The sequence below is a fragment of the Lepus europaeus genome, chromosome 4 (assembly GCF_033115175.1).
Source record: "Lepus europaeus isolate LE1 chromosome 4, mLepTim1.pri, whole genome shotgun sequence".
Taxonomy (NCBI): Eukaryota; Metazoa; Chordata; class Mammalia; order Lagomorpha; family Leporidae; genus Lepus; species Lepus europaeus.
This window is the reverse complement of record NC_084830.1, coordinates 73,115,787-73,692,502: the sequence shown is the minus strand read 5'-3', so window position 1 is coordinate 73,692,502 and position 576,716 is coordinate 73,115,787. Positions and strand designations below refer to the sequence as shown.

Genomic DNA, 576,716 nt, shown 5'->3' with positions numbered 1-576,716 from the left:
GGCCCAGTTCTTTCCACTGGGATCTCACTCGCAGAGATCTTTCATTTAGGTCTTCTTTTTTTTTTTTTCCAGGGTGTCTTGGTTTTCCATGCCTACAACACTCTCATGGGCTCTTCAGCCAGATCCGAATGCCTTAAGGGCTGATTCTGAGGCCAGCCAACTTTAAATTTCAATCAAAAGTATTGGTGTTTTGCTCTTTGCATGAATGTCTTTCATTTACCTGAAGTTTATTTTTATGATTGGGATGAGGTAAGAATCTAATTTTCCACCAATGAAATAGCTCTTTCTCCCTACCATTACGTATTGAATCACCTGTCATTTCCCCAGTTGTAATGCTGCTTCTATCAACATAGAGATGTCTCTTCAGGGACCATCTTTTCTATTTGATTCATTAATTTTTCTAGGTCAGAACCAATATCACTATTTTAATTAGTTCATCTTTGTGATACATATCAATAGTTGGTAGGTCAGTTTTTGATGTTTTTACTACCTGTCTTTAAAATTGTTGAAGGTCTAGGATATTCTTCTTTATATAGATAGATAGATAGATAGATCTAGATAGATATAATTTATATATAAATAATTTTTATATATAATCTATATATTTATATATAAAATTGATTTGAGAGGTATAGAGAGAGGGACAGTGCTCCTAAATACTGGTTCATTCCCCAAATGCCCACAATAGCTGGGGTAGAGCCAGCAGTCTAAATCAGAAGGCAGGAATTCAATCCAGCTTTCTACATGGGTGGCAGGAACCCAATAATCTGGACCATCATTGCCTCCCAGGGTTTGCATTAGCAGGAAAGCTAGAGTGAAGATTTGAAGTAAAGAACCAAACTAGACACTCCAATCCAGGCATCTTAATTGTAGGCTAAATACCAATTCCTCGTTTGGTGCAGTGATCAAGATCTCACTTGGCAGCGCTGGCATTGTGGCATAGAGGTAAATGCTTGCCTGTGACACAAGCATCCCATAGGGGCATCAGTTCAAGTCCCAGCTGCTCCACTCCTGATCCAGTTTTCTTCTAATGTGCTTTGAAAAGTAGTGAAAGATGGCCCAAGTACTTGGGCCCCTGCCAACCACATGGGAGACCCAGAAGAAGCTCCTGGCTCCCAGCTTTAGCCTGGCCCCCGCCCCAGCCATTGCAGCCATTTGGGGAGTAAACCGGAAGATAAATGATCTCTGTCTCTCCCTCTCTGTCTCTCTCTGTAACTAAATAAAGAAATAAATCTTAAAAATATTAAAGACCTGATCGGCGACAACTGAGCACCAAAGGGAAAACCTGTTGAAGTGAAATGGACACTATAAGAAACAATGAACTGATCAGCTCTTGTCCTAACTCTAGATGTACAATGTAATACTTTATCCTTTTTAGTATTTGTTGTTGTTTTGTTGTTGTTGTTCTAGTACTAGTGGTTAAACTCTGTAATTAACACACAGTTACTCTTAGGTGTTTAAATTTTAACTGAAAGGTGATCCCTGGTAAATTTCAGAGTGGAAAAAGAGAGGGAGGAGATGTACAATTTGGGACATGCACAATCAGACTTGCCGCAAATGGTGGAGTTAAAAATGTGCCAGGGGATTCCAATACAATCCCATCAAGGTGGCATGTACCAATGCCACCTCACTAGTCCAAGTGATCAATTTCAGTTCACATTCGATGGCTCTGATAGGTCTAAGAGTCAAAGGGATCACACAAACAAGACAAGTGTCTGCTAATACTAACTGATAGAATCAAAAAGGGAGAGAAAGATCCAACATGGGAAGTGGGATACACAGCAGACTCATAGAATGGCAGATGTCCTAAACAACACTCTGGCCTCAGAATCAGCCCTTAAGGCATTTGGATCTGGCTCAAGAGCCCATGAGAGTATTGTAGGCATGGAAAGCCAAGAAACCATGGAAAAGAAAAAAGAAGAAGACCTAAATGAAAGATCTCTGTGAGTGAGATCCCAGTGGAAAGAACAGGGGCATCAAAGAAGGAGGTACCTTTCTCTGAAGGGAGGAGAGAACTTCCACTTTGACTATGACCCTATCGGAATAAGATCAAAGTCAGCGAACTCTAAAGGCTTCCATAGCCCTGGCAACTCATGACTAGAGCCTAGGGAGATTACTGACGTCATGAACAGGAGTGTCAAATTGTTAAGTCAGCAACAGGAGTCACTGTGTACTTATATCCCATGTGGGATCTGTCCCTAATGTGTTGTCTAATGTGAAGTGATGCTATAACTAGTACTGAAACAGTATTTTTACACTTTGTGTTTCTGCGTGGGTACAAACTGATGAGATCTTTACTAATTACATACTGAATCGATCTTCTGTATATAAAGATAATTGGAAATGAAAAAAGGAAAAACCTGGTGTTAAATTGAAAATGGCATAGAAAATTAATTAATTTTTAAAAAATATATATTATGTAAAATCTCTGTCTTTAGTGTGCTGTACACTGTTATTTAATGCTATAACTAGTACTCCATCAGTATTTTTTTTCACTTTGTGTTACTATATGGGGGCAAACTGTTGAAATCGTTACCTAATATATACGAAACTGATCTTCTGTATATAAAGAGAATTGAAAATGAATCTTGATGTGATTGGAAGGGGAGAGGGAGCGGGAAAGGGGAGGGTTGTGGGTGGGAGGGAAATTTTGGAAGGGGGAAGCCATTGTAACCCATAAGCTGTACTTTGGAAATTTATATTCATTAAATAAAAGTTTAATTAAAAAAAAATATATATATATATATAAAAGACCTCACTTGGGACATCTACATTTAATATTGGAGTGCCTGATACAAGCCCTTGCTACTCTGCTTCTGAACCAGCTTACCATTAATGTGAGAGACAGCCAATGATGGCACAAATACTTGAATCTCTGCTACCTATATTGGAGACACAGATTGAGTTCTAGGTTCTTGGCTTCAGTCTGGCCCAGACCTGGCTGTTGCAGATATTCGGGAACTAGCCAACAGATGGAAATCTCTCTGTCTCTTTCTCCCTCTCTTGCAAAGAAAATGTAAACAAATAAATTTAAAAATTTTAGCTTTGCACAGTGGCAGTATTGTAGCCAATGAGGTTTATCTGAGGTGCTATTATTGCTAATTAAAAAAAAATTTAAATGCTCATTCTTAGGTTATTGGTAATCCATTTTTTAAATTTATTTCCACTTTTTTTTTCAATGTCAACTTCTTTTATTAATCACAAGACAATTGTGAACAGGGAGATAAATCTTTACACATAGATGTATGTATATATATAATATATATTCATATACTATAATAAATAATTATATACATAAACATATAGCACATTGAACTGCATATTTTAAAAACAGCTATTAAGTAAATTTCCCAATCTGTGTGATATTCTCCCCACTCCAGATTTTATGCCTCATGTGTTTTCTTTTTTTTTTTTTAACTTTTATTTAATGAATATAAATTTCCAGTGTACAGCTTATGGATTACAATGGCTTCCCCCTCCCATAACTTCCCTCCCACCCGCAACCCTCCCCTCTCCCACTCCCTCTCCCCTTCCATTTGCATCAAGATTCATTTTCAATTCTCTTTATATACAGAAGATCAATTTAGTATAAAGATTTCAACAGTTTGCACCCACATAGAAACACAAAGTGAAACATACTGTTTGAGTACTAGTTATAGCATTAAATCACAATGTACAGCACATTAAGGACAGAGATCCCACATGAGGAGCAACTGCACAGTGGCTCCTGTTGTTGACCCAACAAATTGACACTCTAGTTTATGGCGCCAGTAACCATCCTAGGCTGTCGTCATGAGTTGCCAAGGCTATGGAAGCCTTCCAAGTTTGCCGACTCTGATCATATTTAGACAAGGTCATAAAAGACAGAGTGAGGATAGTAACCAATGATCCTAAGAGTGGCATTTACCAGGTTTGAACAATTATACAGCATTAAGTGGGGAAGAGGACCATCAGTACACACAGGTTGGGAGTAGAGCCATTGGTGGTAGAGTAGAGGTTATGATTACAAAGGAATGAGGCCCAAGTGCACTAGACAGGGCCTAGAACAAAGGACAGAGTCATTATTAGAGGAGCTAAGAAAGGTGCTGTCTAAGCTACAAGTAATTTTTCTGATTGAGAGGCAAATAGAACCTGATAGAAGGGGCTTGATAATAATCTGGTGGGCTTTAGGCCTTCTAAATTCAGAGGCCCAGGCCTATCTATCTCTTCACATGGGGTATATCCTAAGGGAGGTGTGAACCACCTGGGGGAAGGCACCCTGTTGACTTTCATTACTTGGCTGGCCTGGGAGGAGAGCTGGCCAGGTAAAGGCAGGGGGCATCTCTAACAAGAAATTTACAGTTCTGCCTGCAATGTTGCTGACCTACTTGACCATACCCTCAGCTGCAGTGGTCACTTTGGAAGTTGGGCTGAGTGAAGGGCTTTTCAGCTTAGAGCCAATAAGATCTGTGGGTCTGACCTGGGCATCCTTCGACTCCAGGGCAGGTCCATTTCCAGTGATCCAACTTTTGGCAGAGCTGCCAGGGCTCTTCACAAGCTGACTTCTGCTGAAGCCCAGGCTTACCACATTGAAAGCCACTGCAGTGGACTGGCCTGTTGGGTCTCTTTGAGGCAGATCACTGTACAGATCAGCCATTAATAGGCCTGCCACCCATTGCTTCTGATGCCGAGCTTTCTTTTCCTCCTGGTTTTTGTTAAAGCAGACCAGAGGATGCAAGTCAAGGGAGTGCCCGTGTCCCATCTCTAATCTTCGGTGGCCTGAACTACAAGTCTATAGTCACAGGCATGTTCTGTAGTAGTTTTTCTAAGGTAGACAATGCCCATGAGGAAAATTATATTCTCACTTTAAAACTTTCTTTCCCTTTGGTCTGAAAGGGAGGTTTTTTCTACTTACTGTATACTTCGCTGATGGACAAGTGAATCTAGCTATGAGATTATTATTTAAGTTCTTATTTTGGCTATGCCATTGCAGAAAAATGTTAGCCATCTCTTTTATAAGGTCTAAAGATTAAATTGTGCGTCCTACAGATTCCTTCATAATAGAATTAGTTTCCTACCTTGAAGAGAATAGATAAATGAAAGAACAAGTTGGGCTTAGAATAGAGAAATGAGGGAGCAAGTCCTAGATCGCTTGCTGACAATAGCAATATCACATGAATACTTAGCAAACCGTTTCAACCATTAGATAACAACTTAAGAAAACATTTACCAGAAGGTCCAATGCCTTCTATAAATTTTAAGAATCATGTATTTGAAAACACCTCTTAAATATCTAACATGGTGTAGTTTGTTTAACCAGTAAACTTAAGCACAAACATATAAAATGTTTTTAGTTTCTTTCTACCAACACGTTTAAAACATATGATACACAGATTCAGGTCCCACAAATTAAAATGTATCTTTGATTGATTTTAGCAGCTTAAATTTATGGACAATCTTATCTATAAGCCATTTAAAATAAAACTCTTAATAAAATTTCCCCATGTGGACATACAATATGTACACACATATAATATAGCATAATAGACCAATATAGCAATTTTAATAATAGCTTTTAAAATCTTTAACTCTTTTTGTAGATTGCCAATTGATTTGAATTGCTTTTTGTTTTTAGTAACCTCAGTTAACCATACTTTCTCTCAGTTGGTACTGTTAATACATTATTGGCTTCATCTGTTTACAGAGCCATCCCAAAGTACTGAATACAATAAAAGTGGCTGGAGAAAGTCCATAGGAACCTCTAGGAGGACAGCTAAACACAGAACCAACAACGCTTTAGTTTTATGAGCAGCACATCATATGTAACTGTGGATGACAAAAGACTTTAAGTCGCCATGTTTAAAATTATAAACTCATCAACCAACAAGAGGCACTTGCTTACTTCACAGTATTTTTGAAAGCACCTGTAGGATTTTACAAGTATTTAACCCTTTAGGCCTCTGGGGCTTTTTCTCATTAAGATAACTATCATGTCTAGTAACACAAGATCATTAGACTTTTTAATTCTCAAACATTTGTATTAATAGCATTTTCCATTATAGAAACTTAAAGTCTGGTACCACATCACATCTTGACAGTCCTTCTAATATAATCCAAATAGACTGATTAGTTGGTGTCTCTATAAGATGAGAGACATAGGTCCTTCGATTTTTTCAGTTGGGCCCACACTGGAAAAACCAAAGTCCAGGATCTACTGGAAATTTTAGAGACCAGATTGTTTGAAACTTTGATTTTTTGAATGCCTGTCAAGAATGCCAAGAAGGCTCAAAATCCAAAATATCTGGTTGAAATAAGATTTCTTAAAATCATGACATAACATAGACCAAATTTGATCATTGTTACAAGGTGATTATTCAAATTTTTGAAAAAAGCACATATTTAAATAACCCATAGCTCTTAATAAAAATTCAGCTGTTTTTGAACAATTAGAATTTAACAGACATCAAGAGAACATAATAGATTACTTTAACACATTGCTTTAACAGAGCATCAGAGTTTAATTCTATGTCAAAGAGAAATTGAGCTTCCTGTGATCTTTTGCTGTGAGGTTTCCTTCCTTTACCTTCTTTCATATTGGTGACCATGTTTCTGTGTTTCTGTGTGTAAGACATCTTTAAGCATCTTTTGCAGGGCAGGATGAGTGGCAACAAATTCTTTCAGTTTCTGTTTGCTAGGAAAAGTCTTAATTTCACCTTCATTCACAAGTGAGAGCTTTGCAGGATATAGTATTCTGGGCTGGCAGTTTTTCTCTCTTAGTACCTGGGCTATGTCTCGCCATTCCCTTCTAGCTTGTAGGGTTTCTGATGAGAAGTCTGCTGTGAGTCTAATTGGAGATCCTCTAAGAGTAATCTGACGTTTCTCTCTTGCACATTTTAGGATCTTTTCTTTGTGTTTCACTGTGGTGAGTTTGATTACAACATGTCGTGGTGAGGATCTCTTTTGGTCATGTTTATTAGGGATTCTATAAGCTTCCTGTACTAAGATGCCTCTGTCCTTCTCCAAACCTGGGAAATTTTCTGCTAGTATCTCACTGAAAATGCCTTCTAATCCTTTCTCCCTCTCCATGCCTTCAGGAACTCCTAGAACCCGAATGTTGGGTTTTTTAATAGTATCCTGTAGATTCCCGACAATATTTTTTAGATTTCTAATTTCTTCTTCTTTTCTTTGGTTTGCCTGTTTCCTTTCCTGTTCTCTGTCTTCTAAGTCTGATATTCTCTCTTCTGCTTCGCCCATTCTGTTTTTAAGGCTCTCTAATGTGTTTGTCATTTGATCTATTGAATTCTTCATTTCATTATGATTTCTCGTCACTATCAGAGTTTCTTGTTCCACTAGTTGTTTCATTTCATTTTGATTCCTCCTTAATATTTCACTTTCATGAGAGAGATTTTCTATCTTGTCCATTAAGGATTTCTGTAGTTCAAGAATTTGTTTTTGAGTACTTCTTAATGTTCTTATCAATTTTTTGAGATCTGCTTCTTGCATTTCTTTGATCTCATCATCTTCATAATCTTGAATTGGGGTGTCTTTTTCATTTGGGGTCATCATAGTGTCTTCCTTGTTCTTGTTAGCTTGGTTTTTGCGTTTGTTGTTTGGCATGTTGGAGATATTTGGTTTCTTCACTGTGGTGTTTTTTCTTGTTACACTATGGCTCTATATTAAGTGGACTGTCTGCTTTCAGTGGAGCCTTAGAGGCTTGAGATGAGTGTGGACTGAGAGCTGTGTTTGGTTCCTCAGGGTTGAGGGTGTGTCAAAGATGACACTCCCAGGTTAGGTGTGGTAAATCTCTCTTTCTTTTTTTGATTTAAAAGGGAAGTAATTCCGCACAGCTGAACGTAATTGGAGGTAGTTAGCAGGCAAATGATATACCCACAGGAGCCAGAGATCGGAAGCTCTTTCCCAAGGACCACACAGGGAATCTCTGCTGCCCTCAGTGTGGGCTCCAATTCTCCTGCAGTCTCCCACTGGGTTGCCAAGTTAGATGCTAATCTCCTGTTATTTCACCCCTCCCCCCAGAGTCAGGTTTTTCTGCTAGGCTCAGGGCTGGTGCAGACCTGAGGTCGCCCTGCTTATGACGTATGTCCAAAATGGCGCCTGCTCTGTCTTGCTCACCTTTGAGAGGTGAGCGGAGAAAGAGAAACTTGTGTCTGTATCGGTCACTTTTTTTATTTTTTTCCTATCTCTCTTCTAGTTAGCCTGGTGAACTTTTCCCCACGGAGTTTCAAGCCTCGTTCCCTCTAGCCTCCTCTTTCCGCTTGCCGGCTGGTATCTTGGGCTATTGCGGTTCGGCTCACCTCGCGTTCCAGCGCTGGTGTGTTGAGTCTGCCGCTGGTGTCCTGAACTTGGGCTCCCACGCTCTCCACGCAGGTCCGCTGTGAATCACTAGTTCCGGAAGAGTTTCCTCTGCTGTTTCATCCCCTACTCTTCCTTGACCCTGCAGTATCTCCACTTATATTAAACTTTCTCTCCCCCCGGACTAATAGTGTGTTCCCTGCCTATTCCGCCATCTTGCTGCTCTATTTCCACTTTAATGTCAGCTGCTCAAATTCCACGAAAAATATATAGCAATTTGAGGGGCAGGTGCTGTGGTGCAGCGGGTTAAAGTCCTGGCCTGAGGCTCTGGCATCCCACATGGGTGCCGGTTCTAGTCCCGGCTGCTCCTCTTCTGATCCAGGTCTCTGCTATGGCCTGGGATAGCAGTAGAAGATGGCCCAAGTCTTTGAGGCCCTTCACCCATGTGGGAGATCCAGAAGAAGCTCCTAGCTCCTGGCTTTGGATCAGCACAGCTCTAGCTGTTGTGGCGATCTGGGGAGTGAACCAGCAGATGGAAGACTGACCTCTCTCTCTCTACCTCTCTCTCTGTAACTCTTTCAAATAAATAAAATAAATCTTTAAAAAAAAAAAGAAAAATTTACAGGAATTTGAACTAGAACATATGGAAATTTGGAGAAAAGTGTTATCTTTACATTACAGCTTTTCATTCATGCATTTGTATTTCTTTCCTTCTAATCAAGTCTTCATTTTACTTGTGATAGTCTTTGCTACCTGAATTTGTTCTCTTTCTTCCTTGAAGAGTATGTAAGTATTTTCACCCTGTGGTCTACCATTATAACCAAGGCAGAATGCAGCTGTATGCAGGGCTAAACAAATGATGGCCCACAGACTAGATCTAATCCACACCCTATTTGGCTCAGTTGTCTACATGCTATCCATGTCTGCTTTTACACCACAGCTACAAAGTTGAGTATTTCCAACAGAACCTGACTGTAGGCTGCCACTAGGGCTTACCTTACAGCAAAATTTACCAACCCCTGTCTTAGACAGCACTCTTTGCCAGAAATTGACAGGAATGTTTCTATTCCTCTTTGCCAGATACCTACACTTACATTCTTTTTGTGCAACTAAAAAGTGTTCATGATGCTTGGAGTTGTCTGAGTCCTTCAGAGGAGACTTTTAAATTCCTAATGAAAGGAATAACTATTACTGACCCATCCATTTTTTCCCATCTCAAATATAAACTTGATGCTTGGAGTTTGAGAGCTATCTTGCAATCATGGGGAAGCTATTATGAAATAGGGTTGGAGGGCAAGCAAGAATCTAAAGTTGGCCAATAGAGCCAAATTCATATAATTCAAATTAAAAAATGAAACTTGCAAAGCCCTTGTTCATAAAGCAAGAAAAAGTGCCATTACAGGTGCTAAAATATAAAGCTTTCTTCTTTCTTCCATAGTCTCTCCTTTGGCTTGCTATGAGAATTTCTATTTACCATTTAGTAGTGCTTATGGTAAGGAAACATTAAAATATCAAAGAATTAACATGAGTTTTGCCATTTTTTATTGTGTGATAACAATATTAAATGCAATGTAAGGGCATTTGATGCATAGGCAGTCACCAAAACTACACATTCGTATTTCATAGCTCACACATGCATGCATATATATTTTACCAGAACAGTGGAAATGCCACTCCAGACTAACTCAATTGCCTCTATTTTGTGTTTTCATTCAATAACATTCTACCTGTACTCTCCACCTTCAACTTACTGATGAGTGAGGAAGGTCTAAAAGAAAAGGCACAATAGTTTTCCCTATCTTTCCTTTTCCTTCTATGTTATTCTTTTCAGGATAAATGAAAGAGTAATATAAAATCTTAGCATGAGTAGAAAGACTATAGTAGAGTCTCGTGGTTGTTTGTGTTTCTTGGAATGACACGGCTTCTTTTTCTGTTTGAAGTGAATTCTGGTTCAAATGGAAAATGTAACCCCTCTGAACTGTCATCTCTCTCACCTAGTCAGAAATGCAACACAGGGCTGGTGCTGTGGCGCAGCGGGTTAAAGCCCTGGCCTGAAGCACCGGCATCCCATATGGGTGCTGGTTCTAGTCCCGGCTGCTCCTCTTCTGATCCAGCTCTCTGCTATGGCCTGGGAAAGCAGTACAAGATGGCCCATGTCTTGGGCCCCTGCACCCGTGTGGGAGACCTGGAGGAATCTCCTGGCTCCTGGCTTTGGCTCAGCACAGCTCCGGCCATTGCGGCCATCTGGGGAGTGAACCAGTGGATAGAAGACCTCTCTCTCTACCTCTATCTGTGACTCAGTCTTTCAAATAAATAAAATAAATCTTAAAAAAAAGAAATGCAACAGGCTTAACTTGCGATCACTTTGAATCTTGCCCAACAACCATGTGTCCTGGTCCACCAGAATTTGGTGCTCATGGGACATCAGACACTCAATGCCAGCAGAGTGTCAAGGAATAAGAGACACATTCTACATGTGTCTTTGCTTTCACACACGATCCATGGTCCTATCATACTTCATTTACTAAGCACAAGATCAAAGATCAAACTATCAAGACTTTCAGATCAGCAACAGAAGCACATTAAACCAAACATGGGGCCCTTCTGTGTGCTGAGCCCTGTGTAACTTTATAGACTACACACCCATGAAGCCAGTCTTAATGGCAAGCAGCAAAGTGCAAAACCTAGATCATCACTGACACTGTTGAGCTGCCAAGCAAACCACTCTCAAATATTCTCTTCACTAAGCAATAAGTATCCTTATTACGTAAGTCCAATTTTCTTTTTCTAACAGTTGAAATTATTCCATGTCCTTTGTTAGGACATGGCACATTAGAGTTTGTACTGCCATTAGAAAGCACAAGCTTTCAATTTTTTTTTCTATTATTTGTTGTTGTAGCATGTTAGTACAGTGTATTTTTGCTTGCTGATATTGATTTGGAATCTGCTAAATGTTTATATTATTTCTAAAAGATTTCCATGAATTCTCTTGGGCTTTAATCACAAATTGATAAATATAATATATAAATATTGAAAGTGTTATTCTTTTTTTCAGTCTTTATGACTTTTTTTTCTGGTCTTGCTAAAATTAGTTTGTACTTGCAGTGCAATGATGAGTGGGCTTCCTTATGTATAAGACAATTCTTATTGTCATCATTTAGCATTGTATTTGCTATAGAATTTCAATGAAATTTTACTTAAATAAAAGAAACTCACTACTCTGTATTTTTGCTGAGTTTTTAAGAATTAGTTTTACCTCTTTAATTTTTTCCATTTATTAATTTTAATGTTGTGTAAAAGACAGGAACAGATAGAGATCTCATATCCACTGGTTTATTTCCCGAATGCCCACAACAGTCAGGACAGGGCCAGGCCAAATCCAGGAGCCCAGAACTCAATCTGAGTCTCCCATGTGAGCGGCAGGGACCCAACTACATCACCAGCTGCTTCTCAGGGTGAACATTAGCAGGAAGCTGGACCAGAAGTGGACCAGACAAGATAAAACCAGACATTCTGATATGAAATGTGAGTGTCCCAAGCAGTGACTTAACCACTGTGCCAAACACTTGACCCTGGCTGAGTTTTTATAATGAAAGAATGCATTTTTATTAGATGTTTTTTCTAGATCTAGTGAGATAATAAAGAATTAAATCAATAGATTCTTTAAGTCTCAGTATAATCTTGAGCTAAACATAACCTAATCACTGTTGTCTCCTAGCTTGAAGACTAGCAGAAAACTGGATCAGAAGTGAGGGGGAGGGTGAGTGGCACTGTGGCTCAGTACGTTAATCTTCCTCCTGCAGCGCTGGCATCCCATTTGGGCGCCAGTTCAAGTCTTGGCTGCTCCTTTTCCAAGCCAGCTCTCTGCTATGGCCTGGGAAAGCAGTAGAAGATGATCCAAGCACTTGGGCCTCTGCACCACATGGAAGACCTGGAAGAAGCTCCTGGCTCCTGGCTTCAGATCAGCTCAGCTCTGGCCATTAAAGTCATTTGGGGAGTGAACCAGCAGATGGAAGACCTTTCTTTCTCTGGCTCTACCTCTCTCTGTAGCTTTTTCAAATAAATCTTTAAGAAAAAAAAAAGAAGAAGAAGAAGAAGCGGGGAAAGGGACTTCATCCCAGGCATGCATCCCAAACAACAGCTTAACTTACTGTGCCACAAAACCCACCCCTATTTTTATGGTTATTTGAGAAGCAGGCAGACAGACAGACAGAAAGCCCCCATACTCTGTTTCACTCCCCAAATGCCCACAATGAACAGAGTTGGACCAGGTTGAAATCCGGAGCTGGAAATTCAATCCAGGTCCCGCACAGTGGTAGGCACACAAATATTTGACCTATCACCCACTGCCTCTCAGGATCTGCATCAACAGGAATCTGGAATTAGGAACAGAGTCAGGACTCAAACCCACATACTTCAACACAGGTCATAGGTTTTTTTTGTTTGTTTGTTTTTGTTTTTTTTTTAAGATTAATTTAATTATTTAATAGAGCTACAGTGACAGAGGAAAAGACAGAGATCATCCATACACTGATTCACTTCCCAGATGGCCACAACAAGCATAGCTGAGCCAGGCTGAAGTCAGGAGCCAGGAGCTCCCACTGGGTCTCCCACATGGGTGCAGGGGCCCAAGCACTTGAGCCAGGCACATTATCAGGGAACGGGAAGAAGTGAAGAAGCCGGAACTTGAACCAGTGCCTGTATGAGATGCCAGTGCTGCAGACAGCAGCAAAATCCACTGCACCAGAGTGCCAGACATGGATGTGAGCTTCTTAACTGCAAAGCCAAATGCCTGCCCCAATACAATATCCTTATTGCTTTGTTTCTTCTAGATTTAATGTCACTAAGTTATACTTTCCCTAGAAATTTTCCATTTTGTTTGTCTTTTAACTGCTGTGTATTTCATCCTTTTTATTTTGTCATTGCAGGAAAATCATTTAATTGTGTTATTATTTTTTATTTTTATTCATAAATAAAATGTTACACCTTTTGATGTTTTGATATGTATACATGTTAAGTTTTTAAACAAATGAATACACTTCTTCATAGCTCCATGATAACAATGGTTGTTTCTTATTCTTTCTTATACTTCTATTCCCACTGGATGTGTATTCCTTGGCCCAGCTACAAAATCCACTCTTCTGAGGGCCAGTGCTGTGATCCAGTGAGTTAAGCCTTGGCCTGCAGTGCCTGCGTCCCATATGGGCAGCAGTTCAAGTTCCAGCTGTTCCACTTCCTGATCCAGCTCCCAGCTAATGTGCCTGGGAAAGCAGCGGAAGATGGTCCAAGTGTTTGGGCCCTTTTACCCACAAGGAAGACCAGGAAGAAGCCCCTGGCTCCTGGCTTCGGATCAGCTCAGCTCTGGCCATTGAGGTCATTTGTAGTGTGAACCAGCTGATGAAAGACCTCTTTTTCTCTATCTCCACTTCTCCCTGTAACTCTGTCTTTCAAATAAATTTAAAAAATCCACCCTTCTGTTTATACCTGGAATCTACTCATGTATGATTTTGTTGACTGAGCAAATGATGAATGAATGAATGAATGAATGGCTATTTAAGAAAACCATATGAAGCCCTGCTTGATCTCCAACTCAGAGACTTGGGATAGACTTTTGTATTTCTATTATGTACCATTTTCATTATGTGGCAAGAATTAAAATATCTAATTTGGATAGACTTAAGAAGATTCTTCAGCATTTAAAGAATAATTCAAAGCCATTTCAGCAATCATTCTATTACTTTATGTAATATTTTATTTTTAATAACTTAATTCAATATTCCACAACCACATTTTCTGTTGTAGCACATTCAGAAAGTTTGCTTTCTTTCATGAAAATTAAACCTTCCTAACCAAGTAACAGTTGCTAAGGGATTTGGAATGGAGATTAGCATAGATTTGGGTAGCACAAATGATCCTTTGTACATGGTAAACAGTCTACTTTTCATTTAAAAAATTAATATCCGTGTCTATGATGCTCACTAAGACTAGTTTGAAAATAAGCTAAATATAATGCCCTCTCATTAATTTCCAGGAGGCCAGCACTACTTGATCTGATTATGTAATGTCAAAAACCTCAAGTTTTACTGTCTGAGTGCATAGCGCCTCTATGTCCGAGTGCCTACAAAAAGTCTCAGCAATTAATAAAACTTCTGTCCCATTAAAGTAGTCCTGAAAACAAACTTAGAACAGACAACTCAAGAAATCTGAATGTAGAAACACTTTAATTTTGTTCCCTCAGAATTTTGGAAACCACTCAGATTCATCTTCTTACAACAATGTCTATCGCTTTGTTTCATAGGCCTCTATGCTTCTTACCCAACTCCTTCACTTCAGATCCTTATCATCTGTTCCCAGGGCAGCTTTTCCACTCTCCTCCTTTTCACTGGCTACAGATCTCTTGAACCAGCCCAGATCCAGCAGCAACCCAGATCTGGCTGCCTCCACCCTGGATCTTATCCGCAGGAAGCCAGCTTGGACCAAATGGACCAGAGTACAGCCCTGAGTCCCCTCTGGGAGCACCTTCCTAGGTTCTGTGAGTGCCTCTGACTTTGCTCATGCTCCAGGGATTTCCAGGCTCATCTCAAATCTCCAAATAATTCCATTTCACCAGCAAACCTTTATCTTCAAAGTGCTCTTTAAAGACTTCTGTCTCTTCCCCACGGAGGATAATTATGTGAGCCATGGAACTTTAGTGTGATGACCAAGAGATAATAGAGCTATTCCAAGATGCAGAGGAAGAATGAAGAGTGCACAGAAAATCATTACTAAAAAATGACTTGTTAATCAGACAGCAGTTAGTATGTTACTAGAACACATAGTTTTGTGATGGAAGTAACCTTAAATATTAAAGCACTAAATCTGGTAAACTTTGTAATTAATATGCATGGGGAATCTGCTATGCAGTTAGCATTTCATGAGTTTTTTGGACGAGTACAAAAACCATGCCTCTGGAGTTTATAATCCCCTGAGCATGGTACAGTATATCCTATAATCATATTTAAAAACATAATCCAAAGTTGAATTCCACCATTATCATTGTATAAAAAGAGCACTGTACACAAACACTTCTTTATTCATCATGGTTTCTAGATTTCTAGACTTTTAGGTGGGGGGTAGAAGGTGGGGGTGGGAAAGAATTCAATTCTTCTTAAAATAAATCACCAGCTGTTGAAGTGTAAAGAGGCATAGGATTGCAAGACCTACTAGAATGGGGAAAGATCTTAACACTGTGGAAGGTAAGGGACAGGCCAGTAATTTTCAAATTGACTATATGTTGATCAGGCCATCTACCTTATTTGCAGGACTGGTGCAAAATGTAAGCTGCTCATTCAAGCACACCATAAAAGGGTATCAAAGTATGGGTTATTTTTTTTTTTTTTACTTTCTTCTCTTGACTAGTAATTGTTTACATTTTCTATTTGATGATGTTTTGAGCAAAGAAATTAAATCTCGAATTATTAGCATGAAGTAACTATTTTCTTTAGAGAATGCCATTTTAATGGCAAAAATAAGAATTTTTTTTTTTTTTTTTTTTTTTTTTTTTTGGACAGGCAGAGTGGATAGTGAGAGAGAGAGACAGAGAGAAAGGTCTTCCTTTTTGCCATTGGTTCACCCTCCAATGGCTGCTGCGGCCGGCACATCTCGCTGATCCGAAGCCAGGAGCCAGGTGCTTCTCCTGGTCTCCCATGCGGGTGCAGGGCCCAAGGACTTGGGCCATCCTCCACTGCCTTCCCCGGGCCATAGCAGAGAGCTGGCCTGGAGAGGAGCAACCGGGATAGAATCCGGTGCCCCAACCAGGACTAGAGCCCGGTGTGCCGGCGCCGCAAGGCGGAGGATTAGCCTGTTAAGCCACGGCGCCGGCCAAAAATAAGAAAATTTAAGTCACATGTAGAGTCACCAAAATTACCCAATTTTCATTTCATAGCTCATGCATGAATATGTATTTTTTTCTTAGGAGAGCAGAGGAAATCCTGCACAAAACTAAATTACCTTTTCTCACATTTTGATTCACACACGTCCCACCAGCATTGCATTCTCTATTTTTGATGATTCAGGAAGATCTAAAAGGAAGTACTAAGTACTAAGTACTAAGTACTAAGTACTGCAGGTTGCCCTGTGTTTCCCTTTCCTTCCATGGAAGGGAAAGCCTCAGCATAAAAGGCAGGGTAACGTGGGGAAGCCACATGAGTGAGAAAGGATTCACCCGGCCTCTTTGATTTCCTTCTTCCTTTCTTTGAAGCAGGTTCTGGTTCAAATGGAAAGTTCATCCCCTCGGGCTGTCATCTCCCCTCTTATTCAGATGTAGACATAATACACTTCACTTGTACTCACTTGAGGTCTCACTGAACTCTCGTGTACAAAGGGCCCACTGGAATCCAGTGCTCATGGGAGGATAGGAGAGGGCTGTGTGTGAACAGTGTAGCAAACAACACACACATGTCACATACATCTCCTCAGTTCACAGACATGCCCCACTGCCCTACTGTAATTTTTTAAAAATGCCAAAGATAACATGATTATGAATCCAAGATGGTGGCAGCAGCACCTTATACTAGACATGGGTTCCTTCTGAATATAGGTCCGTGAAACCAGCCATGCACATTGGACTCACCTGAGGAGCTTCAAAACGTGTTGCTACCTGGGATTCACTTCCAGAAGTTCTGGTTTAATTGCAGTTTTGGCCTGAACATCATAACTTTTGTAAATCTTCTGAACATTCTATGTGCAAGCAAGGTGCAGAATCACTGGCTTTCAAAGGTTCTGGCATTCTTTTTTCAAAGCGAGCTAAAGAACTCAGTGATAATTAAAGAAACATAACTTGGGACTGGAAGTTGCCACCTTTCACTATATCTTTAGAAAGGTCTTTTTTCCATTCAAACCATTCCATGTTCATCAAATGTGGAAAATGAGCCTTCTTGCATGTTTTGAAAACTGGCTGCTGTTTAGACGACATACTGACATAGTGCTTGCCCAACCTCTAATTACAGTGAATGATAGCAGCTTTGCTGAGGAAGACAGATCAGAAGAAGGGGAGGGGAGGGAGACAAGGAGAATGGAAAGCTAATTAAGTTATCAAACAAGAAAATGATTAAATAAATGATCCTACATCCATGTAATGAGCTACCATATAACTCTCAGGAGAAAGAAAACAACAACAATAACAAAAAAACGAGGGTAGGCATTTGGTGCAATGGTTAAGCTACAGCTTTGGGACTCCCCCATCGCAGATTACAGTGCCTAGGTGGGTTCCCTCTCCACTCCCAATTTCAGCTTCCTACTAATGTGCATTCTGGGAGGTAGAACTTGGAGATTCAAGTGATTTAGTGCCTGCCACTCAAGTAGGTCACCTGGATGGAGTTCCTTCTCCTGACTTCAACCTGGCCCAGTCCTGATTCTCTCTCTCTCTCTCTCTCTCTCTCTCTCTCTCTCTCTCTCTCTCCCTCTCTCTCTCTCTCTCTCTCTCTCTCTCACACACACACACACACACACACACACTTCCTCACCCTGCTTTGCTTTTTAAATAAATTTAAATTAAAAAAATGTCTTTAAAAAGAAGTAAACTTACATGTGCTTACCTAGGAAGCAAACTCCATGATACATTGGCAAGGGCAAGAAGAAAGTTCAGAGCTATCCAACTACCAAAAGGTTATTCTCATAAAATATTAGTAAATAAGCCATCTATGTGTATGTATGTATGTATATATATACATATATACCTTGTATACATACATACATATATACACATACATATATGTGTATGTACACACGTGTGTGTGTGTGTGTATATATATTTATTTCTAAGAAAAGAAATTTAGAAAAACGTCAAGGAGAAAGATGGCCGTTATTAGGGGAGAGGGAGTAGTGGTGTCACCTAAAACTCTATCTCTGTGCTCCACACTGAATCAAAATAATGAGGACAAGGTTTTGTAGAGATGGAAAGAGAACATTTAATCTGTAGACAGACGAGAAGGTAGCAGATTTCCAGGTCTCTGCTCAGAGAGTGTTTGGGGGCTTTGTAAAGAGGCTGCAGGGAAAGGAGTGTGTCTATGGCAAAATCACAAATGAGGTGAGGTCTCTGACATCACTAGATGGTTGACAGTGTATTCCTTTTCTGTGTCATCACGGAGACCCTTAGGGTGTTCAGGTGGTGAGATTAGATGCAGCCTGACCAGGTCGCTCTGCTCTGCAAGAGAAGTTGAGATAAGGAACAAGGCCTCTGTGCCTGAGGACATGGGAGCCAGAAGCCACAGTCCAGCAGTGAGGCAGGAGCTTCCCAGCTTTCCATTTCATCTAAGTAGTTAAAGTTGCAGATTTGTGCTGGTTTATATTGGCTACAGTGGAAATGGCATGATTTTCACTTTTTGCTTTGTACATTTCTATTTAATTTGACTGTGTTCAAGTACTTAGTGGCAAAAAGTAAAAGAACAAAACAGAACCACAGAGGGAAAAGTCAGTGCACTTGGATTCTGAAACCATTATTTATATTCACACACTTGTTTTCCATGTATTATGAAAAACATATGCATTGGTTTCTCCTTCAACAAATGGAAATGATGGTTATATATCTTTACTTCTTAGATATAAACGATAGTATCATATATTGTCCAGAGGTTAACTATGAAGTTGAGCTATTGCCATATATTTAGTACACATGTTGACTTTTAAAATATTATAATGACAAATAAAATATAAAACATGATTAAAACTAATAGGAGTTTCCTGATTTAGTTCTCTGACCAAAATCAAAGCCATCAAAGAACTTATGATTTACACTGCAAAGAGCAGGAGGTGGGTGTTTGAGGATCTTTAGCATGGAACAGTCTCACTCGAGCCCTAGCTATTGTTCCAAAGATGCCCTTATTCCTTCAGAAAAAGATAAATGGTTGCAATTGTCCCTATTAGGATGGAGAATAATCAAAAGGAAAGCATTTCCTCCCTAATTCCCATCTCCATAGAAACCGCTCAGCTCCCCAAGCCTGTTGTCCACACGCATCAGTCAACAGGGTTTTCTGATATTGGGCAGCCCGAGCCAGAAGCCTGCGTTCTCTCACATTGTGATACCTTGAAGGGTGAGTTGAAAGAACAAAAAGACTTGTGCCAAAGTTTTTAAGCCCCCACTGCATCAAAGTTAAATCCTTCCTGTATTTTTTTTCATGCTTCTAAGAAACTGTCCTTAACAGGAGTTAAAAAGGGCCATGTGAAATGCTCCTGTTATCAGAGGGCCCTTAATCCTGAATATCCTAAATGTCCTTTTCTGTTATTTACACTCAAATGGTGCATTGATAAGAATTTCCTCTCTGCCCTAACTTTGTTTTAATATGCATATGTTCAGAAGGGTGAGATCAAGCATGGGAATTTTACCTGCTGTGTGAGTAAGTCACTTTAATGTGGAAGTGATAGATGAGTATTACTCACTCCCCAAGTCCTCTCGTCCCTATTCAGATCCCAGATCAGGGGATGTTATGGTAAATAGGCTGTTTGATTGAAAGTAATTTAACTCAGTGGCTAATTGGATTTAATAATTACACCGGAGCCTTAAATGCATTGAGGTCCATTGACCCAAGAAAGATTTATCAAACTAGATTTCTAGGGTTAGTTTGATTTGAGGGATTTTTAGAGCTATAATTTTAGAGATCATTTAAGTCAGAGTAATACCCTGTTTCGTTGCTGGTGTAAACTGGAGAACTTAAAAAGATAGATCATCCCCCTAAACACACACACACACACACACATTGTATATTAGATGAATCAGAATGCACATGAATTTGGGGTTTTTTTAATATGCTAAATTATTTGATACTCAATTAAATTTGGAAATCACTGTTCTAATATTGTCTGTCATCCTCCGTACTGTTCACACTACAGCTAATAATTGATACCTGTGTGTCTAGCTCAGAGATTGCAAGTTTAGTGCCTAGCAGAGACATGACAAATGGCAAGACTGTACCAGGATGATATAATAGAGTGGTGAGGACAGTGGCCACCAAGACACCAGACACTGCGCTCAAGGGATGGGGTTACTCAGCTCTGTCACATGTTGTGAAAAATGCAGACCTTGTACCAAGAGATTCCTCCATTTATTTTCAAGCAAAACCATAAGTACAGATTTCTAGGTGAAACTGCCCAATTTTCTAAATACTATAGGAAAAACAAAACTTGTCTTTGGAATGTGTCTTGGCCTCTGGCTTCCAGTTTACCCCATATTAAAATGCAACATCTAGATCCCATGAATAGCAAGTGGCAACATCAGAGAATTGAGAGGTTTTGTTTCCCAAGTCAAATTATTTACCTTCTACTCCCATTTTTTCCATTAATAATAACTCATGGAAGACAGAGAAAATAAGATCTTTTTACTTTCAACCCTGATTTCTATCATTTGTATGCTAGTCCAAATCTGGAGATTTTTTAATAGTGATTTTTGCATCTTTAAGAGACTCACTTGGCATTTAAATGGCATGGCTGGGGCAGACTTCTAACCCAGTGGTTAAGATGCTGTGTAAGATGCCGCATCCCACATCAGAGTGCCTCTGGCTCCTGACTCCAGCTTCCTGCTAATGCAAACCTAGGAGGCAGCAACGATGACTCTCAAGTGATTGATGTTCTGCCTCCCATGTGGGAAACCTGGAGGAGTTCCTGTCTTTTGGTTTTGGTTCCAAACATTCTTGGCTGGTGTGGGCTTTGGGGGAGTAAACTGATGGATAGGAATTTCTTTCTCTCTCTCTCTCTCTCCTCTCTCTCTCTCTTTCTCTCTGTCTCTGCCTACCGGATAACTAAGTAAATAAGTCATTTAAAAGGCACGGTTTACTCTTTGGTTAAAATTAAAAAGCAAATGACTTCATGAAAGCATAAGACCCTTTCTTTATTGTTTCTTTTATTCCAGACCAAAAGTCGGAAGCCAATTGTTTTCTTTTCCCTGAAAGACAGTGAATGTTTAAGGAGTGTGTCTGGAACCTTCACAGCGGGCTTCAGGGAGGATTAAAGCTTAGTCACGTGCAGATCACTCATGGCCCGGACATCACAGCAGCCCTCATTGCATATTACCGCTTCCTATGCTCACGAATGAAATGACCGTTTGCTAACAGCTCCTGCCCCATGGCCCAGGCAGGAACATTTCCTCCTTTCCCTTTCCTAGAGTGACAGGAAACCCAGCAGCAGCAATCCGAGGCGCAGAGTGCCCGAGGAACAAGGTACTGAGAAGGCGCCAAAGCTGAAATGATCCTCAAGAGGCATGAAATTCCACACGTCACTCTTCACACCCCTTGAAATTCTATCCCTTAGAAATGCATTTTGGTTAACTTGCTGACCTCTTTTCAAATGTGAGATGCCCTGCCAGGGCTGCACCCTAGGGTGCATTTCTTTAACAGTTTGATTTAGTGCAGAGCTCCAGAAAAGCTGCAGGGTTTTTCAGAAGAAAATTCAAAGAAAGGTTGGGTATTAAGAGCCTGGGTGTCCGAACAGTGGCAACCTGGGAAGAGTGGGAACACCCACCAGCCAAAACGTGTTGCACTGTTGCTAGGAAAGGACAAGATAAGAAAGGGAACTGAACGAAAACTTATCTTATCCCCAAACTTTGCTAGGCTTGTGGGTCATTGCCCAACATATTAGGGAAGCGTCAAAGCCCGAATCTCCGAATCTCTTCTCATTCTATCTACCTATTTCCCTCCTCTCCCAACATTGTTTTTTTCCACTTGGTTGACATTTCATTTCAGCTGACCAGGGGTCATTTTCAAGTCACTGTAAAGATCAGTGATGGTTTTTTCATCAAGACTCAAACCAAGAAGCATTCTTATATTGATGACCCCAGCACACTTAATTCATTTTTTTTAATTAGTTAATGATTTTTTTTTCCTTAGGAACATCTCTGTAGTATTGATGTGCACTGGAAGAAGGAAATGGTTTACCACTCCGTTGTTTTAATACCATTAAACATCAAAGTGACAATTGTTAAAAGCAGCTGACTTTTGAGAGTTACTGGTCTGAGATTCCAGCTCAAGGAAAACTGAATCCACCGGGCGATGTGTTCCCAGTACCGGGCACCTGGCCTGGCCTGGCCTGGCCTTTTCCTTTTTTCTTTTCTTTTAACTTTAAAAATTATGGGTTTTTCACAGTTACAATGAATGCAACACTAATCATAACTTTCATGCTTTCTTTCCTACTTTCTTTGACTTAAAAATCATCTATCAAATGCCAAAAACACACCAGGTGTTTTTCTGGCATCACAGGCTGCAAAAGTGACTAAAAACACTATTCTTACACTCAAAGCAATAGATGTGTTGAAAAAATTCTCAAGGCCACTGGTTCATTCTGGAATGAAGGCATCAATAAATTGTCACCTCCCAGGAGAAGGGAGAAGGATGAGCTGGCTCCCCACTGAAGTTGTCTGGAAAGCCTGAAGAGAATAAGGGAGAGGCATGACAAAGGATGAGAGGCTTTGCTAATTAAAAAGGAAGCCAGAATATAAAGGAGCAGGCTTTGCAGAGGCCAAGAGGTGAGATCAGGGAAATGCGCATTGGTTCATGTGACTGTAAATTAACTGGAGACATGAAATGTAGGTTGAAACAGCAACCATGGCTTGAGAGAGAGATGGGTGCTTGACCTAACGCACCATGCTAACAAATTTAGACTTAATTCTGGAGAAAATTAGGGGCCATTGACAAATGCTGAGCAAAATCAAAATTGTGTCTTATAGCATTCTTTCTGAAATTAAGGAATAGAAATAAGCAGAGAGACTAAAGGCAATTTTTTCACATACTTCTCTTTTAATCAACTGCAGAACTCTGAGGAAGGCAAGACTTCCTTGTCTTTCCTGTACAGATATGGATCAGGCTAGATAAGGTTATGTTCTTTGCCCAAGGCAAAGTGGTAGACCAAAGACTCACATTTGACCCTCTGATTCTCATTGCATGGAGAATCCACTGGCCTCTGTGGCTCTCCTCCTCAATAAGATAGCAGCAGCTACTACTTGGAGGGCATGCATAGTGGGCCAGGCACTGTATGGGGCACACTGCCTTCATTCTATCTTTTAAGTCTGTGAAGTGTAAATTATGCCCAGTTAATACATGAGGCCTGGAAACAGGAAGACAGAATGCAGTGATATATTAGCCACAAAGCGGGGACACAAAACCGGCTCTCTGATGTCAGAGTCCTGCACTTAGCTACTATGCTACAGTTCTCAGCATTTAAGAGGAAAACCAACTAAACACACCATCCATCTGCCACATGAGAGGCATGCACAAGCCCTGGCTAAATACTGAATGACTGTTTGAGTCACGTAGCAAATTAGCAGCAGAGCTGCACCTAGAAAGAAACCAGGTCTCCCACCAGCCATCTTCCCATGACCACATGTGACAACAATCTACTTTGGACCTAATTTAGACAGACGAAGTTGTCAAACTCACATGGAGAAAAGTTACAGAATGCCTGGCATTACGTTGAAATCTCCAGCCTCTGAGTTAAATTTTTCCAAACCTCATCTCCTTTCTGGGATCCTGCCAATCCAGAGGGGGTGGCTCAGGCAGGAACTGACCCTTTTAAGGGGCTGGAAAAGACCAACAGAAATCCAAAGATGAGAATAGGAATGATGGGATGTGAAAATAAAGAATCTTTGACCAATGTTTAATTTTTCACCTAAAATGGGATCAGCAAAATAATAGACTCAATGAAATGCTTGGCAAAGACATATTTCATGTCTCAACACAGGCAACGTCTTCAAAAAGCTCATGGAAGTACATTTATGGATAAACTATGTATGGAGTTAAAAAAATTTTTTGCACCAAAATAAAATTAACTTTTATTTTATTTTCCTGTAAAGTTTTCAAAAGATCCTTGCACTTTGAACATTACCTAAAACACAAATTCTCATCAAAAAAATCTAGAAAAATGTGATTATATCACAAAGGAAGTGAAGTATGGGATGAAGAGACATCTGTCTTCTAGGACTTTGTGCAATAATTAAATTCAATGGACTGTGTCATTATACAAAGACGAAACCCAATCTCACTAGAAATTTCCCTGTTACTACCTCAGGGAAATAAGCCAGATCCCGGGTTGTTTCTTATTTGTGTTTTCTGCACTAATCTCATCATGATTCCTAACAAAAGACCCCAGGATTACTTTCCTGTCTTTTTTTTTGGAGTTCCCGTGTAGAAGTAGAGGAGAGTCAGTTCTGCCACTCCTGATGGAGCTCTCTCTCAAGCCTGCCAGTCAGCACACAGGGGCAGCGAGAGGTACTGTGGCCCTTTACCGCCCATCACTGAGCCTGAGCTGAGGGTAACCTGGAGAACAAAGGCCTTTCTCTTTTTAGGTGCTGAACTGACAAGAACAGCTTCTTAAAACAACTATAAACTTCAGATAAATCTCCAATGCCTACAGGCTAAACTCTTTGACATAATCTGTTTTTGAAAAAAGTATGTTTTATGATAACCTTGTTTTATTAACATTTAGCTCCCTATTAAAACTGAAAGGAGATAAGGAAGGAATGTATTTCCCCTCACCATGCCGGTTGTCTTTTTTACCCTACTATAAATTATATGATCCATAAACATTTAAAAATTTTTTTGCGATAACATGTTTTTAATATACATTACAGTCAAAGGTTTAGTGGCTCTACTAAATAAAGAGTTCAACAAAGAAAATGCAAAAAAGACCATAGTCCAGTAGGAAAATAGACAAGGACTATGCACAGCAATCAAATGAAAAGATGCTCACCTTTACCCTTATAAAGTAAATGATCTATAGACATTCATTTATGTTTTAAAGAGTAACTTGAACTGAGTTTTTCTTCATACCTGTTATCAATACATGAATCTTGGTTTTTTTTTCAGGTTATTTACTACTTAGAAATTAACAACAGATTATTTTTTTCCCTGTCAAGCTTTTGGTCATCACCTGGGGAATTGTGCAGCATTTGGTAAGAAACCATCTTATTACAGTTTTGTTGATTGTCTGATAGCATTAAGTTTAAAAAAAGAAGACAGAGGTTGGCTGATGGCGCTTAGGATGTCTGGGTTCTGTCTTGGAGCACAGAGTTCGATTCCCGGCTCTGGCTCCTGACTCCAACTTCTTGCTAATGTAGACCCTGGGAGGCAGCAGTGATGGCTCAAGAACTTGGGTTCCTGCTGCTCATGGGAGAGACCTGGATGGAGCTCCCTGATCCCAGAGTCAGCATGGCACTGCCCAGCCATTGCTGTGTGGATTGATTGATTGATTGATTGATTTTTGAGTGACCCAGCAGATGGGTCTCTTTCTTTCTGCCTCTTGAATAAAAACAAGCAAATAGACAAATAGACTCACAGATGCTCCACGAGATAGGGGAGCTGTTTCTATCCCTGCCACACTCCCCACCTGTTTAGGGATTCTGGAGCAGACAGATCTGTGAATTACCACCCTCTTGTCTTGCACCATATTTTATGTCTTTTGCAGGTGAAAAAATCAGTGATACAGTAAAAAGGCCAACACACCCATCCCATTCCCCATGCTTCTTTTCCTGGTTTTCTTAGTGAACAGTGTTAGGGTAATGTGGGAATTCTCGATGCTGCTTCTCCCAAGCACGCTCCCCCACCAGATTTCCCTCCTGTCACAGCACCATTTGCTTCTCAGGATCCTCACTCCGCAACCACAACCCTGAGTCAGAGGTTACAAATTCAGAAAAGCATGGGAAACTTCCGGTTGTCCCACCCTGCCCAAGATAAAATGCCATCACTGAGTGACAGGACAGTCCCCAGGCCAGCTGCTTCAGGGCGGATAGGTTCCTGAAGAAGCAGATTTCAGTCCTCTTTTGTACACATGTTACGGCAAGAATTGGGAGTTCTCTGCAATGAATTTTCACTGGGATGTGAAACCCAGTAGAAACACTGATTGATCGGAAATAGTTGTGAATTTGCTACTATAATTAATGCACAAATCAAGTTCCTGCCTTTCTCTAGGAATCCTGCAGGGTTTACAAATTAATTCACTTGCAGGGTTAGGGTCCTTACTGTGATCCTCTTTAGAGACAAAAAAAAAAAAGGCAGGCCCTTCAACCTAGGATATCAGAGTGAGAGAGCTGCGGGCCTTAATGAAGCTCTTTTCTCTTTTCTGCTTTGAATGAGGACTTGTTACTTCAGTGCAGGAAGGCTACATGAAGGGTAAAGAAAAGGACTGCTTTTCTGTTTGTGTACAAGCATGTATTAATGACTTCGGGCCACAGTGCGCCACAAAAGCTTGGTCTTTGAGGAAAGGGCTGTTTCAATCCAAGGAGGACAGTTAAAGGTACACAGAGAGAGAGACATCTAATCTGATTGTTCTGCTCAGGGGTAGGATTTTTAATCTACTTCTTCTTCTCAAGAGACTGCAGGTGCAAAGCAGGGACTGTGCTCAGAGACTTCAGGATGGACACCAGGGCACTTTGCTTTGTTGCCTTCTTTCCTTTTTCTTTTCCTTTATTTGATGAAAGAGTGAACATGAATGAAGATACAAGAATACAGGGATTGCTGGATAGATATCAATGGACTGTTTTATGACTTCAAGGTGTCTGTAGGTTCCAAGGAATTTAAATTTCAGATACGGCATATCCCCTACGTCATAATGTCTACATATACCAAACCCAAGCAAAGAATTCCTTGTGCTAGTTTATGGTTCTCATGTCTATGAATCTAGTAACCATGATTAGCATCTTTTGCAAGAAATAAAATTTTCACAGCATTTGAAGAAATTAAGCATTCAGGTTAAATGATTTAAAACTAGTTGACCATGGGGCCAGTGCTGTGGCTCAGCGGGTTAACGCTCTGGCCTGAAGCGCCAGCATCCCATATGGGCACTCTACTTCCTATCCAGCACCCTGCTGTGGCCTGGGATAGCAGTGGAAGATGGCCTAAGTCCTTGGGCCCCTGCACCTGCATGGGAGACCCAGAGGAATCTCCTGGCTCCTGCCTTTGGATCAGCGCAGCTCTGGCTGTTGTGACCATTTAGGGAGTGAACCATTGGCTGGAAGACCTCTCTCTCTGCCTCTCCTCTCTTGGTGTAACTCTGACTTTCAAATAAATAAATAAATCTTAAAAAAAAAAACAAACTAGTTGGCCAAAGTCTTTAATAAGCTAATGTCAAACTATTTCATGTCTGGAAACTTTTCTAAAAGTAGTGATTTTGCTTTTGGTGTTTTCAAATTCTTAATCTACTACATTTACAAATCATAAAACTTATCATCAGAAAATAAAGCTCTGATTTTTTTGAACTTAAGAAAACAACTTATAGATTTTCTACAGCAAGTTTTACTTTATATATCTTTTTCTGTTTACTTGTATGATTTAAACTGCCAAGTGGCTACACACAGACTTTATAAATCTCATTTAGACTTCATAGATTTGATGTAATTTTTAAAATTTTTTTAAAAATTTATTCATATATTTATTTGAAAGCCAGAGTGATAGAGAAGAGAGAAAGAGAGAGAGAGAGAAAGAGCATGCTTCCCTCTGTTAGTTCACTTCCCAAAAACTCACAACAGCTGAGGATGGTTGTGGGCTAGGAGGAAACCCTGAGCCATCATCCGTTGCAACCCCAATATGGAATGCAGGCATTCCGAGCTGGAGCTTAACCTGCTACACCACAATGCCTGCCCCGTTATAACTTTGAAATTTTTGCTGACATTGATTAAACTGAAGTGGAAAAAATAAAGACACTGATTTTAGGAACTAGCAATGTGCCACGTAGACAGTGACATCTCTGGTTGTCCACAGGATGTCAGCTCGTTGTCTGTAGCCATCCTTTCAGCATGAGCTCCTCTGAGAGCTCTTGGGATGCCTCTCTGCATAATTCCCTCCCCCTAGTCACCTGCTCTGCCTTCTCCTCTCCAAGCTTCTGCTTCTATCAAAACACAGAAACCTAACAGTTGCTGTGGTTGCAGTATATGACTTACTTTATACACATCATTTAAACTAATTTTCAAACCAACTCTTTGAGGTAGGAATCTAGATTTTACCTAGAAAGAAACCAAGGTTCAGAAGATGTGCCAATTGCCGTATGTTGTTAGAGCGAACAAGTGACAGAATGACAATTTTTAGTGTAATAAATTATAGTTATTTTATGTGCTGTGCAAGATATAGTGCAAAGGGATGGGAAGGGGGTAGGTGCCAGTCAAAACTTCCTAACAGACATGACATCAGGCAAGGCCGGCAGGATGAGGAGAGCCCGGAGTTTTCTGATTCCAAATCCAAGGCTGTTTGTGCAGTTCATTTTCTTGAGCTCCTCAGCCCTTTTGTCTGTCCAGATGTTACCTGTCCTTTGGCCCAGATTCCATTTCTTTGTGAAAATTTGATGTTCACCTCTGTCCTTTGAAGTTCCAGAGAAGTTATTTATTAGACAACTTAATGATGGATAATATGTGGCTTTATGAGATCCTTTTGTCACTAAGAGGTTTTTATCAATTCTTTTTTTCCCCAGAAACCTTTTATTTAAGGTATGCCAACTTCATGTATTTCATAAATACAAATTTAGGGACATAGTGATTCTTCTTATGTGTTTGCCCATATTTGTGGCTTATTAAATCAAGCATATAGCAATCTTTCCCTTTGTAAATTTTTTATTGTATTTCTTACAGTGCCTTGAAGAATATGACACAAACATTGGGCACTTACTAGATGTTTTGTATTATTTTACGTCTTTCTCTACATATTCAATTAAAATTGGCACCTACAAATGTCCTTACTGCATATCCCCTGCTACCATACAAGGATAGTAAAAACATTAGCAAATCAGAGCAATGGTGGGAGAAGGGGCAGTCAATCCATTTATTAACATAAATAAATTATAAAGTATTTTAAATAAATGAAATAGTTCATATGATAATTTAAACTAAGCAAATGTAATAAGGGCTGTCCACCTGAAAGATTTCCTGACTCACTTCTCCATCATTGTGAACATTTTGTGGCCAGAACAGCCATTTATAGCCCTTGATCTGCACCACTCTCTTGAATATGCATGTTTGTCTACATGGTAGGCTTCTCTCATTAAATATCACTCCATTGGGAACAGGGAGGTGTGACCTACTCGGTTTCTTTTTTTTTTTTTTTTTTTTTTTTGACAGGCAGAGTTAGACAATGAGAGAGACAGAGAGAAAGGTCTTCCTTCCGTTGGTTCACCCCTCAAATGGCTGCTACGGCCAGCACGCTGTGCAGATCAGAAGCCAGCAGCCAGGTGCTTCCTCCTGGTCTCCCATGCGGGTGCAGGGCCCAAGCACTTGGGCCATTCTCCACTGCCTTCCTGGGCCACAGCAGAGAGCTGGACTGGAAGAGGAGCAACTGGGACAGAATCTGGTGTCCCAACCGGGACTAGAACCCGGGGTGTCAGCGCCACAGGCAGAGGATTAGCCAAGTGAGCTGCGGCGCCGGCCAGACCCATTCATTTTCATAGCCTCAGCATCTGCACAGGACCTGACAAGTCCATAGTAGATGCTTCATTTTGAATGGATCAGTGAAAGAATGGGGGCATCTGTCTAAGTATAATCTCAGTTGGGAGCTTCTCTAAAAAAGAGCTTCAAAGAGAACTATGAGGCCGTCACTTAGATCAACTGGAGAAAGTACACTTTAAGACGATGCTTGAACTTGGTCATAAAATATCAGTGAGAGTTAGCAAGGAAGAAATGAGGAGAAAGCCTTCTAAGTAGATGAGAAAGTCACATACATTCAGGGAACGTCTACAGAATGGCATGGAAGATCACTAGGACAAGTTCATTCTGGTTTCACTCAGACTTGGCACCACCAGTAACAATTCTTCTTTCCCACAGAACAGATAGGACCTCAACAGATAAGTGTCTTTTACCCTGAAATAAGTTATTCCATGATCTGTGCCTGCCTTCTCAGGGATAGTTTGTTTTTCTACTCAAAGAAGGAAACGAAGACTGTCTATAGTCACTCTGCATAAAAGTTCCCTTGCATTTACAAATTATGCTCCTTTTTGTGTTTTCTTCAAATAGAAGTAGTCAAAACAACTTGGATTTCAAGATTTACTATTAACTACAATAATCAAGTAAGCAAGACAGTATGTTCCCAGCAGAACAAACAAGCAAACAGAGCAAAATAGATCAATGGAACAGAATAGAGGACAGACACAGACTCACGTATATGGTTCACTGATTTTTTGACAAATTTGTCTAAGTAATTTAATGGAAAAAAAGACAATCATCTCAAAAATGGTGCTAGATTAATTAGATGTATGCAATTAAAAGTAACTAAGTAACCTAAAATCATATAGCAATAAAATAATTTAGAAGTGTTCATAGGCCTAATATTTTTTGTGTTTTTTTAAAATTTTATTTAAGTCTATACATAATAATTAAACCTAAAACTAAAAACATTTAGAAAAATCATTTGGTGGGGGGTGGCACTGTAGTGTATTAAGTTAGGCATCCACCTGCGGCTCCAGCATCCCTTATGGGTGCTGGTTCAAATCCTGGCTGCTCCACTTCCAATCTAGCTCCCTACTGATGGCCTGAGAAAGCAGTAGAAGATGGCCCAAGTGCTTAGGCCCCTTCACTTGCATGGGAGACCAAGAGGAAGGTCCTGGCTCTTGGCTCCTGGCTCCTGGCTCCTGGCTCCTGGCTCCTGGCTTCTGTCTAGCCCAGCCCCAGCCATTTTGGCCATTAGGGAGTGAACCAATGGATGAAAGACATTTCTCTCTGTCTCTTCCTCTCTGTGTCTCAAATAAATAAATAAATCTTCTTAAAAAAAAAAAAAGAAAAAATCATAGAATAAAATAGTTGACCTGGGGCTGGGTGAAGCTTTCTTGGGACACAAGGAATATAAGTCATAAAATTATGAAAGAAAAAAATTAACAAATTAGACTGATCAAAATGCAAAACCTCTATTCATCGCAACACAGTTAAGAAAAGGAAATGAGGATCCACAGACTGTGATATTTGCAACACATATACATAGCAAAGGGCTTAATTCAGCTGATCCAAAGTACTCTCAAACTCTAGAAGGCAAACAATCCAGTCATATACATACATGCATAAACAACCAAACAAATAAAAGCCAAGAGTTTCAATGTGTACTTGATTACTGAAAATATGCAGGGGCCGGCACCGTGTGGTTTAGTGGGTTAAGCTGCCAACTGCAATGCTGGTGTCCTGTATGGGCACCAGTTCAAGACCTGGCTGCTGCACTTCTGATCTAGTTCTCTGCTAATGAACCTGGGAAAGCAGCAGAAGATGATGCAAGTGCCTGGGCCCTGCACCCACATGGAAGACCTGGAAGAAACTCTGGGTCTCTAGCTTCCCAAGCCATTGTGACCATTTGAGGAATGAACCAACAGATGAAGATAGCTCTCCACCTCTCTGTAAGTCTACCTTTCAATAAATGGGAAAAAAAATCACTTTTAAAAAGAAAATATGTAAGTGGAAACTAGGCACATGGAAGGATGCTCCATATTATTTGTGATTAGCAAAATGCAAACTGAAATGACATTGATATACCAGTAAACACCACTGGAATTGCTAAAAATTTTTAAAACTTTCATCAAATCCTGGTGAGGAAGGCTGGTGCCACGGCTCACTAGGCTAATCCTCCACCTGTGGTGCCAGCACCCTGGGTTCTAGTCCCGGTTGGGGTGTCGGATTCTGTCCCGGTTGCTTCTCTTCCAGTCCAGCTCTCTGGTGTGGCCCGGGAAGGTAGTGGAGGATGGCCCAAGTCCTTGATCCCTCCACCTGAGTGGGAGACCAAGAGGAAGCACATGGCTCCTGGCTTTGGATCAGCGCAGCACGTCGGCCATAGCGGCCATTTGGGGGGTGAACCAACAGAAGGAAGACCTTTCTTTCTGTCTCTCTCTCTCTCACTAACTCTGCCTGTCAAAAAAAAATGCTGGTGAGGAAAAAAACACTTTCTGGTGAAAATGTGAAATTGCAAGGTCACTGTGCAAAAGCTGGAGTTTCTTATTAAATTAAGGATGCATTTGCCAAAGGACTCAGCAATCTCAACTGTTGGATGTTTACTCAAGGGACAGGAAGGCATATGCCCAGTTAGAGATCTGCACACGGATATTTAAAGCAGCATTATTTGGAATTGCACCAAACTGGAAATTACCCAAATGTGCATCCATCATTTAAGAAATAAGCAAATTGTTGTTTACCCAGGGAATGGAATATTATTCTGCAAGGAACAAACCACTGAAATATGCAATGTGATCAAATCTCCAAAGCACTGGGCTAAGGAAAAGAAGACAGCTTTAAAAGGCTTTTTTCTGTATGACTCCATTTACAGCACATTGTAGAAGAGACTAAGCTATAGGAACAGAAATCTTTTCAGTAGTTCTCAAGGATGCAGATGGAGTGAAGGTACTGACTATAAAGGAGAATGAAAGAAGTTTTGAGGCTCATGGAATATTTTGTATCTTGATTATTATGCTGGTTACAAATCTATGTTTTTCAAAATTCATTAAATCAGAGTCAGGCATTTGGTGAAGCAGTAAAATACTGCTTTGGATGCCTATAACTCATATTGGAGTGCTGGGGATTGAGTCTTAGCTCCACTTTTGATATAAGCTTCCTGCTAACACACACCTTGGAAAGCTGCAAGTGATAACACTCAAGTACTTGGGTTCCTGCAACCCACGTCAGAGACCTGAATTGAATTTCTGGCTTCCACTTCCAGCCTGGCTCCACCCTGGCTATTGTAAGCATTTGGGGTTTGAACCATCTGATAGAAGATCTATTCCTCTCTCTGTGGATCTCTCATTTCTCTGTCTCTCTTTCTCTCTCTCTCTCTCTCTCTCTCTCTCTTTCAAATGAAATAGAAAATGAAAATAAATCCATGAAAACTAAAAAAAAAAGTTCATCAAACCATACACCTAAACCAAATGAATTGTATGTGAATTATATCCTATTAAAAAAGAGTGAAAAAGAAAGAGTAGGTAAAGCTGCCACCTGTGATGCCAGCATGACACATGGGCACCAGTTTGAGTCCCAGCTACTCCACTTCCGATCCAGCTCACTGCTAACAGCATGGGAAAAGCAGTGGAAGACAGTTCCAGAACTTGGGCCCATGCCACCCATGAGGGAGATCTGGATGAAGTTCCTGTCTCCTGGTTTGCCCTGGCCCAGTCCCAGCCAATTTTGGCCATCTGAGGAATGAATCAGTGGCTGAAAAGTCTCTCTCACTCTCTCTCTCTCCCTTTTTTTGTTTCCCTCTCTCTCCACCCCCCCCCCGTAACTCTGACTTTCAAATAAATACATAAATCTTTTAAAAAATGAAAAAGGAAGAGGAATATGTTTAGCATTACAAAATAAGATGAAAGGGACCAGCGCCATGGTGTAGTGGGTTAATCCTCCGCCTGCGGCACCACCATCCCATATGGGCACCGGTTCTAGTCCTGGCAGCTCCTCTCCCAATCCAGCTCTCTGCTATGGTCTGGGAGAGCAGTGGAAGATGGCCCAAGTGTTTGGGCTCCTGCACCCACATGGGAGACCAGGAAGAGGCTCCTGGCTTCGGATCGGCGCAGTTCCAGCTGTTGCGGCCATCTGGGGAGTGAACCAACAGAAAGAAGACCTTTCTCTCTGTCTCGCCCTCTCACTGTCTATAACTCTACCTCTCAAATAAATAAATAAAAATCTGAAAAAAATAAGATGAAAGAGTAGAGATTAGGTTATACTAAGCTACTCAATAGCTGTACCAAGGAAAGAAGAAAAGGGATTGGAGAACAGCATAGATATCCTGTGTGGCAAAATTGGCACTACCAACAGTCCACTTGCAGAGAGTACAATCAACCACATCACCATCACACTGCCCTTTGCCTCCACCCATCCCTCATGACAAAGGCAAAATTTTATTTATCTTTAAAATGTATTTAAGGTGAAAAATTTCATGTGTTTCATACATACAGATTTAGGAGCATAGTGATAATTCCCACTTTACCCTCTCTCTCTCCCAAGCTCCCACCCTCTCTCCCCTTTCCTTTCTTATTCTTCCTTTTAATTTTTACAAGGAAATACTTTCAGTTTCTTTTATAATCATAAGCTTAAATCTCTTCTAAGTACAGAATTCAACAAGCAGTAAAAAGAGACAAGGGCTTAACAACAATAAAATCTCAAAATGTCAGTTTTGCTCATATACATCACATTTTTTGTACTCTACTACTTACCACAGATCAGGGAGATCATATCTAATTTGTCTTTTTGGGACTGGCTTATTTCAGTAAGTATAATGATTTCCAGTTGCATCCATTTTTTGGTGAAAGACAGAATTTCTTTTTTTTTTTTTTTTTGACAAGCAGAGTGGACAGTGAGAGAGAGAGACAGAGAGAAAGGTCTTCCTTTTTGCCGTTGGTTCACCCTCCAATGGCCGCCGCAGTTGGTGCGCTGCGGCCGGCGCACCGCGCTGATCCGATGGCAGGAGCCAGGTGCTTATCCTGGTCTCCAGTGGGGTGCAGGGCCCAAGCACTTGGGCCATCCTCCACTGCACTCCCTGGTCACAGCAGAGAGTTGGCCTGGAAGAGGGGCATCCGGGACAGGACCGTTGCCCCGACCGGGACTAGAACCCGGTGTGCAGGCACCGCAAGGCGGAGGATTAGCCTAGTGAGCTGCGGCGCTGGCCAAAAGACAGAATTTCATTCTTTTTTATGGCTGAGTAGTATTCCACAATGTATGTATAACACATTTTTCTTATCCACTCATTGATTGACGCACATCTGGGTTGATCTCATATCTTAGCTATTGTGAATTGAGCTGTAATAAACATGGGAGTACAGATAACTCTTTCATCTGCTGATTTCATTTTGTTTGGGTAAATTTCCAGGAGAGGGATGTCTAGGTCATATAGGAGATCTATTTTCAGATTTCCAAGGAATCTCCATACTATCTTCCACAATGGCTACCCTAGTTTACATTCCCACCAACAATGTATTGGGTATCCCTTTCCCCATATCCTCACCAACATTTATTGTTTATTGATTTCTGTATGACAGCCATTCTAACTGGGGTGATGTGAAACCTCATTGTGGTTTTGATTTGCATTTCCCTGATGGCCAGTGATCCTGAGCATTTTTTTCAAGTGACTGTTGGTCACTTGAATTTTATCTTTTGAAAAACACCTTTTCAAGTCCTTTGCCTATTTCTTAACTGGATTGTTTTGTTGTTGTTGGGTTTCTTGAGCTCTTTATAGATTCTGGATATTAATCCCTTATCAGTTGCATAGCCTGCAAATATTTTCTCCCATTCATGTTATGGTCAAAAAGTGGAAAATCATTCAGTCTTTGAATATTGTTTCTTATGTAGATACTTCTAGTAATTAAGTTCTGGAATAAGTCATTGAATCATGAATCACAGCACAAAGTCAATCAAATTATTGAAAGACTTGTTGAGAAACAAGAGCAGTTGAAAATCCTCAGAAATTTTAATAAACAAAATAAATGGAGTTATGAATAAGATCAAATATGAATGCTCAAAGGCAAGAATAGGTAGGATCATAGATGTCAGTGGAATAGACTTTCAAAGACTTACTGATCCATGATGTCACAATCCATCAATTAAGCAAAGACTGAAAAGTGTCTATTTGGTGTGCCAGTGTGGTAGTCAGGGTAACACTGGCTGGAACCACATTTTGTTGAATATTAGAGCCAGAACCAGGACTACTATGGTAAAAGATGTGATCAGTAATAATTCTCGCAAGAAACATGCCTAGGAAAAGAGTAAGATAGAGTGACTGGCAGTGACAATGAATGTAGTAGAGAGTAGCTGTTTGTAGTTGGTAACAACATATTCACAGATCTGGGGTAAAGTGCAAGTGAAGAGTGAGAGTTTAGAGGTACAGTAAGGAGAGGGAGGATTGATTTAAACAATGTTCTTGGAGGAGATAGATGGCTTGATTGGGATTGGGTTAAAAATAGAAACTGTGTTTTCTCATATATAGTCATCCCTCATTATGTTTTAAATTCTTTTATGTCAGATTCTCATGTAACTACACTTCTAGAGTTTCACAGAACTTAACCTAGTAGGAATTTAATGAGCATGTGATGATGGTTAATTAAAGGAGTTCTATTTATCTAACCAAAATGATAATGTCTTTAGTTTCTTTGGGTTCAAAGTCAGAAATGAAACTTTAATGACTTTGAAATCCATCCAAATCTAAACAGTTCTTATTTCTACCACTTTTTATAATGTTAGCCATAAATACTACCATTCTTATTTGGTATTCACCTTAATTGTAAAACAGAAAGGGATGGTTAACATTTGGATTTGTGAACACAATTCTTTTCTCCCAATGAAGACTTTAAATGGGCCTTGTATCATGGATAGTGTTTCATTTATTGTGTAAATATACATACTTGCTTGGATTTTCACAAATCTTTATAAAAACCAAGACTGTTTTCTAAGGGTCGAAGCAACAGAACACATACCCAAACTAAGAACTAATAGTGCTTGAAAATTAATAGCTAAAACTGGAAAATCTATCATGAATCCTCCATCCTTTTTTAAGATTTATTTATATATTTGAAAGACAGAGCTACAGAGAGGCAGTGGCAAAGAAAGAGAAAGAGAAGACGTCTATCTACTTGTTTACTCCCTAGATAGCTGCAATGGCCGGAGCTGCGCTGATCTGAAGCCAGAAGCCAGAAGATTCTTCCAGGTCTCCCACATGGGTGCAGGGGCCCAAGGACTTGGGCCATCTCCTACTGCTTTCCCAGGCCATAGCAGATCATAGCTGGATCATACACAGAGCAACAGGGACTCAAACTGGTGCGATATGGAATGCCAGCATTGCAGGAGGCAACTTTGCCCACTATGTCACAGCGCTGGCCTCGAATCCTTCATCTGAAAGCAAAATATTCAAGGTAGTACAACCAGGTAAGACTAATCCAATCAGTTGATAGTTTTCAAGACCTCATGGTTGTGCACAACTCTCTAAATGGCTTCACTTTATTCATGCACGATTCTTTATACATTTTTTAATGAGAGTTTCCCAAAGCAGCAAGTCTTTCCATTAAATCTCTCCTACTAGCCTCTTTTCAGAAAAATTTCATGAATCATCAAAAAGAACTGCAAGAAGAAGTTTTCTGAGGAGTTTTATGTGAAAATGGGAAAATTTTCACCATTCCTTCCTCTTCCTTGATTATTTTTTACCAATTGCAATAGGAAAGGGTCCCAACACTGGGCAGCCTCTGCTTGGTAGGTGCTTCTGTGCCTGGTGAACAGCATGTTCACGTTTGACATGGCCTGTGCTAAACTGTAAGTAGCTGCTTTCTAACATCCCAAGGGAGATATCAGGTTTTTTTATGCTTATTTTGTAATTTTTCACAGTGGTATAAGAAGGAAATGTTTTTTTCCTTAAGAAGCCAAAATGGTATTATCTCCTGGTTTCCATTTCAATTCTTTAAAAATTAAGTAGATGAAGGACAGAGACTTGATAATTTTATATGCAGGATAATTTGTAAGGGGATTAAACTCTTCCCTGAGGTCATTGGAAATTTCATTTACTGTCTCTGATGAAGTTTCAGTAGTTGATGTTTTTTCACTTAAAAAAGTTTCCAGTGAGAAACTAGAAACTCTTCTCACTAAGTTTAGGAACAAAGCAGGTATATACCCTCTGCTACTGCTTTACAGCTTCATAATGGAAGATCTAGCTAATATAATAGGACAAGATAAGGAAACAAAAGTATAAAGTTTGGGAAGGAGCAAATAAAGCCATCTTTCTTCATAGATGATAGGCTTTCCTATGCAGAAAACCCAAAAGAATCAATAAAATTCTCCTGGAACTAATAAGCAACTAAGAAAAAACAAAGAAATAAAGTCAATCACTTTCTCATACAAAATAGCTTTTGAAATTTTAAAGACAATTTCCTTTTTTAAAAGATTTTATTATTTATTTGAAAGGCAGAGTTACAGAGAGGCAGAGGCAAAGAGAGAGCAAAGTCTTCCATTCACTGGTTCACTCCCCAGATGGCTGCAAGGGCTGGAGCTGCACTGATCCAAAGTCAGGTTCCAGGAGCTTCATCTGGGTCTCCCATGTGGGTGCAGGGGCCCAAGGACTTGAACCATCTTCTACTGCTTTCCCAGGTCATAGCAAAGAGCAGGATTGGAGGAGGAGCAGCCGAGACTCAAAGTGGAGGGAGCACTTATGGGATGCTGGCACTGCAGGTGGCAACTTTACCCACTATGCCAGTTTTGAACCCCACAATTTCATTTACATTAACACTGTCACCAAAATTAACTACTTAAGTCTAAGTCTAACAAAATATGTGCAAGGTCTGAATAAAACTATAAAACCCCAGTGAAAGAAATAAAAAAAGAACTAAGCAAATTGAGAGACATTTCATTTTCTTTTTTTTTTAATTTCAACTTTTTTTTTATTTTTTAGGAAAAGGAGCAAAGAAATAAAAACATGGGATTTAGATCATTATTTACTTGGATCAAGAAATGAATAAGTTGGATTTGGGAAGCCATATAATTGGATGAAGGGTTTTTTTTTTAATTTTTTTAACTTTTATTTAGTAAATATAAATTTCCAAAGTACAGTTTATGGATTACAATGGCTTCCCCCCCCCAATAACTTCCTTCCCTCTCGCACGCTTCCCATCTCCCACTGCCTCTCCCATTCCATTCACATCAAGATTAATTTTCAATTATCTTTATATACAGAAGATCGATTCAGTATATTTTAAGTAAAGATTTCATCAGTTTACACCCACACAGAAACACAAAGTGTAAAATACTGTTTCAGTACTAATTATAGCATTACTTCACATTGGACAACACATTAAGGACAGATCCCACATGAGGAGTAAGTACACAGTGACTCCTGTTGTTGACTTAACAATTTGACACTCTTGTTTATGGCGTCAGTAATCTCCCTAGGCTCTAGTCATGAGTTGCCAAGGCTATGGAAGCCTTTTGAGTTTGCTGACTTCTATCTTATTCCGACAGGGTCATAGTCAAAGTGGAAGTTCTCTCCTCCCTTCAGAGAAAGGTACCTCCTTATTTGATGGCCCCATTCTTTCCACTGGGATCTCACTCACAGAGATCTTTCATTTAGGGTTGGTTTTTTGTTGTTGTTGTTGTTGTTTTTGCTAGAGTGTCTTGGCTTTCCATGCCTAAAATATTCTCATGGGCTCTTGAGCCAGATCCGAATGCCTTAAGGGCTGATTCTGAGGCCAGAGTGCTATTTAGGACATCTGCCATTCTATGAGTCTGCTGTGTATCCTGCTTCCCATGTTGAATCATTCTCTCCCTTTTTGATTCTATCAGTTAGTATTAGCAGACACTAGTCTTGTTTGTGTGATCCCTTTGACTCTTAGACCTATCAGTGTGATCAGTTGTGAACTGAAGATGATCACTTGGACTAGTGAGATGGCATTGGTACATGCCACCTTGATGGGATTGTATTGGAATCCCCTGGCACATTTCTAACTCTACCATTTGGGGAAGTCCGATTGAGCAGAGACATTTCATTTTCATAGATAAATAGATTCAACATTATCAAAACATCAGCTCTTCCCAACTTCATCTACAGATTCAAAATAACTCCAATCAAATATCACTGTTATTTTGTAATAATATGCTAATTATAAAGTTATGGGTAGAGTCCATAGACCCAAAATAGCCTAGTCAATATTGATTTATAGGACAAAGTCTAAGAACAGACAATACTTCAGATTTACTATAAGTCAAGTCCATAGCAGTCAAGATAGTGTGGTATTGGTGAAAGAATAGAAAAATAGACCAATGGAACACAATAGAAGAACCTAGAAGTAGAACCACTTAAAAGTAAGGATATTTCAAAAAGTTTGTGAACAAACGGAAATTAAAAAAGAAGTATATGGGGCCGATGTTGTGGCACAGAGGATCAAGCTGGCCATTTTGGCTGCTTACTTCCCATTCTAAAGTGCGAGTATGTCCCAGCTACTCAGCTTCTGATCCAGCTTCCTGCTGATGCATCCTGGAAGGCAGTGGATAATGGTTTACGTACTTGGGCCACTTTCACCCATGTTGAAGACCTTCATGGAGTTCTGCGCACCTGGATTCAGCCTGGCCCAACCCTGGCTGTTGTGAGCATTTGGAGCACTGAACTAGTACATGAATGATCTCTCTCTCTCTCTCTCTCTCTCTCTCTCTCTTTCTCTCTCTGGCTGTGCTTTTTGAGCAGATGAAAATATGTAAACACCTTTTAAAGAGATAGGTTTATTTCAATGCAAAATAATTTTGAAATCTATGCATAGCTTTATAATAATGTACACTTTCTACAAACTTTTTGAAGACTCCACATATAGTCAAAACATCTTTGACAAAGGAGCAAAATGCAATACACAAAAAAAAACTTTCTAATACATGGCGCTAGAACAGTTTGTCATTTAAATGCAAAAAAACTAATCCAGACTTATGATATACCTTTCACAAAAATCATCTTAAAATGGATTATAAGCCTAAATGTAAAATGCCAAATTATAAAACTCCTCAGAGATACTATTGAGGAAAACTTAGATGCCCTTGGGTGTGGTGAGTACATTTACCAAAGGCATGATCCATGAGAGAAAACTTTGATATCTGACTATTAAAATAAAAAAAATTTTTTCTACCTCTGAGAAAGACATTGTTATGGGTGTAAAAAGCAACTACAGACTAGGAGAAAATATTTGAAAAAGATATATCTGACATTGAAACTGAAGGACATCACATTGAGTGAAATAAGCCAAACATAGGTAGAGAAATACTGCATGTTCTTCCCTATATGTGGGAGCTAAAATTTAAAAAAAAAAGAAAAAGAAAGAAATGCCTAGGTATAAGTTTTGCTGCAAAAACAGTGTCTTTCAAACTTTGCTTTATATCCTTGCCAAACAAATTGATAGGAATGATATATTACTTACTGTAGTATTTATGCTTTTGTGACTTTTTAAAAATCTACTTTATATGAAAAAGATGTATCTCTTAACATCAAGTTGCATATCTTAAATATGCCAAATAAAATTCATTTTTAAAAGAAAAAAGATATCTGACAAAAAAACTGTTATTCAAAATACATCAAAAAATTCCTGAAACTCAACAATAACAAGAGAAAAATGACCTAGTTGTCAAAAGAGTCAAAGACCTTAAAAGACACCGCCCCAGTGAAGATATACAGATGGCAGGCAAGCAAGCGTATGGAAATATGTTTCCACATCATACATCATCAAGGAAATACAAGTTAAAACAACATTGAGATACCACTCCACATACCTATTAGAATGGCTAACATCCAAAACCCTAACAACGCCCAATGCTGAGAAGAATGTGGAGTAGCAGGCACTCCTATATGGCTGGTGGGAATGCAAGATGATGTCACTGTGGAAGATAACTTGGCAGTTTCTTACTAGATGAAACACATCCTTATCATAAGATCCAGGAATCACACACTTGAATATTTATTCAAATAAGTTGAAAACCTACAGTCACATAGAACTGTGCACACAAATATTCATAGTAGCTTTAACCATAATTTTCAAAACATAAAAAAAATGTCCTTCAGCAGGTGACTATACCAACCACAGTGCCTCCAAACAATGGAATATTATTCAGCGCTGAAAATGAAATGAGCTATCAAGCCATAGAAAGACACAGAGTAACCTTAAGTGCCTATTACTTAGTGAAGAAAACTCATTTGCAAAGGATACAGTGGTCCATGATTCCAATGTTAAGACATTCTGGGGAAAGGCAAACACTGCAGAGACAGTAAAAATATCAATGGTTGTCAGAACATATTGGCAGGCAAAGGGTGAACCAAGCGGATTTTAGGATGGCAAAAATATTGCACATGGCTCTCTCCTCATGGATACGTGTCACTATATATTTATCCAATCCTTTAGAATATGCAGCACTAAAATGAACCTAATGTAAACCGCAGACTTTGAATGACAGTGATGATGCACCCTCACAAACTGTAATAGATGTGCCACTCTGATGGGGGATGTCAGTGATGAAGGAGGCTGTGCCTGGGTTGGGCCAAGGAGTGTATGGGAAATCTCTGAACTACCACCCAGTTCTAAAACTACTCTAAAAAATAGTCTCATAAATATAGTAACATTTTTGTGTAATTAAATATGAGGAAGTAAATCTAAAAAAGAAAATGAAGTATTTTTCTCCTTCCCATAATAATGAAAGTTCATTTTTATAATACTGCACCAATCTTAAAATCATAGTTCATTGTCTTAATTGTGGCATAACCGGTAAAGCTGCCACCTGCAATGCTGGTATCTCATATGATCACTGGTTCAAGTCCCAGCTGCTCTACTTCTGATCCAGCTCCCTGCAGATGCACCTGGAAAAGCAGCAGCAGATGGCCCGTGTGCTTGGGCCCCTACACCTACATGGAAGACTCAGAAGATCCTGGCTCCTGGCTTCTGTCTGGCCCAACCCTAGCTACTGCAGCCACCTGGGGAGTGAATGAGTCGATGGAAGATCTCTCTGTCTCTCCTCTCTCTGTCTGTAACCCTGCCTTTCAAATAAGTCAATACATATATTTGAAAAAAGGCAATAGCTCAAAATGAAGTTTCACTAAAAGATAACTGCAAAACTTTGAAATTAGTTTGGATAAGCCTTTATCAGTATTCTGTTAGCATTCTAGTGTTTTTAATTCGGTGCTTATAATTTGAAGGCAAGTTCACAGGTCTGATCTATTCAAACCACTGAACGTCACACAAAGTAAAACAACATTCTACTACCTTGGCAGGATGCCAGTTCTGGATACCTCTGTTACAAAAGGGATTTTTAAGCACACAGCAGTTTGATCCAGGGTGGGTGTTTTAGTATAATCCCACTACCAGTTATGAAAAAGCAGCTAAAAAGCAATCTTCCTGCAGTGGGTCAGTGGTGCGTTAATTATGTTGTTTTTGTTTGTTTGTTTGTTTGTTTTTTGACAGGCAGAGTGGACAGTGAGAGAGAGAGACAAAGAGAAAGGTTTTCCTTTGCCGTTGGTTCACCCTCCAATGGCCGCCGCGGCTGGTGCGCTGCGGCTGGCGCACCGTGCTGATCCGAAGGCAGGAGCCAGGTGCTTCTCCTGGTCTCCCATGGGGTGCAGGGCCCAAGAATTTGGGCCATCCTCCACTGCACTCCCTGGCCACAGCAGAGAGCTGGCCTGGAAGAGGGGCAACCAGGACAGAATCCAGCACCCCAACCAGGACTAGAACCCGGTGTGCCGGCGCCACAAGGTGGAGGATTAGCCTATTGAGCCGCGGCGCTGGCTCATTAATTATGTTAACACCACCTCTCCAAGGATTTATAAATTGAAGATTACAGAAGACAGCATCCTAATTCTTCATTAAATAGGCTCCCCATCCTTCTAATACCCCACCAGTTGGTTCTGACCCTGGACAAAGGCGAGTTTATGTTTCTAAAGCATCATAATTATTCCAGAAAAGCCCCTCTTTCATCAGGAGATATAGAAGGCTCGTTGAGAGCACTTCTTGTAGCAACTATTTCCAAGTTATTCTAGGGGAAAAAGAAATTGAACGGACTTCTCTTTGTAAACTTGGTTCCTGTCCCCTCTGGTTTCACTGGACAACATGTCTTCTTCCATGTTATCAACAATGATAACCAAACTCTGATTTGTGGTTGGATTCTGCCAGCCAGATCGTCCTTACTGATGGAAAGAATGGAGTAGATACACTTAGCACTGCTGTGTGTGTCTTAGGCCTTCACTCCCCTCACTGTGGTTTTCTTGCCCACAATCTGCTCAATTCCTCTTCTCCACCATCACAAACAGCTGGAATTTAATCCCACCCAAGGGATTTTAAACCATCACTAACTTCTCCTGAAACATGAGATGCAGGGCACTCTGACTGCGTAACTGATTGGGCAATAGAAATATGGACCTAGAGAAATTATTTCTAGAAAGGAAAAGGACGCCAGTGTCTTGTTTTTTTCCATGGCATACTGAGAAGAGAAAAAAGCCTTAGCAATCTTGTTAATAAAATTTGCAAGAGGGGATGGTGCTATGAGGTAGTGGGTAGGGCCACCACCTGCATTGCTGGTGTCCAGTTTAGGCACCGGTTCCAGTCCCAGCTGCTCCACTTCCAAACTAGCTCTCTGCTATGGCTTGGGAAAGCAGTGGAAGATGGCCCAAGTCCTTGGGCCCCTGCAGCCGCATGGAGACCCATAGGAGGCTCCTGGCTCCTGGCTTCAGCTCAGCACAGCTCCAGCCATTGCAGCCAGTTGGGGAATGAACCAGTGGATGGAAGACTTCTCTCTCTCTCTGCCTCTCCTCTTTCTGTGTAACTCTGACTTTTGAATGAATGAATGAATTAATGAATCTTTTTTAAAAAAATTTGCAAGATTGAGTACAGAACAGGCTTAGGACTATCTTAAAATGGCACTGTAGATCCATAAGACATATGAAACACCAAAGTGTTTTTTTCCTATTCTTTCTCACCACTCAATGCAATACTTTTGATACCAGATTGGGGTGGCAAGGGCAGGAAACTTTTCCTCACACATCAACCAACCAGTCAGTTGTGCAGGGGACACCAGCTGGACATTCTACAATCTACTTTGATTCTGGCATGAGCTATCTGGAGATAGTATCTGATCTCGAAGGTTGAAGGTTCTGCCTTAAGAGACATCCCCCACCTCAGAGGCCTTTGACAAGTCCCAGACTGTGATCTGTAAATCCAGATCCCTACCACTCCTTCCTCAGTTCTGGTTACATTACAGAATTCAGGGAAAACTTGCATTGACCAGTATGTTATAGTACAAAGGGTACAGATGAACAGCCAGATGAGGAGAAGCACAAGGTGCCATATGGGGAGATGGGCATGGAGCAGGCTCCTACTTCTAGATGTAAACTCCACTTGGTCAGCTCTCTGGAAGCACTCCAAACTCAATCTTTTTGAGTTTTTGTAGAGCCTTCATTACATGGGTGTGACTGGTTATATCATTGCTCATTGGTGATCAATTCAGACTTCAGGCCCATCTCTCTTTCCTGGAGGTTGAGACATGGACCCTAAAGTCCCAATCCTGTAGTCAAGACTTGATCTTTCCTGGAACTGGCTCCCATCCTGAAGCTCTCTTGGGGCTCCCAGTCAAAAGTCATCTCTCTAGCAAAAGCAAAAATAAAAAACAATTAAACTTCTTGGGAGGGGCCAGTGCTGTGGCGCAGTGGGTTAATATTCTGGCCTGAAACACCGGCATCCCAAATGGGCGCCGGTTCGAGACCAGACTGCTCCACTTCAGATCCAGCTCTCTGGTTGGCCTAGGAAAGCAGTAGAAGATGGCCCAAGTCCTTGGGCCCCTGCACCCACATGGGATACCTGGAGGAAGCTCCTGGCTCCTGGCTTTAGATCAGTGAAGCTCTGGCCATTGTGGCCATTTGGGGAGTGAACCAGCTGATGGAAGACTTCTCTCTCTCTCTCTGCCTCTCCTTCTCTTTTTAACTCCAACTTTCAAATAAATAAATAAATCTTAAAAAAAAAAAACCTTGGGAAAGGGCACATAGTCTAGCAGTTAAGATACCAGCATCCTATATTAGAAGACTTGGGTTTAATTTCCAGTTCCTGATTTTCAGCTTTCTGTCAGAGCACACCCTGAAAGGCAACAGTGATGGTTCAAGTAGTTGATTTCCTAAAATCCATATAGGAGACCTAGATTGAGTTCCTGGCTTCCAGCTTAGGCCTGCTGCAGTCCCTGGCTTTGGGGAGGGAACCAGCAGACAGGCGATCTCTCTCTTTCTTTCTCTTTCTCCCTCCCTCTCTCTATCTCAGATAACCAAATAAATAAGGAGTCACTCTAATCACTCCAGTGACTACAATAGTGTCATGAAACTGCATGAAGATCCAATATATATTTCAAAATATCATATGGCCCAAGACAGCATTTCGTATGTGCATCTAATCCATCAGAAGCAAGACCATTTGCAATACATCAAAGGAAATTATCAGGCTTCAATTGAATAGGAAAAGAAATCTAGATTTAGAGCAGAAAAAATATAATTTCCATGAGGTCCCTGACACTCTGGGATCACTAGACTGACTTTTCTCTTTATTGAGGGTAGGAAATGTATCTTTCTCCTTTTTTTTGTTTCCTGATCACCTAGGATTTATAGGTGCCTAATAAAAATTTTGAATAATGGAGTAAAGAATAAATGAACCTATGTTCTCTCAGCTGTTCAGGTAGAAGAGTTTTTTAAGTCCTTAAGAATACACATACACATAGATAATTCTCTTGTGATATTCTGACATGATTGTTCTTGCCTACAGAATTGATTATGCTAATTTTAGGAAAATATTAAAAGCAAACAATCTGAGGACTCTGTTCATAAATTGCCAGGCTGCTCATATATGTGGCTGAGTGAGTTTACAACATTGAATCTTGATTGTCAACCATGTCCACCAACCATGGAAATAAATCAGAGCAGTGGTGCCCATCCTGACCAGAAGAGCAAAAAGAACCTGTCTATGTGATGGCGAATTAGTAGTGTTTTTCTTCTTTCCTTTCTTCTTCACTCCCTCCCTCTTTTTCTCCCTTGCTTCCTTGCTTCCTTCCTTCTTCATTACTTCCTTCCTTTCTCTCTCTTTCTCTCTTTCTCTCTCTCTCTCTTCCTCTCTCCCTCTCTCCCTCTCTTCCTCTCTTTCTTTCTCTTTTAAACACAAGACCAAAAACAAATACCAGAATACAAGGTGCAGGTCATGTGGAAATTAAGACAGTATCTGGTGTCAACTTTAAGATGTAAAACTCCAAGAGGTCTTAAAAATGTGCACTTATAAATGATTATCTGATAATAACTATGCCAAAATTCTCTGGCAGAACTACGTCTACAGATGACCAACTCTTGAAAATATGAATATGGGAAAGTGAAAATTTTAGAATTTGCTTGCCCCTTTATCTGTGCACCTCTGTGGACTCCAGTGTCTCTGTAACTAATAGGGTCAGGTGCTTGGCCTCCTGCCCAAAACCTTGTTATTTAAGGCTTTGGCTCTGAGCCACAAGTGACTATAAATACTTAAGCAACTCGAGGGCACAGCTATGTGTGGATGTTAGCAAATGGGGCCACATGTGGATGTGTGGCTAAAGTGGATTATTCAAACGTCTCACTGTTTTATGTGTGTGTCCACTGGTTGGGGAATAATTGTGGATATCTGCTATGTCCCCAGTTCTATCAGTGGTTAAAGTCTGTTCCTTGTGTATTTCTCTTTACAACTGTGAATAAGGGCAGTGAACTGGGACACCCTGAGAACCAAGACTCAGAGACCAAGAGATGCACAGCCTAAACCAAGGGGGATGTTGCAGCTGTTGAAGCTCAAGAACAGCCCACTGGATATGGACACACAGCAATGCAGCCAAATCTGTTTTGAGTCAAAGAGAAGACAACACAACAAGTAGTAGCTGGGGACAAATGAAAATGCCATCCACTCTCTGGTATGGAAGGATCATCAAATTCAAGTTTGCACCCATTGCCAAATGACCATCCAGCAATGTAATGGTTACACTAATCCTCTTGGTTGGGATAATTTGAAATATTCAGTGTTATTCAAGGTTTCTCAATCTACCCAATTTTAGGGGTTTGGGGACGGAAGCATTGCTATTCTTGTGGCTGAATCTCTAATTTGCACTTAGCCTTACATCCCAAACTGACACAACTTTCTGCTTTGATTTGTTAAGTTGTTTAATGTAATAACTAATATTTGTACCTATATATGTGCTTCATTCTATAAACAATGAGATGATAAAGTGTGACTCCTCTTGGAATATGGCAGATAGGCTAATGAACTTCTTCCCAAATGAAATAGAAAAACTGGATGGTTTCTACTAATACCCTGGTATACTGAACAGCTTTACAACCATGACCAACCAATTGGCTGCTTGGACGTGCAGCAGTTGCCTGCCCGCTCTGCAGCTCACCTAACTTGGAGGATAGTCACAGCTACTAACTACACTTGATGTGGTAATGAAATTATACTTGGACTCAGTCATGGACTAAAAAAAAAAAAAAAAAAGAATGTACACACACACATACATGCATACATCAATGCATACACACATACATAAGCAAGCCAGGTGTTTGAAGCAAGCCTGAAACGTCTATCAGTTAAAGTTGAGTGTATATACTTATGTACATGGATTATCTCAGTAGTATATTTAGTTCTTACCTCCCTGTGGAGTTCAGGCATTTTCAGAAAATACATCCAATTTCTCAAGTTTTACATTCTAGACATCACCAGTTGTAGATACTCAGAGGTCAAGATTCTGGATCCCTGGGTGGGTTGAATCAGGTAAGTCATGTGTTTCACTGACTGTTGTGTTTATGAAATACAATTCCAAAGAAAGATGGGTACCCCAATGGCCTACTCAATAGGCGGCATTGCACCGTAGCACCTGGCCTTAGTTTAACTTTTCAACACCAAAGGTTAATCTTGATTTAATTCTAAGGGGTAAAATTTCAGATTAGCCTTTTTTTAGACCTTAACCAAAGTGCCAGAATTCCTTGAATTTGAGGGAGGAGGACGGGCACTCCAACAGCCAACGCAAAGGGAGGCATTCTGGCTCCTGCTTCCACCCACACTCTTAACCAACACAGGTACTCAGACAATGAACCCCCCAATTTACCGCCAGCACAAGTTGTTCCCTTCCTATTCCTCCTCTTTCAGCTCATTCTACTAGTCTGTTCCTCCATCTTTCTTCCTTGTCCTTCTCGCCTCTTCTCTTTCTTCTCTGTATTCACGGTCCTCATCCCCTCTGGGTTCCACTGACAGCCTGGACTTGCAGCCATGGCAGGTTTCTGAAAGGAAGATCCATGGTATCTGGAGTTGGCTGGGATTACCTATTACCAGGAGGGCTGAGGGAGTCATTTGCTTATAACAGCTTTTTTTTTTTTTTTTAATTTTTGACAGGCAGAGTGGACAGTGAGAGAGAGACAGAGAGAAAGGTCTTCCTTTTGCCGTTGGTTCACCCTCCAATCTTTTTTCTCTTAACTCCAGTTTAGGGACTTTGGACAAGTACTTCAACTCCATGCACCATCAGCCAGAGCTAGAGTTCCCAGAACTCATAGTCAAGGAAAGCAGAATTGAAAAAATTGGTTGCCAACACAAGAGTTAGCATAATTATTAATCATCACTGCCCACAAATACTGGTTAGGAATGTGTTCCATGACAGGATTATACCAAGCACTGAATACAGGGTGAAAAAGATGATTTTTTTTTTCCAAAATAATGAAAGAGACCATAGGCAAAACTATGACCTGATTCCTTAATTCATATTTTTGCTAAACTCAAAAACTTCCCCCCAGGTATAATCACATGGCTTCCTTGATATTCATTCTGCCTATAATTAGCATTATGGATAACTTCACTGCACTCAAGATAATCTGATAGAATCACCAGTATTTGATTGCTTCAATATTGCCTCTCCCCTGGGTCACGCATGGTTTGTACCTTCCTAAGACTTGCTGCAATGATTTTCAGATCTTTATGTTTCATGCTTCTTATTCGAATCCTAGCCATCTTCCTAATATGACTATAGCACAAGCTCAGAAATACTTTTTCATAGATCCCTCTCATCTGCCTACTGTTCTATCATTCTTAAAGAACTTATTGTCATCTAACATTAATTAAATGATATTGGGGGAAGGCATTTATTTGACCTAGTAATTTAGACACTCTTATACCACATCAGAGTGCCTAAGTTTGAGTCCTAGCTCCAGCTCTTTACTCTAGCTTCCTGCTAATGCAGATCCTGGGAGGCAGTGATGGGGCAAGTACTTGGGCCCCTGCCACCCACATGACTGAAATGAAACTAGCTGATAAGAGTTCTATTTCTGTCTTTTATTTGTTTCAAGACTCTGCATGTCCAGTATTCATGGCCCATAACTCATTTTTATTATATTACTGTGTCTTAATTCTGATATATACTATAAAATTTCTTTCAATATTTTTAAATTATTTAAAGTAAAACTATAAATCAATTACATTAGTTCAAATCGGTTTTAAAATATAGATAGGGAAACTTTGAACTGTAACTCAGACTTGTAGTCAAAAGAGATGTTTGTGCAAGTGGGATATAGGAAACCAAATGGCTTCAATGTTTCTTTTTTAGCCAAATAACTATGTTTTAGATATTTCTATAAATGAAACTTCAATAGAATGAAATGTATGACTAATTTTCCTTCTCAACTACTCCCCTACTAAGTAAACTACATCTGTTCACTATGAATGCTACATTCCTTTTTTATTTCATTTGGTTTCTGTTGTGGTTTTAATTCTTTTCTCTATCGAAGTTACATTAACACATGTTTAAAAAATTACATAGTTCTATCAAATGTGTTATAATAAGAGTAACCCTCTGCTCCACCTAAGATACTAGGTCCAAGGTCCTGACTTTCCACAAAACAGAGTCCAAGAGATACTAAGGGGGCTGGTGCTGTGGCATAGAGGGTTAAAGCTGTAGTCTGCAGTGCTGGCATGTCATATAGACACCAGTTAGAGTCCTGGCTGCTCCACTTCTGATCCAGCTCCCTGTTAATGTGCCTGGGAAAACAGTGGAAGATGGCCCAAGTACTTGGCCCTGTACCCGTGTGAGGGACCTGGAAGAGGCTCCTGAATCATGGCTATGGCCTGGCCCAGTCCTAGCTGTTACAACCAGTGGGAGAGTGAACCTGCTGATGGAAGATGTCTCTCCTTCTCTTTCTCTCTGCACCTCTGACTTTCAAATACTTCTTTTAAAAGTGAGAGAGATGCTAAGGAGGGGCTTTGAGCAAAAAATAGAATAAGGGGGCAGGCATTATGGTGCAGTTGTTTCAGCTATTAGTTACAACAACAGCATCCCATATGAGCACCAATTCAAGTCCCAGATGTTCTGCTTCCAATCCAGTCATGCCTGGGAAAACAGCGGAGGATGGCTAAAGTATTTGTGCTGCTGCCAGTTTTGAGGGAAACTCAGATGAAGTTCCTGGCTCCTGGCTTCAGCCCAGCCCAGCCCCAACCATTGCCACCATTTGGGGCATGAATCAGCAGGTGAAAGATCTCTTTCTCTCTCATTAAATTATTCTCTCTCTCTCTCTCTCTCTCTCTCTCTCTGTGTGTGTGTGTGTGTGTGTTTCTTTCAAATAAGTAAATAAACCTTATCATAAAGAGAGAGAAGGAGAAACAGAACAAGAGAGAAAGAGAGGGAAAGAGAGAAAGGGAAAGAGAGAGAGGAGAAAGAAGAGAAAAGAAAGGAAAAGAAAAGAAGAGAAAAGAAAAAGAAAGGAAGGAAGGAAGGAAGGAAGGGAGAAAGGAAGGAATTGAATTTAAGGCTCTTTCCTCTGAAAATATTCCTAAAAATTTTGGAAAAGGTATACATTCATAGGAATGAATAGAATACAAGAGATGCTAAGAGCTACGTAATTCTAGAAGCTAGACAGCAGAACGAGTGACAATTGAATTAAATTAGCAGGTTTGAAAAAATTAAAGCCTTAACCAGCATGGGAAAGTCAAGAATTCAGTCAACTTCTACCACAGTAAAGATCTAAGGAAATCTTAGGAAATGGAAACACCATGAATTTCTGGAATTGGTAACAAACTGGACCTAAAGCAAGATGAGTTGAAAGTCTGCTTTAAAACAGACAGCTGTATCTGCTACCCCTTTTGGGGAAATGAGCACAAGTGTTTTCCCCAATACAGATTAAAGGTTTATTTTCTAGAAAAGGAGACTGACGACACCAGGCACAATTGGGTGCAAGAAAATTATTCTGAAAACGAAGGGCAGTGAAATTTTACATTTCAGCCGCCTTCTCCACTTAGCACAAAAGTTACCCTTGCTATCCTCTTATTACTTTCTTCTTGTCTATAATATCAGTAATTATTTTCATTCTAACATAAGTAATTTGTATTTTTCTGAACTTCTTGATGAACCATGTTAGGGGTCGCCAATTTTTATAATCTTTTCAAAGAACCAACTCTTGGCTTTGTCGATTCTCGGTTGCATTTCTACTCTCAGCGTTTTTGGTCAATGTGCTTATTACTTTCTGCCTTCTACTTTCTCTTGGTTTAATTTTCTCGTCTTTAACTTAGCAAGGTGGAGGTCTAGTCAACAGTTTTAACTCTTTCTTATTTTTTGATACATGCATTTAGAGCAATCAGTTTTGCTCAGTGTCCTCTGCTACCTCCATTCTATGTGTCTTAGTAAGTGAAGATACTTCAGAAAGTTCATGAGAAAATAGAATTAAATGATAAGTTTATTTTCACACACAAAAATTTTGAAAGTGATGCATAATCTTTTCATAATATACACTTTGCATTAATTTTTGATGACTTAATATCATATTGTCATTGTCATTCAGTTCAAAAATATTTCCTCTTTTCCATTCCAAAGTCTAGTAAATTAGTTTAGAACTATATTGGTGAATTTCCAACATTTGGATGTTTTATGTAATTGATCTATCTAGTTTTGCTACAGTCATAAGACACAATCTGCATGATTTATTTATTGAGAATTTCTTTATGATGCTACCTGAAACCTCCTTTGGTAAACATTCCATACCACCTTGAAAGGAATGTGCATTCTGCAGTTGTAGGTCTAACAGTCTATATATGTCAGTTATGTTGTTTATTTATCATATTATTAATGACTTACATACTTTAAGATTTTCCTACTTGCTTTGATAATTATTTTGAGAGGTAACAGCTATGATTTGAATGTTTGTGTCCTCAAAATCTCATGATGAGGGGCAGGCATTTGGTGCAGCAGTTAAGATCATACTTAGGATATCTGTGTCCTGTATTTGGATGCCTGGTTATAGTCCCAGCTCCTCTGATTTTTATCTAGCTTCCTGCTAACACACACCCTGGTAGGTAGTAGAGGATGATTCAAGTACTTGGGTTCCTTTCATTCATGTGGGCGACCTAGAAGGTGTTCTGGGCTCCTGGCTTCTGCCTGGTCCAGCCCTGTCTGTTGCAAGCAATGGGGAAAAAACCCTAAAAATGGAAAATCTCTATCTGTCTCATTCTATGTCTTTCTGCCTTTCAAAAAAACTGAAAAGGAAGGAAGAGAGGCAGGGAGGGGGGAAAGGAAAGAGTTTATGTTGAACTTGAATTGCCTTTGTGTTGGGAGAGGGGAACATGAAGATTATTTAGGTCATGAGAACTCCAACCTATATGGAAGTGGGTTCATTCTGTTTTGCTTTCTCTTTGTCTTTGCTTTTCTATTCCTCTGCTATAATGACATAGCAAGAAGGCCCTGACAAGATGCCATCACACTGATATTACACTTCCTAACCTCCAGAACTGTAAGCTAATAAATTTTTTGAAAGATTTATTTATTCATTTATTTATTTATTTGAAAGGCAGAGTTACAGAGAGGCAAAGGCAGAGAGAGAGAGGTCTTCCATCTGCTGGTTCACTCCCTAGATGGTCACAATGGCTGTATCTGTGCCAATACAAAGGCAGGAGGCAGGAGTTCCTTCTGGGTCTCCCATGAGGTGCAGGGGCCCAAGGACTTGGGCCATCTTCTGGTGCTTTCCCAGGCCATAGCAGAGAGCTGTATGGGAAGGGGAGCAGCTAGGACATGAACCAGTGCCCAAATGGGATGCCATCACTGCAGGTGGCAGCTTTATCTGCTATGCCACAGCGCTAGCCCCTAATAAATTTCTGCTCATTATACATTACCCAGTCTCAAGTATTCTGTTATAGCAGCACAAAACAGATTATGACAGTAAGTAAAAACTCCCCACAATTGTTTTGAAGTTCCTGTCTGCTAACTTCAAGATCTACATCTTCTCTTGTTCTTCTATTGCTTTTTTTTCCTTCTGATTACCAGCCACATATTACCACCTCTTTGTATGTGAATGTGTGACAGACATGTTGTATAAAAGAGTTGAAAAGGCTCAAAATAACGGACCATCTCAATTTAAACAAGCACTGAACTGGGTCAGAAATGAGTCCAGTATTACTGAGATTCATTTTCCCTCTGCATGTTTTCTTCTCCATAGTTGTGGCCCACAGTCCTGAAAGATAAGAAGGAGATGGAATTCTGTGCTTTAGAGATTTTAGCATTAATTTTTCAGCCTTTTGTTTCCATGAGTTCAACACACTGCAAATGTATTAAGAGACCCGCTATGCATTTGAAGCAGATCTATTTCATCTCCTTTGACTATTTTAACTTCCTCCAGATCATGAGAGTTGTCATTCTAGAGCCCTTTACCTAGCCTGCCATGTGCATTTCATGCAACTGGGACACTCTAAGTTTCCAATCTGTCATGCAGTCCCACGTGACTGCCAAAAACTGAAATGCCTCCCTTATCCTATAATAGAACTATTTTGCCTTCTGTTCAAAGTGAATCCAGAATTAGAAAATACCCCTAGGAAATCAATGCCTGACCATTTTCAGCTAATTGCAGAAGGAGCCTCAAGAATGCTAATCCAATCAACTTCTTGTTGTTTCTTCAGCTTTCTGCTGAGTTTAAAACATTTTTTTTAATGTATCTGTTCCCTCCAGTTGTTTGGAGAAAGATTGGCATGCAGGAAACTTCTACCTGCTATCCAAAAGCAGAGTTTAGAATGATCTTTTGAATCTATAAATCTGAACACATCACTCTTTTACTTAACTCTTGGGATGACTCTCCATTACCTCTCAAACATAATCCAGAATCTTAGAAAGAATTTATGAGACCTTTCATGCTAAGAGCCTTGTTGAAATATGCCATATTCTCACATACCTCTAGACTGCTACAACTTTGACAGCTCCTTCTGCAATGTACTCCTCTCATGGTCCCCACCTCATCTGACTCTCTTACTCACTCTTGTCACCCTCATTCTTGAAAAAGGCCATTTAGAACACTCAAGGCTGATTTACAGAATCCTCCCTAATATTCTTGTCAAATTGTGTTGTAGTTATCTGTTTACTACTCTGCATTCCCTACTAAACTCTGATCTCCCCTGATGATTGAGACGATCTCATTTCATCATCAGAAGAGTATGTGAGAGTAGAGGTTAGCAATATAGGTCCTGCAGACAAATATTAGTTCAGCCATTTCCTAACTATCTAATATTGATCAATGTTTTGAGCCCCATGTTTTTTATTTTCAATAAAAAACAGAAAAGCTCATCCAGTATGATGGAAGAAAAAGAAAGTCAACCTTAGGAAATAGTGTCCTATGCAGTAACAAAATGCCCTGCATAAGAACAGAGACTTGTGGAAAAAGAATCACAAGAAACAAAATGAAACCAGAAGGGACTAGAAAGAAAAGATGAAGACAGGATTTACTGACCCCATGCCCTTCTCTCACATTTAAACAGACACCCATCAGTGGAGAAGCCCATGGGGCATGGGTTGAGGAGTTCTTACAGTATTAAGCCAACCCCAATCAGAGTTCATTCGTACTCTTCCTCCAGAAGTGGTTTGGCACATCAACACTCACCTCTGCATTAGTAAATCCAATGTCCATGCTCAGTATTCACCTTGCCTGGCTTATTATCAACATTTGGCTCAGATTATGCCTCGTTTTTCTTTCTCTGCTTGGCTTCATGGACCCCATGCTTTCATGATTTTCCTCTATTTTCTTCTCCTTTGTCTTCTTTGTGGATTGTACCTCTTTTCCTCAACAACTTAATATAATAGTACCCAGGGCTCAGTCCCTGGTCCTCTCTCTTATCTTTATACTCATTCCTTTGATGATTTCATTTGATTTCTTATCTATATGCCAAAGACTCAAAATTCTTGCTCCAGCCCAAATCTCTATTCTGAATTCCAGGCTTTTATGTCACATTTCCTACTTTCTGTCTCCAACCTGAATCTCAAATGTCCATCTCTAACTCCATATGTTCAAACTGAACTTCTAATGTTCTCTCAAGCCCCTATTCAATCCCCTCCCCATTTGATTAGAGAATATACCCATCCCTCCAGTAGCTCTGACCAAAATCTATGGAACTTTCTTTGGTTCTTTACTTTTTCTTATACCCTACAACAAATCTGTTATTTATCCTGTTATCTCTACCTCCTCTAAAAGGAACTGTAATGAAGTTAACTTTTTAAAATGACTTCAAAGAGGATGCACAAAATAACTTCTCATATTATAGCATTTACTCACATGTCTCTGCCTAACTTCAGGGGAATCTGAGAAATGTGAGCCACACCACTAAATAAAAACAAGTCATTTCCTTTACTTGTAAGTAAAAACAGGTCCTTAGAGTCAACCATATTATAGATTCCAATGGGTCAGTGCTTTGTGGATTGATGTATAGGCTGATATTTTCTAGAAACTAGCATTAAAATCAGTTTTCTGAATCCTAGATGTAATCCTACAGTAAAATCATTGCACATCAAAGACAATCTAAGAGGTTTATTTTCCAATTTTGGCCAGCTAAATTTCCTACCAATTTTAAGCAAGGATCTATTACAGAGGACAGAATTTAAGTAGTTTAATAAAGGTTTATTGAAAGATTCATTAATGGTTATTAAATGGCTAACAGAATCACTGAAAGAGCTGAGAAACACAGATTTAGTTAGATAGTCATTCCTCAGAATTACATCACAAAATGAGAAGTTATCCTCTGTGATCAAGAATCCACCTGCAACACTGGGAAACTCTAGAACCTTATCACTACTGCCACAATCAGGAAGCTGCCATTCAGTGCTATGACAATGCTGGTTAAGAGAAAAGCGCAGAAACAGTGGGAATGAAGTTTGCAAGAAAATAGTTTGCCTTGCTCACAACTTAAAAGTAACAGCTGAGCATCTCATTGACATGGCAATGGCATAGAATCCCAGCTAAAGACAGTCTCAGCAAAGGTCAGAGTCTCTGAAATGAGAAATACTATAAAAAAGATATGATTTACAAATGTACATCCATTTATGTCTATTACAAAAGAATCTTGTTTATTTATATGGAAAGCTAGAACCAAGGCATAGATAACTGATGTCTATAGTTAATCAGAGGTGAGTGGATCATTTTTGAAAGATAGTATTTATTTAGTTAGTTAGTTGAAAGGCAGAGTGACAGAGAGAAAGGAAGAGAGACAGAGACCATCACTTGGTCAACTCCCCAAGATCCTGCACAAGCCGAGGCTGTGTCAGAACAAATCTAGGAGCCAAGAACTCCACCCAAGTCTCCCATCTGGGTGGCAGGAACCCAGTTCCAGAGCCATCAACTGTTGCATCCCAGGCATATCAGCAGGAAGCTGGTTCATAATTGTAGGCAGGACTGCATCCCAGGAACTCTGATATGGAATGCAAGAATCCCAAGTAGTGGGATAACCCATTGTGTCACAAGACCCATCCCAAGGAGGGGAGTGGAGGGATTATCTTAACCAGAATTTACAATCTCCCCATCTTTTCTTATTTTTAAGATCTTTATTTATTTGTTTTAGAGATAGAGTTACAGACAGTGAGAGAGAGAGAGAGAGAGAGGTCTTCCTCCCTCTGGTTCACTCCCCAGATGGCCGTAATAGCTGGAGCTGAGCCCATATGAAGCCAGGAGCTTCTTCTGGGTCTCCCACAGAGGTGCAAGGGCCCAAGCACTAGGGCCATCTTCTACTGCTTTCCCAAGCTATAGCAGAGAGCTGCATTGAAAGTGGAGCAGCCACTTCTCACTGCCACCCATATGGGATGCTGGCACTGTAGGCAGCGGCTTTTCCCACTACACCACAGCGCCGGCCCCTCCTCCTCCTCCTCTTTCTCCTCCTCCTCCTCCTCTTTCTCCTCCTCCTCCTCCTCCTCCTTCTTCTTTTTTTTAAGAAAGCATTTATTTAATGAATACAAATTTCACAGGTAAAGTTTTAGGAATATAGTGGTTCTTCCCCCCAATACCCGCCCTCCCACCCCTCTCCCATCCCACCTTCTACTCCCTTTCCCATCCCAGTCTCCTCTTTTCTATGATCACTTTAGTGAGAAGCTAACAAGTGGCAAAGTGTTTTGCATTTCCATTTTTGCTTTTTGCGTACCTCTTCCCACAGTGCACGAATAAGTAGTAAAAGAGCTGAAAGGAAGACAGCTGTCAGCAAGAAAACCAAACTGCCTAGACCACTCATTGATTGCATCATCAGCCAAAACAAAACTGAGCATTGGCTGAATGTTCCCATACTGTGATGTTCACACTCAGGATGAAATATTTAAGAACCCGGAGAAAAGGATAGACACGTACAAAGAATTTCAAAAATTGAGGCTTTTGAGTAAAAGCATTCAAAATAAATTTTTAAATAGACATTTTAAAGCATGGAGAACAAAATAAGGAGCAAAGGGCCATGAAAGGAATATTTTACACAGTATTTGATTTTAAATGTTTGCAGTGAAACTAATTTGAGTTCCAGCCAAAAGATCCTCAGGCAAGTGGGAATTAGCCTGTCTTTGCTTTTCTGTAAGCCTTGCTGGTCATTTTGACCAGACTCTAAATAAGGCAGGTATTGGGCTTCCCACCAGTTGAACCTCCAGGGACTCTTCCCTTATATGAGGCTTGGTGCTCTCTTCTTACCCCAATTCTTTTCTTCTTTCATCTTAGCCACCAGCTATGCTACTTCCTGAGGTTCTTCCTATCCCTAGACTAGCACAGAGTTGGCACTCAAACGTTGGTTGAATTCATTAACTTGAGAAAAATTTGCTAAAACAGCCTCCCCACCCTCATTTCTTGGCTGTCCCTAAAGTTAAACACATTAATCACTAAGAGATTACTGAATCTTATCATGATAATTATCATAATAATAAGAGAAATTGACAAAGATCTTGGCTCTTAATAGGTTGGCATCATAGGTTGCTCCTATTCTCTAATCTCTGACACTTAATTTTTTATGTGGTATCCTGGAGTCCCTCTCATTTAGAAACTCCTCTCAACTGATTCAAGGATAAGCACCGGGACTCCTTTCCAGCCCAAAGCACACAGGACTAGCATGAAGGTTAAGCCTGGCAGCAAGAACCTGGAGAAAGAAAATAGTCTTTTCCTCACTCCGAAGACTCTCCCCCTCTGGCTTTAGACTTTCCCAAACTCACTTTGGAGACTTCTGTCTCACTCCTCCCCAGCATCTGGAATTACTGTCATTGTGACCAGTAGTCATTTCCCAAAACTGGTTGCAGCAATACTTCTCATCCAAATGCTCTTCTTAAAAATGACCCTGACACTTTGCCCATAAGTGACATATGTACCCTCCCCTTGAATTTGTGACTGTTGTCCAATGATGCAATGTGACTTCTGGAGCTAGGTCAGACCACAGCTTCTGCTTGGGTCTCTTGGGTTGCTTGCTCTTGGAAACCATGTTTGAGGCAGCCCCAGGTAGCCCACAAGGAGTAGCTGGGTGGAATGCTCCAATGGACAACCTCTAGTTAGCTCTCAACTAACAGCTATTGCCAGACATATAAGTGAAGATGTGCCCAGTTGATCCTATACAGTACCCTTGGACAAGCACCCCCAATGTGGCTTGTCAAAATTCCCAGTCTTCACAATCCAAGAACATAAGACAGTGATAATTTTATGCCACTAAATTTTAGGTAAGTTTATAATGTAGTTACTAGAATAACCATCTGTTATTTTAAAATAAACAAGTAAAACTTATTAAGTCTCAAATATGCTAGATGCACCTGTTCAGTCCCTATCTAGGACTACTGATCTTTTCCTATAGAAATCTGAAATACTCTCTTCCTGGTGTTGAGAGGACTTACAGCTGTATCTTCCTATAATTCTATTTGGTGTCAGGTCTCAGAATGCCTTTCCCTTGGCCCAGCTCTGTCTGTATTATGTGTTGTTTCTCTGTAACACAATATCTATGTGGTTGATAAACGGTCCACCCTTCAGTGAAGCTGGGACTCTTCACCTATTATTCTAAGTTACTGAATAGGTCAAGACTTCCTGGTTACCATTTGGTCCAGAGTATGAAGATTTCTTCCCAGGAATTTATTCGTCCAACAAATTGCATGCTCAGTGATTGCTATCTCACTGCCCATCTTTGATTACATTGAGGGATTGTCACAAATACACTGTAGGGTTATGTAGAGTTATTTTAAGGTGTCAGTAGGAGACAAATGTCACCTACACCATTGCCCAGCCCACTGCAGGTACTAAATGTCAAATGCTTTTCTTTGACTTGTCCTCTTTATCAAAGAATCTTCAGTTCCCATGGGATGATCCAATAAATGTTTGCTTCTCATGTGAGAAATATCCCAAGTTCAAAGTCCATTTCCAGAGCCAAATAACCAAATCAATTGTTATGCTCTATTTCTAATATTCAATCTGGATTTTATTATTGTCTAAAGGATCTTCACACATATTTTCAGGCACCAGAAGTTTATCAACATTTTAAAATATTGCCTTTGGGGTACTATGATACTCTTAAAAAATTCTTTTGTAGTGTTAATATAAAATTCTAAAGCCTGACCGGCGCCACGGCTCAATAGGCCAATCCTCCACCCTCGGCGCCAGCACCCCGAGTTCTAGTCCCAGTCAGGGAGCCGGATTCTGTCCCAGTTGCCCCTCTTCCAGGCCAGCTCTCTGCTGTGGCCCGGAGTGCAGTGGAGGATGGCCCAAGTGCTTGGGCCATGTACCCCCATGGGAGACCAGGAGAAGCACCTGGCTCCTGGCTTCGGATCAGCGCGGTGCGCTGGCCGCAGCGCACTGACCGCAGTGGCCCTTGGGTAGGTGAACCAACGGTAAAGGAAGACCTTTCTCTCTGTCTCTCTCTCTCACTGTCCACTCTGCCTGTCAAAAAAAAAAAAAATTCTAAAGCCTTTTCATATACTTGATTTTAATTTCTTCACATGGCATTCCTCCTTTGAGTTCAAATTCAGATACGTCTCCAGGGCCTGAAGGAATCCTTGTTGCCATTGCTATTGTTTAGTATTGTTGTTGTTTTAAAATAGAACATGCAGTATTTAAATTTAATTTCAAAACAATGTTTTCAACTTTTGAGTGGCCAAGTTAAGGGGTATTATTGAGTCTATATGATCAATGTGTTTTTAGATAATAAATAATATATTGCAAGCTGCTTTTATGTTATTCATCAAATGTATATAGATAGTCATAATTATTCATTCATTTAAAAGTACTATGGAATTTTTCCTCAATAATTTAAGCAGGATTTATTATCTCAATAAGTAGCTTTAGAAAGTATGGTAACTTTGAAAGTACCTAAAAGATTTTTAGTGACACAAAGCTCCTTCTGCTCCAAGTGTTCAAGAATTACTTCCATCTTCCTTCTGGTTGGAAGAGGATGGATTTAGATAACCATCTTAAGTAATGAAGAGAGACTTCAGAATACAGCTTCCAATGTGAAAAATATTTAACCAGACATATTCCTCATTTTCACAAAGAGCAAACAAGGGTAACTTCAGAAAACAAGCCATGTTATAATGCTACAATCTATCTGGGGTGTCTGCTTGTGTGCGTATTTTGTAGAAGACAAAGCTGTTTTTTTTGTAGCGATCTCAGATGTAGTGATACAGAACATGATGCTGAAACAACGAGATGGCCTTAATTGGTCTGGGACTACTACCCCAAGTCTAATTCCAGAAGAATATTCTAAGGTATTTCTTCTAGACAATAATCATTTAAAAAAAAAAAAAACAAAGTATTTCTGTTAGAATGAATCTTAGTTGCAGATATTTTCTATTTTCCCACATTTACATGACACCTAAGAATTTAGGTAATCTGTTCCTGTGGTGTTTCTGGCCTATTTCTTAAACAGAAGGATTCCTGTTTCACAAAAATCTATAAATGTCTACGTTTTTCCAAAAACCTGTGTGACCTCTAATATTATTTCATTTTCTCAGGGGGTGGAGGGAGTGGTAGTCAATGGAATCACATAAAAGGTATTGGTTCACTGCCGTTATAATGAAAACCATGTGTATGGGGAAATTTACAGACATATATCTCTCTATGGACATAACTTCTAATTAAAACCTCGTATCAACCTTTTCCAAATAATGGACAAAAGGACTTTGAGGTCTAACACAATTTCATTATTTCAGAAATGGACATGGGGTACGTGGGTCAGGTAATGCATTGTAACAGTTCTATGCTATCCCTGGGTAGCAGAGAACATTATAGTGGCGACCTCTCAAAAAACGCAGGAAGGAGGCTGTTGACTTATAAAAATAGTACTTACTGTACAGATTTAATACCAAGCAGGTCTCAGGCACCCTATCCAGTGAGGGAGGCATTGAATTTAGATATCTATTGTCTCTAGGAAGTGAGTATGTGTATGTGATACCAAATCCACCTTATATTGAAGAAACAAATTTGAGTTATGCCTAGAAGCCAACTTAGAGAACACAAAGGTAATTCAGAAAGTTTGTGGAAGAATGGAATTTAAGGATAAGTTTACTTTGCTGCAAAACAATTTTGAAATCCATGAGTAGGCTTTTTTTTTCATAATATGCATTCTCCGTGAACTTCTCGAAGACCTCTTGTAGGGTGTTTTGTATGTGGAGGGGATGGAGTTTGTGTGCTAAAACCACGTTCCTATCCTTTGGATCCTGACATCTTCCACAGCGGGGTTTGGCTCTTGGGCAATGTCTTTTGGCCAATCCAGGTAGTGCTAACAAATTCCAAGTGTTTTCCCAGAGGAAATCAGATTGCATAGAAGGCAAACAATAAGGCATCAATGATTCCAGCTTAAGCCAAAATCTAAAAAACATTCCAGGAAAGATGAAGAAAACATTTTCTTTCAGTTAGAGTCATAAAGAGAGAACAATTTTTTGGCCCTTAAAATAGTAAGCTAACTGCCTTTTTAAGGATTGTTTCTTCTCTCAGTTGGATAATATTGATAATGGTAATAAACATGTTTCATCTAGTAATTTAGATGGGGCATTTATTCTGCCCTAAGGAGCCCTCTTTGAACTCTTCTCCCTCTAACAGTCCTGGCTAACCCAAAAAGCATAAATTACTATTAAAACACAATAAATCTAATGGGAGTATTACTTGCCTCTTAACATCAAGTTAATTTGTCAACTAGAAACATGTCCTAATAGTAGTTGATAGAAATTATAAATGGTACTCTCACAAAAGCAAAGTCACATTTAAGCATAGGTAATGCAGGTGATAAACTCACAGCACCAGCTCAGCTAGAACACATATGCAACTGCCTCTCAGCCAACTCAAACAGAACTTTATTGAATGCACCTGACTTTAAGCCCCTTCCCGTATTCCCTTTTAATAGTTAATAAAAACCAGTTATACCCTAGCCAGCTTATGCATATGTGTTCAAAACTCAGAACAACTCCCTCAGACAAGCTTATCAGCCTATGGAAACTCACCAGAAGCAGCAAAATATGGATTTAATGTAACACACACACAAACACACACACACAATTTTTAAATTAAACTGGTCCTCACAATCTGTTTAGAACATCTAAGGCCGGGTCTATCAAAGGTTTCTCAAGGCCCTTCATTCAGGCCTGGCCTTTATGTTCAAGACCTCACGCCGCTGGTTGCGACAAGGACTCTGGGATTATGACTGAGTGACCATTCTTTACAAACATCTGTGGCCATTGAGACGGCGACCTGCTCAGAGCACCAGGCAGCAGGCCGTGATGGCCTGGCCTCTGCGTCCTCTCTCAGCTGGGACGGCGGTGAAGTGCCAGGTGCAGAAGCCCCCCCACCCCCACTCAAGAGGAGACCATTGAGGCAAGTAATGGGCACAGTGATTATGAACTGATCATTATTCCCTCCCTATTTCTTCATTTCAACCAACTAGTTGCTTCACTGATTATTTTCTTTTTGTTGCGAAAAATGGTATCCTATGGCTAGGGCCAGATTATAGCTTTCTTTCTAGAGAGACCTTTGTTTCAAAATTGTGTAGCATGGAGTTTGTTGGATTGTACCTGTTACCACAAACCTGAAGCAATTGCCCTATTGAATATTGCACAGTAGAAGGATGGAGAGTTAATGCAAAAATATTGCACTCTTCAAACTCGTTTTCCCCTCTTTTTTTTCTTACTCTATATATATAAGGGATCTTCAAAAAGTTTGTAGAAAAATGCATATTGTAGGAAAACTATACACACAGAGATTTAAAAAAAAATTGCACCAAAATAAACTTATCTTTTAATCTCATTTTCCCACAATATTTTGAAGAATTCTCGCATTGATTGAGCGAGTTAGTTATTTAGCAAGCTTTTCTCATATTTACTGACAGACTTAAGTTACATTTCTGAGCACTACTGCCTCACACCACTGTTAGCATTCACAAATGTGGCACAAATTTTATATGGTACAATAAAATAAGTATTTTTATAATAAGGCTCTATGTGGCCAAGTACTAATTAAAAGCAGATCAGAGCTTTTATTTCCCCCCTAAGAGATATGAGGGCCCTTGTGTTTCAGTGTAACAATGGTTTTCATTGCTATGCAACATAGTTATTAGACATTGTCTGAACACTGTAGTTTCAACTAAAGACTGTGCCAGAAATAGGAGCTACTCAGCAATGCCAGCCTATGTCACAGTCTGCCAAAATTCAGCATGGTAGAAGAAACTTGAAATTACATGTTTAAAAATTAAATAATTGAAACAATTATAAAATAGGCACAGTGTCTCATAGAAGTGAGTATAAGTCCTTTCATCTAGAATCTCAGAATGTACCAACTTGCCAGGTTTTCATTAGTATGGGAAAATTTGTCTTATAAATGATTGCGACCTACAACAGTAACATCTCCACAAGAGATTTATGTGCAAGTATGTAGTGCAGTGGGTTAAGCTGCTGCCTAGGATGCCCACAACCTGTATCAGAGTACTGGTTCAAGTTCCAGCCCCTCCTTTTCCAATCCCGCTTCCTGTCAATGCTTCCTGAAAGACAACAGTTCAAGTGCTTGGACCCTGCCACTCACATGGACTTCAGCCTGGCCCAAACCTGGCTGTTGGGGGCATTTGGGAAGCAAATCAGTGGATAAAAGATTCTCTATCTCTCCCTCTCCCTCTCCCTCTCCCTCTCCCTCTCCCTATCCCTCTCCCTCTCCCTCTCTCTCGTAAATGAAAATAAATAAATAAGCTTTTTGGAAAAAAAAAACAGATTTAACATTTCTGGAAAATTTAAAGTCATTAAATAGTGGAATTAACTGTTTCCATGATTTTTCTGCAAAGGGTGCAAAAAAAAAAAAAAAGGAAGCTAGAGGGAATATTAAAATCATACAAATATTAATATATTTGTAAAATCTAAGATAACTTTGCTACCTTGTGAATATTAATTGCATCATGTAGAAATTGGTTTGTTCATCAAATTATGTTTATGTTAAATTTTAAAATAAATCTAATTTAAATCAACCACCATTTAACTAGTTGAATTTCTTTTTTTAATAAATATATAAGCTTATGTTATTGAAGTTTATGGAATCCAACATTTCTTTCTAAACTTCTTTTTTTTATTTTTTATTTTTTATTTTTTTTTATTTTTATTTTTTTATTTATTTATTTTTTTACAGGCAGAGTGGACAGTGAGAGAGACAGAGAGAAAGGTCTTCCTTTTGCCGTTGGTTCACCCTCCAATGGCCGCCGCGGCCGGCCGCACCGCGCTGATCCGATGGCAGGAGCCAGGTGCTTCTCCTGGTCTCCCATGGGGTGCAGGGCCCAAGCACTTGGGCCATCCTCCATCTGCACTCCCTGGCCACAGCAGAGAGCTGGCCTGGAAGAGGGGCAACAGGGACAGAATCCGGTGCCCCGACCGGGACTAGAACCCGGTGTACCGGAGCCACAAGGCGGAGGATTAGCCTGTTGAGCCACGGCGCCAGCCCTTTTTTTCTTTTTTAAAAGATATATTTATTTATATATTTGAAAGCCAGAGTTAAGGACAGAGAAAGAGAGACAGAGAGGGAAAGATCTTCCATCTGCTGGTTCACTCACCAAGTAGTCACAATGACCAGGGCTGAGCCAGGCATGAGACAGGTGGCAGGAGCTTCTTCCAGGTCTCCACATGGGTGGCAGGGGTCCAGGGAATTAGGCCATCCTCAGCTGCTTTCCCAGGTACATTAGCAGGAAGCTAGATGGGAAGCGGAGCAGCCCAGACTTGAACTGGTACTCATATGGGAGGCCAGTGCCACTGGCAGCTGCTTAATATGCCGTGCTACAGGGCAGGCCTCCCTTTCTAAAGTTTTCTAAACTACAAGAAGACAATCAAAACTATACACAAGAATTAACATTTTAAAACATATCCTACTGCATCATAGGAATTCAGAAAACACTTTTTTTTAATGCAGAACGACAGAGGAAGAGACATTGGGACAGAGAAACAGCATGAGAGAGCTCTCATCCACTGGTTCACTGCCTGAATGCTCACAACAGTAGAGTTGAGCCAGACCATAGCCAGGAGGCTGGAACTCAGTCCAGGTCTCCCATCTAGGAGGCCTTGAATCATCATTGCTACCTCCTAGGCTTTCCAATAGCAGGAAGCTGAAATCAGGAACAGAGCTGAAACACAAACCCAGGATTCTGATATGGGATGCAGGCATCCCCACTGTGAGCATAAACACTAGGCCCAAACACCCACCCCAGAAAACATTTTTTAAATGTTTATTATTTGTTTACTTATTTTTAAAAGATTTCTTTATTTATTAGAAAGAGAGAATTATAGAGACAAAGATACAGACAAAGAGAGAGATGGTTCTTCCATCCGCTGGTTCACGCCCTAGATGGTGGTGCCAATTCTGAGCTGGGATGAAACCAGGAACCAGGAGCTTCGTCCAGATCTCTCACATGGGCCATCTTCAGCTACATTTCCCAGTCCATTAGCAGGGAGCTGGATGAAAGTGGAGCAGCCAGGAGCCAAACAGCACCCATGTAGGATGCCAGCACTGCAGGCAGCGTCTTAAGCAGGTGTGCCACAATTTTGAGTCCAAAAAACACTTTTTAAAGAAATGGATCTGAGGCCAGCGCTGTGGCATAGTGAATAAAGCTACCGCCTGCAGTGCCAGTATCCCATATGGCCACCAGTTCGAGACCCGGCTGCCTTACTTCCAATCTAGCTTTCTGCTATGGCCTGGGAAAGCAGTAGAAGATGGCCCAAGTGCTTGGGCCCCTGCACCTGCGTAGGAAACCCAGGGAAACTCCTGGCTCCCGGCTTCAGATCAGCTCAGCTCTGGCCACTGGGGCCATTTGGGGAGTGAACCAGTGGATGGAAGACCTCTCTCTCTCTCTTCCTCTAACTCTGCCTCTCTGTAACTCTGCCTATCAAATAAATAAATAAATCTTCCAAAAAAATGGATTTAAGAAGAAAAAAGGGAAAGGCACAAAACTTATTGAATATTACTTTTCTATATAAATACTGTCTAGACTGCTCCTTCAGAACTGTATATTGCATAAGCCATTATTTTGAAATTTCTTTCTCTATTGCAGAGTGAAATTGTTGCCATATGACAGAAGTTGCACTCACCATTTCACTGAGGGAAGTATATAAAGCAAACAGAATTTTGTGGCCAACTTGAACATAAATACCACATAACAAACATCAGATACAGACAGCTCTGGTGGCCTCTCTGGGTCAACTGTCCACAGCTTCCAATTTCCAAGCTCCATCTTGGCTAACACCAGCTTATAATACCAGAGTGTGAGGGATTCCACTAGGATTTATATGTAAATTGTAAAAAACAGCCATTATTGAATCAAATACCTATATTGTATTTAGTTTGTATATCAACTATGAATTAGACAAGTAAGTGTTTTCACAACCCTATAAATCTAAAGTTAAGAGTGATAAAAATTTTGCCCAAGGCACTATTTTGTTTTAATTGAAAACATAGTGCATTTTGCAAATACCACATAGGCCACCAGGCCAGGAAGTAGAAAGTTCCAATTTATTTTTATATTTGTTTTTATTTTTCTGCCTTGGTCATTCTCAATAAATAAGGTAATCTTTTTTTTTTTTTTTAAGATTTTCTTATAAACCTGAGAATTACGGTTACAGACAGAGAGGGAGAGACAGACAGAGAATAAGGTATTCCATCCTCTGGTTCACTCCCCAGATGTCTGCAATAGCCAAGAGGGGCCAACCTGAAGCCAGGAGCTTCCTCTGGGTCCCCCACTCAAGGGCAAGGGGCCAAGGCCAAGCATAGCAGAGATAGAAAGAGGAGCAGGCAGGACATGAACCGGTGCCCATATAGGATGCCAGCATGGCAGGCAGAGGTTTAGCCTTGTAAGGCACAGTACCAGGCCCCTGCTTTTTAAATTCTAATGGCTGAACCAATATATGCTTGCCATCTTCTGGCTCTAGATACAAGTTCAACAAGTCTACAACAAGCAGGCTGAATGCTTGCACTTCCCTTTTGCAGAGATGTGACCATCACCTATAGGCAGAAATGCATTGCCTCTGGTCACCTCAAGCCCCTGCTCTGCTGCTGGCAATCATCGCATGCAAACAGTCATTAACCTGGAACTACTGGCCTACAGAGAACCACACCTGAGTACTTGACGAGGAAAAGGCGCTTATTGGGCTCACCATTCTGGAGGCCCAAGAACATGGGGCTGGCCTCTTGGCAAGGGCCCGCCACACTGCATCACAACCTCACAGAGAAGTAAAAAGGGAACCAGCTGAGGACAGAAGGCCAGGCCTATGGAATGGCCTCGTAAGTGCGCTCACAGCACTCACTCACTCTGCGAGACTAGCGTGAGTCCTTTCCAGGATTCCACCACCTCAGTACCACTACTCTGGGTCCAAGCTTCCAACACATGAAACTTTGAGGGGCACAAGTAAGCCACATTCAAGCCATAGCACTTGCCTTTCAGATCCCTTTCTTCTTTTCTATCTCTCTTACCCCCTTGTTCTCCCATTGTGAACCAAATTGGAGATAATAACAGTGAAACTATTCATGTTGTCAAGAGTCATTTAACACAGCACAAATAGTCACTCCTAGTGTACCCAAGTTCCTGGCGTGCAGTTCTGTAGCTAGACAGACTACAACACACCACACCAACTAAATCTTACGCTCTTGACATCTTCTACTCAGCCTTTGCATACTTGGCTCCCTTTGCCACCCACAACTCCACCCCCTCCTAATTGGACAACCACCCTTAATTTCTTTTTGAAAGTACTGTATGCCATCCATCATGTTCAGAGGCATGGTTTTTGATTCTTGCTATCATCAGGGGACAAGAGGGAGATGAGAGAAGGCTAAACACTTTCACTTGTTTGTTGTGGATGTGTTCATTGGTGAGGAATACCTATAAACGCAGAGAGAATCCCCAGAGAGTTTGATGAAATTCCAGGCATATAGGAGTTAAAGCTATTCAGTTGAAGGAGTCAAGTACAGTTCAAAAACACTTACTGTGACTGTGGGATTTGAGTTAGCTGGTCTTTAAAGGGACACTGAGTGGTGACTCTGCTGTTTAACCTCTCTTAACCTCTTCACTATGTGTGACTTGTAATTTTCTTAGTCATAATGTCAAAGTACATTTTCACTCTCAACGGCCAAACCCATATTCATAATTAAAATATACCACCTTTTCTGTCTACTGTAAGTGCATTCCTACACTGTTGCACTTAGGAAAAACAGATAATTCTGCTTGGTTTTTATATCAATTTGATGTCCTTGTTTTTTAAATTTTGGGAATTCAATGAGTTTTTCAGACTCCTGAGATTTTTGCTTTCTCCAAAAAGTATACATTAATATGTGTTTGTTTTATGAAACTTTGAGTTTTATCCCTCAGTTTTCAGTGATACAATTTGAATAAATTTAAAACACAGACCTGTGAGACCTGTGGTGTTGTAGACTCAAACACTACCTCCGGCCCAGCTCTCCACTTCTAGAACTGCACCTTTCCCAACTCCAACTTCATGGTTACAAGAAATAGCTTCCATGACCTTGAGAAGCTCCTTGGCCCCTCAAACATAAAGTCACAGTTGATTGGTCCAGAAGTAGGCCTTTGACTGAAGAACAACCAATCAAATCCATTTCTCAGGTCTTTTGAATTGATTCCAAACTAGACAGTTGGTCTGTCTCTAGCGGCAGAGGCTATAGAATGAGAAACTCCTTACTTTTTTTTGAATGAGAATATTCATTAATAAGCATGATCAGCCATGACAGAAAATAAAACTAATAAAGAAATTAAAAGGTGAGAGAAAAAAAGACACTGCCAGTATTCACATCACTAATTCTAGTTCCCAAGACCCAGTCATAGCCCCACCCTTCTTGTGGTTTAGCTCTTCAGCCCTTTCCTCCTATAAATCCCTTTCCTAGCTAAGCTACTGCGTGAGGCCTTTCTGTCATTAAAAACTACACCAAACAAAATTAATGCACTTATGTCAATTCCTAGCCAATGTGACTCTGCAAACCTGAAAACTATAATTAAAATGGAAACTAAAACACCTTGTCACTGCTATTATTTTCATTTACTCATAGGCACAATAACAAATGAAAAGCCTAAACAAACCTCAGAATTTCCAATGACCCCAGCCTATTTGACACGTCTACAAAATCCTGTATCACACTTAGTAAGGTTCAATAAATGAGCATTATTTAGTATTTTCTATTTTTTGGCACTAGGAAGAATATAAGGGGAATATAAAATACATCTTATTTGATTACATGTTTGCCTTGTAGTTCATGCTTAGAAGGAGTTACTGCTTTAGTAATTTGGCTACAGTCACTGAAGTGGTAAACCTGAGTCAAGATTTAAGTATAGGAATTATTAATCCAGAAGTCTAATTTTTTAAACCACCAAATATATGTTATTCCTTTATACCAGTAATGCTTATTATTTCTTTTTCCTTCACTCCAAAATTTCATTTTGACAAATTCTGACCAAGGGAAAAGTTGAAGAGTAGGACAAAGAAAACTCCATAAACCCTTTGTAGTGATTTCAATGTGCTTCGTCTCCCAAGGTACCCTTGTTGGAGGCACGGGCCTCAGTGTAGCAAGCTTGGAAGAGTGGAAATTTGCAGAGGTGGGAACTAGTGAGAGGCGGTTAAGTCATTGAGAACACTGCTGTTCTCAGTGGTTAGTTCCTTCAAGAGTGAGTTGTTCTAAAAGTTGTTCCCTGGGTTCCTCTCCCACCACATGATTCCTCTCACAAGTGCTCCCACCATGCTACAATCTGCCATGAGGCCCTCACCAGAGTGAACAAATATAACCACCCCATGTCAGACTTTCAACCTCCAGCACTGTGAGCTAAATACACCTCTTCTTTATACAGTGCTCAGCTTCAAGCATTTGGTACAACGCCAGAAAATGGACGAACACAGCCTTCACCAGATTTACCAATTGTTAACATTGTGAAAGATTTGCCCACTCTCGTGTTCAACAGATACAGATAGATAGAGATGCTAGATAGAGATAGAGATAGAGACAGATATGCTAAGTCACTTCAAAGCAAGCTCCAGATGCTGTGACACTTTGCCCCTACACTTCAGTATCTCTAAAGGTTCCAGGCAGACTTCCAAGCCTGTCTCTGCTTTGAAGTTTTGAAGCACCAGGATGGTTGTCTTGTACAATGCCCTACTTTCTGAATTTGTCTGATTATTTCCTCGTGATTCAATGCAGATTAAACATTCTGGGCAGGAATACAATATCGATGATGCTGTGGGCTTCCCCCATACCACATCACAGGGCATGTCAGTTCATTTGCTCCATAGCAGTACTGGTAAATATGATCACTCAGTTCATGTGGTTTCTGTCAGCTCTTCCATTTAAAGGGACACTTATTTTTTTGTAATTAATAAGTAGCTTTTAACTTCAATTGCCAGTCCTTGTTTGAACAAATTATACACTACAGATTTCCAAAACAGTCCTTTGCTAATTCTGGCCCACATTTTATTAACTAGATTTTTTTTCTTTTTCTTTTTTTCTTTTTTTCTTTTTTTTTTTTTTTTTTGCAGAAAAGTTTCCTAACACACTCCTCTTCTTTTATTTAAGTATAATATATTCACAGATAACTTTAATCGGATGTGCTGCAATATCTCGCCCTGTTATTCATTTGGATGCTTGAATTATTCTAGATTTTGCCAATATAAGCTCCCACTAAGCCAGTCCTTATGTCCTTTTTAAAGTTATTATCTATAATTACAGAAGCTCCTCTACTTAAGATTGCATTCACTTTTGAAAAGTTTGCTTATTAGCCCACAATAAATTTGTTTATTAGCCCATTGTAGACCACATTGGTCCACAATGATAGCATATGGGCACAGTTTCTGCACAGAAAAGGAGAAAATCAACAAAATGAACAAACAATCTATGAATTAGAAGCATATATTTCTAATCCAAACATTTGACAAATGATTAGTATCCAAAATACATCATATAGGCTGGGTTGTGGCAGAGCAGGGTAAGCCACCGTTTAGGACACTGGACCCCCTTTGGAGTGCCAATTCCAGCCCTGGTTCCTCCACTTCTTTTGTTATTGTCATTTTTATTTTCATTTTAATTAGTTTTTAACAGATTCAATGTGATTTGTTAACACAGTTCTAAGAACATAATGATACTCTCTTCCTTCTTCCCTCCCTCCCACTCTTTCCTTCTTGCTTTCTTTCTTTTATTTTTTATTTTTGAGATAACAGTTAAAAGTTACATTTTAGTGAAAAAAGATTAATATTTCATAGAGTAATAAGTTGAACAAGTAAAAAACAAAAAAAAAACCTCAGTTTAGTTGGTATATAGACAATGGCTATAAACAATAATTGAATGTAAAATGACCATTTCACCCATATACAGTAAATATTAAAGTAATCACAGATTACTAAAGCTATAATAATAGGATATTCTTTTTTTTAAGATTTATTTATTTGAAAGACAGAGTTACAGAGAGGCAGAGTTAGAGGAAGGGAGAGAGAGAGAGAAAGAAAGAGAGAGAAAGAGAGAGAAAGAGAGAGAGAGAGACCTTCCATCTGCTACTTCACTCCACAGATGACCCCAATGTCTGGGGCTGAGCCAATCTGAAGCCAGGAGCTTCTTCCGAATCTCCCATGAAAGTGCAGGCACCTGAGCACTTGGGCCATCTTTACTGCTTTCTCAGACCGTTAGCATAGATCTGGATCAGAAGTGGAGCAGCCAGGACTTGAACTGGAGCCCATATGGGATGCCAGCACTGCAGGTAGTGGTTTTACCAGCTGCACAACAGCACCAGCCCTGTAATATAAAATTCTTAGCCATCAGTTTGACAAATATACAAAACAAACACAAAATGATATTTTCAGCAATACTGATATGCACATTTATTTTTTCTTTCTTTTGTGTTTTTTATTTTATTTTATTTTATTAAACTTTTATTTAGTAAATATAATTTTCCAAAGTACAGTTTATGGATTACAATGGCTTCCCCCCCCCATAACTTCCCTCCCACTCGCACCCGTCCCATCTCCCGCTCCCTCTCCCATTCCATTCACATCAAGATTCATTTTCAACTATCTTTATATACAGAAGATCGATTTAGTATATATTAAGTAAAGATTTCAACAGTTTGCACCCACACAGAATATAAAATGTAAACTACTGTTTCAGTACTAGTTATAGTATTATTCACACTGGACAACACATTAAGGACAGAGATCCCACATAAGGAGTAAATACACAGTGACTCCTGTTGTTGACTTAACAATGTGACACTCTTGTTTATGGCATCAGTAATCTCCCTAGGCTCTAGTCATGAGTTTCCAAGGCTATGGAAGCCTCTTGAGTTCGCTGACTTCGATCTTATTTAGACAAGGTCATAGTCAAAATGGAAATTCTCTCCTCCCTTCAGAGAAAGGTACCTCCTTTGATGGCCTCGTTCTTTCTACTGGGATCTTTTGTGTTTGTTTTTTTATTTAGCTCCCATGTATAAGAGAGAACTTGCAGTATCTTTGTTTCTGGGTCCAGTTTATTTCACTCAGCATGATGTTCTCTAGTTGCATCCATTTTGTTCCAATGGTAGAATTTCATTCCTTTTAACCTAGCTCCTCTACTCTGATCCAGCTTCCTGCTAATGCATTCTGGCAGACAGGAGAAGATGGCTCAAGTGCTTGGGCCTCTGTCACCCATGCGGGAGGCCAGGATGGAGTTCCAGAGTCCTGGCCTCAACCAGGCTGCATTGGAGGAGTGAACCAGCTATAGGAGGCCTCTATTTGTCTCTCTCTCCAAAATAAATAAATATAAACAAATATATAAATAAAGAGTTTTTAAAATAAATGGCATGAAGTACCCACTTTTTTAGATTTTATTTATTTGAAAGACAGAGTTACCGAGATACGTAGAGCCAGAGAGAGAGAGGTCTTCCATAGGCTGGTTCACTCCCCAGTTGGCCACAATGGCTGGAGCTGAGCCGATCCGAAGCCAGGAGCCAGTAGATTCTTCAGCGTCTTCCATGCAGGTGCAGGGGTCCAAAGACTTGGGCCATCTTCTACTGCTTTCCCAGGCCATAACAGAGATGTGGACTGGAAGAGGAACAACCGGGACTCAAACCAGTGCCCATATGGGATGCCAGCACTGCAGGCTAGGGCTTTAACCCACTGCAACTACGCGCTGGCCCCAATACCCACATTTTAATGACCCGCCGCAGTTGAGGCCCAACAAACCCCACAACTACTATCACTGCCTTTACTGAAAAGTGACAGAATCCACCTCACTTCAACCACATATCTCAACTCCTCCTCACGCTCCTCCTAGCAGTCAGTCTAAGGGAAGAACTAGGACACAGAGAAGCTCCCCCAGAGCTGCAGTCTATGAGAGGGGATTCTACTTTGCTGAGGGAGGCAGGGCACTGAGAGGAAGCCTGGAAACAGACTACCACATGCGTGCATCAACAAGCAGGCTGGCGTCTGTTCCCGGCTGGATGCTTACTCATAGAATCTGATTTCCGTCTGCTTCTCATTGGGACATTTCTGTAAACAAGAGGCTTTCTGAACAACTCATTGCTACAAGGCACCACGAGATCATATAGAGTGTCCAGGAAGAAGATGGCGTTGACGCCTTGCCTCCCTTGGCTCTGTGTTCCACAGCTCCAGAGACGCACATAGGGATAATGCAGCACATTGGCATGGGGCCTTTACTAACCTGAGGGGAAGGTGACACCATGCCCGTAGTATGTGCATACAGTTCTAATATAAAAAATGAGTCACTCTTTGGTTGATTCTGTGAATACAGCTTATAAATCTATTTTCTATTCCTTGCTTGTATTTTATCTTACTTGATTCATCTGCCTTCTTTTATAAAATTTAAGTAAACGGTACATGATTGCCGACAATGGGTGTGCCATCACTTCTTGATAATCCTCATCTTGGGCTCATTTTTCACGATGCATTTTAGTTTGCATCTATTTTGCATTTCTTCTCATACTTTGTAATGTCCTTGAGAATAAGGCCATGATCTACTCTAAAGGAAAGCTTCAAAAAAAGTCCATGGAAACTTATTTTTTATTGAAAAAGTGCATATAATTTCAAAATCTTCTCACTTAAATAGACTTGCATTTTGCTTCCATTTCTTTTTTTTTTTTTTTTTTACAGGCAGAGTGGACAGTGAGAGAGAGAGACAGAGAGAAAGGTCTTCCTTTTCATTGGTTCACCCTCCAATGGCTGCTGCGGCCGGCACACCGCACTGATCTGAAGCCAGGAGCCAGGTGCTTTCTCCTAGTCTCCCTTGTGGGTGCAGGACCCAAGCACTTGGGCCATCCTCCACTGCACTCCTGGGCCACAGCAGAGAGCTGGCCTGGAAGAGGGGCAACCGGAACAGAATCCAACACCCCAACCGGGACTAGAACCTGGTGTGCCGGCGCCGCAAGGCGGAGGATTAGCCTGTTGAGCCGCGGCGCCAGCCTCCATTTTTTTTTTTTTTAAAGATTTATTTATTTATTATTTATTTGAAAGTCAGAGTTACGCAGGGAGAGAAGGAGAGGCAGAGAGAGGTCTTCCATCTGATGGTTCACTCCCCAATTGGCCTCAATGGCTGGTGCTGCACCGATCCAAAGCCAGGAGTTACGACCTTCTTCTGGGTCTCCCATGTGAGTGCAGGCGTCCAAGGACTTGGGCCATCTTCTATTGCTTTCCCAGGCCATAGTAGAGACCCGGATCAGATTTAGAGCAGCCAGGACTTGAACCAGCGCCCATATAGGATGCCAGCACTGCAGGCGGTGGCTTGATCTGCTATGCCACAGCTCTGGCCCCTTAATTCCATTTATCCACAAGCTTTTTAAAGTACCCTGGAATTTACAGTAGCCTTGATACCATCTCAAGTTAATGCTTTGAACAGAGAAATTGAAGCAATTTAAATGTAGAGCTACCCTATCCCTATTTCTATTCCAATATCCACATAATAGATCTTAAACAAATGATTACTGAGTCACATGCATTTAAAATTTGTCTTATTATCCCCTCTTCCAGAATCTCACAATTTTCTTCCTTTCATTATTTTCTCCTTCTTTTCTTCCTTTCTTCTTATTTCCCTTTCTTGTTCCTTCAACCTACAGTAATTATTGGACTGCCTAATATATTCCAGAAGCTAAGCTGAGCCTCAAGAATATATTGTTGAGGGCCCAATATTGTGGCTCAGCGGGTTAAGCCTCCATCCGCTATGCAAGCATTTCATATGAACACCTGTTCAAGCCCTGGCTGTTACACTTTCAATCCAGCTTCCTGGTGATGCACCTGGGAAGGCAGTGGAAAATGGCCCAAGTCCTTGGGCCCCTGACAACCACATGGGAAACCCAGGTGGCATTCCAGGCTCTTAACTTCAACCTGGCCCAACTCTGGCTGTAGCAGCCATTTGGGGAGCAAACCAGCTGATGGAAGCTCAATCTCTCTCCCTCTCTTTCTGTAACTCTGATAAATGAAATAAATCTTCCTTGAAAAAAAAAAAAAAAGAAGGTAGTGTTTAGCATGAACAAGGTCTTTCTCTCTCCTCTTGGAACTGACAGTACATGATAGAGAGGGACATTAATTAAATAACCTCATAAATAAAATTAAAAATAAATAGTTCTCTTTTTTTTTAGTGGAAAGTAAAAGTAGCAAAGTTTATTAGGGAAGGGACATCTGTAAGAACGGAATGGGCACCTCTCCAGACAGGACAGGAAGAAGGGAGCAGGGTGTTTGAGATGCAGATACTGGGCTGCACCAATACAATCCCATCAAGGTGGCATGTACCAATGCCATCTCACTAGTCCAAGTGATCAATTTCAGTTCACATACGATGGCTCTGATAGGTCTAAGAGTCAAAGGGATCACACAAACAAGACTAGTGTCTGCTAATACTAACTGATAGAATCAAAAAGAGAGAACGATCCAACATGGAAAGCGGGAGACACAGCAGACTCATAGAATGGCAGATGTCCTAAATAGCACTCTGGCCTCAGAATCAGCCCTTAAGGCATTCGGATCTGGCTGAAGAGCCCATGAGAGTATTGTAGGCATGGAAAGCCACGACACGCTGGAAAAAAAAAAGAAGACCTAAATGAAAGATCTCTGTGAGTGAGATCCCAGTGGAAAGAACGGGGCCATCAAAGAAGGAGGTACCTTTCTCTGAAGGGAGGAATGAACTTCCACTTTGACTATGACCCTGTTGGAATAAGATTGAAGTCGGCAAACCCTAAAGGCTTCCATAGCCTTGGCAATTCATGACTAGAGCCTAGGGAGATTACTGATGCCATAAACAAGAGCGTCAAATTGTTAAATCAACAACAGGAGTCACTGTGTACTTACTCCTCATGTGGGATCTGTCCTTAATGTGTTGTCCAATGTGAAGTAATGCTATAACTAGTACTGAAACAGTATTTTTACACTTTGTGTTTCTGTGTGGGTACAAACTGATGAAATCTTTACTTAGTATATACTAAATCGATCTTCTGTATATAAAGATAATTGAAAATGAAAAAAAAAAACTTGGTGTTAAATTGGAAATAGCATAGAAAATTAATCAATTTTTTAAAAATATCATGTAGGATCTCTGTCCTTAATGTGCTGTACATTGTGATTTAATGCTATAACTAGTACTCCAACAGTATTTTTCACTTTGTGTTGCTATGTGGGTGCAAACTGTTGAAATCTTTACCTAATATATACTAAACTGATCTTCTGTATATAAAGATAATTTAAAATGAATCTTGATGCAAATGGAAGGGGAGAGGGAGCGGGAAAGGGGAGGGTTGCTGGTGGGAGGGAAGTTATCGGGGGGGGGGGGGAGCCATTGTAATCCATAGGCTGTACTTTGGAAATTTATATTCATTAAATGAAAGTTTAAAAAAAAATAAAAATTTAAAAAATAAAGTAAAAAAATAAATAAAAATAAATAGTTCTGAGAAGTGTGGTGGAGCAGAAGCACCAAGCGTATAAGGGGTGACTGATGTGGTCCAGCCTGGGTACAAGGTAGAGGCATGCTTCCCTGCTGACGTGGGCTGAGTCAGAGGACTCATCACTATGAACTTGGGCTCAAGAGCAAAAGCAAAGGGATGCCTTAACCGGGGAGCAGCAGTTAGTATTCAAAACCCTCTGAAAGGGGTGTATGGAAGGAAAGCAGAGAATGGTGCAAAATAAAGTTTGTTCACTTTTTTTTTTCTTGTTTTCTTTTAGTTTATTTTTTTTACCCAGAAACCTTTTATTTCATTTCATAAATACAAATTTAGGGACATACTGATTCTTTCACCCTACCCTCCCTCCCACCCACATTCCTCTTCTTCCTCCCCTCTCTCTATTCCCATTCTTATTTTTTACTAAGACCTATTTTCAATTATCTTTATACACATAAAATTAACCTTACACTAAGTAAAGAGTTCAACAAATAGTATGAAAAAACTACACCTCAACAGTCAAGACAAAGACTGTTCAAACTTGTTCACTTTTTAATTGTCCATTTTTATTTAAATTCCTAGCTTTTTTTTTTCTTTCCTTTTCTTCTTTTGAAGAAAACCTGGAATCAAGAGCTCAACCCAGCTCACCCACATTGGTGGCAGAGACCCAAGTGCTTTAGCGATCAACCATCGTATCCCAGAGTTTACATGAGCAGGACCTGGAATCAACAGGAGAACCAGAACTTGGATTCAAGCAGCCCAAACAGCCTCTTAACTGCTGTGCCAAATGCCCGCCTGGGAAGCCAATTTTAATTATTGTTAGTTTAAAATTTTCAGGAAAAAAGTTATGTAGGAGAGAAAAAGTAATGTCATTTTAATTAGATTATTAGTTTTAAATGAATCCTTTTGTGTGTGGCAAATTCACATTATGAAATGTACATATACTGGTGCAGATGAAGATTCCACAGGGGTTCTACAACAATACTGGGTAACATTCTCTAAGCCTCAATAATAATAAAGACATATTCCTTGGCTCCAGTTGGGAACAATAGCCTTTACATCACTCTAAAATAGAATTGACAAAGAAAGAGAAAAATGTCTTATTTTTTATGGCATTTCTAGTGGATGCCAATAAAACAGACTTGTTGCTCTCATTTTTACTAGGATTTCAGGAAATCACGATGATGTAGCTATCTTTGATCTCATCATGTATACATATCTTAAATATTAGCCCTTCTTGATGACTTATTCATTTGGTAGTTTGTAAAACCTCGTTTCTTGGTCAGAAATTATCTGTAAAAAATGTTATCTAATGCAAGAATGTATGCTTTAAAAAGCACTTTTAACCTGTATTGATGAAATAATTCTGGCAAAGCTACAGTAAAGGAGAAAGGAGGAAAACAATAAAAGCTATAGAATAAAAATGGTTCATCCTAGTTTATCAATGAGGAAGCAGAGGTGTCATGACGGACACAGTCATCAGTGTGGCACTTTGACACACAGACAACGTAAATACTTTATTGAGGGCTTTCATCCATGGAAATCCTGGGTCAAAAGTAATGAATCACAATGAAAATAATAGTGCTGCTACCCCCAGCTCAGCCACATTACTAAACTTCAAAGCTTGCTACAGATGTTGTAGAGTATTTGGTCAATGCATTTCTATATGTCAGGGATGTAATTCCCCACCAGAAACTGAGGAAAAGGGATTAAGAGATTGGAACAGAGCTCAGGGAGCCAGACTAAGTCTCTGTTATTTGCCAATAGGAAAATAATTTCCTTTGCATACTTTTGTCTAAAGTGATTTAGAACTTAATTGAAATGATATATATTTTGGGATACATAAAATCCTAATGCCAATTAAGGCCAACCCTGACCTTGTAGCCTTAAATACATGTAGCATAAATCAATTCTATGGTTGTTGCTTAAAGTTTTAAAAGATTTTCTAGATCCCCTTTGCCTTAAAAAAAAATCTAGGAGTTTTTTTTTTTTTTTCATTTAAACACAGATGCATGCATTTTATTGTAAATTTCACTTTCACAGGTTGTCTGAATGTAATAAATGTGTGAGTGTGTTATCACTTTAATTGGAAAATATTACAGAAGACATAAATGAATTGTTGAAGGAAAACAAGAGGGTAGTGTGAGGAGCTCAGCAGATGTACTATTGCTTCAATGTTACAGCCACTGTGTATACTGAACTTTTTGCTAAGTAATTAAAAGAGATTATAACAGTTTTTCAGGTTTTTTGATTAATGAATTCCTTTCACAGCAACTATAATCTCATAGATTTACATTACAAATATTTATAATCATTTTAGCATTTTATGAAGTGTTAAATAAAATATTTTTCAGTAAAATGAAATCACATTATTAAAGTTATATTTATAGCAGCAGGTGTTTGGTGTAGCAGTTAAGATGCTACTTCAGGGGCCAACGCTGTGGTATAGTAGGTTAAGCATCTGCCTGCAGTGCCAGCATCTCATATAGGCGCCATTTTGAGTCCTGGATTCTCCTCTTCTGATCCAGCTCCCTTCTGATGGCCTGGGAAAGCAGTGGAAGATGGCCCAAGTGCTTGGGCCCCTGTACCCATGTGGAAGACCAGGAAGAAGCTCCTGGTTCCTGGCTTCCGATCAGCCTAACTTGGGATGTCCCATCCATTTAGGGAGTGAACCAGCAGATGGAAGATTTCTCCCTCTCCCTCTCTCTCTCTCTCTTTCTCTCTGTGTCTCTCTCTCTGTCTCTTCCTCTCTCTCTCTGTAACTCTACCTCTCAAGTAAATAAATAAATCATTAAAAAAAAAAAGATGCTACTACTTGGGACTCCTGCATCCCATATCAGATTCTGCTCCCAGAACTGGAAACCTAATATAACCCAAGGACATTGACACCACCAAAGGATTCTCAGACCTATCAAAGAGAAAGATTTTTTTAATGTAACTTGCATTTTTGAATTGCTAAAATTTAGAGATATTATTATAATTATGACCATTTTTATTAAGTTTTAGGAAGAGCTTGGGCTATATTAATTTTACAGCTGAGAGCATTTGGGAAACAATAACGCACCATGGTAAGTGGCAGGCATTTGGCACAGCTGTTAAGATGCCAACACTTGGGTTGCCAGCATCCTATATCAAAGTGTCTAAGTTTGAGTCCCAGCTCCACTTATAATTCCAGCTCCCTGCTACCACATTCATCTTCCCAGCCTTTCTTTTCATCAGCTCCAACTGTATTCTCTCCCAAGTCACCAAATATCTGACCAACTATTAAACAATATTCTCTAATCAATGGAGCTTCAACTCAGAGGCAAAATCTCCTTCCAGGCAAGTGGATAAGCAGATGTAACTATCTGTGCTCTTGACTTGGAAAAGTTCATTTTTTTTCAGTATCCCTTCACACCAGAAAGGGGACTTTAATGTGGCAGTGGTGTTTTCCAGCTGGTGTTGGCTTATCATGCACAACTAGTCAACCAGCTTAGAGGGCAGCCCAGGAGGAATGATATATGTTGAAATATGACATTGAAAAAGGAGGAAGTGCCCTGACATTGTGAACCACCTATGCTTCCAATCAGGACCTGCTGAAGCTATGATGGATGCAGCCATCAGAGGCAGGCAACAACCAGCTTGTAATACATTTTCCATGTAACTCAGAAGTCCTGTTAGTTAACAGAATCATGGGATTTCCCACATCAATCAATGATGCTATTCACGCAAATTTCCAAAATTTTTAATCTCATTAAATGTTGCATAAAAATCATTGTTCCTCATACAAAATATTCTATAGCTTAAAGTACTAGTCTTTACTGCCTTGATTCAAATAAAATATTCATCATCAAACACATTAGCTCTTGAAAACCGTTCTTGGATGTAGAGTGCTTTATTTTGTTTTATCTTCACAGTTTCTTTTATCTGCTTTATTTTTGATTCCCTACATAACTTATTTTTACAGGCCCTCTATCACACCATTTAAGTCCTTCTGTTTTTATTATAGTCGTTGCATTATCCTCTATCATTTTTGTTTTCTAATCAGATACTTCTCAGCATGTGCCAAGAATTGGTTTGATGTTGAACATTTTCATTGATGTTGATTCTGTTTTAGTAATTCAGCTACTTAAATGCCACTTCCAGATTGTGTGAAGCAGCATTTTATATTTTGCAACATATTTTGCATGTATGATCTCAGTTCAGACTCACAGTAAATCTAGGAAATGTGGTAGGCAGGGAAGGCATTAATTTATTTTCTTTATTTTAAATTGTTTATTATAAGTTATTTTTAAATAAGGTGGAATATATTTTACTTATTTGTTTGTCTATTTATTTACTTTTTGTTTTACTTGAAAGGTATGGAGACAGAGAGAAAGAGACAGAGACATACAAATAGACAAACAGAAGTCTTCCATCCACTGGTTGACTCCCCAAATTCCCACAATATCCAGGTATGTGCCATGCTGAAACTAGGAGCCAGGAACTCCTTCCAGATCTCCCAAGTGAGTAGCAGTGAATCAAGTACTTCGGTCATCTTCCCAGATGTATTAAAAGGAAGGTGGATCATAATCAGAGAAACCAGGACGTGAACTGATACTCCCATATTGTAGGCAGGCATCCCAAGCAGCAGCTTAACCTACTGTGCCACAGTGTACGACCTAGGCTATTTTTCAGAGCAGTTTTTAGATTTACAGAAAAATTGGGAATATATTACAGAGGTCTCACATTCCCACTCCGCTACACACAATCCACACAGCCTTCTCTGTTATTAACATCCCACATTAGTATGGTGCTTTGGTTACAATCAATGTACCAACATAGATACAGTATTCTTAAGGAAAGTCCACAGTTTACACTAAGTTTCACTCTTTGTTCCATGCAGCCCTATGAATTTTGGCAAATATATAACATTGTACATCTACAGTATCCTACAAAATAGTTCCACAAACCTAAAAATCCCCTTTGTTTCACCTATTCATCCCCCCTTTCCTTCCTCCAAACTCTGCCAATCATGTCATTTTTCTGCTGCTGTAATTTGACCATTTCAGGTAACAAAAAACATTATTATAACTACATTGCAAAGACCTAGTGCTTCAAAATTGTGCATGCAAAGCATTTTTGAAATGCAAAACAAATGATCAATGGGGAACTGATATTCTTCACAAAGAAGATAAATTAGAAAGTAAGATTTAAATAAGCCCACATACTTTTAGTAGAGAAAAGGAAAAGTACTTCAGCAAAGAAAAGAATATGTGCTAAGACATACAAGTAGAGAAAAGAATGGTATGTTCACAATTTTAGAGTCCCAGAAAGTTAAGACAACACTTGTCATGTGTTTTCCTATCATGAAAAGCCTTAATAACATTAAAAAAAGATTTCAGTCATTTTTGTATGTGACCAAGAATCACTGAAGCATGTTACAGGGGAAGGGAGACATGTAAAATTTGACATCCAGTGGAAGAAAAGACAGTCGAAGTTGGAGCAACGAGGAACCATTTAGGCATGGTGCCAGGGATTACATTTTGAAGATGGTTAAGAGGTGAAGCTGATAACATTTGATAGCCAATTGAATATCATGAAAAGAAGAATGAGCATTTGAGGATGTTTTTCAAAGTTGCAGGCTTGAATGACAGGTGAATGGCACTGCACAAAGAGAAGAAACATCCTTGAGTTGATTGAGATTCTAAACTCAATTTTACAAACATTGAATGTGATATGTATTTGATATATAGACCAAGATACCAAAAATTCAATAAGAAATGTGTCTAGAGCTTTATCAGTCAGGGTCCCAAAACACAATGTACAGTATACTCAAAAGAGGTGTTTGAATAGAATTTCATTAAGATATTAATTAGATTTATTAAAAGAAAGGTAGCATTAGAGGAAATCAACACAGGACAGTAAAGCACCCCAAATCTAGCAATCAGAGGCAAAGTCTGCCCACCCCATGCTGGAAACAGATAAGGGATAGAGGCAGCTAGCAACCTAGTGAGTGCTGTAGCTATAATTATAGACAATAGGAATTTTCTTTTATTTTATTATTTTTTCTTTTTTTAATTTTATTTAAGTTATAAAAGTTTCATGTATTTCATATATATAGATTTAGGAACATAGTTACACTTCCCTCCCTGGAAAAGTTACTCTTTCATTCATGCCTGAATATAGGTCTATATTCAGATTTCTGAGATATCTCCATATTGTCTTCCACAGTGAATACACCAGTTCACATTCTCACTTGTTATTTGTTAATTTCTGTGAGAGAGCCATTCTAACTGGAGTGAGCTCTCATTTATGAATGAAGGTGAAATAGAGACGTTCCACAACAAACAGAAATTGAAAGAATTTATCACCATTTGCACAGCCTTACAAAACATGTTTAAGGATGTGCTATACACAGAAACACAGAAAGATAGCCATCATTATGAAAGAAGGTGAAAGCAGAAAATCCTCAAGTAAAAGTACAAAAGAAATCCAAAGTAAACAATAGAAATATTTTTGGGAAAATGGCAGGGCCAAGCAGTTACTTATCAATAGTCACCTTGAATGTAGATGTCCTCAACTCTCCAGTTAAAAGATATAGACTGGCTGAATGCATTAAAAAACAAAACCCATCTATTTGCTGCCTACAAGAAACACATCTCACCAACAAAAATACACTCAGATGGAAAGTGAAAGGATGGAAAAATATAGTCCATGCTAATGGAAAGCAAAAAAGGGCGGGTGTTGCCATCCTAATATCAGACAAAATAGACTTTAACACAAAAACTGTTAAAAGAGATGAAGAAGGGCATTATGTAATGATTAAGGAATCATTTCGACAGGAAGATGTTACTATAATAAATGTATATGTACCAAATTAAAGGGATACTAGCTATTGTTTTTTAAAGTCAGCTCTCATTGAATCTTTCCTTTCTTTTTTTTAAGATTTATTTATTTATTTAAAGGCAGAGTTTCAGAGAGGCAGAAGCACAGAGAGACAGAGAGACACACAGAGAGAGAGAGAGATGTCTTCTAATCACTAGTTCACTCCCCAGATGGCCGCAATGGCCAGAGCTGGACTGATCCGATGCCAGGATCCTGGAATTTCTTCCAGGTCTCCCACAGCAGTGCAGGGACCCATCTTCCACTGCTTTCCCAGGCCACAGCAGAGAGCTGAATCAGAAGTGGAGCAGCCAGGACTCAAACCAGCACCCATACAGGATGCCGACACTGCAGGTGGCAACTTCATCTGCTACACCACAGGGCCAGCCCTCTACAGGCTATTGAAAAGGATTGTTAACAAATCTAAAGATTCCAATACAATAGTAATAGGGGACTTCAGTACCCCTCTTTGATCAATGACCAGATCAACTAGACAGAAAAATCAACAAAGAAACAGCATAACTAATCAACACTAGGGACAAAATGGACCTAATATCTGATTTTCACCCCACAGTTGCAGAATTCACATTCTTCTCATCAGTACATGGAACTTTCTCTAGGATAGACAATATACTAGGCCATAAAGCAAGTCTCAGCAAATTAAAAAATAAAAATAAAAACCATACCCTGCAACTTCTCTGACCACAATGGAATGAAGCTGGAAATAAGCAACTCAAGAATCTCCAGGGGCCGGCGCGGTGACACAGTGGGTTAATGCCCTGGCCTGAAGTGCCGCCATCCCATATGGGCACCAGTTCTAGTCCCAGTTGCTCCTCTTCTGAACCAGCTCTCTGCTATGGCCTGGGATAGCAGTGGTAGATGGTGCTTGGGCCCCTGAACCTGCATGGGAGACCTGGAAGAAGCTCCTGGCTCCTGGCTTCAGATTGGTGCAGCTCCGGCCGTTGCAGCCAATTGGGGAGTGAACCAGCAGATAGAAGACCTCTCTCTAAGACCTCTCTCTTTCTCTCTCTCTCTCTCTCTCTCTCTCTGCCTTGCCTCTCTCTGTGTAACTCTGACTTTCAAATAAATAAATACTTTAAAAAAAAAAAGAATCTCCAGATCATATGCAAACACATGGAGACTGAACAACATGTTCTGAATAAAAAATGGGTAATAGAAGAAATCAAAAATAAATCAAGGGGCCAGTACTGTGGCATAGTGGATTAAAGTCCTGGCCTGAAGCTCCAGCATCCCATATGGGCACCAGATCTAGTTCCGGCTGCTCCTCTTCTGATCTGCTATGGCCTGAGAGATAAGTAGAAGACGGCCCAAGTCCTTGGGCCCCTGAACCCACTTGGGAGACCCAGAGGAAGCTCCTAGCTTCTGGCTTCAGATCGGTGCAGCTCCGGCCATTGCAGCCATCTGGGGAGTGAACCAGCAGATGGAAGACCTCCCTCTCTGTCTCTGCCTCTCTCTGTAACTCTGTCTTTCAAATAAATAAAATGAATCTTTAAAAACAAACAAACAAACAAACAAAAACAAATTAAAAAAAGGGGGCTGGCGCTATGGCATAGTGGGTAAAGCCGCCTGCAGTGCCAGCATCCCATATGGGTGCCATATTGAGTCCCGGCTGCTCCACTACCAATCCAGCTCTCTGCTGTTGCCTGGGAAAGCAGTAGAAGATGGACCAAGCCCTTGGGCCCCTGCATCTGCATGGGAAGACCCAGAGGAAGCTCCTGGCTCCAGGCTTCTGATAGGACCAGCTCCAGCCATTGCAGCTATTTGGGAAGTGAACCAACAGATAAAATACCTCTCTCTCTCTTGCTACCTCTCCTTCTCTCTATGTGTAACTCCAATTTTCAAATAAACAAGTAAATATTTAAAAAAAAAGTAAACCAAAGTTTCTGGAAATGAATGAAGACCACAATACATCATGTCAAAACTTATGGGATACAGCAAAAGCAGTGTTAAGAGGGACGTTTATAGTAATCAGTGCCTGCATGAAGTAATTGGAAAAGTATCAAATAAATGAGCTAGCAATGCAAGTTAAAGACCTAGAAAAACAACAACAAACCAAACCCCAAAATAGTAGGAGGAAAGAAATAATTAAAATTAGAGAAGAAATATGCAAAATTGAAACAAAAAAAATACAAAAGATGCAAAGAAAGCATTTGACAAAATATAACGCCTTTCATGATGAAAACCTTAAGCAAATTGGATATAGAAGAAACATTCTTCAACACAATAAAGGCAATTTATGACAAACCCAAAGCCAGCATCCTATTGAATGGGGAAAAGCTAGAAGCATTCCTCCTAAGATCCAGAACCAGACAAGGATGCCCACTCTTACCATTGCTATATAATACAGTACTAGAAGTTTTAGCCAGAGCTGTGAGGCAAGAAAAAGAAACACCAAAGGGATACAAACTGGAAATGAGGAAGTCAAACTATCCCTGGTTATAGATGACATGATTCTATATTTAGGGGATCCAAAAGAGAGACTATTGGAACTCATAAAAGAGTTTAGTAAAGTGACAAAATAAAAATCAACACAGAAAACTCAAAAACCTTTTCATACACAGACAATGCCATGGCTGAGAAAGACCTTTGAAGATCAGTCCCATTCACAAGAGCTCCAAAATGAATTAAATACTCTGGAATAAATTTAACCAAGGATGTCAAAGATCTCTACAATGAAAATTACAAAACACTAAAGAATGATATAGAAGAAGACATTTAAATGTGGAAAAATCTTCCATGTTCATGTATTAGAAGAGTCAATATCAAAATGTCTATACTACCAAAAGCAATTTATGGGTTCAATGTGACCCCAATCAAAATAATAACAACATTCTTCTCGGATCTAGAAAAAAAAATTATGCTAAAATTCATATGGAAACAGAAGAGACCACAAATCGCTAAAGTAATCTTATACAACTAAAACAAAGCCAGAGGCATCACAATACCAGATTTCAAGACATACTACAGGGTAGATATAATCAAAACAGCCTGGTACCAGCACAAAAGCAGACAGGTAGACCAGTGGAACAGAATAGAAACTCCAGAAATCAATCCACTCATCTACAATCATCTTATCACCAACAATGGAGCTAAAATCAATCCCTGGAGCAAGGGCAGTCTCTTCAACAAATGGTGCTGAGAAAACTGTATCTCTGCATACAGAAGTATGAAACTAGACCTCTACCTTATACCTTACACAAAAATCCACTCAAAATGGATCAAAGGCCTAAATCTATGACCCAGTATCATCAAATTAGTAGAGAACATTGAAGAAACCCTGCATGACATTCGCATAAGCAAAAACTTCATGGAAAAGACCTCAGAAGCACAGACAATCAAAGCTAAAATTGACAAATGGGGTTAAATCAAACTCAGGAGCTTCTGTACTGCAAAAGAAATACTCAGCAAAGTGAAGAATCAACAGACAGAATGGGAGGAAGTATTTGCAAACTGTGCAATGGATAAAGGGTTAAGAGCTCAAGAAATTCAACAACAATAAAACAAACAATTCAGTTACGAAATGAGCAAAGGACTTGAACTGGCATTTTTCAAGAGAGGAAATTCAAATGGCCAACATACATTTGAAAAAAATGCTCAGGATCTCTAGGCATCAGGGAAATGCAAATCAAAGGCAATAGCTATTTTCAATATAGGGACACAGCCACAAACATCTACTAGTCTTAAAGAGAGTCAAGGCACAAATATTCTCACCTCTCTTAGTTCTCACTTATAATTACATGCCATTGAGCTTCATTGACAAAAAGAAGAAAGAAAGAAAGAAAGAAAGAAAGAAAGAAAGAAAGAAAGAAAGAAAGAAAGAAAGAAAGAAAGAAAGAGAGAAAGAAAGAGAGAAAGAAAGAGAGAAAGAAAGAAAGATGGGGGAGGGAAGGGGGGACGGGAGGGGAGAATAAGAATGCACCTGTTGATGTGTTCATAAAAGCTACCCTCATGGGACCCAGAGTGGAAAATAGGAAAGGTAGTTCTGAAGATCCAGAGAATATTCTCCAAAGATGAAGAATATTCTAGAATGTCTTAGGTCAGCAGGAGGAAGATCTAATCTACAGATTAAATTGAGGATTTATTTCTTCAAAATTCTAACTGAAACAATGAAACAAAATGAGGTCTAGTTATTTGCTGTGTTAGATGTTTGACTAATAGATCATCACCCTGCTTGGACATCCATTTGCCACATCCGTGTCTGGGATGGAGTCCTCGCTCCATTTTCACTTCCAGCTTCCTAGTAATACACATCCCAGGATGTAGCAGGTGGTCTCTGCCACTGATGTAGGAGTCCTGTATTGAGCTTCTGGATCCTAGCTTCAGCCTGGTCCAGCTTCTGTTGTTGCAAGCATTTGGGGAGTGAACTAGTGGATAGAAGATCTCTTTCCATCTCTCTCTCTCTCTCTCTCTCTCTCTCTCTCTCTCTGTGTGTGTGTGTGTGTGTGTGCATGTGTTTCAAATAAATATAAGTAAATAAATAAATCCTGAAGACTATACTAAACAAAGACTCTCATCTTCCGGATCCTAGTACACTCTTCTTTTATCTTTAAACTGGTCAGCTTGACCAACAATAATATGTATTGACCATCAAACTTACAATCCTTTGTAATATGTAGCAGAAATTTTTTCCTTATACTCTCAGAATTTCCGGTTCAGATGGAGCCAAAACTATGTCCTAGCTTCAGGGATAAGCAATGTCCCAGATGTGGTCAATTAGCATACACCATTATTTGGGACATGATTGATTGGGAGATTGTCATATGTCCCAAATTATTTTAATCAGAGTAAGTTATTGGCAATGTTGACAAATGGACTTTATCCTAAGATTTATAAATTTGTGAGTCATAATTAGAGTTTATTTGCTACTGCTACAGAAAGTCTGTAATATAGTAGGTTAAACCTCTACTTGGGGTGCCAGCATCTCGTATGTGTGGCAGTTTGAGTCCTGGCTGCTCCACTGATCCAACTCCATGTTGATGTGCCTAAGAAAGCAGTGGAAGGTGGCCCAGGTACTTGTGCTCTTGCAAGCCACTTGGGAGGCCTGGAGGAAGCTCTTGGCTCCTGGCTCCTGGCTCCTGGTTCATGGCTTATGGCTTTGGCTCAGCCCCAGCTCCAGCTGTTGCAGCCAGTTGGGGAATAAACCAGTGGATGGAAGACCTCTCTCTCTCTCTCTCTGCCTCCCCTTCACTCTCTGTGTAACTCTGACTTTCAAATAAATAAATCTTTAATAAATAAATAAATGTATAATAAAAAATAAAAATAGACCTTTAAAAAAATTTTAAAATATGAAAACAAATGTATGCATCAAAAAAGTAGAAAAAGGTGGAAGAAAGATGTACTCTCTTCACCCAGCAATATGTGAAGTTAGTTGAACTGTCAGGCTTGGTAATTATGAAAGGAAAACAGTGTCCATTTTATGCTGATTTCAATTTGAGTTTGTTTCTGTCATTTGCAACTGAAAAAATTCTAACAGATTTATGTTTACTTTTCTTGACATATAAAATTAACTTCAAAATTATATTAGAACTTTTCAAAAAAGTTTTAATTTTATTTTAAGGGCAGACAGAGAGAGAGAAAGAAAGAGAGACAGACAGACAGATCTTTTATTCACTGGTTCATTCCCTCAAATGCCTATAACAACCAAGATGAGGCCAAACTGAAGCCAGAAGCCTGGAATTCAACCCAGGTCTCCCAAATGGGTTGCAGGTACCCAACTAGTTGAACCACCAGCTGTTGTCTCCCAGGGTATGCATGAACAGGAAACTGGAATCAGTAGTAGAGCCAGGACTCCAACTCAGTTCAAAAAGGGATATAGACATACCACATGGCATTTTTGCTGTTGGATCAAAAGCCTATGCCTATATTTGAACTTAAGCATTTAAGATCTTCCATCAACCCAAAGACCATGTAAGCTGCTATTTTTAAGAGTTTGTCATTAATTAAGTAGTAAGTCCTATAACTACAACTTGCAGGGGTGGGTTTTATGGGGCTGCTGGTTAAGCTGCACTTGGGATGCCAACATCTTATATCAGAGTGCAACTTATATCCCAGCTACACCACTTCTGATCCAGCTCTCTGCTAATGCACTTGGGAAGCAGTAGATGCTGACTCAAGTACCCTGTCACTCACCTGAGAGACCCAGATGGAATTCTTGGCTTCTGACTTTGACCTGGCCTTGCCCCAGCCATTGCAACTATTTGGGGAATGAACTAACTGATGGAAGATCTCTCCGTGTTTCTCTCTGTCTGTGTCTCTGTCTCTCTGTCAATCTGTCTTTCAAATAAATAAATAAATAAATATAAATAAATCTTTAAAAATTATGACCTGCAAAGGGACAATCTGAGCATAAGTGAGTGATTCTCAACCTTCTGGGTCTTTTCATTCAGTCAGACTTGATAACAAAAAGAGAAAACAGAAAAACAGGCACCTCTGTAGGGAATACACACTTTAAAATATTTGGAGAATTCTCGCTATTTTATTTTCACAGTTTGGTTATGTTTTAGCAAGTTATGACTAAGAACTGCAAAGTCTAAAGATATAAATCAAAAACTTCTGTATCATTAAGTATTATTTATAGAATACTTAAAAGCTCAAACTGATGGTTCTCAATTTTTTCCTTTGCTTTGATGTTCATCAAAATGCAAATGAAACCAAATTGTTGATCTATCACATTGTAGAATATATTAATTTATATATAGAAATAACTCACGGTGTTTGAAACTGAAATACGAGTCTGCTGCCTAGTATACCCAGTGTTCACAACAACAAAATCACTCTAGTTTACAGAAATGTCATTTCAACGTACAGAGAAAGGTTACTCCAACATCATAAAAGTAGATTTTAATTGAGTTTGGGTAGAGTTATTTCTGACATATGTATACGATGAATTCAAGATTCAAGGGTGAGGGGAAGGGGTAAAACAAATGTTTCTTCAAAGATGTTTTCCTTGCATCCTTAATGGTGACAACAGTAAATCAGCCTTGTGCAAATTATGCCATCTGGTCTTCCCCAGAAGAGCCCGTTACTGGGAGGCTTCCGTTGGCCTAAGGTAGGGCTGGCCTTCTCCCCTTCACGCTGATTTTCTGGTTTGAGCACACAGGCTCTCAGGCGTACAAACTGCTTTAGGTCCCTTATTAAGACGTTGACATAAGTACCCCTGCAGCATTGAAGGGAGAGAAAGCCTTCAAAATTGAAATGAACCACCCTTGGGGTTTAATGTTCTTGTCATGGAGGGTTTCTTCTTTTCTTTCTTCTGTTCTTTTTCTTTCTTTCTTTTAAAAAAGAAAGACTACAAACAGCAGGGGATATGCAGACCTTGAAATCACTAGAAAATGAAATGTTTCCACAGCCCTGAGTCGCATTTGGTGCTAAGACAGAAATTTAGCTCCTTCCATGCTCCTTTGTAAGGAGGGAGGATTTTTTTTTTTTAAACAAAAATGAAATAGAAATAATTTCAGGGTGACAGGCAACCCCATCATTCATGATCACTGTTATCATTTTTAGGCTGTTTAGTGACAAAAGAAAAGGAAGGAAAGGGAAAATGTCCTAATCAAACTTCCATCAGAGGCACAGACGAGCCAGAGAAAGTGGTCACTTTTGTATTCATTAAAGAGACTTTTCAAAGAGGAGAGGGCTCAGAGTGAGTGACACTGAGTGCTCATTGCTAAATTCATTATTGATTGTGACTTGGAACTTCATGTTTTATTTTTCTGTTTTTGATTCCGTTGTATAGCATCACAACCTACATAGGGTCATGTCCCCTTTTAAAATTTAATCTCAAAGTTCTGTTTGCTGTTGTTTCCTTGTTGTGCAAAATTGGACTCCAAAAATTAGGAATTTTTAAACTCAAAAAAAAGCAATGAATACATGACATGCATTTTTAACTTAAAAATAAAAAGAAAGAGCTACATGTATTAAAGCAATACATGTTATAGTTTATAATCTCAGTAAGTTCATTATTTGGCATTTTTAGATGATAATGATATTGTATAATTTTGTGAACAATTAAAACAATATAATATAAAGAAGTATAAATGCAAAATTATGATTTGATACATGCCACACAGTCTCCCAACCACCTACCATATCTCACCCCCATTGATTTAACCAATGTTGACACCTTTATATATTTTCTTTTTTTTATTTTTTTCCCTTCCACCCATAACCCTCCCATCTCCTGCTCCCTCTCCCATTCCATTCACATCAAGATTTATTTTCAATTATCTTTATATACAGAAGATCAATTTAGTATATATTAAGATTTCAACAGTTTGCACCCACACAGGACATAAAGTGTAAAACACTGTTTGAGTACTAGTTATAGCATTAATTCACATTGAACAACACATTAAGGACAGAGATCCTACATGAGGAGCAAGTGCACCGTGACTCCTGCTGTTGACTTAACAAATTGACACTCTTGTTTATGGCGTCAGTAATCTCTCTAGGTTCTTGTCATGAGTTGCCAAGGCTATGGAAGCCTTTGAGTTCGCCGACTTTGATCTTATTCAGACAGGGTCATAGTCAAAGTGGAAGTTCTCTCCTCCCTTTTGAGAAAGGTACCTCCTTCTTTGATGGCCCATTCTTTCTACTGGGATCTCACTCACAGAGATCTTTCATTTGATTCCAATTCAAACCCAACAAGGTGGCATGTACCAATGCCATCTCACTAGTCAAAGTGATGGAGTTCAGTTCACAATTGATCATACTGATAGGTCTAAGAGTCAAAGGGATCACATAAACAATACTAGTGTCTGCTAATACTAACTGATAGAATTAAAAAGGGAGAGAACGATCCAACATGGGAAGCATGACTCATAGAATGGCAGATGTCCTAAACAGCACTCTGGCCTCAGAATCAGCCATTAAGGCTGGCTCAAGAGCCCATGAGAGTATTTTAGGCATGGAAAGCCAAGACACTCTGGCAAAAAAAAAAAAAAACCTATATATTCTTTTTTAAAAAAAGAAATTTATTTATTTATTTGAAAGGCAAAGTTAAAAAGGCAGAGGCGGGGGGGGGGGGATCTTCTATCTGCTGATTCACTCTCCAAATGGCCACAACAACTGGAGCTGGGCCAATCTGAAGCCAGGAGCCAGGAGCCAGGAGCCAGGAGCTTCTTCCAGGTCTCCTACACAGGCCCAAGCACTTGGGCCATCTTCTACTGCTTTCCCAGGCCATAGCAGAGAGCCAGATAGGAAGGGGAGGATCCGGGTCTCAAACTGGTGCCCACAGAGGATGCCAGCACTGCAGGCAGCAGCTTAACCCACTACACAACAGTTCTGGCCCTAGATATATTCTTTCCAGCTGCAATGTTCATGTACCCTATGTAGACATACCTACAGAGATTTAGGGGTGATTGTTTTTAGTGAAAGATAATGATGTTATATCACTTTGGCAAGTTCATCTTTTCGATTTGAAAATGACATAGAAATACATATAAGATGTTAGTGGGTCAGGTGTAGTGGGTAAAACCTCTGCTATGATGCTGACATCCTATATGGGCGCTGATTCATGTCCCAACTGCTCCAGGTCTGATCTAGTTCCCTCCTAATGGCCTGGGAAAGCAGCAGAGGATACCCCAAGTGTTTGTGGGAGACCTGAATGAAACTCTTGGCTCTTGGCTTTGGCCTAGCCCAGTCCTGGCCTTGCAGCCATCTGGGGAATGAACCAGTAGAAGGAAAACTCTCTCTCTCTCTCTCTCTCTCTCTCTCTCTCTCTCTCTCTCCAGTTCTGATTTTCAAATAAATAAATCATTTTTAAAAAAATATTTTAGTAGGGGCTGGCGATGTGGTGTAGCAGGTAAAGCTGCCACCTGTAGTGCTGGCATCCCATATAGGCACTGGTTTGAGTCCCAGCTGCTCCACTTCTGATCCAGCTCTCTGTTGTAGCCTGGGAAAGCAGTAGAAGATGACCCAAGTCCTTGGGCCCCTGCACCTGCATGGGAGACCCAGAAGAAGGTCCTGGCTCTTGGCTTCAGATAGGTGCAGCTCCGGCCATTGAGGCCAATTGGGGAGTGAACTAGCAGATGGAAGACCTGTCTCTCTCTCTCTCTCACTCTTTCTCGCTCTCTCTCTGCCTCTCCTTCTCTTTCTGTGTAACTCTGACTTTCAAGTAAAGAAATAGATCTTTAAAATATATATATATATATATTAGTTAAGAAAATTTCAAGCTATTTATTAATAGACAATTTCAAACATACTCAAAATAGAAAATTTTGTATGATGAATCCCCATGAAGACAAATAACATATGTTCTCCCTGATCTGTGGTAACTAACAGAGCACCTACAAGGTAATCTACAGAAGTGAAATTGACACTTTGAGATGTGATGGCTTTGAACAGCCCTTGTCTCATTGAGGAATGGTAGCTTTTTTTTTGTTTTTATACACAATTTGCTTAACTCTTCACTTACTGTAGGATTAATCTTACGTTTATAGAGTTAATTGAAAATAGAACTTATTTTGGTAAAAAATAAGAATGGACCGGCGCCACAGCTCATTAGGCTAATCCTCTGCCTGCGGCGCCGGCACACTGGGTTCTAGTCCCAACTGGGGCGCCAGATTCTGTGTCAGTTGCTCCTCTTCCAGTCCAGCTCTCTGCTGTGGCCCGGGAGTGCAGTGGAGGATGGCTTAAATCCTTGGGCCCTGCACCCGCATGGGAGACAAGGAGAAGCACCTGGCTCCTGGCTTCGGATCAGCGCAGTGCGCCAGCCGCAGCGCGCCAGCTGCAGCAGCCATTGGGGAGAGAACCAATGGAAAAGGAAGACCTTTCTCTCTGTCTCTCTCTCTCACTGTCCACTCTGCCTGTCCAAAAAAAAAAAAAAAAAAGAATGGAAAAGGAGAGGGAGGAAGAAGAATGGTGGGAGTGTGAGTGGTAGGGAAGGCAGGGTGGGAAGAATCACCATGTTCCTAAAGCTGTATTTATGAAATGCATGAAGTTTGTATACCTTAAATAAAGGTTTCTAGGTTTAAATTTTTAAAAAATAACTTTTTTGCATCTTCTAGGTATTTATCCAAGAAATTTAAATCAGGATTTCTAAGAAATACCTGCATTCTCATGTTCATTGTGCTGAAAACAATGAAATTAAATTTCCACTGATAGTCAAAGGGATAAAGAAAAGGTGATATGTACATATAACTGAATATTATTCAGCCTTAAGAAAAAAGAAAATTCTATCATTTGCAACAAAGTGGATAGATTTGGAGGTGATAATCCAAACAAGCTAAACACAGAAAGACAAATACTATACAAGTTCATTTGTTCGTAGAGTCTAAAACGGTCACCTTCATAGAAGCCAGGAGGGGAGTGGTGGTTATCACAGACCAGGGGAAGGGGGAAATGAGAAAATGATATTAAAAGACACAAAGTTTCAGGTTTCAAGATTTTATGTTGATAAGTTCTGAAAACCTACTATACAGCATAGTTCCCATAGCTAGCAACATTATATTGGATACTTAAACTTGACTAAGTGGGTGTTCCCTATGTTAGTGTTCTCAACACCAAAAGCCAGTAGCAGTAATAACATGAGGTTACCTGGCAAAACTTTGGGAGGTGATCAGTATTTATGAGTTGGATGGAGGTGATGGTTTCATAGGCATTCAGTAATCCTAAAGTCATCAGATTGTGTACATTCATTATATACGACTTCTGGCATGTCAGCTCTACCTCAATAAAGTGGTTTGAGAAAAGAGAAAATTATGAACCCAGCATTGTGGCACAGCAGGTTAAACCACTGCCCGAGATGTCAGCACGCCCTATCAGAGCATGGATGTGAGTCCCGGCTGCTGTGCTTCTGATCCAGCTCCCTGCTAACGCACCTGGAAAAGTAGTGAATGATGGCCCAACTACTTGGCTCCTTGTCACCCAGGAGGGAGACCCAGATGGAGTTCCTGGCTCCTGGCTTCAGCCTGGTCCAACCCTGCCCATTGCAGGCCTTTGAGGAGTAACCTAGTAGATGGAACACCTCTCTCTTTTCTCCCTATATCTCTATATCACTCTGCCTTCCAAATAAACAAATACTTTAAGAGAAAAAGAAAAAACAAAAACAAAAAACAAAACCAGGCTTGGATTATGCATTACCTACAACAGATTGGAAATCACTCATTTCAGCATGGCTTCCTGGTTCATGTTCATGGAAAGTAGTATTTAAAATGACTTCTGTTTTAAATGGAGTTACCAGCTATGGGATTACTAGATCAAATGTCACATGTGTGTTTGCTACAGAAAACTGGAATATCACAAAGAATAATGGTCATTATACTAGATGTGTCATTGTTTCTAGGCCTGCTCAGTGTGTAAGGATGGGAAAAAAATGTTAAATAAAATACTGCATGAATTTGTATTGTTGATTCCAATTCAAATTCAGGACTAAAAGAGTGAAAGTGTTCAACTCATGATTTTATACTGTATCCCATTTCTTCCATGCTGAAAGCCACTGTCCTCAACAGTACCAACATTATTTCTCATGGGCTGCTAAAAATAAATCAGAATGTTGTGACCACTTATCTTTGTCCTTTGGATGTATCTCACTGGGTCTATAAATCATGCTCTTGTCTTTTAAAAGGCTGCTTGTGTGCTTGAGTTGTGGCACAGTGGGTGGGTTAGGCCACCACTTACGATACCAGCATCCCATATCAGAATCCCAGTTACTCTGCTTCTACTTCCTATCCAGCTTCCTGCTAAGGTGCTTGGGAAGGTAGTGTATGGTTGACCAAGTATTTAGGTCCCTGCCGCTTTTGGGGGGGACCAAAATGGAGTTCCTGGTTTCTGGCTGCCACCTGGCTCTATCTGGCTGTTACAGCCATTTGGTAACTAAGAGAAAAGATGGAAAAGTCTCTTGCTCTCTTTCTCTCTCTCGCTCTCTCTTTTCTACTCTGTGTAGCTCTGCCTTTCAAATAAAAATAAATCTTTTTTTAAAAGCTGCTATGAGATTTTTCCACCAACTCAGTAGTTAGACTTACTTGTTTCATTCTGCTTTTGATACTTACGAATTTTTAAATTCAATTTTGTCTTACAACTACGTAAACTAGTGGTTTGCCTCTGAAATATAACCAAGTATATGAAGACAAAGGCTTCCAGTAGTTTTTCTGAAATAGTTTAGCTATAATTTTAGTTTTAAGTTATTAGTAGAATGGCTGTAGCATTAGATCTCCTCTCTTTAAGGAAACTTTATTTGTTGTTATTGTGGCCAATAATACTGTTTATTTGCTCAACTCCCAGTCTCCCTTTCTTCCTTCCCAACCTATCCCTGGTTTTGTTCAGATGTCTATCTATATCCCATGTGACTCACAAGTAAATCCTGATTAGTCCAAGGCAATCATGGGATTCAATATTCCTCCAAAGTGAGTGGCTTAGGGGCACGTGCAAAATCCAGGTCTGGCCAATAGAACATGAGAAATAAGATAAAACCTAGGTCCAAAGTCTGAGTGTAGAACTGCAAAGGAATGGGAATTGGGAAAGTTCACTCCTCTAATCATTAGATTCCTCATCTATAAAATGGCAGTATAACAGAATTTACACACACAGTCATGAGGATTAACTAATGAAGACAGTTAACATGCCTTCATCCCATGTCAGAGTACTTAAGCATGATGTTAGGATCTGGCTCCTAACTCCAGCTTCCCACTGATGCAGACCCTGGGAGGCAGTAATGCTCAAGTAGTTGGGTTCCTGCCCACCCATTTAGGACAGCTGGATTGAGTTTTCAGTTCCCATCTTCAACCCCGCCCAGTCCCAGCCATTGCAGGCATCTGAGGGGTGAATTAGTAGAAAGAAGCATTCTCTCTGTCTCCCTTTCAGTCTCTCTCTGCCTCTCAAATGAGTAATTTTTCTTTAAAAGAAGTAGCATACTAAAACCCTCAGCATAAATGTTGGTGTTATTTGCAGTGTGAATATTATGACTGCTCATGTAAATCCTTGTTTTTCTTTTCCTCCTTGGCCTTACTTCTACCTAACCATAGCTCTGCTGTTTAATATAACATACAAAAATAGGCAAATTACTTTACTAACCCTGTGGCTCAGTTTTCTAACTATAAAATGGGAATAAAAATAGCACTTATTTCATCGACCTTTGTGAGCATTACATAAATTTATACACGTAGAATACTTAGAAGAGGATATGGAATATAATAAACTGAATAATGTTAACTAGTATTACTAATTTAAATGTGCTCTTCATATATTCTTCCCATTGTGCTTTTCCTTCTACCATTATAATTTTTAATCTTACAAGTTTACACACATACACACACACACACATCCATTTCAATCATTTCTCAGTCAATCTTAAATTCATATACATTTGAGAAAAATTTTTTTCATAGAATTGTGTGGGTATTTTACGGAATAAACAAGAATGACATTATGAAGATGGTCATTTGAACACCAGCATCTACTGTGATCCCTCCTAAAATTTCACAAAAAATAAATAAATAAAGGACTTTTCTTTTCTTTTCTTTTTTAGACTTACTGATTTATTTGAAAGGCAGAGAGACAGACTGAGCTTCCATATGCTGGTTCACTTCCCAGATGGCCTTAACAGCCAGTTCTGGGCTGATTCAAAGCCAGGAACCAGGAGTTTCTTCCAGGTCTCCCACATGGGTACAGGGGCCCAAACACTCGGGCCATCTTCCACTGTTTACCCAGGCACATTAGCAGGGAGCTGGATTGTAAGTGGAGCAGCCAGGACTGAAACCTGTGCACAAATCAGATGTGGGTACTGCAGGTGGTGGCTTAACCTGCTATGCCACCAGGAATTTTCTTTACTGAACAATGCAAAACAAAATTGTAGAGAATGGTCATGAAAACAAGAATAACAAAAATCAAGAAGCTGGAAAGCAAGCGATGAGTTTGTAGCAAAGGGCTTCTCAGCCCTGCAACAGTTGAATCCTGAAGTAGAGGGCAAAGCAGAAAAGAAATCTACTTTGTATCACAAAGCCCCCAAATACTCAGAAACTGGCAATTCTGGGGACTTCTGGAAGTGGGGTGAATGGAAAGTTCAGCTGAAGTGCCAGAGAGAGGTTCCATTCCAGACCCACTGCCCCACACCACATGTCACCACCTCACCCACTTTGGCAGGAGATGAGCACTGTGGTCTCTTAGGAGACCCCTGGGACCAAGGGACTTGGATAGGGGGCAGAATTTGGAGACTGCGATTGTCCATCCTCCACCCTCCTCAGACCCCAGACTACAGCAGGATTCCTACTAGCACAAGAGTGAAGACTGAGAACTTTTCAGATTTTAGCTATCCACCAAAGAAATGGCCTGGCTACATCACACCAGAGCCAGCTCCATATTTGACAGATTTATTTTGTAGATTCTCATAGCCCTTCTATAAAACGAGTGCTGTGGCGTATATTTTTGCATAGCTCACTCTACCAGGGACTGTTTGAAATATGGAGACAGATGAGAATACAATCTCTTCTCCCAACAAGCACAAAATATAAGGGAGAGTAAAGTGCACACTGATACAAAAGCTCAGGGAGCTTCGGGAGACAAAGAGAGTCATTCCAGATTAGGGAGCTGGAGTTCCAGCAAAGTGCAATTCAGGAGCTGCTTCTGAGTCGAGCTGTTCCATGGACTGCAGCAGCAGAACGCTTGCTTTTTATCTGTTCCCATGTGACTTTTTCATATGTTTATTAAGGACCATTTATTAAACCCCTGCTGTGTACCAGACACCGGGCTGCGTGCAGGGTAAACAAGGTATAATTGAGCAATGGCAAGGGAAGAGGTCACAAGGCAAGTTCAAAGAAAGAAGAGCCCAGTCAGGCTGGTGTGTAGCAAGGGATAGGAGAGGACAGGTGACAAGACGAATCACAAAAAGTAAACGATGGGGTGAATTTGGCGTACTTTTTTATTTTTTAAGATTTATTTGTTTATTTGAAACTCAGAGTTACAGAGAGCCAGAGAGAGAGATAGATCTTCCATCCACTGGTTCACTCCCCAGATGGCTGCAATGTTTGGGGCTGGGCCAGGCTGAATCCTGGAGCTTCATCCTTCATCCAGGTCTCCCACATACGTTCAGGGTCCCCAAGCACTACGGCCGTCTTCTGCTGCTTTCCCAGACCATTACAGGGAGCTGGATGGGGCGGAGCAGCCAAGACTCAAACTGGCACCCATATGGGATGCTGCCTTGGCAGGTGGCAACTTTACCTGCTATGCCACAGTGCCAGCCCCAGACCTGGTGGTTAGCATGCAGGTTGGGATAACCACACCCCATATTAGAATACCTGGGTTTCAGTCCTATCTGCACGCTCAGGTTTAGCTTCCTGTTAGTGCACATGGTGGTGATGGCTCAAGTGGTTAAGTCTCTAGTACCCAAGTGGGAAACCTAGACTGAGTTCCCAGCTTTGGCCTAGCCCAACCCTAGATAGTGTGGGCCAATGGGGAGTGAACCAGCTGATGGGAGCTTACTCTCCAACCCCGCCCCTCACACCAAACCTGGCCAAGCTGCCTCTGAAAGCTGCTCTACCCTTCATGATTTATTTTTCCCAATGCTCTCTGACTCCTAAATCTTCGCCTGATTTTAGGAATTTTTAAGCACTTTGAAAAAACAATTCAAATTTTTAAAATAAATGTATGAAGGAGCAGTTTCTTCTATTGGATTTTGGTAAAGCCTCCTTCATCTCTGCACTCAGGCTTGGCTTGGTACCAGAAAGAAAGTGCCCCAAACAGCTTACTCTACAGCAGAAATTCCCTGGGTTCTGCAGAGAATCCCCATGGGAAACCCACCTACTCCCATCTCCCTGGCCTGGTTGTTCTCTCTGTATTTTGCTGAAATCATTCAGTTTCTGTTAAACTAACATCTTAAATATAAATAGCTGCCAGCGCCATGGCTCACTTGGTTAATCCTCCGCCTGTGGCGCCGGCATCCCATAGGGGCATCGGATTCTAGTCCCGGTGGCTCCTCTTCCAGTCCAGCTCTCTGCTGTGGCCCGGGAGGGCAGTGGAGGATGGCCCAGGTTCTTGGGCCCTGCACCCGCATGGGAGACCAGGAGGAAGCAACTGGCTCCTGGCTTCAGATCGGCGCAGCGCCGGCCGTATTGGCCATTTGGGGAGTGAAGCAGCGGAAGGAAGACCTTTCTCTCTGTCTCTCTCTCTCACTGTCTGTAACTCTACCTGTCAAAAAAAATTTTTTTAAATATATAAGTAGCTGCCATCTCATTACTGTTTGTTCCCTACTGTTGATTTCAGATTCTCTCTCTCTCTCTCTCACACACACACACACACACACACACGTGTGCGCCAAACTTCCTGCACTAGGAGCATCTGTGCTCCCTTTTGTCTTGCTTTGAGAAGAGAAATGATCTCGGGCTGGGTGTGCTCAGAGGCCTGCTTATCTTCACCAGTTGAATAGCCAGGCTGAAAGTCCAGTGACAAGGTTCTTCTAATAGTTCTTCCAAATTGCCAGCAGAAATGGAAGGAAGAGGTCCAGCCTCGCTCGGTTATTAGGGGTTGATGCCGCACCAGAGCTGTCACCCAGACATGGAGCTCCCTCTACACTCCCAGCCCCGCCAATACACAACACCCTCACCTACACATCTAGTTTTCTGAAGAGTTGTTTGCCCTCATCTGCTGATTCTGTGAGATCTCTGTATCGGAGGAAGTTTTGTGGTTGTTTTCTTGCCAATGAGGGTAAAGTTTTACCTTTCTGTGCCTAATCATTAGAACAAAGTTAATGATAAGAATTGCGGAAGATTCTTTACAAACTTAATGAATAAATAATTCATAACTGCATGTTCCACCCATAAAGATCAAATCAGGTTAAAGTGAACCTCAAAGGCAGGTACGCATGGCAAAAATAAATTCCACAACAAAAGCCTGTGATAGCAGCCTTTGGTGTTTGTATGTTTGCCAGGGCAGGGAAAATAACAAAACCATTGCCTTGCAAAGTTTGTAGATTACTAGGGTTGGATTGATTGGCAGAGGATTGTGATTTTAGGGTTTTCCAATGAAGTATCTTGAAAATTTAAATTTAGTGAGGAGTAAGAGTATATGGTGAGAATCCACAAAGCAAATTTATTTTCATTTATGTCTAAAGCTTATACATTGACACAGATTTATTTGGCCATTCATCTTCATTTTTGCAGTCAGAGTTTCGATTTGCTACCTAGTCCATTGCAACATGCAGCTGCAGGTCCCCTCTTCCTTTTGTCTCCATTCTCTCTGAAATGATTTCTTTGTGCCCATCACAGAAGAATCCAAAGATACACCCTGACTCAGTATTGACTTACAGACATTTTTAAACAAGCTCGTTTTATATCACAGGAAGTGTTACAGAGAGTGACCCAGAAGCCAGATGAGTCACCATTTTATCCTCTGTAGCTTTCAAATAGCGTCTTTAATAAGATATAGTCACATGCCGCACAATTCACGCATTTAAAATGCGCATTCATTTTATGTAGTAAATACACAGAGTTGTGCAACCTTCACTACAATCATTTTTAGAACATTTTTATTACCCGCAAAGGGAACTCCAGAACCTGTGGCAGTCACTCCACCTTTATTCCTCCCCCAGTTCCTGGTAACCAATAATCCACCTGCTAACAACATGGATTTGTTTACTCTGGATATTTTGATCTAATGGGGTCATACACTAGCTGTCTATTTATATCTGACTTCCTTCACTTAGCATAACATTTTCAAGAATTATCCATGATGTAGCATATAGCAATATTTTACCCAATTGTTTGATTAATATTATTTTTATGGATAGACCACATTGTATCAATCCATTCATCAGCTGATGGACGTTTAGATTGTTACAGTCCTTTGCCTTTGTGTATAATGCTGCTGGGAACACGTTTGAAAGGTTTTGTACAGTTTATTTTCACAAGGGTATTTTAAAAAGTTTGTAGGAAAATGGAATTCAAAATCAGTTTGGGGCAGGTGTTTTGGCACAGTGCTTGGGATGCCTGCATTCCATGTTGAGTGCCTGGTTTTGTGCCTCTATGCTGCTTCTGATCCAGCTCCTTTCTAATACACATCCTGGGAAGCAGCCGGTAATGGCTGAAGTGCTTGGGTCCCTGCCTCCCAGGTGGGAGACCTGCATGAAACTCCAAGCTCCTAGCCATGGCCTGGGCCATAGAAGATCTCTATTTCCCTCTTTCTTGCTCTGTCATTCAAATAATAACACATAAATAAATACTTTTTTAAGAGGCAAGTTGATTTAGGTGCAAAATATTTTAGAAATCTACACATGAGAGGATTCAGAAAGTTTATTAAATACATATTATGAAAATTACAAATGGTTTTAATATATTGTCTTAGAATCCTCGCTCTACATGTTAGCAACTGAGAAAAGTTAGATAACTTGCTTATCAATTTGTTGAAAGTCACGCAGGTCTAGGAGGGTACTTGCTTTCGCACCACCTGCATTACATTATTATACTCTAACATTCAGATAGTGTCTAATTAGAAATGTTAAAGTTACCACTGACCCTTTTATTAAAGTTCAAAATTGGTGAGTTTTTTTTTTTTTTCATTTCATTAGGAACACAAATAACCCTCTGTGTTAATCAAAACACTTATGAAGTTTCGGTATATGCCATATGTTTAATGGATTGTTTTGCCTCATTTTATAAATGAGGAAACTAAGGCTTTAAAAAAAAAAACCAGAAGTTATATAGCTTAACACATAATGAGGAAGAGCATAGAAATCAGAAGCTTTCACTACAGAAGATTTGGTTCAGGGTCTTTTCCTGCACTGTGACATACTCCCCTGCCTTCCTTGTCCTTCTACTCCCAGCCACTATGTTCCTAGGTTACTGAGTTTTAAACAGCCTACTAGTGGAGATTTTATACACTAGAAATATATTGTCTATACATTTTTAGTTGTGTTAAGCAAAAATGTGAAATCAAGGGTGGACATTGAGCACCGCAGCAAAGATACCACTTGGGATACCTATATCCCATGTCAGAGTACCTGATTCAAGTCCCCAGCTCTGCTTCAATTCCTGTTTCCTGCTAATGCATGCCTTAGGAAGCAGCAGGTGATGGTTCAAGGAGCTGGGTCCCTGACACCAAAGTGGGAGACTTGGATTTAGATCTGGACTCCTGACTTCATCCTTGAGCTGCTGCAAGCTTTTGAGGAGTGAACCAGTGGATGGAAGTGTACTCTCTCACGTGTGCGCTCCCTATCAAATAAAATGAAAAAAAAAAAAAAATCAAAAAAATTAAAATGTAAAATTACATGATTTTAAAATAAAATAAAATCCATCCTTCCCTAAACTTATCAACAAAAGTGAAACATTCTTTATCTAAGTGAGGTTGGCAAATGCTTTTGGAACTCCAATACGAACGACAGTCAACTCTTGGCGGCTCCTGAAATACTGTGTTGAGAATTCTGAAGCCTTACCCAGGCTCAGAAGACTGCAGAGATTAATTCATGAAGTTCCATTGCTGTGGGAACATGGACTTGAGATATGGGTTTACCTTCCCTGAGCGTTTTAAAAATTCTCACATCAAATTGTGTTGTCTGTCTTAATGTAATGTTTTCCTCAGGTATGACTCTTGTTTCTTCATGGCAAAAGCTAGTATAATTTTTATGTCTCATTTGAGATATATCATAGTTAAATAAGAAGAGATGACAGGAAATTAAAGGTTGGGGGCCATCATAGAAGTTGAGCTGCTGCCTGGGATACTGGTATCCCATCTGAGCACCAGTTACAGTCCCAGCTGCTCCTCTTCCGATCCAGCTCCTTTCTCATGCACCTGGGAAAGCAGTGGAAAATGGTCCAAGTCATTAGGCCCCTGCACCCATGGGGAGACCTGGAAGAAGCTCTTGGCTTCTGGCTTTAGCCTGGCCCAGCTCTGGCCATTGAGGCCATTTGGGGAGTGAACCAGCAGATTGAAGATGACTCTCTCTCTCTCTCTCTCTCTCTCTCTCTCCTTCTCTCTTTAACTCTGCCTTTCAAATGAACAAATAAATCTTTTTAAAAATGACTACAGCTAAAAAAGTAAACCATGTTCCTTTTTTTAAGAAAAAAATAAGAAAATCAAAGGTTGGAAATTTTAAATATGATACTAAATAAGAATGACTTCAGTAGAATTCTGGAGTAAATGCAATGATGGTAAGGGTAATGAATGGCAAGGAAAATCTCTCTAGGCATAATTTGGTAGCAAAAGGAAGACTATGAATTGGTAGAATGGCCTTAATTTCCAAACTGAAATTGAAACACATAGTCCCACAATGATTTTTTTTAAGCAACTGACTAAATTTATTGGTAGAAAGATATTTTATGAAGATATTAAAATTAGCACCCAAATATGTTTTAAATAAGTCACCTTTATTAAAAATATCTACAACAACATTATATTGAGAATGATCCCAGAAATGCAGGACTGCTAATTTATTTATTTTTTCACCTCACCCAACTTATTTTTTATTATTAGTTGCCTTTGGACTAATGATTTAAATAGCAGGGAAAGAATTTGGGAGTACTGCTCTTGGAGTTCTCCAAAGAAAACTCCTGCACCTTGCCAGATCCATTGCTCTCCCTGAAATTCATTGGGATCCTTTAGCTTCTGGCTAAAATCCATAGATAGGAGAGGAACAGTTCTGGCTGGCTAGAAACACAGTTCTCTCCAGAATGGGCTAATATTTTAAGAGGGAACTGTCAATCAATTCTGAGAGCTCTAATTCTAGAGGGTTAAGGAAACCACTTCCTATATTAGTTATCATTTCAGAGTCTTTCACGTGGAGATTCTAGACTCTCAACCTTTCATGAGCCTTAAATCCCCCCTTTTAATCATTTGCTTACTCTCAAGGGGTGGCTTCATCTTAGTTTTCATTTCAGTGTCAAGTTAGCGTAGGCAATCTGTTATTTTCATGAGTGGTCTAGGAGTTCTTCCGTAGAGTATGAATTCCTCCAAATTCCCGATGTATTGTCCTTACTTATGACCTTTAGCCCCAGTCTTAAGACTTTTCCATACCCTTCTGCATTGAGCTTCAGGACATGCTGCCAAACCCAGCACCGCCAAGTCTTTTTTCACTTTGGCGTTACTAGCCAGCCTTATCTACCGATGACTGTTTTTCTCTCCTATCCACAATAAAAGCAGAAATGAGTACCAGTATATTCACTAAGTTACACCTCAAAACAAATTAAGGGAATTTCCTTTAATGCTCGTCCATAATCCTTTCATTTTATCATGTTTTCTTCCTTTTCCTACTCTGTTAGATAGTTGTGATTAAATGTTAACTTCTGCTTCTCCTGCCCTCAATTTTTTCCCTCCCTTCTTTGATCCTTCATTGAAATCATAATGTGGATTTGTGACGTCACTCTCAATTGTTTCCAGATGGTTTCTCAGACTGATCAAAAGAAGGTGAAGCCAATATATGTTGTAAAAAAAAATAGATCTTCAAACAGGGAGATGTTTCAGCAAAAAAATTAGAAAAGGAGAATAATAATAATAATAATGTTGAGAACACAAAACAACTATAGGTAAGGCAAATTGCCTTTTCTCTCTGTCTTAAAATAAAGTCTTTGATCAATTGTACCAATGTATGAAAATTTGAACTCTAAAGAGGCCGGGCAGCTTTCTAAACCCAAACATCAAAAGCTTTGCTTCCATTAGAAAAATTTAAACCCATGATACTTTGAATGGATTTGAAATTTTCTAAAATGAGCTCTAATAATAACCTTCACAAACAGAAAGGAGAAGAACAGTAGGTTATGTGGCTTCATGCTACCATTTTCTCTGGTACATTAGTTCTCCAAAGATGGCATTTTGGCTTGTACCAAATAAAAGGGCAAAGGTTACCAAATGCAAGCCTGAGGAAGCCAGAAGAGAGAACAGCTATTACAATGGAGGGGGAAATCCAAGCTGTCAGCTCTGAATGGATAGAAATTGCATGTGTGAAATTGACAACCAGCAACAGCATGGCACCCTAAGAGGGGCCAGGAAATTAACTCTCCCAGAGTATTAGGGGTGTTTCTGTAGAGGTTTATTCAAGATTTCACAGATAGAAATCTCCAGATCTTTGACAACTTTCATAACTTCCAGTTGTTGTTTGGAAAGCAATCTAAAGACATAAAATATCAACATGAGAATGGTAGAATTATGATATAGAGAGAAAATATATAAAGGAAAAACATCACCCATCATACACTCTCTTAAGAGTCACTGTTAACAAATTGGCATATTTGCCTCCTCTTATAAACATTGCTTTATAAAGTTGAAGCCAATTTGTATATGCAATTTTTATTTCTGCTTTTTTATTTAGTATTATATCATACTTTTCCATGCCATTAAAATTATCTTCATAACCATGTTATTAATGTTTATAGAGCCTTCCATCCAAGGAACACACACATTTTAATTTACTTAACCATAATTAATTCTACACTAACTCTTCCCCCATCTCTTTTTTTCTTTTTTCTTTCTTTCTTTTTTTTTTTTTTTTTTTTTTTTTGGCCCATATTCCAATGTATTTCCCACTTAGGAACTTAAGTGATCTTTTAAAAATTTGAAGTTGACTTTGATACTCTCCTTTTTAAGCCCATTCAATAATATATTCTGTTATTAGAAAATATCACCATCCTTAGCAGATGTGGGCTCTATGTCCTTGCTACTACATTGGTGTCACCTGAGAACTTGTTAGAAATGCAGAAGCTCAACTCATTCCTAAACCCACTAAATCAGAATTTGCATTTCTTAAAGAAACACCGTCTTCTTCGTCTTCTTCGTGCTCTGGCTCTTGTGCCTTTCCCAAGAGCTTTACCAGGACCTGGCTCTTCAGTGCTCCCTCGAACACGGCAGCAGAGACCCAGCCTCAGTGCCTCACTCACTACACCTCAATCTCTGCAGTTGTTATGGGAAGAATGTTTGTGCTGTCCCCTGGCCCCCTCTAAATCCATGTGATAGTTTTTGGCTTTGGAGCCTTTGGGAGGGAAGTAGATTTAGATTAGATCATGGGGCCAGTGCTGTGGTTTAGCAGGTAAAGCGGCTGCGTGCAATGCCGTCACCCCATATAGGAGCTAGCTTTAGTCCCGGCTGCTCCACTTCCAATCCAGCTCTCTGCTACACCCTGGGAAAGCAGTGGAAGATGGCCCAAGTCCTTGGGGGCCCTGAACCCACGTGGGAGACCTGGAGGAAGCTCCTGGCTCCTGGTTTTGGCTTGGCCCAGCTACTGCCATTGTAGCCACTTGAGGAGTGAACCAGCAGATGGAAGACTCTATCTCTGCACCTGCATCTCGGTAACTCTGCCTTTCAAATAAATAAATCTTAAAAAAAAAAAAAAGATTAGGTCACGAAGTTAGGGCCTTCATGATGGGATTAATTTTTCTTTCTCTCCCTGTCTATCTCCTCTCTCTGTCTCTTTCTCTCTCCCTTGTTCTCTCCCTCCCTTGGCCATGCGAGAGCACTCTCCTGAACCTGACCAAGCTGATTCGTGGAACTCTAGCCTCCAGAAGTGTTATAAAATACCTGAAGTTTAAGCCACTCAATATATTATATTTTGTTAAGGCAGCCTGAGCTAATCCAGTAGGTATGCCCCGTGTCCTCCGCCTGGAAAGATCATCCCAAGGACTCCTCAGCATATTTACTTCCATTTACCCTTCAGAACCTCGTTCAAAGGTGAGAGTATATCTACTGTCCAGAATAGTTAAAGAACTTTACAACTCAACAGCAACAGCAAAATATCTAACTACTCAGTTTGAAAATAATGAAAGATGGGGCCAGTATTGTGGTATAATAGGTTAAGTCACTGCCTGTGACATCAGCATCTGATATGGGGACCAGTTCCAGTTCCAGCTGCTCTACTTCCAACCCAGCTCCCTGCTAATGCACCTAGGAAAGCAGCACAAGGTGGCCCATGTCCTTGGGCCCTTGCCAGCCACATGGGAGATCCAGACGAAGTTCCTGGCTCCAGAATGTGGCCCAGCCTAGATCCAGTCATTGTCATCATTTAGGGAGTGAACCAGCAGATGGAAGGTCTCTCTTTCTCTCTCTATCTCTGTCTCTCTCTCTCTCTCCCTCTCTCTGTAACTCTGCCTTTCAAATAAATAAATATTTTTTAAATGGTGAAGGATGCGATTAGACATTTCTCCAAAAATAAACAAACGGCCAACAGCATATAAAAAGGCTGAATGTCATTAGCTGTCGAAGAAATGCAAATTGAAACCAGAATGACATACTTTTCATGCCCAACGGGATGACCAGATTAGAAAATAAAGGTAATAAACATTTGCGAGGCTGTGGGGAAACTGGAACCCTCATACATTGCTGGTGAGAATTTAAAATGATACAATCACTGTATTAGCTTTTTATGACTATCACAGATCCTGAAAGAAGCTACTTACAAAGGAAGGTTATTTGGTCTCATGGTTCTGGAGGTTCACAGTGCAAGATCTGGTGGGCCCTGTCAGTTCTGGCATCTGGTAAGGCTGGAAAATGGCAATGGTGGTGTCATGGGGAGGAAGAAACATGTGGCAAGTGAAAAAGAAGCCAAGCCCACCTCCACTTTTATAACTAATTCTTTTGTAATAACTATCTTCCAAGGGCATGCTCTCAGTGACCAAAGGCCTCCCAGTAGTCTTGCCTCCTAAAGAATATAACTGGAACAAGTCTCCACCCTCTCACTACTATTAACTTGCAACTTTGGAAGCTAAATGTCTGTATATGTTGGGAGCTGTATCTTATTCAAAACATGGCAGCCCCTGTGGAAGACAGTTTGATGGTCTTGCAATGAATTAGTGATAGGATTGTTGCATGAATCCAGACTTTTACCCCTGGGTAGATGCCCAAGAAAAATAGAAAGGTATGTCCACGCAAAACCTTGTACACAAATGTTTATAGCAGTCTTATTCATTTTGACTGAAAGATGGGAAAAAAGCCTAAATGTTCATCAGCAGACAGATGGATAAACAAAATGTGGTGTATACATGCAGTGGAATATTTTGTGGCTATAAATAGCAATAAAGCTCTAATACATGCTAGAAGGTGAATGGATCCTAAAACATTATGCTGACACAAAGGCCACAAATATTCCATGATTCCATCTACATGAAATGTCCTGAATAGGGGACACCATTGGGTCAGAAAGCAAATTAGTGGTTGCCAGAGGTTGCCAGTGGTTGCCAGAGGAGGGGAGAATGGGAGGTGGAGTGGCTTTATGGATGTGAGGTTACCTTCTAGTTTTGGAACTAGAGAGTGATGATGGTTACACAACAATAAGAATCTACTAAATGTCACTGAATTGTGCAATTTAAAATAGCTAAAATGTTGAGTTTGTCTCTGTGTATCATATTATAAGAAAAAAAGAAGATGAGAAGCAGAAGGAAAACATAGAGACAAACAAAAGCAACGAGATCAAGATGAAAGTGGATTCTAAGAAAATTATTTATTCACTGTGAAATTCAACCATGATGTTGTTGAGGTCTATTTATTTATTTATTTATTTATTTGGTTTTGGTTGTTTTGTTATGTTTTGATCACTCTTACTGTTTGATTTTACTGGCAAACAGACCTCCTAAAACTTTCGCAGATTCTCCCAGTCCAAAAAGAAGTGTTTCTTCCAAACTTAGTCCTTGGGCACAGACCTCCTGTTTATATCCTTCCTCCCCCACAAGCTTCAGCTTTCCACATGTGATCACCTGCTGTTTTGAGTGTGCACCTCAGTCTTGAGCTCAGAGACAGGTATTTCTAGCTCTCCTTGGATAATTCTACTTGAATCTGTCATCATCATCTCTTATTTGATGTATTCATAATTCATCCCTGGAAACAGCACCCGTCTGCCACTTCTCTCTTACACCCTTTAGGCTAATCGTCTTAATTCATAGAATCTGAAACCCAGCAGTGTGAGTTTTTCAAGCCACACAGCCAGCAAGAGCAGTTCCCACTCCAAAAGCCTGTGGTCATCTTTCACTCCCTCCCCCCTCCCTCCTTCCAGGATCATTGAATTGTGTTGCTCTTTCCTTCAAATGGTCTTTTATCCGTCTGCACCCTTCCGTCCCCACTGCCAAGCCCCCAGTTCAGATTTTCAACACCTCCCAGCTCAGTGCTTCTGGCAGCCTCCTGGAAGGTCTCTAAATCCAGTCTGTACACTGTGGCCTCAGTAGCTTGCCTGAAACCACAGTATGTTTGCATAGAAAAGATTTGGGAGATCATCAAATCTGTTGCACTAAACAGAGAGCATGGGAGAGCCAGCACAAACCTCAGCATGCTGCCTAGGTCCATGCCAATCCCCTGACTATCAAGATGTAGGGGGAGAAAGCAAGAAAGGATGAATTTCAAGATAAACACGGCCTGCCACAGACTGTTAATGGGACATTCTATTTCTGCTTTTTTAAACATCTATGTCTTTAGTTTCATCTGTGTGAACAGCAGAATGACAGAGAGAAAGGCAGAGAGGGAGGAAGGGGGGAGAGAGAGAAACAGAGAGATAAAGAGACAGACAGGAGAGAGTATCTTTCATCTGCTGGTTCACTCTCCAAATGCCCAAAATAGCTAAGCCAGGGCAGATCAAAGCTAGGAATTCAGAACTCCATTCAGACCTCCTGTGTGGGTGGCAGAGGCTCAAGCACTTGAGCCATCATCTGCAGTACGGACATACCATATGGGCACCGGGTCAAGTCCCGGTTGCTCCACTTCTGATCCCACTCTCTACTATGGCCTGGGAAAGCAGTGGAAGATAGCCCAAGTCCTTGGACCTCTACACCCATGTGGGAGACCCAGAAAAAACCTCCTGGCTCCTGGTTTTGGACCAGTGCAGCTCCGGCCGTTGTGGCCATCTGAGGAGTGAACCAGTGGATGGAAGATATCTCTCCTTCTCTCTCTGCCTCTGCCTCTCTGTAACTCTACCTTTTAAATTAATTAATTAATTAAAAAATAAAGTACACAGAAGGATATACATGCTTTACATGCAAACTCTGCCATTTTATAGAGAGGACTTGAGCATCTGATACATGGAACCTGGGAATCAATTTCCTCTGGATACCAAGGGACAACTGTATCTCCAAGTTCAATTATACTTACTCTGAAGAAGGCATGTCATTCAACTTAAGCTTCAGTTCTATTTCTGGCCATAGCTCATATGCCACGAATCATTTTTAATTAACCTTATCTTTCTAACATGAGTGACAAAATTATAATGTGTTATATATTTGTGAATTACAGACATTTTCAAATATAGGCACGTACTGTGTACCACAAGGATGTATTGAGTATGGCGATCTCTTTTTTTATTATTATTATGCCATGAATTTCTCCAAACTTGTCTCCTCCCAACAAAAGTTATCACTAGTAGAGGTTGTTAGCAGACACAAGGAGTCTGTTCGCTTGCGGTGTCACCAGATAATCACATTTTAGTGGGAGTTGCTCAGAGACAAGCTTTATTTACTTGTGACAAGTCAGGGAGACCGTGCAAAGGGATGGTTCTCCAAAGAGATGGCCTCTCGGAGCTGTGGTTTGCTAGGGCTTTTATAACATCCATTATGGGATTTCCAGGAGGTTGAAAAGAGGGACCTGACAGCTGCTTTTGTGCAGCTTTCCACGTTTGTGGTGGCCTGGTCCCTTCTGGGGCCAATGCTGGAAAGCAGACCTTCCTGGGACATGCTCTGAATGAGCTGAAGCGAGTAACCTGGTTCAGATTCTCTGTCCATGCTCCAACGCCCTCCTTTGCCTAAATCTTACACTTTTGGTTACAGGGTCTGCAGAATTTCATTCCCAGATAAGGGTAAGTTTCATCCCCAGAGGTGAGGGTAAAAAAAGGAAGCTAAGAGCTCTTCTCCAGAATGACTACATGTGCAAATATTCTTCAGTTGCTCCAGTCTTCACAGAACCTCTTGTCCAGATCATTGGCTAGAAGCTGGCTATATTTCCCATGCCTGACATCCTTCTCTGTTCAAGAACCAGCCTGGGAGCTTGCACTGACATAACTTCTGCATCCTGGCCATCTCATGACCCTCCTCATCCTCGGGGAGCTCCAAGAAGAAATAAGTCTGTGGGCCCTTCCTGTTAATAAATAATTTAAATACCCTAACAAAAAGGAAGCTAAGACAGATGGTAAATATAGGAAGATGTTGGAGACTGCTGAATTTTGACAAATTAAGTGTATTATCAACCTTAGCCTCAAGTTCATTTGCATTTTTAAATCTTCTATAAAAACAAGCACAGAAAATCAGACTTGCTTGGTGTCTGGAAACCAAGAAAACAGTTTTCCAATGGCAAGATGTTACCAATGTGTCAGAAGTCTAAATGGTGTGCACTACTGAGTTTATTATAAGAAGACCAAGAGACTGTTCCCTTGCTTAGTGGTAGGGTCAGTCCCAGTTTGGAACAGGTAAAAATGTTATGTGACATCTTCCAACCCCTGTCTGGCCTCTCAGCATTCCTTCACCACCCCCCTTCCCTGCAGGCCCCTCCCACACACATTCCAGTATCCTCATCAGGAATTGGCAAACGTTTTCTCTAGGGAATAAAGGGCAGGCATTTAAAAAAAAAAAAAATAGAAAGACTTCACAAATACATCTCCATGAGAGGAATTCCAGATAATGTGAGTGAAGCCAACAGGGCTAAGAATGTTCTATTAGGATCAATCTCTCTAAATTCCCACTTTATAACTCTCAGATTATGTATAATCCCAAGGTTTTCACAATTCTCAGAGCTACACAAACAGGAGACGTTCAGCACAGAAAAGGGGAAACATCTGCCCAATTTTAGATACCAAGTGTTCCCAAGTTCAAAGCTCTCCAAGTAGCCTTCTTCCCTTCCCCTACAAGACCAGACTTATTTTCTTGTTGCTACTTTTCCTGAAATTTATTTATTTATTTATCTGAAAAGCAGAGTGATAAGGAGAGGGTAAGGGAGAGGGGGAGAGAGAGAGAGAGAGAGAGAGAGAGAGAGAGAGAGAGAGAGACGGTCCTTCCCTCTGCTAGTTTACTCTCAAAATGGCTACAACAGCCAGGGCATGACCAAGCCAAAGCCAAGAGACTAAAACTCCAGCTGGACTCCCACATGAGTGGCAGGGACTCATACTTGGACCATTATCCGCAGCCTTCTAAGGCACATTAGCAGGGAGCTGGATCAGAACTAGAGGAGTCAGAAGTAGAACCAGCATTCTGATACATGGTACAGGCATACCAGGTAGCAGCTTAACCCACTCTGTCACAGTGACCACCTTTGCTTCAAATTTTTAATTTATCTTATTTTCATTTTATTTGAAAGGCAACGAGGTAGAGAAAGGCAGACAGACGTGCAGACAGAGCTCTTTCATCTGCTGCTTTATTCCTCAAAAGATTGGAAAAGCCAGGGCTAGAGCAGAACCAGCAGCCTGGAACTCAGTCCAGATCTTACATGCGAGTGGTAGGAATCCAAGTACTTGAGCCATCACTGCTCCTCCAAGGGGGCACATTAGCAGGAACCTGGGATTGGAAGCAGAGCCAGGACTCTTCTGATGTGGAATTGAAGTATCCCAAGTGGGTCTTAACCTCTGCAACAAACTCTAACCCTTCTATTTTTATTTTGATACATTGAATTCATTTTCATGAAATTGAAACTGCATAAATAGAGCCTGCTGCGCTTTCCTGTTTAATTCTATGCATTTTTATCTGGATTGCCTTCCTTCCTGGCAGCCATGCCAACCATAAGGAAAGCACCCTTAGTCTTTGGACTTAATGTCCAGTGCTCACTACTGCAATACAGTAATTTATATAATACTAATGTAATACGCCAAACATAATACAAATGCACTATGGTTACAAATCTAATCAATATCGACTATCAGTAGCATTTAAGGCAGTAAGAAAATACCTTATTTTAAAGACTTTGCTTTCCAGAGTAACAAAATACAAATACTTGGTTAGCACTTCTGTTCTAAAACATGATCAGAGAACAGGAGTTTGGAAATTTTCCCTTCTGTGTTTCCCATGCTTATGACATAAGGAGCTTTCTACCAGCAATTACCCAGAGGGCCTGTCTAAAAACAACTGTCCCTTGAATTCAGGTTTTCTAATTTACTTCATTTTCATTTACTTCCCCTCAATTTGTTGAAGTGACACTTCCCAGAAAATGCCTCATTAGTGACTTCATAGTCAGATGCTAAAGTACATCTTCCCTTAGAGAACACTTTGAAAATCGCATTCCGGATACGTTTTTCTCAGGAAATTTTTTTATTAGTTGGTAAAGGAGTCTGTGCTGAGTGTATTAATTTCCTTAGGAGATCTTTATAATAAGTAATAATAATGATGATAATGATAATAAGTAAGTTTAACCCATTTCCAAAGCAACTTAGACAAAGAAAATTAGATATAATATCATTTTCTTTTTAAACACATTTTGGCAAACAATTTTAAGAATATTTCTTGGAGAGGAGGGAATTTGACTTAGTCATTAAAATGCCACTTGGGATACTTGCTATCATATCAAGACTGCCTGGGTTCAAGTTCTGGCTGTACTTCCAACTCTAGCATTCTGCTAATACACACCCTTGAAAGCAACAGGTGATAGCTCTAGTAGTTGGGTCTCTGCCACCCACATGGGAGATTTGGAGTTCATGGCTCCTGGCTTTGGCCTGACCCAGCCCTGGCTGTTGCAGACATTTGGGGGAGTGAACAAATAGATGAGAGAGTTCTGTCTGTCTCTATATTTTTCTCTCTGTGTGTATCTCTGCCTTTCAAATAAATTTTAAAAATTGTAAAGAATATCTGAAAAAATTTAACAATGTTAACTGCCTTTTAAAAAATGCAGAAATCCTTTACATTTACCCTTGGCTGCTTTCAAATCTAGCTTCTAATCCCACAGTTGAGTCCACAGCAGTTTGGACTGTTTTCAAATATTCTGGGGTGTTAGAACTCACTTCTGATTCAAATGAGGCATCAGAAAATCAGGCATGGTATTGTCCTGAGAAGCTGAAGAATAACAATTTAGATTCCCCTGGGTTAATTAAAGGGATTAGAAATGACTATTAAGAATGATATTTTAATGACTGCCATGTGGACATTTACCTTATTTTTAAAAATCAAACACATGTAGCTGTTAGGTACCACAAAAGCCATAGCAGGTGACAGAAGTGAAAGGCAGTCAAGGCTCCAGCATAAAGAACTGGTGTGACTAGGAAGACCTACCAACCTCAGTGGAATTTAATATTACCTGAGCACCTGCTTTGTCCAAAGCTCCAATGTCCTTGGGTTGATGTGGTGAGGGAATGACACCCCTCACACTGAATGCAAGAGACAGATCACAGTGGCAACATTCTTCTTGAAGGTTTACCTGCGTCTCTCATTCCAGCACAAAACTAGAGACTTAGTTCTACAATTTATGGGAATCTCTGAAATACAAAAATAAGGGCAGCAAAGCTGTAGTTAAGTGAAAGGAGACTTTGGATGAATTAATTTATCACTTTAAAATTCTCATAAATTGCAATTAATAGGAAGGGCAAATTCATTAGTGATTTAGACTTGAAGGCAGGAGTTCACATCCAGATTCTGCTTCTTAATGGGAATTTGACCTTGAATCTAAATCAGTTCTCTTGACTGTGAAATACAGCTGGTACCTTCCTTACCGGAGTGTCATGATGGCTAATGAAATTAACCTGAGTAAATACATTAAAAGGACTCACAATGGGCGTTCCAAAATTATTAGAATTATTAGTGATTATTATTTCTATTATAGTAAGAATTTAGAAGAAGAAACAATCCTTTTCATGGGTTAGGTCAGCAATAAACAACAAGTGAAAGCAAAGAATAGTATTGGTGTAGTCCAATGAAAAATACATCAATGTTTGCAAGTTTTCTTTTAGCAAGAGAAAATTAAATTTTTGAATAAAAACCCCCAAGAAAATCCTTTCAGAGAATAGATTTTATATTATATATATGTATGTATGAATGTATATATAAATTCTGTTTGTGTGTGAAATAAATAAGAAACATGGTAATTAGTCTCCAAAGTATGTTGTCGTATAGCTTCTGGCTTTAATACTATAATTGATGACATTAGTGGCAATTATGCCGTTAATTAAAAATCTGTATTGTTGCTAAGCAGAAAAGAAACAAACTACTTCAATGTTAATGTCTGACATATTTACACACAAAATAAAAGCTTGAAAGAGCTATTTAGCATAAGAAAGAGTTAACATTCATTTAGGGGTGTCATTTTTTTTTTTTTTTGAAAAAGAAGTTTGTTAGAAAATACTGTGCAGGAGGGAGGGAAGGTGGGAAGTATCACTATGTTCCTAAATCTGTGTACGTGAAATACATGAAACTTGTGTAACTTAAATAAAATTTTAAAAAAAGAAAATATGCCAACAATCTACCTTTAAATTTACTGCAAAAATTTTGTGACTGCCCTTTTAACAGTCTCAGGAAATTTAGCCAATTCTGTAAATAATAAGCAGACCACACTTTAGAAGTATAAGAGAGAAAGAGCCAGTTTTCTATTTGATTTAGTTGTATTTATGCACATGCTAGTGTGACGACCAGGAAGGACTAGCATACGGTTAGGTTATTATGCCAATGTTTTAGATACCTTTCTGAAAACATCTATCAAAATCCAAGCTCTTATTTAGCCTGCAAAAATCACATTGATCTATTGAGTAAACAACAAAACATTGCTGCTCCTTTGAAGAAAACTGAGTTCCATGGAAACAAACCTTTTCTTAACATCTATCTGTAAGCTCTGGTTTCTCGGTCAAGACTGTCACAGAGGTAAGCTTGGGCGTTTGTTACTTAGGAACTTTCACACATGTACTTACTTCCCAGTAGTTTTAAGTGAGTGGTAGGCACACATTATGTCCTTAAAGTGAGAAAGGAAAGAATGCCAAGGAACCATATTCTGCTTTTGAATCTCTATGAACTCAGCAGGTCAGTTTACCGAGAAGTAAATGCCTACAGCAAATCGATTTCAAAAAATGCTGTATCTCCTCTGAGGTGCCAAGCTCTGTGGTTGAAGAAACAGCTCATGGAAATTCTACCAAGACAAGCAACCTACCAACGCTGGAAACTTGTATTGAAGACCCATCATGTAAATGCACGGTGCTGTGTTTGGAGAGAAGATATGCAAAAACAGAAGGCACAGTTTCTGCTTTCAAAGAGTTTCTGATTTTGCAATGACTTGACTTTGGAGTCTAAGAGAAAAAAAGTCCTCCTCTTTTTCCTACTAAGAGGTTTTTTGTTTTTTATTTTTATTAAACAGTATCACTTTTGCCCTATGTCTTTATTTTTCTATTATCTTCCTTTCTTTTTTTTTGCAAGGTTTGTTTATTTATTCGTTTGAAAGAGTAACAGAAAGAGAGCAATAGACACAGAGAGATGTTCATCTGCTGGTTCAACCCCTGGATGGCCACAATAGCTAGGGCTGGATCAGGCCAAAGCCAGGTGCCCAGAACTCCATCCAGGTCTCCCGTGTGAGTGGCAGGGACTCAAATACTTGGGTCTTTATCTGCTGCCTTCACAGGCGCCTTAGTAGGAAGCTGCTCTGAAGCAGAGTAGCCAGCATTGTTACTCCGACTTCACATGCAGGTACCTGGAGCTGCAGTGCAGCTCACTGCAACACAACACCCACGCCTCTATTGTCTTCTGTTATGTTGGTTCAATGATTATCGCTTTGCCACTAAATTTTTTATTGCTTCAACTCACCTAAGGCTCAATTTTACATTTCAATTTTTTTAAATAACTCTGAGAAAAGCAAAGAACTCTACTTTTGGAAACTAGATCCTGGATGAGGGGCAATATGCTTTTGTTAATGTCTTGAACATGAGGAAATAACCGGGACACATTCCTACCTGATAATCCAATTGTTTTACGACTCAAACAAGGAAAACTTTTTTTAGTTCAGAATCTGCTGTCCAGTTCTTCTAAAATCTATACAGCATCAATGTCGTTGAGACATCCCTAAATCTCAGTCATATTTTTTGTAAAAAAAAAAAAAAAATGAAAGAAAGAGAGGGAGTGACGCGGTGATGTGCCCGCTGGGACCCATCTCAATTGTTACAGTAAAGCATGGCCATTATAAAAATCACTTTAACCAGTGTTTATTGAATGAATCTCCACTGTACTTATAATAACGACTACCTACCAGCTCTCACGCCTTTTAACCCTTCTGATGGTTTAATGAAGAAATAGTGCATAACTAAAGGAATTTTTTGTATCTAAATTTACACTGATTTCTCAAATCACATAATATAGCATGTATAAAGCACAGTCACTCTAGTTTAGGAGAATCTTTGCAGTTCAGAATTTTGTTTCTAATGAAAGCACGTTATTGAGAGAAAATAGATAAGCTGGTAGATTAAATCTTGGGGTGTATTCCCAGTTCCATTAATGACTCAAATGTTACCCTTGTACCTTCCGCAGCCTCAATTTTCTCCTTTCTCAACTAGATTTGGGGAGGTGGGGTCAGAGGCATTTTTCACAGTGGATCAATCCCGCTACTTGAAGTACTGGCATCCTATATCAGAAGTCCTGATTCTGCTTCTGATCCAGCTTCTTGCTAATGCGCCTGGGAGGCAGCAGGTGATGGTCCAAGAACTTGTGTTCCTGACACCCGTGCCAGAAACACAGTTGGAATTCTGGTCAGAATTCTGCCTTTCACCTGCCCCAGCTGCAAGTATTGTGGGCAGTTGGAGAATGAACCAGCAGATAGGGGATCCTCTCTTTTTCTTTCTCTTTGTCTCTTCCTCTCTCTTTCTGTCACTCTGCCTTTCAAATAAATAAATCTTTTTAAAAAATATATATTAGGGAGAAGGCTTTCATCCTAACAGTCAAGATGCCCACACCTCACATTCATAAACCTGGATTTTATTCCCAGGTCCTGACTACGGCTCCTTTTCACTGTAGACCTTGTAAAGGAAGGCAGTGGTGATGACTCAAGTAATTGGGTTCCTGCCATCCACATGCAAGACTTGGATAGCGTTTGAGGCTCTTGGGTTCAGCTCCACCCCATACCTAGCTTTCACTGACATTTAAAGAATAAAACAGTAGATGAGAGTTCTCTCTCTATCTCTCTCTCCCTTCCCCCCATCTATTTCTCTCTGTGTGTGTCTCTGTTTCTCAAATACATAACTAAAATGCAAAGTTAAATTTAAAATAAATTGTGTGTACACTTCCTTCCAAAAGCAAATTCTACTTCATTCTCTGGACAACAGTGATGCTCCTTATTGCTTCCAGTTTTCATTCATACAAATTACTTTAATTAGGAAATGTGCATATTATAAAGAGAAGGTAATTATCTGCCTTATTAGGCTCAAGGTGTAATTCATCACAGATAGCAGCAATCCTATCTCTAGGTACATTCGAACAATAAAACTCAAGTTTCTATTACTGAATCCTCATTTTCCTCTTAGTTGATATCTATTCTCTCTCTTTTCTATCCCACAAATTTAATTATCTTTTCAAATGAAGACTAAATACTGATTCCTACAAGTATGGTTTTAGAATGAATTTTGGAAATTTTTACCATTCTATTTGCTATAAGTCTTTGGAATGCAACATCTTTCATTAAAATACCCCATGGTTATGTCATTGTTTTCTTTGAAGTCATTTCCTACCCCACCTCAGTTTCCCAGGATTATTTACAGTGCAACCACATAGCACTTTTCAGGATGCTTCAGGTTTGTGTTTCCTGAAGGGAATTCACTACATTGATAAAACCATTTCTCTGGTACGAAAGCTACTGCTGGCTCCAGTACCATCTCCTACATGGTGACATAATCACAGCAAACATGAGCAAATCTGGTGCTTGTTGCCTATCATGTGAATTCATTTAACAAGCGATAGCTCCCTCTCTTTCTGAGAACAATTTGGCTCAATGTGAGTAAAGGCAGTAAAGTTTAGTTGGAGAATAAGGGGATATCTGAAGTTGTGTAGCCTTAAGTAATGTAAATATGCAGGTGTTCCAAATTACAAGATTTATTGTGTCTCTAAAATTTATGATGTGAATGACAAAGGGCTAATTGCTTTTTTTAACTTTTTTTTAAACTTTTATTTATTATTTATTTATTACTTATTTTAAAGGCAAAATGAAAGAGGGAGAGGGAGAGAGAGGGGGGGAGAGAGGAAGAGGGAGAGAGAGGGAGCGAGAGAGATAGAGAGATCTTCCATATGCTGGTTCACTCCACGAAACGTCCACAACAGCTGAGGTTGGGCAGGCCAAAGCCAGAGCTCAAAATCCCATCCACATCTCATATAATGCAGAGCAGGAACCCAGCCACTTTAGCCATCACCTGCCACTTCCTAGGGTGTGCATCTGTAGGAAGCTGGATCCAAAGTGGAGCAGGGACTGGAATGCAGGCACTCCCAATTTGGAATGCAGACATCTTAACCACTGTGCCAAATGCCAGCCCTAACTGTTATTCCTGTTTCTAGGATCATGGGATTTTTTTTGGTCATTTGCCTAACGGGAAAAAAAATCTAAGAAATGTTACCATCGAAGAATTCATCAGTGTAAGGAACTTCACAGATTTCCATATCTTATCAGACACAGCATTGATGATCAGAATTTTTCCTTTCCTGTTTCTAATACTTAGATTACAGATGACACCAGATGCCAACCTCAGAAACTGTTTTAAGAATAAAACATTCCATTAGAATTGGAGGAATCTTAATCCTCAATCACTTGCATGTCAAAATTGGTAATGAGAAACAGGCAGCAAGAGTAGTATGTATGAAAAGGAGAAGTTGTAATGCTATCATTTCCATCTACTTTTACCAAGACTACACATGCCCATCAAGGGTAGGTGTTTAGCATAACAGTTAAGACACCTGCATCCCAAACTAGTATCCCTGGGTTTGGAGTTTGGCTCTGGTTCCTGACTCCAACTTCCAATGAATGCAGACCCTAGGAGGTCGGTGGTTTGATAGCTGCCATACACCTGGGAGACCTGAACTGATTTCCTGGCCACTGGCTTTGGCCCCTGGAAGGAGCTGTTAATGTGCATTCGGGAAGTGAACCAGTAAATAGAATCTCTCTCTCTTCCTCAAACTAAAACAAAATGTTACAACCCTAAAACAAGACCAACAGGAAAGAATGCTTATAAGTCAAGGACTGATTGCCTACAAATAATCTTAACTGAAATTGAGTTGTGTTCAGAGAAGTAAATTCAGCACAAATGATGAAAGCTTGGGGCTTACTGAGCTCCCCAAACTCCATGCATTTGCGGAAGACCTCTCCACACCCTTCACATCAGATTCTTCAGCTGTAGTCACAGACCCTGGACTGTAGGGACTCCAGCAGCATCACCTGGCATTATGGTACACAACAGCTTGTGCGTGTCGAGATGCTACAGATTCACACACACACACACACACACACACACACATGGGCTTACACACACACGCAAGAGTCTGGCGGACACTTCTCTCAGCCTCCCCATCATTTGTTTACTGTGCTCAAGTTGGGATTCTTGGCCAATTTACAGTGCAGGGGGAAAAGAACCCCGGTGTCTTAAATGCATTAAATCTTCACGTTAGCCCCCTGGCTTGGTAAACCTTTCTGTTAGCTTTGTTCTCTTTTTTTCAAGCATGACAAACAAGTGGATTTTCTTTTTCACTTTAATGATTCGTTCAACAAAACCAGAGCAGTTTAGGGTTTTCGGCAAGGCTGATAGGTGGCTCTGCTTAATGAGGTTTTTATTATACTGTATTGGCCTCCCTGAAAAGAAATTACGAGCCGCACACAGCTGATAATAGAACAAGACTGCAAGAAACAATAACCAAAAAGGGGTGGAAATTAGTGCGGTAGCAGATGCACGCGTTGTAGCTGAGGGATTAAATGGCACTTCCATTCTCCCTTGGCCATCATTGTGCTAGCACTAAAGTGAATGCAGGCACTTATGTGCCCGGGATGTGCGCGCGGGAGACATGGATATGGCTATGGACCCGCTGCACCGCCATGTGTGGGGGAAGAGGGTGGTGACTCAGTCTAGACAAAGATGAGTGAAACTCTGAGTGCGGGGTTTACAAGGGCTGGTCGGTTACCATGGAAACTAATTGGAGCTAATAAGTAAAGGGACATTTTAACTGTGGGAACAGAATAGGAGGGGGCTATTCTTCAATATCACCGTTACCTACAATTAATCTTTCATTTTAGGAGCGTGCGTGCTTCATCCCTAGGCCAAAGCTCTTCGCTCCGCACACGCCCTCACCCTGCTCATCCTGACTTTAAAATGCTGGAGAGCATCTCTTAGAACGTGCTGCACTTTAGGTTTAGATCTTTCAAGACAGAATCAATTTCACTTTTTTTTTTCCGCCTTAAAAAATAAACTGTTTGCAGATGGCAAGGCGAAAGGAAGGGAAGTAATGGAAAATTCTTAACTTCGAAACTGACATTCTGCTGAGCACGAGAGCTGGCTACAGGGAGAGGGGGAGCTGGGACCTTCCCCTGCAGCACCAGCTTCACGTTTTTGTTTGAGTTGATTTTCCCTAACAAAAGCATTTCAGCCCAACAAGGAAAAATGTGTCTTTGTGGACTCATTGTGCAACACTTTTCAAAGGTAGTCTTTACACTCTGCAGACTCTAGGTATTAAGAACCTAGCAAGTGGCTACTATCTATTGTATGCTTGTATTTTTTTTTTTAATTTTAAAGCACATGTTAAGTTGAGTAAATAGCTCGAGTTATCAGTGAAAGAAGAGTGAGCTGTAATGAAAAGATTTACACAGAATAAACTATTCACGTTGAAAAGCACTATAAACTATAATGTAGGTCCTAGCCAGACCCGTGTAGGAAACGTCCTGAAGATGGGGGGTTACAAGCATCGCATTGATGAAACCTCTACAGTTTCTTAGATTTTCCTTTTATAACTCAATGTGCAGTTTAAGGGAAGGCAAACTACCTTCACAAAGTCTCCAGGGTCTTCAAAATCCATGCAGTGGAGGTAATCCAGATTTCCAGACATAGACCTGGTTGGATTAACCCCTCCCCCCCAAAAAAAAGAAAAAGGAAACAATTGCCTTACAATAATTGGCACCATTAAAAATTTTATGGTGCCCCAGGGAAGTTTTTGCTCTGCCCTGCCACTTGCTATTGTTGGGACTGTTCAGGTTGATGATGTCGCTGCACTGAGGCGATCAGCAGTCCAGGTTGAGTGAATGCACTCTGTATTGTGAAACAGATACTTCATAATCACTTCTGGGAAGAAACAGAGCAAATGACGCAGGACTCCTGCCTCTGACTCTTTTTTCTTTCTTTTTTTCTTTTTCATTCCTTATAGCTCAGCTTTAGGAAAAATTCCTTATCTGAAAATCACAATTCTCAACCCAGTGCTTCACAGAATTGTACCAAGAGCACATGCTAAGTGTCTTAACATAACATTCCCTGTAAAAACAAGTTAATCAAGTCCACGTTGTGAGAAATTGGAGCAATTGTCTCTGTGGTTCTGGCCCTCTCAGTATCAGATGTCTATAGTCTAGATTCTGATGCTTGATTCAAGGTTCAAGGTGTTTTTTTTTTGTTTGTTTGTTTGTTTGTTTGTTTCCAGTCCAAAAAATTCAAAGGGTGCAATATTTAAAATGTTGGCTTCCAGCAGATACTACTCAGAACTGGTACTACTTAAACTCCCATTTTCTCTCTCAGATCATCAACATCCACTAGACATCTGATGGAACTTTTGAAATGGTGACATTCATCACAAGTCATCTATTTTCCAGTTATCTTCTTAAAGTACCATAACAAGTATAGCCATTTTGTGGTTCAGACTATTATCAAAGAAATTAGTTCTATAAACCTGTTAAGAGAAATACTACTAGTAGTAGTAATACTAATAATAACACACATAAGAAGGAGGTTTTTAAAGAGTCAACGCCTGAAAACATTGCAAAGCAAAATTGTTAATGGGCTGCTTGAGCTGCAGGGACATTATAAGTGCAATTAACTAGAAGCCAATAACCATGATCAATGACAAGTCTCATACCAAAGGATGTCTGAAAACAGCAAGTGATTTTTTTTTTAAAAAAGCCACCTTTGTCCCTGGGAGCGCGTGCTATTTTACTCGAATAGCACTGAAAATGATTTCCATTGGCTCTTTCTGAAGTTCTGCCTGTGGCAAACAGAGACAGGGCACGGTCATGCAGAAGTTCGGCTTTTCGCTGCGCCCCCTGCTCCCTCCGGCTCAGGAATGCAGAAGGCAGCCACGATCTCCGATCTCCTCGAAGGAAGGTGGGAGTTTAGATTTCAAAACGTAGATGTCACCATTTCAGTGCAAACTACTCCCACGGTAACGCTTTATCCGCGTGTCACGATGAATCTGTTATCTCCTACGGGGGTGGGAGGGGGAGTGGCTTGCCAAGCAGACTGCCCTCCGTGAATCGGCAGCAAAGGAGTTTTAAGCGTCTCCGGGCATCCTCGCCAGGGTCCCCCGCGTCCCCAGGGGCACAGCAGGAGTTGTGAAAAGTAACGCACAACTGGCCACCAGCGTAATTCGTTCCCTCCACCTTCCCTCTGGCACCTCCCACTTCTCCTCTTTTTATAGCAGTCCTTTCTCTGCGAAAATCTCAGGTTACTTGACTGGGAGTTCTCAGACCTCCAGTTTCAGCCCTGCCCTCTGCCTCTCAATCGGTAAGAGACGCCCAGCCCCAGCAATTGGATTGGGCAGCCTGTCTTGACACACCACTGTGCTGAGTGCTTGAGGACGTGTTTCAACAGATGGTTGGGGTTAGTGTGTGTCATCACATTCGAGTGGGGATTAAGAGAAGGAAGGCTGCCTGGCTGGAGCTGTGTGGTCTTCTCCAAGGGAGAGTTGCAGGCAATAGAACTACTTGGCTTTGGGAAGAAGAGGACGAATTCGTTTGCAGCAGCCACAAGAAAAGCAGTTGGCTCAGGTAAAGGAAAAGACATTGAATGCTTCTCTCTCCCTCTCTCTTCTAACGCAGTTTTGAGCGGAATGCTAGCGCAGCACACGTGTCAAAGCCAGTTGTTGCTGTCCTATCAATGCTGCTATTGTACGACTCACAGATAACAGCGCACAGAGCTTGATGCTTGGCTGTCTTTGTAGAACGAACACTCCTCCTGCCTGGCTTTTGAAGGTGTAGCTAAGAAAATGTGTTTTGGAGCCATGTGTGTACCCTTTCGTGTCCCCGTTATAAACTCAAAACGGGAGCCATAAATCGCTCGAAAAAACAAAACAAAACAAAACAAAACAACAGACAAGGTAAAGGGAGCATTTCTTTTAGCTTTCACAGTCAGAATGCACTCTCAAACTGTTGCATTTTGCTACTGGATGTGTAACGATTCCTTTAAGGACTGATGCCTGGGTTGCTGCAGAGATGGAAACGCTTTCTTAACCGATATGTGCAAGGTAGATTATGTCTGATTTATGATGGGGCAAAGAGTTTTTAGACATTTTTTGGAGTTTGGCTGTAAAGTTTGGAAACTGCATAAGAGAAGGGGGTGCCGGTAGTCCGGTTTGAAAACAAAAATGCTGGGAGCTGGAAGAAAAGCAGAAAAGGAGGAAGGAGGAAAATGCTCTTTAACATAACCCTCTTGCAGCTGCAGGGGGAGCAGATGGAGGTAATTCATTTGCAGATCTGTTTGTGAAAGTTTTACAAGTCATGGAAAACTAAAGTAGCATCTCTGTAATGGATCATTAAAGTCACTGCATTTATGGGTTTTAAACAGGCTATCTGAAGTGTTAATTAAATGTAAATAGATTTTCAGGCTTGGTTATAAACAAACAAACAAAAAAGGTTTTCATTATAAATTAGTCATTGGAAATTAATGGCCATCCGGTGCCGGGGTAACATAAAATGAGTTGTCATCATGTATGTGAGTAGTCGTTAACCGCTCTGCCAGAAGCACCTACCAAAATTAAACTGAACTGAATATAACAAGGAGGTTGAGGCCAGTGTACTATGTTTAATTTGTGGTATTGGAAAAAAAACAAACTTAAAACTCGACGCCCTATTGTAAAAGCAGGGATGAAAATAGGAAATCCTCAGTTTTGCAAAGTTTGGAACCAGAAAAGTGAGCCGCTCAGTTACTGCTTTTGCCCCCAAATTGACTTCTCCCTTACCCCATCGTGCCTGTACCTGGGGAGCACGGTAATTCTTACTCGCCCTGGACATCCACACTTGGTAGAGAAACCCAACAGTGTCCTCATTCTCTTCAGGTGAGAGTCTGTGGAATCATACGGTCCAGAAACTATTCGCAAAAGGGAGCTCTTTCGTCATTTGAATAACAGGGTTCATGGCTAGTGTTTTGTGATGTCAGAATTCAGCTGCATAAATATGCCTGTGAAGTGAGGTTTCAAGTTGCCTTATAAATTTTTCCAAGCAGATAGCTGATTTGTTTTAAATTCTGTTTTTTTTTTTAAAAAGTAGACACTGAAACAGCATGTAGCGTTTAGTTGTTATTCCGAATAATCTCTGGTTATCGGCTCCAAAATGTCCTTCCCTGAGAAAATATCTCATAAATAACCAGGCACTCACTCTGACAGAGTACTATCTGATTCCTGATATTACATAACCAAAAGAGGACTGAGTTCATAAGCTGAGGTCTTTTGGAATTCCAGTCATTCCATTTTGGCTTTACAATGGAACTAGAGTTTAAAAAAATAAAGACAGAAAAGCCAGCCAGTATCTCTGGTTGTATCAGCATTAGAACCACACGGACAGCATATGCTGTTGATTCATGCCATTTTTCACTAGGGGAGAAATATTTCAGGAAAAAGTAAATTTCTTCCTCCCAGGCGGATTTCCTGCAAGTGAGGGGCATGAGGTCAGCCTAACCACTGCAAGGTGCGGTTTCACCAGGGGAGCCCCAAGAGCCCAGGTCCCTGTATTACAGGCTGATCACAAGGCTGTCTCTACAAGACCCTGAGAATACGGAAGAACCCTCCCCATGCCACCCCCCCTAGATCATTTGTGTGCAGCAGCAGGCAGGATAGAAAGAGGAAGGAAGTGTTGAGAAAGAATACATTCACACCTTGAAGAGGCGGACTTGTGTTTTTGTCTCCCTCACGGGGTAATAGGAAGTGACTGAGCCAACTGCAAGGGCTTGCGGGAAGAGGCACTGCCACAGGCAATCCTAGTTTCTTGTCAAATTCTAAATCTGCTGGGCCAGATGGCAAACATTCAGAGCCTTATTTATGGTGACTTCCACATACCTCCCTTTGACATTTGGTCTCTTCCTGACAGAGCTATGCTGCTAACACACATGAAGTTCCCATCAGCAGCTTCACAGCTGTAAAAGTGTTTGAGGACACGGGGGATCCCTCCCAAGGAAGTGAGAAAAAAAAGTTGGGAACAGGGAGACCTCGAGTGCACCGTGGATGCATCCCTCTCTCTAGGTGGGCATTACCTAGGTGGGCATTACGGCGCGGAATCGCCGAGGTGAAAACGAGCTGAAAGCTCCGCTCCCCAGAGGTACACGGTGCACAGGAAGTCGAAAAGACACAAATCCAGGTTTTGACTGAACGCGTGGTGGATGCTGAGTGCAGACCGTTATCAAAAAAGCTAACAGGGCTTCACTCTGCTTCCCTTAAGGAAATGTATGTGACTTCCGGCAGATCGCCACGACCACTTCCGTTATCATGGTAGAGACAGGTGCCAAGTGGGGCACTTCTCATTTCCTTTCCTCAGCCTGTATTCATGTAGGAACGGATGGGGTTGGGTTCTTTTTTTTTTTCTGCCTTGTGGATTTAAAACAGATTTATTCTCTAAAAATCCTTAAAGCAGGATTTCTGATGCTGAGCTATATATAGTATTGAGATTTCCCCGACTGTTGCTATGTGGATGAGGCCAACCAATGGGTCAGGTCAGGACATCTGGTTCTTTTTGTCCCTGTGCAATATTTCTGTGGGGAAGAAAATGGAGTAAATTTCAGGGGATTAAAATTTCTAAAAGCTGACTCTAAATAGATTGTTATTTTTATCTTCATTATTGACTTTGGGGGAAAAAGAGGCTCATGTATGAAATTAAGTCTATGGTCATATGGCAAATTCACCTTTACTTTAGGTTAGATCCATGAAAAGAGAAATGAAAATATTTCATGGAAAAAGTTTGTCCTGAAATATGTTTCCTATTTAAAATATCTTCAATTTAATTTCAATATGCTGGGGAGGAGGGGGATTCGCCTGTTAGCTTTTTTTCCCTAATATTCTCCTCTTCCTCATAACCCATCTGTCATCAAATTCTGTGAGTCTTCCCTTTAAAACGCCTCTCACATTTGGCCCACAGCTACCCTCAGAAGGCAGCCATCGTCTCGCATGTGGGGCTGTGGGATGTAGCAGCCGTCTTCTACCTTGCTCCATTGCCATGTTCCGTCCACCACTTGCAGACAGAGCTGCTCGCCACACCGCTTCCATCAAAGCCTTCCTCATCTGAGGATTACCACATGGTGTCTCCTTCCCCACAGGATGAAGATCAGACTTCTCTGTCGGATCTGTCATTGCCCTAACTTCCTTCCACCCCTATTCCTACAGCATCAGAAGTCTGCCCTCCCTCCAGCTCCAGTCACAAGCTCAATGTCTCCCCTTGCTCATCTCTTCTCTCAGCCCTAACGCTCTGGTTTTCTATCTTGCCTGTAGAGCGAGAGTTCATCACCAGGTGCACAGTCCCTTCTGGTTCTACGTGCACAAGGCTGTGTGTAGAATGGCACACTGCTTCATCCTCATTACCTCTACAGATTTATCCTTCAAAGTTGCAGCCAAAAAGCCACCTCCTCTGAGAAGCCTCCCCTGATCTCAACTTCTACAATAATGGTTTATTTCCCTTGAGGCCAACCAATAGCTCTCTATGAATTGAATTTAGCACAGTTGACTTATTGTTTTTAAATTCTGCTTTATCATTTGCTTTAAAAAAAAATCCCTGGACCTCTCAAGTTGAGTGACATGGACTACTAGCCTGTGTGTTCCATAGAAGACACTATTAAATGTGTATGTAGAGATTCACTGGAAGGTTAAATAACCTAGGTACCGTCCTCTCTCTAGTTTCTCTACTTTAGAGCCATGACTTGGCTCTAGTAGCTTCCACCCCACACGTGGGAGGACGGGGAAAAAAACGATGAACCTCAATTGCTTTTACTTAGGGGAATCTTAGGAAAATGCCACTTAGGCAGAATGTGAAATTATTTCACAAATTTAAGCTTGAGTATTATGTGAAAGACCCCCCCCCACTCAATTTCAACTTTTTATAACTGTGGTAGAAATTACCTCTGTTAGCTGTCTCTCTATCACAGGAAATTGCAAATATGACTTTCAGGCAGGTGAGTAAAAGTATTGGGTTCCATGAGACCTGTGTTCTAATCCAGGGACCAACCCCCGCTAGCTGTGCAGCCTTGGACCAGTGACCTAGCCATTACAAGCTTCAGCGCCTCCTCTATAACCCTGTAAAATGGAGATATGAATGCTTACCTTCAGAGTATTATGAAGACAACGGACGAAGCGCCTCGTTGAGTGTGTGTCCAACATTGGATGTCTGATACATGAGAAAGAGAGAAGGTTGAAGGGTGCATATGTGGATACAGATCTGGGCTGCAGGAATGTGTTTCTCTCAGTTATGGCAATCATTAATTCTATCTTCTGCCACCAAAGGCGGGGGTATAGGAAGAAGGAAAAAGAGAGAGAGAGAGAAAGTGGAGTTCTTGGCGTTTAGGGATGTAGTGCAAGTGAGCTGATGGACAGTAGTGACAGTTGATGCAGGTTGCAGGGAGGAGCGGGGTGCTGGGTCCTGTGTGAGGGGCAATAAAGAGCAGGCTCCAGGCTACTGTGCGGGCAGGAACAAAGGACGGGATCAGAGGACCCCAGCAGGGAGCTGGATTCACCAAGGGTCATGTGCTGCTCTTCCTTCCTCCCGGCACACTATTTAGAAAGAAATAATAACTTGGCAAAACACTGTGGAGAGTCGGGTCAAGCTTCCAGAAGTAATTGGTAAAGCAATATAACCACTTAAACAAAACAGGGGGCTTGGACCTTTGCCGTCCTTCACCTCCAAGGCAAACGGAACAAAGAGTTGAAGGCAATCAGCTTGAGCGCTTGTCTTTTCCCAAACCCTGCACCCGCATCAGACATGGAACATTCTGTTGGTGCCTTCTCCCCCACCCAGTAGGGCAGCTGACTGAGAAATTCTCTAACATTGCACTGAACACCACTTAGAAACCATGTCCTTGACCACTGGTCATTCAATTCCAGTTTTCAGGATCTTGGGATAGATGAAAGGATATGTTTTCCAACCCTGATCATCTGGTCTGCACCTGCCCTGGGCCAGGGACAGGAAAGAAATGGGAACTTCTCAGGATGGCAATGTTTCTAAAGCTCGCTCCCTCAGCTATTGTGCGTGTAGTACTTTCAAAGAGAAGTTTCAGCAGTGATGTTGCTTGACCTCATCTTCAACTACAGTGGCTAAACTGTTTCTCTTTGCTCTCAAGATATATGGTCCACGTACTCCTGTACAATAGTGTGTTAAGCTTTTGTTAATTAAAAAATAGTAGCTCCCCACTTTACCTTCCACCTTATCTTTCTTAGACCCTTTTTTATAACACAGGTGCAAATCTAAAGGAGTTTACTTCTATGTTTCTTTTCTTTTCTTTTTTTTTTTTTTTTTTTTTTTGACAGGCAGAGTGGATAGTGAGAGAGAGAGACAGAGAGAAAGGTCTTCCTTTTTGCCATTGGTTCACCCTCCAATGGCCGCCACGGCTGGTGCGCTGCAGCCAGCGCATTGTGCTGATCCGAAGCCAGGAGCCAGGTGCTTCCCTTGGTCTCCCATGCGGGTGCAGGGCCCAAGCACTTGGGCCATTTTCCACTGCCTTCCTGGGCCATAGCAGAGAGCTGGCCTGGAAGAGGGGCAACCAGGACAGAATCCAGCGCCCCGACTGGACTAGAACCTGGTGTGCCGGCGCCGCAAGGCAGAGGACTAGCCTATTGAGCCGCAACGCCAGCATACTTCTACTTTCTAAAATGTGAATCTAGGGGACTCGATCATGCTATGGTTTAACTGTAGTGGGTGTAATTAAATTAAATCTCTATGCTATGAACATGCCATGTTTCTAGATGAAAAGCCGTAATTGTACAAGATACAGTCTTCCAAAATTATCCTACAAATTTCATGTCATACTCATCAAATGCTAGCACAAGGTTAAATGTTGACAGTAGGTGGAGAGTTTGGGAACTCACAAGAGCCCATATGGCTCTTGTTAAATTTAAAATAAAAAAAAATTGTAAAGTTCATGTGGATAGTAAATTCATGAGCAAGTCTAGACATCTTGCAAAAGAAAAGTATCAGTATAAGGCAGGGACTTGTCTTACCACATAGCTAAGCATGTTATAAAATAATATTTGAATTTTCTGTTCCCAAGCAATTGATTCTGATGTGGATCTTCATCTATGGTCATATAGTTCTGCTATTGCTTCATTTCACCTCAATTTTTTTAAAGGTTCATTTGGTTGAAAGGTTGAGTGACAGAGAAAAGGAAAGAGAGAGAGAGAGAGAGAGAGGGAGAGAGGGAAGGAGGAAGGGAGGGAGGGAGAGAGAGATTGCAAGATTGAGCATTTCCATTTTCTGTTTCACTTCCCAAATTCCCACAACAGCCAGGCCCAGGCCGGGTCAAAGCTGGGAGACAAGAACTCCTTCTGAGTTTTCCATGTGGGTGGCAGGAACCCAAGTACTTGGGCCATAAGCTGCTGCTCCTTAGTGATTAGCAGAAAGCAGGATAAGAAGTACAAAATAGCCAGGACTTGAACCAGGCACTCCAGGATGGGATAGGGCGTCCCTAGTGGTGGCTTAACCCACTGCACCACAGTGCTTATCCCTTACCTCAGTTGTAATCTATTCTTTTAAAAAAAAAAAAAAAAAAAAAGATTTATTTATTTATTTGAAAGTCAGAGTTACACAGAGAGAGAAGAGGCAGAGAGAGAGAGAGGTCTTCCATCCGCTGGTCACTCCCCAGATGACCACATCGGCCAGAGCTGTGTCAACTGGAAGCCAGGAGCCAGGAGCTTCTTCCGGGTCTCCCACGCGGGTGCAGGGGCCCAAGGACTTGGGCCATCTTCTACTGCCTTCCCAGGCCACAGCAGAGAGCTGGATAGGAAGAGGAGCAACCGGGACTACAACCGGTGCTGGCACTTCAGGCCAGGGCGTTAACCTGCTGCGCCACAGCGCCCCCATAATCTATTCTTTGGAAGGCATTGCCCAAATCTTTAGTTGAACTATGAACTACTGCTGCTAGGTACATTCTGTTGTTACAATTAACTGAGCTAGCTTTTTTTTTTATTGCTTTGTTCTACGATTTTTTTCCTATCTGCAAATAGGACTACTAATACATGAAACTTTTTCACTTCATAGAATAGCAAGAAGGCCTGAAACAAGGTTGTTTCAAGCTCAGGAAAATGTCCCTGTATTCTCTAGATGAACGATGCCTAAATATTACCCAATACTCTCTCTCTCAATTTTTTCTGAGCAATAATTGCACATTCCTAATGACCAAAATGGAAAACTCAATTCCAGAGAGTGTTGTTTATTGTCCAGTTTTGTAGAATGGTGTTAAAACTTATAGGCAACAGCTGCTATATTAATTCAAAATGAAAGGGAAGGTTAGGCTATTACAAGGTGTTAGCCATCCCAGAGTCAGGGTAAAAAAAACATTAATTGCATTCAGAGTGTGCATTTATAGATAAGTCTCTTTAGAAGCATGCACCTGTGGATATTATCTTCAAACTCACATCACTAACAGGGCTTAGCACCAAATTCACCTTTCTGTAATCTAACGTGCTCTCTAAATAGACTTCCTGCCAGTGTAACACCTCCCCTTAGCCTTCACCTGCCAATCATCAATCTCTCCCCAAATAGAATGTCCAAGCAGGCAGATGTGCTTGGCAGTGCATCCAGAACTTCTTGAAACTTTAGTGTTTAACTTTCATCTTACAAGAAGTGCATCCCAGAAGAAGAGGCCCCTACAAATCATGTTCTCCTTTTTTTCCTCTTGAGAACATCATGCTGCTGTGTTAAAGGAATATAGTCCATGCATGAAAGCATAAGATATGCAATACTTTCTTTTTTTATTCTGGACACTTAGAGTCTTCACACGTGTTATCACGTTCTTTTTCATGCCTGACATCTATATTTAGTAAAGGAGATTTGGGGATGTACTCAGTACCAAACAGTTTAAACTTCTTTACTTTCCAGTTGGTGTTCTTAGAACAGCCACAATATGCCTCTTAAGTAGAAGCAGAGCCAAAAGGAACAGGCCAAACAAAGTTCCCTTGTATTTAAGACCTTCCTGTATGTGTGTTTCTATCTCACGTGCAGAGAGGTCTACAAAACAATATCGGGTACCATTCTTGCTGAGAAGGCATATCTAGGTTACCTGTAAGGAGAAGATAAACACACAAAAAATCCCAGGAGCAATGCAAAGAAATTTTCTGGTTAAATATCAGTTATTACATACTCATTAAATGAAAATGGCTGTCAACAGAGCCCCCTGTTGGAGAAGCTGGGATCTGCTCTGGACAGGATTTGTTGGATGTCCAAACCCATCACTTACAAACTGCAGCTGTGCCCTTGGACTGTGTACTCACACTCTCTTTTGCTCGGTTTCCTTCTCTATAAAATAGGACTACGGTTTTCATAAAGGGTTGTTATAAAGAAATCATATTTTTCTTTTAAAAGTAGGCTGCTTTTTAAATTTTTTTAAAAATATATTTATTTATTATTTGAAAGGCAGAGTTACAGAGAGAGAGCGAGAGAGAGAGAGAGAGATCTTCCATCCACTGGTTTACTCCCCAAACTGCTGCAACAGCTGGGGCTGGGCTAGGCCAAGCCAGAGCCAGGAGCTTCCTCTAAGTCTCCCACGTGGGTGCAGAGGCCCAAGGACTTGGGCCATGTTCTGCTGTTTTCACAGGCACACTAGCAGGGAGCTGGACTAGAATTAGAGCAGTCAGGATTTGAACCTGCAACCATATGGGATGCTGGCTCTACAGGCAGAGGCTCAATGTACTATGCCACAGTGTCAGCCCCTTAAAATGTTTTAAACCAAAAGTTTCATATAGATGCAATTTGAAAATACAGTAAAGGGAGTAGCTTGGGCAAAGAGGAGAAGGAGGTGAGAGGAAGAGAAAAAGAAGAGGAAGAGAAAGAAAAGTTTGGAGTAAGAGGAAAAGAAGAGAAAAGAAGAGATAGAGTAAGACTCTTCCTTGCCTCTACTCTGAGCCCTTTTCCTCTCCCACACCCCGCCCCCTTGTTTATTTGAGAGACAGAGAAACACAGGCACAGACACAGAGAGATCTTCCATCTGTGGGTTCACTTTCCAAATGCCAAAGCTAGGATCTCAGTCCAGGTCTCCCACATGGGCGGTGAGGACCCTCAAGCACTCAAGTCATCACTGCTGCCTCCTAGGGTGTTCATTAACAGGAAGCTGGAACTGGAAGCACAGCCACCTCTGAACTCAGGCACTTGCACGTGGGTGCATATGGATCCAAGTGGCCTGTTAACCACTGTACTGAAAGCCCATCCCCTTCGGGCCCTTTTCTATGTTAAACATGGTCATGTCCTAGCTAAGGTAGACAGGATTCTAGGGTATCCTGGTACATCAGGTAGAGAGGTTGGACTTTACAGTTAAACTAAGTATTTTTTTTTTTTCAGGAATGGGAAGAGAGAGAGACAAAGAGAAAAGCAGACAATTAGGAGGGTCCCCAAATTAAAATAAATTTTTAAAAATGATGAAATAATAAATAACAATAACATAACTCGGTGGTGGGTCAAACAGAGGAAGAAAGGGAGAAAAATGACAAAGACTCCACTGAGGTGTGGAGTCCAGCACACAGAGGAGGGAGGCTCCACCTAAGGGTATCAGAGTTGCTGAGGGAAATTTCACTTGGTTGCACCTTACAATTCCAAAGTCAAAGCCACAGTGGACACTGTGGGGCAAGTGTCTGTCTGTTACAGGCTGCATTTGGGAAACCAGAACACAAGCATGGGTGAATATATGTGAATATATAGTACAATTAAAACAGATAAAATCAAATTTTATGATCACTAACAGACATAAGAAACAATACACAACTGTGATTTATACACACACACACACACACCAATCATATTCCTCCTACAATTAACAGGTTATTTTCTCAAATTAAGAAAATGGTTCACCAAGTAACAGCCTAGTGTTTACCTGGCGTTAAGTAATGAACTTTCAAGTCAGAACAGCAAACTACTTCTGCCAAAGATCTACAATTCTTTTCTTTCAACTAAGGAAATGTTGGTACACAGAGACACAAAATGCAAGGGTCAGAGGCAGGGGGAGACGAAATATGGAAGTCGTTCTGCTCATAAAACTTCAGACCTTGCCCTGAAAGAGGTTGATTGACAACTGTTTACACAACACATGAGTGATTTATTTTACAGAAGATATATACCCTTCCCTCTTCAATGCAAAAACAAGTCATCCTTTTTTGTCTTTATTTGACACATGATAATTGTATATATTCTCAGAATGCAGGGGGATATTTGGACCCCTGGATACAATACGCAGTGACAAATCATTCTCAATTGTCAGGTTTGTAAGTGGTTTCCTCATTCCCTGCTTCTTTTTCTACCCACTCTTATTTTGCCCTTTAATTTTTTATTTGTTTCAATCCTATTCCTCTTCAAAACAGGAAAGCCATTCCTTAATGAAGTCCTATGTAGAGCAATAGACACTTTTCAGGATTTGGTGTAGTTTTGTTAGAAGTAGAAGATTGTGCTTGCCATTTAAGATGCTTGTACTGCAGAAGAGTACTTCAAGGGGTTTGTGTGAAAATGAAATTAAAAGATCCATCTGGGGCAGGCATTTGGCACAGCAGTTAGGACATCACTTGGGACGCCACATCCCGTGTTTAGAATGCCTAGATTAAGTCCTGGATCTGCTCCGCATTCTCACTTCCTGCTAATGTGCACCCTGGAAGGCAGCAGGTGATGGCTCAGGTACATGGGTCCCTGCCGCTCCTATGGGAGACCCTGACTGAGTTGCTGGCTGCTGTTTTAGTCCTGACCCAGCCTTCACTGTTGCAGGCATCTGGGGAGTGAATCAACTGATAGAAGATCTCGTTCTATCTGCCTATCTGTTTCTGTGTCTGTCTCTCTGCTTGTCAATAAGTAAAAATAAAGACATTGCAGAACAAAAACTATGATTATCTCAAAAGATGCAGAGAAAGCATTTGATAAACTACAACATCCTTTCATAATGAAAACCTTAAGCAAACTGGGTATTGAAGGAACATTCCTCAACACAATCAAGGCAATCTATGACAAAGACATTTATTAGAAAAAGATGTGTATTGTGGTGCAAAAAAACTTTGAAGTCCACAAATTGTCTATGAACTTCTTAAAAATATTTATTTATTTAATTGAAAGAGTTACACAGAGAGAAGCATAGGCACAGAGACAGAGAGAAAGAGAGGTCTTTCATCCGCTGGTTCACTCCCCAAATGGCCGCAATGGCTAAAACTGCTCTGATCTGAAGACAGGAGCCAGGATCCAGGAGCTTTTTCTGGGTCTCCTATGCGGGTGCAGGGCCCAAGGACTTGAGCCATCTTCTACTGATTCCCAGGCCATAGCAGAGAGCTGGATCGGAAGTGGAGTAGCTGGGACTGGAATCGGCACCCACATGGGATGCCAGCAAATGCAGGTGCTAGTTTTACCTGCTAAGCCACAGCGCTGGCCCCATCTATGAACTTTTGGAGGCCATTGTATGCTGGGCAGTAACACAAAAAAATACACAGCTTAAGTTGGCAAGATTTAAAATTGAAATTCCAGCTTGTTACCAAAAATTTGAGGAAATTGTAACAACTGTGGAGACGTGACAGGATTTTGATTCTCAAAAGAGACTTAGGTTCCCTTCAACTTTTTAATGAAGATTTTGGCCTGCTTCATCTCACCAAAGTAGTTTTCTGAGCATATACCCTGGTCCTGATGGAAGGAATGCCAGTCTAAGGATCAGCACCTGTAATCTGTATTTCACTCAGGATTGCCAGGCATGAGTCTAATCAACATGAGCCAATTTATATTAACGGCTAGCCACTGAATTGTGATACCCAGTGCAGTGAACCAGCGGGAAAATGTATACAGATCAATAAGCATCAACTGCACAAACCAAAAAGTTGGCCTCAGCTGCCAGGCTTTGCACAGGCTTTCTTTATCCCATACCCAATTAGGTAAATGCCTATGTCCTGATTGGGAGGTTAGGGAGTAGAACATGACCTGATGCTCCTGAACGTCTTAATTTTAGATATCTAGCTTCACTTTTTTTTTTTAAGATTTTATTCATTTATTTGTGAGATAGAGTTACAGACAGTGAGAGGGAGAGACACAGAGAGGTCTTCCTTCTGTTGGTTCACTCTCCAAAGGGCTGCAGTGGCTGGAGCTTTGCCAATCTGTAGCCAGGAGCCAGGCGCTTCTTTCCAGTCTCCCGCGCAGGTACAGGGGCCCAAGCACTTGGGCCATCTTCCATTGTTTTCCCAGGCCACAGTAGAGATCTGGATTGGAAGAGGAGCAGCTGGGACTGGTGTCCATATGGGATGCTGGCACTGCGGGCAGAGGATTAACCTACTGCGCCATGGTGCCGGCCCCTTGGTTCAAATTCAATTCAGGATTCTACTCTCGTATGTGAAACTTTTAGACCTGTCTTGGAGGTGCAATGATGTCTAGAATTGGAGAAGTATAGTCCTTTCAGAGAAAAAAAGAAAAAAATGACTGTACAAAGTGGGAAAAAAGGAACACCAATGTAATCAAAACATATTCTGTCATAAAGTCACTTTTTTGACACAAAAATACTGACAGAAAACAGAAAAAAATATAAGTAATATAAAAATCTCCACAATTAGCTATTGTTGTTCTCCTCAGCCAGTCTGTCACAGAAATAGTTCCCTATCAGCATGCCATTCTGATTAACACTGTAGCACAATTGCTTCTGCCATGGTCATAACACCTTTGCAAGCTTAGTTTATTCTGGGAATGCCTCTTTGGCTTCAGATAAATCATCTTTCCTGCTGGGCAAATAATATATCAGAAAGTATGTTTCGTTATTTTCTTGATAGCTTTTCAAAACTTAAAAATCATTAAGCACATGGTACTAGCAATGAAGAGAATTTGCTGAATAAGAGCAACAGTAGGGATGGTAGGAAAAAGAAGCAGGTGGTACACAGTGGGAAAAACCATTGGAATTCTGAATTCTTGAATTGCCAGCCATTAATAATGTGATTGGGAGCTTATTGACTAGTCTTTCAGGGCCATGCCATCATCCTGTTGCCTTTATTTTGTCATTCTTTCCCTCTAGATTACATCATTCACCTCCTTCACAGGTAGCCTACCATTCCCTTAAGATAAGTCTACATGAGCAACAGTTTTCTTGAAATTAAAAACGATGGTAGGGGAAAAAAGGACTTTCATATGGTTCTGCATCACCTCGTGTTTCTAAATTGAGCTCTATACTTTTTCTTACTTCCATGTGTCTTACATACCACTGTTACTCTAATCTTCCTTTACCAGTATCTCACCATCCCACTATCCTAAAGTAGCTGGCTCCATTTTCTATGACTTTCCGTTTAAATAAAGTGCCAGCATTTCAGGAGCTCCACATCCTTTTCCACCATAACCATCTCACCTCCCTTATACACTTTCTCTTCTTTTCTAAGGAGGCCCGATATGTCCTGAATTTATATCACTTCCATTATGATGCATTTGCTCATACTGTTTTCTAAGGGAAACGCGGGACTGCCTCTCATCACGGTTCTGCATGTCCAAATTCCACCTGTCTTTGAAAATCTGGTTACTCCCATGGAACTTTCTTTCCTACCTCTCCCAACATCAATAATTTCTCTCTCATATGTGCTATCTCCCCACTTAAAACTTGTCATATAATGTTATTCTTAGTTATGTACAGTTTGCCCTAATTGCTATTCATCATAGATTTTTATTCATGCTTCTAATTTTATATTATTAGAAATATTAAGGCAGAAGTTGAGTTTCAAACATCTGCATCTATCAAGCATAGCTTCAAAGCGGTGCATCCAGTTCCTGCTACAGGCCTTCATTACACATTCACAGAATGGTTGGAGACAACTGGTATAGCAGGTTACATTTTTTGTCATTGAAAAATTTTAGGAAACTAATCAGCCACAAATCTACAGCTATGCCAGGCATTCTCTGGCAGTGTGGAAGATATTCTCTCAGCCACTAATTTTCTGGCTTCATTTTTTTCTTTTTCTATCTTCTGCCCACTTCAACTCTCCAGGGCTGCATTAGAGCCAGCTGGATTCCCGCCAGAGACAGATTCAAATAGACAATAGGCCAACTAGAATTCCCATCTTTCTTGATTAAATGTGAAATTGTATAGCTGGGTGTCACTCACATGCCAGCCATTCAGGATTCTATGTTATCAATTAATTTCTCTTGAGGATTGAACTGAGGAGATGGTGACAATTCGATTTTTAAGGACCTGTAAAATGATGATGAGGCCAGAATTTCAGGAATAGTGCTACATACATAGACCTGTCCACTATCTCCTGGATAGCACAAATTAATAAGCTCTATAAACTCCATTGTGAATCATAGGGGTTTTTTGTTGTTGTTGTTGTGGGACTTGATTGCAAAAATTCTTTGTCTAAGAATGGTGTTTTCATTTGCAGAATGATTAGAAAGTGAGGTGACAGGATTTAACTTACTTGGAAGAAAGAGGAATTTATCACACATTCTGTCCCAGCTAGCAAATCTTATTAGTTGTTTCTTAAATAATTTAGAAATTGGGGTGGGTTTTCTAGGAAATGCAGGTAAAATATAGAAACACAAAATGTTAAAGATGTACCTTAGCATCTTACCATAACCATAAGAAGTTTAAATACCCAGAAGATAGAAGACACTGGCTCTTTGCTGAGAGTACATAGCTGGACTGAAGTTCCAGTTGGAAACAAAGTTAGTGTTGAAGACTGATTGCTTTAAAATATTCACCTTACTGTTCCATTCACTGTCATCTTTCCTTTGTGTTTATTCTAGGATGTACCTAGATGTACATCCTATTCCAGGATGTACCAAGAGAACTGACAAGAGTGAGTAAAGTGACCAAGATAAAGACAGAATGACATACCTAGTTTGCTTCTCAATCTAGATCTAAGAAAAATCTCATCCCACAACTGAGGAAACATGGGACTGAGCTTTTTTTAAAGACCTGTCCCAAACAGCAAAACTCATTCTACAAGGAATTTCAAAAAATTCATGGGAAAAGGAATTACAAGATAAGTGTATTTTGATACAAGAAAAAGGGAAATCCATGCACAGTTTTTTCAAAATATGTATTTTCCATGAATTTTTTGAAGACCCTTCCTATAGTACAGACTTTGCCCAGTAGAGCAAATTAATGAAATTCCACCAGGACTAACGTAAATTCATGTGCCGATTTTAGGGCCCAGCAACAATATGAAGGGATGAGCCCAGCTCTTTTTCAATATGGACTCCCTTGTTGAGTGCTACAGTGAATAAAAAGGTGGTGTAAAGAATGCTTGGGATTGGAACAAATACAAACAAAGTAGTTTTCAGATGTACTTCTTTTGGAAAATTCATTTTAATAGACATAACCAAACACTGTTGCTGTGGATGATCTGAAAGTATTTAGCTTTATTATAGAAAGCATTCTTTATAGCAGCAATTTTTAACCAATGGCAAAAGAATACTACAACCCAAAATGATGATGACAATATTAACCATCACCCCTTAAAACAATTTTCACTCATTAAAACATGCCATGTCTTCATTTTTTGTGCTCCAGAAAGGTGAATTTGAGAAAGAATCTGCCATGTGCCTTACATCTAAAGACCCGGGAAGTGGAGTAGCTGGTGTTAGAACTCATGACTTCTAACTCATACCTCATAGCTTCATACTTCAAATCTTTCCACATATATCACATTTGATCAATACTTGGGAAATCTATTGCCTTAGAACTGTTGAACTATCTATCCCTCAATAGCATCACCTCTTTGGGGAAAAAAAATTTTGAAATATTTCCTTAGATATTGGAACTTTTCCAAGAGGAGTATAGGAATAATTCTTCATAGATAAATAAATTGCATGAGGGTGTATACAATTATGCATTTTTATAATTTATGTTAAAAATGATTTGTAAAAGAAGTAAAAGTAATTATTGTATTGTGTTTCACATTAATTAATTTATATTTATATTTTTATTTTATATTATAAAGAAATGCAATTTCATAATTCAACATACAAAGATTAATGTAGAATACCTAAGTGTGTTTTGACTTTTTGAAAAATAATTTTTATTTTAAAACATGTTCCAGATTTTCTTTTTGTTATTGTCATAAGTGTCTAAAGGAAGTCTTTATGATTCGCAGAGAAATGAAAGATGTTACAGGAGATGAACATTTTAGTTCACGTTTTTAGGCTATTGGTCATATTTCAATCCATTGGAAAATGTGACTTCAAATCTGGTGAGAATTACAAAAACATCATGCTTATCATTATTTCAACTTCTGATAGAAGTTGATGTGGCAGAGATGTGAAGATGATGTGGCAGAGAATTATCCATATTTTTGTATGGCTAAACCTTATTACAGTGAATGCTGAAAAAGAAGTCTATAAAAAGTAATTTATTTGGTCTATAAGAATATTTTGTTCATACTATTTTTGGCAAAGCCTATACAGCAAACATCAAACACTTCTCTAACACAGTGCTTCTCTATTTCCTCTTAGCATCTCAATTGTTGTGTATACTGATAATACAGCATGTCATTTTCACTTCTAAGGGGAGAACCAACAGAAATAAAATTGAGCTCTTCCTAAACTTTACTGCTCTATTGTTCTACCATTGAGCAGCAACTGCCCTCCAGTTTCTATGACCTTTTCTCAAATTTGTTCATAACTGTCATCAAATAGATCATATAAAATGGCAAATGTTAAAGTGAAAAATTACACCAAATAAGATATAAATCCTACTCAAGGTGTTCAACTCAAAAAGTATCAAGCACGAGGTAAGGGCTTCATTCTCTTTTCCCTCACCACAGACACAAATCTGGCACGAATCATCAGCTTGTTAAACAAATAGACAATGGACTTTCATAGTCTGCACATTACTGCAATTTTAAGTCCTCTGAACTTTGATGTAACTTGATTTTTTTTGCCCATTATTATTTTTTCTGATACTCTATTTTTTCATGCTAATGTAATACTAAAGCAAAGAGAACAGATTCAATATTGGCCCTAGGTACAATTCTTATAATGATTTTCCCTTCCCCTCTCCCACCCTTCCTCTATTTCTTTCTTCTCTCTCTCTCTTCCTTTATTTCTTTCCCTCTTTCCTTGCTTCCTTCCTTTTTTTTTTTAATTTTTGAGTTAGCACATTTTAAATTAACATTGTAGTCAAGAGCTTAATGCTTCACTAAACAAAAAGCTTAACAAATAAAAAGATCCTAGTTCAGTGGTAAATAGGCAGTGGGCATAAACAATAATCAAATGAAAAGGTGACCATTTCACTTATACACCATAAATTTTAAAATAACTACAGATCATTAAAACTATAATACTATAACAGAATGGTTATGAGGGCATGAAATGATTTAAAATTTTTCATTTGATTTTGGCAGCTTTATGTAGCATGTTGCATAAATAAATATCTGTGTCCATTTTAAAGAATAAGAAGCAGAGTCACACAACTGAAATAAAATATAGCCATACAATGTGTGCAGTAAAGTTTATTCTCAATGGGTCAAGAAGTTGGGGTTTGGGGAGGAGGCAGGAGGGCATAGCTTTACTTCTTTCTAGACAGACAGACACACACACACACACACATATATGGATCCCAATGTACAATGATTCAATTCACAATTTTACAACTTTACACTACCAAAGCTTACCCATATAACCATTTTTTTTACTTTCTGTACATAAAGTGAATGTACAACACTTTATTATAAAATAGGCTTTGCAATTTTGCCCAACTATAGGCTAACTTAAGTGTACTAAGTATGTTTAGGGTAGGTTCAGCTAAGCAATGATGTTCAGTAATTTATGCATATTAAATGCAATTTTAACTTGCAACGTTTTCAACTTAGAATGGATTTATCAAGGCACAATCCCAAAGGGCCCACATTGTGGCAAAGCGGGGATGCTGGCATCCCATATGAGCACCTGTTCACTTTCAATCCAGCTCCCTGCTAATGTGCCTGGGAAAGCAGTGGAGGATGGCCCAAGTCCTTGGGCCCCTGTCACCCATGTGGGAGACCAGGAAGAAGCTCCTGGCTCCTGGCATTGGTCTGGCTCAGCCCCACGCATAGTTGCCATTTGGGGAGTGAACCAGTGAATGAAAGATCTCATTTTTTCTGTCTCTATGTGTGTGTGTGTGTCTCTCTCTCTGAAACTATGCCTTTCAAATAAATAAAAATAAATCTTCAAATAAAAAGACACAACCACATCATAAGTTAAGAAGCATCTGTATATGAGAAAAAAAATAGAAAAAACAAGAACCTAGGTCACTGGTATGCAAGTGTTCTTCCAACTATTCCTACAACCTTCTCATGTTTGAAATTGTCTCCAAATGTAAAATTCTAAAAAGACAGACACAGGGGAGTTAAATAATTTGCATACACAAACAGAACAGACTAGAGGCAAAGTGAAGAACTAGAATCCAGGTCTTTTATTTTTCCAAACTTTCTCCAAATCTGTAACCTATTTCTGTAAATAGAAATGTAACTTTCACTTAAAATACTTAGAAACTGCCATCACATCTTTTGCCAGTTAGTCATCTATAATCAATATAAGCATCAGCCTAGGAGGAAGAAACATCATCATTATGATTTCAAGTTTACTTACTTATTTATTTTTATTTACTTGAGAGAGAAAGGGAGAGAGACCTTGCATTCACTGGTTCACTTTCCAAATACAGCAGCCAGGGTTGGGCCAGCCTGAAGCCAGGAGCGCGGAACTCCAGCAGAGTCTCCCACATAGGTGGCAGGCACCCACATATTTGAGATATCATCTGTTGCCTCCCAGGGTGCACAATACCAGGAAGCTGGACCAGAAGCAAAGGTAGAGATTCATTCCGGGCATTCAGATATGGGCTAAGAACATTCTAATCAATGTCTTAACCCTTTGCGACACAATGCCTGCCCTGATTGAATAATAACCTTTATTTATACATCATAGTGCCCATTGTGAATCATTTTCATCAATCCTTTTATATTTTATCTTCATCATGCTTCAGATGAAGTAAACAAGACAGGCATTATTGGACCCATTTTACAGATTAAGAAACAGGCTGTGAAAGCTACTTTTCTACTAGTGTTCATAGACATTAAATGGTGGAGTTCAGACAAATGCTCACATTTAAATTCCAGAACCAGTGCTCTTTCCAAAATAGCCTATTTTTTTTAAAAGATGTATTTGTTTATTTGAGAGGCAGAGTTACAGAGAGAGGAAGAGAAAGAGAAAGGCCTTCCATCCACTGCTTCACTCCCGAAATATCTGCAATGGCTGGAGCTAAGCAGATCCAAAGCCAGGACAGGAGCTTTCTCTGGGTCTCCCACCTGGATGCAGCGGCCCAAGCACTTTGGCCATCTTCCAATGCTTTCCCAGGCCATAGCAGAGAGCTGGACTGGAAGTGGAGCAGCTGGGACTTGAACTAGTGTCCATATGGGATGCCGGCACCACAAGCATAAGCTTAGCCCACTATGCCACAGCACTGGCACCCCAGTATATCCTCTTGACATTTCAGCTCCTTGTCATACTCCTAACAACCACATCTAAAACTTTTAAACTTATGTTTTATTTGGGAATTAAAGAAAACAAAATGACTGATAAGGATGTCAGTGCTGTACTTATTACTACAATATATACTAATAGCTAAGGTTTATTAAATAGTCCTTACTAGAACTATTCTACATACATTATCTAATTTAATTTTCAACATCACTATGACATAGAATCCTCATGGTCTCCATCTTAAAAATGATGAAACAGACTTAGACTTAGTTGATCAATGTCCCAAAGCCATTGGAGCCAAGGTAGATACAGACCCATGCAACCTACATTGTCCATTTTTTCCTTTAAGTCCAGTTTAATCAAACTATTTTCCATGTATTCAACAATATTTTTATTCTACAATTGCAAGACTTCTTTCTAAGAATAACTGGCATGTAAAAGTCTATGTATTAAAAAGGACATCACCACATCTTGTCTGCAACCTCTTGAAAGCAGGTGCCACATTTTACCTGTACCAACAGCAGCTCCTAGCACACATTAAACATTCAACAAATGCTTGCTCAACGAGTGAATGACATTTGGAGTTCCGAATTAAAAAGTTTTTAAGATGTCATGATCTAAACACTTAAACCTAAAAAGTGAAAACTAACCTCAGTTTTATGGCAATGCATACAGTTTTAAAGACAAAAATGATAAAAGAAAAAAAAATAAATTTCTCTTTTAAGTGGCTTTTAATTCCAACCTTGGAACGTTGAAGTACTCTATAAATAAATTTCTAAAGCTTGATTTATTTATTTGAAAGGCTGAGTTACAGATGGAGAAGGAGAGAGAGAGAGAAAGAGAGAGAGAGAAGAGAGAGAGAGAGAGAGAGAGAGAGAGATTCCATTCACTGGTCACTCTCCAAGTGGCTATAATGGATGGGGCTAGGTCAGGCCGAAGCCAGGAGGCAAGAACTCCCATCAATCTGCCACAAAGGTGCCTGAGCCTCAGCCATAGTCCACTGCCTTCTCAGATACATTAGCAGGGAGCTGGATCATAAATGGAACAGCTAGGACAGTGCTCATATGGGATGCTGGTGATGCAGGTGGCGATGGTTGAAACCACCGCACCTCAATGCTGGCCACTCTATTGATAGTTTGACAGCTGTAGCCTTTGATTTGATGACCACTTTCAAAATCATTTCTTTATTTGAAAGGCAGAATGGGAGAAAGAGAGAGAGAGAGAGAGAGAGAGAGAGAGAGAGAGAGAGAGAGAATCTTCTATCCATTGGTATATTCCTCAAATACCCACAACAGCCAGGGCTGAGCCAACCCAAAGCCAGAAGTATACAACTTCATTTAGGTCTCCCATGTGTATGGCAGGGAGCTGGTCACTTGAGCCACCATCTGCTGCCTCCCAGGTGCACTAGTAGGAAGCTAGATCTGAAGCAGAGGTAGGGTTTGATCCCAGGCACTCCAATATGGAAGGCTATGTCCCAAGCATTGGAGTAACCCATTGTGCCCCAATGCCATCCCCTAGATGACCACTTTTAGATAAAAAGTGATGCTGAGCCTCACCAGGAGTTGGAATCATGACTTCCCCCTTTGCTATAATCAGTAAGGATAAAAATAGGGAAACACTCTGCCAAAGATCCTGGTCTCAGGGCAGGAGCAGAATCATCTCCAGGATACATGGCTGGCTCTTCAAGGTACTGCATGCAGTGGTCCACTGAGCAATGACTCAGAAATGGACCAGCAGGAGGGTGACATTAACCCAAGACAAGCAGTGAACATGGCTTTGTACCTCTCACCTTTCAATCTACACATCCAACCATCTACTTGATGTTTTCTCGCTATTCCAAATTTTCCCATGATATTCATTTGCATATATTTTCCCCTAAACAAGAATGATTAGCTGAGCCAAGAGGACCACATTTAGCCACCTTCCATCCTTCTCTAGAATGCTGCCTTTGTCCTACCCTGTGTATTCCAGTACGGCTCGCAGACACCCTAAGTGCACAGCTTAACTTTATGCACTGTAAGGGAATTTCGGGATGAAAGTGCATTCACTGGAGTCAGTCGCACGTTGGAGCTCAGGTTACCGAGCTTGGCATGCTTTAAAACCCTCAAGTAGCTCCTTTCAGGCGCTGCTCCTTATCACTCCCTCTGCTGTCCATCACCCTTGCGTCAGGCTCCAGCCTCAGCTCCAGCTTTTTCCTACTAATGCATCTTTCAGCCCCAGACATGGGTGTCTTGCAGATTGTGCAGAGCAAGGCTCTTTCCTGTCTGGGGCTCAGCACATCCTTATCAGCATCTCTTGGAGACTGCAACCTCTGCAGCAGGCTTGTGTCCAGGGTCCAATTCACCACACCTCTTGTTTCCTCTCCATTCTCTGCCAGTCACTGCCCCATGGCTTTGCCTCACTCCTGCGTCTGGCAGGCATGGCTTTGCACTGCCAATCTATGTCTGCACACAGCTTACACAAAGACGAGGTGACAAACTGGACTCCCCACCTACTGACTTGCTTAATGATTTTTCCTATGTCTCTTTAATCAATTGTTTTCTAGCAAAAGTTTCTAAGAGTTCTAATATCCACCCCAACACTTTTTTACCTGAAAGACTGTCTCCAGGGGCTGAACTCATCACAGTAATTCAGATTATTAGTAATCATCACTAACCATCGTCTTCAAGAGATCCCTATTGTTTTGCTTTTACATCATTGAATATTGTTATTTCTTTATATACATATTTTTAAATGAAGAGTTCCACTTCTGTTTTTAATTCATGAATTACTTTTTTTATCTGAGAGGCAGAGAGACAGAGAAAGATGGAGATTGCTCATCCACTGATTCACTCCCCAATGCTCGAGAGCATGGTATTCAATCCAGGTTTCCCATGTGGGTGGCCAAGGCCATTACTGTGGCCTCCCAGGTTCTACATTAGAAAGAAGCTGGAACTGAGAGCATAACCTGGAATGGAACTCAGGTACACCAGAGTTATAGATAGAGAGAGAGAGACAGAGAGAAAGGTCTTATTTCCGTTGGTTCACTCCCCAAATGGCCGCTACAGCCAGCGCTGCACCGATCAGAAGCCAGGAGCCAGGTGCTTCTCCTGGTCTCCCATGCAGGTGTAGGGCCCAAGCACTTGGACCATCCTCCACTGCCTTCCCGGGCCACAGCAGAGAGCTGGACTGGAAGAGGAACAGCCGGGACTAGAACCCGGCACCCATGTGGGATGCCGGTGCCGCAGGTGGAGGATTAACCAAGTGAGCCACAGTGCCAGCCCCGCAAAGTGGTGTCTTAACATCAATGCCAAGTACCTGCTCTGAGTGTCTATATTTAAACCCAGGCCGGCGCCGTGACTTAACAGGCTAATGCTCCGCCTGCGGCGCCGGCACACCAGGTTCTAGTCCTGGTTGGGGCGCCGGATTCTATCCCGGTTGCCTTGGCCCAAGTCCTTGGGCCCTGCACCCGCATGGGAGACCAGGAGAAGCACCTGGCTCCTGGCTTCGGATCAGTGAGATGCGCCGGCCGCAGTGGCCATTGGAGGGTGAACCAACGGCAAAAAGGAAGACCTTTCTCTCTGTCTCTCTCTCTCACTATCCACTCTGCCTGTCAAAAAAAAAAAAAAAATTAAACCCAGGAACTCTCAGAATCACCCCTGAAAAGGGGATAAGATGCTTCCTCACTTGGGGCACTTAATGCTGAACTTGTGCTTAAGGGTACTCATGTCCTTAAAGACTCAGAAAAGGAAGAAGAAACTGAGTGAGCGCAAGTCCGTGCCATACGCTGGACACTGCTGTTCCCCTTCAGACATTGTTATCCCTACACCAGTCATTCCTCTGACAAGTAAAGGAACTAGACTTTCAAAAATTTGGGAAAACACACACCTGTATACTAGCATTTACTGACAGGTCACTTTGTAAAAAACCATGAGTTCTCTTCAAAACACTTCTACATACATACTAAACAGTAAAACACACTCACTAATTACATGCAGATAGGTTACATTTTGCTCAATGTACACCTTTTTTCCTAAATTTTCTACTGAGAAGGGATTCTTCCCATGATTTCCTGAGCTTTTTGGTAAAGAGCTAGGAGAGGGTGCGCTGTGAAGCTGGTGAAGAAGAGAAGACTAAGATTCCAACAAAAACTTGTTAACGGGTGTGCAGCAGCAGGCCCATTAAGAGCAGAACAACTCGCTACAGAATACGCAGCCTTGTCTACACCTTGCTTTTTAAGTGCTGGTCCAAGTGCTCAACTCTCTTAGATTTGTCACTTGGGCTCATGCTCAAGCCAGCCTTGAGAAGGCTGCCATAACTCTTCATGGAAAACTCTATTGGTTATTTAGAATCTAGGACACAACAGTGAATATTCTGCACTGTGTTTTCATAAAACATTACTACTGTTGTTCAGAATAAGCAAGACATGCACGCCTGGTTACTTAATGTGTTTTCCCTTGATTTACATGTTCTTGCTTAAATCATTCCCAGAAATTCTTAGTAAATGTGAAAGGAATTTATCAAACAAACGTGTTATCTTTTCCTCTGACAGAATGTCAGATCGCTTCTTGAAAGATCCTTTCCAGATTCTTCTTCAGTTCAACCTGATTTTAACAAACTTGAATCTGCATGCTATAATTAGGAACCGACAGTAAGCCAATTTATTCAGTTAATTTGCATCAGTCTAAATAATTTTTCCTGACAGATCACTTCCGTTCTAAGCATGAAGTACTTTTTAATCCTAGTCAGGTTATTGCTAAGGATAAATGATTTCACATTTCTCATAAAGATGCCAGTCATTAAGAATATTAACACACATTCCTTCCCCTTGAATAGAAACGAGCTGTCATGTTAGCAATGTTGCTGTGTCAGCCTTTCTATTGTCAAACACAACAAATGATGAGAAAATCAATTTACTCTTTAGAATTAGTCAAGTGAGGAATTCTTTGAAGTGGGGGTGGGAGCTGTGGGGCGGGTTTTCCCTGGATTCTGTAATTGCCTGCAAAGGAGCACTGTATGTATGTTGGTAAAGTGTTGTGAAGTGGACGGAACACTATTTGTTGCAGTAAGACCTTCCAGACAGACTCTATCTCTGCAAAATAATTCCGCACTCCAAAAATAGAGGTTTGATGAGCAACAGATGTGGTTTAAATGAACCCTTGTTCAACGGCACCAAGAATATATTTCGATCCGTAGGAGCCACAATCTAGGGAGGGGGAGGTGACAGCCTTGCTGTTGAGGTTGGTTGTGGGGTTTGAATATATTTATTTACTGCATGGCGTTTCTCTCATAAGGCAGGATGTAAATGAGCTTTTAATTAATACTGTCTATAGCTGGAGGATGTCGTCCACACTTCTTATGAGACAATTTACATTTTTACTTTGTAGTCTCGAATTAGATGGGGAGACGGCCTTCCCATGGGCCCTCCCAATCTCTCAAGTCCTCTCTGCCCACTCTGTGATTTGCAAGGTCCACAGCCCAGTTTCTCCACCCACAAAGGGAAGATTAGATCGTTGTTCAAGAATGACAAGTATTTAATATTTGAAAATGACTAAATAATGAAGTGTCTGGATTCTATAGAAATGCCAAGGAGAAAAGAAGATTAATTTCAGACCCAAGTCTAGTACAAACATGACCTTCCTTTTGTAAATCTCATGAATAGGAAAAGAAATTACCTCCAAAGCTTTCTTTCTGGGGCTGAGAAGTTGAAAATATATTAATATTAGGATGTTGCAGATGAAAAAAAGAAAAGATCTGTGTATTATAATCTCTTGGCCGTGGAGATGAGAAAAATTCTTTCTGGGGTGGGGAACACGGTTAGCAAAGATTTCACTGATAAGAATGGAAGGACCATGCTTTTGTTCCTTTGCCTGGAGGCAGGATTGCAGTTCGGCCATCTCAGGGAAGAACAGTGCTGTTGCGCCCAGAAATCTCCAGGTGAGGATGATAAAAATTAAAAAGAGCAGATGGAAAGCTCAGGGACCTGGGAACGAATAAAGGTCAGTTTCGGCTGACATCATTTCAGTTAAAATTCATCTCTATTTGCAAATAGCCTCTCCGTGGGTAGAACTCCAACGGATGAGCTGTTTGGCACGCGTTCTCTGCGAAGATTCCATGTCATCCTAGCAGTCACGTCTCGTCGCCGTTTTGATTGCCTCCTCTTCACCCTGTCAGTAGGGAGTCCTGCCCTAGGGTGGGTTTGGACACCAGAGAAATGACATCAGCCCTCAGAGGCACTCACAGTCTGGGAGGAGGAGGCCCCCGCCATGCAGGCCACAGGGTATCACACTCCAGGAAGCAGGCTTGGGAGTAAGGAGAGGATGTAGTGCCCCCAGCTTCCCTGTGAATGTTATTCATCTACATTACAGCCTGGGCTAGTGGGGAAGTGACAACCATGAGGTTGAGCACCAGGTGGAGCGCGGCTGGTGTAGGTGATGGGGAAGAGGATGGGTGGGCGACCTCTTCTACCGCATAAGGAGAATATCAGGTGGAAGCAAGGAGCCCACAGGTAGACCTCAGGGCCTATGTGATTTTAGACCTGACAAGCCAAGCCAGCGAGCGCTATGAGCTGTGCTGGCTTATATGATGCCCACACACTGCCTTGGCCAGAGCTGATGTCTGTAAGAAGCTATGTTCCCCACACATGTTGTGTCTCCTGTAAAATGCTTGAGTCCCTCTAGACCAGTTTGATAAATGTAGAGTCTTCTCTGGCCAGCACTGCACGCTTTGGGTTGAATGGAAAGTGAGGAGAGCCCTGAATCATCTGGACAAGTGACAAAGTTAACCCTTTCTTGGACTTTTAGCTGTCACGAGTCAAGTGTTGGCCAACTTCAGATTTGCAGCTCAAGGGATCAACAAACAGACTACGGGGGGAGGGGGGCCACAGTGAACGTATTCCTGCCTCCTCTTGTTCACTGTCGAGACACAGCAGCAGGCAGTGAGCTAAGCCTTACTACACGTTCTCGGTCACTGTCCCTGCAGTGCAACAAGTGAGGACAGAGGGGAGACGGACAGTAGTCTCTAGCCGAACCTGGACATCTGAAGTAACCTCTGGGCCTGTCGCCCTCAGTCATAAGTCCTTGAGCAAGGTATTCAATGTCTCTGTGCCCCAAGTTTCATGAGCAAGTTAAACCACATCAAGAGCCTTAGAATACTTTTAGTAGCAAAACTTTTTGTTTCAATCAAAATCTAAAGTCACTTTATAAAACAGATAGAAGCGGGCCAGCGCCGTGGCTCACTTTGTTAATCCTCCACCTGCAACGCCGGCATCCCATATGGGTACCGGATTCTAGCCCCAGCTGCTCCTCTTCCAGTCCAACTCTCTGCTGTGGCCCGGGAAGGCAGTGGAGGATGGTCCAGCTGCTTGGGCCCCTGCACCTGCACGAGAGACCGGGAAGAAGCTCCTGGCTCCTGGCTTCGGATTGGTGCAGCACCGGCAGTGGCAGCCATTTGGGGAGTGAACCAATGGAACGAAGACCTTTGTCTCTGTCTCTGTCTCTCTCTGTCTATAACTCTACCTGTCAAATAAATTAAAAAAAAAAAAAAAAACAGATAGAAGTGACACTTCTTCCTTTGGGTCCAGGGAGTGCAGCCCAACTGCAATTGACCTGGCCTCTGCTCACGTTTTCCCTTTTGCCATACATGGCAGAGGTTCCTGGAATACCTCCCTGAAAGCTCACAGCTCCTTGGAACCCAATTTGAAAGCCAGCAGTTGAGATAATACCTAAGATTTCTTTTAGCTTTCAGAAGCCTGGAAAAATCTTGGACCATGCAGTCAATTTTAGGCTCATATCCTAGTCCTGTAACTTTAGTCTGACCAGACTCAGTTTTCCCATTTGCAATAGTTCTGTTAGGATGGTTTCCAGGTTAAGAAACCCGGAGAGCCTAAAACACAGAAAGACTCAGTAACAGCAGCACTCACAGAGGTTATGGCCTTGACCTGAGCAAAACAAAGTGAGGGAAGAGCCTACATTGAACTCCAAAGCTGCAAGATTTCTTTCTGTCCTGAAGCCAAGCCCTCAAGAACTAGAGGCTAAAATTCTTTCAAACTTGAATTGGTCTTGATTGTTCCAAATTAGTGGAGGCGGGAAAACTCTTCTAACTCACTGCACATTCTGTATGCAGTGGAGAGCGTGTACTGCGAAGACACACCCCGAGTCTCTAAAATGACACCATGGCCGATCTCACCGCCACAGATGGAATTTCAAACATGTTGTTTTTACCAATGAATAACAGAGACAACGTCATTAGGAATGCTTTAATACAAAGCCACAAGAAAATCAGTAGCTGCCAGCTCCTGTTCTGTATTTCACCCTGTAGCGTCAAACCTTTCGCCAGAGAGCTCTTATTCATTTGTTGAGCTGCTGTTGTGCGAGCCCACACTCTTTCAGCCGTGGAGGTGTTTCCCCCATACAAATGCATCCCAGAGGTCTGTGATCTCTGAAAATCTCACCTTTGAGGAATGTCCCTGGCATTTTGGAAAGCCAACTCCACCTTGCAGGTCCTTTAAATAAAGAGCAGTGGCATTGGTGCAAAAAAAAAAAAAAAAAAAAAAAAAAAAAAAAAAAAAATTGCCAGCGGGCCTATTTCCCAACAACAGTGTGTCCCAAAGGAAGCTGCCTCTGTCAAGTTCACATGCTCCTCTTCATGTTTTATCAACATCTTTCCTCTCTTTTGGAACTTACAAAAATTTCCCAACAAGCCACCAATCCCACAACCATCAGTACTTCATCACCCAGGAGGCTATGGCCCCTTGCACTTCTCACTGCTGGCCCACGGAAGCTCTCCAGGGTCAACTAAATTCTCATTAGGCACCTGCTTTATGTAGGGCCCTGTCCTAGGCCACCAGGGAGACCAACACAAGATCCCAAACCTATGAAGGCAGGCAGCCTAGGACGAAGCAGAACAGAGAATCAAATCCAAGAACTGGGGCAATCAGGAAGGCTTCGGTGGGTGAGCTGGGGTCTGAACCGGGGGTGAGAAGGAGGCATGTGAGGCAGGTAGGAAAAGAGGAACTGAAAAGCCATCTTTAGAGAATGATTCATATTCTAGTGTGGTGAGGCAGGAAGGCAGGAGGGGAAGTGGAAAATTAGCGTGGGGACAAAAAATTGTGGGCTTTGAATGCCAGCACGAGGAATTTCTTCACATGTTGGGGAGAGGTGCCAAGAGCAAGGCGGGGTAATAATAATCTAAAGAAAATAGGAACAGCAAGGCAGAGAAGCCAGGGCTCAGCATCACTCAGAACTTTTCTCAGAGGACCCAGGAACTGGGGGAAAGAACCCTCTGGCTCTGTTTATTGCTCCCCCAGGGAACAGGGCAGAGCGCTGTTATACAAGTTTAAAACAGAGGGTTTGGCGGGCACGGAGAACTCCTTGCTTACCATGTAAAGAAAACAGGAGACCCGGAATCAGGAGAGATGGTAGCAGCACCTAGCCTGAGCGGAGAAAGCGCAGTGTTTACCAAGCCCTGGGCTCTGGACGGCCCGGCTTGGCCAGCACCCCTCTTCCTCATGCACCCCACCGTGCCCCAGGCGGCCGCTGTGCGGGGCACCGGGAGCCGAGCCGGGGCGCAGCCTGGGAGCCGGGGCCGCGGGCCACTCCCACCGCGCCGGTGGCCAGCAGCGGCGCACTGTTTGTTTGCCGAGGTTTGCATACACAGCTTGCCTTGACTTCTCTTTCCCCCCAGTGGGTTCAGCAGTGTCCCGAAATTCACCCCCAGTGTAATAACTTCTGCCTCTGCTCCTCCTCTTCTTGGAACCGCCTTTTGTTTGTCTGGCAGCGCCGGCTTTTCTGGGGGTGTGCGATGATAATAATACGCGGGCTTATATAACCCTCCTCTTACTGCCAGTACTTCGCAGACAGTCCCTAATGAGTCTCGGGACCGCTGTCAGGCCGGGCGGCCGTCCCGAGAGTAGGAAACCCTGAGGCTCCGAGGCCAGAAAGCAGGGCAGCGAGGAGCGGAGGCCGGGCCTTCCTGGCTGCCGGCGCCCCTCGGAGGTCAGCGGAGATAACCAACAATGAGTCTCCCCCTCTGGAGGAGGAAGGAAGTCCAGCTGCCACCTTATCTGCGCTCCTCTGCCTCCTCCCTGTTCCCAGGGCTTTTTCTCTAGAGAAGATTGCGAAGGCGGCTGTTGTAAGTATGATGCTCTGCTTTTGCTTTGGAAAGGAAGAAGACACGCTTTCCTTCCTGCCCTTGCACGGCTCGCGGCGTGGATTCCACTGAGACAGGCAACGGGTGTCTCTTGGCCGGAAGTCCTCCGCCCCAGTCTAGACCTCCTAAGGACACTAGGAGGGGCAAAGGGGTTTCTGTTGCTGCTTCATGTATCAAAATAGCATCCACACCCGGGGCTGAAACTGGCCGCCTTCAGGGATCCTGGTCAAGTCACCCGAGTATACACACACACACACACACACACACCCCTCCCAGACAAGAGCTCTGGGTCTTTACCTGCTCCCTGGCGACCAGCCCACGACAACACTGGTCTTTGGTTTCTTTTCCCTGAGTACTGTCAGTTCCAGTGGGATATACTTGTTGGAAGTTTCGTTTCACACTATGAAACAAACCCCATCTTTCAGGGTAGGCTTGGAACTTGCTGGCTTTGTGTACACTGTACAGGACACTGTAACTATAGTGGACATGTGGGTTTTTATGAAGTCTTTCTGTGTGTAACTGCAAGAATTGACAGTAGAAGAACATGAACACTAAGTTCCTAAACATCAGCAAGATCCAAAGCCCTGCTATTAAACTGTGCTGGAAAGCATGCTGAATTGTTGCACTATTCGGCTCAGAGGTGATGCTAGTTACTTGGTGAAATTGCTTTCAACAGAAGGTGAACTTAAAACTCTAGAGTAATCATAGGGAAGGTACAATTTCTGAACGCTTAGAAACTATGATTTGCTAATTGTACAAATCAAGAAAATAAATTCCATTAGGGGTAATTGTACAATTTATAAAGCCATGATTACAACTGGGTGTGTTATGACATATAGAAAATTATTGTCTTAATTTTAGGTGCAGAAAGTAGAAAGAGAAATCCGTAATAATATGGAAAAGCAATGCCTCTCATTTTTAATACCATGAGTACTGTGATTAATCCATTGAGCTTAATTGCCTATGTCTTTTCATAAACAGATGTGAAAACCATATATATTATGTACTAATATATGTGCATATATATATATATATTTAGTTTGAAATTTTATGTTTGTTATATTTATCTGGTGCTTGGTATTTTACATGAGAGTTATAGTCTCCAAAACAGAGCAAGTTGAGAAGTTTCATATCAAATTTCAAATTACAATAGGGCTGTTTGTTCATTACTTATTCAATAAACATGGAAGGTGTTATAAAATTGGCTAATTTTAGGATTCAATTGAAATGGCATTTCCAAGGAGGATTCTCTGTGGCTCCAGAGATAGTCTAAGACATGGTTAAAGTTGAAAATGAGACTCGATCCTAGTTGCTTTGTATTTAAAAGTGATCTGTCAACACTAGATTCCCCACTCGAGCTAATTTGATTACAAAGAGCAGTCACATAATCTCAACATTAGTCTCAAAGTCATACTGAATCACAGCACAAATAATAGACTTTGATGAGCTCTGGATTGGAGGCTTAGACTGGCTATCACCCTGTTATATGACCAGCAGCACGACCCTTAAGATTTTCAGTCTTGGGTTTCACATCTATGAGATAAAATCAAAACAACTTGCCCCAAAGAGAGGATTGTTGAGAGGACTAAAAGGACATAATATCTGTCAAATATCTAACCCAGAGTCTGAACATAGCAGTGTGTCAGTCCGTTTTAGGGCTTTGCCATTGAATCTCTTTTGTTTCATATTTCATTCTGTTCATTCATTTATTGAGCATCTACTATGTGTTTGTTGTATTGAATTTTAGATAAGCAAGACCTGTGGAAGGACATTCGCCAAAGAGCAGGACACTGGAGGGCAGGTGTAAGAACCCTGGGCTTAGTCACTGACTCAAAAGGGCTAGAGCGTGCGGTAGGGTCAGCCATGGTCCCAGTCAGCAGGATCCTGGTGCTTCATGCCAAGGTGTTTGAGCTGATGAGCTTGGGGGGGGAGGGGGGCTCATCTGTGAGCCAGCTCTGATCCACATATTTTATTTAACCTGTTCACATCAATTTAAACTTGGTTCCAGATATCACTAAGACACTTATTGGCTCAATGAAGTATTTTACTTGTTTGTACTATTTTGTTTGCAGCAAACCCATGTCTGAAACGTTCTAGCACAAGCTGTTTCACTCTCCCAGTTGGACACTTCCAGGATCACTCTTTAATCAATAGAGAGAAACAAGAACTTTGCATGGGCTAAGAAAGTGGAAAACAGATGTGATATGTTTTAGAAAGGCTCATCTGGTATCACATATGAAGTGTGGGTCAGGCAGAGAGGACTGAGAGTAGCAGTACTATGAGCGGGGAGACCAGCTAAGAGACCACTGTAGTGTAGAGTGAGAAACTGCTGAGGGTCTGAGCAGAGCAGGTAGACAGTAGGACACAGATTCCAGAGATACTTAGAAGGTAGAACTTCTTCGACTTGAGAACTGAATGAGGGGAATGAAGGAAAGAAGACATCTAGAATGTGATGTGGGGGCTTGTGTAAGTGGACAGCTATAAAATGAGAAGAGAGACTGGTTTCTAGAAGCTTGAGTGAGTTGGGGTAGTGTCCGGTTCAATATCAGTAAGAGGTTAAACTGCACTACTAGGTAAAAACAAAATGTAGTTTCTTAAAAAGCATAAAATTGCTAGATTTTTCCCTAAAATTCTTGGAAGAAAAGTAAGGATTGAACTCCTACTCTGACACTCTCATATTCCCAAGAAACATCAATATCTGAGTTCCCCGGGCTCGGAGGTTCAATTTTGTGTCCCTGCTGTCTTTAATCTTGTATTCCCATTGCCCAGTACACTGTCTTCCCATTAACTGTACAACAGGAAGGCCGTGTCTCAGACAGTCTCTCTGATAGCCATGCATCCCCTCAAAGAAAGTCCATCTTCACTGCCTATGAGCCTTCAGAAGTGAGCAGAGATGAGGAGAAACCTTTGTGGCCTACCAGAATACTTACTCCTAAAAATCACACCATCAGAAAGAATGAGTACTCATTCACTGAAAAGGAGCCCTTTACTTAGCGGGGTGAGTTCACTTTCCTGGAGCGAGGGTGCCCTTTCAGTCTGAAGCGAAGGAGGTAAATTCTAACCTGACCACTAATTAGCCTACACCTATTTCACCCTTCTTCAGTGGGCCAGGCAATTCTTCTCATATAGTGTGAATAGTGTGAAACTGGAAAGGAGGGGTGAGTAATGTTTGTGATTTTTTTTTAAATGACAACTTGCAAGAATTTTAGCATTTTGAACGACTAGAAAACAATCTGATTAGCAGGCAGGAAGCTGGGACTTTTTCAGTCTATGAGGTCTGATTACCTGATAACCTTGGTTTTCTCAGACCCTTCACCCCTTCTGTACTCAGCACTTAATCTTCTATGGCAAGGCCTCATTGGATTTCCTGGATTTCGGAGCTGTTACCCCAGCTGAGCACTTCAGAGCAAATGCCATTTATTATGAAAGGGGCTTAGCCCCAGACTTTGTGGCTAGTCTTGCAAAGTTGTATAATATTTCTTTCTGGTAGGTGAACTATATTCATACATTTAAAAGCAGGTTTTCAAAGCTATTTCCGTCTCTAAATAGAGTTTTATCTCTTATGAGAAAGAAGGTATTTAGTTATAATCTGAATTCCTTCCGGCTTCTGATAACTCACTTCAAAATTCACCAAGCCTGAGAAATGATCTTTGACTTTTGAAATGATTTAAAAAAAAAAAAAAAGCTTTTCTATTTTTGCTGAAACACTTTTGCCATAAAAAAAGAAGACTCCCAAAAAGGAACTGTTAACAGCTCAGCTATGCAAAATAATCACCAGATATATACTTTAGAATTCGATGAGTTTGCCTCATAGCAAAGCAGATCATTTCAAGAAGGAGCAAGATGCATTTGGGGGAATTCCCATTAGCACAATTGAAACGTTGAAGAATATACTGGGCTTCCATATATGGTGTTGGCCATTGCACTTTTAGGTTACTCATGCCATTTAAAGTCTTGGCTTCCTAAGCAAGTGCTCTGCTCCTCACAGTCTTTGTGGGTTTGCTGACATCATGATTTACTCCAGGCCGGGTGCTGCCACAGCCACTGTGCTTGCCTATGCAGTGTTTGAAGAGTGGAGCAGTCGCAGCTGTGCAGTCCCCCAGACACCTGGATCCAGAGAACTGCTGGATTTTGCTTCATTTCTGTGCTCCGTGGAAAGCTGGAAGCTCCCCAACTCTCTCTTGGGTTTGGCTTCCTGTTCACATGTTTTCGGGTCCCATGTCATTGTGTATGAAGTAATAGTCCCACATGCGTGCACCATCCACAATGGCAAGACTTGTGTGGTTCAGTGCAAGGTTTCTAATGAGGACATTTTGGACCTTCCAGCAATTCTTTGGGGAAAGCAGTTTGGAACCGGTTATTGCTTTCCAAGGCGAAGGGAACAAAGGCAGAATGCACTTCAGCAACTAGACTAAAGCCACGTTTAGGAGGCAATGAAAGAACCACTGCAAAAGAAAAAGTTGCCTTATGTAGCTGTCTAAATGTGCATGTGTGTGTGCGTGTGTGTGTGTGTGCACAGTATAGAAAAATGTCCAAAATTCACAGTTTTGAAATATCAGTTCCTGTTGCAGCATTCCGCTAACTATGAATGAATGAGGCTGGTGTTTTACGCTGAGGACTGTTATTTTAATGACATTTCTCGGCAGCAACATCTGATGAGTTTATGAAGTTGGAGAGCCAGGAAATTCAGTTCCATCTCTGAACAACTGAGGAAGCCAAGAGAGTTGAATTCAATCATGTAGCTGCTTTATGGCATGGATTCGCAAGTGCTAAGTGCAATAACACACTAACAGAGAGAGAGAGAGAGAGAGAGAGAGGAGAGAGAGGCCAAACCAAACTTTTAAAGTACAGCTGTGCAACGATCGAGCTTAACTTCCTGACATATTATCAACAGGTGAAATTCTGGCACACATCCACACTTATTTGTGGATGGTAATGTGAAATTAATGGGCATACATGCCAACGCTCTGTGGAATTTTGGAGCAAGAAAGGATTTTGGAGGTATTCCAATCCTAACTTCCTTATCCTTTCATTTTAGGAATGAAAAACAGAATAATTTGAGCATTCTCTGTTTCTGTCTCTGCCACACTTGCATGGGCATCCCTCATCCCCCTGCAACACACACATGCACACACACACATACACACACACCCCTGAGTCTTGTACTGTGTCATTGCTTACAAAAATATCATGGGTCTGACTTAAGAAAAATAAAGAGGAGGGTCGGGTGTTTGTTGCAACAGTTAAGACCTCCACATCTCTTGTTGGAGTTCCTGGGTTCGACATCTGGTTCCTCCTCCCTCCCTTCTAGTTTCCTGCTAGCGTGTATCCTGGGAGGCAGCAGGTGATGGCTCAAGTAATTGATTACCTGACAGTCATGTGTGAGATTCAGATTGAATTCCTGGCTCCTGGCTTTAGCCTGGTGCAACCTTGGCTGTTGTGGGCATTTTAGGAGTGAACCACTAGATAGAACCACTGTGTCTCTCTAAGGAAGAAAAAGAGAAAGAGGAAACAGATAAAGGAAGGGAAGGGAAAGGAAAAGAAGGCTAGAGAAGAGAAAGGAAGAGGAGGAAAGGGGAGGAGGAGGGAGAGGGAAAAAGAAAGGAGCAAAATGACCCACACAGCAAGGTGATCAGTTCCCTGGTCCATTCAAGGTTATGGAGCCCAGCTTCAGGGCTGTGGGCAGACAGTTTGTTCTTGCTTGAGGAACCACTCAGGTCAGATTTTGTAAAATGAAAATCTTGAGTAAACCCTAAAACAGACCAAAGATGAGCCTGTGACCCAGACCTGAGTACACTTGACAGTAGTGTTCAGTCACTATGTGGCAGCCCCTGGCATCACATTGTGATTACAGGATAATATGGACAGGAAGCCGAAGACATAACCCTCCCTCTGAGTTGCCTTGAAACCCGACAAAGAGACAAGACCATCACCCATGTGAGCCCAGGAGTTAGTAGCAGGGATTACGTCACCAAGTGTGCAGCACAGATTTCCAGTAGGTTGTGGTGAGGGAGATTCATGAAAATTGAGGTTGCTGGAAAATGGAATTTCAGCTGATCCCAGAAGAGCACTTGGAATTTTAATATGTGGAGGAGAAAACAGCACAGGAATGAAAGTGTGGAAAGAACCACTTATTGGTGGGGCTTGATGACCCACGGCTGACGTGGGCTCCCCAGCAGCAGTTCTCAACCTAGCAATGAACCTGGAGCCCCAGCATTCACTTCTGATATTATCTCTCTCAATGTTTCTAAAATAGATGCCTCAAAACTAGGTATAAGTGACTTCACATTGGTGAAAATGTACAGCCATCCTTTGGTATTCATGGGGATTTGTTCCAGAACTCCATGGATACTCAAACCCATAGATGTTCACATTCTTCTGTAAGATTACACAGTTTGTGTATATAATCTACACACATCTTCCCATACACTTTAAACCCTCTCTGGATTACTTATCATCCCTAACATGATGCAAATACTAGGTAAAAAGTTGTTATGCTGTATTGTTTGGGGAATATGACAAGGGGGAAAAGTACATGTTCACGACAGATGCATTTATTTTTGATTCATGGTTAGTTGAATCTGCAATTGGTGATAGCACTGTCACACAGTGGGTTAAGCCACCACTTGTGACACCTGCACCCCACTTCAGAGCACTGGTTCTAGTCCCAGCTGCTGTGCATCTGACCCATCTCCTTGCTAACGTGCCTGGGGAAGCAGCGGAGGATGGCCCAAGTGCTTGGGCTCCTGCCACCATGTGGAACACCTGGATGGGATTCCTGGCTTCTGGCTTCAGCGGGGTCCAGCCCCAGCCATTGCAGTCATTTGGAGAGTGAATCAGAGAATGGAAGATCTCTCTTTCTTTCTCTCTCTCTCTCTCTCTCTCTCTCTGTGTGTGTCCCTTTCTGTCACTCTGCCTGTCAAATAAGTAAAATATAAATTCTTTTGAAAGTAATTGATTGTATCTATAAAAAATAAAAAATTGCTGATGTAGAACCTGCTGACCTAACTACATACTAATTACATTTATATCATTGAAAATTCAGAATAAGTTATTAACTTATGTAAATGGTAGTATTATAATCACTAATATTAATGTTATTTGTAGATGATTTCTTGTTGAAACTAAAGACAATTTTGTTTTAACCAACTACTCATTACTGAAATTGGAAAGACAAAAGATTTATTTTAATAAAAAAAGAGTTCTATTGCATATTTAGTGTGATGCCTGTGTGTCAGGAACTGTTATTAGTTGGCCCACAAAGAAGAATGGATCCAGGCAGCACATCTGTTAGGGTTGAGCTGTGGAACTGAGAACCGTGATGACGTGGTCCTCTCATCACCTTCTATTCTGGGGAACAAACAAACCTGCAAATCACACACTGGGCATATTCGACATTCCCTTGCATACACATGTTAAGCAGGTATGGAAGCCGGCTCTGTTCTCTCTTCAATAGCCTGTACTAACCACATTATTACATAATTTTATCACACATTGTCATTTAGTGATCAGAAATCGAAGTCTCCATATATAAAATTTAAGAAAATTCTCGTTTCATTCCATGAAATTGTCTTTATAAAAACTTTTCATTGTATTTGAAAAGCAGAGACAGAAAGAGACAAGAGAGACAGAAATACATAGATCTCGATCCACTGATTCACTCCCCCAAATGCCTGCAAAAACCAGGAATGGCCCAGGTGAAGCCAGGAGCCAGGAATTTTATCCACATTTCCTCTGTGGCTGGCAGAGACCCAAGGACCTATGCTACCTTCTGCTACCACCCAGGGTTCACATCAGCAGGAAGCTGGCTCAGAAACAGGGTAGCTGGGACTCAACCAGGCACTCCTATAAGGGTGACAAAACTACTGCCCCTCATGCCTGACCCTGAAAGTGTCTTCTGCTTGCAAATGCACAAGGGATATTGATTATGATCAAAGCATTTTTTTTTTTTTGTTTTTCACCCAATTAAGAATAATAGCCAATGTTTGCCAAACACTTATTTTGTGCCAGGAATTCATCTTGAGTTTTAACATGGATATTTTCCTGTAATCCTCACGTCACAGCACCCTAGGGGGTAAAGCATATTTTTAGCTTCCAGAGAAGGATGCTGAGGTATGGAGAGTGAAACTCGCTGAAGGTCAAGTGCTGAAGGTCAATGCTGCAGCCTGGAATTCAGACACCGAATTTAGTAACGGATTCAGAACCTGCAGAAAAGGTGTTTTTTTGGCTGTTGGTCTATGCCAGCACAACCAGAAGCAGATCTTTTGGCATCCTGTTCAGATGTAAATTTTGGCTGCCGGAGATCACAAATCGCACGTGCAACTATAGGCATAAACATTTTTGTGGGGCCGGGCGCTGTGGTGCAGCAGGTTAATGCCCTGGCCTGAGGCGCCGGCATCCCATATGGGCTCCAGTTCTAGTCCCGGCCTCTCCACTTCCAATCCAGCTCTCTGCTGTGGCCTGGGAAAGCAGTAGAAGATGGCCCAAGTCCTTGGGCCCCTGCACCCGCGTGGGAGACCCGGAAGAAGCTCCTGGCTTCCAGTTGACACAGCTCCTGCCGTTGCAGCCAATTGGGGAGTGAACCAGCGGGTGGAAGACCTCTCTCTCTTTCTCTCTCTCTTTCTGTGCCTCTCCTCTGTCTGTGTAACTCTAACTTTCAAATAAATAAATCTTTAAAAAATTTTTTTGTGTCCTCTAAGAAGGTATTTACAAATTGGGCATTTCCGTGATGGCCATAATAGTTTACGATATTTTCAGAGCCTTGGAAACAGGATGTAAACGTTCTCCACCTCCCCCACTGCCTGAAGGAAAAGCCCAGGGGCATGGGTGGGGCATGCCGAATCACACAGCAGGCTGTTGTCCAGCCCGGAGAGACACAGCGAGGATGGTGTGGGAGGCCAAGGAACACAGCAGCCACCCGCCGGTTGCTGAGAGGCTCCACTGCGGCCATTTTGCCGTGGGAGTGGTGCGTCCAGAAAGCAGCCCAGGACCTGGGACTGCCCACGTGGAACCTGAATTCCCAGGGCCGGTTCAGAACAAGTGATTCCGGGTCTATGGAGGGAAAACATTGCGCCCGAGAGTCTCCTCTGTGCACCAGCACACAATTGCGTTCACCAGTGGAGAGGTAGAAAAGAATGCTCCAAATGAAATGCCTTCGTTTTAAAAATTCTTTTTCTTTCTTTCTTTCTTTCTTTCTTTCTTTCTTTCTTTCTTTCTTTCTTTTTCTTTCCTTCCTTCCTTCCTTCCTTCCTTCCTTCCTTCCTTCCTTCCTTCCTTCCTTCCTTCCTTTCTTTCTTTCTTTCCCTCCCTCCCTCCCTCCCTCCCTTCCTTCCTTCCTTCCTTCCTTCCTTCCTTCCTTCCTTCCTTTAATTTACTTGAAAGGCAAAGAGACATAGATCTCTCATTCACTGGTTCACTTCTCAAATGCTCCCAACAGCCATGGCTGGGCCAAAACAAATCCAGGAGCCAGAAACTCAATCATTGGGTGGCAAAGACTCAAGTCCACCTGCCCTAATCTGCTGCCCCCTTCCCAGGATGCCCCTTAACTGGAAGCTGGAATTGGAAGTGGAGCTGGCATTGAAACCCCAACACTTCGACACAGAATGTGGACATCCCAAGCAGCATCTTAAGTGCTCACTCCAAAATGCCTGATCAAATATTAATATTTACATAGCAAAAGAAATATTTTTAAGCATAAAGGATATTTTCAATTACTTAATGGAATGTATTGTTTTCCTGTTCTGTCTTATTTCATATCAAATGTAATCTCTTATATGAAGGAGCTTAAAAAATGGAACGAAAATATAGAGGTGATTTTTTTCCCATGAACTTTTTGAGTCCCTTTATATATCATACCACTTACTTATATAATGTGTATATGCTAAAATGTGTTAGTCTGTGTTAGTCAAGGCAATGATACAGCTTCATGGAATCCTTAATGTGTTAAACTGAGGGTTTCCTCTTATTTAAAGTGTCTAAATGTATTTTAGTCACATCTCTCAATTGTCATGAATGCAAAATACAAAATTAACCACTTGTCGTGCTTACCATTGCTACTCACCAAATAATAGTTTGCAGCAATTTTCAAAGAGTTTATGATTCAGTGTATTTCCCTTTAGATAATAGGTTTCAATATGTGCAATTAGGTGTTATTCAACCTTTCACCTTGGAACATTTGTAAACTTTAAGAAGAAACATTTCTTTATTAGTTCTGTGATATCCAGGGAACAAATGTTCTGAGACAAACCTCATGGAATATGTTTCCTTTGATAAAGAGACCTCTACAAAAGGACTGGCTTGCTCAGTGCTTCAAAGGCTCTTGTGAATGGTTGTCAGAAAATCAGTCTGCATGAAATTTGGAGAATATGATTGTTAATGATATTCTCCTTTGAGGCTATGAAAAGGCAACATTGGAAATCGCTGATAAATTGCAACTGATTTGGCATTTGCTCTCTTCCATTGTAGCTACCGAAGGCCACCCACCACCAACTGAAGAGAGTGAATTCAGCCAATGACATGCAGCTTCTTCAAGGCAGAATAATTGCAGAAAATCTTCAAAGGTACCCACACCAAGTTTTTACCTCTTGGTTGATTAAACCAAAGGCCACCTGAGCATTCTATGTCACCTGCAGGGGGATCTCTTCACAGATGGGGAATTTTAAGAACTAGCTGGAGCCCAGGAGGCAACAGGTCCCACCCCTTCTGGCCGCATTCTCAACTTCTGGGCTGTGGGAGCTAAAAGGGACCTTAAATGTGGCAGAGCCGCGTCATAAAATCAGGCATCAGGAATGTCCAAGGAGCCATCTGGAAAATGGGCATCTAACCCATGAGACATTCTTAACATGCTCTGAACTGCTAGGAAGCTCGGGGAGGAGGGAGGGGCAGTGGGAACAGGCCAGAGGTGTGCAAACATCCACGACATGTTCTGCAGGGTCAGAAATGGAAATTGAGCAGATGTCCCCTGCAGTGCTCACTGTTTGTCCTCACAGTTTCTTGGCTTGGCCAGGTAAACACTAGCACCAAGAGTGCTACAGGGCCAGGGAGGGTTAGGGAGATCCTCCACCTCAGCCATGTGGCCTTGGTGGCCAAAGCTGCCTCGGAAACTTGTTCTGAAGAGTTCACACCCCCATGAGTCTTTTCACAAACGTCAGCTTTGGAAGTTGCTCCCTTCAATACCCAACCACAACAAATGCAGTGGAAACTCTTGAATTCCTTTTGGTTTCAGATTGCCCCACCTCAAAACCATTGGCCTTCGCTTCATTTTCTTTCTAGCCTGGTGTTGGTCCTGACTGGCTTGGAATCCAGCCTCTAATCACCAAAAAGTTCATGAACCCCACACACAAAAACCAAAAACTAAACAAAAGCTCTAAGTCTGGCCTGAATTTTCAGTTTGTCTCTGGAGGAGTTTTATTCAGCTTCTCTTTCTAATAGTTCTGGAGTCAAACATTTTAAATTCGTTCTGCAAATGGCATGGGAACAAGGGGATGGCTGGAAGGCCATGGTAGAGTGGTTCAGCTCCTTGACGTAAACTCCTGAGCATCAGCAGTTTTCCCTCCGAGTCTCAGAATTCTGCAGATGGTCTGGGGTATTGCCACTGCCTTGTACCCTCTGCCTGTCACACACAAGCTGAATCAACAGTAAGACAGGACAAGTTGGAAGTTAGTTCTCCTTACTTCGAAACTCCAAACCGGAGAGGAAAATATTCCCACACAGAAACCAGGAAAGATACACGCTTAGGGGTAAGTTCAATCAATTAGAACCATGACTTTATTAGAGTTCTTTGGCTTCTTGAATCTGTTTGCCAAACTTTTCTGTGTGAATCTCCAGCCCAGTGCATCTGCTTTGCTGTTAGAAAGAAAAGAGACTGGCCTTTGGTATCATACTGTTTAAAACTGCCTGTAAAACAGGCTAAAAAAAAAAAAAAAAAAAACAAAAAAACTCTTAATACTGGAGATCACCCAATATCTTCCCAGGAAGTCCGTTCAGATGGGACATCTCCAGGCATCTGTCTTACTTTGTCTTTGGTGCTTTGCAGCAGTGACTTCGGGAGCCTCATGTTGTTCCTTACTGGCTGGTAATCTTTGATTTGCGGTTTCTCCTCCTCATGGGTAATTTTGCCACTTTAATCTTTATATCCTGTTTCTTTCTCAGCATATCCTTATTATGGGAAAATAGAAATAAACGTTTAATAACGGACCACAGTCAGTTTTCAGATTTAACGCACAGGACACTTCTTACAAACCTGAGGATTCCGTATGAGAGCTGGCTTCAGTCTGCGTTTTCCATCCTTGGGCTGGAAAATTCAAATTTCATGTCTGACTGGCTGCCAGCTTCCAAGATCTCCGCCCCTCCTTATCCAGCTCCACCATTGGAGCCGGATTAGATAAGAAGCTGAGTCACTTCCCCCCACCACATCTGTGTTCAGGGATCCGCAGAGCTCTCCTCTGGTGAACTTCGTAGAAAGAGATGGGTCCCTTTTGTGTGTGTTCATACAGTCAGGTGTATAAAATAAGGACTACTTCACGGACCTTCAGGTTTTGAAATGCTGCCCGGTGAAGTTGGGTATAAAGTTCTTTCATTTAATATTTGCCCAGCTTTAAGACTGTTTGACTGCAGCTCGTTGAACTTGTCATTGCCTCGAAGGTATATAACCTAAGAAACAGAACCTGGAGATAATAGAAGCAAATTTCAGGAGCTGCCCAGTCCTCTCTGTCTCCCAGCAGATTGCCTGAAGATAATCTCTCGTTTCAGGGAGAGATGGATTATATTCACATATAATAAGACACCAAGAGAACAATTAAATCTCACAGCTTGAGAAAGATTTCTGAGGGTTCTGACCAAACGGGCTCACACCTGTGGAACAGATTGTTAATTTTTGTGGAGCCTGGGTTTTGACTTGATATACACCTGCCAAAATATGAATGCCTGTTTTTGTACCTTCTGGACTCAGATATTGCACTGTTGGTGCACACAGATGGGATAATTTACAATAGCGGCTGTGCTGGCTATAAGGAAATTAAGACATTTTCTAACCCCACTGATGCACAGTTGGGTGGAAAATTTTCTCATAAACATACCTTAGCTGCGCTTCATTGTTAATTTTAAAATGTTATTTTTGTTAAATTCTTTTTTTAACTTTTATTTAACAAATATAAATTTCCAAAGTACAGCTTATGGATTACAGTGGCTTTTCCCCCCCATAACTTCCCTCCCAACCACACCCTCCCATCTCTCGCCCCCTCTCCCATTCCATTCACATCAAGATTCATTTATTTTTGTTAAATTCAATACACTAACAAATTTAAATAACTTTAAAATTCTATAACTAAAACAAATAACTACATCTTTTTTTGATATAAGATGTAGACCCAAAAAAAGTCTAAAATTATTACCATCTCAGTATTCCGTAAGCATTCAATGCTTGCTGCAGAATATAAAGATTGAATTTGGGACTGGTGATCACCTTTTTAATCATATATTTTATTAACAATAATTATACATACATATGGGTACAGTATGGTATTCAATACATGTGTATAACGTATACTGATCAAAACAGGGATATCAGCATTTCTCCTTTGACATTGCTTTATGATTGGTAGCTTGCAGCTTCTATTTGTTCACACAACATATACTGTGTTATTGTGAACTATAGTCTCACCACTATGCTATGTAACACTAGGACCTTATTCCTTCAATTTAACTCTGATTTGGTATCATTATCCAAACTCCCTTTATTCCTCCCATTATCTCTCCCAGCCTCTAGTAATCACTATTCTGTATTCAGATTGAGAATTTTTGCTCCCAGATATGACAAAGAACATATGGTATTTGCCTTTGTGTGTCTGGTATATTTCACTTAACATGATGTCCTCCAGTTCCATTCATTTTGTTGCAAATGACAGGATTTCATTCTTTTTTATAGCTGAATAATATCCCATTGTGTTAACCTACCACACTTTATTTATTCATCTGATGATGGACACCTTGGTTGACTCTATGTCTTAGCTACTGTGAACAATGCTGCAGTAAATGTAGTGGCACAGGCATCTCTGCGATACAATGATTTCATGTCTTTTGAATGTATGCTCAAGTAGTGGGATTGCTGGATCATATGGCAGTTCTATTCCTAGATTTTTAAGAAATCTCCCATCCTGTTTTCCATAGTGATTGTACTAATTTACATTCCCACCAACAACATGTAAGAGTTACCCTTTCTACACATCGTCACCAGCATTTGTTACTTTCTTTTTTTGATGATAGCCATTCTCACAGGTAAGGTGATAGCTTATCTAATTTTGGTTTGCATTTACCTGATGGCTATTAATATGGAATATCATATATATTTACATTTGTTGGGTATTTGTAGTTCTTCTTTTGAGGATTATCTTTTCAGATCCTTTGTCAGATAAGTAGTTAACAAATATTTTCTCCCATTCTGTCAGATGTCTCTGCATTCTATTGATTGTTTCCTTTGCTGTGTAGAAGTTTCTGAGTTTGGTATAATCCTTTTCATCTAGTTGTGCTTTTGTTGCCTGCACTTATAGAGGCCTATGAAAAACGTATTGCCTACACCAACATCTTTAATTGGTTCTCTTATGTTTTCTTCTAGCCTTCTAACAATTTCGTAGTTTTAGATCTTACATTTAGATACTTGATGCATCTTGAGTTGATTTTTGCATATGGTATGGGGTAGGAATATAATTTTATTCTTCTACATGTGTATATCCAGTTAATCAATTGGTTGTATGTATGTGGATAAATTTCTGGGTTCTCTATCCTGTTCCATTGATGTATGTGTTGGTTTTATGCCAGTATTGTGCTGTTTTAATAACTATAGCTTTGTATATGCTATGAAATCAGGTATCATGATGCATCAAACTTTATTTTTTTATCTCAGGTTATATTTTGTTGTGGTGACTTTTACTTTGCTTTAAACATTTCTCATTAAAGAGAGCAATTTATTGTCAAAAACATCATTTTAAATTATGTTTTCATTGTAAAAACAATGTAATAACAGTCTAATACAACATTTAAAAAAAGCTTTAAAAAGCCGCATTTAACCTGTCACTCAGTCTTTTCTGTGTGAATGTATACCAAGAGTAATAACAGAAAATCAATGCTGCTTGACTAGCTTGACCCACATATGGTACAACCTAATATTTTGCATAATTGCAAACATGGAGAATATATAATTTTAGTCTATTTTTAAGCTACTTTTTATAAGAAAACTTCATAATTTTGGCATTATCTTTATAGTTGCTTTACATTTGTACATCATGTTCTATTACATGAATTTGAGACATGTAAATTGTTATTGCTTTTAACTTATGAAGAGGTAACACTCCAAAAACTAAGTCAATGCCTTTCTTCACGCAGTCTTCTATTCGATTGCATTCTAATGTCAGTTTTTAAAACCAGTATCTCTTTCTGCATCATTCTTTCCTCCCTTTGAGACTAAAATAGTTGGACATGTGTGTCTTCGGTAATAATGTGATACACAGTTGTCCGTATGTCTAAACATGCACATTTGCACGCATATACCTACTTAGGCCAATGGGTCTGTGTACTCAAAACCAATGAGTCAGTGTTTAAAGAAAATATAAAACTCTATTGGATGAAGAACATGGTGCCCATCAGGCTGTGCCACCTTTAGAGCTCCTCTCCATTCTCATCTGGATGACGCTTGCACCAGCAGATGGCCCTCGCAGTATACTTTGGTGGCCAACAGAATTGGGCATTGTCTGATCAGGCAAGGAAGCAAACCCCAGGGATGCTGACTGGCCAAGGGAAAGCCCTTCGCTCTTGCTATGATATATTCAGACAGGAAGTTAAGAGGAAACTAGCTATTTAATGCAGTTTAATTATAATGAGGGTGAGGGCTGTGAGACATTCAGAATTGGGGATCAAGAAAGAGAATGGGATGATGTCATTTTCACTGGGACAGTCACTGAAATGAAATCAGGTCAATTCAACAATGGTCTTGTTCTATGCCCAGAACCACAAGTTGCTATGAGATTATCAGGGTACTTTAAGAAGTTCTTGGAAAACAAAATTAAAAGACGCATAGTTTTGTTGCAAAAAGATTTTGGAATCCACTCGTATAAAAGGTCTTCAAAATCATCATGGAAAACGTGTGTTACGAAAACATTGTGTAGGATTTCAAATATTTTTTGGCACCAAAATAAATTTATCTTTCAATTCAGTTTCCCATGATCTTTTTGAAGTTCCTTATACTTTGCTGTGATGCATCTTGGGAAGAGTTCAAGGGTACCTTGCTCAAATGAAGATATTTCCACCAAAGACTTTAAAACAGCTAAGAAGTGAATAATCACTTCATCCAGTGCTGAAGTGGACCACACTAGGTTCACAGCATTTGAGATCATGGGGCCACCGTTTAGAATGAAAGTGTCTGGGTTCTTACAACACAGCACATTTATAAAAGCAAAATGCGATCACACAAGTTGGTGTCAGGGCAGATGTTCTAAATTGATGATCTTTTTTTCTTAGGATAATTTTGAATGGTGCTAAAGCTAAGATGGACTATCTTCCTCAGTAGAAAATTTGAAGGAGCCACTTCCTGAAAAGAAACACTCCTTTGTGCCACATTAGGGCAATTGTGGGGCTGATTAATTCTGCTTACAGAGGAAGCGTTTGATCTGTGTTGATCTTGAGTTCCTAATTGCGGTGGCAAACACACTCGATTTTGGGTTCCTTCTCTCTATGGTGTTCTAATTTGACCTCATTTATCTGCTTAGATTTCACAAGAGTGCATCATAATTACAAAAGAAGGTTCGACTTTCTAAGAAGCCATTCCTGGAATAATTAGGTTTCAGGGTCAAATCCTGCTATTAAAATTCTGTTGTTACTGCATTAATGAGACTTAGAACAAATAAGCCATTGGCTGAGGCATGTGTTTGTGTGTGTGCACAGGCACCACACAAGTATTCATAAGAGTAGGATTCAAACAGTGAATGCAAGCCTCTTACATTGGCATCTATGAGATGAGAATTTGTCAAAAAATGTTCATTTTTGGTAAACCACTACTCTTCAAATTTATTAATATTTTCAGAGACAAGGTTCTTCTCTCTTGTATGCTACATGGAAATGTAAAACCAAATTACATCATAGTGGGAATTCAGATTTGTCTTATGAGTTTTGCTTTGAAATTACTAGGGAAACTTGTTGTTATAATCTAGTAGGTTGTAGGGGAACTTGTGATGTGCCTGGACCAAATATGTTTGAAAACTGGTTTGGGTGTGGTTAATAAATAGAGACACGTTTCGAAGGAGTCTTTCTTTGGGAAGATCTTAAAGTGTACTTCAGTGATTTCTGTCACAAATAAAAGGTAATTTAGCTAAAGGATCTTTGAGAGAGGATTATTATTTTTAAATAAACAAGTAACTGAAGTATTTCCAAATAAAAGGTCAGCAATATCAGAAGTTCCTAAGTTTTTAAGACAATGGTTAATTTTCTTTTTTGTTTGTTTCTACTGCCTTTAAAAACATGAATCCATTATCCCTGGACAGTGCATAATAGCTTCTTAAATGCAGATGTTGTTTTAAGCAATTCCATTCTTTACCACACAAGTAAGTTACTAGTAGCTTTGTTCAATGGGATTCACCACTGAATGTAAAATTGATTTCATTTTAGTGTGGGGGAAGAGTAGATGGAGAGAGAGTGGCGAATACGGATATGGACACGGGTAGAGAGGAGGAATTTCAAATTGTTCCTAAAATGAAGAAATGCTAAGTATTTGAGATGAATATGCCAATGACCCTGATCTAATCATTTCACATTGTACACCTGTATTCAAATATCACACTCTACCCCATATACATATGCAAAAGTTTTGAGTCAGTTAAAAGTACATTAAAAAAGGATTAGCAAAATAAATATCTATATGTGGATTATATAAAAATAATTAAGCGTGGAAGATTCAGGACAGCTTAACATGCACTAAAAACATTCATTTTAAAATTACTGGATTTTACAAGTTTATCAAAAAATGATTTGATGCATTTTCTGCATTAAAAAATTATTTATTGGGGGCCAGTGTTGCGGCATAGGGTAAAGCTGCCACCTGTAATGCCAGCATTTGTGTTCTGGCTGCTACACTTCTAGTCCAGCTCCCTGTTAATGAACCTGGGAAAGCAGTGGAAGATGGCCCAAGTGCTTTGGCCCCTGCACCCATGTGGGAGACCCAGATGAAGCTCCTGTCTCCTGGTTTCAGCCTGGTCCAGCCCCTGCTGTTGAAGGCATTTGGGAAGTGAACCAGCAGATGGAAGATCTCTCTCTGTCTCTCCCTCTCTCTCTTTCTCTGTAACTCCACCTTCAAATAAATAAAAATAAATATTTTTTTAAAATATATTTATTTATCACATAAAGTGTGGCTAATGTTCCAGGAGGGTGAATCCACTGACATCCTGCAATATGCATACAGGTCTGGTCTGGCCAGAGTTAGAGTCAGGATGTTAATCAGTGGTGTGGAGTGGCCATGGAAATGGGACAGCAGCCACAGAGAGCAGGTGATGCTGTGCATGGGTTATGGATGATATGAGTGTTTCTCCTGATGCTAAGAGTGCCAGAGTGTGATGAATCTTATGATACTGCTCTGCACTTAGAATCAAGACACTGGCTCTGGTTTTAGGCATTTTATTAACTCTATGACTTTCTACAAAATTAGCATGCCCTTGTCCCATATCCCTCACTGAAATGTTGTAAACATAAGATAAAGAATGCAGGGGGCAGGTATTTGGCACAGTGATTAAGACATTGCTTGAGATGTCTCATTCATATCCAAGTTCCCTACAGCCTCCTGATTGAACTTTTTGCCAATGCACACCCTGGGAGGCAGCAGGTGCTGCATGCCTCAAATACTTGGACTCCTACAACCCATGCAAAAGACTCAGATTGTGTTCCTGGCCCCTGGCTTCAGCCTAGTCCAGCCCTGGCTTTGGTAGGCTTGTGGGGAGTGAGCAAGTAGATGAGAGAATGGGAGATTCTCTCTCTCTCCTTCCCTGCCTCCCTCTCTCTCTCTCTCACTCTCTCTCACTCTCTGTCTCAAATAAAAAAAAAATAAGATGAAGAATGTAAAGAGCACTTTACAGAGATAACAGACACATGAAGCCATTCAACATAACCTATTCTTATTGTGATATTAAAAGCCTAAGGTATTATGTGGTAATCATTAGTTCCCATCACACTGTGCTATTCCCAGCACCTATTTCTCTCTCATTATTCTTTTAGTTTTATGTCTCTGTCTGCCAGGAAACTAATCCCCATGTGGATTTTTTGATGATTGGCAAACATTCAACAATGTTTAGCAAAGAAGGAAGGCTATAGAATCACTAGGATTATCACTGTATTCAATGCATTGAAAAATAACAAAATAAAATAGAATGAAAACCAGCTTAAGTACTTAAAATAGAAGTGAAAAAAATTAACATGTACTGTATTATAAACTTGTAGTTGTTGGAATTCAGCTAAGGGTTGACTCTAAGTCACTTTATGTTTGGAAAAAAAAATGCAAAAGACCAACTCACTGGGGAAAGGTGCTACTACTTTGAATATTTTCCCCAGTCTGAGACCAGAGACAAGAAAATGACATCCCTCTGCTCACTGACAGTGCCTGTCACAGGAGTGCCTAATGGGACATCCTTGCCACCTTTTCTACCCCCAAACATTGGTTTATACAGGACTTCATTCAAATGTCACATAAGGTATCAGCTTGGTCATTTGTAAGTGCTAAAATGGCCCTTCTGGGCAAAAGAAGAGAATTGTAGTTCACATTTCTCTTTTGAAAGTCCCATCTATTTTAAAGAACTATCTTGGATTGAGGCTGGTATTGTGGTGTAGTAGGTTAAGTCACCACTGGCAATGCCAGCAGCCCATATGGGCACTGATTCAAGTCATGCTGCTCCACTTCCAATCCAGCTCCCTACTAATACACCTGGAAAAGCAGCAGAAGATTGCATAAGTTCTTGGGCCCCTGCACCCATGTGGGAGACCAGGATGAAGCTCCTGGATCCTGGCTTAGGCCTGGCCCAGCCCAGGCCATAGCAGCCATTTGGAGAGTGAACAAGCAGATGGAAGATCTCTGTCTCCCTCTTACTCTGTAACTCTGCCTTTCAAATAAATCAAATAAATATTTTTTTTAAAAAAGAACACTTTTGGGTCAGGCATTGTGATACAATGGGTTCAAGCTGCAGCTTGGGCACCCACATCCCATATTAGAGTGCCAGTTCAAGTCCCAGCTGCTCTGCTCTGATCCAGCTCCCTGCTAATGTGCCTGGGAAGGCAGTGGGAGATGGACCAAGTGCTTGGTCACCCAACACCTATGTGGGAAACCTGGGTGGAGTTCCTGGCTCCTGGCTTCAGCCTGGCCCAGCCCCAGCTGTTGGAGATATTTTGGGAGTGAACCATTGGATAGAAGAGTCTCTCTCTCTCTCTTTCTTTCTCTTTTTCTCACTCTGTCTTTCAAATAAATACATTAGTCCTTAAAAGAAAAAGGATTTTCTTTCTAGTGTGGAACTATTAAGACAAGGTTCATGTGTTGTGTCTTGTTTGTACCTGTGTGAACAACTGTTCTGTGAACTGCCAACCCCTAAATGTAGACAATAATTCTGGCAATCAAAATACTGCCATGATTTTCCTTCTCCCTGACTCTTGTAGGCATTGAAACCATGCATCAACCAGGTTGTAAGTAGGCTACACTGCAGGCTTTGTGTATACCTGCAAATGTACCAGGTGATTGGTGTACAGTGCAATGGTGTCAGGACGAGTCTTTTCTACCCCAGGGAGCAGTTAGCAAGAATTCAGCAGTCATCAGTTGCTCAGATGGTTTTGTCTTCTTAAAACAGAAATCTCTTCCTTTTTTTCCTAATGAAGGGTGAGCTGTGAGAGAAGCGTGGTTTAATGGTTAGGGGCATAGGTTTGGGAGCCAGACTGCCTGGGTTTGAATCCCTGCTGTGCCATTCACTGGCTCTGATTTAGTTTCTGTGTGCCTTGGCATCTGGAGCTGGAAACTGAGCACCAGTAACAATATCCATTGCATTTCACTATTTTGAGGATTAGATGATTTCAAATGTAGAAAAGACTCAGATAATGCTTGCAACTTGGTAAGCGCTTTATGCATAGTAGCTATCATCATTACTTGAGGAAATTAAAAAATCTATAAGGAATCCCCTAATGTTAGTCTGCCCATAATTCTGCACAGTTGAATGCACACACACACACACACACTCACCGTTAGTGCACCAGGCACTCCAGAGAAACCAGTCTCAGGCCACAGTGCCTACCTTGTGCAAACCATGCTAGACAGGAGTGTGACACATGCATGTGCCTCTCAGATAATAGCAATACCAATACCTTATGTTCACATACTTTACATTTCCAAAATATTTCTTTCTTTGGGAGGCAGAGGCACAGAGACAGACAGAGAGTTCCATCCACTGGTTCACTTCTCAGATACCTACAACAGCCAGGGCTGGGCTGAAGCTGGAGCCACAAACTCAATCCAGTCTCCCACGTGGCTGGCAGGGACTCAGCCACTGGAGCCATGACCAGCTGCCCCCAAGGGTATGCATCAGTAAGAAGCTGGAATCTAGAACATTTCTGGGACTACACCCCGGCTTTCTGATATGGATGCATGCAGAGGTCCTAATTGGCATCTTAACCACTATGCCAAACACCTGCCCCTGTCTACACACCTTAAATGTCCATTTGTACACTCTTACAATTTTCTGAGGGAGCCAAATGACATGAAGTGCAGAAAAGGCACCTTGGGAGTATAATATCAGCATATGTACACAAAGAAAAACTTTTTTATATGAGTTTTGAATTTTCTAATTTCTGACTTCCCTTTGCAATTATTTGGCCTTTGCTTTGGCTTGTTTCCCCACCATTCAACCATGATTTGGTAAATATGATGAAATAAAACCTAATCCTCACAAAAATTTAATAAAAGGATTCTCCACATGGGGGCTTTTCCTATCCAGCAGACTCAGGTTCTGATCCCCAAACAGGCTGGATGTTTATTCTTCAGTCTAGACCTTACCCTCTCACAGACCTGGATGTGGGAGATCCACACAAAACTATCATGGGTCTACATCTTCAGAATGTTTCCATAAAGCGGCTGGCACCATGGAGCAGCGGGCTAAGCGGCTGCATGTAACACTAGCATCCCATATCAGAATGCCATTTGGAATCCCAGCTGCTCTGCTTCCAATCCAGCTCCCCGCTAATGTGTCTGGGACAGCAGTGGATGATGGCCCACGTACCTGAGCCCTTGTCATTCACATGGGAGATCAGAATGAATACCTGGCTCATGGCTGTGATAGCTGCTATTATTTGGGGAGTGAACCAGTGAAAGGAAGATTTCCTCTCTCCCTCCCTCTCTCTCCCTCTCTCTCTCTCCCTCCCTCTCCCCACCTCTTACATTTTAAATGAATAGAATAAAAACTTTACAAAGCCAAAATATCATAACCTTTGTAAAATATTCTAATATTCTTTGATTTCTTTACGGCCAGAATTTCTGTTTCTGCACTCCTGTAGATTTTGTACCTTCATTATGGTTCATATGGACATTTTGTTGGTACCATACTGTCATTTACGTCTCTGCCTTTCATTGGGGTGTGTACTTTTTGAGACAACATATCAACCATCCCTTTATTACTGTAATTTATTCAGCACAGTACTTTGGTAGTAGTTAAGTGCATAAAAATGTTCATCATTAATTTAAAAAAAAACAGTTATAACTTCTTGTTTAAGAACTGTTGAGCCTTGGGAATCTCAAAAAAGACTCACCCATGTTTTGGCTCAGGCTAGTCACCTAGGGGTAAATTTTTAAGAACATTTAGATGATGTTCACTTAAGTGCTTGCATATTTAATAGGATCCTTTGTAAATAGACTTAGAAGTATGAGGGAAAGCCTGGGCTCTGTCGTGTGTGTTGCACAGTTCCTTGAGAGAGACCAGCTGTACATAAAGCTGTTACAGAAGGCAAGAAGCCCATGGAATAGTGAATCAATAACCCCCAAAGCTCTTGGCCATACATCAATATTTATTATTTACATATTTTTGAAATTCAGAGTTATAGACAGGAGAGAGAGAGAGAGAAAGAGCTCTTCCATCTTCTGGTTCACTCCCCAGATGGCTGCAATGGCCAGGGCTGGTCCAGACCGAAGTCAGGAGCCAAGAGCTTCTTCCAGGTCTCCCAGGTAGGGGGCAGGGGCCCAAATACTTGGGCCTTCTGCTGCTGCTTTTCTCAGGCCATTGGCAGAGAGCTGGATCTGAAGTAGAGCAGCTGGGATTTGAACCTGCACTCATATGGGATGCTGGCCCCTCAGGCAGCAGCTTTAGCCACTGTGCCATGAAGCCGGCCCCCATCAATGTCTCCTAAAGGTGTTTTTTCATAAAGTATCACTCTGGAAGACTATAACTGCTGGAACATATGAATTCTACAGAGACTCCTTCAAGCCTAATAATATGTCCATTGCATTGGCGAAAAATAACAAGACGGAGGCAGCAGAAAAGCCCTATTGGTGGCCAGGTGCCTGAAATGAGGTGCTTAATTGGAGCAAAAGCCACTGTGGATCCCATGAGGCCAATAGGCTGAGCCACAGCCACCACGTGGTATTTTCTCAGTAATGAGCCTGGATCAGAGGCCAGCCTACTCGTGCACTTGTTGTGGCCAGAGCTTCCTCTAGGAAGATGTCCATGATTTCAGCCAGACTTACAGAAATGGAAGGATTCCAGCAAAGGCTAACACGCCAGAAACAGACAGCAACACTTACTCTTCTGCAGTATTCTACAAAGGGGCTTTAAGATGCGTTTTTTGTTGTTGTCTGTAAAGATAACAGGGTGACCATGTAAGGGCAAGTTTCAGGTAGCCCAGGCTGTGTATCCAACAGGCTGTGTGACCTTGGTCAAGTCACCTAACCTCTCTGGGCCTTGAGTTTATCCTCTGTAATATAGAGGAGCTCACTTAGCCGTAGGATGATGTGGCCAAGTTCCCTAAAGTTGTTTCCTTCCGGTTTCCCACCCCAATTACATCACCTCTTGGATGAGAATTGGTCCTTTCATTTGAGTTTTATCAGGAAAATGCAATCACAAGGAACAAGATGAAACACAAGTGAGTTTTACGAATTTTCCCTAACTCAAACTGACTGTTGATTCTCCCACCAAATGAGATGTGTCGTTTATGGATACAAATGTTGCTAAAAATGCACCGATCCCTAGTTACAAATAGCCAAAGTTAAAGATGATCATTTATAAACCAATCTGCCAGGGGCTCTGTTTGCATTATAATGTTGGCTGGTGATTGATGTTATTTTTTACAGATACATTAAATGACAAGTACATTAGTTTTCCTCCCTAGAAATCTAAGCACAGAGCTTAAAGTGTTGGCTGGAAGGGCATTTCATGTGACTGTGCATGCTATCAGAAACCCGCACCTCATCAGCACTTACCAGCCTCCCATCCTGCTTTTCCTGTCCTTGGAAGACAAATAAAACATCCTTCCCCTACCCCCCATATGCCAATGCTGATGACATATTCAGTCTAAAATTCTGATGTGACGTATATCTCAGACTCAGAAAGAAAGGACTTTAGGGTAGATGATAAGATCTGAAGCAAGGGAAGACGATGAAGTTTTACCCTGAAGCCCTTGAAATGCACGTTGGTGGATGGGGCAAAGCTGAGAATTGGGAACACTGATAGCAAAAATAGATGGGGGTTGAGGCTCTGAGGGCCTGGAGGCCTTTACACAGTACCTACAGGCTGACTTAGTTATGAGACGTAAGTAGAAGATAACAGAAAAAGTGTCCAACGAACTAGACGTCAGTGGAAAACAAAGAGGAAAGGGGAAAAAGGTTTATCTGTGTTTTCATTCTCTACTTGCATGATCTGCTTCTGTCTTTGGTGTTTCTCACTACCGTGAACCCCAGTCATCCTGACACCAGTAAAGGAGGAAGGAAGATGCTCGAACCTTGGATTAACTTATGAATGTGTGTGTGTGTGAAATAGAAGTCACAACAGATCTAAATTCATTTATTTCCGTCACACTGGCCAGTGGAAACCCTTCCAGGCAGTGGCAACAGAAAAATCTATTAGACACCTAAATACATGTAAGCCAGAGATCAATGCTGATTCTCTGGGAAGCTTACTTAGCATTCCTATGGCTGTAAGACGCCAGTATCAGAAGCAAGGATCAGGTGCCTATAGGACACTAATGACAAGTTGCTTTAGATTTGAAAATGATAGGGACTGTTTCTACCATTCGGTCCATGAAGATGGCTAAGGCTGTATCTACATTCAGGGATTTCTGCTTCTAAGCATCAGAAACTGCCAGATTATGGTGTCGTTTACCTGATTCCTTAAAGGACTATGGTGGCTTTTCATTTAAAAAGCAAGTTTGTAAAAACTCATGCTATCTTTTTCCTGTGATCAAAAAGTTGAACTGCAGTCAGGTTGCTATAAACTATAGAAATTGGAAGAAGGTTTTAAATTTCCACATTAAAGGGTTTACCCTGAAATCTTAACATTTGTACAGGAGATTTGTAAAAAGAAATATCTCTCTCTGGAAGAATGTCAGATTTGTGAAAGTCTCAAAAAATCTGTTGTGCTGGGGCCTGCAATGTGGCATAGCGGGCTAAGGCCAACACCTACAATGTCGCATCCCATATGGACGCTGGTTCACCTTCCAGCTGCTCTGCTTCTGATCTGGTCCCCTGTTTGTGCCATGAAAGTAACAGAAGATGGCCCAAGTACCTGGGCCTCCACCATCCATATGGGAGACCTAAAAGAAGCTCCTGGCTTTGGCCTGGCCCAGCCCTGCTTGTTCTGGCCTTCTAGGGAGTGAACCAATGAATGGAAGATCTTTCTCTCTCTGAAACTCTTTCAAAATAAATAATAAATACATCTTTAAAAAAATCTGTAATGCTTAAAATCTCTGAATATGGGTATATCTCCCATGGTTTAGAGTATCTTTATTCCATTTTTAAAAAAATTATTTATTTATTTGAAAGGCACAGTTATATATATACATATATATATATATATAACTAATATATATATAATGTATATATATTTTGGAGAGAGAGAAAGAGAGAGGTCCTCCATCTGCTGGTTTACTCCCCAAATGGCCTTAATGGCCAGGGCTGGGCCAAGCCAAAGCCAGGAACCAGGAGCTTCTTCTGGGTCTCCCACATGGGTGCAGGGGCTCAAGTACTTGGGCCATCTTCCACTACTTTCCCAGGCACATTAGCAGAGAACAGGGTTGGAAGCAGAGTAGCTGAGACTCAAACCAGTGCCTTTATGGGATGCCAGCACTGCCGGCGAAGGCTTTACTTACAGCACAGTGCTGGCCCCTTTATTTTATTATTTAATTTCCAAAGTGTTCCAAACCCATTGATACACACACACACACACATTCATAAGTTAATCCAAGGTTCAACAGTATTAAAAATAACACAGTCTTTAAATACTCAATCTCATTTCATCCATAGGATTCTTAAAATTCCCTTTCGTTCTTGTTTTACTATATTTCTGGTTTCTGTCTATGGAAAGTCACAGCAGTTCAGGTTAAAGAACTCAGCTGTGAATGAGATGTCAACCCTGTTGATTCATTCTTCTAGTTACCTTCAGAAAGTCCCCGTTTTATCTTTGTTCTTTGATTACATGACCTACCAGGTGGAAATAATAATTTGGTCTCCACATGAGGGTTAAGGACCCCTGAAATTCTAATACAGAATAACAAAAACCTGGTGTATTATTGAGGGGAATTTGTCAAACTAATGATTGTAACTGTTTCAAGCTTGAGTGAAATGATATTTTTTTAAAGCAGTGATTTAAGTTCACAGTCCAAAGTTGTTCAAAACTAGAGATTTTATTTCACTCTGTTTTTTTCCCCTGACATTTCCTCCCCTGTTTTACAGTCCCAGCTAAGAATCTCAAGCAAACCTTTGCCAAAGCCTCAGGTTCCACCTGGTTTGGGGTTGAAACCACATGAAGCTACTGAATTTTGCATAGTTTCCATGTGAAATGATCTATCTACTTGGGTTTGCTTTCAATGAGAGCCAGGTTTACATGAAACCTGGCCAAGCTTTAGATGAACCTGCTCTGAGTTTTGATTTTATATCAGGCCTTAAAATGAGGCCGCTCACCTCACTCTGTCTTTCTAAAAGCTCTTATTATGATGTTCCCAGAGTGTGTGTAATAGTTATTAGAGGCTGTGGTGTGACAACACCTTGTTTTAGTATATTGGGATGAAGAATTTTTCAGCTTTTTGGAACTCATTCTGACTGGGAAACCAGACTCACTCATTAATACAGGCGGCTCTAGCATCAGGAGTAACACTTTGGGGAAGAATTTCTTTTTGAAGTCTCAACAAAAGAATTGTTCAAGTAAATAGCTCAGACAGAACAGATTAATTCATTTTTCCTTCACTTATACATTCATTAATTCAATGGATATCCGTTGAGCACCTTCTATATACTATGTCAAATACCACGTATTTGGGATATATCAATGAGCCAACTACTGCCGGAAGCTGACATCTGTGAGTCTGACATTGCAGTAGCAAGGGACAGACAACAGAACTAACAATAATAATAGATCAGAAATATTATATTATTGTATTCTATCATAGTAGCAAGGAATATAGATGAGTATAAGTTGTAATGTTAAAGAAGATTCAAGGAAAGACTCAGTGAGATGGCAGTATAGAAACAAAGATTTGAAGAAAGTAGCAAACAGATATCTTAAGGTAGAACACTCCATTCTGGAAAAACACCTAGAACAAACATCCCAAGGAAGAAACTACTCATATGTTAGAGGAGCCGCAGGGAGACCACTGTGATAGAAATGGAATGTGCATTCCTGAGAGTACTAGGAAGTGAGGCCAAACACGTCACGATAGGTCAGCATATGACCTGTAAGCCTCAGGAAGGATTTGGGATATTTTTCTAGATGAAAAGGAAGCCACCGCAGAATTTCGTTCAAAGCAATAGTACATTCTCATCTGTATTTCAAAAGGCGCTATCTGTCATGTTAAGAACAGATAATAGTAGATATACAAAGATGAGCAAAAGAGACTTATTACACAGCTATTGAAAAAAATTAGAGTGCTTCAGGGTTGGTGACAGTGATAGAAGTAGTAAAAATAGATGCTAACTGTATGGCCTGATCAATTTGATGTGGTCTGTGAAAGGCAGAAGGAGGGAGGGAGGAAGGGAAGGAGGGAGGGAGGAAGGGGGGAGGGAGGGAGGACAGGAGGAAGTGAGACAGGGAGGGATCCCAGACACGATTTGGGTCCTAGCAATTGAAAGGACAGAGTTGCCATTGGAAGGGTAGTTGGATGTGTTTGGGGAAGGTAGATCAGGAGTACATTGGGAAATTAACTTTGATATGTCCATTAGTCTTCCAAAAGGAGATACCATGATTTAGGCAGTTAGATTTGTGAGTCTGGATTTGGAAATAGAGGTTTGTATTTGGGAGCATGATACCAACAAGGTTGTGAGTACAGGTAGAGAAATGAACTAAAGTCTAACCTCTGGAGTACTCCAACATTCAGACATAGGTGGAGAAAAACAAAAGGGTGAGGAAGACCATGTTTCAAGGAAGAGAGCTTAATCCACTGTGTTCAGTGGGTCCAGTGTGATGAAGACTGAGATCTGGTTTTAGAACTTACCTGCTTGAAGGTCGTTGATGACATATGTGAAAGCAACATTAGTGAGGTGATGAGAAAGTTTCATTATAGCAGGTATAATATAAAATGAGAGGAGAGATGAAGTCAGAGTATGGCAGCTTCTTTGAGAAGTTTGCTGCAAGTGGAGTGAAGAAATGGGGCAGTAGCCAATGAGAGAAGTAGAGCTAAGAAAGTTTTTAAACAATCAAGTAATAACAACAGATTTACATGGTGATGGGAGTGATGCAATTGTGAGGAGAAAACATGGTGGTCTGGCAAAAGATGAGAATACTCCTGGAGCTCTGGTTTTCAACTGGTGAGAAGACATGGATCCCAGTACCGCGGTGGAAGAATCATCTTCAGACAGAAACAACATTGGCAGGGCTGAGCATTTGGTGCAATGGTTAAGATACCACTTGGGTCACCCGTATTCCATATCAAAGTCCCTCGGTTCAAGTCCTAGCTCCACTTCTTTTCCTTCCCTGGGAGGCAGCAAATAATGGCCCAAGTACTTGGGTCCCTGGACCTACACAGGAAGCTCACATTTAGTTCCAGGCTCCTGGCTTCACAACCTAGCTCAGCTTGGCTGTTGCAGGCATTTGGTGAGTGAACCATTGGATATAAGATTCTCTCTCTGTCTCTCTCATTTTTGCTATCACTCTGTCTCTCTACCTTTCAAATAAATGAATAAATAAATTTTAAAATAAGAACATCAGAATCTCATCTACTCAAATAAAGTAGAAGCATATAATGGAGTAGATGCTGGTGGGTGAAGAGACAGGGGGATTGGGTAAGGAGCTGTGGCAGTTCTTTTCCAGCTGCTTCTACTTACTCAGTGAACTATGAGCCAAGGTTACGACCAAGAGTCAGGAGTATGAAATGGACATCTGAGAGAATGGAAGAGTAATTGCCTAGAGAAATCTAGAGAAATCGTATGATCACCTGGGATGCAATAAGGGCTCCTGGAGGTCCATGGCACTGAATACAACCTAAGATCATTTAAGGTGATTTTGCATTTTTCTCTAGGCACATGGAGTTGCAGGAGTACAGATACAGAGTAGGTAAAGAGTTGAATTTAACCATGGCTTTGGGGTACCATGTAGGGTAGAAAAGTGACAAATGAGGAAGTGGGGAAGGCATTGAAAGTGTTTGCAGAGGACTCCTTATAATGGCTGACGGTGGAATTTAACTTGACAGGGAAGAGTGGAGACTCAAAGGAGTGAGGACCAGGAGAGCAGTAGGATCCAAGGACTGAAGAGTCCTAGCATGTCAAAAAAAAATTGCTAGAGTCCCCTAGTGAGAGTAATAACCAGGGAGTGGAGTGCTTGAAATTGAGGTGACAAGAAGATCAGTTACCAATACTGATAAGGGCCAGGATTGACTAGACTGGCCAGGAAATAGAAGGGTTGCGGACAATAAGTGGTCCAGAAAGGAAGAGGCAATGGAATTGGTGAGCTCACATTCATGAACTTAGAAACCTCAAAGAATTCAGACAGACATGATCCTGGAGGCAATGAAAGTGAAGCAGAAGTTAACGTCACTTAGGAATGAGGGGCAATGTCCTGGGGTGAGTTGACAACTGTGGAGTTAGGAGGCTATATAATCTGATAATAATTATTATATATATGCATACATACATATATATACAGAATGTGAAATAAGAAATGTGGTGGGGGGGTGGAAAAATGGGTGAAGGGAGAAAGGAAAGCAGGCTGGCAAGCTTTAAGAAAGGTTTTCTCACAATACTAATTGAACGAATTTATCCAGAATTGCATTCAACTTTCTGGAACTATAATATTCGAAGATAATGCAGTCATGAACAAACCTTGACAAACTACTGCATTTTGTATAAAGTAACAGTTTGCCGAAATGAGATTCTTTCCCCTTTGCCCATCAGAAATGATGCTGCTTGTTTTACGGTGAAATAAACAAGAAAATCCTTAGAAATGTGCCAAACAATAGTGTAGAAGAAGGAATCTAATTTAAGCATAGATGTTCTGTGCTTACTGCATGGCAATACTACACCAAGTATCTTCCCAGGGAAAAAGAGCCCCAATCCCTGCAGGACAATGGATGGTGCCTGTTGTGTGTGGTGGTGGCATCTCCTCCTTGCTTTGACAAAAGATCATGTAGATGGGTAGTTTTTCCAATGATACCTGTGCAGATTTTGTGCTCACAAAGTAATCGATGTTTATCTGAGTGATAAACATGAGAAGCTTTAAAAAGGTGATCAAGTTTTTGTGTTGTCATAGAAAGCCATAGTTCATTCATGATGCAAGAGAAATCATTTTTTTAAAAAAATTAACTCCCTGGAAATCTATTTTTCTAAAGATTTCCTGGAACCTCCATAGGGCAAGTTCCGCACCAATCTGAGCCCATAAATACCCAGACAGCACTCATTGGGAAAAAGTCTTTTTTTTAAAGATTTATTTATTTATTTGAAAGTCAGAGTTAACACACAGAGAGAAGGAGAGGCAGAGAGAGAGTGTTCCATCCGCTGGTTCACTCCCCAATTGGCCACAACGGCTGTAGCTGTGCCAATCCGAAGCCAGGAGCCAGGAGCTTCTTCCAGATCTCCCACACAGGTGCAGGGGCCCAAAGACTTGGGTCATCTTCTACTGCTTTCCCAGGCTACACCCAAGAGCTGGATCTGAAGTGGAGCAGCTGGGGCTTGAACCAGCATGCATATGGGATGCTGGCACTGCAGGCGGCGGCTTTGCCTGCTACGCCACAGCGCCAGCCCTGGGAAAAAGTCTTATGTGTTCAGTCTTATAGTGGAAATGAACCTTACTGTCTTCTGGAGTGATTATAACGAAAAGTTGCCTGGTAGACTTTCCCTGAAAAGTCTTATGCTTATGAGTTTCATCTTTGCCTGTGGCAAGCAGAGGCAAAGATGAGAGCAGGTGGCTCATTTTAAAAATCAGTAAAACAGAGAAAATCTCCTTCCTTGAACTTTTCTAGGAAACTGGGAAGAGGAGAGAATAAATATTCAAACAAGAACATAATACTAAGTAGAGAATTTTTTATGAACTTGGATATTGTTTGTACTTTACTAGTAATAGCAGGATTTTAAAATGGCCAACCCTAATCCACCATTGGTGGAAGAGGAAACTAGTACAGGCACAGAGGAAGACAGTATGGAGATAGCTCAGAAATCTGAAAATAGACCCACCATATGACCCAGTCATCCCACTCCTGGGAATTTACCCAAAGGAAATGAAATCAACATATGAAAGAGCTATCTGCACCCCCACACTTATTGCAGCTCAATTCGCAATAGCTAAGACATGGAATCAACCCAAATGCCCATCAACTGAATACTGGATAAAGAAATTATGGGATATGTACACCATGGAATACTACACAGCAGAAAAAAATGAAATCCTGTCATTTGCAACAAAATGGATGCAACTGGAAAACGTTATACTTAATGAAATAAGCCAGTCCCAGAAGGACAGATACCATATGTTCCCCCTGATCTGTGGTAACTGATAGAGCACCTAAAAGGTGATCTATAGAAGTGAAATAGACACCTTGAGATGTGATGACTTTGAATAGCCCTTGTCTCCACTGTTGAGGAACAGTTGTTTTTTTTTTGTTGTTGTTCTTGTTGTTCGTGCTATTTGTTGAACTCCTTACTTAGTACAGAGTTAATATTAGGTGTATAAAGTTAACTGGAAATAAATCTTAGTTAAAAAATATGAATGAGATTGGGAAGAGGAGGAGGAAGCAGAGTAGGAGGGCAAGCAGGGTGAGAAGAATCGCTATGTTCTTAAAGTTGTATTTATGAAATGCATGAACTTTGTATACCTTAAATAAAAGGGTTCTGGGTAGAAAAGAAAAGAAAAGAAAATGGCCAAAAGCTTCTCCATCAACGGACACGCTGCAAAGTGGATTCTATGAACTTGGCGTGGCATGATAAATCTCAACCATTCATTTATTCATTCAGCAAATACCAACACATGCCTTTCATATGTAGGATGTTATTCTAGACACTGAGTCTGTAATGAAGAATGTTTCCTGGCAGCTCTGCTCGCAGGTACCTTACATTCTAGAATGGGCACATTGCAACTACCATGGTGTGAGCTGAAACTGTCGCAGCCAGTGCCAGGCACTGAAGTTCTCGGTGCGATTATTCCAGATCGTGGATCTTTGGTGGAGGGGATATGAAGACTCTTTAGCAGTACAAATTTCTTAAAGCTCTTCAGTGCAGGATAACCTTAACTCTACTGATGCTTAGAATATGATATCAGAAAAATGCTTAGAAACTAATAATGAAAATTTGCAAGATTTTGTAATGAAATAAAATGAAAATTTGCAAGATTTAGCTCAGAACTGTAAAATTTGGCAGTAAAAAATTGCTAAATAACCACATGCCTGGCTTCCACCAGTCTTGCCAGTTTCAGGATGTGTAAGACTGTGAAAGGATGTCCCAAGAGCTTCACATCAACCAGGGTTTGGAGTGCAACAGAATCCCCATTCTGAAATGCCAATGACAGCCAAGCAGAGAGTTCTTCTGCCTCCTCTAAAGGCAAGGACTCCTCCCACAGCTCTTGGCTGTGTTGTGATGACAAGGAGAATTGAACTGTGTGGACTTTTGTTTCCAAATATCAATCTATCTTGTCTTATATTCTGTGGGTTTTTAAAGTCATCTGTGAAATGATTGACTTTTGTGTTTATTAGTCATGATTTTTTAAATGCTTCTATTTCAAAATATTTGTCTTGTGCCACTTCTAGAGAGGCTACTTGAGCTTTACTCAAGTCACAGGATTAACTTTGTGAGAAAGCAGCAAAAAATTAATAAGGCTCCTTTGAGTGTCTGAAGGAGAGGACTAAGCCAAAAGTACTTCAAACACTCTAGAAGTGTTCATGAGAGGGTCCATGTGCACAGTTCCTGTTGGGCTGCAGCAAGTAGCTGGCTGATCCTGAGAACTTTCTCCCGGTTTGTTGATGACTCACAGTCTGCCCTGCCAAGGATGACGACGACCTAGGCAAGTGGAGTATGTGAGGGGTCTTCCAGAAGTCCACGGAGCATACTTATTAGGAGAAACTGTTTACAGATTTTGAAATTTTTTTGCACCAAAATAATCTTATCTTTTAATTGCCTTTTTCCATGACCTTTATGAGATCGCCTCATACAAGCATTCTTTAGGATAGACCTGACAAGTGCGAAGTGGCTTGTATTCAGAGCTTCATTTTCAAAGCCATGATATCCATCTGCAAACTGTCTATAAACAGAAAAGATGGAAAAGAGAACACAACAAGGGAGGGGAGGGGGGAAGTTCTCTAGCTAGTGGATCGTTCTGCTGAAAGCCTTGCAGTAGAAATCAAAAGAATCCAAAACCCTTAAAGCAGCTGTGTCACTGGGGGCACATGAGGAGGCAAAGCGACTGACCAGTTGAGCCTCAGAGGGAGGAAGCGAAGGTCAGAGGCATAGAGGCTCTGCAGAGGGGACAAAAGCCCTCGCTCCAGATGCTCCAAGACAGGCTGGCTGGTGTCAGCGGGGGATTCCGGGGCAGCTTAAGCACAAGGCTTTGGTTTACTTAAAATACCAGTTATGCAAAGACCAGAATTGCAGGTGTCTCCACAAGATGTACTTCTCCACATGTTCCTAAGTCAATAGAGGGTAGGCAGAAGATAGATAGATTAAATGAAAAAACAAACAACCATTATCCATGCAGCCTTAAAGGCTTAAAAATCAATGAGATTTTCATTGTGTGGTTTCTGCCCATGCGGTATGGGCACCTATTACTGTGTGGTGTGTGTGTGTGTATACTTTTTCTTTAGAATTACAGGGAAGATGCATGCTGAAAAATGATGCTTGAATATGAGAATTCTTATGTGTTTCCCTGGGTGAGGGCAGAGAAACAAAGATGGGAGAAATTGAAGACAGGTGATTTTTGAGGCATTTGTTTAAATATTGCCCTGTCCTCTCCACCAGTTTAAACAAAAGGAAGACTAGTTTTGAGAGGATCAAGTTTTTTCAGTTAAATGATAAAAATGATAAATATCCAGCCAGTTTCCTGCTTTCCTGGGACCTCTTTGTTGTGCAACTGCACAGTTTCTGTCTTCTTCTAATCCTTCCCAGTCTTCTTGCCCTTTGCCCCTACATGACCTTTGACACATTGCCTCCTGACTTTAAAAATGAAGAGTTCAGGGTTTTCAGGGGAGAGTCTGATGAAGCCACCTGCTGTTCTACTCTACCTTTTCCTCACCACTGAATTCAAATAGAGTGGTAGAGGAATAAATTATGTGAAAATTCTGAACCACTCCTAACCACCACCACCCCGCCCTGCACATTTCCTGTGAGATAAGACCAGGACCTGGGAGGGAAGAGTTTGGGTTATCCTCTTCCCACCCCTACCCAGATAGCAATGGGCATGGAAGATCCCATAGACTGGAATAAATCCTGATTTCCCCTCTCAGGCGGAAAAACTGAACAAGTCAGGCCGTGTTCTCAAAAGATTAGTCGCCCGAGCCTTGGGCTTTGAAGTTGAGATGACTCTTCATTTTCTCCCACAATATTTGGTATTCTTTACTAAATACTGTTAAGCTCTAGCTGGAAAACCTGGAATATTTGGTTATCCACAATTTTGCTTCTAAAAATCCCGACTTGGAGACATCCAGGTATAACTCTTAGAAGGAAGAGCTGTATCAGTGTGTCATGAGTTAGGGTGTCATGTAGTTAGGGGGATGAAACACGACAACCACAGCGCGGGCTCTGAGCTTTTGGCCCTGGTGAGATATAGTTAGTCACAGCGGATCAAGACAGGATAGACAAGGAACCATGGCGATTTTGTCAGGTGCTAATTCCTTGTCTTATTCTGGCTCAGATTCAGTTTGGAAAATGCTACAGCTGTTTAAATGAAGGGCACATGAATACATGGATCTCAGAAAGACAAGAAACTGTCACAGTTAAAATGACTTGATTGCAAAAATAATTTAGCAGTAAAAGTGGCAAGGGCAAGTGTTGTGGTGCACAAGCTGTCACTTCTGATGTCTGGAATAGAGTCCTGACTCACTTCCAGTTCAGCTTCCTGCTCCTGTGCACCCTGGGAGGCTGCAGGTGATGGCACAGGTGCTTAGATCCTTGGATCCGCAAGAGGCCAGGACAGAGCTCCTGGCATTTGGCTTAGGCCTGGCCCAGATTATGACTGTTGAAGGCATTTGGGGAGTGAATCAGTGAATGGCAGCTCTCTCTCTCTCTCTCTCTCTCTCTGTCCCCCTCTCTTTTCCTCCTTGTCTCCCTCTCTCTTTCTGTCATTCTGACTTTCAAAAAAATAAAATTAAATAACTTTAAAATGGGGGCCAGCACCGTGGCATAGCCGGTTATGCTGCTGTCTGTAGCACTGGCATCCCACGTGGATAACTCTTTGAGTCCCAGCTGCTCCACTTCCCATGCAGCTCTCTGCTAATATGCTTGAGAAAGCATAGGATGGTCCAGGTCCTAGGGCCTCTGCACCCATATGGGAGACCTGGAGGAAGCTCCTGGCTCCTGGCTATGGCCTGGCCTACCCCTGGCTGTTGTGGCATTTTGGGGAGTAAACCAGCGGGTGGAAGATCTTTATTTTTTTTCTCTCTCTCTCTCTGTTTCTTCCTCTCTTTCTGGAATTCTGACTTTTTTTTTTTATTTATTTGACAGGTAGAGTTATAGATAATGAGAGAGAGAGAGACAGAGAGAAAGGTCTTCCTTCCATTGGTTCACCCCCCAAATGGCCGCCATGGCCGGCACTGCACTGATCTGTAGCCAGGAGCCAGGTGCCTCTTCCTGGTTTCCCATGGGGGTAAAGGGGCCCAAGCACTTGGACCATCCTCCACTGTCTTCCCAGGCCACAGCTGAGAGCTGGACTGGAAGAGGAGCAATTGGGACTAGAACCCGGCACCCATATGGGAAGCCAGCACCGCAGGTAGAGGATTAACCAAGTGAGCCATGATGCTGGCCCCCTGACTTTCAAATTTAAAAAAAAAATTTAAAAACTGTAGCTGAATAGAACATATGTATATCCTCTCCTCTTGTATGCTTTAAATCATCTCTAAATTATTTATAATAATTAATATGGTATAAACACTATGTAAATAGTTGTTAAACTATATTCTTGGGGAAAAATAATAAGAAAAAAATCGCATATTCAGTATAAGTGCATTTTTTTTTCAAATATTCTCGATCTCTTATTGGTTGAAATAAGGCATCAGCTGTACTAATTAGATAGCTTTCTATGTTCCAGCTATTCTCTTTTACTTGACATATATTAGGTTTTTGAAACCTCAAAAAAATCCACCAAGTGGGTACCAGCACCTACTTGAGATCTTGCAGCTACAAAGTGGAGGAGCCCACATCAGAACCCTGCGTGTTAGACCTCCTCAAATTACATGTTCATTGTAAATTACTCAGCCACCTGCAAAAGGAGTGCTTGGCGATATGCAAGGAAAAAGGAACAAAAGTGCTCTGAAAAAGCCATTTGGAGACTGCTCCGGATGACCACTGATAAAGCTATCCTCAGACATAATCAACAGTTAATCATGTCACTCTAACTACAGAATTGAAAGTGGCTTCAGTTGTTTGTGAAGTTGATCTTTTCTAAACGTTTCTCCTATCAGTTTTCTATTGTTGCATTGAAAATGATCCCAAAATGTAAGTGGCTTAAAATAGGCTGGCTATTACACTTACTGTCCGTTTATTAATAGGGCTGGTTGGATGTCAGCCTCATCAGGATACTCAGCCGCCAGGTGCTTTGAGTAAACAGAAAAAGCAGGCATGTTATTGATTACTCTCCATATTCATTCAGCTATTGGGCAAATCTACTTGGGACACCTTTTGATGAACAGAGCCACTCTTTGTGCAGAACTTTAGACATACTGGACCATGGAGAAGGCTCAGTCTGCTATTCGTAGGTATTCATTGCTAATGTGAGTCTTAGAGATAGTTAAGTATAAAAAGCACCTCGTGTAAAAATTAGAAAGTTGACACCCCCAGAAAACTAAGACATGGTTGCTATTGCATGGTTACATGTGGGATGCTCATTACGTCTTGATGTCTCGTTGACAAAAACACAACTAAAACTACTGCCTTCAGAGGATTCCGTAGATTGTACTGCTGTTCCTCTACTCAAGTAACCAGCTGCACCATTTGTTCTGCTTCCCAGAGTTCAGTCCAGGTTCATAGATTATACACTCATAATCTAGTCCTTCTGCTTAGAAAGACGAAGCAAACTAAGCTTCAATGCTGGCATTGACCCATAGCCAAGTAATTACTTTCTTTCCTTTAAACCAGCACATCAAATTAAACAACTGTGCTTTCCAAAGGAGTTGAAGCCATTGGTACCCTGCATAACCAGTTGCTGAGAAGAGATGGAGTGCAATAAGAAAACAAGAAAGCATTTACTGAGCACTTGTTGTATACCATGCAAGATGCCAACATTTCACACCCATGCCAACTCTTCAGTTCCCACAAAAATGGTGTAAACTAATGGATGTGATGATTATTCCCTTTTACAGAAGAGAAAACTGAGAAGGTAAACAATTTGTCCAAGTATACTCAAGAGGAAAGAGGCATATTTAGGATTCAATGCTGGTCTGCCCAAGTCTGTGTTCCTATCCCAAACTGTCCAAATACCACTCAAAATTAACTTCTCCAGGAACACACCTCATTCCTTCTTGTATTCTGCTTCCGAAAATTGACTCATGTTGCTTTGTGATTATTGAGTTTTTTAAAAAAATTATTTATTTATTGGAAAGGCAGAGTTGCAGACAGAGGGAGGGAGAGACAGAGAGAAAGAGGACTTCCATCTGCTGGTTCACTCCCCAAATGACCATAACAGCCGGAGCTGGGCTGATCTGGAGCCAGGAGCTTCTTCTGGGTCTCCCATGCGGGTACAGGGTCCCAAGGATTTAGACCATCCTCTGCTGCTTTCCTAGGCACATTAGCAGGGAGCTGAATCAGAAGTGGAGCAGCTGAGACTCAAACTGGTGCCCATATGGGATGATGGCACCACAGGTACTGGCTGTCCTAATTTTTAACAAAGAAAATTTAAAAAGTAAAATAAAGCATTCAAGAAAAAAAGCTTATATTCTCCCTCCCTCTCTATCACTCTACTTTTCAAATAAATAAATCTTAAGAAAAAAGCTTACAGACTAAGGATGTACAGCCGTATAACAAGTTTGCATTTCAAGCTGAGTGTTCTTACAAAAATAGCCAAAAAGCTAAGAAAAAATTGCTTTAAATGTTTATTTTATTTATTTGAAAGACAGAGCTACAGAGAGATGTAGAGACAGAAAGAGAGAGGTCTTCCATCCACTGGTTCATTTCCCAAATGGCCGCAACGGCCGGGGCCATGCCGATCCGAAGCCAGGGCCAGGAGCTTCTTCCAGGTCTCCCATGTGGGTGCAGGGACCCAAGGACTTGGGCCATCCTCCACTGCCTTCCCAGGCCACAGCAGAGAGCTGGATCGGAAGTGGAGCAGCCAGGTCTCGAACCGGCTCCCATATGTGATGCTGGCGCTTTAGACCAGGGTGTTAACCCACTGCGCCACAGTGTCGGCCCCTAAGAAAATTTTAAAATGTGTAAAATAAAAGCGTCACAGCTAACTAAGATCAAGTGATTACTGAAGAAAGAAATTTTGTAAATTTATAAATTTAGTGTTGGGGCCAGCGCTGTGGCTTAAGTGGATGCAGTGCCAGCATCCGATATGGTCATCAGTTCGAGTCCCGGTGCCTCCACTTCCGGTCCAGATCCCTGCTATGGTCTGGGAGAGCAGTGGAAGATAGCCCAAGTGCTTGGGCCCCTGCACCTGTGTGGGAAACCCGGAAGAAGCTCCTAGCTCCTGGCTTCAGATCGACTCAGCTCTGGCCATTGCAGCCATTTGGGGAGTGAACCAATGGATGGAAGATCTTTCTTTCTGTCTCTCCCTCTCTCTGTAACTCTACCTCTCAAATAAATAAATAAATCTAAAAAGAATAAAAATAAATAAATTTAGTGTAGCCTAAGTGTACAGTGGTGTACAGCAATGTCCTAGGCCTTCCCATTCACCTGCTATTCACTTACTCACCAGAGCACCTTTCACTCCTGCAAGCTCCAAGCATGGCAAATGCCCCCCTCAGACGTGCCTCTTTTATACCGTGTTTAATTGTACCTTTTCTGTGTTTAGATGTGCAAATACTTAGCACTGTGTTCCAACTCTGTGCCGTCCTCAGTACAGTACCATGCTGGACAGTACCATCTGGGGCCACAGCAGCCAGGTCTGTGTAAGGACACTCTATGATGTTGGCACAATGACAAACAGCTCTCAGAAAAAATTCCCTGTTGTTAAGAGATGCATGGCTATTTGGGTCTGTGCAAGTAAAGAATCCCCAAATATAGTTAGCTCCTTAAGAACAGTATTCCTTTAAGATTTCCCTTTTCCCCACCAATAGAGTACAGCTCCATACTCTGCCCACAATGAGCCGTGGTGATAGCGCTTGTTCTCAAGACAAATTTTCATCCAAGCCACCACCTTCTTTCTCCCCACCCCTAACCAAACCCGCTGAGCATTCTCTTCTGCTGGTGGAGAAAGCAATGATTTTTTTATTTGTAAGATCATACTATTTCCTCCCCAAATTTGGGCATGGTGTTCTCCCCAAGAGTCCTTCTTATACTATACATTCATCTGCTTTAGAGTTGTGATTGCAGCAGTTAATGTTGAAGCTAAAAAAGTCAGTTTTATTATGACTGGGAGAAATCTCCATGGGGACCCCGTGTCTTAATTCCATCTTAGCAGTATTTTTTTTCATTCTGAAATCATTTTTTCAATGCAGGCACATTATAATCAATGCTCTTGGTCCCTCTCTGTAATTACTGAGGAGACCTTCTCTTCGTCTTTTCTGTCTGTGGAGGGGCTGCACCATCCTGTTTCACCACAGTAGAGAGACAGCTCTAAGCCGATGAACTAGAACTGCTGTCCCTTCTGTGGGGACTAGCACTGCTGCCAGGCTCGGGAATGCATGTTCCCCACAGCAGTGGCAGCCCTTCAGTTAAAGATCTGAGGCTCACCTGCCAGCTGACGACTTCAGTGGGGAGCATTTCTGGCTTTGTGGAGACTCCGAAAGGACCAATTCAGGGGCGGAGGCCAGTTAAGACACCAGTGTCCTGCATCAGAGTGGCTGGGCTTGATACCTGGCTCCTGATGCCAGTTTCCTGCCAATGCGTACCTTGGGAGGCAGCTGGCAATGGTTAAAGTAACAGTGTTCCTGCCACCCTCGTGGAAGACCTCGGTTGACTTGCTTGTGCTCAGCTTTGGCCTGGCACAGTCCTGGCTATTGCAGGCATTTGTAGAGTGAACCAATGAATTAGAGTTTCTCTCTCTCTCTCTCTCTCTCTTTAATTTTTTTTTAAAGAGCATGGAGAAACAAGCCATTACATCCTATTTGCTTTGAATAAGGTAGCATATTCATGTATATTACAATTTTTTTTTTTTTTGCCATAGACTTTTTTTTTCTCTTTTAAAGGCAGAGAGAGACAGGGAGAGATCTTCTACCCACCTGTTTATTCCACAAATTCTTCAGTGAAGGCCTGGGCCAGGCCAAGACGAGGAAACTGGGTCTCCCATGTTGCTGTCAAGGACTCTGGTATTGGAGAAATCATCTGCTACTCCCCAGGGTGTTCAATAGCAGGAAGTTGGATGAGAAGAAGAGTAGCAAGGACTTGAACCGGGAACTCCGATACAGGATGAAAGTCATCCTAAATGATTACTTAACCACTGAACCAGATGTTCACCCTTTGAAGTTCTTGGAAGGACATGAGTCATTCTATGTCTTAGAATGATTGTTTCAAACCAAACAGACATATAAGAATGCTTTGAGATTCATAGAACGTTAAAAATTGTTTTCAATATGTATGTAATGTGAGAAATCCTTTGGTTATTTTTAAAAAATTGGTCAGCAATACAAGGTGTTCTTGTTAGATAATAGTTCAGATGTCTCCTAAAAGCCCATGTATTTTTATACTATTGGTTAATGGATTCATGTTAATGATTGATGGATTTAAGGTAGAGTTTGATCCAATGATGGTGTCTGGAGACAGACTTATTGGGAGGTCTTTAGGTCACTAGGGACTTACCCTCATGAGCTGAATTCAGTCCAGCCTCTCTTTCTGCTTCCTGGTTCACATATGATTATCTCTATCATTTATCATTCTCCGGCCTCACCAGATGCCCGAATCAATGGGACTGACAGATCTGACAGATCTTGTATTGTGGACCTCCAAACTGTAAGAAAAAAAAATCTTCCTTCCGAAGTAACTTCTCACAATTATTTTAGGTGGTTAAGATAACAAAAAGCTGACTAATACACAAGAGCACTTTGAAAAATTCATGGAAAATGGAATTAAATGATCAGTTTCTTTTGGTGCAAAAAAATTTGAAATCCATGCAGTTTTTTCAGAGAACACTTTTACCAGGAAGTTTCTGAAAGCCTTTCACAGATCCATTAGCACAGCGAAAAACTTGTCGCTAATACTCTAACAAAATCAACAAATACTGTACAGATTATAATAACTGCCAGAAAAATTGCTCGTAAACAGAAAGGAAGCAATGCTTTGGTGACTTTATGAAAGAATACAATGCATTTTCTTAAAGATTCACTTTGTTTTTTATTTATTTGAATGCCAGAGTTTCAGAGAGAGAGAGAGAGAGAGAGAGAGACCTTCCATCTGTTTATTCACTCGCCAAATGGCTGCAATAGCTGGGACCAGGCCAGGCCACAGCAGGAGCCAGGAACTCTACCTGGATCTCTCACATGGGAGGCAGGAGCCAAAGCACTTAGGCTATCTTCTGTTGCTTCCCCAGGCATCTTTGGTGGGAGGTGGATCAGAAGCAAAGTAGCCAGGATTCAAACCAGCACCCTGATAATCGGATGCCAGCATCACCAACAGCAGCTTAACCCACTGAGCTACAATGCTGGTCCCAGTAGGATCTTTAAATGTGCTCCACAGTAAGAAAATAATAAAAAAGGAGGCAGGAGACAAGTAGGCAACTACCTATCTGACATGTAGATATCATAGATTTACTAGTAATTAGTAATTTTTAGCACAAACAAGATTTAGATTTTTAGATTGATTAATATGGATTTACTAATAGTACAAACATCACAAATTATTTCCTGGCTCAAACAAATGCTTAAGTACATTTGTGTGGCTTTTAATGACTCTTATATAGTCTTCTGTGTACATGGTTTTGTGCAAAAGTTGTTGAAAATCCTGATCACAGATACCTATAGTCCCAATGAGGCGAGGTTGTATTAAGTGGGGCAGAGTGGGAAAACCCAGCTCTGAAAAAAAAGACTCTTGGGCTACTTGTTCCAAAACCAAACAAATTGGAAAGAATGTGGGGTTTTTTTTTATCCCTAATTTGTTTCTACTGCAATATTAAAATGAAAGACTTGTTGTGTGTAGCCTAAAACTCCATAAACAAAGTTAAAAAGCAAACAACAGACTAGGAGAAAATATTTTCAAGGTTCAATGGTGAAGTCAACTGTTTTTCCTGGCTTGAGGGAATTTTATTCTTAGCAGTTAAGATAATGCAAAAACCATGACCTGGAATAGAAATGAGAAGGAAGCTCTCAATGGTGTAGGAAAGCCTTCTGTTAATGGCTTCATCAATAGCCATATGATGGAAGTTTATCTTGAAAGCTGAGTACCTGATAATGTACATTTCACATTACTGAACCCTGCGATTTGCTTGCTTGCAGTTCTTGCAGGAAGTAGCTACTAATTAAATAGGCAATCTCCAAGAATCAGATGAAAATTGGAAAATTCAGGAAGCATTTACAAACAATTTGTTTAAATGTCTTTAATATAATATTACATCTTTAGAGTCAAATAGGGAAACTCCTTAATTAAGAGTTCTAAATTGTGCACAGTCAATATTTTTCTGGGTGACTTAGAGTTGATTCAGTCTTTAGGGGAGTTACTTGTATGCCATAAGAAACAAGAATCTCAATGCACTTGAAGATGCTAACATTGAAGAATAAGGATTTACTACTAGAAGCATCACCAGTCATTGAAGTTTTTTTTTTTTAAGGTGTATTTATTTGAAAGGCAGAATGCAGAAAAGAGGGGGAGAGAGAGAGAGATCCTATTTAACAGTTCACACCCCAAATACCCACAATAGCTGGGGGTAGGACAGACAGAAGGCAGGAGCCAGGAACTCCATCTGGGGCTCCTACCTGGGAAGTAGGAGCCCAATACTTGGGCCATCATGTGCTGCCTCCCAGGGACATTAGCAGGAGGCTGCATCGGAAGTGTGGACTAGCTAGGACTTGAACCAGACGTCTGGTATGGGATGCAGGCATCCCAAGCAGGAGCTTAACCCACTGCCTCACAACATCCGCTCCTCGTTTAAGTTTTATAGTGCCTGAGAAGAAATATTCTCTCCAGGAAGGCAGGAACATTGGCTGATGTTACTTTTGTCTCTTCTGTTACCAGTTCCAACTTCAATATTGGAAATTAGCTGTATTTTCCATATGTCATAGTCTGCTTTTCCTTGACAAAGGAAGGAATTGTAAGACTTTGTTCCACTACTCTTTTTCTAAAGAGCAAACTTGATTTGTATTTTTTTGAATTTATTTGTTTATTTATTTATTTGACAGGCAGAGAGACAAAGAGACAGATGAGAATTTCCATCTACTGATTCACCCCCCAAATGTCCACAACACCCAGGGCTGAGCCAGGCCAAAGTCAGCAGACCTGGAATTCAATCCAGGTGGGTGACAGGGACCCACCTGCCTGACACATCACTGCAGCCTCCAGCACATACATTAGCAGGAACTGGAGTTAGGAGCTGGAACCGAACACTGAACTCAGGCATCCTTTCTGATGAGAGATGTAGGCATCTTAACCGCTAAACTAAGTACACACCCTTATTCCACTACTTTTTGAAACTTAAGAGGAAGGAGACAAGATAGATGTTTCCAAAGACGATTTGAGAGGTTGACCAGATAACAAATTTCTCAGGTCTATGAAATGAATGTGTTATATGGATGCAGCTGGTGTCATACATATTTAACAGGAATTGCATTTTAAATTTGCCCTAAACATAAAAGTCACCATTTATAATTCTTAAGTGAAAATCTTTTTAAATAATTCAGATAGGAGTGTGCTGATAAGAAATGAAATAATGTTAGACTTTATGGGAGTTGTTTCAATCACAAAGGCAAATTGTTTTCAAAATTAAAAGTTGACATTGGCCAGAGCTATGGCTCAACAGGCTAATTCTCCGCCTAGCGGCGCCGGCACACCAGGTTCTAGTCCCGGTCGGGGCGCCGGATTCTGTCCCAGTTGCCCCTCTTCCAGGCCAGCTCTCTGCTATGGCCTGGGAGTGCAGTGGAGGATGGCCCAAGTGCTTGGGCCCTGCACCCCATGGGAGACCTAGAGAAGCACGTGGCTCCTGCCTTCGAATCAGCACGGTGCGCCGGCCGCAGCACGCTGACCACGGCGGCCATTGGAGGGTGAACCAGCGGCAAAGGAAGACCTTTCTCTCTGTCTCTCTCACTGTCCACTCTGCCTGTCAAAAATTTAAAAAAAATTTTAAAAAAAGTCGACATGGTGTGTGTGTGTGTGTGTATATGTATATATCAATTATATATCAATTAGAATGCTTTGGGTTGAAATAGAAACGTTAGCCAAAATTTCTTTAAGTAACCAGAGACTGTTTGAACTTGCAAATAATAATTACAGGGACTAAGGCACATTGCAGCTGGGGCTCTACTGGAGCTTAATTACAGTCACCTGTTCTATTTCCGCCTCTCTGTATCTTGGCTTCCTTGCCTGCTGTGAAATCATTCCTGTCTAGGCCCTCTTGGTTACAGTGTAGCTGCTGCAGCTCCAGCTTCACATCCTTACAGACTTAAGACAACAGAGCACTGGCTTCCTCCATAACACAAACAACAAAGCCTCTGATGTGAGTGTTGAGTGGTTTTGAGTGACCTGGTTTGGGTCATGTATCAGGCTTTGAAACAATCACTATTGTTGGGGGAAATGGAAATGGAATGAACTCTGGACAATGTGTCCTGAAGGGGAGGGGAGGAATGTGTGACTATTCCTAGAAGTACGAGGGAGATGGAAGGGGGCAAATATTTCTGTGAAAACAAAATTAAGAACAGTTACAAGAATAAGGTGTAGCTCCTGGGGAGGGAAAGGCAAATAGCCCCTCAAGGGTTACAGTGTCTGAAGTATGCCCTCATGTATCTAGTAACAGAAAAGTCATGAGTTGACTTGGATGAGATGAGGGTTCCAATTAAAGAGAGCCAATGGAATAGGTGCTAGAAAATGTGAGTGCCTGCCCAGGAACATCATAACCACCCTTATCCTAGGGGAAACCGTGAAATCCCTGCCTGTGATCACCAACCAGCACCTGGCCTCTCCTGATGGGGATGATGTAGGGATCTTGCTCGAGTTAATTTGATCACATTTTTTTTAGAAAAGTTATTTATTGGCCGGCACCACAGCTCACTAGGCTAATCCTCTGCCTGCGGCGCTGGCACACCGGGTTCTAGTCCCAGTTGGGATGCTGGATTCTGTCCCAGTTGCTCCTCTTCCAGTCCAGCTCTCTGCTGTGGCCCGGGAGTGCAGTGGAGGATGGCCCAAGTCCTTGGGCCCTGCACCCGCATGGGAGACCAGAAGCACCTGGCTCCTGGCTTTGGATCAGCGTGGTGTGCCAGCCACAGTGCACAGGCTGTAGCAGCCATTGGAGGGTGAACCAATGGAAAAGGAAGACCTTTCTCTCTGTCTCTCTCTCACTGTCCACTCTGCCTGTCAAAAAAAAATGAATAAATAAAAATACAAAAAGAAGAAAAAAGTTATTTATTTTATTTGAAAGGCAGAGACAGACAGACAGAGATGCTGTACACTGATTCACACCCCAGGTGCCTGCAACAGCCAGGACTGGTCCAGTTTGCCTCCCAGGGTGTGCATTAGCAAGAAGCTGGAACTGAGAGCATTGCTGCCACTTGAACCCAGGTATTCTGATAATGAGAGAGAGAGAGAGAGAGAGAGAGAAAGAGAATTGAGATTTCCATACACTGGTTCACTCCCCAAATGGCCACTGCTGCCAAGACTGGGCCAGATCAAAGCCAGGAGCTTCTTCCCGGTCTCCCATGTGGATGCAGGAGCCCAAGCACTTGGGCCATTCTGCACTGCTGACTCAGCCACGTGAGCAAGGAGCTGGATCAGAAGCACAGCACCCGGGTCTCATACCGGCACCCATATGGGATATGGGTGCTGCAGACTGCAGCTTAACCTGCTGCACGACAGAGCCAGCCACCATCCCGCCCCCCACCCAGCAGCCTCTTATAACTGCTGTGCCAAATACCCCCTCCACATATTTTTTTAATAATTTTTTATGCCCGGGTGTTTTACACAAATCATGTCACGGGTGCTGTGGTATTGCTGGTGAGCACCCTGACCCACTGGGATCAAGGGTATAATCAGCTGTCTGCGTGTGTGTCAAGGAGGGCTCCTCGTATTGCGCATGTGCTTAAATTCACCTTACAGTTCTTAGAAAAGGGTCCTTGAGTTCCTATCTAAACAATGTTAAGAGGATGGAAGTGAACCATTAAGCACACTACCAAAATTCGTTTTGTTTATACTTTGTATAAACTCTGGGATCCTGGGAATCATTTGCAATTTAAATTAAAAATGACTGATGGTCTATGGTTAAAACTACGTATCAGAGGACATTTGGACTTTTTCTGCAGCCTGCTATTTGTGTGTATTAATATCCGTGATTAGCTGGACACCATGCTTCTAAGTTCACTGGGGGAGAATGGCACAGTGTAATCTATGTGTCCTGTTCCCCAGGCTCTGGCAAACTGTGTTTTCAGTAATCATTTTACAAACATAACATTTCTGAAGATGGAGCCCCACCACCTGCACACCTGGGAGGATTTACCTTTTTCTCAGAGTCCTTGGCATCTTGAGTCACAAGTTGCTATTCACTTAGAACAAGGTGGCAGATGTGTTTTCCATTTTTTAAAAATTTATTTTTTCTTTCTGTTTGACGAATGAAACACAGGTAGAGAGAGAAAAATCTTCTATCAGCTGGTTCATTCCCCAAATGTCCTCAATAGCCAGAGCTGGGTCAGGCCAAAGCCAAGAGCCCAGAGCTCCATCTGAATCATCCCCCAGATGGGCGGCAGGGGCCCAAGAACTTGAACCATCATCTGGTGCCTCCCAAGTGCAGGAAGCTAGAATTGGAAATGGAGCTGGAACTCAGACCCAGACAGACCGATAGGGATTTGGGTGTCCCAAGCAACTTATTAACCACTGTGCCAAATGCTGTCCCACATTTGCCATTTTTTAAGGGTCAACATGCAGGACTTATACGACATAGAGTGATAACTGTTAGCAAGACCCATGAGATCACAGAAATCCTGGGCACCACGACCCTTCTAAGGAGGCAGGGTGGTGCCTGGTAGAAGGGATTGGCCACTAGATTGCCTACAGCCCTCCATCTATTAACTGTGTGACCTTGCAAAAACTTTAGTCTCTCTGTATCTCAGTTCCTTCAACTGAAAAAAGGGGGAAACAGCCCTTCTATTCTGTGGGGGAGTTAATGCACTTTTGTTGGCACTTACTATGTGCTCAGTAAACATAAGCTTTGGCAGCATTTGTGTGCATAACTTTGGCAGCATCTGTGTCCTCAGGAGAGGGCAAGCCGCTTGAGCTAGATCTTTTGGGCCCTCCTCTCTCTTTCTTGCGGCAGGTGGAAGGCGATTAGCTAGTAAACCAGGTACAAATCTCTGGATTTCTAGGCATCTCTGAAAGCGTCTGGTACACAGTAGGGCTCCTTGGAGGTTTGTTGAGTGAATGGCTAGACGAAACACCCTAGACGAAAGCTTCTTTTCTTCTACCAGGTATTCACCACTTAATAATTTCATGCATCTCTTCTTAATAACCTCGACCCATCGCCCTAACAAATGGATTGCTGTTGCCAGAAATGATCATTAAATATGCATAATTCTGTTAAAAGATTTTCATGATACAACTTCTGATCTCCGAGAATCTATTTCATATTACTTGGATACTAAATTCTTAGCTCTACTCTCTGTATGGCTGTGGGCCTCTTAGGGGTACCTCAAGAATGTGAATTATTCAAGAAAATTCCCTTTCAAGCCGAAGCTATTCCTTGATATTAAGGTTCAAATGCTTCCCCTTTTGACCACAAAGGACAAAGCAGTCTGCAGAAGCACCTCATGTCCTGCTAGCAAATCAGGGGACCCGAAGGCTGAGGTCATTTGAAATGAGAGTCAGTGATACGTAGTGCTTTGTACAAAATAAGGTGACAAGGACTTTGACTTTCCACTTCTCATGTCTTTGACTAATTTTCAAATTCCTTAGAGGCTGTGTGTTCTCAAGGTTTTTAAGTTGTGCATCTGAAACTGAAACAACCTGAAAAATGTCTTTTAAAGGAAAAACTGCTCAACCTGCTTTTGGTTTTGCTTGTTGATTGATTTTTAGTTTATTTTCCTTTTTCCTTCCTTGAGCCATTGATTGAGCTCTTTGAGCAGGCAAGTGCTTCTCCTCTACCATGCCACAGAAGCAAAACCTCTCAGCAGCCATGGCTACTAGTTCCCAGGCCATGGCTGTCAATTTGGTGTGAGACTTCTAGATTAAGTGTGCTTGTGCACAGGGACCAGAGCCCCTCCCTGCAGATGTCAGTATCAGGATCCGTAGGTCAGGAGCTTGAGTCTGGAAAGCACCTGTCTGGGAGGTAGGGGAGGGGAACTTTGTAATGGTTTCTACAGATAGGAGTTTGGAAACAAAGAACTGCGCATAGCTGAGACAATGACAGGAAACTGAAAATCCTGTCATGCCCAAACTTTCCACCATGATAGTCTGTTTTCTGTGTGCAAGCTTGAATGTATTTTCAAAGCAAAGTGAGGTAAGCCAGGATGGGCCCTGAATCTGGACACCTGCGAGAAGTCCAGAGCTATCTTTAAAAGGCACAATAGGGGTGCCTCTGCCAACAAGTCCCCCTTCACTGCTCATACACCAACCTCTGTCATCCAGCTTGCTTCCAATTAGAAATACATGAGATTTTGTGTTTGGAAAGCAGAAATCAAAAGCCAAGAAATGGCTTCCAGACTAATTGGAAATGAAGCTCAATTCCATAACTTTTTCTTTTCTTTTTGAGGAAATGAGGCTAGATGAAAAATGAAAGATTATGCAAGATGAAAAATTCCATGTTATTTGAAAAGGGCATTTATGGGGCTGGCATTGTGGCACAGTGGGTAAAGCTGCCACCTGTGATGCCAGTATCCCATAGGAGCTCTGGTTTATATACTAGTTGCTCCACTTCCCATCCAGCTCCCTGCTAATGCACCTGGGAAAGCATCAGAGGATGGCTCAAGTGCTTGGGTGCTTGTATCCATATGGGAGACCTGGAAGAAGCTCCTGATTCCTGGCTCCAAGCTGGCCCAGCCTTGGCCATTGTGGCCATTTGGGGAGTGATGAATGGAAGATCCCTTTCTCTTTCTCTCTCTCTCTCTCTCTCTCTCTCTCACTCTCTCTCTCTCTCTTTATCTCAGTGTGTGTGTGTGTTTCCCTCTCTATAACTCTTTCAAATAAATAAATAAAATCTTTTTTTTAAAAAGGGGGCATTTATTTAGATCTCATAATTTTTCTCATTCAAAAGGTCTTCAAGAAGTTCATGAAAAATGTGTATTATGAAGAGACTATGCATGGATTACAGAAATGTTTTGTACCACAATTAACTTATCTTCTAATTCCACATTCTGTGAACTTTTTCAACTATCCTCATACTATGATAAGCAAATATGGAAAGATCTTTTCCTCTGCAGATATTTAGATATAACTGAAAATAGCAAAGGACAGCTACTTCGTTATTTAAGTACTTTACATTTGGGCTGAAGAAATACCCATAAAAGTTGGTACAATCCCATTGTTATTTGAAAAGGGCATTTATGGGGCTGGCATTGTGGCACAGTGGGTGCCATTCTTTTATTACAAAATCATTTATTAGTCCCCTATAGAATCCAGGTAGGTTCTGGAGGGAAAATGATGGTTCAAAGTAGAGGTATGCATGGCAAAATCCCTGGAGTCCCGGGGAGAAACACAGACTTTCTGGGGAAGGGGGAGTATGAGTAGGGGGACATCTAGGAAGGGATCACTGAGGTCTGAAATTTCTTAGATAATAAGAAGGAATAAGCCATTTTGGAAGACTGGAGTTGGTTGGGCTGGTATCAGCAGGTTCTTGAACCTAGAGGGTGTCTTAATACTATGGCTATGATTGAAAGGTACTGAACTTTGAACAGGAAAAAGACATAGTGAGGCTGGCATCTAAGTGAAAATGCCTGGATACCTTTAAGATGAATTTACAGGGAAGCAGACAGCAGGCAGAAAGACCACTGGAAGTTATGATTATCTGAAAAAGAGATGATGAAGGCATGAGCTACTGCAGTGAAGAAAGAAACGGAGGAAAGGGAACAACATTCAGAAACATTTGGTGATAAAAAAAATCAGCAGGACAGGTGGTTGCTCATTTCTGACAACTGGGGAAGGTGCTGGCGTAAGTGGGGAAAGGGAAGACATACACATATGGCCTCCAGATTCCTCTCTGACCACAGGATGATGGTTGTGCCACCAGACAAGATAATGGCACAAGTAACACCCTAAGTCATTTTCCCTCCTAGCACAATGACAGGCATTATTCTCTGAAAACGGAGACCCAAATACTACAGTGCCTAATATAAGCCATTGTCACATGTATCAAGTGCTTCATTAACTTTGAGCTTTGGTCACTTATAGCCACCCTGGATGACATTTTAGAAATGAGAAATATAGCCGGCGCCGTGGCTTAACAGGCTAATCCTCCGCCTTGCGGCGCCCGCACACCGGGTTCTAGTCCCGGTTAGGGTGCCGGATTCTATCCCAGTTGCCCCTCTTCCAGGCCAGCTCTCTGCTATGGCCCGGGAGTGCAGTGGAGGATGGCCCAAGTGCTTGGGCCCTGCACCCGCATGGGAGACCAGAAGCACCTGGCTCCCGGCTTCAGATCAGCGCGATGAGCCGGCCGCAGCGGCCATTGGAGGGTGAACCAACGGCAAAAAGGAAGACCTTTCTCTCTGTCTCTCACTATCCACTCTGCCTGTCCAAAAAAAAAAAAAAAAAAAGAAATGAGAAATTATGATTCACAGTTGATGTTGATGTCTCAAAAATCGCACACCTGTTCAGTGGGGAGGCAGAAACTCAGGGGCAGGATTTCCTTCTGGATCCATCCCTTTTCTTCTAGAGTTGGCCTCACTCCTTTGCAAGGAGCTGTCTCCCTGTCAGGACCAAGGCACAAGCTGTTTCTCTGTTGGTATTGGTGTGTCCTGCCATGTGCATTGCTGACCGTACTTCAGACTGTAGATTCTTGCTATAGAATGTCATTTCAGAGCTGCACAGGACATAGATTTGCACTGTATATCTACCTGCTCTTTCCTTTTACCAACTAAAGTCCATAAATGAAAGATGAATGATATGTTTCCGTAGCAAATGAACTCTTTGTACCTTTCCCAAGACTTGTCATTGTTGCAAGTGATGGCAGACATCTCATACATGAGATCAGTAGGGGCTTACTAATACCTCAGTTAGAATCACGCTAAACTAACCCAAATTATCTTGGAATCAAAAAATCCGTATTTTCAATCAGAATCTCTAGTCTGAAAAGGTTGTAGCCTTTTCTGTGTGGGTCTGCTGCTAAAGGATTCATGAAAAGAGGAATTCAGGAATCAGGACAGGAAGAAACAGAAAGCTATGTATGTCTTTGGAAAAGGGAGAATAATGGAGTAGGAGAGGGGAGGTAGGGGCAGGTAGAAGAAAGGATAAAGTCTCAAGATCTACATATTAATTTCTACAAAATTCAATTCAATGTCAGCAGATGACACCCGTATTATCCAGAAAAATTATAGTAAAGCAAATTAATTTTAAGTGCCCCCCCACACACACACAAACACACACACACTTGTGATGCCAGATCTCACCTCAGCTATTCTTAACCTAGGTAAGGGCAAGGTGACATTTCTTCTGATAAGCGTGATGCCAGATAGGCCTGCAGGCATTGCTGGAGCAATGTGAGGAATCATCTAATTTTACTGGTGTCTTCCATCTGCTGGTTGACTCCCCAAATGCCCATAACAACTAGGGCAGGGCCAAACAAGAGCCAAGAGCCCAGAATTTAATGAGTCTCCCATGTCAGTGGCTGGGACCCACGGCTTGAGCTCTAACCTTCTTCCTTCCTTAACTGGAGACACAACTGGCTTCAGTGAAAACTTTCGTGTAACTAAAAGTGCGCTTCTTTGCCTCCAGTGTTGTCTGTGTCCCCCGTGTGATCATGAGAGAACTTTCTCCCTGATAAGAGAAAAGTACAAGATGTGGGCTTCCTCCTCCACTTTGAGAAACAGTTATTTGAGGCCACTCATTTCGACTCTCAGAACATGGTTTAAGCCCTGAAAAGGGAGGGTTCCTGGAAAGTTCATATTAGCTCAAGTCTATGAAATATTTTGCAGTGAAAGTTTAATACAAATGACACTGTCAACTGGTTGAGGCTTCACCTTCCTCAATTTTATATGAGTTGAACAAGATGATTCCTAAAATCCACTCTTGATCAAAACTTCTGAATCTGTGGTTCTGTGAGACAGAAATTTAAGTCATCATCCAAATGATTTTTTTTACTATTTAAATCAGACTATTTCTGGTTTATTATTATTATTAGTGTAAAAACCATCACTGTATACAATACATACCTATAAATAAGAAGGCACTGAAAAAACATAATGTGCATTTTCCATGAACCTCTTGAGGACTCCCTATAAAGAAATCAAGCCCTTGACTTTTCTTAATCTGTAATTTCTAATATCTTTACACAGTGTTTGTAAATACTGTATTACAGTCACATCATGCAGAAATGTTCATAGCCCACTTTGTAGATCAAAGTGTCCTTGTAATCACTCTGTTGGCAAATAGATTCCAGGTAAGTGTATCAAACTGAACTGTTGATTACAGCTGTGTTAAGGTGCTGACTTCCTCTGCTTAAGCTAGACAGGTCCAGGATGGCCAGAGTCCCATCTGCTTACCCCATTGTGCTGTATATAATCAGCATCACTGATTTCTTTGTGTGCCATGACAGGAAACAGTTTGGAAATCATAGTCCAATCAAATTTACCAAATAATTTTATTTCATGGTAGTTAAATGTAAGTCAAACTGATTAAGGTGTTTTAGCTTATATGTCCATGTCGCTCCTTCTAAACTTGGTTAGTGTGTCAATGGCAACTTTGACTTTTAATAATTGCTATGGACCCAACTTGCCATAAAATGGTGGGTTTGCATTTGAGTTGCAACAAAAGCAATAAAAAAAAAAATAATTGCTATGGAATCATTACAAGTAACGGTTTTTGTTACACACTAATTCGAGTTTATAAAATCCCAATTTGAAGTATAACTGAGGCATATATATGAAACAAATTATTTCAAAAATAACTGTAAAGCATAGAAATCTTGAGTTTTAAGAGTTTGAATATTTTAAAAATCCTTCCTGTCCAAGTAAAGGCTGAATTTTTATTGAAAACTAAAACAAGTTGTATTTTCAGGAATGAGAAAAGGAGAATGTCAACAGATGAAGAAAGATCATTAAAGTTTTTTTCAAGAATAAACAGTTGAGGACTTGTTTTTGCTTGTTTTTGTTATCATCTTTGTACCCAACATTAAAATTCCACTGTTAGTTTTTTAAAAAAGACTATCTTTAGCAATATTTTATGAAAATATTGAAATTCCTCTTTTGGAGATGAAATAAGAAAATCCATTATGTAGGGGTTACCATTTGACCTCTTTGAAGAAAACTCAGGTAGGGTCCTGGCGTATTGCCTACAATATAGGCTCCAGGCTTTGTTGATGTTGTTGAAAGGGGCTAAAGAACAATTCGTACCATAATGAAATCCACTTGAATCCTGGGAAATATACAAGAAGAGGAATCCATTTCTGCTTTTCATTTCCATGGCTAATGAGAAATTCCTAACATTCTTTAATTGACCCAGAAGACTTAAACTGCCTTAAATATTAGTTAAATATAGTCTGGGGCTTAGTGCCTGCTGAGAATTCCGTGCTCCTCCGTGCCCCTATGGATCTCATAGCACTTACCAGAAGTTGCAATTACACATTTATTTGTATACCTCTTTATTTCTTCAAATCCCTCATTAACCACAGGTTGTTGTTTGTCCTATTCCAAATATAAACCAAGCTCTTCTGGTTTGATTTAAAAGACTGTGTTTTCCTAGCATTTTAAATACAGGATGGTTGTAGAATGAGAAAAAAATACTTTTCGTTAGGAGATGTAATTGAGAATCTGACTACACATAGCAGAAACCAAAATAGTGCCTTATTGACAGAAGGTTTTGCTCTCTCAAGTACAGGAAATCCAGAGTCAGACAGTCGGGGCTGAGATGCCAGTGGCCAAGAAGCCAGGCTTCTCTCCTCTCTCTGCTTCACCTTTATGCATACTGTGAGAGCATCTCATGGCCCAAGATGGCTGCACAGGCTCCAGCCATGAGAGATGACAAAAGGCCACAACGCTCTTTTATAAAACCATCCCAGAAATCCTTCACAACCCTTTCACTACATTTTATTGGAAAGAATTCAGTCATATGGGATAGAGAATCTGAGAAGCTTAAAGCTGGGCACATTGCCATCGCAAAGAAAATTGGGATCTTGTTATAAATGAAGATGGTAGTGCCTGGTGAGGTGGGTAATTAAGGTGCAAATCAGAGAATTTATGACTATTTATATCACTCAAACATAAAAAGACATGTTCTTTTCAACAAATTAAGATACCAGAAATGAGGGGAGCTCAGGATTTGGAGGAAATTCGATGTCAATATCAAACAAAATAAAGAAAATTTTTGCCTTACGATTGCTGTCTGGAATGCTTTTTTGACCTTTGTGTGTATCTCCATGGTCAAGCAAACAGCTTCCAGCAAGGTGAATTTCCAAGAATAACTGACAATTCCTGCTGTCCTCTCCCACATGAGTCCTACCTAAGGAATCCATTTGTGAGCCACTGTGCACAGAGAAGGTGCTAACTTCATCTTCCTTTCCTCTTCCCTATTTAAGATTTAGAGTTTATGAAATGTACAAGTGCATTTTCAGCACTGTAATCCATCTGGATTCTTAATCTATGTTTGTAATGTCAAGACTTTCCTCTATTACTCATCAATTTATTTAATCTGAACTATTTCATAGACATATTTTTACCAAAGATCTACTTTCTTTTTCTTCTTCTTCTTTTTTTTTTTTTTTTTTTTGACAGGCAGAGTGGACAGTGAGAGAGAGAGAGACAGAGAGAAAGGTCTTCCTTTGCCATTGGTTCACCCTCCAATGGCCGCCGCAGCTGGCGCACCGCGCTGATCCGAAGGCAGGAGCCAGGTACTTCTCCTGGTCTCCCATGGGGTGCAGGGCCCAAGGACTTGGGCCATCCTCCACTGCCTTCCCGGGCCATAGCAGAGAGTTGGTCTGGAAGAGGGGCAACCAGGATAGAATCCGGCGCCCCGACCGGGACTAGAACCCGGTGTGCCGGTGCCGCAAGGTGGAGGATTAGCCTTTTGAGCCGCGGCACCGGCCCCGAAGATCTACTTTCAACATGCATCTTTTTTTTTTTTTTTTAGATTTTTATTTATTTATTTGACAGGTAGAGCTACAGACAGTAAGAGAGAGAAAGAGAGAGAGAGAGAGAGGTCTTCCCTCCTCTGGTTCACTCCCCAAATGGCCACTACGGCTGGCACTGCGCCGATCAGAAGCCAGGAGCCAGGTGCCTCCTCCTGGTCTCCCATGCGGGTGCAGGGGCCCAAGCACTCGAGCCATCCTCTGCCACCTTCCCGGGGCCACAGCAGAGAGCTGGACTGGAAGAGGAGCAATCGGGACTAGAACGTGTCACCCATATGAGATGCCAGCACCGCAGGTGGAGGATTAACCAAGTGAGCCACAGCGCCGGCCCCAACGTGCATCTTCAAGTATAAGATTCTGATAAAGATACCTTGGTCAACATACTAGTGTTGCTCAAATGATTAGGAGACAGCATTGACACTTCAACTCACTTTATACCCATTACTAGGGAAATGATGACCCTTTTATATATTCACTTATTGGTGCAGAAAAAGCAAATACATGTAAAACTAATATTCTGTTTCCTTGAGATGTAACTATATTTTTTCCTTGCTTGTCTGTGATTAAGTTAGTTTATTTTTAATATCTTTGTCCATGGATGATTGAGTTGGTAGTAATCAATAAAATAACACAGTGAGATGGAAAAGAACTAATTTCTTATATGAACCAGGCAGCAGCTTCAGTCACAAGACCTGAGTGTGGATTTCAGTGTAAGCTTCTCAACCTCCTATGCAGTGGGGGTGGAGTCAAGTGGCCAAGAAATAATAATGCCTGCTCTTCCTCCCCACACAAATTGTTGTGAAGAGCAAATCTGATGATTTGTGCCAATGCCTTTCCTGAACTCTGATGCCCTGTGAACTAGAAGGAGTTATTTTATCAATGAAAGAGCAAACCCATCTTCCACTAGAATGTGATATAAGAAACCAGTCAGCAGTTGAAAAATCTAGTTTGCCATTCAGTGATTATCAATGCAAGGTCAGGCTTTCAGAAGATAGTTAAATATATATTAGACAAAACCACTAGCTAGGAAATAGTTGTCTACTATTCAAGTTGGAAATTATTGGCTTTCCTCTACCTTGAATGGTAAGTGTAGCTCTTTGGGTTTTGTTTTGTTTTTTTTTTTTCAATGGAAAAAGTTGGACATCAAGTTCCACCATGGTGTTCTGGGTAATGTCAACCCAAGTGAATAAGTGAATACCATGCACATTTAGGGAACCTTAAGGTCTTTCAAGGTTCATTCTGCATTTAGAGTGTCCATTCTGCCTTTAGAGTAAGGGCCTTTCCAGCACCTTCCAGAACTGTAGCCTGCTTACTCTTGTATGTAGCTGTCGACTCAAAGGCAGGGCCCTTTGCTCCTTCACCCATCACCTCCAGTAGTGCCCTGTGATGAGCCTTACCAAGTGCTCAGCAAAGGGTTTCTTGGTTTAAATGCCTATGTTCATCAGAATAAATGAAATTGAACAGGAAATGTGAGATAGTTTATGTGTAGTGAGATAGCGAGAGAAAAATATCCTATTAATCATGGACACAGCAGGAGAGTTCACGCGGAGCTTAATCCAAAACCTGATCTTCCATTGCTTCATTTCTCTAACACCCTCAACCAGTCAGCCTACAAGCACAAGTGAAAAAAAGAAAGCAAGTTATAGGTCTCTGAAGGACCCACACTGAGACATTTGTCACAGTATCCATATTCTAAACCTACTAACAGTTCACCTTGAGAGAGACCCCCATGTCTTCACTTATTTTAAATACGGAGCCAAGAAGCTATCTGGTATCTCTCAGCATATTAGAAGGGAGAAGGTGGAGAATGAGAGGTAAATACATCAATCCTAACTATAATAGAGCAATAAAAGGTAAAAAGCAGCACTATTATTGATCTGGTGCCTTTTACACATTAAGCAAACACCTTGCCACATCCCAGGGTCCCCTAGGGAAAGCTGAATTAGAGCCAAGGGCAATACTGATGTTAACAGAGGTAACCCAGAATCACAAAGCAATGACATCCTCCATGGTGTTCCTTGAAGACCAGGGAATACACCATTAATTTTTGAAAGTGTGTGGCATATTGTATCACAGTCTCCAATGAGGGTTGCCATGCAACCTCCCTCCCCAGGGGAGCAGAATTTATCCCCTGCTCAGGTTGGACTTAACCCCATGGCTTGCTTTGGCCAATGGCAGGTAAGCAAATGTGCCACATGACTGTCCGAGCAGATGTTTGAGTGGCATTCCGAGTTTCTCAGCTGCCCTGCTTCTGCCATTGCAAAGCCATGAGAGTTAAGAGTGCCAGCTTCTCACCCAGAGGCTGCTGCTACCACAAGTTCTGCAGTGAGAAGGTGTGGGGGGAGAGTCAAAGCCTGGAGCAGAGTGTACTGACCCCCAGTCTGTATCCTCCATGTAATGAAGTGGGCAATCACCCTTTTCTGTCATCAGTCAGTGAGCTTTAGGAGGTTCATGGTACAAACAGTTCCTGTGTTTTGCTTGTTTGAAGTTTGAGCCTTTAAAGAGTTAAATGAAGGTATCAAGGAAATTCACATATCTGGAGACCTTCCTTCCCCCTACTGTGCTAGATAATTGAGGTATTACTGTGAATAGCCTGAGTCAAATTGCATGAGAGGGGATGGTGGAGAAACAGCCACAAGCAGTCAAGTGCAATGTATTAAGCAGATTGTACCTCCTCACCCAGCAAGCCAGGAAGCCCGGCTTCCAGGAGGGCTCCCATGGGTGTGCCTCCTTGGGCTGGAAGAACAACTCCTGCTGGGGGCAGGCGGGTGGAAGGGGATCTCAGAGGATGGAATTTTCATGGACTGGCGATATTGAGGATGATCTCATTAGGGTGTGGGTTAGGACAGCTGGCAGCCACCTGCCTTTCTTTTAGAAAATTGCAGAGATGCGATGGGGCGGGGGGCTGTTGGGTGAATCTTTCAGATCACAGACACAAAAGGGAAAGTCAAGTTCGTCTGCTTCCTGTCTCTGGAAAACTTGAAGCGTTCCAGGACTAACCCAGAGCCTGAGAATGACCGACAGCGTGACTATGCACAAATTATTTCACCTTCTGCCTTGGCACCAAGGATTAATTAATCATTGCAAGATGTCTCTAGACTCCACAATGCTAAATACAAATAGAGGAGACCCTCGAATTCATGGAGTTGTGACTCATGGTCTTGAATATTCATGTTTAACCACACCAGTCCACTCTCACCCAGCAACGCTGCTTTGTTTTATGGAGCTCTAGGGTTTCCCTTCTGTTTGTAAGATGGAAGGGGTCTGTACGCAGTGTGTGGCTGCAATACAGATGCCCTGTTTTCTTCTCTCGGGGAGACACCAGAAGCCTGGAAACACCAGAAACACTAGAAGCTCCTTTTTGTGCCCATGCTTCTCCCCATTAATTTTAATTATTTTAATTAATTTTACCAGTCTGATATTTCTTAGACACGCAAGATCTCTTAAGGTGAATGCACACTTCAAGAGAAAATACGAAAACAAAGCAGTGAGAAGCTAAGACTGATCATTGTGGGGTTGTCCTGGTTGTGTCCCTGGCTGTGTAATTTTTTAATGGAATTAAAGGTTGGATGTTTTGGAGTTTTTTGTATTTATAGATGAATTACTTTATATATTTGAAAGACAGATTTAAAGAGAGAGAGGGAAATAAAGAAAGAGAGAACTTTCATCACCTGGTTCACCCCCCTAAATGGCCTCAATGACTGGGACTGGGCTGGGCCAGACTAATGCGAGGAGGCAGGAGCTTCATCAGGTCTTCCACATGGATACAGGGGCCCAAGCACTTGGATCATCCTCCACTGCTTTCCCAGGCACATTGACAGGGAGCTGGATTGGAAATAGAGCAGCCAGGACTCAAGCTGACACCCATATGGGATACTGGCATTGCAGGTGGAGGCTTAACCTGATGCATCACAATGCTAGTCCCACTATGTAATTTTGGATCAATCCTTTAACTTTCTTGACTGTTTCTTTATTTCAAAAATAAGCGAGTGATGTTCCTTTATGTGGCTAGGATAAAGTGAACTAGTGAATATGTAAAGCTTAGTAAGTGATATGTGTTCCATGGATGCTAGCAAGGATTGTTATTTCTTTTTTATGATATTGCCTGTTTATTTTTAAGATTTATTTTATTTATTTGAAAGGAAGAGTAATACAGAGAGAGAGACACACAGAGAAAAAGATCTTCCATCCACTGGTCTACTTGCAGTTCAATTTCTCAACAGGCTTGGAGCAGAGGACTCATTGATGCAAGGCAACAGGAAGAAGGGGGAGGAATATGCTAATAAGTGGGAGGAACAGTCATGGATTTTCTGGGAAGGGGCTGTGTAATTCTTGGAATAGAGATCCACCTTCTTTTTGTCTCTGTGGTTTCTCTCACTGGTGCCATTATGATTGTCAATTGTCATGATGCCAATAGGTGTGACTTTAGCATATAAACGAGATTTTAAGGAATCCTGAAGTCTATCTGAGTTGGCAGGCATTTTGGATCTTCCAATTTAAAACAGTTGACTTGAGGAGGAAGATTTGCCCTTAAGCCATCAAAGAGAAATAATGTGAGTATTAGGGTAGAAACTTAACTTAGGGTAGAAACTTAGGCAATACAGGCATTGCCCTAGGTAACACTACAAGAATCAAGGACACAAAAGAGTTTGGAAGATGGCAAAGTTGACTTGACTCTGTCTCAGCCCACCAAATCTAGTCCTGAATAGTTCTGTCCCACTTTTTCAGGTTGCTTTGTGTGGCCTCGTCTTTTTCTGCACTCTGTCACAGTGTGGGAAGGAAATCAGCTCAGGGTTTCACGTGGCACCTCATGGGGTCTTGCACAGCACAGTGGGTGGATGTATTTTTTGGACCATGTTGTTTAATTGATTCAGAGTTTGTTTGCTACCGCAACTCTGTTTACCTGTGAATGTCTCAAAGAGGAGGTGATGGATGGGGTGATGGGTCCAGAGGGGGCAATCAACAGAGATAGTTAAACAGAATTGGAAAACTGAGGAGTATCATTAAAGCAAAAATGAAGTAATTGGCTCTGCCTCCTTAATCTCTGGCGATAATTTATCTGTGAATAGATACTAATAATTAATGGTGGTAAACCTATCTTTGTGCATGGCAATTGGTTAATGACATAACAAGCTTCAACACTGCTCTGGGCCACTGCCAGGTCCCGTTGCGTCATGTATGTCAGGGACTTGAGGAAACTTGTTCCTTCAAACATTGGAAGACAATACATAGAAAGGGCTGTTATTAGATGGTCATTTGAAATCTTCTCAAAAGAACACTTTGGGACATTTTCTAAGGGAATTTGAAGGCTCTCCAATGGAAAACTTCTAGATACTTAAAGTGTTGGAATGTTTGTCTTCTCAGCAACTTTGCAAAACATGGTCTTCCAAATTATTGCTGTCAGATATGAATTAATTGGAATGTGAATGTTCAGCTGCTTGGGCCACTGCAAAAATCTGGGAAATCAACCACGATGGAAAAGACTTGGGAAACCTGCTGTGGTCCTTCACTGTTCCTGTTGTCCTGTTAGGGAGTTAGGGTTCTATGATGTACAATTTCAGTTAGCTTCAGCATCACCCAGGAATTTGTTAGGCAAATTCTTGGGCATCACCTCTGAACTAGCAACTCCAGGGTAATTAGCAAGACCTCTAGATGGTGCTGATGAACACTTGCTCAACTTAATGAATTAAGTACTTGAACCTGGGGCACTTGTTTAACAGTACAATGGAGATTCTTTTGTTGTGTAGCTCCTTTAAAATATCCAGCATCCTGGAAGCCAAATTTGGTAAAGAAGACATTTCTTCTTGGAAGAAAATTCCTCAAAATCTAATTGCTGGAGAGGAATCAATGACTAAATTGCCAAGGAATGGGAGAAAAATTTCCAGTACTTGGATTATGACTTCAGTATAGATCTCCATCCTTCTTGTCTAGGTTAACTCTGCCATAAAACTCTTTAGCAATTTAACTTTGTAGGTTTCAGATGTAGTCCAAAGAGGAAATAGTGATACATAAAGTATTTTTTTAGTGAATTTGGAAACCACTGGTTTACAGCAGTCTAATAGTCAAAATCCCTTTGAACTAAATGGGCAATATATATGCTACCTCCCTGTTTGTATAACTACAGCTTTTTAGGATCTGTTGATCCAATACTTAACCAACCAAAGGGTGGATTCAAAATAATCCCTTCCAACTCTCTTCCATAATTTACTACTAAATTACCACATAAGTATGTTTTGTAAGAGGAGACAATTTTGGAGTCTGATGGAAATAGTCTTGAAATACTGGAGCCATTCATCATATAAAAGAGTATAGAATTATTTTGTGAGGCTCAGAAGAATAGAAGAGAGAGGAAAGTAGATTTTGTCTGGTAAAACCTTAAACGTTGCCCCAAACTGAACATGTGGCCTAGTAAGTTTCATGTTCCCTAGGCAGAAATTTTACACTGATACTCCAGAGACCTTTCATTCCTTAAAGTTAAAGGCAGATGAATTGAAAGATCCATTCCATTAAGGTGTTTCTAGACCATCTCCTTCACTGTAACTGGACAGTGAAGGTTGCTAATCTCCTTTCTCATATATGATCTGGGCCATGCATCAGTGTTTCACTGGGGAAAGCAGATTGCCTGCATGCCAGCATGTTGCTTTTTACTGATTTTGCAAAACCATTTGTGATCATTTACACATTTGCGTTGGTGTGTGTCTCAAGGCTACATAAGCTACATGAAGGAGATCCTGAAGCAGAGGACCAGAAGCATCAAATTCAATCCTCTGTATTATCATCCAAGAGTGCAACTTCATGCAATAGAGAAACAGAAAAAAGATTCAGCAAAAACAAAGCATCCAGAGCTCCACAGGACTTTTAGTTTTGGTAAACTTTAAAGATTTTAGTAAACTTTGCCAGACTTAGCAGCTCTAAGAATCCATGTCCACTAATTATAACAACTAATATTTTGAAGTTGTGAAATACTGCTACATGACACAAAATCTTAATACTTCACCATAATGAGCCAAGAGAATGATATACTTGGTATTCACAACTTTGTAAAGAATTTCCTAAATAACTCCAGTTACTCAGTATTCAGTTACAAAATAGTTATTGTACTTTGTGAATCAGTGAAAACTGTTTTTGAGTTTCCCCTTATTTTCATATACAAATTTTATAGACAAACAAAATCCAGATAACACAGGAGCATTCTTTATTTTTGCTTTTTTTTTTAATTGGCAAGCATCATCTATCAATCTATACATATGCTTTTAGTAAGCTTACTTATATGATTGAAAATTGCTTTTCTCATTGAAGACTCAGAAAAATAAAATCAGCCCAACCCAATTGCATTACAATCTCTAATATCACATCAGGTTTTAATAAAGCTCCTTTTTGTGATACATATGTGCTTAAGACTTCGTAGAAACCAAATCAGTAGAAAGAGGGATTATCTTCAATGACTCTGAAATATGCATTGTTTGAAGTGGCCTCTGGTGACCAGCTTTCATGAATGGCTGATTTTACTGCTGGGCCCCATCATCTGGTTTAATTATATCAGCTCCTTTGTGTGACAAGTGCTGTTCTTGTGTTCGCTGAAAAATGAAAGCTTCAGACAAAGTAGTTAGTGAGAAAATAAATTCTGGAAGTGGAACACCATTAGGTTAACTACATGTTCGAACACGATGGAGTTAGAAGTAAAGATGAATTCTTAGGTCCAGTCTACCTGTAAACATCTACTTATAAAGACACTCCAGTGATAATAAACATAAATTTGCCCAAACATCCTTGAATAGAGATCAGAATCTGAGCCCTTTCAGGAAGATTTTTTTTCTAAGGAACTGGGCAAGTAAGTGTTTAGGGCAGTAATATAGCTCTTAAATTTTTTATTCTATAAATGTTCTATAAATGATTTTTTTCAAAAAAAAATTTGTGTTTATTTTTTAAGGTTTATTTATTTATTTGAAAGTCAGAGTTACACACAGAGAGAAGGAGAGGCAGAGAGAGAGAGATAGAGAGGGAAAGATCTTCCATCTGCTGGTTCACACTCCAGATGGCTGCCACGGCCAGAGCTGAGCTGATCCGAAGCCAGGAGCCAGGAGCTTCTTCTGGGTCTCCCATGAGAGTGCAGGGGCCCAAGGACTTGGGCCATCTTCTACTGCTATCCCAGGCCTTAGCAGAGAGCTGGATCAGAAGTGGAGCACTGGGACTCAAACCAGCAACCATATGGGATGCTGGCTCCACAGACGGTGGCTTTACCCGGTTTGCCACAGCACCACCTCTATGTATTTATTTTGAAAATCAGAGTTGGGGTGGGCATGAGAGAGAGAGAGAGAAAGAGAGAGAAAGATCTTCTATCTGTTGGCCCATTCCCCAGACAGCTGCAGCAGCTAGTGCTAGACCAAGCCAAAGTCAGGAACCAGTAGCTTCATCTGGACCTCCCATGTGGGTGGCAAGGACCCAAGTAATCTGGCCATTTTTTGCTGCTTTCCCAGATGCATTAGCAGGGAGCTAGATCTTAAATGGAGCAGCTAGGTCTCAAACTGATACACATATGGGATGCCAGCATTGCAGGCACTGGCTTTTCCCACTGTGCCACAAGGCTGTGGCAGTATTTAATGAAGTTTACTCTTTTGTAAGGCTACAGAAAGCTGTTAAGTTTTTATTAACTAAAATATCACCCAACTTCTACCCAGAGAGTAAGCAAAGACAGAAGTGATATATTTTAAAGAAAAAAAATTAAATTGTCTTTATTTTTATCTGCTTGAAAGGCAGAGTGACAGAAAGAGAGGGAGAGACAGTGAGAGAAAAAAAAAAGATCATCCAACTACTGGTTCACCTTCCAAGTGCCCACAACCATCAGGGCTGAGACAGGCCAAAGCCAGAGCCGGGAACCCCATCCAGGTCTCCCTCTTGGGTGGCAGGGGCCCAGGTACTTGGGCCATCCTCCACTGCTTTCCCAAGTACATAACAGGAAGCTGGATCAGAAATGGAGCAACAAGGACTCAAACCAGCACTCTTACAAGGGATGTTGGCTTCCCAGCAGGCAACTTAACTTGCTGTGTCACAACACCTGCTCAAGAAATCATATTTTAAATTTCAAGTTACTTTGTGCTTTTTTTTTTTGCTGCAAACAGCATCATTTGAATTTGTAAATGTTAGTGAATTCATGGTTTTGAAAATATTCTGCTGTATCTCTGTGGGTACTAACCTATATGAATATATTGATAAATACCTCTGTTTAGGGAATGATTTGAGGTAGATATATGAGTTTGGGAAAGAATGTCATAAATCAGACAGGTGTCAATAAAAATAGATAATTTGTATTAATTATATGCTTTATGGCAAAGACTAATGAATTCTTTTTCCTAGAGCTACCTATTAGTTACCTATTAGCTACCTATTAGTTACTTAATGGCTACCTATTAGTTACTCAATTTATTCTGTTTTAATAGTATTTTCCATGACTGCATGCCTGAGGTTCTCTAGAAATTTACGTAGAGCTGATCTTTTCACCGATAAAGGTAAAACTTTTTTTTTTTTTTTTGCTTGTTAGTCACTGGGAGCTAAGCTAATAGGGACTCAATAATCTGAAGGTAACACAAGGACTTAGGTACAGGTTAAAGGAAATTTAGTCATCAAAAGGTTTAGAATATATTTAACCAATAGTGCAAAAGATCTCAAAACAACATTTTGCAGTACAACTTGTAAAGAAGGAGGAGTTTTGAAATGTCAATACATGAACGAGTCCGAATTTTAAGGTTTCCCTGAAAACATTTCTGATAGTCAAAGGCACTGACATATATATAGATGCTTGATTTCTGAAAGGGTCTCCTGTAAGTAGTAAATCTTGGGTAACACACCTCATCTCTATAATGTGCCTTTAGTTAGGAAGTAGAATTTTCTGGAGCTAGGAATTAAAGGGAGCAAGAAACTAGAATTTTCTTATTTGTCTTTTCAAATGCTATTCTATCCTCTACAGTCTGTTTCTCAGAGCTCCCTTTCTTGGTTGTTGCTCTGCTCTGGCTAGCAGGATTCCTGGAAGGTACATATATCTGCACTCTGCTGGTCTTAAACTCTTAGAAAACAGTAAAGATCATTATGCTGTTGATGAGCATGATAGCATAGAAAATAGGCCAATAGAATTCTCTCAAATGTGGCTTAATTTATATAGTAAGGTCAGGTCTTCGTCTTTCCTATATAGGATTGACTGAGACAGTATTTAGAGAAATCCTTTTTGAGATAGATACAACATCTAATTGTCTTTCTAAAATATCTTCTTCAACTTAAATGTATCACAAGAATTATGGAAACTTAAGTTAAATTTGCATTATGCTAGGTTAGGTACATCAAGGAAACAGACCAAAATTAAACATAACTAAAATTTCTCCAAATCTATTTAAAATACATTTTTTGTGCCTAAGTGTGTTTTGCTTTAAAAATTTATGTATTAAGCTCTAAAAATTATGTTTCTTCATTTTTTGAGGTACCACGTGTCTGAGTATTTATATGCACAAATCTTGTGTGTGTGTGAATGCCTGCATGCAAGCATGAGGAGTAGTAGAGACAGAGAGAGAGAGAGAGAGAGAGAGAGAGAGAATTACCTAAAGTACTGATGGAACTTTCTGCTTGTGGTGTGGATAGTCACGCTCAGCCAACACTTCATCTGCTCCACAAATTTCCCAGTCCTCTTGCAATGGGGTGGGACCGTATGACTATTTGCAGTCAACAAAATGTTAGAAATGAAATCACTTCTCGGTTAAAGCCATGAAAAGCTCCTGCAAAATTCTCTTGTTTTTTTTCTTCCCTTGCTTCTTGGTCAAGCTATTGTGACAACAAAACAACACTGTCCCCTCCCCATCAGCTTGCAGTCATGCATGACTGGGCAGAGTAGAACTCTGCCACCTTGGGTGGGACTTGTAATGTGAGCCACAAATAGACTTCTATTGTATTAAGCTATTGACAGTTGGATTTTGTTTTCCAACAATCCACTTCTGCTTACTAATGCAATACTTCAAGATACTTCAATACAAATGGGCTATAAATACATAAAACCAAAGGCAAATTCAGTGGTAATGGAATTTAACATAAAACACCAAGTAGTGTAAAAAATGGTGAAGATGCATCCAACTACTTTAGTATTTCTTTTTATCAATATTTCTGTCTTTCCATTAAACCCATTTTAACTGAAGTTCCCAATGTCCTCCTCTTTCGGAAATCCAGTCATCCCTTTGTTCTCATTTTCTTGGATCTCACAGCCACCATTGAAAGCAGAGGCCATTATCGTCCTTTAAGAAACTGTAGCATCTGCTTCAGGAATAGTGAATCCTTCTGGTTCTTTTCATAATACTTAGATCACTTTGTTTCCCTTTGTTTTGCTAATTCCTGCTTGAAAGAAACTGGATGAATAATAGTCTTGGACTTTGGCATTCTCTAAAATGCCCTTAGTAAGCTCATTTTCACATGATTTTCATTTCTGCCTTTATGAGACTAAATCTCAAAGGTGCATTTTTTGCTATAACCTCATACTTTCAACTCTGTTCTGAGAAAACAGAAAAATAAAAACTAGAAAGCATAAATGTACTGATTTCTATTTTTCTAATGCAACAGATCTTGAAAAAAATCCAATATATATACTTGAATGAGCTAGAAAATAATATCAGCCCCTCCCTTCACTGTACTCCAGGGATAATCAATACTAATGGTTTTGTGAATGGATGACTTTACAAGATTTCTTTGAATTTCAGAAGCCACAGTGTTGAGGGGAATCCAGGGAGATATGGAAGAACAGCAAACATCATTCAAGGAGGATCTCATCATTTAGTTGAGCACTTCCCCAAAAGTGCTCCATGTCAGAGGCATATACTGTTTGGCTATCTTTGTTGTGAAAGGATTTATTAGTTAAGGGGGTATTTATGCACCAGAAGACTGCTGTCTATCTTTTTTGCTTGGAATTTTAATAAATTAAATAGGTAAGCAGACTTTCTGGGATTAACGGTAGATGAACTTTGGCAGCTATGGGGTTGTTAAAAGAAGAGATTATCACCTTCATGGTTTCACATATATCATAAAGAGCATAGCACGGACTAACGGCTTTCTCTAAATGAAGTTGGTGATGTATGGGAGACTTGAAAGCCAAAAACTTAAGGGGAAAGGGTGACGTAAACTGATCCTAAAGGATCCAAGTGTGTGGGCTAGCAGTGGGGAAGGGACCGATAGGAGGCAGACACAATCTCCTTGCTGCTATAATACTGTTTTGCTTCACTCTGACAATAATCTAAGTATGTTCAGACTAAACTCAGCTGTAGTAATTGCACAATCTCCCCTGCTGTTTCTATTGGTTATGTTGTCCCTTTTCTCTGGCCAAACTACCAAGAGGCATTGCTTTGTGCTGGAAACAATTCCTTTGCCTTGTCTCAGAGACATTTATTTCTGTGGTGAGTTAGTGAGTTATTCTGATCCTGTCCCTTGCAGAATTTAAATATATGAGCACTCATTTGTAAAATTCAGTGGTACCCTCAGGCTAAACACACACACACACACACAATGTCATCACTCATCAACAACTGCCATGTTAGTGAGCGACCCAAGACAGTTGAAAGGCTATAGGGAAAACTATGCATCAGAAGCTTATTAACAAGGCCATATCTACCCCATAGAGGTAGAAGTCTGAGTTATAAAACCAGATGTGCTAGGGGCCAGCAATTCTCAGATGCTTTGGGTTCAGGATCCTTCTATGTTATTAAAATTTGTTGAAGCCCTGCCACCCTCTCTCCCAGCAACAGCTTTTTCTTGTGTTGGTTATACCTATTAATACTCAAAAATTAAACAGAACTTTTCAAAAGTTCTATTAATCCTTTTAAAAAGAACACTCAAATAGCTGTATTTTCCAAACCACAAAAGCTGGTGAATAAAGGGATATTAAGTTTACTTTTTTGCAAAACTCTTTAATATCTATCTGAATAGAAGAGAACTAGATTCTGCCAACTGCTTTTGCATTCAGTCTATTGAAATACAGGGAAAAAAATTCCAGCTTCACATGGATATTGGAAAGTAGAAGCAATTTAATACCTTTCTTGGGTACTTGTAAATAGCTTCTTTAATATTACAACATGACTTGATATGTGATAATTTCTTAGAGATTAGTTGGAGTAAGAAATCAAACCCTATCAATGAACTTTTCATACTGTTATATTAAAATCCAATGGCCACTTTGTGCTTTGAATGAATGCCTTAACCATGTAGGATTTTTGCAGCACAGTGGTCACTTGAGAAATATTGGTTCCCTGAAGTAGGTGAATTTTCTAAATATTGACACAACCAATTTGACAATACAAAGATAGCATGTGTTAATATTACCACCAACATCATCAGAAAAGGTTTTATATTTGGGAAAGCTGCCAAGCTCATGAAAAAGTGTGTACCTTTTCCAAAATTCTGAGTTCAACTCGAAAGCTACATTTCTATCATTGGTAACAAATACTGTCGGTTGTTTTCCTTGAAATGGCAGGCTCATTTCATTTGTTGTTTCAGAAAATGTCTGCCAAATATCCAAGTCCAAATGATTCTAATTAAAAATGGTATCCCATGGGTATGGGCATTGCGTTACAGTGAGTAGAACTGCCACAAATTCGAGTCCTGGCTACTCCACTTCTGATCCAACTTCCTGCTAATGCACCTGGGAATCAACAATTGAAGATTCCAGTATCTGGGTTCCTGCCATCCATGGAGGAGACATGGATCTTGTCTTTTGCTTCAGTCCTCCCTAGTCCTGTCATTGTGGTCATTTGGGAAGTTAACCAGAAGAAGGAAGATATTTATGTCTCCCTCTTTCTCTGTCTCTCTCCCTCCCTCCACATTCCCTTCTTTCTCTGTTGCTCTGCCTTTCATGTACATACATGTTTTTCTTAATTGTGGCCCATGTAAAATGAATTGTTAAGCTTGCAGCTCAGTCAGCCAAGTGTTTTTCCTGAAGACAACCACTGCACTTCCCAAGGCAAGTGAGGGACTGTGTGTGTATCTCTTATCTCAGCAGACAGAAGATAAACAAACAAAAAAAAACATCATACTCAAGGTCAACTTTTAATAAAATTAATCCTTTTACTGTTTCATCTTAAGTCGTGCTGGCTTTTTGAATGAACTTCTTTCATTCATACTAAAACAAAGTTTTCCCACCTCCCTGCAAATGGCAACAAAACGGAAAAAGCAAATTGTGTGTCAGTATTCTTATCAAAAATAGCTCTGACCTCTAGAACACCCCCAAAGGGTCTCTAGGTTCCTGAAAAGTCCCAGGCAACACTGAAAACTGCTATGTAGATAAAATCAAGCTGCTTCTGCTGCTTTTTCTTTTTAAATTTGATTTTTTTGGGGGGGGGCGGGGGGAGTCAGAGATAGAGGAAGAAAGGTCTTCTATCTACTGATTCACTCCCACAGCAACCAGATCTGGGCCAGGCCAAAGTCAGCAGCCAGGACCTCCACATGGATGACAGAACACAAGTACTTGAGCCATCTCCTGCTGCCACCCGGGGTGTATATTAGCAGAAAGCTGGACTGGAAATGGAGTTGGGACTCTCACCCAGGAACTCTGATATGGGATGCATTTGTCCCAAGCTGCATCAGACCTGCCCCAACCACGGTTCTGTTAGCATATTGCCACTCTCCGCTTTGAAAGATCTCAGCAGGAACTGCCCAAATGAGGGAGAGGATTGGCAAAGACAGAAGTCCTCTTACACCTGTTGGGAAGATGAGGGCTTCCACTCAGTTTCAGGAATTGCTAGACAAGACTATATGAACACAACATTCTGTCTAGTTGGCTTAGAGTCCTTTCAATCTTTATTTTTTCCTGTTATTCGTGACTTCAGCCATGTAATGTCACATGTATCATTTTGTTTGACTGCCCTAAGCAAAGTCCAGTAAACTCTCCACACCAATTGCCCATAACTACGATTTGGGTGTTCTTTTTATGGCTCGGGGAAGAGGCAACTTGTATTCCAGTCCTAATTGTTGAATGCAATAATTAATTCTTCAAGCTCCCTTCCCACATGTGAGAAAAACTTCTCATTACATTTCGCCCATTTTCTACTATTTCTTGAGACAAACTGTTGGTCTCTAGGGACACTTGTCGTCTGCCACAAAGTATCCAATTCAGACATTGCGTCCTTTGGGGCTGTGTCAAGTTCGGCATTTTGTCTGTCAGCGTTTATTCTTTTTCTTTTTTTTTTAAAACTGCTTTTCCTTCTGGATCCAGAAAGCAGGCAATGGAGGACAACAGGTTCTGAAAGGTCATCTTTGAATAAAGAATTGTCTGTGTGCACTTTTGTGACAGTGGTGTGTTTTGTGTGTATGAGTGAAGGCAAGTGGACTCAAAAAAAATGGAGCTCTCCTTCCGTCGACCTGTCTAAACGTTCAGTTTTCTTTACCATTCAGTTTATTTGCATTTATATATGAATGAATGCCTTGAATTGATAATAAATGAGAGAGGGAATTGAAAGAACTTTACCAAAGGGTTCAAAATTCCAGTTAGAAGAAATCAGCTTTTAAGATCTGTTGCCTAGGAGGGTGACCATAGTTAGTAACAAAATATTGGATATTCCAAAGTGGCTAAAAGAATAGATTTTAAATATTCTCACTATCAAAAATGATAGATGTGTGAGGTGACAGGTTAATTAGCTTAATATAATCATTTCACCCTGCATACATGCGTAAAATTCTCCCATCATACCTCATAAGTATGTATAATTATTATCAAATAAGAATCAAGATTTAATTAATAAAATAAAATACCATAAACTGTGGGAGAAAAACATGTAGGTCTCTTTCGCACACTTCATTCTCCCGAAGGGAATGTCCCATAATGGATAAAAATCACATCTACTCAGTTTTCTCTTTAGTAGGAAATGCTTTTTGATGTAGTTTATACAAAGGTACCACTAAAGCGGTTTCTTTTTCCTGAAGGAAGAAGTTAGGAAAATAAGATAAGGAAAAGAATAACTAGTAATGTTGACGGGCTTCCAGGGACTGTTATCAGCATCAAGATCATCAAGGACTTTGAGTTCCATGTGTGACTGATAATTTAAAATGAGTGCCACTGTCTGTGCCATGTAGTGTGACCAAGTGTCCTTTCCCTGTGGCCCCTGTCAGCAGAGTTTGGTTTAGATTTAGGCTGCAGCAGGAGCGGGATGCCCCGGTTCACTTTTTCATCATACACTCTGGCAGGCTTTGAGAGGTGACCAAAGTTCTGCTACTTAACCGAACAACCCACTAAGAAATATCTATGTGGAACTATTTAGTGTGATTTCCACTCCGTGGGAACAAGCCATTGTTTGACATCTTATTTCTTTCGTTTTCCTGTCCTTTCGTGCCCGTATCAGATTTCTCATGATTTCAAACAAATGCAAGGAAACTAAACAGTCAGTGCAGAATAATTGCAGGCTTTCAGGGTTCGGCATGCACAGCAATCACTGGAGTAAGCTTGAGTTATTAGGAGGAAGGCAGTGCCTCTTACATATTGACTTTTGCAAAGCCACAGGATCAGTTGTAACCAGCTTGTTTTGTTGCTGGGCAGATAATGTAGTCAGTACTTGCATCGGTGCAGATTCTTGCTTAAAAACCTATGTCTTGTTAAATCAGTAGGTCTCTTTGTGGTTCTCTCTCTCACTCTCTCTCTTTTCCCTGCCCCCGTCTCTCTCTGTATGTGTCACACACGCACACACACACATACACACACACAGGCAGTGTAATTACAGGCTGCAGAGTGAAAAGCATTAGAGCTGTTTACAAAACAACTCATAAAGTTTAAAATAATAGGGGTGTGTATGTGGGTTTTTGTAAAAACCAAACAATGTGTAAGGCAGGAGTAAACAGTCTTTCTTCTTTCTCCTGTCACTGCCCCATGTCACCCCCCCAGAGTGTAGGACTCAGAGACGAGCGATGGAGTCCCTTTCCTCCTGCAATGTGATGCTCACGCTTAATTAGTTCTGCTTATTTATCCCATGCCAGTTTATTGTTGCAGGTCAAAATACAGCTCCTCAGGTGTGCAGGGACAGAGTGGGTGGTGGAGCAGGCTGCCATCTAATGCATTTTAGAGCAGCCTAAATGCCCACAAAGGGGTTCCCTCATGACTTAGGAGAGAGTTTTGGGTTTTGTTTTTTGTTTTGTTAATGAGCCCTTTGCTCTCTTTCAAGAATTCAACAGCAAAGCTTTCAGCAGATTTAGTGTTCCAAAGTGAGACGGGCCTTTTTCCAACCATTTCGTGAAACTCCTCCTATGCAGCTTTGCAAAGATTTTGTAGCACGGTGCCTTGGATTTTATTGATTCATTCATTTATTTATTTGAATACGGAAGGGTAGCCACTCACCTCCAGCCCGGAAGGTGGAGGTGAGTGCTTTGCAGGTTTAGATCTGCTGTGGCAAAGCAAAACTGCTGTGCTAGCTATGCTGTGGCCGCTCTTAACGACACTAAGGCTAGTGACTGACAGTTGGAGGGGGCCCTGGCCGCTTAGCCGCCAGCGTGAGAGCTGAGGACTTTGGCTGGACAGAGGGACAGCTGTGCTTGGAAGACGTACCTTCTCCCTTGGTGATTGATGGGGGACAGCGAGGAGCTTTTTAGGGGCTGGAAAAGATTGTCCTCCCAGTCATTCACCATGAAGTCTTTGTCAACAGAAAGGACTCCTCAGGCTAGTGAGTGACATTAGACAGATGACAAGTGACAGCTTAGCATTTCATTCTGCCTGATAGGTACTCAATAGGACATACAGGTGAGTCCCTGCTGCCCCAACACGCCCCTTACCCCAGCCGCTCCCCACATGTAAACACACCTTCCAAATGCCCTGAATTCCTCCCAGGCACCACCGCCTCCTCCCAGTCAGTGGCTTTGTTGGGGATGCTTCGAGTGCTACTGGAGTGTGAGCAGGGATGCCACCCTTGCCATCACTTATGGAGCTGATTATGAAATGAAAATAGTATTTGAGCCATTTGCTAGCAGTTCTGCATATTATTTCTGTCTGTTCTCTTTGGGAGTATTTAAGAAAAAAATATATATATATACATGTAGAATATGCTGTTTCAACAGACTACTTCAGATAAAAAAAAAAAATCTGTTTCCAAATCCTTGACTGATATTTGCTTTGCATTTTTTTCTCTCCCTTCCAGGACTCCATCTACATGTTCTGAATACCTCTGAACCTAGAAATTGATATTTTCAACCAGGACACCTAATTCAAGGTATTAGCTCTTGTCAGAAGGCTTTTCCATGGGAGCTGTTGGAAATTGTGCTTTGGCAATGAATTGAAATAGGAAAAGTTGGAATGAGAATCAAAGACAAAAGCGAATTTGCAAAATAATCAAGTGCTTAAAAAACTACCCAACGCTGGGGAGGGTTTGCACCGTCTGACTCAAGTGCAGCGCTCTCGCTGCCAGTGTGTGTGCCGATTCTGACTTATTTGTAACCCTGCTTCTGCAACTGGGTTTGGGGCTTGGGTGTCATTTTAGTCCTCCTTCTCCCTTTGTCTCCCGACTTGCCCAGACCTCCAGAAAGCAGGAGACTGAGACGTTTTGTCAACGTTGCGACACTGGACCAAATACAATGAAGTATTCTTGCTGCGCGCTGGTGCTGGCTGTGTTGGGCACAGAATTGCTGGGCAGCCTATGCTCGACGATGAGGTCCCCGAGATTCAGGGGCCGCTTGCAGCAGGAACGGAAAAACATCCGACCCAACATTATTCTTGTGCTCACGGATGATCAAGACGTGGAGCTGGGTGAGACACTGGATTCTTCACTTGTTGCTCTCTTTTGTTCAAATGATTTCCTGAGCCGCTGCCTTATGGGTAGCACTCTGATCCTTGGGAGAGGGAGAGTGCACTTAATGATAGCATCTTCACCAGTAATTTCAAGGTTAGCCTGTGAACTTGTGTTGACCGTAATGCAATTGGGTGCTGTTAAGTCTTTACTTTTTTTTTTTTTTTTACATTACTTTTCTGGTGGTAAGCTTTGAAACAGTCTCAGGAGGGATGTAGGAAAAGGTTTGGATGGAGGAAGAATACAGTGGAAGATTTCAAAAGTTCCTGAGAAAGATAAAATTAAAACAAAAACTTAGCAAAAAAAACAGAATTTGAAATCCATGCATAGCTTTTTCATAATACATATTTTCCATGTACTTTTTGATGATCCCTTTCTCCCTGTAGAAATCAAAGATTTTATTGTGTACCTTGGAAATTCTTGGTCAAAGAATTGTTAAAATATTTGGGCAAAGTTCTCAAGAAGATGAGAATGTGAATGTGATTTTATGCAAGGTATCTGAAAACGTATTGACACTAAAGGAACTTTTGGTGGTTGTTATTTTTAGCATGAGTTACTTGCTGATCGCTTGTTACAGTAATTATTAGGTAGCTGAATGTGATGGTGTACTCCACATCATTTTGTAGTAATTTACCCACTGCTACCTTAGCAATGGTGCTTTTTGAATTGTCTTGCTTGGATTAATTCTACAACCTCAGAGTGATGGCCACACCCTGGGAGTTTCAAGTCACTTGTGATTCATCTTTTTCCCTTTCTTCAATGGGGTGTCCTAGGGTTTGCCCATGAGCCTATGACCAAGCTCTTCCATCCTGCAACAGTTGAAAATCTGGCCCCTAGTGGACATCAGCACTCTTCCCTTCCTTTCCTGGACTCCAACTCTTTGCTCTCTGAGATGTTGCTCGGCTGTGCTTACAGAGCACACTCAACTTGACCATGGGTAGAATCTTCCAGAGCACACTGGGCTTCTTTACACAAGCCCTGTGGCTTGGTTGGGTTCTAGAGGACAAAACCTTCCTTGCTGGAACTCATCTGCATGAAAGGGACTTTGAGTTCCAGTTTGAAACCAAACTGTAGAATTCCAACAAAGTTAAGTCTTTGGGTTCAGCTGGAAGTAAATGCACTCAGTAGGGATCATCATTGTTGAAGAGTTGGTTCTCTAACTTCATTTTAAAAACAGAAAGAATTGTTGGTTTTCTGGTCACAAGACATTTTCTGGTCTTGCACATATGGCTTTAGAATGTCTGTAGCTGGTCATCTAAATGTTTTCAATCACTTATAGAGCAAGCAAAATGAAGTACACACATTTGAGTTCACATTCCTAACATCACTATGTCCATCCTTTTCACTCCAGCTGAGTCCTTTTTTTCCGAAGATTTTATTCATTTATTTGAGAGGTAGAGTGACAGGCAGAGAGAGGGAGAGACAGGTCTTCCAGACACTGATTCACTCCCCCAAATGGCCGTAACAGCCAGAGCTGTGCCAACCCAAAGCCAGGAGCCAGGAGCTTCCTCCAGATCCCTCTGCAGGTGCAGGGGCCCGGGCACGTGGGCCATCCTCTACTGGTTTCGTGGGCAATAGCAGTGAGTTGGATCGAAATAAGAGCAACCAAAACACGAACCGGTGCTCATATGGGATGTTGGTCCCAGACGTGGAGGCTTAGCCTACTATGCCACAGCCCTGGCTCCCAGCAACTGAGATCTTTGGTTCCTCTGCATCTATCCCAGTTTTTCCTTAACTGGATGGTTACTTAGACTTCCCATCCCCTTTAGTCTCTGTTCTTCTGTGGTCAGAATTATCTTTCAAATGTATGATCAGCTCACCTTTTAGCTTGAATCCCTTCCAAGATTTCCAGAGGTTTCCCTTTGCCAAGAGGACCAAGTCCTTCACCTCTACAAACAAATGAGCACTGGATGACCTGGCCCTGGTTGTCTCTGTAAAACTATTGCTCTTTTGTCCACCTTCACTCTGTGTTTCATAGAAACAGCTTTCACTCTGCCTCTAGTCCAAGCATTTCTACAGCTCATCCCCTCTGCCTGTCCCCACTCACTTCACCTGGAGAAACCCTACCTGTTCATGACCGAGTTCTGGTGTTCACCTTCAAGTGCAGTATACTGCACCAAACCATCTTACCCATCCTCATGATCAATGGAACTTTCCTTTATACCCTTTAGACATTCTTCTAGCTAGCATGGCTCATGTTCTGTGGTAAAAAGTTGTAGGCCAGACTCAGTCAATGCAGGTGTCTCCTACATAATTGTCTACCTACTCCCTTGGTTTTCTGGCAAGGCAACATGCTATGTGTTAATGTTTAATCTGCCCAATAACCCTAGGAAGCAGTTACTACTACTCCTCTCAATTTGTACATGAGGAAAATGAGGCATGGAGAAGTCATGTAGCTAGTGGAAAGCTAGTACATTGTAAAGCCTGGACCTGTAGTAGGTCTAAGCCTCCACAGCAGGATATTTAACCACTGCCCCTTCCATCAATCAGCCCTTCGACTAATATGTGAGTCCTTTCTAAAAACAGGCTGTGAATGCATACTAATGTTTCTGAGTTCTGAGAGATAGCAGAAGCCTAAGATGGGCCTTATTTACTCATTGGCAAAACAAAATGACTGTGAACAACAGTGAAGTGTGAGTAAGAAATTTAGACAAGACCTCCTTTCTCAGCAGGACATTCATGCTTCTGGGAGGGGTCACTTCTTTGTGGACACCTTTGTGCATCCTTTTGAAACATGCTCAGAATCCTTCCTAAACTTTCTGTGATTTGGTTGGGTTTTTCTGTTTGTTTGACCACCTTAGCAGTTTTTAAGTATATAGAGTTCAGTAGTATTAATCAAGTGCATTCATGTTGTTGTAAAACCAACCCCTAGAACACTTGTCATCTTACAAAATCAAAAGTCTGTGCCTTTTAAAGGACAACTCCCTGTTTCTCCCCTCTCCGAAGCCTTGGCAACCACCATTCTACTTTTATGAAATCAACTCTTTCAAGTACTTCATAAAAGTAGAGTCACACAGTATTTGTCACTTTGGGAGTGGCTTAATTCACAAAGCCTAATGTCTTCTAAGTTCATCATTGTTGTAATTTGTTAAAATTCCCTCTTTTCTTCAGGCTGAATAATATTTCATTGTATACATAAACCACATTTTTGTTTACCCATGCATTTGCTATTGGGAATCTGAGTTGCTTCCTCTTTGTGGTTGTTGTGAATAATCCTGCTGTGAACATGGGTGTCCAGGTATCTCTTTAAGTCCTCACTTTCAGTTCTCTTGGGTCTATACTCAGCCGTGGAATTGATGGATTATATAATATATTTTTAAATTTTTATTTATTTATTTGAGAGGGAGAGAGAAAGCTGCCATTTGCTAGATCTCTACCCAAATGTCCACAGTGGCCAGGGTCGGGCTGCAATCCGCTGAAGCTGGGAGCCAGGAACACAGTCCAGGACTCCCATGTGAGTGGCAGGAATTCCTTTTACTTGAGCCATCATTACTGCTTCCCAGGTTCTACATTGGCAAGAAGCTAGAATCAGGAACTGGAGCCAGAAATTGAACCCAGCCACTTTGTTGTGGGATGTGGTTGTCTTAACTGCTAGGTGAAATGCTCACCCCAATAAGTTTTTTGAGAAACTATTTTATTATTCTCCATAGCAACTACACTACTTTACATGTTCTCCAACCATACACAAGTGTTAACAATTACTCCACAGCCTCACCAACACTTGCTAGTTTCTGCTTTGTTTTGGTTTTGTGTTTTTAAATGATACCCATCCTAATAGATGTGAGGTGATGTTTCGTTGTGGTTTTTATATTGTTGGGTTTTGCTTTTTACTTACAAGTAATTTTGTTTGCCAAGTGCTTTCATAAATCTTTGTCTATGCAAAACTTTTTGCACCTGTAATGCTGCAGGCAATTTTGGCTACTATGCCTATAGAAAGATAAAACAGACTTAGAAAAAGCTTAGAAGAGCAATTATGAACATTTTAATAGAATGTTTTTCCTATGGGAAGAGAAGAAAATAATTCTGCCTCTTGGGAAAGACAAAGGCAGAGAATCAAATTGGGAAGAAAAGCACTTGTTCAGAATGAGTAGGGACCACTCCCTCAACTTTGAGGACAAATAAAGTAAACTAATACTTTTAGAAGGAGTAAGACACATAAGGAATTCATTAATAAAAGTGCTAGAACCTTGCATGTGGATAACAAGAGGTTTTGCCAAGGAACATTCACTCACATTATTGTGAATGAACATTGTCATCCCACCCAAGTTGGGCAGTTGGACAAAGATCATCATCCCAAGGGGAAAGAGCCTGTGGAAAAATTAAATGACTTAAATGATGGTCCCCTTATTCTGAATTTGCTTTTTTGCTTTTTCCAGAACTTAATAAATTTCTAAGGTTGTGCCTATACCCATAAATAGTTCATGTCTTTAGGCTAAAATAATGAGTGGAAAATTTATAAATTTTTTTGAATCTAGGAAAACACACACAGAAATGATCAACTTGAAGTTCAGGATGCTAGATACTTCTGGGGAATGATGGCAACCAAGAGCATCAACAGCATTCATTTTTATTTTAAACATTAAAAAAAAATACCTGAAGAACTGCAATCATGTTAAGCTTCAATAAAGACAGGGGATGCATTATTTATTCTATTATTCCATACAATTCAAATATTTTATACATCAAAAGGAAGAAAATCAGAAATTCTTGGGGGACCTACATTTGTGACCTAGAGTGAAAGCTTTAGAGCCTTATAAAGACTTATTTTGTATTTATTGGAAAGACAGAGTTACAGAGACAGAAGAAGAGACAGAGAGAGATCTTTAATCCACTGGTTTACTCCCCAGGTGGCCACAACCTGGGCCAGGCCCAAAGCCAGGAGCTCAGAGCTTCTTCCTGGTCTCCCATGTGGGTGCAGGGGCCTAATAACTTGGGCTATCTTCTTCTGCTTTTCCCAGGCCATTAGCAAGAAACTGGAATGGAAATGGAGCTGCCAGGGCTCAAACCGTGCACATGGGATGCCAGCATCACAGGCTGATGCTTAACCTGCTAAGCCATAATCCTAGTCCCTAGAGGCTTCTAAGCCTTTACCAAACAACCCCTTACTTCCACTCTGAGAAGCAAAATAACTGAGCCAATTGGACCATTGATGTGACTCTAGCATTTCTCACATTCTTAGAAAACTGGACTGATGCTAACATCTAGGTAACACAGAGCCTATGGTTCTCTTATTCCATAGGTGGAATTAAGTCACAGAGATACTTTGCATCTTGTAAGAAGAGGTCAACAAAAGGATCCTCCAAACAAAACTAGCCCATAGATGTGTGTTGCTTGACCAACACACTTTTCCAAATTAAGTCAATATTTTTAAAAACCAAGTTTTATACTGTAACAGAAACAAACAAAGCCCAGATTCCTAGTTTTCTTGAAAATCTAGAAGAATGAGGTCTTGCATTCCCAGGAAGTAGCCATCAGTTCAAAGTCTGAAGGGAAGTTACAGCTGCCCCTTCAGAAGGGGCACTAAGATCCCCATCTCTCACTGCTGTTCACCATCACCCATGCCAAGGAGTTATTGCTATTTATCAAAGTGCCCGAATGCTTTTTTGTAAGGAAAAGTTCCATAAACTGACATCTCTATTGAATGTAAAATTACAAAAAGACACAAAAGCCCTATGATGTTTCTTGTACCTGGCTGCCTCTACTTTGCCTACCTTATGTGTAGCCCTGTAGGCAGGCATTTTACCTTCCATTCCCATAAGTAACTCATCTCAGATTTCAATAGCTTTTTGCTCTATGGGAGAGAGTGGGCATTTTGGATCTTAGTGACCTGGAAACACTACAGAGAAATGCATCAACTTTTCTCTTTCTCTTCCTCTCTCAACTTGTTTTTCTCTCTTGGTTTTAGCTGAAAGCATCTTTTTTTTCCCTGTCAATTTTCTAGTTTCAGTAGAAAAAGTATCCCATTTTATATTATTTCTTTGTGCTTTTATAACTAAAATATTAAATAGCAACTTTAAATTTTATTTTTTATATTTGTAAAGATTTTATTTATTTATATGATAGACAAAGCTACAGAGAGAGAGAGAGAAAGGTCTTCCATCCTCTGGTTCACTCCCCAATTGGCCGAGCTGGGCCACTTCAAAGTCAGGAGCTGGGAGCTTCCTCCATATCTCCCAGATGGGTGCAGGGGCTGAAGCACTTGGGCCATCTTCTACTGATTTCCCAGGCCGTAAGCAGAGAGCTGGATAAGATGAGGAGCAGCTGGGACACAAACCAGCATCCATATGCGATGCCGGTGTCTCAAGAGGAGGCTTCTATGAGTCATGATGATGACAGTACTTTCTGGTTTTGTGAGATTTTTCTGGACACCATAAATAAGCTTGATGGAAAATCTAATGTTTAGTAATACCAAATATTGAATAATCTATTGCTGGGATATTTGAGTCGGGAAAGTGAAGCTGTGTTTAACAGATCCATGGAACATTGTCAGCTTGTCTTTGTGCTCTTGGTCATTCAAATGAGGGGATATTTTCCCCCTCCTGAACTTTTTCATGCTGATGAGTTGGGAATCAGATAGTTGGAGTGTGTAGAATAATTCAAAATTCCTCACTGTGTTTTTTTTATCGTTCATCTCTAACCCATCACATCACGCATCCAAAAGCTGTCTCTTGAATCTTGACTTTTTAACTTCACTCAAATAGCAAGTGTAGTGGATCCTGCAGGATTCTTGAAGGTCGCAGTTTCCCTATTCTCAGACACTGCTGACTTGTTCAGCATCCTGGCCCAAGCCAGTTGCTGTCACAGCATCCTCCACCTAGCTTGCTGGCGCGATGGCAAACTTCCTCAGTCCCCACCTGGAGCTCTGGCACTATGAGAGTGTTTCCTGGCAATCCTGGGACTCAGCTGTGTCCTGGACCTCCCCTTGCCCCAAGCCCGGCCAGAGAGCAGTGCCCTGCGCTGGCTCCTCAGACCTAACTGCAGTAGTTTCATAGCATGTGTCAAGCTCCCACTCCACAGGACCATGTAAAACAACAAAGAATTCAGGCTTTCTGTTTGGGGATTGAGGAACAGTGAGGTGGAGAGGGCAAGAATAGATTGTTTTAAATGTAAGCCAGTATCAGCATTCTCTGTCTTAAAGCCCAAAAAAGTTAGTTGCAGCTCTTATTCCACCATTTGGAATTCAGATGTAAATTCCAAAGAAGGAGATGGAAGAAGCAGGAAAACTGACCGTGGTGGAATTGAGGTGAGAAGGGTGACATCACAGCCTCATTGCAATTCTCCTTACAAGGAGCACCTTGATGCTGTCATGCCATTTGCTCCTCCAGGTCCCTACCAGCTAATCAGGACAGCTCATATCAGCTCCATTTTAAAGATGAGAGATGCAAACCACAAGAAGTTAAAAGGGAGCCAGCACTGTGGTGCAGCAGGCTAAGACGCTGCTTAGGACTCCCACATCCAATAGTAGGGTGCCTGGGTTCAAGTCTCAACTCCACTGTGCTTCCAACTTCCTGCTAATGCACACACTGGGAGGTGATGGTTCAACCCTTGGGTTTTTACCACCTCAGTTAGAGACTCAAATTAAGCTCCTGGCTTCCAGCTTCAAGCTGGCCTAGCCAGATCCCAGCTGTTGCAGGCATTTGGGAAATGAACCATTGGATGGAAGACCTCTCTCTCTCTCTCTCTCTCTCTCCTGTTTGCCTTTCAAATAAAATAACAGAGAATAAATGAATAAAGTAAAACTGAGCCTCTCTACCTGTAGGACAGAATAATTGACCCATCCGCTGCTCTCAACAGCTGCGAATGCATAATCATGAACACAGTCTGATTTTTTGGTAAATGTTGCCAATGAAAAATCAATGGTGCGGTCACAGCAGCAGTAGATACTGAGAAAGGCATCAATCACTGCACGGCCATAAAAAAGAAGGTGGTGCTTGGTGCTTTCCTTCCTGACACACACTAGCTGGCAGGATGAGGGGGCCCAGGTTGTTACACTGTGTCGTCTGTGTCTGCCCAGAGGCTCCACCAAGATCAGAGTCCGTGACTAACACCTGTGTGTCAGCCCAGCAGCCCACTCCTCCCTCACCTGTACCTGAGCTCCTGAGATCATTTCGGCCATTAAGAGGGCGGGAGGCAGCTGAGAGTGCCTGTCAGCATCCCCGAAGACTCCAGATGAGCAAAAGATGAAGGGAAGCTGTAGGAAGTGAGACTTACCTAGACCGCGAACTGACATTTCTGTTTCTCGGTCTTGACAATGTGAATGTCACAGCCAGCACTCAGCCTAGACAGAGCTGATCTCTGAGACAAACTGCCCTCATTTGCACCTGGTCTCTGCTACAGGGGTCTGTATGGTCCTAGTCGTGTGATTTCACTCTTTCTACCTGAGTTCTATCATCCAGAATATGGCAAAAATAACTGGTGGTCCCCACCACAAAGGGTTATTGTGAAAAGGTGTGTGTTAAAGAGTGTAGAAGAGTACCTGGCTGAGGGTAAGTGTGAAGCCCATGCTTCTCCTTCCTGTCTGGAGTGTACCTTAGACTTGGGAGTAGTCTCATCCATTTAGATGGCTCAAAAAGATCCACCCACTAAAGCATCTTCCAACTCCAGGTTTCCTTGAATCTTCACTGACCTGGAATAGCTCTCCAGGTGTGGTCCATCCACTGGCAGACTCGGCATCCCCTGGGAACTTTCTAGAACTGCAAATTCTTGAGCCCCATCCGAGAGTCACTAACCCCATATCTCAAAGTGGGCTCAGGATTCTGTGACTATAATCTACTCTCCAGGTGAGCTTAAAGGTGGACAAGCATTTTTTAAAGAAATTTATTTATTTTATTTCTTGAATGGCAGAATGACAGAGAGGGAGAGAGAAAGGTGGGAGAGGGAGAGTTCCCATCCATTAGTTCACTCGCCAAATGCCCACAACAGTAGGGGCTGAGCCAGGCCAAAGCCAAGATCCAAGAATTCCATCCTAATTTCCCATGTGGGTGATGGGGTCCAAATATTGGGAGACAATCACCTGTTACCTCATAGGCACATTAGCAGGAAGCAGGATTGGAAGCGGAGGTAGGACTCAATCCCAGGTACTCTGATATGGAATGCAGACATCCCACCCAGTGGCTTAGCCTGCTGCACCACAATGCTGGTCCCCAAAAGTTGGATCAGAATAGCCTATTAGGATCCTCTCTTCACTGAGAACTAAGCCTGATGCCCACTTTCAGGCACCTCAGAGATGAAGCTGCGTTGTTCATGGTGGCTGCAGGGATCCAGTGTCTTCTTCTTGATGCGTACACTGGACCTTTGCAGAGATTGCTGGACACACAGCTGATGCACAGAAGGATGATCCTGAGAGTGAGAGAAGAGTCCTGACAGGAGCAGTCCCAGCAATTATCAATCAGGCTTAGCTTTAGCCTCCGTTTTTGTATATTATTGTACCCTTAAATCAGCTTTTCTTCTCCATTCCACATTTGTAGTCCGGATGAATCTGTAAACTGGAGCTTGAAGCTCTGTGATGCAGGACCTTCCAGGATGGCCTCCAGCTGCACCCTTTATTTATTTGAATTCAGCTAAGGCTCATACAGGAAACTCGAAGAGCTCACCCTTTGAAATAGGCTATTAGGCAATAAAAATTCATCAGTGGGACTTGTTGTTTTCCCAGAATTCAGGATTCTCCAGTAAGTAACCACTGCAGATATCTAAGTGGACAGAGGAGGGATGAGTGGACAGCCTAAGCCTCTCTTCTTTCTCTCCTCCCTCTTCCACATCCCTCTTCACCCATTTATGTCCAGGACACTTCCTCTCATTGATCAACCAACACAGATGAAATGTAACCTCCCTTCCTTCTTCCCCTTCCTGTTCTTTCTCTCTTTCTTCTTTCATTCTTTCTATTTAAAAGGCAGAGAGACAGAGAAACAGAAACATCTTTCTTCTGCTGGTCCACTCTCCAAATGACTGCAACAGCCGGAATTGGGCCAGGCTGAAGCCAGGAGCCCAGAACTCAATCATGACTTGAGCCATCATGTGCTGCATTCCAGGGTGTGCATTAGCTGGGAGCAGAAGCAGAGCCCAGACTCAACCCAGGCACCACGTGGAGATAGGTTGCAGGTGTCCCAAGCTATGGCTTAACTACTGCACCAAAGGCCCACCCAGAAGCACTTTTCTAAAATAAACTTCTTTGACAAATTGCTTTTCCGTTACTTCTGCACTACCAGTGAAACCTCCCTTTTCCAGCTTTCTTCCTGGGCTGAGAACCTTGAGGTTTCGGTCAACTCCTAGCCTTCTGAATCAACACTGCATCACCTGTGTCTGCTCAGAGGCACAGTCCAGTCCAGGTTCCTCTCCCCCAGGACTGGATGCCCTCAGTAACCTCTCGGCCTTCCCCCGATGGACCAGGACTACGACCTCCTTAACCACATGCACTGTTGCTACAGCAACACCTCTCCAAGATGTTTATCCTCATGGCATCATTCATGTCTTGGCCAAAGGACCTACTTTGCCTTCATTTGTCTATTCTAGCAAATCCGAGTATCTCTGCCCAGTCTCCAAGCCATTTGCTAACCCTGGTCCCACATTTTGTCAAGAAAATTCTCCAGATCCTTTGCCATGCCAGGTACTCAGTGTGTCATCCTTATCACTCTACCTGCTTCTTTTATTTTTTTTCTTTTCTTTTTTTTTTTTTACAAGAGGGGATCTTGTCATGAGACAGTAGGTTAAACCATCACTTGTTTTGTTTTTTTTTTTTAGATTTTTTTTATTTATTTATTTGCTTGAGAGAGCTACAGAGAGAGGGAAAAACAGAATGAAAGGCCTTCCATCTGCTGATTCACTCCCCAGATGGCCGCAACAACTTGAGCTGCACCCATCTGAAGTCAGAAGCCTGGAGCTTCTTCCAGGTCTCCCACAGGGATACAGGGGCCCAAGCACTTGGGCCATCTTCCACTTTTTTCCCAGGCCACAGCAGAGAGCTGGATCATAAAAGCAGCAGCTGGGGCTTGAACTGGTGCCCATATGGGATTCTAGTGCTGCAGGGGGAGGCTTAGCATGCTATGTCACAGCACTGGCCCTCCAACTCCAGAGTCTCACACATGCCATCCTCCCTAGCCCCCACCAGACACCTCACCCACCCCACATTGCTGCCCTCTTTTCCCCCTCATTTGTCCTCACGTTGGCTTTCTAATATCTTATTAAGTATTCACTCCACTCTCCTCTATTCTCACAGATACTGCCACATTCACCTTCTCATGGGTGTGTTGCTTTGCATATACCCCCAAATGACTTTTATATACAGGTTCTGGTCTAGGGAACTTAGTCCCAATGGCCAGAGGCAGAAAATTTTCCATTTGTTTTGATAATTCTATACATGGGGGACCACCCCAGAGAGCTGACTGTTAGGATGTTCAGCATGAGGTCGGCAACACTTGATGTTATTCAGTGTTGATCCCCCTGAAGACTACAAGAGGAGAAGGAGCAGTGAGGAGTGCCCCCAGCCGAAGCCTATTTTAGGGGGCTCTAATAAGACGCAATTAGAAAACATCCTAGGGTGTGTGAAGAGTAACTCTGGTATATGAAGGAGTCAGGCTAACTGTGGCCTTTGGGACGGCCGTGTGCGTCTCCTCCGCTCTGAGTGCCTGCCTGGTTTGCATTAGGATTTCCTCCCTTGCTGGAAAACATAGGCTTTCTCTCTTTCATTGGAAGAAGTGAGACCTGTTGGGAATCTACGGCTCCAGGATTCAAATGCAATGGCTTGGCTGTGGTGCTGTGAAGTGCAGTTCTTGACAAGTCCTGAAAAGACTATTGAATTCTGGCCTGTTCTTTTCTGCGCTTTTGGATGTGTTTCAGCTGCAGGGTTTGGCTGCATAGAGTAATCGAAATCAATTTTTTCTCTTCCTCAGCAATCTTAGGTTTCCATTTCTCCCTTACAGTTAAAATGGAACATTTTGCAACCATACAGATACTTCTGAATGCAATGCAAACAAACAACCAATCTTTAACAAGTGCATGTATACAAGTCAAACTATAAACTGGTGATCATGTCAATGAAAAAAAAAAAAAAACAAACCTGAGGTGCACATAATTGGTGAGCTCCCCCGGGGGTACCAAGTTACATTGAAGACCTTTTTTTTTTTTTTTAATTAATACACTCATTTTGGAGGGACTTTTACTTAACAGGGATTTGTTTTTCTTTTCTTTCATGTTATTAAAATGCTCCATGTAGTAATCCCAGCAATGTCGGTGGCATTTTGTACATGTGGTGGGCCGGGAGTTTTGATGCTCCCTGTACCCGGCTATTGTTCTCCAGTAATCTTCAAAGGGCCACTGGCCTTTGAGTCTGCTCCGTATCTAAACTTCGAGCTTTCATTATCAGATTAGCCTGCGTTTTTTTTTCTTTGTGATTAAGGAAGGGAGAAGCTGAAATGTGCTTATTATTCTGCAAAAGACTTGAGAAGGTAGGATCCTTCATGTTTAATTTTGTTCTAGAAATGAGAGCTGATCAAATTATAGACTTCTTCCAGCCAGGGGAGGGAAAGTAATAAATCAGGAGAACAGAAGCACTGAGTGACACGAAACAAATGGGTCCCCGTGCGGTGCACCACACTGAACAATGCTGGGATTGTGCCTTTCAGGGTCCCTGCAGGTCATGAATAAAACCAGGAAGATTATGGAACACGGAGGGGCCACCTTCACCAATGCCTTTGTGACCACACCCATGTGCTGCCCGTCCCGGTCGTCCATGCTCACGGGGAAGTATGTGCACAACCACAATGTCTACACCAACAATGAGAACTGCTCTTCCCCATCGTGGCAGGCCATGCATGAGCCTCGGACTTTCGCTGTATATCTTAACAACACTGGCTATCGAACAGGTAAGGGTGGCATTTCTGGCCCATGAACTTCTGGAAACATGAACTTCTTACATGTGAGACAATGCACTATGTAATGCAATGTATGAACTTCCAACAAGACCTTCAATGGGAGTAGTGTAGCTTCTCTCTTCTCTACCAGTTACCTCCCTACCCCATACTCTTTCTTGGAAAAATATACAAATGAGATCCCTTAGAAAAAAGTCAAAACATTTCTCAGTAGACACAGTATGAAATTGCTGTAGATACCCCATCAGAGCCTTCTAGCCTTTGGAATTTTCCAGAATAACTTGCAGTGGAAGAGTTTTTGTCTCATTTACCTGCTTACTTCAGCCTCCTAACTATCAAGGGATCACAGCTTTTGTTAGATGTTAGTAAAGTCCTACTGTTTGTTTTCTTTTTGAAAATTTCTATTTGAAAGGCAGTGAGACAAAGGGAGAGAGACAGAGACAGGTAAAGAGAGATCCTCTATCTGTTTGTTCATTACCCAAATGCCCGCAGTAGTCAGGGCTAGATAAGGCTGAAGCCAGGAGCCTGGAGCCTGGAGCTTTGGAACTCAAGTGCTTGAGCCATATGCTGCAGCCTCCCAGTGGGTGCATTAGCAGGAAACTGGAATCATAAATAGAGCCAGGCACCCTGACATGGAATGCAGGCATCCCAAGTTGCATCTTACCCTCTGTACCAAATGCTCATTCCCTGTGATTGTCTTCAATAAGATAGTATCAGGTGTTTTCACAATGCTTAGCACCCACCCCAGAGTATTGTGACCCAACAGATTATCAGAATTATCTATTGAATTAATTATTGACTGAATTAATAAACCAACAAGGTATACCTTGTTGATTCACTTGCTTAGTCATTGACAATTAACAGAATTTGGAAAGTTTCTTTAGCTTACATCATAGTGGTTTGTAGGTCTTGAATGTTCACCTCTGTCTTCCAGAAAGGAAGGTGTCCCAGTTACTGTACTTACTGTCATTTACCCTGCAAGTGGCCAGGAAAGAGTTGGTTACTTGGTCTTTCAACAGTTGAGGACCTCTTTCAAGAGGGGTCATGGTCATGTCAGTCTTTCTAGAAAGAAGCCAGCGTCTTTCTGGTGCTATTCTCCTCAAAGCCCCTTTCTTCCCAGCATTCCTTCAGATTGTCTGAGTTTTTCTTCGTGGAAGGAAATACGGATGCTGACAGAGGGGCTGCAGTGTCAAAGTGGAGTTTTTGGGTTTTTATTTTTCCTTCAGAATCATTTAGCTGTATTCCTAAGAATTATAGATGTCATCATTAAAGCTTGTTGTAAATGATTCTCAGGCCTATAGAGTATTTGGAAGGTTTAAAAGTAAAGGATTCCAGATAAATATTCTCTTAAATGTCTTTTGAAAATTAAGTTAATCTTTCCCACTGGACTCAGGAAATACATGGCCATTTACTTCTTTCCCGAGCACCCTGTGGGCACTTAATACTTGGTATTTATGGAATAACTTATTGATTTGCATGTGATAGCAGTGTCACTCGCTAGCATTTTGAGATCTCTGCTTGCAGAAGCAGTTCCTCTCATGAATCTCCAGGGCATTTGCCTATGCTTGGGAAAGAAACTAGGTTACAGTGGGGTTACAGAGAGAGCCCTATCCTGAATGGTTCTCTCACATTAGTGGTTTAAATTTATAGCACCTTTCATCTGAGAACTCTAAAGCAATTTGGAAATCCATCAAACATCCCTGTAGACGTTAAGTGTACTTGGCTCCGTTTTGTAACTGAGATGGGGATTTCAAATATTGTGTGACCAACCCAGAATCAGAATCAGAACTGCTGCCCTAATGCCTAGTTCCTGAGTTTAACCACCAAATTGCATTTTGCTCATGGGAAGTGTTGTGTGAAATCAGTGCCTTTCAACTCCCAGGCTCCCTATAATTTAATCCCTAGTGGCAGATATGGAGCTCCAAAGGACGAGGACTTTCACCGCAGCCAGAGTGATATGGATGGTGTTTGTTATAAGAAGTAGAGATGTAGGGTGACAGAGAGCCCTCCCAGGACTTAGACCAGTCAACAAGGACTTGCCAATTTGTTTCAGGGCTGAATCAGCAAAGGAGTGAAAGGATTAGCAAGCTTTTATTGCTTACCTACTCCATACCAGACATTTTAGCCAAGATATCTAACCTAATTTTTTTTTTTTTTTTTTTTTTTTTTTGGACAGGCAGATTTAGACAGTGAGAGAGAGAGAGAAACAGAGAGAAAGGTCTTCCTTTTTCCATTGGTTCACTCCCCAAGTGGCCGCTACGGCCGTCACGCTGCGCCGATCCGAAGCCAGGAGCCTGATGCTTCCTCCCGGTCTCCCATGCGGTACAGGGCCCAAGCACTTGGGCCATCCTTCACTGCCTTCATGGGCCACAGCAGAGAGCTGGACTGGAAGAAGAGCAACCGGGACAGAATCCGGTGCCCCGACCGGGACTAGAACCCAGGGTGCCGGCGCCGCAGGCGGAGGATTAGCCTAGTGAGCCGCGGCGCTGGCCTAACTTAATTCTTACAGCAAGCTCTAAAGAAAGGATTCACCCATGTTACCAATAAAATCCAAGACTTCAGAGTACCGTCTAAAGTCACAAGTTCATCAGCTCAAACTCTTTCCTCTTTCATTGTTATTCCTTTACATATTATTCTGTCCTGCTTCATTCCAACTCGCCTTGTAGACATACACAAAAATACCTCAATACAGAACAATAAAGGCCATGGCAAATAGAAACGAAGAGTAGAATTAATTAGAGTCAAGGCCACGGTTCACGTATCAACTGTATGCCATAGATTTTTAGGGAAAAGCTGCATTTTTGGAATGAATCTTCAAGCTATTAAGAGTGAAAATGGAAATACCCATTGCAAAGCTTGCTGGGTCAAAGGATAAAAACAAACTAGTTGCATCTAGGAAGCTTAGTATATCCTGGTATTTATTTCAATAATATTGTGCTGTATGCATCCTTATGACAAATTAAAAGAGCTTTACTAAACTCAGAGATAAATTAGTTCAATTGCCTGATGGCTTGAGAAGCAAACTTACACCCTAAAGAGTACTGAAGGGACAGATCTAATGTTCTAACCAGAAGAGAAGGCACCAGGATTTTAGTCTTTAGGGTGCTTTCTGGTATAGCACCCGAACGTGGAGGGTTAGGTGTGGGGTGAAGCACCGGAAGGCTTTCCTGATGAGGACTGTCAGTCTTTCTCCAGCCCAGCGAGCCTGCTTCAGCAAGGAGGTTTTCTCCTGGGAAGACGTCTGAGTCTAAACTCAGGGGTTTAATAATGGAATTTATAGTGACACATCCCCTAAAATAAAGGGAGTTCTTTAAGGGCAATAAAAACCCAAAGCATTTACATGGAGAGAAAAGGAGAATGGACACTCGGGAAAATAAATTTTTATTTGCTTATTAGTAAATCTGAAAGATGAAGTGGGGAGAATAAAATGGCAGTGATCTATATAAAGTTTGGATTTCTATCTGATGTGAAAACATTAAAGCATCTCAGATAATTAGGAAAAGAAGAGGTCTTTTTGACAACAGTTCTTGATCCAGTCCTGGACTATGACCCATTCAAAAATACACAAACACCTAAATATGCTAGGAATCCTAGGAAATTAGGAGAGTCAGTGAGTGGCTATTAAACCTGCATAATTATTCATGAGACACGAACCTAATGGAGGAATGCCAACACATAAAGGTTGTATTGTTTTCCTAATAATGAAAACATTATTTGGAACACTTAGCTGCAAGTCTAAGAAAAACAATGAGGGAAGCTGAAATATGTGTTTTACATAAACATCCATCTAAGGGAAAAGCACAAAACAGCCATAAGTTTTATGAAGAACAACTCAGAGCAGACAAATTACTAAGAGGCTTATTTTGGGTGGTATCCAGAATACATGGGTTTAAATGAATTGAATTGATCCAATATTATATTTACTATTGTATGACATGATTTTTCTTTTTCAGAACTGAGGCATATTTTTGGACTGGCTGTAGTCTAAATTTTTCTAACTTTACTCATGGAAAATATGAGTCTGCAAGAGCTTAACCGATCAAGAAGGGAAAAATACAGTAACATTGTTACTGCACTTCGTGTCCTGACAAGTGAAGTGGGAATGACACTGAATTATCTATCAGGAAAATGAATATCTTGCCTGGAGTCTGCTCTAAACTTCCTAGTTCAAATTTCTTCTGAAAGTGTAGATGTTAGTACAAATCTTGGCATAAATACTCAAGTAAAAATAATTAGCCCCAATCAAAAGGCAGCATCAAGTCTAAGAGAAAACCCTATGCTGAGACTGGGCGTTGATGTCACATGCTACTCTGCCCGTCTTTTGTTTTAAGGACTTTCCAACCCATGTAGCACAGGGATTGCCCTAGAATGATTCCTACAGTCTCCTTCCACTCCGAAACTATATTGTAGCTTCAGTATACTCACTGTACTGATTATATTGACTGGTTTAAACATTGCAGTGTTCAAATTACAGTCATAAAACATGATATACAGAATCGCATATGAATTAAATTTTAGTTTCACTAACTAATTCTACTTCACATTACTGGAGTAGAAAGGGCAATATTTAATAGAGATCTGCAAAAACAAACCATTTTAAAAAGGATTTTTTGTAATAAATGAATCGTGAATTCATCTACGGTCTAATCCTGTGTCTTCATACATGAAAAAATTATAATATGCTAGAAAATTTATTAATTTTTTCTCTTCTATGGGATTTTCTAAAATGCAGAGTCCACTTAAAGATAGACTAATATTCTTATTTTTGTGCATTATGGAATTATAGACATTTTATAAGTGAATAACCATAAGTACAGCATATATTTATTGACCCATCGTGTGTTTAGAACTATACTGGATACTAGGATATGAAAAGTTTTAAAGTAATATTCTTGTCTTTAGAAGACTTATCACCTAGTTGGGGAAACCAGACTCCAATACTGACATACATTGTCATTTTAATCTGGTTCAAAATTATGTCTACTTATGGGGACTACTGTGAAATCCTGCCACCCCAAATCTATCAGTTTCATGTAGTAAAAACTCAAATAATATAATCATTAACACATTGAATATATAATTTGAGGTGTTAAATAAGATTTGCATTCTCTGCGCTGTCAGATCTTTTGTGTAGTGACTATTGCTCACTTAAAAATAAGTGCCTTTTCTTCTAATAGTTCAAGGAAATTCTTCTAAAGGTTATATAACAAGTAGTTCTAGGCAGAAAGAGTGTGGCCTACAGCCAGCAATCATTATAATTAGGTCTTTCTCCCTATCTCCCAACCCCCTTCCACTTTCTGAAACAGCTGGGAGGAGAATGATGTGGAAAAACCTGTCAACATCATGTTAGCTATGCATTCAGATAGCAATAGTTGCCACTGCCAAAGGATAAAAAAAATCTTCCAGCTATCCATAACTTATCCATAGACATCATGGCAGTCCAGGCTGGCAAGTGAAGTTCACCTTAGGGAGGGAGAGAGAGACTTAATACATGCAGAGGAAAAAAATTAGAAGTCCAGATAATCAATTGCAGAGTGCTGCCAGGAAGCACAGTGTTGAAAAAGACCAAGGTGATTACAAATGAGTCTCAGTGTCACGAGGCAACAGCAACCAAAAAGAGAGGCTGCAGGAACTTGAGATTGACAGCGCTGGGTGCCGCATCGTGGCGCATGGGGGCCTGGTCTCTTGGAGCGAGTGCGATGGGTGAGGGCACATCTGGAATACGGAGTGCATTCTTCACACTCCATTAACACAGACACCAAAAACCTGGAGGGAGTTCTGAAGCAAGTAACAGGGACTATTAAGAGACTTGAAGGAATAGTTTACAAGGGAAGGATTAAGGCAGAGGGTAATGGCATGGCAATGGGTAGCAAACAGTACAGAATTACCTCAAAAGTAAAACAATGAGGGAAGGGCACCAACAACTTGCTGTCCTGACATAGGGGAAGATCCACTAAAAGTAGCAGGAAAAATTGAAAAACAAATTAAGCAAGAAAATGTTATGCCAAAGAGGGAGGATGTGCTGCCACAAAATAAACCTCACTGGGGAACCATGTGTAACCTGACGAGAGATGTTTGCAAATGGCCTAGAGCCCAATTTGGTAGCACTGCAGAATGGTAAATTATTTAGTGTGGAAAGACAGAGCCAAAAGGATAATGCTAATATTCTTATAGCATTATTGGCCAGCGCTGGTTAGGAGCCTGGCATCCCATATAGGTGCTTTACATCTGGACTCATTTTATCCTCGCCACAAGCCTACTGCTGTTACCCTTCTCATGCCCTGGCATTGCAGCGGGGAGTTGGAGGAAAGGGGTGAATCAATGGGTAGCCAAGGAGCAGAGCTGGGATTTGAACCTAGGCAGGCTGGCACTGGGGGTTCCACACTAAATCTCTCTGTTCATTTCCCTCTTTGAAAATAAAAGGAGGAGAAAACAGGGATAATCCCACCCCAGAGGAGGAGCCCAGAGGAAAAAGCAGGACCAGACGAAGCTCAAAGCTCCGGGCAACAATCCCCTTCTGAGTTGACCGTGACTGGGCATGGCCTTGGTGTGCCGCCGGCCACCCCAGCTCACGTTGCTTTGGGTCAGAAAAGAAAAATCATCCTGTGGTTCTATGTGGAAAGGTCGCTGAGTCTGTAAAGACGAGAACCCGTCATTAGAAGAGCTTGTCCTGTGCCTGGGCAGCCCAGAGGGAACCCTGAGTCATCCGGCGGGAGACTCGCTGACACTTGGCCCTACACCCAGCACCCCACCCAGAGGCCCCCGGGGATCCTCCAGCTGAGGGCTGCATTGACTCACTCATTCATACGTTCAACAAATAAGCACTGTTATGATTCTCAGTCCAGACTCTTTTCAAAGAAAATAAATATAAAAAGAAAAGCTAAGGCAGGCGTTGTGCACAGTGGGTTAGCTGCTGGAGACACCCATGTCCAAGGTCGGAGTGCTTGGGTTCCAGTCCTGTCTCTGCTTCCTATCCAGCTTCTTTCCAGTGAACACATTGGGAAGCAGCAGATGATGGTTCCAGTACTCGGGTCTCTGCCACCCACGCGGGAGACCTGAGTTGAATTCCCAGCTCCTGGCTTCAGCCTCAGTTGTCCAAATTCGAGGAGTGGTCTAGCAGATTGCTGCTTTCTCTCAGTCTCTTTAGACTATGAATCAAATGCAAACCTGAGAATTTAAAAGTCCAAAGCTTGTAGAATCCCCAAAATATATTGGGTCCAAGAATCCCAGGTCAAGAAACAAGTTAGGGGCACAGCAGTTTAAGCTGCTGCTTGCAACACTGGCATCCCATATCAGAGGGCTGGTTCAATCTGCTCCAATCGAGCTCCCTGCTAATGTGCTTGGGAAAACAGTGGAAGATGGCCCAGGTACTTGGGCCCCCAGCCACCCACGTGGAAAACCCAGATGGAGTTCCTTGCTCCTGGCTTTGGCTTGACCCAGTTTCAGCAGTTGTGGCCATTTGGGGAATGAACTAACAAATGGAAGTGCTCTCTCTCTCCCCACCCCATCTCTCTTCTCTCTCTGCCATTCTGCCTTCCAAATAAATAAATAAATCTTAAAAAACAAATTAAAAATATGAAATCTTTCCAGGGCCTTTTTTAGTGCACCATGGCATTTTTTTGGCCTGGATACTTCTATTGTATTATCATTCTATGAAAACTAATAATGTCTGTAGGAACTCTGTGTTGCTAGAATTTTTCATCAGCAGCAGTAGATGTGCATGTTCATAAAACACACATAACAGGGTTGACACTGTGGCAAAGTAGTTTAAGCAGTCCACCGGCATCGCATATGGGAGCCAGTTCGAGTCCCAGCTGCTCCACTTCTAATCCAGCTCCCTGCTGATGGCCTGAGAAAGTAGCAGGAGATGGCCCAAGTGCTTGGGGCCCTGCAGTCATGTGGGAGACCTGGAAGAAGCTCCAGGCTCCTGGCTTTGGATGGCCCAGCCCCAGTCGTTGCAGCCATTTGGGGAGTAAACCAGCAGATAGAAGACTTCCTCTCTCTCTCTCTCTCTCTCTCTCTCTCTCTTTCTCTTTCTCTTTCTCTCTCCCTGTAACTCAAGTAAATAAATAAGTAAATAAATAAATAAATAAGTAACTCTCAAGTAAATAAATAAGTCTTCAAAAAAAACACAGACATAAACATAAATGCCCATGGTACGAAATGCCTTGGACATACAAACCCTAACCATACCCCATAAAAGTTGGGTTGACCATAGTTCCCTGGTTAAGAAAAATTGTAACCTTTGGATATGTAAAAACAAAAACAAGCTTTTTCCCTAGTATTTTTATAATTCACAAATAGGAAACTTTTTTTTCTCACAAAGACTGAACTTTCAGTTCAGTATGGCCTCTCGGATTATTATATGAACTCGACAAAAGAGTATATTTTGGTTTTATTCCAGTAGGACCGTGAGTAATAAATTCACTCAGAGTGCCATGCTCATTATGGTGATTTTATTGAACTCTAATCCGTGTACTTGGGTGCTACCTATATTTATCCCAAAGGAAAATGTGTATATGTCATTTTGTCAAAGGATCAGAGTATTAAGCTAATATTATTTTGGTGTTACCATTACCTAGGTTAACTTTTCTTGGAACATTCTCTATTACAGGTCATAATTTCAGTTTATGCATTTATTTATGATTAGTCATTTCATATGAGAAAATAATCCTTCTTTTCCCCATTGCAGCCTTTTTTGGAAAATACCTCAATGAGTATAATGGCAGCTACATCCCTCCTGGGTGGCGAGAATGGCTTGGATTAATCAAGAATTCTCGTTTCTATAATTACACTGTTTGTCGCAATGGCATCAAAGAAAAGCATGGATTTGATTATGCAAAGGTAATTTTCAGGCACTTTTACACTGCATCAATTTACTTTGTGCATAAAGGGGGAAAGCCATTTTCAGTGAGTTACAGTATCCACAAGATTGGCTTTCTATGTTCTCACAATGTTACAATAAGAAATTTTAAGGTAATTTTAAACTCCAGGCAAGAAAAAAAAAAAACTGTCAAGGAACACTGCCTTTGAATAGTGATTTTTTTTTCCCTTCATTAGGATAAAAGGCAATCAGCCTTTGATAAAAGAATCAAGAAGAGCATAGATCCTTTGCTCTGTCCTGTGATGGTTTTTGTTTGCCCCTCTCTGGATGACTGGTCCACCTAATCAAATGCTCGTCGTGTAGTGTTTTAGTTTACGTTGGGGCAAAATTACATTTTGCCCATGATTTCAGATTTAGAAGTAAGAATAAAAGCAGACATGCGCAATAGTTAAAGGTTAGGAAACCGCATTCCTTGTTTTTACTCCTGTCTGACACCTGCCCATGGCAGCAAGAGTTCAACCGAAGAGAGAGTCCACCGTCCTAGGATTCCCAAATCAGTTCATAGAAACTGAAACTGACAGGTCCCATGGTTCTCAAACAAATGAATCCCAGATTTGACTTGAAAATTCACAAAGGTTTTATGGTTGCAAACTTGAAATTTAAAAATGTCTGGATTGTAAGAGTGAAGGGGAAGTTTAAGAAATTCATCCAGGCAAGGAGTCTTTGGAAAGTCCATGGGAAATGTGCTTCAAAACAGAATTATGCATGGGTTTCAAATTTTTGGCATCAAAATACACACCTTTTAAAATTCTGCTTTCCATGAACTTTTTGAATCACCTTACCTTCGAATTTAGCCTGCTAATTTATCTAAAATATCCCCTTTCTTTCTCACCACAGCATTTTTCTGAAAGAAGCTAAAAATCCATGTTAGCTAGCAACCCCTTCCAACTGGCTGGAAATCGGAAAGAGGGAACTTGATTTAATGCTGGCACGTGGCTGTCTTTGTGCTTGGTCTGCTTTGAGCACAAGGGACTGGGGAGAGTTAGGTGTGAATCCCACTCTCTCATACCCTTTGGAAAACAATGAATGCAAATGAATTCACAAACATGGCTAATGGACTTCCAAACTCATCAAAGTTGAGCCTTGACAGGGACCTTGGGGGCAAATGTGAACAACATGAACAACATCGTCCTCATTTTAAAAAATGAGGAGAAAGCCCGGAGTGGTTGAGCCACTCACTCACCATGGGTCATTTCCCACTGCATGCAACGGATGTGTGCCACATGCACTAATTGTCACCGCTATCATCTCTATCTGTGGGGATGCTTTTCAGGCTCCTTGTTCAAGCTATTAACCTTTCATTCCCTGTTGTCCTAAGGAGAGCAAAGTAATCAAGATTCTCTCCAAATACTAAATCAGCGTAACTTGTTCATTATCACAGCTGATTAAGTGTCAAAGACAACTGTGTCCGGAAAGAGTATCTATCTTTTTTTTTTTTCAGTGAGGGAAGGAATGAAACAGACACCGGACAGAAGAAGGGGACAGCCTGTGGTCTTGTCCTCACCATGACATGTGACACAGATTTGTCCCTCTAGCACTGCTGTCGCAGCTGTTCTGGTCCTTAAATCCACAACATGTGATTAGCTGTGCCTGGAAGTCTTTGCCATTGTGAACATGGCCCGGGACTTTCTGAATAAAGTTTATACTGGAGCTCCAGGCCAATGATACACACTTAGAGGAAGCAGGTGGTTTAATTTAAGTTTTCATCTTTCCTTTTCATTCCATTTCCCCTCTCCCCCTTACAGACTGCAAGCAGCCCCCGACTGTGGGTTAAGTCATTTTATTAGTGAGTCGGGCTCTAATCCCAGCAGCTGTATTACTTTAGTTGTGCAATTAACACAGTATAATCTGCAGGAAATCAACTGCTCCCCATATTTAAGAGTTTCAAGTAAATTAATTGATAAAACGTTGCAAGTTTTTCCCTATGCTCGGGGATTTTTTCCCATGGCTTTGATTAACGATCATTGTTTAATTTTCATAGTTGAATTTGCAATTGGAAGTGAAAATATTTTCTTGTGTTTGTGCACTTGTGTGTGTGTGTTTGGGTGTCTGTATGTGTGTGTCCTGCAACTGTGGACTTGAAGTGGGCGTGGGTGCTTCCTGCCCTTGAAGTAATTAAATTTTTTGCCAACAAATTACATCAACGAAACCTGAGCATGAACTACATATCCGGTGTTTCATGTGCGCAAGCACTTGCAGTGCCAGATCTGTGTATTATCATGGGCACACTTGACTTGCCTTTTTTGTTTGCTTTCCTAACTATTAAGGTGTATGTTACTTAAGCTACACTTTCAGCATATCACTGAGCTAGCCACCCTAGGAAGTCCCTAGGAACTGGTTTTCTCTTTTCGAGAAGATGTTTTGCTGCCTTGGAAGGAAGGAACCATTTTCCTTCTTGCTTCAGGCATCCCCTCTGCAGCGAGTCCCTTCTGAGGAGAGCAGTATTCAAATGTGATCTGATAACTGTCACCTTTTGTAATTGTTGTTTTGTGTCAAATGTATGTTTCAGGACTACTTCACAGACTTAATCACTAACGAGAGCATTAATTACTTCAAAATGTCTAAGAGAATGTATCCCCATAGGCCCATTATGATGGTGATCAGCCACGCTGCGCCCCACGGCCCTGAGGACTCGGCCCCACAGTTTTCAAAACTGTACCCCAATGCCTCCCAACACATGTGAGTAATAACCGCGACGCTGCCACCTGCCGCGGGGAACACGGCCCCTTCCTTCCTTCACTTCTACCCCGTTTCCTCCCACACTGCACATCCACAAGGCAGGAATGCTGCCTCCTCCTGATGAAAATTAGGGGTTTTCTTAGGAATCAGGTTTCCGACATTTGCATGTAGTGTACTGGAAAGGAAGAGCCTTATGGAGGGTAGATGTGGACAGTTTTTATCGAGGGTTCTCTTTTGTCGCTTTAAATCAAACAGGAGAACTTTAGGAAGTTCATAGAAAACATGTATCATGAAAGAAAAAAAGCGATGCATGGATTTTCAATTGGGGGGGCACCAATAGAAACTTCTCCTCTCATTACATTTTCCATGAAGTCCCCTCATATTCATGAGTCGGATCCAGTAATAATAAATAGCCCAATGGTATGTTTTTCATAGCCACAGAGTGGCGACCCTGGGTCTGGTTATAGAAACATAGGTTTATTTTCTAGGCAAATTCTGCAGCAGCTTTGCTGCAGATGTATCATGAGGATTGCTTGCAGGAGGCAGCTTGAGTGGTTTGTCCAGGAGGCCTTCCCAGGTCAGGGCTTTAAAATAACCGATGTTTCTTTCTGAGAGGCAGGAGAATCAGAGGGGGCAGGTTTGGGGGGGAGGGGCAGGGAGCTGGGCTGCTGCTGTTGGGGAGGGGGGAGGTGAGCCAGAGAGCAGAGAGCTGTAGTATGCAAAGGATTCTCACCGGCCAATGCTGTAATTATCTGGGGGCTTTGGAAGTACAGAACATGATTTTGTTGTTGCCGCTGCGGACACAGCCTACTCCCAGCCATTGCCAGAAGCATGCTTGTCCACACAGAGCACTTGGATCTGTCTGCTGGAAGTTTGGTCATGAAAGAGGCAGAGAGCAGGGAATTGATCTGCTCCTCTTACCACTACACCTTCAAAATTGGTTCCTTTTTTTAACACTTTTTAAAAAGATTTTATTTATTTATTTGAGAGGCAGAGTTAGAGAGAGAGGGGGAGAGAGAAAGAGAGAGATCTTCCATCCACTGGTTCAATTCTCCATAATGGCCACAATGGCCAGAGCTGCGCCGATCTGAACCCAGGAGCCAGGAGCTTCTTCTGAGTCTCCCATACAGGTGCAAGGGCCCCAGGACTTAGGCCATCTTCCACTGCTTTCCCAGGCCATCAGCAGGGAGGTGGATTGGTAGTGAAGCATCCAGGACTTGAACCGGCACCCATGTAAGATGCCGGCACTGCAGGCGGCGGCTTTACCTGCTACACCACAACGCCCACTCCCAGAATTGGTTCTTAATCTGTTTGTGCTTCGACACCATCCCTTTTCATCCACATGGATTTTCTAGCGAAGATCCCCAACGGACCAAAGCTCTATGACAATAGATACAGGGATGCCCTGTTTACTGGCCATCCTATGTCCCTGGGAGACCCCTTTCTTTACGTTCTTATTTTGTAGAACTCATTCACTGAAGATTTCTTGTCAGTAGCCTCTATCACACCAAATGTTTAGACTCAAAAGAAGTAGGTCAGAGCTGGCTTGAGACAGGAGCTAACAGTAATGATGCAGACAGGGTGGGGAACCTACTGAGCGTGCCCAGGATCTTAGAGGATGGGAGTGTTTTAATGCATAAAGTATTCTCAACATATCGAGAAGGTTGTTCCAGCCACTGGGGAGTATGGCCTGAATGAGCCATTGTGTTTTGGAATCGGCTCCACAGGCAGACACACAAGCCTCTAACAACCTTACCCTACATTTCACCCTGGCGATCAGCTTCCTGCCACTAAATTCACAAATAAAGCTCATGAGTGGGGAGTAGCTCTCCATTACTGCTTATGCATTTACTAACCCACTGACTCAATGAGAGGAAAAGATTTTGCATCTGTTCCCTTTTCTTTTGAAGCAGAAATGAGGTTGCCCTTGTACAACCATAAACCTAACAGGTGTTTCCCTCGGTTTGAGGAGAGGGCTTGACAAAAATAAAACTTTGTTTTGTGGTTCCTTAGAAGTCAGCCTGTTTTTGAAGCTTCCAGGCCAAGTCCCAAGACTATGGGAAGATCAGGTGCACGCCAAGGGATTCTGACAGCTCTGTGGCATAGACAGACAACTACATGAGGGGAATTTGCACAGTTCTCAAGGCCTGAAATTTTAAAAAGCATCGATGATGCCAACAGTGAAGAGTTTATTTCACTCCACAAATATTTATGAGAGCAGCCTGGGACATGGTATATCACAGCAGTGGTATAGGCCTGAGGAAGACACAATCACTAACATTTAGGAACTGGTATGCTAAGAGATCGAGAGACCAGGGCCCACAAAGTCACCAGGGTTTGTTAATCAGCTTTTATTGAAACACAGCCAGGCTGATATTCTTAGACATTGTCTGCAACTGTTTTTGCAATATAACAGCCAAGTTGAGTAGTTGTGGCAGGTACCATATGACCTGCAGTACCTAAAATATTTGCAATCTGATCCTTTGCAGAGTAAGTTTGCTCTAACCTCTGCTCTTGGCAAATGGCCAGTTAGTCATATAACCAATAGTCCCAGAAGTGGTAAGTTTAGAGCAGATATTCATGGGACCGTGGGATTTTGGAGGGCAAACTGTTCACTGCATTTGGGGGGAACCAAGAAAACTTCAAGGCCCAAGAGACATTCGAGAATGGGTAAAATCTCTTCAGAGAATTCTACAGCCATTCGGTAGGTGATTTCAGGAAGAGAATGTGGCACAGACTAGGGTCTCTGTGTAAGCAGGGTGATCTAAGACATGCACTAGAAATTGGAGAATGGGGTACAAATGAGGCAATATGGGATAAAACTTAAGAGAGACTTGCAGAATTTTGAAGGTTTAAGGGAATTTCTCCCAGTCTGGAGGCAGAAGGTCACTGGAGATTATTAAGGAGAACAGTAACAAAACATAATGTAACTTGGCCATTTCCACATGGAGATAGATTCAGTTATTCATTCTTGGTTCAAAGGAACCAGCTATACCCCAAATAATGATTCCATAAAGCAAAATCTATACATGTTAGAGTGAAAAGTACTCCAGCTTAGAGGTAAACAAGGCTGGTTTCCTGACTCAGCTCTACCCTCTGAGCCTATGAGCTGTTGCTTTAACCTCCCAGAATCTCCATTGTCTCATCTGTGAAAGGGGCATAACACCAGCACCTTACTGTGATATTGTGAGCAAAAACTAAGAGAGGCAGTAAAGAAGTCCCTGCATAAGGCCTGGGACACAGTAAGCACAACGTCAGTATTAATTCCTGTTGATCTTTTCTATTGAGATGAACCATGTGGATCTACCAATATTTGATCTTCCTTGACCTCTGAAAAGCACAATTCTCTGGTTCAACTAAGGTTCAAAGGAAGCAGCTAGGGAAATCACAAGTTGGTGCTTGCCCATTGTGACATGGCAAAGCTCTCGCTAAGATAAGCTAAGGTGATGAGCTTCTCACACCTGGCTGGTCTTAAAAAAAAAAAAAAAAAAAAAACAGGATAAGCACCAAGCTGGGCTGTGTTATCTTTTCCAGGTGCAAATGTGGGTTATGGGCAGCTGCCAGTTTGGAGGGCATCCTAGCCACAGAAAATGAAAATTCATGTGGTTGGTTGAGTGATTCAGCTTCTCTTTGAGGCTAAGCCTTGGGATTTGTGCACCGAAAAGAATTTGGAGAAGAGCTGTGTCTCCCGCAGGCCTTGGAAGCCTTGAATTCCTGGCATCTTTGCTATAAAGTTTTCCCTGACTGTTGCTGGAAGAAGGGGTTGCAGGGAGTGAGTGTGCATCCCGTGTGTCCCAGCAAGGGAGTGCTCAGGTTCAGGGTCCAGGCCTTAGACAAAAGGAGTGACACACATTGAAGACAAGCTGTCCATTGTGGTACCTGGAGCTACTGAATGGCTGGCTGCGTTAGCAAAAGCGTCAGTGATGCAGTCAAGCAATGGGATGCAAGAAGTTAAGTGCTTTGCAGAAATGTTTGGCAGGTCTCATGAAAACACAGCAAGAAGCTGCAGCCTTTCCCCTGTCGTGAGGGCACCAGGAATGTGAACACTGTCCTTCAGGTCTTCTTCCTTGGTGGCCAACCATCCTCCCTGTCCCTTTCATCTGGCCTTGGGGTATAGCTCAGTGACCTCTGTCTGGGGCCCGTGTATCCTGTTTCCAAGGTGTTTGCTGTTCCCAGCAAAGAGAGCAAGCAAGTTTAATATGGTCACGTGGACCCACAACTGGGGCAAGAGATTATGCCTACCAGCTACAGATGGGAGCCAATTATCAACCCCTCATGGACAGGGAGTGCTGTTCAATCAGACAGTAGCCCAGGCACCTGTGCCTCTGAGCGCTCTAAGGAGATCTCGATCATAATAACACAGAAAAGCCTGATCAGGTCTATAGATAAGGTGCTATGTCCTTAGCTCACCGTAACAGCAGAGGGGATAATATGCACCTGTAGGAAGCTGAGGGCCTCTGGCATCATCCAGTTGTCACCCACTGGCCAACTCTGCCCCATCAACTTTTTCAAATTTATTTTTTGTTGCAGTGCAACACTTCTTTCTCCCATGCCTGACACATGTATGACTTTGTGCGTGTGTGTACACACACACACAGGTTCAAGGAGACTCTAAAATTTTGGTGAAATAATCCATGTTCAGGAATTTGGAAGAACCATTATGAAAGCGGAGCTTGTACCTAAACGTGGCTTGTGGATCAACAAAGCAAAAACTTTGCTTGTATAAAACACTTACTGAAACACCTTTGCTCTCTCAGACTGGAAAGAAATGTCTTGCCTTGAAAGATTGTGTACTTTCTTGCCTCTTTTCTCCCATGAACACCTGAAAGAACATGCTTCTGGAGATGAGAAAATGTTAGATTCTCCAAAAGAAATGACTGATTTAGGCAGAACCAATGGCTCCCTTTTCCTATTTCCATATGATTCTTTGTTGCTTTCTACATATCCCATGAATATTAGTCATTTACTCAGAGGTGTGAAGTGGAATTGAACAACTCCTAGTGGAAGCATTCAGAACCTTGTGAGAGGGGTGTCCTGGAGTAGTGCGAGGTAACTTTGTCCTGAACACGGGGACAGAAGAGTTTCTTCTCTACCTCCAAGTGTCTGATAGGCATGGCTCCTGATACAGGAGTCGCACTTGTTAACCTCACCACCTAGCTGACATTAAAATGTATCTTAAAAATGATAATAACATCAAAACATTTAAATAGCAAGTTTAATGAACTAAAAGGACACCTAGAGCTACTGTAATTCTGTAATTGTTTTTTAGATTAAAAAGTGAATCCTCAAAGTCCCAAGTGGCTTTGCCCAGGCCCCAGGAGGAGTTAGGGGCAAAGCTGGTGCCCAGCCTCAAGTCTCATGGCCTAGACAATCTTCCCACCTCACCGGTCTAGCTCAGGGCACGGCACAGGCAGTTCGTGTGTTTTCGCTTAATTCTAAATGGTGTTTGCTGCATCCTGAAAAGACCAAGTTATTTTTATCAAGTGCCTATAATCAAGGTCATTTGGTATGATTCTTTCTGCCCGAGTTCAAACGTTACCTATAGAAAGACATTTGAACTCGAGTGGGGAATATCTCCACAAAGTCAATTAAGTAACTTCAATTTTAGTGAAAACCGAGATGGCGTGACTTGGGAGATTTAAGTATAGAATTTCCAATTTAATGTTCTCAGTGTGCGTCTGAAATCTGTAAAACTGGCTTATTCTGGGAATTGAGACCAATTTAATTTCGCAGCACATGATGGTCCTGCTACCAGTTCCCTTTAAGAATTAGATCATTAGGATTTTGGCTGTTGTATGAGACTAAATAACAAATGTAGAGACTACACGGGCAAATAGAAAACACTGGAAGTATTTCTCCGCACTGGAGTGTCGGCAGAGACCAGCCACAGCGAAAATGAGCCGCTACGTCCTTTCCAGCTCCCCAGCAGGGACTTAATATACATCACGTGCACTTCTTGAGAACACTTTGCTAGGAAGATTTATTCTCTCTTTTTTTTTAAAGATTTACTTATTTATTTGAAAGGCAGAGTTACACAGAGAGAGGCAGAGAAAGAGAGAGAGAGAGAGAGAGAGGTCTTCCATCTGATGGTTCACTCCCCAGATGGCCACAACAGCCGGAGCTGCACCTATCCGGAGCCAGGAGCCAGGAGCCAGGAGCTTCTTCCAGGTCTCCCACGTGGGTGCAGGGGCCCAAGGACTTGGGCCATCTTCTACTGCTTTCCCGGGCCATAGCAGAGAGCTGGATCAGAAGAGGAGCAGCCGGGACTAGAACCGGCACCCATATGTGATGCTGGCGCTTCAGGACAGGGCGTTAACCCACTATGCCACAGTGCTGGCCCCAAGACTTATTCTCTTAAAATATTCACCCTCCAAAAAAGAAGGGGACGGCCTTGATTTTCAGAATCCTTATTCCTGTGATGTCAGTCAACAACACTGGAAGGCCAATGGAACCCTGAAGAAAAGTGGGTGGTGGTGAAGGCTCGGTGACACATGCGTTGGTCTACAGATTCTGTGGTGCAGTGTGTGAGTGACCATGCCAAACAACCCGGAACTGGAGAACAGCGACAGGCAGAGAAGCCTGACTGGGAAAAGTCACAGCTTTAAAGATGGGAATCGCTTGTGGAGGGTTACAGGTGTGTTCGCCCCGAAGTTCAAGGTCTAGAGTGCACCGTTCTGGTCAAACCCTTCAGTAACAGACAACACAGAGTCGTTACCAGGCCAGATGTCTGTGACTGTACCTGTGACACACACAGAGAGAGAGAGAGAAACAGAGAAAAAGAGAGAGAGATTTTCCATCTACTGTTCACTCCAAATGCCCTCAACAGCCAAAGCTGGGCCAAGCCAAAACCAGGAATCAAGAATTCCATCTGGTTCTCCCATGTGGGTGGCAGGAATACAAGTTCTTAAACCATCATCAACTGCCCTCCAGATGCATTCGCAGGGAGCTGCATGCAGAGGTGGGATTTGATCTCCCATACCCTCATATGAGATGCAGGGGTCCCAAGTGGTGCCTTGACTCTCTGCGCTACAACATATACCCTAAGTTTTTATAAAGAAAGCAGAAATCTCCCAACAGTGGTCTGGTCGTTTGTCCTCTCAGTTTTAAAGCCGATAGCCAGCATGATCTAGCTTGTCACTGATGCATCTGGTGTGCCTTGAAGAGTCAGACTGTATTTGCAGCACAAGTGGACACTCAGGAGCTGGTGGGAGGCCCTGGAATGGGAAGCAGAAGCTGCTGGTATTTCAAGTCAGGATGAAGACCAGGAGTTTTTGGGCTGACGACTTTTATTAGGAAGAAATGCATGTAATATGCTTTCCTTTTAATCACTGGGATTTGGGGGCCCTTTTGTGGTCCAAGGCTCGGTGAATGTGACATCACAGGAGGAGCACTGGCCAAGCACTGCCCCAGCAGGTGCATTCTGAGCACCTCCATGCGGTTTGCACTTTTTTTCATCTGTAAAATGGGAATATGATGCCCTACCTACTCAGAGTCGCCCCAGCAGTCTATTGAGCTCTTTCTCGGCTACCTGCAAATATGGGTATGATGTGCTCCCTGAATCCTAATAAGAACTCTGAAGTTGGTATCCCCATTATATGGATAAGGACACTGAGGCTTATACAAAAAAAAAATGTTGTCCAGATTCACATACTAATAAGTAACAGAGCTGGGATGAGAATTTGGATCTGATTCCCAACACATTCTGTAATCACTGAATTTGTGGTTTTTCTACTTTTCTCGAGAACAGTTACCTGCTTCCTTCAGTGAGACTTGCGTTTTGTCTGACAGCTCCAAGGCCCTGTTTGAATAATTTTAAGTCAATCTTTAGCTAAGGCAGCAAGCCTTAATTATCACTAGAGGGGACAGAAGGCTGCATCTTCCAGAAATTTGGCAGACCTCAGCAGGAAGCAACCACAGGTCTTTGGCAAAAGATCACTTTTCAACAACGTTGTCAATTCCAGCGACCCCTCGACCTTCCACCTGCAGGTCCCTGAACAGCTGCTGTTCTGTGGGAAGCAGTGGCAGCCTGTCTTCCTTTAAAAGGCAAATGAGTGCCCCCTTTCCCTGCTGCCTGCTGGGATCCCACCTGGGATTTCAGCCCCAGAGCCGGGGGTCATCTCCCATATCGAGAAATAAAGAGAAGGAAAGGGGGGTAGAGGAGGACAGCTTTGACAAGCCCTGAGTTTTCCCTTTTAATATAAGCCAGATTTTACATGTGTCATTCTGGAAATCCATGGGTCCAATTTGAGGCTTGTAATTTGCTACAACCTTCCCTGGTCCTCCAAGGCAGGTGGAGCTATGCCAAGCACATCAAGGTAACTGGTGGAAGACATAATTTGCCCACTGTGAGCCTGCATTTCGGTTCCCTATTGTAATTTTATTTGTCTTGAGGTTTTGTGGTTTCTTTAAAAAAAAACAGCCAACTGGATTTATTTTTAAATTAAGCTGACCCAACATCAAAGGCAAAGAGAGGAGGATGTTTGGGTGTTGTAAAGAAACCCCGGGTAATCTGTTATAGCTGTGTTCTTTTGCAGGGTGTGTATCAGTAGAAGCTAGGGGACCTTTCACGACCAGCTGGCTGGATTTCTTTGACCTCAAACTACCCCCATGGGGGAAAAGCCCTTTGCAAGGGGATTTAGAAGCCCCCTCTCTCCTCCTCCTCAACCTCTAATCCTGTTTGTAAGACGAGGTGAAACCCAGGCTCTGGCCATCCATCCTTCCCTTCGGTCTGTGGTTTGCTTCGAGATGCGAGGAGCTCTTTCAGGCCAAGAGAAAAAAAAATGGGACCATTTGGATCATGGATCCTTTACTCCAAAGATAGAAGAAAGCTTTTGTTGAATGCTTTTCTTAAAAAGTTCCAGAGGGGACATGTGAAGAGTTGAGTTTTTAATATGATGGAATTTTTCAGCCCAGGTACTTATACAAAATGTATTTGTTGCAGGGGTGGGGACTGTCCAACCCACAGGCCATGGAAAGCCCACAATATCATTTGGCCTGGCCCTGGCAAGGCAATTGCAGGCAAGACTCAAAATTCAATACATCTATAGCAGGCTAATTTTTTAAGTTGATAATTTCTTATGGCCCACTGATGTTGTTATAAATATGCAAATGACCCTTGGCAAAGAAAAAAAAAAGGAAAGAAAAAGAAAAAGCATCAATGTCCCAGCAGAGAGAGATTTTCTGTCCACTAGTTCAGTTGGCAACAGCAAGGGCTGGGCCAGGCCAAAGCCAAGAGCTTAGAACTCCGTTCAGGTATCCCATGTGTGTGGCAATAACTCAAATACTTGAGCTGCTGTCATCTGCTGCCTTCCAGGGTGTGCGTCTGCAGGAAGTTGGATGGGAAGGAAAGGAGCCGGGACTGTGACCAGGCACTTCCATGTAGGATGTGGGTGTTTGAAGCAGTGTCTTAACTGCTGTCCCAAACACCTAGCCCATTCCAGGCATTTTTCAATGATAGTATATAATATAGTTGTTCCTCAAAACTGCTGCTTAAGAGAAGTGCTATTAGCCCCATTTACAGTTGAGCAAATTGGGCCACCCCCCTTTTCCACTTTATAAAGGTATCCCTGTAAATGGGAGCTGACTTATATTTCTGTAGGGAAGTCGCGCACTTTGAGTGAAGTGTCAGCTAAGCTAATGTCATGTTGTACTTATGTCGTCGCCCTCTACTGGCTGACCAGCACCCACACTGACCAGCAGGGTGACTGTGTACCAAGGAGACCCACAGTACTGTACAAGCATTTCCTACTATCCAAAGGGAGGCTCTGCCAACGCATTGGATAAAAGAATGTACAGTAACAGGTGAAATTTATATGGCTCATTGTGCATGGAAATTTCCCGATGTATATCCACGTCTCAAACATTCAACATTTTCCACGTGGGAAATCCACATCCCCACCACAAGCAGGGGAGTGATCAAGACTCCTGAGATCTGGACTTGCAGTGACTGACTGCTCCTCTAGTTTTATAACATTAATGATGTCATGGGGTTCCCGTCAATCACCACTGTCCACAATCTCTCACTCATGGGATCCTCCCCAGAACAGAGACAGGTAATCAAATGTCTCAGTCAACCTAGATCATTGCTTGTTCTGTAAGAGCGGCAGTAAAGTTTTGGGTTCATATTAAAAGCAAATCCCTGACGTAGGAGGGAAAAATGGGAACCAAATGGTCCCATCTTTTTTTTCTCTTGGCCTGAAAGAGCTCCTCACTTCTCTCTTTGTTCATGTTATTAAAACAAATGGGTTTTGGGACTCAGTCCTTGTTCTACCACCTACAAACTGTGTTCATCTGGAGAAGTTATTTAACTTTGCTAAGCCTTAGTTTTCTCAGCTATGAAATGGGGATAATAAACATATTTCCCAGAGCAGCTAAGGTCATTAAATAAGTTAATGTATACCAAATACTTTGCACGATACCTGACACATGGTGAATACCTAGCTTTTAATATTAAATAATTTCTATGGACTTAGTAGCATTTAAGGAGAAGGTTCAAGTGGATTGTAGTCTGGTGGAGAAACAGATAGTTCTCTTTGAGAATTTCTCTAGTGTAGGTTTACACTTTGGGAGCAGGAGGTAAAACTATCTAATGTCAAAGGAGGTGGGTAGGATGACAGTAAAGGCTTAAATTGTGGGTTCCCAGTGGGGTACATAGGACACTACTTGGAATTCTGAAGTAGGTAAAAACTAGGCTTGGACTAACCTATCCTGCAACAATAGCACCCACTTCCCTGTGTTTAATAAAAATCATGTCCTGCATCCATATTGATTTGTCTGTTGAGTGAACAGCTTTATTAGTAAATACCTATATTGCAAAAGTAGACTTGGTTGTAATTCCAGTAAGGTGTAATTAGATTAATGATATTTACATACAAGATCAAGAGTGGAAAAAACTCATGCAGATTAGATATATAAATAATCAGCAAAATAACTAATAAATTCAGGAGGAAAAATGTGTTGAAATGATGATGAATCACACATAAGCATATGTGTGACTGTATTTAATAGTGTAATTAGCAGTAAAATTTTTATGAGTTAACATCACCATGAGAACATTTCCTTCTACATGACTGAGTTTTACCTGCAGATTTGTAACAGAACCATATTGTCTGGATGTGCTTCCTACATGTTTTAGTCAATGAACCCAAAAGAACTTGCATCAGTTACATGTTCAGCTGCCAGTCTTGGCTTTTTTAAGTTTGAAGTTGTGTATCTGCAGAGAATATATGCTATGTAGTATGGTGAATGCTTCAGATCTTACTATAAGCACGAAGAGAAGGTACTTGGGAGAGAAAAATATCTTAGCAGTGCCTACATTATCTTCCTTAAATGATTGTTTCACCGCCTATGACTTGAGATGTTTCCTTAAATGACGAAGATATATCAGTAAGATTCCTTTCTGGATGTTTGCAGAACTCCCAGTTATAATTATGCACCAAATATGGATAAACACTGGATTATGCAGTACACAGGACCCATGCTGCCCATCCACATGGAATTCACCAATGTCCTACAGCGCAAAAGGCTTCAGACTTTGATGTCAGTGGATGATTCTGTCGAACGGGTAAGCCCATGAACCTGCCTCAGGGAGAGGTTTTGGTCCAGCTTCTTTTGTGGAGACCCATTCTTGCTAATTCTGTTTCCCCTTTTCATTTTCCAGCATTGACAAGAGAGAGCGAAAGAGACAGAGAGAGAGAGAGAGAAAGTTCAGTGACTTTCTCATCCTCCCTTCTTTTGCCCCTTTCTGTTCCCCTCTTCATGTGTGGCACTTATGGAGCCAGTGACAAAGAGGAGGGGAAAAAAATGAAATCATCATAAATTAGGGGCCACACCCTCAAATTCCTTTAGAAATTGGCAGTTAATCTAACTATGTAAATGACTAAAGCAGGTCCTTATACAACAATGGAGAATGGTGGGTGGGGATTGCAGGAAAACTTGAAATTAAGAACCCCATCTAAAGCAAGCAGCAGCTGCTCAACTTCAGCAAATTTTCGCCATGAGGAAACATAAACAAAGCATCTATCTATAGGTTTCTTAGCATTTTAAAAGAAGATAGAAATAAAAAAATTTTATTTCAAATTTCATAACATTCAAACATAGTGTAAGTCAAACTAGACATGCCTGAGGCTGGAGCTCGCTGCATCCATCTTGGAAGCAGCCTCTTTTTTTTTTTTTTTTCCTTTGGACAGGCAGAGTTAGACAGTGAGAGAGAGAGACAGAGAGAAAGGTCTTCCTTTCCATTGGTTCACTCCCCAAATGGCTGCTATGGCCGGCGTGCTGCGCCGATCCGAAGCCAGGAGCCAGGTGCTTCCTCCTGGTCTCGGGTGCGAGACCCAAGCACTTGGGGCATCCTCCACTGCCTTCCGGGCCACAGCAGAGAGCTGGACTGGAAGAGGGGCAACCGGGATAGAATTCGGTCTCCCAACCAGGACTAGAACCTGGGGTGCTGGTACCGCAGGCAGAGGATTAGCCAAGTGAGCAGTGGTGCCGGCCGGCCGGAAGCAGCCTGTTTTTAACCTAGATAATTAGATATCTGAATGATAATATGAAAATTTGCTTTAACAATGAATTTGCAAAACAAAACCTCTAAACTTTGGTGATAGAGGTTTTTGGCGGGTGGGAGGAGGGCATTGGCTTGTTTGTTTACTTTGTTTCATCAAACAGGAGAGCAAAGTCTGTAAGTAGAATGTTCCAGATTCAAAAAAGTTACTGGCCGGCACCATGGCACAATAGGCTAATCCTCCACCTCGGGCACCCCCAGGTTCTAGTCCTGGTCGGGGCACCGATCCTGTCCCGGTTGCCCCTCTTCCAGGCCAGCTCTCTGCTGTGGCCCGGGAAGGCAGTGGAGGATGGCCCAAGTGCTTGGGCCCTGCACCCCATGGGAGACCAGGATAAGCACCTGGCTCCTGGCTTCGGGTCAGCGCAGTGCACTGGCCTCAGCGCGCTGGCTGCAGTGGCCATTTGGGGGTGAACCAACGGCAAAGGAAGAGCTTTCTCTCTGTCTCTCTCTCTCACTGTCCACTCTGCCTGTCAAAAAATAAAAAAAAATTTTTAAAAATTTTTTAAAAAGTTACTTCTCAGCAGTAAGTAAGCAAATAGAAAATGTGGATGATGTTCATGTGTGTGTGAGCCTTATCACAGTAACTCTTGCCCCATGAAAGCCATGGGGAAAGACTTGGGGGAAATCAGGCAGTACTATGAAGTGTCATCTCCCGCTGCCGCGATGGGCTCTGACTTGTCCCTGTGCTCTTGTTTCAGCTGTATAATATGCTTGTGGAGACGGGGGAGCTGGAGAACACTTACATCATCTATACTGCTGACCACGGTTACCATATTGGGCAGTTTGGACTGGTCAAGGGGAAATCCATGCCATATGACTTTGATATTCGTGTGCCTTTCTTTATTCGTGGTCCAAGTGTAGAACCAGGATCAATGTACGTATTGTGGCTTGCAACTTTCAGCTGTCATAGCTCATGTGTGTCTAAGATAATTCGATTACCAATCTCAGTGTCTGGTTTCCTTTCATCCAAAACAAAAAAGGATGTATATAGGTTGGTAATTTAGAAGATGAAAACCTTTTCCCTCACCGCCACATGTTAAATTAACTGAAGTACACTATTTAAAGGGAAAGGGAAAATAAGTGTATCAATGACTAATTCTCCCAAATTGACCAGAATCTGTGTCATTTCAGCCCATGTACACAGACAGAATGTGATCTTTGGGAATATCATTGTTGCCTTCTTTGAATCAGTGATCCACTGTCATTTTTAAAGACCATCACTGCCATTCTGCTTGTTCCTAATTTTAAAAATTGTTGCTAAAGAAACTTAAAAGAAAACTAAAATCTGAAAAGCACTATTTTCTTTCAAAGGAAAAGAGACCTAAAAGACAGAGTCTGAACTATTGTCCTAGGCCAGTGGCTGCACCTCCCTTTCCATCTCTGTTTCTCCATCATACTGTGTCTCGTAAAGCCTCGCCAGTCATGGCAGAGTCATTTGTGTAATTTGAGTCATGAGGCTGGGCATCTGGCTAGTGGTTAACGTGCTGGTAAGGAAGCCTGCATTCCACCCCAGAGTACCTGGGTTTGGTCCCCCGCTCTGGCTCCTGATTCCAGCTTCCTGCTAATGCAGATCTTGGAAAGCATCAGTGATGGCTCAAGTTATGTGTTCCTGCCACCCACATGGGAGACCTGGGTTGAATTCTCAGCTCCCTGCTTCAACATGCCCAGCCCTGACTATGGCAGGCATTTGGGGAGTGAAACAAAAGACGGGAGCTCTCGTTTATCGCTCTATACCTCTAGAATAAATAAATAGTTGTTTTAAAAATATAGTAAATAACTGTTTTAAAAATATAGGATTATGTACATGAAAGAATTATGGAGAAAAAGGTAGAATAGAAATAGCTGCAATGGCCCTTTAAAAGCACCTGCTGCTGATATAACAATGGAGAAGCTGAGGGGCCTGACTCAGAGTCCCTGACAGTAGAAGTGACAGTGATGGGGCCCCAGACCCCCAGTCTATACTTCATCTACTGCCACCCCACACTAAATGCTGGGGAGACGATGATGGGAGGAAGAAGGGTGTCTTAGAAGATCGATATGTCACTCAGGAGCATTAGAAATATCCTAAACACTGGCAGACCTCGTTAGAAGGTTTTATGCTTGAAGGACTAGGCAGCATGGATTGGATTGAATTGAACAATAAAACCTAGGTGTCCTCTTTTAGAATACTGACTTTTAAGCTTTTGTTCAATATAGGGGTTGAGTTTTGAAGAAAGTATACATCCTACGAAAACCATTTATCACGCCACATGTTGCCTGGCAGTGTGGCCGGGGCACAAGGTTGAGGGCATCTCTCCAACCTGAGCACTGTGAGACTCCATTAATCTTGCTCAGTGCCATTGCTGCTGACCACTCCCTCACCCTGGCCAAATGCCACTGCCCATTCCTAGGAGACCAGATGGGAGGGTGAGAAGAGTTGAAGACCAGAGAGTCTCTGCAGCTCTGAATGCCACCCTCTGCTGACTCCAGTCTGACTGTAACCACCTGGCCCTTGCAGAGTCCCTCAGATAGTTCTCAACATCGACCTGGCCCCCACCATCCTGGATATCGCTGGCCTCGACACACCTGCTGATGTGGACGGCAAGTCTGTCCTCAAACTTCTGGACCTGGAAAAGCCAGGTAACAGGTGCGTCACTGTCTCGTCTCTCAGCCATCCCTAAGCACACTGAGCTCTGGCTGGCATCCAGAGCAAGCCTGCAGCTGCAAAAAAAGAGGAGGCAAAATAAGTTTTTCCCGTGAGGCTCACCCCACGCTGAGCCTTTCTCTGCTGTTGGTGAATAACACATTGATAAAGATGCAGTCATGGTCTGTGGGAAGTGAGAGGTGTTTCTTTAAATAAACTGTTAGCACAGATCCATTCGGAAAGATGTCCAGATGCCAACAGTAAATATTATTATTTTGCTTTCAGGTTTCGAACAAACAAGAAGGCCAAAATTTGGCGTGATACATTCCTAGTGGAAAGAGGGTAATTATTGGTTCCTGGGGTACTTCTGGGAACCCATCCTAGTGGGCAGCTCTCCCTGCTGGGAATTTTTTTTCTCCTCCTTATTTTGGTTTACAAAGCATGCAGATTTCATAAGCCTGGTTGCAAGATTGAATAGTTTGCTGCCTATTATCTACCAGCCAGCTGAGTCATTACTGCTGCAGAGGATTGTAAAGAATAAATTCTCGTGAGATAGGACCAAAGTCTTGAATTACTGTTGCATTTCTCAGTCATTGCTAATTGGACCAGCTGGTTCACTTCCCCAGTCGTCTTTCCCAAGTCCTTCTCTCTGTAGATTCCAAGGTTGGCCTGGCACCCTACTTTCTACTGCTTTCTTCATGTTAACCTTTTTAATGTCATTAAGTATATACATTTGTTCCACTGTAATGATTTTCATAGTCATGTCTGGGTCTCCCATTTCCATTCATAAGGCTCATTGCCTTGTTTTTCTCCAAATATAAATTGGGAGACAGAAAAGCAGGTATATAATTGGGTTATTTTAAGAGAAGAGCTAAAAAAAGGACACATAACACCAAATACCTTTCCCAAGTTTTGAAATCAATGCTTTTGAGAGGCATGATTCTTCCATATCCTGACCTCTCATCCTCACAACACCCCAGTTTGTAATCTTCACCAAGGGCTTTTCAAATGAAGTTCTGTAGACAGACGGTTAACATCTGTTTCTTGCTGTTTGGAGAACATGGAATCATTGGACAGGGAAGGCAGAGAGAACAGGCAGGACTCAGGGAATGTCATTCAGATCATTTCTCACATAAGAAGCTTTTCTCTTTTTGTCAAAGCAAATTTCTACGTAAGAAGGAAGAATCCAGCAAGAATATCCAACAGTCCAATCACTTGCCCAAATATGAGAGGGTCAAAGAGCTGTGCCAGCAGGCCAGGTACCAGACAGCCTGTGAACAACCTGGGCAGGTGAGTGACACCCTTTGCTTTACCCTCCCTCGTGCATTCATTCATTTCTGATTTCAAAGATTTGATTAATGTAGATTTGTGTGGATGTCAGCTTTCCATCCTGGGCATGAGGGCAAACTCACTGTGACACCTCTCCACTGACAGAATCATTTAGCGGTCCAGCCTGGGCTGCCTCATTACTACTTGGGCTCCCTCCGGATTAATTAAAAAAAAAAAAAAAAAGATGGTGCTCTCAGAGAGAGAGCTCTATACTGAAAGACAGTGGTTTCAACTGAAAAGGTTCCTGGGACCAAGGAGAATGTGCCTGTTAACCGGTCATCAAGGTGTGGTGAAAAGGCTACTTAGTCAAGACATGGCTAGAGGCTGGGTCTCTGGACAGTGAGCCACCCCTAGAAATGTGCTGGGTTCTTCCACACGGCTAACATCTGAGGTCATCTAGCCCAGAGTGGAAGACAGAATCTGTGAGCAAGATGGGGTAATGGGAAAGGAAACACTGTCTATATGTGTATTGTTTCTTCCCCTACTCACAGTCTCTTGACTCAACTATTTCATTAGAATGAATCCTTTTTGTGAATGGAAATATTACTATGGAATCCAAGGCTACCCAGAACACCTACCATTACCAATGAGAGCTAAAGAAATAACATACCAAATTCACATTGCTTTTATGGAAAGTGAGAACATATGGACACCTATCATTTGAAATATTTTTCACTGGAATCTATACTAGCTAAAAGAAAAATGCTATGTCATGATGAGAGAGAAGTTGAATCTTTACCTAAATCACCATAACTTAGGAAAAAATCAGGAAAGTGGTAAGAGCTAACATGTGCTGAGCACTTGTTTTAAGTCACGGTACATGGGTTTCTATATGTGCTTATTCAAATTAGGCATTGTCATCCACTATTTGTTTACAAAGGGTGACTGGCAGGTTGGCAAAACTAGGTCCAAAAAGGAGTTTAATTCAAAAACCTAAGCCGCTTGCTGCCCTCCAAGGTAGATTGCCTTAATGAGGTAAAGGAGACTCCAGATATTTTGTGCATCTTTGTAAGTTATCTGACCTCTCAATATCCACACGATGTAGTCAGTACCAGTTCAAGATAGCATGCATGAAAGGAGTAGCCGGGTTATTAAAATGGACTCATTCATTATACTTTTATGATATGGTATCTAGTTTCTTGAATAGAGACAATTATTATAAACAGCTTGATCCCTCTCCTCCTTAGTTCCTCAGGCTTTTTTCGTACACAGCATCCCTTTGAAATAGAAGAGGGTGGGGAGGAAAAGCTGCCAAAGGAAGGGATAAACCCCGGCCTTCATGGCATTCTAGTAAGTCTTAATTTTCAAGTGTTTAGAAGAGAAGCATAGACCTACTCATTATATTTTAATTTGAAGTCTTCAAACCTTTCTTCTGGAAGCTGTATGTATCGTTACGAATAAAACCTCAGAATTGTTTTGTAACTCTAAGATGATTTTTATGAGCCAGCTGCAATAGACTAGTTACTTTTACTCAGGAGTTGTAAATGTTCAGTATTAAATGTAAATTATACAAATTGGTGCATTTGCTGCTGTTTTAGCCCTCTCAGTGGTGAACATTATAACCATGTGGGAATAAGGTACACTGCCTACCTTTCAGGATACAATTCTGCAAATCCCTCCTATCTGGCTTGCCCTGAAGTTTTACTCTCTGCCCTGAAGGGTAAATGTTGCATAAACTAGGTTATGGTACTTTGGCACAAGCTTTTCACTTATATGTTGAATGCTATGTTAAAAACTTAATTTTGCTTTTTCCTATTTTTATAAACTCGTTTTGTGCCCATAGAATCCTTGCTTTCCTGTGTGGTTCCCTGGAATTCTGTGCTGCTGCATTCCTATGTGGATCGGAATGAACTAAGATTCCATTGCATGGATATATGAGAATGTCAGCAATGATCACTTTGAGAAGTGCCTGAATTAGGGGAACAAAGAATCAGGCTATGCCCCTGGCAGGGATGTATTTTTGTAGACTGTCTTTAAATGGGCTATTGTGGGCTCCAGAATGGGTGAGACACAGAGCGCGTTTCAGACTGCTCAAGCCTCAGTGTATCCATGGCCCTAGTGAATTATTCATCTAAGCTCATGGTAGGTGCTGTGTGGTCCCCAAACCAGATCAGCATCACCTGGGAGCTAGTTAGAAATGCAAATTCTCTGGCTACCCCAGACTTACTGAAGCAGAAGCCCTCGGGGTGAGGCAGGGCAGGCTGTGCTTATTATATTTTCCAGGTGACCCTGATGCTCCTTGAAAGCGTGAGAAGTGCTGTTCTCACCCCCTACCCAGCCTACTGGTGGAGCTCAAGCCATGGCATAAAATTCTGAGAACTTCAGGAAAATGTTGAGCCTCTTGAAGGCACATATGGAAACTGGGTGAACCCTGATAGCTCTCTCGTGTTCTATAGAATCTCTGTGTCTTAGCCTTTTACTCTTCCTAGCTGGCTCTTTTGAAGATCATCTCTCCAGTGGCAGCATTGCTGACTTTAAAAAGGGGGGAAGAAAGCCCAGAAAAATAAGATTGCTTTGTTCAGGTTCAAGGTGACAGCTAAGCCTAGAATGAACTTACTTGGAATCTGCTCCCCTGTCACTGGCTTCGCACCTGGCCTGCACCTTGTCTGACTCAAGCTAACTGTTTCCATTGTAAGGTGACACAGTCTTAAGTTTGGCTTTCCACAGGATATGAAGGGGAAAAAATCAGCAATATTGCCCTGTTTTTCTCCTTCCCAATCAACAAAGAGCATATATGCCCTCTTCTGCCACACTCTGTGCCTGGCCACCTAAGCATGGTTTGGTAGAATCAGCATGAATGCAAGAAACAGAGTAAGAAAAGGAAAATGGAATTTGAGGTCAAAAGGTTTGGCTTAGAATATTGGCAGCTACCACTTTCTCATCGTGTCTTGCTGAGTTTCAGGTTTTCCATCTCGAAACAGAGAAAATGAATCTCACTCTTGTGAAGATTAAGTGATATCATATATGTCAAGTGCTAGGTGAGACTGAGATTAATTTTCTCCAGTGTGCAAACATTGGGTGTTGTTACTGTTCCAGGCCATTCTACCTGTCTTATTCGTTCCTTGGAACCAAAGGGGAATTAAAATGGGCTGCAATCCCAGATACTTGGCATTGCTTCTTGACTGTGCATAGAACAACCAGCAGGGACTAATTAAGACAACCTGGACATATGCGTTTGCATTATTTCCCTGTTCCTGAATTAATATGAAGTCCCACCACTCTCTCTGCTCGGTGTTACACTCCCAAGTACATTTATGTGCAGACATACCTCTCCCTGTGCACACATGCAGGTGTGCACACTCATGTGCGGATCTCAACTTTCGTCTTCAAAGGCTTTTGTTGAGCAGAAAGCACAGATCGGTGATGCTCAACTCTGGCTGCACATTGAAATCACCTGGAGAAGCTTTTGAAAAATACTCATGCATCACCTCACCCCAGACCAGTCAGATTAAGAAGTCAAAAGGTGAAGGGAGGCATCTGTATTTATTTAACAGGGTTAAGAAACACATGGGGCAGGTATTTGGTGCAGCAGTTAAGATTGCCACTTGTGATTCCAGCGTCCCATACTGGAGTGCCTAGGTTTGAGTCTCAGCTCCATGCCCTATTGCAGCTCCCCACTAATGTGCATCATGGGAGGCTGCAGATAGATGATGGCTCAAAGAGCTGAGTCCCTGCTACCCCTGTGGGAGTCCCAGGTCCTGGCCTTGGTTTTGCCCAGTCACATTGTTCAAGGCATTTGGGGAGTGAATAGTAAATGGAAGAGATCTCTCTTGTGCTTTAAAATAAGTAAGAAAAAGTTTAAAAGGCAAAGAAAAGAATCACGGGTCTAGAATCAAAGAATGTCAAAGTTAGAAGGAGTCTTAGAAATCTACCATTTTCTTGCTAAGGAAATTTAGGTCCCAAACACTTAAGCTACAAAGCAAAGCCAAAACCTGCATCTTTTCACTTCACATTGAGGACTTTGTTCCCTATAGTGTGCTACCTCTGCAAAAGTGTAAGGCTGTAGATTTTCCCTTTGAAATTATGAATGGTGTTTGCTATGAATGACTGGCTCCCACCATTCACAGCACCTACAGCAGTGGTTCTCAGTCTTGATTACACGTTAGCATTTCACGAGCAGCTTTAGAAAAGCTGTTCAAGTGCCACCCAGGACAAATTAAATCAGGATCTCTAGGGAGGGATCCCAGGTGGTATTGCTTTTTTCGAGCTCCCAGATGATTGAGAGCCACAGACGCTGAGTGAGCATTATTGGGTTGCTTGTTTTTCCTCCTAGGTATAGATTATGATTCCTTTGACAAGCTATACAAAGGGAAATTCCTTGGGCATCCAGTTTTGAAACACATTTTATATATGCTCTGACACTGAAAAGGAAAAAAGCAGCCTGTTTTGTTTTAATAAAGCAAATGCCACATCCTTTAGTTGGGTTGTTGAATTCCAGCATTCTGGCAACTTAGTTTGTGGCTCTGCTACTGTGTCAGTAGAGCGTCAAAGATTTGTTTAAAATTCTGGAAGGACTGCAGCATCAAGCAAGTTGAGAATATTATAAAGGAAATTAGAATATCACTTGTTGAGAATAAAATAATTTGGTTCCAGGAACCGTGTTCTCCTCCTAAAGTTTTCCCTTTACCCTTTGTGGCCAGCTACAGAGCATGAGTAGAAAGACATGTACCAGTGAGCTCTGGTTAGAATTGTTAGTTTGCCAGAAATGGATGGCCTGCTTCCAGCAACCCCTGGAACCCTGGTACAAACTGCAGCCTGGCTCGCAGACATCGCTGGGCTGTCCTGATTCCAGAGGGCACATACAGGAGCACTGAGTCCCCGGGCCATCCTTGGATGGAATTCTCATCTGTCCACGGGCCCAGTGGGGCACACTCAGCCTGTAAGGCTTGCTTCCTTACAAGTTCAATCTGAAGGCTGTGTCTGAATGGCTGTTCTGCTTAGACGGATTGCTTCTGTGCATGTATTTCAAACAAGACAGAAGGACGCGCACACACCTAAGGACAAACGTTTATTCATAAACTACATAACATGAACCCACCATGTCTACATAGGCTGTGTCTTCTCAACTGCCTGGTCAGGTTCCCCTTAACCCTGTCCCTCAAACACACTTAACCTAACTCTGCCTCTGTTTCTTCACCTGTAAAATGGATGTAATAATAGTACCTGCTGAGGAGCATTGCTGTAAAAACTAAGCTAAGCGTGTCAAGCACCAGGAACAGTGCCCGGCACATTGCAACAACTCATCAAATGCCTCCTGTGGATTGCTGGGGTCCATGCACCGATTTTATTTTTCCTGAAGTGCAAGGACCATTCTTCTTCCAGCATCCCAATGTTGATTTTTACAAATGATTACCCAGTTGAAAATCTAAAGGGAGAAACATTTCTCTCCCTTCTACTTCTTCCTTTCTAGTTTCTTGTTCCATCTCAAAAAAAAAAAAAAAGAAAAGAAAAGAAAAAGGAGGTAAACATCCTGGGCACAGGTTCTTCACAGTTACAGGCAAACTTGACAATGGCTGGAGCTCAGTAGCAATTTGAACAGGGATGTTTATGCGGTCTCTTCTTCCCCAGTGCTGAGATAAAATTTTAGACACATGTCCACATGAAGGTAACTGGTTTTTATGATGTACTGGTACCGGCATTAAGGATATCAGATTATCACAGGTTTACTGTACATTTGTTACATTTCAGAGAACATGATTTGACCTGCATTATGGCCAAATCCACATAAGACACATAATATTGAAGAATGTGAGCATGTTTGTGTGCATTTGTATGTGTGTAATTAAGCTTTCATTGGTATGTAACTTTGAAAAAGTTGCATCCAAATTTTTTTGCAAATTGGCATGAGTATGCATGCATAAGAACATTGAGTATGCATGCATAAGAACATAGAGCATCCTTAACCAATCTGAGAAATGTATGTATTGCAAAATGTGCAATTATCATGATGATCTGCTAGTTACTTCAGGTGGAGCTGTACAATCACCTAATGCCATGCTAAGCATTTTGCATGGGAAACTAGTATATAAAATATTTATCATGCCAATTTGTTTTTTAAAAAGATTTGTTTTATTTATTTGAAAGGCAGAGTGTGTGTGAGTGTGAAAGAGAGAGAGAGAATCTATCTGCTGGTTTACTCCCCAAACAACAACTGTGGCTAGGCCAGGCTGAAGCCAGGAACCAGGAACTCCATCCAGGTCTCCTGTGTGGGTGGCAGGGGCCCAATTATTCAGGCCATCTTCTGCTGCCTTTCCAGGCACATTGGGATGCCATTGTTGCAAGCAGAGGCTTAAACCACTGTGCAAACAATGCCAGCCCTTCATGCCCATTTTAAACAGGAAGACACTGAAGCTGAGATGGGAAAATAATTTTGCCAAAGTCACACAGCTAGAAGAGTGACGAGTCTGAGTTCAAACAGATTTGTGTGATTCAAAGTCACGAACTCCCCCACCAAATAATAATGATTCTGTTATGTATGATTTCCAACCTGGAAACATTAACTTCCCCAAGAGTTAGATAAACATGCTGAAAGGTCAATTATGATAGTACTGCTCTGGATTCATACAGTATATCTTCTCCCCCAGAACTCCACACTCAATGATGTATTCTCAGGACATATGCGTGAGGCCAAGAGAAGAAAGTATTATTTTACCAGATGTGGAATCTTGAAGAACAAAGATTCTGCAAATTGCTGAAGGCCATAGAGATAGCACAAAAGAAAATTAAAATTGAATTCTTTAGGTTCCCAACCTAATACTTATCTCCATTAAAAATGGCTACCTCTCATCAAGTTGACACTATATCCAGTTCATCAAGCAATAAATTCAGAGGCTGTGTTTGTATAATTAAAGAAAAAAAAAAAGCTGCCTTTGTTGAGTACCTACCACGTGCCAAATTCTTCCAGAGCCTGTTATCTCCAGCTCTCCTGATCCGCATAACTAACTTGCCTGGGGCCGCATAGCGATGTGATAAAGCTGGTATTCAAATCCAGGCTTTTATAGTTTGAAAGTCCAGACTTTTTTCCTTTAAGCCACACAATAAGGGTACGAAATTCCATTCCCAAATCCAAGACAGGATACATGTGGTATTCACTACAAATCCTGCTCCAAAAGTGAATTGTGGCAGCCCATTATGTTGTTATAAGGATGAAATGAATACATTCCTATAAAGTGCTCTATACCAGTATGTGATATCAACTAAGAATGCAATAAATGGCAGTAATGGCGTGGTAAAGATGATGATGACTTGGACTGATTGAAAGACAATTGACACATTTCTCATTAAGTTTGATTTTGTCCAGCTGGCTACATACATGTATCCTTGTACCAAAATAGCCAGCTTCCTCATCAGAAGTTATTTGCATGCAGAGCTAATCAATCAAAACCAGTAATGTGTAATTATCTATCAGTGTGATTGTGTGCCAAGTTAACTTCTGAGAATAATTCAAGAATATGAGACATAGTCCTTGCCTTTAATTCTAAGTTCCAGTGTAGTTGGAAAGGCTAGAATGAAATAATAACATAAGAAATTATCTATCGAGCTATCAAATTAGTTCTATCTGCACCATAATTGTGCAGAATAGTTTGTAGTATGAATGTGTGCTAAATTATTGCTACAAACTGACCCATCAAAAAGATAGGGGAAAATTGAATTGATGTTGTCCCAGGAAGGCAGGAGGGGATTTGCAAAAAACAGTGGATGGTACATGAAGATGGAGACAGTGGGATTTGGCAATTAACTGACTTCTTGATAAACTTCAAGGGCTTTGACAAAAGTGTGACAGGGAGAGAGCTGTATTTGTGGCAATGTCCTTGTTGCACAAAGCTCATCTCTGATGCTGACTCCGGGGCTCCTTAGCAGGTGCCCCACATGAGCTCAGGCTCTCATCTAATTCCCCAAACTGTGGTAATGCAGTCATCTCCTCTCCTTGTGATGTTGACCACTTACATGGCTCGTGGCGTGAGTTTCAGAGTAATTCTTTTAAAAATTCTCTTTCTTTGCCTCCCGCAATAAACTCTCTAAGTAAAATCACTGTTTTAGTGGCAGCTATTTCAAGGTTTTATTGCATTGTCATAAAAACTTGTCATGATATCGAACACTGAAATGATGGTGGCAAATGTATGGCAATTATATTTCATTGGAATTGCTAGTATGCTTGCCCTTGAGGAGATTTTCTAAGTCTTTAGCTAATTACAATACCTAATAGTATCCCTGATTTTTTTCAGAGTCCATGGTAGAGAAAGTAATTGCCATTTTTATCAGGGGCTCTTGCTTTATCCAAGCATGTGTGTAGCCTGCTTTATGTCATATATGAGTGTGTATATATTGGTAGACATGTGTATGTATGTGCATATGTGTACATGTACATACATGTATGTGTGTTTGATTTTGTATTGTTATTGCACGACATCTGATGTGGTTAAATCCAACTTTTCAGGAAGTGAACCCTTTCTGTTAATCTCTATCCCATAGGAAACCAACAAGCGATTTGACTAATGGGAAAATTCAGGATGGATTCTAAATTGGCTAAGTCACTAAAAAATTGTGCCTACACTTTTTTTTTTAAGATTTGTTTATTTATTTGGAAGGCAGAGTTACAAAAGAGGCAGACGCAGAGAGAGAAAGAGAAAGTGTGTATGTGTGAGAGAGAGAGAGAGAGAAGTCTTCCATCCACTGGTTCACTCCCCCAAATGGCCGCAATGGCCAGAGCTGAGCCAATCCGCAGCCAGGAGCCAGGAGCTTCTCGTGGGTCTCCCACACAGGTGCAAGGGCCCAACACCTTGGGCCATCTTCTACTGCTTTCCCAGGCCATAACAGAGAGCTGGACAGAAGTGGAGCAGTCAGGACTCGAACCAGTGCCCATATGGGATGCTGGCACTGCAGGCGGCAGCTTTACCTGCTATGCCACAACACTGGCCCTATGCCTACACTTTTATGTTCTGCAAGAATCTCCTTTGTATCCTAAGCTCTTCCTGGCCAAAGAAACAAATAAAAACCAAAACTAACCAAGTAGAATTTTTTTAATGTGTTGTAGTTATAAATCTCCAGTAAGTTTTCACCATAGTCATGCTATTTAAAAATTAATATAGTATAATTGACACAAATCAAAACCACAAAAAGACTTAAAACTATTGTTCTTCAAGAATAAAGTTAATCAGGGCTGGCATTTTGGTTTAGCAGGCTAAGCCTCTGTCTGCAACGCCGGCATCTCATATGGGTTCCGGTTCCTATCCTGGCTGCTCCTCTTCTGATCCAGCTCTCTGCTATGGCCTGTGAAAGTATTAGAGATTGCCCATGTGCTTGGGCCCCTGTGTCCACGTGGGGGACCTGGGAGAAGCTCCTGGCTCCTGGCTTCAGATCAGCCCAGCTCCGGCAGTTGCAGCCATTTGAGGCTTGAACCAGCAGATGGAAGACCTCTCTATCTCTGTCTCTCCATCTCTTTGTCTGTAACTCTAGTTCTCAAATAAATAAATAAAATGTTTAAAGAAAGAAAAGAAGAATAGAGTTAGTCACATTTTTCTGTCATTGAAGATAGGGCATTTCTTTCTTTTTTAAAAATATTTTTAAATATTTATTTTTTTTATTTGAAAGTCAGAGTTACACAGAGAGAGAAGGAAAGGCAGAGACAGAGATAGAGAGTGAGAACTTCCATCGGTTGATTCACTCCCCCAATTGGCCACAATGGCCGGAGCTGCACTGCTCTGAAGCCAGGAGCTTCTTCTATGTCTCCCACATGTGTGCAGGGACCCAAGGACTTGGGCCATCTTCTACTGCTTTCCCAGGCCACAGCAGAGAGCTGGATCAGAAGTGGAGCAACTGGGTCTCGAACCAGCACCCATACGGGATGCTGGCACTGCAGGCGGTGGCTTTACCTGCTACGCCACAGCACCGGCCCCAAGATATGGCATTTCTGAAGCTTGTACTTGGCTATGGATTCGGAATCCACTGACCTCTTCTCTTGCTACTGTAGACTTTAAGTAGTCAACTCTCAGTTCCTATTTATTTATTTTACTTTTTAGTTTTTATTTTTAAATTATTTATTTGAAAGGCAGAGAGACACTGACAGAGTGCTCATCCACTGGTTCGCTCCCCAAGTGTCTACAACAGCCCAAGCTGGGCCAGGCCAGAGCCACAGGCTGGGAACTCGGTCCAAGTCTCCCACGTGTGTGGCATGGACCCAACCTCTTGAGCCATTACCTGTTGCAACTGCAGTCAGGAGCTGAACCAGGAATTGAACCCAAGGCACTCTGATAGGGCACACAGCCTAACCAGATCTTAATCACTAAGCCAAACACCCACCCCCCTTGAAATAATTCTTGTTTGTGTTGCCTTTTCATGGTGTGGCAACTAGGTGGTTGCCTTGTCTCTTGGGCACCCCCTTCTCTGGATGAACACTGAGGACTTTTTAGCCAAGCCACCAAAGGGTCGAACCTGACAGGGCTTAAAATATGGGCCTTGAGTAGCACCGAAAGTGCAGAAGGCTAAAGCAAAATCATAGAACAGCCCCTGTAGTTCTAGGATTTAGGAATTAGATGATCAAAGCCCAGAGGCAACTCAGAAATTCAATACATGTTGAGAATATACAACTTCATTAAGAAAAAGCTGTGGCTCTACATCTTGGTTTGTTGTGATCCATTGCATGCTGTTTTGCTTACAAGCATCATTTGTCTCATGGCAAAGCCATCTGCAACCCTTAGTCAAAGTTTATCTTGCATTAGAAAACTTTGCAATCAAGGTGTCACTCAAAGTGCAGTTGTGTTACAACAGGGGAATATGAGGTCATTTTAAATGGTGCACGAAAGAATGTCCTTTAATAGTTATTTACTTATTTCAATATATCTGAAAACATGTAAATGGCATAGCAAGCACATAATTGTATAGTGTAAATACTATTGTATTGCCAGGGTTTAGACATATATTCATCTACAGAAAAGTTTCAACACATAATAATAATCAAGTCATTCTTGTAAAGGGAGCAGGGAAAGAAAGTTTGAAAACACCACATTGTCGCTTGCTGTAATAGTCTTGATCAATTGATTGAGGTCCAATACTTATCTTGCATAACATGGTGTGGGGGGGAGTCTTCAAAAAGTTCATGGAAAATGCATATTTTGCAAAAACTCTGCGTGGGTGTCAAAATTGTTTTGCACCCAAACTAAAGCTCTCTTTCCACTCCATTTTTTTCTACAAACTTTTTGAGGTTCTCTCATGTTAGGGAGGAGAAGGAAAAAGCAAACAAGTTATTAGGCCTTCAAGAGAACTGTGGTGAAACCCCTGAAATGACCCCTAGAGTGAGGAGCTGTTATTTCAGCCAGATCAGTACTCCAGAGGCACGGGGAAGACTTAACTGTGACACAGGCTCGGGTTTAATTCGAGGGAGCCTGCAGCATCCTGTAGCAAGCTTGACAGAAGGCCCCAACCAGAAAACCCTGGGCCTGCTCCCCAGACGGGGGTCCCTTCTAGGAGCATGCTGGGTGTGCAGTGTTGGCAGAAGGAGACACAAAAGGAAACCTGACAAGCTTGCCAATGTCTGGGGAAGGCGAGAGCTGGCTGGCCCCGGGAGGGACTCTGGTTAAACTCATCTCTGTGTTCCTCCTGTGCTGCTCTTCCTGGGCTCTCATTAGAAATGCAGGGGCAGAGAACAAAGCCGCCAAGTTTGTTTTTGCAGAGCAAGAAGGGGCTGGTGAAAACAGCCCTGACAGCTGTGCCCTGTGTCGTGGTGGACTAAGGGCTTTTCCATGTTTCATTCAAGACTGTTTAGTCTGGTTGCTGAGGATTCGTATACCAGTTTTTGGCTCCAGAGTCATCGAGGTCGTTCTGATTTCCAATGATTTCATTGTCGTCTCTCTCGGCCCCCGTGAAAGAAATAACAGCATTGCGTGATTGCAGGGTCCCTTAAAAGCTTGCCTTTCTCCCTTCACTCTCTCTAATGGTTTTGCCAGTGCTTCCACAAAGGCAACGCTAAAACTAAGCTAAGGCGACAAGCAGGCCTTAATCAGTCACCCCTGGGTCAGAATCCGTCACCTGCTTTCCCGTTGGCCCTTGCAGAAGTGGCAGTGCATCCAAGATCCATCTGGCAAGCTGCGGATCCACAAGTGCAAGGGACCCAGTGACCTGCTCACGGTCCGGCAGAGCACGCGTAACCTCTACTCTCGTGGCTTCCACGACAAGGACAAAGAGTGCAGCTGCAGGGAGTCTGGTTATCGCGCCAGCAGGAGCCAGAGGAAGAGTCAACGGCAGTTCCTGAGAAACCAGGGCACTCCAAGTAAGCCGTACTTTTGTGAGCATCTCCGTGGCTGACCAAGGCCTTACAGGGACAAACGGTCGCTCTTTCCACGTTTTTTAGAGATTACCCATGCATAGTTCTCAGGCTAAAAGCAAATCAATGGGTTTTGTTTTTGTCTTTGTTTTTTAAATAAGAAAGTTAAGATTAACTTGCAAATTTGCTTTGTAAACATTTTCACTTAGGCAGAGAATGAAAGGATATTTAATATGAGCACCAGATGTAAAAGATTGCATACGTTAAAAAAAAACCTGCAAAGGGGTTATTCCAAAGTAAAAGTATGGTTTAGGTCCATTTTATTTTACTTTCATGCTAATTTTCTGCTTTGTCTGCCTTTTAAAAAAAAAAGTAAGTTTTCAGTGTATATGCATGTGCACTTAAGATGAAAAGTATAAACACTTTTTTTAAAAAAAGCATATATTTTAATCTCTGTTAGGACAGTATATTCTTCTAAATTCTGTCAAATGGTTAATTCTTGTTGGCTGACAGGGTCAAACTAGTTGGATTCAGTATGAAAAGCACTGCCTCGCATTTTCTTCATAAAAATTCTAGGATTATAGAAATAGGAAACCTCAGTCTAGCATCTTCTAAAAAATAATGAGAGGCTAGTGCCATCTGGTGGACTAGTGTGAAAGTGACTCAGTTCTGTGGCGATTCTGTACTGGTTTGGAAATAAGCAAACTACATTAAATTCAATTCTGCGTTCAAGATTTGTAAGTCAGATTATTCACTAGACAATGTAAGGCCTTAGAACAGACATTTTTATCCTAGAATCCACAGTATGAGCATTAGGGTAATGAAACCCCTGAAATTTCATCCAAAATTATAAGTATATTCCGTGTATATATGCACATTTTTCTCAATGTCAGTAACACTCAAAAAATCCTTTTTTAAAAAACATTTATTTATTATTTCAAAGGCAGAATGATGAGAGTGGAGAGAGACTGGAAGAGATCTTCCACCCAGATATCTTCCCAAATGGCCGCAACGGCCAGGCCTGGTCCAAGCCAAAGTCAGGAGCCTGGAACTCCATCTGGGTCTCCTATGTGCATGGCAAGGGACCCCATCTTCCACAGCCTTACCACGTGCACTAGCAGTTTGCTGTATGGGAAATGAAGCAGCTGAGACTCAACCCGGGGTTCATATGGCATGCCTGCATTGCAAGTGGCAGCATAATCCACTGTTCCACAATGCTGCCCCTCTCAACAAATTCTTTTAAAAGTCCATAACCCACAAGGCTAAGAACCATTGATTTGGGGGATTTTCTTCCTTTCATGTGAGGCAAACTCCCAGTTTTAAAATACAGGAGCCTGGGACCTGGGTAGAGGTTCAGACATCTGGCTTCAATCTGACCCAGCCCTGACTGTTGTGACTAGCTGGGGAGTGAACCACCAGATGAAAGATTTCTCTCTCTCTCTCGCTCTCGCTCTCTTTCTCTCTCTGTCTCTCTGTCTCTCCCCCATCTCTGTAACTCTGCCTTTCAAATAGATTAAATAAATCTTTTAAAAATAGATACTTTTTAGGCCGGCGCCGTGGCTTAACAGGCTAATCCTCCGCCTTGCGGCGCCGGCACACCGAGTTCTAGTCCCGGTTGGGGCACCGATCCTGTCCCGGTTGCCCCTCTTCCAGGCCAGCTCTCTGCTGTGGCCAGGGAGTGCAGTGGAGGATGGCCCAAGTGCTTGGGCCCTGCACCCCATGGGAGACCAGGAGAAGCACCTGGCTCCTGCCATCGGTTCGGCGCGGTGCGCCGGCTGCAGCGCGCCAGCCGCGCGGCCATTGGAGGGTGAACCAACGGCAAAGGAAGACCTTTCTCTCTGTCTCTCTCTCTCTCTCACTGTCCACTCTGCCTGTCAAAAATAAAATTTAAAAAAAAAGTAAAAAAAAATAGATACTTTTTAAAAAGAGTATGAAATTTAAAACCCAAAAGGGATAAAGCCCCATGATACTGTCCTGTAATGGAAGTAGATGCCCAACATTGTCTCAGAAGCAAGAATTTTCTCTTCCCTTCCAAAAAGTTGGACATCACCCCCCTCCTCAAAGCAGTGACATAAAACACACTAGGGTTTTAGTGTTGAGCCCAAACAGAAGTCTGGAACAGCTTTTTCCACCTGCATGGGCTCTTACAGATCTGGGAGTAGGAGCTGGTTTTTTTTTGTTTGTTTGTTTTTGTTTTTGTTTTTTGGCCACTTCTTCATCTAGAAACTGCACACCCTGGATAAAGCTGTCTTAGAAACCAACAATTCAGACTTCCCAGCCAAGGTGCCTACCTTCTTCCTCTCCCAGGGGAGAGATCAGGCCATGTGACTGAGTCTCCCCAGAGCCCACAGGCAACTGATGAGCAGTGGCCAATGGGTACACATTGAAGTTCTTATCTAGCACCTGATGAGCAAGTAACCATGTCCCATGGTCACCAGAAGACACACTGGCCTCCGCCTGTTACCCTCCATCTACCAAGTGTGAAAAGTCTGTTAGCTAATGAAAGTGTTCGCCAAGTTTTCGCTTTGCTGATAGCAATCTTCTACTACTGGTGTAGCTAGAAGGAGGCCAAGCATTCACCTCTTTTGACAAAGCAGCCTGTAGAGGTAAGACTCCCCAACCCTGTCAAAGATGCAGAACATGCAGAGCCTCCATTTTCTCACCCAGTGGTTAAGGATGAAAACAACACATTCATGAGCCCACATTGACAACCTGATGTGTTTTTTATAATTTATTTTTATTCAGCAGGTGGAAAGAGAAACAGAGATAGATAGACAGAATTCCCATCCACTGGTTCACTCCCTAAACATTCACAACAGTCCCCAGCAGGGTTCCAAGCACAAGTCAGGAACTGGAAGGTCTCCTCCCATGTGGGTACAGGGACCCAACTGCTTGTGCAGTCATGTGCTGCCTCCCAGGGCCTACACTGGCAGGAGACTGGAGTTTGGAGCTAGGAACAGTGAAGAATTGTCCTTATTACTGTGTGTTTCAAGTAAGCTGGAAGAAAGGTATTGAGTGGCATCAGCATAAAGAAATGATCACCGTTTTAGAATACAGATGTGTTTTCCTTTGTATGGATATTCCACAGTGCTTATATGGAGCAAGGTATTACATAGGACCCCACAAACTGGTTCCTTTTTTATGATTCAATTAAATAAAATGGAAAAAAGAAAGGGTAGTCTTTTTTTTTTCAAAGTTAATTTCACTTCTTTTTCTTTTGAGAAACTTAACTAACTTTAAAGAAGCACTCAAGATTATTTAAAGTTAATTAAGTTTCTTTAAAAAAAAAAGAAGTGAAATTAACTTCAAGATGCAATGAACTTTTTTTAGAAAGCTTTTATTTAATGAACAAAAATTTCATAGGTACAGCTTTAGGAATATAGCAGTTCTTCCACCCATACCCACTTCCCACCTTCCACCCCAACTCCTGTCACACCTCCTACTCCCTCTCCCATCCCATTCTTCATTAAGATTCATTTTCGGCCGGCGCCGTGGCTCAATAGGCTAATCCTCCACCTTGCGGCGCCGGCACACCGGGTTCTAGTCCCGGTCGGGGCACCGATCCTGTCCCGGTTGCCCCTCTTCCAGGCCAGCTCTCTGCTGTGGCTAGGGAGTGCAGTGGAGGATGGCCCAAGTGTTTGGGTCCTGCACCCCATGGGAGACCAGAAGAAGCACCTGGCTCCTGCCATCGGAACAGCGCGGTGCGCCGGCCGCAGCGCGCTACCGCGGCGGCCATTGGAGGGTGAACCAACGGCAAAAGGAAGACCTTTCTCTCTGTCTCTCTCTCTCACTGTCCACTCTGCCTGTCAAAAAAAAAAAAAGATTCATTTTCATTTATCTTTATATACAGAAGACCAACTCTATACTGAGTAAAGAGTTCAACAGTTGATGTAATGAGTTTGAACAGCCCTTGTCTCGACTGTTGAGGAACAGTTTTTGTTGTTGTTTTCGTGCAAATTGTTGAACTCTTTACTTAGTATAGAGTTGGTCTTCTGTGTACAAGTTAATCAAAAATGGATCTTAGTAGAGAATGAGACTGAGAATAGGAGAGGGAGGAGGAGGAGGGATGGCAGTGTGGGTGGGAAGGTGGGATGGTGGGAAGAATCACTGTATTCCTAAAGTTGCCCCTATGAAATCCATGAAGTTGATAGTCCTTAAATAAGAGGTTTCTTTGGGGGTGGGGGGAACAAGTGCCCAAGAATGATACATCTTTTGGGAGCACTTAGCCATCACTATAACTTATGAGACATAAGACTATCCTCCACTTAATAGACTAAAAGGAAATAAATCTTTGAGAACAAGTTTTACTGTTAACTCTCATAACACAACTCTGAGGTCAGAGGTCGTGCGTGGGAAGTTAGTGCACCATGCATAATGCAGTCATTATGATTAACATCATCATTGGGAACATAGTTGTAGCTGAACCAACTGCCTTAGCAGTTTCCATTGAAAACTGAAGGTAAGAGGTCCTAGGCTGCTGTAAGTGGACAGGATCATAGAGATCCATACTTGAGGAATGAAAGGGCCTGAGACCCAGAGAAGCACATTGTCCCTCCCAGCGCTGTGCAGTGGCGTGAACTCTAGGGGGCCGCCCAGGGCACCACGATGCCCCTCAGCAGTGCCCTGGGTCCTGCCTGCCCCTCTCAGGACTTTCCCTGGGCCACATCACCGTTGTCTTCCCTCCTGAACTCCACGAGAACATCCCTGCTAATGTGACTTCCTTATTTCCAGAGTACAAGCCCAGGTTTGTCCATACTCGGCAGACACGTTCCTTATCCGTGGAATTTGAAGGCGAAATCTATGACATCAATCTGGAAGAAGAGGAATTGCAAGTGTTGCAACCGAGAAACATTGCGAAGCGCCACGATGAAGGCCACAGAGGGCTGCGAGGCCGCCAGGCGGGCAGCGGTGGCAACGGGGCCGGGATGCTGGCAGAGAGCAGCAATGCTGTGGGCCCGCCCACCACTGTGCGAGTGACACACAAGTAGGAGGACTCTACATGGTTATTAGGCTTGGGTTCAAACTTACCCTTCCTCCCCTGGGACCACTGTGTTGTGCTTTGCTAAAAGAAATATGGTGTCCAAAATACCTGGGTCACTCCAGGAAGCACTGAGGAGTCCCAACCATCCTAGGCTAGGCTGTGTGCTACAGGTTCAATTTCACTCCAAGGCTGATCAGCTGGGAATCCAGCCAGAGTCAGTTTGTCCTATCTTGACTTAGCAACACGGAGTTTGTGTGTATCTAGAAAACAAATGGAAATAGTTTATGGGAGCTGAGAGAGGCTCTTCCATGCTGCCTGGTCACTGTTCCTCCTAGCAATGGGGTGAATGAGGACCTCAGAAACTAAATGTAGCCAGGGGAGGAAGCTGAGTCTCCAAGAAGCTTCCAGAAAGATGATGTAGGTTAGGAATGGCTGCCCAGACCTCAGAGAACAGAAAGGGCCATGGAAATCAGGGAAACAGGAAAGGGAGATGACTCCCCCCTAGCTCTAATGGACTCATTGGCTGTTCAGTTCCTTCCCAAATCGCTTGCTCTCTTTCTGAATTTATTGGCAAGATCTTTGTTTTCTTCGCGGTTTCACTACTTTGGGGAGGTGAGGTACCAAGATCCTGCCAGGATTTTCATCTGTGGGACGGGTCTCAGTGCCTGCAGCTGTTAGAGTGATATACTAGGAAGATGCAGGCTGGGATTTATTTCTCTTGCAATGTAGATTGACCCCGTATCCCACCTGCTCTCCATCTCTGGGGCAGCTTCTTTGCTTCAGAGCATAATGACACACTTAAAGCAAGCTCTTTATAACAGAATGGATGGGCTGAGCACTCCCTTTCTGGCTCTGCATTTCTTCAAACAAGCCGTTTTTATTAGGACTGTAAAAACTTTTTTCTACATGTATTTGCTTAGGTTTTCAAAACTTGAGTTCTAGGCCGATATCTGTTCCAGGGGTCAGGGATTTTGAGAGCTGCCCTGAAAGGCGGCCTTAGCGACAGCCTCAGTCACAGAGCTGTGACATCATCCCTCTCCCAGCCAAGTGACAGGACATGTTCCACATACCCTGGCTAGGCATGTACTCCAAACTTCCTGTCTCATCTATGTCAAGACTTTAGAGGATAATACGTTCTATTTGGAATATAAATTTATGTCTCATATTTTGGTTGGTTTGTGCAGGTGTTTTATTCTTCCAAATGACACAATCCATTGTGAGAGAGAACTGTACCAATCAGCCAGAGCCTGGAAGGACCATAAGGCATATATTGACAAAGAGGTAAGCATGGCCATGCAATTATAGGGTCTAGTCCAAATTCAAAGTCAGTGTGCCAGCCCTGCTGTGATGGTGCAACATGCCGTGTGTCCACCCACCTCATCATTTTTGTAATTACATAAAAAAGGAAAAAAAGTAATCAAGGTATCTGTCCTCCAGTGATTGTGTGATAGACTTCTGCAAATGAAACGGAGTGTGAGAAGAGGGTGAGGATGGACTCAGTAGCCTTCTGATGTCTCTGCAGGAAAATGATTTATTCATAGACATGCCAGTATTGTGGTGTAGTGGGTAAAGCCACCACCTGCAGTGCTGGCATCCCATATGGGCACTGGCTTGAGACCCAGCTACTCCACTTCCCATCCAGTTCTCTGCTATGGCCTGGGAAAACAGTGGAAGATGGCCCAAGTCCTCGGGCCCCTGCACCCATGAGGAAGACCTAGAAGAAGCTCCTGGCTCCTGGCTTCAGATCAGCCTAGCTCTGGCCATTGCAGACATTTGGGGAGTGAACCAGCAGATGGAGGATCTCTCTTTCTGCCTTTCTATAATTGTGCCTTTCAAATAAATAAATAAATCTTTAAAAGAAATTTTAGTTATAACACATCAGAACACAAGGTGCCTTCAAAAAGTTCATGGAAAATATGTATTATAAAAAGACTAGGCATGGGACATGGGTTGGCATCAAATTGTTGGCATCAAAATAAACAACTTTTCATTCTATTTTCCTACTTTTTTTTGAGAAATAGAGAAAGAGATAGAGCTCCCATCCACTGATTTCAATTCCCCACAAAAGCCAGGACTGGCCCTGGCTAAAAGTTTGAAGGTGGGAACTCAAATCTAGGTCTCCTTTGGGCGTATCAGGAGCACAATTCCTTGATCCATCACTGCCGCCTACCAGTTTCTGCATCACCAGGAAGCCGAGATCAGGAGCTGGAGCTGGGTATTGAACACAGGTCCTCCAAAGTGAGATGTGAGCATTACAACTGTGTCTGAACTGCTAGGCGACACAGCCACACCTCCACAAACTTTTTAAAGTTTCTCCACATAGAGGTAGATTTGATTTGTTTCCGAATGAATTATTGTCTCAAATGAGTGGTTATAGAACACAGCCAATCCACAAAGCACACTCATAGAATGACAAACGCCCTAAACAGCACTCTGCCCTCAAAATCAACCCTTGAGGCTTCCTGGTCTGGCTGAAAGGCCTCTGAGAGCTTTTCAGGCATGGAAAGCCAAGACATTGTGGCAAAAAATATCCTACATGAAGGATCTCTGTGAGTGAGACCCCAGTGGAAAGAAGGGGCAATCAAAGAAGGAGGCACTTTTCTCTGAAGGGAGGAGAGAACTTCCACTTTGCTTATCCCTGTCTAAATACTGATGGAGTTGGTGGACTCAAAAGGCTTCCATAGCTTTGGCAGCTCATGACAAGAGCCTCGGGTGATCACTGACATCATAAGTAAGAGTGTGAATCTTAATGAAGAATGGGATGGGAGAGGGAGTAGGAGGTGGCACAGTTTGGGCTTGGGAGAGCAGATATGGGGGGAAGAATTGCTATATTCCTAAAGCTGTGCCTATGAAATTTGTATTTATTAAATAAAAGCTTTCTAAAAAAAAAAAAAAAAGAAGAAGAAGACCACAGCCAATAAGATGAAAAGAAAGGTACTTTGCAAAGCAAATTGTGATCTCAAAGGGCAATTTTGCAAATCTCTGTTTTGCAGATTGAAGCTCTACAAGATAAAATCAAGAATTTAAGAGAAGTGAGAGGACACCTGAAGAGAAGGAAGCCTGAGGAGTGTGGCTGCGGTAAACAGAGGTGAGCCTGGAGCCTCTGCCAGCTGCTTCTGCAGACTCCAACTCACACAGGCTACGGGGTCGGTACCAGGCTCCTCGTCCTCTCTCACTGACAGAGTTTCCTGTGAATGCATTACCGTGTAGTAGATGACCTAACCTATATAAGTCAAACTAAATCTGCCAGAAGGCAAAAAGTCCCAAGAAGCTAGAAGTGTTACGGCAAAGTGCTGACCTTGTTTCTCCGTTTCTTTCTTTTTATACAATGAATGGTTGGGGTCAAATGTGAAGACTCACTTTTTCATTTCCTTGCCTGCAGCTATTATAATAAAGAGAAAGGCGTAAAAAAGCAAGAGAAATTAAAGAGCCATCTTCACCCATTCAAGTAAGTCACGCTCTGTTTTCCACATTTGCTGGGTGTCAGGGACTGTCCCCAAAGCGCCTCTGGGAGACAGGAGGGTTCCCTGTGGGCACAGTGGCACTGCTCTGGAGGAGGCAGGTTCACCCAGTAGGGCACATAACTCGAGAAGGGGGGCACAAAGCCGACGCCTCCCCTGGGAGCCATGCAATGCTTTTGGAATCCTTTGCAGTGCAGGCAACGACAGCTGTGTTGCATTCTCTCATCCTGTGTGCGCTTCTGCATTCTCTACGGAACCAGTAACTGGACTGAACTTGATGCAAAGTATGCAGAGTGACAGAGCGACAAAGGCTCTTTAGGTCGATTTAGGTTGGTGTGCTCTAAAAGTGGAAAGAAACATCCATATTTGAAAAATACTAGCAAAACTTGCTTGCAAAGGAGATTTAATATTTGAGCCTCAACAGAGTTAGAGTTGTATTCAAACGTCAAGATAATGAAAAAAGAAAAAAAAATGTAGAATTAACTCTACAAGGTACCTTGAGTCTGTAAAAACCTAATTTAAAATTTTAAAAATGAAAATTTTCTAAAAATTTAATTAAAAAAACAGTTTTTAAAGATTTATTTATTTGAAAGGCAGAATTACAGAAAGAGAGCAGGAAAGACAGAGAAAAAGAGAGCTTCCGTTTTCTGGTTCATGTCCCAAATGGCTACAACAGCCTGGCCAAAGCCAGGAACCAGCAGCTTCCTCCTGGTCTCCCATATGGGTGCAGGGGCCCAGGCACTTGTGCCATCCTCCGCTGCTTTCCCAGGCACATTAACAAGGAATTGGATTGGAAGTGGAGTGGCTGGGACTCCAACCGGCACCCATAGGGGATGCCAGCATTGCAGGCCGCTACCTTAACCCACTGAGCCACAGTGCCAGTACCTCTCCAAACTCATCCTGTAGAATTCATCTAAGAATTCTTTAAATATTCGAATCAAAGCCATCTAATCCAATGCACCATTGATTCAGTGGCTGATAGTGTGGCGCCACCAGCAAGTGAAGACAGTTGTGCAAAGGGCCCGGCCGGCAGTGGCCACTGATTCACCGACATTCACCTCCATGTGTGTTTCCATGTAAGTAAGGAGGAAGTTGCTGATCCTGCTAGGGTTCCATCAGCTCCAAGAGAGCTGTCACTGAGTGAGTTTGCCCCCCCCAAAGCTGATTAAATGATGATATAATCATATAATCTTAAAAAAATCTGGAATCTGTTATTGTGCCTCTAAATGGTGGTGCGAGACTCATTGCAACAATCCCATTTTTGATTGAGGAAGTAGTTTCTGATCATGCAAAATAATCTCTTCTGCCGGGCTAGGGAGGCTGCCCAGGAAGTAGACAGCAAACTGCAGCTTTTCAAGGAGAATCGTCGGAGGAAGAAGGAGAGGAAGGAGAAGAAACGCCAGAGGAAGGGAGAGGAGTGCAGCCTGCCTGGCCTCACCTGCTTCACGCACGACAACAACCACTGGCAGACGGCCCCGTTCTGGAACCGTAAGTCGCCCCTTCTGAGCTGCTTCCCGCCTCCATGCAGACACCGCGGTGCCCACCCCAGGAACTCAGACTAGGGATTCTGTGGCGTAAAACCAGGAAGGTCAAAAGATTGCAGAGAAAAGCATCGTGGTATAGTCCATACTCACAATTTGAATCCTTTTTAGGAATGTATTTTTTCATTTTATTTGAAAAGACCAACTCCTCCTTGGGTTTTTCCTCTCAAGGATGTTGTTCTACAGGGCAGGCTCCATCTGGCAGAGCCCCTACTGGGTTAGACTACTCTGAGTCGAAATAGCCAAATAAATGGACCGCAAATGGATGCTGTTTCTGCTTTATGTCCAGAGCACACTCAGCGTAATAAAAGGAAGTGAAAGGATAGTAAAAGACACTCAAATGTAGGGCCCACGTCCTAGTTCCTCTCAGTCCCCCTCTGGGCCATGCTTGTGTCATAATAGGCACTCTGCAAGATTGTGTGGTTTTGCATTGAATTGCCGAGGGTCTGGAATAATAATACTTTTCAAATTAGTGCTTGTATTTTCTTTTTTCATAAAGGACCTGTTTTATTTTTCCTGAATTTTTTATTGGTTTACTTCTTTGTTCAATTTATCTGAAAGGCAGAAAGAAAGAGAGAGAGAGAGAGAGAGAGACTGAGAGAGACTGAGAGAGAGAGAGAGAGAGAGAGAGAGACCGAGAGAGCGAGAGAGACCGAGAGAGAGAGAGAGAGATCTTCTGTACTTTGGTTTACTCTCCAAATGCCTACAAATAACACAAGGCTGAACCATGCTGAAGCCAGCAGCCAGGAACTTCATCCTGATCTCCCACATGGGTGGTAGGGGCCAAGGAACTTGAGCCATCACCCACTGCCTCCTGGGGTACTCATCAGCAGAGTCAGGACTCAAACCAGGCATTCCAACACACAATATGAGTGACCCCAATGGCATTGTTAACCGCTGTACCACATACCAACCCTGAAATGCAAGTATTTTCTTTAGTGGTGTGTGTACCACAGAGGCCTTATTAGAAATGACACCCAAGTTCTTGGGGAGCATTGTTCAGTTGAAGGCTTTGGAGACCAGGGACAGATGAGACACCAAATTGTGTGATTGTGGGAGGGTCGCTGCATAGCACCTGGCCTCCGCTTCACAAACTGGGATTGGGAGACCCCAAGGAACCCACAGACCATGCTTGGGAGGACCTAGGACCTCTGCAGGAGAAATTCTTGTTTCACCTTCCTGTTTTGGTACTTTGATTTCAATGTCCATGTGTGCATTTCATTGTACCATCACATGGAGGCTGATTGAATTCTTACAGTCACAGCATCAAACCTTATTAGAGTTTCTAGAACCAGGAACTCCAAGGCTTATTTCCATTGCTCAGGCTCTGTCCTCTGCCAGGCTCAGAGCTGAGAACTGGGGACACTGAACAAGATGCCTTGAGCTCTGCCCTCATCATTCTTAGTTTTAATTGGGGGAGTTTGCATAAGGAAAGAAAGTGAAATAAATACAACAATGACAAGCTGTATTAATGATATAAAGGGAACAGCAATCACAATTTTTAAAGGGGACCTTCTGTAGAGCATGGGAGATGTCAGAGCTCTGTGAGGAGGTGAAGTTTAAGCAGCTGAAACCTAAAGATGGAGCAAGGCAATCCATGTGGAAGGGGAACAGCATCCCAGGCAGATGGAACAGCATAAGTGGGGCCTGAAGAAGTAATGAATTGGTGTGGCCAGGGCTAGAAACTCCTTGAAAGAGGAAGTAGGGGACAACACAATCATAGTTTGTGCACACCAGAAGGAGAGGTCACCCCTCTATCTGCCTGCTTGCTCCCACCCCCGATTGAGGCCAACCTCCCCAACCCTCCACCATTGCTTACCTCCCCGTGGCTAACCTTCCTTAGTGGCATCTCAGACTCCTCTCTGCCTCTCACCAATGTGTCCTGCCCAGAAGAACTAAAGTGGTCTTCGGTGCCCTGTGTTTCTTAGGCTAAAGAGCAAAGTCCTTAACATGGCCCTGTGTTCTGTGTCCAGTCCTACTCTGGGACATTCCCTCCCACCTTTGCTTACTCCGCAACTTGCCTTCTCGTTCTCTAGTAAGCATTCCAAGCTCTCTCCCACCACAGGGCCTTTGTACATCTTGCTCCCTCTTTCCGTAAGGTTCTTCCTCTATGCCTGTCAAACAATCCCCCTTCCCATCTCCATTGCCATGTCACTTCTGATGGACACGTTCCCTGTGCCTCGGGCCACAGGAAGCCCCCTTTACACTAAACTGTCAGCAAGCCTTACATTTTCTCCATGAGCCTGACCACATCTGTGATTATTTTGAGTTGTTTTACTTGTGTTTTTGTTTAACTTTGATCTCTAGGCTGCAAGCATCTCAAAATAAGAGACCATGGCTTCATGACACTGCATCCCCTGTCACAGTATTAGCTGAATAAATAAACAAGCAAGCAAACTACTCCATCCAAGATCGATAACTCTTGTCAATATAGCTAACCTTTGAGCACCTGCCCCTGGGTACCACTGTGTAACAATGTGAGGAATAAAAAGTGAGCCAGGCTGGCACCGCGGCTCAATGGGCTAATCCTCCACCTGCGGCGCCGGCATACCAAGTTCTAGTACCGGTCAGGGCGCTGGATTCTGTCCCGGTTGCCCCTCTTCCAGGCCAGCTCTCTGCTGTGGCCCGAGAAGGCAGTGGAGGATGGCCCAGGTCCTTGGGCCCTGCACCCCATGGGAGACCAGGTGAAGCACCTGGCTCCTGCCTTCGGATCAGCACAGCGCACCAGCCACGACGGCCATTGGAGGGTGAACCAATGGCAAAGGAAGACCTTTCTCTCTGTCTCTCTCTCTCACTGTCCACTTTGCCTGTGAAAAAAAATTTAAAAAAAAAAGTGAGCCAAAAAAAAAAAATAATCTTCTGTCACTTGGGTCTTTCAGAGCAAAGTGGAGACTTAATCTCACTTGGTACCAAAGACAGGGCACTTTCTAGCTATCAGAATTCTTTTGGTAATAAGTCACAGTAAAAAATACCTTTTATCTCAGGATCCTCTGCACGTATTGTGCATACAGAAATATATGCATCAGTGTGTATGCTTGTAATATATATGATACATATAATGTATATACTGAAATTAAAATTTCAGAAAGCAATTCTATGTGCCATAGTTTTGGCTTTTCACCTATCCTATTTCCTATTTTGAGGAAGTAGTTTATTGCCATATTCCCAATATCTATAGTACTAACCTAAGCCCTTGCCTCAATAACATTGAAAAAAATAGGAAAGGAAAGTCAATGCACCCAGGCATGTGACACTCCAATGCAATGGCCTCTGAACCTTTTTGAGTATGTACCCATGTCTATTTTTGAAATGAGCACAGAGCTAAGGAGAGGTTAAACTAAACTACTAGATGCAGCTTAGCCTTCTGCGTGTGGGAGACCACCACCTTGTTTTTCCATTTTTCACCTGGTTTTACAGCAAATGTGTATAGAGATGAGGAAAACGTGCAGGTGTCCTTAATATGAAACCACAGCATTTATGGAAAAGAAACCACAAACTTTGAAGTGTAAAGACAAGGAAATGCTGGGACAGCTCACCTGCTCAAGGTCTTCCATGTTTTTATTTTGCTTTGTTTGTCTTTTCACCCACCAGTGGGATCGTTCTGTGCTTGCACGAGTTCTAACAATAACACCTACTGGTGTTTGCGTACAGTCAATGAGACACATAACTTTCTCTTCTGCGAGTTCGCCACTGGCTTTTTGGAGTATTTCGACATGAACACAGATCCTTATCAGGTAAGAGAATACATATCATTTTATGAGGGTTGTTGAAAATAGGATAACCAGAACAAGAGCCAAAATGCATTGTCCTGCTCTCCTCACCCGCAGCTCACAAACACAGTGCACACAGTAGAACGGGGAGTTTTGAATCAGCTGCATGTACAACTGATGGAGCTCCGAAGTTGTCAAGGGTACAAGCAATGCAACCCAAGACCGAAGGGCCTTGACATTGGTAAGGAAAAGATTTATTTTTTTCTTTATTACCGGGACAGCTCTTCATGTTACCAGCTTTTCTGCCTTTGAAATAATTCTGTGGATATATAGAAATATGCAGTTGGTGGATACTTACAGAGGAAATTTTCTGAACAATTCCACACGTGATTGGTTCTCTAAGCTTAACTCTGGATGTATTAACAGAAAAACTCAATCCATCAAAACACCTGATGAGTGCTTCCTTCCAGTCTCTCCCACAGTCTATTCAGTTGGCAAACCTTGATTCCTAGCAGAAGCATCTACTGGGAGACGAGATGAAAATGTTGGAGATTTCTTTGTCATTGCTGTCAACAGTCATAAGAAATGCTATAAAGTAAATGAGAATCTCTTCTTTGAGAGAATATAGATGGAAACACACAGTGCCCTATTTCTGCTTATCACATTTCGAAATGCCCTCTGTTGGATCCAGGCCCACAACCCAGGGAACTAGACTTCTTGTCCCAGATTTTCTCATCTGGACCTAGAGATACGTGAGCTGTGCATTAACTCGGTGCCTAGCAGAAGCAAGAAGGTCTCCATGGAAACCGCCAGATGCTCCTTCCCTGCCCTGTAGTGTTAAACTCACTTCCTTCGGTGCAAGGAGGGTGCAGCTCTTAGTGTGAGACCCAGTTCTTTCCTGGTTAATGAGAATACCCATTTTCTTCTCATCATTTCCGTAAAAATTGAAATGTTGGTGGTCCATAGCAAGAAGGAAAAAGGGCTGAAGCTGGTAAGGGCACTGCCATTGGCCTAGCGTGTCAGCCCCAAAAGCATGAAGAGCTGAACTTCCAGGCGTTTGGGAGCAGTATTTATGCAGCTGTTTTCTGGTGTCTTTAACGGCTGTGTCTCTGAGTCCCAGGCAGAGCCAGCAGCACCAGCAATGAAAGTGGGCAGCTCTCTGGGTCATGGGAGACAAAGGGGGCAGGGGATCCCTTCCCAAAATGGACAGTGTCCTCACTTGTCATTTCTACCACTCCAGGGTTCCAAAGGCTTCCATACTATAGGAGTCCAGTAGGAAAATTTAAGTCCTGTGGGAGATGTCACATCCCAGGCCTCAATCAACACTTTTCAATGAATACCTAGGGGAGGAGTTGCCAGCCAGGCGGGGACTGGACACACAATACAGGTCTTTGGTCACTGACCTCACTCAGCTCAAATTCAAATATTCTGCTTATCTGTTGATCTTTTTCCTCTAATCTCAAAAGAAAAAGAAGAAAGAGCAAGAGATGAATAAAGGACCCACAAAAGCCTGGAATCTAAACCAACGGTAGAGACACCCAAAATGTTACATCCAGATATTTCTTCCCAAAAAATCATAATGCTCTTAACTCCTATTGGTGATGACATAATAACTCTACTCAGTGAAATCTGACAGTGTCTCTTGATGGTGAAGTGACACAAGGTGGAGCCAGTCATTGCTGTTACACTTCAGGTAGCCCTCTCCACCTTCTAGATCATTCTTCCAGGAGACTATCCATTGCCCATTTTCTCAAGTGTTTCACATAACCAAAATTTAACTTTGGCTGAGAATTCCACGGACTTCTGGAAGTATTTTTCTCAGTGCTTTTAAATGAAGTCTTCTCCCTTTCTCACCCCCTCTTCATTTTTCTCACATGTCTCATATATTTTTATCTTAAGCCTTTTTATTTCTAGCTTTCAATCTTCATTTCGAACCTAATAGAAAAAAAAAATCTCTGTTGGACTTCAACCCTCTCTATGTTTAACACAATATGTTTCTTTTTAGGATTTAGATGTTATGCATGGAAAACTACGTAGTGAATGGTTTTATGAGTTCTAAAGCTAACATAAATTACTCTTCTATTTCCCTATATCAGGAAATAAAGATGGAGGAAGCTATGATCTACACAGGTATTCACACTTTTTTATTCTCAGCAGCTTCTTTCCCAATAATTGCATGTTCCAGTCATTCCAACTAATTTCTGTTTCTTACCATGCTGCACAGAATATAGCTTGGGGTGCATGCTTGTTCTAACAGCATTCCCTGCCATCTTGTGTCATTGGATTTTTTTCATTTTGCTTTCAAATCAGCTCACTGTCCCAGCAAGACATTTCTCAGAGCATTTACTCATTGCCATGCTTGTTTGCCTGTTGGATGATGCTTTTAAGCATGAAATGATGTGACAAAAGCAGACCAGCCTTTGGGAGCCTGGGAGAGGGTGGGAGATGTATTTTCTTTGTCACGCTTACATTCTAATTTGGTGGGGAGGCATCATGGAAGCAAGTTAGAAATTTTTATTAATTATGATATCAAAGGCACATGAGGACTGATGAGCATTCTCAAGTGGAAGTTGGGGGGAACAAAGGAACTTCCTGGTTAGTGATCATTAAAGAACTTTGGTCCCCAAATCAGCAACCATTCATACATGTCAGAGGACTCTGCCAGGTAGTGGTGAATAAAAAGATGGTGGTAGAGAGTGGGGTGGGTATCTGAGGTCGAGAAAGGTTCCCCCCAACACAGTACTGAGACAATAGTGCCTTGTGCACAAAATTTCCCAAACAACCATCAGTCTTATCATCTTATTCCCCTTCCAACCCTCATCTACCCCTCCTACCTCATGGTGCTCTAAAAGGGCACCAGACACCTGCTGGCCCTTGGAAATACCAGCCATTGTTAATTTTCTACACTAAGCACTGACCTTAGAGTGGTGTAGGTAGAGACTGAGAGAACACTGTGTTATGGATGTGTCAGCACCTTAGTTGATGCATTTAGTTGTGAGAAAATTTTCCATTAAAAAAAACGGACTTAATTGGTGCCATCCATATTGATATCTTCTTAGACAAACAAAAGAATGCTAGTCCAAGACACCCTGCTTGCATCCTGCCTACTCTCACTCAGATTCCTCCTTTCAGAGACAGTTCATTGCTCCCAGGAGAAGCTAAAAGACTATAAGAGAGGTGGTGGGGAATATGAATGCCAACAGTAAAGCAAAGGAAGCTGGCTGGACTTTTGGGGATAGTTTACTGCCACTTACGTACGTTTTCTTTTGCCTTTTTCTCTCATCTTTCTTCTTTTCTTCATTCTGCCCAACACCAATTTTGTGTCCGCCTGCCCCCAGCACATAAAAATAAGACAGCAGGAAAACATTCTTTTCAAGCAATTTTTATTTTTAATTTATTTTTATTTTTATCTTTTCAGATTTAAAGAGAGGGACAGAGAGGGGGCACACACCCATTTGTTGATTCACTCCCCCAAATTCCCCTGATGGTCAGAGCTGAAGCTAGCAGCCAAGAACTCAGTCCAGGTCTTGCATATGGGTGACAGGAACCTAGCACTCGAGCCATCACCACTGCCTCCCAGGGTCTGTATTATTTGGAAACTAGAGTCAGGAACCAGAGGTAGATATCAAACCCAGGCACTTTTATACAAGACATAAGCATCTTAACCAAATGCCTGCCCCAGAACACTCTCAAGTGGGTTTTACGCAGTGTAGACTAAGCAGCCTACTTCCTATGGATCACATTAAGGCATTTCCAAAGTGTGACATTACAAATGGACCTAACACTAAATATTGACTGCAACTATTCATTTTTTGTTTTTTTGTTTTTTTGCATTTTGGCACCCCTCCCATCTCCCGCTCCCTCTCCCATTCCATTCACATCAAGATTCATTTTCAATTATCTTTATATACAGAAGATCTATTTAGTACATATTAAATAAAGATTTCATCAGTTTTGAATGCAACTATTCTATGATGTGTTCAGTTTTGTAGCTGCACAATCTTCAGTCTAATGATCTTTTACTTCTGTCATGAAAAAGGCTAAAAAGATGGATTATTTAAGACATCATCCCAGTCAGAACTGAGTTATTCTCCACAAAGTCAACCCTGGACTGCTTTGAACAAAAGAATGACTGACTGCTCTTGAGATGTAATTAGATGACAAGCATCTGGGACTCTCCCATTCCCTGACCTCTGCCACCAGCACTCAATGGGCCAAATAATCAATTGTTTCCTGGGTCATTTTCACATGGCCTTGGCAACTTTACCTGTTGAAAGCCTGTGTACAGGAGTGACAGCATTACCTGTTGCTCTTTTTTCCCCCTTCAAAACTCCTTATGAAGAGGCAACACTATGGGGACCTTAAAACTCAAACTAGCTGGTATTTTCAGATATAATCTGTAGGGAAAGTCACCTTGCCATGGCTGTCCCTGCCACAGACAGGAAATCTTGGCACAGAGTTACTTAAAGAACATTTGTTGGTCACACACATCTGGGACTCACAGGAGCCCCAAATGCAGCATTTAATGGGAACTTCTCCCTTCACCATGTCTTGTTGAATTGAATGGGAACAGATGCGAATCACACCATGGTATGTGCAGAATTTCCAGAAAGCCTGCCTTTTCCTATGGCGCTGGCCAGTGTACAGAGCCCCCCCTGTTGGCACCCTGAAAGGGGTTTCAGAAGGCTTCCTTCTTCAGATTTTGATGGTTTTGGAAATCTACTCACAATACATTTTAATCACAAAATTTGATGACAGACTGAGCAGTTAAGGAACTTCACGAGACCCCAATATCCCATACCAAAGTCCCAAATTCAAGTCCTTTTCCTAATTCCAGCTTCCTTCTAATGTGCCCCCTGGGAGGCAGCAGATGATGGCTCAAGAACTTGAGTCTTCTGTCACCTATGTAGGAGACCTGGATGGAGTTCTTGACCCCTGGCTGTGACCTTGCCTACCCTTGGCTGTTGTAAGCATTTGAGGAGTGAACCAGCAAATGGCAGATCTTTTCTTCTCTCTCCTCTGCTTTCCTTTCCTCTCCTCTAAAGATTTTAGTGGAAATTTGATGACAAAAGATTTTGAGAGAAATGCCAGATCTGAAGAATTTTTTTAAACTTTTATTTAATGAATATAAATTTCCAAAGTACAGCTTATGGATTACAATGGCTCCCCCCCCCCATAACTTCCCTCCCACCTGCAACCCTCCCCTCTCCTGCTCCCTCTCCCATTCCATTCACATCAAGATTCATTTTCAATTCTCTTTATATACAGAAGATCAATTTAGCATATATTAAGTAAAGCTTTCAACAGTTTGCACTCACACAGAAACACAAAGTGAAAAATACTGTTTGAGAACTAGTTATAGCATTAAATCATGATGTACAGCACATTAAGGACAGAGATCCTACATGAGGAGTAAGTGCACAGTGACTCCTGTTGTTGACTTAACAAATTGACACTCTTTGTTTATGGCGTCAGTAATCACCCTAGGCTCCTGTCATGAGTTGCCACGGCTATGGAGGCCTTTTGAGTTCGCTGACTCTGATCATATTTAGACAAGGTCATAGTCAAAATGGAAGTTCTCTCCTCCCTTCAGAGAAAGGTACCTCCTTCCTTGATGACCTGTTCTTTCCACTGGGATCTCACTCACAGAGATCTTTCATTTAGGTCATTTTTTTTTTTTTTTTGCCACAGTGTCTTGGCTTTCCATGCCTGAAATACTCTCATGGGCTTTTCTATCAGATCTGAATGCTTTAAGGGCTGATTCTGAGGCCAGAGTGCTGTTTAGGACATCTGCCATTCTATGAGTCTGCTGTGTATCCCACTTCCCATGTTAGATCGTTCTCTCCCTTTTTTAAATTCTATCAGTTAGTATTAGCAGACACTAGTCTTGTTTATGTGATCCCTTTGACTCTTAGTCCTATCATTATGATCAATTGTGAACAGAAATTGATCACTTGGACTATTGAGATGGCATTGGTACATGCCACTTTGATGGGATTAAATTGGAATCCCATGGCACGTTTCTAACTCTACCATTTGGGGCAAGTCCGATTGAGCATGTCCCATTGTACATCTCTTCCCTCTCTTATTCCCACTCTTATATTTAACAGGGTTCACTTTTCAGTTAAGTTTCAACACTTAAGAATAATTGCATATTAATTACAGAGTTCAACCAATAGTGTTAAGTAGAACAAAAAAATACTAAACAGGATAAAGTATTCAGTTGTTCATCAACAGTCAGGGCAAGGGCTGATCAAGTCACCATTTCTCATAGTGTCCATTTCACTTCAACAGGTTTCCTTTTTGATGCTCAGTTAGTTGTCACAAATCAGGGAAAACATATGATATTTGTCCCTTTGGGCCTGGCTTATTTCATTCAGCATGTTGTTTTCCTGATTCCTCCATTTTGTTGCAAATGACCGGATTTCATTGTTTTTTACTGCTGTATAGTATTCTATAGAGTACATGTCCCATAATTTCTTTATCCAGTCTACTGTTGATGGGCATTTGGGTTGATTCTAGGTCTTAGCTATTGTGAATTGAGCTGCAATAAACATTAAGGTGCAGACCACTTTTGTGTTTGCCAGTTTAATTTCCTTTGGGTAAATTCCAAGGAGTGGGATGGCTGGGTTGAATAGTAGGGTTATATTCAGGTTTCTGAGGAATCTCCAGACTGACTTCCATAGTGGCTTAACCAGTTTGCATTCCCACCAACAGTGGGTTAGTGTCCCTTTTTCCCCACATCCTCTCCAGCATCTGTTGTTGGTAGATTTCTGAATGTGAGCCATTCTCACCGGGGTGAGGTGAAACCTCATTGTGGTTTTGATATGCATTTCCCTGATGGCTAGTGATCTTGAACATTTTTTCATGTGCCTGTTGGCCATTTGGATTTCTTCTTTTGAAAAATGTCTATTGAGGTCCTTGGCCCATCTCTCAAGTGGGTTGTTTGTTTTGTTGTTGTGGAGTTTCTTGATCTCTTTATATATTCTGGTTATTAGTCCTTTATCTGTTGCATAGTTTGCAAATATTTTTTCCCATTCTGTTGGTTGCCTCTTCACTTTCCTGACTGTTTCTTTTGCAGTACAGAAACTTCTCAGTTTGATGCAATCCCAAATGTTAATTTTGGCTTTGACTGCCTGTGCCTCCAGGGTCTTTTCCAAGAAGACTTTGCCAGTGCCAATATCTAGCAGGGTTTCTCCAATGTTCTCTAATAATTTGATGGTGTCAGGTCATAGATTTAAGTCTTTAATCCACGTTGAGTGGATTTTTGTGTAAGTGAAAGGTAGGGGTCTTGCTTCATGCTTCTGCACGTAGAAATCCAATTTTCCCAGCACCATTTATTGAATAGACTGTCCTTGCTCCAGGAATTGGTTTTAGATCCTTGATCAAATATAAGTTGGCTGTAGATGTTTGGATTGATTTCTGGTGTTTCTATTCTGTTCCATAGGTCTATCCATCTGTTTCTGTACCAGTACCATGCTGTTTTGATAACAACTGCCCTGTAGTATGCCCTGAAATCTGGTATTGTGATGCCTCCGGCTTTGTTTTTGTTGTACAAGATTGCTTTAGCTATTCAAGGTCTCCTGTTTCTCCATATGAATTTCAACATCATTTTTTCCAGATCTGAGAAGAATGTCTTTGGTATTTTGATTGGTATCATATTGAATCTATAAATTGCTTTTGGGAGAATGGACATTTTGATAATATTGATTCTTCCAATCCATGAGCATGGAAGATTTTTCCATTTTTTGGTATCCTCTTCTATTTCTTTCTTTAAGATTTTGTAATTCTCATCGTAGAGATCTTTAACATTCTTGGTTAAGTTTATTCCAAGATATTTGATTGTTTTTGTAGCTATTGTGAATGGGATTGATCTTAGAAGTTCTTCCTCAGCCATGGCATTGCCTGTGTATACAAAGGCTGTTGATTTTTGTGCATTGATTTTATATCCTGCTACTTTGCCAAACTCTACTATGAGTTCCAGTAGTTTCTTAGTAGAGTTCTTTGGATCCCCTAAATAAAGAATCATATCGTCTGCAAAGAGGGATAGTTTGAGTTCTTCCTTCCCAATTTGTATCCCTTTAATTTCTTTTTCTTGCCTGTGGCTCTGGCTTAAACTTCCAGAACTTTATTGAATAGCAGTGGTGAGAGTGGGCCTCCCTGTCTGGTACCAGATCTCAGTGGAAATGCTTCCAACTTTTCCCCATTCAATAGGATGCTGGCCATGGGTTTTTCATAAATTGCTTTGATTGTATTGAGGAATGTTCCTTCTATACCCAATTTGCTTAGAGTTTTCATCATGAAAGGTGTTGAATTTTATCGAATGCTTTCTCTGCATCTATTGAGATAATCATATGGTTTTTCTTCTGCAGTCTGTTAATGTAGTGTATCACATTGATTTGCAAACATTGAACCATCCCTGCATACCAGGGATAAATCTCACGTGGTCTGGGTGGATGATTTTTCTGATATGTTGTTGTATTCTATTGGCGAGAATTTTATTGAGGGTTTTTGCATCTATGTTCATCAGGGATATTGGCCTGTAATTTTCTTTCAGTGCTGCATCATTTTCCAGCTTAGGGATTAAGGTGATGCTGGCTTCATAGAAAGAATTTGGGAGGATTTCCTCTTTTTTGATTGTTCTGAATAGTTTGAGAAGAATTGGAGTTAGTTCTTCTCTAAAAGTCTGATAGAATTCAGCAGTGAATCCATCTGGTCCTGGGCTTTCTTTGTTGGGAGGGCCTTTATTGCTGTTTCAATTTCTGTCTCAGTTATGGGTCTATTTAGGTTTTAGATCTGAAGAATTTAAAATTTGAAGATTCAACCAAGTATTTTAGAAAATTGATCTCGTATGAGTTGGACTAAGTATTTTTTAAATGCCTCCTTTTTCTGGTGAATTTTCAAAAATGAATCTTCAGACTTTAAAAAGCAAATCCATCCCTGATACTGTTTTTTTCTTTTTCCTGTGTCATGTGCAGGTATGAGGCAGGGACAGCTGAAATACTTTGCTGGCTCATATTGGTCATTTGCCAGGTTAAGACCAGTTCAGAGCAAGGACAGAGCTCAGAAAGAGGCACCCATGGCTCAGAAAATAATCTTTAGAGTGCATTGAAAGCAATTACTTCTATCTGTGTTGCAAAAGAATCAGAACTATAGGCGATGGCATTTCTTTTTTCCTGTTCCTGTGAAAGCTGATGATTCTGGTGCCCTTTGATGTCAAAGAAGAGCTCCTTGAAGCCGTGGTCTCATGGGCAACTCTTGGCACCTTTGCTCTGGCAAGGCAGCTTCCTGAGCCTTTGTTCTAAGCCCTCCATGCCCCATCCCCCAGCAACAAGGTTCTGCCCACGTTACTGCTCCTTCTTTTGATTCATCTCTCCCTAGAGCAGGAGTTTGTGCCCAAGATGGCTGTGGGTGACACGGCTGCAGAGCGCTGTGGTTGTGAGTGTGGATGCTGGAGCCGGGCTGCCTTGGGTTCAAATCTCAGCCTCATTGGTGAGCATGCTTAGAACAGAGTCTGGAGGTAGCAAGCCCCAGTGAGTGGTGGGAATTATGAATAAATCACAACAGGGGACACACTGCACTTCCATGAATGAAATTGTGTGAAATAGAAAGTAATATTAATTCCAAATATTGCTAGGATGTTTCATCAGAAAGACAAAAATAGGTGCTTGCCAGCATCAGCACCACCTCCATCATCCTTTATAAGCAACCAAGAGTCAAGCCCACAGTGCATTTTCTGTGCTGCCTCCTGAGACGAGAAGACTCCCAGCCTTCACTCCCCAGCTCTGTGTTGCCCTGAGGGGCTTCCCTTGGCTCTCTTCTCGCTGTCTCTTCGCAGGGATGCAGGATTAGTTTACAGTTGCCTTGCTAGTGCTGTTGGACTTTTCTATTGCTGGTATTCTAATGAGAGCTGGGGCAAGGTCACAGTGAGGGGATGAAAGGAGTGGAGGTGAGGTTGGCCTCCTAAGGCAATGAGGAGACACGGGTCAGGGTTGTTGGGGTGTGAGTCAGATCCAGGGGCCCTGTTTGCAGTTGTACGGTTTGTAAGAGTAGGCACTGCAGCCCAGGCAAAGAAGCTCTATAGACATGTCGCACGCACAGTGGTGAAGGTGGGGGTGATACCAATAGTCACTCTGTTCAGGGTTAAGATCAGACTTTGAGTTAGTCTCTGTTCATTTTTTTTCTTATTTTTCTGATTTGATTCCACATGACGTACCTTGTTTCTTGTGCCATACAAAAAGAAAGTAAATCAGCATCTGCAGTGCTGCTTAAGCCCCTCCCCACGCTGGAGAATGAAATTGATCTTTAATCAGTTTCACTGTATAGTGGGAAATGACAGGGAAAAAAATTTGTGTGCATTCATTCATTCAGCAAATAAACCAAAACAAATAATCTAAATGAACAATTCAGGGCAAGGTACAGACTTCAAGAAGTATGTAGTCAAGCAGTGGAACTATGAGGAGCTTGCAGAAAGTTCATGGAAAAGGCATATTTAGAAAAAACTGTGCCCAAATTTTAAAAGTTTTTTTTTCCTAAGATAAATTTGTTTTAATTCCACTTTTCCATGAACTTTTTCCACCCTCATAAAACTCACACTGCAAAGTGCTTCAACAGAGAATACAGGGTTCCATGAGAGCCACCGGGAAACCTCTGACCCAACCCAAGGAAATCCAGAGAAGCCCCCCTAGGAGGAGGCACTGATGCTGCATCTGGAAGACAATATTGGGGTGGTCCCCACACAGGTTAAAGGAAGTCAGCCCAGCTAGAAGAGACACCTAGTGGGGACTGCAAACAGTTTAGCAAGAGCATGAGAGAAGATAGGGGAGAGGGATGAGCAGAATAGGCCAATGGCCCTGTTTTATGAAGAGTGATGTGTGCAGGGGGGCAGTGACTTATTTTCCAAATAGGGCGTGTGTTCAACAATGGGGAAAGGGTACTGAAAATAATCAGGATTATGTAAATGTTGATAGCTGTGTTTCTTGACCAGTGAATTGATCAATAGGTATAGAAAGCAATTGTATTTAAAACAATTTCTGTTCTAAAATTTTAAAAAACTCTGGACAAATGCTAAATTGAACAGGATGCAAATGCAATAGGCATAAATTGGAGCCAATCAGGGCAAACCAGAAAATTTGGCCACCCTAGTGATATGTCACATCAGAGATAGCCTATGTTTTGGGGGCCGGCGCCATGACTCACTTGGTTAATCCTCCGCCTGCGGCGCTGGCATACCATATGGGCACCAGATTCTAGTCCCAGTTGCTCCTCTTCCAGTCCAGCTCTCTGCTGTGGCCCAGGAGGGCAGTGGAGGATGGCCCAAGTGCTTGGGCCCCTGCACCCGCATGGGAGACCAGGAAGAAGCTCCTAGCTCCTGGCTTCGGATCAGCGTAGCTCCGGTCATAGCAGCCATTTGGGGGTGAACCAACGGAAGGAAGACCTTTCTCTCTGTCTCTCTCCCTCACTGTCTAACTCTATATGTCAAATAAATAAAAGAATAAGATAGCCTGTGTCTTAAGCCATGGAGAGATTTTTGGGAGTGTTCAACTGTGAGAAATAATGTGAGAAGATTGGGTTGATCAGAGTGGATGACATGAATGCTTAGGAGAACAATTGTGTAGGTCAGATTGAGTTTAAGTTCTGGCTTTGCCACTTCCCAATTTAGGGAACAATTTTGTTCACAGTATTGTACAATCCATTATGCACCAGCACTCTTCTAAGTGCTTTACATACACTGACTCTCTTAGCACTCACGAGGATTTTGTGGAGTTAGTGTTTTTATTCCCATTTTACAGATGGCGAAATTAAGTCACAGAGTCATTAAGTAACTTTTGCAGAATGAGGCAGCTGATGAATGGTAGAATAGAGTTTCAAACTCTGCTTCTACCATGCACTCTTATGTGCAAAGTTATGCATGTCCATCAGTAAGAAGGTATATTGTTTCAATCAACCATTGACTACACAGTTATTAATCTATAAATATATTTATTTCAGTACAACTCCATAGTTGAACATTCATTGCCCTTTATTCAATAAAATAGTACTCTTACAACTCATAAATAAAGTAGGTTAGAAATTTGTAATCTTCCATACCAAGCAAATGCTATGAATATGTGTTTACCATTGGCTTCTGGATATGATGCAAGACACCAGACTCAGAATCTCCAAAATTTCAAAGCCTGGTTCCAATTTCTTTTCAAGCCAAAACATGTTATGTTTCAAGCAGCATGAGACTTGCTCAAGATGCATACCAGTGCAATCCCCAATGCTGGAAACCCTGTGTCCTCAGAAAAAATATTCAGAGAGAGTACAGACAAATGTGCACAGGTTTACAGAGAAAGGGTAGAATTGTGAGTTCAGGCTCCCTCAATTTTGAACACTAAATTAGTATCATAGAACTGCAGCCTGCAGGGGCATAGCCGTATTGATTCAAATATCCTCAGATAGAGCATGCAGCAGACTCCAATACTTTATAATTTTCTGGTTGACTCATCACTTGCTTCATGGAACTGTAGACACCTGATCAGATGAAGTTCAAAATTTGCTCTTGGGCATCAGTACCCAGAATCAACTGCAAATGGATGCTGTGGGTTTTTTTGGCTCCCATAGCTGAGGAAACCCAAGGGAAGGGCAGGGAGGGAAAGATGCTTAAATTTAATCTTGAAGGCTGAGAGCTAGCCAGGACAATGAGGACGTGAGTCAGCCTAACACGTTCTGCAAATAAACACAAGCACTGAGGAAGAAGGGAGTCTGGTGCTTTCAGGAACTCGTACCTGTTCCGTGGGGCTATGGAGGTCTCAGAAGTTGCCAGGAGTTAGGCTGTCTCTGTGGAAAAGAACCTCCCTATTTCTTGTAACACTCTTAAGGCTTGTTGATTATGACACTGCTCCAGAAAAAGTTAAAATTCCATCCATGAATGATCTCTAAGCCACCTGCCTGTAGAGTATAGCATAATGGAGTTGGGTGGTTGTGTTTTTATTTTATTTTTTGCAAAGAATGAGTTTCAATTCTTATATTTTTTTATTTGAGTGACAGCACTCCTAACCCCTAGTTCACTCCCCTAGTGCCTGCAAAGGCCAGAAGAAAGTTCATTCCAGGTCTCCGGCATGGGTGGTTGGAGCCCATTACTTGAGTTATCCCCACTGCTTCCTTGGGCCTGCATTAGCAGGAAACTAGACTCAGGAGCCCAGGCTGTATATTGAATCTCGGTATTCCAATGTGAGACTTGGGCATCTCACAGCTAGGCCAAACGCCTGCCCCTTATGGATATGTTTTTGAAAGCAAGAAATTTTATCTGGAAATTGAATCAGCTTAAAACTTGGGTATGTTCTTCAATATATCTTAATGGCTTCATAATCTTCTGTTCCAGAGTTGGGTGAGAATTACCCATAAGTTGAAATCATGTCCATTTATTTCCAAAAATCACTTTTCAGAACCAACCTGTTCTTACCTTTCCTCTCTGAGCCAAGAGCTTTGGATTGACTATAGAAAAGGATTTCCTTTGCATGCTGATAACTGGCATAAACCTGGACAGACACATAGAAAACTTGGGTTCTAATGTCTGCTTTTATTTATCTTCTGTTCTGATATAATTTAACTTTTACAGAAAGGGTGCAAGAATGATTCCAAGAAATTTTACCCTATTTGCATCATTGTTTCCTTTTGTTCTCTCTGTCTACATAAACACGCACACACACTTTTATTTTTCTGAATCATTTGCAAGTAACTTGCAAATGTTATACTCCTTTATGTATACATGCTTTCATATGTATTTTCCTAAGAGCAAAAACATTTTCAGACTTAGCTGTTGTACACTTATCAAAATCAGGCAATGCAGCATTGACACAACACTATTAGATAATGTACATTCTACATGCAAATGTTGCCAGTTGTTCCAGTAATATCATATTTGTGGCTTTGTTTGGTTTTTCTGATCCAGTGTCCAGTCCAGAATCATACATTGTAGTAAATTGCCACCTCTTTTAAGTTTCCTTTCATCTGGAACAGTTCCTCAACTTTTCTCTATCAGTCATGACATGGTAATGGATACAGACCTTCAGTTGGGATTTGTCTGATGTTTCTTCATGGTCAGACTAAAGTTGTGTGTTTGAAGCAAGATACCACAAAAAACAGCATTGTGCCCTTGGGATATCTTATCAGGAGCTGCATGGTGTCTGCCAAGGTGATGTTATCTAGGCTAATCTATCATAAAATTACTCATTTTCCTTTTTTTAATTAACAAATTAAAAAATCTACTACCTTTTGTATGCATTCATAATTCTCACTCAGATCATTAGCCTAATGGCTGCAAGAAGGTAAATTTCGCACCATATTGTTCCCCCAAATTTCTCATTCCTCAAAGATTTATCATATGATATAAAGAGATTGCCCCTTTTTCTTCTCTATTTATTTTTTTATATCTATATAGTCTCATTGCTTCCTATTTTGTTCCATGGATATCTTTTTGCCATCATTATTTTTGTGATGACCAGTGTCCCAGATTTGGCCCCTGGTCCCTTCAAGTGGCTTCTATGTCTCCTGGGAGTGTCTCCATCAGTTTTGGAGCACTTCACTGCTTTCTGGCCTAACAAAATATTCCAGATTCATTGGTGATTTTTGCCACCCCACATAAGGACTCAGCCATTTCTTCAAAGGCCCTTAGTTCCTTTTAGAAAAAATGGCATATGGGCACCAAGATCTGGACCAGAGGCGTAGAAAGTGGCTACTGAGGAGTTTTTACGTCTTGACCCTTTCGGGGGATACAGCCAGGATGTATACGTGTATGCATCCAGTATGTTGACTTCTGTTCCTGCACCTGAAGATACATAGGGTGATGTTTAATTGAATGAACCGATGCTCCCAGTGTATTACCTCTTCCTGATCTTAGTGAAAACACTTTTAGAATTTGCTCACTGAGTGAGAGCTGGCTGTAGGACTAAGTTAGGGAGCTTTTCAAAATGTTAAGAAAATAGCCATCAATTCTTTCTTTAATGTTTGTACCATTAATGAGTATTGACTTGATCAAAAGCTTTTTCGACAACAGTGATGGTGTTCAGAAAACTTTTACTTTTAGATCTATTAACAAGGTACCTTATATTAATAGATATATTTATTTTTGCTAAGAATATTTGCTAAGAATCGATGAACCTTTCATTCCTGTAATAGAACCCACTAGGTCATTGTGTGTTATTTTCTTATATATTACTAAATTCTATTCTCTAATATTTAATTTTCTGTATCATATTTAAAAACACTATTGTTTTTAAGTTTCTTTTTGTTTGTGCTTACAGTATCTTTTAGGTATTTCTTTGGTTTCTTATTGTTGCTGTACTAAGTTGTCACAGTATTGAAACTACGAATTTATTCTCTCTTATTTCTAAAGGTCAGAAGTCTGAAACGGGTTTTAACAGCTAAAATAAAACTGTCAACAGGGCTTTCTTCCTTCTGGGAGCTCAAGGGTAGAACCCCTTGCCTTGCCTTTTCCTGTTTCCAGTGGTTGCCTGCATTGCTTTGTCATGCCCCCTCCTTCTTCCATCTTTGAAGTCAGCAATGAAGCTAATCTACAAAACTCCTCCTCCCTCCTTCTCTGCCTCTTTCTGTCTTTCTCCCCATGCATTAGGAGTACTTCGAACATTTACTTCCACCCCTTGGAAGGCAAGACCTAGTCCCCAGGGTCTCTTACTATCAGGACCCCTTATGTAACCCCTTCCAGCATGGGCCCAACCTAATCCACTTACCAGCCCTGCTCAGGGCCTTTCCCGGGGGGTGGGGGTTGGGGTGGGGGGGTGGAGAATCCACCATAGCCACCTGCAGTCTCTGTGTCTCCTGCAGGCAGACAAAACAGTTCCTGTTATCCTCTGAGAGTGCAGGAAGAACAGGTCTGGATGCAGCCCATCTCTGCACTGCTGCAGCCCCCTTGGCCCATGTCCGTCCATGCATGGACTCAAGTAGGGACCACAAGAGGGTGCACTCCAAGGTTCACCCAGCAGATCCAATAATATCTCAGTCTATTTGGCTTTAGTCTATTTGATATGTCTTGGACTGCATCTGTCCCATCATTATGTTTCTCTGTATTTCTCATTATGTCTTGTATCAACTATTCCACATAAAGATGGTTCTTTTGATTCCCTCTTTGGTACTTAGTGAGGGCTGTATTTTTGGCCCACTGGTTACTTTTGTATTCATATCTTTTTAATGCTCTTAGGTCCTGTTTTCTTATTTCACCTCTCATTATCAGTTTTTAATGGCATTCTTTGCCTCCCTGCTATTACCTGACCATACTCAATGAGCTCATTCTCTTTCATCTACTCTATTTCTTTCATTTTTAACTAAATTATTTCTACTTTATTATGCAAAATACATAAATTGTTTTTCACTATTCATCTGCCTTTGTGTTTCTTCTAGATCTAATTAGTAAATTGAAATGCTCACCATTAAATGCTCAATCCTTTTGCTGAAGTTTCCCCAGTGATTTCTTGGTTGAATGAAGCTCGTCTTCTGGAAGGTTGCTCAGAAAGAGCTCATGTGTCCAGGATTCCCGGCATTCTTACATGCTGCGAGCTGTTTCTCTATAGCCTTGAGACTTGAAGGAGAACTTGACTGGATAGAAGATTCCTGGCTCATACTTTGTTTTCATATTAAAGATGATTTTCACATCCCCAGATGCTTGATTGAGAACATTTAATTTACTTACCCCTGGTGTGTTGTGGTTTTCTTTACCATAGGGTTTATTTTGGCAGGAGCAAAAGAGATGATTGACTTTTTATTCTTGTTTTCTATAAAAATAATTTGGTATAAATTTAGGCTGTTTTATTCCACAGATTTGGAGTATTTACAGGATTTCTAGTTTAAGAGGATGCTTTCCTCTTGGAGCAATCAAAATATCCTCCTTTGCTTTTTTATTTTGTTATTATTTGAGAGTGGGAGTGGGAGACATGGTATGTTTTCAGTTTTTCCCCTTTTTTTCTCACAGGACCTTCAGTGTCTGCCCTTTTGCTTGTGCCCTCCTTTATCACCCATTTTCCATTTCTCCCCACCTACCTTTGCATCTTTTACTCCCTGAACCTGCCTTTCAAACACCATGACTTTGAATCATGCACACTTCTTTTTTAGTATTTATTTATTCATTTATTTGTTTGCTTGAGAGACACATGGACAGAGATCGTCCGTCCACTGGTTCACTTCCAAAATGCTTGCAACAGTCAGGGCTGGACCAGCTGAAGCCAGGAGCCCAGGACTCATTCCAGATCTCTCACATGGGTGGTAGGGACATCTACTTGAGCCATCACATCCTGCCTCCCAGGGTGCATGATAGCAAAAAAAAAGCTGGAGTCTGGAGCAGAGCTGGGCCTAGAATCCAAGCAGTCTGACAGGATGTGGGCTTCCGGACCAGCGTTAACCACCAGACCAACACCTGCCCGTGTCATGCAGTTTTAGTTCCCTGCTTGCTGTCATTGCTGTGACTCACCAGGACTCTCCCCAGTGGTTTCTACTGCAGGTTGACGATCTTTGCAATGATGGCTTCAAATCAGCCTTTGGCACCTTCCTCAATTCCCTTTTCTCCCATCCTTGGTGTTTCCCAAGGATAGTGACATGCAGCTCTGCTGGAATTTGGTATAATTTTTTAATTACAGATGATCTGAAGATTGCAGAAGTCTCTCACTTATGAAACCAGAGGTGTGGGCTTGTGTAGTGTTACTAATTCTTCCTGCTACTATGTGTTGCTTTGTGTTAGCTTACTGCAACCTCTTTAACTGTTCCTTGGGCACAACTAGAGAATAAGTATTGTTTTCTTCAGGACTGTGATAATCTATCATCTTGGGGTGGAGACAGACCTGAGGGGGAGGACCCATTGTATTCTTTGGGTGTGTGAAAAAGCACTCAAAGATTGATTTCCCTAGGGCATTGATTTATGTGAGATATAGAACTATGAGGACAAAAAAAAATGAAGAAACAGATCCAAGCATTTGATTTGAAGAGTTTAATTACATTTAAGTTGGGCTTTCTATTGGGAATAAAAAATAAAATGTTTATTAGGAATAAAATAGAAATGGAATGTAAATTAATTTGCCGTGGAATGTAGAATAAAAATATCATCCTAGGCATTGCCTATTACATTAAAATGTATTCAAATCTGTCATTCACTCGGCAACCCTGTAAGGCAGAATCTTATTCCTGTATGTAACTATGGCTTTATCACACAACAGTTCTACATTTGACAGATGAGGGAGCAAGCCTGAGAGCTTCACTCACAGCTGTCCTGGTCACAGAGTGGACTTAAGTGGCCAAAAGTAAAACCTGAGTCTCCAATCTGATAGGACAGGGCCATTTCCAGCACCAAATAACCATGCTTACTCCTTGAAATTGTCATGTGTTTCATCTTTTTCCCAACTCATTTTGTTTTCAATCACCTTTACAACCTAAGGCCACTCCTTGTGGGCAAATTACTAGGGAAAAACACTTGTTCATGTTGTATTTCAAATTGATTTGCTCTCTAAAAACAGTGTAAGTTGCTTGTTCAGATAGCAGGAGATGTTTTCTTCACTAATGAGTCGCCTTCATCTCTCTTTTCCCAGAGGACAATTATGGGATGGATGGGAAGGTTAGTCTTCCCAGTCTCCCTGCCAACACCGACTGGCAAGGTCTGGAGGATTTATACCGTGTGAATGAAAGCATCTACGAGGACAGACAGAACTATAGACTTAGTCTGGCTGACTGGACTAATTACTTGAAGGATGTAGATAGAGTATTTGCACTGCTGAACAGTCACCACGGGCAAAATAAAGCAAACAAGACTCAAGCTGCACAAAGCGATGGGGCCCCGGTCGGCTCTGCTGAGCTGCCCGCGCCAGTGGAGATGTCAGATGCAGACCCAAGTCACACAGCGCCTCATTTGACCTTGCCAGCCGACCTTCGAACCCTGCATTTGGACCAGCCAACATTAAACCCAGAGGGTAAACTTGAATGGAATAACGACATTCCAGAAGCGAGTCCTTTGAATTCTGAACACTGGAGCAATCGTCAAACTGAAAACTGGGTGGAGCATGAAGACATCAGTCATCTTGAGACCGGGGCCAGTGGCAATGGCTTGACAGAGCTGATGCTCCAGCCCGGCCCCAGGCTGCAGCCACTTAGTGGGTATAAGAAAGACCCTCCCCAGGAGGGTGGCCCAGAAGATGATGTTTTTGAAGATCAGCTGTATCTTCCTGTGCATTTTGATAGAACCCTTGTCCATCAGACCGTCAATGCAGCCACCATGGAGCAACCTATGAATTCCAGCCTAGTGGAGAGGATGTTGACCACAGTGGAGAAGAATTCCACCATGGACAGCTCACCGCATCTGGAAGGCAGTGCCTCCTCTCCACTCTTCTCTGGTTAGATGAAATTATGACCTTCCCCTAAACACAGTATTTCCTTTTCACTTTTTATTAGTAAACTGATAGCAGCAATCATTACTGCCAACATTCCTAGCTACCCTGAGTCCATTTGTGCCACAAAATTAAGGCACATGTGAGCAAACGAGATGCACACATGGACTCATTGTTGTAGTTCACTATTTGCCAAGAGTAGAAAGAAAGGGTGGGAGGTTTTTGTTTTGTTTGTGTTGTTCGGTACTAAAACAGTATTATCTTTTGAACATTGTAGGGACATATATATACACAACATATATATATGTTGTCCAATCAAGATGGCTAGAATTGTGCCTTTCCAAGTTTCTAAAACTTGACATCCTCTGTGAATTTTTCAACATACACTTTCACTGCCTGCAGGATGAAGTTTTGAGTCCATTGTAACCACTGGAAGTTTTCAGTGCCATTATTTTTGATTCAGTGATTTTGCACTTTGAGATTGAAATGCCGTACCTATTGGGTGAGTCTTACCATTTTTTGCAGGCTGATCACCATCGTGTTGCTTGCTCTGCCTGTGACCAAGTCAAATAGAACCTCAAGGATGACACACAGTATGGAACACATATTGTTGAATACACGCTTTGCCAGAAAATATTGCATGTGTTTTACCTCGACTTTGCTAAAACTGATTAGCAGAAAGGCATGGCTAATAATGTTGGTGGTCAAAACAAATAAATAAATAAGTGGACAAAACAAAGATTGCCTGCTCTGTCTATGCCTAGTCGCAAGTTGTTCATCCCGTTACTTAAGACTGCTAAATCTAGATTCTTTTCTTGCCAAGAGAAAGAGGACTGAAGACCTTTTATTTTCATCTTTAATTTTGTTTTCTTGGCCTGGTTAATAAGCTTAAGTGTTGAGAAAACATGTTTTGCTTTGAATTTATATAAAGAGTTTCTTTCAGCAAAATCAAATCATGAATGTTTCATAATTAAACCAACCATAAGGGAGCTTCATTTCGTAACATTGTGTTGTAAGAATATTTTTAAGGTCTTCTCCATGTTTTGAGAGTTCAAAAGGACATAATTCAAAACTGTATTTGAAAATCTGTATTCCTGCAAATATTCTTGTTTTGTATTATTAGAGTTTTAAATAACAGCAAAAGGATTACCTCATTGAGAGTACCCTATTCAACTAACTTCCCAAAAAGATTTTTTTGCTTAACCTAACAGTGGTTTTTATTTTTAGATCATTCAAGTGCTTAGGTAAATTATGCTTTCCTCAAGTGTTAAGGTAAACTCTTCTAAAGGAAATTTAATATGTTCTAGTTGACTCTTTGGTAACTTTAAGGTTTTATCACAGACTGTACATATGTTAAAATTAACTAGCTCTTTATCAGATGTGTGTGTCACCGGCTGAATGACAGAATAAACATATTTATGGTCGTGAATGATGTGCTTTGTAAAAAGATTTCAAGTTATTAGGAAGCATACTGTGTTTTTTTAAAATCTTGTATAATACTCTGTAATACTTTTATAGAACAATTCTGGCTTCAGGAAAGTCCAGAAGCAATATTTCTTGAAATAAAAGGTGTTTAAACTACCTGTTTCAGAGAAATGAACTTAACCAAATTTTTGTGGTACATTCCTTCCTTCCAAGTGAACTGAGGGCTGACCTCAGCCTACACAATTGAAGAAGAGCCAGCCTTGTCACACCAACCCCAAGACCCTGCACTATGGAACATTCTCTTTAGTGATGCTCTATGGATTTACTTGTCTCACTACTGTCAAGGGGGATGTGTCAGAAGCAGCACCAGGTCCCAGTGGACTCGTGCCTGCCTTAGTGCTCTGCTGTTGCCATCTTGAAAGACGTTAGTAATTTTTGAGTGAGGGGCTGCCATTGACATTTTTCCCTAGATCCTACAAATTGTGTGGCTGTTCCTGGGTTGCATAAGTAGGGTTTTCCAAAACAGGGGAAAGACCCACTGAAGGTAGTTTGGGTTCTTCGAGGATCATGAACTTTAGGAGAAACCTAACCTCCATGATCTGGACAGTTCCAATTAACAACCCCCTTGAACTTCTGGTGTTCCAGATCTGAGATGTAGCCTTCAAATGGAGAGACTAACATCTGGGAAGTGTCCAGAGACCAGAAGCTTAAAAAAAAGCAGGGGATGGGAAGGGAGGTTGGAGCAAAAGACCCAGGGATTGAACAAACCACAGTTTTGTTGAGAGAACAGAGTTCAAGATTATAGTGTACTCAAAGATGCATCTTGGGTCCTTGCTCTATATTCCTCCCCTGTAAAAAGCAAATAGGCCAAAGGTTGCTGTCCTGGAGAATACTCCATTTTAGTTCAACTCATTAACTATTCATGGAGTACCAGTTCCCTGGGGTACCTGTGTGTCTCCCAGGGCTGCTTTTCAGATCTTGAAGGGCCCTTAGAGACTGCCCACCCTCAACTGACCACACATACCCCACTCCTCACAAAGGTGGAAGAGAAAGAGATTTAGCAGAGGTGGGGGCCAAGCACTTTTCACTGTATCCACTTAATCACATGTACACAGGGCAGACATTTCACGCCATGATTAAGACATCTGCATCCCGTATCAGGATGCTGGAGTTCCATTCCCAGCTCCACTCCTGATTCCAGCTTCCGGCTGTTGCCCATCCTGGGAGTCAGCAGCTGATGGCTCAAAAACTTGGGTCCTTGTCACCCACATGTGGGTTTTCCCACATGGAGTTCCTGCTCCTAGAGTCAGCCTGGCCCACCACCAGTGGCTGTTGGGAGTATTTGGGGAACGAACCAGGGAGGTCTCTCTCTAGCTCGCTCACTCATAAATAATTTCATGCATACACACACACACACGCACACACACAGAGCACAGAAACATCCCACACATATGCAGCCACACAAACACCAGCCAAGTCAGAAGAGAGTGGCCATAGTGGGGTCCCATTTGACAAAGAACAACGAACATGACAAATAAAAATACCTCCGTGGATTTCAAACTAAGTTTTACTGTCCATGTGAGCTTAGGAAAGCCACATGAACCTTGCTGAAAATGAGTTCAGAGCTGACAAAGATCAACTAAAATAAGAAATTTTGGTCAAGGATGACAAATACCCAGTGTATGAGCTTTCTTTTCCTAAAATGTGCCTTGGAAAGACATTGGACAGTTTCCCATTAAATGTTTGCCTTTGTGGCATTAAAATCCCTCTCACTACTACCAGCTGTTTTTCCAGCCAGCTACCAACTCAGCTTAATTGGAGTTAGTGTGCAAGACAAAAATCCTACTTGCCACCCCAAACTAGATTCCCTCTGAGGTGCTTTCTGCCCCTTTTGAGAAAAAATATCCCTTGATCCCCAGCATCTACAGGGCTTTTTGGTTAAGAGAAAAGCAGTTAATACCTAATACCCCACCCAGGGCAATATAACCAGGCATGCCAGCCTTCTACACTTAAAAGACCTTCAACTGCTTTTTTGTTAGGTCTTGTTTAAGTTCTTCAGTTCCCCAAATTCTTTCTGCCTGGTATGTCCAATCATGTAACAGAAAACAAATCAAAAATCCCAGGGCAATGAAAACCTCAATGTTTTCCTCCGCCCGGGTTTGACAGGCCCTCCTGACTTCTTGTAGAAGCTGCCATAATGGCTCCAGTAGACACAAAGTGTTTCTCATCTCTGGCCTCTTGCAGCTCACCACGCATCCTACGCTCACTTCCTGATGAGCCTTTCATTGCCATGGTTCAGGCCAGAGTTTCCTTCCCATCAGAAATCCTCAGTGCTTTCTAACTCCTCTGTGTTAGGGACTTGCAGCCACAGGAAGCTGCTGCAGCCTCTATCTCATCTGCTCCCCTCCACCCCGTGTGTCCCCCACTGCCTTCCTGGGCCCGAACTGGCCCCTCCCCTACCCTCTGCCCTCCCGTTTCCACCCCTCCGGGCCCCATCTCCACTTGCAGAAATATCCTCCATACTTCAATTCCCATCTTGCTTCAAATGTTATTTTTTGCTTCCCATGGAAACTTCCTGGGCTTCTCTACCCTGGACACAACATCTCCCCCCATTCACACTCTTCCCTTAGTAAGAAAATTAATTTTGTACCAAGTCCAATGCCAATGATGGGAAGAACCAGCTACTCCCCAGATCTTGCCCCATCCCCAGTTCTGATGAAGCAGCTGTCCTTGAATGACCAGGGTTAGCACTGTTCTGGTTCGTTCTCCCTTCTCCTGGCTGTGTGCTTGATGGTAGCTGTCTGCCTACACCGTATCTCAGGGCTTCCTAGTGAGCCCATTGCTGTATGAAGGCAGTTGAGAAAGAGATTGTCAAAGATCAGATTCTTCCTATTGGCGCTAAGGAGTCCCTGCCCTGCACGCTAGGAAATGTTCCACAGAAAGACGGGGACAATGGAGCCACACTTGTTGGGGTCTTTTGTGCTCAGCATTGCCTCATTCCAGCTGGCAAATGAGAGCGATGAACAGAAGGCATTGCCTTCTGTGTGACCTCTCTACCCTGACCCCAGGGAGCCTTCCAGGACTCAATCTGGAGGTCCTCCATTCCTGGTTTCCCTGGCAGTCCCTGACCTCTCAAGGCCAGCAAAGCTGGAGAGAAGCCAATCCAACCTCTACTAGGTTTCAGCATTAGCAGGCTATGGGCCTTGCTACGTTAGTAATAATTATAGAACCACACTCCCTCAAATCCAGGAACCAGAAATTCCTTAACACAGTCCATGTGCTTTCCAAAATGACCACTAGGTGTCGCTCTAGTGTAACTAAAGACAGCTTTTTTGAAGCCAGTACCTGCGCTATCAAAGCTGCCACTTACGTTGAATTATCAAACAGTTGCGCTTTTCAAAACACATCTAGAACAACTTGATCCATGGCTGGCTTGCTTCTCCTTCAGTACTTAAGATCTTAGCCATTCCAGCAGACCAAAGAGAAGTTTTAGTTTTTTACTGATTTATGTTGATATTACGAGTTGGAACTGCATCAAACTGACATTTAAATTCAAAAGTGAGCACCAAATATTGATCTACTCACTTTCAAATGACTTTGTACAATTAAAATGTTTTTTGGCTCCTGTACACTGAAGCCACAGAGGCCATCTCTGCCCAGCTGGCAATTTTAAAAAGAAGAAGAGAACTGGATGCTTTATAACAGCTCTTAAAACACTGAACTTGTCCAGGTCTGGGACTAAAGACAGATAAGTGAACACATTCATCAACTTTCCCCACTTCTCCTTTCTTAAGAAGAAATATTGTCTAGTGTGTCTATTTCAAAATGCCTAAGACCAGAAATGTTGCTGCCTGTACCCCAAAAGTGTGAGAAAGAAATTCTGGAGAAATCTTTTTGCCTAACTTCACACATACAATTGAGAAGATGGCAGGTTCCGGCAGGAGTCACTATTTACTCTTTGCAAAAAAAGGGCTCCCCTGATGAATGCACAAAGCCAGGAAGAAAAGAGGAGTCAGCACACAGTCATCCCCCCGCCCAGTAACTCAGGGGCCTCACTGATTGTGCAGCGGTTGGGAGAGAGAAGAATGGGAACCAGTTCCTCTGCTTTCCAGCTATGGAGTGCTCCAGGCAGGATTCTAAATACAGTCGTTTTGCACTTCAACCCCTAAGTCATCCTGTTATTTCTCTGCCTCCATTCCTTCTGCTTTTTCCTGCAAGAGTTTCCAGGGGTCGGCACTGTGGCGTAGTGGGCTAAGCCTCCACCTGGGGCACCAGAATCCTATATGGGCACTGGTTTGGGTCCTGCCTGCTCCTGTTTGGATCCAGCTCTCTGTTATGGCCTGGAAAAGCAGTAGAAGTTGGCCCAAGTGCTTGGGAGATCCACACGGGAGGTCTGGAAGAAGCTCCTGTCTCCTGCCTTCAGATCTGCACAGCTCCAGTAGGTGGAATACATTTCTGTCTGTCTCTCTGTAACTCCACCTCTCAAATAAATACATTAAAAAAAATCTTTGAAAAAAGAGTTTCCCGCCGGCGCCACGGCTCAATAGGCTAATCCTCCGCCTTGCGGTGTTGGCACACCGGGTTCTAGTCCCGGTCAGGGCACCGATCCTGTCCCGGTTGCCCCTCTTCCAGGCCAGCTCTCTGCTGTGGCCAGGGAGTGCAGTGGAGGATGGCCCAAGTCCTTGGGCCCTGCACCCCTGGCTCCTGCCATTGGATCAGCGCGGTGCGCCGGCCGCAGCGCGCCTACCGCGGCGGCCATTGGAGGGTGAACCAATGGCAAAAAGGAAGACCTTTCTCTCTGTCTCTCTCTCACTGTCCACTCTGCCTGTCAAAAATAAAAATAAAAAAGAGTTTCCCATGCCACTGTATGTAGAAAACTTTGCTGTCAGTTAGGAAGGCCCTCATTGCCCAGGGTTTTCGATGCACCTGAAAGATGCTCTGTTGAGTAAAATAAGAGGCACCCAAAGGCAAACGTGGCATATTCTGACTTAGGTGGAAGCTCCGGAAGCTGCTCTCACACAAGTGCAGAATAGAAGAGTGCTCACCAGAGACTGGCATGGGAGGAGGTGACCAAAGGGACTGCAGAGACGGTGGATCCCGGGATGGCAGTTGCACAGTGGGAATGACTTCTCATGTTCTATAGCACAAAAGGAAAACTATGGTCGACAATTAGTTGTGTATTCCAAGTGTTCCCAGCACGAAGAAATGATACATGTTTGAAGTAATGCATTTGCCAGTTACCCTGATCTGATCACCACATGCTGTATAGCTGAACTGAAATATCACACTGTATAAATTCGTGCAATTATCATGTGCCAATTAAAATGTTTGCAACATATTTTTTAAAGTCCAGTGCTTTTTCTCCCTAGCTGGAGTTGAGCTCCTGTCCATGGGCTGCTTTACCAGTCATCAATGAGTTCATCATTCAGTAGCAATGACAAGACGAGCAAGAGGGTTTTTAGCTAATGTGCTGGCCACATTTTGATATTCACTCTTGGATATACTCTCCCTTGTACTTGAGGCTTTCCCTTTACATATCAAATTTTGGATTCATCAGTTGAACACTTTCAAAGTCCTTCCTATCTGATCACAGTCAACCACAAAGAATAATACTCACCAGTGCTCACCATATGTTCCCCATTGGCTTAGGGCTCCAGGCAGTTAGGGGAAGCCATGAGAGTAGTTCAAGTAAATGAAGCAGGAGCAGTACCAGGTATCACTTCTGGACTGAGAAAGAAAAAATCCCCTTTGCCATTTTTCTGGGCTCTTCCTTTCCTTGTTCAGCAACCAAGACCAACCCTGAAAGTTCAAGATGATGAAGTCCCTGTTCCTGGGTCCCTGAGGTATTGTGTGGAACAGACCCCTAACAGACATGTAATGTGAGTGAGAAATAAACTCATGTGCTATAAAGTTGCCAAGATACTAAGTTAGCATGTCACTTAAGCATAACTTAGCCCACCATATTCAAGGCATGTGCCTTGTTCTGCAGTCAGAAAGTATTATCTGAATTTTTAGATATTTAATGAGCTACTTAAAATAATTCACTTTGGTGAGCCAGTGAAAGATGGGCTATGGCAGACTCATAAAACTATAATCCTAGTACTTCACATGCGATATTTTCTGTTTTGAGGCAGAGGTACCACTTAGATAAAGTTAATTTTGTGGGAATGGTGGGAAATCACACTGGCATCATTACTTCATCTCTTCAAACAACAAACATCTCAAGACAAACTAATTCTGATCCAACACAGTTTATTCTTTTTTTTAATTTTTGTCCTTAATTTTCAATGATCAAGTATTCAAGATGTTGTAAACCAAAGTTTATTAGTACACTGACAATAGATTTCATTAAACACAAGGAAATTATACATTTTTAAATTACCCTAAGAGGTTTCCAAATAAATACTCATGTTAAAAATCAAAAAAATCAAATCCTTTTATGTAACAACTGGAAACAGCCTTTCATTGCAAGCATACCTCTACACACACACACACACACACACAGAACACACACTTCATTAAGATCCTAGAGCCAGCTTATTTGACACAGTTATTATACTACATTTCCTTAAATTAAAAAGTTAGAGGTTGACCCTCCTGATTCGTGCTTCTAAACTAACATTTGGGGTTTGGGATAGAGGTATGTATTTTAAGAAAAATGCCCACGATCAAGTCTTATACCAATGATTTTTGCTTTTCACTTCTAGATACAAACTTTAAATAACTTTAGCTCACCCCTTTGGTTTAATATGTCCCTGCAGTTACTTTACTTTTTGAGAATATGTTCTTCAATTTTAACTTGTAATAGTAGAATACCAGAAAGAGACAACACTTCCAAAAACCCAGTGATAAAAATATCTTACATGGGTATAAGCTTTTTGGAGAAGAAATAAGAAAAGATTATCTGAAACATTTTTCACCTCTCTCTGAAATTATTTTTAGCATCTAATTATTCTTGCTAAAATAAATATCAAAAGCACTGTTTTCCATAGAAGAGTATCCCCCTTACATGCTTCCTTTCTGCCGTGTGGAGTGCATGAATTAACTATTGAAATGCAAGTAGTGGGTGCTTGTTTTCTGGGAAATTTTCCAGATTTCCAAATGGAAAGCACTTGCAGCCCCTATTGGTGAATTACTGTGAAGTCAGTGGAGAACATGCATTGTTAGATATTTTTAGCACCAAGGCATTTTTTTAGTATTGCTAAAGCAAACAGCTAAGGAGAGTATTTATCATATTTGACCCTTCCTAGAGGTGAGTAAAAATGAAGTGTTGAAAATTCCAATGTAACAAGTAGTCTGGGACAGATACAGCCAGCAGCATCCCGGAAGATGAAGAAGAGAGAAAAAAAACCAGAGAAGATAAAGTGCACAAGGCAACTAACCTCACCTGCCAGCCACATGCTCCCTTACTATAGACAGGGAAACACAAACATGTGTCAAGCTACCTACAAGTCAGGATAACAGAGAATTACCAAACCTGCAGTCTAGGCGATTCTGGGGTTCTATAGTATTTTGGTATCCACTGCTACTCAGAATACTCAGTATGCACCTATGTTCACATAGTTGTATTCATGGTGTGTGGCATCTGGGATGTTTTAAGCACATACACAGTCACAAAGTGTAACTGATACCAGCGTAGGCTGGCGCTTGTCTCCTGCCCCCAGGCACACTAGAGAATTCCCACAAATGCTTCAGGTCCCTTCAAACCATGAAGGTTCTCTTTGGTGCACAAAAGGTTGCTACAAAACAGGCTGCAAAAAGAAATTTTCTGGATTCCAGTCCACCAACATATGCACTCCAGAAATGCAAACTAAAGAAGCATTTTCTTGGTGGTTGGTGAAAATGTAGGACAGCCCTTCCCTCCACGAGGCCCTCCACCAGGTCATTCCCTTCTTTGAACACTTCCAAGTGCATGTGCAGTCTGTTGTCACAGCTTCTAAAGGTAACAACTGTGTCGATGGTTAGGTATGGTTAGGTATACATTCCTTTTAAATATTTATTAGGAATCTTAAAATTCATATCACAAAAATACCAATGAATATGTTAATATTCTGAGAGAGAAAAAAAACATACACCTGAAACCCCCAAAGTTCAGATTCAACAAATCAATACTACCTTTCCTCATAATGTTTCATTTTAGAAACTCTACTGTTGACTCAATGTTAATGTCAAAATTGAATTTGTTCTATGTTAAACATGAACTATAAATAAATATTTGAGGTATGTTATGAAAAACAATTTTAATGTAACACTTGGCTAAATACATGTAAATTTACCTTGAAAATATAGTTAAACATTAAATGTTGATGTTTCCTACAGTTTTTTTTCTATTTACACAAAGAAATTTTAACTTCTGCACTCTTTAGAAACAGCAACACATCCAAAAAAATGAAACATTTCAACTTCACTATTTTATTATCACATCTTGCTTTCGTTAACCAAAAACTATTGTATGCATTGGGTAGTGTAATAAGTGAATAACGCAGAGGAATCTTCACCCTGATTTTATCATTCTTTACAATGATACACAAGGTATTTTGCCACTCTTGGCTTCGGTTTTTTTATGTATTAAAAAACAGAATGAAATCTTTGCAAGGTTATTAAAAGGATTAAAATGATGTGTATTAAATATTTGACAAAATGCTCTACAATCAAAACACAAAAAAAGTTCACTTTTTCTTCTCTACTCCCCTTTTCCCCTTCCACCAACATTTTTGACTGTATTTAAGAACTAAATCCATCAGCAAAGAAGAAGGAGTCCATGATGATGAAGATAAGCAAGAGGATGTGCTCCAACCACTTAATTCACCCTCTGAGAGCTGCTAAATTAGTAGGCTGGACTCAAGGGTATTATATTTGCATATTAGAGCCAAATAATACTGTGACATAGAGTATATAAAGGAATACGATGACCTTCTGCCAAACAAGTAATCCAAAGCTACACTCATGGAAAGTGGCAATGAAAGCTAATAGTGGCTGTGACCAGAAAGTAACATGATCAATTTATTAACAATCATAGATTGGCTTTGTATACACAATTAAATGAAAATCATCTACAAAACAGTCACTGTAATTGGCCATGCACTATTTCAGTGCTCCCACTAGATCCCAAAGAATTTTGGAAACAACTATTTATTGGTACATATTCCAAAACTTCATTCCCTCATGATTTTTACTGCTTAGCTGACGTTCATTGACAATACATTAATGACACACCTGCTATTTATAATTATTGGATACTTTAGGAAGTACAATATTAACACTGTGATGCACATTTCAGGCCATTTTCTTTGGATTCTGGCCTGATCAGCAGGAAGGACTTCATGAAGTAATAGATGACAGTCAGGCAAAATGGTACTTGACAGTTAATTGGTGCATGGCCAATGGCTGCACATCTGGATGACTGTTCAAGGTAGAGAAGGGGCTAGAAGAAGGCTCTCTAATTGCCCGCTGGTGAATTCAGCAATCTTAGCTACCAAATAAAGTGTCAATCCCACCAATATCCTGTTATTGCACTACCTTAATGATCACAGGAAAATTAAGAAAGCATCACCCATTCCCTACCTACACATCTTTAGTTCCAACAATAAAGGAAACCTTCTGAAGGGTCAAGATCTCTCATAGAGGGCAAAGATCTCTCACGTAGACATCAGGTCGATCAGCAGTGTCTTCTGAACACCTTCAGTGTGTGCCACCTTGGCCGAAGTTTGACAGATACCAGTACACTTACAGTCTTAGCCAAGCAAGAATGTACACCACTTTAAGAGCCAAAAACCTAAGACCCAAAAGGAAGTCCTTGTCATCTGAAACCACAAACTCCACCCCTTGCAGAAATGATTCAGTCCAATAGGGAAAAACCACCACCACAAATTGCATGTACCAAAAGAACTACTTGACCATTTCTAGGTAGAGAGGAAAATGACCCTGGACCTAGGAATAGTCACATGATTCCAGATGCACAGGCCAGCAAAGATGGAAGGTGAGGGCAGGAATCCTGGGGCAGTCCCTCAATCACATCTCTTCCATGGAAGAGTGTAAACCAGGTGAGGAAAGAAACATGGTCCAAATTAGCCCTACACGATCACAGGTGCCTTGGCAGAAATCACTCATAATTCTATTGGTATTTGGATCTTACAGTCCCCAACAGCCAGATCTCATAAATTCACCTGCTGGCAGTCACTACCCTAAGCACCATGTAGAAACTGTTGTGTGTAGTGCCTAAATCAAAGTGACGCGTGGGGAGGTACAGAGGAGAATGACGGATAATGAATCCAAAGGGCATGTAGGAGCTGAAAAATCCTCTGAGACTCACTGCAGGAAGGTGACAATAAGAGGGGATCAAAGAAGGGTGCACAATGATTCCAACTCTGATCAAGTGTGACAGAACAGTTTATCTTAAAGAATTCTCCACCATCACTTAGAATCATATGCTGGGTCCAGCTTACAGATCTCTCTCTTCCTGCATTCAAAGTGATTTTCATATCCCAGGGTCAGCTTTCCTGCTCTAATGACTCATTTTCAGAAGCAACCACAGCAATTTTCTGTATGAAAAAAGAAAACACGGATTTGCCAGTGCTTTCAAGATCCTGGTCTTACATCTCTGGAGTCTGTTCTCTGACTACTTTGACTGTGTAGCTTATAATTCCTAACTACTCTAAAGAACTCAAGACATTTTTGCAGCAATTTCCTTAGATGAGAAAGCCATCTGTTTCTCTTTGTATTATGCATAATTTTGGGCCATCTTGTTTAGCACACAGGTTTTAGAGTCCCTTATGAAAGAATACTGGAGTTTTTATTCAAACTATCAGATTCACGATCAGCAGCCTCTTTAACTACCTACAACAGGGCAGACAGACTTAAAGAGAATGTGTCTTGGGAAATGATGTAGCTGCTCCTTCTACGAGGCTATGCACATGGTTCCTTTGCAGCATTTAAAAAGTTCTACCTGATTGAAAACTCCGCTATGGCTTAAAAGGCTACTAACAGTACTTTAGGGAATGCTTCCCTTCTTCCATTCAAAGACATACCTGCTCTATTCTCAGGAAGCCAAAGTAGCCTGCTGCACTTTCATTTTTCCCATCAAATTGCATAGTTGAGGCAAATGCATTTGTGCTTTGTAGCAGAACTCACAGTAGGTGTTCATATCTAAAAACCTTGATGTGTAAGAGTCATGGTCAAGCTCACCATTGTTTGGAGTGTATACTAAGGAGATGCACCACCATTACCTTTCCCAGATTTGGTTAACCATGTACCTCGACGTCATACCATACTGGAGCATGAGCATTGGGTTGACAGAGCAGAAATGCTAACAAATTTAGCTAACTCTCCTCTTGGAGAAGAGAGGGGCGAGGCTCGCAGTCTTGTTGAGGTATCCAGCCCTCCTCCGGTAGTGGCTGAGTATGCTGAGTTTTGTTGGTTTGAGGATTGTGTCTGTAGAGGTTAAAAAAAGAAAGAAAGAAAAGAAGGCACAGGTGTTTCTCAAGTCGCCATATTGAACTCAACCAACAAAACCAAAGTCTTCATTTTCAAGCTTCAGGAGGGAGCTATAGGGCAGCAGGACTGGCTTCCAGCCCCGAGTCTGCACAGGAACTGATTGCTTCTGGGAAGGGCCCCGGATAGGTCTGTGCCGTGCAGTGGATGCCCTTCTGCAGAGCTGCCTCTTCGTGGAGTTCTCCCTGGGTGCTGAAAGCGGGACACGATCTAGTCCGGGCGTGCTTCTCAGCACCGTCGGGCTGGCCCACGAGCTCACTCACGGTGCTTAGGGGGCGCTCTCTCCACCTCTGCCTCTGCCGGCCCTCCTCCTTGTATTTGATGGAGTACCAGGCCAGAAAGATGAAGATGAAGCCGACGAATTTGAGGCCAGCCGCCAAACCAAAGTAGACGAAGCGAAAGGACGTCACGTTGTACTCCCAGCAAGAGCCCTGCACTCCGCACTCCTGCTGCCAGAGCATGCAGGTGGTGTCGATAACTGCTCCAAAGTAAATTGGGGTCGGAATGTATGCTACAGTTACAGAGAAGGAGAAAAAATGTCAAGATCCAGCACATCGCAGAGGAGAAAACAGACTGGTAAATGAGCGGGGCAAGCTCTAACACCAGTTGATAAGCCTGATTTTTTTACGAGAGTTTTTTAAAAGATGGGTCACATCTTATCATCCTATACTTAACCATAAAAGCATTCACCGAGTGGTAAATACTTAAAAATCCTGCAGTTTGTAATTCAGAATGCATTAATGATTTTAGTCATAAAAATGTCCGTTACCTGTATATGTACATTAAATCACTACCTGTACACCTTAGATAGATAGAATTTTGTCAAATATCCTTCCATGATACAAAATGTCAATAAAGAATAATTAAAGACTCTTCTTAACCTTAAAAGTGGAATTTTGCCATTAATACTTAGGAGACTGCTGAAACTTTTATTGCCACCACAATTCTGTGGCCTTAGTTCTTGTGGGTTGGGTTCCCGTCTGTGGATATAGAAAGAACATGAGAAAAGCCTTGTTTCCCAGAAGCCAGTTAACATATCAAGCAGCACCTTTGTGAAGGTACTTGAAGTGTGGAAATCATTATGGCATAGAATTCATCTCCGAAGCTTAGGAAACATTGGAGATGAGTGGTAGCTTCACTGTTTGGCCTATGATTCAGACATAGCTCTAGTTTTTTAAATACGTATTTATTTATCTGAAAGACAGAAAGACAGACAGATGGAGAGCTCCCACCTGCTAGGTCACTCTCCAGATGTCATCAACAACCAGGGCTGAGCCATACCCAAGTGGGAGCTAAGAACTCATTCTGTGTGTCCCACATGGGTGACATGGACCCAATTACTTGAGCCACAACCATGGGCTCCAAGGGTGCACGTTATAGAAAGCTGGAGTCAGGAGCCAGAGGTGGGCACTGAACCCAGATTCTCCAGTGTGGGACACAGCTGTCATAACCACCCTTTAACCCCTAGGCCAAACTCCCACCCCTAGCCATTTCTTTAATATCTTCAGAAAATATGCCCACTAGTCTTCTTTCATCATATGCTTCTTTCTTTGCCAAAACGTGCCTTAGCCCCAGCTTATTCAGTGGGCAAATGTCGGGGCTAGTGGCCCTGGCCCGACATGAGATGCAGCAGGCTGAGGCTGTCCCTTATCTAATCCTGTTTCCTGCGCTTATTGTTCTGAAGGCACAAGACTTTTTGTCCCACATTCCTGCAGGCAGGATGTGACTTCTGATGAAGGTGTATGATGTTCTTTGCTCTATCAGCAGAGATTGTACCCTGATCTTTGCTACCTTGTAAACTTGTTTCGTTCCTGTGCTATGCATGATTGCACACAATGAATGTTATCTGTATGGGGCCTGGGGTATATATCCTTGTGTTTCTTGGTGCTCGCGGCTGGAGGCTGAAGAGTTTCCCCAGGGAGACGGCCTCCAATCCCTCATCGCTGGGCCCCCTACTTTGGCCTGGAACGCGACAAGGCAATAAACGTGGTGATGAATTGACTGAGTGCTGCGTCTCCGTGTGGTTTGTCGGGTGGCCTCCGACAGGCAAATGTCTATCCCTCCTTTAAACTCCTTGCTCACTGAGCTGCCACTCTATTCCCAGTGCATTGTATTAACTGTGTATTAACCATGTGTTAACTTTGTATTAACTATGTGTTAACTTTGAATTAACTATCATAGTGTTTAGTCTGTTTGCCTCTCAGCTCCTTCATGGCAAGGGCTATGCCTTTTTGTCCTTTGCATCCCAGGACCTCTGAGCACAGCCCAAGGGTCCTCAACAAGACTGTGTAGAAGGAGGTGATGGATGTGAGGGACCCAGGGAAGAAAGGAAGAAAGAAGAGGGAAGGAGAGAGGATGATGGACACCAGCCCAGAAGGTTGTGAGTGATTTCTTTTTAAGGAAGTTGTATTTATTTAAATTGAGGGCTACCAATAGAATTAAATTTTAACATTATGAAAGCATTTTTGCTTTGGAAGTTGGGGAATTGAAAATTGGCTTGTTGGCCTGACTGCCCTTTTCACAATCAGTGGAAGTGAAGATCACACTGAATTCAATACTAAAAGCCTGAAATGCTCCCCTCCCACTCCTTCCTGCTGCTGCAGTATGCACCTGCTGACTTACCTTTACCTTCAAATCCACATCAAATCACCCCAGCCCCAGGGCCACTCCTCCAGCAAAAAGAAAAAGCTATTTTTCTCTTTTCCTATTCAACAACCCCATTGGTGAACAAATTTCCATTTCAATATAATGCTTTTTACTTTTCAGTGAGTACTATAAGGCACACTTCTTAACAATTTCTCAATGTGTCAGAATTTCCTAAAGCAAGCTTACTTTTAGAAATGATGCCTTTTGATGTCTTAATAGTACCACAAAGCAAGCCACCAATGAATTGACCCTGGAAGCATTTCAACCTAGAGCTCAGTGGAGAGTTCCCTTTCCTGGGAGACTGAGCCACCATCACACTGAGGATTACCAGAGAGGATTACTGCTTCAAATGGTCAGAGGAGGCCATTTTAAAATATTTTCTTCTTCAATACCAAAAACACATTGAATCAAAAAATCTAAATTTTTTTTTCTCCTGTTGACAATGGTACTGATTACAGGGGATGGGGGAGACAGGGAGTAGCAGCTGACTGCCACTTTAGAAAGAAAACATCAACTTGATGATGAGGAAGCCAATTGTAAATGCACTGAAATTGGTCAAGGGAATGAGTTTCTTCGTACGCTTTCTTCCCATTCATGGTCCCAACACTATACAGGTGACACCACGTTTGTAAACATAAGGAAAGGGGGTGGACATTTAGCTGAGTGGTTACGACTCTGGCTGGGACAGGACACCCCATATTGGAGGGCCTGGATGCTGTGCTCAATTCTGACTCCAGCTTCCAGCTAACACAGACCCTAGGAGGCATCAGTGATGGCTCAGCTAACTGAGTTCCTATCACCCACGTGAAAGACCTGGACTGTGTTCTCAGATCCTGGGCTCCAGTTTTGGCCTGGGCCCGTCCCAAATGTTGTGGGTCATCTCTTGGTCTCTTTCAGATAAATTAATTAAATTTTAAAAAATAAGAACAATATTCTTCCTACACAATGAACTCTTTGGTTTTTCACACTGATATAGAACTAATGAGCTTCTCATATTAAGAAAATCTATACAAGGCAGTCCCTGTATTTTATTTGGGGATTTTTTTTTCATTTTTGAATTTTTAAATTTCTTTTCCTCAGAAAACTTGACTATACTCTTGACCAATAAAATTACTAGAAAGGATTGAAAATTTCATAAAATAATCACCAGTTTCTTCTTCTGCTTTTGTGTTAAAAAGTATAGAGATATCAAAACATCAAGAAAACAAATGAATTTTAAATTTCTGGCTGTACTATTTCTTATGGTACAAAACTCCGGGGAATTCTGCTCAAGTGTATGTTCAGAGTGAAAAAGGAACTAACCTAAAGTTGGTTTTGTTTTGTTTCAACCCAGGGAAGAACTTGTCAACTTTAAGTTCACAGCAGAAAGTAGTAAAAATGCCATCTTAATTGTTAAAGTGACCATATGAAGTGTCAAAGTGATCATATATATAGAATTAAGTGTTAAAGGGATCATATAAATAAGATCAAGTGTCTTGTAATAATAATACATAGAAATAAAAAGGAGAGAATGTCCCAACATGGGAAGCAGTCCACACAGCACACTCATAGACTGATAATCACTTTAAATAGCACTCTTACCTTAGAATCAGCCCTTAAGGCACTCTGGTCTGGCTGAAAAGCCCATGAGAGCATTTCAGGCATGGAAAGCCAAGATACTGTGGCAAAGAAAAAGTCCTACATGAAGGATCTCCTTGAGCGAGACCCCAGTGGAAAGAAGGGGCCATCAAAGAATGATGTAGTTTTCTCTGAAGGAGAAGAAAACTTCCACTTTGCCTATGGCCTTGCCTAAATACTGATGGAGACTGTGGACTTAAAAGACTTCCATAGCCTTGGAAGCTCATGACAAGAGCCTTAGGTAACCACTGATGTCATACATAAGGGTGTTAATTATTAAATTAACAGCAGGAGTCACTGTGCACTTACTCCCCATGCAAGACCTCTGTCCTAATCAGTTGTACTAAGAGATTTAACTGTAAAACTTGTTCTCAAACAGTTTTTTTATATTTTGTATGTGTGTATGCTTTACTTTGTGTGTGAAGTCTTTACCTTGCATAGAGTTGGTCTTCTGTGTATAAATTAATTGAAAATGAATCTTAATGGTGAATGGGACTGGGAAGGAGAGAGGGAGGAGGAATTGGTGAGGGAGTGGGAGTTGGTGGGCAGGTATGGTGGGAAGAAACACTATATTCCTAAAGATGTGCTTATGAAATTAATACTCATTAAATAAGAGGTTTAAAAAAAAAAGAAGTGGTTAAGGGAATCTGATCAAGCAGATATATTAAAATACAAAATGTCTATTAAAAAAAGTTCACGGCAGAAAATAGGAATTTGTGTCTTCACCACTAAGCTGTAAATTCCTAGCTGCTAATGGTGACAAAGGACTTCATTTGCAATTGAAATTGCAAAGAAATTGGAAAGACAGGGAGAAACTGCCATCCACAAAGAGGAACTAAAAGCCACCCTTGGAAATTCAGGAACGTACCAAGTGTTCTCAACAAAACAAACTGCATCCCCAATGCGAAAGGTCTCTCCTCATCTTCCACTGATCTACAATGAAGGGAAAGAAAAAAACATTTTAAAATAGTGCCAAGAAAATGAATGTGGAATCAAGCCTATGTTATGCAGAGCTAGGAACTAAAGGAAAGCTGGGCCCAAACATTTAACCACTAGAATTTCTGACAACAGCCAAGCAAGGTGACTGAATAAAGGGGTAGCCCAAGAGATGTTGAGTAATGCTAACGGTCTCTTTATAAATACTGGTAGAGGTCAAAGGCTGTTGTCTGAAGAGGCAGCAGCTGTTCTAACTGAGCTTCCCAAACCAGTTCTTTTTTCTTAATTTTTGGAGTTTTATCCCAAATACTGCATTCTTTTTCTCTGTTCACCTCTAGTTGCCAGAATGATAGGTATGTTCACTGAAAATGACTCCCATAATTCCTTATTAGGACAAAGCAACCAGAAAATTTAAAAGCACAAGTTAAAAGCCAAAGAAAGAATAAGTCCCTCTCAGACATTGGTTATTTTCTTAAAGCATTTGCTCTAAGCAATTCCTAGATGGCAGGAGGACTGGAGTCTTTTAATTGTGTCATTAGCAAAGAGTCAAGGACTCCTTTTTCCAGCCTTTTGGGTGAGAAGCCAACTGGTGGTTTGCCACATCTGGCCTTCTGCGGGTTATTTAGCTTCTGTAGAATTAACCTGAAAAGATTTAGATTATTTAAGTGAGGGGAGTCTCACCACAGTGCTGGGCGCTGCTTAGCAGGGCAGGGAGCTGTACTTTACTCTCTTGGTAAAGTTGTGCCTGGAATCCAGGCACAACTTTACCAAGAGAGTAAAGTACAGCTCCCTGCCCTGCTAAGCAGCGCCCAGCACTGTGGTGATCTAAAAAGCCAAAAGGAAGGAGGAGGGTTGAATCACTTCTTCACTCCCTCATGGCCCTGTGCCCCTGGTCTCCCTACAGGTACCATGCTCTCACTTTACCACACTGCCCCTTCTTCTGCCCACCGCAGGCTTTACTGCAAATACCAAAACACTGATTTGAATGTGACAGTGTCAACTCTTTTACAAGAACAAAAGTAGCTTCCAAGTCCCCTTATAAACAAACAAACAAAAAATCAGATAGGATGTATAATAAGGCAAAGAGGGCACGGCTTAAACAACTGAAAATCACCTCTCCCAGGCTACTGTTTTCTTGACTCAACGCCAGAACGTTATACGATAGGAAAGCAAGTGAGCTCAGCATTTGAACTGCAGGCTCGGCATAAATCATCATGGATCCTGGAGGTACAGTATGAACAACCTACAAGGTTGCAGATAACAGCCTTTGTTGTATGCATCATTTAGTAACTCTACCAACTGCCTTCCTGCCTTCCTGTGGGTCTGGCTTCTCATAACTAACACAGTAATGGTTTTTAGCTCCTAAAGATGGACCTCATAGGGCAGAAAATACAGGAACAAAAAGAACCCCAAAGAAGTTTCAGTTATCAGTAGGACCAGAACCTAACTAATAAAGAAAGTTCCAGAATATGAAATGGTACAAATAGCCTTTTTGTAATTGTACTGACAATATCTTGCTTTCCTTTTCACATTTAACTAACAAAAGCCTACTGCTAATCTCGTGATTGATCAGAAGATTTGCTCCATAGATGCTGTCCTAAGAACTTCAGAAGCAAACCTCAGATAAGGAAGGGATTTGCAACTACCAGTCCAAAGTGCCAAGCTTCCTGTCAAAGAAGTTTCCCTCCAAGTGACATCAGAATGACCAGAACCGACCCTAAAGCCATCTGACAGTCTTCCCTAATCCTCTGGTCCCCCAGCTTCCTGCTAACTTGCAAATTATGAAAAGCACTTTTGAGACTAAAGTTGTCTGCTTCTTCCCCAAGAAGCCGGACTCTTGAGTAAACCTCAACTCTCGTCTGGTGAATTGGCTGTCCAGTACTGAGCAACCCCCATCTAATTTTTGACAGTATCACCTTCCCTTTCGGATAGCAAAAAGCTGACTCCGTAAATTCACCTGGCAAGTGTCTGAACATTCCTCCATACAACTTGTTTTGCTCTCCTCTCTGCTCTGCCTCATGGGCCCACATTCTGGAATCTGCCTCTGGCAGTTCTAAGCACATCACCCACCCAGAGGTGGGATGCTGTTCTCACCTGAGTGTTACTATGATGGCTGATGGCTGGGCACATGCTGTGATGAAGGTGACTATGAAAAGAAAAACTAAGAAGGGGATAAGGGTATTGCAGGCGCGTTTACACTTCCCAGACACAGCATAGCCATTCTCATTGAGATAGGTTTTGACAATGACCACACGGAGCTGACCACGCTGTCCCACTGTGGGTGGAGTGATCACTTGTCGGCTTTGGACACAGGTGCATTCTGTGTAATTCCGTATCTAAGTGAGCAAAATAAAGGTCAATGTTCATCAGTCAAAAGTAAAAGGTAGCATAGGAATATTAAGACAAAGTTAACATGTTCTAAGACAACCCTAGTATCTAAAAAATTAACAATATTTTATTGATAACACCTTCCTTATTGATAACAGTAAGAATTTAAAATGTGTATCTTAACGATGTTAAAATCTGTTGCTCAAAATTGTTTAGACCTAAATTTTTCTAAGAAACTTTCAATACTCATTTGTATAACACTCACAATCCATAGGGTCATTTTTGGTTATAATTAACTCCTCGACTCTACAATTAGTGAAACTTCTTAAAAACAGGGACCCAGGGGCCGGTGCTGTGGCTTAGCAGGTAGAGCCACCACTTGCAGTGCCGGTATCCCTTATGGGCACTGGTTCTAGTCCTGACTACTCCATTTACAATCCAACTCTCTGCTGTGGCCTGGGAAAGCAGTAAAAGATGGCCCAACTCCTTGGGCCCCTGCACCCACGTGGGAGACCCAGAAGAAGCTCCTGGCTCCCAGCTTCGGATTGGCGCAGCTCTGGCCATTGCGGCCAACTGGGAAGTAAACCAGCGGATAGAAGACTCTCTCTCTCTCTCTCTCTCTCTCTCTCTCTCTCTCTCTGCCTCTCTTTCTCTCTGTGTAACTCTGCCTTTCAAATAAACAAATAAAAAAAAAAAACCTTAAAAACAAAACAAAACCAAAAAAAAAAAAAAAACACCAGGGACTCAGAGATGGCTGTTTGGTGATTTGGTGCGACAATTAAGATGTCACTTTGGATGCCCACATCCCATAAAGTAATGCACAGTTCAAGTCCTGGCTACTCAACTTCAGATCCAGCTTCCTGTTAATGTGCACCATTAGAGGAAGTAGATGATGGTTTGAGTATCTGGGTCCTGGTCACCCACTGAGAGGCCCAGATGGAGTTCTGGGCTCCTGGCTTTGGTCTGGTAGAGTCCTGGCTGTTAAGGACATTTGGAGAGTGAACCAGAAAATAGGAGACCTTTCTCTGTCTCTCTCTTTCTCTGTGTGACTCTCTCAGAATTTCAAGTAAATATAAATAAATAAGTAAACATAAAAAAACAAAGACCCAACCACATTTTTATCTGTGCTCTTTAGAACACCTAGCATGATGCAGAGCATAGAGTTCCCTATAGGGAACGTCCATTAATGTTAATAAATGCAAAGAATTCATAACACAATCATGAAGAAGTGTGAAGAGGGAGTGCTATCAAATCATCTGTACTCAAAGGACTGCTCGTCTTTTCAAACACTTATTTATTTTCATCTACTTAAAGGGCCAAGCAAGAGAGAGACAGAGACACAGAGAGACAGAGAGAGAGGTCTTCCATCCACTGGCTCACTCCCCCAAAGCTCACAGAAGCTAGGGCTGGACCAGGCTAATACCAGGAGCCAGGAACTCCATCCAGTTCTCAGACATGTGTGGTAGGGGGCCCAAGCACATGAACCATCATCTGCTGTCTCCCAAGAAGATGTCATTATCTGTCATCCTAACAGAAAACTGGATCAGAAGCAGAAGAGCCAGAACTCAAACTGGTCTTCCAGTATTGGTAGCAGGCATCCCAAATGGCAGCTTAACCTGCTGGTCTTTGTAAAAGAATGAGCACCAGAGGATACATTGACTTCCAAGGAAGGACTTAGCCACTGGGAAGTGCAGATTTCAGGGTCTGTTTCAAGTTGGTCACACATTGGAGTTCACTAATTGTACAAGTATAAAGGGAGACCAGCCACAGGAATTCTCTACTTATCACTCTAGTGTAAAATTCAAAACTCACAAATGACACTTCCCAAAAATTCAATGATATAATCCCTTATCATCTGCACAAAACAAGCAAACACACGTAACTTTTTAATTAAAGCAACATTCTCCAATCTGTTATTACACAAAGAATTAAACCAGGCTCAGTGAAGAACTGCATAGGATATGAACACCTTCTCCCACAGCATTAGAGCCTATTTATAATTTATAAGGAAGGGAATTCTCAAAATAGCCTATTCTTGAACTGACAGAAATATCTTTACCCTGAAAGTCTTTAAAAAGTCTGAACTAAGCTGATGGTCTTGAAAAATGACTACAGTCCATCTTCACAGATGCCCATCAGGGAGCTACTTTCCCATTCTCTGCCATTAGTACCAAATGTGGCCACCCTGACTTTCACACCTATCACAAGAGTCCTGCAAAGGAAATGAGTGCAACACCTAGAACTCAACTTTGTCCAGTCCCGCTGAGTTGACACAACGTGTAAAGTGGGGAGGGCTGACATGGAATCAAATCTCTAGACCCAAATGCCCCAGTCTTGCCTGGGGAAGTGTGTCCTTGGTTGTCTAGTGGCTAGGATTTGGTGCTTTCGTGCCTGGGGAAACTGATGGCACTGCATAATATTCCTTCCTCTAGGATTTGGTCAGAGGTATTTTGTAGGTTATTTGGAGCCTCTTAAAAAAGGAGACTGAAGTCATCATGACTGCATATGAATTCTGTCACAGGACACTGGATTCACATCGGAAGAGGAATGTAAGGTTTCAACTTACTCCAGTGCTAAGGTTACCACTATTGACACAGCCGGCCAGACATGGATTAAAGTATGTGATTCCATCTGATCCACAGACTGGCTCATACTCATGTATCTTACAGCCACAGTTCACATTGCAGCTTCCTGTCAGATTCCTATGGGGCATGGTGAGAGAAGGTCTAAGAGAGAAAAGAAGCAAACCATCAACAACATTTATTAAATCAAACCAGTAAGAAAGTGCGTGGTGGTTACTCATTTGTCCATTCCAGAGAAGATATTCCCATCAAATCAAAACTATGGCCCCACGAAGTAGCCGTTTTCAGTAATTATTTTTATGACTTTAAAACAAAACATTTCAGCTTTCTGAGAGTACAGTCAATGAGTTTTTTCAAGTTGTCCATCTTGCCTCAGTTTTGCCCTCTACCTTGGTACAGTGGATCAGGTCTCAATGCCTGGCCTCAGCAATTCTAACCCTTGTACACCTATTCGCTTACTGGAAGTACTTGCCCCCATGTCTTAACTAAGGTGAGCCTCAATTTCTTATTACTTTTAGTTTTATTTCATTTTAGTTGACACACAATACCTGTACACATTTGTGGCCTGCAAGCTAACTTATGTATGTGTACACTGTATAATGATCCATTCAGGGTGATTATCATATCTTTCACCACAAACATTTGTCAATTGCTTTAGCTGTAGAATGTAGAAAGTACTTTTCATGACTGAATCAATAACATCACTGAAAGTAATAAACACAGGCTCCATCCATCACAATTATTAGTGTAGGCTCCCGGGACCAAAATCTTTAATTGGGCTAGAAAAACTTACTGAAGTAAGACGTGGGATTCTAGAAACTCAAAAGGAAGTGACTGTTAAAGATTAATTAGGAATCACATCACTGGTTTGGAGAAAGATTAAACAGTTCTTCTCTTGGGTATGCGGATCTGGATTCACAATGAAACATGGTAAGTTTTATTTTTCATGACATGTATAATACAAAAACAAGGATACAAGATTTAGGAAAAAAAACCTGTAAAAATATCAATTCAGGCTGCAAATATAATGAGGGAAAAAGGCAAGTAAGGACACAGGACTGAGGAGAGAAGTGTGCCAAAAATGGCAGTGGGGGAACAGAGGCAATCAGATACTCCAGGAGTCCCCCAGAAGGAAGTAAAAGGCAGTGCAGGACTCACACACAACAGTCCGCTTTTGTGACTACCACTGCTACTCACCACTGATTAGATGCTGTTCCTAAAGCTACATGAGTCAACAATAGCAGACCCTTCATCCATCCACCCATTATCCATCCACCCAGTCATCCTTCCATCCATCCATTATCCATCTACCCATCCATCCTTCCATCCATTATTCATCCATTCAGCAAACATTCTGGAACAATGGTCAGGTGCCAAGACTTATCTCAGCAACATCTTTAATGTTGCTTATTCCAAGGTTTTCTCCTCTGGCCTCTTTCATAAGCTGATAATTGAATCCTCAAGTGTATTATTTTTGTTTTTTAAGATTTATTTATTTATTTGAAAGTCAGAGTTACACAGAGAGAGAAGGAGAGGCAGAGAGAGAGAGAGAGAGAGAGAGAGGAGGTCTTCCATCTGCTGGCTCACTCCCCAATTGGCCACAACAGCTGGAGCAGCACTGATCTGAAGCCAGGAGCCTGGAGCTTCTTCTGGGTCTCCCACGTGGGTACAGGGGCCCAAGAACTTGGGTCATCCTCTGCTGCTTTCCCAGGCCATAGCAGAGAGCTGAATTGAAAGTTGAGCAGCTGGGACTCAAACTGTCACCCATATGGGATGTCAGCACCGCAGGCAGCAGCCTCACCCACTATGCCATAGCACCAGCCACTAGTCCTCAAGTTTCTTTTGTTTTGTTTTTGTTTTTGTTTTTGTTTTGACAGGCAGAGTAGACAGTGAGAGAGAGAGAGAGACAGAAAGAAAGGTCTTCCTTTACCGTTGGTTCACCCTCCAATGGCCACCGCGGCCGGCACGCTGCGGCCAGCACACCGCGCTGATCCGAAGGCAGGAGCCAGGTGCTTATCCTGGTCTCCCATGCGGGTGCAGGGCCCAAGCACTTGGGCCATCCTCCACTGCACTCCCTGGCCACAGCAGAGAGCTGGCCTGGAAGAGGGGCAACTGGGACAGAATCTGGCACCCTGACCGGGACTAGAACCCAGTGTGCCAGCGCCGCAAAGCGGAGGATTAGCCTATTGAGCTGAGGCGCCGGCAGTCCTCAGGTTATAATGGGAGAAAAATTCAAAGCAATATGAAAGTCCTATCAAGAAAGTCTTTTGCCAAGGCAAAAGTCAAATGAATTATGTTCTTCATTCATGTCAACCCACAGAAATAAGTTATTCCAAGATTGTGGTCATCATGTTCATAAATTCTTAGTATCCAAACATTTAAAGTTTGAATGTATCCCTCTTCTCAAAAAAGTCTAATTCTGGACCAATGGTTCTCGATGCTATGGCATCCGAGAGAAGAGGTCAGGGGAGCTCTTAGACAGCCCCTCACCTCCCACAACAAAGAATGACCTGACTCAAATGTCAACAGTGCTGAGGATGAGACTCAGATCGACCAACACATTATACAGAAGGCCAAGGTAGCCACGTGATCAACCATGAGGCTGCCAAGGGCTATGGTAATGGCTAGCACATGAATAGCATTCCATGTACACTGCTATTCTCTACACCAGCACTTCAGGAACTTAACTGCAAGGCATGACCACATAAAAGGGTATGTTTAGTCACTAAAAATGGCAGGCTTAATACCATCCCAACGGTTACTACTGGTGCTTTTTAGAAGCTGCCTATTAACAGCACACTCTGTATTTATTTATGGCAGCCAGATTCCAAACGCCCCAGTTAAAAGAAAGGAACCAGAAGAAAACAGCACCAGATGCTCAAAACACATGAATAACAGGCAGACCAAAATGCTTTCCTGAGTTCAGGAAACAGAGGCACAGTCCCAGATCACCCTTCGGTATGTTTGCTTTTCTCGTAACATCATGGTATCTAATACAAATGATGCAATATAAAAAGCTCTAGGAAAATCAGTACTAGGAACAAATACAAGTAGCAATGAAAGGAAGTGAGTATTCATGAAAAAGTCACTGGGGAAAGGATGATTGTGGCACAAAAAAGAAAATTGCTGACTTGGCTCTTCTTTTACACTCTACTGAATTAAAAAGAAGTCTTTAAAAAAATTAAGAGGAAGAAAAAGCAAGTCATACACACACACATACAGAGAGAGAGAGAGAGAGAGAGAGAGAAATCCCATACCCTGCTTTACTCCCCAGGTTTGGGTCAGGCTGAAGCTGAGACTCAGGAACTCAATCCAGGTCTCCCACATGAGTGGCAGGGATCCAATGACTTGAGCCATCACCACTTGAGCCATCACCACGCCTCGTAGCATCTACCTTAGCAGGAAGCTGATGTCAGGAGCTGGAGCTGAATACAGGTACTCGTCTTTGGCCATACCACCCTGAACACGCCAGATTTTGTCTGAATACAGGTACTCTAATTGGGGACATGGGTGTTCCACACACTGGCTTAACAGCTTGCCCAAATGCCCCAAGAAATAATTTTTTAGAAGAATAACATCTTGTTTGATTGTGGTTCACTCTCCTGAAAACAGACTGTTTTCTATCAATAGTGAAAGTGTTTACAACTGGGTGACACTAAGAACTCTCTCATTAGCCTGGAGTGAAGCCATCATGGAAGCAGAAAGCACATCAGGGCCTGCCCTGTGCTGCACTAACCCCTGTGCAAAGGGACCGTATGTCACCTTTCCAGCACACAAAAACATGTCTGACAGAATAACCTTCCAAATAAGAGGCTCAAGTAAATTCATGGGCTCAAGTAAGTATTAATTTCAAGCAAGGCAGAGGGCCTAACAAATACCTTATAAACTACACAATCCAAGTCACAAGCTTGAGACTCACTCATAGTCTCTTACTATAAAATGATGAGAGATATGAGAGCTAGGTCAAACAGAAAAACCTGACTCTGGGGGGGGTGAAATAACAGGAGGTTAGGACTTAGTGAAAGGGTGGAGCTAATGAACTGAGGCGCTGAAAAAAGAGACGGTGGGCGAGAGAACTCACAGAATTCACGTGAGTACTCTCCAGAGATGCTACAATTCGGTAACCTTGGAAACCCAGTGGGAGACTGCAGGAGAATTTGAGCCCATACTGAGGGCAGCACAGATTCTTTGTGTGGTCCTTGGGAAACAGCAAACGAATGAGATACCCACAGAAGGCAGAGATCGGAAGCTGACTACCTTCAATTCCACTCAGCTGTGCAGTATTACTTCCCTCCTGAATCAAAAGATACATATAAATAAATAAAGAGAGAAAGAGAGAGATTTACCACACCTAACCTGTGTCACCTTTGGCACACCCTGAACCCTGAAGAACCAAACAAAGCTCTCTGGCCACACCCATCTCAGGCCTCAAGCCTCTAAGACTCTTGCAAAAGCAGAAAGTCCACTTATAACAAGAAAAAAACACAACAGCGAGGGAAGAAGAATTCAAAGAATATCTCCACAATGCCAAGCAACACACACAGAAACCGAGGGAACAAGATCAAGGAAGACATTATGATGCCCCCAAATGAACAAGACATCCCAAGCCAAGATTATGAAGATGATGAGATAGAAGAAATGCAAGATATGCATTTCAAAAAATTTATGATAAGAACATTTAGAAGTTTTCAAAAACAAATTCTTGAACTACAGAAATCCTTACTGGACAGGATAGAAAATCTCTCTCATGAAAATGAAATCTTAAGGAGGAATCAAAATGAAACGCAGAAACTAGTAGAACAGGAAAGTGTGATAGTGAAGAGAAATCAAAATGAAATGAAGAACTCAATAGATCAAATGACAAACACATTAGGGAGCCTTAAAAACAGAATGGGTGAAGCAGAAGAGAGAATATCGGACTTAGAAGACAGAGCACAGGAAAGTATACAGTCAAACCAAAGAAAAGAAGAGGAAATTAGAAATCTAAAAAATATTTTTGGGAATCTACAGGATACTATTAAAAAACCCAACATTCGAGTTCTAGGAGTTCCTGAAGGCATGGAGAGAGAGAAAGGATTAGAAGGCCTTTTTAGTGAGATACTAGCAGAGAAATTTCTGGGTTTGGAGAAGGACAGAGACATCCTAGTACAGGAATCTCATAGAACCCCTAGTAACCATGACCAAAAGAGATCCTCACCACGACACGTTGTAATTAAACTCACCACCACAGTGAAACATAAAGAAAAGATCCTGAAATGTGCAAGAGAGAAACGTCAGATTACTCTCAGAGGATCTCCAATTAGACTCACAGCAGACTTCTCAGCAGAAACCCTACAGACTAGGAGGGAATGGCAAGACATAGCCCAGGTGCTAAGAGAGAAAAACTGCCAGCCCAGAATATTACTTCCTGCAAAGCTCTCATTTGTGAATGAAGGTGAAATAAAGACCTTTCATAGCAAACAGAAATTGAAAGAATTTGTCACCACTCATCCAGCCCTGCAAAAGATGCTTAAAGATGTGTTGCACATAGAAACACAGAAACACGGTCATCAATATGAAAGAAGGTAAAGGAAGGAAACCTCACAGCAAAAGATCACAGGAAGTTCAAAACATATATTAGAAAATATCTTTGGGGCCGGCGCCGTGGCTTAACAGGCTAATCCTCTGCCTTGTGGCGCCAGCACACCGGGTTCTAGTCCTGGTCCGGGCGCCGGATTCTATCCCGGTTGCCCCTCTTCCAGGCAGCTCTCTGCTGTAGCCAGGGAGTGCAGTGGAGGATGGCCCAAGTCTTTGGGCCCTGCACCCGCATGGGAGACCAGGAGAAGCACCTGGCTCCTGGCTTCAGATCAGCGCGATGCGCCGGCCGCAGCAGCCATTGGAGGGTGAACCAACGGCAAAAAGGAAGACCTTTCTCTCTGTCTCTCTTTCACTGTCCACTCTGCCTGTCCAAAAAAAAAAAATATATATATATCTTTGGCAAATGGCAGGGCAAAGTTACTACTTATCAATAGTCACATTGAACGTTAATGGTCTCAACTCTCCAGTTAAAAGGCACAGATTGGCTGAATGGGTTAAGGAACAAAACCCATCTATTTGCTGCTTACAAGAAACACATCTTTCCAACAAAGATGCATGCAGACTGAAAGTGAAAGGCTGAAAAAAGATATACCATGCCAACAGAAATGAAAAAAGAGTGGGCATAGCCATCTTAAAATCAGACAAAATAAACTTTAATGCAAAAATTGTTAAGAGAAGCAAAGAGGGGCACTATATAATGATAAAGGGATCCATTCAACAGGAAGATATAATGATTATCAGTGTATATGCACCTAATTACAGGGCACTGGTTTATTTAAAAGATGTGTTAAGGGACTTAAAGGGAGACTTAGATTCCAATAAAAAAGTACTGGGGGACTTCAATACTCCACTCTCAGAAAAAGACATATCAACCAGACAGAAGATCAACAAGGAAACAGTAGATTTAAATGACACTATTGCCCCAAATGGATCTAACAGATATCTACAGAACTTTTCATTCTACACATAAAGCATTTACATTCTTCTCAGCATTACATGGAACCTTCTCTAGGATTTGCCACATACTAGGCCATAAAGCAAGTCTCAACAAATTCAAAAGAATTAGAATCATACGATGTTGCTTCTCAGATGATAGTGGAATGAAGTTTGAAATTAGCAACTCAGGAATCCCTAGAACATATGCAAACACATGGAGATTGAACAACAGGCTCCTGAATGAACACTGGGTCACAGAAGAAATCAAAAGAGAAATCAAAAACTTTCTGGAAGTAAATGAGGATACCAACACAACATATCAAAATGTATGGGATAAAGCAAAAGCAGTGTTAAGAGGAAAATTTATAGCAATAGGTGCCTACATCAAGAAATTAGAAAGGCACCAAATAAATGAGCTTTCAATTCATCTCAAGGATCTAGAAAAACTGCAGCAAACCAGACCCAAATCTAGCAGGAGAAGAGAAATAATTAAAATCAGAGAAGAAATCAACAGGATTGAATCCAAAAAAAAAACATTATAAAAAATCAGCCAAACGAGGAGCTGGTTTTTTGAAAAAATAAACAAAATTGACACCCCATTAGCCCAACTAACTAAAAGAAGAAAAGACTCAAATCAATAAAATCAGAGATGAAAAAGGAAATGTAACAACAGACACTACAGAAATAAAAAGAATCATCAGAAAATACTACAAGGACTTGTATGCCAGCAAACAGGGCAATCTATTAGAAATGGATAGATTCCTGGACAAACAACCTACCTAAATTGAACCAGGAAGACACAGAAAACCTAAACAGACCCATAACTGAGTCAGAAATTGAAACAGTAATAAAGGCCCTCCCAACAAAGAAAGCCCAGGACCAGATGGATTCACTGCTGAATTCTATCAGACTTTTAGAGAAGAACTAACTCCAATTCTTCTCAAACTATTCAGAACAATCAAAAAAGAGGAAATCCTCCCAAATTCATTCTATGAAGCCAGCATCACCTTAATCTCTAAGCCAGAGAAAGATGGAGCATTGAAAGAAAATTACAGACCAATATCCCTGATGAACATAGATGCAAAAATCCTCAATAAAATTCTGGCCAATAGAATGCAATGACACATCAGAAAGATCATCCACCCAGACCAAGTGGGATTTATCCCTGGTATGCAGGGATGGTTCAATGTTTGCAAAACAATCAATGTCATACACCACATTAACAGACTGCAGAAGAAAAACCACATGATTATCTCAATAGATGCAGAGAGAGCATTTGATAAAATACAACACCCTTTCATGATGAAAACTCTAAGCAAACTGGGTATGGAAGGAACATTCCTCAATACAATAAAGCAATTTATGAAAAACCCATGGCCAGCATCCTATTGAATGGGGAAAAGTTGGAAGCATTTCCACTGAGATCTGGTACCAGACAGGGAGGCCCACTCTCACCACTGCTATTCAATAAAGTTCTGGAAGTTTAAGCCAGAGCCACAGGCAAGAAAAAGAAATTAAAGGGATACAAATTGGGAAGGAAGAACTCAAACTATCCCTCTTTGCAGACGATATGATTCTTTATTTAGGGGACCCAAAGAACACTACTAAGAGACTACTGGAACTCATAGTAGAGTTTGGCAAAGTAGCAGGATATAAAATCAATGCACAAAAATCAACAGCCTTTGTATACACAGGCAATGCCACGGCTGAGAAAGAACTGTTAAGATCAATCCCATTCAAAATAGCCACAAAAACAATCAAATATCTTGGAATAAACTTAACCAAGAATGTTAAAGATCTCTACGATGAGAATTACAAAACCTGAAAGAAAGAAATAGAAGAGGATAAAAAAAAATGGAAAAATCTTCCATGCTCATGGATTGGAAGAATCAATATCATCAAAATGTCCATTCTCCCAAAAGCAATTTATAGATTCAATGTGATACCAATCAAAATACCAAAGACATTCTTCTCAGATCTGGAAAAAAAATGATGTTGAAATTCATATGGAGGCACAGGAGACCTCAAATAGCTAAAGCAATCTTGTACAACAAAAACAAAGCCGGAGGCATCACAATACCAAATTTCAGGACATACTACAGGGCAGTTGTAATCAAAACAGCATGGTACTGGTACAGAAACAGATGGATAGACCAATGGAACAGAATAGAAACACCAGGAATCAATCCAAACATCTACAGCCAACTTATATTTGATCAAGGATCTAAAACCAATTCCTGGAGCAAGGACAGTCTATTCAATAAATGGTGCTGGGAAAACTGGATTTCCATGTGCAGAATCATGAAGCAAGACCCCTACCTTTCACTTACACAAAAATCCACTCAACATGGATTAAAGACCTAAATCTACGACCCGACACTGTAGAATTATTAGAGAACATTAGAGAAACCCTGCAAGATATAGGCACAGGCAAAGACTTCTTGGAAAAGACCCCAGAGGCACAGCAGTCAAAGCCAAAATTAACATTTGGGATTGTATCAAATTGAGAAGTTTCTGTACTACAAAACAAACCATCAGGAAAATGAAGATGCAACCAACAGTATGGGAAAAAATATTTGCAAACTATGCAACAGATAAAGAGTTAATAACCAGAATCTACAAAGAGATCAAGAAACTCCACAATATCAAAACAAACAACCCACTTAAGAGATGGGCCAAGGACCTCAATAGACATTTTTCAAAAGAAGAAATCCAAATGGCCAACAGGCACATGAAAAAATGTTCAAGATCACTAGCCATCAGGAAATGCAAATCAAAACCACAATGAGGTTTCACCTCACCCCGGTGAGAATGGCTCACATTCAGAAATCTACCAACAACAGATGCTGAAGAGGATGTGGGGAAAAAGGGACACTAACCCACTGTTGGTGGGAATGCAAACTGGTTAAGTCACTATGGAAGTCAGTCTGGAGATTCCTCAGAAATCTGAATATAACCCTACCATTCAACCCAGCCATCCCACTCCTTGGAATTTACCCAAAGGAAATTAAACTGGCAAACAAAAAAGCCATCTGCACATTAATGTTTATTGCAGCTCAATTCACAATAGCTAAGACCTAGAATCAACCCAAATGCCCATCAACAGTAGACTGGATAAAGAAATTATGGGACACGTATTCTATAGAATACTATACAGCAGAAAAAAAAAAACAATGAAATCTGGTCATTTGCAACAAAATGGAGGAACCTGGAAAACATCATGCTGAGTGAAATAAGTCAGTCCCAGAAGTACAAATATCATGTGTTCTCCCTGATTTGTGACAACTAACTGAGCATCAGAAAGGAAACCTGTTGAAGTGAAATGGACACTATGAGCAACAGTGACTTGATCAGCCCTTATCATCACTGTTGATGTACAATTTAATACTATATCCCTTTTAGTATTTTTGTTTGTTCTACTTAATACTATTGGTTGAGCTATGTAATTAACACAATTATTCTTAGATGTTTAAAGTTAACTGAAAAGTGATCTCTGTTAAATATAAGCATGAGAATAAGAGAGGGAGGGATGTACAATTTGGGACATGCTTAAGCTGACTTGCCCCAAGTGGTGGAGTTAGAAATGTGCCAGGGGATTCCAATACAATCCCATCAAGGTGGTATGTACCAATGCCACCACACTAGTCCAAGTGATCAATTTCAGGTCACAATATTCCATAATGATAGGTCTAAGACATAAACAAGACTAGTGTCTGCTAATACTAACTGATAGAATAAAAAATGGAGAGAACAATCCAACATGGGAAGCGGGATACACAGCAGACTCATAGAATTGCAGTTGTCCTAAACAGTACTCTGCCTTGGAATCGGCCCTTGAGGCATTTGGATCTGGCTGAAGAGCCCATGAGAGTATTTTAGGCATGGAAAGCCAAGACACCCTGGAAAAAATAAAATAAAATAAAACGACCTAAATGAAAGATCTCAGCAAATGAGATCCCAGTGGAAAGAATGGGCCATTAAAGAAGGAGGTACCTTTCTCTGAAGGGAGGAGAGAACTTCCACTTTGACTATGGCCTTGTCAAAACAAGATCAAAGTCGGTGAGCTCAGGGGGCTTCCATGGCCTTGGCAACTCATGACTAGAACCTGGGGAGATTGCTGATGCCTTAAACAAGAGTGTCAATTTGTTACGTCAACCACAGGAATCACTGTGCCCTTACTCCCCAAGTAGGATCTCTGTCCTTAATGTGTAGTTCAATGTGAATTAATGATATGACTAGTGCTCAAACAGTATTTGGCAGTTTGTGTTCTGTGTGGAGGCAAACTGATGAAATCTTTACTTAATATATACTAAATTGATCTTCTGTATATAAAGATAAAAATGAATCTTGATGTGAATGGAATGGGAGAGGGAGCAGGAGAGGGGAGGGTTGTGGGTGGGTGGTAAGTTATTGGGGGGAAAAGCCATTGTAATACATAAACTGTACTTTGGAAACTTATATCTACTAAATAAAAGTTAAAAAAATAGAGATGTGAGAGCTAGAGATATGGGAGGAATCCTTGAGATTAACTAGGAACTTGCTAGTCATAAAGACTAGGAAGCTTTGAGAATACAATCTTGGCCACTCAATCATTGAAGGCTCAAGAAATCTAGCCCATGGAAGATAAGAAAAGTAGTGAACAAGAAGAAAAAATAGCCTTGTTGTCCAATCTTTATTAAATCAATAATATAAGAGTCAATGTTTATTTAAAGTAACATATGATAGCACAACAAATTATTGTCTAATGTAGGTAAAAAAAATAGTTGTCATGAGGTCATTATAGCTGAATACATAAGAACAAAATATGTTTTAAAAAAATACATGGAGCCAGCACTATGGTATAGCAGGTAAAGCTGCCACCTCCAGTACCAGCATCCCATATGGGTGCCAATTTGAGTCCTGGCTGCTCCACTTCCAATCCAGCTCTCCAATATGGCCTGGGAAAGCAGTAGAAGATGGCCTAAGTCCTTGGGCCCCTGTACCTGTGTGGGAGACCCAGAAGTTCCAGGCTCCTGGCTTCAGAGCAGCACAGATCCAGCTGTTGCAGCCATTTGGGGAATGAACCAGAGGATAGATGACCTCTCTCTCTCTCTTTCTCTTTACCTGTCTGTAACTCTGCTTTCAAATAAATAAATAAATCTATATTAAAAAATAAAAACATACACAGAACTAATTAATTGTGTCCCATCACCCTGCACCATGACCTAAACATCACTTGAACATCCCCATACAACATCCTTTGACTGGTCTCTACAAATCAGAGGTCCACCTTAACTGGCTTTCTGCCTCCTCTTAGGTTTTTCCCCATTAAAAGATATGCCAGGAGACTGGCATCGTAGTACAGATGGCAAAGCTGCTGCCTGCAATGCCAGCATCTCATATGGGCACTGGTTCATGTCCCGGCTGCTCCACTTCAAATCCAGCTCCCTGCTACTGCGCTTGGGAAAACAACGGAAGATGGCCCAAGTACTTGGGCCCCTGCCATCCGCATAGGAGATGCGGATGAAGCTCCTGCTTCCTGGCTTCAGCCTGACCCAGCCCCAGCCATTGCAATTGTCAGGGGAGTGAACCAGCAGATGGAAGAGATTGCTTTCTCTCTCCCTCTCCTCCCCTCACCCATCTCTGTAAATCTTTCAAATAAAATAAATAAATCTTTAAAAAAAAACCTCACAAGATCTGTGAGTTCCAATTTAAAAAAAAATATGATAGGAAGAAATCAATGCACACTTTATTCAAACCACGTGAATTAAAAGAATATGAAGCTGTCGCCTGCAGTGCCGACATCCCATATGGGCACTGGTTCGAGTCCCAGCTGCTCCACTTCCGATCCAGCTCTCTGCTATGGCCTGGGAAAGCAACAGAAGATGGCCCAAGTACTTGGGACCCTGCACCCACATGGGAGACCCGGAAGAAGCTCCTGGCTCCTGGCTTCAGATTGGCGCAGCTCCAGCTGTTGTGGCCAATTGGGAAGTGAACCAGTGGACAGATCTCTCTGTTTCTCTGCCTCTCCTTCTTTCTACCTCTCTGTGTAACTCTGACTTTCAAATAAATAAAAAAATCTTAAAGAAAAAAAAATATGATTCATACAGTAAAACCCTCTTTAGCAAAATGTACTAATCAACTAGAAAAAAAACCTGGTACCTTTCTCATACTTTCTTAATTTTTATCAACTTATTCTTCAAGATGGCTTTAGTTAGAACGTTTCCTTTCGACTCCACTTAAAATTATAAACTTTATACTAAGATTATTCCTTTGCTTTGCAGAGCTATGCGACTTCGGGTTTATAATAATTATTATTATCATCCTAATCACTGTTGCCGTTTAAAACTGACATTAGCAGAGCCTTATTTTTACTCCACAAATTGTGCTCTGAAACCTCCACTGAAGTTGCTTCATTCATTCCTCATGAGAATTACAATTATTTTTGCTGTGCCTCCATCCTTCAGATGAACAAATTGAAGACTAGAATGAATGGATACTGCCAAAAGTCACACAGCTAGTAAGATTCAGAAGAGGGGTTAAATCCAGTTTTATCTGTCCCCATAGTCGGTGCCCCTCAACCCCTATACCAGCACAGCAGCTTTGCATAGGGTCCAGAGTTTCTACTTCTGTAGCACAACTCTTCTGGCGACTCTTCCCACTTCCTTCTTTCTGGACAAAGCCCTAATGCAGCTTTTCTGGCACTTAGCGTTTAGTGATCCTGAGTATTAAGTCAGAAAGAGCTGAGTTCAATTCCAGCTCCACAATTCACAGCTGCTATGAGCTTCAGATTTCACATCATAAAACAGAGATCAACATGTCATGTCTCCTAGTTGTTAGGGTTAGATGACTAAATGCATTGTGCTAGGACACGAAGGGCGCTAAGACAGCTGTGTGCTCTCTATCTGCACATGGCAGAAGCATTCATGAGTAACAGTAACATAATTACAAACTTGAAGAGCACACAAAAAATAAAAACTCATGATCTTTTTCTGCTCAGAAAGGAAGAAGTCGTTTTCTAATTTATTCCTACAAAGGATGCTAGGAAAAGCACAAGAATGAGAGGTCTTGTCAGGCCTCCCACCTTGTAGCTGCAGACCTTGGGTCAACTCTTTTAATCTGTGACTAATAGCCTCCCTGGCTATGTGAGATGAGGCAAAGGTAATCAGAGAAGGGAGTACATGATAATATGTGTGAAAGCACTAGGTTTACTAGAGGGCTATATTCATGAAAGGTGACTACTCTATCCAATTATTATTTATTTATTATTTGACAGAGTTAGACAGTGAGAGAGAGAAACAGAGAGAAAGATCTTCCCTTTGTTGGTTCACCCCCCAAATGGCCGCTATGGCTGGAACTATACCGATCCGAAGCCAGGAGCCAGGTGCTTCCTCCTGGTCTCCCATAAGGGTGCAGGCGCCCAAGCACTTGGGCCATCCTCCACTGCCTTCCCAGGCCACAGCAGAGAGCTGGACTGGAAGAGGAGCAACTGGGACTGGAACCCGGCAACCATATGGGATGCCGGCACCGCAGGCGGAGGATTAACCAAGTGAGCTACGGCGCTAGCCCCTTTTTTTCCTATTGTTAAAACTCCCTTAACCACTAGGCCAAACACCAGCCCATGGAATCATATATTGTACTCACAGCTCGAAATGTCTCTAATCCCATTAATAAAAATAGCTCTCATACTCACAAAACACATAAGCCTACCATCCTTTTGGAAAACTTCTTTTTTCTGATTTTCTGCAATCTCCTTTAGAATTAGTAATATCTGGCCGGCGCCGTGGCTCAGTAGGCTAATCCTCTGCCTTGCGGCGCCGGCACACCGGGTTCTAGTCCCGGTCGGGGCACCGATCCTGTCCCGGTTGCCCCTCTTCCAGGCCAGCTCTCTGCTGTGGCCAGGGAGTGCAGTGGAGGATGGCCCAAGTGTTTGGGCTCTGCACCCCATGGGAGACCAGGATAAGCACCTGGCTCCTGCCATCGGAACAGCGCGGTGCGCCGGCCGCAGCGCGCTACCGCGCCGGCCATTAGAGGGTGAACCAACGGCAAAAGAAGACCTTTCTCTCTGTCTCTCTCTCTCTCACTGTCCACTCTGCCTGTCAAAAAAAAAAAAAAAGAATTAGTAATATCTGTAAACGCCCAAAAGATCTTTCACTGCTGCAGAAGGATTCCTGGGATTTCCCAGCCACACTCTCCTCCCAGCCTCCTGCCCACCCTGCGGATTTGAGCTGTCTGACCACCTCAACTTCCTACCCTTCCGGCTGGCTCCACAGTACCTTCAGCCATCAGCCTCCTCATTGCTAGAGTTCCACAGATCAGTGGCATATACTGGGGTGAGGATTGTGGGCAGTTACCAGAGCTTACAGAGCTGTACCAAGTCCTAACTTGAGCTGGGCAGGATGGCCTGAGTCCTGCCCTGTTGTGGGGGCCATAATAACCCAAGGGTATTTTCCAGGGTCCTGAGAAAGTGGCTCAGTAACACTGCTTTGGACAATAATGTCCTGCTTTGGAAAGTTGCTGGCAGTCCTAGCCCCAAGCACACACAGGGAACCCCAACCTTATCCCAATGGTTCTGTTGTAGAAGCCATGAGCCTGGGCCCACCTCCAGGTGGTGGGAGAAGTAGAAGGTGGGAATCAAACCTGGCCACTCTCCCCCTGGAAGCCTCTTAATACAGTGAGTTAACCTTTAAATGGAGCCAACTTGCAGCCAGTGTGGGCACAGGAACCACAAGCTACCAGTAGTCTAGGGCCTGGTGAAGGAAGCATCAAAGCCATAAGCTTCTGTTTCAGTCCCACTGGGGGCCAGAGAGGACTGGGGCTGCTGAGACGAGCCAGGCAGTGCACTAACAGGTGACTGAATGTTTCAGCTGAACAGACATATAATTCAACTGTGAAAGTCACTTGCATGGGCGTTTGGTGCTACAGTTAAGTCACCTCTTGAGTACCTGGGTTCCAGTCCCTGCTTAATTCTCTATTCCAGCTTCCTGCTAATGCTGGCCCCCCCTCAGAGGCAGCAGGTGATGGCACCTGCCACCCCCTGGGAATCCAAGGTCTAGCTCCCGTGTCCTGGCTCTGGCCCTCTGGCCATTATAAGTATTTGGGACCTGGGCTAGCAGATGAGAGGTCCCTCACTATTATTAAAATTTTAAAGGTTCAATTTGGAGTGATGGCAAAAGATTTAATCAGTGGAAGAGAAAACTTCCATAAAGCTGTCACTGAGGTCCAGGTTTAATGGTTTAATTGGAGAACTGAAGAGTGATCGGCAAGAAATGCTATCACTTGCAAGGGCTGGTATACCTGGGAGGGTTGGCCCACAATTTAAGTAGGCCATGTTGCACAATGGTAAGACCAGGCATGGTGACAAGGAAGATAAGGTGCACCAGAGGGAAGCCGGGAGACAGGTTTGCATTAACAAACTGTATCTGCTTCATGTCTACAGTCTGAATGCAACAGGGCAAACTTGGAGTCATAGAAGAAATTTTAGGGGAAAATCTCAACATCTGACATTTTGAATCTGGGTGGGACTGCATATATTATCTTGACCAACAGTCACTGCCAAGAAGAGAAATTTGTCATTTCTCTGTCATTTGGCAGCTCAAGAAGTCACCCCTGAGAGACTTCAGGCCACTGCCTCAAATCACAAAACTGTAGGAAGATACATTAGTGATTTTACTTGAAGTTCAAAGAGATGACACCTAGTCAATGAAAGATAATAAAACTAGAATTATTAAATGATTTATCTAGACATAGTCCTAATTAAAATTCTGTGTGTAGACATCAGATTTAACTTTATTTTTTAAAAAACTATCTGAAAAGAGATTAGAGTGAGGAGCAGTAACTCATATTACAAGATACATTTCTATAGAGTATTACACCAGTTTTCATAGTAAATGGTGGCTCTTTGGGCTCCAGGCTGACGAGCGCACACGTGTGAAACACAGTTCAGCAGCCACACACAGAAAAAGCAAAGTACATTTCCTAATGAAAACTTCAGGGGAATTGTGGGTGTTAGGAAGGTAATTACTTAGGTTGGAAATAAGCTCGGATATTAACTGGAGCTCCTGGTACCTCTCATAATGAAAACTCATCAGATTTTCAAATCTGAAGTCTCTTGATAAGTAATTTTCATTATGCAGTGGCTGGAACACTTAACAAGAGATCTGCCCACTCGATGAATTTTTAAGTGTGTAATACAGTGCAGTGGGCTCTAGGTCACAATGTTGCACAGCAGATCTCCAGAGCTTGTTCATCTTGGCTGATTGAAATTTTATGCCTACTGGTTGGTAACTCCCCAGTTCCCTCTGCCCTAGTCCACGGCAGCCACCATCCCACTCTCTGAGTCTACAAATTTAACTATTTCAGACCCCTGATGTGAGCCATGCAGTCTTTGTCTTTACAGGACTGGCTTCTCTCACTTAGCACAATGTCCCCAATGTTCGTCCCTGCTGCCAAATCCTGCAGAATCCCCTCCTTTGTCAAGGCTGAACAGTGTCCCATATGCCATTGTATGTACACCTACATTCTCTTTATCCATTCATCTCCTGAGAGACATTTAGGTTGTTTCCACAGCTTGGCTATCAAGTCTGAGGCTTTTTTTATCTGGTTCATTCCACGAAAAGACTGTGACGTCGTTTTGGCTCCACAGGAAAAGTTCATCAACCTAAAACCTCCCAACCCCACAGCAGGCACTTGGGTGGCTCTTGAGTACTTGACACTAATTCAGAGTTGGGTCAGTGAGCCCTGCAAGGTCAGAAAATCCACCAATCTCTCTCATTCTCTTTCTCCCTCTCTCTCTCTCTCTGTTTCAAATAAAAACTCTTTAAAAATATTTAAAAGAACCTCACAAAAATTTCAATGAATGTTGGTTTGTACTGTGTACTATGCATTCTTTTTTTTTATTCAGCATATGTTAATAATCAAAACCACTGCATTCAGAATCAGAGAAACTTGGGCCTAGTTCAGCCATTTTCTAGCTGTGTGACTTTTAGCAAGTTATTTAACCTCTCTGAACTTCTTTCTATTCATATAAAAATGTAAAATATCAATAGTCAATTGCCTACTATTTATGTATCTTATCCCACTTTATTCTTTCTATAATCCTAAGAGATAGATACTACTAATAGACTCCCCTTAACACCGAGGACATTGAGGACCAGAGAGGTTAAGGAATTTGCCAAGTACTTTATTCAGTACTCACATCAATTCAATACTATCAGTATCCTCTCCTTAAATATGTGGAAACCAAGCACAGAAAAAGGTTAAATATTTATTAAATATTAAATCCCTAGGTTATCTCTCTAGCCTGAGAACATTCTCCATGGAAATTGAATTTATCTCTTGCAATGTGTAAAACCTCATTGACATCAAACTGCAAATACTGGAAATATTGGGTCCATGCAGCTGTTCCCAGCACTCCTGAGCAAGCTGCGGTTTCTTGGTTGACTGCAGTGACATGAGAAGAGGCGTGCTGTAAACTATGGATTTAGGAACCTGGGTGCAAATTTACATCACTAGGTCCAGGAACACAATCAGTAACTGCCCTAGCAGAGGTAGGTGCCACACATTCCTTTGTTTCTCAAAAATAAAAAGGAGGGGCAGGCCCTGTGATGTAGCAGGTGAAGCTGCCGCCTGCAATGCTGGCATCTATCCCACTTCTAATGCTGGCTACCAGTTTGTGTCCTGGCTGCTCCATTTCGGATCCAGTTCCCTGCTAATGACCTGGGAAAGCAGCAGAAGATGGTCCAAGTGTTTGGTCCCTGCCATCCACATGGGAGACCTGGAGTAAACCAGCAGTTGGAAGATTCTCTCTCTCTCTTTCTCTCTCTCTCTGTAATGTTGACTTCCAAGTGAAAAAAATTTTTAATTCTTTTTAAAAAAAGAATATAATGGAGTGATTTTGCTTGGTGTGATCAGGAAACCAGTAAAGACTTGAAACTGACTTTTATTAGTGCCCACTGGATTCTAGAGTCTGCACGAGGAAATGGGAGAACCTTCCCTTCTGTAATCCTCGAAAATCAAAACTACAAACATTTGTTTAACATATTTGAATGCTTTGGGGTCAGCGCTGTCGCACAGCAGGTTAAGTGGCCACTTGCAATCCTGGCATCTATCCCACTTCTAATCCAGCTTCTTGTTAATGAGACTGGGAAGGCAGTAGATGATGGCTTAAATACTTGGGCCCCTGTCACCCATCTGCGAAACCCAGATAGAGTTCCTAACTCCAGGCTTCAGCCTGGCCCAGACCTGCAGTAGCTGGCATTGGGAAGTGAACCAGCAAATGGTTAGTCTCTCTCTCTCTCTGTCTCTCTCTCTCTCTCTCTCTGTCTCTCTCTGCCTTTCAAATAAATAAATAAACCTTAGGGGAAAAATAAGTGAGTGTTTTAAACTGGAGGTTGAAGATAGGAGAAAAGAACATTTAATTTCTCATTTTTTTTAACCATTTCTGTATTATTTAAATTTTTAAGCCACATGAATTTAATTATGCTAGTAACCAGCTAAGACTGATGTTATCACCAACTTCACAGATGAGGAAACCAAGACTCAACAATATTACCTGGCTTTTCTACAAGGCCTGACAGCTTGAAAATGATGAAGCCAGTCCTTGCCTTGAAACTTTAGGCAGTTCGTTCTTAGGAACCTTGTGATCTCACCAATGTGGCACTGGTTGTCCACTGAGAAAATACGTCTATGGTAAGATAAAGAACTGCAAGAAGTGGAATTAAGGAAATGGAGCTACCACCAGGGTCCTGGGGAGGGAAGCTGACTGGAGCTAAGTAAATGAATTGCTCAGCAAAGACGAGGGATTGCTAAGATGGGAACTTATCAATTTGTGATGGGGCCAATTATATAATTTTTCCCAGGGGTACTGGGAGAGTTCAGAAGCAGTTGATTCAGGATGAGCAAGACAGATGGAGTGTTAAACAAGAAAAAGTCTTGAGAGGACTTGCAGTTTAAAAGCAGGAAATTATTCATGGAGCCTGTCTTCCATGCCCTGAGTAAACGCTTGAAACACACATAGGAGTAAGGAATAAAGCCAAGGTGGCGAGGAGAATTGCACAGAGTGACACCAGCTTCATGAAAAAGGCACGTAGATAGGCAGAGGCTCCGTGAACCAGGCAGACGCCGCCTGGGAGGAAGAGGAGCCAGGCTGCCCCAGGGATTCTCTACAAGACTCTGAGCTCAAAGTCAGCAGATGGGAGAGGGTGAGGTGTGGAGGGGAAGCAGGCGACTCCCTGGGGATGCCAGAGGGTGGGGGAATGCACATCGGTGAGCCCCTCCCTTCTCATCTGTCCACCCACGCCCATCTCTAATTCAGGGCCCAAAAATCCATCAAAAAGTCCTTCTTGGGGGCCATATAGTGATACTGCAATGTGGGCTTCCCATACTGATGTGGGAAAAGTCAGGGACACAGTTCATGAGCTGGAGGCCACACCTCCCCCACCCCCATGTAACCCTATCCACCCACCCCCAGAATGTACCTGGGGAAGGCTCTCTTTCTCTCTCTCTCCCCTCATTCACTCAGGGAAAGCAGAGTATGGAAGTCCCTCTATACCTGGCCCACTCTCCCTTAATAAACCCTCATGTACCAGTGTATTCTCACTCTGTAAATAAATCTTATCACACTGCATGATGTGTTTGTACTTGCACTTAGAAATCTTTAAGTAAAAGGCAAGAACCTGAGATAGGAGTTTGAGCCTAAGCTAGCCCAGAATAATATGAGCACTAGTACAAGTCCTGGCTGCTCCAGTGATGGTCCAGCTCCCTGCTAATGTTCCTGGAAAAGCAGCAGATAATGATCCAAGTGCCTGGGCCCCTAAACGCACACTGGGAGACCTGGATGGAGTTCCAGGCTCCTGGCTTCAGCCTGGCCCTGCCCCAACTATTGCAGCCATTTGGAGAGTGAATCAATAGATGGAAGATGGAAGATCTCTCTCTTTCTGTCTCTCTCTCTCTCTCTCTCTCTGTAACTCTACCTCTCAAATAAATAAATAATCTTTTTAGCAAAAAGACACAGGTGGCCAGCACTGCTGCTCGCTAGGTTAATCCTCCGCCTGCAGCGCCGGTACCCTGGGTTCTAGTCCCGATCGGGGCACCGAATTCTGTCCTGGTTGCTCCTCTTCCAGTCTAGCTCTCTGCTGTAGCCCAGGAGTGCAGTGGAGGATGGCCCAGGTCCTTGGGCCCTGCACCTGCATGGGAGACCAGGAGGAAGCACCTGGCTCCTGGCTTCGGATCGGCGTAGTGCGCCAGCCGCCACTTGAGGGGTGAACTAACGGATAAAGGAAGACCTTTCTCTCTGTCTCTCTCCCTCTCACTGTCTAACTCTGCCTGTCCAAAAAAAAAAAAAAAAAAAAAGACACAAGGTAAAAAAAATCCAATTTTATTTGCAGAAAGATTTGCGAAGACATCACTTTCTAAAATCATACCAGGATGCTATGAAAGAAACCAAGCAGAATACAACAAAGAAAAAAATTATCCTCAAAAGAAGTATAGAAATTAAAGAAAACATAGTTTAAGTAAATCCTTCACAGCCAAAGACAAATGCATGAGATATGAGAGAAAATAAACTACAAGCAACCAGTTTATAAGTTCCAAAATCCAATTAGCAGGATTCCTGGAGAACAGGAAAGGAAGAAGCAAGAGTGAGTACAGCTAAAGTGAAAGACAATTCCCTGAGATACAGAAAGACATCCCTGTTGGGTTAAAAGGGCCTAGAAAGTGCCTGCAACAATGAACAAACAAAGCCCCGTGCTGAGACATCCACTCATTCTTTCATTCACACAACAAACATCATGCATTATTTTACACTTATTGTGGTGCAAAAAATTTCTACATCCAGGCATAGTTTTTTGATAATAAGCAATTTCCATAAGCTTTTTGAAGATGCCTCTACCTAGCAGGAATGCAACTATTATGTAGACAGAGATAGTAACTGTTCTCAGGGAGCTCAGACTTTAGAGCTTTGCAAGAATGAAGCGAAGAATTAAACCAAATAATTTCAGATCATGTTAAGTGCTACCAGGGATCTAAGGAAAACTCACATAATTAAAAGTGCGTGGGTGGAGAGGATTCGGTTCTCCTGTGCAAAGAGAGAAAGCCTCTCCAAGAAGGTGGCATAGATGACTGTGTAACGCATGGCCTCTGTGGTCTGGACCTCAGTTCTGTCATCTGTGAGATCAGCATAACAATGACACCTGCATGATAGGACTGCCGTGAGGATTCCTGAGCTAACATCTGTAAAGCTCTTGGGAGAATGCTGGGTATGCAGTAGGGGCAATAGAAGGGTGAGCCAGGCTTCATACTGTTGCCACTAACACGTATTTTATGAAGGCCCAGAAAAGTGTGCATTGAATGCTATATTGTGGTTATGAAAGAGGACAACTTAAAAGTATATAGTTGGGGCCGGCACTGTGGTATAGTAGGCTAAGTCTCTGCCTGCGGCGCCAGCATTCCACATAGACACCATCGGTTCAACTTCCGGCTCCAGCTCCCTGTTAATGCACCTGGGAAAGCAGTGGAAAATGGCCAAGTACCTGGGTCCCTGCACCACATGGGAGACCAGTAGAGTCTTCTGGCTCCTAGCTTTGGATTGGCCTGTCTCAGACCTTGGCAGCCACTTGGGGAGTGAAGTAGTAGATGGAAAACTTTTCTCTCTGCCTCTCACTCTCTCTGTCTGTAGCTCTATCTTTCAAATAAATTAATATATATATATATGATATGTATATATATATATATATACATTCATAGTTTCTTATATAAAGAAACCCTGGAAGGATACACAAAAAATGAAAACAAGTGGTTACCTGGGACATATCTTTACTTGGAGAGTAGAAATAAGTAGGTGCATGAAGGAATTGGGTTAGAACAAAGCTTTTGATTGTATTTTATGTTTTTAAGCTATGTGAACATATTATCTATTCCAAACAATACATTAAAATCCATACATGGGGGAGGCATTTAGCCTGCAGTTAAGATGCCCACATCCCGCATTGGAGCACCAGGCTTCTTCCTCTAGCTCCCCTTCTGACTCCAGCCTCTGGCAATGTGCAACCTGGGAATCCGCAGGTGATGGCACAAGCAGTGAGGCCCCTGTCACCCAAGTCGAGACCCAGACTGAGTTCCTGGCTCCCTGCTTTGGCCTGGGCCAGCCCCAGACATCATGGGCATTTGGGGACCCGAACCAGCAGAGAGGAACACTCACTCTCTCTCTCCTTCTACCTCCCCCAAATAAGTAATAATAAATAATATATACATTAAAAAAAAAACAGAACAGTCTCATTAATCCAACAAGTATTTCTTCCTCATCTTCCGTAACCAAAATGCTATGGGAGTCACCATGGGAGAGCAGAAAGGGATGCAGAAGGAGGTGAGACCCTGGCCTCTGCTCTCCAGGAGTGCGAGCCCCCCTAGGAGAGACAAAGCTGGCAGGGAGAACAGCAGGGCGGCAGGACCCAGGCTGAACTCAGCACAGAAACAGAACTCACTTCTCTCTTCCATCAGGCTGAGGCCAAATGTACTTACCCTGTTGTATATGGGATATTTATGCCGCCTAGATTAATACTTTCACATCCAACAATAAACAGGGTTGAGAAGCACAGTAAGGACACACCACTGCAGATCATGGCCAGTTTTGCGGATTCTCGGGCACCGAGTTTCAGCTTTTTTATAATGTAGCCTCCTAGCACAATGCCGACACCAGCACTGGGGACAATGATGACGCCTGGAGAGAAGAGGAGGAGAGGGTTAATTTGAATCAGTATGCATGCGTGTTTGTCTTTTCCAGTGGTTCTGTTTCTACTTGTTCATTAGCAATGGAGACTCCAAAATCACCATAATCAACAAATCTTCAGTGTGCATGATTGGATTGCATAATAATATTTTCAATATCCACAGTCAACAAAGGAGTCATATCAAGACAACACGAAAAATTCTTACAAAACAATAAAGACAAACAGCTCAGTGGAAAAGTGAGCAAAAGTTGAATAGGCCCTCCATTGAAGAGAAAGTCCAGGTGACCAATAAATAGATGAAAGTCTCTCAACCTAGACTGGCGCCGTGGCTCAATAGGCTAATCCTCTGCCTGCAGTGCTGGCACACCGGGTTCTAGTCCCAGTCAGGGAGCCAGATTCTGTCCCAGGTGCTCCTCTTCCAGGCCAGCTCTCTGCTGTGGCCCGGGAGTGCAGTGGAGGATGGCCCAAGTCCTTGGGCCCTACACTCGCATGGGAGACCAGGAGGAAAGACCTGGCTCCTGGCTTCGGATCAGCATGGTGCACCAGCTGTAGCGGCCATTGTGGGGTGAAACAATGGAAAAGGAAGACCTTTCTCTCTGTCTCTCTCTTTCACTGTCCACTCTGCCTGTCATAAAAAAGAAAAGAAAAAAGAAAAGTCTCTCAACCTCATCACTAAGAGGCAAGTTCAGATTAAAGCCCCAGTGAAATACCACCCAACGGGGCTGGCACTGTGGCATAGCAGGTAAGGCCGGCGTCTGCAGTGCCAGCATCCCATATTGGCACCGTTTCAAGTCCTGGCTGCTCCACTTCCAATCCAGCTCTCTTCTATGGCCTGGGAAAGCAGTGGATGATGGCCCAAATCCTTGGGCCCCTGCACCCACATGGGAGACAGAGGAGGCTCTTGGCTTTGGATTAGTGCAGCTCCAGCCCTTGCAGCCATTTGGAGAATGAACCAGCAGATGGAAGACCTCTCTCTCTCTCTCTCTGCCTCTCCTTCTCTCTCTATGCAACTCTGACTTTCTAATAAATAAATAAATCTTAAAAAAAAAAAAAAAGAAATACCACCCAACACCAAGCATGATGGTGTTGATGCAAAACTCTGGCAATACTGCATGTCAGCAAAGATACGGTGCTGGGAGCTCTCCACACAGTGAGGGGGTATACATTTCAATGCGCACTTTGAAAACTGACCCGGCAGAGTTCCATTGCTAGGCCCATACCTGAAGAAACTCATGTACATGGGTGCCAAGAGAAGTTTAAAAGAGATCTGAAGCATCACACTAGCCAGAACAGGAATAATGCAAATGTCCATGAATGGATTTTTTTATACATAGTATTTCATATGATAGACTACTTCTATAAAGCAATAAACAGGGAGTAACATGGCCACACACAACTACGTGGGTGCATCATACAATAACAATGTTGAGTAGAAGAAATAAAATGCAACTGAGTGCACTTGACATGATTACATTCATATAAAGGTCAAGAACTGGTAAAACTGAACTATGTTGTCTAAGACTACATATACTGGCAGTGCCACTAGAGAAAACCCAGGAAGCAACTGCCACAAACGCTAAGGAAATCAGGGAACAGCTGGTACCAGGAAGGGATGTGGGTGCTCCTCTGCTACTGAAGATGCCCCACTCCACCACATCGCTAAACAGACATTGCTGTGAACAGCGTGTTTGTGTCCACCCCATTCCTGTGTGAAACCCAAACCCCAAAGTGGTGGTATCAGAGACTGGGGCTTTGGGGAGGTGATCAGTCTTGAGGATGGCAGCCAGGAACACAGCGGTGTCCCCATGAAAGAGGTCTAGGAGCTCCTTGGCCCTTCCACTGGACAGTGAGAAGTTGGCCAGTTATGGCCCAGGAAGAGGACTCTCACTGGATATCACATCAACTGGGCACCTTCATCTTGGGCTTTCCTCTAAACCTGTGTAAAATAAAATTGTATTATTTATACACCACACTAGCTGTGGTAATTCTGTTATAGAAGCCTGGTTGGGCTAAGATAGTTATGCAAGTGTTCATGGTCCAATTGTTCATCATCTCTAAATTTTGATTAATGCACTTCTGGGTGTGTAATATTTCACAATAAAAAATAAAGAAATAATCATGGTGCCCCCCCCAAGAAGCTTATCATCTAAAAGAGCAAGATGTGGGTTAATGAACAATCAGCATACAATAAAATAATTAAAAACAAGGAAAGAAACACCTGAGTCTTCCTTGGAAGAAATCAGCAAGGGCGTCTCACACCTGGCTGTATTTGAGCTGATCCTGTCCAGGTGAGGCAGAATCTGCCCAACAGACCAGCAAAGAGAAACTATCCTGCACAAAGGCAAGGAAATAGGTGCAGAGAGGCATGAGAAAGCAGAATTGAGGGTTCAGAGCTGTCCAAAGTATTGGGAGCATGGAATGCAAGGGACCTAGGGAGGAGGAGGAAGGAAGAGGAAAACCAGAGACCGTGTAAAGGAACCTATGCTGCACCTCTGAGCAGTGGGAAGCCACCAAGAACTCGCAGCCAGGTCAGATGGGATGGGAATTGTGTATTACAAAAACCATTTTTTTTTTTTAAGAAAAAAGATTGGTTGATTGATTTACTTGAAAGGCAGAGAGACAAAGGGGGAGAAACAGTGAGAGAGAGAATTTTGTATCTGCTGGTTCACTCCCCAAATGGCTGCAACTGTAGCTACCATCATTACAACGGTGCTATAGAAAATCAAGGAAAGATCATTTCAAGAAGGAAATGAACAATGGCATCATTGCTTATAAGAGAAGTCCAATAAGCAAGACTGAAATGAGACAAGTGAGTCACTGGAGATGTTGGCAGGAGCAATTCTAGGGGTGTCTTTAAGGAAGAAGCCAGACTCACATGGGCTGAGAAATCAGTCACAAAGATCTAGAGACTGGGAGTTCACACCACTCTTTCTAGAACTTTGTGGAAAAGAAGCAAGGCTGTGGGTCTAAGAGTTAGAGAGAGGCCCAGGTAGAGTTAGGGCTTAGGGGAGAGGGCTGTCTGCGGGCCGTGATGCAGAGGGAGCATAAACACACTCGTACACTGAGGAAAGCAGAGTGACAGGGAAAAGTTTAGTTAATGACTATGCAAGATCCTTGAGAAGCCAGGAGAACAGACTCAGCCAGTAGCACAGATGAGGGGCTTAGCCCTGCACAGGGAGAGACTCCTTCATCCAGGCTGCAGCAGATAATGCATCATAAAGTGGAGTTACAGCTCCACAAATGTTAGATTTTTCTATTTTCCTACTCTGACTTTATTTTGGAGACAAAATGCGATATGTATTCTAACAGAACATTTGGAAAACATCAAAGTATGAAGGAACAAAATCCCCCGGCTTAGTTTCTGGCATATCTCATTGAAGCCTTTTTTCCTTAGAGAACTGATAACACACTATAGATTTCCTTTCACAGCTTTGGATGGTGAGGGGGTGGGGAGTGGAAGGGGTTTTCATACTATTGAAAACAAAACCAACTCTTGGACGGAAGGGATATTGAGAACATTAAATGAAGCCAAGAGTTGGAATAGCCATTGTGAGAAAGTGAAGTGAGAACTCAGTAAAAATATAAGAATTTTTTAAGGTTGGTTGGCATGTCCCAGGGGCCAGACAATATCAGGTTCCAGAAATCCACAGCCGTGTCAGTCGGCACATATGTTGGATGACGGGTTCCAGAATGTTCGCCAGCCCACTTAAGGAAACTGGGGAAGAGGATTAGATTAATTTACACCTAAGTTTTGCCTGAAGGTTCATCTTGTAATCCTCGCTAGAGTCCTATAAGATCAGCCATGGCCCTTTTACAGGTGAGGAAACAGGAACAGCCATGACTTGCCAGGTAGTGCATAGTACAGCAGGGAGAGGCCTAAGGAAAACTGGCCTCTCTTCCCAGCCCCAAACTTGGGCCATGTGACCACAGAAGCCCTGCAGGGCACAAAACCCCTGGAACTGTGTAAGTAATCGACCAAAGCTCTTAGGGCAAGATGAGCTCATTTTGGAACAGCATCATGGTGCAGCGGGTAAAGCCATCGCCTGCAGTGCCAGCAGCCCATATGGGCACCAGTTCAAGCCAGCTGCTCCACTTCCAATCCAGCTCCCTGCTTACGTGCCTTGGAAAGCAGAGGAAAATGGTCCAAGTGCTTGAGCCCCTGATATCCATGTGGGAGACCTGCAAGAAACTCCTGGCTCCTGGCTCCTGGTTTTGGCTTGCCATAACTATGAGCAGTGTGGCCATCTGGTGAGTGAACCAACAGATGGAAAAATCTCTCTCTCTCTCTCTCTCTCTCTCTCTCTCTCTCTCTCTCCCTCTCCTCTGTAGCTCTGACTTTCAAATAAATAAATTAACTTTTTTTAAAAAAAAAAAAGATGAGCTGGTTACTAAAATCTCCTCCTCATTAAAAGACTAGCACAACAGGTGAACAACATGATGAAAGAAGCAAAGCTTTACATTTAGCATGAAAACAGCCCATTAATAAAATTGCCGTTCCAGTGGAACAATGTATGGAGTGACAGGTGCTGTGCCAGAGCCTCAGGATGGCAAGGGAGCAGGGCCACACTCAGAGCAGAGTCGTGGTCAATCAGCAAGGTCACATATGTGACCTATGCACCCTAATAGCATCCAGCTCCTCACAACAGAAAATGTGGCATCAGTACACTGGGGGTGCATCCAACACGGTGAGGACCCACATAAGTTTCACCTGCTGTGACCCTCCACCCTGCATCTGAATATCCCGCACCTTCCAACAGAAGGGCCTGGCCACCAACCCATCACACTGATGTGTAGATGCGCAGAACTCTTGCGCAAGAGACAGGACCCAAATGTTGGGCTTCACAGATTTTAGACGTCCTGGGATGAGCAGGGAAGATCTGGGCGGCGCGCCGCTTGCCGGATCTTAGCTTAAGTCCTCATTCCTGGCTGGTGCCCTCCTTCCCTTGGTTCTGGCCCCAGACCCCGGTTCTCTGAGCCTCTGAGCTGATCCCACCCAACCTCCTGGCCCCAGAGGGTCGGTCCTGCGGTCCCCAAGTTCCTGCTTGGCGCGCCCTCTAGTGGTCAAGTATGGGGAGCGCGAGAGACTGCCAGGTAGGGAAAAGGCCATCAGTTGGTGCCCAAGGACCAGTCTGGGATGTATGAGCAGGACAGAGCGTGGACAAACAGGAATCCGTCCTGCCCAAAGCCTGGGGGGCCCGGATGTCTAAGAGACAAATCCAGTTAAGAGTGAGGGCTCTATAGCCAGAGTCCCTGAAAGCATCAAACGAGTTAAGACATATGAAAGTCTTAGAATAGCATAATCCACAGTACACACTCAATAAATGCTATCATCATCATCTTTTTAAGTATGAACATCTTTATTATCTGCCTAATATTAACAAGTTTAATATTTTCAACATAAATTGGAATTATAATAAATATGTAAAGAATTATATAAAATATCATATAAATATAAAATTTCTATATGCTATGTAATCTATAGGATTTGAAATTAAGCAGCCTAAAATGTCCTAACATGAACCTTAATGTAGTCTTTATATATAAACCTTTGATATTTAGCTACCGTGTACTCTACACACATAACCCTCTGCAGTTAGCTATATGTGTATGTATCTGACTCTAAAGAGCTCACTGCAGCAGTAAGGGCTGACAAAGCTGAAGATTCTGCTTGGTTCGTGAAAGCTCTGGAAATACCCTGTAGGTTTTCTGTTGAAATCTTTCACCTGCTTATTTATCCAAGTAAATTGATGTATTCATTGTCATACATCCTTTCTTTCTCTTATGTCAATCACTATTACTACAAAAATTTACATTTGGAAGTTTTTACTCTGGGTCCTGATACTGCTTATCCTTATAAAGGAATCACAAATCTTTATGAAAATAATATTCATTTAATCAACAACTATTAAAGCTGAATTTTCCCTCTCTTCTCCACTTTTTGTCAACATGTGGACATTCTCTGTACTGTAAACCCACACATAAAATATACCGAAGCTTAGATAAAGCATGATTTGGAGCAGAAGAAAACCTTGAACTGAAGGAGAAGAGGACAAAACTAGGGAATCTATTCACCATCAGGGCAGGGAACTTGACCATGCTGCTGCTGCTGCTGCTGTGAGCAACCGAAACAATCTGCTTTTGCAGTGCCCGTGCTGGCTCCTGTCACCAGGCCTGTCACCCTCTGCGATGCTTCTCTTTCTCCCTGTAAGGTTCCAGTACGCCAGGGGGACCACATTTTCAATATCTTCCTGCATGTCTTCTAGGGTCAGGTGAATGTGTGGATGAATGAACAAATGTTTGCATTAAATTAATACATTAATTTGAGAGAGATAGGCAGAGAGCTCCCCTCCACTAGCTCACTCCCTCCACTAGCTCACTCCCCTAAATGTCCGCAACAGTCAGGACTGGGGCCAAAGTGGGGAGCTGGGAACTCATTCCAGGTCTCCCACATGGATGGCAGGGACCTAATTACTTGACCCAACACCTCTGCCTCCTGTGCATCAGCAAGAAACCAGAACTGAAATCAGAGCTGGAACTCAAACTCACGCACTTCGATACGGATTGGGTGTCTTAACTGTTAGTCCAAATTCCCACCAAAATGAATCAATTCTGTTATTTACAAGTTATTATATAAAATCTTTAAATGACTTCCTAATTCATTTCAGTTTTCAATTATTCCTTGAACTAGGCTATATCCTGTTTTACAAATAGAAAATCTGGGAGTTTATTTAAACTTGCTGGAATCAGTTTAAAACTGACGGGCACTCAATATCTCAACTATGGTGCCTAAAAAAAACTCACTTTCACCAGAATTCTGAATTGAATTTCATTCACAAAGGCTCCAGATGCCAAACCACCAAAGGAAAGGCAGTTTGCAATGCCCTGTCTCTGGCAGCCCTTTCCTGTGGCATGACCGCCGGGCTGCAGAATGGCCCACTCTGGTGAGCTAAGTTAATACAGATGGATTTGGGGATTTCAGGCTCTTGAACATCTTCATGCTCTTTACTCTAGATTCACACTCCCTTTCTAGGTTTTCCACATCCCAAGTTTTCTTTAGTTAAGTGGCAAATAAATGGCTTGCCAATGTGACTCTGGAGGAGCAAGAGAGGAGGGGATGGAGGAAGAAAGGAAATATTAGATTCTTAGAATTGTGTGTATGAACTCTGTTGAATCTGTTCTCTTTGTGTTGGTATCACATTAACATGAGAAATGTCTTGTAATTATCATGCATTGCTGAGAATCTAATATACTAATAAATTCCTTTTAGAAAATTTAATGTAGATATCTAAAGAAAAATGACTGTGAATAAATAAGGAATATCATTGGAAGCCATTATGTGTCCAGATTCTGCTGCTGCCTTTGAAGAGCTGGGCAGGGGGGAGTAGAGAGAAAGCCAAAGATGAACATCTGGGGAAGAATGAAGTACAATTCACTCACTCATTCATTCATTCATTCATTCTCCTCTCTCCTCCTCCTCCACCCCTCATCTTCTTCCTGTATGGACCCATGTGTACACATATGCACACACACACTCACACACATGCTGAAATTGATTGAGTGCCAGGTACTGTGATCACTAACCTCTGTATAGGATTTCATTCAGTTCTCAATATTGTATGGGTGTTGATACTCTGAAATCGAAATGTGTCTTACAGTCAAGCCTAACCTTAGGGCACGGTCTGATCAGACACATTTTCCTTGTATGGTAACTCACAATCGTGTGCACCATCCACAGTGTTCTGCAGGGGAGGGATTGGAGCATTCTCTCCACACCACAGGTGAGGAAACGCATAATGAGCGGCCAAGCACAGAAACCAACTCAGGTTTAGTTAACTTCTCAGAAGCTCATGCTTCTGACCCTGTGATACAAACTAGAGGTTTTCCCTTTGCCCTTTTAAGTGTCTAATTTCTTGCACAAACATTGTTTTGTAGGAAATAAGCATCAATGCGTGTCAGAAAGGACAATTAAAAAGAATATTTTAAAAGCCCCATTGAAGATAGCAAATGTTGAATGGCCAAGAACAGATAGCACAGTCAGGACACATGCTCACTAACTTTATATAAATCCACAAAGTATAAAAGCATGATATCTTGCTTTCTCTTTCATCTCCCTGTCTTACTGTTGTGAAAAATCTCAGATGTCCCTCACCATGAACTGGGAGTATCATTAGGATTCACTTATGGCAGCTTTCTCTTAGAATTTGATGGCTCTTTCAAGACAGATTGGATTATTTCTTTAAATCCTTACCATTTCAGTGTAACTTCAAGCCAAATGGTGCAGAGGTCTAGCAAAACCCCATCTGGACTTTAGGAGAAGCAGTCTGTATGTGTTGAGATGAGCAGCACGTGTCATATCAAAGCTACCAATACGTCATGTTAAGCGTACAGTGCAGTGAAAGAACATACAGGAAGTTATTGAAGGAATTCTCCTAAGGAAGAGAAGCCACTGGGATAGCTGGCCTATCACAGGACTGCTAGGGACCTCACCCCTCCCCAGGCTCAGAGGAGACCTCAACAACCTCAACTTCCTGTCAAGTACCCCATGATGGCTATGGTGCTGCTCAGATGAGACCACTTGCTGATAACCAATAGAAAATGTTCTGGAATTTCTGCCATAGCCTTGCTGAAATTATTAACAAAAGGCTTTCAAAGGAATTACACGCTTCTAAAACCTTGGCCCCAATGACTTCAGTGTGCAAATATCTATATAAAGCCCATTGCTAGCACCTCCTAGGGCAAATGGGTCTCACCCACAATAACACTCTCTCCAACTCCTTGCCAACACCAGGAGACACTGTGCACGAGGAGAGAAATATGAGAACCCCAGGCACTGGGAGTTGAGGCTTTGGGAGCACTGAAGAAAAGGTAATAAAAAGGAACATTCAACAGAGAAAACAACCTCGCTTTTCATTTCAGGTTTCTGCACAGTTCTGCCTGACACAATGCATAAAAGCAGATGCTGGGCTGTGGCATGGGGGGGACTGAGGCATCAAATCAAATTAATATTTAATCTTTTGTGACTTACAAACCTAGAAGTGTTTTCTGCAGCCAGGCAATAGCACCACTCAGGATGAAAACAACTTGAAATGATGAAATGCAAAAACATCAGAGTGTTTACTTCCGTTCTGCACTGGCTCTGGGGGACCGAAGGTCGCGGGTTAGGAGCAAATACACTGCAAAAGGAGAGGCAGGGGCAGGGGCAGGCAAGGCCTCTGGAAGGGAACATTTCACAGCAGAGTCACGGTTCCTTACTAACTTTCCAGTTATCAAACTCAGCCTCAAACGGAGACTTTGGTGTCAGGTTGCTGGACCTGGTTTCCATTCACAGAGGCAAAGCTTGCAGATGTGGGTCTGTGCCAAATGCAAAACCCTCTGTGGAGCCCCTTCGGGCAAGATCCATTTTCTGTCAGCAGTTTTCACCTTCTCCTCTTTCCATTGTTGTCCAAATCCAGCGGCTCTTGGAGCTTTCCCATCCAGAGGGTCGGTCCTCGTTACACCCAACGATAGCTGAGTTGCAAAAACCTGACAAAGCTATCCTTCCCCTGGGAGGAGTAAGCAGATTTGAAAAACTCTCTGAACAAAGATTTGAGAGCAGCTTGTGCACACCTAAGCTATGCCTGTTCACAGTGCCCTTGCCACAATAAGGCCAGGTGGAGAGTTTTCTCTTTAGAAACTATATTAATTCTGTCAAGCAAATGCACAGAGGGGACCAGAGCAATTGTTTCGCAAATATAATTACTAATTTGAGCAGTTGTGGGTTTTTTTTGTTTTATTTAATTGATAGCTTTATGGGGCCATAATTCACAAAGTACACACTTTGCCTCTTAAACTACACAGTTCAATGTATTTTCTTATGTTTACAGACATGTGTAAACATCATATCCACATTTCAGAACATTTTTATCACCTTTACAAGAAGCCCTGTACCCATGATCTATCACAGCCATTTGCTCTTCATCCCCCCTCTGCCACTCCAGCCCTAGACAATTACTCATCTGTGTTCTGTCTCTGTAGGTTCGCCTATTGCAGCTAAAAGGAGACGTACAATATGTGTGTCTGGCCTCTATCATTCAGCATAATGTTTTCAAGGTTCACCCATGTTGAAGCATGTGTCAATTCTTCATTCCTATTTATGGCCAAATAACATTCCACTGTACGCATAGATCATATTTTATTTACCATATTTTACCATATTTTATTTATATGCCCCAACTGATGGACATTTGGGCTGTTTCCATTTTTTGGTTATTATGAATAATGCTGCTATGAACATTCATGAGCACGTTTTGTGTGGGCATGTGTTTTCATTTTTCTTGGCTATATGCCTAGGAATGATATTTCTGGATCATATGTTAGCTCTATGTTTGAGGAAGTGCCAAACTGTTTTCTGAAGTTGCTGCAGCATTGGACATTCCCACCAGCAGAGTATGAAGGTTCCAATTTCTTCACATCTTCACCAATATTTACTTTTATAATAGATAATGTTTGACTATCACCATTTAGTGGATATGAAGTGGTATCTCACTGTGGTATTGACTTAAATTTCCCTGGTAACTAATGAGGTTGAGCACCTTTTCATGTGATTATTGGCAATCTGAATATCTTCTTCAGAGAAATGTCTATATAGAGCCTTTTCCCTTCTTCAAACTGGCTTATACGACTCCTGATTATTAAGTTGTATGAGTTATTTATATGTTCTAAAAATAACTATCCTAGAAAACATATGATTTACAGATGTTTTCTCCCATTCTGTAGGTTGTCTATTTTCTTGATGGTATCCTTTGATGCAAAAATATCTTTAATCTTGATGAAAATAAGTTTACCCATTTTTTTCTTTGGTTCCATTGTCTAATTCAAGATTATGGAGACTTATGTCTATGTTTACTTCTAAAAACAACGTAATTTTAGTTCTTACATTAGGATCTCCAACCAATTTTGAGTTGTCTTTGTCTTTGGTATGAGGTAGGGGTCCAACTACATTCTTTTACATGTGGTCCCAGAGCCATTTGTTGAAAATATTATTGATTCCCCCATTGAATGATCCTGGCATCCTTGTCAAAAATCAGTTAACCATAAATGTATAAGTTTATTTCCGGACTTTTCAGTTCTATTCCATTGATGTTTCTGTCTGCTTTAAACTGATACTATACAGTTTCGATTAGTATTACTTTTTAGTAAGTTTTAAAATTAGGAAGTAAAAGTCATCCTTCAACTTTTTTTAATAAAAGAAAGACAGAGGCAGACAGAGAACTTCCATCCACTAATTCATTCCCCAATGCCCACAATAGCCAGGGCTGGGCTAGACTAAATCCAGGAGCCCAGAATTCAATCTAGGTCCCCCCAACATGGGTGGCAGGGACTGAAGTACTCGAGCCATCACCCACTACCTCCCAGGGTACACATTATCAGGAAGCTGGTATCAGAGGTAGAGCCAAGACTTGAACCCAGGTACTGTGAAATGGGAGGAGGCATCCCAAGTTATGCCTTAATTTCTGAGCCAAATTCCTGCCCTTCCAACTTGGTTCTTTGTCAAGACTACTTCGACAGTACTGAATCTCTTTAAAATTTCCATATGAATTTTAGGGATAGCTTGCCAATTTCCATAAAGAAGCCAGCTGGAATTTTGATGAGGATTATGCCAAATTTATAGGTCAATTTGGGGAGTATTAACATCTTGATAATATCGCCTTCCAACCCATGAATACGAGATGTCTCTCCATTTATTTACACTTTCTTTCATTTTTAAACACTTACTATTTAATTGAGCAATAAAAATGGTATACATTTCCCATGAATAATGTGTTATTTTGAAATGTATATATATATATAGTGGAATGGCTAAATCAAGCTAATTAACGTATTCATAACTTTATATTCTTATGATTTTTTTATAGTGAGAACATTTAAAATCTACTCTTTCAGAAAATTTCAAGACTACAATACACTGTTATGAAGTATAGTCAGATATCCTGAATTTATTCTTCCTATCTGAGATTTTCTATCATTTGATCATCATTTTCTTAATTTTTAAACAATGTTTTGTGGTGTCCTAGGTATTTCATTGTTTTTTTTTTTTTTCATGTAAATGTGGCACAGTGTGTTAAGTTGCCACTTAGGACGCTGGCATTTCATATGAGAGCACTAGTTAGAGACCTGGCTGCTCCACTTCTGATGCAGCTCCCTGCTAACGTGGCTGGGAAGGTAGCAGATGATGGTCCAAGTGCTTAGATCCCTGCCACTCCTGTGGCAGGCCTGAGTGAGGTTCCTAGCTCCTGACTTCAGCCTGGTCCAACCCCAGCTGTTGCAGCTATTTGGAGAATGAATAAGAGGATGGAAAATCTCGTTCATTCTCATTCTCTCTCTCTCTCTCTCTTCCTCCCTCCCTTCTTCTTCCCCTCCCTCCCTCTCTCTCCAGTTAACGGCCCAAGTACTTGGGTCCTGGCACCCACATTGAATGAACCTAATGGAGTTCCAGGCTCCTGGCTTAGGCCTGGCCTAGTCCTGGCTATTATGATCATTGAGGAGTGAACTAATGGGTAAATAATCCTCTCCTCTCCTCTCCTCTCCTCTCCTCTCCTCTCCTTCTCTCCTCTTTCTCCCTCTCTCTCTCCCTCTCCTTTTCTTTCTCCCTCTTCCTTCTCTTTCTGTCACTGTTCTTTTCAAAGAAAGAAGGAAATTGGTTTTTTTTTTAAGTTATTCCTACACCATACGAAGTGTAATTGTTTGGATTTTTGGCTTGTTTTCTTATCGAAGAATCACAGAATTTGGAAGGGAGCTAGATATTCTCTATGACTGTTCTTTCTTCTGGAGCAAGGGTCAGCAAGTGTCTTTACTGAGCTAGATAATAAGTGTTTTTCCACGCTATGGGTCAACCATTCACCTGTGATGTTGTAGAACTAAAATAGTCACGGATATTTGTAGCCAAATGGGTAGGACTGTGTTATAATAAAGTTTTATTTTTTTAAAAATGGCATAGGTTGACTGTGGCCTGCCATCCCTCTCCTAGAGTAACAGCTTGGTTTAAGGCTTCCTGGAAGACAGACTACATCTCTCAGCCTTCCTCACGACCAGATGTGCACGTAACATAAGCAGCAGTGGCACCTCCCCTTCCTTCTCTCCTCCTTCCAGTCTGCTGTTCAGAAGGCAAATGTGGCGGCTGGACCACCGCTCTGAGGACAGAGGCCATGGCAGAGAAGACTACTGAAACTGAAAGCACTTCAGGGGCAGTCTCTCCACCAGCTCCAGGATGCTATGCTCAGAATTCTTACACGAGAGAGAAATAAAACACCTTTTGTACTTAAGACTCTGTTGATACTCTCTCTCTCTCTCTCTCTCTCTCTCTCTCTCTATATATATATATATATATATATATAGTCCCAAATTAACACAGGGACTCAGAGATGATCTCTTGAGGTCCCTCATTTTATAGATGGTAAAACAAAAATGAAGACACGTGACTTAACTCCCATCAGTGGCTTGTTAATGCCAGTCACAGTAAGGCCTACCTTCTAAGTGTTGTCATTCTGAATCCAAAGCTTTTTCTAGATTTATGTGAGGCTAACACTCCTATAAACACACATTGAAATTACAAAGGTTTATGATTTTCTTGTTTAATTTTTTTTTCCCCTAAGAACAGGTGCTCAGTTTTATTCTAGCAGTAAAAGGAAAATATGTTTTTATTTATAGAAACTTGTTTTATGGTCAGTTCTTCTCAATTCTATTTATTTCAGAAAAACAAAGTGCTTTAGAGTAATTATCCACTGAAAGCAGGAGAAAGTCAAAATTCTTTTCAAAGGGTTTTACATATCATTGTCTTTAATCACGAATCCCACACCAAAAAAATAAATGCTGTGATTCAAGCAGAGTGCCTGGGTCCTACTCCTTGCTTCACTCCCAGATGTAGCTTCCTAGTAATACACACTCTAAGAAGCAGTAGTGATGCCTCAAGTACTTGTGTCCCTGCTGCCCACGTGGGAGATCCAGACTGAGTTCATAGCTTCGGGCCCAGCCCTGGGTGTTGTGGGGGTTTGGGGAGTGAACCAGTAAATGGAAGTGCTCTCTCTCTCTCTCTCTTCCCCCTCTCCATGCACCTCACCCCATCTCTGTGCCTTTCAAGTAAAATGAAAATAATTAATGAAAAAGATTTTTTAAAGAGAAAAAGGTAACTAAGGAGATTGCATAATCCTTCTTTGATTTTTTTCTCCAAAAATGAATAGATTCTTATTTGTTTCTGAGCATTTCAGTTTGCATTTTAGAAACAGCAATACATGCCAAGTGGCTCAAAAGATAGCACAGCATGTATCTATTCAATTTTTGCACTTAATATATAAGCACATATTCAATTTTTGCATTTCTGAATTGTCTTATATACTACATATTTATGTGAGATATATATATGTATATATATATATATATATATATATATGTGTGTCAAACAAGTTTAAAGACGATGCTACTAATAATATTGAACTGCATGAAACAAGCTTACACAAATTGTCCCTTGAATGGGTAATAGAATTGTGCACCTATCCTCTTTCTAAATATCCACTTTAATATAAAAAAGACAAATTATATTCCTTTTGTTTTGGCAAATAAAGATATGAGAAGCATTTCAGTATGATGACTTGAGAAAATGAACAGTTAGCTTGAAATCTAATCCCTCCAGCAGTGAGATCCACATAACCCCCTGTTCCACCTCTGGCCAATGGGAAGATGCCACAACAGGAAGCTGAGCCTGGCAGCAAAGCAGATTTTCTGTGGTGCACTGTGAGAGGGCTCAGGTTACAAAAGGACATGACTTCAACTTCTAATAATGTCCGCGTGCATGCTTCACTATTGAGATGGGAAGAGTGAGGTATTTCCTGCCCCTATCCTGGCCATACTTAAAGGTCAAGATACTTATTACCTCTGGACGTGATCTTTACGAGCTAACAGAAAGCATCTCTGAGGATGTGAGAGCATGAGCTGGAAGTGAGCAGTCTGTGACCCAGTACACCACGACTTGTGAGGCCAGGAATGTTTGAATTGGTGCATGTCCCTTTAATTGTTTATCTAGAAAACTGAGATAATATTGTGCACTGTCCACTACTTTGCCCTTCCCCACATCTCTTTCAGTAATAATCCTGAACCTCCCCTCTTGCTTTGGAGGCCAGAGTAGCTGATAACCAAAGAGGGAAGCCAGGCCCGTTCTCATCAATAATTAATATCTGTGTTCTTTACTCTTTGTAAGTAATTTTTCAAATTTTTAAAACCTCAAACAGTCCACTACAATGTATATGATTATGGTATTTCACAGATGGTAGACCTGAGGCCAGAGAAATTAGTTAAGTCACCCAAAGTTACACATCTAATAAATGCAAAGGCAGATCTTGAACCCCAGACATTCTGAGTCTGAAACCTTTCTCTTATTAGCATGTTGGTTCACCAGAAAGCAGGTAGAGATCACCTCATTTCACCAGGGCATAGGCCTCCCAGAAGAGGACCACCTGAGTAAGATGTTCCTGTGTTATCAAAAGTAGAAATTGGGTGCAGGAGGTAAGACACTGCTTAGAATGTTCACATGTCATGTTGGAGTGTCTGGGTTCAAGTCCTGGCTCTGCTTCCAATTCTAACTTCCTGTTAGTGCACACCCTGGGAAGTGGCAGATAATGGGGCAAGTGCTTGAGTTCTGGGCTCCTGATTTCAGCCTGGCCTAGTCCTGGCTGCTCTTGGCATTTGGGTAGTAAACCAGCACATGGAAGAACCCCTGTCCTCTGCCTCTCTCTCTTTCTCTGCGCTTCAAAAAAAGATACTACATGTATGCAAAATCAAGCAGTGAGGCATTGCTTAACTCAAATGCCCAGAAAAAGAGGCCACATGCCTCAACGGAAGCTTTTGAGGAGTCAGGGACATGGTGGGATGTTTGCTAGTGACCTTTGCTGAAAGGTCGTTGAATTCAATCCCTCCTTCTGAAGATGCAGATTCTGAAGGCAGAGAGATAAGCACTTTCATTCATTGCTTCATCAAAACTATTGGGCATATCTTGGATGCTGACATAAGCAAAGAAGCAATGCACTTAGCAGCAGAAATGCTCCCCCGTGTGCACCTGACACTCCACTCTTTCTCCTGGGTTTTCAGTCCTTTTGAAAGCTCCATAGTGTTTCTCAACCCAACCTTATCACAAGTAAATACGGCTCCATTATATATATATATATATATATATATATATATATATATATATATATATATAGAGAGAGAGAGAGAGAGAGAGAGAGAGACTAGCTTTGGTGTCTAACATTCTTAAAGGGGCTCTGGACCATTCTGAACATCAGTGATGATCATGGGGTTTTGAATGTAGGTGTAGAAATGAGAACACTGGGTGGGATGTCCCCTGAGCCTAGAATATCCCCCATAAGGAGATGACACCTGTCTGCTTCTCTGGGTGAGCGTGTGTGCATCTCTGCATGCAGGGGAAACAGATCCCAGACCTAAGGGCTGGGCTATTAACCATCAAAGATGAGTGAAACAAAACAATGCAGTTAACCAAGAGAGCTGGTCAACCGGCTTTCACTTTGCTGTACTCAAGTACATGAAATTATTAACACTTACATTTTCTTTTTCCCCCTAAGAGATGTGAACAGTACCCACAGTTGAGGTGGAGAAATAACTGGAAAGCAAGTAAGCCAGAGATATAAAGATTTAACCCCGGGGGCAGACATTTAGCCTAGATGTTAATACACCTGCATCCCACATCAGGGTTAGCTTCCTCAGTCCCAGCTCCAGAATCCAACTTCCTGTGCTGACTCAAGTAATTGGGTCCCTGGCACCAGCATGAGAGACCTGGACTGTGTTGCCAGCTCTAAGCTTCAGAGCCATCCTAGCTGGGAGATGCATTCCAGGTATTTGGGGGAGAGGGGTGAATGGGTGGACAAAAACACACATTCTCTCTCTCTCTCTCTCTATCTCTCTCTCTCTCTGTCTCTCCCTCCCTCTCTCTCTCTCCTCTCTCTCTCATCCTCCCACCCAAATAAATAAATAAAAATTTAAAAGATTAATCCTGGATCCATGTAATGCAGCTAAAATCAGTTTGATGTATAATATGTTACAATTTTAAAACAATTGTGTTGTCATCATTTATATCACACTTCCAAGCCTCTTTCAGCTGGGGTGAGATTGTCTTTGAGCCTTTCATTTCAGTATCAACTCTCTCGCCTTCTTTTCCAGCTTCCCATATCCTGTGAGCCATGCTTTGTCTCTCTTCTGGAATTCTACTCCCTCCAGATAATTTCTTTTTGTGAATGTTTTCCACATGTCCTAAGTCTTAGTTTACTCTTCTGCCTTAAATTCCTTTTCCTGAAAATATCTCTTAATGTGAATATTACAGTTATGATTAATAGCTACTTAAATACATGAAATCTGTTCTCTTTATATTAATAAACATTTTAACAATAGTGACTTCCCAGTCACTATTTTAAGGCCACCACATACATTCTCTCATTTAATCCTCAGAGACTTTGATAGCCATAGAGCTTAATGAAGTTGTCTACGACCACAGGCAGCCTACCAGGGTCACTGGACTCAGAGGCTCTTGAGGGTGTTCTTATATTGCTTTTCCTGCACCTGGAACAGTTCCAGGCCCAAAAAAAGAAGCTTTAGAAATATTTGTGCATGGATGAACAGGGAGTGGATGGATGGTTGAGTATGTAGATCAGTGGATGGTCATGTGGATGGATGGATTGATGTGTGGGTGGATGAATGGGTATATAGAAGAATGAATAGATGGATGGGTGGGTGGTTAGATGTATGAATGGGTAGATGGAAATATAGATGAATGAATAGATGGATATATGGACGAATGAATGTATGGATGAATGGGTGGATGGATGGATAATGTGTCAGGGCAAAATTTTCAATAAGACCTATTTACCTTCAAAACTGATCAGTCCTCCTAACTGCTGTACTATATGTTGGATCTAATACATAAATAGTTGGAGAAAGAATTAGTACAATAAAAACTCTAAAACATAAGCAGATTCTCTGAGGACCAGCTCAATCTATAAAATATGGACCTGTATTGATAGGTGTATAGCTTACAAAAACTGCTCCATACACCTCATTTTCATCAACTGTACACAGGATAGAGTGGGGCCTCTACTGCAGTGTTGTTATGCACTGTGAATGAAACACAGAAGGTCCTTGCTAATACTGTGCCTGTCTCAGGGTAGAAACCTAGTAAACACCACCTGTCTACCATCATGACACAGGCTCACTTTGAAAGAAAGATACCAGTGTGATTGGGAAACTCAAAAGCTATATCAGTTTTTTAAAGTCCATCCACAGAGATTGATTTTTGATCTTTATAGAAATCTGAGAGCAAACGCTGAGCTTTGAGCAGGGCTAGGAGTGTGGGGATGAGGACTGAGTGTTGTGTGACAAATATATTCATGCCTTCTCAGTCTCCCTCCCTGCTTTGGAAACAGTTTTTCTGCCAGGGTGAGGGCTAACTGAATGCTGGCCAATTAAATAAGATGTTTTGTTGTTTTTTTTTTAAATGTATATCAGACAAATGGATTACTTAGTATGAAATGACTTGCACATATGTGTCATTTCAGCAAAAGAATGGAAACAATTGCATGTCCATCAATAGACTGAATATATTTCCCTATAGCTGAGTCCTGGGCAATGTCTCTGTACTGCTATGATACAGAGAAGAGAGGATGGTGTGCCTACCTTGGATAAGAACAGGGTAAATCACAAATATAAAATATTCATGTGTGTATTATATATATACTGCATACATAATACACATACTACCTGTTCAAGAGGAAACAAAAAAAGAATACATGGGGCTCATGCTGTGGTATAGTGGGTAAAGCCACTGCCTGCAGCTCCAGCATCCCATATGAATGCCAGTTCGAGTCCTGGCTGCTCCACTTCCAATGCAGTTCTCTGCTATGGCCTGAGAAAGCAGAAGAAGACAGCCCAGATCCTTGGGCCCCTGCACCCACATGGGAAATCTGGAAGAAGCTCCTGGTTCCTGGCTTCGGATCAGCGCAGCTCCAGCCGTTGCTGCCATCGGGAGAGTGAACTAGTGGATGGAAGAGCCCTCTCTCTCTCTCTCTCTCTCTCTCTCTCCCCCTCTCCTTTGACCTCTGTGTAACTCTTTCAAATAAATAAATAAATCTTTTAAAAAAAGAAAAAGAATACACTAAAGAAACATGGCTTCCTATAGAGGGATGGAGAGAATTAGAGGAAGCCAGTTGGAAGCAAGGTCTCTCTGAATGCAGTTTGCTTTATGGTGTTGTCTTTCAAATATCTGAATGTTTTTACATAATCTAAAGTACAAATTTAACTTTAAAATATGAAAATACAGTAAGCCCAAACAACTGAAATCAAATTAAAACAAATAAAGTTTTCAGTGTATCAGATATAACCAAACAGAGAATTATTTCAAATAACTTTAGGATGTGTTGTTTGGCACATCTCATAGTAAGAGGGCACTTTCTGATAAAAGAATGACAAAAAAATCTACAGCTGAATTTAGTGTTTCATTGTTTTAATAATACTGAGTGTTGGTTTGAAATTAATACACACTCACACTTGGATAAATTAATAATGCTAAAGTCATTAGGAAAAAATATTTTCAGCATTATAGGAAATAAATTACAATATAATATGAAAGAAGTAATAATCTGTAATCTTAAATTGGAAGTGCAAATGTCAATATAAAGTCATGATTTATTATTCTCTTCCTATTAAGAAATGACTCTGAAACAATGACACCATTTTAGCAATGAGCATCCCCAGTGTCCAGATGATGGCCTCCAAATACCATCTTCCTTTAAAAGAACCCAGGACTCCTTGGGGGAGTTTGACCACCCACAAGACCAGGGCAAGAAATGTGTAAGATACGCCGGCGCGTGGCTCAGTAGGTTAATCCTCCGCCTTGCGGCGCCGGCACACCGGGTTCTAGTCCCGGTCGGGGCACCGATCCTGTGCCGGTTGCCCCTCTTCCAGGCCAGCTCTCTGCTGTGGCCAGGGAGTGCAGTGGAGGATGGCCCAAGTGCTTGGGCCCTGCACCCCATGGGAAACCAGGAGAAGCACCTGGCTCCTGCCATCGGAACAGTGCGGTGCGCCTGTCGCAGCGCGCCTACCGTGGTGGCCATTGGAGAGTAAACCAACGGCAAAAGGAAGACCTTTCTCTCCGTCTCCCTCTACTGTCCACTTTGCCTGTCAAAAATTAAAAAAAAAAAAAGAAATGTGTAAGATAACTGAGGCATCTTCTGTCAGACACTACAAACCTACGGAGGCAGTGCCAAAAAGCATAGATACTAACTTGAGGGATTCCCAGTGGCCAAAGACAGGACAGCAGGAGCATCTAAAGGAACAATGGCTGCAGTGGACTAAAGGACAACAAATATACATAAAGCCATGAATTTTCACAGTATTCATGTATGAACTCACTGGCCACTTGGTGGATTTGCTGAACACAAATTTTCACTGCAAAAATGGATAAATAAAGAGAATCACCAAAGAAATATCAATCACCTTGAGAACTGACCAAATAGGAGGCTGATTATTTTGTGGCTTGATTTAGAGCAATTAAGAGAGATACAGAAAGCGAAAGCGATAGAGAGTGATTTATTCATAATTCATTGTGAGCATAAAAGCCCTCCCCAACACTTCCTTGCTGTCTCCTACTGTACTCCTTTTTTTTTTTTTTTTTTTTGACAGTCAGAGTGGACAGTGAGAGAGAGAGACAGAGAGAAAGGTCTTCCTTCTGCCGTTGGTTCACCCTCCAATGGCCGCCGCAGCTGGCGCGCTGCAGCCTGCGCACCGCGCTGATCCGAAGGCAGGAGCCAGGTGCTTCTCCTGGTCTCCCATGGGGTGCAGGGCCCAAGCACTTGGGCCTTCCTCCACTGCACTCCCTGGCCACAGCAGAGAGCTGGCCTGGAAGAGGGGCAATTGGGACAGAATCCGGCGCCCCGACCAGGGCTAGAACCCGGTGTGCCGGCACTGCAGGCGGAGGATTAGCCTATTGAGCCACAGCCCCGGCCCTACTTCACTCCTACGATACAGACTAAAATAGTCCCCTCTCACAATTTCATTTGAATGCATCACCTCTCTTAGCAAGTGGGGTTTAACTGGCTTTCAATTACCACTCTAGTTAGACCAAGGTTTTTTTTTTTTTTTTAAATCAGAAAGCCCAACAAGACTTTCTATTGGAGATTTAAATTTAATGCAGTCTCATAACAGAAAGGAAGGGAAAGTTGATTTTTATTGAGCATCAACTATATACAAAATGCCTTACAATGTAATTATCTCATTTAATTTTTTGTGCAAATGATCATTCCCATTTTGCAAATATGAAACTGAGTAGTTGAATGACTTGGCTCAAAGCCTCATCTGGTTACGTGACAGATCTGAGACTCAGAGAGAGGTCTGTGTACTACATCAGGCTGCCCAAGCCAAGGAAAACAGATGTAGTGGATACCGGGCATGGCCAGAGTTTGTGGGATGCAATGCTACTAAAAACGCCCAAGTGATGGATTGGCTAATAACTAGTCTCCTTGTAAGAAAAGAATATAACTCTGTGAGAATTTATTTGATATATGTGGCCTTGTAAAAATTAGTTAAGATTAGAACAGGAAGATATTGCAGAGTTCATTCCAGGCCAAGCTATTGTTCTCTAGATTACAAAACAGACCAAGAGACAAAAACTGATAAACCTGAAGTCACACAGTGGACTGATTAGTGTCAAAGGACAAAGACATAATGAATACCCATTCTCCCCAGGAGAACCTGCCAGGCATAACTTCAGCCAGCCTGGCATTAACCTGAGCCATCTGGCTGAATTGAAAAAGAGCATTTGCCGGGCACTGCCTGCATGCTAGTCAGGGCATGAAACACGGGTCTGATAAGTTTTGGGTGGTTTGGACCAACTTGTCAGCATCGTGTTTTAATGAGCACGAGTGTGATCATTTATAAGTGGTCTCATTAAGAGCCAAGCAGAGCTCTGCTACTGAGGCTGGTTACATAATTGGAGCCTATGTGACCAGCCAAATATAGAAAATATTAAAGTGTTAAAACATTTTGAAGTATAAAAAGATCTTAAAAATATAAATGACCTCAGCAACATATATGACCAGCAAAACATGGAAAATACTAAATAGGGTTTAAAATAGAAGAGGTATTTTTTGGGTGCATATAAAAGACTCCATCCACGACACCATTCTTGACTCCATGGTTCCTGGGTGTTCCATGTGGACATCAGTGGTGCCTGATGCAAGGGGGAAGGGGGTTCCTGGGGGCCCTGCCACATCTTTCTGCAAGGGGACAATTAGAAGCTGCCTCACGCTGGCCAATGGCTGTGTCTACAAAGCACACCTTCCTTGAAAGCTGTTGTCAGACAGTATCCTTGCCTGCAGCAAGGGTCAGCGGTCCAGCCTTGTCCTTTGGGTCCTCTGGGTCTTCTGCAGTACACGAATCCTAGTTAACTGCCATTAATCATGCATGGGCTAAAAACCTGCCCCGTGGTAGCCACTCCACCATTTCTTAAACTACTTGATGAATGAAAAAATAATCAGAATCTGAGTGTCCTGACATTGTCCACCATAACCTTTTACAAAAGTCCTCATTAGCATGGAAGAAACACAAATGTAACCCCCTGTGATTGATACCTCTCTGACCCAAAGACAAAGCACCTGTAATGTTGCTCTTAGCTCCTAATGGCCTCTATCTATCGTAAGGTTGATTAAAATTACGTAAGTGAGGAGACTCGAGAAGCTAAGATAGAATGCTGTTTTTTAAGTGGCTTTCTCTTCTTTCCGAGGACACCTTCTTAGAGGGTGGTGCCAGCACAGGTCTCCAAGTCAAACAATATCACCTGATCTTAGCAGTGGCCCGTGATGCTAACACACACCTATGGCCAAGCTACTCTGTTAGTATTTAAAAGCTTAATGTCAATGATAGAATGATAGAAAGGACATCTCTGTATACCTTTATGAAACTAGTACAAAAACTAATCTTAAAACTATTCTCATAAAAAAGAACTGGCATTGAAAATTCATACATACCCAAGGAACAATGAATATATCAAATTTGAATATATCAAACAATGAATATATCAAATTTGAATATATCAAAGCTCCTTCATTTCTCCCTCCCATCTGAAGATGCAATGATCCTAAAAGCTGCCATTTGAGTTCAGTGTCCCTGCCTTGCATTTTGTCAGTGAAACCACAAATCAATAGCTAAAAATGGATGGCAAACATTTGATTATGTAGACAACAAAAAAAATAGGAATTAAAAAAAAATCATACTCCAGCCTAATCCCCTTGCTATAGAAATAAGTATCTTGATTATTCTACAATGAAAAACAAATTGGAGTTTTCCAAGTCTATTTCCCTGGTGAAGATAAACTAATTCTTTCTTTTCTTTTCTTTTTCTTTTTTTCTTTTTTTTTTTTTTTTTTTGGACAGGCAGAGTTAGACAGTGAGAGAGAGACAGAGAGAAAGGTCTTCCTTTCCGTTGGTTCACACCCCAAATGGCTGCCACGGCCAGCGCGCGGCACCAATCCGAAGCCAGGAGCCAGGTGCTTCCTCCTAGTCTCCCATGTGGGTGCAGGGCCCAAGCACTTGGGCCATCCTCCACTGCCTTCCCAGGCCACAACAGAGAGCTGGACTGGAAGAGGAGCAACTGGGACAGAATCCGGCACCCCGACTGGGACTAGAACCTGGTGTGCTGGTGCTGCAGGCGGAGGATTAGCCTAGTGAGCCGTGGTGCCAGCCCGAGATAAACTAATTCTACACACCAAAGGGCAGGATCCCAAGCAAAGTTCGTGCTGAAGGATCACAGTGCTGGGCCCCACATTGTGGCGTAGTGAGTTAAGCCTCTGCCTACACTCCAGCATCCCATATGAGTGCTGGTTAGAGTCCTTGCTGCTTCACTTCCAATTCAGCACCCTGCTAAGACTCCTGGGAAAGCAGAGTAAGATGGACAAAGTACTTGGGTCCCTGAACCCATGTGGGAGACCCATATGGTCCAGGCTCCTGGCTTCAGCTTAGGCCAGCCCCAACCTTTGTGGCTATTTGTGGAGTGAACCAGCAGATGGAAGATATCTCTCTCTCTTTCCCTTTCTCTCTCTCTCTCTTTCTCTCTCTTTTTCTGTTACTTTACCTTTCAAATAAATAAATAAATGTATTTTTTAAAAAAATCACAGTGTTTTAAAAGCAAATATTGTTGACCATGGCCCATTGGCAATGAGGTAGATGCAGAATCTTTCTTTTTTTCTTTTTTAAAGATTTTATTTATTTGAGAGGTAGAGATACAGAGAGAGAATCTTCCATCTGCTGGTTCACTGCCCAAATGGCCACAATGTCTGGAGATGAGCCAATCTGAAACCAGGAACTAACTAGGAGCTTCTTCCAGGTCTCCCACATGGGTGCAGGGGCCCAAGGACTTGGGCCATCTTCTGCTGCTTTCCCAGGCCATTAGCAGAAAGGTGGATTGGAAGTGGAGCAAGTAGGACTTGAACTGGCACCCATATCAGATTCTGGCGCTGCAGGCAGACACTTAGCCCACTAAGCCACGGTGCCGGCCCTGAAGTACAATCTTAAAATGACCAATATTGTTTCTTCGGAAACAGTAAAAAATATGAATAGAGCAATGATAATAACATGTGCCTATTACAACATTTCAATAAGAATCATGCATCCATACTGATAGACTGCAAGACTACAGCATGCTGGTTCTACGACCCATGATTTGCCTTTAAGGAAGGTACTCAAAATTCCCTGAACCTTTTTTTGCTCATCTGGAAAATGACCATAATTAGTAATACATACTGCATGGGCATTAGATACATGGATCATACGATGTTATCCATACAAAGACATCTAGTGTTTTATTCTAGGAAACACTGGATAATTGCCAGTAGTTGTCTTTGCATTCTCAGACCTGTTCAAGCAGCACAACTTCAGATGTAAGGTGTTATCCCACCATCATCATAAACAACCATTTTCTTCCTCATAACATATGATTAAGTCATGTTTTCCATTTATATGGTGCACCTGTCTGAAGCTAGGTAAGTGTCAGAGCAAATCACCATTCACTTCATTATTTTATCCTTACCATAGCTTCAGCACCTGGGGAGATGGGAGAGATTAGTCTCATTTTACAGACAAATTCCAGTCTGAGCTGAGATTTAGGGGTTTAGGGAGGTAAGTGACTTGTCCCACATCACACAGCTGGTTACCAGCTGCAGCAGGATTTAATGTTGTGTTGTCCCTCTCTTCCTTCTGGGGTCTTCACATCACTTTAGGCTTTTCCAAAATAACCATTTCAAAAATCTTTAACTTCATCCAGTAAATGTGACCCCAGATGGGTTAGCAGGGAGACCATGAACGGGAAGAGTGTTCTAGACCCAGATCTGCTGTTGGCTAGACACATGCACTAGAAGAATGAAGCGTGATTGCCTATGCGTGTTGCACTGACATCCTCATCATACGCTGGGGTCACCAACTCCATTCCATCAGGGCATGGGGCCTCCGTATGACAGCAGAGTGAGCCACACGGGGCTGAAGTCCCTGAGCAGATCCCACCCCCAATTCCAGAAAGCATCCCTCCCACACCCACCTGCTGCCTTCAGAGGCCCTCCCTCCTATTTCCAACCCAGGGGTGAACTGTCTTTTCTTCTTCTTTAATTTTTTTTAGCACAAGCCTTACCCTCATCTCCTGCATTTACTTAAGCCAGTCCTCTACCGGAAATAAAGATCTTTCCTCCAAACTCCAAATGAGCAAATTCAATTTTTCCTTAAAAGCTACTGCCTCCATAAAATGCAGTTCAAACATACTACCCCATCTGCCCAAGTAAGCTCTGCATCCCAAGTCTTCTATGAATTTATTTAAACAGCTTTTTCTAACTTATTGTATGAGCTCCCTCTTTTCTCTTTGATCTGTAAGTGAGTTAAGAGCCTGGTTTGGGTCTTTCTGTTTCCAGCAACACACAAGGCCTCATGCCTTGCAGAGAACTGGTGCTCAGTGATCCTGGGAATGAGAGAATGATGGAAAGCCCATCTTCTGGAACCGTCTAGAGCTTCATCTCTCCCATGTGACACAAACAGCAAACCGCTACAGAGGGTCAAGATATTTGTCAAAATAATTTTTAAAAATGAAAAATATAATTTGAACACTTTGTCAGATGAAAAGTTAAAGCTGTTTTTCAGTTTCTCAGATAAATGTCTTAATTCCACCCTATGCATTCCACATGCATAGGAAGGAGTCAACAAATAAAAGCTCTCCAATTAAGCAAATCTTATTTTAAAAAATACAAAACTGGGGCTGACATGGTGTAGCAGGTTAGGCTGCCTGCGACATCGTCATTTCATAACTCTGATTAGAGTCCCAGTTGCTCCATTTACAATTCAGCAACTGCTAATGGTCTCTAAAAGCAGCAGAGGACGGCCCAAGTGCTTGAGCCCTTGTCACCCATGGGAGAGCCCCAGATGAGTCCTTGCTCCTGGCTTCGGCTCGGCCCAGCCCCAGGTTTTGTGGCCATTTGGGAAGGGACAGAGCAAATAGAAGTGCTCTCTCTCTCTCTCTTTCTTTTTCTTTTTCTTTTTTGACAGGCAGAGCAGACAGTGAGAGAGAGACAGAGAGAAAGGTCTTCCTTTTTCCTTTGGTTCACCCCTCAATGGCTGCTGCGGCTGCGGCACTACGGCCGGCGCACCACGCTGATCTGAAGCCAGGAGCCGGGTGCTTCTCCTGGCCTTCCATGTGGGTGCAGGGCCCAAGCACTTGGGCCATCCTCCACTGCCTTCCAGGGCCACAGCAGAGAGCTGGACTGGAAGACGGGCAACCGGGACAGAATCTGGCACCCCGACCGGGACTAGAACCTGGTGTGCTGGCGCTGCAGGCGGAGGATTAGCCTAGTGAGCCGCAGTGCTGGCCTCTCTCTCTCTTTCTCTCTCCCTTTCTCTATGTCCCCTTGGTTCTGTCACTTTGCCTTTCAAATTGTAGCCATTTGGAGAGTGAACCAGCAGATGGAAGGTATCTCTTTCTCTCTCTTCGCCTCTTTCTATAACTGTCTTTTGAATAAATAGATTAATCCTTTACAAAAATAAAATAAAAATTAAAAAAATTTAAAATACAAATCAATGCCCAGGGAGAAAGAAGGATTCACTTGATAAAAAATCAAAAAACAAAGGGGAGTTTTAAAATGACTTACTAGCATGGGAGAGGGAGTAGGAGGTGGGATGGGAGTTGGGGTAGGAAGGCAGGTATGGAGGGAAGAACCACTATATTCCTAAAGCTGTACCTATGAAATTTGTATTCATTAAATAAAAGCTTTCTTAAAAAATAAATAAATAAACAAATAAATAAATATTTCAATTTTACTTTACTTTTCAATTTTACTGTAACATAACAGGCCACCCTTTACTCTTAAGCAATCTGATTATCCCTTATCTGGAGGTACCTTTCTCTGAAGGGAGGAGAGAACTTCCACTTTGACTATGACCTTGTCTAAATAAGATCAGAGTCGGTGAACTCAAAAGGCTTCCATAGCCTTGGCAACTCATGACAAGAGCCTAGGGTGATTACTGATGCCATAAACAAGAGTGTCAATTTGTCAAGTCAACAACAGGAGTCACTGTGCACTTACTCCTCATGTAGGATCTCTGTCCTTAATGTGCTGTACATTGTGATTTAATGCTATAACTAGTACTCAAACAGTATGTTTCACTTTGTGTTTCTATGTGGGTGCAAACTGTTGAAATCTTTACTTAATATATGCTAAAGTGATCTTCTGTATATAAAGAGAATTGAAAATGAATCTTGATGTGAATGGAAGGGGAGAGGGAACAGGAAAGGGGAGGGTTGCGGGTGGGAGGGAAGTTATGGGGGGGGGGAGCCATTGTAATCCATAAGCTGTACTTTGGAAATTTATATTCATTAAATAAAAGTTAAAAAAATTTTAAAAAATAAAGATAGAAAAAGTATTAGCTGGGAATACAAATCTTTTATCAAAATAAAAGAGTTGTTAATGACAAAATCAGAATGGAACTGGCACTCTGAGACATGGCATCTTTAATCCAGATATTAAAGCATAGGGTTGGGGCAGGTTAAGATGCTGTTTGGGACACCCACATCCCATACTGGAAGGCTTGGGTTCAAGTCCTAGCTCTGCTTCTAATTCCACTTTCCTACTAAAGCACACCCCGAGAGGCAGCAGTAATGGCCCAAGTAGTTGGGTCCCTGCCACACACCTGGAAGACTCAGATTGAGTTCCAGGCTCCTGGCTTCGGCCGGGCCAAGCCCCAGCTGTTGCAGGCATCTGAGGAATGAAGTAGCTAATGGAATTTCATCATCTCTCACTCTCTCTTGACTTCCAAACAATGAAAATAAATAAATAAATTTGTATTTAGAGAAAGAAAAAGTAGGGGGTGAATACATCCTGTGAGTTAGGCTTTCCCAGTCATGCACTCACCTGGCCAGGTGGGCCACATCTTGGGACTGCTATCCCAACCACATCACAAGGGAACTGCAGCCAAACATCCCAGGTCCAGCTACACTGTTCACCCCATGTTTTCCATAGGTGTTGTCTATCGAACCTCTGTCTCCATCAGTCATTTTGAGACAGCTTTAGTCAACATGCATTCAAGACACATCAGTTTCTCCCCAGCTTATCACTGTCCCACTGTGCAGTAACCTGGGGATCCAAATGGCACATCTGGAGGGAAATGGGTGATCCAGACAGCTCTGCTCCCTAGTCTGACTGGAACAGGGGATACACAGAGGATGGCTTCCCTGTGTGGGTCCTGAGAGGTGCTCTTCCATGAGATAGATGCTTCCGAAACAATTGGGATTCATTGAGGTTAAACAAACTTGGAAAAGACTATAGTAAGAACCTTCCTCTGGAAAATTCCATGCACACTGGACATAGCAAGGCTGACGAACAGACCAGAAGTAGAGAACCCCATAAAACTTTGCTTAATTTCTGTTTATCCAACGACAACATTCGTTCCCAGTACACCTTCCAACATCAACACTTAATTTGGGGAACACTTGAGACTGCTTCACACTTATAGCCATAATCTAGTTGTAAGCAACTTTCACTTTCCCTGTCCATCACTGCTCAAAAAGGGCCAGTGGAAGAGTCAAGTAGAAATGAGAGGTTTAGGTTTCCTGGCACCACACTGCAAAATAATCTGGAAATTTTATATTCATAAAAGAAAACACATTTTTTTTTAGCCAAGGTAGATAAGAAACCATTTTGGGTCACATGGCAATAGCTGACAGCAGTATATTCTTTATAAAAATATTTGCTGTTGTGGACTCACACCCCAATTCCAGTCTTTCGATGTGCAAGATGAAGTGGAGAATAGAGTGACTACTTACACGTTGCAAATCAACTTATCTGTCTACAGCCACAGAATTTTGCCTAGTCATTTCCAAGTAATTCAAGCTTCCCGGACTTGAGTATGAAATTGGAAAGGGAAGAGCCTAAGTCATCTGAAAGGCTACCATCATTCTTTACTATCTAAATTCATTTCAACTATATGAATAGACTTTATTAATAAACTGGCCCTTCAGAAAGACATAGTCATTTGGCTATCTTTGATACCACTAAGGAAATATCTAGAATATCGCATGACAGTACACTGAAAATTCTTCCAGTATCTGAGAACTAATGTTCCTATGTTTTTAGATATCCAACTTCCAACGAAAGAAGATTCAAGTACTCAGTAGTATGAATGCATGCATTGAAGACTCCTAAAAATCAGCTTGTCCGTACATACACCACCTAAAATAAAATTCATAAAATTTCTTCTTTAACTTTAAGCATCTCAGGTAATTTAAATAAAAGCTCTTCACATTTTTAAAGGGAAATCCTTAATTGCAATGAACTGATCTATATTTCAGGTTATCAATGTTTTTAACTTCAACACTTTGAGACTCACACCAACCCTTGAAAAGTTATATTGAGATTTACATTTGAATGTCAGTGCTTCTTTCATTTTTTAAGCTGAGAACCATCTCCCTTTCTAAAACACAGTTGGTAAATATGCCACATGGTTACGCAATCTGATTCAAAGAGAACACATTCCAGGATTTCCTCCTCATAAAATCTGGGGGAAAGGTAACTGTTAATGAACTTAACACTCTGATGTTAGATTGCACTTTGTTGTCACTCATTCCATTTCAGTTTAGTGATCAAAAGGACCATGTTTGTAAGTAGCCCTAGAAGCAGTGCCTTACCAGTGTAGATGCTGGCATTGGAAGCTGGGATACCAAACTGTGACTCGATGAACTTGGGAATGAAGGTAATGAAAGCAGTTACAATGGCACTCTCAGCTGTGTATGACAAACTCACAAAAAGGAATGTCATGTTGCTTAAGATCCTGACAGCTGCTCTTGGTAGGTCTACAAAATGACAAAAATGACAAATGAATGTTATAAACAATGGATGGAAAACAAAATAAAACTGAACTGTTTTAGAAATGAACTGGAAATAGCCATTTGGCAACATTTGCCACAAGAAAATAAAAATAGAAAGATCTGATGACATTTAGAAGCATCTCCTTTATTAAATCAATTTTTATGGCTTTTTTTTCCCTTAAACTTTATACCAGGGTAAGGAAATTAAATAAAGTATCTAAAAACATACCCACACACAAACATCCTGACAAGTAATACCCAAGCTGTCACTCCTGTTTTAAAAACTGTTAAGTAATTCCTTGAATTTTTCATTGAATAAAACCATGTTATTCTCTGTTAGGATCCAAAGTCTACTAAACGTAAGAGGACCTGCAAAACAATCCTTAATTATAGTTTCCACTTCACCCAACCACCACTCCCCTGGGAAGATGCACTTGTGAGCTGACCCAGCCCTGGCCCTGCACTGCCACTGCCCACAGCGAAGGGAATGGGCACATAATGTCAGAGATCTGATCTTCCAGACTCATCATGAAACAGGAAATAATCATTGCTAGAAAAGCCAAGAGGGACGAGGCCAACTTCTCAGACATTGCTAAGGACTTTGAATTGGAAAACAAAAAGTCCTGAGAGTTCATGGGCAAGGAGAACGCAGAGGTGGGACTTCAGCATCTGCAGGGCTGCCCCCACAAGGAAGAGAGAAAAGCTTCATTCCTGAGTTCAGATTTCTTTCACAGAACTTGCCACAAATATGCTTCAAGACACGGGTGCAAGTAATGTCATTGTAGTTTGGGTGTAGCAGAAAAAATTGGGAGAAAATACTTAAATGTCCATCAGTGGGAAATGCTTAAATAAATTATGGCCTAACCATACGATGGAAATCTATACGGTAGTTAAAAATGAAATAGAGGTGCATGTACTGGCATAAAGTAACTCCAAGAAGTATTTTTTTGTTAGTAAATAAATCAGGCCACAGAAACACACACAAGTAGAGTGTGTGTGTGTAACTAAAATAAAGAACAAACAGACCAAAATATAGTATTTATGTGTGGTCAGATGTATACTTCTCAATATATATCACACCAAACTATTAAGGGTTTGACCTCTATGAAAATTGAGAGAGGAATAAAAAAAGACTCATGGGGCTGGCTCTCTGGCATAGCAGGTAAAGCTACCGCCTGCAGTGCCAGCATCCCATGTGGGTGCCGGTTTAGCTGCTCCACTTCCGACCCAGGTCTCTGCTATGGCCTGGAAAAGCAGCAAAAGATGGCCCAAGTCCTTGGGCCCCTGAACCTAAGTGAAGACCTGGAGGAGATTCTTGGCTCCTGTCTTCAGATCAGCTCAGCTCTGACTGTTGCGGCCATTTGTGGAGTGAACCTGCGGATGGAAGACACCTCTCTCTCTCTCTCTCTCTCTCTCTGCCTCTCCCTTTCTGTAACTCTGCCTTTCAAATAAATAAAATATATCTTTAAAAAAAAAGAAGACTCATGTGTTTATACTTTTGTGTTTTTGCATGTTTATAACTTGAATCAAAGGACATTTATACAATCTTCACATATCCTCATGGAAAAAGTAAACATTGCATTATGTTTAAGAATATAGTCATCTCAAAGATTATACTACTTTGCTCTAACATAATAAAGCTGTTTCATCAAAATTAACAACTTTTACAAAAGCTATAATTCTTAGCCTCCTATCATCAAAATTTAAAAACTTAAAAAATTAAGAACATTTGCTATTATCATTTTAAAATTCAAATTAAATTTAATGTGTCAAATAATTTTTCCAATGTCAAATAACATTTTAAAAGGAAGGTTAAGATGCAGACTTGATTTTTTAACATGTTTTAAATACACCATAGAAAAACATAATTAAAGTACTTCATTAAATTATCCTCTACTCTATTGTAAACACTGTAAATAAAACATTAAATCCAATTTAAACAGCCATTTTTCAAAAGAGGAAATACAAACAGCCAACAGACACATGAAAAAATGCTCAGGATCATTAGCCATCAGGGAAATGCAAATCAAAACCACAATGAGGTTTCACCTCACCCCCATTAGAATGGCTTTCATACAGAAATCAACAAACAGCAAATGCTGGCAAGGATGCGGGGGGGAAAAGGTACCCTAATCCACTGTTGGGAATGTAAACTGGTACAGTGATTGCATTTTAGACAGTCTGGGGATTCCTCAGAAATCTGAATATAGACCCACCATATGACCCAGCCATCCACCCTTGGGAATTTACCCAAAGGAAATGAAGTCAGCATATGAAAGAGCTATCAATACCTCCATGTTTATTATAGCTCAAGTTATAATAGTTAAGATATGCAATCAACCCAAATGTCCATCAACTGAAGACTAGATAAAGAAATTATGGCATATATACACCATGGGATACTACACAGCAGTAAAAAAAATCAATTAAATCCTGTCATTTGCAACAAAATGAATGCAACTGAAAAACATTATACTTAGTGAAATAAGTCAGTCCCAAAAGGACAAATACTATATGTTCTCCCTGATCTGTGGTAACTAAAAGAGCACCTAAAAGATAATCTATAGAAGTGACATTGACTCTTTAAGCTGTGCTAACTTTGAACAAACCTTGTCTCAACTGTTGAGCAACAGTTTTTTTTTTTGTTTTTTCATATTATTTGTTGAACTCTTTACTTAGTATAGGGTTAATGTTATGTGTATAAAGTTAACTGAAAATAGATCTTAGTAAAAAATAAGAATGGGAATAGGAAAGGGACGAAGAAGAGTGGGAGGGTGGGAAGGGAGGGAAGAATCACTGTGTTCCTAAATTTGTATTTATGAAATGCATGATGTTTGTATACCTTAAATAAAAAGTTTTCGTGTAAAATAAATAAATAAATATAAATATTGAATTCAAAATTTGAAAGTTAAAATTCTCCATCAACAATTAAAGATTCAAATTAAATTTAGCTCCTATGTTGAAAGCCAAAGTGCTGAATCTAAAACATTTGGAGAAAATAGAAAATAAATTTTAATATAAGAAGACAACATAAGCATCACATGAATATTTTAAGAGACAGCGCTCTATTAGACTGTTTATTTTACATTCATTTGGCATGATAAAGTAGGCTTCTAATTTCAAAGGTAACTAAAAAGATATATGATGGCTCTTTCTTTTCTTTCATTAAAAAAATTCTGCTGTTATTTAGGAAGAATTTAGCTAAAATCCATACTTTTCAATAACTTTAAGTGAGCTTCCTTCTTTCTTCCCCCTCCTCCTTCCTCTTTGTTGAGGCTAAAGTTTCACCCTACATCCCTGCAGGGGTAGAGACCAGAGTATCCAAGACTGCTGGTGGCACTGGGTATTTTTTCACATATGCAACTACATACATTGAAAGGAGTAGAAGGTAGTTTTCCAGCTGCCAAAGAAGAAAATTACAAACATGGAAAGAGAGACAATGGCTTGTCGGAGACTGGAACTGGAGGTATTAGTATGTATTCAAGGTTTAGCCAGGTGGTTAAATAAGTACATAAAATAATAGATGATGGGTGGATGATAGAGGAAGAGAGATGACAGATAAGAGAGGATGTGTAAGTGATCAGTTTTCATGTGTATGCAAACACACATATTTCGCAATTCTGTCTGTTAACAGGGCTTAGAAATAATGGCACCCCAGTAGGAATTAGCCCATCTAACATCCAGTTCTTGGTTTCTAAGAGCCATTTCCCACTATTTGAGAGCTCCTTGGTGAAATGTCTAACTTCAGAGTTGCAATGGAGAAAATACAAGAGGCGCCTAGAAGATCCTGTTGCACAAGAAAGTAAAGAGTTGCTCATGGAATGCTGGGGCCATGTCAGGAGCACACAAAGACAGCTTGGCGGATTCCCAACGACCAACTGGGACAATGACTCAATGATGCCAAAACTGACAAGGGAAAGTCTAACAGGAACAAGAGATGACTGATCCTCAATTATTCCTGAACTTTCTGTATGCTAATTTGCCCAGTTGTTTAAATTAATTGATAACCTCAAAATTAATATTCACAGGACATTTGTAGTCACGCACAGAACAGCAAAAATTTTCAGTCTTCTGACTAGCCCATTCCTAGCTGAAGTGAAACAAGGTGTCATTGTGCATTCTTATTTCAGTTTCCATAGTATAAACAAGGGTCCTTCTGATAACATATTCCCACATACCTCTCTTTGCTATGCTTTCTATTGGTAACTTCATGGTTCTAAATGCCCCCCAAGCATGCTGCTGCAATGTTGCCTGGTGTTGATAAGCACAGGAGGCTGAGAGGTGTCTTGTGGAGAAACTACATGTGTTAGACAGGGCCTCACTCAGGCATGGGTTGCAGCACTCTTGACCAAGAATTCAATGTCAGTGAATCAACATTGTGTACTAAATAAAGAGTCTTTAAACCAAAGTGCATGTAAAGCAAGGTTAAGCCCTGACTGGTCGACAGTTACGATGAGTCTGTCAGGGACTCAACCCTGTATCTGTTCTGGGAATAGTGCTTTTGTATGCATTGATTCCATGTTCATGGTGGTTTTACAGAACAGAACAGGTGTGAATAAGAGGAATTAACTGACTAGCCTCAAAATACTTCCCCACAAATAACTTATAAATTACTTACTGATTTATAATTACATGATACTTACTAGGGTGGAGAAACTTGGCAAATAGAATCTTAAAGTGATCAAAGAAAACCTAAATGGAAATAGGGCAAATGAATACTGTGGGTCTCTATTATATCCTGAGCACAACTTCATTTCAGGAGGAAACCTGCAAAAAATGCATAAATCCAGAGACATCATAAAACCCAAATTGAGGGATAATCTACAAATTTAATTACTTACACTTTTTAAAAAGTATCAAAGTCAGGGCCAGCATTGTTGTGCTGCTTATGATGCCAGTATCCCATACGAGCACTGGTTCTACCCCTAGCTGCTCCACTTCTGATCTAAGTCCCTACTAATGTGCCAGCAGAAAATGAACCAAGTACTTGGGCCCCTGCCATCACCTAAGAGACCCAGATGGAGTTCCAGGCTCCTGGCTTCAGCCCACCCAAGCCCTGGCCTTTGCGGTCATTTGAGGAGTGAACAAGCAGATGGAAGAGCTCTTTCTGTGTCTCTACCCTTCTCTCTATAACTTAGCCTTTAAAATAAACAAAATATATCTTTAAATAATAATAATAATAAAATGATCAAGGTCATGAGAACAATGAAAGATAAAGAATTGATCCAGACTGAAGGGAACTAAAGACACAAAAACTAAATACATGTGATCCAGGATTGGATCTTGAACATCAGTGGCATTATTGGGATCATTGGCAAAATCTGAATGGAGTCTATGGTTTCAGGGCCAAGGAAATCATGGACCCCATTTTCCTCTGTCAAGAGCCATTTGGATACTGATAACATTAGTTGCAGGTAGTATAAAATTATCAACTTCAAAAATTAGCCTGCTGTAGATTTATTGAATCTCAAGTCTCTCCTGCGGTTGCCATGGCAGCACAAGACCTGAATGATATCGTGGGCTTTATATGCCCATGGGCTGGATGTTCCCCGCCCCTGGAGACCATGCCACCAGATCGATTTTAATTTTCCGTCTTTGATGGCTGTCCTGTGGTTATGGAGGAGGGCGTCCTTGTACTTACAAAACACACACTGAACTATTAGGGGGCAGTATGACATTACATCTGCAACTTCCCACAAATGTTAATGATTGGAGAATCAGGGTGTAGGGTAGCTGGAGCTTTGTGTGTGCTATTTCTGTAGCTTTTAAATAAATTCAAAATTATTTCAAAACCACAAACTTTAAAAACTGAGTTAGCTAAGAGGTTGTTAAATCCATAAATTTGCCACCAACTACCTAATTTTTTATGCTGCAGAATGTATTTTAGATCAATTTCTTGGTGTCCTTTATAACTGTCATTGTAAAAAGCCTAACAAAGGACAGGTAATGAAATAATAATAGCAAATATAATTTTCCTTGATCACTGACTACTAAGAAATCCTACAAATCAATTCCAAGAGCAAGTTGGCTAAAACCAGGAAATGCCTTAGACAGTAGTAAAGTAGAAATAAAATTCAATACAAAACACCAAAATTAAAGAGAATATGGAATAAGGTGGATTCTATTTAGAAATCACTTTTAAAAGAAATGTTAATACATTGGCAGATCCTTGGCTGCTTTCACTAAGATAGCCACCCCCCCCCCAACCATGGACACCTGGACCAGATGTTAACTTGTATTCCAATCACACTAGGGTCATGCTATCATGGATTTAACATGGTCCCCATCCAGTGATCTTGCAAACCTTTATTCACAGTTTCAGAAAACCTGAGATGCGTGGTGTGACTGGATGCTCTTGGAAGCAATAAGGAATGGGGTTAACGGGAACTTTTACCCCTGGAGACAATACCACCAAAGCCACATAGACCACAGCAGAATAAGAGGCATTGAAAGGTTGGCAAGTTTTTGACCACTAAGCAAACATGCTCTAGCATGTGTGACTATTTCATGCTCATTCATAAAATAAGTCAACCATTTAGAGTACGTATTACACTACAGTCTTTGTTTAGAAGAAGAAAGCTTTAAATGAGCTTTAATTCCAGCAAATCTGAAAGCTTGATCTTCTTTTCAAGTAGGCAGAGGGAGGAACTTACTTGGAGGTGACTAGCTTGGTAAGAAATGTACACCATTGTGAAGAGGGGTCTACGATCCCGAGGCTCCTTAGGCCAAAGCTACATGGGTTTTACCACGTGACCTGACATCCCAGAATGAGTTAACCAGACCAGGGAAGGAGGCTGGACTCAAAGGCACTACCCACAGGCAGCCACACAGCTATGAGGGGCAGTGGGGCTCCTACTACAAGCAACAATCTACCACTCCTCCTACTTCATTCCCCTCAGAGAATATGCAGTGGGACATGCAAAGAATTGGGCAGGCAGTATGAAAATGACCGAGTGAGAGAGGAAAGTGGGAAAAAGGCACTGAGCCCCACACCTCAGGCCACCATGCAGCAGGACAAGTGACCATGGGCCTTGATGGCAGTGGGCACTACCTATCAGCCAGAAGCCTGGATGTCAGGTACCTGCCCTCTTCTGGAGCCTTATGTCACATCCCCCATATCTCACGTGGCTTCAACTTGCTTCAGTCCTTTATATCCTGAAAGCATCTTTTTGCCATTGTCTTGAACTACCAAAATCAACTTTTTTTAAGAAAATGATGTATTTGAAAAAGATATGCACACGGTGGAACTGACCAAGCCTAGGAGAAGGCAGACCAGCTTCTAGGAACTTGTCCACTTTCACCAAGCCCTGCAGCATCAGGTTCCAGCCTGCCCTTCCAGTCAGAAGCCCTGTGATTGCCCTACCACAGGCTCCAGCCACAGTTGTGATATTTCTTCTCTCTGTACTGTTTACAGTTCTCCCCACAAACATCCCTGGCCAATGTCAAACGCGTCCATCAAGCCTCAGCATCAGCCTCTCCTCTGTCTACAGCTGCCCCACACAGACTCAGGGGCTCACTCTCTGTGCTCCCACAACACTTGGTTCATATCTGTAGTCATGAATTCTTTCTTGCTGTGTGTGTCTACCTTGTCTGTTCCCTTCAGGAGGCTACAGAGGCCATGAGAACAGGAACTTAGGATATCTGTCCATCTGCAACTCCTAGCATACATCTGGCCTATAGTAGATGCTCAAAATGTATACTTAGGATGTATTTATTTAACATTCATTCTTTATTACATCACAGTAATAATTTGTCCAAAACAATACCTAGACCCTTGTAAGAAAATTAAGTTCATTCCAAAGCTACATAACTGCCTGCTGGAGATGGGTTAGGTGTTAAGAATGCATGTCATATGGTGGGTGGTCCATGTGGGGACTTCCAAAAACAGAAAAACATGAACAAAGGTGGAATCAATGGTTCTTTTTAAAGTATGGTGCTTTTTTTAAGATTTATTTTTATTTATTTTAAAGACAGAGTTACAGAGAGAGGTAGAGACAGAGAGAGAGGTCTTCCATCCTCTGGTTGACTCCCCAGATGGCAGCCATGGCCAGAGCTGCGCTGATCCGAAGCCAGGAGCCAGGAGCTTCTTCCTGGTGCAGGAGCCCAAGGACTTGGGCCATCTTCTACTGCTTTCCCAGGCCATAGCAAAGAGCTGGATTGGAAGAGGAGCAACTGGGACTAGAACCAATGCCCAAATGGGATGCCAGAGCTTCAAGCTAGGGCTTCAACCCGTTGCACCACAGCGTTGGTCCCAAAGTATGGTGCTTTAAAGCTAAAGAATCCTGAATTAGTGGGCATTTGGTGGAGCAACTAAGGTGCTGTTTGGGACACTCACATCCCACATAGGGAGCCATATCAGGAGTTCCCTCCAGATACCAGCTCTTTGTTAATGAGCACCTGAAGAGACAGGAGGTGATGGCTCAAGCACTTGGGTCCCTACCACCCACGTGGGAGACCAGCTTGAGTTCCTGGCTCCTGGCTTTGGCCTGGCCCAGCCCCAATTGTTGCAGGCAGTTGGGGAGTGAACCAGCAGATAGCAAATCCCTCTCTCTCTCACTCCCGCTCTCTCCCTTTCTCCCCTTTCAAATAAAATGAGAATAGAGAAAAAAAATTTTAAAAGAATCTTGAAGGGATTTAGATAAGATTATAAACTAAAACATTTATTAAAGGAAAATTAAGCTGCTATCGGGAGAAGAAATAGGAAATACACAGATGTTATTTATCCAGCTTCTCTGGGAGAGAGGTATTTGAGATGCTTGAACCTTTAGTTAACTGAGCAATTGACTCTTTAAGCAATAAATATTTTTCAAATGTTTTTGATGTGTTAGCTGGGATTACTAGAGAACCCATGGAACCATTTGACATTTTCTTCAAGATTCAAATTCACTAATGTCTATTCATTTTAGTAGATTTTTAACCTTCTATTTGTTTTCTGATTTTTTTTCTAGTTGCAAGAAAATTGCTTCCCTGTGAGGTGTCATTCATGTGTTCATTTCTATCTGATCACATCCTGCTTGCACATCAACTTTTCTCTATGATGTTCTTCTAGAAAGCCCTAAGTAAATGAAGGTTATCAATTTTGTTACTTTGACCTTTTAAAAAATATCTAAACTTCCAAGATCAGACAAGATCGGGTGCATTCAGGTGATGTTAGAAATGTGCCGGGGGATTCCAACTCAATCCCATCAAGATGGGATGTACCAATGCCATCTCACTAGTCAAAGTGATCAGTTTCAGTTCATAATGGATCATAATGATAGGATTAAGTGTCAAAGGGATCACATGAACAAGACTAGTGTCTGCTAATACTAACTGATAGAATTGAAAAGGAGAGAATGATCCAACAGGGGAAGCAGGATACACAGCAGACTCATAGGATGGCAGATGTCCTAAACAGCACTCTGGCCTCAGAATCAGCCCTTAAGGCATTCGGATCTGGCTAAAAAGCCATGAGAGTATTTCAGGCATGGAAAGCCAAGACACTGTGGAAAAAAAAATGATCTAAATGAAAGATCTCTGTGAGTGAGATCTCAGTGGAGAGAACGAGCCATCAAAGAAGGAGACAACTTTCTCTGAAGGGAGGAGAGAACTTCCACTTTGACTATGGCCTTGTCTAAATAAGATCAGAGTTTGTGAACTCAAGAGGCTTCCATAGCCTTGGCAGCTCATGACAAGAGCCTCGGGTGACTACTGACGTCATAAATAAGGGTGGCAATTGTTAAATCAACAACAGGAATCACTGTGCACTTACTCCCCATGTAGGATTTCTGTAGTTAATGTGTTGTACTATGTGAATTAACGGTAAAACTACTACTAAAACAGTACTCTATACTTTGTGTGTCTGTGTGGGTACAAATGGTTGAAATCTTTATTTAGTAAATACTAAATAGATCTTCTGTATATAAAGATAATTGAAAATGAATCTTGATAGAGAATGGAATGGGAGATGGAGTGGGAGTTGGGATGGTTGTGGGTGGGAGAGAGGTTATGGGGATGGGGAAGCTGCTATAATCCAAAAGTTGTACTTTGGAAATTTATATTTATTAAATAAAAGTTAAAAAAATCTAAACTGGGCACAGGATGAGCAGTAGGGCTTGTTATTAAACAAAATAGATGAAACATTATTACTATGAAGCAGTTGACCAAATTTTAATAACTAGAAACTAACATTTCTACCCAGGAATAAACACTAACTACCTAACAAACATAGACATCTTCAGATTTAGTATCTCTTCTAGTTGGGACAGGAGCTTTCCTTGGAGTTTAGCAGCCCGTGTAGTTTATTTCACTTATGTTTAAATTCAAGTAAAATATACCTTTTTTAATTTTTATTTTTTAAATTAAAAATTGAATTATAAACTTTATTTTTTTAAAAATTTATTAAGGTAGAATTCACTTAACATCAAATTAATGACTTTAAAGTGGGAAAACTCAGTAGCACTTAGTACAGTCACAATGCTATGCAATTGTCACCTCTAACTTCAAAATATACATTTGTACCATAAAAAAGTGAAGCATTGGTTTTTAGGAACAGAATTGGATTTGGTTTTTATTTTATTCTTTATATTTATATGCACTCTCCAAATTTTGTTAGCGTGAGTATGTTCTATCTTTATGATCTTAGGTATCCCGTGTCAGAGCACTGGTTTGTGTCTCAGCTGCTCTGCTTCTGATCCAACTCCCTGCTAATGCACTTGGGAAAGCAACAGAAGATGGCTCAAATGCTTGGGCTCCTGTACCCACATGGGTGACCCAGATGGAGTTCTTGGTTCCTGGCTTTATGCTGGTCCAGCCCTGGCCATTTGCAGCCATCTGGGGAGTGTTTTTACTTTTTGCATGTTATAACATTTTGACATCCTAGAAATCTTGCTGTCCAAAGAGAGACTGTCCTTCCCAGGATTAGCCAATTCCTAGACATAGCAAAGGGCTTAGCAATGGGAGCACATCTTTCAGAAGCAAAGCAACCAATCCCACCTCACTGCTGCAAGCATTTTTTATCTGACTCTTAGCACCAAGCCAATCCCACAGGACCAGATACCAGACAGAGATTACTGATCACCCAGAGTCCACCAACATCACTCAAATTCATGCATCCTAAACTGCTTCCTGGGAAAATCCCAATAAAGACTCCAGTCCTCATTCCTAGTTCTACCTCTGACCAAACCTGGTGCTTCCCTTGAGGTCCTGGATGGTGTGGCATGCGCCCTTTCCTTGGTAAGTGTGATAATATATTCTTCTTTCAATGGCATTAACCTCTTCATGCCACCACTTAATCATCTCTATAAATTAAGATCCCTTGGGTACAAATTACAGAACAGCTTCCTTAAACATCTCTCCATGAAATGCTTTGATTCTCTTTTATAAATTAATACATTGAATTTTCTCTTTATTGCTAATCTTTTGGTTCCTATCATATACATACTTTTAAGCCTTCTGATGCACCATCATCATCATCATCATGCCATGAAAATCTCAACAACTTTTTTAATGGCCTAGAAGGCTTACCCCTGCCTGTTTCCATACCTACTATGTGATCACATAAAACCATTTTTACCCATGACTTTTTGTAAAAGTAAAACCAAGGGTTGGCATTGCAGTATGATGTGTTAAGCTGCTGCCTGCAATGACCACATCCCATATCAAGGCACCAGTTTGAGTCTAGGCTGCCCTATTTCCAGTCCAAATTCTTGCTAATGTGCATGGGAAGGCAGCAGAAGATGGCCCAAGTTCTTGGGCACCTACCAGCCACATGAGAGACCCAGATGGAGTTCCTGGCTCCTGTCTTTGGTCTGGCCCAGCCCAATTGTAGTGGCCACTTGGAGAGTGAACCGGCAGATGGAAGATAGCTCTCTCTCTCTCACTCTCTCTCTCTCTCTCTGTCCCATCACCAGCCTTTCAAATAAATATTTAAAAATCCTAAAAAAGAGTAAGGCCTGGCATTGTGGTATACTGAGTTAAGCTACCATCTGCAATGCCATCATCCCATATGGGCACTGGTTTGAGTCCTGGCTGCTCCACTTCCTATCCAGCTCCCTGCTATTGCACCTGGGAAAGCAACAGAAGACGGTCCAAGTGCTTGGACCCACATGTGAAATCTGAATGAAGCTCCAGGCTTCTGGCTTTGGCCTGCCTAGCCCCAAGTGTTGTGCCACTTAGAGAGTGAAGCAGCAGGTTAAAAGTCTCTCTCTTTTCCTCTCTCTCTCTTTCTAACTATAAATAAATGTTTAAAAGAAAAACAGGAAAGTCAACTGCTTATCATATACAATATGGCCACTTGGGACCTCTGTGCCCCCACTTCTTGCTTATTTTCTTTGAAACTAACGACCCTGTGGGTTACCCAATCACAAGTCTTCCCTCCCCTTACAGAACACACTAGCAAGTGGTATTTCCTGCTGTGTGGCAAACAGCAAAAGAAACTGAATGACACGGGTACAGCACAGTCAGCTCCTGGCTTAGCCCATGGAGGCCTGAGCCACTTACCTACAGCTAGGAGAATGGACACACTGCTTCAGACCCAAAATACATTGCTAGCAGCTACCTGCCACAGGATTACCTTGCTTGTTTAAATTTGGCACCACTGAGTATGTGCATATACAAGAGGTTTTCAAAAAGCTCAAGGAAAAAACATATTATGAAAACACAATGCTTGGATTTCAAATTTGCACCAAAAACGAACTTATATTTTGATTCCACTTTCTACAGACTTTTAAAGCACCCTTGTATATTGCTAGGCAGATACTACTCCGATGAATAACCCCAGTTATTCTACACTGAGTGTAAGAGAAAGTTTTCTGTTTTAGGGATTCTTCATTGCCAGGCTGGTTACCATTTACCTTTTACTTCATAAGCTTTGTGTTCCAATCTAAAGGTTTGGCTTTACCATATGACTGCGCAAGCACAATAAAATAAAGGCAAAACAGAAACACAACAAATTAGAATTTCAGGAAACACAACAGAGCAGACCATCAAAACCAGGGAGAAGAATTAAATATGGTCCTTTAGCTCTTTCTGAGACTAGTCTTTTTAGACCAGTCTCTATGCTTCCTGGCAACCACACCGAAGAGTGATACCAGGATGTTTCAAAAAGTCTGTGGCAGCTAGAATGAAAAGATAAGTTTATTTTGGTTTGAGAAACATTTGGAAATCCAAGGCCCTGCGGTGAGGGGGTGTCTCTGGCATACTTAAAGACCAGCAATGAGCCCAACATAGCTGAAGCAGAACAAACAAATGGGACTGAAAGAAGTAGGTGGTGCTGAAGAGTTCACCAGGGGTTAGACCAGAGGGGACTCTTCTGTGAGTGCGAGGGAAGACTACAGAAGCTTTGGGCAGAGGAGCAGCGTGTTAACAGGCTCCCTCTGGAGCCGAGTGGAAGACAGCTGAAAGGGACGTATGGGAAGCTGGAGAAGCAGTCAGCAGGCCACTGGCCTTTTCTTCTCATCCCATTCTGCTCCTTTCTCTCTCACATCTACTTCCTAGAATGCTGCCAAACGCCTGTTCAAACCTCCCCACTCCTAGTAGGGAAGAATTCAGCACAGGCCTAGAACGCACACTCTCCAAGGGATGGCCCTCCCTCACCTTCTCAGTCACATGTCTCCAACAGGCCAACCACCATCAGCTCATTCAGCACTTTCAAATACGCCTACACAGTCCTGCTAGCTTCCAGGAGTTCTCCTGCCACCTCACCTCCACCTATGGAAGTTCTCCCAGTCTCTGGAGATCATCCTAAATCCCACCTCCTCCACGTCACCTTTCCTACCTGCCTTCAGTACACCATGCCCCTGTGTCCACCCTCTTTGGATGGTCCTTAGTATGTTTCCATCTCTTCTTGTCTTCTCTTCCTCAGTGGGCTCCAAGCTCTCTGATAGCAGACCAGGGTTCCCCCACCTTTACAATGACCATGGGCCTTCTATAACAGGGAATACTCACTGAATTTAATGGGGCCAACATTATCCTTCAGTGGACACAATTCTGAAACTCCCAACAGCTTCTCTCAATCTGTGCATAACCTTACAGTAACTTTTATTTAGTCAGCATTATAAATATACAAGAGCACTTCAAAAAGTTCATGAAAAATGGAATGGAAAGAATTTATTTTGGTGCAAAAGCAATTTTGAACTTCATGCATAGCTTTTTCATCATATGTATCTCGGTACAAAAATATTTTCATAATATGCAGAAATGCTTATTATAAAAAATATTATGCATGGATTTCCAAATTGGTTTTGCATCAAAATAAACCCACACTTTTAATTCCATTCTTCCACAAACTTTTAAAACTACTCTTGTACAAGTTGCACTTAAACAGACAAAACTCTAACCCAGGAAAATCTGTTACATTTCATGCTAAATTAGTAATGCTAAGCAATTAAGTTTGAAAGACTAGAAGTGGACACAAAAACACAATTTTCCTCAGGGTTAGCTGTCAGCAAAAGTTTTCTACATAGGAAGATGCCCAGTTAAATTTGGAAGGCTTTAAAATGCTGGGCCTCAAACCACAGAAAAATTGATCTATTTAAATATTTTAAGCATTTATTTTTATTGGTAAGACTTTGATGGAATCAATGCTAACCTTTTTATGGGGAGGTAATGCAGACACACTGAAAATTTGACTTTCTTTTTTGTGGTGTTTTTAAAACAGCCCTATTCCTGCATAATTTATAATGAGAATCTGAAAACACTGAGTCAGATTTTCCCAATGTCTGTCATCAAAATGTGGAGGTGCAGAGTTAAAGTGCAGTGTATTTTCCCCTAGTATCCTGGGCAAGAGAACTTCCCAGAAGGGCACCCCCTGGAAGGCCCAGATCATTTTCTTGCTACGAAAGTGTAAGTTACTACCTTAGCTCTCTTTCTGCCTCCTTGTTGAAGAAGCTAACATTTGTGTCCAAATGCAAAATAAAAACCAAAAGAAGCCCTATCCCAGGAAACACAAGGCAAAAGAATCTGGAACTCAAACTCAGATTCAACTCAAAATGAAATCCTTGAACCACTGTTTAATGTGAGGCGAAAACAGTGACTCTCAGCTTTGTAATACAAACTATATGAATGGCAGAATAATTCCCAGGGACTTAATCTGTCCTTTTGAGAATCATAGAGCTATTAGACTTCCTATACGGGATGTGTATTAGATATACTAGAGAACATCAATGTGTACCAGATAAATACTAATTAATTTGAAAGATTCCTGCCATGGAACTCCAAATCCCATTAAGCTGGGTGGCACTAATGCCATCTTACATGTTAAAGTGATCATATTAAGTATGTAACTGATCATATAGATAGGATTAAGTGTCAAAGGGATTACATACATAAGAACAAGTGTCTGATAATAACAATAGATAGAATTAAAAAGGAGAGAATGCTCCAACAGGCCACACAGCACTCATAGAACAACAAACGCCCTAAACAACATTCTGACCTCAGAATCAGCCCTTAAGGCATTCTGGTCTGGCTGAAAAGCCCATGTGAGCATTTCAGGTATGGAAAGCCAAGACACTGTGGAAAAAAATTATCTACATGAAGGATCTCTGTGAGTGAGATCTCAGCAGAAAGAAGAAGCCATCAAAGAAGGAGGTACCTTTCTCTGGAGGGAGGAGAGAATTTCCATTTTGATTATGGCCCTGTCTAAATACTGATGGAGTTTGTGAACTCAAGAGGCTTCCATAGCCTTGGCAGCTCATGACAAGAGCCTCGGGTGATTACTGACATCATAAATGAGAGTGGCAATTGTTAAATCAACAACAGGAATCACTGTGCACTTATTCCCCATGTAGGATCTCTGTCTTTAATGCGTTGTACTATGAGAATTAATGGTAAAACTAGTCTTCAGACAGTACTTTATACTTTGTGTGTCTGTGCGGGTGCAAACTGTTGAAATCTTTACTCAGTGTAGAGTTGATCTCCTGTATATAAAGATAAATAAAAATGAATCTTAATGAAGAATGGGATGAGAGAGGGAGTAGGAGGTGAGACAGGAGTGGGGGTAGGAGGGCAGGTATGGAAGATAAACCACTATATTCCTAAAGCTGTACCTATGAAATTTGTATTCATTAAATAAAAGCTTTCTTTAAAAAATTTAAAGGATTCTAATAACATCATTTCAGTGTCGTCAATATTGTCTGAATCATCTTTGGCAAAACATTTTCCGTATCATCTGACTGAAACAGCATTGCTTTCTAACAAGATGATGTGTCTCTTGAAGTTCTAGCCTCCATACAGTTAGAGAACCTCAGAATGAGAGGAACCAACAAAAACGAGCCTGTCCTCTATAATCAAGCCACAGTTGAAAATGGAGAATTTGTCAGAAATACTAACAAGGAAATCAGAAGAGAAACAGATTTTAGAAAACAACCACATATCACTGTGCAACAACACTTCCTATTATTTCTTTTAAAAGAAGATACCCTGAGTCATCAGGCTGAACATCGAAAAGGCAGAACAGCAACTCCTAGCAGTCCAGGAAGATATCCAATTAAACATTTCCATTTCAAACATTTCCATTCTCAAAAATCACTTTTATATTCTCTGATGGCTTTTATCATTTTGAATCTGCTGATCTACCTGTAGTCCCCCCCACAAGCAGACCCAGAGACAAGAATTCAAGTCCAAGGAATTTATGTGGAAGGCTCTCGAAACAATGGGCCAGGACGCAGGTCATCATGCATAGGAAGAGGAACGTTGAATTGTTGGTCAGCCATTTACTTAAAACTTCTTTGGGGAATGGGAGACCAGGAGCATTAATCCTTTGGTACATGAAACATCCCACAAGAAGCTGCCTCGTAGCTGTCCCAGTCTACAAAGAAAATCTTCAGGCAGATAATGAAGGTCCTGGCAGTTGGTGCGCCTCCACCATGAAAATGCTAAGGTCCTAGAATGTGGGTAGAGTATTGACAGCGTTGCCTACGCACCCTCCCAAAGTACTTCATGCCCAGCAACAGATTGTATGCACTCTGGCTTTTTTTTTTTTTATGTATCAATGCTCTCCCCCTGTTTTCTACCAACCAATACACCACATGGTTCATATTCAAGTCATCTAGCTCAAAGCTACAAAACAATTTTTCTTGCCTATGCCTTTATTTCTACCTATAAGTCTCCTTTATATTCTCCTAAATTGATTCTAAGTCTATTTTTATGTATTGAATTATTTAATATCAACCTTGCTCTCAACTGAACTGTTTTTTAAAAGAAATCACTCCAGTGATAGTGGCCATAATTGTTCATAATAATATCCACCAAAAAAAAAGGGCTGATCCACAAAGGGGAAGAACTCAGGCCATGTTGTCATCCAAAGAATCCTTTGTTATCGGAGCATAAGAAGTCACAATTCCTGGCTGCTCCACTTCTGATCCAGCTCCTTGCTAATGGCCTGGGAAAGCAGCAGAAGATGGCCCAAGTTCTTGGATCCCTACCACCCACATTAGAGACTTGGAAGAAGCCCCTGGCTCCTGGCTTCAGCCTGCCTCAACCTCAGCCATTGTGGCCATTTGGGGGAGTGAACCAGCTGATGAAAGATTCTCTCTCTCTCTCTCTCTCTAATTCTGACTCACAAATAAATAAATAAATCTTTAAAAAATAATAAGTCATAATGGTAGTTCCAAAACGCAACTGTCTCAAAATAATATGGAGGAGGAGGGAGAATTTTAACCTTAAGTAGGGAGAAGAATTTTCAATTAATTGTCTTTGCACTTGCTTTCACAAATACGATCTTTAAAAATGGTCCAATCTGAATGCATTATTCTGAGGCTGTAAGGAGAAGCCTATGATATGTTAGTAACTTTATTCTAAGCCTTAAAGTTTCATCTTTGCCCTTATTGCATGCATAGTCAAAGTGAAATGGTAATGTGCCTAGGTAAATTGAACTTAAAATAACCTTGACTGCCATAAGCCCTTGGTAAATATTATGTTTCATAATTTATACCCAAAAAATCAATTCAGAGAATTCAGAAAATAAGGCTAAAATGAATGTGACTATAGTATTATAGGTTTCTTGAATTAAAAGGACATACTTCAGTTCAACACATACAAGCGTACTTTAAAAAGTTCATGGGAAATGGAATTGAAGAATAAGCTTGTTTTGGAACAAAAACTTTGAAATCTGTGCATAGTTTTTTCCATAATTTGCATTTTGTATTAACTCTTTGAAGACCTCTCATATTAAACTGATTATATAATTAAAGTCAATTCTAATTATTTAGCTGTTACATCACCAAATACAGCTTTAATAAAATGGTTTTTAAGATAAAGAAAAGAGAAAAAATAGGCCAGAACATCACTGAACCTTTGGATGTTTTTGCCCTGGAATTGGAGGTCCACCCTCAGCCATCCTTCTCCATAGACATACACCAGCATTTGACAGAGCCACTGTGAGATGATATCTCTTTCTAGTAGCAGGTTTTATACTTGCGTAAGGATCAGACCACACCACCAAAGCCACTGTTCCCCTACAATAAATTATCCCTGTATAACGCTCCCAATATTTTTCAAACCAGACATCCCTAATAACTGTAAATATATATTTAAACATTGGCATCTTTATTATCTAAATCAGTGCTTCTCAATCTATGTATGTAGGAATATCCTTTTCAATCTGTCATCTATGGATACATTTGCAAAATACATTAATGATAAATTATTAGGCAATTTAGTATTTTTAAAAGTAAGCAAAGTAGAAGCCCAACTTTTTATTACTACTCGATTCAACAGATATCAAATTACTAAATCCAATTTCTAAAACAGTTGTGCAGCCCTCACTCTTCATTTCAGTATTTATCTGCCTGTTGACCTGTACCAGACAGCTGTGGGCTGTGGGCAGCTGTCGCCTAGAACTGCACCTCGGGGAGCACTGATGGATTATACTTGTACTTATTCAAGAGCTACACCTTACCTCGGACATTCTTCCCAAATCCCATAGAAGAAACTTTCTTGTCCACGTGGTCACTGTTGTTTGATTTCTCTTTCATGACATCATCATCGCTGGCAGCATCATTAGAAAACTTTTTCTTTTTCTTTTTCTTGTGTCGAGGTGGAAGCTTTTTTGGAAAAGTAAACATTGGGAATATCACAAGAAACATTGCAATGGCACAAAGGAGGAATCCGCTCCACCTAAAAAATTGGGAGATGTGAATAGTAATTTTTGGTTTTTGTTTTGTAAGCAAGAACAGATCAGCGATGCAGAAGCTTTCAGTGATAAAAGTCTTCAGAGAAAACTTTTAGCCTGGAACAATTGTGAGGCAGGAGGAAACTGAACAAATTAAGAAAACAAAAGGATTCTCCCCTCTGTGGTATAAATAGAAAATCTAGCCAATCATTATACTAGTATCATAACAAAAATTATACTTAGCAGCCTGATTAGAATTCAACTCAAGCACTTTTGAGCACTTATGTGTAGTTCTAACATCATTAACCCTTCTACAATGTGCATTTTGTAATAAGTCACTAAATTATAAATCTGATAGAAAAATAGAACAGACTCTATACATAGCATGCTTTGTGGACCAATGTAGAAACTTTATTCTCAGGAGGAAAAAAGCCATATCTCAAGTAAAATATTTTTAAGCTGCTGATAATATTCAAATATTTATCTGTAAGCATATAAAAATCTACTGGCCTCCACTTAGCTGGTCCTCTCACTTCTTAACCAATGCGAAGGCTGAGATACTTAGCCTTAAACTTCACCTTCAAGAACTTATCATATACTTGCAAGCAAGCCAAAAATATAAAATGCAACCTCCAAGACATGCAAAAACACATACAATTAAATGTTGGATTATGTTGTATAGATTTCAAATGTTATGAAACTTCAGAGGGGAGGTTAATGTGTATCAGAAAGTTTCCTGGGAGAAGCAGCACTTCAGTGATGTAGATTTGGGATTCTGTCCCAATTCATCTGAGATGACTGTGTTGCAGACAGCTTGTGACACATACCAAGAGAACTCAAATTCCAGTCCAGTATCAGAGCCATGTGTTAAGGCCTTGTGCTTGTTGCCTGCATAACTCCTCATGGACAATTTCCCAGTCCCCTTCAACCTTTCCTTGGCAAGCATAGGTCCTCAGTCCTACCTAACACAGCCAACACTTCTAACAAGGATACATCAGCTTCACATTCTGCCTTTAGAGCCTCCAGGTTCATAAATGCCCAGACTCTGTCCTCTGTATCAACAAGTTCCTAGGGGGCCAGCACCGTGGTGTAGTGGGTAAAGCCGCCATTTACAGTGCTGGCATTCCATATGGGCACCAGTTCAAGTCCCAAGTGCTCTACTTCCGATCCAGTTCTCTGCTATGCTTTGGGAAAGCAGTGGAGGATGACCCAACCTTAGGGGCCCTGCACTAGCAGGGGAGACCAGGAAGAAGCTCCTGGCTCCTGGCTTCAGATCAGCACAGCTCCGGCCATTGCAGCCATCTGGAAAGTGAACCAGAAGATAGAAGACCTCTCTCTGCCTCTGCCTCTCTGTAACTCTGCCTTCCAAATAAATAAATCTTTTTTTAAAAAAACAAGTTCCCACCCACTTTAACTGAAATACAAGCAATGTCCCAAACATTAACGTTGAATTGGATCCAGGAAGGCTAGAGATCACTTGCAAAGTGAAAATTCATCTTTAAAAAAACCATGTTTGGATCAACTGTGCTCAAGGTCATGGTGTAGTTGAGAAAAACAGTCATTAATAATCAGTGTGCTATTTTCAAAGATATACTTACATCAAAGAATGTTTTTAAGATAATCAGGAAAAGGCTCTATTTTGAGAAGATTGCTTGGAGCAGATACACAGATTAGGTACTATAAAAATTGTTGAATAAGTAAATTGAAAGAGAGAGGATTTTTAAAAATGCCATCAGTCTTCAGGGAACATAGCTATGATATTGTCCAGCCTCTTTAGTACTTGGTTGCTTAGGAGGCCCTCATCTGTCAGCCCCTTCCTCCCACTTACCTCTCCCTGCACTAACCCTAAACACAAGTCCTCCAAACTCCTTCAGTTCCCCACACCTCCAGAAGGGGGCAGGCAGGGGCGGGCAGCAGCAGACAATGGAGGGCAGCGATGGGGAGTGGCTCATGAGCTGTAGTTTCAGACAGTTGGGGGTTCAAATCCTGTTTTCACCACTTACTAACAATGAGATCCTAGGGAAATTAGTTTGCTTTTCCAAATTGGCTTTTTCATCTGAAAGAGGGGTAATAAGAAGTGTTTGCTGGAGTCAACAAGAGTGTGTGAAGTGTTTGTGTGTGTGTGTGTGTGTGTATACTAAAAAAAATGCCTGTCCTCAAATCAGCAATTAATTAATGTTAGCTAATTTGGTTTGTTTCATTTCAATTCTATGTATATCTGTGCTCAGCCACCCCACCGTCCCATCCCCAGCCATTGATGTAAAATGAGAAGTAAGCATGAAAAATATATTCGTAATAGAGTATATAACAGAAGAAGGGAAAGAACTGCAACAAGTCAACAAAAATAGCACAGAAGTGTGAGGCCATTTCCAGGCAAAGCAGACAAGCCTCCAAGTCCACATGCTTCAACAGTCTCCAGGGCTGGCGCTGTGGCATAGAGGGTTAAGCCTCTGTCTTCAGTGTTGATATCCCATATGGGCACTGGTTCAAGTCCAGCTCCCTGCTAATGCGACTGGGAAAGCATCAGAGGATGGCACAAGTGCTTGGGCTCCTGCACCCATGTGGGAGATCCAGAAGAAGCCCCTGGCTTCTGGCTTCGGATCAGCTCAGCTCTGCCTGTTGTAGCCATGTGAGGAGTGAATCAGTGAATGGAAGATTCTCTCTCTCTCTCTCTCTCTCTCTCTCTCTCTCTCTCTCCCCTTCTTTCTCTGTATCTCTGCCTTTATAATAAATAAATCAATCTTTTAAAAAAAACAATCTCAAATCTATATAACTCATGACATAATGATGGCTCTGGGAAAACCTGAATAAGGCAAGAAGATGTGCATTATATGTTGGGGAAAGATCCATCAATAGCTAAAATTGAGAAGTCAAGGTACCTAGACTCCTTCCTAAGCCACTACTTGAAGCCCATTCACCAAAGGAGGCTATTTAAATAAATTGACTCGGAGCCTCACCCTGGAGTGAGTTTCTTATCCCAGCTCCTCCTGACTCTGAGCTCTGGGAAAATTATTTAACTTCCTGAGCATCAATTTTCTCATCTGCAAAATGAGCATAATATTAGGGACTACATTTGGTTGCTTGCAAAGCTCTTAGTATAATGCTTGACACAAAATAAACAGCCAGTAAATATTAGCATTATCCACTCATTCCTTCCATCACTTTCACATTTATTTATTAAAAAAATCATTACTGCCAGGCATCATATCAAATAACTGTGCCTTTGTTAGGTTCAAGTCTGTTACAAACAGTACTTAGTCAGTAAATAAAATTCAAATGTATTTTAAATAGATTTGTATATTTCTATATTGATCATTTTATGACTCATAGAACTAATACTGAGGCCTTTAAAGGGATCAACTTATGTGAACACTGACTACATTCAAAGGACTGAATAACCAATACATTCCAGAGAGCAAGAACTGTTTAGAAGTCTACGTATGTAAACACTCATTCATTCTTCCCAATGACCTTGGAAATTTGGTACTATAACTACTTCCCTTTATGAATTTGTTTTAAATGAGGCACAAAGAAGTAACTTCCTCAAAGTCATGTCACTCTTGAGTGCAGAGAAGAACTTAAACCTAGGGGAGCACAGCTTTAGGGTGTGAGCTTGAGATCTCTCCATTCTGCTACCAGTTGCAATGATGTCTACTAGCACATTTTTAAGAGTCAGCATGAAGCATCAATAAGACTAAAGTTCCTGCTTGCCTGCCTTTTCCCCACCCCTTTGCTGGTTCCCCCAGTTTTTCTTTCCTTCCACATGGGCCCTGATTCCATGCCCTTCTCATGACATCTGTAGAGAACAGAGCATATACATTGGATGCTCATAACCACATTTTAATCCTCCAGTTTTCTGACCATGAAAAAAAAAAAATCTTACACTGATTGATTTCAGAATTTCAAGGAGAATAGCTGAGACCAAATTTACAGCAGGAGCTAAACCCTAAAACTCCTGTGTTAGTTCCCTAACACTGATAGGGGAATTCTTTGTGAGATCTGAAAGTTCTATGAGGTCAAGCTCATCTAGATTTTTAGCTCTTCTAACTTCAAGGAGTATTACTTATGAAGATAAGTTATTGATATTTGTTAACCTCCTTGAAAATAGATTATTCCCGCTAGTCTCCTAGGGTAACATGTGGCTGTTGTCCTATAATGAAACACAGAGAACAAGGTACTTTAAGAAACTCTTTAGAAAGTAAATTACTAAATACACACAGTTGCCAATACAGAAGTAATCTCTTTGCTATAAAATGAAAACTCCTTACCAATGTATATTTATTCTAATCTATGTGAAATGAATTCAGGACACTGGTATTTTCTGTCAGTGCTTGCAATCATAAAGAAATAACTTAGTGTGTTCAAGTGAAGGACTGTGAAGAACTCAAACACAACTCTGGTTATTCAGGGAGATAATATAATCTCCAGAGTTGAATGTCTTGTTCTGAGTCCTAAATGTTACTTATTTTGTAGAACAATTAGTGTCTAGCAAGTGAGCCAGCAGCTAAAACTCCAGCACACTCAGGGCAAGAAAATACCATCAAGAGAAAATACCCACTGACAGGGTGACCAGACTAGAGTTCTGGGCGGTAGGGAACATCATAAATCAGAAACCCAAATTCCAGCTTCCTGCTAACGCACACCATGGAAGACAGCAGCTGGTGGCTCAAGTACAGTTCCTTGCCACCCACACAGGAAACCTGGATTGAGTTCTAGTTCCAGGCTTCAGCTTCTTCCAGGCTCCAGATGTGGGCATTCGGGAAGCAAACCACAAAATGGGAACTCTCTCTATATACATCTGTCTGTCATTTCTCTGTCTCTCTGCCCCCAAATACATGTTAGATAATTAAACTTGGTTAATTTGGGTTGGCAGGGCTGCATCCCTGCTGGAGGCTCTAGGGGAGAACCCATTCCCTTGGAGTCCACCTGCCTTCTTTAGCTCATAGCCCCTTCCCCCATCTTCAAAGCACATCACCCTGGCTTCTTCTTTGATCACACTATCTTCTCTGCCCGCAGCCCTCCTGCCCTCCCTTGCCTTTACAAGGATCTTTTAATGAAATAGGGTGCATCCAGCTCATTTAGGATCATCTCCCCATCTCAAAGATCCTTCACTCAAGCACATCTGTAAAGTCTCTTCTGTTAAGTAGGGCACTGTATTCACAGGTTCTGTAAAGGAAGAGGGGGAGAGGTGGGAGCAGTGGAAATCATTCTGCCTACTGCCACTGTTCAGGGGACTTTTACTATTTTACTCTCTTTGATAGGAACTTTTTAAACTGTTATCACACTATCATTATCAGTAAGGAGTGAAATGAAACTCTGTCCTTAATGTGCTGTACACTGTGATTTAATGCTATAACTAGTATTCCAACAGTATTTTTCACTTTGTGTTGCTATATGGGGGCAAACTGTTGAAATCTTTACTTAATATATACTAAACTGATCTTCTGTACATAAAGAGAATTGAAAATGAATCTTGATGTGAAAGGAAGGGGAGAGGGAGTGGGGAAGGGGAGGGTTGCGGGTGGGAGGGAAGTTATGGGGGGGGAAGCCATGGTAATCCATAAGCTGTACTTTGGAAATTTATATTCATTAAATAAAAGTTTAAAAAAAAAAAAGAAAGAAAACCATTCTTACCAGTTTCCGATGAAACGCGGATCATTCTGGTCAAGGTGAACGGGGTTTCTGGGATCAACATAAAAACCAATAAGAAGTCCACCTAACAAGTATCCCACTGCAGGGCCAAGTGCTCCCATGACATACATGATGGCTGAGAAGACAGAAGGGGAAATGTGAAAAAGCAGTATTTTCATTGGAGCATGTGCAGCTCGCTAATCCCCCCATCCTACCACAGAACTGCCCCAGTGAAAGCCAGTAAATAGTCTCCAAAAAATGAGAAACATCGGAAGTTTGTGTCTCTCTTGACGTTTCACTTTCCAACACTGCCCCTTTTTTAATTGTTACCTGCTGTCCTCTGAGGGAGTCAGAATCCTCTGGAGAGTTTTTTGATCACTTTAGTTTTAGTTTTTGTTTGTTTGTTTGTTTGTTTGTTTTTAGCATCTGATACTTTTATTTAATAAATATAAATTTCAAAAGTACAACTTTTGGATTATAGTGGTTCTTCCCCCCATAACCACCCTCCCACACGCAAACCATCCCATCTCCTATTCCATCTCCCATCCCATTCTTCATTAAGATTCATTTTTAAGCCGGCGCCGTGGCTTAACAGGCTAATCCTCCGCCTTGTGGCGCCGGCACACCGGGTTCTAGTCCCGGTCAGGGCACCAATCCTGTCCCGGTTGCCCCTCTTCCAGGCCAGCTCTCTGCTGTGGCCAGGGAGTGCAGTGGAGGATGGCCCAAGTTCTTGGGCCCTGCACCCCATGGGAGACCAGGAGAAGCACCTGGCTCCTGCCATCGGAACAGCGCGGTGCGCCGGCCGCAGCACGCCTACCACGGCGGCCATTGGAGGGTGAACCAACGGCAAAAAGGAAGACCTTTCTCTCTATCTCCCTCTACTGTCCACTTTGCCTGTCAAAAATAAAAAAAAAATAAAAATAAAAAATAAAAAAAGATTCATTTTTAATTATCTTTATATACAGAAGATCAACTCTACACTGAGTAAAGATTTAAACAGTTTGCACCCACACAGACACACAAAGTATAAAGTACTGCTTGAACATTAGTTTTACCTTTAGTTCTCATAGTACAACACATGAAGGACAGAGATCCTACATGGGGAGTAAGCCAAACAGTGACTCCTCTTGTTAATTTAACAATTGACACTGTTATTTATGACGTCAGTAACCACCTGAGGCTCTTGTCATGAGCTGCCAAGGCTATGGAAGCCTCTTGAGTTCACAAACTCTGACCTTATTTAGATAAGGCTATAATCAAAGTGGAAGTTCCCTCCTCCCTCCAGAGAAAGGTACCTCCTTCTTTGATGGCCCGTTCTTTCCACTGGGTTCACTGGGATCTCACTCACAGAGATCTTTGATTTAGGCGCTTTTTTTTTTTCCACAGTGTCTTGGCTTTCCATGCCTGAGAAACTCTCATGGGCTTTTTTTTTTTTTTTTTTTTTTTTTGCCAAATTCGAATGCCTTAGGGCTGATTCTGAGGCCATAGTGCCATTTAGGGCATTTGTTTGTTTTAGTTTTTAATACAAGTGTTCAAGTCCCACCCCAGAAACACTGAATTCAAATCTGTTAGAGATCCAGGGTAGTCAAGGAGGCTGTCATGAAGTAGCCAAAAGCAAGTAAAACAAAGACAAAACACAGTCTTACAATAAGAAAGATAAATAATAATGAAGGAAAAAAAAGTAAAAGGAAAATGTGAGTTTCACTTATCACAGCTGGGAGGTTCTAGCAGGAGGAGGGACCTCAATAAGGCCAGATTTGGCTCCCCGGTTGGATTCAGCTGGATTGGCAAAGCTGTCTAAATGCCCTCAAATTGCTAATATTCTTCAAAACATCACTTTAGAATCAAATAATATCTTGAAGTGCATTTGGCTTATTGTTAATTGAGAAATCTTAAGTAAGTCTCTTTAAATGGCATGGGTCAGCAGATCCAAATGCAGGACACCAACTGCAAATGGAAGAGAAAATAGTTTTATTAAAAGATTCATTTATTTTACTTGAAAGGCAGAGTTACAGGGGCTGGCACTATGGTGGAGCAGGTAAAGCCTCTGCATGTGATGCTGGCATCCCAGATGAGTGCCAGTTCTAGTCCTAGATGCTCCACTTCTGATCCAACTCCCTGCTAATGGAAAGTAGTGAAAGATGGCCCAGGTGCTTGGGCCCCTACACCCATGTGGGAGACCTGGAAGAAGCTCCTGGCTCCTGGCTTCGGATCAGCTCAGCTCTGGCCATTGCAATCATTTGGGGAGTGAACCAGCAGATGGAAGACCTCTTTTTCTCCCTGTCTCTATCTCTCTCTCTGTAACTCTGTCTTTCAAATAAATATTTAAAAAAGAAGCGAAGGGGCCGGCACAGTGGCTCAATAGGCTAATCCTCTGTCTTGCGGCGCCGGCACACGGGGTTCTAGTCCCAGTCGGGGTGCCGGATTCTGTCCTGGTTGCCCCTCTTCCAGGCCAGCTCTCTGCTGTGGCCCAGGAGTGCAGTGGAGGATGGCCCAAGTGCTTGGGCCCTGCACCCCATGGGAGACCAGGAGAAGCACCTGGCTCCTGCCTTCGGATCAGTGTGGTGCACCGGCTGCAGCGCGCTGGCCGCGGCGGCCATTGGAGGGTGAACCAACGGCAAAGGAAGACCTTTCTCTCTGTCTCTCTCTCTCACTGTCCACTCTGCCTGTCAAAAAAATAAAAAATAAATAAATAAAAAAGAAGCGAAATAAAGAAAGAGAGAAAGAGAGAGAGAGGAAAGAAGGAAGGAAGGGGGAGAGAGAGAGAGTGAGAGAGAGAGAGAGAGTTGGGGGCGAGCGCTGTGGCACAGAGGGTTAACACCCTGGCCTGTAGTGCCAGCATCCCACATGGGCGCTGATTCAAGTCCCAGCTGCTCCATTTCCAATCCAGCTCTCTGCTGTGGCCTGGGAAAGCAGTAGAAGATGGCCCAAGTCCTTGGGTCCCTGCACCCTCGTGGGAGACCCAAAGGAAGCTCCTGGCTCCTGGCTCCTGGCTTCAGATCGGCACAGCTCTGGCCGTTGTAGCCAACTGGGGAGTGAACCATCAGATAGAAAACCTCTATCTCTCTCTGCCTCTCCTCTGTGTAACTCTGACTTTCAAATAAATAAACAAATTTTTTTTTTTTAAAGAAAAAGTTACAGAGAGAGGGAGAGAGAAATCTTTCATCCACTGGTTCACTCCCCAAATGGCTACAACAGCCAGAGCTGGACCAGACAGAAGCCAGGAGCCAGGAGCTTCTTCTGGGTTTCCCACATTGGTGTAAGGGACCCAAGCACTTGGGCCATCTTATACTGCTTTTCCATTTCATTAGCAGAGAGCTGAATTGGAAGTGGAGCAGCTGGGAATTGAACCAGCACCCACATGGAATGCCACCACTGCTGGCAGCAACTTAACCCACTATGCCACAGCACCAGCCCCAAGAAAATAAGTTTTAAAAGCACGTGTTCAAGGAGTGGGAGGACTACATGTCTCACTGTCAGTGGATCAGAAAGATGGTAATTATATCTTCACTTCTATAATTTAAAATTCTTTTTTAAAAAATATTTAAATTTATTTGACAGGTAGAGTTGTAGACAGTGAGAGAGAGAAACAGAGAGAAAGGTCTTCCTTCCATTGGTTCACTCCCCAAATGGCTGCTATGGCCAGTGCATTGTGGCTGGTGCTGCGCTGATCCGAAGCCAGGAGCCAGGTGCTTCTCCTGGTCTCCCATGCGGGTGCAGGGCCCAAGCACTTGGGCCATCCTCCACTGCACTCCTGGGCCACAGCAGAGAGCTGGACTGGAAGAGGAGCAACTGGGACTAGAACCCGACACCCATATGGGATGCCAGCACCGCGGGCGGAGGATTTACCAAGTGAGCCATGGTACCGGCCCCTGTAATTTAAAATTCTAAAATAAATAATAGTTTGCCAATCTAAACACTTTAAGAGAGGATAAGAAATTTCTTAAGCATTATAGAATGATTTTGCCAAACTCATTTTCTGTACTCCTATTTAAACTCAGTTGTAAGGAGACAAATCCATAAGCCATTTAAGGCATGGTATTTGCAAAGCATGAAAACAAGCTCAGGTGCTAAGTGCTTCTCACTTCTATTGCTATCATGCATTTTTAGCCAGCAAATAAAACAGGACATTTTGCCATGTCCTTTCAGTAGCACTCTGTTTACCAGAAAGCAAACTGGAATAATCAGAATGACTTCTTACTTTGTCATCCACATCGAAATAAACTTTGAATAATCTTGTGCCTCCTGTTACTTGTAACTACAGGCAACAATACAGTAATTTAACACCTGCTCTCACTTTTCACACTATTTCAAAAGAAAGAGCACAGTGTTGATTTTACAGAATCATCTGCTTTCAACAATAAGACACTCAGTTCTTCGACGTCTCCATCTGTGTCTGGAAATGGAGAATGGAGGCACAGCCACAAGTGATGGGTACTCTTTTGGAAGCATGTTTTTCATAAGTAAAATTAGGATCTTGTTATTTTTAAAAAAAATTTACTTATTTATAAGAGGCAGAGTTACAGACAGAGAGAGGGAGAGACAGAGACAGAGAGAGAAGAGATCTTCCATTCACTGGTCCACTCCCCAAATGGCTACAACAGCTGGAGCTAGGCTAATCCAAAGCCAGGAGCCAGGAGCTTCTTCCGGGTCTCCCATGTGGGTGCAGGGGCCCAAGGACTTGGGCCATCTTCCACTGTTTTCCCAGGCCATAGCAGAGAGCTGGATCAGAAATGGAGCAGCCAGCAGCCAGGACCCAAAGCAGTGCCCATATGGGATGCCAACACTGCAGGCAGAGGCTTAATCTACTACACCAAAGTGCCAGCCAAGTATTTTGAGAAATATCTTATTAATCTGCTTATAGTGTAGACTGTAGCTCAGGAATAGAAAGTTTGTTTTTCAGTTTCAGGTTTTCCCGTATGCATATGAAGATAAAACTTACACCTCCAGGAAGCCAACACCATTGACAACCTAAAACCGTAATGAGGCCAAAATGTGACATGAATCATCCTCCCAAAATAGCTCTCCTGGCACAGAAGAGGCCGCCTCACAAACACAGACAGAGAAAAGGGCACTTCCGCCATTCTGTTTATGCCTGAGGCACTTGGGTGCATCATCTAGGAGTGCCAAGCAGGACCGGGTAGGATGTGTGCGAACAAGACCCTGCAGCTCTCCCGTGAGTGGAAGAGTGATCCAGTGGCATTCACCAGAAAACCTTAACTAGTTTATAAACATAGACAATGCTTTTTGAAACTCAGCAATATCGCCATAGTTATTTTTATTGTATGGTAAACACTTGAAGTCCAAAGGCATTACCCTTATACACACACACACACACACATCTCTTAGGTCCCATAGATCATTCTCTGGAAACAAAACCTGTTCAGGTCACTGAGTTAACATTCAGTAATTGGTTCAACAATGGCACTCACTCACAGCTTGTAAGAGGAGCAAACTGTTGAAACAAACTCATACCATTCACTTGCCCTGTCAAAACTCCCAGTCAGTCCCTACTGACTTACAAAAGGTCTCAAAGGTTGGACCTGGAGTTCAAGGGTGGGACAAACTACCCTCCAGCTACTGATCCAGTCCTCAAACCATAAGTTCATGAGCCTGTATTCTAGGGTGCAGGACAGGCCTGGACAGAGCCAACTTTCTTCCTTTGCTGACCTTATCATTCCCTCATTCATTCTTTAACCAACTTTCATTGTTGTCCCCCAGATGTCTCTCTCCTCAGTGTCTCCCTGTAGACTATCTATCGTCTATTGCAGTGGCTGCCACACTTCCTCATGCAACTCTGTAAGAGATTCTAAGCATGAATTCCCAGTGCATTTACATTTCTGAATAAATAATGTATATACCCTACTAGTCTTCCTTTTGCAGCTCACATGTAATGTACCAGTAAATCGTGTTGGTTCTCCCTTCAACTCTTATCCAGTATTTAGCCACTTCCCCCTATTTCTACTGCTAACAGCCAGGTCCAAGCTGTTAGCATTGCTAAGCTAGAAAATTGCTCTTGGACTTTCCTGGTGTCCCTGCTTCCTCCTTACTTTCCCTACAATGTATTTGCAACACAGCAGCCTAATGATCCACTCTAGAAACATGAGCCAGAACATATCACTTGTTCATTCAAACCCTCCAGTGGCTTCCCATCTCAGTCTCAGTAAAAACCAAGGTCCCTGGGTGGCTAAAAAGACCCGCCTGCACGTCTGCACTCTGCCCCCATGATCTCTGCACTGCAACTCCTGTCACTCTCCTTTGTTCACCGGGCTCCCTTCTTAGTGACCTCCTCACACGTCTTCAACCTGCAGGCAGGCCCTTGCCTTGGGATCTTAGCACTTGCTCAGTAAGTGTGTGTGTGTGTGTGTTGTGTAGTGTGCGGTGTTTGTGTGTAGTGTGTGTGGTGTGTAGTGTAGTGTGTGGAGTGTGTAGTATGTGGTGTGTGTGTGTATGTGTGTGTGTATGTTGAATACTCCTGCCCCACATAGCAACATGGATCATTCCCTATGTTCTGCAGGGAGCTACTCAAACAGTTCCTTCTGACGGAGGCCATCCTCAAATACCCTACCTAAAACTTGAAAGCTCTTTTCCCCAATTCTTCCCATCTAACACACTCTACTTCTCCTTTGCTCTTGTTTGTCATCTGTCCTCTCCTCCCTGAGGAAAGAGATTCTTCTCAGTGATGATCACTGCTACATCCCCAGGGTGCCCAGATGGTGTAGGAGGCACACAACCCACATTCAGTCCCATCTCTCAGTGCTCTCATCACTCTCATTGAATGGGTCTGCAGAAGTTCATGCGTTGGAAGCTGCTTCCCAGTGCAGCAAAGCTGAGATGGGACCTTAGGGAGGTGATTAGACCTTGAGGTTCTGCCCTCAGAAATGCAGAGGTCCATTATGCATGCATCATGGGTTATCATGGGAGTGAGGTCTCTCTTTCTGTGTCATGCTTGTTCTGTCTTGCCACGTGATGTCATACACAGCAAGAAGGCCCTCACCAGGCACAGACAGATGCCAGCATGATGCTCTGGAACTTTTCAGTCTTCAGAGATGTGTGCTAAATAAACCTCTGTTCTTTACAAATTACCCAGTCTCAGGCATTTTGTTATAGCAATAGAAGTCAGACCAAGATGGTCAGTGAACATTCTAGTGTCATTAACAATGGTAGATGTCAACAATGAAACTTTCTCAGTGTACATTTTGAGATTTTTGCCAATAATAGTAGATGTCAATCCATAGTTCCTACAGTGAACTTGATCATTTTACATTTCTTGACTGTGTCTCGTCAGATCTGATTATATCGTCATTGGTTTACTGCCATGATAAGGAAGTCATACGAGAAGCTTGAGCTATTCAATGAACTAGTAACAAACGTAAATACAAGTTCAAATCTTGTCCTCTTATATCCCAATGGATTGTCTTAAATATCCCCTGGGGTATACACATCACTCTTTGAGAGAACACTGAATCATTCCATGCATTTGAGATTGAATATGCCCCATTTTAACTCCTACTTATCTCTTCAAATATTTGTATCTTAATCATTTCAAGTAGCTCTTCATCTCGGACAGCAGGAGCCACATCATCGATGGTACTATGCAGTGGTTAAAGCACAGATTCCAAAATCATGTATATCTATCCAGGCTCCAATTCTTTTTTTTTTTTTTTTTTTTTTTTGACAGGCAGAGTGGACAGTAGAGAGAGAGATAGAGAGAAAGGTCTTCCTTTTCGCCGTTGGTTCACCCTCCAATGGCCACCGCGGTAGGCGCACTGCGGCCAGCCCACTGCGCTGATCCGATGGCAGGAGCCAGGTGCTTTTCCTGGTCTCCCATGGGGTGCAGGGCCCAAGCACTTGGGCCATCCTCCACTGCACTCCATGGCCACAGCAGAGAGCTGGCCTGGAAGAGGGGCAACCGGGACAGGATCGGTGCCCCGACCGGGACTAGAACCCGGTGTGCCGGCACCGCAAGGCGGAGGATTAGCCTGTTGAGCCGCGGCGCCGGCCTCAAACTCCAATTCTTAATGATCACGTGCCCTTCAGCAATTTGCTTAGCCTCTCTGAGCCTCATCTCCCCATCTGTAAAGTTGAGATGGCAAAAGTATTATAAGGATTAAAGGAGTCAGTGCTGTGTGTGGAATGCCTGGCATGTGGAATACTTGTGTATAAGGACAAGGGCTATCAACAAATAAGCTGTGGAGTTGGTATGATTTCATTATCATCTAATTGGTGGCTGGGCATGTGAGCCATTCAATAAATGTTTATAAACTGATGACATGTCATGACCAGAAGAATGAAGGTGTCCTGGATTTCGCAACCTAAGCTTCTGATTTCTCCTCTTTCTGGCTTACTTCCTCCCAATCTTGACAAGGCACACAGATTATACATCAGAGCAAGTCCTGTCAATGGCCATTGGTCCCAGACCCACCAAATGACCTGACTCTTGCCAACTTTTTGTCAGTATTTCCTACACTTAACTATCCCCGAGCTCTTTTACCCTCAGACCTCCAATTTTCATTTTCTTCTTAAATCACTTTTCACCTTGTATCCTTTCTTACATTAAAGTACATTAACTCTTATTTTTAATCCCATATACTGTCTCATTTTCAACTGTCTCCTATAGATATAACCTTTACTATACTCTCATCTCTCTTTTACTTTCACATCACAAACAGTTGTAACTCTTGATCTTACTTAATTGTTTATATTTTTTAATATTTTAAACATTTTTAATAGGGCTTTGAGTCTCAAAACTTAACATTCCAGTTTTTCTTTAAAATGACTTATCTTCTATTTCTCATGACTTAAGTAAGTTTGCTTACCTTTTGAATTTTCTATCAAGTTAAAATTGTTATTTGTATGAATTCTCTTGACTTTAAAACACCTAGTGTTTAATGGTTTCTCTTGCCTTTTTTATCCTTCTTGCACTATCATTTTTTCACAATCTTTATCTTATCCTTATGTTTTGCTTATTCTGTGATCAATTTTAGCAACAGCTGATGAGAAGCTGGGTCCATCTCCAGCACTGTCTTGCAGTCACTGCCCTATGTGCCCCTCAGTGGCTCTGCTAGTCAGTTAAGGATGGTAGCCTGAGAGACTCAGGGTTAATTCTCCCCAGGACTCAAGTCTCATTTTGTAATAGCATATTTCAAACTAGTTACTTACTTACTTGGTTAGTTGCCTATTTATTATTTATCTATTTATAAGGAAGAAAGGAAGAAAAAGAAAGAAAGAAAGAAAGAGAGAGAGAGAGAGAGAGAGAGAGAGAGAAAGAAAGAAAGAAAGAAAGAAAGAAAGAAAGAAAGAAAGAAAGAAAGAAAGGAAGGAAGGAAGGAAGGAAGGAAGGAAGGAGAGAGGGAGGGAGGGAGGGAGGGAGGAAGAGAGAAATCTCCCATCCACTAAAATTCACTCCCAAAACGCCCACCACAGCCAGGGTTGAACCAGCCCAAAGCCAGGAACCAAAAACTCAATTCATGGGTGGCAGAGATCCAACTAACTGAGCCATCAGCTGCTGCCTTCCAGGTAGGACATTAGCAAAAAGCTAGAATCAGGAATAGAGCCAGGAATCAAACTCAGACTCCTATGTGGGATGAGGGTGTCCCCAACAGCACTTGAGGGTGCTGAGCCAGACACTCTCCCCCACACAGGGCATATTTAATTAGGTGAATCTAAGCTTGTTCTTTCTCGTAATCCAGTAACAAGAAAACACGAGTCCTAAATGCAAGGTCTCTGATGAATCACTGCTGACACTGAGACAAGCCATGCCCACAGAGGAAACAAGCCCAAGGGCTCTTCATTCTGCTCCCTCGTGGCCCTGGGGAGAGTCCTACCACCTGACCTTCCCAATAGCTCCTTGATAGAAGAGGCGTAATAGCACCCTGCAATGTTCTTCTACTGAATTCACCTCTTGTCAAAGCTGCCATCTCCATTCCTTGCAGAACTGATAGATGCTCTTCCTTCCTCATCACAAATCCACAGTGGGTTGCCCTGGAGATTCTCTCAAACAAGGTCATTCCATAAGGTCAGCTGCAACCAGAGGTAACAGCTCACAAAATCTTCATTCCACATTGGATAGCTTAACCTGCCTCGAAATCCATTATCCTGACTTAGAAGAAATGATTTTAGAACTCCTAGTGGCATCAGCCAGCCACAGGCCTCACTGGACCCATGGGAAATTGAGAGGCTCCATCAAACCCAGCAAAGATTCAAGCACCATGGAAGGCTATAGAGTCAACTCCTTTCCAGCCTAAGACATTAAAAAGCTGAGTAGAGCCCCACATCTCCAGGTCAGAGGCCACTCTCTCATTCATGCACTCTGTGACACAAGGCCATGGGACAAGGAAGAAACATTACAAAAGTGAGTAAGATGGATGCACGGCCCTCCAGGAGAGAATGTGTAGTGTGTGTGTGACCTAACACCAGCGACCTGCTGTGGAATGTGGGAGAGCAATGATAGGCTTTAATTAGCCAGAGGGAAAAACAAAGGAGGCTTCAGGGAAAGAATGACTTTGGACACAACATTCAGGCATGGAAGAAAGAACAGCTGAAGATGAGGCGCTCACCTGGGAAAGGCATACAAGTCTGGAAGTGCATTATGTATCCAGGGAATCACAAGTGCTTTTGCACCCATTGAGAGGCAGAGCAGAGGGGCCACCACTGACCTCTCCCTTGTCCCATTATGGCTGTGAGGACAGTGAGGACCACCACTAAGTGGCCCAGGGAAAGGCTTTCCCTATCATTTTCCACTCGGCTGGGAAGGAGCAAGTCAGCTCTGGGGTGCTATTGAGAGCAGGCTCCAACATCCAGAATGCAAAGCCAAGGCACTCATCTTTGGGGCTCTCTGGGCATGGGCATCTATTTTTTTCCCATCCCACATCCTTCTCTCACTCCTCCTGCACCAATCAAGGGAATTCAGCCTAACTCCAGAATATCATGTCACGGCTGGCGGCCTCTCTGTTCACCACATTCCTGCTGTCCCCATCTCTTGGGAGTGAGAACAATTTCCCTTCTTTTTCATTCTGTGTATGAACAGAATTGAGTGGAACAATTATTAACCTCAACTGAAGTGCACAGCTTTCCTTTCTGCTTCTTGTTTTCTATGCCCGCCTCTTATGGTTAAAGCAATTCCACCCCCGTTCTTGCACACGGTCTTGATGGCACATCCTTTATGGGGTCCTGTCTTCATGATTCATCGGCAGGCAGGTGATCAGCTCAGGCCAATCCAATGCTCTTCACCCTGAAAGACCTTCCCCCAGGTGCCCATGTGGCTCACTCAGTTGCTTCTTCTGGATCTCTGCTCAAACACCACTCAGCAGGGAAGCCAGAGCTCCGCCACCTGTCCCCAACACGATATCATCCCACCTTGCTGGAGCACTCACTAGGGCATGTAATCACCATACAGCACACGTTTGTCTATTTCCTTATCTGTCTCTCGCACTGGAATGCCAGGCCCATGAGAGTAAGAACATTTTCTCACTGATGCACTGTCAGTGCCTAAGTGGTACTCAGCATAAGCACTAAAAATACAGGTTTAATGAATGAACAAAGGGTAAAGACACAGACTCTTGAATGTTCTGTGCAACAGTGAAAGTCACTGCTTTTGTTGAAGTTCAGCCTTACAGCAGAACCTTGAAGAGTTATCCACAAGCTCCTGCTCCACAGACCCCGGGACTGTCTATCCTTGTGAGCTATCCACAGCCTCCCCTCCTCAGGTGCCCTGATTTAGAGATCTGGTCCCTGTAGCTCTCAGCCAGGGAGCTCTGACTTGCACCTTTGTCAGGCTCTCTACAGTTAGGTTTCCTGGGTCATTGGTGCCTGGATCTGCTGTGTCTTCACTTGAACACGATCTCTAATTTATCAGCCTCTGCTTCCAACCTGCTCCCTGCCTCCAATTTCTCACTGCTCATTGTCCATGCCTTTCCCACATTCCTTCTGGCTCAGGACCACCCTCTCAGCCTCCCTTGCTTGACAGTGAATGCTACTGAAGACTGATGCTGGCAGTGGTTGAGATTATAACAATAATTTGGGTCTGATCTCAGGGGCTAGGGTGGAACCCAGAACTTTGCCACTGAAAAACATTTTTGTGTACATGGCTAAAGCCCTCAAATGACTACTAAAACTTGTCTGGGACAATGACAGGAGGCTACCCTCTTGTATATGTATGGCAACACAGCTATGGCAGATAAGAGGGCATGAAAAGCAATCCACAGCTCACTGTGGCATCGCAGCAGTGATAGTAGCTCTCATCCCCCTTGCATAATGCCCTGAAAAATAGCCCAAGTACTTCACAGCTCCAGAGCACCACATTTAAAGAAAATATGCCCTGCTCATTCCTTCCACTCACAAGCATGGGCAGATAAGAAGCCTTTGATCCTGGGTATTTTAAGCAGTGATTTAAAAAAAATTCTTTTAAATGATTCAGTTATTTTGACACAGGCCTGATAGCAAAAGAGCAGCTGCCACAGCAGTCAGGGAATCGTCTATCACCTTGCCAAAGCACCCTGACAGCATCACAAGTCCCAAGGACAGGAGAAAGGGGCCCAGGTAGAATTCAAGTGCTTATTCCTCACTATCACAGTGAGAAATAGGTGGTTTAAATTCACAGTCTTCCATTAGAAATATTTTAAGCCATTTGAAAATTATTTAAGAAATAATGCGTTCCCTAAAGGGAACATACAAATACATGCAGAAGTGCCCATTGCACTTCCAGGGGAGTGTTTAACAAGCTGTGATTTTAAAACATCAAATTGGAGTCCAGCATTGTGGCACAGTGGGTTAAGCTGCCTCCTGCAATGCCAGCATCCTATATGGGCACTGGTTCAAGGCCTGACTGCTCCACTTCCGAACCAACTCCCTGCCAATGGCCTAGGAAAGGAAGCAGAAGATGGCCGAAGTACTACGGTCCCTGCCTCCTGTCTTGGAGACCCAAATGGTGCTCCTGTTTTCTGCAAGACTCAGACACCACTGTTGCGCCATTTGGGGAATGAACCAGCAAACAGAAGATACAGCTTTTCTCTCGCTCTCACTCTGTCTCTGCCCTTCAAATAAATGAATAATATTTAAAAGAAAAAAGAAGCATCAAAGTGGCCCCTGTGAAGGACCACTAACTATCTGTAAAATTAATCAGATCCTCAGGATTGATCACAAGGATAGCTACCATAAAGTCATAGGTCAAATTTTTTAAATTATATTTTGGTATATGAGAAGAAGTTTTTATTAAAGCACATCTCAACTATGCTGCATGATATTTGCTTCAGTAATTGTAGTCCCTAACGCCATATTGGAGATCCAGCTTGAGTTCCAGGTTCTTCGCTTGAGCCTGGCCCAGCCCTGGCTATTGTGAACATCTGGGGAGTGAACCAGCAGATGGAAGATCTCTCTCTCTTTCTGTCTCTTTCTCTCACTCTGCCTTTCAAGTAGAGTAAATCTAAAAAAAATACATAAATTACTATGCACAGATTTGAAAATTTTATACCAATATAAACTGACCTTTTCACTCTAATTACTACAGAAGAAAAGTCCCTGAGAAGTTTTAGGGAGATCAGCAATTAATAAGTGGTAGAGCAAAACTTGAACTTGACTTTATCTGAAGCCAAATTAGCCCTCAAAGAAAGGTGTTAGCAGTAGCTTATGCTCATGCCCAGTGCTATCTTTTAGTAATAAAACTCCCCTCAGCAATGGTAGACTTCAACAGTAGGCTTTGTAATACTTCTAACAGAAATTCTTTATATGGAACCATAGTGCATGCAGTCGTCCTGTTTCCCATGGACTGATGAAAAAAAAAAAAAAGACCACATTGAAAGTGTCCTAAAAGGTTTATATTACTTGAATGCCTACAAAATCCAGTGGGCAGCCAAGGCCATGCCAGGAATGGTAGGCACATTCACATGTGACATTGTTGCACCCTGCCTCGGTGTTGCTCTGGACTTGGATCTATCCTATTGGCATCATACTTCTTCAAGTGCCTAGAAAGCAGAACTGTGTCACACCTGTGCCTGTTTACCTGGAAGGTGCTTTCTGGCAGCGATTTACCTTCCCCAGAGATAAATTTAAACCGCTCTTCACAGCTGGTGTGCTCTTCTGAGTCTTCACCATAATCATCAGAGTAAATGTCACACAACATATTTGGGGTACACTTTTCAGATAATGTACATTCCCTTCCTCCTATGGCAGACAGTGATGAAAATCTCAAAAATGAGCTCTTTTTTAATTTAAATTGTTTTTAAGACTCTTGCTTCCAATGGTTCCAAAAATATTTTTAGATTTTCAGCTATTATGAGACTGATTTCTTTACTAGAAGAGACGCATTGCTTCCTACCACTAAAGTTTTGTAACTTTTTTGTATTTTGGAGACACATGCTTGGTTCCAGATAAAGCCAAGTTCAAGTTTGGCTCTACCACTTATTAACTGCTGATCTCCTTAACTTCTCAGAGACTTTCTCTTCTGTAAATGATAGTAACGATAATATTTTTTCATAAAATTGTTAATGCTGAATGGCATAAATGATGCCTGCTATGGTCATTAACAAATAGGTTAGGATATAATGTTACTTCAGCATGAATTATACTTCAACTGAAATGTTGCCTTTTGTTTGCATCTCATAGGTCAATTCTTCTAAAAGTTGATAAGCCTAGCAAAATTGGCTCTACAAATGAATTTCCTTTTTTAAACTAATAGTCTTTCCTTTTAAATTTATAATTTTTGTTCTATATAGATAACCTACTAAAACATGTTCATAAACAGCTTTTCAATTATGTATATAAAAAAGTGACCCATACCTATGTGTTATCTGTAGCTTAGGTAATTCTAACAACCTAAGATGTGAGAATTAAAAGAAGTAATGTAATGTACAAACATCTAGTTGATACTTGGAACAGGGTAAATGTTCAATGAATGGTCACTGTCACTTATTACAAGAGCCAGCAAACTATGTCTTTGAAGGGCCAGATAGTAAAGATTTTAGGCTTTATGGGTCATACCATCTCTGGTGGAACTACTTGGCTCTGCTGTTGTAGTATGAAAGTACTCACATCCAGGACATAAACAAATTTGCCTAGCTATGTTCCAATAAAACCAACCAGTTCGTAGTGTTAACTTTTGATTTGTTAGAATAGTTTGGCCTGCAAGAAGTCATCATGAAGTATTGGGCAGATCAATCTTAAGAAAAGTTGGGAGAATGCTGTATGTCCATTCCTCAAAGATTTACTAATGCTCATTACATGTCCTGGTGCTACTCAGTGTCCCTGTAGGTTGAGCTACAGATATACAAGAGGATTAAAATCTTCATGTGAAAATGGAGTTAAAAGATAAAGCAGAGGTAGTCATTTGGTCTAACAGCTAAGGTGCCAGTTAAGATGCCTGCTTCCTACATCAGAGTTCCTGGGTTCAAGTCCAGGCTCCGCTCCTGGTTCCAGCTTCCTAATTTTGCAAACCCTGGAAGGCAGTGGATGATGCGCCAAATCATTGGGTTCCTGTCAACCATATGGGAGACCTGTACTGAGTTCCCAGGTCAGGGCTTCAGCCTGGCCCAGTCCCAGTCATTGCAGGCATTTGAGGAGTTAACCAGTAGAAAAGTATGCATTTGCTCCCCCCAACCAAATTAAAAAAAAAAAAGATAAAGCACATTTTCCATGAACTTTATAAAGCCCCCTCATAAGAGCAAATAAAACAAGTCCATTATCCTGCAAAAGTTTACTTGAAGTTCTAAAATATATATTTATCCTACATTTACACAAAGATGACTTTTCATGGCTAGAATATTAGTAGCTGAAAGAGACAAAGAGTATTCCAGAAGATGCATCTTTTAAAATTATTTTGCTAATCTTAATTTATATTCAATTAGAAATACCTGAAAATAAGGAAAGTTATTAAAAAAAACACAAAAAAAATTGGAATTTTAATACACTGAGCCAATAACTTTTCATACCTGGGTGCATTCCCTTCTAGCCCTTCCTTTTTAAGGACATTGGGGAAGCATAATTTATATACCACAAAATCCACCCACTCTAAGTGTATGGTTCAGTAGCTTTAGTAAATGCACACCACTGGGTGATGATCACCAGAATCCACTTTTACAACACTGATCCATTCTTTTTCCTGAAGCAAATTTGCTATAAGCAATTTGCCAAGTTCTCTCTCACACATAACACACACACAGGTACACATACACACCCAGTAAGCCATCACTATAATCAACAGGGGGGAACACACCCTTTTTGCTTCTTTGTGATCTTCCGCCTCTGCCCCAGGTAGTCATTGACCCATGTTTTTATTACTGAAGATTAGTTTACATTTTCTAAAATGTCATAAATTGAATCATCTAACGTGTACTCCTTTATGTCTGCTTTGTTTCCTTCAGTATAATTATTTTGAGATTTGTCTGTCATTTAGAATGTATCAATAATTCATTCCTGGTGCCATCGTTGTGGTATACCTGATAAGCCACCTCTTGTGATGTGGGCATCCTATATGAGCACCAGTTCAAGTTCCAGCTGCTCTACTTCCAGTCCAGCTTCCTGCTAATGGCCTGGGAAAGCAGTGAAAGATAGCCCAGTACTTGTGCCTCTGCCACCCACGTGGGAGACCTGGAAGAAGCTCCTGGCTCCTGGCTCCTGATTTCAGCTTGGCCCAGCCCTGGATGCTGCAACCATCTGGAAGTGAATCAGCAGATAAAAGACCTCTCTCTCTCTGTTTCTCCCTCTCATTCTGTAGCTCTGACTTCCAAATAAGTAAATCTTTAAATAATAATAATAATTCATTCCTTTGTATTGCAAAGTAGTATTTCATTGTATGAATATACAGTTTGTTTATCCATTCAAACCCAGTAGACATTTGTAATTATATGTTTCTAGTTTCTGTTATGGGGGTGGGTATTTGGCACAGTGGTTAAATCGCTGCCTGAGATGCCTACTTTCATATTGGTGTCCCTGGGTTAAAGTCTTGGCTCTGCCTCCGATTCAGGTTCATGCTAATGTGCACCCTATGGTAAGGAAGGTGATGGCTCAAGTAATTGGGTCACTGCCACTCACTTGGGAGACCTGGATTGAGATCTGACTACCGGCTTCTTCCTGGATGCTGTGGTCATTTGGTGAGTGAATCAGTGGATGGAAGAACACTCTCTCTTTATCTCTGTCTCTGTCTTTCTCTCTCTCTCTCTCTCTCTCTCTCTCCAACTGCTTTCTCCTAGAAATGCTATAGTGTTAGGTCTTTAATGCACATTTTATATAACTATAGTATTTACATAATAATATAACACTTTTACAAATATGTTTATATTGTGTATCCACTTTAAGACAATTTCACATATGGATTTATAGTGGTTTCAGCACAGTTTGTTGGAAAGACTATCCCTTTTCCTGTGAATGACTGTACCGCTGCCAAAGGTCAGTTGTTCTGGACTTCCTTTTCTATTAATCTGTGAGTGTACTTCAAAAAAATCATGGAATTTTCTCACTTAATCTTCACAGCACCTCTCTTCTGGTAGGATCTACTATTGTCCCAATTTAAACCATTTTCCTTCATAAACACAATAAATTTTCCTTCAGCAATATAATAGATTCATCAGAATTAAGAATAAATAATCCTGGGGCCAGCGCTGTGGCATAGCAGCTAAAGCTGGCACCTACAGTGTCAGTTCCATATGGGTGCCAGTTTGAGTCCCGGCTGCTCCACTTCAATTCCATCTCTCTGCTATGGCCTGAGAAAGCAGTAGAAGATGACCCAGGTCCTTGGGCTCCTGAACCCACATGGGAGACCTGGAAGAAGCTCCTGGCTCCTGGCTTCAGATCAGCACAGCTCTGGCAGTTAGGTCAACTGGGGAATGAACCAGTGGATGAAAGACCTCTCTGTCTCTCTGCCTCTCCTCTCTCTGTGTAATGCTGGCTGTCAAACAAATAAATAAATCTTTTAAAAAAGAAGAAGAAGGAGAAGGAGGAGGAGGAGGAGGAGAAGAAGAAATAGTCCCAAGGCCGGTGCTGTGGTGTAGCAGGTAAAGCTGCCGCCTGCAGTGCTGGCATCTCATATGAATGCCTATTTGAGACTCAGCTGCTCCACTTCCGATCCAGCTCTCTGCTATGACCTGGGAAAGCAGTAGAAGATGGCCCAAGTGTTTGGGTCCCTGCAACCATGTAGGAGACTTGGAAGAAGCTCCTGGCTGTTGGCTTCCAATCAGCCCAGCTCCAGTCATTGCTGCCATTTGGGAAATGAACCAGTGGATGAAAGATCTTTCTGCCTCTAGCTGTGCCTCTTTGTAATTCTGCCTTTCAAATAAATAAATATTTTTAAAAAAGAATAACTAGTCTCTGTTAGTTAATAAAAAGAAAGATGATATGGTTTTACCAAGCAAATATGGCTAAGCATTTTATGACTCCTGTATCACACAACACTGTAACTGATAGTAAAGTAAATACTCATGTGGAAACAAGTAGTATACAGTCTACTTCCATACAAAGGAAATGTGGCAAATGACCAGTCTTACACCATATATTTTGTTTAAAATTTTTAAATGTAAAGTCCATTGTCCTAGGGGAAGTTATGATGCTATTCAATATTCACTTGGTTCCTAAGCACACAGACCAGGCATAGGGTATCCACGTAGGTCCCCATCAGGGACCGGCTCTGTGATCAGAGATTAGATTAAGTTACTTAATCCCACTGGACAGGCTTCCACATCTATAATAGGGGGTCATAACATTTCCCCTCCCAAAAGTTAGTGAGGGCACTCAACAAGATAATGCATCTAAAGCCCTTAACACTCACTAAGAGCTCAATATCAACTATAACAAGTATCATACTGTTACTCCAGTTAATATATCTGACTCTGCAATTAAAATCACAATTCTGAGATAACACAGGACTTGAAAGTATTTTCACAACTGCCAAAGGATGGTGATGAAGTTTTATTCAGCATGATTTTAGTGTTAAGTATATGTTATTGTTTCCAAAGTCTTTGAACATGGAATTTGAAAATCTAGATATCAGAGATCCAGAATATCCATGTACCGAAACTACTGTATTCCGTAATCATTAATCAATCAGTGGTTCATTACTGAAATCATATGAAATGCATTGTATTAGATATTATAAGTGATAAAGAGGGTATGTGACCTATGTGGAGAATGAAATGCACATGAAAAGATTCCTGAGATGAATACATCATTATATATTTGTCCAAAGTCAGGAGTGAATGCTACTGTAAACCATAAACTCTGAGTTATAAGTACGTGTTAGTATAGGTTCTTCAATGATAAAAAATGTACCTCTTTGATGGGGCATATTGATAATGGGAGGGACTATATATGTTTGGAAGCAGAGAATACATAGGAAATTCTTTTGCCTTACAATTTTTCTCTGAACCTAAAATACTAGAAAATAAAGTCTGTGTTTAAGAAAAAAGCAAGACCCTAATTTGCAAAAAAAAAAAAAAATACAAAACATGTACCTGACAAAAGACTCATGTCCACACTCTCTAAAGAATCCTGTCACATCAGGAATAAGATTAAAAAGCTCATCCTGAAATGGACAAAAACATCAAACAGTCATTTTACCAAAAAAGGTATTGAGTGACAAAATAACCCATAAAAAGATGCCTAACATCATTAATCATTAGACATATGCAAATTAAAGCAGTGAAAAGCTACTATAACTAGAATGGCTAAAATTAAAAAGAATAGTCATACTCAGTAATGGTAAGGATGTGGAGCAACTAGAAGCCTCAGACACTACTGGGGGAGTGGCACAGACACCAACAAAGCTGTAGCTTCTTTTTAAGTTAAACATACATTTACCATGACTCAGAAACTGCATTCTCATTTTAACCAGGAAAAATTAAAATAAATATTCACATCCCTAGTAAGGGAGGATGTTCAGAGCAGTAACTAAGTCATATTTGGGATGCTTATATCCCATATCAGAGTGCCAGGGTTCAAGTCCAGCCTACTCCACTTCTGATACAATTTCCTCTAATGCACACCCCAGGAGGCAGTAATGATGGGGCAAGAACTTAGGTCCCTGCCACCCATGTGAGAGATCTAGATTGAGTTCTGGGTTCCTGGTTTCAGCCTGGTCTAGCTTTAGCTGTTGTGGGCTTTGGGGGCACGTACCCATGGATGAAAGTTTCTCTCTCTCTCTCTCTCTCTCTCTCTTTCTCTCTCTCTCTCTCCTCTCTCCTCTCTCCTCTCCTCTCCTCTCTCCTCTCTCCTCTCCTCTCCTTTCTTCTCTCTCTCTCTCCTTTCCCCCTTCCTTCCCTCCCTCCCTCTTTTTCAAGTAAAAATAAATAAATAAAAATGTCTTTTAAAAGGAGATATCTCAGGTGCCAACACTGTGGCACAGTGGGTTAAAGCCCTGGCCTGCAGCACAGGCATCCCACATGGGTGCCAGTTCAAGTCTCAGCTGCTCCAGAGCAGTAGAGGATGGCCCAAGTCCTTGAGCCCCTGCACCCACATGGGAGACCCACAAGAAGCTCCTGGTTCCTGGCTTCAGATCAGCTCAGCTCCAGCCATTGCAGCCATCTAGGGAATGAAACATGGAAGACCTCTCTCTGTCTCTGTCTCTACCTCTCTCTGTAACTCTTTCAAATAAATAAAATAAATCTTTTAGGCCCTAAGCAGCACTCTGGCCTCAGAATCAACCCTTAGGGCATAAAAGGCCCATGAGAGTCTCACAGGCATGGAAAGCCAAGACGCTGTGGCAAAAACAACCTAAATGAAAGATCTCGGTGAACAAGAACCCAGCAGAAAGAACAGGCCATCAAAGAAGGAGGCACCTTTTTCTGAAGGGAGGAAGGAACCTCCACTGTAATATGGCCTTGACTTAAACAAGTTCAGAGTTGGTGAACTCAAGGGGCTTCCATAGCCTTGACAGCTCATGGCAAGAGCCTCAGGTGATTACTGACATCATAAAAAAGAGTGGCAATTGTTAAATCAACAACGGGAGTCATTGTGCACATGCTCCCCACGTAGGATCTCTGTGCTTAATGTGTTTTACTATGAGAGTTAACGATAACACTACTAGTCGAACAGTACTCTAAATTTTGTGCGGTTGTGTGGGTGTAGTCTGTTGAAATCTTTGCTTAGTATATACTAAGTTGATCTTCTGTATATAAAGATAATTAAAAATGAAACATGATGAAGAATGGGATGGGAAAGGGAGTGGGAGATGAGATGGCTGCGGGTGGGAGGGAGGTTGGGGGGGGAAGCCACAACAATGCAAAAGTTGCACTTTGTAAATTCACATTTATTAAGTAAAAAAAATAATAATCTTTTAGAGAGAGAGAGAGAGAGACCATCTCAGGGCCTGTACTATATTCCTGGTGGGTTAAGTCTCTTGCAGTACTGGCATCCCATATGGGTGCCTGTTTGTGTCCTGGTTGCTCCACTTCAGATCCATCTCTCTGCTAATGGCCTGGGAAGACAGCGGAGGATGGCCTGGGTGCTTGGACCCCTGCACCCACATGGGAGACCTGGAAGAAGCTCCTGGTTCCTGGCTTTAGATTGGGCCAGCTCCAGCCACTGTGGCCATTTGGGGAGTTAACCAGTAGATGGAAGATCTTTCTGTCTCTCCCTCTGTCTGCAACTCTGCCTCTCAAATAAACAAATAAAATTTTTTTTTATTTTTTTTTATTTTTTTTTTATTTTTGACAGTCAGAGTGGACAGTGAGAGACAGAGACAGAGAGAAAGGTCTTCCTTTTGCCGTTGGTTCACCCTCCAATGGCCGCCGCGGTAGCGCGCTGCGGCCGGCGCACCGCGCTGATCCGATGGCAGGAGCCAGGTGCTTATCCTGGTCTCCCATGGGGTGCAGGGCCCAAGCACTTGGGCCATCCTCCACTGCACTCCCTGGCCACAGCAGAGAGCTGGCCTGGAAGAGGGGCAACCGGGACAGGATTGGTGCCCCGACCGGGACTAGAACCCTGTGTGCCGGCGCCGCTAGGCGGAGGATTAGCCTATTGAGCCGCGGCGCCGGCCCAAATAAAAAATTTTTTAAAAAAGAGCATCTCAAGTGTTTACCAGGGGCAACAAAGGAGCAAAGATGGATTGTATAGTAGCTCAAGCAAACTTTTCAGGGAGAGGGGTGGTGAAAACCTTCTATATCATGGTAGTACTGATAATTACATGACTATATACCAAATTGTGTACTTGAATTGACAAATTGTATGTTAAACCTTATACCTCAATAAAATTGATGCAAAAATAAAAGATAATTAGCAATAGAACGTATTCTATTAGTGCTAAATAGTGGTTTCAAAAAAAATACATAATGACTTAATGAGTGAGAGAAGAGAACTAATACTTATTAAATGACTCCTCTGTGCTTTTCAAGCACAATAGTTAATCTCACCAACAAAACATCTAAAAAAGAAGTTTAATTCATTTATGCTTTACAGCAGGGTTTCCCTTCGACATGCTGAGGAGTATCTGTCCAGGTCACAAAACCAGTAGGCAGTAGATTCAAGTCCAGGTCTGTCTGACTCCAAAGTCCATATACTCACACTACACCTCATGGCCTCCCACGCGATTTAAATAAAGCCACAAATGAAACAATACTTTAAACCCAATAGATACCAAAATCAAACCATTAAAAAAATCAAATCACCATTAGTGACCCCTAATGGAAAGATTAATAGCAATTTGTGCAACAGCCAAATAATACATAAGAAATCTCAACACACTAAGTCCTAATCTTTTAAAAAGAAAATCCTGAATTGTTATGGGAGTTACTATAATTTTTAGAGCAAATCTATCCCAGAGATGTTTTCATTAATTTACGATGCTGAATTTTCAAATTTACTCACATGTTTTATCAAGTTCTTAAGGACATTTCTGGAGTAATCTCATCATTTATAGAGCATTAATTCTGAGACCTGACCAGAGATAATATAGCTATTATGTAATATTTAGCAGTTCAAAATGGGAAGTTAATATACTTCTAAAAATACCAAAGAAACTGGTATATAAAAATGTCAACTGTGATTATCAAAAATTACTTTCAATTGTATCTAATTATGTCTTTCTCTTTTTAAGATTTTTGAATTTCATATTTAATTAATACCACGCACCAAGATTTCACTAGTATCATGTATCCTTACAGCTCAGTGAATGGAGTTTTAGTGATGCTATCATAAGTAGGAAATCTTGCAAACAAGCATTATTGGCTCTCCCCAGGAAAATGATCTTTTCATGATCTAGTAAATGTGTATACACACACACAAATATTCATACCACCACCACCAACAATATCAAAAAGATGGAGGCCTAAGATACATATCTGGATCTCCTCACCCCAAAAAATTAATTTTTCCTAGAACTATATGGAAAACTGAGGAAATATTATATATATACATACATATACATATACATATACATATACATATACATATACATATGTATATGTATGTATATATATGGCTCCACTTCTGATCTAGCTCCCTGCTATTGCGCCTGGGAAAGAAGCAGAAGATTATTCAAGTTTTTGGGCCCCTGCATCCACATGGGAGAGCCAAATGAAGCTCCTGGCTCCTGGCTTCAGTCTGGCCCACTCCTAGCAGTTGTGGTCATCTAGGGAAAGAATCAGAGGATGAACAATTCTCTCTCTCTCTCTCTCTCTCTCTCTCTCTCTCTCTCTCCCCTCTATAACTCTTCCAAATAAATAAAATAAATGTTTTTTAAAAGAATTTTCCCCATTTTACAAAAATAAAATGATGTATGATGCTGTATACCTAGTAACACTTCTAGTGGAGTCTGCAGTGGCTCCCCAAAGTCAAGTTCACTGATGTTTCTTCAATAGAATAATAGATACTCACACTACATGTGATTGTTATACTTAGAATTTATCTATGAACTACATGGAATCTGTTTTCTGTATTAATATCACATTAACATGAGAACTGATGAGACTCATATTGTAGTAAATATCATTCATTTACTGTGACCCTCAAAATCTTGTGTATTAATAAATCCCATAAAAGTTAAAAAATTTAAGAACTAACCTCCAGTCAGGTCAGGTAAGGAAGTATTATCAAATGAGTTGCAAGACTAAGCTTTGGATTTCAAAGTTCTTAGTGGGATGTAGAAGAAACAGTAAAGGAATAGTAGCAGTAGAAAATGTTTATGGAGAAAATGCTTGGCACAACAGTTTACGTCACTACTTGGGATGCCTACAACCCATATTGCAGTGCCTGGTTCAAGTTCTTGCTCCTCCACTTCAGAACCAGCTTCCTACTAATGTGCATCCTCAGAGGTGGCAATGATGGTTCAAGTACTTGATTCCTTGCCACTCACATGGGAGATCCAAATGGAATTTCTGGCTCCTGGCTTCAGTGTAGCCTAGACTAGCATTTGGGGAGTGAACCAACAGCTGGAAGATCTCTCTCTGTCTGTCTTCTTCTCTGTTTTAATCTGTGTATTTGTGTGTATGTGTGTGTGTATGTGTGTGTGTTCTTTCAAAAAAAACTAAAAATAAGTCAATAAGTTTAAAATAAATGTTTGCAATTATTATGAGAATTTGCTCATGCAAACCAATACCAGGTACAAGCTATGCATCACCTCATTTAATCTACCTAACAACCTGGAGGTCAAAGCTATTATCAAGAGGGTGTTGCACTCCAACTCATTTTCAAAATCTTAAATCATGGATCAAGTCCAATATTGTTATTATCCCACTATTATTAGCCTTCTCAATTTGAATACTACCTTTGTTCCTCTTTAATTACAGGATCTTAATATCATTAGAGCTCTGCTTAGCAAGTCAAGATAAATTTAAAATAAAAAACATCAGAATTTCAAGTTATTTCAGGAGATTCAGAAAACCACATGGCCAACCCTTGGGTTATTTGCTAGCTCTGCCTCCTTTGATCAAAATTTTGTGTTGACAGTCATCCATGAAGGCAACTGTGTGTCTTTTAGTGGATGCCTGATCGCTTCTCAGCCTTTTGGCTAATATCAAGTGTAGTGGATGTCTGTATTATCACCCCTTAATTTTAAAATTATGTTTACTCTAACTACCACTACAAGAAAATTTTTTATTTAAAAAGGCAGGGGCCGAATTGCTAAAGTAATCTTATACAACAGAAACAAAGCCAGAAACATCACAATACCAGATTTCAAGACATACTACAGGGCAGTTATAATCAAAACAGCCTAATACTGGTCAAAAAAAACAAATGAGTAGACCAATGGAACAGAATAGAAACTCCAGAAATCAATCTACACATCTACAACCAACTTAATCTTTGACAAAGGAGCTAAAGTCAATTCCTGGAGCAAGGGAAGTCTTTTCAACAAATAGTGCTGGGAAAACTGGATTTCCACATGCAGAAGTATGAAGCAGACCCTTACCTTACACCTTACACAAAAATCCACTCAAAGTAGATCAAAAACCTAAATCTATGACTCGATACCATGAAAATATTAGAGAACACTGGGGATACTCTGCAAGACAGTAGCATAGTCAAACACATCTTGTAAAAGATCCCAGAGGCACAGGCATTCAAAGCCAAAATTGGTAAATAGGTGTATATAAAGTTAAGAAGCTTCTGCACCGTAAAAGAAAAACTCAGCAAAGTGAAGAACCAAATGACAGAATGGGAGGAAATATCTGCAAACTATGCAACTGTTAAAGGATCAATATCCAGAATCTATAATGAGCTCAAGAAACTCAACAACAACAAAACAAACAATCCAGTTATGAAATGAGCAAAGGACTTGAACGGGCACTTTTCTAAAGACAAAACCCAAATGGCCAACAGTCACATGAAAAGATGTTCAGAATCACTAGCCATCAGGGAAATGCAAATCAAAGACCACAGTGAGGCTTCACCTCACCCAGTTAGAATGGCTTTAATACAGAAATCAACAAACAACAAATGCTGGTGAGAATGTAGGGGAAAGGTACCTTAATCCACTGTTAGTGGGAATATAAACTGGTACAGCCACTATGTAAGACTGTAGAGATACCTCAGAAATCTGAATGTTGAACTACCATATAACACAGCCATCCAACTCCTCAGAATTTACCCAAAGGAAATGAAATCAGTGTATGAAAGAGTGATCTGTACCCCAATGTTTATTGCAATTCAACTCATAATAGCTAAGATATGGAATCAACCCAGATGTCTGTCAACTGAAGACTGGATAAATTATGGTATATGTACACCAGAGAGTATTCTACAGCAGTAAAAAAAATTGACTGGAAAACATTATACTTAGTGAAATAGGCTGGTCCCAAGATATCAAATATCATATGTTTTCCCTAATCTGTGATAACTAATACAGTACCTAAAAGACAACTAATAGAGTACCTAAATGGTAATAAAAAGTAAAATTGACACTTTGAGATGCAATGACTTTGAAAAGTCCTTGTCCCAACTGATGAGGGGAAGTGTTTTTTTTTCTTTCATACTATTTGTTGAACTATTTACTTAGTATAGGGTTATTTTTATATGTATAAAGTTAACTGAAAATAAATCTTAGTAAAAAATAAGAATGGGAATAGGAGAGAGAGGAAGAAGAATGGTGGAAGTGTGGGTGGAAGGGAGAAAAGGTTGGGAAGAATCACTATGTTTCTCAATTTGTATATATGAAATGCATGAAGTTTGTATACCTTAAATAAAAGGTATCTATGTGGAAAAAGAAGACAGGGGCATGGAGGGGCTCAAGTGTTCATACTGAACTAGAAAGTAATTTGCTAAGTCCAGAACTCACACTCAAATACCTGTGCAGATACCATTACATGCCCTGGCCCATAGTCACCATCAGCTACCTAAATGATCCTTAGTCTCCTCATTGTTCTACACGTTTGCCCTGTAATTTGGTTAATCTCATCCAAACCACGCCAATCAGTTTGAAAATCACTGGCCTGGATTACAAAGTGCAGGGTTTTTATAAACATATGACTCTAAGAATTGAAAACATTGTAATATAAGAGACTGGAGTGATATAATAATACCTTGGGTCTCCTATGAACGATTCACTCTAATAACCTTGATATACACTGATTATACATATAATGACGATTTTAATATTCAGTTATGTTTAAACAATGCATTAGACTCTATAATAACATAATGTGCAAGCATTTTATTCTTTCAGTAAGATGCCTCCCTACTGTACTTAATTACAGAACAAGGAAAGCATTCCAAATAAATTAATAGCTTTGGTATCATCAGAAATTCTCTTCTCACAAATATGAACATCTTGGCTACTGTAAGCATCTTAGGTTGAGCTCCCCAGAAGCAGATCCTAAAACAAGGCTTTGAGTGCAAGCAGTTTTGAATGATTCTGGTACACAGGACTATAGTGTTCAGAGAGATCACATACTATGTTGATTCATGTAAATACTCTCTGAAATATCAGTAAATACATATATTTATTTACATACATATGAAAGTACTTCAAAAAGTTCATGTAAAAATGAAATTAAAACTACGTTTATGGGACAGGTATTTGGCACAGTAGTTGAGACGCCACTTGGGACACCCACATCCCATACTGGAGTATTTGGGTCTGAGTTCCTGCTCTGTTCTCAATTCCAGCTTCCTGCTAATGCACTCCTGTAGAGGCACCATGAGATGCCTCAAATAGTTAAGTCTCTGACAATCATATGGGAGACGTGGATTGATCTTTGGCTCCTGACTTTGGCTCTGGCCCAGCCAGAGCTATAGCAAATATATGGGAAGTGAACCAGAAGATGGGAAATATCTCTGTTTCTCTCTCTCTCTCTCTCTCTCTCTCTCTCTCTCTGTCTCTCTCTCTCTCCACCCCTCTTTCTCTTCTTTTCAAATAAATTAAATTAAAAGAATTTTAAAGTTTGTTTTGGTGAAAAAAATTGAAATCTATGCATAGCTTTTTCATAGTTTGCATGTTTCATGAATCTTTTGTAGACCCCTCATATGCATGGATTTACAATTTTTCCACCAAAATAAACCTATCTTTAAATTCCACTTTACTCAAACTTTTTAGATTTTCCTTGTATTATAATCTATTTCAGCACTGTGTATGATCATTCCCCCAGGAAATGTGGTTTGTTCTCAAGCAGTAGAAATAGGCCGATGAGCCTTAGCTGCCATATAGCAGAGTCACCCTCAGCTGATACAGTGAAGTCAATGAATGTCTGCATATGGTAGACTCCTATTTTACCCATTTGTTTTGTGGTCTGTGAATAATTTTTTTAAATTTATTTGACAGATAGAGTTAGACAGTGAGAAAGAGAAAGACAGAGAGAAAGGTCTTCCTTCCATTGGTTCACCCCCCAAATGGCCGCTCTGGCAGGTGCACTGCACTGATCTAAAGCCAGGAGCCAGGTGCTTCCTCCTGGTTTCCCATGCAGGTGCAGAGGCCCAAGCACTTGGGCCATCCTCCACTGCATTCCCGGGCCATAGCAGAGAGCTGGACTGGAAGAGGAGCAACTGGGACTAGAACCCAGCGCCCATATGGGATTTGCGACGCAGGCAGAGGATTAACCAATTGAGCCCCATGGTCTGTGAATAATTTAATAATGCTAGACATATGACCAAACAGGAATCACCCTGGATGTTGGAAGGCAATTAAGTTTATCTCTCATGAGGTATCATCAAAGAACTAGTTAAAGAGACATTGAGAGTGAAGACCAAAAAGACGTGGCATTGGTGAAGGAAGCCCTATGAAATTCTGAGCATGTCATGAACATAACTGCAGCTCAGGAGGACTGGGCAGCACTGCCTGAGTAGAACTTTAAAGGAGTAATGCCAGAGGCACATCCTGACTTCAGGGGCTTTGAAGAGAACATAGAGTCCTTGCCAAGTCTGCCATTATACATAGTGTGCTCCCTTCAGATGTTACTTACATCGTGGGGGAAAGGGGAAGGAAGGAATGAAGGATGGAAGGAATGAAGGGAGGAAGGAAGGAAAGCAGAAGATTGGCTTGTTCCTGTTCTGCTCGACATCGATTGGTGCAGAGTGAGACTTCTTCCTGCACCCAGCCCTCCATCCCTACACAGCAAAGGTTTTCTGATCACATCCTCCAGCTTTTTTTGTCTGCTACTGGGTCCTCATCACTACCCACCACCTGGGAAGGGCTAACCCTGGTGTCTTCAAGAAGTTCCAAGGCAGCAGAAACTGAAAGTGAGAACAAGCATGCAGCCAGTCCACCATGACGGCTCTGCAGCAAGCAAGAAAGAGAAATGGGTCAGCTTCACAAAACCAGAACGGCAGCAGTCACAGGAAAGTGAGCATTCTGTAAATTCAAGACATAGACATATGGAAATGAGGAGAGAGGAATTTTTTGGTATTATATTGTTAAGTTATAGTCATTAAGAATCATGCTTTGTTAGTTCAGAAGACAGATACTAAATTCATGCAAATACTCAGTGCATTAAAAAAATGCCTGAGTTGTCATTTTCCCTCCTTGCAAGTGTGCCATGCTGCTCTGCAGGTTTCCAGATGACACATGAAGCACCCACCATGTGCCAGACTGTATCAGGGCCTGGGGTCATGGAGACGACTGAGAAACGGTAATTCTCCAGGAGCTCACGGCCCCATGGGATAGCCTCTGAGTCATGAACAACAGAAGCATTTGCTCTGTCACTGGGAATTTACTAGCTGGGGTTTATATCATTTTAAAAACCTTGTTCTTGGCAATTTAATGGACTTCTCTAATAAGTGAATTACAGAAGACTTGTTTTGGGAGATAGTCAAGCCAATATTGATCTGACCATTAAAAGACGCTTAGACTGCAGGATAAACAACATTATAAATAGCATAAGGCAAAAAATAAAGTCAACAAGAAAAACATCTTGGTTGAAATCTATCTGTGCTTTTTAAAAAAAAAAGTCTTTTTTTCATCTGATGTCTATTTTTATCAAATATTACAGATGTATGAACCTGTCCATCAATACCCCATCTATCACCCATCTTCTTCTCTACTGCACTGAGAAATGCAGGCAGTCTCTGAGACATTACAGTGTAGTTAGGGAAAGGAGATAGACACCTTATGTGAAAAGACATAGGGGTTGGGAGTTTGGCATAGCAGTTAAGACATTAAGACATCGTGGATTTGGGGGCCAGTGCTGTGGCGCAGCGGGTTAACACCCTGGCCTAAAGCACCAGCATCCCATATGGGTGCCGGCTGTAGTCCTGGCTGCTCCATTTCCCATACAGCTCTCTGCTGTGGCCTGGGAAAGCAGAAGATGGCCCTAGCCCTTGGGTCCCTGCACCCACATGGGAGACCCGGAAGAAGCTCCTGGCTCCTGGCTTCGGATTGGCACATCTCCGGCCATTGCAGCCAATTGGGGAGTGAACCATCGGATGGAAGACTTCTCTATCTCTGCCTCTCCTCTCTCTGTGTAACTCTGACTTTCAAATAAATAATAAATAAATCTTTTTAAAAAATGTACCTGGATTTGACAACTGCACCAGCTCCTAACTCCAGCTTCCTGCTAATGCAAACACTGGGAGGCAGTAATCATGGCTCAAGTGATTAGGTTCCTGCCATTTATGTAGGGAACTTGGATTGGGTTCCCAGGTCCTGGCTTTGGCCCCAGCAGTGGAACAGCAGGCATTTGGGGAATAAACCAGAAGATGAGATATCTCACCCCACCCCCTCTCTCTGCCATACTTCCTCTAAAATAAAATGAAATAAAATAAAACGTACAAGTCAATACAACTTCAACACCACAAAATCACAAGCCAGGGTGTGATTAATGGCCAAATGAAAAGAGCAGGGTTATTGCAATTTAAAAAGAAACAAACAAACAAAAAAAAGCTGAATATTTTTGAACAAGCATACATTTAATACATGTCTTAAAGAATGGATGAAATCTAGACACAGACAGGCAGAAGGGCAACTACATTCACATGCTGAAGTACAGTGGGCAAAGGTCATAGACCAAGCAAAAAGTGAACTACTGGGAATATCAAGGAAAAGGTCAATGTGGCCAAGCCTCTAAGATCAAACCAGAAAATTAGACTTTATCCTCAGTCACAGGGAGCATAGGGAGCCCTTGAAAGTGAGCAAAAGCATAACACAAAGTGGTATTTTAAGAGCATTGCTCTGACATGAAAAAATGCTCAGTATCACTAGTCGTCAGAGAAATGCAAATCTAAACCACAGTGGGGTTTCACCTCACTCCCACTAGAATGGCTTCATACAGAAACCAACAAACAACAAATGCTGGTGAGGATGTGGGGGGAAAAGGTACACTAATCCACTGTTGGGAATATAAACTGGTACAGCCACTGAGGAAGACAGTATGGAGATACTTCAGAAATCTGAATGTAGACATACCATATGATCCAGCCATCACCATCACACTCCTGAGAATTTACCCAAGGGAAATGAAATCAGCATATGAAAGAGTCATCTGTACCCTCTGCACCTGTGTGGGAGACCTGGAAGAAGCTCCAGCTCCTGGTTTCGGCATAGCCCAACTCCAGCTGTTGCAGCCATTTGGGGAGTAAACCAGCAGATGGAAGGCCTCTCTTGTGTGTGTGTGTGTGTCTCTCTCTTTCTCTGCCTCTGCCTATCTGTAACTCTGCCTTTTAAATAAATCTTTTTAAAAAATCAAAATGAGAATAAGAGAGGGAGGAGGAAGAGGGGTGGGGGTGTGTATGGGAGGGTGGGTATGATGGAAAGAATCACTTTGTTCCTAAAGTCATACTTATGAAATGCATGCAGTTTATATTCCTTAAATAAAAGGGTTATTTTTGTGGGGGGAGGAAAGCATTGGTCTGACATCACTGGCAAGGATTAAAATGAACTTGGAAGATGAGAAAATTCAACTCTGCAGGTATAAGGTGGTAAGAATCCAAACAAGATAAGGAAGGTGGATAGTGGTGTGAGAGAGAATTATGAAAAAGAGTTTATAAAATGTGGTGATAAGAGACCAAGAGATTCATGTGCCTCAACACCAGGTAGCCAAGAGAAAGAAAAAATCATTAATTAAATAAAGCCAAGAGGAGAACTATTATAAACACCTATATGCCAACAAATTAAAAAATCTAGAAGAAATGGATAGATTTCTGAACACACACAATTTACCATAATTTAGGCATGAAAATATAGAAAGCCTAAATATACCAGTAACCAAGATGTAGACTGAATCAGTAATAAGGAACCTCCCAGAAGAGAAGCTTAGGACCTGATGGCTTCATTATTGAATTCTACCAAAATTTTAAAGAAGAACTAATCCCAATTCTTCTTAAACTATTCAAAACCATTGAAAAGGAGAGAGTTCTTCCAGACTCCTTCTATTAGGCCAGTATCACATTTACTTGAAAAACCAGAAAAAAAGTAAGTGGGATTTAGCTTGGGGATGCAAGGATTGTTCAAAATACACAAATCAGTAAATGTAATACATCACATTAACAAATTATCAATAAAAATTACCTGATTATCTCAATAGATGCAGAGAAATCATTTGATAAAATACAACACCCTTTCATGATTTAAAAAACCTTAAGCAAATTTGCTATAAAAGGAACATATCTCAACACAATCAACGCAATATGACAAATCCACATCCAGCATCATATTGAATGGGGAAAAGCAGGAAGCATTTCCACTAAGATCCAGAACCAAATAAGGATACTCACTTTCACCATTGTTATTCAACATAGTTCTGGAAGTTTTACCCAGAACCATTAGGCAAGAAAAAGAAATCAAGAGGATACAAACTGGAAAGGAGGAAGTCAAATTATTCCAATTTGCAGTTGACATGATCCTATAATAGAGGAACCAATAGACTAAGACTATTGGAACTCATGGGAGAGTTTGGTAAAGTTGAAGGTTATAAAATCATCACACAAAAATCAATACCATTTGTATCTACAAATCGTGTCATAGCTGAGAAAGAACTTGTAAGATCAGTACCATCCACAACAGCTACAAAAAAATCTTAAATACCTAGAACTAAATTTAACCAAGGACATGAAAGATCTCTGCAGTGAAAATTACAAAACATTAAGGAAAGAAATAGCAGAAGACACCAAAAAATGGAGAAATATTCCATGATTGTAGATTGAAAGAATTAATATTACCAACATTTCCAGGGGCCAGCACTGTGGCATAGCAGGTAAAGCCACCGCCTGCAGTGCTGGCATCCCATGTGGGCACTGGTTTGAGTCCCAGCTGTTCCACTTCTGATCCAGCTCTCTGCTATGGCCTGGGAAAGCAGTAGAAGATGGCACAAGTCCTTGGGCCCCTGCACCCACGTGGGAGATCCAGAAAAACTCCTGGATCCTGGCTTCAGATTGGTGCAGCTCCAGCCACTGTGGCCATCTGGGGAGTGAACCAGCGGATGGAAGACCTCTCTCTCTCTCTCTCTCTCTCTCTCTCTCTCTTTATTTCTCTCTCTCTGCCTCTGCCTCTCTGTAACTCTCCTTTCAAATAAATAAATAAATCTTTAAAAAACATCTCTACTATCCAAAGCAATTTACAGATTCAGTGCAATCCCAATCAAAGTACCAATGACATTCTTCTCAGACCTAGGAAAAAAGATCTTAAAATTCATATGGAAAGAAGAGACCCCCAAATATTTAAAGCAATCTTAAAACCAAAGCTGAAGGCATCAAAATACCAGATTTCAAGACATACTACAGGGCAGTTATAATCAAAATAGTCTGGTACTAGCACAAACAACAATGTGTAGACCAATGGAACAGAACAGAAACCCCAAAAATTAATCCATGCAGCTACAACCAACTAATCTTTGACAAAAAGGCTAAAATCAATCCCTGGGGAAAGGACAGTCTCTTCAACAAATGGTTTTGAAAAAACTGGATGTATGTGTACAGAAGTATGAAACAAGACCCCTACCTTACACCTTATACAAAAAGCAACTCCCGGTGTATCTAAATCTACAACCTGCTATTATCAAATACTAGAAGAAAACATAGAGGAAACTCAGTAAGATGTTGGCATAGGCAAAGACTTCTTAGAAAATAACTCAAAATCACAGGCAATAAAAGCAAAAACAGACAAATGGGATTACATCAAGTTAAGAGGCTTCTTCACTGCAAATGAAACACTCAGCAAAGTGAAGAAGCAACCAACAGAATGGGAGAAAGTATTTGCAAACTATGCACCTATTAAAGGATTAATATCTAGAATCCATAAAGAGCTCAAGAAACTCAACAATCAAGTTATGAAATGGGCAGAGGACATAAACAGGCATTTTTCAAAGGATGAAATACAAATGGCCAACAGACACGTGAAAAGATGTTCAGGAACCCTAGCCATCATGGAAATGCAAATAAAAACCACAGTGAGGTTTAACCTCACCCCAGCTGGCTATCAACCAAAAACTGAAAAACAATAGATGCTGCTTAGGATGTGGAGAAAAAGGTATCCTAATATACTTTTTGGGCATGTGAACTAGTACAACTGTTATGGAAGACAGTATGGAGATTCCTCAGAAATCTGAAAATAGATCTACCATGTGACCCAGCCATTGCACTCCAGGAAATTTACCCAAAGGAAATGAAATCAGCATATGAAAGAGTTATCAGTACCCCCATGTTTATAGCAGTTCAACTCACAATGAATCAACCCAAATGTCCATCAACTGATGACTGGTTAAAGAAAATGTGGTATATATACATGATGGAATACTACTCAGCCCTAAAAATGAAATACTGTCTTTTGTAATAACATGGAAGCAACTGGAGACCATTATGCTTAGTGAAATAAGCTAGTCCAAAACGACAAACATCAAATGTTTTCTCTGATATTTGGTAGTTAATACAGAATACAAAAAAGGTGTATAAGAATGAAATCACCATCTTATGACTTAATTATTGTTTTGAACCTTTGTCTATATTCCGGTGGAACAGTGGCCTTTCCACTTCTTACTTGTTGAACATTATGATTAGTGTGCATTAAGCCTGTGACTGTGAACTAAATTGAAAGTACACTATTGCAAAAATTAAAGGAAAAAAAGGAAGGAAGGAAGATAGGATGGCAGAGGGAATCGAGGGAGGAAAGTATGGCTATCATCTTAGAATTTTATCAATCAGCTTTGTGCAGTGGCAGTATCGTAGTCAATGAGGTTTATCCAAGGTGCGATTATTGCTAATAAAAAAAAAGAATTATATCTATGAAATACGTGATATGTTCTCTTTATGTTAATAAAAATTTTAAAATAGAAAGCTTATTTCAAAAATGACAAAAAGTCAACAGAAATGGATACAAAACTGTGAGGCAAAAGCAGTGAGCGTAGAACTGTGGCGAGTAGCATACACCCTTGGGAAAACACCATAGAAAATGCAGACAGCAAAGTCAATCAGCTATGGGTCAAAAATATTCAGAAAAAACATTGTATCAGTATTAAACATTTACAGATCTGTTTCCTTGTCATAATTCCCTAAACAATACAGTATAACAACTATTTACAGAGCATTTATATTATAGTTTTTGTAAGTACTCTGGAGATTATTTAAGTATGTGAGAGGATGTGCTTAGTTCTTATGCAAAATATATGTCATTTTAGACAAAGAATGTGAGCATCCAGGCACTTTGGTATCCTAGGGGATCCTGGAACTAATTCTACACATTTACACAGAAACAGAGAGGCAAGTGCATACTTCTTTTAAAATACTATTTTTTTCTAAGAATAAAGCCACTTACATTCAGTGCAACAAATCTGATACCAAGAAAAAAAGAACAAAAAAAACCCTAAGTGTCCTGCTATTCAGAGATGATCACTTTAATGCTATGTCTATTCTTTCAGTCTTTTTTTTCCTGTGTCAAGAGTGACAACTGTTACAAAAAATGAAAATAAAAAAAGAGTAACAACTGTAAGAGGGGAAGGAAAGAGAGAAGAATGTCTGAGATTTGTTGATTGCTTACTACATTCCAACCACTGTTCCAAGCTCTTGACAAATATTGGCTAAGTCATTCCTTGCAATAACACTATGAGATAAGCACTCTTATTATACCTTTCTGCAGACAGAAAAACTGGAGCCTAGAAAGCTCAAGAAATCTGTCCAAAGAAACACAGTTTGTAGGGGACAGTATGCCCTGAACCCAGGCCACCCAGCCACAGTCCTATGGTCTTAACCACCACACACACTGCCTCTTGCATGATGTACAACAGATAATACTAAAATCTGTGCATTCCATTCATTCTTCAACCAACTCTCCAAACTTTGCTGCTCCAAAGGAATAGCAAAACTCTGTAGGAAAAGTTCACCAAAAGCCTCCAACTTGGCATCTTTTCTTTAAAATAGTTCTCAGGATTGTTGTTTGGTGTAGTGGTTAAGACATTGCTTGGGACACCTGCATTCCATATCAGAGTGCCTGAATTGGAGTCCTAGCTCCACTTCTGATTCCAGCTTCCTGCTAATGCAGACCATGGGAGGAAGCAGTGGTGGCTCAAGTGGTTAAGTCCCTGCCACTCATGTGGGAGACCTGGATTGAGTTCTGGACTACAGCTCTGTCTGGGTTCAGCTCTGCTGTTGCAGGCATTTGGAGCGCAGTGGAGGTTGAACCAGTGGATGGAAGAGATCTCGCTCTTTCATGCTCTCAGCCTTTCAAATAAATAGTTAATAAATAAAATATTATTTACCAAATACCTATCTCCCTTTCATCCCTTGGGATTTCTTAGTTTATTGACAGAGTCAGGATAGACTGCATCCCTGCTACAGTAACAAGCAGTCCAAAACCTTCTAGGACTTATAACCACAAAAGCTGATTCCTTGTTCACCATTCACAATCCATCCAGGGCACCTGCAGGGTCTGCTCCATGACTTCTGGCTCCACAGTCGAGGTTGATGGCACCAGAATGTTGCCCACCTCTGTCAGAGGGAAAGTTCTCTCGGGCCTTCCCCTGGCAATGACACACTCTGGCCTGGAAATGGCCCCATCACTCTACATGACTCACTGGCTAGAATTTGCCACATGGCCCCACCCAAGCACAAGGAGGCCAGGAAGGACATACCCACCCTAGACCCAGAATGGGGGAGAACTAATGCCTGTGAGCACCTCTCACTCCACCTTACCTGTGCACAACTCACATCCTGAGACCCTGGAACACTCGGGTCACTGCCACACCTGGACTAGGAGTCTATTGTTGACATCTCTCTTTTAAAAAAAATGTATTTCATTTATTTTATTTAAAGACAGAGTGACAAAAAGAATAGGAGCGACAGAGAGAATGAGAGAGAGAAAAAGAGAGAGAGGGAATCCCCCATCTACTGGCTTACTCCCCAAATGGCCACAAGAACCAGGTCAGGCTCAGGCTGCAGCCAGGAACTAGGAGCTGCATCCAGGTCTCCCATGTGGGTGTCAGGGGCCCAAGTACTTGGACCATCTTTGGCTACCTTCCCTAGTGCGTTTTCAGGAAGCTGGATTAGAAGCAGAGCTGCCAGAACTTGAACAGCGCTGTGACAAGGGGTGTCAGCACGGCAAGCAAGGGCTTAACCCATTGGGCAAAACGCCAGCCCCTGCTGACATCTCTTTAAGGGAAAAATTGTTAAATATAAATACGTTGAATTATCAAGCTGTAAAGACATTAAGGTCTATTTGGATCCTTTCTACAGAGGAAGAAGATGAAGCCCAGAGAACATCAGTCCTAAACAACTCCTGTTGTAAAAAATTAAACTCCAAAATTTTCAAAAAAATTATCCCCTCAACAATTTCTCAGAAACCACATGAGAAAAAAATGGATCACCTGTTGTGAAAGTTGGTGTTTATATTCAAATCAACTGTGAATTTCATGAAAATTGAAATTTATGCTAAAATATTTTTGCAGCAAAGTCAATTACCATACATCTTAGTCTTCATATGTTTATTTGCTTTACTGACATTTTTACGACTTAGAGTTTTATGTTCTCTGACAGATTTTATTTTAATTACTTCTCTGGGAAGTATATTCATTTGCAAGCAAAAAAATCATCTTGATGGTGTTGTTTGGTAAATATATTTATGTGCATATTCCAGTGTTTTTCCTTTGGCTTAGCTGACACAAACTCCACAGTCAAGAAAATTGACAAAATCGATGGTCATCCATCCAGAGTGACGCCAGCATCCTTTCAGAGCAGAGAGCAATCTCCTCGTTTTAGTTGAGGAAACTAAAACCACAGAGTCCAGAAGATGCCCTCCAGGGCCCACATTCACAAAATATCCCAGCAAAATCCAGTCTTCTACTTGCAAACCCAGTGCACTGTCCACCACGCCATGTCACAGCAAGCTGCATTATTTTGGATCAAGTTATTTGATATGTCTGGTCCTCAGTTTCCTTAGAAAATGAGGAACTGAGAATGGATAAACCAAATGTGGTTTATATACCCAACAGAATACTGCTCAGTCATAAAAATCATGGGATCCAGTCATTTGTAGCTACATTGGTAAAACTGCAGGACATTGTGTTAAGTGCAATAAGTCGAGCACAGAAAGACAAATACTGCATGTTCTCAATTTTATGGAAATGAAGCCATTTGCAGAGACAGGGACAGGGAGGAGTGAAGAGGGAATTGTTAATGGATCCAAAGGTGGAGGTATGTAGGAGGAATAACAACTCAGGGTCATTTCATACCATTGTGGGACATCCATAGTCAATAACATTGTTTATTCCAAAATAACTAATGAAGAAGATTTTGAATCTTCCCAACACAAAGAATGACAAGTTTCTGAGATGAAGAATACATCAATTACCCTGACTTGAGAATTACAAGTTGTCTACATGTATTGCAATATTATATTGTTTTCTAGAAATATGTACAATTATGTGTCAATTAAAATTTTAAAATATATTTATAAAGATTTATTTTATTTAAAAGCAGAATTTAAAAAAGAGAGAGAGAGACAGAGACAGAGAGATCTTCCTTCTTCTGGCTCACTTCTCAAATGGCTGCGATGGTTGGGGCTGGACCAGCCCCAAGGCAGGAGTCTAGAACTCCATCTGGGTTACCCAATTGGGTGGCAGGGGCCCAAGTACTCGGGCAACCTTACACTGTTTCCTCTGGCACATTAACAGGAAGATGGATTGGTGCTCATGTGGTATGCCAGCACCACAGGTGGCAGCTTAACCCACAGTGCCACAACTCTGGCCCCAGAAATGTAAGAGTTATTTATTTATTTGAAAGGCAGAGTTGCAGAGAGAGAGAAAGAGAGAGGGAATCCTCCATCTGCTGGCTTATTCCCCAAATGGCCACAATAACCAGGTCAGGGCCAAGCTGAAGCCAGGAGCCAGAAGCTTCTTCCAGGTCTCCCACATGGGTGCATAAGTCTAGGAACTTGGACCATCCTCTGCTGCTTTCCCAGGCACATTAGCAGGGAGAAGGATTCCAAGTGGAGCAGCTGGGACTTGAACTGTTGCCCATAAGGGATGCTGGCACTGCCGGCCATGGCTTAACCTGCTGCATCACAGCACCAGCCCCTAAAAATATTTTTTTAAAGAAAATTAGGGAGTAAGACTCACTAGACCAAAACTTCCCATGTAAGTTTCAAAGCAATTCAGCTTATGAGATGATTGGAGATTAAAAGTTTTATTGTCGTGTGTATTTGAAAAAGACTAAATACTTTATTCCTCTCCTGAAGATTAATAAATGGTTAAGATGCCCATGTTCCAGGTCCAGACTTGGTTCCAGCTCCTGACTCCAGCTTCCTACTAATGTGGTCTCTGGGAGGCAGCAGTGGTAGCTTAAGTAGTTGGGGTCTTGCTACCCTCTTGGAGATCTGACCTGGGCTCTCAGCTCTCATTTCAGCCATGACCCTGTCCCAGCTGTTACAGCGTTTAGGGAATGGAAGACTGATGAGAGCTCCCTCTCTTTCTCTTTCACTTTCACTGTCTCTCTGCCTCTCAAGTGATTTTTTAAAATCAATCTTAAAAAGTAATGAATAGCAGCACAGATAGGGCTTTAGGGAATTCTGAAATAAAGGAAAACATTTAATGTTGCTGAGGCCAGCATTTCCTGACCTTATATTTGGGCACAGGAACGTTCTGTGTGTGACTCTTCGTGATGTCCTGCTGTCCTCTCTGACCACACCCCCTCCTCTCACTCCATCTCCCTCCTCCAAGTGAGTCTAGCCTCCATTCTGTTGAGCCACCAGCACAACACATGCCCTCCTGCCTGAGGCCCTCCCTCAGACCTACTGTCTGATCTTTGCTGACCACCTTTCCCCTGCAAGGTGTCCTATCTTGTTTTCCCTTCTTCATAGTCCTGACCTCTGCCAAATATCACATGATGCTGTGTCTGCCTCTTGCACAAAACTAGTGGCTCCCACAGACAAGAACTTTGTCTTAGATATCACTGGAACACCTAGCACCCAACACCCTGCCTGAACGCATTAATTTGTTGAATTAATGAACCTGTGAATGAAGTCTGTGAAACTAGTGGCCAAGTAGGATATTGTGGTGCTGTGGTTAACTCACTTCTTGGGATGCTTGAACCAGAGTGCCTGGTTCAAGTCCTGCCTCCTCTGCTTCTGATTCCAGCTCCCTGCTAATACACACTCTGGGAGGTAGTGAGTGAGGGCTCATGTACGTGGGTCACTGCCACCCATGTAGTAGACCTGGATTGAATTCCTGCCTTTTGGCTTCAGCCTGGCCCAGGCCAGCTGTTGAGGGCAACCACCAGATCAGTGGCATCAGCATCACCTGCACTTGTTAAATTCTCAGGCCCTGCCCTGGATCAACTGATGCACATGCAACAGGGATGGGGCCCAGTGAGCCGGAGTCTCACAAGCCCTCCAGGCAGTCATGTGCATCACAGTCTGAGCACCACCAGTCTCAACCATCTTCAAGAGAAATTTAATCTGTGGGATCGTACAGTTCTATTATTGGTGAGCAGTTCTCTTAAGGTGCTTTGAGCATTTGACAGAGGAATGGACTAATTTATCAATTTCCTTAGAGTCTTAGAATGTTCATATATGGCAACATACTGGTTTCTCCCTCCCATAGAAACAAAGCTCTAATTAACACAAAATGTCCCATTGAGAATCAATCAGTTTAACTACCCTAACACACTTGTGGGCCATTTTGCCATCTGTTAAAGTTGAGAAAAATCAGTTACCCTGAAATAATTAAAGTTCTTTCTAAAAAAAGGCTAAGTTTCTCCAAAATAAGGAAGGAGCAAACACACACACAGGCGCACACATGTTCCCACACAAACACAGTCTTTTCATCATGAAATAATCCCTTGATTATATTCCCAAGGATAATGCAAAAAAAAAGCTAAATTAATTTTAAAATTCTACTTATTTTTTTGTTTGAGTGAAAGAGATACATAGAATGGCATTGTGGTGCAATGGGTGAAGCCACTACCTACAATGCCAGCATCCCATATGAACGCTGGTTCAAGTACTGGCTGCTCCTCTTCTGGCCAAGTTCCATACTAAAGTGCCTGAGAAAGGAGTGGAAAATGGCCCAAGTATTCGGGCTCCTGCCACCCAAGTGGGAGACCTGGATGGAGTTCCAGGCTTCTGGCTTCAGCCTGGCCCAGCCCCAGCCATTGTGACCATTTAGAGAATGAACCAGCAGATGGAAGATCAATCTCTCTCTGTCTGCCTTCCACTCTCTTTCTGCAACTTTACCTTTCAAATAAATAAAAAATCTTTTTTAAAAAGAAGAGAGAGACAGAGAAAGAGAGCTTCCATCTATGGATTTACTTCCCAAACAACAGTTCACAACAGTTACCTGGGCTGAAGTCAAAGTCAGAAGCCAGGAATTCAATCCAGGTCTCCCACATGGGTGACAAGAATCCAATTACCTGAGCAATGAGTGTTTCCTTTTAGGGTCTGCCTTAGCAGGAGGCTGGAGACAGGAACCAGGGGCAGTTACAGAACCCAGCCCAGGCACTCCAATATGGGACACAGGTGTCTTAACTGGCATCTTAACTGCTAGGCCAAATACCTTCCACTACCCCACTGATTTTTAATATTGAGAACTACTCTTAGGGGCAATTTGTATGTCCTCATTTTTATCTGTTTTCATTTTCTGTTAAATCAAAATGGAAAATAGGGTAGTTTTTTGCTAACAAGTTAAAGAGAAGATGCCAAATGAACCATAGTGAATGCCTATAACTGGAAAATCTCAATGGTTATTCTGTGTTCTCAAATATTCTGCTACCGGCTCCCTTGAAAACCTCCAGGAAGAACACAGAAACAAGAAAGCAGCTTCCAACAGACACATGAAAAAATGCTCAGGATCACTAGACATCAGGAAAATGTAAATCAAAACCATAGTGAGGGCCGGCACCGCGGCTCACTAGGCTAATCCCCCACCTGTGGCGCCGGCACCCCAGGTTCTAGTCCTGGTCGGGGCGCCAGATTCTGTCCCGGTTGCTCCTCTTCCAGTCCAGCTCTCTGCTGTGGCCCAGGAAGGCAGTGGAGGATGGCCCAAGTGCTTGGGCCCTGCATCCACATGGGAGACCAGGAGGAAGCATCTGGCTCCTGGCTTCAGGTCGGCGCAGTGCGCCGGCAGTAACAGCCATTTAGGGGGTGAACCAACGGAAGGAAGACCTTTCTCTCTGCCTCTCTCTCTCACTGTCTAACTCTGCCTGGCAAAAAAAATAATAAAAATAAAAAATAATAAAATTAAAATAAAATTTAAAAACCACAGTGAGGTTTCACCTACCCCAGTTAGACTGACTCTCATAGAGAAATCAACAAACACTAAGGATGTGGGGAAAAAGATACCCTAATCCACTGTTTGTGGACATGTAAAATGATCCACTCACTGTGGAAGACAATATGGAGATACCTCAGAAATCTGAATATAGACCTACTATATGATCCAGCCTTCCACTCCTGGGAATTTACCAAAATGAAAAGAAACGAGCATATAAAATAGTGATCTGTACCCTCCATGTTTATTGCAGCTCAGTATAAAATAGCTAAGATATGGAATCAACATAGATGTTCATCAACTGATGACTGGATAAAGAAATTATGATATATATACACTATGGAATTCTACTCAGCTGTAAAAAAGAATGAAATAAAAAAAAGAAAGAAATCCTATCTTTTACAGTAAAATGGATGAAACTGGAAACCATTATACTTAGTGAAATAACCCAGCCCTAAAAAGACAAATAACATGTTTTCCCTGATCTGTGGTAACTAATACGCTACCAAAAATGTAATGTATAGGAGAGAAATTTACATTTTGAGATTCAGTGATTGTTTACAGCCCTTGTCTCTACTATTGAGGAACAGTGTTTTTTTTTTCTTATGATTTATTGAACTCTTCAATTAGTGTAGGGTTAATCTTATGAGTATAAATTAAACTGAAAGTAAATCTTTGTAAAAATTAAGAGAGGAAGGAAGACAAGGGGTGGGAGCATGGGCAGGAAAGAGGGTAGGGTGGGAAGTATCACTATGTTCCAAAATCTGTATATATTAAATACATGAAATATGTTCATGTAAATAAAATTTTAAAATTATTAAATTAAATTTATAAAGAAAGTGGTTTCTGGCTCCCTTTACCCAAGACTCAACCTGGGCCTTGATAGAACCCAAAATAATCACTATTCTTATTATGTATTTTAAAACACTCAATTACACTATAGCTGTGTGGGAAGGTGCAAGCTGTGGCTGGGGCTTTGGGCAGTCACTGTGAGTGGCTTCACATGCTTGGGCTCCTTGATTCCCTAGTAAGGGTCGTTGCTGTGGGATCTGTGCTCACACCAAGAACTGCACAGATCCTTTGTGTGGTTCTTGGGACAGCACAAATGAATATTGTACATACTGGGGCACGTGTCCAGGTACTGGTCTCCTTTGAGGAGAGGAGGCGAGTGTGAGAAAATGCCAACAGAGCAGAACAAACCTCCCCTCTGACTAAAAAAAGAGAGAGAGAAATATTTACCATGACCAACCTGAGTATCACCTTGGACACTCCCTTCACCCTGGTGCACTGAACAGAGCTCCCTGGCCACATCCTCCACACACCTCCGTGTTTTCACTGATAAAGCAGACACTCCACTAAGCCACAGAGGCATAGCCCAAAGATAAAAGTCATCACAGGGAAAAAAAAAGAAACCAACAAGTATCTATCTCTACAAATGCCTAACAATAAATGCTACAATTCAAGAAACAAGAATAAGGAAGAAACATGATGCCCCCAAAAGACATAACACTTCAATACTAGAATGTGAAGATGGGCCGGCGCCATGGCTCAATAGGCTAATCCTCCGCCTAGCGGCGCCGGCACACCAGGTTCTAGTCCCGGTCGGGGCACCGATCCTGTCCCGGTTGCCCCTCTTCCAGGCCAGCTCTCTGCTGTGGCCAGGGAGTGCAGTGGAGGATGGCCCAAGCCCTTGGGCCCTGCACCCCATGGGAGACCAGGAGAAGCACCTGGCTCCTGCCATCGGATCAGCGCGGTGCGCCGGCCGCAGCGCGCTACCGCGGCGGCCATTGGAGGGTGAACCAACGGCAAAAGGAAGACCTTTCTCTCTGTCTCTGTCTCTCACTGTCCACTCTGCCTGTCAAAAATTAAAAAAAAAAAGAAAAGAATGTGAAGATGAAGAGGGGGTGCAGAAGGTTTGCATGCACACAACAACTGGCTGAGACTAGCTGAGACAGGACACAATCTTCTCAGCAGTCCTGGCAGCGGTGGCAGGGAGAGAGCAACATTCAGCCAGTGGCTCTTGAGTATGCATGTGATCCAAAGATTCTAAATAGAGGGAACAATCCAGCCCCCACTGACTTAGAGCCTGGCTGGCAGATGGCTGGGCAACCACACAAGATGGTGAGGTGCCCGCAGCCTCCCAGGATCAAGACATCTAGTTGGAGCTGTCTCAGGGAACCTCTGCCTCTGTTGACTGGACAGGCTGGCAGGGCAGACAGAAACCTCTGCACCCAGCAGTGCAATGCAAAGCCTTAACAACAGAATAGGTGAGACAGATGAAAGACTATCAAAACTAGAAGACAAATTTCTGGAAATATTACAGTCAGACAAATAAAAGAAGAAGAAATTTGAAAACTAAACAACAAGGTTGGCGATATACAAGGATCTATCAAATGACCCAACATACAGATCCTAGAGTTCCAGAAGGCATGGAAAGAGAGAAAGGATTAGAAGGCCTCCTTAATGGAATAATAATAGAAAACTTCCCCAACATGAAGAAAGAGACATGCAAGTACAGGAAGTACACAGAACTCCCAATAGAGATGACCAGAAAATATCTTCACCATGACACATTGTAGTAAAATTTCCACAGTAAAACATAAAGAAAAGATTTTAAAACGTGCACAAGAGAAATTCCAAATCACATTCAGAGGAAACCCAATTAGACTCATTGCAGACTTCTCATCAGAAACCCTACAGGCAAGAAGAAAATGGCAAGATATATTCCAAGTCTTAAGAGAAAAAAAAACTGTCAACCCAGAATACTGTATCCTGAAAAGCTCTCATTTATGAATGAAGGAGGAATAAAGATCTTCCACAACAAACAGAAATTCAAAGAATTTGTAACTACCGGCCCAACCCTATAAAAGATGCTCAATCATGTGCTACACACAGAAAGGAACATCACTACAAAAGAAGATAAGTACAGAAAATGACCCAGTAAAAGTACAAAGGAAACGCAAATACAAAATTAGGACTATTTAAAGAAACATGGCAGTGCAAAGTCAGTACTTAATATGAGTCACCCTGAATGCAAATGGTCTCAGCTCCCTAGTTAAAAGACAGACTGGCTGAATGAATTAAAAAACAAAACCCATCTATTTGCTGCCTCCAAGAAACACATCTTACCAACAAAGATGCACACAGATTGAAAGTGAAGGGATGGTAAAAGATAATCCATTCTAAAAGAAAACAAAAAAGAGCTGGTGTAGCCATTACAATATCAGACAAAATGGATTTTGCACAAAAACTATTAAAAGAGACAAAGAAGGACACTCTATAATGATTAAAGGATCAATTCAACAGGAAGATGTGACTATTATAAATGTATATGCACCTAATTACAGGGCACCTGGGTATCTAAAAGAAATGTTAATGGATTTAAAGGGAGAGATAGACTCCAATATAATAGAAATGGGGAACTTCAATACCCCACTTTCAGCAATGAACAATAAACCAGAAAGAAAATTAATAAGGAAACAACAGAGTTAATCGACACTACAGCTCAGATAAACCTAGCAGACATCTACAGAGCCTTCTACCCTACAGCCACAGAATACAAATGCTAGTCCATACAGCAAGTCTCAGCAAACTCAAAAAATAGAAATCAGGGAGAGAGCGGCAAGATGGCAGAATAGGAAGGGAGCACACTGATAGTCTGGGAAGAGACAGTATAATAAAAGTGGAGATACTGCAGGTTCAAGGAAGAGTAGGAGAATAAACAGCAGAGGAAACTCTTCAGGAACTAGTGATTCACAGTGGACCTGCATGGAGAGCATGGGAGCCCACAATTCGGGACACCAGAGGCAGAATTAACGCACCAGTGCTGGAACATGAGGTGAGCCAAACCTCAATAGCCCGAGACACTGGCGGGCAAGCGGAAAGAGGAGACTAGAGGGAATGAGGCTTGAAACCCTATGGGGAAAAGTCACCTGGCTAACTAGAACAGAGAGGAAAAAAAAAGTTACCAATACAGACACAAGTTTCTCTCTCTCTCCACTCACCTCTCAAAGGTGAGCAAGATAAAGAGCAGGCGCCATTTTGGACATACGTCATAAGCAGGGGACCTCAGGTCTACACCGGCCCTCAGCCTAGCAGAAAAACCTGACTCTGGGGGGTGTGAAATAACAGGAGATTAAGACCTAGTGAATGTGTGGTGCTAATGAACTGAGACTGTGAAAAAAAGAGACGGTGGGGGAGAGAACTCATGGAATTCACGTGAGTACTGACCAGAGACCCTACAATTCGGTAACCTTGGTGACCCAGTGGGAGACTGCAGGAGAATTGAAGCCCACACTGAGGGCAGCACAGATTCCCTGTTTGGACCTTGGGAAAGAGCTTCCAATCTCCTGCTCCTGTGGGTATATCATTCGCCTGCTAACTACCTCCAATTCCGCCCAGCTGTGCGGGATTGCTTCACTTTTGAGTCAAAAAAAGAAAGAGAGAGAGACAGATTTACCACACCTAACCTGGGAGTGTCACCTTTGGCACACCCTTAACCCTGAGGAACCAAACAGAGCTCTCAGGCCACACCCATCTCAAGCCTCTAAGGCTCCATCAAAAGCAGACAGTCCACTTAATACAGTCATAGTATAACAAGAAAAAAACACCACAGTGAGGGAAGAAAAATCCAAAGACATCTCCACAATGCCAAGCAACAAATGCAAAAATCGAGGAAACAAGTACAAGGAAGACATTATGACACCCCCAAATGAACAAGACATCCCAAGCAAAGATTATGAAAATGATGAGATGGAAGAAATGCAAGATATGGATTTCAAAAAATTTATGATAAGAACATTTAGAAGTTTTCAAAAACAAATTCTTGAACTACAGAAATCCTTACTGGACAGGATAGAAAATCTCCTTTGAGAAAATGAAATCTTAAGGAGGAATCAAAATGAAATGCAGAAACTAGTAGAACAGGAAAGTGTGATAGTGAAGAGAAATCAAAATGAAATAAAGAACTCAATAGATCAAATGACAAACACATTAGAGAGCCTTAAAAACAGAGTCAGTGAAACAGAAGAGAGAATATTGGACTTAGAAGACAGAGCACAGGAAAGTATACAGTCAAACCAAAGAAAAGAAGAGGAAATTAGAAATCTAAAAAATATTACTGGGAATCTACAGGATACTATTTAAAAACCCAACATTCGGGTTCTAGGAGTTCCTGAAGGCATGGAGAGAGAGAAAGGATCAGAAGGCCTTTTTAGTGAGATACTTGCAGAAAATATCCCAGGTTTGGAGAATGACAGAGACATCCTAGTACAGGAAGCTTATAGAACCCCTAGTAACCATGACCAAAAGAGATCCTCACCATGACACGTTGTAATCAAACTCACCACAGTGAAACATAAAGAAAAGATTCTAAAATGTGCAAGAGAAAAACGTCAGATTACTCTCAGAGGATCTCCAATTGGACTCACAGCAGACTTCTCAGCAGAAACCCTACAAGCTAGAAGGGAATCGTGAGACATAGCCCAGGTACTAAGAGAGAAAAACTGCCAGCCCAGAATATTATATCCTGCAAAGCTCTCATTTGTGAATGAAGGTGAAATAAAGACCTTTCATAGCAAACAGAAATTGAAAGAATTTGTCACCACTCGTCCAGCCCTGCAAAAGATGCTTAAAGATGTGTTACACACAGAAACACAGAAACACGGTCATCAATATGAAAGAAGGTAAAGGAAGGAAACCTCACAGCCAAAGATCACAGGAAGTTCAAAACATATATTAGAAAATATCTTTGGCAAATGGCAGGGCAAAGTTACTACTTATCGATAGTCATATTGAACGTTAATGGCCTGAACTGTCCAGTTAAAAGACACAGATTGGCTGATTGGGTTAAGGAACAAAACCCATCTTTTTGCTGCTTACCAGAAACACATCTTTCAAAACAAAGATGCATACAGACTGAAAGTGAAAGGCTGGAAAAAGATATACCATGCCAACAGAAATGAAAAAAGAGCAGGCATAGCCATCTTAATATCAGACAACATAAACTTTAACACAAAAACTGTTAAGAGAGACAAAGAGGGTCACTATATAATGATTAAGGGGTCATTTCAACAGTAAGATATAATGATTATCAATGTATATGCACCTAATTACAGGGCACCAGTTTATTTAAAAGATTTGTTAAGAAACTTAAAGGGAGACTTAGACCTCAATACAATAGTACTGGGGGACTTCAATACTCCACGCTTAGAAATAGACAGATGAACAGGATACAAGATCAATAAGGAAACAGTAGATTTAAACGACACTATAGCCCAAATGGATCTAACAGACATCTACAGAACTTTTCATCCTACACATAAAGCATTTACATTCTTCTCAGCAGTACATGGAACCTTCTCTAGGATTGACCACATACTAGGCCATAAAGCAAGTCTCAGCAAATTCAAAAGAATTAGAATCATCCCATGCAACTTCTCAGACCATAGTGGAATGAAGTTGGAAATTAGCAACTCAGGAATCCCTAGAACATATGCAAACACATGGAGATTGAACAACATGCTCCTGAATGAACACTGGGTCATAGAAGAAATCAAAAGAGAAATCAAAAATTTTCTGGAAGTAAACGAGGATAACAGCACAATATACCAAAACTGATGGGATACAGCAAAAGCAGTGTTAAGAGGAAAGTTTATAGCAATAGGTGCCTACATCAAGAAATTGAAAAGGCGCCAAATAAATGAGCTTTCAGCACATCTCAAGGATCTAGAAAATCTGCAGCAAACCGGACCCAAACGTAGTAGGAGAAGAGAAATAATTAAAATCAGAGAAGAAATCAACAGGATTGAATCCAAAAAAAAATTACAAAAAAATCAGCCAAATGAGGAGCTGGTTTTTTGAAAAAATAAACAAAATTGACACCCCATTGGCCCAACTAACTAAAAAAAGAAAAGACCCAAATGAATAAAATCAGAGATGAAAAAGGAAATGTAACAACAGACACTACAGAAATAAAAAGAATCATCAGAAATTACTACAAGGACTTGTATGCCAGCAAACAGGGAAATCCATCAGAAATGGATAGATTCCTGGACACATACAACCTACCTAAATTGAACCAGGAAGACATAAAAAAACTAAACAGACCCATAGCTGAGACAGAAATTGAAACAGTAATAAAGGCCCTCCCAACAAAGAAAAGCCCAGAACCAGATGGATTCACTGCTGAATTCTACCAGACATTTAGAGAAGAACTAACTCCAATTCTTCTCAAACTATTCAGAACAATCAAAAAAGAGGGAATCCTCCCAAATTCTTTTTATGAAGCCAGCATCACCTGAATTCCTAAGCCGGAAAAAGACGCAACATTGAAAGAGAATTACAGACCAATATCCCTGATGAACATAGATGCAAAAATCCTCAATAAAATTCTGGCCAATAGAATGCAACAACACATCAGAAAGATCATCCACCCAGACCAAGTGGGATTTATCCCTGGTATGCAGGGATGGTTCAATGTTCGCAAAACATTCAACGTGACACACCACATTAACAGACTGCAGAAGAAAAACCATATGATTATTTCAATAGATGCAGAGAAAGCATTTGATAAAATACAACACCCTTTCATGATGAAAACACTAAGCAAATTGGGTATAGAAGGAACATTCCTCAATACAATCAAAGCAATTTATGAAAAACCCATGGCCAACATCCTATTGAATGAGGAAAAGTTAGAAGCATTTCCACTGAGATCTGGTACCAGACAGGGATGCCCACTCTCACCACTGCTATTCAATATAGTTCTGGAAGTCTTAGCCAGAGCTATTAGGCAAGAAAAAGAAATTAAAGGGATACAAATTGGGAAGGAAGAACTCAAACTATCCCTCTTTGCAGATGATATGATTCTTTATTTAGGGGACCCAAAGAACTCTACTAAGAGACTATTGGGGCCGGCGCCGTGGCTCAACAGGCTAATCCTCCGCCTTGCGGCGCCGGCACACCGGGTTCTAGTCCCGGTCGGGGCACCGATCCCATCCCGGTTGCCCCTCTTCCAGGCCAGCTCTCTGCTGTGGCCGGGGAGTGCAGTGGAGGATGGCCCAAGTACTTGGGCCCTGCACCCCATGGGAGACCAGGAGAAGCACCTGGCTCCTGCCATCGGATCAGCGCGGTGCGCCGGCCGCAGCGCGCTACCGCGGCGGCCATTGGAGGGTGAACCAACGGCAAAAGGAAGACCTTTCTCTCTGTCTCTCTCTCTCACTGTCCACTCTGCCTGTCAAAAAAAAAAAAAAAAAAAAGAGACTATTGGAACTCATCGAAGAGTTTGGCAAAGAGACAGGATATAAAATCAATCCACAAAAATCAACAGCCTTTGTATACACAGGCAATGCCACGGCTGAGGAAGAACTGCTAAGATCAATCCCATTCAAAATAGCCACAAAAACAATCAAATACCTTGGAATAAACTTAACCAAGAACGTTAAAGATCTCTACGATGAAAATTACAAAACCTTAAAGAAAGAAATAGAAGAGGGTACCAAAAAATGGAAAAATCTTCCATGCTCATGGATTGGAAGAATCAATATCATCAAAATGTCCATTCTCCCAAAAGCAATTTGCAGATTCAATGCAATACCAATCAAAATACCAAACACATTCTTCTCAGATCTGGAAAAAATGATGCTGAAATTCATATAGAGAAACAGGAGACCTTGAATAGCTAAAGCAATCTTGTACAACAAAAACAAAGCCAGAGACATCACAATACCAAATTTCAGGACATACTACAGGGCAGTTGTAATCAAAACAGCATGGTCCTGGTACAGAAACAGATGGATAGACCAATGGAACAGAATAGAAACACCAGAAATCAATCCAAACATCTACAGCCAACTTATATTTGATCAAATATCTAAAACCAATCCCCTGGAGTAAGGACAGTCTATTCAATAAATGGTGCTGGGAAAATTGGATTTCCATGTGCAGAATCATGAAGCAAGACCCCTACCTTTCATCTTACACAAAAATTCACTCAACGTGGATTAAAGACTTAAATCTACAACCCGAAACCATCAAATTATTAGAGAGCATTGGAGAAACCCTGCAAGATATAGGTACCGGTAAAGACTTCCTAGAAAAGACCCTGGAGGCACAGGCAGTCAAAGCCAAAATTAATTATTGGGATTGCATCAAATTGAGAAGTTTCTGTACTGCAAAAGAAACAGTCAGGAGAGTGAAGAGGCAACCGACAGAATGGGAAAAAATATTTGCAAACTATGCAACAGATAAAGGGTTAATAACCAGAATCTACAAAGAAATCAAGAAACTCCACAATATCAAAACAAACAACCCACTTAAGAGATGGGCCAAGGACCTCAACAGACATTTTTCAAAAGAGGAAATCCAAATGGCCAACAGGCACGTGAAAAAATGTTCAAGATCACTAGCAATCAGGGAAATGCAAATCAAAACCACAATGAGGTTTTACCTCACCCCAGTGAGAATGGCTCACATTCAGAAATCTACCAACAATAGATGCTGGAGAGGATGTGGGGGAAAAGGGACACTAACCCACTGTTGGTGGGAATGCAAACTGGTTAAGTCACTATGGAAGTCAGTCTGGAGATTCCTCAGAAACCTGAATATAACCCTACCATACAACCCAGCCATCCCACTCCTTGGAATTTACCCAAAGGAAATGAAATTGGCAAACAAAAAAGCTGTCTGCACATCAAGTTTATTGCAGCTCAATTCACAATAGCTAAGACCTGGAGCCAACCCAAATGCGCATCAACAGTAAACTGGATAAAGAAATTATGGGACATGTACTCTATAGAATACTATACAGCAGTCAAAAACAATGAAATCCAGTCATTTGCAACAAGATGGAGGAATCTGTAAAACATTATGCTGAGTGAATTAAGCCAGTCCCAAAGGGACAAATATCATATGTTCTCCCTTATCGGTGACAACTAACTGAGCAGCAAAGGGGAAACCTGTTGAAGTGAAATGGACACTATACAAAACAGTGACTTGATCAGCTCTTGTCCTTACTGTTGATGTACAATGTAATACTTTATCCATTTTAGTATTTTTGTTTTGTTTTGTTCTAGTACTATTGGTTGAACTCTAATTAACACACAATTTTCTTAGGTGTTTAAAATTTTAACTGAAAAGTGATCCCTGTTAAATTTAAGAGTGGAAAAAGAGAGGGAGGAGATGTACAATTTGGGACATGCTCAATCGGACTTGCCCCAAATGGTGGAGTTAGAAACGTGCTAGGGGATTCCAATACAGTCCCATCAAGGTGGCATGTACCAATGCCATCTCAATAGTCCAAGTGATCAATTTCTGTTCACAATTGATCATAATGATAGGACTAAGAGTCAAAAGGATCACATAAACAAGACTAGTGTCTGCAAATACTAACTGATAGAATAAAAGAAGGGAGAGAACGATCCATCATGGGAAGTGGGATACACAGCAGACTCATAGAATGGCATATGTCCTAAACAGCACTCTGGCTCAGAATCAGCCCTTAAGGCATTTGGATCTGGCTGAAGAGCCCATGAGAGTATTTTAAGCATGGAAAGCCAAGACACTCTGGGGAAAAAAAAACCTAAAGGAAAGATCTCTGCAAGTGAGAGCCCAGTGGAAAGAACGGGCCATCAAAGAAGGAGGTACCTTTCTCTGAAGAGAGGAGAGAACTTCCACTTTGACTATGACCTTGTCTAAATAAGATCAGAGTTGGTGAACTCAAAAGGCTTCCATAGCCTTGGCAACTCATGACAAGAGCCTAGAGTGATTACTGATGACATAAACAAGAGTGTCAATTGTTAAGTCAACAACAGGAGTCACTGTGCACTTACCCCCCATGTAGGATCTCTGTCCTTAATGTGTTGTACAATGTGAATTAATGCTATAACTAGTACTCAAAGAGTACTTTATGCTTTGTGTTTCTTTGTGGGTGCAAACTGTTGAAATCTTTACTTAATATATACTAAATTGATCTTCTGTATATAAAGATAATTGAAAATGAATCTTGATGTGAATGGAATGGGAGAGGGAGTGGGAGAGGGGAGGGTTGCGGGTGGGAGGGAAGTTATGGGGGGGGGGGAAGCCACAGTAATCCAAAAGCTATACTTTGGAAATTTATATTTATTAAATAAAAGTTAAAAAAAAGAAAAAAATTGATCATAAAAGAATCCTTTGTTGGAAACTTAGAATACAGTGAAGAGGCTAATGAATTAATATAATGAGCTTATTCTAACCTAAATAATTTATAGAAAACTAAAAGAGATACCTAGAAATAACAAATTCTAGATTTACATGGATTAAAACACAATAACACTGAAATGACTAACTTAGCCATTAAAAAACCTGATTTTAGAAGCCAGCATTGTGGCACAGCAGAGAAGCTGATGGTTATGATGCCAGCATCCCATATTTGAGTGCCAGTTGGAGTCCAGCTGCTCTTCTGATCTAGCCTCCTGCTATCACCCCTGGGAGGCAGCAGAAGATAGTCAGAGTACTTGTGCCCCTGCCATCCGTGTGGGAGACCCAGATGGAGTTCTTGGCTTCTAGCTTCTTCATCCTGATCCAGACCTCGCTGCTTTGGCCATTTGGGGAGTGAACCAGCAGACTGAAGATCTCTCTGTGTCTCAAGTTCTGTCTCTCCCTCTTTCTCTGTTTCTCTGCCTTTCAAATAAATACATAAATAAATTTACAATATCTGACTTCAACATTAATGAAATTAGAAACTCGTCCTCTAGGGAGTATTAATGTTAACACAGCTTTTAAAATATTTGCACTATTCTGGAGAAATTAGACTTAATCACAGTAGCAGTTTTAGATTATATGAAGCCACAAAGAGAGTTGGTTACTAAACCTCTTAGCACACTGGAAGTTAACTTTTTTTTAAAAATCCATGAATTTTTCAAATATATTAACCCAAAAGTATCTAATGGAAATCTCTAACAAAAGAATAGCACAAAAAGGGCAAAGAATCAGAACAAATTAGGTCATAAAATCAGCAGTAGAATACCTGGCCACTTTAGGTGAAAAAATGAGATTTGTATGCAACAACTAAATTAGTGGACTCAAGAACCTCAGTAAGCAATTGAATGTAGGCCTCCTAGGATCTTCTCTGAAACATTAATTCACACTGACACACTGAAGCATTCAAAGGCTTTAAATCAGTAGCAATAACTTAAAGCACAGGGTAACAAACCAATAATATTCTAGGAGTTAGGGAAGGTCCCAGTAGGAGCACATGGACTTGATGGAGAGCCTGAACTGTGACATCACTGAAAGGATTAAAAGCCCTCCAACTAAAATCCCAGTTGATGTCAAATAAAAACGACAAGGAAATTCAAAAGGGGGGAAGGGCAGTTATTGGCTGGATTCTGTGATCAGTAAGAAATAAACGTTTGGAATTAGGATATCATTCATGTATGAGACTTTAATGGATGAATATACCCTTAAAAGCTGCATTAAAAGTATAGCTGTTAATAGTCATAGCTAAAGAAACTCATAACAAAGCAATGTATTATTTTAATGTAAGAAATTCACCTGAAAACAAGAATCTATTCCAGGGCCAGCTTTGTGGCACTGACATCCCATAATGCAGTGCCAGGTCAAATCTTGGCCACTCTGCTTCCAATCCAGCTCCTGCAGATGATGGCCCAAGTACTTGGGCCCCTGTCACCTACATGAGAGACCCAAATGGAGTTCCTGGCTCATGGCTCCTGGCTTCTCTTTGCCCAAAACCTGTTATGGCCATATGAGTAGTGAATTGATGGTTGGGAAATCAAGCTTGCTCTCTCTCTCTCTCTCTCTTCTTTTTGTCACTCTTTCAAATAAATAAATGCGTTATTTAAAAGCAAGGATGGATTTCAAGTTCTTACTTTTGCCTAATCATCTTTCTTAAAGCAAAGCAAACCTAAAAGCTCCAACATGAGCCAGCATAATCTGAAGTCAGATTATTAAACAAAATGTGCAATAATCAACCTATAATTCTAGCCTGATAACTCAAATAGACTGAGAATTTCTCCTTTAGGTGTCTAAAGAGATAACACCAAAGAGGAACAATACGTTTTTCTTACCTAGATACGACTGCCACTGAAACAAGTATGGATGTTTTGTTAGGTGTACAAATTTTAAAAAGAAAAAAGTACAAGCAGTCAATCAGAACAGTTAAATTTGCCAAAAGAAAAGACCTAGAATCATTTGAGTCATTTAAAACCAGCTTGATCAGAACATTTAAACATGCTGCCTTCCCAAGGCTACTTACAAGATGATAATTACCATATCATCATTATTATGCCAAGTTAATTATTGTTATTATGCTATCTTCCATGTACTGAGATCCAGTTACTGACCTGAGGTTGGGGGAGGCAGGAAGCTTGCAAGGAAGGGAGAGGGAGGGAGGGCAGCTTTGTGTTTTAGCTTTGATTTTCCTCTTTACAATGGGTATGGGTGAGCGCTGCTCCCATGCCCTTCCTCCTGGAGATCAGCAACATCATTTGCAAGCTGACAGAATGGGATGTGAGCAGTGTAATACGGAATGCAGCAAATGGTGACTGATTCACACCTAACTCACATTCATGACCACAAATCTCACTGACATTCCACTAGGCCTAACCCCTTGAGAGTACCAGCTACAGACACAAGACTATCCCCACCAAGAACCATAGCTGCACATAGCAAAGCACCTGTATGTGGCTAAAATGTTGGAATTCCATGACAGGACAAGGGGGTTCTCATACCTCAGACCCAAGGGGGTGGGGCGGGTTCTGAGAGCTTGAAGAGGAGCTGCAGATGGTACAATTGGCCCTGTTGCAAGGTACAGGCAACTCAGTATCCTGGGAAAAACTGCAACTCAGTCAAGGAGACCCCTACTAGAATCCACAGGGACTGGGTAGGAAACAGGAAGCAAGGGACTGGGCAGAGGGCCTAAGAGCGAAGCGCTAGGGGAAAGCAAGCTGGTGGGGAATTTAGGAGAGGAAGTGGAGCTTGCAGAGAATTTTCTGAGACACGTGAATGCTATTATCAGAGTTAACCTGAAGGCTTCAAAGTGGAAAGGAAAGGAGCTGGTGGGACGGCGTGCCAGTTCCAACAGAAAAAAAAAAAAAAACAGAAGAAAGGCAAACCATAACACTAATAAGAATTATGTGATATCCCGGTACAAATCATATGGATAGTGGATAGGAATCCAAGCTTTATTTCAGAAATCACTTTCAATTTTTTTAAAATACATATTTATTTTGAAAGGCAGAGTTATAGAGGTGGGGGGGATCTTTCATCCAGTAGTTCACTCCCCAAATGACTGCAACCACCAGGGCTGGACCAGGCTGAAGCTAGGAGCCAGGAGCTTCATCCTGTCTCCCACATGGTGCCAGCGGGCACAAGTACCTGGGCCATCCTCTGCTGCTTTTTCCAGGTCATCAGAAGGGAGATGGATCAGAAGTGGAGCAGTCAGGACACAAACCAGCATCCATACAGTATGCTGTTTCAGGAGGCAGCTTTACCTGCTATGCCACAATGCCAGCCCCGCTTTCAATTTTTTAAATAAAACCTTTTATAAGACAAATTACATGTAAAAATCAATTAATTAAATCTTGATTTCCATGTAAACTCTGGATGGAACCACAATGACAATAAACTCACTATAATTAAGCAGAGAAGGAAGAACCAGGGGCTTTGGTGATAATCTACAAACTCTCATTTGACCCCAGAAAAATAAGTATTAGAAGAAATTCAAAAATTCCTGCTCTAGCTCTAGCAAAATTGGGTCATGTCTCTGGAAGACAGTGTGAAACAATCCCCAAAAATGCTTTACAGGCATTTCTTCCGCTCATTTTGTTTTTCCTTCTGAACTCCCAAGTCCAACACAGACATTAACCTGCATGCACAGAAATCCAGGCTGTGCGCCCTCTATGAGAGAAGCTAAGCAAGGAAGCCCAGTTCTGTGTTTCCAGGCCATTGGTTGTCTGTTCCTTTACATAATCCAACCCACTCTCCCGTTAAAACCACATGAACCAAGGAATCAGACTAGCCGTGAAAATCACAGAACCACCCCAGGAACCACAAAAGGCTCGAGTTGCCCTCATTCAAACATATCTTGCTGTATGGGAGACATAACCCAAGACTTTTTAGTCTAGAACAGGATAGAAACATCATAAAGATGGCCCGTGAGCTTATATATTTGGTGCTACCTCCCCACACAATTGAACTTGATTATAGCCAAAATCTTCCATCATAATTATCAAAAGCCCAAGGCAAGAGCATCTTGTTAGGAAGCTATTTATAACCTCAAAGCTTTGTCTTCTCTCTCCCCAGGATCACTTTTTGTAAAGAGGATATCCACAGACAGCCCAGACACCAGGAGGCACAGATTCCATGAATTGCTGCAGGGTGGGGGAAAGAGGCAGAGGCCTGCAAAATAGGCAGCGACCAGACAAGAACACCTCCATGCGATGCAACCCATGTGCCTTGTACCTCCTGGCTCAGGTCAGCCGAAACCATCATGCCCTGAACAGGCACAGTCAGTGCAAGCACAATGAGCCAGGCTTGCAAGGCAGACAACTTGTTCAGAAAAAAGCACTACCTGTAGAACTGTACCTTGATAGCTACAATGAAAACACCAACATCTTCCTGAGCTGGATTAGTGTTTTAAAAATATTGACAGCCCATATTTTTAAGTGTTTAACCATGTACAGACCAGACCCTATTTTTGGTACATCACACACAGTAGCTCAGAACAGCCCACTAGGATCCCTGTGTTAACAGAAGCTGAGTCAGACACACAGAGGTGGCAGAACCTGCCCTAGCTTATGTTACTGACCAGGACAGAGGCAGGATTCAAATCCAGGCAGCTGAGGTTCCAGAAGCCACACTCTTCACCACAACCTCCACTCCCTCACAATATGCTCATTTCCAGATGTACTCCAGACAGGGTAGTTCAGCAAAGATTTTTTTTTTTTTGAGACCTTCTAACTCGATTCCATCACTTCATAAATGTGAAAACTGAAATCCAGAGATGCCACGTGGCTTGCTGGAGCTCACACATCTCACAGATTGTTTCCAGTCATCAAGAATAATCAGGGCTGGGGCTGGCAGAGTGGGCTAAGCCTCCACCTGTGGCGCTGGTATCTTCTTTGGGAGCCAGTTGGTGTCCCAGCTGCTCCTCTTCCTATCCAGCAGCGGGAGACGGCCCAAGTGCATGGGCCCCTGCAGGTGCATGAGAGACCTGGAAGAAGCTCCTGGCTCCTGCCTTGAGATGGGCTCAGCTTCAGCTGTTAAGGCCATTTGGGGAGTGAACCAGCGGATGGAAGACCTCTCTCTCTGTCTCTCCCTCTCTATCTATAACTCTACTTCTCAAATAAATAAATAAAATCTTGGAAGAAGAAGAAGGAGAAGGAGAAGGAGAAGAAAAATCAGTACTAAAGAAATCATCAAATTAGATTTTCAGTTCCTGGGGGATCAGGAGCTACTTCTTAGGGTTAGTTTTAGAAGTACAGTTCACAGGATAGCAACTCCCCTCTCTCACTGTTGCAGTCATTACGCTGTTGCAAAACCACAAATTAGTTTAGAAGCTATCTGAGAAGATGTGGGGTCAAATATTTTTACAGGAAAAGGAAAAATGAGGTCCTGAAATGTTACATAATTTGGTCAAAGTTGTGTCCTGTAATTAAGTTGAGCTTGTGTCAAATTACACATTAGCCATCTATATATACATTATCGTTTCCACAAAGCAGGATGTGCTGCGAGAGTCAAGCCCTAAATTAATCATTTCCAAAGTAGGATGAGCCTCCTTTAAGTGAATAAATAACCGCCCCACCAGAACGCATGTGAATGTCTTGCACTCCTCTCCCTGACAACACTGGCTCTGGAATCTAAAATGAAAGAAAGTGCATAGAGTGCAATGCACATCCAAAAGCTACAAACCCAACAGTTCAAATAATGCTGCCCATTATTCTTCCGGGCTTGGATTTAGCTATTACTGCCCTCCACCAATCTTATGAAATCAAAACCAATTATTTTGAGTTTCACAGCAATGAAATCACTGGAGACATCTTAAGCAGCAGCAGAACTGAATTTCAAAATCATTATTCTAAGATGTTTACTTTTTAAAGGTTTATTTGTTTATTTTAAAGGCAAAGTGACAGAGAGAGTAATATCTCCCATCTGCTGGTTTACCTCCCAAATGCCCACAACAACTAGGGTTGGGCCAGTCTGAAGCTAGGAGCCTGGAACTCCATCAGAGTCTTCCTGATAGGTAGAAGGAACTGAAGTACTTGAGCCATCAACTGATGCTTCCCAGAGCGTGTGTTAGCAGGAAGCTGGATTGAAAGTGGAGTAGCCAGGGACTCAAACCAGCAATCTGATATGGGCGTCAAGCTTCCTATGCAGCCACTTAACACTGAGCCACAATGCCTCCCATGTATATATATGTAAGTCTTTCCCAGAGATAACCTCTCAAGTTTCTCACAGGAAGATACTTGTTTTTCGTTAAAAAGTGGTGCTGCCCTGGATCTGAAGGGAAGCCATTAAAATGCAGTTCAAATTAGGACACATTTCTCTTTCATATTAAATAAAACACCAGGGACATAATCATTATATTTCTAGACAAAATACTGGCAAACATTTATCACCCAATAATGCAAAGACACTTTGCAAATGAGGATTGTTGGTCCATTATTATACATAGATTAGAAATTGATTAACAATCAAGAAATATAAGAACTATAATTCACTCAACACAGTCTTGTTCAGTTAAATTTCCTCGTCTCTCTTTACTACAAAGAAAGGTTGAAGCTTCTAGGACTTTTATAAGAATTCAAGGCCAAAAACATAGGAAACTGCCTAACAACACTAAAATCATTATTATTATTTCTGAAATGTTATAGTTAAGAATTCTTACATGCTAGAAAGTCAGGAACTGTACCATTCAATTTCAGACACTTGCAAATCATGTCACTTCATCCTGCTGATAATATTAATTACATGAATATGCTCTTTACTTTTCAGTGAGAGCAACCTGCACCTGCCTTTCCAGGTTATATTCAGTAACAGGAATTAGAGTTTTTTCCCGCTCGACAGTTTCACAAGCAATCACAACTCCGCGGAGGGGAAGTAGACTCCGATTTTACCATCAGTTAATATGCAGCTGCAGGAAAAAATGAGCAGAAGGGATGCCTGATTCCCCAGGGACAGCTGTCATTCGGCAATGCTGCTCAAGCCACCAGGGGGTGCAAAAAGGGCTCAGGGGATGGGCTTTTGACAGCTCAAGGAAAAGCACAGCAGGCGAAACTCCTCTCCCGGACAAGGGCCTTGTTTCAGAAAAAGACCCTATCAAGTCAGGCCGAACAAGGCACAGACCGAAGAACTGCAGAACACAAGAGGTGATGGGAATTTAAGAAACCATTAGCCTTACCTCTTCATCTTCTCTATACATAATGTAATGAAATCAAAAAACACGGCCAAAGTCACACCAGAAGTTTATGAACTTCATTCCCTTCCTTTCTCTGTAAGGCCAATGGTTAGAGCTCCAGCTTTGAACAAAGACATTGAGCCCTGCTTGTGCCATTTTTTGGATGACCTTGACCATGTTATTCGACCTTAATTTCCTCATCTATAAAATGTGGGAGGAGGAAAAGTAGTTACCACAGAGTTATTCTGAGCATAAAAGAAGTTGAAAATATATTTAGCACAATGCCCTGGCATACTTCAATCAGAAATATTCACTGGAAAGAATAATTCATATTAGACCCCATATATATGTCACATCAACATTTGTGGAGTTTTTCAAGCTAATTTAGCTTTCATGTATTTTGAGGATTGACTCTAGGTCTTAGAACCCTCATTAAATCTATCCTACATCTCCTCTTGAGGTCCAGCTATTGGACTGGTGAGCTCTGTAGTAGAATGCTTCTTAACTGTTTTATATGTTTTCAGAATTTCTTGTCTCCATCTTGTTTTCACTCAAGTCACTGCCTCTAAAAGAAAGCTTGGATATCAAGGTCTGGAGAATGGTATTTCTGCTCCCTTAAACACACACACACTCTTCAAGGGTTACAGTATTCCCATCTTGAAGAACATAGTCTAGAAAATCTCCATGGTTAGTCTTTTTTTAAGCTTAGGGGACCTGAAGTCATTATAGAAACTAAGAAAATCTTAATATTTTTGCACCCATTAAAAATAATCCTCTATATTTCACCATAGTATCTCCTATAATCTACTAAGCATAGTTCAGTAGAGATCCTACAGTATCTCCTGAGCAATGACATAGCAATGGGTGGTGCACAATTAATTTCTATTTCTTATCCCTTGCTTGCAAAAAGACCTTGCTATTTACACAGTTTGTTTTCCTGAGTTTCCTCCATCCACTTGCTCAATATTTTTCTGATTCTATAATCTAGAGATTTCTACTTCCAGTTTCATGACATGGGAAACTCAAAATATAGAGTAACTCAAAACCTTTAGATGAAAAGAGTTTGGAGCATCACTATTGAGAATTCTTGGCTGGATAATTGTTTGATTAGAGGGGCTCTCTTATTAATATAATTACATTGATAATAATAACTTAATAATGTAGATATACCTCTATCATTGACTCCAGCTTCTGCTAAAGCAGGCTCTGGGAGGCAGAAGATGATGGCTCAAGTAATTGGGCTCCTGATATTCACATGGGAGACCTGGATAGCATTGCTAACTCCAGGCTGCAGCCCTGGTCCAGTCTCAGCTACTGGGCATTTGGGGAGAGAACCAGAAGATAGGACCTCTCTCTCTTCCTATTTCTCTGTCTCTCCACCTCTCAAACAAATAAAAATTTTACAATAATAATAGCCTCAGACATTGTCAAATGCCCCTTGGGGAGAGCAAAATCACTCTTGTTTGAGAAAGACCAGAGACTTCTGTCATTTTCATAGGAACTGTGGTTCAGAACCTGCAACACCTGAATAGGGCCAAATTGTGATGGGTTTTGGAGGAGGAGGCCCAGGCAGCTGTGGAATCCCCATCTCTTTTTCTCTGCCAAAAGGAAGCTAAGAACACAGAGTAGGAACTATAGCTGCAGCAGGAACACCCAGCACAACAGAACATACTAACAAGGGCTGATGGTTGCTACTTCCAAATATTCCAATTCCTCAAAAAGACAAGAGAACAATCCCTCTGGTACATTCATACACCTTCATTTCTATCTCTGATGGCTGTAGTACTCAAATGCCTATTCTAAAATCCACTCTGTCTCCATTTTTCTTTTCCCAAATCTCTAGGTTTTTTTCTTTTAAAAATTATGCCCAGGAAAAATAAGAGTGAGAATAATAGAGGGAGAAGGAAGCGTGGCAAGAGTGTGGGTGGGAGGGCGGGCACAGTGGGAAGAATCACCATGTTCCTAAAGTTGTAATTGTGAAATGTATGATGTTTGTAACTGTAAAGCAGTATAGTTCTGCATACATTCCTACAGACTTACTTCTAAGGGTACAATTTAAAAATTTGCCATGGGACCACAAATCCCCTTAAGCTGAGTGGTAAAAATAGCATTTTAAGTGTTATAGTGGTGCTATGGATAGGATTAAGTACTAAAGTGATCATATAGATAGGATTAAGTGTTTAGCAATAAATAATAGAATTAAAAAGAAATGAATGTTCCAATAAGGGAAGCAGTCCATACAGCAAACTCATAGAATGACATTAGCCTTCAGTAGTACTCTGACCTGAGAATCAGCCCTTAAGGCATTCTGGTGTGGCTGAAAAACTCATGAGAGCATTCCAGGCATGGAAAGCCATGTCATTTGGTAAGAAAATGTCCTACATTAAATGACCTCTGTGGGTGAGACCTCAGTGGAAAGAAGTGGCTATCAATGAAGGATGTACTTTTCTCTGAAGGGAGGAGAGAACTTCCATTTTGCTTATGGCCTTATTGAAATACTGAAGGAGTTTGTGAATTCAAAAAGCTTCCATAGCCTAGGCAGCTCATGTCAAGAGCCTTGGGTGATCACTGAAGTCATACATAAGAGCGTTAATTATTAAATTAACAACAGGAATCACTGTGCACTAACTTCCCATGCAGGACCTCAGTCCTCAAAGAGTAACAGTAACAGTAAAATTTAACAGTAAAATTTGTTTTCAAAGAACTACTTCATTTTAGTGTATTAAGTGGAGGATATTCTTATGTCTCATAAGTTATACTTATATCTAAGTGCTCACAAAAGATGTATCATTCTTCCAGCTCTCTGCTGTGGCCTGGGAAAGCAGTAGAAGATGACCCAAGCTCTTGGGCCCCTGCACCCACGTGGGAGACCTGGAAGAAGCTCCTGGCTCCTGGCTTCGAATCGGCGCAGCTCTGGACTCCCCAAATGGGGAGTGAACCAGCAGATGGAAGACCTCTCTCTCTCTCTCCAGCTCTCCTCTCTCTGTGTAACTCTGATTTTCAAATAAATAAATAAATCTTTTTTTAAAAAAAAGTATCATTCTTGGGTTCTTATTTAAAGATAAGTTTCTCCAAAAAAATGCCAAAAAAAAAAAAAAGAGAGAGAGAGAGAGAGAAGAGAAGAGAAAAAAAAAGGCAAAATTAACTTCAAGATGCAATGACTTTGAACAGCCTTTGTCTGGACTGTGGAGGAACAGTAGTTTTCTGGATTTTTTTTTCTTTTTCTTTTACTTTATCATACAATGTGTTGAACTCTTTACTTAGAACAGAGTTTCTGTTCTGTGTATAAAGTTAATTGAAAATAGATATTAGTGAAAAATAAGACTAGGAATAGGAGAGAGAGGAGTAGTGTGGGTGAGAGGGTGGGTACAGTGAGGAGAATTACTATGTTCCTAAAGTATTTATGAAATTCATGCAAATAAATAAATAAATTATGTCCAGGGCCGGTACTGGGGTGTAGCAGGTAAAGTCACAGCCTGCAGTGTCAGCATTCCATATGGGCACTATTTCAGGGCTTAGATGCTTCATTTTTGAAAGATTTTAATTATTTATTTGAAAGTCAGAGTTACACAGAGAGAGAAGGAGAGGCAGAGAGAGAGAGAGAGCCATAGTAGAGAGCTGGATTGGAAGTGGAGCAGCCAGGACTCGAACCAGCATGCCAGCACTGCAGGTGGCGGTTTTACCAGTTTTACCACAATGCCAGCCCCTGCTTCACTTCAGATCCAGCTCTCTGCCTGGGAAAGTAGTAGAAGATGGCCCAAGTCCTTGGGCCTCTGCACCCATATGGGAGACCCAGAGGATGCTCCTGGCTCCTGGCTTCGGATCAGCCCAGCTCTGGCCAGTGTGGCTATTTGGGAAGTAAACTGGCAGATGGAAAACTTCTCTCTCTCTCTCTCTCTCTCTCTCTCTCTCTCTCTCTCTCTCTCTCTCTCCCCCTCTCTGTCTCTCTGCCTCCGCCTCTGACTTTTCTGTAACTCTGCCTTTCAAATAAATAAATACATCTTTTTTAAAAATATAAAATAATGGGGCCAGTGCCATAGCGCACTAGGTTAATCCTCCGCCTGCAGCACTGGCATCCCATATGGGCACCGGGTTCTAGTCCCAGTGGCTCCTCTTCCAGTCCAGCTCTCTGCTGTGGCCCTGGAGGGCAGTGGAGGATGGCTCAGGTGCTTGGGCCCCTGCACCTGCATGGGAGACCAGGAAGAAGCACCTGGCTCCTGGCTTTGGATTGGCGCAGTGCCTGCCGTAGTGGCCATTTGGGGAGTGAACCAACGGAAGGAAGAAGAACTTTCTCTCTCTCTCTCTCTCTCTCTCTCTCTCTCTCTCTCACTGTCTGTAGCTCTACCTGTCAAATAAATAAATAAAAATCTTTTAAAAAATAAAATAAAATAATGCCCATGGGTGGGCAAATAGGGACGGATACCCAGGTTCCATATCTAGTGCCTGGGTTCAAGTCCCAGTTCTGCTCCTGATTCCAATTTCCTGTAAATGTGCACCCTTGGAGGCAACATTGATGGCTCAAGTACTGAAGTTCCTGCCACCTACATGTAAGACCTGGATTGAGTTCCCAGCTATTAGCTTCAGTGTGGGCCAGTCTCTGTTGTGGGCAAAGCAGCAGAGGGGAGCTCTATGATTGTCAGTCTGTCTCTCTGTCTCTATCTTGGTAGGTGTGTGTGTGAGTGTGAGTGTGAGTGTGTGTGTGTATGTGTGTGTGCCTCTCACATAAAAAAAAATAAAGTTATGCCCAAAAGAAACGACTTTAAATTCCTACACATTTGAAGAAATTCTCACAGGTAAAGTACAGAAAGGTATTAACCAATGCTAGAATGTTGCATGGTCTGAGGAGTTGGGACTCTACCATCCAAGGACCTGGACTTATGAGAATTTGCATTTGCAGAGTAATAATTCGTAAAAATACAAGTGCGTTTATAGTTTATAAATCAGTTCAGACCCAAAGCAGTGACAAGGTATGATCTGGGCCAATCCATTATAACTATTTTTAACTGTAGAGTTTGATGGTGTTACATACATTCACATCATCAAACAGCAGATCGCGCATAGCTTCTTCATTTTGCACAACAAAAACTCCATAATTCAGGGTGGAACCATGATTTAAGCCACCTCCTGGGATGCCGGCATCCCATATCAGTGCACCAGTTCAAGCCCCAGCTGCTCCTTTTCCAATCCAGCTCCCTGATAATGTGCAGAAGACAGCCCAAGTACATGGGACCCTTCTACTCACGTGCAAGACCCAAATGGAGTTGCAGGCTCCTGGCTTCGTTCTGGACCAGTCCTAGACAGTGCGGACATTTGGGGAGTGAACCAATGGATGGAAGACCTCTCTCTATCTTTCTCTACCCACCCCCCCATCACCCTGCCTGTCAAATAAATAAATATGTTGTTTGAAAACACTCAACATTCATCAAACAACTCTCCATGTTCCCTGCTTTCAGTCCCTGACAACTGGCTCTCTAATTTCCATTTCTATGCATTTGGCTACTTTAGATATCTCATATAAGTAGAATCACACAGTATTTTCCTGTTGGGTCTGGCTTATTTCACCTAGCATAATATCCTCAAGAATCATCCATATTGTAATGTTTCAATTTCCTTCCTTTCTCAGGCTGAATAATATCCCATTGTAGGTATATATCACATTTTATTAATTCATCCACAGATATAGGTCTGGCTTGCCTCCACCATCTGACAATTGTAAATATATTGCTATGAACCTTATTTGTAAATATCTTTTCAAGACCCTCCTTTTGAAGTCAGCACTGTAGTAGAGCAGGTTAAGCCATGGACTGCTGCACCAGTATCCCATATGGGTGCCAGTTTGAGTCTCAGCTGTTCAACTTTCAATCCAGCTCCCTGCTAATGCATCTGGGAAAGCATCAGAGGATGGCCCAAGGTCTTGAGCTCCTTCACCCACATGGGAAACCTGGAAGAAGCTCCCAGCTCCCTGATTCAGCCTGGCCCAGCCCCTGTCATTGTGGCCATCTGGGGAGTGAACCAGCAGATAGAAGCTCTGCCTCTCCTTCTCTCTCTGTAACTCTGCCTTTCAAAAAAATCAATAAATCTTTGGGGGAAAAAAGACCCACTTTCAATTATTTTGGAATATACCAGAAGTGGTATTATATAATTCTTTTTTTTTTTTTGACAGGCAGAGTGGACAGTGAGAGAGAGAGAGAGCCAGAGAGAAAGGTCTTCCTTTGCCGTTGGTTCACCCTCTAATGGCCGCCGCGGTAGCGCGCTGCGGCCGGCGCACCGCGCTGTTCCGATGGCAGGAGCCAGGTGCTTATCCTGGTCTCCCATGGGGTGCAGAGCCCAAGCACTTGGGCCATCCTCCACTGCACTCCCTGGCCACAGCAGAGAGCTGGCCTGGAAGAGGGGCAACCAGGACAGGATCGGTGCCCCGACCGGGACTAGAACCCGGTGTGCCGGCGCCGCAAGGCGGAGGATTAGCCTGTTGAGCCACGGCGCCGGCCGGTATTATATAATTCTATTTTTGACTTTTTGAGGGACCACCATACTGTCTTGCATCACACAAATCCTTTCATCTTTTTGAATCTGGGTTCCCTTGTCTATCAAATGATCAGTTTTACAAATGGGACTGAATGAGATGATTTCTTGGTTTCAATATTACTGCTGGAGAGAATCTCAGCCAGTCAAGCCAGCATGCCCCTTTACTTTGTTTTGTAATTTTTTGTTTATTTATTTACTTTATTTGAAAGAGACAGATGGTGAGAGAGACAGAAAGATACAGACGGTGAGCTCCCATCCACTGGTTCCCTCCCCAAATGCCCACAACAGTTAGGACTGGCCAGGCCAAGGCCAAGAGCCCAGGACTCAATCCAGGTCTCCCACGTTTGTGTCAGGGACTCAACTAATTGAACCATCCTCTGCTGTCTCCCAGAGTGATCATTAGCATGAAATTGGAATTGAAAGTGGAGTGAAATGCAGGCATTCCAAGCAGCATCTCAACTGTGCCAAACACTTCCCAGCCTGTCCACTTCCTGTCTGATCACTCTGCAATGGACAAGCTCCTGATCCTCATTCTCCAAAACCATTTCCCATATACCCAGCCCTTACATTTGTCTGTAACCAAAACTCCCAATTATTCCTAAACTGCTAAATCATCTAAAAGGAAACACAGAGCCAAGTGTGGGTTTCTTTGTTTTCCCCTCCCCAAGGGTCCTTATAAGGTGAGCCCACTTAGGGGTGCACAGTTCCCAGACTCATCTCTGACTCCAAGAGTTCCACCAGCAGAACTTCAGAGTGTGGAGTAGGAGAAGGTGGTGTTTTCTTTGGTTAATATCAGAAGGAACATCTTTTGTCTAAGGTCATTTCTCTCACTGAACTCAACCCTGAGGAGGATACTGCACAACTGTGCGATTCAAAGAAGCAGTGACTGCTTACAAAACACCTGAAAATAACATCTTGGTTTCAAAAACGCAGTCTGAGAGAGGGATGTGCCTCCTGATGAAGCAGAGCTGCAAGCAGCAGCTGGTTTTACCAAGAGTGGCTCCAACTCAAGCCCAGAGAAAGACAGACTTCCCACCTGCGAAAAGGGCCAAGACCTCCAGTCCTTGGATGGATTCTCGCTGCTCAAAATGTGGTCTTGGTGCAGGCATTTGGCACAGAGGCTAAGCCGTGGCTTGGGATGCCCACATCCCATATCAGAGTGCCTGGATTCAAGTCACTGTTTTGCTCACAAATTCCAGTTTTCTGCTATTGAACACCCTGGGAGACAGCAGATGATGGCTCAAATACTTGGGTCTCTACCACCCATATGGGAGACTGGGATTGAGCTACTGAACCCAGCAGATGGGTGATCTCTTTCTCTCTCTCTTTCTCTCTCTCTCCCTCTCCCTCTCCCTCTCTCCCATCCCCACCTCTCTACATTTCAAATAAATAAAAATAAATAAAGTTTTTTAATGTGGTCCTTAGAACAACAGCAATGGCCTCACCTAGGAACACATAAGAAATGCAGACCCTCAGCTCCAAGCCAGACAGACAGAAACCAAATCTGCATGTTGATCAGGTCCCCCTGATGATTCACATTCAGATTCAAGTGTCAGACGGACTGTTCCAGACTACAGAGATGTCAGAATTCACGCAGTGTAAGGGGAAAGGTCAGCACACCGTGCTTAACAGTGGACACTCTGTATGTGCAGATGGACTGAATAAATCATCATGCCCCCAGCGGCCTTTCCCGCAATGAGGCAGCAAACCTCTGTGCTTCTCAGTTACACCTGAGAAGTTTTTGTTGGGTTCTCAGCGCCTTAGGCTGACGAATTCACCTTAGAGGCCAAAACTGCCCATCACACACTGATTCAGTTGCTGCTAGGAGAACAGAAGACACACCTTCTATGACACAGAATAGCTGTCCTAGGTGCACACAGGACTCAGGAACACCCAGCCAAGGTAACACGGTGTCATCCTCCACTTACTGCACTGCATTGCCCCAGATGATGCTCCACAGATCCTCATTTCCTCAAATCTCTCAGTCAGCCTCCCTCACAGGAGTTTTCAGTGGAGATTTTTTTTTTTTTTGTCTTTTCGTGATTTACATAGAGCCTACTTCCAAAAAGGATTTGATGTGGCTTACTAAGATAAACATCTCAAAACAAGACAAAGGAATTAAAGGCAAAATTTTAAAACCAGTTACCGGAAGAATGTGTTCCCACTGCCCAGGAATGTTTCCTTTCTTGCCTTCTCCCCACCTCCACTGTTTCTTCCCAGGGAAAAAGAAGGGAATGCATGTGGTTGATGAACCTGAAATACATGGGTGTTCTCAGCCTACCTCCTGCTCTCTCCTCTTGGGAGTGAGTACACACACAGGGAGTAAAACTCTGACCCTGCTTCCTCTTGGAATAAGTCTTCCATAAGCACCTGCTACTCCAACCCCATACTGGGAGACCCTAGGCTGCCACACTGGTTAGGGCCAGCATTGCCTGAAACTGGATGGATACGTCCATGTAATTCTATGACTATAAGGAAGTCCACTTGCACAAACATATGTACTACATTCTTCAACTTCACTTCTATCAGTTTTATTATTCTTCTTTCTTAAAGATTTATGCTTTGCTTATTTATGCTTTATTTATTTATTTGAAAGAGTGACAGAGATAGAAAGAGAATTTTCCATCCTCTGGTTCATCCTCAAATGCCCATAATGGCCAAGGAAGATCCAGGAGTCAGGAGTGCCTTCCTGATCTCTCATGTGGGTGGCAGGGACCCAAGTACTTGGGCCATCTTCTACTCTCTTCCCAGGCACATTAGCAGGAAGCTGTAAAGGAAATGGAGCAGTCAGGACCCAAACCACACTCTATACAGGAAGCCAGCAACTCAAGCAGCAGTTTAACCTGCTGTCCCTATCAGTTTTAAGAAGTGATGTTTAGGCCCCATTGTGTTTTCTCCTCTGTGTATTTCTCAATTTACTCACAACTCAAGTGAGGGAAAGTAGTGCTGTTTATTGCTCCCTTTCCAAATCCCAATGAAAGAATCAGGAAAAGAAATGCTACAAGGCACTTAAAATACATTATTAACACTGACTGGGTTGGGGATGGGGAGTCCGGCTTTTTCTGACTGCTAAGCAAAAAAGTAAACAGGACTATTGCAGCAGATACGACAAGGGGCACTCAGTACGCTCCCCAACCCCATCTCACCCTGCCTTCCTCTTCCACACAAATTAGAAAAATCTAAAACCCACCCTTCCCCAAAGTCATATCAGCCTGAATAGGTCAGAGGACTCCATTGGGTCAATAGGACATCTTCGAGAGGAAACGGATGCTGCCTCTTCTTGCTTTTTCCTTCCTCTGAAGGGAACAGGTGCATGATGCCTGAGGCACTGCAGTCATTGCTAAAGGACAGCCCAGCAAGAAGAGGAAGCTGATACCACCAAAGGCTGTTCCAGTCCTTGACTGCCTACCCTAGACAACTAAAAAAAAAAAAAAAACCAACTTGTCAAAGTCCCTGGAGCACATGATTATGTTGTTCCAGAAAACAATGAAAGATACTATATCACTGTTTATAGGACTATAAATAAAATCATATAGGGCAGGCATTTGGTACAGTGCTTAAGTCACCACTTGGGACAACCACATCCCATATCAGAGTGCTTAGATGCAGTCCCAGTTTTTCCACTTCCAATCCAGCTTTCTGCTAATGTGCACCCAGGGAGGGATGATGGCTCAAGTATTAGGCTCCTTGCCACTGCTGTGGGAGACCCAGATGGAGTTCCAGACTCCTGGCTTCTGTAGGCATTTGGGAAGTGAATCAGCAGGTGGAGGATTTCTCTCTCTCTCTCTCTCTCTCTCTCTCTCTCTCTCTCTCTCTCTCTCCCTTTCAAATAAAATAGAGACAAACAAATGAACATTTTAAAACCATATAGATAGACCTACAGTATAAGAAATAAATTCCCCTATGTATCATTCCTGAAACACTGATCAAGAACTTTCTATGAAGTATTTCTAAGGTGTTATTTCTTTTCTTTTTTCCAATTATAAATGATATGTGTATGGATGATCCATGCTTGGTAGGAGAAAAACATCTAGGAAAAAAATATATGATTACATACAATCATACATGCACTTTTGCTACATTCTACAAGGCACAAATGTATATAACTTCAATGTTCATATATTATAGAAAGATGATTGCCTAAGGTTGACATGCAGAAAGTTCTGATGAGAAAATCTTGGGTCTTTGGACAACTGCATGAATCAGTCTGGTCAAGATTTTCCTGTTCAATGCTTCTTTTTATCAATAAACAAGTCTTTTAATATAGATTTATTTATTTGAAAGAATTACACAGAGAGAGAGAGATTGATCTCCCATTTGCAGGTTCACTCCCCAAATGCCAACAACATCCAGGGTTAGGCCAGGCTAAATTAGCTAGAGCCAGGAGCCAAGAGATTCTTCTGGGTCTCCCTCATGGATGACAGGGCCCCATGTACTTAGACCATTTTCACTTCTTTCCCAGGCACATTATTAGGAAGCTGGATCAGAAGTGGACAGCCAGGACTCCCACCGCCACCCACATGGGGTTCCAGCACTGTAGGAGAAGACTTAATCTTCTATATCACAATGCCAAACCCCTGTACAATATTTCTAAGGAGAGATTTCCTACACAATTATTTCATTTTCTACACAGTGTCTCTTCTCTTTTTTCAATTATATTTTTAAAAGATAGTTTCAGAGTTTTCACATTCAGAAAGTGCAGATTCTCTCTCTCCCCTCTCTGCCCACTCACAAGGATAGCTCAGAATTCTGCTCTGACAGCAAAGTAAGAAAGTCCCTTTACAGCTTGCAAAACACTTGTACATATGGAGTTTCACCTCATCCTGAAAATGTAACAGCGAGGGAAACACATGTAAAAATCCCCACTGGAAATGAAGACTGGGCGAAGTGCAGGCATTTGTCTAGAGTGCCACGAGCAGTCACTGGCAGAGCAGGACTGAAATACAGACTTTCTGCCTCCCTCCCCGGAGCCCTTTCTTGCACACTGAGCCGGTTCCACCCTCTCTGGTGCGAAGTCAGGGATGACAATTAAGGGGCTGATGGCTGAAATCTGTACCTAGGAAAGGTCTTCAAAAAGTTCATGAAAGTGCATATTATGAGAAAACTATGGATTTCATATTTTTTCACCAAAATAATCTTATATTTTAATTCCATTTTTCCATGAAGTGATGTTGAAGTTTGTAAAATAGCTGACACCCACATTGTTTGACTGATGGTCAGACTGATGCCAATCATAGCCTATCCTGAATATCACTGAATTGGACTTGGAGGTTTTTAATTCCAGAAGTGCATCCTCTTCTCCCTTTTCCCACTCCATTAACCATTAGCTCTCCTTTCCCTGTTGATTCGTGAATGTCTTGCCTTTAGTGGATCATATTTCTTCTCACTCCTTGAGATAGAATATGAATCCTGGTTTCATTTCTTGCTAATAGCAAATCTTTCTCTATACTCCAGGTCAACACTGAGCTTCTCTCCTTGCAAAGGAGGAGCGCATTTAGTGGGTATAAATGTTGCTATCTCCCATCTATGACCACATCTATTCTAAAGTGAATGCTGCCAGGTTAACTAACATGGAGCTTCCAAAAGATGAAGTTATACAATTACATTCCATTTCCATGGTTTGAGTCCTACTCTGGATATTCCTTCCTGCTGCAATTACTAACCTGCTACTTGGTTTTGTTTTGTTTTTTTTTTTTTTTTTTTTCTTCTTTCGTTGTGATGAGAAATCAGAAACACTCACAGAAGAGGTGGGTGTTGGAAAAGGTAATATAAGACATTCGGGAGAGAAATAACAAAGATGCTTTAACCTGTTAGTTACCAGGAAATATCCCACATCATAGTTGGTTAATGTGTTCTTAAGATCTTAATTGATTTTAATTTACACAGAAGTAGCCCAGAACAGCTATGTTGTTTGGATGGCGTTGGGATCACATTGGGCCAGACCTGCACTCTGTACACCTTTCCAAACTTCTGTGAACATGTGAGAGCCTTTGGTTTCCTTGGGCTCTCAGGACCTCTTGCCAAAGCACCATGCAGCATGGAGGGAAGCTCAGGGACTCTAGGGTCAAAAAGGCCTGGGCTTAGATCCCTAATGCAAGTCACCCCAAGTCTCTGAATCTCAGATTCCTCAACCATAAAATAGGAAAAACGATCCCTACCTCCATGGGCCAGTGAAAATATTAAATAAAATATTACATGGAAGAGTCAGGTGTTGTCCTTTATACTGAGCCCTATTGAATTTAAAGCAGGATTCTCATGGATTAACTAAAAGAATGTGTCCTGACAGTTCATCAAAATTTTTTCCAAAAAATGAGGTTGGCCTTGTGGTACAGCAGGTCAAGCAAAATCAGTATCCCATATTAGAATGCCAGTTCAAATTCCAGCTGCACCACTTCCAATCCAGCTTTCCGATAATGCACCTGGGAAAGCAGGGAAAGATGGTCTAAGTAGTAGGGCCCCTGACACCCACGTGGGAGACGAGGATGGAGTCCCTTGTTCCTAGCTGTAGCCAGTCCCAATCAATGTGGCCAGGTAGAAGATTTCTCTCTCACTCACTCTTCTTTCACTCTGCCTTTTTTTTTTTTTTTTTTTTTTTTGACAGGCAGAGTGGACAGTGAGAAAGAGAGAGACAGAGAGAAAGGTCTTCCTTTGCCGTTGGTTCACCCCCCAATGGCTGCTGCGGTAGGCGCGCTGCAGCCGGCGCACCGCGCTGTTCTGATGGCAGGAGCCAGGTGCTTATCCTGGTCTTCCATGGGGTGCAGGGCCCAAGCACTTGGGCCATCCTCCACTGCACTCCCTGGCCACAGCAGAGAGCTGGCCACAGCAGAGAGGGGCAACCGGGACAGGATCGGTGCCCCGACCGGGACTAGAACCCGGTGTGCCGGCGCCGCAAGGCGGAGGATTAGCCTACTGAGCTGCGGCGCCGGCCTCACTCTACCTTTTAAATAAATGAATAAATACATATTTTTTAAAAAAATTTAAAATAAAATGGGGAAAGGACTTGAGGAGACTTTTTTAATATAACCAATATTTTTTAAACAAGGAAAAAAGGAAGCAAATAATGTTTCTCTAACTTTTCTCTGCTTAGATTTGTCACTTCACTCTATGTTGAGTTGGCACTATTTTTTCACTTCACTGAAAGCTCCTCAAAGTGCTAAAACTACATTTCAGTTTTGGTCTTCTCAAAATTGACACAATGCCTAACACAGATCATGTACTTAATATGCACCTGCTATTGCTTTTCTTTGTAGGTGACCGTACCGGAAAAGTTAAATCTCAGGGCTCTTGCTAGTGAATGTTCTCCCTTTGCATGAGGCTTTGCCCGTGGGTTTAATGAAGAAAGTTTGTGTCAATGGTACACAGAAGTAGAACGCAAGAGATTCAAGTTTTCAAAGTAAGTGGGAACAAAGATCAATAAGAACGTGAAAAATAATTGGGATAATTATGGTCAAGGCATCATTTATTATTTTCAAAAGGAGAAATGTATCTTTACAATAAAATATCTGACAATCACTCATTCAACCAAGTGATTAAATTTAATGTCACTCACAAATGCCCAGATGCGCATAATATGAAACACACAGTATTGAACATAAAATAGTCTGATCATAATGTTTTGCAAGAATTCAATCAGGCCTTTAGATTGAACTTCCAGTACATAAGAAATAGGGGGAGGAGTGAGGTGGCATTGTATTACAGTGGGTTAAGCCACTGCTCACAACAGCAGCATCCCATATGGGCGCTGGTTTGAGTACCTGCTGCTCCACTTCTGATCCAGCTTCCCACTAATACACCTAGGAAAGCAAAGGAAGATGGTCCAAGTGCTTGGGGTCCCTGTCACCCACATGGGAGACATGGTTGAAATTCCAGTCCCCTGGCTCTAACCTGTCTAGCCCTGGTCATTGCAGCCATTTGGAGAGTGAACCTTGAAATGAAAGATATCTTTGTCTTTCCCTCTCTAATTCTGGCTTTTAAAGAAATAAATAAATCTAAGAAAGAAAGAAAGAAAGAAAGAAAGAAAGAAAGAAAGAAAGAAAGAAAGAAAGAAAGAAAGAAAGAAAGAAAGAAAGAAAGAAAAGAAAAGGAGAGGCAAGGTGAGGCAAGGCAAGGCAAGGCAAGGAAGGAAAAACAGGGGGGAAAGGGTAAGTCATATCATGAGAACTAATCAGATAAATCTAAAATGTAGAACATTCTACAAATCAAGTAGCCTTATTCCTTCAAGAAGTCTATGTCATACTGTCCTAGGTTATAAAAAACTAAAAAGGCTAATTGCCAAATGCTGTGTAAGAGTGAACTTTAATAGGCTCCTAGCTTTAAAGACAGCAATTATGAAAGACTTTGGAAAGCATCTGGGAAGTTTCATATAAATTAAATATCTGATGATCTTAGGGTGTGATAGTTGAGAATGCTAATGCTGCTGCAGTTATGTAAAAAATGGTCCTTATTTTTAAAAGATACATGTCCAAGTCTAGCAGTGTCTGTAATTACTTTCAAAGGTCTCAGTTCCCCCCCCCCAAAAAAAATATATTCCTATACATACATGGATCCATACAGATTGATACAATGAGCAATTACTGAGTCTAGGTAGTGAGGATACTGGTGTCCAGTATGCTATTGTTTCAACTTTCCTATATGTTTGAAATTTGCATGTTAGACCACATGGAGGCAAAGTAACAAGCAAACTATTCTTTTAGGCCCAGAATGGAAACTTCTTCCTCCTGCATTCAATAATAAAAATAATACATACAACTATGTCCTGACATATTGTACCAGTTACAGGGGACTGTTAGGGACTTGCACCCCCTCTACACCATGGTCTGGGGACAGTGGCTGCACCAAAGACAAGGCACAGCCCTCTTGTTTCAGATGTCTTTTTCACTGTGTTTTGCAAGCATTAGTATTTCCACACCAAGGATCCTGTCAGAGCATAGCTAATAAATTACTAAATGCAACTAGTATTTTCTTATTTACCATCTTAATTTTTTGTAAAGTAAATTCCTTTATCTAGTTTTAGTTGGACTCCAGTAGAGAAACAGAAAGGCAAAGACCTCTTCCAAAGTATGATGGTTACTGGTTCTTTTCATAGGCTCAAAGCTTGTTTTGAAGGAGCAGCCACGACAGCAGGTGATGGTAACTGCAGAGATTTCTAAGAAGTACATTTTCCCACCCACGGCCTAGCCTCCCATGGGTTCTCTGTACTTAACCCAAGCGCCCTGGTACTGACTTATGCAAGTCAATAGGACAAATTCCAGAGGCTTTGCTCTTGAGAAAATAGCACTGCCTTCTCCCAAGTTCATGTAATGAAGTCTTCAATCAGCAGTATAAATAGCTTTGAATAAATCTTACAACATGTGGTGTTACTTCTGCATTAAAGATAACATAGCTGGTATCATCAAGGTTTTGTGGGATGCCAGTGATATGTAAAAAATACAGGCATGGGGCAATAAATCATGTGTTATGTAATTTGGCTTCTTCGTTACCTCTGCTGTCATGGACAGGAATGAGAAGCATCAGTAAATGAAAAAAGTAAATTATTCAAAACTTCACACACCAGTTCTTTCTCTTCCTTCCTGAGCCCTTCTAAGACAGGCAGCTATTACAAAATAGACAAATTCAAATTTTTCCAAAGGTAGGCATCAAGAGAGGGTATCACTACCCAGAGACCAAAAGATTGTATTACTTCTGGAAAAGACAAGTGTGAAGCGTGAGTCTGAAAACCAGTTCCAACTAACTGATTCTTCCCCAACTAACTGATTCCAACTCTAGAATAACTGATTCCTCCCCAAAACCAAGGTTAAACCTATAAACTATGTCCTGACATATTGGACCATGGCGCCAAGGTTAAACAGAAAGTAAATCTCAATGAAAACATGAAAGAATATGTTTCCTTTGGATTTGAGGAAGGAGAGTAAAACTTATCACAGACAAAGGCAAGTCTTACCTAGGTACAAGGAGGCATTTTCTTTCTTGACATTGTCATCTAAGTAGGTTGGTCCCAGGGTATAAATCGGTGTGGAGCCCATTCCAATGAGAATCTGTGCACAAATGAATAAAGCTACATAGACCCAGTGGCTATTTCCTCCTGAGTCCTTCAAACAGGGCGGAGGCTCCAGAACCGTGGTGGAGTTGCCATTCTGACACAGGCCGTCATTGGAGGCGGAGGCGTTCAGCTCTTGGATCTGGTAGGGAGGCGAGATGAAATGAGGTAGGGCGAAAAGCGCAGCCCCGACGGCGATGAGAAGCCCACCCACAGCCAGCCACAGAGGCCTCCGCCCGCGGCCGCCAAAGTAGCTGACAAACACCACCACCACCAGGTTCCCGATGTCAAAGCAGCTGACCAGCAGTCCTGACTCGGAACTTTTCAGACTGTAGCGCCTTTCAATGGTGGTGATGACACTGCTCAGGTACCCAGAGACCATTAACGCCTGGATGAAGGTCAGAAAGCACATGCAGACCAGGAAGCAGCGGGAATCTGTGAGGACCACGTAGAGACACCTTCTCTCCTGGAGCGGAGGCAGAGTGGAGGACCCCGAGACAGGTTTGCCGACGTCTATCCTGTGGTTACATTCCACGAGCCCCGCCGCCCCCGCCGAAGTAGACGGGGCGGAGGGGCTGGGGACCAACGGGTGCGGGCCTTGCTTCAACTCCTGGTGGCCCAGTGAATCCGTATTGACAGACACCGGCTTGGCGTCTACACTCGCAGGACTACGGCTCGGCCGGCAGGAGGCGCAGTTCAAGACTGGTAAACTCTTAGACCTAAAGGTCTCGGGTTCGCACTTCTCTTGGACAGCTCCTATCGTGACCCGCACCTCCAGTTGCTCTCCCGGCGGGGGCTGCAACCCAGACCCTGCGTCCATGGCGCTTAGAATTCAGATCCGAGCGTTGATCCCACACAAGGACTCCACCGCTTTTCATCCACCGGCACGAGGGGCCGAAACCGGGCCCTCAGTCGTGCCCACCTGAGACCGAGGCTGAGGGTGCAGAGCCACGCAGCAGGGCATCCTCACCGGCAGCGAGGCGCCCAGGGCATCCTGACCGCACACGCAGCCCCGAGGCTCCGCAGCCGCATGCCTCTGGGGGCAGGGGTCCTCGCGGTCCCGCGATGAGCCCTACTTGGCGTCCACCTTGGGGCTGTAGCAGACGCCTGGCGCGTCCTGGGCGCATCCCCTCCGCCACCGCCGCTGCTAACGCCGCCGCCGCCGCCGCCGCCGTTTGGCCCGCGGCCAGGAGCTAGTGCGCCCCGCGCCCAGCGTGGGGGCGCTTAGCGCTGCTGTCCGCGTCGCATCCCGCCCAGCTGTCCCTGGGGTGCCTGGTGCTCGCCACCACCTGGCTTAGAAATACCCGCGGGCGTGAAGCTGCCAACCTGCAAAGCGGAGAAAAGACCGTCAGCTAAAGGCTGCTGCGCCTGGGCTGCTGTCTCTGTGTCCAGGGGGCCAGCACTGGGTGACCCCGATGGTCCCAAGTGGGGCACGGCACGAGCGAGGAGCCAAGCCGGGAGGAGGGGACAGCTGCGGGCTTGGTCTCCAGTCCGGGAACAATGAGCAGCAGGCGGTCGGCAGAGACTCTCCCTCATTGTCTGCCGCGGACCTGCCCCCGCCCCGCCCCTTTTGCCTTAAACAGTGCGTTTGCTTTTTTAATAATTATCAACCTGGCAGCTCTGACTCAGAGGAGTGTCTTTATTCGAGTGAACTAATTGCAACCTTTTCGTACTCCTACTCCATTACTCAAAAAAGAAAATGCCCAAAAGAACAAAGGAAAGTTTTTTTATTTCCTTGCAAACACACAATGCATTTCCAGTCTCAATTTTTAAAAAGAGGGAGAGTTACGTGTGTTGAAATGTGTGTGCACACTTGTGCGCGACTAGAAGCGATCCGACTGCTCCCCCAGAGACACGTACTCAAAGCCAAAGGCAGCAGCGAAAAGGTCAGCGTGCCTGCCTCTGTATTCCAACACTAAAAATAACCGCCCCCTCCCGCACCCCCCACCTCCTCCACCAAGAACGATTCAATTACAAACACCAGGGGCATTCAAGGCTGTGGCCCACGGTAAGTCCCAGCGCGCCGTGTCAAGCAAACGGAGAATCAATTTGCTTTGCTAGGGCTGGGGAAGCCACAAGCAAACAAAGAGATGCCGCCACGCTGTTCCACCGCGCGCGAGGAGCCCCCTGAGCCGGCTTGGCACGCGCGGGCCGGCGGGGAGGTGTGCTCTTCAGAGAGCGCACCCCGCGGGGAGCGTGGGCCCGGGTTGCGCGCGTGCGCGGACACACACACACACACACACACACACACGCCGGCGTTTGCTTGTTGCAACCGCTCGCGCCATCCCGCACCCAGCTTGAATGCAACAAGAGCCGAAAACAGGTGTGCCCCCAGGGTCTACCCCCACCCCGAATCTTGGGGAGCCCCCACTCCGAGACTCCTCCCACCAGGGGTGGGGGTGGGGAGGGCGAGTATGCACCAGGTGGGAGCGAGCCCGGCGTCGCTGCTTTGGGGTTCGTTCTGCCCCGCGCCTTTGTGATGCTGCTGAGAAAAGAAAGGAGGAAGGGTAATACGGCAGAAAGGCGGAGAGGCAGGGCGGCCAGGGGTGACGGCTTCGGTGGCTCTCACAGTTGTGCTGGGCCGGTCCCTGTCGCAGATTTCCGGCCTGCCCGGGCTTCCCCGCCGCCGGCTCGCCCAGGCGCCTTCCCGGGGAACCCCACCAGCAGCTGGGTGCGGAGCCGGGGAATCCCGGTAAACTCTGTCTGCGCGCTGGGGGCGGCCGAGCCCCTACCTCAGGGAGCACCCGCACCGAAGCGCAGCATCGGATGGACGCACGGAGCAGGCGTGGAATCCCAGGGACACCCCCTGCGCGGGAGCGCGTACACACACACACACACACACGTACACAGCCCGTAGGAGGACAGGGCTGCCGGGTGTCCCGGCGCACCAGCCGCCGCTACTCACTGGCGAGTCTGTAGTCAGCCGGGTTGCGAGTGGAGTGGCGGGACGTGGGGACTGTGGAGGTGTGGGTATAGTTGAAAGCTGCCTTGGGAGGCAGGCAGCCTCGGTCTAGCCGCCGAGAAACCAGTGAATGAGACTGCGACTCGGGCTGAACTCTTCCAGCCGCTTGTCTGTCACCCAAGCCTCTCCTCCTCCCAGACACACGCGCGCAGAGCCTCGCCTGGAGCGGAGCGGCAGAGGGCGCAGGCGCGCGGGCAGCCACCCAGCCCAGCCGGCAGCCAGCCAGCCACCCCTCTGCCCTTCACCTGCTCGGCGGCGGGGAGGGCCCGCAGCGCCAAAGCCTGGAGGGTGCAGGATTCTTAATTTAAAAAAAAAAAAAAAAGCCAGAGAGCCCGCTCTGGATAAAGAAATTACTTCTGTTCGTTTATTCCGTGCCCTCAGCACACATTGTGCCTTACCCACCATAGTAGTTTAGTAGTTTCTGGGCACCAATGAACAAGACAGGACCCTTGGTTTAAAAAAAATCTGCATGTGGGTGAAATATTCAGGTAAGTGGTTTGAAACAACTTAGTGCATTCTATATAGCCCACTACTGGAGACCCAAATACCCACTAACCTTCATTTCCAGGCAGCCAGAAAAGTGTGGCTAAACAGGGGCATGGAGCTACCAGTAGATGAGCTGCTCTGAGATCACAGGGATGGGGCAGAGGGTGGGATTTCAAAAGTGGCCTGGTATGAATGGACACTAGGAATCTGCCTTCTAGGGCCTCTAGTTAAGCCACCCAGGCATCCCATTTCAGAGTGCCCTTTTGAGTCCTGTCTGCTCAGTTTCTGATCCAGCTCCCTGCTAATGAAGACTGGGAAAGTAGTGGGAAACCGCCCAAGTGTTTGGACCCTTGCCACCTGCGTGGAAGACCCAGATGGAGATCCTGACTCTTGTCTTCTGCCTGGCCCAGCTCCAGTCATTTGGAGCCATTTGGAAAGTGAACCAGCAGATAGAATGTTTCTCGCTGTCTCTCCTTTGCTCTGTCGCTATGCCTTTCAAAGAAATAAATAAATCCTTTTTTTATATATATAGTTTATTTTGGTGGTAGCTGACTTTTTTTTTTTTTGACAGGCAGAGTGGATAGTAAGAGAGAGAGACAGAGAGAAAGGTCTTCCTTTTTGCCGTTGGTTCATCCTCCAATGGCCACTGCAGCCAGCACATCATGCTGATCCGAAGCCAGGAGCCAGGCGCCTCTCCTGGTCTCCCATGCGGGTGCAGGGCCCAAGCACTTGGGCCATCCTCCACTGCCTTCCCGGGCCACAGCAGAGAGTTGGCCTGGAAGAGGGGCAACCGGGATAGAATCTGGCGCCCCAACCGGGTCTGGAACCCGATGTGCCGGCACCGCAAGCCGGAGGATTAGCCTGTTAAGCCACGGCGCCAGCCAATAAATCCTTTTTATATATAAGTTTTCTCCTTTCCTCTGTAAGTGCTTTGCAACCACTTTATTAAAAAAGACACAAACCACTTTAAAAAAAAAAACACTAAGCATTTTTTTAAAAGATTTATTTTATTTATTTGAAAAACCGCGTTACAGAGAGAGGTAGAGACAGAGAGAAGGGTCTTCCATCCACTGGCTCACTCCCCAAATGGCTACAACAGACGGAGCTGGGCCAATCTGAAGCCAGGAGTCAGGAGCTTCTTCTGGGTCTCCCACGTGGGTGCAGGGGCCCAAGGACTTGGGCCATCTTCCACTGCTATCTAAGGATTTTATAAGATGCGAACTGCTAGTAGTGAGGGGACAGCTGGCTTTCTGGGCATAGAGGAATTAGCAGGTAATCCCAAATCAAAATGTGATGAGGGAGTGGTAGGAGGTACAGGAGGGAATGGCTGGAAAACACATTGAGAAGATAGATGCAGTGGGACTTGCCAGCTGATGCGATGTGGGGGGTGAGGAAATGGGCCAATGTAGCAAGACTCCCAAGTTTCACACTTGGTAACTGAGTGGATAAACGTCCAGTCAAAACACAGGAAGAGAAGCAGGCTTGAAAGATGATTCCCATATTGTATGCATTGAGTTTGAAGTGTCTCTGAGATATCCAAGTAGCCATGTCCCATGACACCCTGGAAGTTTGGACTAGAGCTATAGATCCATAGTCATCATCCTGAAGGTGGCGTGAGAAAGGATGAGATGCACAGGAACATCCTCCAAATTGTGAAGAGGCACAATCTACAGACAGGGAACACCAAGATTTAAGATGAGAGGCAGAAACCTGAGGAAGGAGACTAGACAGGCATGGAAGGAAGCAGAAAACAGGGGAGAGAGTGTTTGATTCAACGGTTCAGCAGACACCCTCGTTTCATAGTCGAGAGCCTGGTTCTGGTCCCAGTTTTGCTTCCAATCCGGCTGCCTGCTAATGCACACCCTAGGAGGCAGCAGGTGATGGCTCAAGGACTTGGGTCTCTGCCACCCACGTAGAGATCCAGATAGAGGTCCAGGCTCCAGGCTTTAGCTGTTGCAGGCATAGAAGATCTGTGTGTGTGTGTGTCCCCCATCCCTCCTCATTCCCACCCTTTCTGCCTTTCAAGTAAAAAGAAAATTTAAAAACACAAATTAAAAAAAAAAAGAAGATAGGGGCCAGAGACATAACAGACTGCAGAGAAGTCAAATAGGATGACAACTGAAGAGTATCTGAGGACTCCATTGGCCTCTACAGAGCAGGACAGTGACCTAATGGAGGGAGGGAGCTGCTTATTAGTAGCGGTGACTATGCTGGCCTTGGCTTCCATGCCAAGCCCACCCATTTGACCCCTTGCCTTGCCTAATGAGACATTGTCCCTGCTTCACAGATGTGACAAGCGTAAGTGAGACTAACTTGGTAAAGGCACCCAGCTGATCTGCAGGCCGTATGAACTCTTGTGCTCCCACAGCCTATGCCCTGAACCCTGACTCTCTACTCCCTTCCCTGTCATTGCACAATAGCCTGACTTGTCAGTGTGCTTTGTACCTGTTCATTATCTCATTTTAGTCCAATCACCACCTCATCTGCAGTTGGGCATCAGAGAGCAAGTGAGACCAGCTGACACCAAAGCACAGCTCACGTGCGCTTGAAACTCACACTAAGACAGCTGCCAGAAGCTGTCCCATCTTCTCAGGAGATCCCTCAGTCCCACAGGTACCATTGCACAAATGGGATGCCAAATACAATATGACTCCAGCTGCCAACCCTGCCCACAAAGTGGGAAGAGATGTGTGGCACTTCCTTACTCAAATACTCTTGTAAGATTCTTCTGGATCCAAACAGATTCACTCTACTGCCTACTACCTCCTCCCAAGCTCTTTGCTATTCTTTCGCTTCAGTGCCATGCCAGACATCAGCTGTTCTGTAGCAAATGCAAGCTGTTGCATCAGGTGCCAACAGAGGGCTTCCCTACCAAAAGCCAAACAATCATGTCCCTGGAACCTGCAGAGCTCATTCATGGGAAATTACCATAGTTACACAAGAAGCAACCCTGAGAACTCATGTTTTTTGTTGTTGTTGTGTTTTTGTTTTGTTTTTGTCACTAATAGAAAAATCATGCTTTATAGACAATATTTAAATATAGACAATGTTAAATATAGATAATATTTAACAGATCCAATTAACTATCCACCTAGGAAATAAGAAGAATATACTCAGCAAGAAATATTTCTCTCACTTTCTCTTTTATAGATAAATATGACTTTGGATAGATCCAGAAATGCCTCCATCAGCCCTAATCTTCAGATGGGTGGAAAGACATGGACTCACACCACAGGCTTCCACTGACCCCGTGGCTATTTCACTCATGATGTATGCTTGCCTAGTGACTCTTTGGGACAACCGGGGGTCCCTGCCTTTCCTGCTGTATTTAGAGTGGGAGCATATGACTGTAAAGCCTTGTGATTCTCAGGTTTGCTTCTGCTTCTTCTAAGTCATTCTAGCTTATACATGCATGGCTTCTTTTCCAATCTTCACACGAGGGGCAGCCTTTGGAAAGCAGAAGGGAGCCTGTTCTCTCCCTTCCCTTCTTTACAAGGGTTCCTGTCAGAAGTTTCTCAGACACGGGAAGAAGAACTGAATTTGGGTCCCGAACGGCTTTTGGTCTTAAAATATAATAACATAATTGCCAGTACTAAAGCCGAATTAGGGACTGGTTGTTTAAGGGGGGGGGGGGGAGATTGCATCATTAAAGCGAACTGTCAATAGAACTTGCCTTACACCCTTACTTAGATGTGAATTTCCAGCTGGGTTGAACAGGAGAGGGACAGATCTGGCCCTGGAGTGGGATGAATGCAGGCAGTCACACCCGGCCTGTGGCTTGGGGGGCCCCGCCAATGCCAAAAGAGCCTAATGAGCAACCCTGTCCATTTTAGCACCACAAGTTCCGAGCTCTGGAAAAACCCAGTCCCATGAACAATTAGATGTTTGGTCACCCTAGAAAGGAGCCAACTGGTTGGGCAGCCATGAGGACAAAGTTATACCTCATTGGTTAGGACCTTCTAAAAATTTCCAGCTCCCTTAATAAAACTAAATCACATACTTGAAGGCTACTCATGAAAATACAATTCTCTGTGGGGAGGAGACACTCATCCCAAAAGATTCATGTTCCCCTGAGAGGTGCTCCATAGTGACCAACGCTGCCAGCTGGGCTTGGAAAAGAAGGAGGCTGGGGAAGGAAGGAAGGTAGGAGAGGCCATCTCCCAGACTGTAAGTATCCCTGCCTGGTTTTGGTTTTTTTGTTTGTTTGTTTGTTTTTGTTTTGTTTGGTTTGGTTTGGTTTGGTTTGGTTTGGTTTGGTTTTTTTGTTTTGGTTTTGGTTTTGGTTTTGGTTTTGGTTTTGGCTTTTGTGCATGCCAAGAACTCAATGCTCTGAGCACTTTTTTACTCAGGCCATTTTTAAAAAATATTTATTTTATTAATTTGAAAGACAGAGTTACAGACAGAGGTAGAGACAGAGAGAAAGGTCTTTCTTCCATCTGCTGATTCATTTCCCAAATGGCCACAATGACTAGGACTGGGCCAGGCCAAAGCCAGGAGCCAGGAGCTTCTTCTGGCTCTCCCATGTGGGTGCAGGGCCCAAGCACTTGGGCCATCTTCTGCTGCTTTTCCAGGCACATTAGCAGGGATTAGAAGTGGAGCAGCTGGGACTTGAACCAGGGCCCATACAGGATGCCCTTGCTGCAGGCAGGGCTTTAACCTGCTGTGCTACAGCGCTGGCCCTGCTCAGACCATCTCTTAGAGTTGTGTTTGAAGCCAGAAACCTGGAGAAAGGGGTAACATGTTTCCCTGGACAAAGAGCAGGCTGGCATCTGCTTTACAAAGCAGTGCATCTCCCAAGCTCGGGACTCCTTTCGTGTGTGCAACCCACTGTGTGCACAAGCATCCATGAGGGTCCCTTGGCTTCACCCTGTGGGACTTGGAGTGAACTGGAAATGGGCAGAAGTACCATGACCCTGACAGCCTGGCTGCTGCTTTTGCCCTGAGTAATACCATCCTTTGTCACCAATTCTAGATTGTTTCCTCCCTCAGAATCCATGAAACAGTGGCAGACTAACTTGTCAGCTTGAACATCAGGTAAAATTCTAGCCCCTACATAGTTCTTTTTTTATTTTTATTTGAAAGGCAAAGGGGTAGGGGAGGGAGGAAGGGAGAAGAAAGAGAGAGAGAGAGAGAGAGAGAGAGAGAGAGAGAGAGAGAGATTCCAATATTCCATCTACTGTTTCACTTCCCAAATGCCTGCAAAGTCCAGGGCTGGGCCAGGCTGAAGCCAAGAGACTAGAACTCCAACCAGGTCTCCCACATGAGTAGCAAGGACCCAGACACTTGAATCATCACCTGCTGCTTCCCAGAATACAAATTAGCAAGAAGGTATATCAAAAGCATAAGAGGCAGGACTCGAACCAGGCACTGTGATATGGGACACAAGCATCTCAATCAGTGACTTAACCATTGTACCATACACCTGCTCCCCCACAGTTCTGGACAGGTACTACCCAATTTAACACTCCCACTCAGATATTGGCCTCCTTTATAAACTACAGTGCAGCTGGCCTATTGCCTGAGCTTCTGTTTTACTTTTTTCAATCTTAATTGACATATTTTTATACAAATGTATTTCCCAGCAACTCCCACGTGGGAGACAGGGACCCAAGGACTTGAGCCATCACCTGCTGACGTCCAGGATGTATATTAACAAAAAGAAAGATTCAGGAATGGAGGGGCCGGGACTCAAGCACAGGTTCTCCAATACTGGATGTGGGTGTGCCCAGTGGCATCTTAACCACTGGACTAAACGTCTGCCACTATACTCCTCCTAATCACATGTTTCTGCTCTGATTGTTGGAGGGCAGCGAACCCAAAATCTCTTGTTTTATGCAAGCCACACTTCTCTAGGATTGGCTCATGACAGAACCTTGTTTTCAGACTGATAAAATATCATATATCCTTTAGAGTTCAGCATTAATTTGCTTTTGTTTCTTCTACTTTTTACTTTTCGGCCATAGAAATTCCTATCCCTTTTTTAAATATTTATTTTATTGGAGCTGGCATTGTGGTGTAGTGGATAAAACCACCCCATGCAGTGTCAGCATCCCATAGAGGCAGCAGTTCAAATCCCAGCTGCTCCACTTGAATCCAGCTCTCTGCTGATGCACCTAAGAAAGCAATGGAGGATGGCCCAAGTCCTTGGGCCTCTGCACCTATGTGAGGGACCCAGAAGAAGCTCCTGGCTCCTGGCTTCCAATTGGCCTAGCTCCAGCCATTGTGGCCATCTGTGGAGTGAACCAGTGAATGGAAGACATCTCTCTCTCTCGCTCTCTCTCGCTCTCTCACTCTCTTCCTCTCTGTAACTCTGCATTCCCCCCCCCAAAAAAAAAGAAAAGAAGACTACCCTGAGCTCTCTGTACATTTCTCCAAACCTATATCATGTTTTAAAGAAAGAGTTATTTTATTTTATTTATTTTTTTATCTTTTATTTAATGATATTTTATTTATTTGAAAGGCAGAGTTACGGAGATAGAGATCTTCTATCCGCTAGTTTACTCCCTAGATGGTCACAATGGTCAGGGCTGGACCAAGCCAAAGCCAGAAGCCAGGAGCCTCAGGGCTGGTGCCTGAGGCGCCGGCATCCCATATGGGCACTGGTTCTAGTCCCGGCTGCTCCTCTTCCCATCCAGCTCTCTGCTATGGCCTGGGAAAGCAGTAGATGATGGCCCAAGTCCTTGGGCCCCTGCACTCATGTGGGAGACCCAGAGGAAGCTCCTGGCTCGGGGAGTGAACCAGTGGACGGAAGACCTTTCTCTCTGTCTCTCTCCCTCACTGTAACTCTCTCTCTTAAATAAATAAATAAAATCTTTATAAAAATATATAAATAAAACACATTAAAAAAAAGAAGCCAGGAGCCTCATCCAGGTCTCCCACATGGATGATAGAGGCTCAGACACGTGGGCCAGGGGCCAACACTGTGGTGCAGTAGGCTAAGCCTCCACCTGAGGCACCCACAGCCCATATGAGTATTGTTTCTAGTCCTGGCTGCTCCTCTTCTGATCTAGCTCTCTGCTGTGGCCTGGGAAGGCAATGGAAGATGACCCAAGTGCTTGGGCCCCTGTACCCGTGTGGGAGACCCAGAAGAGGCTCCTGACTCCTGGCTTCAGATTGGCCCAGCCCCATCTGTTGCAGCCATTTGGGGAATGAACCAGAGGATAGAAGACCTTTCTCTCTGTCTCTCCCTCTCTGTGTAACTCTACCCCTCAAATAAATAAGTACAAATTTTTTTTTAACTTGGGCCATTTTCTTCTGCTTCCCGGGCCATGAGCAGGGAGCTGGTTTAGAAGTAGAGCACCCAGGATATGAACCAGCACCCATACAGGATGCCAGCATTGCAAGTGACAACTTAAGGTGCTACACAACAGCCCTAGGAATCTCTATTGTCATTAAACCCACCACTACTCAAGTATTTACAAAAATTAAACAAGATTGTCCCTCTCACTTATTGTACTGGAACTACATGTTTCACATACCCTATTCACCTTCACCATCAGGTGCATAGTACCGATCTCTTTCTTAGCGAAGGCAGCTAAGAATCAGGAATGATAGTCTACTTGTCCTAAGTTATACACACAGAAAATGCAGAGAGAGAGATCCAAACCCAGATCTGCCACACTCAAAATCCATGCTTCTAGCTACCTTGCTCTTCTCCCCCAGTTGTCCTTTTGATAGTTTTAAGAATTCATCTATTGCTGGTGCTGCGGCTCACTAGGCTAATCCTCCGCCTGCGGCGCCGGCACACTGGGTTCTATTCCCAATTGGGGCGCCGGTTCTGTCCCGGTTGCTCCTCTTCCAGGCCAGCTCTCTGCTGTGCCCAGGAGTGCAGTGGAGGATGGCCCAGGTCCTTGGGCCCTGCACCCGCCTGGGAGACCAGGAGAAGCACCTGGCTCCTGGCTTCAGATTGGCACAGCGCCACCACTTGGGAGGTGAACCAACGGAAAAAGGAAGACCTTTCTCTCTGTCTCACTCTCTCTCTCACTGTCTAACTCTGCCTGTAAAAAAAAAAAAGAAAAAAAAAAAAGAAAAAAAAAAAGAATTCATCTATTGAAGATAAGGCTTGTCTCTATAGTGCAATATTTAATTAGACTGAGGATGAAGTCGTCCAAGTGCAAACAGTGTATATGATAGCTGGTTTTTAGAGATGTAGTTATTTATTTGAAAGGCAGAGAGACAGAGAAAGAGATCCTCCTTATCTGTTGGTTTACTTCCCAGATGCCTGCAATATCAGGGACTGACACAGGCCAAGACCAGGAACCCAAAACTTCATCCAGGTGTTCTGGTGGGTGGCAGGGTCCTAAGCACTTGAGCCATCTTTTGCTGCCTCCCAGGATGCATTAGTTGGATTAAAAGCAAAGTAGTTGGGACTCAAACTGGCACTGGCACAGGGGACGTGGACATCTGATGCGGCAGCTTAAGCAGCTTTGCCACAAAACCCACACCTATAGCTTTTGAATAAAATCACAAAATAAGCTGCTGCCTCCAGCCATGACCTCTCATGACTAGGATTCAGGCTTGTCAGGGTGGCCTAAACTTCCTATCAGGAGCTGAAGTTTCTTTCCCAACTCATGACTCCCCCAAGATTCCCCCACACCTGCCTTTCATAAGGAGCTAGACCCTTCTGAGCAAACTTCCTGAGATCCTGGCATCTTCAATAAAGTCAAAATCTTATTTAAAAAAAAAAACAGACACACACACAGAAATGAGGGGCAGTATGCATGGTGGTGAGGAGCTCACAACCACCTGTCTTTTCAATAATTTCCTTAACACAAAGACACCTGGAAAAAAATTCTTTACAAACCTACCCTTCTCTCCTCCCCATGCTTTTGTGTTGTGGATGACATTTTTTTAAATGGAGCCCTAAATTAGTTTCAGCTCACTTAATCACTTCCAAACTGAAGAATCAGTTGAATGCTTTGCAGCAATTTCTTTTCCTTTCTTTTCTTTTCTTTTTAAGGTTTATTTATTTATTTGAAAGTCAGAGTTACACAGAGAGAGAAGGAGAGGCAGAGAGGTCCTTCATCCACTGGTTCACTCCCCAGTCGGCTGCAATGGCTGGAGCTGCGCTGATCTGAAGCCAGGAGCCAGGAGCTTCTTCCGGATCTCCCATGTGGGTGCAGGGGCCCAATGGCTTGGGCCATCTTCCACTGCTTACCCACGTGCATTAGCAAGGAGCTGGATCAGAAGTGGAGCAAATGGGAGTCGAACCAGTCACCACCTGGGGTGCTGGCATTGCAGTTAGCTGCTACAAAATCCTACAAGGCTGGGATGAAGTGCTGTATTATCTTACTCATTACTGTGTTGGTTTCAGCATGTGTGTACTCTGTATTCAGGAACCTGAACTCTGAATCTCCGTTTTGTGTTCCATTCTCTGTGTTTCATCAACATATCCACCATTGTTATAGTTCTTTTCTTGTAACTGATAAGTGCAAAATGACCCAATTCAAGTTGAATGTACCATTTAGAAAGAACAATGGGAAGTGATTTTAAAGGATTTAGCCTTCCAATTTGGAGCTGAAAACCCTGTCATCAGGTAATGGGACTTAAATAATAAGTGAATAGTCTCAGCTCAGCCATGTCCTTTGTGTAAAGTCAAGCTGTCTGGCTCTAAGTTCCAAGACCAGGCCAATGGCATGGATACAGTGGAGATAAAACATCCAAGCATGGAGATGTTGTTTCCTTTAGCTGACATTATTTGTGAAACTTCACACTAGGAAAAAATTCTGTTTTTAAACCAAAAAGAGCTATTTGTGAAGTTAGTTCATATTAGACCTGGAATGAATTTCAAACTCTGTAGGAGGTGTTGGGGCAAAGTGGATTAAGCCACTGCTGGGAATGCCCCCACATCCCATACTGGAGTACCTGGCTTGAGTCCTGGCTATTTTGAACTTCCACTGATCCAGCTTTCTGATAATGTGCCTGGTAGGCAGAGGCTGAGGGCCCGCGTACTTGGGTCACTGTCACTCACTTTGGAGGTTGGGATTGAGTTGTGGGCTCCTCGCTTCTACTTGGCCCAGTCCTGATTCTGTGGAGTGAACCAATAGATGGAAGATTCTCTCTCTCTCTCTCTCTCTCTCTCTCTCTCTCTTCTACAAATAAATACATCTTTAAAAATAGGGTGCTGGCATTGTGGCATAAGGGGTTAAGCTGCCTCCTGTAATGCCAGCATCCCATATGGGTGCCATTTCAAGTCCCAGTTGCTCCACTTCTGATCCAGCTCCCTGCTAATGTGGCTGGGAAAGCAGCAAGGGTGGCCCAAATCCTTGAGCCCCTGCTCCCATATGGGAGAACTGGATGAAGCTCCTGATTTCCTGGCTTCAATCTGACCCAGCCCTGGCCATTGTGGCCATTTGGGGAGTGAACCAGAGGATGCAAGATCTTTCTCTCTGTGTCTCCACCCTACCACCCTGTAACTCTGCCTTTCAAATAAATAAAATAAACCTTCTAAAAATACATACATAAATAAATAATCTCCAGAGAGGGAACTCAAGTGTGCTTCATGGAGAATTAAGAAATTGATAAGTAAATGAACATGAGCATTTTTTCCTTGGGCTATGTGCATCCTTCTTCAGTGTCCTCAAAGAAAGTTCTAGAGCTTTGGAAAGAAACTATTTTTGCTAGTCTTAATATCTTTCATATAGCCGACAAAAAGGCACAGCTGAAAACAAGCAAAGCAATCCAACCTACTGAAAACTTGATAAAATTAGTTCCTCCATAGGCCTCCAAGACTGAAAGTTACCAGTCTCCTGCATTCCAAAGATCAAGTCCCTCCAGCTCCCTGCTAACGCTCCTGGGAAAGCAGTGAAAGACGCCCCAAGTGCTTGGACCCCTGCATCCATGAGGGAGACCCAGTAGAAGCTTGCCTGGTCCAACCCTGGCTGTTGTGGCCTTTTGGGGAGTGAGCCCAATAGATGGAAGATCTCTCTCTCTCTCTCTCTTACTCTTTCAAATAAATAAATAAATCTTTAAAAATAAATAAAGATCAAGATCCTGACTCCTGTTGGAGCAAAGCCTGTGGTAGGAAACACCCTAGAGGTGAAGGAGGATTTAATCTGGAGTCTGAAAACTAAGCAGAATTTTACCCACATGTCTGGGACTCACTGCCTCCGAGACAGCTGAAAAAGGAGGTGGAAAAAGAGGCACTCTAGGACAGGGTGTCTGGGGACAGCTGGGTGTGTGAAAGGGGAGCTGGAATGAAGACAGGAAACCTGGTCACCTCTGGCTATGAAGCTCAGACTGTGATCTACTGGCAGTGGCAACCAAGAAAGCTTCCCCCGCAGAGCAGGGGCAGGGATACACAGAACTTGATGAAGATTAATTTCCCAGGGAAAAGTGGGAGAGCCTGGAGCGAGGAAGAGATGGTAAATAGAGAAGACACTCCCAGGGCAGTCAGAACCATGCAGGCAGAACACAACTCTGGATTTCACGTTGGAAAGTACAGAGCAGGAGCGCTATGGTGCAGTAGGCTAAGCCTCCGCCTGTGGCACTGCATCCCATATGGGTGCCAGTTCGAGTCCCGGCTGCTCCACTTCTGATCCAGCTCTCTGCTATGGCCTGAGGAAGCAGTAGAAGATGGCCCAAGTCCTTGGGCCTCTGCACCTGCATGGGAGACCCAGAAGAGGCTCCTGGCTCCTGGCTTCAGATCAGCACAGCTCCAGCGGTTGCAGCCAACTGGGGAGTGAACCAGCAAATGGAAGACCTTTCTCTCTCTCTCTCTCTCTCTCTCTCTCTCCCTCTGTGTGTGTGTGTGTGTGTGTAACTCTGACTTTCAAATAAATAAATCTTTAGGGGAAAAAAAAAGGTTGAAGAAACCGAAACCCCAGGAAGGTAAGTCATTTTCCCGAGTTTCACTGACAGGGAGTAGCACGGTCAGTGACGGATGATGATGGGATGCAACCCCAGTTCTACTTGTTACAGCAGCTTGAGACATCTGTCCTCTGTAGTTTCCAAGCCTGAAAGGTGGCTATCATTTATTCTCATTTTGTAAGAGGAAATGAGTTGAGAGATTTAATAACAAAGCTGCTCAGCTCAGCTGGTCAGCAAGAGAAACAGTGTTCAAACCTACATCTAGTGGCGGGCACTGTTGCACAGCGGGTTAACGCCCTGGCCTGAAGCGCCGGCATCCCATATGGGCGCCAGTTCTAGTCCCAGCTGCTCCTCTTCCAATCCAACTCTCTTCTATGGCCTGGGAAAGCAGTAGAAGATATCCCAAGTCCTTGGGACCCTGCACCCACGTGAGAGACCCAGAAGAAGCTCCTGGCTCCTGGCTTTGGATCGGCGCTGTTCCGGCTATTGCAGCCATCTGGGGAGTGAACCAGCGGGTGGAAGACCTCTCTGCCTCTCCCTATCTATCTGTGTAACTCTGGCTTTCAGATAAATAAATAAATCTTTTTAAAAAATGATTTATAAAAAAAAAACCTACATCTAGAGTTGCACGTCTGGAACAGTGATTAACGTGCTGCCTGGAATGTCAGCATCCATTCTGGAGTGCCTGGGTTGGAGTTCTCGCTCTGCACTCTAGTCCAGCTTCCTACTGACGCACACCTTAGGAGACAACAGATAATGGTTCAAGTGCTTGGGCCCATGACACCCATGAGGGAGACTTGGATTGAGATTCTAGCTCCTGGCTTCAGTTTCACACAGCCCCAGCTATTGCAGGCAGAACCAGCAGATGAAAAAAATCTCTCTCACTCTCACTCTCTTTCTTTCAAATAAAATAAAAGTAAAGGAAAAAAATTCAAATCAATATTGTTATCAGTTGAACTATGTTCCACATTACCACCAAAAATTCATGTGCTAAAGTCTTAGTCTCTAAGACCTCAAAATTATTTGGAAATGGGGCTCCTAAAGAGATGATTAACCTGGGGCCGGCGCCTTGGCGCAATAGGTTAATCCTCCACTTGCAGTGCTGGCATCCCATATGGGCGCCAGTTCTTGTCCTGGCTGCTCCTCTTCCAATTCAGCTCTCTGCTATCACCTGGGAAAGCAGTAGAAGATGGCTCAAGTCCTTGGGCCCCTGCACCTGTGTGGGAGACCGGGGGATGTCCCCTGCTCCTGGCTTCAGATCGGCGCAGCTCCGGCCGTTGTGACCATTTGGGGAGTGAACCAGCGGACGGAAGACTTTTCTCTCTGTCTCTTCCTCTCACTGTCTATAACTCTGTCTCTCAAATAAATAAATAAAAATCTTTAAAAAAAAAAGAGAGATATGATTAACCTAAAATAAGGGCAGTAAGGTGGACACTAATCCAATATGATTCGTGTCCTTACGAAAAGAGGAAATTTGTACAGAGGGAAGAAGATGTGAAGACACAGGGAGAAGACAGGCACCTGCCGGGCAAGGAGCAAGGCCTTAGGAGAAGGCAGCCTTGTAGAAACCTTGCTCTCAGAACTCCAGCCTCCAGAGCTGTTGTGTAAGCCACCCAGCCTGTGGTGCTTTGCACCAGTGACTCTAGAAAACAAATATAAATACCGATAAAAACAAAATCCAATATTTTAAAACAATAAAAAATGTGTTATAAGGTTCATTCTTTAAAAATTTGCAGGATTCTAGACACTCTGACAATAAGGAAAAGTTTTTAAACAACTTTTATGATTTACTTCTCGATTGGAAGATGACCTAAATAAACAAAAAAAAAGTCCTACAGTGCCTGTTTTATATTAGAGAACGTGTTCCCACAGCATGCGTTTTAATCCATGAGAGATATTACCATGATTATTGATTGGGCTAAGATAGGATAATTAGAACATATTAAAAAAAAAATAAGAGGTACAGGCATTTGGCCTAGCAATTAATTAATGCTGGATTAAGACACCCTCACCCCAAATTGGAGGTCCTGGGATTAATACCTGCTCTGCTCCTGCTTATGCAGACCCCAGGAGGCAGCAGTGATGGCTCAACCAGTCGGGTCCCTGCCACCCACATTGCGGTACTGGATTGAGTTCCAGGCTCCTGGCTTTGGCCCCACCTAGGGACTGTTGCGGGCAATTGAGGAGTGAACCGGGGGAGGGAGCTCTCTCTTTATCTGTGTGTGGTGTGTGTATGTGTGTGGTGAGTGTACACACACACGTATGCATTTGTGTGCCTGTCTCTCTTTGTCTCTCTGCCTCTCAAATAAATAATTTTTATATCCTCTCTTTAAAAATAATAAAGGCATTTACATCAAAGTACAGTCATGAGTCACAGTCGGGGATGTGTTACAGGACTGCTTCGTTAGGTGCTTTCATCATTGTACAAACATCAGAGCGTGTCTTTACACAGGCTGCTGCGGCTTAACTACCACACACCCAGGTCGCATGGTGTAGCCTATTGCTCAGGCTACAGACCTGTCTAGTATGTTACTGTACTTAAGTCTGTAGACAGGGGCCGGCATTGTAGCATAGTGGGTAAAGATGCCACCATCCCATATGGGCACCAGTTCAAGTCCTAGCTGCTCCATTTCTGATCCAGCTCTCTGCTAATGTGCCTGGGAAAGCAGTGGGAGATGGCTCAAGTCCTTGGGCCCCTGCACCCATGTGGGAGACCCAGATGAAGTTCCTGGCTCCTGGCTTCAGATTGCCCAAGCTCTGGCCCCTGTACCTGCGTGGGAGACCCAGGGGAAGCTCTTGGCTCCTGGCTTCAGAACGGTTCAGCTCCAGTTGTTGTGGCCATTTAGGGAATGAACCAGCAGCTGGAAGATCTCTCTCTCTCTCTCTCTCTCTCTTCCTCTCTCTCTCTCTCTCTGTAAACTCTGCCTTTCAAATAAAAAATAGGGGCCACATTGTGGTATAGCAGGTAAAGCTGCCACCTACAGCGCTGGATCCCATATGGGCTCCAGTTCTAGTCCCCACTGTTCCACTTCTGATCTAGCTCTCTGCTATGGCCTGGGAAAGCAGTAGAAGATGGTCCAAACCCTTGGGCCTCTGCACCTGTGTGGAAGACCCAGAAGAAGCTCTTGGCTCCTGGCTTCAGATCAGCACAGCTCCAGCCATTGTAGCCACTTGGAGAATGAAGCAGTGGATGAAAGACCTCTCTCTCTCTCTCTCTCTCTCTCTCTCTCTCTCTCTCTCTCTCTCTGCCTCTCTGTAACTCTGGCTTTCAAATAAATAAATAAATCTTCTTTAAAAATCTTTTTTAATGACTGTAGACAATTGTAACACAAAGGTGGGTGTTTGTGGAGCTAAACATATCTAAATAGGTTTGTTTACAGCCGGCAAGTAATGCATTGAACCATGATTTTACAACTGCTATGATGTTACTCTACAATAGGAATTTTTCAACTCTAATATCATCTCATGTGGACCACCATGGTATATGACAGAAACATCATTACTCAGCACACAATGGTCATTTAGTCGCTAAGTAAATAATTCAAAAAGAAATAATTCAAAAGAAAAAAAAAACAGGAAAATACATGTGTCCCATGGGGGGGAAAAATGTGTTTGTGTCTAAAAGAAAATGCTAAGCAAATCTTAGAACCTCCTTAAGATTCTTAAATATATAAGGAAACACAGATTTGGGAAAACTGACAAACACATGATGACACTAGGAGGCATCTTCGCTCTCACTTTAGGCTTCCCCAGTTGACATAGGGGTCCCCAGGAGCACCAGGCCCTCTGCCAAAGTAAAGCCACCCCATAAACATGGGGCTTCTTCCTGGAAATAGTATGAAAGCCAGATACATCATGGGGTAGAAAGAAAAAACCAGATCATATCTTCCAATGAAACAAGGCCCTCTTAGGCAACGTGATCTGCAGAAGGTCATGCAGGGTTGCCAGCATCCTAGACTCCCTAGGGTACGTGGCCACTCCCTCCAGTCAGGCAACCTTTGTTGGAAAGTTTAGGAAGTCCCTTTATCTGATGCCAGTTTTATCCTCACATGGTGTGTGTTTCATTTAGGGGGCCCAAGGAAAAAGAAATCTCAACCACACAGTTTGGATTTTGCCCAGGCAATTCTTTTACACAAGGGGATGATGCTATTAGTGTGGATTATATCATTCTTAGTTGTTCTCAATATCTGAAATGAATCATTTGTAGGAATTGGGGGGGAGTGCAGTATTTAGCTTGGTGGTAAAGACACCACCATGTCCTGTATCACAGTGCCTGGGTTCAATACCTTGCTCCAGCTCCTGCTAATGCAGACCTTAGAAGGCAGCAGTGATGGCTAAAGGGACTGGATTCCTGTCACCTACATGAGATACCAGGGTTGAGTTCCCAGCTCCCAACTTTGGTCCCTAGTCTGGAGAGATGATGGGCATTGAAGAGTAGACCAATGGATGAGAGTATTCTCTCTCACTCGCTCACTTGCTCACTCTCCACACACACACACCCCCAAGTAATAAGTGTGGGTAGTAGGGATACATATTTGTCACAGTTTCCATGGAAGAAGCAGACATCTCTGTTGGGTAATTCCAGGGGACTCTTCATCAAGACATGGCAAGGTATAGAGTCAATGCAAGAAATCTGCTGTGACCTGGAGGGGAATAATGGAATGCTCTGCTCTTCCCACCCTAATTCTGAGAGTAGGAGAAGGCAGTAGCTTGCAAAGGTTGGACAGAGCTCTTCCTTTCCAACTAGGGCCAGGCAGAATAGTTCTGAAAAAGGGGGCAAGAAGAGTGACCATTCTTCCATAAAAGAAGTGGCACCCTGAGAATACACCATCAACATTTACATGTACATCCATAGATGGAGCTTGGCATAGCATGCCCCTCCAGCACTCAAAGACACCCAGAAATGCAGCAAGGAGCTGGCAACTCCATGTGTGCACATTGATACCAGGCTCAGCTAAGCTGTGTGGGTCAAAGGAGTAAGTAACACCCACCCTGGCTCCTGCCTTCAAATTAGCACAGCTCCGGCTGTTGCAGCCAACTGGGGAGTGAACCAGCAAATGGAAGACCTCTCTCTCTCTCTGCCTCTCCTTCTCTCTGTGTGTAACTCTGACTTTCAAATAAATAAATAAAGGTTTGATTTTTTTTTAAAAAAGTGTTGGGTTTGAGTCCCAGCTCCGCTCCTGATTCCAGCTTCCCACTAATGCACACTCTTGGGGGCAGCAGTGATGGTTCCATAGTTGTGTCCTTGCCACCCACGGAGGAGACCTGAATTGAGTTCCTGGCTGCAAGCTTCACCCTGGCCCAGTCTCAGGTATTGCAGGTCTTTGGAGAGTGAACCAGCAGAGGGGGAGATATCTCTCTCTCTCTCTCTCTCTCTCTCTCTCTCTCTCTCTCTCTTGCTATCTTCCTCTCTTTGCCTCTTCCTTCGTCTCTCTCCCCTTTCCAAACCAATAAATAAATACACGCCTTCTTTTTTTTTAAGTCTGGTCACAGTGGCTAACCACTAACCACTGATTGTCAAAGTTATAAAACACAAAAATTTGGACAGAAAAGTCACACAATGGGAGCTGTGGCCGTCAGTAGAAGAACCAGTCAGCCCAAGTGACCCTGCAGGGAGAAACAGGGAGAATGAACGCAGTCTGGAGTCTTCACTCTCCTGTCTGCCTTCCATCTCCTGTCAGTTGTCTCTGCTGAGAGCTGAAGGCAAGGGATCCCGACGCGGCAGTCTGTCCAAAGAGGCTTTGGGGCATGGAGCAGACATCAGGGGACAGGAGAGTTGATCTGGAAGGAGAAACAAGATGCTAGCATGGGAAGGTTAAACAAGGCAGACAGTGTTAAAGGACTGAAAATGTTCAAACAGTTGGAAGAGCTTGGGTTCTGTTCTCAAAGACAAAAGTTTTGCTGTGAAAAAAGATTTAGAAAATATGTTCAGAGAGCCTCCAAGTAAAGCACAGATGAATGCTACAGATACTGGAGCCGAAGAACGTGGACATGAGCTACCCTTTGAGACAGGGTGCTTAGCTCTCTGGGTGACAGCTGCTGGCATCTGCCAGCATTCTGTCTCCAACCTCCTTCCACTCCCAGCAGCACACCTGTTCCAACGGCCAGAGAAGCAGTCCTACATGATGATCACATTCTCCTAACCCTGTTGGCTATTGCATGAATAGGTGTGGGACCAGTAGGGTAACCAGAATCTTTCCCTGGCCTTGTATATGTTGAAGCTGAGAGACCTTTCCTTTGGCATCCCTCAGCTGGGCTGTTGAAAGCCCTGCACTGCCTGAACCATGCTCCAGAGCACAGGGAAAATGCCCGTCTGCAGTGGTGGAGACTGAGTGTGAGCCCATGCACAATGAACAGTGGTGGCCAGAGAGTCTCAGCAGGAACAACGGAAGCCCTCCTTTGAGTTGTCCTTGGGTTAGTGCGCTCTGTCCTTTCCTTCATGTGAATCAATATTTTACCCATGTGCTAGACTGATTTAAATTTAGTTTCTGTCACTTGCAACCCAAAGACTCCTGACAAACCCACTCCCAGACATTGCAGGTGGAATTGTGTCCCACCAAAAGAGATACATTGAATTCCTAATACCCAGTAACTCACAATGGGCCCTCATTTCAAAATAAAGTCTTTACAGAAGCAATAAAATTGAATGAGGTCAGCAGGTGAGCCCTAATGCTATGTGACTGATGTCCTTACAAAAAGGTGACATTTAGAGACAGACAGGCATGGGGGGACAACAGCACAGGATGAGTGGACTCATGCTACCACATGCCAAGGAACACCAAAAGCTAGGAAGGAGACCTGAAATAGATTCTTCCCCTGCAGCTCTCAGAAGAAGCCGCCAGCACTATCAACACCCTGATTCAGACTTCTGGTCTCTGGGACTTTGGGACAATAAATCCCTGTGGCTTCTGCTTCTCTGTTTGGGTGTTTTGTTATAGCAACCCTGGCAGACTAACCCACCCCATAACTAGAGTATAGTAAGAAGGATTCTGACCAACAGCTAGACAAGGTAATTTCCAAAGTCTTCCAGCTCATAATCATGTCAATCCTATCATATATGAATATTGATTCCAGGGGCTGGCACTGTGGTATAACAGGTTAAAGCTCCAGCCTGCAGCATTGACATCCCCTGTGGGTGTCAGTTCGAGTCCTGGTTGCTCCACTTCCAGTCCAGCTCCCAGCTAATGCACATAGGAAGGCAACAGAGGATGGCCCAAATCCTTGGGCACCTGCACCCATGTGGGAGACCCAGAAAAAGCTCCTGACTTCTGGCTTCAGGTCAGCTCAGCTCTGGCCATTGCTGCCAACTGAGGAGTGAACCAGCAGATGGAAGACCTCTCTCTCTCTTTCTCTCTCCCTCTCTCTCTCCCTCTTCCTCTCCCTCTCTCTGTAACTCTTTCAAATAAATAAAATAAATCTTAAAAGAATAATAATAGTACTAATTCCACAATCACCAGAAGTTGAGTCTCCTCTAATCGGAAAAGACATGGATCTAGCTGCAAATTCAGAGACTGTGCTTATAATCCTCCAAAGGATCCCATACCTTAACCCTATCAGTCAGCCTAGCAGCATATGATTTCTGTTCCTACACATAAAGTACAAATGCTAAATAAGAAGCCAAAATACTAATAGAAAGAGATTTGGGGGTGTTTTTATGCTACATGGGAAAAAATAAGATATGCAGAAATCAACTTGGTCACAGAGTACAAATTAATACTTATGATTCAGCACTCCCATGCGGTATTTTTAGTGACTCCCATACCCCAGTACTCCACTAGGACAGAGTCAATAAGGACTGCATTCTCAAGCATTTTGTATAATAAAACAAATTATTCTAAAGGATGCTAAAGTTTTCTTTAAAATGTTTCTGAGACCTACGTAGATTCCCAAATATGAAGTGTATTATTAAAAACCAGAAATAAGGGCCAGGTAATGAGTTAAACTGCCATTTGAGATACCCACACTCTGTATAAGAATGCTTGGGATTGAGTACTGCCTCCCCTTCCAATCCAGCTTCCTGCTAATGCACATGGAAGACTGCAAATGATAGCAGAACTACTTGGGTTCCTGTCACCCACTTGAAAGACCCAAATGGAGTTCATGGCTCCTGGCTTCAGCTTGCCCCAGCCTGGCTATTGTGAACATTTGTGGAGTGAACCAGTGGATAGAAGATCTCTCTTCCACTATCTCTTAACCCTTCCCCCTTCCCCCTTCTTTCTCTCTCTCTCTCTTTCCCACCTTTCAAGCAGACAAACTATGAAGGAAAATGAACTAACAGAAAATTCATTTTTTCAAGAGAGCATGTGTTTCAAAGTTTTTCGCTTGTGAGACTCCACACTTATTCCAATAATGAGTCCATTGCTCATTTGTAATTCATTTTAGTCAAACAACCAAATATACTTAGCTAGTTTAAGTAGCAAGGAGTTTATCAGATATTAGCCTTCTCATGAATCTCCAGGAAGGCCAGACAGGCAGAATTGGGTATTGCACAGCCAGAAACAGTATTTGGAAGCAGGTCTATAGGAGTGTCCTGGATAGAACCCAAGTGCTACCACGTCAATCAACTTGGCAACTCTAATGTTAGAGACCAGAACCTTAAACCTCAGGCAGAACTTTCCAAGAAGAACCTAATGCCTACTTCCCTGTCCCCTGCTGGAAGAACTAACTCCCTACCTGGCCACTGATCTCCTGGTCCACTTGTACCTCCAAGTCCCTTGCCAAGGTCACTGTCCAATAAAACCAGCCACATCTGGGCTTCTGACTGTAAAGGATCCAGGAAATGTAAATCACAGCTTCCTAGTCTAGGAAATGGTTCAAAAACCATGGGCAGATTTACAGTATCTGTCACAACACTGCCCTCAGAAGAAGTTTGTCAACCATAAGAAAAAATTGTATTTCAATATTTTATAATCATACTTTGTTTTGACAAGGCAAACTACAGTTTACTTGCATTTCTGGCTCTGAAAATCTTTTTAATCTCTGAAGAATATAATCTAATTCCAAACTCTGATACTTTCTACCATAGATAGCACTCTGAACCTTTCTCTAAACAGTTTGGGCAAGAGCAGGAGTATTGAAAGTGACATTTGCATCCCAAATATCCTACTTTGAGAGGGACAAAACAGTAAGAGTAAAGATGTTCTGAAATGTTTGCTTTTTTATCAACCCATTTAATCTTACTAATCATAGACCTACATCATTAGAGCTGCCCACCTGCTTCCTCCAAGAAGATTGCCAAAACACCTGACAGTGAGCAGAGTATCACCATTTTGGCTTTTTGCCAAAATTCTTATACCCATCAACCTTTCAAAAGGTTGAGGCCACTGCTTAATGAATTTGGTAAGCAACAGCACTGCAATGACACAATATCTAGACAGAAGACCTTCCATAAATGAAGCATATGTCAAAAAATTGTAATCTCTTAACCATTTGTCCTTTTGGTTGAATTGATTTCTTCTTAAAATTCTAATGACCTCAGGTTAGGTTTTAATTTGTATATCCCAGAGCATGTTCTTGGACAGTCTTTAGAGCTTGTGCAATTTTGCTCTGCCAACACAAAGTTCTGGACAAGATCCAAAACCTTACTCAAAGTTCAGACTTAGTTCTTTAAGGCAATGAAATTCTCTTTATAGGTACTCAGGCAAGCAATCTTAGTTTCCAGCCTTAATGAGCACATATTCATTCTTGTAGGCAGCCATCAGATTGATATTTGGGATAGGGAGTATTAGAAGGAATGAGGGGCTGGCGCCATGGCTCAACAGGCTAATCCTCCGCCTAGCGGCGCCGGCACACCAGGTTCTAGTCCCGGTCGGGGCGCCGGATTCTGTCCCGGTTGCCCCTCTTCCAGGCCAGCTCTCTGCTGTGGCCCGGGAGTGCAGTGGAGGATGGCCCAAGTGCTTGGGCCCTGCACCCCATGGGAGACCAGGAGAAGCACCTGGCTCCTGCCTTCGGATCAGCGCGGTGCGCCGGCTGCAGTGCGCCAGCCGTGGCGGCCATTGGAGGGTGAACCAATGGCAAAGGAAGACCTTTCTCTCTCTCACTGTCCACTCTGCCTGTCAAAAATAAAAAAAAATAAATAAAGAAGGAATGAGAGCCAGTGTTGTGGTTAATTCCTGCAACACCAGGATCCCATTTCAAAGTGCCCAGTTCAAGTCCCAGAGACTCTTTCTGATCAAGCTTCCTGTCAATGCTCCTGGGAAAACAATGTATCATGGTCCAGCTTTGTGGGCCCCTACCACCTTCATGGGAGCCACTGATGGAGTTCCGGGTTCCTGGCTTCCATCTGGCCCTACCTAGCCATTGTAGCCCTTTGGGGAATGAACCAGGACACAGAAGATCTCTATCTCTTCTTCCCTCTCCCTATTCCTCTGCCTTTCATGTAAATAAAGTTTTCAAAAAAAAAAAAATAGGGGCTGGTACTGTGGTGTAGGAGGTAAAGCTACCACCTGTAGCTCCAGCATCCCATATGGGCTCTGGTTCGAGCTCTGGCTGCTCCACTTCTGATCCAGCTCCCTGATAATGCATCTGAGAAAGCAGTAGAACATGGTCCAAGTCCTTGGGCCCCTGCACCCACGTGGGAGGTCCGGAGGAAGCTCCTGGCTTCTGGCTTCAAATTGGCCCAGTTCTGGCCATTGCAGCCATTTGGAGAGTGAACCAGTGGACAGAAGCGTGTGCGCATGCTCTCTCTCTCTCTCTCTCTCTCTCTCTCTCTCCCTGCTTCTCTGTAATTCTGCCTTTCAAATAAATAAACAAATCTTTTAAAATAAATAAATAAATAAATAAAGTGGAGGGTCGGCATAGTGGCACAATGGGTAAAGCTGCCACCTGTAATACTGGCATCTCAATATGAGTTCCAGAGGCTCCACTTCTGATCCAGTTCCCTGCTAATGCATCTGGGAAAGCAATGGAAGATGGCTCAAGTTCTTGGACCCCTGCCACCCACGTGGAAGATCCATGGAGTTCCTGGCTCCTGGCTTCTGCCTAGCCTTTCCTCAGCTGTTGCAGCCATTGGGGAGTGAACCAGAGGATGGAAGATCTCAATACCTCTCTCTCTCTCCCTCTCCCTCTGTCTCTCTCTCTACCTTCCCTCCCTCTCTCTCTTAACACAGTCTTTCAAATAAAAAAATAGATAAACCTTCTTAATAAAATAAAATCACTAATTTAACTGACTTAGGAGCCACTTTGCAAGTGTGATTTCATTTGCAAATGACAATGAACATGACCACCAAGATGGTGCCAAATCATATAGGACCAAGATAGGTGAGGATGGATGAATCACAACTCCTGGCTGGCTACTGTATGGGTTCACCCCAGTCATTTCATTCACTTCTCAATAACACAATGCTGTTTCATCTTTTGAACTCTTTGAATCCCACTTCACACAACATGGCAGGGTTACTCTGCACCTACAATGCCCTACCCATTGTATAATCTCAATATATACCAGGTCAGGGTAGGGGTTGGCACAGTGGTAAGGATGCCTACATCCTGTTATCAGAGTGACTGATTCAAGTCCCAGCTCCTCTGCTTCTGAACCAGCTTGCTGCTAATGTGCATCCTGGGAAGGCCCTAGGTGATGGCTTCAGTACTTGGGCCCCTGCCATCCACGTGGGAGACCTGAATTTAGTTCAAGGCTTCTGGCTTTGACCTGGCCCTGGCTGTTGTGGCCATCTAAAGAATGAACCAAAAGGTAAAAATTTCTCTCTCTTTCTCTCTCTCTCTCTCTCTGCCCTCTGTTTCTCTGCCTTTCAAGTAAAATTAAAATAGATTTAAAAAAATTTTTTTAGGAAAGAAATGAAGTTTCTTAGGGTTATTTAGAGAAACAGAAGCAATAGGATATAGATATAGACACACATATATATATACATAAAATATATAAATGTGTAAAATTACATAAATGTGTAAATTACATGTATATGTAAAATTTATTATAATGAGTTTTTATAATAGAGAATTGAATCACATGATTACAGATACTGAGAAGTTCCAAGATCTACTGCCAGTGAACTGGAGACCTGGGAAGGCAGCAGAAGATCGCTCAAGTATTTTTGTCCCTGCCTCCCACATGGGGAGTCCATTGCTGGGCTCCTGGCTTTGGCCTGGCCTAGGCCTGGGTGTTTTCTGGCATTTGAGGATTGAACCAGCAGATGAAAGATATATCTCTGTCTCTCAAGAAACGTAGAAGAAATAAATGTCAAAGACATAAGTGTGGTAGTTAATTAATTTAAAAAAAAACATTTTTCTTACTTATTTTTTAACCTCTGACATATTTATTGGCTTTTTAAAATGAAAAATTCTTTTTCATTCCAAATAAATTTTCTTTTAGTATCTATTTTGTTTGCGATTTTGTATTTTTTTATTAAAGATGGTCTTCAGGTGCAGGTGTCTAACCTCATAGTTAAGACACTTATATTCCACATGGGAGTGTTTGGGTTTGATTCCCATTTCCTGCTCCTGATGCCAGTTTCCTGCTAATGCAGCAGAGAAGGTTTAAGTGGTTGGGTTTCAGTCACCCACATGGAAGACCTGGATTGAGTTAGGGGCTCCTAGCTATGGTCCTGGCTCAGCTCCCACCATTGCAGATATTTGGGGATGGAACCAGCAGATGGGAGTATGCTCTCTCCCCTCACCAAATTAATAAAAATAAAATTAAAAGGCTGGACCCTGACATTGCTTAAGGTCCATAAAGTCTGTACCTGAACAGGCCTACATCATTTCATAGAAAGGCTTTCTAGCCATTAAGACCCTTGGAGATCTGTCTGGTCCAATTGTCTCAACCCTGACTGCACACCAGAACCAACCAGAGAACTTTACAAAAATACCAATACCAGACCTCAACACAGACCAATTCAGATAGACTCCCTGGAAATGTGGCCTGCCATGGTGTTTTCTAAAAGTTCAGCAGTTGACTGTACTGTACAACCATGGCTGCCAAAGAAAGTTCTAGCCGATCTCTTCATCTCACAGATGATGAGCTACAGGCTCAGGGAGAGGATGGAGCTTGCTATGAGGCACTCAGCTCATCAGTGGCAGAACTGACCTTAGACCAGGAATCTCAACAATGGTGCATTCTCTACTTAATCTTAGGAGTTATCAGAAATAATACTAAAATAGATTATCAATGTTATACACTCACAAAGGATTGCTGGCCAGCCACACCAAGAGATGGACATTTTAAAATCCTGAGGTAGAGAATATACTGTTTACATTCAATTTTCATCCTGCTGAAGCAGAGCGTTTAAGCCCCTGAAGAGGTTTAAAGAGAAAAGGTAGAATGTGGGGGTTTATAATCAGACCTCAAACTACTGTGTTGACTTAAATGTCAAGGTCATGCCAGACTAAAAGCTCCTAAATATAGGTGTTCTATTTTAAGCCAAATTGGCCATTCTGTTTCCATAGCTTCATGTAAAGTTTGTCCTACATTTTTATTATTTTAAGGTCTTGTTTAGACCCTATTATTTAGATGAGGCAAAGTCACTGGAATATCCTAGGGCTTTAATTTCCATTTCAGTGTTCAAATGCCAAGTCCTAACAACCTCTCCTTCTTTGGATTCCCATGGATGGGATTTACCAGACCCCAAAGATCTTTAATGACCTTTCCCACATATGAACCATTTTATTCTACAAAATAGTGCATGCCAATCATTTGCTTACTGTTATTATTATGACTTAGTAGTTACTGGAAGTCTACAATGAGTGGGGCAGTGTTGGATCTCTTTTCAACAGCTGGTATTTTTTAAATGGCTCCTTTATTGTACATAGCAATATTTGAAAAATATTTTCATATATAGTCATCCCTCAGTATCCACAAGCGATTTGTTCCAGGATCCCTGCTGAGGATACCATAATGCACTGATGCTCAAGTCCTTTATATAAGGTGGCGTAGTATTTGCATAAAACCATTGCTCATCCTCCTATATACCATAAATCAACGAGAGAGAGAGAGAGAGCTCTTCCAACCACTGGTTCACTCCCCAAATGGCTGCAATGGCCAGAGCTGGGCTGATCCAAAGCCAGGAGTCAGGAGCTTCTTCTGGGTCTCCCATATGGATGCAGGAGACCAAGGACTTGGGAAATCTTCCACTGCTTTTCCAAGCACATTAGCAGGGAGCTGGATCAGAAGTGGAGCAGCTAGGACTTGAACCTGTGCCCACATGGGATGCCAGTGCCACAGTTGGCAGCTTTACCCCCTAGCTACAGTGCTGGCCCTCTTCATATATTCATATACTTTTATTTTGTGGTTGGTTGAATCTCATGATGCAGAACCCAGATACAAATTTCACGGTGCATTTTGATAATTAATCCTCTATGTGGTCTCATGTCACAATCTGCTTTAGAACCTTATGTTTGTATATCTTGTTTCCATAATGAAATTGTAAACCTTCAACTTCAAGTGCTTATACTCTATTAAATTTTGTCAGATTGAAAGAATAAAAGCCATAATTTTACCAAAAAAAAAGCTATTTATAAAATTCTTTCTGCAAACAACTTTATTTTCTATTTATTCATTTTAGAGACAGGGAGAGAGAAATGGATATACAGGGAGAGCTCCCATCACTGCTTCACTCCCCAGATGCCTGCAATAGCCAGGGCTGAGCCAGGCCAAAGTCAAGAGACAGGAACTCAATCCAAGTTTCCCAAGTGATTGGCAGGAACCCAAGTATTTGAGCCATGACTGCTGCTTCCTAGGGAATATACTAGCAGGAAGCTGGAATTGGAAGCAGATGTGGGACCTGAACCCAGGCACTCCAACTTGGAATGCAGGAGCCTTAACCAGTCTCTTAACCACTACAACCAAATGCCTACCCCTGCAAGTCACATGTTCTTTCTCTCATTTAAAATGAAAAAAAGCATTTATTTACTCTTATTTATCTGCAAGACAGAGAGAGAATCTTCCACCCCCCACCCCATGCCCAAATGCCTATAACAGTCAGGGCTAGGGCTAGGTCAGGCAGAAGCCAGCTCAGAATTCCATCCTGGTCTCCCACCTGGGTAGGAGGCACCCAAGCACTCAAACCACCATCTTCCTCCTCCCACGATATGCATTAACAGGCAACTGGATCAGAAGCAGAGTAGTAGCCAGAACATGAACCAGGCACTTTGATATGGGATGAGGGTGTTCCATGGTTTAACCCTTACTTTCCTGTCCTACCACTGCTGCCTTATCTAAGCCCTCAACATCTCTCTCCTGGACCAATCACCTCCTAAATTCTCCCTTCTCCTGTGTTCCCCTCCAACCTCCCCACTATCTTCTCCTCTGCTTCCTCAAGAACTCTCTTGGTCAATGGGCCAGCATATCAAGTTATGTACCACGTGGTCTCCTCCTTCTGCACCAACTGCCACTCTGACCATTCCTTTTTTTTTTTTTTTTTTTTTTTTGACAGGCAGAGTGGACAGTGAGAGAGAGAGAGAGAGAGAGAGAGAGAGAGAGAGAAAGGTCTTCCTTTTGCCATTGGTTCACCCTCCAATGGCCGCCGCGGCTGGCGCGCTGCGGCCAGTGCACCGTGCTGATCCGAAGGCAGGAGCCAGGTGCTTATCCTGGTCTCCCATGGGGTGCAGGGCCCAAGCACTTGGGTCATCCTCCACTGCACTCCCAGGCCATAGCAGAGAGCTGGCTTGGAAGAGGGGCAACCGGGACAGAATCTGGCGCCCCGACCTGGACTAGAACCTGGTGTGCTGGCACCGCAAGGCGGAGGATTAGCCTATTGAGCCACGGCGCCGGCCCACTCTGACCATTCCTTACATACATAACGCCTGTGTCCCCACCATACTACACCACTCACAGGTCCTAAAACTCCTGTATAAGCATTGTTCTGCCTAGTGCAGCCTTCCTCCTACTGACCACTTCACTACCCTACTCATGTCCATTAAGACACTGTTCACGGCCGGCGCCGTGGCTTAACAGGCTAATCCTCCACCTTGCGGCGCCGGCACACCAGGTTCTAGTCCCGGTCGGGGCGCCGGATTCTATCCCGGTTGCCCCTCTTCCAGGCCAGCTCTCTGCTATGGCCCGGCAAGGCAGTGGAGGATGGCCCAAGTCCTTGGGCCCTGCACCCGCATGGGAGACCAGGAGAAGCACCTGGCTCCTGGCTTCGGATCAGCGAGATGCGCCGGCCACAGCGGCCATTGGAGGTTGAACCAATGGCAAAAGGAAGACCTTTCTCTATGTCTCTCTCTCACTATCCACTCTGCCTGTCAAAAAAAAAAAAAAAAAAGACACTGTTCAGCAGTTACTTCCTTCTGAAACTTTTTCTAACCACAGCCCTCCCCAAGTGTCCAGAGGTGACTGCACCCTCCTTGTCCCCCCAACAAGTACTACACATAGCATGATTTTCTCATTTGTTGTGGGTCCATTTGTACTCCCTAGAGGGAAACCTGTTCGAAGACAAAGACAGCATCTGATTCGTCTTCATGTCTGTTCAGCACGCAGCAGGCATGGTGGCCTGGTGAGAAATTACCTTGGCCCTTGAGAGAGCAAGGCCCCAGGGAAGATTTCAATTAGAGAAAAGAAGGGTTGGGTAATGGTCTTCCTGGGCACCACAATCTGTGGCCTGGACAACCAGGAGCCAAGCCTGAAGGTGCTGAATGAGATAAGAATGAGCCTTAGGAGTAGGTATCTGACCTAATGGTTAAGATGTCTGGGTCCCACAAGAGTGCCTGGCTTCAAACCCCAGCTCTTGCTCCTGATTCCAGCTTCCCACCAATGCAAACCCTGGGAAGCAATGGTGATGGCCAAGATGGATATCCTTGCTTCGGCTTTGGTTCCACCCAGGCACTAGCCATTGCAGGCATTTGGGGGAATGAACTAGCAGATAGGAGTGCTGCTCTCTCTCTCTCCTCCTCTTTCCCTTTCTCTGTCTCTCCCTCTCTCCTTTTCCCCCCTCTCCCCCCCTCAAATAAATGTATTAATGTATTAAAAGAGTGATCTTTGGGGCCAGTACTCTGGCGTGGTGGGTTAGGTCACCACCTGCAGCACTGGCATCTCTTATGGGCACTGGTTCAAATACCAGCTACTCCACCTCTGATCCAGCTCCCTGCTAATGTGCCTGGGGAAGCAGTGGAAGATGGTCCAAGTCCTTGGGCCCCTGCACCCATGTGGGAGACCCAGATGAAGCTCCTGGCTCCTCACTTTGGCCTGGCCCAGGTCCAGCCATTGCTACCATTTGGGGAGTGAACCTTCTCTCTCTCTGTGACTCTACCTTTCAAATAAATAAATAAATCCTTTAAAGAAAGAAAAGATAGTCAACTTTTTAAAATTTTATTTATTCGAGAAGCAGATTTACAACAGAGAGAGGAAAAGACAGAGAGAAAGGTCTTTTGTCCTCTGGTTCACTCCCCAAATGGCCACAACAGCTGGAGCTGGGCCAATCTGAAGCCAGGAGCCAATAGCTCCCTCCAGGTCTCCCGTGCAGGTGCAGGTGCCCGAGCACTTGGGCCATTTACAGCTTTTCCAGGCCACAACAGAGAGCTGGATCTGAGGAGGAACAGCCAGGATACAAACCGGCACCCATATGGGATGCTGGCACTGCAGGCGGAGGCTTAGCCCTCTATGCCACAGCACCAGCCCCAATTCAGCATTAAACAAAAACAGTGAGCTTCACTTAAATCAAAGAGGTACACAAGTGGAAGACAAATGCAGGCGAACCAATTTGATCATCATAGATTGATCCTAAGTCCACAGCACCCAACTCTGTTGTCTAAACAGAAAAGCGAGAAGATTAAGGAGCTCCTGGGATTTTTTTAACCATTCATAAGTATGGATCAAGAAGACATTGATAAAGCAGATGATGTTGCAATGGCCAGAAGGATATTTGAGAATTTGTTGATGAACAAACCCAAAGCACCAGAGCAAAGAGGGGGAGGCTTTTGCAAGAAACCCCCCCCCCATATTTTTAAGTAGGTTGGGGATGGATAAAAACATGAGAATTTGGGGGCTGGTGCTGTGGTGCAGCAGGTTAAAGCCCTGGCCTGAAGCGCCGGCATCGCATATGGGTGCAAGTTCTAGTCCTGGCTGCTCCTCTTCCTATCCAGCTCTCTGCTATGGCCTGGGAAAGCAGTAGAAGATGGCCCAGGTCCTTGGGTCCCTGCACCTGCGTGGGAGACCCAGAAGGAGCTCCTGGCTCCTGGCTTCATTTTGGCGCAGCTCCAGCCGTTGCGGCCATCTGGGGAGTGAACCATCGGATGGAAGACCTCTCTGTCTCTACCTGTCTCTGTAACTCTAACTTTCAAATAAATAAATCTTAAAAAAAGAAAACAAAACATGAGAATTTGGCAGTTAAGAGTGAGGGCAGGAGAAATGAAAGATTAAACTCATCACCACTCATTGTGTTCCCTTCTCATGAACTGTACTCACAAGAGCTTGATGGAGAAAAAGGCTAAAACTCACAGCTAAAATGGATGCCAGAGGATTATTGGTAACATTCATTAGCATGCATAATAAGCAGTGGACTCGGGCATGGTCTCAGAATCACTTCCCTGTGGCAGGTGGACTGTCTGGCCTCAGGGAAGATCCGCTTCTGAGTTGTGCGAGGAGAGAATGTCACGACCCCACAGTAATAACAGAGCAACAAAGGGACACCGCCTCTCTGGGCTGTTTTCAAGGGGCTGAGAGTGCCCTATGGCTCCGTCTAGTTCCAGAAATTATACACTCGTGATAAGTGCTAAGCAGCCCCAAACAAAGCAGCTCTAGTTTCCATTCCTCATTTATTCTCACTTCAACCAGCAGAGGCAAAAGCAGATGTTACAATCCTGATCCTAAGACGAAAGGGTATGCTTCAGGCAAGACCAGATCACTGGAAAAAATATACCACATTTAGGTTATAAAATCACAGGCAGCCGTCTAATGAGCATAGGCAGAAATGAAATGGACAGCATAGCAATTTGGCCAGCGGGCCTCACCATTTTTCAATTTGCTTAATGGTCTTAATGAATGAGCCTTCATTAAGGTGGAAATACCCCCCCACACACATTACCCTTCATTTTAATTGAGTGCACTGCAAGCAGGTTAGAAGGAAAGTCTGCACAGATCTTTCAGGATCATGATTATGGTTACTGCATTGCCATAGTCAAATCCCAATTAACATACTGCACAGTGAGAAGCAAAAGTCGTGAAAAGATTTTGAAAATTCTTCAAGCCCTATCTAAGAGTTCCTATACATGTAGAATTATGGATAACTGGTAAGAGCTATAAGGGCAGAAATCTCCTAGATTTCTGAGTGAAAGTTTAAACCAAAAGTCTTCACTAAGACTTTAGACAAATTCTTCAGAGTTTGAACAGTTTGACAAACTCTCTTAAGATCTCAGAGAAATAACGGACTGCAGCCCAACAAGATAACATATGAAAAAGCATTTATGATCAATAACATGGGCATAAAGGCCCACCGTTATTACTACCACAGGTTTAAAAGTTCCCCCAGGGGTGGGCATTTAGCCTAGCAGTTAAAACACTGTTTCCCATATCATAGTTCCTAAGATAAATTCCCAGTTCCAGTTCCTGGATTTAGCATTCCTTCTAATGCAGATCCTGGAAGACAGCAATGATGGCTCACATAGCTGGATCCTTGCCACCCATATGGGAGACCTGGATTGAGTTCCTGGCTCCCAGCTTCAGTCCAGCCTAGCCCTCGCAACTGCAGGCATTTGGAGAGTGAAATGCGGAGGAAAGCTCTTGCTCTTTTTCTGTCTCTCAAATACATTTTTTAAAAAATAAAATACAGAAATGATTCTAGAATACTGAATTAAAGAAGAAATAGACACGGGGGGGAGGGAGGGGGTCGGCGCCGTGGTGTAACCGGTAAAGCCGCCGTCTGCAGTGCCTGGCATCCCATATGGGCACCGGTTTGAGACCCGGCTGCTCCACTTCCCTTCTAGCTCTCTGCTATGGCCTGGGAAAGCAGTCGAAGATGGCCTAAGTCCTTGGGCCCCTGCATCCACGTGGGAGACCCAAAAGAAGGTCCTGACTCCTGGCTTCTGATCGGTGCAGCTCCAGCCATTGAGGCCGTCTGGGGAGTGAACCAGAAGATGAAAGACCTCTCTCTCTTTCTCTGCCTCTCCTTCTCTCTCAAGTAACTTTGACTTTCAAGTAAATAAATATTGCAAAAAAAAAAAAATAGACACAGGAAAACATTTGTCAAGTTTAAAGACCTATATTGTCATCTTCAAATAGCTACCCTCCCAAGTATAAATATGTATATTCATATATGTTGAGGACAATAAGAAGTACACTCAAACTAGGATGTTGTCAGAATCATTCTGTAACTGGCCAGCGCCATGGCTCAATAGGCTAATCCTCTGCCTAGCGGCACCAGCACACCAGGTTCTAGTCCCGGTCGGGGCGCCAGATTCTGTCCCAGTTGCCGCTCTTCCAGGCCAGCTCTCTGCTGTGGCCCGGGAGTGCAGTGGAGGATGGCCCAAGTGCTTGGGCCCTGCACCCCACGGGAGACCAGGATAAGCACCTGGCTCCTGGCTTCAGATCAGTGCAGTGCACCGGCCGCGGCAGCCATTGGAGGGTGAACCAATGGCAAAGGAAGACCTTTCTCTCTGTCTCTCTCTCACTGTCCACTCTGCCTGTAAAAAAAAAAAAAAAAAAAAAAAGAATCATTCTGTAACTGCCTTTCTAAAAATAAGAAGTTGGGGCTGGTGTTGTGGTGTAGGGGGCTAAGCCTCTGCTTGAGACACCAGCATCCCGTATGGGCACCGGTTCTAGTCCCACTGCTCCACTTCTGATCCAGCTCTCTGCTGTGGCCTGGAAAAGCAGTAGAAGATGGCCCAAGTCCTTGGGCCCCTGCACCTGCATGGAAGACCCAGAAGAAGCTTCTGGCTCCTGGCTTTGGATTGATCCAGCTCTGGCCATTTCAGACATTTGGGGAGTGAACCAGCGGATGGAAGACCTTTCTCTCTGTTTGTAACTCTACCTCTCAATTAAATAAATAAAACTTAAAAAAGAAGAAGAAGAAGAAGTAAGGGCATTTGGTGTAAGAGTTAAGATGCTGCTTGGAACACCTGCATTCCATATCTGAATGTCTGCGTTCAAGTCCCTGATCTGATTCTGAAACAGATTCCTGCTAATGTAGCTGATGGCTCAAGTGCTTGGATTCCTGACACTCACATAGGAGACCCCATCTGAGTCTTCAACCTGGCCCTATCCTAGCTGCTGCAAACATTTGGGAAGTAAACCAACCATCTCTCTCTCTCTCTCTCTCTCTCTCACTCTGCCTTTCAAATAATTAAAAATAAATGTTTAAAGAGCCTCGGGTAATTACTGACATCATAAATAAGAATGTCAATTGTTAAATCAACAACGGAAGTCACTGTGCACTTAACTCCCCATGTAGGATCTCTGTCCTTAATGTGTTGTACTATGCGAATTAATGGTAAAACTACTACTCAAACAGTACTTTACACTTTCTGTGTCTGTGTGGGTGCAATCTGTGGAAATCTTTATAGAGTAAGTTGATCTGTATATAAAGATAATTAAAAATGAATCTTAATGAAGAATGGGATGGGAGAGGGAGTAGGAGATGGGATGGTTTGCGTGTGGGAGGTTGGTTATAGGGGGGAAAACCGCTATAATCCAAAAGTTGTACTTTTCAAATTTATATTTATTAAATAAGTTTTCTAAAAAATGTTTAAAATACAATGCAAAAAAGAACTCAGTATATTTTCCATAGAATATTTAGATGCCTATGGTGTTCATGTTACATTAAAAAAAAGCATTAAGCTTTTTTTTAATTAGGAACTTGTGCTTTCAGTTATTTAAAATTATGAATCTGTTCATCTTGCACTTGCCAAAGAAAAATAGTTAAAGCAAGATTCAACATGGAGGGGACTATCAGGGGAAGCACAAATCTCCTCCACCATCAACAAAATAATCATTAGACACATTTAGACATTTAGTAAATTACCTCCACCCTGTTCACAACTCTAAACTGATGGTCATTATAAAAGGCTATGGCTCAGAGAGGAGAGGCAGAAACAGAGGGAGAGAGTGAATCACTGTGTACGGAGCACACGCCATGCTGAAAGGAGACAACAAGAAAGGACACAGAAAGTCTTCCAACCTCGGCACTTGTGAGTGCTGGGGACAGGCAGAAAAGCCATGCGATTAACAACGCCCCAGCTCCAAATGGAAGGCTGGCATACAGTTGTCGTTGGCTGCAGACCGACTCAGTCTTCCAAGTCCTGGGGAAGATTTGATTTCCACCAGCTAACAATTGCCAGTGACCTTGGGAAGTGTGGAAATGAATCCAGATTCCTGACACCTGACATGCTGATTTCAAGTTAATTCTGTGTGGCCAATGAATTGGTTAGAAGGTGACCCAGCCAACAGGGGACCTTCTAATCTTAAGTGACCAAAACAGAGTACAAAACATGTGGCCAGGAATTAGAATTGGTTATCGCTACACATGAATGTGGACACATCTAGGAGAGGATCTGCAAAATTAAAATAGGTGTCTTGAGGCAATACAGTAATATAAATGATTGCTTTCCTTGACTTTATTGTATTGTTTTTGCCATTTTAAAAGCAACAAGGAAACTCAAGAGATAAACTATAATCTATGAGAAAAAAATTTACAACTTATATCACAAAGAATACATAAAGTCTTAAAATTTGAGGGGAAAAAAGATGTCTAAAGAAAAAAAGACTTATAAACAAATAGTTTTTATATAAAGGAAAGGCCATTTTTGGGGTGAAAAAGATGTTTTATGGCCAGGCATTGTAGTGTAGTGGGTTAAGCTACAACTTGGAAAGCCCACATTCCATATTGGAGTGCCTGGAATTGAGTCCCACCTCCGAGTCTCATCCAGCTTCCTGCTAATGCACACCCTGGGAGGCAGCAGATGATGGCTCAGTTACTTCTCTCTCATCTCTGTCCCTGGGACAACAGAGTGCCTGTTTGTAGGCTTCAGACTCCAGAACATGTGGCACTGCCTCCATGTCCCAATTCTCGGGCCTTCAACCCCAACCGAGAGGTCTACCATGGGCTCCTCTGGTCTCAAGTTTTCAGACTCAGACTAAATTACACCTCTGGCTGTCCCGATTCTCCAGGGACTTAGCCTACACAATCATGTCAGCCAATAGCCATAACAAATTCCTCTTACACGCAGGGTGTATATTGATATTGTATATTCTATTGGTTCTGTCTCTCTGGAGAATTCTGACACATCCACCTAGCACCTAGATTCTAGTTTCCAAAAACGTTTCCTCAAGACTCCTCAAGAGAGCGGCAAGATGGCGGAATAGGAAAGGCGCACATTGGTAGTTCGGCAAGACACAGATTAATAAAAGTGGAGATACTGCAGGGTCAAGGAAGAGTAGGGGAAGAAACAGCAGAGGAAACTCTTCTGGAACTAGTGATTCACAGTGGACCTGCGTGGAGAGCGTGGAAGCCCAAGTTCGGGACACCAGTGGAAGACTCAACACACCAGTGCTGGAACGCGAGGTGAGCCGAACCTCAACAGCCTGAGACACCAGCGGGCAAGCGGAAAGAGGAGGCCAGAGGGAACGAGGCTTGAAACTCCGTGGGGAAAAGTTCACCAGGCTAACTAGAAGAGAGAGAGGAAAAAAAAAAGTGACTGATACGGACACGAGTTTCTCTCTCTCTGCTCACCCCTCAAAGGCAAGCAAGACAAAGAGCAGGCGCCATTTTGGACATACGTCATAAGCAGGGCAACCTCAGGTCTGCACCAGCCCTGAGCCTAGCAGAAAAACCTGACTCTGGGGGGAGGGGTGAAATAACAGGAGATTAGGATCTAACTTGGCAACCCAGTGGAAGACTGCAGGAGAATTGGAGCCCACACTGAGGGCAGCACAGATTCCCTGTGTGGTCCTTGGGAAAGAGCTTCGGATCTCTGGCTCCTGTGGGTATATCATTCGCCTGCTAACTACCTCCAATTACGTTCAGCTGTGCGGAATTACTTCCCTTTTGAATAAAAAAGAGAGAGAGAGAGAGAGAGAGAGAGAGAGAGAGATTTACCACGCCTAACCTGGGAGTGTCATCTTTGACACACCCTCAACCCTGAGGAACCAAACACAGCTCTCAGGCCACACTCATCTCAAGCCTCTAAGGCTCCACCAAAAGCAGACAGTCCACTTAATATAGAGCCATAGTGTAACAAGAAAAAACACCACAGTGAAGAAACCAAATATCTCCAACATGCCAAACAACAAACGCAAAAACCGAGGTAACAAGAATAAGGAAGACACTATGACGCCCCCAAATGAAAAAGACACCCCAATTCAAGATTATGAAGATGATGAGATAGAAGAAATGCAAGAAGCGGATCTCAAAACATTGATAAGAACATTAAGAAGTTCTCAAAAACAAATTCTTGAACTACAGAAATCCTTCATGGACAAGATAGAAAATCTCTCTCATGAAAATGAAATATTAAGGAGGAATCAAAATGAAATGAAACAACTAGTAGAACAAGAAACTGTGATAGTGACAAGAAATCATAATGAAATGAAGAATTCAATAGATCAAATGACAAACACATTAGAGAGCCTTAAAAACAGAATGGGCGAAGCAGCAGAGAGAATATCAGACTTAGAAGACAGAGAACAGGAAAGGAAACAGGCAAACCAAAGAAAAGAAGAAGAAATTAGAAATCTAAAAAATATTGTCGGGAATCAACAGGATACTATTAAAAAACCTAACATTCGGGTTCTAGGAGTTCCTGAAGGCATGGAGAGGGAGAAAGGATTAGAAGGCATTTTCAGTGAGATACTAGCAGAAAATTTCCCAGGTTTGGAGAAGGACAGAGGCATCTTAGTACAGGAAGCTTATAGAACCCCTAATAAACATGACCAAAAGAGATCCTCACCACGACATGTTGTAATCAATCTCACCACAGTGAAACATAAAGAAAAGATTCTAAAATGTGCAAGAGAGAAACGTCAGATTACTCTTAGAGGATCTCCAATTAGACTCACAGCAGACTTCTCATCAGAAACCCTACAAGCTAGAAGGGAATGGCGAGACATAGCCCAGGTACTAAGAGAGAAAAACTGCCAGCCCAGAATATTATATCCTGCAAAGCTCTCATTTGTGAATGAAGGTGAAATAAAGACTTTTCATAGCAAACAGAAACTGAAAGAATTTGTTGCCACTCATCCTGCCCTGCAAAAGATGCTTAAAGATGTGTTACACGCAGAAACACAGAAACATGGTCACCAATATGCAAGAAGGTAAAGGAAGGAAACCTCACAGCAAAAGATCACAGGAAGCTCAATTTCTCTTTGACATAGAATTAAACTCTGATGCTCTGTTAAAGCAATGTGTTAAAGTAATCTATTATGTTCTCTTGATGTCTGGTAAATTCTAATTGTTCAAAAACAGCTGAATTTTTATTAAGAGCTATGGGTTATTTAAATATGTGCTTATTTTCAAATATTTGAATAATCACCTTGTAACAATGATCAAATTTGGTCTATGTTATGTCATGATTTTAAGGAATCTTATTTCAACCAGATATTTTGGATTTTGAGCCTTCTTGGCATTCTTGACAGGCATTCAAAAAATCAAAGTTTCAAACAATCTGGTCTCTAAAATTTCCAGTAAATCCTGGACTTTGGTTTTTCCAGTTTGGGCCCAAATGAAAAAATCGAAGGACCTATGTCTCTCATCTTATAGAGACACCGACTAATCAGGCTATTTGGATTATATTTGAAGTACTGTCAAGATGTGATGTGGTACCAAACTTTAAGTTTCTATAATGGAAAATGCTATTAATACAAATGTTTGAGAATTAAAAAGTCTAATGGTTTTGTGTTACTAGACATGATAGTTATCTTAATGAGAAAGCCCCAGAGGCCTAAAGGGTTAAATACTTGTAAAATCCTACAGGTGCTTTCAAAAATACTGTGAAGTAAGCAAGTGCCTCTTGTTGGTTGATGAGTTTATAATTTTAAACATGGCAACTTAAAGTCTTTTGTCATCCACAGTCATATGTGATTTGCTGCTCATAAAACTAAAGCATTGTTGGTTCTGTGTTTAGCTGTCCTCCTATAGGTTCCTATGGACTTTTTCCAACCACTTCTATTGTATTCAGTACTTTGGGATGGATCTGTAAACAGATGAAGCCAATAATGTATTAACAGTGCCAACTGAGAGAAAGTATGGTTAACTGAGGTTACTAAAAACAAAAAGCAATTCAAATCAATTGGCAATCTACAAAAAGAGTTAAAGATTTTAAAAGCTATTATTAAAATTGCTATATTGGTCTATTATGCTATGTTATATGTGTGTACATATTGTATGTCCACATGGGGAAACTTTATGAAGAGTTTTATTTTAAATGGCTTATAGATAAGATTGTCCATAAATTTAAGCTGCTAAAATCAATCAAAGATACATTTTAATTTGTGTGACTTGAATCTGTATATCATATGTTTTAAACTTGTTGGTAGAAAGAAACTAAAAACATTTTATATGGTTGTGCTTAAGTTCACTGGTTAAACAAACTACACCATGTTAGATATTTAAGAGGTGTTTCCAAATATATGATTCTTAAAATTTATAGAAGGCATTGGACCTTCTGGTAAATGTTTTCTTAAGTTGTTATCTAATGGTTGAAACGGTTTGCTAAGTATTCATGTAATATTGCTATTGTTAGCAAGTGATCTAGGACTTGCTCCCTCAATTCTCTATTCTAAGCCCAACTTGTTCTTTCATTTCTCTATTCTCTTCAAGGTAGGAAACTAATTCTATTAGGAAGGAATCTGTAGGATGCACAATTTAATCTTTAGACCTTATAAAAGAGATGGCTAACATTTTTCTGTAATAGCATAGCCAAAATAAGAATTAAATAATAATCTCATAGCTAGATTCACTTCGCCATCAGCGAAGTATACAGTAAGTAGAAAAAACCTCCCTTTCAGACCAAAGGGAAAGGAAGTTTTAAAGTGAGAATATAATTTTCCTCATGGGCATTGTCTACCTTAGAAAAACTACTACAGAACATGCCTGTGACTATAGACTTGTAGTTCAGGCCACCGAAGCTTAGAGATGGGACACGGGCACTCCCTTGACTTGCATCCTCTGGTCTGCTTTAACACAAACCAGGAGGAAAAGAAAGCTCGGCATCAGAAGCAATGGGTGGCAGGCCTATTAATGGCTGATCTGCACAGTGATCTGCCCTCAAGGAGACCCAACAGGCCAGTCCACTGCAGTGGCTTTCAATGTGGTAAGCCTGGGCTTCAGCAGAAGTCAGCTTGTGAAGAGCCCTGGCAGCTCTGCCAAGAGTTGGATCACTGGAAATGGACCTGCCCTGGAGTCGAAGGATGCCCAGGTCAGAGCCACAGATCTTATTGGCTCTAAGCTGAAAAGCCCTTCACTCAGCCCAACTTCCAAAGTGACCACTGCAGCTGAGGGGATGGCCAATTAGGGTCAGCAACACTGCAGGCAGAACTGTAAATTTCTTGTTAGAGATGCCCCCTGCCTTTACCTGGCCAGCTCTCCTCTCAGGCCAGCTAAGTAATGAAAGTCAACAGAGTGCCTTCCCCTAGGAGGTTCACACCTCCCTTAGGATATACCCCATGTGAAGAGATAGATAGGTCTGGGCCTCCTAACTTACAAGGCCTAAAGCCCAACAGATTATAATCAAGCCCCTTCTGTGAGGTTCTATTTGCCTCTCAATCAGAAAACTTAATTGTAGCTTAGACAGCACCTTTCTTAGCTCCTCTAATAAAGACTCTGTCCTTTGTTCTAGACCCTGTCTAGCACACTTGGGCCTCATTCCTTTGTAATCATAACCTCTACTCTACCACCAATGGCTCTACTCCCAACATGTGTACTGATGGTCCTCTTCCCCACTTAATGCCGTATAATTGTTCAAACCTGGTAAATGCCACTCTTAGGATCATTGGTTACTATCCTCACTCTGTCTTTTATGACCTTGTCTAAATATGATCAGAGTCGGCAAACTTGGAAGGCTTCCATAGCCTTGGCAACTCATGACGACAGCCTAGGGTGGTTACTGGCGCCATAAACTAGAGTGTCAATGTGTTGGGTCAACAACAGGAGTCACTGTGCACTTGCTCCTCATGTGGGATCTCTGTCCTTAATGTGCTATACATTGTGATTTAATGCTATAACTAGTACTGAAACAGTATGTTTCACTTTGTGTTTCTGTGTGGGTGCAAACTGTTGAAATCTTTATACTAAATTGATCTTCTGTATATAAAGAGAATTGAAAATGAATCTTGATGTGAATGGAAGGGGAGAGGGAGCGGGAGAGGGGAGGGTTGCGGGTGGGAGGGAAGTTATGGGAGGGGGAAGCCATTGTAATCCATAAGCTGTACACTGGAAATTTATATTCATTAAATAAAAGTTAAAAAAAAAAGACTCCTCAAAATACTAATTGCAGGTGTAGGTCAAGGAGTGGGGGGAAAAAAGTGAGCAAAGAATCCTGGAAAGCAAAGAAGCTAATAAAGACTAATGGGGGGAGGAGGGGTGGCACTGCGGCATAGAAGGTGGGGCCAACCGCGTGCAGTGCCGCCATCCCATGTGGGCGCTGGTTCAAGTCCCAGCTGCTCTGCTTCTGATCCAGCTCTCTACTAGAGCCTAGGAAAGCAGTAGAAGATGACCCAAGTCCTTGGGCCCCTGCACCCACCTGGGAGACCCAGAAGAAGCTCCTGGCTCCTACCTTTGAATGGGCGTAGATCTGGCTGTCGCAGCCATCTTGAGAGTGAGCCAGCCTCTCTCTCTGCCTCTGCCTCTCTGGAACTCTGCCTTTCAAATAAATAAATAAATCTTTAAAAGAGAGAGAGACTAATGGGGTGGTGACAAAGGGGCAAGTTTAAAGGATCAAAGCCAAATTGGAGGCATTTCTGAGGCCACATTGAACAATTAAGGCGTTTTCAAAATTTTAACTATAGTTGATTATAAGTACTGGGTAAATGGAGTTTAAAATTATTCCATAGTAATATTACAAGTATGAGGGAAAGAAGAAAAGTCATTCATGACTATGAAGTTGACTATTTAACTAACTACCCTCTAAAATTAATAATTAAAGGGGGGAAATAAGTGTTTAACTTACTTTTTAAGTTCTCTTTTACAGAAAGATGCCAGATAAAAAAAATTTAAGAGGAGCAGTACTATGGGAAATTCCCTTATCCAAACCCTAATGAAGACAGTATTCAGGAAAGAATCATCATTGCATGCTTTAAAAAAAATACAGAAGATATTTGTGCAAATAGTCACAAGGTGCAAGTGTTACCCCACATCTTTTTTCGTTAACTGTGAAGGTGAAAGTAATGGCAAGATCTGGTAATCATCACCTTTACTAGGGGTTAAATGTCATTTGAGGGGGCAGGCATTGTGGCACAGCAGGTTAAGCTGTTGCTTGGGATGTCCATAGCCCATATCAGAGTGCCTGAGTTCAAGTCCCACCTCTGCTTCCAACTTCCAATGCAGCTTCCAGCTCATGTACACCCCAGGAGCCAGGTGATGGCTCAAGTACTTGAGCTCTGCCAACCATGTGAAAGACCCAGATTGAATTCCTGGCTCCTGGCTTTGGTCTAAGCCAGCCCAGATATTGGGGAGTTAACCATTGGATAGAAGATATCTCTCTCTCTCTCTCTCTCTCTCTCTCTCTTTTCTTCCCTACCTCCCTCGTCCCTTCTCTTTCTCGCTGTCAGTATGCTTTTCACATAAACAAAAATACAAAATAAACTATTTTTAAAATGTGGTAAAAAGGGGTACTTCTACTTCTAGCCAAGGAGCACCAAACACCAGATTTACTCTCCTGGCTGAAATAACCATCGCAGACAAAATATATGAAGCAACAGTTTGCAAGATACTAGATAGCAGGTAACAAAGGCCAATAATCCTTGATTAATCCTTGCTGGTTACCAATTTATTGCCTCTTAACTCCAATTTTACCCTTCCCTGCCTAATCTACAAAAATGGAGACAGCTTGAGTATTCTCCCTTTGTCATCATGCACAATGTTAAGTTTTATCAGCAGAGGGCACAGGAGAGACCCTGCAGGAAGGCATTTTGCTTGCTGACTCAGGTGTGCTTGCTGATCAGAACCCTACAACATATGCAGCTCCCCACGGGCCCGAGCAGCACAGCTAAACCGCACTTACAAAGTGGGAATCAGGGAGCAGGCATATAGCCCAACAGTTAAGATGCCCGCAGCCCACATCACAGTGCCTGAGCATAATTCCTGGTTCCCGCTCCTGACTCCAGCTTCTCACCAATGCAGACTCCAGGAGGCAGCAATGATGACTCCAGCAGGTGGATTCTGCTACTCACATGGGAGATGAGAATTGCGTTCCCAGCCCCTGGCTCCTGGCTTTATCACCAGCCCAGCCCAGCATTTATTTATTTTTATTCATTTAAAAAGCAGAGAGACAGAGACAGGTAGAAAAAGATCTTCCATCCTCTGGTTCATTCCCCAAGTGGTGTCAACAGTCAGGCCAGCCAGGAGCCTGGAACTCAATCCAGGTCTATTAAACAGTTCTTCCAATCCAGCTCCCTGCTAATAGCACCAGGGAAAGCAGCAGAGGATGGCCCAAGAGCAAGGGCCCCTGCCATCCACATGGGAGGCCTAGAAGGAGTTCAAGGCTCAGACTACAGCTTGGACCAGCCTCCACAAATGTGGACATTTTGGGAGCGAACCAGCAGGTGTAAAATCTCAATCTCTCTCTCTCTCTCTTTCTTCCCCTCTCAGTTTCTCTGCCTTTCATACAAATAAATCTTTTTTAAAATTGTTAATGTAGCAAAATTTAAGTTATGTATATTTTATAGTTCTTAAAATCAAGATACATGCAAAACAAATGTGACAAAATAATAACAAAATTTTAAAGCTTACTTACTTATTTTCACTTAATTGAAAGGCACAGTGACAGAGGCAGAGACAGGGAGAACTTCCGTCTGCTGGTTTAATCCTGAAATGCCTGCCACAACCAGGGCTGGGTCAGGCTGAAGCCAAGAGCCAGGGACTCCATCCAGGTTTCCTACACGGGTGGTAGGAGGACCCAAGCGCTTGAGCTATCACCCGCTGCCTCCCAGGGTTCACATTAGCAGGAAGCTGGAACGGAAGCAGAGGTGGGATCCGATCCCAGGCACTTTAAAATGGGATACAGGCATCCCAAGCGGCAGCTTAACCTGCAGCACCACAGGTTGAAGTCTGCCCCCAAACTAGTGACAACTGTTAAAAAGCTAGAGGATACATAGTTGGCGGGTATTACATTCTTTTAACTGTTTATTGTTTCAATTTTTGTATATTAGAAAAGCCTCATGGCAAGTAATTTTTGAGTTACCTAAAAAGTAAAATGGTACAAGGGGAAAAGAGAGAAGAAAGTAAGAAAATCCCCTCTGTTAATGATACAAATTATTGCAAGGCTAAGCTTACCAATACAGACTTCCTCACACGTGGTAAAGAGCAGCTCACACCTGTGGAAGCAGCATCTCTACAGATCTCCACAGCCAGAATGCTGTGGGGTTTTGTCCTACATAAGTGTGACATGTAATAGACCTTGAAGATTGATATATATAAATATATATATATGCTATAAACACATATATACTCATACTCACACACACATTTTCCCCACAAGGATGAATCCATGGAACCCTGTACATTAGGTTGGCATTTAAAAAAGATTAAATGAGGGCAAGCACTTGGCATAGTAGTTAAGACGCCACAAGGCACATCCACAGCCCATATCAGAGGGCTGGAACTAGAGTCCCAGCTCTTCTCCTGAGTCCAGCCTCCCTCCTTCTGGTGTGCACCCTGGAAGGCAGCAGATGATAGCTCAAGTGGCAGAGTCCCTGCCTCCCACCTGGGAGACTTGGGTTGGGTTTCTGGGAGACTTGGGCTGGCTTCAGCCTGGCCCCACCCTGACCATTGTGAGCATTTCTGAAACGAGCCAGTGGATGGGAGAGCTCCCTGTGCCTGTTTCATTCTCTCTTCCTGCCTGTCTGCCTATCAAATAAATAAAACTCTTCAAAGGAAGTCTTGAAAAAAAAGAACAAATATTAAAATCCTAAAGGATTGAAAGTTGAAATTAAATATCATATAGCATTGTTTTAGCTAACAAAGCCATGTGATATTTAACAATAAAATGATATTTCATACTGAAGCATTTGGTAGATTTCCTGTTGCTTGTATTCTTTTTTGGTTTTTTTGCTTCTATTCTTTTTAAAAAAAAAGAAAATAATATTTCAAAGAATTTGATTTCATGAATAATTGGTGGCTTCATCTTATCACTAATGTTGAAAATTACAAATAGACCAAGCATGATTTAAGTTAGTTTTTTTTTTTTTGATGTCCTAACATGCCTACCTTCCAAAAAACAGTAACCATTTTGAAGAATACATGATGCTCCTGAGATTAAATTTATCATTTGTTAAAGTGACGCTGACTCAGCATGGGCTTAGCGGAGTTGATGACATTTTCTCTTTCCAACTCCCACACCTCTAATCTGGGAGCTGACCTGATTTTTGGCAGGAACATTTCAGAAAGCAAGGCAAAACAAAAGGAAGAGGGGGCTAAAAAAGAGCGGAAAAAATCACTAACAACCTACATTCCTGTTAAAACTACAGCACCAGTCAGTCACAAGATGATTTGGGAATACCAAGTGCCTGCATGTGAATAGTAGTCTATGCATTTCATCAAAATAAACCTCACTTTCTGACTTCACTAAATCTTGCTATGCTTAAAAAATAAATAAATAAACCTCACTAATAATAAATGATATTCCCAAGGAGTTTATCGGCTTAAGGGATTTTTTTTAATGAGAGAAATCATTTCAAGTTTGATTAAACCATGTAATAGATAAAAATTCTGTTTGCTTTAAACAAGCTCCCTCTTGTTACCAGAGTTTAGAATTATATGAGTCAATCTAAAAAAGGAAAGGCTCCAATTCACTCACCATACATCTGATCCTGGAACTTTTGGCAAAAGATTCCCAGAAAATCATTCATCTGACCCAGGGATTACTCCATGTATAAATGTGTCTGGTAATGTTTTTCATATCACTACTAATGAGTATGCCAGATTTTTATTCATTGAATGACTACTGGTCTAATGCAAATGTGTACATAGTTAAAAATAAAGAGCCCCATTTAACCCTACTCAAGACTTTTTGTTTTGCTTCTCAGTATAAGACTGCTGTACCTACGTCAATGTTACTTCCAGAATGATAGCTACCTATAGAATATTCACACATCCTAATGATGATAGGAGGAGGACAAAGAACTCCATGTGCATTGCTCAGACGCTATTCATTAAAGCTCTTAAGGTTTTGAAAAAAAAGAAAAGAAATGAAAGATGCAGTCTGCATACACAATCAACTATGGTCAAAAACATGCAGCTCCAAGCCAGCCAATTAAGAAACAAAAGCTAACACTGAACTGCAGTGATTCAAAGACCACAAAAGCTGGAGAAACCATTGCGAGCCACCAAAAATATAAGACCCTAGACTTGAATTCCTCTGGGAAATGTACCGCATTGTATCCACTTTAGATGCCCAATATTTAGCAGGGTGCCTGGTACGTGGTAGGAGGCTGAACAAATAGTTTGTACTACGAGGCATATTCTAATATCCAGTCTCCATGGTGATAGAATGTCTTCTTTTTAGCTGTGTATTCTACAGGAATACACATAATCCAGACTATATTTCCCAGGCTCCCTTGCAGCTAGCTGTGACCATGTGATTAAGCTGACCAATAGGATAAGCTTAGAAGTCCAATGCTCCATTTTCCTCTCTGCTTCCTCCTTCCTTCTGGCTGGATTGTAAATACAAAGAAGGGAGTTACCACAACCTTCTTGTAAAGCAAGTGCTACCTTGGGAACGTAAGTAGCCCATGGTGGAGCCACAAGAGGGACTGAGCCTGGATCTCTGGCCTTTGGAATTTCCCAGCATTCCAGAAATGATTGCCTTTCAAATTTTTGAATATGAAACCAAGTTACATTTTCCTAAAGTTACTGACATTTGGGGGTTTCCTTTATTTACTGCTGTTTTCTAATCCTAAGTAACATGCACACCTAGCTCATTTCCCTACTATATGTTTATCACTTCCTAAAAATTAGTTATTAACTTATTTGAGAGACAGAGACAGATAAGAATGATAGAGTTCCCTTCCACTGGTCCACTTCTTAAAAGCTTGAAGAGACTGGGGCTGAGCCGCGCCAAAGCTAAGAACTGAGAAGGTAATCCAAGTTGCCCATGTGGGTGGCAGGAACCCAAGTACTTGAGACTTAACCTTCTGCTCCCAGGATCTGCCTTAGCAGGAAGCTGAAATTAGCATCACAGCCAGGATTCAAACATAGGCACTCCCATATGGAACATGGATGCAGTCACCCATGTCTTAGCCTGTAGGTTAAATGTCCACCCAGCCCTTCCTTTTAGGAAGATTTTTTATTTATTTGAAAAACAAAGTGACAAAGATAGAAGGAGACAGAGAGAGAGATAGGAGAGAAAGAGAGAGGGAGAGAGAGAGAGAGAGAGAGTCTATCCATTTGGTTCACTTCCCAAATGGCCACAACAGCTGGAGCTAGGTCATTCAGAAGCCAGGAGCCAAGAATTTCATCTGGGTGTCTCACAGAGATGGGAGGAACCCAAGTACTTCAGCCATCATCTACTTGCCTCCCAGGTGCTTCAGCTAGAAACTGGATCAGAAGCATGGAGTAGCTGAGACTGGAACAAGGCACTCAGAGGCGGAACGTGGGCAGGCCAAGAGGTGGCTTAACTTGCTATGCCACAACACCTGCCACAGTTTTTCACTTGTAGCCTCTACAGCTATTGCCACAGTCATGTTCCACAGCAAAGGCTGATACCCTTTTCCTGAATAGGGCCAGACAGTAAAAATTTTATGCTTTGCAGGTCACATCTGGTCTCTCTCTCTCTCTCTCTCCCCCCACCCCCCTCTCTCTCTCTGTTAATCTCCTTGTTTTCTTTTTTTCAACTCCTTAAAATTTTAAGAACCATTCCTAGATCATAGGCTATACAAAATCAAACCATATAAGGGCCAGATTTGCAGTTTGCAGGCCTATATTTTATGACAATAACTTTTAAACTTTGTTCTAGATTTCTGTTATCGTTTGAACAGGATTTGACTCACCAAAACTCATGCAGATATTTAAACTGTAATGTCTTATGTGGAAGGTTAATGGATCAATGTTAGTAGATTAAGACTGGATACTTAACCTAAGTATGGGATCTGGGAGATGGACCTAGGGAAAGTCTTTATGTCAGCGGAGACTTGCCCATGTATAAATGTGTCTGGTAAGATAGTTCTGACATGAGGATTGGTTATATAGGCAGAGTGTGTACTTCCTGTGCCTCTCTGCTTCCTGGCTCACCAATGTGATCATTTCTCCTGCCTCACCAGATGCCTGAACCAATAAGAGTACCTGAACATGGACTGTGAATCTCCAAACAGTAAATCAAATCAACCTTCCTCTCTGTCTCTCTCTCACTGTCTATAACTCTCTCTCTCTCTGTCTCTTTCACTAACTCTGCCTGTCAAAAAAAAAAAAAAGTAAAAAAAAAAAATCAAGCTTCCTCCTCTAAAGTCACTCTTCTCAAGCATTTTAGTTCAGGTTAACAAAAAAAAGTGACTATCACACCTTTGAACGTATTATTCACACAAAATTTGATTGGCATCTAAATGTTTAAAAGAGGGAAAGGCTATTGAGAAAGCAGCGTGAAAGCTTGAATGCTGCCCATTAAGCTGATTTCTTCCCTCTTCTTTCCTCATCTGTCACTCCATATCCCAATTCAATAACGGGCTTCACCAACCCTAGAGTATGTAGTTTGAAAACTACTGATCCACGATTTAGGATTAGCAGTCTCTTCCACCTTCTTATTCACATGTTGTAGTCAGTCTAGGCCAGTAGTTAGAGGGAAATCTCAAGCATATCATTAGGTCCTCTAAGTTGTGTGCATAAGGTTTTGCATATACAAGATAGATGAGAGGTCTTTAAAAAGTTCTTGGAGGGGCCGGCGCCGTGGTATAGTAGATTAATCCTCCACCTGCAGTGCCAGCATCCCATATGGGCATCGGTCCTAGTCCCAGCCACTCCTCTTCCAATCCAGCTCTCTGCTGTGGTCTGGGAAAGCAGTAGAAGATGGCCCAAGTGCTTGGGCCCCTGCACCTGCATGGGAGCCCAGGAAGAAGCACCTGGCTCCTGGCTTTGGATTGGCAGAGCTCCAGTCTTGTGGCCATTTGGGGAGTAAACCAACAGAAGGAAGACATTTCTCTCTCTCTCTCTCCTTCTCATTGTCTGTAACTCTACCTCCCAAATAAATAAATAAAAATATTTATTTAAAAAAAGTTCTTGGAAAGCATGTGTTACAAAAAAAATTGTAAAAGATTCATTTATTTATTTGGGAGGCAGAGTTACAGAGAGAGGGAGAGGCAGAGAGTAGGTCTTCCACCTGCTGGTTCACTCCCCAAATGGACACAACAGCCGGAGCTGGGCCAACCTGAAGCCAGGAGCCAAGAGTTTCTTCCAGGTCTCCCACATGGATACAGGGGCCCAAGCACTTGGGCCATCTTCCACTGCTTTCCTAGGCCATCAGCATGGAGGTGGATTGGAAGTGAAGCAGCCAGGATGGGAACCATCACCCATATGGGATGCTGGCACTGCAGGCAGAGGCTTAACCTATTACACCATAGCATCAGTCCTCAAAATTTCTTTGCACCAAATTAACTTACTTTTTAATTTCTTTTCTCCATGAACTTTCTGAAGTCACCTCATGTACAATCATGAACACAAAACTATGTATCTAGTACATTTATTTCTAGCAAGAGGGGAAAATATGTTAGTTAAGCAATCTAATGCTCAGTAATTCTCCCTAAAAGGGAAAGTGAGTCCCACCCCAGTCCCATCAGTGGGGAGAAAAATTTCATACTGGTTTGCTCACAAAAGCTAGTGTGGGAGGGAAGGCACACTTAAAACTCTGATTCTATTAAAGAAGAGATTGAAGACTGTATTTGAAAACTCTATCCCACGTTTTGCTAAAGGTTGACACCCAGAAGAATTGACTCAGCCCACAGAACAGCTTAATGAGGTCTCAAATATTTGAAGACAATAGTGGAAGTGGTATTAGTGAGGGCTGGAGACAAAAAACTTCACTGTGTGAGAAATAAACATGAATTTTAAGGGTAGGGGTCTCTTCATGTAAAAGAGGGGCAAAAAGACATGGAAAAAAGTTGAAAAGAAAAGACAGCTACTGAGAAATTGCCAGTTGCTGGGTTGCTTTGTTGTTGTTAATTACTTGAGAAACAGAGAGAGAGAGAAGAAAAGAGAGCTCCCATCCACTGGTTCACTCTTCAAATGCCAATAACATCTGGGGTACCAAAGCCAGGAACACAACCCAGGTCACCCACACAGGTAGCAGAACCCAACTACCTGAAGCATCACTACTGCCTCCCTAGGTCAACATTAGCAGGAAGTTGGAATCAGGAGCCAGAGCTGGGAATTGAACCCACGTAGTCTGATGTAGGATGCAGGTGTCTTAACCTGCAAACTAACCACTAAGGCAAACATTAGCCCCTGCATGAAATCTAACAGTGATTGACAATGAGTACTAATTACGACAGGCACTGGGTTAAATGCCTTTGGAGAACTATCTCATCTAGCCAAGTAGTGGCAGCTTTGGCATAAATGATATCCACTCCAGGGCTCTGGATTCCAATCCCGGAATATCTCCAGTCTTCAGTGGTGGAACAATTGTGCACAAGATTGCACACACACACACACTTTCCATAGACTTCTTAACAAAATGAGTCCATGAATTTTATATAATTATACACACATTTTATGCTGGGTAAGTACACTTGGAAATGAAACATAGATAAAAAACAAAAGTGTTCCAGATAAACTAGATGAATAATTTCATGTAGGAGGGAAATCTCTTTTAGTTTAATTTCCTAACTCTCCTTTAATTAAAGTTGCTGCAGGAATGCAAAGACGGTGTGCATAAAGTTTTTGCATAAAAGTCCAATGGGTAAGTTAATACCTAAAGACAAGAGAGGGCCTCCTTTAAGAGACCCTTTCCTCCTTGCTTGATGGCAACACACACTCTGCTGCCTATGACAGTGAACTCTAGAGTTTGTCTAACATCCCACTATATTTTATGGTTTCTGGCTTACACATACATCATACAATGTAAACAATTTAAAGTCATATTTTAGAATGCACACAGAATGTATTACTTCATAACTTCCATCTTCATATTTGAAACTATTTTAGGGGCTGGCACTATAGAGCAGTGGGTTAACGCCCTTGCCTGAAGCGCCGGCATCCCATATGGGCACCAGTTTGAGTCCTGGCTGCTCCACTTCCCATCCAGCTCTCTGCTAGGCCCTGGGAAAGCAGTAGAAGATGGCCCAATTCCTTGGGACCCTGCACCCATGTGGGAGACCCGGAAGAAGCTCCTGGCTCCTGGCTCCTGGCTTCGGATCGGCGCAGTTCCAGCCACAGTGGCCAATTGGGGAGTGAACCATCAGATGAAAGACCTCTCTCTCTCTCTCTCTCTGCCTCTCCTCTCTCTGTGTAACTCTGACCTTGAAATAAATAAATAAATATTTTTAAAAAAAAGAAACTATTTGAACTCTGAGCTTAACCATAATAATTATTTAAAAGATCAAAACAGGGGCCAGCACTATGGTACAATGGGTAAAGCTGCCATCTGCAACACCAGCATCCCATATGGGCAGCGATTCAATTCTCAGCTGTTACATTTCCAATCCAGCTCCCTGCCAACGCACCTAAGAAAGTAGCAGAAGATGGCCCAAATACTTGAACCCCTGTACCCATATGGGAGACCTGGAAGAAGCTCCTGGCTCCTGGCTTGGGATCAATCCAGCTCTGACCATTGCAGCTGATTGGAGAGTGAACCAGTGGATGGAAGATTTTCCTCTGTCTCTCCCCCTCTCTTCCTGTAACTCTGTCTTTCAAATAGAAAAATAAAAAAATTTTTAAGGAAGGGTCAAAACAAAAGGTTTGGAGGTCTATTCAAGAGGTTTAAGATTATTAAGACTAAAGAAGAAATGGTTAAAGCCATCTCCAAACAGAAATTGTTCTCTCCTTAGGGCTCCCTACAAGGTACTCTCCCACCTCGGTCACACTTCTGTGTGTCCCTGAAGATGTGGACACAATTTCTAGAGCAGATCTAAACACAAGCCGTAGTAAGACACACAGGCAGAAGCAGGTGGTTGTCTATGGTGACAGTCATGTCCTCTCCTTCTTCCTGGCCACTGGTCTTGATTTGGTTCAATAGCACACAGCCATTTATTCCAAGGGAGTTTAGACTCATCCCTATCATAGAGGGCTTAATCACACACTTGATTCTCTCAAATACTACTTGCATTAGATATGAGCATGTGGCAAGATTCAGATCATTGAAACTTGAGGAGAAGTCTATCCAAGGAGAGAAAATGGTGTCTGGGGAAAATGGTGTACTGGCAGAAAGAATGAGACACTAAGGGCCGGCGCTGTGGCATAGTGGATAAAGCCGCCACCTGCAGTGCCAGCATCCCATATCGGTGCCGGTTCAAGCCCCCACTGCTCTACTTCTGATCCAGCTCTCTGCTATGGCCTGGGAAAGCAATAGAGGATGGCCCAAGTCCTTGGGCCCTTGTACCTGCGTGGGAGACCCAGGGGAAGCCCTTGGCTCCTGGCTTCAGAACGGTTCAGCTCCAGTTGTTGCAGCCACTTGGGGAATGAACCAGCAGGATGGAAGACCTCTCTCTCTCTCTCTCTGTGTGTGTGTGTGTGTGTGTGTTTATGTAACTCTGACTTTCAAATAAATAAACAAATCTAAAAAAAATTTTAAAAAAAGAATAAGAAACTAGAGCAGCCATCTTGGACCATGAAGAAAGCCAACCAATGCCATAACTACCATGCCAACTCACTGAATATTGAAGAGAATGAGGTTTTTTTTTAAGATTTATTTATTTGAAAGCCAGAGTTACACAGAGAGAGGAGAGGCAGAGAGAGAGAGAGAGAGAGAGAGAGAGGTCTTCCATCTGCTGGTTCACTCCCCAATTGGCTGCCAACAGCCAGAGCTGCGCCAATCCGAAACTAGGAGCCAGGAGTCTTTTCTGGGTCTCCCATGTGGGTGCAGAGGCCCAAAGACTTGGGCCATCTTCCACTGCTTTCCTAGGCTATAGCAGAGAAGTGCATCAGAAGTAGAGCAGCCGGGACTTGATCCGGCACCCATATGGGATGCTGGCACTGCAGGTGGTGGCTTTACCCACGATGCCACAGCAGCAGCCCTCAGCTACTCTTATTGGTTTATCTCTCAACTTAATTTTGCTCACCTTTTGGGTTTCTTGCTCCCACCTTTGTCTTTCTTTTCTTTTGTTTTAAATGTTTGTTTCCTCTTTTTTGAGGACTTTCTTAAAGTTTCTTTGACAATCTTTCAAAAAACTATTTTCATTCTCAATTCTAGCTTTATTCTTAACATATTTTATATCTTTCTCACTTTAACACTTACCTTTTCATTTCAGTAGTTCTAACTTCTCACATCTTTTATTTTACATCTCTTATGTCACCTCTCCTTTTCAAAATATCTTTTACCTGTCTTCAACATTTAGCCACTAATCGCATTCCTTTCTTATTTTTTTAGATGATTCTCAATTTTAAGTCTTTAACCTCTTATCTTTCCTTGTTTTACTCCCCCTCCTTCTTTAACTTTCCTAATATGCAAGGGTACATAAAAAAGGTCATGGGAAAACTGAATTAAAATGTGAGTTTATTTTGGAGCAAAGAAGTTTTGAACTCCATGCATAGTTTTTCATAATACCTATTCCATGAATTTTTGAAGTCTTACCTCAGATGTTTCTTTCATTTCATTGGTTTTTCTTGAGACTACCAAGAAGTGTGACTAGTGGGATGTAATTGTATAAACCCCACGGGCACAAACAGGGAAGAATAGAGGTCTTTGCCCTTCTCTCCATGGTTCCTATACCCACATGAAGTCTTGAACTACAGCTCACCTTGTATTTCCACACTGGTCACCTCCCTTCTTGGCAGGCTCAACTTAATAAGGTTCCTACCATTGCTCCACCTCATTTCTTTTCTTTCCTAATTCAGAAAAGTATGGTAAAGGTGTGGTCAGACACAGACTCACACCTCACTGAGCCCTGAGTGGTTATCCCAACTAAGTTACCGTGTCAGCTGGCTTGTGGTCAGTTGATATTTCATACTTAAAATATCAGAACCTAAGAAGAAAAAGGAGACTTGCTTCATTCTACATCATTCAGAAGTACTCTAGGCACTGAGAAGTGATTTTTTTAAGACTTAGTTATTTATTTGAAAGTCAGAGTTACAGAGGGGGGAGGCAAACAGATCTTCCATCCACTGATTCACTCTCCAGATGGCTACAAGAGTTTCGACCCAGTCTCCCATGCGTGTGGCAGGGGCCCAAGCACTCGAGCCACTTTTCCCAGCTACATCAGCAGTGAGTTGAATGGGAGATGGAGCGGCCAGGACCTGAGCCAGCCCCCATAGGGAATGTCAGCATCGCAGGCAGTGGCTTAACTGACTGGGTCACAATGCCAGCCCCTGAGAAGTAATTAAAGTTAAAGCCTCTCTTGCCTCTCTTCCAAAAGTGCAACTGGACACTATTCTAGAGAGATTCATCTCCCAAGAAGCTCATTCTCATCCAGGTGACCATCCATTATTCAACAAATGTCTTGAGCATCTTTTTTTATTTATTTATTTATTTGACAAAGTTAAACAGTGAGAAAGACAGACAGAGAGAAAGGTCTTCCTTCCGTTGGTTCACCCCCCAAATGGCCGCTATGGCCAGAGCTACGCCGATCCAAAGCCAGGAGCCAGGTGCCTCCTCCTGGTCTTCCACGCGGGCGCAGGGGCCCAAGCACCCGGGCCATCCTCCAACACCTTCCCGGGCCACAGCAGAGAGCTGGAGCAGAAGAGAAGCAACCAGGACCAGAACCTGGTGCCCACATGGAATGCCAGTGCCGCAGGCGGAGGACCAACCAAGTGAGCCACGGCGCCGGCCCCTTGAGCATCTTTTTGTGTGCTAGGTACTAGGGATGCAGCACTGACAAAGACAGGCATGGTCTCTGCTCTTCTGATGTACAGTCATTAGCCTCTTAACATGTGACAAATACCTCAGAAAAGCTACTTATGAAGGAAGGAGGTTTATTTAGGCTCACAGTTGTGAAATTTTTCAGTCCAAGACTGAGCAGACCCATGGGTCATGCATCTGATGAGGTGGTGAATGAAAAAATGCATGCAGAGGGAGGGCCACGTGGTGAGCCAGGAAGCAACGAGAGAGACAGAGAACACATAGGACCATTTCTATGTGCTCTATCTTTATAAAGCATCCATGATTAAATCGTGAGAATTCCTGGCTAACAACCTAATCCAACATAATCATTGCCCACAGACCCCTACCTTCAGGCACCATAATTGGATTTTTCCACCCTTAACTTATTATCATTAACATAAGAATTTGGAGAGGGGCGGGCGCTGAGTGGCGTAGTACGTTAATGCTCCACCTGCAGTGCCAGCATCCCATATGGGCACTGGTTCTAGTCCTGGCTGCTCCTCTTCTGATCCAGCTTTCTGCTCTGACCTGGGAAAGCAATGGAAGATGGCCCAAGCACTGGGGTCCCTGCACCTGCATGGGAGACCTGGAGGAAGCTCCTGGCTCCTGGCTCCTGGCTTCAGATTGGTGTAGCTCTGGGCATTGTAGCCATTTGGGGAGTGAACAAGCAGATGGAAGACATTTATCTCTGTCTGTCACTGTCTGTAACTTTACCTCTCAAATAAATAAATAAAATCTTTAAAAAAAGAAAAAGAAAAAGAACTTGGAGAAAAATCCTTTAACATATGGTCTTTTGGGAGACACCTAAACTTGTATTCAAAGTATAGCATGGTGCTTATGCTTTAGTGGAGAAAGAGACAACAAGGAAATAAATGTACAAAGTGTTTTCAAGACAAGAGAAAAAACATTGTGCCTAAACACTACTGTAAAGGTCTGATGGGAGATGTCAAGGTAGATTGTCTGAGGAAGTGATATTGAGGTTAAGACTCCAGGGGCAGGGCAGGTGTTGTGGCTCAGCAGGTTAAACCATTGCTGGGGATGCCCACATCCTTCATCAGAGTACCAGTTCAAGTCCTGGCTCCTCCACTTCTGACCCAGCTCCCTGCTAATGCGCCTGGGAAGCAGTGGATGATGTCTTAAGTACTTGAATCCCTGCCACCCACATGGTCTAGCCCAGCTATCGCAACCATTTGGGGAATGAACCAATAGATAGAAGACCTCTCTCTCTCTCTCCCTCTCTCTCTCTCTCTCTCTCTCTCTCTCTCTCTCTCTCTCTTTCTCTCCACTCCTCCTGCCCTGCAGCTTTTCACATACATAAAAATAAGTATATTAGTTACTCCAAACAAAAAGAAAAAATAAAAAAAGGCAAAAAGTGTTTAAGGAATTATAATCCAGTTCTGGGATTTTTCTCCCAAGCATCCAAAATGACTGAATCTAAACCTAAGGCTATATTGTGCTCATTGTGGATTTAGTAACCCCACACTAATAAGATTCCCTAAAGAATGAATAATGTCTGCAAAACAAGACAACCAGACATCCTTGCAAAGAATGAATAATATTCTCCAGCTATGTACTCAGACACCCTCCGTGAACTCACAGGATATTTTAAACTTTCGAGAGGCACTTGATACCCGTCAGACACCAGGCAAACTGTTAAGGTAAACTGCTAACTTGAGGCTGTTCACAGTTTCAACATTAAACAGCTACATTCCTTTCAACGATGTCATACCTTTACAAAGCTAGGTGTTTGTGCTTTGATAAAAAGCAAGCAACACATAAAAATAAACATTAAACAGGAAATGAAGGTGGCTGTCCTGGGAAGCAGCAGGAGATGGCTTGGTGTTTGGGTCCCTGACAATCACGTGGGAGACCCAGATAGAATTTCATGCTCTTGGCTTAGGCCTGGCCCAACCCTGGCTGTTGCAGGCATTCAGGGAGAGAAGCAGTGAGTGGAAGGTTGATCTCTCTGTCTCTCTCTGTAATTCTGCCTTTCAAATAAATAAATAAATCTTTAAAAAAAAAAAAAAAGAACAGGAAAGAAAAGCTGAAACAAAAAACTCAATGACGTGGCTTTCAAAGATAAAAAGCAATGGAATAGAAGGGAAAGTTAAGCTCCACCTCTACCTTATGGAGTCTGTCTGTGCCTCCCAGGAATTTTTTTTATCGTCTGCCTGTAACAGTTGATTCTTGCGTACAAATATCCAAACCAGCAGAGCCCTACCTGTTCCATTTAGGACTCTTGATGTCCGCTATGTGGGAAACAGCATTCTTGGGAAGCCATCTGAATGTGTTTGTTTTTGGTTTTGGTTTTTTGGTTTTTTTGTTTGTTTGTTTGTTTGTTTTTTGGTCATTATGTACATAAGAGTCAAGGGACAATCAAGTTAGAAGCAGACATCCACAAACTCGACTTGCACTTTGGTAACTTGGAAACACACAATAAGCCCTAGCAGTGTCTAATTGATTCAAGTAGGAGGAGGACAGGAGTGATGAAGGGGGCAAGGAAAAGAAAAAAAAATAATAATAATGATAACCTTTACAAATAGCCAGATACTTTGGGAAGTGCTTTCTCAAATACTAGTTCTAAATTACATGCCTGTTAAGTCAGAAATTATCTCTCTGACATTAATCACAAGCAGCAGGGTCAAATTTTTTTAAAGCCCTAAAGCTTTGAACATGAATTAATTTGTCCTCTAAATCCAGGACTCAAACAAATGATGTTAATGCATGACAGGGTTATGAGATCCAGCTGTGGGTATGCATTTCAATTCCTTATCCTGCCTCAGTTCCAAAATTGCTATCTAGCTATCTCGCTTTTGAATCCGCTTACCAGGAGTTGCTTTATCTCCAACTTTCTCTCTCCTGTGAGACGAGGGAGCAGAATGGATGCCAAACACCCACTGGAGGCCTACTGTGTAACAATGAGCAGCACTCACTTGGAATCTTTATTGCCTGCGTCATGTTTTGCATGCTATGAATTTGTGTCAAAGGAGAATTAGGAGCTAGAAACGTCTGCCCCCTGATCAAGGTGGACATGACATATCTTCGCATGTTTTGAAAGACCATGATGCTTCCAGGAGATCGGCTTTACGCTCAGAGCTAGGACGTGAAGGTGATAGGGAGGTCATCTAGCCACTGGAACTCTTCCACAGTGAGAGGGGCCTCCTGGGGGATGATGGCCACCGCTCCGTGGGGAGTATCTATGCAGAATCTATCTGTCAGGATCGCTGTACCTGGGATTTCTTCCTAAATCAGAAAGCTGAACTAGACCAATAATGGGAGGCTGCAGTGAGGTCTCAAGGGGTTGGGTCCCTGCCACCCACACAGAAGACCTGGACTGAGTTCCCAGCTCCCAGGGGGAGACAGTGGTTGGGAACACTCTCCCACTCTTTCTCTCTAATAAATAATTAAGTTTAAAAATTTTAAAAATATATATACAGGGCACACTTGGCCTAGCAAAAGTTAAGGCATTGGTTAAGATGTCTTAACTCTCAACCCATGTCCCACATGGGAGTGCCTGAGTTCAATTCCCAGCTCTGCTTCTTGACTCTAGCTTCCTGATAACGCATAATCTGAGAGGCAGCTCAAGAGACTGGATTCCTGCCACTCACATGGGATACATGAAATGAGTTCCTAGCTTGTGGCCACTGTAGGCATTGGGAAGTGAACCAGCACATGAGAGCTTGTTTCTCTCTCTCTCTCTCTCTCTCTCTCTCTCTCTCTCTCTCTCTCACCTCTATATCACTCTGCCTCTCAAATAAATAAAGACACTAATGACACTCAAATGCCTGTTCAGGTATAGTAAAGTTCCTACTGATATATAACTAAGCAATCAAAAAATAAGAACAATGTCAGGTTGTTTCCCTTTATTGAATTAAAAGAATTTCTCAAGGCTGGCATTTGGCCTCATGGTTGGGCTATCTACAGCCCACATCAGAGTGCCTGGGTTTGCGTCCCAGCTATGCTCGCAACTTCAGCTGCCTACTGACACACACCCTGGGAAGCTGCAGGTGGTGACTCGAGTACTTAGATCCCTCCCATCCATGTGGGAAAATCAGATTGAGTTCCCAGCTCATGACTTTGACCTGGCTGAGGACGAGCTGTTGTGGGCATTTAGGGAGTAAGCCAGCCAATGAGCAAGCGAGCTCTGTCTGTCTCTCTGTGAGTCTCTATGACTATGCCTTTCACAAAAGTTAAGTAATTTTTAAAGTGAGTTTTTAAAAAAATAATAAAATATGATTTACCTTAATTTTCAGATCAATCAAAATTAACCCTTCCTAATTTCCTATTGGTAGAGTTTCTTCTCTTCTGTGAAATGGTGTGGTAGAAGGTTGGTAGTTGTTGTTTCTATAATAAAATAAAATCACTATGCTGACTTCCCTGTGTTTTTCCATGTTAATGGTTCATATGGTTCAAATTAGGAGGTCTACTGGATTAGATGAACTCAAATTTCATCCATTTATTCAAGCCAAAAGGGTGGGGGTCATCCTTGAATCTTCTCCTTCCCTCAAACCCCCACATCCAACCATCAGCATGTCATGTTGATTCTATGTGCACACATCCCCAGAGTCACCCTCCTCTCCTGCACAATGACCCTAGTTCAAGCTTCCAGGATCTCTCCCCAGACTCTTTGCATCCAGTTCATAAACGAGGTTCCCTGATTCCAGTCTTTGCCTCTCACTTCAACTCATTCTCAGGATCAGCAATTATAGCAATTAAAAATGCAAATTAGCAGGGCAGGCATTTATCCAAGCTGTGAAGATGCCTCTGGAGAGATTGGATTTGATTCCTGGCTATGACTCCAGCTTTCTGCTAATGCACACCCTGGGACGTGATAGCCAAGTCTGGGTTCCTGCCACCCACATGGGAGACCTGGATTGCATTCCCAGCTCCTGGCTTCAGCACCAGCCCTGCCTCAGTCATTGCAAACATTTGAGAAACTAACCAGTGCATGGAAGAGTTTCTCTCTCTTTCTCGCTCTTGCTCTCTCTCTTTTCTTACTCTCTCTCTCTCTCCTTTTCAAATAAACACAAAAATTATTTTAAGTAAATTTGTTTTGGTGCAAAAAACACTTGAAATTCATGCATATTTTCATAAAACACATACTCCATGAGTTTTTTAAGAACTGCTTTAATTCTAATACCTATAACAATTGTTAGCATTTAGATTATTGGGCGCTAGACCCTATTCTGAGTACTACTAACCTGTTTAATCTTCATCACAATCCTATAAAAAAGATTCTGTTATTATTTTTATTTTACAGAGGGGAAAAGCTGACCAATTTAAGACACCTACAGAAAAAAAAAAAATGACCAAGATTCTTGCAATGCTTCTCCCATGTAATGATTTTCATTGGTTGGGTCAGTGTTTGTTTTAATTTCCTTCTAATTTTTATTTATTTATTTGAGGGACAGAGACACATAAAGAGAGAACTCCCATCTGCTGGTTCACTCCCAGTGCCTGTAATGGCCAGGCTGCTGGGGCTGAAGCCAGAAGCCAGGAATGCTATCCAAGTCTCCCTGGTGGGTGGTAAGAACTCAATTACTTTAACCATCACCTCTGCCTCCCAAGCTCTGCATTAACAGGACACTGGAGTCAGGAGCCAGAGCCAGGTATCCAACCCAGCTACTCTGGTGTAGCATCTTAACCTCCAGACTAAATACCAGTTCCTTATCAGAAATGTTTTCTTTCTAGTTTCTCTGAGCATAATGGAGAGAGTGGAAAGAGGGGATATCTTCATTTCTTTCTGATGCAAAGATTATTTCCAGTAACACAGATAATCTGTCATGTCCTATAAATTTTCTAGAATGAGCTGTCAATTTTTAACTTTTGTGACAAGTTAGGCAAATAAGCATAGCCTAACAGAATGCACAAAAAATGATGCAATAGCAGCAGGAAAACAGAACAATAGCACCACTTACATTTTTTCTTCTAGCAGCAGTCTGATGAAAAGTAGCCTTGTCAACGTGTGGAGCATCAGGAGTTTGTAGAGAAAGAACTGCACAGCTCCCAGCAAGCACCACCTGAGAGCCAGCCCCGCAGGAAGAGACCAAGAGTCTCCTTTCACTGCCTCTCCCCTGCCCTCTCCCCTGCTGCTTTCCCAGGCCATTAGCAGAGAGCTGGACCAGGAGTGGAGCAGCTGGGACGCGAACTGACATCCATATGGGATGCATCTCCCCTGCATGAGTCCCTGCACAAGACAGAAGGAAGCACCCTTTGAAATGTGCCACTCCACTCGGAACCATGGCCCTTCCAGTCTCCCTGGACAACACTTTTTTGTATGTCAGGGCAATGCGATATGGCTTGTTGGCACTTTTTTGCATTCAGAGTTCCACTGGCATATGTCCACGTGCAAAAGAAATGATTTGTGGGTGATTCCGAAAGTTTGCAGGAAACACACTAAAAACAAGAAAATGTTGAAATCTTTTCATAGTCTCTACATAATACGCATTTTATGCAAACTTTCTGAATTATGCACATAGTCCCAAATTAATTGGCTCATCCACTGGGAGTGACACCTGCAACAAGGCTTGGGACAAATTCTCAGGAGGTGTGAAAGAGACATTTCTTTTTTTATTTTTTAAGATTTATTTATTTATTTTTTTGAGAAACAGAGTTATAGACAGAGAGAGGGGGAGACAGAGAGAAAGGTCTTCCACCTGCTCTCCCTAAATGGCCACAGTGGGCCAGGCCAAAGCCAGGACACAATAGCTTCCTCTAGGTCACCCACGTGGGTGCAGGGACTCAAGGACTTGGACCATTTTCTGCTGCTTTCCCAGGCCATTAGCAGAGAGCTGGATCATAAGTGGAGCAGCTGGGACACAAACTGGCGCCCACATGGGATGCCAGCACCACAGGCAGAGGCTTAGCCCACTATGCCACAGTGCAGGCCCTGAAAGGGGCATTTCTCTGTCTAAATAACATTAAGAGAATCTCATCAAAGGGCCGGGTATTTGGTACAGCAGTGAAGATACCTCTTGGGATGCGAGTATCCCATATCAGAGTGCCAGCCATTCAGATCAATTTCTAAATGGCCAGGTTCAATGTATTGGCATTTAGAGCCAAGAAACAAATCTGTTTCACAGAATGCATTTGTGTTGCAGAGAGATGCCATGTGTGTTGGCTTCAAATTACTGACTGGCTTTGCTTCTCAAGGATCTGAGACACATTTTTAAGCTGATCTCTGTGTTTTTAAAGACAAGCTGTAAATTTCTTTTAAAAAGTGACTGGTTGGGGGGGCCAAACTGTGATGCAATGGGTTAAGCCACTGCTTCCAACGCCAGAATCCCATACCAGAGCAATGGTTAGAGTCCTGGCGGCTATTCCCATCCAGCTCCCTGCTAATGTGCATGGGAAAGCAGCAAAACACGGCCCAAGTACCTAGGTCCCTGCCACCCACATGGGAGACCCGGAAGAAGCTACTGGGCCCAGAGGAGGCCTGATCCTGGCTTCGGATCAGCCTAGCTCTGGCCATTGCAGCCATGTGGAGAGTGAACCAGCAGATGGAAGACTTTCTCTCTCCCTCCCTCTCTCTCTCCTTCCCTCTCTCCCCGTGTGTGTGTGTGTGTGTGTACCTTTGCCTCTCTATAACTCTCTGCCTCTTGAACAAATAAATCTTTTTTTTAAAAAAAGGCAATCAAATAAATATCTTAAATCCAGTAGATATAAATAGTTGAATTGACATTCTAAGAAAAGACATTAAATTCCTGCCCCTCATCCACACCACCAATATTATATAAGAGCAATGAAAAGTGTTTCATTAAGAGTCAGGAAACCTTGCTTTTTAGTGAGCAAAGACAAGTAAGGAAAATTAGATTCTTCTTTTGTCTGTTATCAAAATATGCCAAATGTTGAGATAGTCTTTGGAGTGGGAGGCAAAGCAGCAATCATCCATATTTAGGACATGAGGTAGAGGTCAGTTTATGTAGATTTGAAACAACTCTCAGGGTCCCCTCCCCACCAACCCCTGAGCCACCACCCCCAGTTTAAAGACACCAGAACTTCATTCTAGTCCCGGGAATGCACAGCTTGCAAGAATCAGAACTTGCTCTCTCAAACAATAGGCTGTGTGACAAGTAGCTAACAACCTTTGCAAGTTGGCCACTGGGGATTTTAGTTTTGCTTTATTGTTTACAGGAAATGTTTACAACACAGCGCAGCATCTGTAATAGAAACCTGGCGGCCAGACCTCTGTGCTGTTTCCCAGAAAATTACGGGTCCCCCTGCTGGATCCACTGAGAGAGAGGCTACCATGCCAGGCAAACACTCACAGTGCAGGCCTGTGGGCCCTCCACCTCTCAACAAGGAACAGGCACAAAACAGGTGGGAAGGAAGTGTGTCGCTGAGAGAGCAACAGAGAACAGTTGACGCAGTTCAGACCCAAAGACAAAAACTATCTGAGAAAAAAATTTCTGTTCTCGGAACACTCTTGAGAGATGAGCGTGCTATCATTATTGACACTGCATTACTGTTAAGTCCATTTCTATGACTTTTTAAAATTATTTATTTGAAAGGCAGAGTGACAAAGAGAAAAAGAGAGAGAGAGCTTCCATCTGCTGGTTCACTCCTCAAGTGCCCGCCACAGGCAGGGTTGGGCCAGCTGGAAGCCAGGAGCTGGGAACTTCATCCGGGTCTCCCAAATGGGTGCCAGGAACCCAAGTATTTGGGTCATCATTCACTGCCTTTCCAGGTGCATTAGCAGGGAACTGGATTTGAAGCAGAGCAGCAGAGATCAGTGGAGTGCTGAGAACAGCCAGCACTGCAAGACGGGTTGTGGGCATCCCAGGAGGCACTTTAACCTGCTGTGTCCCCGTTTATATGACTTTTTTTTTGGCAAGCATGAACTTCTGGTAAACAAAAGTGGCAACCACAAGGTAACAAGGTCTTTCCCCAACCTCCCTCTCCAGTCTTCCCTCCCTATTCCCCGGCAACATTTTGCATCGTCTTGCTTCCTCATCCTTGTGCACCATGTCCTGTTCCCTGCCCCTAGTAAGATCCATTTCCTGCCCACCCATGAAATCCTTCTTACCCCTCAAGACTCATTTCAAATCCCAGCTCTTTCCCCAAACTTCCTCTGTTCATCCAAGTCTATGAATTCAAAGACATTTAACTATATAAACAGATGAAATGATAGAGATAGAGATAGAGATAGAGATAGAGATAGAGATAGAGATAGAGAGATAGAGACAGGGATAGAGATACACAATCGGACCTCCATATTCACAGGTTGCACAGCATGGATTCAACCAACCACAGATTAAAAATACCTGGAAGGGCCCAGCATTGTGGAGTTGCAGGTTAAAGCACCACTTGCAATGACCATAGCCTATACTGGAGCACTGGTTTAAGTCCCAGCTGCTCTGCTTCCGATCCAGCTTCCTGTGATGCTCCTTGGAAAGCAGCAGTTGATGGTTCAAGTACCTGGGTCTCTGCCACCCACACGGGAGACCCAGACAGATATTCAGGTCCCTGGCTTTAGCCTGACCCAGCTCTGGCTGTTGCTGCCATTTGGAGAGTGAACCAGCAGATAGAACAGATAGAAGAGATCTCTCTCTCTCTCTCTCTCTCTCTCTCTCTTCCTCTCTCGCTCCCCCTCCCTGTTTCTTCATCTCCTTCTTTGTCTCTCACTCTGCTTTAAAATTAATTAATTAATTAATAATTTAAGAATATTTGGGGAAAAATCCATCTGTACTGAACATGTGCAGACTTTTTTCTTGCATTTTCTCTAAATAATACAACTATTTATGTAATATTTACGTTGTGTTAGGTATAAGTCATCTAGAAATTATTTAAAGTATACAGTAGTATGTCTGTAGGTCATCTGCAAACATCTACAGATTTTGGTATCTGAGAGGGGTCCTGGAATCAATCTCCTACAGGTACTGTGGAACAAGTGGATGTACACCTCCACCCACACATATACGTGTATGCATACGCAACTTAAGGAAGCAATGTAACCTAACAAGCAACTGAACATAACAGTTAAGATCACCAGCCCTGGCCTCTGGGATTTGGAATCACCACTTCATTTACTGTGTGACCTTGAACATCTACTTAACCTCTACCTTTGTTATAAGACCCAAGTTTAACTACTCATCCTGTCATCCACTTCGTTCATCAAACATTTACCAAGACTCAGTTCTGTGCCAGTCTCCAAAGAAAAAGATGAGTTCCCACCTCCATAGGAATCTAAAGTATAGACAAAATGTGGATGTTTGACATAGCAGTTAAGATGCCACTAGGGACCCCTGCATCCCATATTGTAGGGCATGGGTTGGAGTGCTAGCTATGCTCTGATTCCAGTTTCCTGCTAATGCACACCCTGAGAAACAGCAGGTGATAGATCAAGAGTTGGGTACCTGCCCACACATGGAAAAAGGGACTGAATTCTCAGATTCTGGCTTTGGTCTGGCCCAGCCTCAGCTGTTTTGGACATTTGGGGAGTTAAAGTGAACCAGGAGATAGGACAGGAGATATATCTCTCTCTATCTCCCACTCTGTATCTCTCTGTCTCTGTGTCTCGCTTCCTTTTCCTATCATTCTCTCTGCCTGTCAAATAAATAATTCTTAAAATCCAAAGCACAATGAGAGTGAATGAAATATATGTATAATCAATCAAATAACAAATAAACAATTCCAATAGGACATGACTTTAGTGGGTGTTTTAAGAGAACATTTTTATCATGGAAATGGGAATTAGTTAGTAAATGCTACCTAACATACAGTAACACTATGCTTTTGAAGAATATTTTGTGAGATCAATTATTAAAATTGAATTTTGGCGAAATAAGACTGTATCTTTTTTTTAACTTTTATTTAATGAATATAAATTTCCAAAGTACAACTTATGGATTACAATGGCTTCCCCCCCATAAATTCCCTCCCACCCACAACCCTCCCCTCTCCCGCTCCCTCTCCCCTTCCATTCACATCAAGATCCATTTTCGGGGAGAGCGGCAAGATGGCGGAATAGGAAGGGAGCACACGATTAGTCCGGGGGACAGACAGGTTAATAAAAGTGGAGATACTGCATGGTCAAGGAAGAGTAGGGGAAGAAACAGCAGAGGAAACTCTTCTGGAACTAGTGATTCACAGTGGACCTGCGTGGAGAGCGTGGGAGCCCAAGTTCGGGACACCAGCAGCAGACTCAACACACCAGCGCTGGAACGCGAGCTGTGCGGAATTACTTCCCTTTTGAATCAAAAAAAGGAAGAAAGAAAGAGAGATTTACCACACCTAACCTGGGAGTGTCATCTTTGACACACCCTCAACCCTGAGGAACCAAACACAGCTCTCAGGCCACACTTATCTCAAGCCTCTAAGGCTCCACCGAAAGCAGACAATCCACTTAATATAGAGCCATAGTGTAACAAGAAAAAACACCACAGTGAAGAAACCAAATATCTCCAACATGCCATACAACAAACACAAAAACCGAGGTAACAAGAACAAGGAAGACACTATGACGCCCCCAAATGAAAAAGACACCCCAATTCAAGATTATGAAGATGATGAGATTGAAGAAATGCAAGAAGCGGATCTCAAAAAATTGATAAGAACTTAAGAAGTTCTCAAAAACAAATTCTTGAACTACAGAAATCCTTAATGGACAAGATAGAAAATCTCTCTCGTGAAAATGAAATATTAAGGAGGAATCAAAATGAAATGAAACAACTAGTAGAACAAGAAACTGTGATAGTGACGAGAAATCGTAATGAAATGAAGAATTCAATAGATCAAATGACAAACACATTAGAGAGCCTTAAAAACAGAATGGGCGAAGCAGAAGAGAGAATATCAGACTTAGAAGACAGAGAACAGGAAAGGAAACAGGCAAACCAAAGAAAAGAAGAAGAAATTAGAAATCTAAAAAATACTGTCGGGAATCTATAGGATACTATTAAAAAACCCAACATTCGGGTTCTAGGAGTTCCTGAAGGCATGGAGAGGGAGAAAGGATTAGAAGGCATTTTCAGTGAGATACTAGCAGAAAATATCCCAGGTTTGGAGAAGGACAGAGGCATCTTAGTACAGGAAGCTTATAGAACCCCTAATAAACATGACCAAAAGAGATCCTCACCACGACACGTTGTAATCAAACTCACTACAGTGAAACATAAAGAAAAGATTCTAAAATGTGCAAGAGAGAAACGTCAGATTACTCTCAGAGGATCTCCAATTAGACTCACAGCAGACTTCTCATCAGAAACCCTACAAGCTAGAAGGGAATGGCGAGACATAGCCCAGGTACTAAGAGAGAAAAACTGCCAGCCCAGAATACTATATCCTGCAAAGCTCTCATTTGTGAATGAAGGTGAAATTAAGACTTTTCATAGCAAACAGAAACTGAAAGAATTTGTTGCCACTCATCCTGCCCTGCAAAAGATGCTTAAAGATGTCTTACACACAGAAACACAGAAACATGGTCACCAATATGAAAGAAGGTAAAGGAAGGAAACCTCACAGCAAAAGATCACAGGAAGCTCAATTTCTCTTTGACATAGAATTAAACTCTGATGCTCTGTTAAAGCAATGTGTTAAAGTAATCCACTATGTTCTCTTGATGTCTGTTAAATTCTAATTGTTCAAAAACAGCTGAATTTTTATTAAGAGCTATGGGTTATTTAAATATGTGCTTATTTTCAAAGATTTGAATAATCACCTTGTAACAATGATTAAATTTGGTCTATGTTATGTCATGATTTTAAGGAATCTTATTTCAACCAGATATTTTGGATTTTGAGCCTTCTTGGCATTCTTGACAGGCATTCAAAAAATCAAAGTTTCAAACAATCTGGTCTCTAAAATTTCCAGTAAATCCTGGACTTTGGTTTTTCCAGTTTGGGCCCAACTGAAAAAATCGAAGGACCTATGTCTCTCATCTTATAGAGACACAGACTAATCAGGCTATTCGGATTATATTTGAAGTACTGTCAAGATGTGATGTGGTACCAAACTTTAAGTTTCTATAATGGAAAATGCTATTAATACAAATGTTTGAGAATTAAAAAGTCTAATGGTTTTGTGTTACTAGACATGATAGTTATCTTAATGAGAAAGCCCCAGAGGCCTAAAGGGTTAAATACTTGTAAAATCCTACAGGTGCTTTCAAAAATACTGTGAAGTAAGCAAGTGCCTCTTGTTGGTTGATGAGTTTATAATTTTAAACATGGCGACTTAAAGTCTTTTGTCATCCACAGTTATATATGATGTGCTGCTCATAAAACTAAAGCGTTGTTGGTTCTGTGTTTAGCTATCCTCCTATAGGTTCCTATGGACTTTTCCCAACCACTTCTATTGTATTCAGTACTTTGGGATGGATCTGTAAACAGATGAAGCCAATAATGTATTAACAGTACCAACTGAGAGAAAGTATGGTTAACTGAGGTTACTAAAAACAAAAAGCAATTCAAGTCAATTGGCAATTTACAAAAAGAGTTTAAAGACTTTAAAAGCTATTATTAAAATTGCTATATTGGTCTATTATGCTATGTTATATGTGTGTACATATTGTATGTCCACATGGGGAAATTTTATTAAGAATTTTATTTTAAATGGCTTATAGATAAGATCGTCCATAAATTTAAGCTGCTAAAATTAATCAAAGATACATTTTAATTTGTGTGACCTGAATCTGTGTATCATATGTTTTAGACTTGTTGGTAGAAAAAAACTAAAAACATTTTATATGGTTGTGCTTAAGTTTACTGGTTAAACAAACTACACCATGTTAGATATTTAAGAGGTGTTTTGAAATACATGATTCTTAAAATTTATAGAAGGCATTGGACCTTCTGGTAAATGTTTTCTTAAGTTGTTACCTAATGGTTGAAACTGTTTGCTAAGTTTTCATGTGATATTGCTATTGTCAGCAAGCGATCTAGGACTTGCTCCCTCATTTCTCTATTCTAAACCCAACTTGTTCTTTCATTTCTCTATTCTCTTCAAGGTAGGAAACTAATTCTATTAGGAAGGAATCTGTAGGATGCACAATTTAATCTTTGGACCTTATAAAAGAGATGGCTAACATTTTTCTGTAGTAGCATAGCCAAAATAAGAGCTTAAATTATAATCTCATAGCTAGATTCACTTCGCCATCAGCAAAGTATACAGTAAGTAGAAAAAACCTCCCTTTCAGACCAAAGGGAAAGAAAGTTTTAAAGTGAGAATATAATTTTCCTCATGGGCATTGTCTACCTTAGAAAAACTACTACAGAACATGCCTGTGACTATAGACTTGTAGTTCAGGCCACCGAAGATTAGAGATGGGACTTGGGCACTCCCTTGACTTGCATCCTCTGGTCTGCTTTAACACAAACCAGGAGGAAAAGAAAGCTAGGCATCAGAAGCAATGGGTGGCAGGCCTATTAATGGCTGATCTGTACAGTGATCTGCCCCCAAGGAGACCCAACAGGCCAGTCCACTGCAGTGGCTTTCAATGTGGTAAGCCTGGGCTTCAGCAGAAGTCAGCTTGTGAAGAGCCCTGGCAGCTCTGCCAACAGTTGGATCACTGGAAATGGACCTGCCCTGGAGTCGAAGGATGCCCAGGTCAGAGCCACAGATCTTATTGGCTCTAAGCTGAAAAGCCCTTCACTCAGCCCAACTTCCAAAGTGACCTCTGCAGCTGAGGGTATGGTCAAGTAGGGTCAGCAACATTGCAGGCAGAACTGTAAATTTCTTGTTAGAGACGCCCCCTGCCTTTACCTGGCCAGCTCTCCTCCCAGGCCAGCCAAGTAATGAAAGTCAACAGAGTGCCTTCCCCTAGGAGGTTCACACCTCCCTTAGGATATACCCCATGTGAAGAGATAGATAGGTCTGGGCCTCTTAACTTACAAGGCCTAAAGCCCACCAGATTATTATCAAGCCCCTACTGTCAGGTTCTATTTGCCTCTCAATCAGAAAACTTAATTGTAGCTTAGACAGCACCTTTCTTAGCTCCTCTAATAATGACTCTGTCCTTTGTTCTAGACCCTGTCTAGCGTACTTGGGCCTCATTCCTTTGTAATCATAACCTCTACTCTACCACCAATGGCTCTACTCCCAACATGTGTGTACTGATGGTCCTCTTCCCCACTTAATGCTGTATAATTGTTCAAACCTGGTAAATGCCACTCTTAGGATCATTGGTTACTATCCTCACTCTGTCTTTTATGACCTTGTCTAAATATGATCAGAGTCGGCAAACTTGGAAGGCTTCCATAGCCTTGGCAACTCATGACGACAGCCTAGGGTGGTTACTGGCGCCATAAACTAGAGTGTCAATTTGTTGGGTCAACAACAGGAGCCACTGTGCACTTGCTCCTCATGTGGGATCTCTGTCCTTAATGTGCTGTACATTTTGATTTAATGCTATAACTAGTACTCCAACAGTATGTTTCACTTTGTGTTTCTATGTGGATGCAAACTGTTGCAATCTTTATACTAAATTGATCTTCTGTATATAAAGAGAATTGAAAATGAATCTTGATGTGAATGGAAGGGGAGAGGGAGCGGGAGAGGGGAGGGTTGCGGGTGGGAGGGAAGTTATGGGAGGGGGAAGCCATTGTAATCCATAAGCTGTACACTGGAATTTATATTCATTAAATAAAAGTTAAAAAAAAAAAAGAACTGAAACAGAGGAGCCGGTAGGCGCCAAAGAAAGAAAAATGCTAATTGCCTGATTTGATCGTTTATGCTGTGTGCATGTCATCCCAGAAAATGGTACAAGTATTACCTAAAATTCATTTTTTAAAAAATCGTACTTAAAAAAATTTTTTAAGTTTGTAAGAAAAGGCCCTGGGGTGTCTTTTGTTAATTAGGCTCAGAATTAGACAAAAGTAGGGACAGGCATGTGGTACAGCAATTAAGAGGCTGTACACATCCACACCCCATATTTGAGGGCCTGGTTCTAGTACCAGGTCCTCTGCTTCCAGCTCCAGCTTCCTGGGAGGCAACAGGTGATGGGTCTAGTACTGGAGTGCCTGCCACCCACGCTGGTGATCTAGATTGAGTTCCAGGCTCCTGGCCCTGCCCTGGCTCTTGTGGACGTTGGGGGAGTGAATAGGTGAATGGGAAATCTCTCTCTTTCTTTCTCAATCTCTTTCTCCTTGCAGATAAAATGAAAACCAATAAATTAAATTTTTTTTAACAGAACAGGAGGGAAGTAGCATCTGGACTTTAACTCTCCCTCTCCAGGTCCCAAGTGCACAATTTCCGGGGTCGTTTTATTCTTCTCATAGCCATCCTTCCAACAGCTCTGTGCCAGACTAGTGCGACTCACAAAAGAAACTTGCCACAGAGGAACCTACTGACTTGTCCAAGGTCAAATGGAGCTTTCAACAAGTCCAGGAATCAAGTCCAGGTTTCCAGTCCCTTCTGGCTGATGCTCCTTCACATGTCGGGAAACATTCCTTCCCTCACCCATCTTTGCCCTATTCTATTCTCAGCCTGTGTGGATGCCTGCACTGAAAATAAACTTCCCCTACTGTTGCCAGAAGCTCTTCCATCTGGCACCAGGCTGAGGGAGAGGTACAGAAAGGTGGAAGTGCCCATTCAGGCTTACTCCAGAAGTCCCTGCATGAGCAGGGAACTGGATTGGAAGTGGAGCAGCCAGGACTCGAACTGGTGCCCTTATGGGACGCTGGCACTGCAGGCTGCGGCTTAACCCACTACACCGCAGTGCCAGCCCCTCCCCCAAGTTTTAAAAGCAATTGCCTTTTCATGTAGAATTACAGGTGACTACTCTCTTTTTTTATTTTTCTGCAATGAGCAGGTATTATGTTTTCACTATTATTGCTGGACAACAGACTATTGAAAATGTGGTGTTATAAAGCAGTCATTATTTTATTATGCTGACAAGTTCTAGGGGCCAGGAATTGAGGTCAGAGCAGAGATGATTTGTCTCTGCCTCATTGCTTCTCAGACCTCAGCTGGGAAGTGATGCAACAGCGGAGGGCTGGAGTCATCTGAAGATGCCTTTGCTCACATGTCTGACACCTGGGCTAGGGGTTGAAGACCAGATCAGCCTGTTGCGGTGCCTCTATGTGACCTTTCCACGTGGCTTGGCTTTCAACCAACATGGCAGGCTCTGTGCAGCCCGGCTCTTAGGATAGCTCAGAGCTCCACATGCAAGTGTTCCAGTGAGCAAGCAGAGGTTGCACAGACTCTTCAAATTTAACCTTGGAAGGTTTTTTGTTGTTGTTGTTGTTTTCTGGAGATATATATATATATAGATCTGAAAGTCCAAGTTACAGAGAGAGAAAGAGAGAGCAAGAGAGATCTTCCATCTGCTAGTTCACTCCCCAGATAGCTGCAGCAGCCAGTGTTAGGCCAAGCCAAAGTCAGGAACTAAACAAGTCACCTGAGTCTCCTATACGGGTGATAGGGGTCCAGGTACTTGGGCCATCTCTTCTGTTGCTTTACCCAGGCTATTCGTAGGGAGTTGAATTGGAACTGGAGCAGCCTGGATATGAACCAGAGTCCATATGGGATGCTGGTTTTGCAGGTGCTAGCTTAACCTGCTGTGCTACAATGTTGGCACCAGCCTTAGAAGTTTTGTGGTGTCCCTTCTGCTATTTCTGTTGAGTATAGGTTGTAAGCCTATACACATTCAAAGGGAAAGGGACATAGACACCACTTCTCAGTCATACAGTAGAAAAATGAGATGGGAGATATGGTGACAGCCATCACTGTAAACTATACACATATTACTTTTGCAATTGGAAAAAAGTCCCACAACAATCCATAAATATCACTGCAATTTTCTAAAATTTTATTTATTTTCATTTTATTTGAAATGCAGAGACAGAAATAGAGAAAAAGAAAGAGAACTCTCCCATCTGCTGGTTCACTCCCCTAAATGACCGCAACAGCCAGGGCTAGGCCAGGCAATAGCTGGGCACCTAGAACTCAATCCAGGACTCCCAGGTGCATGGCAGTGACCCAAGCAATTGAGCCATCATTGGCTGCCTCTCAGATGCATTAGCAGGAAGCCAGATCAGAAGCCAAGTAGTTAGGACTCAGGCTGGCATTCCAATATGGTAAATGGGCTTCCCAAGTGGCAGCTTAACCTGCTGTGCCCCAATGTACACCTTTGGCCCCTGCCATCCACGTGGAAGACCCAGAAGAAGCTCCAAGCTCCTGACTTCAACCCAGCCCTAGCAGCTATTTGGGGAGTGACCTGGCAGATGGAAGATCTCTCTCTGTCCCTCCTTCTCCATCTCTGTAACTCTGCCTTTCAAATTAAAAACAAACTTGGGCAAATGTATGGAACAGGTTTTGTGGCACAGCAGGATTAAGTTGCTGCATGTGTCACCCATATCCCACGTTGGAGTGCTTGGTTCAAGTTCGGACTACTCCACTTCCAATCCAGCTTCCTGCTAACTTGTACCCCAGGAGGCAGCAGTTGAGTCCTTACCACCGACATGGGGGACTCAGATGGAATTCCTGGCTCTTGCCTTTGGCCTGGCTTAGCCCCAACTATCGTAGCATTTGGAGAGTGAATCCATGGACAGAAGATCAATCTCTCTCTCCCCCTCCCTTTCAAATAAATCAATCTGTTTTTTAAAGAATTGAGGTATGTGTTTCTAATATTTAATCTATGACTAAATGCATTCTTGTTTCTACCTAGACAAATATGATGTAGCACAGGTTACATTTTAGGGTCTGATTTTGGACTCAACAATCTTTTTTTTTTTCATTTATTAAACTTTTATTTAATGAATATAAATTTCCAAAGTACAGCTTATGGGTTACAATGGCTTCCCCCCTCCCATAACTTCCCTCCCACCCGCAACCCTCCCCTTTCCTGCTCCCTCTCCCCTTCCATTCACATCAAGATTCATTTTCAATTCTCTTTATATATAGAAGATCAGTTTAGTATATATTAGGTAAAGATTTCAACAGTTTGCCCCCATATAGCAACACAAAGTGAAAAAAATACCGTTGGAGTACTAGCTATAGCATTAAATAGCAGTGTACAGCACATTAAAGACAGATATCCTACATAATATTTTTTTAATTAATTAATTTTCTATGCCATTTCCAATTTAACACCAGGTTTTTTTTTTTCATTTCCAATTATCTTTATATACAGAAGATCGATTCAGTATATAATTAGTAATGGTGGAGTTAGAAATGTGCCAGGGGATTCAAATACAATCCCATCAAGGTGGCATGTACCAATGCCATCTCACTAGTCCAAGTGATCAATTTCAGTTCACAATTGATGGCTCTGATAGGTCTAAGAGTCAAAGGGATCACACAAACAAGACAAGTGTCTGCTAATACTAACTGATAGAATCAAAAAGGGAGAGAAGGATCCAACATGGGAAGCGGGATACACAGCAGACTCATAGAATGGCAGATGTCCTAAACAACACTCTGGCCTCAGAATCAGCCCTTAAGGCATTCGGATCTGGCTGAAGAGCCCATGAGAGTATTGTAGGCATGGAAAGCCAAGATATCATGGAAAAAAAAAAAAACCTAAATGAAAGATCTCTGTGAGTGAGATCCCAGTGGAAAGAACGGGGCCATCAAAGAAGGAGGTACCTTTCTCTGAAGGGAGGAGAGAACTTCCACTTTGACTATGACCCTATCGGAATAAGATCAAAGTCAGCGAACTCTAAAGGCTTCCATAGCCCTGACAACTCATGACTAGAGCTTAAGGAGATTACTGACGCCATGAACAGGAGTGTCAAATTGTTAAGTCAGCAGCAGGAGTCACTGTGTACTTACATCCCATGTGGGATCTGTCCTTAATGTGTTGTCTAATGTGAAGTGATGCTATAACTAGTACTAAAACAGTATTTTCACACTTTGTTTCTGTGTGGGTACAAACTGATGAGGTCTTTACTAATTATATACTGAATCGGACTCAACAATCTTAATTGAAAACTCTTTCCATCTCATTGACCGGTAGCATCTTTGACAATAATAGCTATAACAGCTATTACTGAACCTTAGGCTGTTTCCAATTTCTTATTATTATAAACAGCTGCAGTGAACACCCTCCTACAAATCTTTGTATTCATCTGACTTTTTTTAAGGTAAACTCCTGGAAACGGAATTGTTGAGTCAAACAGCCTGTGTATTCCTCCAGAAGTAGCTATCCTTCTTATTAATAGGTTAAGTCGTTGTGTGCTACCAACATCATTGTATGACTGCTGTCATTTTCACACTTCACTAGTGACAGATATTCTGATTACTTAAAAATTTGCCAATTTTATAAGTAAAAATTACCATTCATTATTACAGTACAGGATGAGCACTGCTGATGTGTGTTCTAGCCATTTGTATTTCTTCTTTGGCATGATTTGCCCCATCAAGCAGTTGTCTCATTTTTCTATTGGAATAATTGTCATCTCTTAGTGATATTCAAAATTCTTTGAATATTAATTATGCAAAAAAATTCCAGTTGGTCATTTGCCTTGTATTAAATAAGCATTTCAAAAATGAAATGTCTGAAAGATAAGATAGTATCTATGAAATTGAATATTGTTATATGACTAGATCTTGAACTATCAGCTGATTATTCCTAATGGCACTGATGTTTACCAAGTATAGGGAAAGAAACTAAATTCCATAAGTGGAGACAAGCAAAACACACACACACATTGAAACCAAGTGCATAGAGCCGGCGCTGTGCTGTAGTGAGTAAAGCTGCCGCCTGCAGTGCCAGCATCTTATATGGGCACCAGTTCAAGTCCTGGCTGCTCCACTTCTGATTCAGCTCTCTGCTATGGCCTGGGAGGGCAGTGGAAGATAGCCCAGGTCCATGGGCCCCTGCACCCACATAGGAGACCTGGAAGAAGCTCCTGGCTCCTGGCTTCGGATAGGCCCAGCTCCGACCATTGAAGCCATTTGGGGAGTGAACCAGCAGATGGAAGATATCTCTCTCTCTCTCCCTCTCTTTCTCTCTGTGTGTAACTCTGACTTTCAAATAAATAAATATTTAAAAGAAAATAAAAAGAAAGAAAAATAAACCAAGTGCAGCATCCCAGTTGAAACAAAAAGAAAAATGGACAAAAGCACTGACCCTGCTCGTCATAGCTCTTTATATATTGTAACTGCTATATTTATATATTTCAAATATAATTATTAAATGTTTATATCATAAATACAACTTGCTATAATTATCACGTTTACATTACAAATGTTAAATTCATTATATTTAATATATTCATTAACTGTATTATAACAATACATTTCTTTACTATGCATTTTATATGCATTCTGTCATAGCATTCTCACAACAGCCCTTGAGAGAATCACTGTTAGTATTTCCAATTTAGATTTAAGGGAACAAGGCCTAGCAAGCGTCTGATGCCCCGTAAGTGCTGCCACCTGAGGCCAGCTTGGACTGGGGCCGGAGTTCTCCAACACTAAACAAGCATCGCCTCCCCTGGCCAACCTGCCCAACCACTCCAAACCTCACGTCCCATTCCTGGTCTTTTGAAGATTAAATGGCATCAGGCATGTATGATGCCTAGTGCCTGGCACACACTGCACCCTCAGTAAAAGGGGTGCCATCGCCCTCATCATCTTCATCAACATCGTGCAGCCTCTGCCACACCACAACAGCTGCACCTCCACATTCACAGATTTCCGCCTCTATGGACAGCTTTTCCTAATCACACCTCACTCACTCTGAAATTTTAATACTACATATATGAGACGTGTATGGGTAGGCAGATGTGCATTTACGGACTGCAGCCCTTTGGAAAGTCACACACCATGGTAATAGCTACGGAAGCATCTATAAAGGTTTGTTTGTTTGTTTCTCCCACCCCCAAGAATCAGTTCCCACACCCTTGGCAGTGATACTGGCCTCCCACGCTTCCCTCCTTGAGAATGCTTGGCCTATGTTGCTCTGGAAAGCTGGTGAGTGCTTGGGCCCCTGCACCTGCGTGAGAGACATGGAGGAGGCTCCTGGCTCTTGGCTTCGGATCAGTGCAGCTCCAGCTATTGCAGCCACTTGGGGAGTGAACCAGAGGATGGAAGACCTCTCTCTCTCTCTCTGCCTCTGCCTCTCTTTAATTCTGCCTTTCAAATAAATAAATGAATCTTAAAAAGTAAAGTAAAATAAAACCATGCTCCAACATGGGATATCAGGGTAGCAGGTGGCAGCTTAACCTGCCGTGCCATACAAGAATAAAATATTTTAAAAGTGTTGTGTAAAAATAGTGACCTGTAATATTACTAGTAAGAAGGACTAGCATTGTGGTGTAGCAGGTAAAACTGCCGCCTTCCATGCCAGCATCCCATGTGAGTGCT

At 42.0% G+C, this 576,716-nt stretch overlaps 2 protein-coding genes and 2 pseudogenes across 6 annotated transcripts; 3 read left to right on the top strand and 1 right to left on the bottom strand.

Annotated features, from left to right (window-relative positions):
- Nucleotides 1-3,041: 3,041 nt before the first annotated feature.
- Nucleotides 3,042-3,166, top strand: LOC133758905 (U4 spliceosomal RNA; annotated as a pseudogene).
- A 123,464-nt stretch (nucleotides 3,167-126,630) lies between these two features.
- SULF1 (sulfatase 1) lies at nucleotides 126,631-319,896 on the top strand. 4 transcript variants are annotated; one of them, XM_062188382.1, is made up of 22 exons: nucleotides 126,634-126,930; nucleotides 167,371-167,465; nucleotides 231,404-231,475; nucleotides 231,777-232,008; nucleotides 244,666-244,905; nucleotides 253,604-253,755; nucleotides 256,305-256,474; nucleotides 267,887-268,037; nucleotides 269,732-269,907; nucleotides 271,531-271,659; nucleotides 271,942-271,998; nucleotides 272,817-272,946; nucleotides 285,034-285,250; nucleotides 289,976-290,228; nucleotides 291,410-291,506; nucleotides 293,219-293,313; nucleotides 293,608-293,673; nucleotides 295,002-295,174; nucleotides 298,819-298,961; nucleotides 299,055-299,178; nucleotides 301,034-301,067; nucleotides 317,510-317,626. In XM_062188382.1, exons 4-22 carry the CDS (start codon nucleotides 231,837-231,839, stop codon nucleotides 317,538-317,540), a joined length of 2,610 nt encoding a protein of 869 aa, XP_062044366.1. In that variant the 5' UTR covers nucleotides 126,634-126,930; nucleotides 167,371-167,465; nucleotides 231,404-231,475; nucleotides 231,777-231,836; the 3' UTR covers nucleotides 317,541-317,626. The 4 variants fall into 4 exon arrangements, with proteins under 4 accessions (XP_062044367.1, XP_062044364.1, XP_062044366.1 ...); XM_062188383.1 differs by lacking the exon at nucleotides 301,034-301,067 and having other exon boundaries at nucleotides 126,631-126,930; nucleotides 317,510-319,896; XM_062188380.1 differs by lacking the exon at nucleotides 317,510-317,626 and having other exon boundaries at nucleotides 126,631-126,930; nucleotides 301,034-301,206.
- Nucleotides 319,897-330,458: 10,562 nt separating this feature from the next.
- On the bottom strand, nucleotides 330,459-497,987 carry SLCO5A1 (solute carrier organic anion transporter family member 5A1). 2 transcript variants are annotated; one of them, XM_062189557.1, is made up of 9 exons: nucleotides 497,072-497,987; nucleotides 419,689-419,821; nucleotides 413,842-414,059; nucleotides 394,782-394,946; nucleotides 364,336-364,534; nucleotides 341,310-341,469; nucleotides 338,510-338,751; nucleotides 336,348-336,412; nucleotides 330,459-331,727 (listed from the first exon to the last, which is right to left on the bottom strand). In XM_062189557.1, the coding sequence occupies exons 1-9, from the start codon at nucleotides 497,985-497,987 to the stop codon at nucleotides 331,270-331,272; spliced, it is 2,556 nt and encodes an 851-aa protein (XP_062045541.1). In that variant the 3' UTR covers nucleotides 330,459-331,269. The 2 variants fall into 2 exon arrangements, with proteins under 2 accessions (XP_062045541.1, XP_062045542.1); XM_062189558.1 differs by lacking the exon at nucleotides 394,782-394,946.
- LOC133758907 (U4 spliceosomal RNA) lies at nucleotides 454,661-454,785 on the top strand (annotated as a pseudogene).
- Nucleotides 497,988-576,716: the final 78,729 nt, after the last annotated feature.

Excerpts from the sequence above, each read along its gene's own strand:
- SULF1 (XM_062188383.1), top strand. The coding sequence starts at position 231,837 with ATGAAGTATTCTTGCTGCGCGCTGGTGCTGGCTGTGTTGGGCACAGAA. Across the intron at positions 290,229-291,409 it reads ACTGTGCGAGTGACACACAA|GTGTTTTATTCTTCCAAATG; the intron begins GTAGGAGGACTC and ends TGGTTTGTGCAG. Across the intron at positions 298,962-299,054 it reads TGAACACAGATCCTTATCAG|CTCACAAACACAGTGCACAC; the intron begins GTAAGAGAATAC and ends CCTCACCCGCAG.
- SLCO5A1 (XM_062189557.1), bottom strand. The coding sequence starts at position 497,987 with ATGGACGCAGGGTCTGGGTTGCAGCCCCCGCCGGGAGAGCAACTGGAG. Across the intron at positions 341,470-364,335 it reads AATATCCCATATACAACAGG|ACCTTCTCTCACCATGCCCC; the intron begins GTAAGTACATTT and ends TTTCTCTCTTAG. Across the intron at positions 331,728-336,347 it reads TGTTTTGTTGAGAACACTTG|CATACATTCCGACCCCAATT; the intron begins GTACGTTCCTGA and ends CTGTAACTGTAG.